Source organism: Tursiops truncatus, chromosome 17 (assembly GCF_011762595.2).
Source record: "Tursiops truncatus isolate mTurTru1 chromosome 17, mTurTru1.mat.Y, whole genome shotgun sequence".
Lineage (NCBI taxonomy): Eukaryota > Metazoa > Chordata > Mammalia > Artiodactyla > Delphinidae > Tursiops > Tursiops truncatus.
The window spans coordinates 66063777-66591986 of NC_047050.1; the positions used below are offsets into that span (position 1 = coordinate 66063777).

Genomic DNA, 528210 nt, shown 5'->3' on the forward strand with positions numbered 1-528210 from the left:
GCTGATAAAATTTTGATTTTCTGTATTTTCCTGCATAGTTTTAAGTTTTTACAATGTACATGTATTGTACCCCTTTTGCAAGAAGAAAACGATTTTTAAAAAACAATTGAGAACAGGTACACCAAAATGTAATTGATAGTTAATTTTGGATGGTAGGAATATTAAGAGTTTTTTTTCTTTTTTTTTTTTTTTTTGCGGTACGCGGGCCTCTCACTGTTGCGGCCTCTCCCGCTGCGGAGCACAGGCTCCGGACACGCAGGCTCAGCGGCCATGGCTCACGGGCCCAGCCGCTCCGCGGCATGTGGGACCCTCCCGGACCGGGGCACGAACCCGCGTCCCCTACATCGGCAGGCGGACTCTCAACCTCTGCCCCACCAGGGAAACCCCAAGATATTTTATTTGTAATTTTTCTGAATTTTTTTTATTTTAAAGAGGAATTTATAAAAGGAAAAATGTGAATTTAAGATTAATGCTTCAGGGATCCAGAGAGGGCAAGCAGAGTCAAGGTCAAGGTTGATGAGTCCTGGGTCAAGGCATCTTTTCAGCCAGGAGAGGCCCCAAGGCAGACAGCTAACAGGAAGGATACTGTAGCCAGATTAGGGTTTCAGGGAATGGAATTGAAGTTGCTATTGGAAGCTGGACCTCTCCTGGCTTGTGGGCACACAGCAGGAGCACACCGGCTTCCCCCTGGGTGACAGAGGTCGGTTCCAGGGAGAATTTTTAAGCAGTGAAAGGGCTAAATTCTCACAGTTCCTACAGTGCCTATACAGATGCTGAGGTTTGACAACTGGAGCTCAGAGACCTGTCCAGACCCTCGCAGGAAGCCAGGTACAGAACAAGTGTTCCATGATTATAAATGAATCTGTGTAGTAGGCGGTACGTGGAGCACCACGTGAAGATTTTTTTTTTTTTTCTTTTTCTAGAGAGGAGAGCCATTCACTTTGGGAAGAAGCCACTGGAATAGGAGAAACTGCATAAGACAGGGGAGGGAGGGAGGGGCCCAAGGCCACTGGGTGGGTTAAAATGATAGGGGAGGTAAGGCACTGGGTGGGGGACAGAGAGGCAGCCTTCACTTCCATAATGTTGAAAACACACACTTGTGTGTCTGTCTTTTCACCGGACTGTGACCTCCTTCTACGGCTTGTATCCCCATCGCCTAGCAGGGCGCCCGGTTCCCCTAAGTGCTCCATAGATGATGAACTGAACGGAGGCAGCTCCTCGCTTCGGTCCGGTCCCGGGCTCTTGTAGAGAAAGCAAGATAAACGCATTCCCCGCAGGAGGCCAGGGTTCTCTTGTTCCTTTGGGGGAGACTACTGGGCATTCACAGGGGTAGTTTAATACTCCGGAGTGGAGGGATTGGTGCAGACAGCCGGTCCTCTGCACGGATTTGCCAACCTCAGCCCTGGGGGACAGCTGGAGACGTCGAAGGAGGTGGGAAGGTGCGTGCGCCCCTCTTACCAGGCCCGCGGATGCTGGTGGTACCCAAGGAGGCGCCAGGACCACTAGGGATAGAGCTAAGCCAGGGGTCTTCTGCGCGAAGTGCTCCCATCTCAGAGCATCCTGGTTCACCTATTTCTCCAAACTCGCCTTCCCCATCTGGCAAGTGGGAAGGCTCGCTGCCTCCAGGACCCCTGGGGGCGGGGCGGTGGGGGGGGGGCAGAGAGCAGGACTGCTGAAACAGCTGCACGCAAGTGAATGGGCATCACCACGGGGTTCGAGCTGGCTCTCTCGGGCCGCGGCGCGAGCGCGGCCAGGTTCCCCAGCCCCGTGCGGAGCGTGCCCTCCCCGCGCCGTCTGGGCCCCCGGCGGCCCAGGCCCTCCCCGCCTCCGCGCGCGGCCCTCCGCGGCAAGATGCCCCGAGCTGCTCCGGTCGCGGGCGGAGGGGCTCGCGGGGCGGCGGGCCGGGCGGCGGGGAGCTGAGGGGCGCGGGCAGCGCTGGGGCCGAGGACGCACGCGGCCAGTCGGGCGGCGCGCGCTTTCCCCTCCCCCGCAGCCCGGAGCGCGAGCCGCCGTGACGTCACGGGCCGCCCTCCAGCCCCGCGCTCCAGCGGGCCGAGCGCGTGCGGCCGCCGAGCACATGGGCTCGCGGGCCGGGCGGACTCCGGGCGGCCGGGACCCGGAGTATCAGCGAGGGGCCGCGAGCGAGGGTGGGCCCCGGCACGCGCCCGGAACCCCCTGAGTGGATTTCCACGCGGAAAGGCTGTTGGCGGCCCCGGTGACCTGCGGAGACACGGCTGAATCCACCTTCCAGTAAGTTAGAATTCTGTCCTCTGCCTTTCTGGAAACTCGGAAGCCTCGGCCTTGCGGGTCGGGATGCGTGGTGAGTAACTGGACGGAAGGAAGGAGCTTTCGGATGCCAATGGGTGTGTTCACCGTGCACTTTTCTCATCCCCAGACTCTGGACTGGCAGCGAGTTTGGGCGTTTGGGGTGGGGGGAGGGGAAGAGGGTGACATCAAATGGCCCTTGCAGGGAGATAATTCTGGATTTGTGCTCTTGCTGAAAAGCGTGTTATTATCTAACCTCCCAATATAGACCCCCTCCCGTCGGTACGGGTTTGGATCCGCAGAGACGGTCTGGAGGCCCCTTTTGCTAACCGAGAGGTCTGTGAACCATACGATGCGACCTCCATCCTCTGACCGTCTCCTCCCCCTTAACCCCTACAAGGTGATTTCCGAAAACTCAGCAACTCTGTTTCTTGAAACTTTCTCAGCTTTTGCATTGCACTTACTGATTTGCCGGGGCCCTCCCACCCCTATCGTGGTAATTCTTTTGGCATGGATTGTTGATTTGGTTAGATTTACCCTCCCTAGGCTAATGTGCTCTTATTTATGCCAGTGTTTGTGGTCCGGAGTGTAGACTCTCGGGAAGGGCAGCCATGAGGCTGCATGTGTTCGGTGTGCGGATACACCATGAATTTTCCTGATAGTTGGCAGGCATGGAATATTCTTGTGTTCACTCGAGCCCCTGATTTCAGGCCCTTCTGTAAGTTGGGAGAAGAGAGGAAATCCCTTGTGAGGGGTTTTAGGGAGAAGAGGGTGAGGTTGTGGTGTTTCCTTTCTGCTCTTCTGTTCTCCAGAGAGAGGCTGGCAGCCCCGTCTCATCCCTCCGTTCCCCCACCACTTGGCATCCTGGCTACTGGAGCTGTTTAGTTGCTGGAGAAAACCCTGAAGAAACGTGTGTTTGTCTGCGGTGGCTGGGCGGGGCTCTGAGGAGGTAGGGACTGCATCTGCTCTGCTGCTTGTCATAGGGTGTCGCAGGCCTCTTTTGCATACTGGCAGCGACAAGTTGAGGCTTGTTCATTTGACACAGTCCTGTGGTCACAGCGAATCTCTCTAAAGCTCTAACCAGTGGAGAAGGGGGGTGTATGGATCCTCTGAACTCTGAGTGGGACTTCCTGAAAGATTTATTAGGAGAAAAACCTTCCTGGAAGCAGCAGAAGAACAAACACAGAATCTCTGGCTGGGCAGAGCCTCGTGGCCTGGTCTCCAGTATCTGGGAGCAGTTACATCTTGGAGGTGAGGAGTGCCTCGTGGTCTGAGGCCTTGGCACGAGGGTCCGACTGGAATTCCATGCATGGGTCTGGTGATGGAAAGGCTCGGTGGGTGCAGGGCCGGTCATAATGCTGTACCCAGTGAACTCCCCGGGGGGATTTGTTATGTGATCACATTTTTGTTTTGCCTGGTTAAGCGTGGTTTTTATTCTTGTTGTTGCTTTGCCGACTTTGAGTGCAGAATTTTGCATAAACCAGGCTTCCCCTGAAAAGTAGAAGAAATCAGTTTCTTTTTCTGGTTGCTTTTCCTCTCTCTTCCTCCGTCTCCTCTCCGTCCCTCCCCCATGCTGTCCGGTTTGTCCTTTCTGTCCAGGGCTGGAGCTTTTCTGGACTGGAAAGAGGGAGTTCTTCTCAGCTCTGAAATATCAGAACTCACCCCCTCCCGCCCCCTCCAGCCCCGCAACTGATTTCTGTGATTGCTGGTCTGAAACCCGGTGATTCCTCACCGTCCATATCCAGTTGATCTCTTGTGCTTTTAGCTTCTTTTTCTTCCTCCTAAATGGCAGGCAGGCAGGCTGGGTTTGGGAGTCTGTGTCCCAGGGCCTTCTGCCTGCCCGGGATGGACAGTTTTCTCGGACAGCTCAACGAAAGAACCTCCTGGACGATAAGACAGCCTTCCTTTATTCCTCTTTGTGTGATTCTCCCTGAATTTGGTCACACCAGTGGCGGTGTTGACCCTTTCCTGCGGAAGTGAGGACCTGGGATAGTTGCTGGTCCATATTCTTTGGCGAGGTAGCCGCGGGCCTGCTAACGAATGGCCGCACTTCACTGTGTGTTAGATGTCAGATGGCTTTCTGGATGCTCGAGCTTTTTACTTTGTACTTCCTTTCCTAGTTGGCTGGAGACATGGCATTCTCCCTGTTTTGTTTGTTTTTTTTAAACTCCGGATGCTGGTTTGTAATCTCTGTAAGAGGCCAGGACTCCTCCTTTATATACCCTGTGTCTGCGGCGGGGTGGGGGGAAACCCTGAATCAAGATGGAAACAGAGCAACAACGTGGAATAATTTTGACCGTAGATGAGTTCTGTTGATGGTCACTTCTACCCCTTCCCTAGAAAACCTCAGAAACTCTAGGCCTTACAGGAGAATGCTGCTAAAATGGGTCCTTTGACGGGTTCTTCCTCTCTCTCTTCCGTTTTTCTGGTCCCCAGTAATCTAAGGATCTAATAACAGTAATAGTAAATGATAATAATAATAGTTTCTTTCTTTGTTTTTTTGGCCGTGCCGTGTGGCATGCAGGATCTTAGTTCCCCCACCAGGAATCGAACCCGCACCCCCTGCAGTGGAAGTGTGGAGTCTTAACCACTGGACTGCCAGGGAGGTCCCAACAATAGAAGTAGTTTCTATAGTAACATTGAAATCGTATATCAGGCCAAGCATGTTCTTCCCATTTCATGCTCGCTATAGCCGCACCAAGGCAGTTAATGATAAAATGTCTAGCAGTGATGGAGTTCTTATGACGGGCCAGACTCAGTTCTAAATGCTTTAGATATGTTATCTCATTTAATCTCCCAACCATCGCATAAGGTATTATTATTATTATTATTATCACTGTTTTGCAGATGGGGGACCCACAGCTCAGAGAGATTAAAAATATCCCTACCCTCACCGCCAGGTCACACAGCTAAGGAGTGGTAGAGCCACTGGGATCTGGACCTGGGCCATCTGGCTCCCTGGTTCTCTAACCACTCCTAGAAGTTAGAGGACAGTGAAACTAAAAGTAAGCAAGGATGCTTCTCGGCCTGGAGCGGGAGGGATCAAGTGTGTTCCCCAGCCTGCCCTCCTTACCCGGCACAGATGGAAACCCCAAACCCTGTGTGAAGACACTGCCTGCTCTGGCTGCCGGCCCGTTCCACTAACGCTGGGGTCAGGAAGCCATGGGACGGGGGGCTGCAGTGTTTGGAAGATTCTGGACGGGGGTCTGGGGAGCCTGCGCAGAGCCTCAGTCTTGGTGTGAAATCTATGGGCATTTGCAAAACGCTACATCCAGGCGTCCTGCCTGGCTTTGTGACCAGCATATAATCACTGTGAACATTCAGAGCAGATGGGAGACAGAGCTCTTTCTGCAAATGATCACATACCCTCCCCCCCATCCCCTGCCCCCGCCCCCCAAACTATCTGAGTACCTGTCTCTCTCCTGCGTGTGTTCTGGTCCTGTAGCAGCCCTAACAATACAAGGATTGTGGTGGCCCCTCTCCCAACCCTGTCATTAAAAACGAAAACAATGCCAGCCCATAAACACAAGATTCACATACACGAGGCCAAAATGGTCTCAGTCACTTTTTAATTCCAGAATTCTGAATGTTTTTCTTTTATTCTCTCTTCCTCTTTTTTCTGAGGGGGGCAGGCAGGGGTATGGGGTGTTGTTTTGCTGGTGCCTGGTGGGTAGTCCCAGCCCCAGGGTTATTTGTTGACCTGCCGCTTTTCCCTCCTGGACGGTGCATTTCTTGGGAGCAGCAGGGGGCGGGGAAGGGGTGGGGGATGCTGGCAATCATCTTCATCTGGTGGCTCACGCAGCCCTGGGACTTTGTTGGATCAGGTGGCTGTCAAGAACTGCTTTATTTTCAAGGAAACAAGCGATGCCCAGTCTCCAGTCATTGTCTTCTTAGATGTGAAACAGCCGGACAGGGTGGGAAGCAGAGGGTTTGCCCTGAGGGAAGGGACAGGGAAGAAAGAAAGGAAGACTGAAAGCGGCAGAAGGCACCTGGGTCGCCTGAGGGGCGGTGCAGACCTGGGTTCCTTTGGGGCAAGTTACCTGACCTCTGTAAGCCTGTTGACTCGCCTATGAAATGGGGATGGTAAAGCTTCACCGGTGGCTATGAGGAGGAAATAGGGGATGAACCGCTGGCGGGTGTTCAGCGCAGCGCCTGGGCTCCTGGTAAGTGCTCAGCAAAAGTTAGCTAATATTATTACTGTTACAATTATTGGGTTTTACTACTTCCTGTGGCTGCTTGGAGTGGTGGTTTCTGAATACGTTGTAATGCGCAAAGGTAACATTCTGGTTACATAGATCATAAAACGGCAGTGACTTCACTAGTGTTCTTTGCAAGCATCTGAACAAAACACTGGCTAATAGATGTAAGAAAGAGATAGAAATGGGGAGAGGTCTCAGAAAGGACAGGAATCAGAGGGTGCCCCTCAGGTGTCAGCCTGCTTTTATATGTATATATAAAGTTTTTTTCTTTTTTTGGCTGCGTTGGGTCTTTATTGCTGCGCGCAGGCTTTCTCTAGTTGCGGCAAGCCGGGGCTACTCTTCGTCGCGTTGCGCAGGCTTCTCAACGCGGTGGCTTCTCTTGTTGAGGAGCACGGGCTCTAGGCATGTGGGCTTCAGCAGTTGTACATGCAGGCTCAGCTGTTGTGGCTCGCGGGCTCTAGAGCGCAGGCTCAGTAGTTGTGGCGCACGGGCTTAGTTGCTCCGTGGCATGTGAGATCTTCCTGGACCAGGGCTCGAACCCATGTCCCCTGCAGGACATTGGCAGGCGGATTCTTAACCACTGTGCCACCAGGGAAGTGCCGTCAGCCTGCTTTTGCAGGTTACTTCAGCTCTCGCTGCTGCTGAGAGGAGAATAGTTTCCCCCTCCCAGGGATGATGCAAAGCACTTAGCACAGTGGAAGTAAGCTCTTGAGGAAGACGTAAAGATGATTGTTATTATTGGTTATTCTTCAGGGCTCCCTTTCCCTGGTAATTTGGCCCTAACATTTGCTACTCTGTTTAAGATGGATTGGTTGAGCCATTCATTTACTGGGCAGTTGCCGGGTGGCAGGCACTGTTCTAGCTCCTGGAGATCCAGCAGGGAAGAAAAGAAACAAAAATCTTTGTCCACCTGGAGTTTCCATTCTATCCAGGCCACACAGTGGGGTCAGGGTGGTCCCCACAGGGAGCTGGGGAACGGATAGAGGCAGCGCAGGCAAAAACTCCACTGACTCCTGACACCACTGTATTAGTAGATGTAAGGTGCTTAGCACAGGGCTGCCATGTGGTAGTGACTATTTAAGTGGTGGTTGCTATATTTATAATTATTGCCTTCCTTTGGGGGCTGCCTCATAAAATAGCAACCTCCCTAACTCCCATTTCCATTCCTGAGTCTCACTGTTGTCCGTAGTACTTGTTATGGACTGAATGTTTGTGTTTCTCCAAAATACATATGTTGAAATATTAACCCCCAATGTGACGGTATTTGGAGATGGGGCCTTTGGGAGGTAATTATGGATAGGTGAGGTCATCAGGGTGGGGTCCTTGTGAGGTGATTAGTGCCCTTATCAGAAGAAATACCAGGGAGCTTGCCTCCTCTCTCTGGCCGTGTGAGGACACAGCAAGAAGGTAGTTGTTTACAAATCAGGAAGAGAGCTCTCATCAGAAACCAGATTGGCCAGAACCTTGGTCTTGGACTTCCTAGCTTCCAGAACTGTGAGAAATACATTTCAATCATTTAAGCTACCCCATCTGTAGTATTTTGTTATGGCAGCCTGAACAAACTGAGACAGTACTAATCGTTACCTGATATACCGTATATCTGTCTTCTCTCCTGAAATTGTAAACTCTGTAGGGCTGAGGGCTTCATTCATTCATTCATTCATTTATTCATTTTCATCAATTCAACACATACTTATTGCATGCCTACTCTGTGCCAAGCAGGGTTCTAGGCGCTGGGAATGCGGAAAGGAACAAGAAAGATGTGGCACGAATGGTGCTTGCATTGCAGCTGAGGTAGACATTGGGAACAGTAGACATAATAAACTGAGGACATTCACAGTGTATTTGAGGGTAATGTGTTCTATGGGAACAAGTGGAGCAGAGTCAGGGTCTGGAGGACTGGGGTGGGCTGCAGTGTTAAGGTGGCTTCAGGGCAGCCTCTGTTGACAAGCTGTTACTGGAGCAGCCTTGAAGGGGTTAGTCTTAGAGGATGGTGTTCCTGGCCCAGGGAAGGGCCAGGTTCGAGGCTGAGGGCAGGGGTGGGCCTGTGAGAGGGAGAAGCAGGATGAAGAACGGATTGGAGTGGTGAGAGCAAGGTGGACAGAGGTGGAAGGGGAAACCAGAGCAGCGTTCAGCGGCGTTGCACGTGAAGTCTCCAGGCCTTTCTAAAAGACTCTGTCTCGTGCACAGTAAAATGGGGAGCGACTGAAGGGTTTAAAACAGAAAGCTGATTTGCGCTGATTTAGCTTTCAAAATGATCAGTCTGGCTGCTGTGTTGAGAAGAGACTAAATCTAGGCCAGCAGTCAGGGCACCCGGGTCCAACTGCAGGGAATGCAGGTGCTTGGTCCAGGCTGGCAGTGGTGGCCAGGAGCTTCTGGACTGCTCACTGTTGTATCCCCAGGCATCTAAAACTGCCCTATCCGATGCGGTAGCCACTACCTTTATGTGGCCGCTGAGCACTTGAAATGAGGCTAGTCTGAATGGAGATGTACTAAAATACACGTCGGATTTCAAAGACTTAACACAAAAAAAGTGATATATATTCTGTAACATCTTAAGGAAAAACCCGAATGAACTTTTTGGCTAACCCAATATCTCATTACTGAATTCGTTAACGTTAATTACGTGTTGAAATGGTATCTTGGATATATTGGGTTAAATATGATACATCACTAAAATTAATTTCACCTGTTTCTTTTTTCTTTTTAAAAAATGCGGTTACTGGAAAATCTAAAATTACCCGTAGCTCAAATTCCATTTTTATTGGGCAGTGTAGCTCTACGACAACGCCTGGGCCGTGATGAGCATTCAGTGAATCCAGAGTGAGTGAGTGAGGGCCAGGCACAGGGGATTCTGCATGGAATAAGGAACCATCCCTGTCTTCAAGAAGCTCCCAGTGTGGGGACTTCCCTGGTGCGCAGTGGTTAAGATTCTGCCTGCCAATGCAGGGGACCCGGGTTCGAGCCCTGGTCCGGGAAGATCCCACATGAGGCAGAGCAACTAAGCCCGTGCACGACAATTACTGAGCCCATGAGCCACAACTACTGAGCCCGCGTGCCGCAACTACTGAAGCCCATGCTCCGCAGCAAGAGAAGCCACCGCAGTGAGAAGCACGTGCACCGCAACAAAGAGTAGCCCCCGCTCACCGCAGCTAGAGGAAGCCCGTGCGCAGCAACGACTGCTGACCAGAGCGGCTGGGAGGCAGGGAAGACAGGTGGAAATGGAGCTGCAGGCAACTAGGTCTGGTGTGGCTGAGAAGGCTCGAGCAGGAGGGACGTGGGAGATAGGTCTCCAGTCTTAGTGAGGGCCTTGCAGACAGGGGACAGAGAGCTGAGGACCCTGGGCCTTGGGACTGTGGCTGAGGTGGGAGAGGCAGGAGTGGCCAGTGGGTCAGCCCCACCTGCTGGCCCACTGGCCACTTAATGACCAGCAGAAGTGATTTAAATGGGTCCTGCCAACCCTGGGATTGTAACCAGGAGTAAATTCCCAGGTTTACATTTAGAAGGATAACAAATGTAATAGAGGATGGCTCTTAGGAGGGAGGTACCTGAAATGGCCCTGGGTGGACAGAACTGTAATTAGGGAAATTGGAATTCTCTTTCCTCTGACGAAAAAAATACAAGCTTATCTCTAAAATTCTGGGGGGAAACGTCTATAAAGATAAGTATTACTTCTTGAGTTAAATCCAATCACTGTTTTGTCTTTACTGTTGCTTTTTTTAAAAAAGGTTGTAATTATGGTATGTATCAATATGTTTGTGTCCTGGCTTTTCTTAGTTATCATTAAGTTGTAAGCATTCCTGAATATTATTACATATGCTTTTGTCCATGTCATTTTTTATTGGGTAGATGATATTTCTGCAATGCTTAGCTCATAATAGAGCTACATATAGCTTACGTATATAAGTTTTCATTTTTCGTTTCATTTTTTTGATAAACCCCCTGTCCTAGGATTATTGCATCAGAGCATCTCACTATTTATTTATTTTTGGCTGCGTTGGGTCTTCGTTGCTGCACACGGGCTTTCTCTAGTTGTGGTGAGCAGGCGCTACTCTTCTCTGCAGGGCGCAGGCTTCTCATTGCGGTGGCTTCTCTTGTTGTGGAGCACGGGCTCTAGGCACACGGGCTTCAGTAGTTGTGGCATGCAGGCTCAGTAGTCGTGGCTCGTGGGCTGTAGAGCGCAGGCTCAGTAGTTGTGGTGCACGGGCTTAGTTGTTCCGCGGCATGTGGGATCTTCCCGGTCCAGGGCTTGAACCCGTGTCCCCTGCACTGGCAGGCATATTCTTAACCACTGTGCCACCAGGGAAGCCCCACATCTCACTATTTTAAAAGTTTTAGTTAAATATTGTAACTCATGAGATTTGCACTGAAGCTAAATTTGCTGTTATCTGGTGAGACACGTGATGTCTGTTGCTGTCCATGATACGCTATGTCATGAACAATTACGTATAGCGTGTATTAAATGCTAGACACATGTGCATATACATCATATGCACCTGTATTAGCTTTTTCTTACCTTCCATTTATTTGGCAGATATTTGTGGGATGCCTGTTTTGTGCCAAGCACCGTTCAAGGTCTTGGATGTTCAGTGGTGATCACAACAGGTATGGTACCAGTTCTAAAGGAGCTTATTTCTTAGTGGGGAGACAAGCAAACATACACCAAAAAGTCACACTACTGTCAGGAATATGAAAGAATATGAAATCGAATAATGTGGAAGATAGTGTGTATGAGGTGAGGGGATTCACACTGAAATCCTACATTCGAGTGAGACACGAAGATTTGGGGGAAGTTAACCAGAGAAGGAGCAAAGCACAAAGGAGAAGATTGATAAATATGACTGTATTGTAAAGAAAAAAAGCCTAAGAAAAAAAAAAAAAAGAACAGCTTTAATAATAAAGAATAAAGAGTTCCCCAAAGTCAAACAGTTCTCAAAAGAAGAACGCAAAATGGACAGTACCTGTGAAAGGATTCCAAATGTCCCTAATATAGGCAGGTGTACTGAGATCTGATCCGTAGACACTAGGGTCCACCCTGTTTAGTGGACAGCGCTAGGTGGTTTGGTAAATGCTCACAGCTGTGTAACACAGTCGTGTAATCATCATCACGAAGATACAGAACATTTCCATCCCCCGCCAGAGTCCCTCCTGCTTCTTTGTAGTCAACCCCCTCCCTGACCCTCAGCTTCTAACAATCACAGATTTGTTTCCCGACCTCACGGTTTGGTTTTGCCTTTTGTGTATAAATGGCATCGTCCAGGATGTAGCTCTTTGAGCCTGGTTTCTCTCCTGCAGGTGAGATCTTCCACGTAGTATGTGTCAGCCGTTGGGTGGATTAGGTTGCAGAGTAGTGTCCTGTCCTCTGGATATGCCACTGTTATCCATCTTCCAGTGGAAGGACACTTGCGTTGTTTCTGGGGCACGTTTTTTCACGTTTTAAAACGTGCCCAAAATAGGAAGTCTGACGCAAGTCTTGGGGAGGCTGTGTGGGGCATGGGGTCCCCTGACTCAGCTGGTGAGTGTGGGGTTGCTTGAGAGACCAGTTGGCAGAATGCAATGAAATCAAACATACGTGCAGCCCCACGCCTCGGTACATTTGAGAATTCACAGCTCATGTTATGTGTTGTTGAAGGCTACTTCGAGGTGGGAGTGAATGTCTAAAAGAAAATGGACTGGAAGGATCTAGATCAAATGCACTCTTATCCTCCTGGGAGGGAGGAGAGGATGGGGCTGGTGGTGACGGTCAAAGGCTACTTTAACTTTACCTTTCATGTTTTATAAAAGAAGAATATAGGCACATATATCACTTCTGCATTTTGAAAACATATAGTAAGGAAAGCAGACCGTGTGTATATATGACAACATGTTCATGGTTGTAAATTCTGGGTTTTTAAAATTTCTTTTAAAAACTAGTTTGAAGGGACTTCCCTGGCGGTCCAGGGGTTAAGACTCCAAGCTTCCACCGCAGGGGGTGCGGGTTCGATCCCTGGTCGGGAAACTAGGATTTCACATGCCACCAAAGCAAACAAACAAACAAACAAACAACAAAAAAACTAGTTTGGGGGGAGGTATTCTAGCCTGAGAGAACAGCATGCATGAAGGACCCAAGGCAGGAAAACATTTGGGAAGTTCATGATGTCAAGAGACTCCTGTGGGTGGAGTGGAGTGAATGTCCAAGGGTAAGAGACACAGGACCTGGATGGGGTCCAGGGTGGGCAGGTGCCTGGTCTTGGAGGCCTTAAGCACTAGTCCAGGCCTCTGTGGGCTGCTGAGTGGGGCAGAGGCCTGGTTTGATTGACATTTTTGCTCGGTAGACAATGGATTGGATGGTTGACAGTGGTAGCTGGGCCCGTTTGGAGGCTGTGTGGCAGCCATCCAGATGAGGACCCTGGAGCCTGGCTCTAGCAGTGGAGAGGGGGAGAAGAGGACAAATTCAGTATTTATTTTGGGGAGAGAAAGGACTTCTGCCTGGAGGGCAAAGTTGGAAGGGATCCAGGTGGGACTGAAGAGGTAGCTGAGGACCTTCCAGTCCCCGTGAGGAGCTTGGACTTTATCCCGAGGGCGGTTGGGAACTGTGGGAAGTTTTGAACAGGGGCAGGGACGAGATCAGAGTGGCATTTCAGGGAGACCTGTGCACATGTGGTGTCCTGGGCCTGGGGTCACTGAAGAACATTCTGTAGTTAATGTGGCTGAGAATACACCAGCGACCCTCTGGTTGGATGCTTGGCTTTTCCTGTTTTTTAAAAGGAAAGAGGAAAAAGAAAAGGGCCTCTATGTGGGAAGCTCCTGAACTTTACGGGAGAGCAGCTGTAGGAACAGGGGTCCCTTCTGGCATTTATCGTGTCGGGGTTTATCCCACAGTCCACGTAAGTAATCATTCATCCAACCGGGGCCAGGGGCAGTTTTGGGATCACTTAGCCAATCTTCTCACTGAGAGACTTCAAAGAGAGATCACTCCTATCCTTGTGGTGTATCACTTTTTACAAAACAGACGGTTGCATTCGGTCCAAGAACAACCTATGAGGCTAAGGCCAGACTGTCCTGGCTGGGTTGACGCTCAGAGAACACCTCCGGTGGAGACCTGGGGCTTCTTCCGCACGCTGTGCTTCTCAATGTCGTTGCATCCGGATCACCAGCCTTGCAGCGCCGCTCTCCCCTCAGTACACTTGGGAGGAGATGGCCTCCCAGGAAGTGCTCTTGAAATAGAAGGGGAGCTCGGGGCTTCCTCCTGGGCTTTGCTTGGTGCAGAGCTCCCCTGTCCTCTCGCCACGCCTCGAGGTTGGCCAAAGGCAGTGTCTCTTGCCTGTCATTTCCCTGGACAGTCCATATGTGCTTTCTCAGCTAGAGAAAGCACATACTTATCCCACTTTTCCCTGCAAAGGGTTTTGGAAAAAAACGAGGGGTGCCAAAGGATAGGGGAGATCACTGTGTCAGTCATGGTAACGTGTGGAGGTGGTCTCGCAGCCGCGGCTTACACAGCAGCATACGACGGTTTTCACATTTTATACCTGAGCCGTTGCTGACACCCTTGACCCTTGATTATGCAGCTCTTTCCCCTTTGGTCCAGCAGTGAGACCCGGCATCACTGGCGCCACAACACCCTCTGGAGAGCATCCACTACCGGCCCCAGCTGTCTCCCTGCTCCCACGCCTGGCTTTTAAAAGGGCAAACTAGATCCTGAGACTCAACGACTTAAAAGCTTTTATGGCTTCCCATTATTAGTTCGAGTACCTGCTGTATAATAGACCCTCATGAGTATTGATTGAATTGCTGAGTGATGTGAACCCAGTGATGTGTATCTGGGGTAAGGACCCAGCCCTCACCAACCCTCCAGGCTGAGTGCTTTCTGCCAGACGGATGCCTCTGCTTGGATCAGAAGGAGGGCTTGTCTGATTAGAGGCAGCTGGTGAATGTCGGTTTTGAATAATGAAGGTTTGGAATGGCGTTATTCTTTGGAGAGGGTGGGTGCCTGCAGATTCACTTCTGACAGTCACGTCTCACCCAGCTGGGGAGATGGGACAGGTTTCAATTCCTTTCCCACTTCCTCCTCTAATTAACTCCTGTTGATGCTTTATGACTCAGCCTAGGGGTCACCTCCTTCAGGAAACATTCCTTCATCCCCTCCATGCGCCCTGAGTTATCACAACTCACATCCTGTTGTATTGTGTTGTGGCCATGGATTCCCAACAGGGCTTGCAAACTCAGTTGCTTAGGAAGACGAGCAGATGATATAAATGCACCAGGTAGGAAGGGTGTGGACTGGCCGACAACTGGTCCCCTCTCTGGACCAGAGGCGGCTGCTCTTTGATTCCAGCTCCCCCTCTCCGCCTCCCCATTTCCCCAGGCCAGAAAGGAGATTCACGGCTGCCAGACCTTCTACTTTTGAAAGAGAAGCTGGGTATCATTCTTTTTTTTAATGAAAATTCTCCTGATTTTCAAATGTTTCAATTCAGATTTTTAAAGAAGGCTCACAGGCCAAACAAAACACGTGTGGGCCCGACGTGGCCCCTGGGACCAGCAGTTTGCAGCCCCTGCTTATGGCTCTCCCTGTCCCATTGCACAAGCTCTTCCAGACATGACGTGCTTTTCTGTGCCCCCAGCACCTTGCAGGGAGCCGGCAGGGCTTGGTGGGTGCTCCCTGCTTAAACCCTTATTGACTTGGGTGCTGCAATAGAGCGCCTCCCGCATAGACGGCATTAACATTTTTTCCCTTAGAACTGTTTGCACGTAATGCTGTTCTGAGTTGCTTCTTCAGCCCCCTGCATGCTTTTGTGATAGGCTGTGTGTCCCTGGAAAACGAATCATTTCCTGTTAACTGCTCTCTTCCTTTTCCCCTTCCCTCTCCACCCCCTCAACACATGTTGGCCTTTTTTGGGGGGTGTTGGGGGGGGGAAGCCAGACCTTTCGTATCCTGCTGGGCTCCTAAAGTGTTGGTCAGCTGTTATTAGGCAGTGGTGGTTTCCGGCTAGCTCATGACTTTTGCCCTCCAAGTTGGTGAGCTTTTGCTCATTTCCATCGGGGGAAAATGCGTGACTTTCAGATTTCTCTTCGTTTATGGTGAGCCGTGGTGGCAAAGTTGCTTAAAGAAACGAGCCAATCAGCTACCAGGAGGAAGCAAAAGCCCCACCCTGTTTTGTTCCGTGTTTTCCATCTTGTTATCTGTCTTCACATTGTGGAGGCAAAATTCAACAAGGAGCTTAATATGTGCCTGAAACTGAGCAAGGCTCTGGGGAACTAGAAAAGAACCGTGGATTTGATAGTCTGGAAGATCCATCCTTACCTTTCAGAGATGCAGAGGGAGAGCAAAACCAACGACAGTGATGATACGGTGTTAATGCAGTTATAGTGCAGCGTCACGTTCTTTATTTAGCATTATTAGGAGCATTATTTAGCTATAAAATGGCATCAGAGAGATATTAAGCCCTGACTCTGTGCCACCGTTAAGAACTTGTCCATATTAATCCATGTAGGTAATAACTATGAACTGATTACACGGAAAAATCACAGCGGAACAGTGACATTCAATGACCCGGGATTTACTGTGCGTCTCACTTGCTGGTGCTGTGCTAGGGCTTGTAGCTACACTTGGGGGATCCCTTGAGATCCCCACCCCCCTAGTCCGGTGCAGGTATACAGACGTGTGCTTTTGCACATGTCGATGACACCAGGGTGAGGTCGTGGTTGTCAGAGAGGGACAGGGTGATGCTGGTTCTCAGGGGATGAAGCAGCTGATGGCTGAGGTCCAGCTGGCCTGGGAGGCTTCTTTTAGAGGAGGTGAGCCTTGCGATAGGGTAATGGGTGGCAGAAGGAGAGGGGTTTGCCTGTTACAGAAGGGCTATAGTCTCTGTTTCTTATCTTGGAATGGGAATGCTATTTCCTCCTTCTGGTTGGTTGTAAGGATTTGTACCAATAACAATAGTATGATTACTGACAACAGCTGGTGTTCTGTGAGAGCCCACTGTGTGATGGGCACAGTGCCAAGGGCTTCCCTTCCATTACCCCATATACTGATCAGCAATACCTCATGGGATAGGAACCATCATCAGCCCTGTTTTTCAGATGGGACAAACTGAGGCTCAGAGACGTTAACTGACTTGCCCAAGTTCACACAGCTATTAAAAGGCAGGTTGGAACCCAGGTCAGAGTGCAAAGACTAGGTTTGAAACCAATCCATTAACCAATCTATTAACTTCAGATACCCAGGAAGTATAAAAATGAATCCTTTTCCCTAAGAAGTTTCTTTTTATTCCCAGCCCTGCTTTCCCATCCCCCTATTCTTTACGCCCCCCCCCCCCCAAAAAAAGGGCAGGACAGTTTGACTTTGGCTGCAAATTTTAGCTATGATAACCCACATCTCTGGTTCTAAACTAGACAATCTCTGGATGGAGACTGAGAGAGAAAAGGGGAAAATGAAAGTAGCAGTTGTCCTAGGTGATATGAATTACATTAAAATGGCTTCCAGGGCTTCCCTGGTGGCGCAGTGGCTGAGAGTCCGCCTGCCGATGCAGGGGACGCGGGTTCGTGCCCCGGTCCGGGAGGATTCTACATGCCGCGGAGCGGCTGTGCCCATGAGCCATGGCCGCTGAGCCTGTGCGTCCGGAGCCTGTGCTCCGCAACGGGAGAGGCCACAACAGTGAGAGGCCCGCGTACGCAAAAAAAAAAAAAAAAAAAAAAAAAAAAAAATGGCTTCCAGGTTTTGTTGTTTCTGCTTCACAAACCCGTTTTAATTATACCTAGAAATTGGTACTGGTGAGTAAGAGTGGGGTTGGGGAGGGCCACGAGCAGACTGACAGAGAAGCCCCGAGGGCGAGGAAGACGTTTAGGTCTCTGGACCAGCATTGTCCTCTCTCGCTCTGGTCATTATTGTAAGTGGCTGGCAAGCTTTAGGCAGCACGGGTGCTTCTGTTTTCTCAAACTCTGACCCCAGACTGTCTGCTTGGAACCTCAGCTTTGCCACTGAATAGATGCATGGCCTTCAAATCTCTGTACCTCCTGGTTTCTTCATCTGTAAAACGGGAGTAACAGCCCTGCTGTTCTAGGACGGTTAAGAGGATTAAATGAGTGAACACACAGAACGCCCTCATCCCCGATGCTGCTTTCTCTGTGAGGTCACAGTGCGCACCTGACTTTGCCCAGTTTTTTACCTTCCAGTGTCAATCTGTGCTTTCTTGGGGAAATCAAGTCATTATAAATGATCATTGGTGTGGCTCTCCGTGGTTCACTAAGTTCTCCCAGCAGCAGAATCGTCTTGAGGAAATCTAGGTCCGATCATGTAAGTCCTGTTCAGAACCCTCCCGTTAAGTCCTGGTCTCCTTCGGGATGAGCCTGTGACCTGGCCCAGCTCAGGGACGTACGACAGGCTGCCGCCCTCCTGTCATCACTTTCCGTGTGGCTTCTCCACCTTCAGTGTCACTCACCCACCCCAACACATCCCCGGTCCTCTGAGCTGTTTTGTTTCCCTGTTTAGCATCCGCCACAGTCTAAAGTCCAGTCTGAGTTATCTGTCTTGCCTGGGATCCGTAACCCCCAATAGAAAACAGGCTTCAAGGGAATTTTGTTCACTTTCTTGTCTCCTGTATTCCCCGTTGTCCCAAGGGTCATTGGCTGAGTGAATGAATGCAAATAATCTTCGCATTTTAGTCTGACAACAGACCTGTGAATTGGGGCTTCTGATCTACGTTTGACAGATAGGAAACTGCATACTGTTTTCCACAGCAGCTGCACCCTTTTATATTCCCACCAACCATGCACAAGGATTCCCAAATCTCCCCATCCTTGCCAACACTTGTTACAGTCTGTTTGTACACTTGCTATTCTGTTTGTTTTTAATTTTATAATAGTATGTATGTAAGTGGCATCACATAGTGGTTGTGATTCGCGTTTCCCTAATGATGTTGAGCATCCTTTTTTTTTTTTTTTTTTTTGGCAGCTCCCGGGCCCTAGCAGTGCAAGTGCCAAGTCCTAACCGCTTAACCACTGGACCGCCAGGGAATTCCCTGAGCATCTTTTTATATGCTTACTGGCCACTTGTATATCTTCTTTGGAGAAACTTTTTTTTTTCGGTATGCGGGCCTCTCACTGTTGTGGCCTCTCCCGTTGCGGAGCACAGGCTCCGGACGCGCAGGCTCAGCGGCCATGGCTCGCGGGCCCAGCTGCTCCGCACCATGTGGGATCCTCCCGGACCGGGGCACGAACCCGCGTCCCCCGCATCGGCAGGTGGACTCTTAACCACTGCGCCACCAGGGAAGCCCAAGAAATGGGTTTTTTGTTGTTGTTGAGTTGTAGAGTTCTTCATATTTTCTGGATAGAAATCCCTTTTTAGGTAGATGATTTGCAGATATTTTCTCTTGTTCTGTGGGTTGTTTTTTTCACTCTCTTGAAAGCGTCCTTTGATGCACAGGGGGTTTTAATTTGGATGAAGTCCAACTTATTTATTTTTCCTTTTGTTGTCTGTGCTTTTGGTGTGAGGTGCAGACAATTGTGCCGAGCTTAGCCAGGGCCGTCCAGCCAGGAGTGGCAGCGCGCGTGTCCTGACCACTCTCTGTACTGCTCTGAGGCTCCATCCTTTGGATTCCCATGGCCCGTGCTTACCCTGGGTTGGTGTCTCAGTTCAGCTCTTAGGTGTGTTATCTTGTTCATCTTCTCAGCATCTCTACCAGCTGGATGCTGTTACCCCATTTCCCAGCAGTGGAGGGGTGCACCCAGCAACCTGGAGCCTGGTAGAGACTCACTAATGCAGCCATCAGCAGCGTAGCTGGGGTCATAGTGCACCCACCGTGGACGTTCCGACTCACCACGTCACTTTCCCACAAAATAAATGATTTGGGAGTCGTGCTTCCCACAAAACAAATGATTAGCAAACATTTTCTAATCATTTGGGGACCGAATTTCGTGTCGTTTCAACAGTTAGTCCACGATATTCTCTCGATATCTACAAGGAGATGGCATCATGAGCGTCATAGGAAACGAATTCCCGTGAGTCCCCCACCCTGCTTAGGGTGTGACCCGGAACGAATTGCGTCCTTTTTCTAGGCTCTCCCAACTACCAACCCCTAGTATTCTCCCCCTGAGCCGAGTTCTCCTGAATTTTGGTGTGTATTATGTCCTTGCTTAAAATTTTTTCCCTATATTTTTCTCCCTAATTGTGACGTTACTTTTCTTCCTTTTGACCTTTTACAAAATTCCACACCGTACGCAGCGTGCTTTCCTACTCGGCATGTGTTGATAAGTGCACGTGGATGTGGTGTTTCTCACCGCCGTCATCTGTTCCGTTGTGTGAACAGACCACAGTTTATTCACCCGTTCTCCAAAGACATGTGAGTTGTTGGCGGCTTTTTTTTTTCTTTTAATTTTTTTCCACCACACACAAGCAGAGCTGCTGTGAGCGTTCTTGTACGCGTGGTCACAAGGGCCAGAGTTTCTGGCTAAGGTGGTAGGACCCCAGGCTGCTTTTGGATTTTCCTGGGATCACAGACTTTCAAAATCGGAAGGGATGTCTTCGGCTGCGGACTGTTGACCCTCATCAGTAATCTGAAAAGAAATGCTGTTGGTGTGATGGTGAGCAGTGTAGCTCCTGGAATGGGACGGCCGCGGGTTCACTCTTGCCTTTGCCTCATCCTGTTACTTAGTTCATCGTGCAATGAACTTAACTTCTCTCCGCCCGTTTCCTCAGGTGGGAACGGAGGACAAAAGGCCCCCCCCACCCCCGCATCATTTTGAAGTTTAAATGAGATAGTGCGAGACCCGGGGTGGGGTGATAACAGACCCTGAATAAGCCCTCCCTGCTGTTAGCATTGTTCCCTGTTGGCGGTTAAGGATCTCTTATACCCGCCCCAGACTGATGCTGGGGTAGTAACTGACGCCCAGAATGGTCATGAAACAACCCTGGTGCAGATTACCTTCCCCTCCATGTGGGCCCAGGATTCCAGGCAGGTTCCCAGTCCAGCTGGATCGCTGCCCTCTGCCAGGTCATCTTGGCCTGCCCAGGCGGGGTTTCCCCCTTTTCCCTTCCATACTTCCCAAGCTTTTCTGCATGGAATGTAGGAATGCCGGGCACCTCTTCCAGTGTTTACAGTGGCCTTCAGCTTAGATACCCCCAGCCAGGATAAACCTTTCCGAAACAGATAAACTGATTGCAGTGGAAGAGAGTGGGCTCCCAAGAGGTCTCACCTGGCCTGTAAGCCTCCACGAGGAAAACGTAGGCACGTCATTCCTGCGCTGCCGCCTGCCTCGCATTCCAGTCTTTAGGCCCAAATTATGAGAGGAGGGCAAGCCGGTCCCTCTTCCAGGAGAGGGACCGGCTTCATCAGCAAGATTTATTCATTCGTTTATGGCTTAGATCCAGAGCCTGGGCTTTTTGCAGCCGGGGGCTCTGCCTTGTGTTTTGAATCATTCTGATACTTGGTAGCAGAGGGCCACCCAAAGCCACAGGTAATCGCTCCCCTGCGTGAGAGGCATAGAAACACAGCGTAATGGATAAGAGCGCGGTTTTCTCCTTTGCACAGCATCGGTTTGAGATCCACTTGCCTTCAAAAGTCTCAGATCTCCCTGGAGAAGTTACCCTCTTGAGTCTCAGTTTCCTCATCTGTAAAACTAGAACATAAGTAGTACCAACTAGATACTTTGTTGTGAGCGTTGAATGCGATTCTGTACATTAATGGCTTCCTCCAGAACTGGCATGTCGTAGGTGCTCAGAAAGCACTGGTTATGGGCCCCGCATAGGCACACGAGGGCTGGGCCTCTAGCCTCCAGGGGGGTCAGGAAATGTGGGCTGACTGAGCGAAGGTGTTGAGTACTTTCCAGTTTGAAAAGCACATTGATAGACGTGTTGCTTCCTTTCTTAAATGTCTAGCTTTGGAGTCCAGTCCTACTGTCCCTGCAGGATGACGCCGATCACTTCCTCCCTTGATTTTCTCATCTGCCAGCCGCTGTCGGCTCTCACGTAAATAGCTCCACCTGTTTACCTGCCTCTGTTCCGAGGACTCTGCCTCTGTATCTAATCTGTGTATGTAATCCCGACCACAGTCTGTATTAATGTCCCCATTTTACAGACGGGAAAGCTGAGGCAGAAAGGTAAGTGACTATCCAAGGTAACAACTACTAAGTAGCAGGGCCAGAGCCAAGATGCGAAGCCAAGTAGCCTGCTTTTCAGATCTGTTGGTCTAACTGGTTTGCTCTCCTGCCTTGAGGTCATCTCTCCCTCAGGGCTCCAGGTCGTTGATTGAAATGTGAGATGAGGATAGAGCTTGGGGGCATTGAGAGAAGGTGGGGGGAAGCCCCTCCAAGGTGAGCTGAAGGGGCAGAGGCGGGATCAGAAGACAGATGTCCCTTGGGCCATCTTCCCTCTGGTGCCTGGAACTTCACCAGCACGAGGGGATTAGCAGCAGACTCACTGCGTTTACTCTAGTAGGCCAGGGGCCCAGGGCAAACGCACTCCCTCCCGGCCAAGAAACTGATAGCTGTAAAGTCGCACCCCACCCACCAGATTGACAGTCTGGTTTTCATTGTTGGCGTAATGAATTATGCTTCTTAAGGACGAGAATATCTTCCAGCTGTTGAGTGGTTTAAATTTCCAGATGTTCCTCTGCCCAGGAAGCGAGAAGGATGCATGATTGCATCTCTTTAAAAGTTGCTGCGCAGAATGGCTCATTACATTTCAACAACTTGCCTGTGGTCCCCAGAGGAGGGAGGGAAGAAGGGACCCATTTACTAGAGTGGTAACGGTAAGTGAAGATAAGTGAACTGGATTTGCAGGCAGGAGGCCTGAGTTCTGGTTCACGCTGGCTGTGTGACTTTCAGCTGAGCCCACGACCACTCTGAGCCTCTAGTTTCCGAAGCACTTTTTAAGCACTAGAGGAAGCATTGTTTGGTATCATCTGAAAGGGGCTGTGTAAACATTAACGCTTACAGTCAATGAAAGCTTGCTGAAGTGTAGTTGACAATGAAAGAAGACCGAGGTTAAGTCCATCCTTGTTTTTAACATACGAATATAGAGGCCAGAGAGGTTAGGACTTGTGCTGGCCCGTATGGTCACTGGCATGTAGCTACTGAGCACTTGAAATGTGGAAAAGTCCGAATTGAAATGTGCTGTAAGTGTAAACCGTGAGTCAGATTTCTAAGTCTTAGTACAAAGCAGATCATGTAAAATATCTTTAATAAGTATTCCTATTGATTACATGTTGGAGTGATAAGATTTAGATATATTAGGTTAAGTAAAAATACATGATTAAAACTAATTTTACCTCTTTCTTTTTGTGATTTATTAACGTGGCTACTGGAAAATTTTAAATTAGTTTTATGTGTCTTGCCTTTCTATCGGACAGCGCCGAGCTAGACCGTGACACGGACGGCAGGCTTCCGAGTTCTGCAGTGAATACACCCATAATTCAGACTTCTGTGCTTTACTTGCAGGATTCATTCTAAAAGTCGCAACACTGGTAAACAGGGTTTGTGCCATCGCGCCTCTGAATGGCCTTCCCCTTGCATCAGCGGTAGATGCCCAGGCGTCCTGTCTGGAGCACCCTCTGTCCTGGGATTTGAAATTGCCTCCTTGTCTTGAACGACTTGGCTTTATCCCGAGAGCAGCTGCTTTTTGAACCCTCAGTCAGCTTCCCAACACCCACCCCCCCCCGCCCCCCTTTCTCAGGTCATTCCCTTGGGAACCCCCCTGCGCCCTGCTCCCCAGTGTCTGGTTCCTGCGGACCTGCCGTGGTGTATGTGGTTCCTGGACTCCCCTTCTCTGCTCTCCACGGCTCTTCTGGGCTTGAGCCACTTCTTACTGGATCCCCCCATCAGTCTCTACGTTGGCTCCCTTCTTTTGCAGGACCATGTAACTTGTTAGGAGCATACTCTGAAAAGGAAAGCAAATTCTTCTCTCCATCTCGGATTACACCCGTTGCTCATCTTATCCAGCAGCATGGGCCATCATTTCTTTCAAATAATGCTGATTTTTCTAGGGATGATTTGTCTAATAGAAAAATCGGGAAATGTTAAGAGTATAAGGAAGAAAATAATGTTAATGCATTTTGCTGCATTTCCTTTCTTTTTTCTGTGTGTATTTCTTCTGAATGTGAGATCACCTAATGTTGACACTTTTATTGGAGTTTTCGCTTAATGGAAGTATTTCCACGTGGTGTTAAAAGCAGGCTTTTAAGTATCGTTTTTCAGGCAACATGACATTGTAACATCCCGTTGCGAGGACAGTTTGTCATTTTCCCAATTTTACCTGTAATTCTGAGTATTAAGACTATTTCCCTGTCATTTTCTTCCACAGTAGTGCTGAGATGCATGTTCGTGTGTGTGTGTCTGTCTGTGTGTGTATGCAGGTGTGTGTATGTAGGTGTGCACATGTGCGAATGAAGCTATTTCCGTCTTTCGGATTTCTTTAGGATAGATTTCTAGAAGTCAAAGGACAAAGTCAAAGGTTCTTGATACATATTGTTAGGTCGCTTTTCCCATTTGGTTTTGCTGCGTTGCAGCTACAAAATGATGACTGACATTTCCCCTTCAGGGAGTTGCTTTCTTGTGAAGTTGGGTTTCTGGGCGAGATGTGGGTCTTGTTGAGGGGAAGGGGATAGCTCTTTCGTGTTTGTCATTGCTTCTCATGATGATTTTGGGTTTCCCTTAAATGCCACACTTTGCTGCTTGGGAGATGGGAGCAGCTTCGTAGACCTGCAGTGAAGGTTATGCCCTGTGGTTTGCTGTGGCTCAGTGGAAAGAATTCTGGCCTGAGCCTGAGGGCCAATCACTGTCAGTCTCCCCTAAGAGAACTTTGGAAGGTCACTCAGCTTCCATCAGCCTTGTTTTTCATCGATTAAGGGTAGATTATGACACCTACTTTAGGATTGCTGGAGGGTGAAACTAGCTAACGTAAATCCGGCGGCTAAGGAGGGCCCTACCCTATTCCATTTTCAGGCTGCTTTAGTGATAATCAAAAGCATGGGTCTTGGATGCAAAACCGAAGGGTTTAGGTTCTGCCTCTTACACATTGTGCTGGTTGTGTGTTCCTTGCAGTCAGCCAGCCTCACTGGGGATGAATACCTATGTCACATGGCCTGCAGCTCTCCCCCGGTTATGTGTGTCCCCCAAAACGATGAACAGGAGAGAAGTGCATTTGCATCCTAGCTACCTACCACTTAGCAGCTACGTGACCTTGGGCAAGTCGCTTTGCTTCTTGGACCTTAGGGTTGTTTTTTGTTTAACCCTATGAGATGGGAGTAATAATACCAGTCCTTACCTCGTGAGGTGGATGGAAGGCTGGGCGAGGTGGGGCCTGTAACTTGATTGGCTCAGCGCCTGGCCCTGGGGAGCGCTCAGTAAAGGTTAGCTTACTAGTTACTAGTTAGCTACTAGTGCATTCCAGCAGACCTGAGAGTGCCCCAGAGTTGAGTCCAACCAAGCTGCAGGTTAGCTCCTCAAGCTGGTTGCCCATGGCTCGTGGCAGGTGGGTTCGTAGCTTGGACTATTCCAGGTCAGGAGGCAACCATCCAGGTTTGTCATTTGGTGGATGACAAAGTCAGGCTCCAGATGGTGAGTTATTCTTTTGGAATTTCCTCTCTGTTTCCATTTGTGTGTAAGAGGAAGACCTCTCTCTCTCTCTCTCGCTCTCTCTCTCTCTCTCTCTCTCTCTCTCTCTCTCTCTCTCAGACACACACACACACACACACACACACACACACACACAGATGCACGCCTGGACTAGGTCATGAAAGGTGCACTAAAAAATGGTAATAGCGCCTACTTCTCAGGAGGCTCACGGGGGCAGGAGGGAAGCTTAGCATTGACCCGATGAGTCTTTTCAACTAGTTGGAAGTTTTTACCAGTTGTATGTATCAGTTCTTCAATCAATAAGAAACAAGTTCTTAAAAGACCACTGGGTAGTAAAAGATCTTTGAATGCCATCCTGCTTCCTAATGCATTAGTAAGAAGCCCTAGGAGTTTTAGAAAATCTGTTTCATAGCTGTCCTGAGCCCACGTCCCCTGAATCCCAGGCCAGAGGGCTTTCCTCCACTCACACAGACTGGCTCCCGCCCCGTGGCTGGCCTCCCTTTCTGCCTTCCAGAATCTGCCAACCCGTCCTAGACAACCGCCCGCCCCCCAGGCGGCCGACCACCCGTCTGTTCCATCCTCTGGGGTGGCCTGTGTGTGGGGGGAGCCCCGGGCCTGACTGAGCAGGCCTGAGGCTGGAGGCCTTGGCTTCCTCCTGCCCAGCCGGTCCTGCCCCGGCGCCTCCCAGCATGGAAGGAGAAGTCTGTGCAGCCTGTTCCCTACCCTCCTTTGAACCAAGCTCTGTTCCAGGAATTTCAGGGCCTCTCTGCTTGCACGGCAGGGTTGAGCTGCTCCCTCAGGCCCCATGCGTGGAGCTGGCAGCTCCTTGGAAAAGTTTCTTTTCCCTTCTCTTTCTGGCATGTAGGGTGGATTCTCCTGCCCGCCCCAGACTGTGCATCTCAGGGGTTATTTGAGTTGAGTCCCGAAGGAGCATCTTGCTCTGTGCCGTCAGTGGGGCAGAAGCAGAACGCTGAAAACCCCTATCTTCCTCCCTCCCCAAAGCCTTTGATCTCCCGTGCACCCCAGCCTGAAGCCCCTCCCTCATTCCCCCAGCTCCTTTGTTGTCACATCTGCTGAGCCCGGCGGCTAGGCTCATTGTTGTTTTTGGAGGTCATCTAGTCCATTGGTGAGCAGCTTTTTTTTCTGTCCGATGACCAATTCACGAAACACGAAAGCATTTCTAGGTCCACTTTTTATTTTTCCATCTAAGTTGAAAATGGCCCTGTTGATCCCAGTGTCGGAGGTGGGCAGGGCAGTGGTGGAGCCTCTCACTACTCGGATGTCCACTTCCTAAGAGAGAGGACCCTTGCTAAGAAGTGACAGTGCTCTGGGGCCATTCACACCTAGGCACATTTCAGCAGAGCGGGGCAGAGCCAGCCTTTTCCTCTCTTCCTTCTCCATGGGCACCTCAGGCCGAGGGCTTCTGAATGTTTGTCTAGTTCCTTGTTTTACAGATGAGGGAAACTGAGGTCCAGGGTGGCTGTGACATTCCTGAGGGAGAGGTTCTTGTAGGATGCTGGGTATTATCGATAAGAAGAAGAAGAAGAAGGAGAAGCGGTAGCCTCCAGGGCTTTTGCTTTTCCGCCGGGACAGTGAAGCCATCTGGCTTTCCCTCCCTTCTGTGGGGCAGCACAAGCCTTGTGGTGTTTGTGTTTCTCCTCAGCCAGGGGTGTACTTTGCAATTTAAATGATAAAGAAAACAAGCTCTGTTTTCACAGAAGCTTTAGAAAACTTGCATGAAACCTCTCGTGGTGGTTTTGGGAGCCCAGATAGGCCAAGTTTCCCTTGAAACGTGGGGAGAGAGGGACATTAAGGACAGGCCATCATTCATCTTGATGAGGCTCGTGGATTAGCATGAGGATGATGCGTGCACGGCCCAGCACACCCACCCTTTCATGTATGTGCTTGTGGCCAGTTTGTCTCAGCTCAAAATGGAAGGCTGACAAGATGGGCTATTTTTTCCCGGTAAAAATAATTACACGCCAGATGCCCTTCCAAGTTCTGCGCCTCAACCAGTTAAAGATTTTTGGATCTTTTGCCCAGAAGGCTTGTTCAGAAGGTAAGCTTGTTAGCATCTGAACCAAGTATAATAATAATGATTCAGGCCAGGGACTACAAAGGACTCTCTGATGAGCAAAAAAATAATTACTGCATACTGCCTATCCTGAAACCTTTTAAATGTGTGTGTGTGTGTGTGTGTGTGTGTGTCTGTGTGTGTGTACATACACACATACATGTACATGAGATGGGATGGTCTCAGCGACAAAAAAATTTATGTTACAACTTCAGAATTAAGCCTCCATCTGCCTTTGTTTGTTCTTAGAAGCAGTTGGTAGCCAGTTCCTCCCTCCCTGGTACCCAGAGCTTCCCAGAAACCCTTTCTGACAGAAGAGCTTCCAGAGGCCTTGAAGGAAGCAGGACGTTCATTCAGGTGTTGCTTCGCAGGCCTCCGTTCTATAAAAAGAGGGTGACCCCTCAGCCCAGTGTAAAGCACCCGTTTTTTCTGGGGTCAGACTGGGGTTGGATCTCAGCTCTGCCACTTACTGGCTGTGTGAACTTGAGCAAGGCTCATCTGCTTCCCACCTGGAGGGTGAGAATGAGAATTCTGCCTTTGCAGGGTTGGGGCAGGGACTGGAGAGAATGTTTATAAGATGCTGGGTTAGTTTCCTTAAGACCTTACCACAAACCGGGTGGCTTACAACGGACATTTATTCTCTGACAGTTCTGAAGGCCAGAAGCCCCCAGTCAAGGTATCGGCAGGGCCACGCTCTCTCCAAAGGCCCCGGGGAAGCGTCTTCCGTTGCCTCTTCTAGCTTCTGGGGGTTGCTGGCGTTCCGTGGCTGGTGGCTGCATCCCTCCAGTCTCTGTCTCCATCTTCACACGGCTTCCTCCCTGTGTGTGTCTCTGGGTTCTTTCCTCTTCTTATAAGGATGCCTGTCACTGGATTTGGGGCCCACCCTCATGCAATGTGGCCTCACCTTAACAGATTACTCTGCAAAGACCCTTTCCAAATAAGGTCCCCTTCTGAGGTTCTGAGGACATATGCATTTTGCCGGGGGGGGGGGCGCGTTATGGAACCCAGTAGAGGTGCCTGGCATATTATGGCAGATAATGTTTTGGCACATGACAGCATTTGGTATCTTTAGGGTTGTCCCTTATCAGAGGTCTGGAGAGAGAGTCCTCAAATAAGATGGGAGCAAGCCTGGCTGCTTGGGGAACAGAAAGACGGCCAGACAGCAGAAGCTGATGGAGGGGGTGTGTGGCAGGATTGGTGGCTGGAGACGAGGCGGGACGGGATGAAGCAGCTGGTCCCGGAGCTGGGGAAACCACGTTTGTTTCATTCCAGGTGACGGCAGTGGTGGCCTGCTCAGGGTGGTGACCATGCAAGTGGAGAGAAGAGGCTGCATTCTGTGATTCCCTGTCTGTTCCCTTGGCCGCCCTGGGCCCTGGTCTCTGCCTCGCCGCGTCATCTTGGATGATTAATGCCACTGAGGTTGAGAGGAATGCGGAGAAAATGGAATGCTTTCGAGTCTTTGAGAGAAGTCTGACCCCAGGGCCCACGAAGGGAATGGTTTTTCTGGCCTCTGCGCCTCTGGGTCCTGACTCTGTTACCTGCTAGTTGCCCATAGCCTGCTGGGCCCTGCTGAGCTCCAGGGAATAAGTGGGCGAGGGCTACAAGGCTTGCTGAGGGATTCAGTCAGATTCCATAGGTCACTTTTGGTCCACCAGCAGGCACTCCGTAGTCCTTTGTACCTCAGGACGACCCTGCCCCGGTACTCTGAGACATTGCCGGCATTCTTCTCCTGGGACTGGAATGTGGCCGCCATGACAGTGGCTGCAGGGGAGTTTGAGCCTTTCCTGGCCCGGTTGCCCTCTGCTCTGGACCCCCAGAGTTGGTCATGCCAGCTCCCTTCTGCTTGCTCCCCCTGCCCAGTCCCTCCCACGCCCTCCGGCCTGGCCAGGGCTGGCCCCAGCCGGGGTAGGTAGACATCGACCCCGTGGACAAATTATTTTCTAGAAACCACCTTGAGGATCTCAGTATCTTGGCCACCGGGCTTGGGGTTTGCTTGGCCCTAGAGGGAGAGGAAGGCATTCCCCTGGGGACACAACTGCATGTTGGTTAGTATTATCAGTCTTCCTGTCCAGGGCTTCTCAAACTTGAGTGGACATCCGAAGCACCTGGAGGGCTTGTTACAACCCAGGTGGCTGGGCCCCGCACGCAGGGCTCTAGGGTGAGCCCTGAGCGTGCGTCGGATGGCTTACCGGCTCACAGGGAACGCCGAAGTTAAGGATCTCATGTCGCATCCTGAGGGAGCATTCTCCCTCCAAAGTCCCCTCCTCTCTGCCTCTGATGCTACCCGCCCCAGTGCAGGCCACCTTCATCTTCCACTGCCCGTATGCAGTTTATTACCTGACTGGTCCCCCTGCTTCCACCCTGGCCCCTTTACAGCCCATTCTACACGTCTGAGCAGGCAGAGTCGTGTCATGTTGCCGCTTGAACCCTCCACAGCCTCCCCCTGTCAACCCCTCACTCTTAGGAAACCCTGAGCGGCCCTGCCCATCACCCAGCCTCATCTAGTTGCCCTCCCACCCCGGTCTCTTGCTGCTTCCCTGACACCCGACGCTACGTGCCACGGGACACGGCACTCGCTGGTCCCTCTTCCCGGAAGGAACACTCTTCCCCCAGCTCTTTGAAAGGCTGTTTCCTTCTCATCTCAACTTCGGTCACCTGCTTAGACCGCTTCATCTCATAGGCCCCTTCCCCAGGCTCTGTTATTCTGAATCACCAGACGCTGCTGATACTTGTCATGGCACCAATCACAGTCTTCAAACAACTTTTATTGATGTATTTTGCTTCTTGAGTTTGCTGTGTCTCCTCCACTAGAGGGTAGAAGCTGTGGTTCTGACCTTGTTCTCTGTGCCGTTTGACGCTTAGTGTGTGGTTAATAAATATTCTTGCACGAATGAAAAATGAATGAATGCTTGAGTGCAGATTATAGAGGGTCAGGTCAAGGCTGAACCGTGTCGTCTGAACTTTTGAGGGACTGCATTTGAGTTCCTTCATTGTGGAAGAAAATGGGATGTCCCCACTGGAGCGGACCAGAACTAGACAGTTCTAGAGGCTGGATATGAAGGGAAAAATGCTAATTGCTAATCATAAAATAATGAGAACTTACTGAGCGCTTGCACTGCGTCAGGCACTGCTTTATGTGCGTTATATGTCTATTTTACAGAGGAGAAGACAACACAGAGAGGTTAAGAAATTTGTTTCCCCGACAGTAAGCAGGGGGCCCTGGCTTCGAACCTGGGCACCAGGGCTGCAGGGTCTCGACAGTTAACTCCTGCACCATGTTTAGGGAGGCTGTGATGAGGCAGGAGAGAGAGGAGATGGTCCTCTCACTCGCTCCCTTTTTACAAAGCTTCCATGCCAGGTGATGCAATGAAGTCCTCTAGCTGGAGGGGTAGGTGGGCATGGCTGGTTCACGTTACAATTAGCATTCACTAGCCTGTCCCACACCGGACAATACGGACTCAAGTGGGCTCAAGTCCACGGGGCCAGAAGCCAGGGCTCCCGAGGCTGAGTTACTATTTGCCTGGCAAATGCCAGAGCTCTTTGGAGTATTGTTCCATTTCACGACTGACAAACGCCCTTCTCCCCAGGGCAGCCGTCATTACCACCCAGTACCCACAGGCGAGCCATGGATGAGCTGACTAAGGAGATGCCATCTGGCTGGGGCCACCAGGTGGGAGAGAAGAGGCTGGGCTCAGGCCTTGCTGGTGAAGGACTGGGCTTCAAACAACACCTTTAACCTGGAAAGAATCAAAAAAGGTTGAGGGTGGACACAGCTCAGCTGCTGACATTTTATCATTTAAGCACTTTTTTTTTTTTTTGAAAACTGGAAATTAAGGGGAAGTTTAGAAACTTCATCATGGCCTCATGAACAATTATTGCTCTTGGAAAATGGACTTTTTGAAAAATGCCCTTGATTTATTGTTTTTAGGAGGCTGCAGATAACTTTATATTATTCCTGTAAAATTTCCTGAGTTTTCCATGTCAAGCATTTTGTTTTATTAAAGAGGAAAAGAGAACTAATATTGATTGAGCCCCTCTTGTGTGCTGGGCAAAATGGTCCTTCCTTTTACTTTGGTTTTGTCTACTCCAGAGTTATCCTATGAGGCGGTGGGATAAGAATCCCTACTTTACAGGTGAGGGTGGCCCAGGGGAGGGACTTGCTCATAGCCAGGATTCACACTGGGTCCCAGCATTCGTTAAGTGTGGGGCTGCCGGATGTGATGGGTCCATGTATTGCTTCCTTGACTTTGTTTTGTGTGGGGTTGTGGATATCAGATGTAATATTTTATATATATATATATATACACACACACGTATATATACACACAACATATATGTGTATATGTTGTGTGTATAAAATATAATTAATATTTTAAAATACATTAACATTATAAAATATATTAATAATATGTATATACATACAATGTGTATATAACTATGTATTGCGTCATAATTTGCCTGGAGACGGAGGGTGGTCCTTTCCAAAGCAGTTGTCTCGGGAGGCTGTAGACAGATGTCCATAGTGGGCCTGTACTTGGAAAGTATTGGGGCCATGTAGTTTGAAGGTTTGTCATTTGGAGGACTATTGAGGAATTAAAGCAGGTGACTCAGCTCAAACCATATGGGATCAAAACAAAACCTGCCTCCAGTGATAATAGTAATAATAATAGCTTTTATTTATAGAGTGTTTACCACTCTATAAATTGCACCACATGCCAGGTGCAATTCTAAGTGCTGTCTGTCAATTAACTCATTTTATCCTCGTAACAGCCCTATGTTCTAAGTACTGTTAGCACCATCCCCATCTGACAGATGAAGAACATGAGGCACAGAGAAGTTGACTAACTTGCTCCAAGGTCACCCAGGTAATAAAAGGCAGAGCTGCGATTTGAACCCAGGCAGTGAGGCGTCGCCACAGGCTGGGAGGTTAACTGCTGGGTTAATGTACCAGTGATGGGTCTGCCTTTCTTGTGGGTCTCATAAGCAGGCACTGAAGGTCAAGCACAAAGAAGCATTTGTTCATTTATTTAAGGAACATTTCGGAGTGTCTTGACAGTTTGTCAGACACTGTGCTAGGTGAGCCGGGTTAGAAAGAGAAATTAAAAAAAGGTCCCTGGGGCTTCCCTGGTGGTGCAGTGGTTGAGAGTCCGCCTGCTGATGCAGGGGACACGGGTTCGTGCCCCGGTCCGGGAAGATCCCACATGCCGCATAGCGGCTGGGCCCATGAGCCGTGGCCGCTGAGCCTGCGCGTCCGGAGCCTGTGCCGAAAAAAAAAAAAAAAAAAAAGGTCCCTGTCGTAAACTGTATCACTGCTCAATATCACTGTATCACTGCGCCTCTTTCTATGGGTGGGGTTGTATCCCTCCTCCTTGAAGTGAGGCTGGGTCATGTGACATGCTCTGGCCAATCAAATGTGAGCAGATGGGTGTCACTTCCTGGTGGAAGCTTTAAGCGTCCCATATGCTCTTCCCTCAGCTACTGTGGGCGGAGGGTTCCAGATGGTGGCTGCTTCTGCATCCTGGGTCCCAGGATGAGGACGGTGCTGAGCAGAGGACCCACGACAGATGGGCGTGTAGTGCAAGTGAGAATTAAACCTGGAGCAGGGTGCTCCATGCATGGATTTTAGTGGGTCCGTAATTGGGACCGATATTTAACTTCCTGAAGTGATGGCATGTATTGAAAACCACATGTATGTCCCCTCAACGCTGTCACCTTTATATAAGACCAGGATGCCTTTGATTGTAATGCCACCTCTGTACACAATTGGGTGACACCTCAAAGTAGGCAAAAGCTATCTTTTCCTTAAAAGGCAGGTTTCTCAAACTCATGAATTATATCCCTAAAACTTCACAGAACCAGGTCCTTGGGAATGACTAAATACAGTTAATGTTTCTTTAGCTTGGAACTTCCTCTCCCGCCCCACCCCATGTATGCATGCTATTAAAAATAATGCATTGGGAAATTATCCCAGCATTTACCCTTCAGAGACACAATGATAGCTGTTGCTGCTTTTTTTTTTTTTTTTGGTGCCGTTTTGCTTTGTGCCAGACCTTTCACAGTCAAGAGTATTGAATCTTCATGGTCATTCCGGGAAAACTAAAGATGATTCTGCCCATTTTACGGATGAGGAAACTGAGGCCTCAGAAATGTAAGGTACCTTGCCCGAGGTCATGCAGCTGGTGAGTAGTGGGGCAGGGATTTGAACCTGTCACACCTGACTTGAGCAATCCCGAAGTCATTAGAAGCCAGCACAGGACACAGAGTAACCTGAGCTCCCACTTCATATCAGATCCCCCCCCCCCCGCCCCCGCCCGCGCCACCCCACCCTGGCTTATTTGCAAACATCTGAAGTCAGCTGCCTGGTGGAGGGTCCAGATGGCCTGGGAGAGCAGTTCTGTGCCTTTACAATCAGGCAGGCTGAGTGTTTGCAGGCAGCTAGCTAATCTACAAGGACATTCAGGCTCCAGATCTGGACACAGACCCTCAGAGGCAGGGTTGGACTGAGCAGGCCAGAGTTGGAAGATGCTCTTTTGAGTGGGGGCTGGCGTGTTACTGTGTTGGCCACCGTGTATCCGTAGCATCTTAACAGAATCTGGCATGCGGCAGGTGCTCGGTAAATACTTGTTCGTCCTGTGATGGCCACAGCTAACGAGCTCAGCCTTATAAGTGTCCGTTAACAGATTCATTCAACAAGTAGGAAACACTCACGTGGCCCCGCTCTTGGCATTGGGAACAAAGTTCGTGCCCTGATGGCACTTAAATCTAGAGGGGGTGGGAGTTAGAGTATGTTAGGAAGTAATTTGCACTACGGAGAAAAAGAAAACGAGAGACGGCTTAGAGGGGCAGGTGTTCAGAGACAGGAACGAAGTTGGGGAATGAATCGGCCAGTAGCTGGGGGAAGACCGCAGGCAGAGAGCCCAGGAGATGCCCAGACCAGGCATGGGAGGTTGCATGAGGCAGCGTCCCAGTTGGCTCAGCTGAGGAGGGTTTGATGAAGGGGCCGTGGACAGAGGTTTGGCAGTTTAAGAACCAACATGGAGCATCGTGCAGGCCCGGCCCCGGCAAGGGCGGCAGAGGAGGGGCCGCTCGGCAGGGCTGTAGTGTGGTAGGGCCCAGGCTCTGCCCCGTGGAGGGGGGTCCCGGAATTTCTACCCCAAACACTTCCTCTTTCCGCCCTCTAGCCTCCTGCTGGTGCCTCCCATTGGCTGAACTCAGCTGACAGCCGGTGCATCGGGGGTGGTGGATGGAGCCCCTAGGCTTGCTTGGTACAGAGTGCGGTGGAGAAGGGTAGGCCCCGGACTGGAGCTGTGGGGAGAGGGCAGCAGGAGAATAACCCAGAGAGTGGGGAGTTCACGTGGCTGGAGAGGAACGAGCAGGTGGGTCGGGGGGGAGGTCAGGGGGATGGGGGTCCACACCACGGGCAGCCTTCGGGCTCTGTTTGGAAGGAAGCGGGAAGCCAGTGCAGGATTGGAGCAGATGTGCTTAAATATCAACGCTACCATCACAATAATGTCTCTGTGGTGGGTGTGGACAGAGGCCCCTTACGATGAGTGCTGGGACCCCAGAGCCGACCCCCGGGAGAAACCGGTCCTCCTCCAAACCCCTGGGTGAGGCGTTTGCCTGGTCTACGTGCTGTGTGCCTGCCAGCCCGTAAAGGACAGGAAGGAGAAAGGAGCAGTGCGTCTCGAAAGAGGATATTCTGGAGCTCTTGATAATCAGATCCCATTGTAAAGTCATGCTTTGAGTTACAGCATTGAAATCTTTGTTCCAGTGGAAAACTTTTACAGACTGTCCCTGGCGAGCCCGGAATCCTGTTTGGATCTCAGAAGGCCTTAAAATAGTGTGGGATGCTGGTAGACAGACTCTGAAGGGACAAAGGTCATGTGCTTACTGCACTGGCCACACCTTGGTGGGACAGCCCTGGCCACTCCTGCCGCTCCCAGAGCTGGGCGCACGGAGGCCTTCTCGTCTGGTTGAGTTCCCCGAAGTGGCCCTGCCCACGTGGGAGGCTGGTCCAGCCCAGCCAGGCATGAAGCGTTGCCTGGCGTCTTCTCAGGCCAAAGAGCAGCCAAGTCCCTGTTGGTCAGCTGGTTCTCACAGATGCCCAGAGGCGGGAGGGCACGCCTGTGGGTCTCGGGTCCATCTCAAGGGGGCTACTGAGTGAGGAGGGAGGGCTGGGGCTCGAACAACTTCTTTTTCTGTCCATTTCTACCACTGTGTCCAAGTAGACCAGAAACCCTTTGCTGGCAGGAATCCTCTTTCTCATCTTTTTTATCCCCCAGAGCTTGCCCTGGGAACGGATGGTTTGGGGCCGAGTGTTAATGTCCTTGAGTCTCAGTCTACCCTCCTGTAAAATGGGGATGATAGCCATCTAGGGCTGTTGGGAGTGAGGCGAGGTGCTTGGCACATAGTACACACTCAGTGAATTTCCTTTCAACTCAGAATTCTATCTTTATCCATCTCTCAGTGGCCAGGAGGAAGGGAAGCAGATACTGCTGGCCCCATTTGATAGGTGGTCAGATGAGAAGGCAAGAGACTGGACACCATGCCTGAAGTGGGATCCATGGAGAAGCCAGGTCTTGACCCCAGACCCTGTGTGCTCCTTATCACAGCAACATTTTTGTACCCTATCGTCTGACCAAGGAGATGTACACCTGCATTTTTATTTGCAAAGGCATTTTAGTGCATTTAAACATTTTTTAATTAACTACTATTAGTCTTTTTTATTATTTATTATTTAAAAAATATTTTATTTATTTATTATTTTCCTTATTTTTTATTTTATTTTTATTTTTTTGACTGCGTTCGGTGTTAGTTGCGGCACGCGGGCTTCTCTCGAGTTGTGGCGCGCGGGTTTTCTCTCTCTAGTTGTGGCGCGTGGGTTCCAGAGCGCATGGGCTCTGTAGATTGCGGCACGCAGGCCCTCTCGTTGAGGCACGCGGGCTCAGTAGTTGTGGCTCACAGGCTTAGTTGCCCCGTGGCCTGTGGGACCTTGGTTCCCTGACCAGGGATCGAACCCTGGTCTCCTGCACTGGAAGGCGGATTCTTTACCACTGGACCACCAGGGAAGTCCCCTATTTATTATTTTTTAAGTTGCGTGGTTTTTGTTTACATCCTTGGAATTTTATGACTTTCCTGTGACCTTTTATCCATTTTGGGTTTTTAAGACAAAAGCTGGAAAACTGTTTTGCTCTTTGATGGGACTTCACACTGAATTTGTTAAGGCCCCAGTCCGGGCAGCAATTCTTGACTCTTCGTGGAAAGGCCATGTCTCTGAGTCACAGTGTGCTGCTCCCGGACCCAGCTCCCTGGAAGGTCACCTATGCGGGGCCCAGCTGGGTCCACAGAAACTGGTGTGCATGAGTGCTCCCTCTCGCTTCAGAAAAGACCTGGTTCATCCCCCCGTTGACTAATCAATCTTAGAGCATCGGCATCTTGACCCAGCTTGGCCACCAGTCCTTCACTGGATACCGAGGGGAACTGGACTAAGTGGCCTCCACGGTCTGCCCTGTTCCAGACGTCCTAGATTCACTACTGGACAGCAAGAAGGGCTCAAGGGCCAGGTCAGAATCCTTTCTCTGGAACCTTCTGTCATATCGTCCAACACGCCCTCAGGTGAGAGTGCCGCCTTCCTGGTCTGCAGAAGCCACAGGCAGGACCCTGCTACCACTCAGGTTGCTGTGAGGATGAAAACAGGTGATGTGGCTGGAAGAGGTTTCTAATGGGCCAGGTGTTCAACAACCAAACACTTCGTGAGTGATGCTCGCTTTTTATACGAGGTCGGAATTGCTCATCTTCCTGGGCAGACTTAGAGATCCTCATGCGGAACTTGGGACAGATTCCTTGAGAGAAGCCCCTTTCTTTCCAGAGCTCTGCCTCAAGGGCCATGCCTTCTGAAGCTGCTAAATCCGGGCGGGGGACTCTTTTGTTTTTTTTGTTTGTTTGTTTGTTTGTTTTTTTGTGGTACGCTGGCCTCACTGTTGTAGCCTCTTCCGTTGCGGAGCACAGGCTCCGGACGCGCAGGCTCAGCGGTCATGGCTCACGGGCCCAGCCTCCCGTGGCATGTGGGATCCTCCCGGACCGGGGCACGAACCCGCGTCCCCTGCATCGGCAGGCGGACGCTCAACCACTGCGCCATCAGGGAAGCCCTGGGCGGGGGACTCTTGATGGTCTTCATGGTTCTTTTGGGGAGCCTCCTGGCCTCTGAATTATTGATGCATGTCTATGTTATTCAGAGGCTCTATTTGCATTAGTTAGCTGAATTTGGTGCCCCTGTGAATAGGAAAGCTGCCTGGGAAAGCCAGTGCTAATTGCAGCCTCACGACTGGTCTGAATAATAACTGTGGAGCAATCTCTGCTCTTTGGCGCTTCTGCTCCAACCGTGCACACGGCTTGTTTCTCTCTTCTCCCTTACCCACGGGGCCTTCGGAACTGAGCTCTCCTCCTCCCTTACTTCTACAAGCCACATAACCCTCCTGCAACGTAATCCTCTTTGCGTCTTAAAGATGCAGCAACTCAAGTGCTGCCTCCGCCAGGAAGTTCTCCCTGACTTCCAGACTTGGGGTAGACTTGATAGCCGCCTGTAGTAACTGAACAGAGCCCTTCTCATCCCCTTGCGTCAGAATGTCTGTCTCATCCACTAGACTGAACTCCATGGGGATGAACCTGTGTTTCATAGGCATCTCGTTGCCTGGGATGGTGCCTGTAACCTGGCAGGTGCTCTGTGTGGGGTGTTGATTGCAGTGATGGGGAGAGATTTCATCAGGAAGGAGGGATGGGAATTGAGCTCTTCTTATGGTCTGGAGAGCGCGTGGAGGGTGTGTGTTGTGAGGGGGCTTGACACTGGAGGACAGAAGGAAAGGCTTCATTGTGGGTGCTGAGATGACCCCTTTCCTTGGAGCTGATGGGCTGAGTAAGAGCTGTCGGGGATGAGCTTGGGGAGGGAGCATAAGGCTGGCTTACGGATGCGTTAATGGCCTAAGTGAAGAGTATGATCTTGAGTTTTTAGGGACTAGAGGGACCCCCAGGGCTTTTGAGCAGATACTCCCCAAGATAATTGGCTTGTCTCTTTGGTGGACTGGCTGGGGTGAAGAGGAGAAGGTAGAGGGGAAGAGGAGGTCTAGATGCATTTGACATCCTAGACCAGCTGTATCCTGGGAGGGAGAGAAATGACGTGACAAAGATATTATTTGAGTCTAGAAATCGAAGAGCGCTAGCCCTTGACCCTGAGCACACACGTAGCTGACTCAACCTTGCCATCCTCCATCTGCCAGAGGAGGTTATACAAGTGGCGTGACCCAGCACACTCCGGACGCTGGCAGGAGCATAAATAATGCATCAGATACGCAGAGGAATGGCCCAGGGTGTCTCTGGTCTGGGGCAGAATTCTTAGCGGACCTGAGATATTTGCGGAACGGAATGTTCCATTTCCCACCCAGTCCACAGCCTCAAGGCATGGCACAGAGTCGTGAGTGCGAGAGCGCTTTCCAGTGTGGACGTCTCTCCAGCACCAGTGGTTTTCTGTCCTGAACAGAACTTGAGGAAAGGTCATTCCTGTTTGTCAAAGCTTCACCTTCCCATCTAACCTGAGGTTCTGAAAGATCCTGTTCTCCCTGGGGGCCCAGGTAGGGCTCTCCCCACCCCTGTCAACCTTGGGGCCAGGAGTGGTCCTTTATTAGAGATGTCCACCCACCTGGGACCCTTTGCCAAGTACACATCCCGGACCCCACTCAGGGCTGCAAGGTGTGTTTTAAAGGCTCTTCAGGTGATTGAAGCCTTAAAAGCCACTGAACTAACCAGTCATAAAAGCGAACACAGTAACTGTTGTCAAAATACCAATAGAACGTAAAGAAAGGACGTTTGCGTTGCGCTCCCCTCCACTTGCACCGTGAGACCCAGCTCTGTGGTCTGCTTGGCGTGACTTCGAGGCCTTGGCCGGCATCCGTGCTGCCTTTAGTCTTTCCCTCTCTCTAACCAGACCCCAGAGTCTGCTGTCTCTTCAGGTCTCCCTGGCGCGTTTACCTGTGTGGGGCTCCTTCTGAGTGAGGTCCTTTTCTCTCTGCCCGTCTCTCCAAGGAACAGAAGAAACTTGGAGGCCTTGGCTACGTCCCACCTTCCAGATGTGAAACCTTCCCTGGCCACTCTAGCCACGGCTGAGCTTTTCCCTTCTGGAACGGTCCTGATTCTTAGCCTTGCAGTCTCGCTCTGGACTTCCTCAGTCTGCGTTCCACAACTTGAGCCCATGTGATGTGTAGCACCTACAGAGCCTGGCCCGTGGCCGAGGGGCAGCCCAGGATCTGAAGACACTTCACAGAAGAGGAATCTCATCGAATAGCACCTGAACATAAGCCCATCTACCCTGTCATAAAAATGGAAATGGAAATGAAAAATGCCACTTTTTCCTATGAAGATCGCATAATGCACAAGTTGGTCACGTCCTGGATGGCAGACAGAGCTGCCGAGCAGCAGCCCCGCGTGCGTCCGTCGCCGGAGGGAATCGCGTGGGTCCAGCCCCGTCGGGGGCCACTTTGGCGTTCCCTATCCAAACTGCACATGCGCGTGGTCTTTGACCCAGCAGCCTCACGTGGGGATGCTTTTCCTGGAGATGTACCTGCCGATATTTGTGTGAAACGAACAGTGCACACGATTATTCACGGTATGTGTGGAGGAGCATTTATATGGACTCTCTATATAGAGGACTAAATGGAAATCGAACGTCTGTGAGTCGGAGACTAGTTCATTCAGTGAACGATGGCCCTGGCACAGTGGACCAGGTGTGGAAGAGTGAGGAAGTGCTGTGTGCATGACGCGGGCAGATCTTGGGATGTGTCGTTGAGAAAAAAAGCAAGGAGCAGAATAGTGAGCTGTGTAAAACGTGTGCGTGTGTGGCAGGGTTGTAAGAGTTTGTATTTGCCCCGATTCTGTAAGGAGACGCCAGAAACTAACACAAGTGAAAGCCTGTGAGTGTTGAGGGGGGCGGCTGGGCAGAGAGGGAAGGGGGCACGCAGGTGACTTGACTGTGGGTCTTTGGGCATCGTTTGAATTTTGAACCATATTGAGTGTATTATCTATCATACATTTTATTTTAAAAATTCATGACCTTGTTAAGGTGAGACTGGGGTTATGGGTTTTGGGGAGGAAGACCACAGAGGTGGCATCACTTTTTTTTTTTTTTTTTGCGGTACGCGGGCCTCTCACTGTTTCAGCCTCTCCCGCTGCGGAGCACAGGCTCCGGACGTGCAGGCTCGGCGGCCATGGCTCACGGGCCCAGCCGCTATGCGGCACGTGGGATCTTCCCAGACCGGGGCACGAACCCGCGTCCCCTGCATCGGCAGGCGGATTCTCAACCGCTGCGCCACCAGGGAAGCCCTAAGTGCCATTTCTTATCCATTCACGTCAAGGGTATGTACCATCAGCACAGCTTAGACAAATCCCAATGGAGGGACATTTATAAAATACTTGACCAATATTCTTTAAAACTGGCAAGGTCACCAAAAATAAGCAAAGTCTGAGAAAACGCCACAGCCAAGAGGAACCTGAGAAGAGAGGACTAAATGTAATGTGGGGTCCTGGACGGGATCCTCGAACAGAAGATGACTATTAGGAAAAGACTAAGAAAATCTGAATCAAGGGCAGACTTCCGTTCATAATATTGTATCAGTATTGGTTCACTGTGTGAAATGTGTCATCTAATACTAATATGTGATGGCAGTAGGGGTGGAGGTATATGATAATATAATTTGGTGTGAAGTGTGTGAGAACTCTCTGTGCTATACTTAGATTTTTCCGTAAAATCTAAAACCGGGCTAAAAACTCAAGTTTATCTAAAAATAAGCAGAAAAACAATCATGGCCTCATTGGATTCTCTCAATACCCTGTGAGTCATTTCTACCTTACAGATGAGAGGACTGAGGTTCAGAGAGGTCATGTCATGTGCCCAGGTGCCCACAGCTGGGACATGGTGGTAGGAACCCAGGTGTGGCCCAGCCTGGCAGGGGAGATGGTGCCAGGCGAGCATGGAAGGGACCTCTGGGATGTTGTTGGGACACAAGAAAGGGGAGCTAAGTCCTAGCCCAGTGTGTGGATGTGGGCCATCTTGTAGGGAGCTGGGGTTGCAGATACAGCCGGGGGTCAGATCCCAGGGGTCCCCTCGAGTGCTCTCATCACATAAAAATTGTCACTATGTGAAGTGATTGAGGTGTTAACCAGCATCTTATGGTAATCATTTTACAATATATACATGTATCAAATCTCATCACATTGTAAACTTAAAACTTACTGTTTTCTGTTCATTTTCTTAGACCTCAGAAGACCTTTACCTTCTCAAGAGTCTGTAGTGGGGTCAGGGCAGTTTGGGGATGGACCCAGATAAACCATGAGTGAAAAACCTCCCAGGGTCTTCCTAGGCTGGCATCCTTTGAGTCCCTGAGGATAAGGCAGAACTTGCCCCCTCGCCTGGCTTTTAGAACAGGGTGTTCCCAGGAGGCGGAAAGACGGGTTTTCAATCAGATAAAGGTAGGATCCTGCAGAAACTTCCAGGGCCCTGTGGTCCCCAAGAGGTACGTCATCACACTCCGGGCCACACCGGTGAGGTAACGGTGGGTAGAAGAAGAAACAGGGCAACTTAAAAATAGGAGAAAGGAGACTGTGTGTGCTTGTGTGTGTGCCTGCGTGTGGCGGCACGTGCGTGTGCGCGTTGGCACGTGGGGCTTGCATGGCCGTGTGGCAGCCGTGAGGGCCTGGAAACTTCTTTTTTTTTTTTTAATTTATTTTTAATTTATTTATTTTTGGCTGCGTTGGGTCTTTGTTGCTGCGCGTGGGCTTTCTCTAGTTGCGGTGAGCTGGGGCTACTCTTCATTGTGGTATGCAGGCTTCTCATTTCTTCTCTTGTTGTGGAGCACGGGCTCTAGACACGCGGGCTCAGTAGCTGTGGCTCACGGGCTCAGTTAGTTGTGGCTCGCGGGCTCTAGAGTGCAGACTCAGTAGTTGTGGCGCACGGGCTTAGTTGCTCCGCGGCATGTGGGATCTTCCTGGACCAGGGCTCGAACCCATGTCCCTTGCATTGGCGGGTGGATTCCCAACCACTGCGCCACCAGGGAAGCCCCAGGCCTGGGAACTTTTTAAACGGGCAATTAGTCAAAGCTTGTGCCTCCTTTGAAGGGAGCCTGATGGTCAGACATCCAGTTTACAAAATAGGTAACTGGGGAGCAGCAGTTTGACATTGGTAAGGAACCTTTATTTTGTAAAAGATTTTTAATCTCTCTGGTTTCCCTGATACAACATCTGAACCTTGACCTGGAACTTGGTCGTGTGTACCTGTTGGGGTCATGCGGGTGGTGCTTTCGGTGATGATGCCACTGCTCCTGGTTCAGGGACTCTAAAAAAGATAACGACTAATAAAAACACCTGATGTTTATACCCAGACCCTGTGATTTGGCTTAATGACACAGCAATGGTGTGGACCGGTGCAGAGCTGGCTTTGAATATCGAGAACAGTTGCTTTGCCTAATCTTCGTGGAGCTCATGGCAGTTGTCAAAGCACATAATTACATCGTGTCTACACATGGGGCTGAGCATCGTAAGACAGGTGATGTGAATTTTGTCCTTTGGTCTCTTGTGTAGACTTATCGGTGGGTCGTAATCTCTTTGCCTTAAATTAAGAACATGCTGTTCCAGAAAAGTCTAAACCTTTTTTTTTTGTTTTTTGCTTTGAAACAGAACTTTAATTTGGAAGTATTCCCCTATATTCTTTTTTTTAAACTTTTCATTTTATATCGGAGTATAGTTGATCAACAGTGTTGTGTTAGTTTCAGATGTACAGCAAAGTGATTCAGTTATACATATACATGTATCTATTCTTTTTCAAATTCTTTTCCCACTTAGGTTGTTACAGAATATTGAGCAGAGTTCCCTGTGCTATACAGTAGGTCCTTGTTGGTTATCCATTTAAAATATTGTAGTGTATACATGTCCATCCCAAACTCCCTAACTATCCCTTCTCAGAAAAGTCTAAACATTTTATATGAAAGCAAGAAGGCAGAGGAATAAAAACAAACTCAAAAAACTGGGGAATGTCTCCTAAATTTTAAATATGAGACCTTTATGGGGGTCGGTGACAGTGAATAAGGGTGTTGTGAATAATTTACGGACTTTTTTGTCACCGTAGCCTCTTGTGCGTGTTGGTCAGGTCAACGTGTTTGGGAGTGGGTACCTTTCCGCGGAGGTTTTTCACTTTCTTTGGGATGCACTGTGGTTGTGTGGGAAGGACAGAGGTCGTGCAGTGGGATATTCCTGAGCTTCTCCAGACCAGTCCCAAGCTGTGTGACCTGTATGTGACCGCTGAGGACCCCGTCATGGGCCTCATCTGTCTGCCGGAGATGGTGGTTCGCACCTCGCAGGCTTCAGGACAGAATCAGGTGACGGCCATCCAGTCCACGATGCTCCAATCCAGAGCAGAGATGTGGCCTCTTCTGTCTCCAGTGAGAGGACGCAGGCCAGGGAGCGAAGGGCTCAGTTTAAGAGGCAGGGGTCATTTCATCTCAGCCTTGGAGGAGGGGCACTTTGGACCAGGGGTCAGGAGTGGCAGAGATGAGACCTGATTCATTCCGTGTCAGGTCACTAGGTTCTCTAGACCATGATTTCTCCATGCAGGAGTGAGGTTGGCACAAGTGGTCTTCCTGGGCTCTGTGCCCTGCTCTTCTGTGGACTGGCTGCATCGGAGGAACCTATCAGGTTTCTCCAGCCCGTCTCTCCCAGGCTGTAATCACCGTCTCTACTCTCGCCGTCCTAGGTGTGGAGTCAGTGCAGTCGCTCAGGTGAGGGCTCATCTAGATTCCCAAGGGCTTGTAGCTCCACTGGTGCTTTGCGAGGATGACCTGGAGCTGGGTTGCCTGTCAGCCAACCATCTGTGATTTAGGGAGCCCGTACTCAGGCTCAGGGGCACTGGGGGGGCTGCCTTGATTTCTGACTTTAGAATCCTTGGGGCTGAATCACAGCAGCAGTGATTGTGGTGGTTAGTTGTGTTTATTCAGTGAACGATCCCAAACTGAAGCAGCGGTGAGTGCAGCTGGCACAGGGCAGGTCTGCAGTTTCCAGGCAGAGCTGGGAGGCATCGCAAAACCACATCGCACTAACCCTGCATCCTGTTGCAAGGGGCTGTGAGCCCAGCGGCCCGCTGGAGAGGCTCTTGGCGGCTTGGCCGGCTGGACGACTGTCCCTGCCACGAGGAAGCTTGGGGCTCCTGTGAGTTATCTAAATTCGGTTCATTTAGTTATTTTTTTGAAGTCTACACATTTATTCAAAAGCATCTACAGGGGCTTCCCTGGTGGCGCAGTGGTTGAGAGTCCGCCTGCCGATGCAGGGGACACGGGTTCGTGCCCCGGTCCGGGAAGATCCCACATGCCGCGCAGGGGCTGGGCCCGTGAGCCATGGCCGCTGAGCCTGCGCGTCCGCAGCCTCTGCTCCACAACGGGAGAGGCCACAACAGTGAGAGGCCCGCGTACCGCAAAAAAAAAAAAAAAAAACCATCTACAAAATGAAAAAAATTACATAATTATTATATATATTTTATTTACACAAATATAAAATTTCAAGGTTATTCAAATTTAACCAGAGGACTAAGTCTAATGAGAGAAGAAAAATTAAAAGTAAAGAATTACTAGTCCAACAAAGACATGGTTTTATCCTGTTTCTGGTACTTTAGGGGACAGGAAGCGTTGGGAAAAAGAATGAGTAAGGGAAGGGCATGCCACTTAACTCCAAATAGACAATAACATTTTCTTCCTAAGCAAATGTAAAACCTCTGTATGGTTTTAAATTTAAATGATCATTTTCATGATTATAGCATTTCCAAATATCAGCTCTTCTAATCTATAAAAGAGACAAAAAGTGAAATAAAAACATGAAATTCCTAACCAAAGTTTATACATCCTCATAATGGTAAATGAAATTAATTTGTTCTTAAAACCTAGTACAATTTCATATGAAGGTATACCATACACACGTAAAGGAGAAAAATTAAATGAAAATAATATTTGGGATAATCCTGATCAATATCACAGGCCATAAATTTAAGAGTGAAAAAGACATCTTGAGACTTCCCTGGCTGTCCAGTGGTTAAGTCTCCGCGCTTCCACTGCAGGGGGCGCGGGTTCAATCCCTGGTTGGGGAACTAAGATCCCATATGACGCATGGTGTGGCAAAAAAAAAAAAAAAAAAAAAAAGACATCTCATCACACAGAACGATTACGTTTTCTCTAAGAAATATAAGATTCAGAGGAGTAAACCAATACTAAAATTATGTCACAGTAAATTCTTAGTAAATAGTGTCACAAAATCTCCCGCCTTGGTGGAAGTACTGTTGATGTACTTTTAAAAGCACTTTTAAATATCACATCTTGAAGTGAATGTCCTTGCAGTCTACTCTGAATCAGCTGTAGCATCCTCTGCCACTCTTTTTGCTGTCGCGAAAGATCAAATATTTCTGGTTCATAAACTAGACCATTTGCAGATGCAACCATTGTTTCTGCTAAATCCAATACATCTGCTCCAATATACTGACACTTCATGGCAACAGTAATATCTATATTGATTCTCAATTTGCTGGAAAAATCCTTGTCTAGTTCATATTCATTCTTCTTCTATGTATCTTGATATACTGAAAATTCCATTATAGTTAATAAAGCCATAGTGGTAAACGCTGTTAGAGAAACTGTACCCCCCACTGGCTGAAGTCTCTACAGAGCTGTCAGGAACTTTCGGAAAGGCATCCAAATCTTTCGCCAAACTTAAGGTTTTCTTCCGATTCAGTTGCCTCATCTTCAGGAAAACCTTCTTCTTCTTTCACATAGTCACGCTTGTGCTACTACGGTCCCAGCCAACCGCCATGTTTCACAGCAGCCCAGTCGCCCGGGCTCCCGTTTACCTCCCATTTAGATATGTCATGTCATTAATCTGTTGGAAGCTTTGGGTCAAGAGGCAGTGAGGTGTAGTGGTTAGTGCGTGGCCCCTGGTGCTAGCCTGCCTGGGTTCGAATTCAGCTGTGTGATCTTCAGTGTGATATTAACCTCTCTGGGCCTCAGCTTTCTCATCTGTGAGAGAGGGAATTGTGACAGTTCGTTCAGGGAGGTAAAGCCCTTGGCACAAACTAAGGGCTCAGTAAGATGTGAGCTGATGATGCCGGACCTTTATTACTATTAGTGAACCTGCCCTGGCTTCTCCTCCCTCCCAACCCCATAGCAGCTGACCTCACAGGTCTGCTCCTCTTGGACAGTGGGGCCCCTGAGGGCAGGGCTCCTGGGTCTTGGCCCTTTCCGCTTCTGCGGCGTCTGGTGTGGTGAGTACCCAGCTGCGTGGAGAGGTGCTCAGTCAACAGTGACCAGGTGTGACTCTGGGGGTATAGAGTTGCAGGGAGAATGAACACTCTTCTCTCTAAGGCTCTGGAGATTTCTGATTGGAAAAAGTTGGGGGCGTAAGGTTATTGAGCATCTCTCATGGGCAAGATCGTCTGTTGCCAGAGCCTAGAAGTACACAGTGGAAGGACAGTGGGTCCTGGGGGACCTGGGCTCCAGGAGAGGAAGCCACATGGAACCTCCTAAAGAACTAGCAGCAGTGGAAATGCGGAGCATTAGTGAGAGTGAGTAGGTGAGTTGTCCCAGTAGGAGGCCAGGCAGGGAAAGGGAAGGGCTGGCTTTGAGGATCTCTGGCAGGCTGCCTGGAAGAGGTGGCGTGGGATTGACCTAGGATTTTGGGGGGTAGAATGGTGTGTAGGGGCTTCTGCCGGTAGAGGCTTGGGTTTACCTAAGGGGGCTGCAGGGGAGGCCCCACGGTGAGTCGGAGGGGGCTGCTGGCTGTGGCAGAGGCTTTCTGTAAGGGAAATGCTTATGACTGAACTGTAAAAATGAGTGAGAGAGAGGCGGGTAGGGAGAGAACACGAGGAGAAGGAGGAGGGGAAAGAGAGGGATCCGGAGAGGGACAGAGGAGCGGATGCTAGTTAAGCCTCTGAACAGCATCGGACTAATGTACGCTGCTGGCGGTCACTGTCCCCCAGGGGCATGCTCCAGCCCCGCCCTCCTCTGTCCTGGCGCCCCCCACCTACCTGCACGGCCCCAGAAGCCAGTGAGTGGGCATCCCGGCTATTTCCTGCCCCGCGGACCGCCCCCCTCCTCCGATCCCAGTAGCCCTGTGCAGGCAGGACCTCGCCCCGTGACTGGGAAGCAGGGCTCCCGTTCCTGCCTGTTTACCCTGGCGCAGCGGCAGGGAGATGGGGTCACGTGGGGGCCCCCCACTCCCACCCTGGCATGCCAGCTGCATGAGTTGCCAGCTGTGGGCACAGGTGGGCGGGCAGGGGGCATTCCTCAGGACTGACTCTCCCCAGCCCGCCTGGCATGGGACCCCCTGCTCCTGGGGGTGGCTCTAGGGCGATGGGCCAGCCAGTTCTGCACCGGGCCGCTGAGTCACGGTCCTGAAGTGTGGCCTCTGAGTCACCCTGCAGCCCTGTCCTCCACAGCGAGTCCTTTGTGGGACTTGCCTGGGCCCGAAAGGGCGTTTGACCCAGTGTGCCGCTGGCCACCCTCGAGTTCTCTTACCCCACCCACGCCGTTACAGGCCCCATCCCAAGTCCTCCTCGCAGGATTGGCTGCATTCCTTCGTGATCCAGAACCCAGGAGTTTGACTCTAGCCAGCGGCTGAGTTATAGGAAGGAAGCGTGGGCAGGTTTAGCAAGCTGGGGCAGGAGCGAACCAGGCAAGATCTGGGGGAGGACGGCCGGGTCACCTGTCATGACAGGGCCACAGGAGGAGTGTTCAAATCTCCTGTGTCTTGCGTATTTTGCGAGCATCTTGAAATGACCTTGAAAACCCACCCCCGTGAGGGACCAGGTGAGACAGTAACATCTATGTATTGGCACTGGCTGTGCTGTGTGCAGTTAATTCCTGTCCAAAGATGTCAGGCTCTGTCCTTATACCCATTTCTGGTGGAAGAAACTGAGGGTTTAGTAGAGGACACTTGCTCAGGGCCCGTGAGCTAGAGAGCGGTGCGTCTGGAGTTTGACCCCAGACCTCAGTTCTATGTTAGATTCTCTGATTCAAGTTCATTGGTTTGTGTGCTCCCTTCATCCTCTCTTTCCTTTTTTTTTTCTTCTCTCCTTTGCCGCTTAGCTGCTGGAGTCTTCCCCATGGAAGGCAGCTGTCAGCAGTGCAGGAAACCACTTAATAGTGGCAGCTAGTGGAAACTAAAGTGGCATCTGGAGTCCTGCTGTCACTGTAGGTTCAGCCTGCAGCCTGAGCCCTGAGGGCAAGCTGGGGCGTGGACTTCAGCCGCTGGGATGGAGAAAGCAGCTGTAGGCCTTGACAGTGACGGACCCCCAAGGGTCTGTGTCTGGGAGGCGGGCACGGGGATGCGGCACCGTGCGAGGAGATTGAGTAGCTCCTTGACTCTGAGGGGAGACCCATGTTGAGGCTGCAGGGTGCTGGGGAAGCCCCCTAGGGTTCAGGTTCTAGATGTACCCTCTCTTTAGTCAGGAGGCTTTGGGAGCGTCCTTTTCTTTCTGCTGTTCTTGGTTATCCCTTACACAAAGAGAGGAAGTTGGGCTAGACCAGGGTGCTAGCACCCCCCTTTTTTGCCAGGAAGGGGGAGGGGGCGGGGACATCTGCATGGGGGTGAGGGGAATGGAATCTGCCTTTGTAATGAGCTCCCCAGGTGAGGTGGAGAACCGCTTTCAGGTCAGCCCCTGAGATGCAGGTAGTCTTCCTGCCTTAGGTGGTCCTGCCTTCCACCAGTCTTCCTGCCCTTGGTGGTCCTGCCTTCCACCAGTCTTCCTGCCCTTGGTGGTCCCAGCCAGCGAGGATGCTCAGGGCTGACTGGGCTGCTCCGATAGGGTTTTCTTGGGCCTGTGTTTGAAGTCACTCACCGTAACAGCCCATATATTTCGTGTGAAGACTGGAATTTCTGGCTTCTCTTGGGGTGGGTGGTGGGTCCTACTTTCCCAGGGCCACCCTGGCTGGAGCTGCCTGTAAAGGCCCCAGGATCTGAATTCAGTTATTATCTTCACAGTGTAAAACCCCAGAAGACTCGGGCCAGCAGGGCGGCTGTGAGGTCTCTGTTAGCTTGAGGTTCTCTCCTGCAGTGGGTGCGTGAGTGAGGCGGGGAGTGGTATTGAAGTGGATGCTTTTTGAAGACAGATGTATTGGCAGAAAGGCCAGATGTTGAAGTGGGGTTTCTGGTCTTGATTGAAAGTTTCAGTGCAGTCTTCTGTAAGGGAATGATGGTGATCCAAGTTTCTAGAACCGTGGCTGGCCCACACGAGGTAGCCAATATCATATGAATTTGAGTGAAATCTGATATAGAGCATTTCTGTGACCTTTTCGACCACTCCTGACTCTTTCTCCTGTTACTATACCTGAAGATTCATTTAAAAATTTTTTTTAAATTTTATTTATTTTATTTTTGGCTGCATTGGGTCTTTGTTGCGGTGCGCGGGCTTCTCATTGCGGTGGCTTCTCTTGCTGTGGAGCACGGGCTCTAGGCGTGTGGGCTTCAGTAGTGTGGCATGCAGACTCAGTAGTTGTGGTGCACAGGCTCAGTAGTTGTGGCTCACGGGCTCTAGAGTGCAGGCTCAGTGGTTGTGGCACACGGGCTTCGTTGCTCCACGGCATGTGGGATCTTCCCGGACCAGGGCTTGAACCTGTGTCCCCTGCATTGGCAGGCGGATTCTTAACCACTGTGCCACCAGGGACGCCCTGAAGATTCTTTTTTGAAGATTCATTTTTTAATGGCACTTTTATTTTACTTTATTTTTTTAATTAATAGTCATCTTTTATTTATTTATATATTTAGTCTTGGCTGTGTTGGGTCTTCGTTTCTGTGGGAGGGCTTTCTCTAGTTGCAGCAAACGGGGGCCACTCTTCATCGTGGTGCGCGGGCCTCTTCATGATCGCGGCCTCTCTTGTTGCGGAGCACAGGCTCCAGACGCGCAGGCTCAGTAGTTGTGGCTCACGGGCCTAGTTGCTCCGTGACATGTGGGACCTTCCCAGATCAAGCTCGAACCCGTGTCCCCTGCATTAGCAGGCAGATTCTCAACCACTGCGCCACCAGGGAATCCCAATGGCACTTTTAAATGGAAGGAAAACTGAGTATTTTTTCCTCCCAGTGTTATCATGCTTGTTGGCAGTTGGCTCCCTCATTTTGCACAATTTCAGGTGATGGCTGTCCAACTCCCTAACTGTATTCTTGCATTCTTAGCACAAACAGAACGACTAAGTGTGGGTCCTTATCTTATTGGAAAGTGGAAGAAAAAATAAGAACCAACATTTCCTGGCTGGCCAACCCATACAGGCGTGGTGGTACAGGCTCTTTACTAAGGATCGACATGTAGGTTAAGCAACTCAGTCACGGTCACACAGTGGCAGAGTCACAGTTTGAGCCCCGGTCTCTGTCTCTTGAGCTTGCTTTCCTCCCGCTATCCTGGACTATTTCTCCTAAATAACGAAGTGGCCAGTATAGTACAAGCCGTAGTGCATAAGAAGCTCTGAGGCTGGGACAGAAATGTCCATAGCTAGCCTGTGGACTGTTCACACAGATCCGATTCCCCACTGGGTCTTGTTCAGTACCTTTGTGCTTTCTGTCTGCATTGAGTAGATAGGCAAGGCTGAACTTGGGAGGCATTGGTGCAAAGTCTGATCTGGGCTGTAGAGTCATATGAGGTTGATCTTGGGTCTGGTATTTATTTAACCTGCCTTAGCCTCAGTTTCCTTATCTGTAAAATGGATGCGATAGTACCTAGGTCAAAGGCGGTTGGATGAGCCTCTCACAGATGCAGTGTCTGGTATCGATACATGGGAGGCCCTCAGCCACCATTTCTTTCTTCGTCCCTACAAGTAGAGGGGCTGAGTTACAGGTCCTGAGGGGAGATCGCTTTCTCTTCCCACCTTCAATGTGTCATCTCCCTCTCCGTAAGCTTGTATCGTCTGGGTGTGGTGAGCCCCAGGACTAAAGCCGCCCTACAAACCGATTGGTGACAGAAAACCCGTGAGCACCTCCTTTCCCGTGGGGCCCCGTGACTGTCTGGCAGCTGCCAGCAGTGATGGGAACGGGTGGTGCCCCAGGGGCTGCGGGAACGGTGTGTGCAGATCCGGGCAGGACGACTTACTGGAACCACTGGGCAGCCCTGTGAAGGGAACTGGCTGCCGGGCGGAGAGCGGAGGAACGGGTTTTGGCAGTGGAAGTGGTGCTATAGGACGCAGAGCTCCTTCTGGCGGAACGGGTTCCCCGCTGTGGGCTCTGGGGTGTGGTATGGGACCAGGAACGGGCTGCCCCCCAAAGGCACCTTCGGGAGGCACAGAGAGGTCTGGGCATCCCAGCTAGGGGCATTTAGGGAAAGGATTTCAAGGGCTTTAGGAGTGGGAGGGGACGTACATGGGGGAGACTGGCCAGGCTGAGTGGTCTTGTAGAAGAGGGGCTGATGACCGTGTACTAGCGTGTGAGTTCTCACTCTCCTGCCGAGTTCATCACTTTGCTGTATGGCGGTGTCTCTCTGTCCTGCTGTGTGACCTTCTCAAGAGCAGGCGAACTCCTTGCAGAGTGCCCTCCCCATTGAAACATGTTGATGGCCGTCGATGACCCACAGGCAAGATGTGAACTTTGATGCCGCTGTGGATATGTCACCTCGCCTTCCTTCTTCTCTGTGACAGAGTGGCATATCCCGAGTGGCATCCCAAAGACAGAGATGTCTTACTTCATCCCTTTCTGATGGTTTTACCTCCCTCTCTCCTTTCTTCTATGCTTCTATCTGTTCTTCCATCTATACTTCTACACTTCCTCCCACCCTTCTGTGCTTTTTTTTCTTCCAACCATCCTTGTATATACTTCACTCCACCCAGCCACCCTTCCATCCAGCCATCCTTCTACCCAGCTACCCAGCCATCTAATAGTCATTGCCTACCTACGATGCATGGGACACTGTGCCTGGCTCTGGAGATGCACAGATGGCTAAGAGCCAGCAAGGTCCCTATTCTGAAGGAGATCATGTTCTGGTGGGAAGCCATGCATATAACTAAGTCCTCATAGCACAGTCAGGTAGGTGCTGTAATAGTACTAACAGGGGTATACTGGAGCATGGTGGGGAGTGAGGGTTCAGTGTGGGTGGCCCAGGGACGGTTTCGCTGGTGAACTGCTTGAATTGAGTCTCAGAGGATGACGTGGTTCTCGAGGCCTATGAGGGTCAGGGAGAGGAGGCAGAGGTGAGTATGGAGGCCCCCAGACCTTGCTATGTATTGATAGGACTGTAAGGCATGGATGGACTCAGGCCAGAGATCCACCTGCAGATGTTTATTACATCTTTGTTGCCTCGTCACCCTAGTGCCCAGCACACAGTATGTTCTTGATAGCCATTAGTTCACTTCCCTTGCTGTCCTTTCCAGAAGTGAGTTCCATTTGCATCCTTGCCCTTGTCCATAGTTCTAGTCATCGGCCTGGTGAGTTAGCAGCTGCCGTGAGAAGCACGTGCCCCAGTGGGGTGAGGTGGGCCGTGTCCTGGCAGAATAGCTCTGAGTCTCCCCCTTCAGGTCCACCTTCACTCAAGCCCCAGTCTCAGAATCAAGGGGGAATTAACAGGAAAACAAACCTCCCCCCCCCCCACAACCGAGCTTGCTTATTTGTAGAAATGTTGGAAAATACAGATGACAGATAATCCTGATAGTTGCTCTTACCATCTGGCTCTCTTGCTTCCCGCTTACGATGGTTTCACATCTCGACGTTGTTCACTTAACATTACATCCTGACCCTTTCCCAGTGTCATTCAGTCGTGAAAACTTGTTTTGAGCAGCTTTCCCACGTGTCGTCATGTACCTGTGCAAGAAAGGTACTCTGTCACTCATTTTTGCTCCTGTTGTAAAATGAGGATAATCACAGCCCTTTCTCCGTGGGGTTGATGTGAAGGAGAGGTGAGGAAAGTTCGTCCAGAGCACGTGCTGCCGGTATTGCTGTCCTCGTCATCTTTGGCCAAGTTAGGACTGCTGGGCATTCGTATTTCCTTCTGCTTTGCCTGGTATAATGCACGAACCTTTTCACACATCTCTGGTTGTTTTCCTGGCAGAGCCCCCCCCAGAAAGGTTTGAGGAGTTTTATAGAGTCTTGATACAGTGCGGCATAACTTCCCAGGTATAGTTCCCCCACAGCCACTCCGCAGACGGTGCTAGGGGTTACTGAGGCAGCCTTCTGAAGTGTGAGCATCTTAATTCACGCAAGGGACCCCATAGCGGGCGTGGAGCTCTGTGATCGGCAAACACCCAGAACAAAACTGTGTTCTTGTTGCTTTTCTTTGACTACTGCTGTGATCGACCAGCTTTTCATGTGTATTGCCTACTTGTGTTTTCTCAACTGGTCATTTCCTTTGGCGTGTTTAGCAGGGTTTTTTTTTTCATAGAGTGGTAAGGTCTGTCTCTACCAACTTGCGGATTTTGCAGATGGGGCACTGGTGAGTCCCACTGGACTCTTTGTTAGGCATACGGAAATGACGCCTTCGTTTCTGCGGGGTACATTTCATTACAAATCTGCATCTGATTGTGGTAGCAAAACCATGCTTTGCAAATGAATGCAGGGGGGCCTGTCTCATTAATCTGGGCTGTTGCCAATTTTAAATATTCCTCCCTAAGCGGTATTTGCCAGAGAGCTTCTCCCTTCTCTCTTCCTTCCTTTCCTCATAAGCAAAATAAAAAGTCCTGCTAACTTTCAGGTGTCATTGCAAACGTCAGCTCCTCAAAGACCTCCACCCTGGAACCCCCAGATCCACTGCTGATGGGGGTGAGCTGGCGTCTCCTTCACAGCGTTGGTGGCAGTTTCTAAGGTAGTGGATGCTTTAGGAACGTTTGTTTACATTCCTCCCGTAAACTCAAATCTTTTCCAGGGCAGGGACCTTGGCTCTTATTGCATCGTATGTGTTCCCTCAGCCCCTCGTGCAGGGCTTGGAAGTGGATACCCAGCGTGGGAAAATGACTTGTGTGGATATGGCCGACCCAGAGCTTGACTGGGCCACCTTTGAGCTGGATCTCCCAGGACCCTTTGCATCTGTGGCCAGAGCTTGGCTTTGATGTCTGGGTGAGCAGAGCAAAGGTCGGCTGGCATGGCAGGGCCTTGTCCCCGCGCCCCACTGGCGTCAGTCCCTCTGGGTTGTTTTGGCTCATTGAGGACAGAGCAAGATGTAGGGGAAAGGTTGGGACTGGCTTCTAGGTGAGTGCCCAGTGACAGCCAGCTGTACCCTCTGCTTGGCTACACCCAAGTCCTGTACTCCACGTGGCTTCCTCGGGCCTGCCGTGGAAGGAGAAAGAAGCTTCTTCGTCATGAGCAGAGGCATGAAACCACTGGAGAACTCTGGTTCCACCACTCCAGGGCCCATCCTGCTGGCAGGAGGAACCGCAGGTGGCCTGGGGGTTGGCAGTGCGGGTGGGGAGGGAGAGGAAGTCTCCAGGGTGGTCGGGTAACCAGGTTGGAATGCTTGGTTCCTGGGTGGCCAGGGCTGGGGGAGGTCTTGGGTTGGAGGGGAGAGAGCCTGCCAGCTGGAATTGGAATCGGGGTGCCGCCAATCCCCTGCTGTGTGAGTGTGGGCTTGGTACCCATCTCCGGGAGACGGGAGAGTGGAACTAACTAGGCCTCCTCTCAGGGCTTGTGGGCAGATGCAGGGACTGGATGCCTGTTCTTGGCACTTAGCAAGTGCCCGGTGGATGTTGCCTTTACTTTTGTTCTCCCCATCCACCTCCCGCTTCCGTAATTGACACACGTTGAACATGGCAGAAAATTGCTAACGTTGGAAAATTCTCAGCAGAGTCAGTGAGAACTCAAATTGGAGGTCCTCAGGGCCACCAGAGCACCAGACGAGAGTGGCGAGGCTGCCCCCGTGCTGGAAGGGATCCTGCTAGGAGGCTGAACTCACAAGTCCGGGACCCATCTGAGACCTTGGGGTCCCTGTGGGCCGGAACCCCACGTTGCACTCCCAGGCCCGCTCCTTGGAGCTGAATGACCCTGGGTGTGTGTCTTGCCGCTCTTCCCTCACCCGTGAAGTGGGCGTAGGGGGGTCACTGCACCACAGGTTGGATGTAGACCCTCGGGATGGGCGGTGGTTGGAACCGTTGAAGAGCCGCTGGGATCAGGGCTGGCCTGGCTTTTCCATGGTGGGGGGTAGGTAGCGATTTGTGGGGTTTCTTTTTGTGGAGCTTCTTTTCTGGGGGCTTTTCAGGCACAGAGCAGCCTGGGGCCTGACATAGATATGGATGTAGTTGGGAGGATAATCCAATAATTACCCCCTGCCCCCCGAAGACGTTCCCATCCGAATCTCTGTGAATATTACATGTTATGTGACCAAAGGTGTTAAGATTGTAGGTGGAATGAAGGCTGACCTTAATATAGGGAGATTATCCTGGATTTTGCTGTGGGTCCAGTGTCATCACAAGGGTCCTTAAAAGTGGAGGAGGGAGGCAAGGAGGAGGTCAGAGTGACGTGATGTGAGAAGTAACATTGCTGCTTTGAAGATGGGGGAAGACACCATCAGGCAGGGATTCCCCCCACCCCCGCCCAGAGCCTCCAGAAAGGAATGTTGCCCTGCTGACAGCCCAGTGAGCCCCCATTTGGACTTCTCACCTCCAGAACTGTATTTAGTTCATTTGTGTTGCATTTAAGGCATGGAGCTTGTGGTGATTTGCTCCGACAGCCCTGGGAAGCTAATGTGATGGAGAAAGCACTTTTGGCCACCTTTTGTTTCCTGGGTGGGTGGGGGCTGGGGACCATCAGAGGGGAATGTCCTTTGGGGTGTGGCACTGGCAGACAACCCTGTATTTGGGCATGATCATCGGGGACTGGGTCCGCCGAGGCCTGCCTGGTGACCTGGCGGGGAAGGCTTGGCTAAGCAGGTGTGCTGAGATCCGGGTGATAAGGGCTTGTGTAAAGGCCAAATGCCCATCACCTCTCCCTCTGACAGCCCAGTCTTTGGCTCTAGCAGCTTGGGAAGAATGGAGTACTGGTGCGTTAGGTGCTGGGAGGGACCCCTCCCCGTCCTGCCCTGCTCTTTTAAGTTTTAATTATCGGTCTGTTAGAGTATTTCTTAAAGCATCTCGGGAGTGCTCGACAGGTGCACACTAGGCTCAGGTGATGAGCCCGTCCATCCAGCAGGTTGGCTGTGCCTAGGCTCAGGGCCTGGCACCTTCTCAGTCTTTCCTGCCGGGGCCCTGCTGAGCTGCCTGTTCGGGGTGTGTGGCCAGCAGCCCCGCTGCCTGTCTGCTTTCCTGCCCTGACCCACAGGAATGGGTGCTCAGGCAGCAGTGGGGGCTGGATGGAGGTGACCCTGGCCCCCAGCGGTCCCACTCTTGGAATGCAGGTCCTGAGCCTTGCCTCAGTGAGGCCATTTAAGAAGAAGGCATATTGTGTCTGTGAGGGGTTTCTCACTAATACTGTGTGTGTGTGTGTGGTGTGTGTGTGTGTGTGGGGGGGGGGGTCAGGGGTGGGTTCAGTGTATAGGATGCCATTAAACGCCTTTTTAAAGCCAAGCCAGGACAGCGCCGGGGTCGTCATCACCTGGGCCTGACGGGTACTGGGGTGGAGTGGGGCTGCTCCCCTGAAGGGTGAGGCTGTCCCGAGTGGAGTGAGTGGCTCTTTCTCTGCCCCGGGCCTGGCTCGGCTGGCCTCAGGTGCCTTCCTGGGTCCTGCTCCAGAGCTGCCCGGAGCAGCTGGCTGGGTCACCCAGAACGTGAGGAATGGCTGGGGACGCCGCCCGGGCTCCTGTTTGGCCTCAGCCAAGGTCAAGTTGTCAGGGAAGGTGAAGCGGCAGAATCTTAGCTGCGGGGAGGACAGGTCTCGCGGGGCTGAGACTGCTTTCTGGCAGCTCTTTTATATGCAAACCCGACCGATCCGCTCCTCTGCCTGGACCGCCCCCATCTCCGCCGCCGAATCCTGGGGCGGGCCAGCGGCATGCAGACACCTGGCCGGAATGACAATGAGCGATTGTGGAGGACGCTCCGCTGGGAGGGCTTTGCTGAGCCAGCACTTACTTCCCTGCATTTCCAGCCCGCTCTCCTCTCCTTCTCTGGCGAAGGCCGGGCCATTGGGATGGTAATGCCCTCTCGGCTGGCCTGGGCTCCAGGTAAAAAATGAACTCGGGGGCCTGCCCTTGAGGCTCTACAGTCTCATTTTTTTATGCAGATGTGCTGGGGGGATTGGGGTGCTTGGGGAGAGTGGAAAAGGGGCCTGGGGAGTCCTAAGGCATGAAACGGAGGTGGTCTGAGCTGTCACCCCTCCTGGGGCATCTCCTTTGATGTGAATGTGCCAGAGGTCCCAGGTCATCTACGCCCACCCCGGATCAAATTACCTTGTGCTACTTCCTGGTGAATCTAAACTATGCCTTCCCTGAGGGTGGGAGGTCCACCGCAAACCATTATGAAAGGAAGCTGTAAGAAAAGAGCAATGACGCAGTCCCAATGGCCTTATATTGAGGTTCCTGTGATACTGTCCTCGTCCACCTCTAGATTTTTCCTTGACTTGTAAAATAATGGTTTTTCCTTATTATAAAATAATTCTTTGTTTGCCAGAGAATTATGTAGCACTTCTTATACACTAGGCAACTGTTCTAGCCCTTGGCAAATATTAACTCATTTAATTTAATCCCGTGGCAGCCCTGCGAGACGGTGCTGCAAGGCACAGAGGTTAGGTGATGGGCCGAGGGCACAGGGTCGCTTCCTGGAAATGACCAGGCAGTACTGCTTCTGGGTCTGTGACCTTCTCTCTGAAAAGCAGAAAATTAAAAATGTTAGTTCTGCCACCCAGAAATAAAGACTCTCAGTATTTCCAGAATTTGGGGCATGGTATAGATGTATCATAGTTCATTTAACTATATTAATTGCCCATAATTTGAATCAGTTTCTTTTTAAAAAATGGTCCTTGCATATATACTCGTGCATCCTGGCTTTACTTCCTCTTCACATGTTAATTTTTTTAGTGGCATCTCTTTCCTTTTGAAAAGTTTACTAGACTTTAAGAATGGCTTAAAATTTCCCCAAACCCTCCCATAGGCACTGCCTCAAGGCAGTGTCTTCAGAGCATACTCTGCTGTTGCTCTGGAGCTGCTTCTGGTGAACGGAGTTTAGTTGTAAGCAACTTAGGACAGTGTTGACGGCAGTGATGAGAGTGACCAGAGGCTTGTGGGCCAGGTTTGGGAGGAAGTCCAGTGAATGAGTTAACAAACTTGCAGGTTGCATAGTACATCTTAAAATTAATTATTTAAGCACTCATTAGTAAATCATTGAAGCTGACATTATTCTTTATTATTAAATAACAGGATGTTGCTAATGCTATCAAGCATTAATTATTTAAGTCTCATTACTGGGTATTAAGCTTTATAGCGTTTGACTAACATTGAAAGTCAGAGGAACAAAGCCGATGTGAGACAATGGCAGCTGTTTTCTGTTAAGGTAGCCTCCCTCCTGGTTTCCCCGAGAGCTTGAGGACCTGGTTTTATAGTACCGTTCCTTGTAACTCCATGACCCGAAAGTCTGAGAACGTTTGTCAATTTTTTTTTTTTTTTTCGGTACGCGGGCCTCTCACTGTTGTGGCCTCTCCCGTTGCGGAGCACAGGCTCTGGACGCGCAGGCTCAGCGGCCATGGCTCCCGGGCCCAGCCGCTCCGCGGCATGTGGGATCCTCCCGGACTGGGGCATGAACCCACGTCCCCTGCATCGGCAGGCGGACTCTCAACCACTGCGCCACCAGGGAAGCCCCAGCCTCCCTTCTTGAAGCAGAAGGTGAGGAGAAGGCGGCCGGGAGGACAGGCAGAACTCTGTCCCTTAGGTACAGGCGTTTGGTAAATGTTTGCTGAATGAAGGAAAGGCGGAGCATGCGGTGAAGCTGGTGATTTCATTGTGCGCTCCCTGGCCGCAGCTCCGGGTGCTCTTGAGCTGTCCACACAGATATCCTCTTTAGCTAAAGAAACCGCCTTCTCCCACGTACTAGCTATGGGATTTTGAGAAAGTGGCTTAGCATCCTTGGACCTCGGTAACCTTATTCGTAAAGTACAAACCCATCCTGGGTCATGGTGATGATTAAACGTGATGATGCTCGTAGAGCCCTGGTGAGTTGTTGGTGCCCCGAGAATGTTAGCATTTATTACTATTGTTTGCAAAGAGAGGAGTAGTGTCACTGTGCGTGCTGCGTTCCCTATGAACCCTGTAACCACTGGAGTCTTATCTCCCCCCTGTTCGTCCCCTTCCTCCTCTGTCCGGTGACTGGGGAAGGCCGGAAGCCCTCAGGATAAAATGCTGGATCAGTTTCTCTCCTCTTAGACTGTCTTCCACATCATCTTGTAGGTGGGTCGAGTAGCCATGCCCTGTCTATGTCCTCCATGAGAAAAAAATGATAGTGAGGGACTTCCCTGGTGGCGCAGTGGTGAAGAATCTGCCTGCCAAGGCAGGGGACACGGGTTCAAGCCCTGGTCCGGGAAGATCCCACATGCCGCGGAGCAGCTAAGCCCGTGCGCCACAACTACTGAGCCTGCACTCTAGAGCCTGCGAGCTACAACTACTGAGTTTGCGTGCCGCAACTAAGGCCCGCGCGCCTAGAGCCCGTGCTCTGCAACAAGAGAAGCCACCGCAATGAGAAGCCCGCGCACCGCAACGAAGAGTAGCCCCCGCTCACCGCAACTAGAGAAAGCCCGCGCGCAGCAACAAAGACCCAACACAGCCATAAATAAATTTAAAAAAAAAATCGCGAGAGCAAAGCAGAAATATGCAGTGAAGAGGAATGGTTATTGCTAGATGGGGGCTTCTTCACGCTCACCACGAGGGAAGAGAGGGCGTTGGAAATTGACGCTGCATAGCAGGTACCACCCATCTGCATCGTGGCCTGTGTTAGCGTATATAAGTGCCCTTCTGCTGATTGGACACCCAGGAGTGCTCCCAGGGGATGGCAGCCTCAGGATAAATGGGAGAGGGGCAGTGGGTATCAACACTTTCGTAATCAAATAAACATTAAGGGGCAGAGAGGAATTCTCCTACACTGGGAATTCTCCAGTGTCTCGCCGCCCCTGTGTTTGGTGATGCAGGTCACTGGGGTGAAAGAGTTTTGGGGAAGCGTTGAATTTTAGCTTCTGCCATCCGCACAGCAATCCTGTCTCACAGGTTAGGAAACGTGGTCTCAGGTGATTTTGGGTTCACGGCCTTTTCCCAGAGCTGGGGAAGAGCCCGCACGCTCCCTCATGCCTGTGCCCTTGTCCCCTCCCAGTCCTGGCTCGTGAGGTCCGGCGCGTTGGTGGCAGGGCCAGCTTGGTTCAGATCAGCCCTGCCCAGCTACCTGCTGCTTCACACCGCAGAAGCTGATGGCGTCTCTGATGTAAATCTTGTTGCCGGGGGCTGGATGTGCTCGACTCCTGGTACCCAGGGACCCCAGGCTTTATCTGTCCCCAGGCGGAGTCCCTCAGATCAGTTACAGGGTGGGACTGCCCCTCAGCGTGGGTCATGGAAAGAAATGATTAGGGTACAGTTCTTTGGTGCTTTTGGACCTACGGCCAAGAACTGTTCTGGTACCCCGAGAAGAATATCTGCAAATTCCAGCACCAGATACGGATTCAGAAAGAAAACTGAGCAAAACACTTGGAATTCTTTTCCTAATTAATATATGCTTGTTGAAAAATGGCCTCCACAAACTTACAGAAACGTAAAAAGGAGGAAGTGACCTTCCCGTGTCATGTCATCCCTGTAGTTTGGCAGAGAACGTTAACGAAAGGAGTCAGAAAAACCCCGGCTTGGAATCCTGCCGTGACTGTTTCAGTTTCTTAAAGGTCTCACATGAGGGAAAAGTCCTGCCATCTCCAAGGTACTTCGTGAGAGTTACAGGAGACGTTTGATGAAATTCTGTCCAGGGCTGTCATTGGTCCTTTGTGGGTTCAATAAGCGTTCTTTGTCCCCATCCCTGCCCCTTGCTTCTGATCTTCTAGGAATCCAGACATGTGAGAGTATCCATTCTCTGACCTGTTGCACGGGGCCGCCGTCTCCTCCCCCGCCCTGTCCTCTCGCTTGGCTTTTGCTCTCCCACCCACCCCGGTTAGGCAAGGACAGTGGAGCCTCAGGCGTCCAGCTGGGAGCGGCTGTGGTGTTGCAAGACCTGGGCCTGCCTCTGGCTCCAGGCGTGTCCCCCTGAGGGTTTTGGAGGGAGTCCGGGCAGGTTCCGGCCCAATGCACGCTCCTCTTTGCAGACTCTCGAAGGTGCCCACGACACCCACCTCAGTAAGCATGATGTGTGTGTACTTGGCGCCTTGAATTGCCTGAAGGACACCACTTTCTCATCGTTAGCTAATTTGGAAAATGAACGGAAGGGAGATACCTTTGAATTTCGAGAAGTGTGAAGAATGATGTCTGTCATTCAGGTGTGTTCTTGTCTGCTGAGAAACCATTGGCTGCCTTTCAGTTACTGAGCTGCTGGAGCTGGTAATAATGGCTAATACGTGCTGAGCACCTTCTGTGTGTGCGGGCCCTGCCGTGCGCTTTGCCTGCATTATCTCATTTTATCCTCCCAGCAGCCCTATGAAGCCCTATAAGGGCAGCTGTTAATTTCTGCGGAGGAAGGTGAAGCTTCCAAATGCTAATAAATAAGCCTCCTGGTGTGCACAGTGAGTAAGGAGACAGGATGCAAGTAGGCTGTTGTGATTCCAGAGGCTGAGTCTCCAAGGGGCTATTTCCCTTCCAGAATCTCTCTGCTCCACTTCTTCAGTTAATCGGTGATTCAGAACCGTTCACTTTTCCTTTGGAATCTTTTTGCCTTCTGTCCGTTAAACAAACAGTCTCCATCATTCTGGCCAGGCACAGTGACTGACACAGTAGGTTTGCAGTAAATGCTCAGTGGATGACTATCCAGCATGAGCATTAATTGAGCAGCTACTAGCTGCTAAGCAGCTGCAGGATTGGGTTCTGGGAAACGGGGAATTTAAGGATAACATAGTTGCTATCCTCAAGCTGCTTACCCACAGCTTTGTGATGGAGAAAGCTCAGATACAAATGATGGCAGCTCAGTGTGGGACTAGGGCCGTGGAGAGAACAAGGCCTGTGTGCTTTTAGAGCATATGCCAATTCCGCATATTGGGTCACTGTGCTGGAGCCGGAGCAAATGGGCCAGAGGTGACAGGCTTGGGATTTGAATTGATACGGTGTCTGCCTTTATGCGGTGGGAGCGCTGGGGAAGGGGCAGCAGTGGATTTAGCTGTAAGGCACAGGGGGATGATGAGAAGATTGGGGAAGGCACAGTGAGAGAAAGGGCTTTGCAGGATGAGTAGAAGTTCACCAAGAAGGCTGAGCAGTTGGAAAGACAGCAGAAGCAGAGGCCCAGGGGAGAGTCAGTGAGTGACATGTCCAGTGTGCTCAGACTGCAGGGGTGTCTGTAGCTAAAGTTGAAACTTTAAGAGCTGGGACCCCGGGACCTCAATCCCAGCTCAGTTTATTACCACCTGTGTTACAGATTTTGCGGTTTTTTTTCAATACACCAATTAGAGGTGTGTGCTGCCTTGAAGACAATTGGTAAATGTTAGCCGTGGGCATTACCTTCAGCCTGACTGTGAAGCAGTTGACTGTCATCCTGCAGGTTTGAGACCGAGAAGCAAAATGATGAGATGTGTCCCATGATCCTGTTCACCCTCAAAGGAAGGTCCTCGTCCTTCTCACAGCTTATGCCGTGGTGCCGCTGGGCGCTCCACGTGCGGGTTTCTTTTGACGTGACCCTTTGGGTGCCTGTGTGTTTGTAAGAGGAAGCAGCAAGTGATGAGATGTGTTGTGAGCTGTACTGAGTTTTCTGTGGTGACTGGGGGAGAAATCAGAGTATTTTGGTTGCACAGCGTCCCCTCCTGAACCATCTGAGATCTGTTTCTCCTCCCGTTGCTATGGTTTGTGGGGTCCAGGGGGTCTGCTGGGGCTGCATGCTCCCTGGAGCCCGCCTAAAGGATTAGAAGCGCTCCAGCCAGGCGTCGTCAGGAATAAGTGCTCAGGCATCTATTCTCCTTTTCCTTTTTCCTCTTCCAGTTCCTTCCTCTCCTCTAAACCACTCCACGTTTTCAGGATTTAGAGTGTATCCTTTTCCTTTTTATCTTTTCCCTCCTCAGAGACGAAAGGAAGTTTCCAGTTCTGCTACTTCCTAGTTAGGTGACCTTGGACAAGCCACCCTGGTGAGCCTTAGCTGTTCATCTGTAAGATGCACCAGTAACTGCTTCGGAGGGGTGGGTGGGCACAAAGCGAGACCCTGAGCCCCAGGAGCCCAGCTCGTGGCTGGCCCAGAAGGGTGCTCGGTAAGGGTAACCCCCTCCCTCCCTCCCAGCAACAACCACTCACAGCCTCACTTTATCTCAAATGCCTCACACTGAAGAGAGAGCAGTTAGCCCCCCAGGAAGAGAGCTTCTCCAGTGAGCCCTGCGGCATCCCTGCATCACTACATCACCCTGTATCACTATCGCCCTGTATCACGTATCACCCTGCATCACTGTATAATCCTGCATCCATGTCGCCCCACATCACTATCACCCTGCATGTCTGTCACCTGAGGGACCTACAGAGTAGACCCCTCCCCAGGCCTACTGGTCAGAATTGCTGTGGGTGGACCTTGGGGGGGTCTGTATTGTGACAAGCCCCTAGGTGGTTCTTAGGCACACTCAGGTGTGAGACCCACTGGCCCAGAGAAACCTTTTGGGAGCCTAGTACTGCAACTCACACTGTGAGGGCACTTGGTAAATATGGAGTGATCCACGCACACCCCCCACACAGCAGTGCGTGTGCGTGCGTGTGTATATATGCGTGTGCGTGTGTGCGTGTGTGCGATGTTGAACTTGACTTGCCACGGATGCTGTGATGCCATGCCACTCAGTTCCCACGGAGCTCTGGAGACTTAAGTTCCCCAAGTCAGTGTTTTTATTTGGACTACGATTCTGATATGTTTTTAATGCGTTTGGATTTCTGCTGCTTATTTTAAAATTTCCTTTTCCTCCTTTTCTACCTTCCTTCCCTCTGTCTCCTTTCTTTCCCTCGATAATGTTCCTGTTGCCCGTGTACTTTCTGTCTCCTGACCCCAGATGCCGACGGGATGGGGTGGAAGAGGGGCTTGCCTTTGGTGCAGGGGAAGGAGAGGCACGTGCAAGCCGCTCCGCTTCCTTCGTCAGTCGCTGGATGTTTTAAACGACTCCCTTCTTCCGTGGAGCGCTGGGGTGACAGCACAGCGGTGATCACTTCCCGAACCTCACACCCAGTCTGTTGGATTTTTGTTCTGTCATCTCTGCCTCCTGTCCCACCATTGCCACTTTGGATTTACCCAGTGTCCTGTGGGCAGGCAGCTCGCCCCTCGAGTTTACTTAGTGAAATGTGCCCATGTGACTTGAAGGAAAGACCTTTTCCGTGAAAGTCAGAAATGCATTCCAAAGTCACAATCGCGACCTCCCCGGAAGCCCAGCTAATCCAGGTAGTAAGAGGAGTTGGAATAAAGGTGATGATTATGGGATGTATGGAGCCGTGAGACGGGTTGGGGAGGGAAGGTGCAGCAGGGTTGCCGGGTGGAAAGGTCTGCTTTGAGGAAAGAGCTCAAGCAGAGGAAGTCAGTCCCCAGCCCCCGAGAGCCCGGGAGCTCAGGGTGCTGGGAACGTGACCCAAATCCTAAAGCAAGGCCAGGGTTTGGTGTCATGGTGGATCTGAGGAGGCTTGTAGGCTGATGGTTCCGAGTTCAGTTCCACCCCTTGAGAGCTGTGCAACGTGGGGCAAGATGCCTTCCCTCTCCCTGCTGACATTTCTGTAATTCGGGGATTTGAGACCTGTCTCTGCGGTTGTGAGCATTAATGGGGATTAAATGGAATTAAAAAGGGCCTCTTCTGTGACTGGCGACTAATAAACGCTGTTTCTCGTCTTCCTCCTTCTACCGCTCCCACTACCCTGAGCCTCTTTTCCCTTCTACTCAACTTGTACACCTCTCAGGCTGCCCATGATCCGTCCATGAAAACAGCTCCAATCCCGTGCAGGGCTCCCTGAGGTCCTGGAGCACGTCCACTGCAGTTTGTGGGCTCAGTCCTTCAGTGGACTCTTTATTTCCTGTAGCCGCGTTGCTTTAATGAGAAGCTCTTTGCAGGCAGGGTGTGAAATCTTGACTCTCCTTCAGAGTTACTTTCTTGGAGAATATAATGCATCCTAGAGCTTCTCTCTTTGGAGTCTTCAAGGGTGAGTTCTGCTGTCCTGTGAAGAACTGTCTCTTTAGTCCCTGTTGGGTGGCTCAGTTCCGTGGCCCTTTGTCCCCTTTCTTCCTGGGATTTGACTGACAGTTGGGTCTTTGCTGACCTTTCCCTGCGGTTCTTTATGAGCAAAAGCAAACAGAAGGAACTTTAAAAAAAAAAAAAAAAAGACTTTGAAGGCTTGTCATTTGTAGAAGGAAAGTGTTCATGGCTTTCTCAGTTCATTTCAGTGTCTTAATCACCTTCAGGGTGTAAAGCATCATGGAGGTGAGCTGATTAAATGGAAGGTTTTCTTTTATTGAGGACCTATTATGTGTAAGGGCTTGGATAGGTTAATTCTAATTTCCCGCCTAATTGTGCAAGGCAGGACCTATTTTGCAGGGAGGCAAGTAGATTCAGAGAACTGAAGTTCAAGGTTCCACAGCTGCTTGGTAAGCACTGGAGCTAGAATTCTCACCCTGGTCTGTCTGTAAAACGCTGGTCATTGCTGGGCACGGCTTCCCTCCCGCCCACCCTGCTGTCTGTCTTTCCATCCATCCGTCTGTCTGCCTGCCTCTTTGTCTCTCTTACAATTGCTGGTGCTATTTCTCTCTGGTCTGGTCTAGTTAATGAAAAAGAAAGCTCTTGTGAAGTAATCCCAGGGATCTGTAATCAAGACAGCTGTACCCCCAAAACAGGTGTGTCTGTAGGACAGTCTATGACCAGTGAGGTGTCATCACGTTCTACCTGGGTGGGCGCTGCTCCCAGGTTTCTCCAGGACCATTTGTCTTCTCACCTGCAGGTGGGGAGAAGCAGTCAGGGGTCAGTTATTTTGGGGAGACCCACTGCCGCACTCCCACCCTGTCATCCCTGAGCCTGGTGGGAATGATGTGATGGGCAAACGTCCCACTCTGACCAGGAACCTTCTGGAGCAGCATGTTGTGGGCAACAGGAGACACTTACCTCGGGGAAAGAGCAAAGCCCGGGACCCACTGACAGGTCACTGGGTCGGGGCGTTCTGGTCAGTTCCTGGCGGTGGATACTGATGCCTCGGGAGTCTCTGTTCGTTGAATTTTCTAGCGACCAAACTCCCAAGAGACCTCCCCAACTCTATCTTCCAGAACCTTCTTATCCTGTCACCCTGCCCCCGGTCTTTCCCTCCATATCCCCCTTCTAAGGCAGGAGAGCCTAGTGGTTAGGCAAAAAGGCTGTGGAGGCAGAGCGCCGGGGCTCCTGTCTCAGGGTCTCCGACTCCCGCATGGCTTTGGGCGTACAGCTTGCTGTGTGCCAGTGTCCCCTTTGGAAAACGAGTTTACTACCTCACAGCATTGTTGAGGTCACACAGCGTAAGACAACCAGTGCTCTTGGAGCGAGCTTGCAGGTGGTATGGCCCTGCTCTGCCAGGCCTCTGGTCACGCTGGCTTCAGGAGCAGTGCCTGTCCCAGGCATCGTGTGCCCAGCCCACCCTTTTTCGCTCAAGATTTGCTTCTTATTCTGCATCGTGCAGGTCTTAGCTAGGCCACCCTGGGCAAGTCACTTTACCTCTCTGGGCCTTGTTTCTCAGCTGTTCAGTGAGGAACCGGATTACTTGCAAGGTTTCTTGTGCTCTGACATGCTGGGGCCTCTCACATTCAGTGTGGTCCAGCAGCCTCTTCTCCTCTGCCGAGCACCCACTACCCTGCCACGGGTGCCCGGCCATCACCAGCATATCCGATTGCGGCCATGCACCATCTGCCCGTTCATATCTCTGGATCTCTTGGTATAGCCTGAGAGCTCCCTGAAGGCAGGGATCCTGTCTTTCTTGGCCGATGTGATTTCCAGCTCCTAGCACCATGCCGGACATTGTGAGCATTCGATGTGCAGTTATGATTAGTCACTTAACTATTCCAGCCAACATTTATTGAACCTCTGCTGAGTTCTCAAGGGCTCTGCAGGTCTCCGGGAGCCTGGCTGGACCCGAATGTCAGAATTTTTGAAGAACGGCTCTAATCGGTGGAGGTGGAGGTGGAGGTACCTGGCCTTAGATGGTTCAGTGCAGAGGAACTTCAGTCCGTTGCTGACTTTGGTGAGTGGGGCGGGGCTCAGTCTGCATCTCCCAAGCAACAGTACCGGCTGATCAGGACGGTTGAGGTGATGCTGACTTTCTGCTGAGTCAGGAGCCCCCGTGGGCAGGTCTGGGCCCTGAGCATTTTGTATACAGTCTCCTCCACATACGAACCCCAGGGGACATGCGTTTCGGTTCCTCGTTTTCATTCAACAGGTGAGGAAACACTTCCAAAGAGCCTAAGGGCTGTGCCCGTGGCCAGCGAGCGACTGACCCCATTGCGATTCCCACCCGGGTTTATCTGGCCCCCGAGCCCCCATCCCTGAATGAGGAATTGGGCGAGTGGGATGGGGGCGAGTCGGGGAGCATGGGCTGGAAGGCTTGGAAATTCCAAGGCAGCTGATCCGTATCATCCCAGCACACACTGGGGAGAAACTGAAACGAAGCAAAAATAGAGTCAGTCAGCAGTCGGACAGCTGCCGCTTTCCCTGGGAACAAATCTGCTTGATTTATCTCCCCAGGTTAGGCAGGCCCCAGCTCTCGGGGTATCACTGAGAAATAATACGGACACGGCTGGAGAAGTTGCCGCCACTCCCTTCCTCAGAAAAAGATAAAGCAGACACCTGCTTGGTAGCATCCGTGTTGATGGAGTCTCGCGTACCTGAGAGAGAGCGAGGCCAGCTAAGACGGTGCGAGCTTTACCGACTGGATCCTCCCCTTGGGGAACCGGTCCCTCCTCCCCACAGCTGGCCCCCCTCCCCGCCCCGGCAGCTTTCAGAGGTGGCGCGGGCAGCATCTGCTGACTCTTGCTCCTCCTAAAAGGAACACTCCGACTGATCACTGCTGCAAGAGAGGGAAAACATACACCCGGAGTCCAGGAGACCCAGAAGCAGAGGGAGGGCTTGGAGGCCAGCCAGGCACCCACTAGGAGACACGCTCTCCGGCTCCCACCATCACAGTCAGAGAGACTGTGTTTCTCTCCCAGTGTCGGCGCCGGGGGCTGCGTGACCTGGCTTTGTGCATTCCGGTCTCTGCCAACCCAGGGTCCCTTAAGCCTTCCTATTCCCAGAGCACTCTCTGTGCGTCCCGTCTTTAGGGGAAGCTGGTATTTTAGAAAGATGCTCTCTTGGTGTTGGGTAGGAAATAGAGGCAGGCTGTTTCTCGTTCTTCTTCAGCATGTTCACTACCGGGCAGCGGTCAGCTGTTGGAAATACCTGGTAGGGACGGTCAAGAACGAAGTGACGTATTTGGGCCTGACAGAGGCAGAGGCTAAGAGGGGAAAGACTCAACCAAGAGAATCGGGCCAGGGGCTGTATTTTCTTGTGGGGCAATTCCATGTCAAATTCCGTGTCACTGGGCCAGAGGGAGCTTATTTGTGAAGTGTTTCCCTGATCACCCTCCCCGGGGCAGGGTCAGCTGTAAGGCAGCAGGGCATGAAAATACAAGGCAGAGAGACCTAGAAGGGGCCATTCCCAGGCCTGAGCGGGTGTTGCCACGTCTTCAGTATTCCAGCAAACGTACTTGCACGGGAGACATTAAAAAAAAAAATGTTACTTAACTTTTTATTGAGGTTACATGCATAAAAAAGCACACATATCAGAAGCATATAAAACAGCTTGATAAGACATCCAGTGTAGCCGCCACCGGGATGGATAGAACACTACCAGCGTGTGAGAAGCCCCTTCCTGACCCCTTCCCGTCACTGACTGTCCCTTCCCCCCCTCACTCAGATAACCTTGTCCATAGACTAGGTTGACATGTTTATGTTTTTAATATAAATGACATCACAATGCATTCCCTTGTGTCTGGCTTCTTTCACTCAAAATTACATTTGTGAGATGTATTCACATGCTACGTGCAGTTGTAGATCATTCTCGTTGCTCTGTAATATTCCTGTGTGCGTGTGTGTGTGTGTGTGTGTGTGTGTGTGTGTGTGTGTAGTATCCAATCTCCTGCTGGGGGGCGTTTGAGTCGTTTCCAGCGTGTGGCTGTCATGAGTAGCGCTGCCGTGAACATCCGACAGCATCTCTTTTGGCGAACATCGGTACACATTTCTGTGAGTTTATACCTAAGCGTGGAATATGTAAAGCATATATTCAGCTCTGGTGGATAATGCAAAACAGCTTCCCAAAGTGGTTGTTTGTCTTTCTTTCTTCAGAATGTCTGTGCACCGGCTTGTGTGAAAATTCCACTTCCCCAGCCAAGCCAGTCCTGGGTATTGCCTGTCTTTTTTTATTTTGGCTAATCCATTACAGGAAGAGCAAATGACCCAAAAGGAGTCACCTAGCAGAGGAAACAGAACTGCTCCCTGAGGGAGAAGGGTTGCTGTTTGATGGTCCTAGAAGCCGTGGTGTGCAGCGCCCTGCATCCTAAGTTCTCGCAGGTGGAGTCCGTGGCAGAGCTGCCTTCGTGCGAGAACGTCGGCACTGCCCCTGCCCCTGGTCAGGGACCACCGCTTTGCTGCAGTAATACCCAACAGACCATGGAATAACTCTTCCCCAGGTGACAGAGCTTTAATGTACCCAACGCCAGCAAAACAAACTGGGCTTCATATTTGCCTGTGGGCCTCAGTAAACATTTAACAGACTATGTGCCCCCTTCCCTCCCCTGCCATTAACCGGGGCTGGTGCCGTAAATCCCTGCCCCCCTCCTGCCGTAAGCAGCCCCTCTCAGCCGACCCGACTCCGGTCCTAACTTTCTGGTGCGGTGCTGCTCCTGGGCCGGAGCCGAGGAAGAAAGAGGGGCGGTTGTGAGGGGTCCTGGGACAGACCGCCCTCGACGGGTGGGAGGCCGCCTCCATTTGATGTGTGAAGTAAGGGCTGACCCTGAGCCCTGAGTGTGTGCCCAGCAACGTGCCGAGTGCTTTATGTTGCTTATTTCATGTCAGCCTCACAGCACTGCCAAGAAGTGGGTAGATGTGATTTACTCCCATTTTACAGATGAGGAAACCAAGGGTGAAGAATATTTCCCCAGAGTAACATAGCTAGTAAATTTGGTAGCGTGACTTCCAACTCTAACGTTTCAGCCACTCTCCTGTACTTTTGTCTCGACATTTAAGCTTCCTTTTGAACCCATCTTTCTCTTGGGTCTAAAAGCTGTGTCAGTCGGTTTAAATGGAGCAAGGGGACTCACTCTTTGACCTCTGGTCGCTGAAGAATGAGTAACACAGAGGATGGATGCCCTTTGGCGTGGCTGCAACGATAGATGGAATAATGACCCCCCCAAGATGCCCATGTCCTAATCCCCAGAACCTGTGAATGTGGTACCTTACTTGTCACAAGGGACTTTGCAGATAAGATTAAGGTTCAGGACCTTGAGCTAGATTATCTTGGATCATCTGGGTGGGTCCAGTGTAATCTCATGGGACCTTAAAAGTGGAAGAGGGGGGCAGAAGAGTTAGAGGAGATGAGATGATGGAAACGGGCTGAGAGGTGCTGTGATAGAGGAAGATGGAGGGAAGGGCCACTAGCCGAGGAATGTGGGAGGCCTCTAGAAGCTGGAAAAGACAAGGAAGCGGATTCTTCTTAGAACCTTCAGAAAGGAACACAGCCTGCCGACACCTTGATTTGAGCTTAGTGGGACCTGTGTTGGACTTCTGGCCTCCAGAACTGTAGGCTCATGAATTGTGCTGTCTTTTACCACTAAGTATTGGAAAATGTGTAATTGCAGCAGTGGTTGCTGTTGATGACAGTTGGCGTAATGGTCAAGCTCATGGGCTTTGGAGCCAGGTTGCCTGATTTCAAATCCCTGTTCTGTGGTTTTTCTAGCTGTGTGACCTTGGGCGAGTGGCTTAAGCTGTCTGGGCCTCAGCTTTCTCATCTCTGAAGTCAGATGAGAATGTTCTATAACGCGTAGGGTTGTGGTGAGGATTAAATGAGGATTCTATGCAGGGGGAACGTCCGGAACTAAGTTTTAGCCACGGCCCTTCGGGTAGGCATCCCGGATCAGGGCGCAGACTCAGGAGACAGGTTGGGCTCAGATTCGGGCTCTACTCTTCCTAGTTGTCTATGGCTATCTTTCCTCATCTGGAAAATAAGGGCAGGAGTCTCAGGGTGGCTGGGGATTGTATCAGATGGGGGCCAGAGCTTTTAGCAGGGTAACTGCTGTTCCGTAAGGGCAGGTATTGTTATCATGGGTGGGTAGGTGGCTGTTGAACCCCAAGCCCTAAGCATTGTGGATCCATCTGTTTTTTTTTTTTTTTTTTTAAACATCTTTATTGGGGTATAATTGCTTTACAATGGTGTGTTAGTTTCTGCTTTATAACAAAGTGAATCAGTTATACATATACATATGTTCCCATATCTCTTCCCTCTTGCGTCTCCCTCCCTCCCACATCTGTTTGTTTTTCAGTTATCTTTAGAGTAAGTTAAGTACTCCGGGTTAGGAGACCAAGGTCTCCCCATATAGCTATAACAGTACTGAGTACCTGGTAGGCGCTCAGCAGTTGCTGAAGGAATGAATAAAAAAGGAACAGGCCCCAGGCCCTGCCCCTGAAGACGTTCATAGCACAGGACAAGGCCTGGAAGGACGCCAAGGCTTTGCGGTTATCTTTAAAAAGAAAACAGAGAACTACTTCCTACCAGCTGACCCCAAACCCCCTCAGCTGGGACCTCTGGGCCCTGCAGGGGAGCCCAGGGCAGGGTGCCAGGCCTGGCTGTGCCGGTCACTCCCTAAGCCAGCCACCTAACCTTTCCGGAACTTTCTGTCCTCCTCTTTATAACGGGCGTACCTCAGCCCCTTTGCCCTACTTGGATAGTTCCTAAGGAGGAACCCTAAGCAGTAGAAAGTTCCCTTGGTGAGAGGGCTCTGGTGCCTGTAGGACACTCCCCCTCGGTCTCTGGCCTCACCTCTATTTTAGTGTCAGAGCTGCAGGGCCTTATTTTTAGTGATTCCCCTCTCAACGTCTTAGGTCAAACATAAGGAAGGAAGAGTAACTGCTGCTCTGGGTCCGTGATTGTAACAAGGTCGATTTTTCTCCTTCCCATCCCCAGGCTTGATCTTTTGACCAGAACGGAATTAAAAAGATGGTCCCTCGTGGTGGCCGCGCCTGTCAGCTGCGTGGAGCTTCCCTGAAGGCTTTTCTGAGCCGCGTGGATGTACAGTGATTCTCGGCCGCCTGAGGAATAACGCTGGTGGAAGCCCTCTCTCCAATGACACACACCGCCCCATTTCTGGATGCTAAAGGTGGTTTTGGGAAGGCCCTGGCTGAGTGCCTCGCGGATTCCTGCAGCCCGGGTGCCCCTGGTGGACGGAGGACTGAAGCTTCCTGCCTTTGCTGCCGACAGGAATGTTCGGCTGGGGCTCTGCCAGCTCCCTTGGGGGCTCCCTATGAAACGTAAGGCCACCTTCTCCTTGTTCACGTACCTCCCGCGTGTTCTGTCCAGCACCCACCTGGGCTTCAGGTGCGAGGTCACCACCACGTGGCCGGCTCTCAGAAGGGGCTGGCATTTAACGAGCTCGCTCTGTGTGTCTGGCATCGTGGTGGGTGTGTGTGTGGGACAGATGGAAATGGAAAGTTGCCTCCAAGGAGCCGTCACTGATGTTGTCATCGTGCCTGTCACCCTCTACTGATTTGCCCGGTTCGTGTGTCTGTCCTCATCTACCAGATCATACGTGCCTTGAAGGCCGGGGCCTCTTCTGTGTGGCTCTGTGTCTCCAAGACACTGTATAGTGCCTGGCACGTCTCCTGCTGCAGAAAGGGTGAATGAGGACATGATCGTTGGCGAGTTAAGACACTGCAGGCACCGCTGGGTTCCTGTGGAGCCAGACGGGCCTGGGTTGGAATCTGTGAATCGTGTCTGTGGAGTGACTCGGGACAAGGGACTCCTGGATTGCTTGCCCTTCTTTACTCAGTGGGGGTGACTCATCGTCGTCCTTCATAGGGTTGGTGTTGGTCCCAAAATAGTCGTGCACGTGCCGACACCCAGTGTCGTGTCTGGCGCACAGCAGATGCTCAGCACGTGGTAGGGAAGGTCACTCACGGCTCCCTGGGGGAAGGCTTCCAGGAAGGAGGGGTGTTGCTTGGGCCTTGGAAGTCTTTCTGAGCAGAGCCAGGTGGGCCGTGCTGGCCTTTGAACTGGGAACTGCTGGTTGGCGTGGACAGTTGATCAAAGGTCCCCGTCCCCAGAGCCCACGGGAAGGCCGAGCGGCCAGCCGGCAGCAGGCAAGGGAAAGGGGCCTCCTGTCCGCGAGTGGCCGGACTTGGGCTCGGCGACGGAGGACTGCGGCAGACCAGGTGTGGTTGGGGTCACAGTACAGCCCCCAGGGGTCCACGGTCTGCTGGGAGGAATTGGTGACAGTTGCTCTGCTCGCTGCTGTCCACGGCCAAGCAGGACAGGGAGAAGAGTCCTCTGGGGCGGGCTCTTGAGGGTCTGGGGGTCCTTGGAGGGTTGGGAGGTTGGGCTGGGCTTGCAATGGCCATCAGAGCTCTTCCTAGGGATGTGAGGGGTTCAGCTAGGCAAGTGAGTGGGGACACTGAGGCACAGCACTGCCCCTTCCGATTCTGCCCTCCCAGGCCCCTCGCATGTCTTCTGCCATCTCCCCGCGCCCTCCTGCTGCAGAGTTGCGCCCTCACTTATCACATGGCCCGCAGCCCTGCTTTTTCTCCTTTTATCAGTTACTCCCTAGAATAACCCCATTGTGGTGGTCTGGGTTATCTCACGCTCCTCCCGGGAGGGGGTGGGTGGGCTCGGGCACCAGAAGGCACAGAATGGTCACGGCGAGAAGTAAGATGCCCGCTTTCCCCCCTCTCTGGCTGCTCCGAGCAGCTGCCCCGTGTCTGCGAGGCTGCACCCTGCAGGCACAGATGTAGGAATAATCGCCATTTGTTAAGCCACGTGCTGTGCAGGGCACGTGTCAGACCTTATTCCATTCCAGCCCCAGACCAGACCTATGGGGTGGGCGCTAGAACAGTCTCTTTTAGTGCTGAAGTAACTGGGAGCCCAGACAGGCAAAGCAGGTCTCCCCCAGGGAACACAGGCAGGATTGGAACACAGTTCTCACTGATTCCAAAGCCGCTGGTTCACGCAGCTTGGAACTGAGAGACATAACTTCTACTCCCTTCTTAGCCCCCAGTGACTGTGTGACCTCGGGCAGATCGCCTCCCTTCTCTGGGCCTTGGTATCCTCATTGCTAGGGAGACTGTCTAATTTCTCTTCTAGCCTGGGAGTGAAGGCAGCAGCACTTACTCTGGGAAGACAGGTGTAGGCCAGGATGCCTCTGGTGCTGTCGGTCCTGGTGGGCCTGGCGCTGCTGCTATGCTGCCACTTTCTGGGTCCACATCGGCTCCTCCAGTTTTTCCTTTGCAATTGTGTGGCCAGTTCACATTTCTGCTTGGCCTAATACCATCTCACAAGTCTGTTTTTAGCTGCTTGGAAGAACCCATTTTTCTTTGAGCCCTGTTACCCCAGGCTGCTGCTAGAGCATGCCCGACCTTTTTTTTTCTAAAATTTAATTAACTGATAGGCCCTTGTGGTGATTGATAGCACACATTCTAGTTGACGGGGGAGGGTCTGGGGGATGCAGGGCTGCCCCCCACCTCCACGGACACCCCACCCAGCATTCCTGGAGATGGCTTAGCAGCCTGGACCTGTTCTCCCATGGCGGGGCCTGGGCTCCACACAGGCTGAGTCTGGAGACCAGGCTTGTCACTGAACAGCCATGGGGTTGCTTAACGGATGGTGTTTATCAAAGCTTGATTAATCTTCCAACCTGGGGAAGTGGGTGGAACCCCACTTTTACACATGAAGAAACTGAGGTTCAGAGAGATCCAGAAAACTACCAAGATTATCTCAGGAGAGCGCGGAGAAGCTGGCATGCCCTTCTATCTGTCAGCATTCAGCCTCCCTGCTCCTGCTTGGCCTGTGGTTCTCAAGAGTGCAGTGAGGTGTACAAGGTGCCTCTAGGTTATAGAGGGGCAAACTTAAAAAAAATTGTTTTATATTTATTTTAACTTGAATTAGAAAAAGACCATGATTGGCATAGGAGACGTGTGATTTTTCGGATATTACTGCTTAGGATGTAGTTATGTAAGTTACAAAAAGGTCAGTTTTGCAAAAATGTTAAGGTAGCAACATGTGGACACAGCCCTCCTGCAGAGCGCTGAATTTGGAGCACATGCCCTTGCTTCGACTGGTGGCACTTTGGCTGTGTGGCCCCGGCCACATCACTGGAGACAAGAGTGTTCCTCAGACTGACCTGAGTAGCTCTATGTCACTGTGCTGTTTAGTCCACTGTGATCCTCCCTAAATCCAGAAGATTCATGATGAAACGACTGCACAGCTCAGTCTGAAGCTAGATTGAAAACAAAAAGAATCTCGGGATGATAGTGCTTTGTAATCCTATAATTCTGCTCGAATTGACAAAGTCAGCTGATCTCAGCCCTGCCAACTCTATTCTACTTATTGAGCACCAAAGTTTTCCAATCAACTCCTGTATTACTCTCTGGGATTGGATTATGAAGTAGTAAATATCACCACTATGCAATCAATCCATGACTCATTCATTCATGTTTTTTTCATTCATTTCTCCTCAGTAAATAGGGGATAAATACTACCTACCCTATGGGCTTATTGTGAGAATTAAATAAGAGATCATACTGAAGGGCTTACTTCAGTGCCTGACATATAATCAGCACTCAGGGATTATTCGCTATTTTTAAACCAAGTGTTAAAATGGAGTTAGAGGATCAAAACATACAGACCTATGGAAATAAAGACCATTGAGGATGCGTGAGTTACTAATATTGAACAGTAAGTTTAGTTCTGAGTTCCTGGTTAGCGCGACACACTGACTAGATTATATTTGTGTCTAAATCAAGTCTTGGCAAACCTTTTCTCTCAAGGGTTGAGTAGTAAATATCTTTGGCTTTGTGGGCTGTACAGTTCTGTCACTACTAGTCAGTTCTGCCTTTGTGTCTGGAAAGCAGCCATAGACAGTATGTAGATGAATGGACATGGCTGTGTTCCCATAAAACTTTATTTATAAGAACTGGCAATAGGGACTTCCCTGGTGGTGCAGTGGTCAAGAATCCCCCTGCCAATGCAGGGGACACGGGTTCGAGCCCTGGTCCAGGAAGATCCCACGTGCTGTGGAGCATCTAAGCCCGTGCGCCACAACTACTGAGCCTGCACTCTAGAGCCCGCAAGCCACAACTACTGAAGCCCACACGCCTAGAGCCTGTGCTCCGCAACAAGAGAAGCCACCACAATGAGAAGCCCGCGCACTGCAACGAAGAGTAGCCCTTGCTCGCCGCAACTAGAGAAAGCCCACACCAGCAATGAAGACCCAATGCAGCCAAAAATAAATAAATTAATTTAAAAAAAAAAGAACTGGCAAAGGGCCTACAGGCTATAGTTTGCCCCTTGGTCTAAATGAAGGAAACCTGTTTGTCTTTGAAAGTGAGAGACTCCTCCTGGATATAAACACTAAAGAAAACTTGTTACAAGATGTAGTCTTTATATGAGGCTCGTTAAGCAGCATGTGGATGGTACTTTCTTTGGGGTTTTACGGAAAATCCAAAAGACCTTCACACTGCTGGTTCTCTTACCGTTTGCATAGCAGACATTTGTTGAAGGCTTATTACGTGCCATCCTCTGATGCTCTGACCCACAGTACAACCTAAAGACACGTGCATTGTGGCAGGGGCTGCAGCGTTAGCAAGGGGTCATCTTGGTGACTCTTCAGGGTGTCATTTCACAGGAGTGTTTTCAATGTTGGATGCTCTTTCCAGCCCTGGAATTACACACAGGCCTCAGTGCTAATTTGAGTGGCAGGCCCGGGCACCCAGATCCTACCTCACAGGGTGCCTGGGACCGACTGGGAGATCCTTGCCCTCCTTTGGCTGAGAGCTGCAGTTGTTGGAAGACGGCGGTCTTTGGAGCAAAACACAGCCAGGTTGTGAAACTTTGCTGTTTCATAGCTGTGTGACTTTGCTGTAGTTCCTAAACCTCTCTGAGCCTCACGTTCATCATAGGCAAAGTCAGGACCATAACACCACTGAATCTCTAGTTCTTACCTGAGTATTTGCTCCTTCAGTGTTAGCTCCTCCCCGTGGGGGCCCAGGGGCTGCTGCTGGCCCTCCCTCATCCCAGGAAGCCAGGTCCTGGCTTTTTCAGCTGGAGCCTGAAGTGTGAGAATGGCCGTCCCCTCCTCCTGGGTGAGTGTTTAGTGTAAAAAGGCTTGAGAAAACACTGGCCTGCGGAATTCCAAAGTTAATGAAGGGGGCAGATTCCAGGAGGGTCTCTGTTTGACCTCTCACCCTTTCCCCAACACCCTGTTATCCCTGAGCGGGTTTGGAGGCAATGGAAGGTTTATAGCTACTACACAAAAAATTTCTCACGCAGTGGGGCAGGGCCATGGCCTTGGCCGCTGGAAGCCTGGGTCAGCGTGGGTGAGTTTGAGCCTCTTCCCTGTGGCGCCTGTTTAACCTGGCTAATGTGAGAGGCAGGGCAGGCCATGGGGGGAGAAGGGGAGCATATTTGAGAAAGCTGGGGAATGATTCTCAATTTCTCCAAAGGAGGGGCAGAGTGAGGGGCTGTGTGAGAAGTTTGAAAGGAGACTCGGCTGCCTTAAAAAAAAGGGGGAACATTTTCTTCATTATTCTGACATTAGAACCCATACATTCTATTCAGTTAGGACTAGGGGTGTAGGATAAAGAGAACACGCTTTTGTGGGTGGCTGCAGTTTCAGGAGATGCTGTCTGCCTCTGCTTTATAGAACCTTCAGGGAAAAGGCTTTGGAGGCCAGAGCTAGGCAGTGACGTGCCATAGCTTAGGACGCTGGAGGCTGGAGTCCAGCTCTGTCTGTGTCTGCCACTCTGGGACTCGGGTGGCTATGGTGGGCCCTCGAGGAGCTTCGGGGCCTTGGCTTTGCGCTTGCGTTCCCATCTGCCCTGGTTGCTCTCTCTTCTCACCTGTCCCCTTCCTGGCACCCATGGTGGTGGGGGGAAGCTTGGTCCCCCTTTCTTGGTCCTGTTAAAGTGTCAGCCGTGCTCATAGCTGGTTTTGCAGGGCAGTTGCTGGCAGTGGGGTCTTTCCCTCCCGTCTACCTATCTGCTACCGTCTATGACTCCGCATGGGGGTGGGGATTTCTGGGGAGAGGGGGTCGGCTCCACCTAGTTACCAGGAACGGCCCTGAGCCTCCCCATCTCCCCCGTGGAGGCTTATCTGGCTCCAGCCAAAGAGCAGCTGCTCCCGGTGAGGTCTCTGAGTCACTCAGAGGTTCAGGACTGGCTTTGGCAGGCGATGACGTAAACAAATAAACATGAGCCAGGACAAGCCCCCAGCTTTCTGCTCACCCAGGGGCCCTGGAAACGCCTTGTTGCATGTTCGGGGAATATGAGGATGCTCGTCAGAAAGCGAATTTTCCTGATGGAGAAATGCTCCAGGGAGGTGATGGGGGTGTGTTAGAAAAATCTGGTGTTTCCTGGCTGTGTAATCTTGGGGAGGATGCTTGGCCTCTCTGGGCCTTCATCGCCTCCTCTGTGAAGCTGGTTATTGTGAAATTTAGATGACCTCAGTCTAAAACCCAGCTGGTGGTTAGTCCCCCTTCTCGGAACCTGACGCAGAGTAAACCCCGGACTTGGGCCAGATTTGCGAGGCGGATTGCTTCTGAGACTGTCCTGTTTTCCAGTCGTTGAGTCAGCTCACGCTGTTCTTCGGACTTCTCTGAGGCTTCAGCTCCACGCCTTTCACTGAAGGGGCGGTCCTTGCCTTGTGCCCCTCGTGCGCTTGTTGAGAGGACCGGGTGAGTCACCACTGGGAAGGTGCCTGAGGGCTGGGCAGCGTAGCCGTGTCTGGTTGAGTGGCAGAGCCCAGCATTGGTGGCTGAGCCTGATTCCTGGGGAGGGAGTGTGAAGGGGGCGGAGGTGACTGGGTCGAGCACATGCCAGAGGGTTAAGGCCAAGTGGCACTGGACCGCTGAGGCGTGTTCGGGATGCAGGCAGCCCCGGCCCCCTTTAAAGTAGCGGTGCTCTGGGGGTGCTCTGGGTGCCCCCAGCTCTCTGCTCCGCTCCGTCCTTCTCGGTGACTCTGCTGCGTTTGGGGGTTTCTTTGCATGATGTGAGTCATCCAGATCTGAAACACAAACCAAGAAGCCACAAAGGGCCACTTATCAATGACCCTGTTCCCACCCCCAGGATTAACAAGTGTCACGTGATGTTGCGTGTTTGCTTTGGATCATTGCTTTTGTAGATATTAAAAAAAACTAGAGATGAGGGCTTCCCTGGTGGCACAGTGGTTGAGAGTCCGCCTGCCGATGCTGGAGATGCGGGTTCGTGCCCCGGTCCGGGAGGATCCCACATGCCGCGGAGCGGCTGGGCCCGTGAGCCATGGCCGCTGAGCCTGCGCGTCCGGAGCCTGTGCTCCGCAACGGGAGAGGCCACAGCAGTGAGAGGCCCGCGTACCGCAAAACAAACAAACAAACAAACTAGAGATAAAATGGACGTTTGTAGGGCCTCTTCTCCCATTCCATTTCCTTCCCTTCACAGAAGTACCACTCTTCTGAACTTGGTCTGTCTGGAGGGCATTCGAGCACCCTTTGGATACTTGAAATTCTTGTGGAAGTGGCGTGATGTAGGGTGTGATGGCTGCAGTTCGCTCCTTTCACCCCTCATTATGTTTGGGTGATGCCGCCGCTGTGGCTGATACTTCATGCCCCTCGTGGTAGACTTTGGGCTGTTTCCAGGTTTCTGCGGCCACAGGCAACACTGGGGTGAGCTTCCCTGCACACATCTCCAGGTACACGCGTAGGTGTCCCCAGGGACGCAGGGCGTGGCGTAGGCACACTTTCAGCCTTGCCACAGGTTGCTGCACTGCCGTCCTGAGGCTTCATCTGCTCCCTAGGTAGCACCACCTCCACGTGGCTTTGAGGTTTCCAAGTTGACATTGCGTTTGAATTCAGATAGCATTGGTGTTTTGCATCTTCCTGAGGTTGATAAATGCTTCGATAGCAACACAAATAATGGTGAAAGGGGAAATTAGGGGAAATTCAGGCTCAGGCTAAGCAGACTGTGGTGTGGTGAGTAGGTGAGGAAACACTTACGGACACATCGGGCGTCCTGTGCTCCCAGGTGTCAGGATGCGGGGCATGAAGGGGAGGACGCTTTTCTTGCTGCCTGGAGAAGCCAGTGCTTTCCTGATGCTTCTATGGTATAATGTTTGAGTCTTGTTCTCAAACGTTCTGTCAAGTGGTCACGTCTGGCACAGTGGGCATAGCAGGGGTCGATGTGTAGGCACTGATGGTACAGTGCTTGGGTATCTGTTACCCTTTGTTGAGTTCCCGCGATGTGCCAAGATGGAACTAATTCTCCCAGCCACCCCGACAGGTGTAAATGCTATCCGAATCTAACGTCACAGGTTTGAACACGCAGGCTCAGATGGGTTCACATACCCAGCGAGTAAGGCTGAAGCTGGGATTCTGACCTTCCCTGGGACCTGACCAGGTTCCCCAGGCTGCCTGCTCCCTGCCCCAGAAATGTCAAAACGCATCGCGGGAAAAGCCAGGACTCTGGTCCCAGATGGACAGAGGGGATCCTGCGGGGGGCCTGGCTCTCTGTGCCTGATGGGAGTGACACTAGCCTGCTCTATTTACAGTCCCTGGTTCTCCCGCGGTGTCTCCGGAAGTCACGACCTGCTGGCCGGCACTTGGGGAGGACAGGAAGTTGTAACCCTGGCTCTGCTGGCTTGCTGGGGGCATGTTGTTCCCGTGGCCACAGGGGAGACGGGGTGGGGCAGGCAGGACTGTGGGAACAAAAAGACCCCTACAGCAGACAATTCAGGTCATATAGTGGACGACTCCTGGGTTATTAGGAGATGACTCAAATGACCAGATTTGGGTCAGGAAGCCTGGGCTGCAGGAAGATAATGTGAAATCTTTGGATTTTTCCGGGAGTTCTTGCCTTTTAAAGGATTTTTTTTTTTTCTAAGTTATCAGCCGAGGGATCATGGATTTTGGATTTTCCGAGGCAGGGGTTTATGGGGAATATGGGGGTGTTTGGAGGGGGCGGGTGGGGGGGGAGGGGTGGGAGCTGAGGAAGAGGAAGATGGGGCAGGAATGGGCACATTCCACCCCAGCTTCTTCCGGATTCAGTTTCTCTCCCAGGAACAAGGGGCTGATTCACGTGGCTCCAGCGGCCTCGCCGGCCTGGAGTTGGGCCCGTGCCTGCCAGTGACTAAGGAGGAAATGCCATTTCACTTATCCTGTGGCCCCGCATCCTTCAGGCTCTTGTCTATCTGCATTTTGCGGCTGCTTCATCTTTTTGGCATTTGCCTCTTTCCTTTCTTTTTCTTCTGGGTAATATGCTGAGGCGACGTGGGCTACGACTCCATGAAACCCAACCAAACTTCCGTCTTCCACACACCGTTGGTCTCGGGCGAGCTGGGCTTCGTGTTTTCAAGGCGGTCTGCAGTTTGGAGAGTTGGTCCGTGTGGCTTGTGCGTTGTCAGTCCTGTAGCGTTCCAGGCAGTTCTGAATCCGAGGTGGGACTTCTGGTTAAAAACGTCCAGGTGGAATTTTTAGATGGGAGAGCCGCCACTGTCCGAGGGCCACTGTCACAAGGGGGTGAAGGGCACCACCATCACCGGTGGTGAGAGGAGATGGCAGATCTTCTGGGAGGCGTTCCACCTCGGCCAGTCCCTGCTGGTCTTGGCTTTGAGCCCAGCTGGGGGGTCTGCAGGGCCTCCTGGCTCCCCTGGCACAGCCAGCTGCTCTGTCCTGTGTGCTCTTTTCTCTGATATGCTTCTGCCGCGTGGGTCTGTCTCTGCCAGGAGCCCGGGAGCGTTTCTGGTGGGAGGACAAGGTTTTGGCTCACCTTGTACTCAAAGCCCTTAACGTGGGGCCAGTTCGTGTTTGTGGATGAATGCAGAGCTCTCCAGAGACCCGGTTGGGACTTTTCAGATTTAAAGGGGATGGGATCCTGCAGGCTGCTTTTCCCCTTGTGTACCAGTCAGAGGTTGTAAGTGAATGTCTGCTGTGTTCTCAGGGTTGGTCTGAGAAGGACATGCCTCCCCCTCCCTAAATCAGATGAGACGGCAGGAAACCAGTATAAAAGGGGATTAATAAAATGGTGTGTCTCAGAGTGAGGAAGCCTGCGTTTGCACCGTGGCCTTGTTACTTATGAGCAGGTGACCCTAGACCGAGCAGTTCTCCGAGCCTCAGTTTCCCCAGCTGCAAAATGGGAGCAGTACTACCCTCCCACACTCCGGGGCTGGTTTCCTGAGCGGGCGCATGCAGATTTAATATGGGGAGGGAGCTGTCTGGGGAGTGACCCATGGACTCTGGTTTTCATTTATGAGCTCAGTGGGCGGGATGGACCTTTCAGAACCGCTGGGAGCTCTGCTGGGGGTCAGTGCTGTCCTTAGGGGGCCTGGTGTGTGGGGGGCGGGTATGGGGGTCCAGGAATGGGGAGGCCTGCATGGTGGAAAGCCGGGCAATGGGCAGCCCCTGCAGAGACACAGGGATTACCCTCTGGGAGGCAGTGACCAGCCATCTGGAGCAGAGGTTGCGGGGAAACTGTTTGGCCAAAGGATTTTGGAACCAGACAGAAACAGGGCCCTCCGAGCTCTTTCGCTTCTAGGATTGTTCTGGGATTGTCCCCGAGGCTGGGACTCACCCTGTGCCTGCAGCTCGAGAGTGAGAGCGGCAGGAGGTTTTTCTAATTGGGGGTGGGGCGGGGGGCGCAGAGGCTGTGCTTATGGGGCCAGCCCCGAGGCTCCCGCGCACCATGTCCATCCTCGACCCTGCCTCGAGGCCAGCTCTGCTACATTAGGGCTGGGGGAGCGGTTAGCGGGGTGTGGGTGTCCCCTGGCTGTTTGGGGAGGGCGATGGGGTGATGGGGGTGCTGAGAGGTGTGGAGTGATGAAAACATGCACAACGGGGTGACGCTTCTGAAGCTGGTTTTTCTTCCTTAACACATTTCCTAGCTTTGGAACCTGCTCTGTTGCCTGGGCCTCTCTGAGCTTTGGTGTCCTGATCTGCAGACTGGGGGTAGGGACCTCCGTTTTGTGGGGCAGGTGTGAAATCCTGACCTGAAATGGTCATGCTTGAAGGAGGCCGACAAAGAAGCCTAATAATCCCTTCCTATTTTCTTTTCTTTTTTATTTTAATTAATTAATTAATCGGCTGCATTGGGTCTTCGTTGCTGCGCGCGGGCTTTGTCTAGTTGCGGCAAGCGGGGGCTACTCTTCGTTGTGGTGCGCGGTCTTCTCATTGCGGTGGCTTCTCATGTTGCAGAGCACGGGCTCTAGGCGCGCGGGCTTCGGTAGTTGCGGCTCGCGGGCTCTGAAGAGCAGGCTCAGTAGCTGTGGCGCACGGGCTTAGTTGCTCCGTGGCATGTGGGATCTTCCCGGACCAGGGCTCGAACCCATGTCCCCTGCACTGGCAGGCGGATTCTTAACCACTGTGCCACCAGGGAAGCCCCCTCCCTAGTTTCTTAACTGTTCTCTGTCACTGGTAAATCTCTGTTGGACTGATACCCTATGAAGCCCATACCAGTCAGATCAGTGAAATTAAATGGCTCCCTGATGATAGTAATTAGATTAGTAACAAATAATCAGAGCTAACATTCATCTAGTGCTTATTAAGTCCTGGGCAATGCACATCAGGCCTCATCTGTTATATGATTTAATTCCCTCAATCATCCTAGGATTGCAGTGCTATAATTTGCCCCATTTTACAGATGAGAAAAATGGAGGATCAGAGAGGCTGAGTACAGTGTCTGAGGTCACACAGCTGAAAAGTGGCTGCATTGGTATTCCAGCCCCAGCAGTCTGGTTCCAGAGCCTGTGCTGTTAATCACTGTACTAGCTTGCCAGGAGGAGGGAGAGAGACAGAGAGAGAGAGAGAGAGAGAGAGAGAGAGAGAGAGAGAGAGAGAGTGTGTGTGTGTGTGTGTGTGTGTGTGTGGTGGAGGGCATTAGAGATCATTGTAAGGCATTTCTGTGCTAACATATTGGTGGGAGAGGCTTGCTTGCAGAAGCTCTGACAAAGACACCACAGTTGAGGATTCTGGAAGGGATGGGGATGTGGGCTTTACTCAGGCTCCCACAGCTTGTCAGTCCCAGTGCCTGCACTGGGACGGTCTGGGGCAGCACCTGCGGACACCCACCTGCTCCTCTGCCGGCTCTGCACTGTGTGGGATGAGGCGGGGGCCCGACAGGACTCCCGGAACTGCCTGACCTCCCCATCTGGGCTCCATGTCTGCCCAGCTCCTCTCAGGAACTCCTCCCTCTGGTTGACCGCCAGGGTCCTTTGATCTGGACATTGCTTTTTCGGGCAGTGTGTCAGCTGAGTGGATCCAGGTGCATCTGTTTCGGGGACACCTCCCCACCTCCAGGAACACTGCCTCCTGCCCGCTGCGCCCCGGACCCGCACAACAGAGTGGCTGCTGCTCCCGGCTGCCAGGCTTAACCTGCTGGCCTGGCAAAGGCTCTGCAGGGCTGTAGACCATGACCACTGCAGCCGCTGTGAAGTACGGAGCTGGAGCCCCCAGGGAGACGACGGTCCCAAGGAACAGGCTCCTGCGAGCCGGGCGCTGCTTGGGGCCCTGTCTTGTCACGACTACAACCCCTGTGTACTCACTGTCTTACAGACAGGAGACTGAGGCCCAGGGAGGTTAAGCAACTTGCCCAGCGCCAGCCGTGTATCTGCGGGCGTGCTTAGCGCGCCTGTCCTGCTCTGGGAAATCGAGTGTGTCTGTTGTGACCCGGGGTCGGGGCTGCACGGGACCTCCTGGCTCCATCCGGGTCTCAGATTCCTCTTATCTTTTGGCGAAGACAGAAAGTGCGGCTTTCCTTCCCATAAACTGTTTTAACTGAACCTCACCGCAGGTCCCTGGGCGGTGCTGGTTTCAGGATGGATAAAGAATGGGCGCGGCTGGGGCGGGACGTTGGCGGATGGGGAGGGGGCAAGGGTGCAGCCGGCCTTTGGAGGCGACTTGGATTTGAGTGCCCCTGGTTGGGTGAGCCTCGGGCGTTTGGCCATCTCTTCACTGCCTCGAGGGGAGAGTCCGTTTCCTCAGATGCCGCCTGCTTTTCAGTTCTGTGACCCCGCAGTTTGAGCGTTTGGAGCTGGGACTCAGCTCGCTGTGCAGAAATCTATACTAAACACATAGACAGTTTAGGAAGAAGGATTGTCTGTTTCACTGAAGGTTATATAATCCTAATAGCTAAAGTTTAGAGCAGTTCCCAGGCGTCTTTACACGTGTCAGCTCATGAAACCCACACAGCTACTCTCTGAGATCGATACTATTATCACCGCTCCCATTTTACAGATGAAGACACTGAGGCTCGGGGGAGTTAAGTAATCTGCCAGAGATCCCTCAGCTAGGTGGCCGAGTGGGGATTTGAACCAAGGGAGAGGCTGCAGAGTCATGCAGGTGACACTCTGCTGGGTTATAGCACTGCACTCAGAGAGGGGCATCCAGCCTTCTGGGGCTGACTCTGCCCCATGTAACCGGAGAAGTCGGATTATCCCCATTGTGAGAGATGAGGAAAGACGGCTCCGAGCAGTTAAGGAATTTGCCAGAACTCAACAAGTTGTAAATGGCGGCATTAGGATTGAACCCAGGCGGACTGACTCCAAATACAGGGTCACTCTTATACCCTCTCCTTTCTTCCTAACTCGGAGGCTCAGCTCACGTCACCTCGTCCAGCCAGCCTTTCCGTGCAGGTGCCTGTGCTCTGCTGTTTTGGAGTGGGTGGTTTCCCCAGCGTCCTCCCCGTCAGTCCCGCAGGGTCAAGCACAGTGTCATCGTTGCTTCTACTCCCCGGCACCTCCATTCAAGCCAGGATTTCCCCTGCATGTAGGATGATCAGAAAACGTGGTCCATTGAGCTGGGCCCTGTATGTGCCCTTTGGTGCCAGCAAGCCACAGGGTGTCAAGATGAATCCCGGGCCATGTGTGCTTCCCTCGTAGCCAGGTCCCTTGAGGTCCAGCCTGCTCTGGCCACCCGCCTACAGGGATCATTTTCTAACGTGGACTCCTCACATCCCTTACAGGGAGGCAAAGATTTGTAGCTGAAAGAAGACGGAAGACGAGGATTTGAGTCATGGTTCTACTGTGTGATCCTGGTTGATTCTCTTAAACCCTCAGTTTCCCTAAATGTGCAATGGGAGAGAATGAGGAACACCTACCTCATGTCCTTCCTGGGTCATCCGTGCAGGGCAGGTCCGTGCTGGCGCTCGACAATGATTTGTCGCACAAACAATTCAATGATGAGTAGTAGGCAGTCAGGGACCTCAGTTGTGGGCTTGGTCCAGGAGTTAGACTTACAGTTATCCTTGGTATGCACTCAGCCCAGGACTGAACGCACAGTAGGTCGTCAGGAAATAGTTGTGAATTGATTTGTCGGTACAGGCGTACATCGTTCTATTGCTCTTTGTAGATATCGCGTCTTTTACAAATTGAAAGTTTGAGGCAACCCTGCCTGGAGCAAGTCTATCGGCGCCATTTTTCCAACAGCGTTTGCTCACTTCGTGTCTCTGTGTCACATTTTGGTAATTCTCACAATATTTCAAACTTTTTCATTGCTGTTATATTTGTTATGATGACCTGTGATCTTTGGATGATTACAACTGTAATTTTTTGGTTTTCTTTTGTATTTTTTTTTTTTGCGGTACGCGGGCCTCTCACTGCTGTGGCCTCTCCCGTTGCGGAGCACAGGCTCAGCGGCCATGGCTCACGGGCCCAGCCACTCCGCGGCATGTGGGATCTTCCCGGACCGGGGAACCCGTGTCCCCTGCATCGGCAGGCGGACTCCCAACCACTGCGCCACCAGGGAAGCCCTTCTTTTGTATTTTTAAATTAAGGTATGTACATCGTTTTTTTTTTTTTTTTTTTTTAGAGATAACGCTGTTGCATGCTTAACAGACTACACTATGGTGTAAACGTAACTTTTGTGTGCACTGGGAAACCAAAAAAATTCGTGCGCCCCTCTTTATTGCCGTATCGCTTTATTGCCGTGGTCTGGAACCAAACCTGTAATATCTCCGAGGCATGCTTGTATTTATTCATAACCGAGCTGGAGACGGGCGATTTCGTCCTGGTCTCTGGATTTGGGCTGCTTTTTCTTCCATAGCAGGAGTTACTGCAGGGAGATGGAATGGAGGAAGATCGAAGTGCCCTGCTTTAGTCCCCACTCACCCCGAAGAGGACGGAAGCAGGACTGGCATTCCTGGTGGGTGTCGTCGGGCTGTCTCCTGAAGCTTCCCTTATAACGGCGGGAGACCTACATTTCTTCTGCCCTGATTCCATCACACGTTTAGGAGCAAGGAGCTTGACATGGAGGCAGTGTCAGTGCCTCTCCACGCGCAAGTCAGGGGAGCGTGAGTGTCATCCTGGTTCTCACAGCAGGATGGATCGCATTTGTTCTTGCCAGCTGAGGCCGCCCAGAGGCCCTGCGTGTTACTGGGGGTGGCTGGCCCTCAGTCATGTGACCTTGCAAGGCCACACGTGTTGGAGTCTTAGTTTTCACATCTGCCACATGAGGAACGGGGGTGAGGCTTAGAGGATCTCTCAAGCCCCTTTTGGCCCCAAAGTTCATCATGATTCTGGCCGTCTACGGTGGGCGTGTTCCATAGCCCCATCTTCTGTCTCTCTTTCCCTTTTCTGCCTGTACGCACCGTCTGCTATCCACCCACCCACCCACTTTTACTAAGCAGCCCCCCTGGACCTGGCATAATGCCAAGTCCTGAAGCTACAGAGGAGATTAAAACCGGGTCCCTGGCCTTACACGCTCACAGGCATGAGTGGGACAGAGAAGCTGGCCTGAAAGAGGACAAGCAAATGTAATGAGTGCTGTGGTCCAGAAAGGCGCAGCCCTGCTCTGGTAGCAACAGAGGAGGCCGGCAGCCTCTTCTTGAGATCCTTTCCGAGGACTGTGGCCTCCTTCTGCCACAGCTCCAGGACAGGCTGGTCTCGATGTGGGGGAGCAGTGTCGGTGATGACCTCAAGTGGCCCCCTCTGGCCACAGGAATCTGTGATGTGGAATTCTCAATTGCCGGCTTTGCTGGAGAAGAGGGAGAGAAAGAAAGAAGGAAGAAAGAGGGGCCGGTCGGCCCTCCTGTGCATTTCTGTTTGCGGTCCCAGCCCTCCATTTCCTGGGGCTGCGTGTAGGAGGCGCGGTGGCTTTGCTGCCCCAGGACGGCCATGTGTTGGCAGCTCCCTCCCCAAGCAGTAGTGGCGGCCGGGCCCCGGACAGACCTCCTGTCTGTCCCGTGTGTCAGCATCCTGTGGCGAAGGGCAGAGTGGAGCCTGTGTTTCCCACAGCCCAGCCACCCCTCAGAGTGATCCTGAGGGTGCAGCGACTCCGAGGGTGACGCCGGCATTTACCCCTCAACCCCGTCCCCCTCAAGGGAGAGTGTGGACAAGGCAGCTTTTCTAATAAGCAGCCTCTGCTTGCCGGGTAGGAGATGAAAGACCATGTGTGAGGGTGGGTAATTTAGGGTTTTCCTGATGAAAGCAGCTGACATTTGTTCGGACCTCATGTTCACTGCAACCCTGCCTTTCATCTCTGCTATCAAAGCCCAGCTTATATTTGGCCTGCATCCGGGGTGGGCAGTGCCACTGGAGTTGAATTGGGCCAATAGTAAAGTATAAAGGAAACGGCAGAGTGACCCTTGCCGGCTACGGATGGTTTAGTGGAGGCCGCAGGGCAAGTTTGACTCTCCTGGTGGAGCGGCAGGGGGGTTGCCGTCAGTAGCAGCTTGTGTATGGCTGTTCCCGGCGGGACCGTGGAAAGAGCGTGCCCTTTGGAGTTGGGTAGGGCTGGCTGGATTTGAATGCTGGTTTCTCCACTTACTCACTGAGTGAACCTAGGAGGTTTGTCCTCTCTGATCCGTGTCAGTGGGATAATATTACCACCGACTCTAGTGGTCTTTACAGTTCACCGTATGCGCCGTCTGAAGCCCAGGAGACTCTCAGAAGTGTTCATTGGCTTCTACCCTAATTGATGAACTTGACCCATTGTGGTCTAGGCATTAGAGGACTGGAACTGGGACTTGCATTTTTCACTGTATTCTCCACACAGCACCCGCCACGTCGCAGGTCCCCGTAAGTGACTGGCAGATGGCTCGATGAAGAAAGGAGTCTTTGCGTATGCCACCCGTACAACTCTTCTGGCTTTGCAGAGAAAGAGAGAGAGGGAAGGAGGGAGGGAGACAGAGAAGGGGAGAGTGTGTGTGTGTGTGTGTGTGTGTGTGTGTGTGTAAACCAACCAAGAGTTAGGCCATGTAATTTGAGTCTCTGAAACACGCCAGGTTGTATATCTTTCCATGTCCATTCCTGATGTAAGGAGCAAATGCTTAAGACTTGATTCATTCATAAAACCTATGCTGTTGGGGCTTCCCTGGTAGTGCAGTGGTTGAGAGTCTGCCTGCCGATGCAGGGGACGCGGGTTTGTGCCCTGGTCCGGGAGGATCCCACATGCCGCGGAGCGGCTGGGCCCCTGAGCCATGGCCGCTGATCCTGCGCGTCCGGAGCCTGTGCTCCGCAACGGGAGAGGCCGCAACAGTGAGAGGCCCGCGTACCGCAAAAACAAAAAACAAAAAACAAAAAAACCAAACCTGTGCTGTAGTTCCATCTAATCACCCATGAGATAAGTTGAATCCCCAGTTGTAGTAACCTGGCTTCCTGTCTGTCCCATCAGCCCTTGATTACCTCCACTGACGGGGTACTCACTGCCCCTGAAAGATGGTGCTGACAGTTCCAATGGTCCTCCCTCTCCCAGGGCGTGGGTGCTCTGTCCTAGCTCTCTGGGTTCTGATCCTTGGGGCCCTCTGATGCAACAAACCTCTCACAGACAGCTTTTAAGTTGGTGAAGGCAGATGCCATGTCCTTTCTGAATCTTCTCCTCCAATGGGTTAACCACCTACCTAGCTGGGTGGCACGAGTTATGAGTTATACCACTTGACCTTGAGCCTCTGTTCACCCAGCTCTTGAGCACTGTTTAAGGATGAAGCTAAATGGCATCATCTACATCCAGCACACAGGATGTACTGGCTGCCCCTTTTCAGCCCACTGAGGAGCAGAAAGGTCCCTGAGTTCCTCTTTTTTTTTTTGCGGTACGCGGGCCTCTCACTGTCGTGGCCTCTCCCATTGCGGAGCACAGGCTCCGGATGCACAGGTTCAGTGGCCGTGGCTCACGGGCCCAGCCGCTCTGCGGCATGTGGGATCTTCCCGGACCGGGGCACGAACCCGTGTCCCCCTCATCGGCAGGCAGACTCTCAACCACTGCGCCACCAGGGTAGCCCCTTGAGTTCCTCTTTGATGCTGATGATTTCAGGAAATAGAGGAGAGGTGACTTCTTCTATCACATGGAAGGGAATCAGGTAGCAAAAGCCATTCCCTCTTCTTAACTCTCTAGTCTGGAAAGTTACTTATTTAGTGACACTGTCAGTTTGTCTGGATTCCAGGAGGTGGCCCTTGGAGACTGAGTGCTTCTCCCTCCTTTTGTGAAATTGTCTGAGGGGGGCCTTCCTGTCACCGCTCAGGCGCAGTTAGAGACTGTGGCACAGGGCAGTGGAAAGGACACTAAACTGAGAGCCTGAAGATTGGATGCGTTGTCGCTGCTCCGCCTGGAAGAGCCTCTTTTCAGGGTTTTCACCCTCTCCGAGCCTTACCTCTTTAAGGTGTGGGTCAGCCTTTCCAGGCCCAGCAGTGTGGGTGCCCCAGGAGTCTCTAGGAAGGTCAGAAAGTGGGAAGAAAGCCCACAAGGCCTCACCTAGAAGCTCACCATCCCGTTTTCTGGTTTTTCTCCCCTTTCCTCCTGCACTGCCTTGCATGCCAGCAGTTTTTTTATTTTGGGGGGGGGGGTGTCTCTGACTCTCAGGCCATCTGCCAGAAGCTTCCGCAGGCCGGGAGCATTCTCTGGCCAGTCCCTGCACAGGAAGGAGCATCTCTAGACGGCGTTAGATCCAAACCCCTTGGCCTGACACATCTGCCCTTAACTCTGAACCCAGCCTCAACTCTTGCGCACCCCTCCCCCCAACTAGCATTCACGCTCCGGCCACACAGAAGTTGAGGAGTCCTCCCTATCTGTGCTCCTGCAGACAGATTGCCCAGGGAAGCAGAAGTCATCATAACATGAAACTGTGCGCTCATAAACTCACCGCTCATGTCCGTCCCACCCACCCACATCTGAAGATAATCAGTCATTTGCTGATTGCCAGACATTGTGAACATCTGTCAGTCCAGGGCAAGGGTAGCAGCATCTCTTAACTGACCTCCATGTGGCTCCCTCGCTCCCATTCCCTTTGCACAGCAAACTGAGTGAGACCCCAGGCTCACTGAAGGCTCAGGGCTGGTGGGCTACTCACAACCCAATTTCCCCTATTCAAAGCTTTGTTCTGCCCCAGCTGTGTGACCTTGGGCAAGTTAAATAACTCCTCTGTGCTTGTATGCTTTATCTGTAAAATCAGACTAATACTAGTACCTACCTTCCAGGGTGATTATGGCATTCAGTGAGTTAATACATGTGAAGGCTTAGAACAGTGTTTCTTTAACACCCGTTAAATGTCAGCTATTGATCCTGGTGTGCCGGCAAGGCTTTACCACCCCTTGATTCCTGCGCTGGCCAAAAGTGAGTTGTGTTGGTAACTGCATATTATATAAACCGATGAGAATTGAGCTGTTGCATGAATACTAAGTTTAGTACTTTGGAAGGCACGGAAAACGTTGATTTGCTCGAAAGTTGTCACCAAATCACTCAGAGGCAAAACAGCTGTAAAAAATAGGAAGAAAATATTGTAAAACTCTAAGGAAGCTGTATTCCATATGTTTTGCAGATGAGTCACTTTTGCACTACTTTAAAGAAATGGAAATCAGAAATTGTAGAATTGTGAGTATGTATTTCTAAAGAAAGACCATCTGCGTCTCGAAAGACCCTGCCTTTCGATCGGCTCATCCATGTGCAGCTGATAAAATATCTAAGTGTCCGTCCTGTTTATGGTTGCCCACTTGTTCAGTGACATGGCACTGGGAGAGTCGGGTGACAGGGCTTGTTCTATCCGGAGCGGATCCACTGCCAGAAATGGCACGTCTTGCCCAGACTGCAGGGTTTTCCTGATGCAGAAGGTGCTGTGGGCGAGCTGCTTGAATCACGTGCCCTTCCTGCTATGTGCCAGGCACTGATCCAGTGTCTGATATACCAGGGGTGACACAGGAAGCTTCTAGCAAAGTGGACGCAAGTCCCTGCCCTCATGGGACCTCACGATGGGTGGGGGAGGGGGGAACTGTAGATGGAACTGAAGGGTAAATATCAGGTACTTGACCTCAGCCATAAGCTCTAAGGAAAGAGAAGCAGGAAGAGACTTGAGTCCTGCCCTTGGGAAGGCCTCAGGGAGCCCGGCAGAATCAGACCGCCTAACAGTGGAGAAGAGAAAGGAACGATGTTGACCCTCTAGGCAAAATAAGAGAGTGATTGAAAAATCCAAAAGACTAAGAGAGGCCTGGGAACATTAACAGAGTCCCCAAAGGTCTTTTGCAAACGATCCTTTTAATCATGAGGGATGAAGGAATTTTGTATTTTGTGAGAAAACATGTGCTAAAGTAGCCTTGGGGTCAGATTCATTCTTTTTTTTTTTTTTTTTTTTAATAAATTGAAGTATAGTTGATTTGATTCATTGTTTTGGTGGCCTGACACTCAGAGCAGAGTTTAAAATGACAACTTCAAGTTTAAGTATAAGACAGACGAAGCTTATTTTATATTTAGAATTAAGTTACCAACGATATATTATACGCTTATAATGTATAAAGGATAAATTAACTTATGAATATAGAATAGTTTATATTTATAACTGTTTCCTTTTTCAAGATAAAGTCGTCCCCCTAAACAGGCTATAAGACAAGCGACATGAGTGGCCCAAGATCGCAGCCAAATGAGAGGCAGAGCCGGGAATCCGAAGCAGATGGTGGGCAGTTTGTGTTTTCGAGATAAAGTCCCCCCCCCATGACACACACATGCCCTAAATATCTGGACCTTATTTTAAGTGGCTTCACCTCAAGTGGCTTTATTCTGGGTCCTCCTCTCCACTCGGTCCCAGGTCCCCAGGTCTTTGCTTCCTCTGCTCCCTCTTCCCTGCCTGCTCTGCACCTCTCAGCCTCCTTCTTCCCCCATCGCTGCATTCATCAGAGACCCCCCTATGTGTCTGGCTCATGTGCAGGGGAGAACCCCTGGACACCCGTGTCCCCTGGGCCCAGCGCTGTCCACCAGAGGGACAGGGCGGCAGGCTGGCCCTCCCTCTCCCTTCACTTCTGGACCGACCTGGGGAAAACGGGATTGGTGCGGATTCCTAGAATGAATGGAGAAGGTGGTTTGGAGATTCTGGTGAAGCTGTCCCCCGGTGCAGCTGGCAGTGTGATTTCCGTGTATTCGCCACTCTCCCGAGTGTGCAGGCCCCAGAGGAGTCATGGGGGCCCCAGAGCTGGGAAACATGAGTGGCCGCCTCCCCAATCCTTCAGTTTCCCGGCAGTGCCGAGAGCACCTCACGTGTGTTTCGGGCAGCGTTTTGTAGCCTGCAAAGAACATTTCCTACCCCTGTCTTGTTTATGCCCACGTGCTGATCAGGCCACTGAAGAGGGCTGGGACGGTGACGGGATTCTCCAAAGGTCGCAGTGGGGTGAGGGCAGAGCCAGGAGTCAGAAGCAGGTGGTGTTGGTCGCCCTCATCATCGTAGTAATGATGCCTTAAAGGACCGTCTTATTGTACTTCCCTGGTGGCGCAAGTGGTTGAGAGTCCGCCTGCCGATGCAGGGGACACGGGTTCGTGCCCCGGTCTGGGAGGATCCCACATGCCGTGGAGCGGCTGGGCCCGTGAGCCATGGCCGCTGAGCCTGCGCGTCCGGAGCCTGTGCTCCGCAACGGGAGAGGCCACAGCAGTGAGACGCCTGCGTACCGCAAAAAAAAAAAAAAAAAAAGGTCTTATTAACGCTCCAGAGTAACTCTGGAAGGCAGGTGGGCCTTTTGGGCGTCTTTCGCAGCGGGGGCAGCTGAGGCGGGGCAGGTGGAAACGGGACGAGAGGCCCAGGAGTTGCGTCCGAACATGTGCCTTTGCCGTCCGGTGTTCAGATTGGGGCTGCCTGGTACCGGGCATCAGACAAGCGCGAGGAGGACGACCCTGGCGAGGCCTCATAACGTGTTCCTCGTCTGCACGTGCTTGCCGCCAGCCCAGTTGGGAGTCCCCGACCCTTTCTGCATGGTGGGGTCTGTGAAGGCAGACCTCGACCCTACGGCACCCCAGTTTCTCAGGAGCTGCTTACAGCCCAGGAAGAGCCATGCGACCTGCAACTTTTGGGGAAAAGGGCTATTTTGTCTTCTGCCGTGGGCACTGGGGAAGAGGAGACTAAACACTGGAGACCTCTCCCAACCCGCCGGCACTTTGAGGAGAGAGGAGGAGGCCGGCTGGAAGGTGAGGCCGGAGGCCTGGTAAGTGTCGGGCTCCCCGGCCTGGTGCTTCCCTGTGTTGTGTAATCGGCTGTCTCTTCAGCACATCCCTGCGTCGGGCTTCGCAAGTCCAGATTGAACATTACATAAACAGTGGCTGCTTTATAAATATTTAACTCCCACTGCTTAGGAGCGGCTCGGGGCAGGAGACACAATAAGCGCTCCTGGCTGGCTGTTGTGCTGTCCCTGTTCAGTGGCATCGGATTGGGCGGATCAGAGTTTTTTGTGGGGCAGGGGACAGCAGCCCTTCTGACAGCCTTTTGGCCAAATGAATTGCAGATAGGGGCCGTCTTCTCTCTCTCTTGGGTGGGAGGGTGTGTGTGGGGACTTGTCCAGACCCAGCACGCTGTACTCAGGGGCCACCGGCTAACAGCCACCACTGTTCCTTACAGGGGCCGGAACCCATCATTGGTGGTGATGTTATTGTCATTCCTTCGTATGACAGCAAAACTTTTCCTTTCTTTTCTTTCTTTTTTTTTTTTTTAGTAACAGCTTTATTGAGATGCAATTCACATACCCTACGAGTCACGCATTTAAAGTGTACAATTCAGTGGTTTCCCGTATATTCATGGAGTTGGGCAACCGTCACTACAATTCATTTTAGAACATTTTATCATCCCAGAAAGAAATCTTGTATCTGTTAGCAGTCACCCCCAAGTTCCCCAACCCTAGGAAACCACTCGTCTACTTTCTGTTTCCATGGATTTGTCCATTCTGGACGTTTCATACACATGGACTCAAACTACACAGTGGTGTTTTGTAACTAGCTTGTTTCGTTTAGCACAGCGTTCCCAAGATTCATCCTTGGAAGCAGTAGCATGTATCGATACTAAATTCCTTTTCATGGCTGAACAATATTGCATTGTATGGAGAGACCACGTTTCGCTTATTCTCATCTGTTGTCGGACATGTGCAGACAACAGAACTCTTTAGTTGCAAAAAAATCAAGATGCGGCCGATTCAGAATCATGAGATGAAGCCAGAACTCATTCACAAATGAGGCTCCCTGCCATTCTGGAAAAGGCTTAGGAAGTTCACTTGAGGTGGAGGTTAAAAAGTGTCCAGCTGACGAGCCACTCGGCTTTTATTTAGCACTCACTGCATGCCAGGCCTACAGTCAAAGCCCATCTGGTAATTCGTCGGAAATATCTGACCCTATAATCTCTTGGACAGATCTCCACACGTCTCATAGGCCATCCCGCTAGATTTTTGCGGGCGGGAGAGTGGGAGAACGAGGTTGTTTTCTCGGCCCGTTTCATCTGATTTCACGTGCTGACCCTCATTAGGAGGCAGGAGCAGAGAAGAGAGCTGACTTTCCAAAGCAGCCTTCTTGTCTCACTCCCTCCGGGCGTGCGTCTCCGTCCAGCTCTCTTGTCCCAGGGCTGTGCTCACCCTCGGTGTCTATCAGAATCCCAGATGTTTCCACATTCCCTCGAGAGGCTGATTCAGCCCAGGCCCAGCCTCTGGCTTAGGCAGCCCAACTCTGCAGGAAATGTTAAAAAAAAACGGGGCCTGTTATCATTCCTGGTCATCTCGCAGTCATTTAATTATGACGAATTGTAATGGATGCTGTGGGTGTCCTGCCTGGGCCCCCTTTACCAGGCCGGCACACTCACCCCCCAGCTGTTAAAGGTCACGGTCTGGTGTCCCCTTCTCTGGAGATTCGCTGCCTCATCCAGGAAGTTGCTCGCCCCCCCGGCCCCAGCCCCTGCTGACTCAGGGGTACAAAAGGCTGACACCCTTGCTTCAGTGTGGGGTGAACTCCGTTGTACCATTTACGCACCAGAGCTCCCCGTGGGATCAGGCTGAGGCTGGGGGCCAGCTGAGGAGACCGCATCCTCACTGAGCCCCCCGTCCCCTGCCCTTCCCGCGTCCCTCGCTCCCTTTCTCCCGAGCACACTCCCCCGTGAGCTCACACACAGGAATTTCCATCTCAGGATCTGTTTCTGGGGAGTGCAGCCTAAGACACTACCTCGTGACAAAGTCCCTCCCAGGGTCCCCTCAGAGGACGTTTCGTCTTGGAGAGTCTCTGCCTGAGCTTCCTGGCTTGGCTCCCTGAGTGTTTGGTTTTGTTGGTTTGGGTTTCAAAGTTTTTTCAGGCTAATCGGACCCTCGGAAAGGTCTGCACTGAATCATAGTCCTGGCGTGGTTCCCCTCCTCCCTCCCCTCCCTCTCTATTTCCTTTCTTTCCCTCCCCCCTTTCATTCCCCACGAGCATCCTTTCCTGTGTCCACAACGACCTCAGCAGAAAGGAAGAAAAAAGAAACACTTGAGAAGGCACACGGGCAGCTAACTAGCCTTGGCACAGGACGGCCTTGGGTCAGGTGTAAGCCCTGTCCCCCTGTAACCAGGGAATCAGCTGCAGTGACTTCTCCAAGCCTTGGCTGGTAATCTCTGTTTCTCGGCATTGTCCCAAGGCTCAGGGTAACTTGGATGGGTAGCACAGTGCAGTGCGGCGATGGGCAGAGTCCCGGTTCAGCACACGGGGGCCAGGAGAGTTTCCCAAAGGACTCCTGGACTCCCGCACCCACTCCAGGCTTCAGGCTCAGCAGCCAGTTATCATCTGTCCATCCAGGCCCTTTTCAGGTCTCATTGCTTTTGTTCACATCGTACTTTCTTCCTGGGCTGCTCTTCCTTTTCTCCCCGAGCCCCGTTGAAGGCGATGTTCAAATGCCATCTCCTCCTTGAAGCCCTCCCTGGCGCCTGGCAGGCGGGATCAATACTTTCCAGCAAAGCAGGACCTGACTTCCCGAATGTGGGGTGTGTGTGGAGGGTATGATGAAATAGGAGAGTGTGTTCTGGAGTCAGACAGGTGGGCATTGGAATTCTGACCCCGCCCCTCACTAGCTGGGTGACTTTGGGCCGGTGAGCCATGCCCACCACCCATGCATAAGACCCCATGCACATTGCAGATGCTGTGTCAGCGGTGATTTCTCCATACCTGTCACCTCTGAATCCAGCCTGCAGCTAGTGGGAAGAGTAAGCAGCTACCAAACGAGCACGTGGAATTAAATACATGCAGAACTGTGTGAGTTAACACCCAGCTAAGGGTTAAACACTTTCAAAAGGTTTTGTACATGGTCGGTGGGTGAGACGGGCTGTGGTCCCTCTGGTCACCTTGTAAGGGGGCCCAGGGGCCACTTCCTGCTGCCTGTCCTCTATCTGCTCCTCCAGAGCTCAGGCCCAGAGAGCTGAGCTAAAAGGGGGCCAAAAAGGACGATTATGTCCCTGGGAATTGGGACCGAGGCTTGATTCTGAGATGTGATCGTTGCTTTCAAGGCTCAGCCGTGGAGGAGTTCACTCGTTTAACCACCAGTTGCCCCCGCGAAGGGGGAGGCGGCCGCTCACTTCTCACCTCCCTCTCTCTCTGGCCCTGGCCCTGTCGCTGGCGCTGCTCGCCTCCCTTTGAAAGGAGCACAGTACTGCTCACGGCCCGGCCCGCTGCGGTGGCTGCAGAGAGGGGCTGAGAATAAGCTCATGTTGGCGGCAGCCCTCCAAATACAGCAGGGCTGCTGGGCTGACCTTTAAATAGACGGGCTCTGGGCCGCTCAGTTCCTGGAAGTTTGAAGAAAGTCAGCCTTTCAAGTGATGCGACTTCCAGCCTCAGGAAAGGTCCCTGTGTTTGTGAAAGCCATAATTGACTGTTGCTTTTGCACTTCATTGTATGTGGCCGTGAAGCCACTGGGAGCCAGCATGCCAGGGCTAGGAGGGGAAAATCCTCAAGTATTTTAATATCCCCCTTCTTAGAAGCAAGATAAACATACGTATTGTACTTTGCGACAGAGGCAGGGGCTGGGAAAGGGAGCGTCCTGCCACCGCATGAAAGGTCTTTTTAAGCTGAACTCTGAGGTTTCTCTTTTTTTTCTTTCTTTCTTTTTTTTTTTTTTTTTATTTGTAAGCAAAGCTGGCATGAGTAAATGATGCCAGCATCTCCGTGGCTGTGTAGAAACCGTAGTCCCTCCCCAGACTGCAGACCGCCACATCCCTCCCTGAGTCATAAGCTACCCCCTGACTGGCGAAAAATGATGGGGTGAAGGTTGTCATCACGATCACAGTCGACTTAGAGGATTTACTTTCATCCAGGAAATCTTCCCTCCAACTCTTGCTTTGCAATTATGGGAAAAAAAAAAAAAAAGAAAAAAAAGAGTCAATGAAGATGCGTACCACGAGTCTAAGCAGGGGAAACATCAGACAAACCCCAGTGGAGGGGACGCGCTCAGACTAAATAAATGCCTTATCATCTGTCAAGGGTCAAGGTCATGAGAGTTAAGGAAAGACGGAGGAACAGTTCCAGATTGAAGGAAAGTGAAAACGTGTGACAAGTAGATGCAGCATTTGATTATGGACAGTTGGTGACACTTGAATGGGGTATGAGAACCGGATGTTAGTTATGTATCAGTGTCAGCTTCCGGATTTTGCTGGTGGAATGTGGTTCTGGGGAGAACATCCTGGCTTTAGGAAATACACGCCAAAGTCTTCTGGGGAGGGCTTCCCTGGTGGCGCAGTGGTTGAGAGTCCGCCTGCCGATGCAGGGGACACGGGTTCGTGCCCCGGTCCGGGAAGATCCCACATGCCGCGGAGCGGCTGGGCCCGTGAGCCGTGGCTGCTGAGCCTGCGTGTCTGGAGCCCGTGCTCCGCAATGGGAGAGGCCACAGCAGTGAGAGGCCCGCGTACCGCAAAAAATCAAAAACAAAAACAAAGTCTTCGGCGGAGATGGGGTGTCAGCCAGCCACTTTCTCCCACACGGTGTAAGGAAAAAGGATCTGCAGTCTACTCCCAACCTTCCTCCAAGTTTGTGATTATTTTAAAAATATTAGCTACTGTGTGTGCCAGTGGATGTTAACTAGACTTGTGATCATTTCACAATATTTGCACACAGCAAATCATTATGTTGTACAGCTGAAACTAATATAATTTTGACTAATATATGTCAATTATATCTCAATAAAAAAGGAGCTCTCAACAAAATAATAGCAGTCATAATAATTTAACCAACCAGTGGAGGAGGAAAAATCCCTTTAGTGGACAGTGAAACAGACCTGGGTTTGAATTCTGACCCTTAAAGCTTAACCTAAACTCCCTGTGCCCTGGTTTCCTCATCTTTCAAAATAAAGGGGGTGTGTGTGTGTGTGTGTGTGTGTGTGTGTGTGTGTGTACACGCACACACGTATTTGCGCATCTGTGTGTGATAGTATCTCCCTGATCGGGTGGTGGTGAGTAGGAAGCGACACAGTGACTGTACCTGAAGGGCATCGTGGGTCACTCTGTTCTCTGTGACGGGCACCATGTACAGAGCAGTAGATGGATCTACAGACTCCACGGAGAGATGACTCCCTTTGGGCCTCTTTCCCCCTCAAGCGTGGCATCGTGGGCCATGACCAACTGTGCCAGTTGAATTGGAATGAATTTTAAGATCTTCCAACGCCTCCAGCAAGAACCTAGTGTTTCTTATTTCCGTGTCTCCCTCCTCTGCTGGCTGCTTCAAAGAGGTCCTTGTCCATTTTCCTTTCCAAAGTGCCCGGGGGAAGGGACCACTCTGCTCCTCCACGTACAGCCAGTAGACCCTGTCCAGTCTGCCACAGACCCCAAGACCCTTCATTTTACTTTTTATTTTGTCACCTGTCTTCAGAGGTGCGGGCAGCATGGTGTTTATCCCCAGCACCCCACTTGGAACAGCGTTGCAAGCTTCTTTTGCGTGACGCGTTGTTCTGAGCACTGTGTATGTAGGTACGATCCCAGTTCATCCTCAGCAGCCCTGGGGTTCGGGTGCAAGGATTTCCCTGCTTCAGGAGGCGGAGGCACAGAGCAGTTGAGCAACGTGTCCAAATCACACAGCTGGCAGGTGGTGGGGTAGAGACTGGTGGCCTGGCCCCTGAACCCTGGCTTACCCACTGGGCTGCATGGCCGCTCAGCGGATGTGAGCCGGTGGAATGAGGGCTGCTGAGACTGAGTCAGCTTCACTCCTAGCACTGAGCCAAGTAGGACTCTGGTCCAGACCTCTCTCCACCACCCTAATAAAGCCGGTGTTTACACAGGGTAGAGGTGCTCATCAGATGCCTTTGCCAATCCCCAAATACGGCCATGGCCAGAGTGCAAGGGGGGTGCCTGTTATGTAATGCCCTCGGCTGGTCCCCAGACAATGCCACTTCCTCGCTTGGCGATGTGTAACTGCCTAACGACGGGTTACTCATTTCCTTTGGAAAACTTGGCAGGGCCGCTGTGCCCTGTTTCCTTCTCCTGCCACATCCCGGGGCTTCGTGTGTCAAATGTGCTCCAGATTGCCGGGAACACCCCCGTGGAGGGCCTGGCCTTCGGCTGTGGCCAGTCCAGGGCTGTTGCTGGGAAGGGCCGCGGGGAGCAGGGCCTGCGTCGTTGCTGGGAACGGCACGCGCCCACAGCCCACCTCCCCAGATTCTAGCGCTCACAGCAAGTGGAGGTCCAGCCGCAGGCGTGGGGAGACGCCCGCCTGCAGATGCTGGGCAGCTCAGGCCGTGTTTCAGCTCCTCCCCCGTCCCTGACAGGTGTGCACTGAATCGAGTGTCCAGTTTAGGTTTTCCCTCCTTCCTCTCTGCTCGTCTCCTGGCCGAGGGATGAACGGAGGGATGAAGGAATGACGAAGGGGTGGTTTGAGGCGGATTTCCTCAAGTGGGCGTGAACAGTAGGGCATGTCAGAAGTGTCCTGGTATGAGTTTCCTTTCCATCCTGCAAGACTTGGAAGGTGAGTCCTGAAGACAGGCAGCCCTGTTCACTCCTCTCCCAGCACCAGCTTCATCAAACTCCCACAAGAGTGGCGGAGTCCTAGCCTTCGGCGGGGTCACTGGATTCCAATTCAGTCTGTGCAGGTTCACTGTTTGGGGTCAGTTTCCCCGATGAGCACCGAGTCCAGCTTTGCTAGCTGCATCTTAGGCCCCTTCTCCTGTTGTCAGTTAAAAACAGCCACGTGCACGCAGTTCTGTCTTGATAAGTATGTACGTACACGCACACATACACCACACAAATGCACACGTGCCCACACATACGTATGTATATATGTTTATTTACCCCCAGTGCATGTGGGGAAATTGTGCTAAGTTATCGCAACTTTAATTTTTCTCTTTCTGTTTACCAACCATAAAGGTTGTTAGAAATTAAGGATGTATTTATACCAACGAGGACCCTAGTTAGCAGTTCTTTTCATGGGCTATTTTATCTTCCCAACAACCCTGCAGGTGATCAATTGTTCCTTCCATTTTATAGACGGGAATTGATCCATTGTGTAGCTCGATGTCACTGATATTTATTAAGTGCCTCTGGTGTGCTGGGTACTACTAGATCCTGGGCTTTTTTTTATAAGAGGACTCAGGCCTGCTCCCTGCTTTCCCAGGAGAGAGACGCCAGCCCTGTGACCACAGTCCCCTGCGAACAGCACTCCGGCGGGGCGGAGACTCTGCGTGGCGGATGGGTTGGACGCAGGAGATGGGCGGCGTGCTGATGCCGTCAGGCCAGAAGAGGTCTTCCTGGGCTTGGGGTGAGGGGAGCCTCTAGAGACACCTGCCCAGCGTGTGGTCACCTTGAGCCCGAGGGCCTTCTCTCTTGATTTGCTTCCTGCCTTCTCTAGGGCTGGCTATGCTTCCCAGTGCCAAGGAAGAGCCAGGCAGAGCCAGGTGCAACTGCCGCCTCTGCCGCTGTCTAGACAGTGGCTCAGCCTCTCCTGCCCAGTTTCTCTCAGTCCAGACCCAGAGCGAGCTCTCCGTTAGCCGTGGTGCCCTGGACCTGCTTATCTTCCTCAAGTCAGCGTTCGAAATCACCGGACTCATATTCAGCTGCGGTATTTCACTGCATTTTGGCGGGTCTCCTTTGCACCAGTCTTGGCTGTCTGCTGAATGCAACTGAGGAGGTGTCTTTTACATTTGCCAAGGGACAGAGAAGCCCTTATCTCCTGGGGGGCATTTCCCTTGGGTGGCAGTAACTGCATGCAATTCTTTTTTTGGGGGGGCAGGATCTTGCTCATTCAATTATTGAAGAGAAATTTATTGGAGACCTGCTTTCCGCAGGTACCTGTGTTGGCAAAGGGCAGTAAATAGGACAGCCCCACCTTCATCTGCATACAGCCACCAGGCTGGGGGGGCGCGTGGGATCGGGGTGGGCGCCCACTGAGAGGTTGAGCCCCCCGGACCTTTCCCTCTGAGCCTCCTCTCCCCGGGGAAGGTCTGGGCTCGGGGTGGTTCCAGACTGCCTCCTTCAAGCAGTTCAGTTTCCCTTATCTCTGCAGTGTTAGTTTGCAAGTCCCCTTAATGGCTTTCCAGCAGGAAAGCTTAATTCTTCGGGGAGGTTGAGAAGCCCCTGACTTCCTGACGTTTCCTCGTCAGCAGTTTATCGGAGCACCCGGCGCTGGGGTGGGACTGATCGTCGCTTAGACATTCTCCACTTTGGTTGCCCTGGGGTCCAGCTGGGGTTGGCTAAAAACAACACTGGACAGTTCGGTATTTTGTTCTGTTTTGTCTTCACTGCTGCACCTGGATGCTCTGGTGTCCGATCCATCTAGGTCCTCCTGAGTTTTCTCTTCTTTTTGGACCTCACTTCTCTTGGGAAGGAAGAAGATAGCCTAATCTGTGTGCTGGCTGGCTTCCCCCAGCAGTGGGTGTCTTCGGGTGTTTGTGGGCTGCTACAGACACCTGAAGAGTGGGTTAATTCGTTGTCTTTTTCAAAAGGCCAGCTCAGTCTGCCTGCCTGTCTGCCTGTCTTTCCGTGTGTATGTCTCTCTCCCCTCTCCCCTGTGTACCCACTGAGCAGTTGCCATTTCTAGCACCTACTGTGTGCTGTGGGCACCTTCATTCATCAGCGCTGAGGCAGCCAGGCGCAGAGCAGGTGTTGTTATGCTCTCGTGTTGTAGAGGGAGGAGTGAAGCTTCAGAGAGAGGTGGCGCATCTTGTCCGAGGTCAAGCAGCGTCAGAGTCGCACTTAAACCCAGGGGCCTGGCGCACAGAGCAGGGGAAGGTGAGGTGTGCGGGGCCCAGTGGTGTGGGCTTTGGGTGCATGACAGGGGGAGGTTCCTTAGCCTCGCCGAACCTTGGTTTTCTCACCTCTAAAGTGGGGCAGTCATAGTACTTACTCCGAAGAGTCACTGTGAACATCCGTGGAAGTCAGGCCCTCCGCAAGGAGCTTGGGACAGTGCCCAGCAGGCAGTGTGTGCTCCGACGCGCTTGGCTGTTACGGTCATCCTGGTTCAGATGGATTTGACCAGAGCTGGGGTGACTACCTGGGAGCCTGATGATTCTGAAAGGGGGTCGGTCGGTAGGAGCAGCGGGCCCGGGAAGGAGGGTTTTGTCAGGGGGCAGCCAGATGGCTGGGTGAAGGCGGTGAGGCGGGGGTCCGAGGGACCACTGGTCTGGGAGTAAAGCACGGGGCAGACACTGCTTTCAGACACAGGACCGAAGCCCTGACCTGCCCAGGCCAGAGCTGTCCTCTGTGGTGCGGAGCTCCCCACCCAGCCACCGCCTGTGCTGTGCTTTGATGGTCTTTCTCAGAAAGGAGGAAGGCTGGGCCGCTGGGTGCGGCCTCTGACTTCCTATGGCTGCCCTGGCGCCGGCTGTGCTCTGACTTTGGCGTGTTGCTGCATCTTTGCCTCTTCCCGGCCTTTGGCCCGGGCTGGGCCCCCAAGCCGTGGTCCCGGTGACGTTACTGCCCGCCCCCATGGGTGTCCATCCTCAGAACCACAGAAGGCAGTGAGCGCAGTTGATCGCCTGCAGCCTGCAGGGCAAGGCTGCTTCCTCTCCAGCTTCTGGGTGAGGGCGCGGCTTGGGGCCTTTCCAGGGGGGCCTCACCGTGAAGGTAGCCTGAGCGGGTCTTTGCCCCACACCTTTGCTGGGAACATATCCTCCTTTGTGACCTGGCTTAGCTCCCGCCTCTGCGGGCCGCCTGCCCCACAGGACAGCCCCTTCTCCCTTCGGGTTCATTCTCCAGGTGAGCAGCGCTGGCTGTGTATCACCCTGTGTGCATTCATACATGCACCTCGGGAGTGTTTTGCACAAAAAAGAATTTGGAGATCGGGAAAAGGACCACTACTGTCCGACTCCCTGTCCCCATTTTTATTTATTTATTTTTTTGCGGTACGCGGGCCTCTCACTGTTGTGGCCTCTCCCGTTGCGGAGCACAGGCTCTGGACGCGCAGGCCCAGCGGCCATGGCTCACAGGCCCAGCTGCTCCGCGGCATGTGGGATCTTCCTGGACCGGGGCACGAACCCATGTCCCCTGCATCGGCAGGCGGACTCTCAACCACTGCGCCACCAGGGAAGCCCCTCCCTGTCCACATTTTAAGTCCACACTGAAGTGGCCGACCCACGTGAGCTTGGAGTCAGCGTCTTTGGCCTGGTCATAATCTTCAGTTATCCGGTTCAGTCACTTTGTAACGGGCACCCACTTGGCTTCTCCAAGTAAACCGTGAGCGCTGGGATAGCAGGCACAAGGCAGCTGACAAGTCTTGAGTGCAGATCTTGGGACGCTTGGCCACATCATCCCATGTAATCTTTCTGAGCATCAGACCAGGTCGTTGTAACCTACGGTTCAAACCCTGAAAGCCCGAGAAGTAGGGCACTTTTGGTTTTGCTCACCGGGAAAGTATCAGAGCTGGGGTTTGAACCCCGGCGCTTCTGTCACTCCAGACCGTGACCTTTTCCCCGCTGCGTCCGGTTCATAGCCCCCTTTGGAGATGGATGATGAAGTAACCAGAGTCTCTCCTTTCTTCCTCTCTTGGCTGTTGTCTTGCATCTTCCAAGACCAGCCTCTTTCACTCCAGGCTGAGGTCCCTGGAAATCCCTGGCTTTGCAGCCAGCTCCAGGAGCCTCCCTGGGGCGTTCAGAGGAGTAGAACTGTTCAGAGAGGGATTGTGTCTCTGCACAGGGCTGGGCTTCAGTGTTCTCTTTGGCCCCCTGACGTCATTCCTGAAATGGTGCCGCCCTTGGTTTACCAGCTGGAGCTGAGAGGAGAGGGCGATGATCAAACGTGAGCGAAGTTGAAAACCTCGGTGCTTTCCAGAAAAAAACATGACTGTGCGTGGCTTTGGGCCCCTGAGGAGGTCCCGTCCTGGGATGGAAAAGCCCCAACCGCCTTGTGTTTCTTCTTGGCCAGAGGTTAGCCTCATTCATTTCAAACGGCCGTATCCATCGCTTGCTCCTCAAGGGCAGCTCTTCAGGATGAAAACAAGAGATGCCCCCAGAGTTTTGAGGGGCTTGTGATGTGAACGAAAGGTCTTACCCTGCGGTTCCATCCTGTGGCTCCCCCCAAAATATATATATTTGAAAGCTCCCAGCAATACAGATTACACAGAGGTTAAATGTAAGGTTCCTTTGGGGTTCTGATATCTTTTTCTTAACGTGTTTAAAGGAAAAAAAAAAAACGACACCTTTAAAAAAGAAGGCCATTTGTTCTCAGAGCTGCAAAATTGAGAAAGATCGAAACTTCCCTGGAAATGAATGAAAATTCCAGGCTATCTGTGCAAATGCGCAACACCTTGGGTTGATTGCACTGTTGTGACTTCCTCCTGGGGTCTCCGTACAGCAGGTGTGTGGCCTCTGTTAGGTGGTACTGTCATCGCGTAGTCGAACGCACCTGACAGTTCACGAAGGATATTCCCATACGGATCTCCCTTGAGCAGGCCCTCCCCCTGGTGAGGCAGTCTGTGGGGACATCGTGCCCATTTGATAGATGAGGGAACTGAGGCCGGGGGGTATTGAGTGACTCAGGGCTGTGTGGTATCTTAGAAGCCCCTTCTCTTTGCTGCTGTTTAATTTCTCTACTGGTGAGGTTAGATTGGGCTTTGGGGACTAGGGGGGTCTTCTTGCTTCATCTTTGTCTCTGCCAAGGCTTTGTGGTTATAGGAAGGAAAGAGCTGGTGTGTTTCAGCTGCTCAGTGACTCTTCTCTCCCACCTTCCTTCTCATTTAACCAACATGTGTTAGGAGTCCCCCACTGCAGGGGCTGGGTTGGCGCCCTTCCCCACTAGCACTGTGGCTCTGAACACTGAGCTGGGAAGGGAAGGTGTACCGTGCTTCATGGGCAGAGGAGACGGAAGGAGGGGCACAGGTGGACAGGGGTGGCTTGAGGCTGAGCCAGGTTGGGGGTAGGGGGGACTCTCAGAGTCCCTGGGAGTGCTTTGCTGCTCTGTGACACTTGACTTTGGTTTGCTTTTGTTTCCGCGGCTATGTCACTCCTCGAAGCCGTGTCCCAAGGTGCCCTGGTGTTCTTGGTACATACCAGTCATCATGGTGGTTCTTATCAGGTGGAGGCTGAATCCACAGGTTTCAGGCAGCCCTCTTGGGGTTTGCATTTTACCACGGGGTACACTGAGATCTGGAGAAGTGAAATGGCATCCCCGAGACCACGTGCTAATAAGAGATGATAGAGACGAACTCAGGCCCAAGTCGAAGGGTCTGTGCATTTGCCACATACTTCCCAGACCCTCTGAGGCCCCGAGGAAGGAGAGCTTTTCCTTCCTTTTAGGTAAGTTCAAGGTCACCTTTCTGCGGGAACCACTGTTTTTCACCTCTCCCTTGGTCTCTGGGGGTGATATTCAAAATATTTTGGCCTTCGCAATCGGGACGCACGATGCCAGGGTCCAGGAGCCTCCCAGCTGTGCCAGGCCTGAACGCTGCATTTTGTGCAAGTCTAGGGGGTGGAGAGATGTGGCCCTCAGGTGACAGGCCCAGATAGTGGGACAAGAGTTATCCTCTTGGGGAAGCAGCTTTCTCTCCACCACTCTGAAAACCTTTCAGTAGTTTAACTTAACTGCAGGGTGGGTGATTTCCTGCCAAATACCAGGCCCGGTCTCCCCGGGCTCATTTTTATTACCATCATCCAGACACTGGCAGGACAGAACTTTCCCCTTAGTTTTCCTGAGGCAAGTTGCAGTTGCACTATATTATATTATTCTTTTTATCCATTTCAGTCATTTCAAGTAATAACTGTACTTCTAAAAATTTTATTTATTTATTTATTCATTTATTTATGGCTGCGTTGGGTCTTCGTTGCTGTGCGCGGGCTTTCTCTAGTTGCGGCGAGCGGGGGCTACTCTTCGTTGAGGTGCACGGGCTTCTCATTGTGGTGGCTTTTCTTGTTGGGGAGCACGGGCTCTAGGCACGTGGGATTCAGTAGTTGAAGCATGCAGGCTCAGTAGTTGTGGCTCGCGGGCTCTAAAGCGCAGGCTCAGTAGTTGTGGCACGTGGGTTTAGTAGTTGTGGCTCGCGGGCTCTAGAGCGCAGGCTCAGTAGTTGTGGCGCACGGGCTTAGTTGCTCTGCGGCATGTGGGGATCTTCCCAGACCAGGGATCGAACCCATATCCCCTGCGTTGGCAGGCGGGTTCTTAACCACTGTGCCACCAGGGAAGTCCCTGTCCCTGGTTTTTATGAGGACCCAAGTTCCATTCTGGTGGATCAGGCTTCCAGAGGAAGGATGGCTCCCAAACGGAGGCAAAGGCAGCCAGCCTGTCCCCTGCACCGCCTGGTGCCGAGGAAGGGGATGCCGGCCGCGGGAGCTGTGGCCATATGGCCGGCAGGATGCCTCGTTGAGAACAGCCAGCCCGGCCCCTTTGAAGCGGTTTTAAGACCAATTTGGTAACTTGATTTGGAAAGTGGTATTGATGACTTCAGGGCGTGGGCTCATTAGCCATATTCTGGGCCCTGCAAATCGGGTTAAGTGGAATGAAATCGGCTTCTCCCCTCCCCGGGCTCAGGACTGCGGTCCAGGGCCCATTGTAAGGGGAACCTCTCCTGGGCAAAAGACACTGAAAAGCTTTCCGGGGAGTCTGGCGCTCTATTTTCACATGTGAATTCTGCTTTCCCCTGGAGGGCAGGCAGGAGGCTGATAAGAGCTGAAAATGAGCCTGGAGCAGGCGAGTGAGTGCCTGCGGGGGAGAGTCGGGAAGAGAATGCACAGTGACTAGCTGTGGAGCGTCTCTTCAAGCACCTGTGATCCTTCTGCTGTTGAGAGATGCTGTGCTTGATGGCTTTTCTCTCTTCTCCCCCCACCCCCGGCCCCACCCCACCCCGCTGTGTAGTAGAAACAGGGCTGCCGGGACCCTCTGTGTTCCCTTGGGCACAGGTGAGCGCACCTTGGGTTTATACCCAGAGGTGACCTTGCTGCCTCTGAGAAGCTGATGAACATTCTCCGTTTTACAGATGGTACCGATTTGCTCCCCAGAACAACCACGCCGATTTACATTCCCACCCGCTGTGCACCAGATCCCCCTTTTCCCCTTGTCGCCTGCTTTCGATATGTTAGATTTTCACCATTTTGCCCATCTGATGGGTGACATGTAGTTTCTGGTAGTTTCCCCTATGACCAGGAGGCGGACTGCCTGACCTTGTGCCCTGGCCCCATGAAGAAGGGCCCCAAAGGCAGCCTGCGTCCTCACAGCCCTCCTGCCTACCCCACCCCCGGATCCCCAGGAAGATGGGCGGGGCGCATTCATTGCTTATCTGAAATGATTCCCCTTCCCAGTTCAATTTTGTTGCTAAGAAGTGTCTGTTCTGGACCCACCGCTAAGCAGTTTTCTCTACCGTTTAGGTGCAGAGAGGGCTGGATTCTTTAGGAAACTATTACCATTGTTTACATTCATTCATTTTTTTTTTTCCCCCTTCAACCAGTCCACATTTATTTAGCATGTTGTTGAGCACAGAATGTGGAAGCCAGAGACCTGAGATCCAGACTGGCTTCCAGGACTCTTGCTGCCCTTTGTCAACTCTGTGGCGCTAGGGAGAGATCCGTGAAACTTCTGGGCCTCGTTTTGTTTCCCTGAACTAAAAGACTAAAGCTGCTAGCCTCACAGTGGATTGGAAAGGGGAAAGAGAGAGTGATCCCTATGGACGTGTACAAAGGTGTATGGAGATGGGCGCAGGCCATCTCTGCATTGCACGGGGGCACAGCTGGTTGGGACACTGGTGCAGGCCCAGGCCTGAATTGCTGCTAGGCTGCCGTGTACAGGCTTGCCATTGCTTGAATTTAGAGGCCAGATGTGCATGGAGAGGACTTATGGTGACTGGCCTTCCTGCACAGAGTTATTCACCCAAACTTGTGGAGCGATTATTAGGCACCAGTTATTCCACCAATTCTATTGAGTACCTAACGTTACCACTGTCCTAAGTGCTAGGGGTATAATGGCAAGCACGTAGATGTGCTTTCTGGCCTTGTGGGGCCTGTAGGCTAGTGGGGGAAAGGAGCAAAGGCTTAAGGATTTGTAGAAAGATGAACTCAATGCTAAGAAAGCATCTTTAAGTCTCCCGGGTGTTCCCAGGTAACCTTGTCACTCAGAATAGAGAAGAAACAGTGGCGACCTTTATTTGATTTTACCAAAGCAGAAAAGCATAGCACCACTTCGTTCACTGTCGTTAGTCTCTGAGAAAGTGCCGATTCCCAAGAAGAGGAAAGAAAAACAGACCACAGAGGGATAATGGCTGTAACATTAAATAGCAATAAGAGTACCTCACGTTTGTTGAGCACTTACCGTGTGCTCGATTCTCTTGTAAGTACTTTGTACAAATAAGGCAGGGAATAGCGTTATTTCCATTTTACAGACAAGAAAACTGAGTATGGAGGGGCAGTCTGTCCCCAGAGCCAGTGCGCAGGGGTCAGAGTTTGGGAACAGTGCTTCTCTTTTATCTGGAAGTGCCTGTGGCTGGTCCCATGCTGCTGGAATCCCTGGAATCCCAGAAAAGCAAGTCCCAACTGTCTCGTACTGCCACCGCCACCGCTCAGCCTGTATTTGACCCATGACCCCCATGACTCTCTCCCTCTGACCTTTTCACCTTATTCTTGAATTCCTTTTTCTCCACTTTTCTCCAAGCAGCAAGCTCTGGAAATGATTCTATTCATTTATATAATAAATATTTATTAACATGTAGACTTCATTTTCACAGTGGCTTCACAGAGTTAAACCCGTGGTCACGTTTTCACGATGTGCCTCTCGTTTATGACAAGGGGTGCCCCCGTCGTTGAAAGCCTCTCACGTGGTGGGTATTTTGCTCAAATTGCACGTGAGAAACAGAGGCTCAGAGAGGGTAGGTGGCCACACAGCTGGGTTGAATGGATTCAGAACCGTGAACGTCTGACTTTTAATGTCGCACTTATATTCCCTTGTTGGAAAAGAATTGGGCAAGGGGTGGCAAATGAAGTTGATCGAAGCAAAGTGATAATTACTGTTCCTCAAAGGCTGGTTGAGACAATCTGGGCTAAAATATAATACAACTGTGAACAAGCCCTTTAAAAATTCTTTTGTCCTGAAACCCTATAGTCTGTCCTTGGTAACTGCTCTTTCTGCTGTGTTTTCTTCTTCCTCTTTCCTGCTCAGCCCGAGGCCAGGCACACAGTGAGCCTGCAGATCTGTGGGCTTCAGTTTCCTTACCTCTAAAGTGGGCATAGTAGTCGCTGCCTGATTACGTTTGGAAGGATGATGGAGTCAGGTACAGCCTCACCCGGCCCTGCCTCTTAGTAGCTTTGATGCCTGGGGTGGGTTTCTGGACCTTTCTGGACAATATCACATGTCTACTGAGTGCCTACCAGATGCTGAGCCTGGTGATAGGATATAGAAGAAAAGAAAATGGTCACAGTTGAGTGACGTTTTCTGAGTCCCAAGGTGACCTTTCCCCTGTATTTTATAAAGCCTGGCAAAGCGTGCCTGCTTTACATGTGTACCCTTTGGAGGGGTGGAGGGGCAAATATTATTGTTCCCATTTTGCAGATGAGGAAAGTGGGGGCACAGAGCTGTTAACTAACCTACCTGATGTTACTCAGCACATAGCGGGACAGGCTGGCATTTGAACACTCCTATTTGGTCTCTGGAGCCCACACACCTGATCACTCTATATTGTCCTGGCTCTTGTTAAAACGAGACAATGTACATGAAGAACTCAGCACAGGAGTGCCTGGCCAGTGGGACATGTTGAAGGTAGATGCCCCTGTGACTGACTGGAACTTCTGTTTTCTGCAGCGAGTCTGGGACGTGTGAATCCCAGGAACCGTGTGTGTGTGTGTGTGTGTGTGTGTGTGTGTGTGTGTGTGTGTGTGTGTGTGTGTGTGTGTGTGATTCTTTCTCTCTCTCTCTTCTCCCCTCCCTTTTTTTGGGTCCCAGCTCCTCCCTCACTGTTAACCCCACCAGCCTCCTCTCACTATTTATCCTGCACCCCCCTTCTCCCCCCACCCCCCATATCTGGTCTTAATTGACTTGGCTCCTGTCCCAGAACAGCCTGGCACCCAGACCTGCCATGCTATCATATCACCTCAGGTGGTTAAACAAACAGAGGGTGGCATTTATCAAATGCCATGCGCCTGTGAATCTGTCCTCTCCTCCCCAGCTCTGTCCCCGTCTTTCTCACCGTTTGCAGTTTTGAGGGCTGTGGAGTCTTTGCCTCTCTTACGAAGCATCTCTCATTGCTGGCCGGTGAGCGTCAGGCCCCAGGGACTGGGAGGCCAGTGCTAGCTCTGGAGTTACCCAGGCCTTATGGTAAAAACGCATCACCCTGAATGTGGGCCAGCCGAGGCCTCGGCCCAACCCCGCCCTGCCCGAGCAGCTGAATCCTGCTGCCCCAGCCTTAGTCACTGGCCAGAGAGACTCTCCTTGTTCAAGCTGGGGCCAGCCCCTCCTCCGACAGCCCGGGTTCCTGGAAAAACTTCATGCGGAGGACGTGGACTTCCCCTCCAACTTGAATCGTTAGAGCGCTCATTTGCTGGGCACTGACTGAGTGTCAGATACCGCGCTAAGCACTTTACAAGTATCTTCTCATTTAATCCTCTTAATCAATTCTGGGGGCAGGTGCGCCTTTAATCTCCCTCTCACTGATGGGAATGCCAGCTCAGCCTCGTGAATACTAACAATAGCAAGTGTGTCACCTTTCTTAGGTGCTCCTGTGTGCCAGGTACCTGGCCTAACTCCCAGGAAGCCTGCAAAGCCATATGCTGTTACCATTATGCCTGTCTCAGAGACGGGGACACTGAGACCCAGGCGTTTCTGGGTCCCCTGGCTCGTGTGTGCGGTCTGCCTGTCGAGTCCTCAGCCACGGGGCTGTGCTGTAATGAGGAAACGGGAGCAGAGTTTCCCGAGTGAGCGGGCCTGGCCGGTGCCCCGACTTCAGAGCCTGAACTTTGCCGGCTGCTGCACGCTGCCTCCAGGGGCTGGACCTGGGGCTAGCGGAGCGTCTTGCTTTCTCAGATGGGCACCAGGGAAAGGGCTGTGTGGTCACCAAGCGCACACAGCGAACTTGCTCACGGGGCTCTTGGGAGAAGAGCTGGCCGGAGGGCGAGGATGTGGCCGCCGAGTCATTTAGGGGAGAGAGTAAACACTGACCTGGGCAGGACTCGCCTTCCACCCAGGAGGGCCTGGGCCCCTCCTTCCTGTCCCCTTTGCACACATCCGAGGCTCGGGCTGCAGCCTTGGGACCAGGTTCCCTCCATGGGCTCCCTGGAGCACCCCCACCAGCCCCTCGTCCCCAGTGAGCATCCTCCCGCGAGAAGGTACGGGGGGAGGATGGCTGACAGAGCCCTCGCCCGCTCAGCACTTTTCCCGGTTAGGAAACATTTCATAGACGTGATCTCATTCCATCGAGCAGTCACACGGTGATTCAAGCGCCCGCCTACCAACAGGGGAACTGAGGCTTCCGCAGAGAGGGGTCCTGCCCATTCCACCCCACCACGCTGCCCGGGCTCAGTAATCCCAAAGCAGGGGGTTCCCTGCACGGAGATGTCCGGGGCTGTGGTAGTCATTCGACCTGAGCCCCAGCGGTGGCCTCGGGAGCAGAACTCAGCTAGGAAGCCCAGGCGAGGCCAGTGTGTGGAGTCGATGCAGTCTTAGAATAATAAAAAGGAAGGTAGCCTCACAGCGGGGGGCCGACATCTGCGGCACAGCAGGGTGTCACAGCTGGTCTTGAAACCAGAGCTGAGTGAAGACTCCTAGAAGGAGAAACCAAGTGGCGTGTAACAGAGCGGTAGCAGCCACAGCCCCATCCCTGGGAGGTCACGTGCCTGGACCGTCCTCACTGCACGGGTCCTCTGCACAGCCCCACGAGGGGAGAGCTATTTGCCCCATTTTGAAGACTGGGAAGCGCATCCAGGATTAACCCCGGGGCTGAGCCCAAACCTCCCTTCTTCCCTCCCTGCTCTGCTCTTTAGAAAAACAAGCCCAGAATTTCTGTCGTGTTGCTCTAGGAAGTTTATTTTTAAAAAATTAATTTCCTTCTGTGATGCCTGGCTTGTGACAGATCGTAGATCAGGAGACAGATCTTGGGTCCTTGCCGCTCAGGCAGGCTCCGAGAGGCTGCCCCTGCCTCACCGTGTCAGGGGAGGCTGGGGAGCCGGCAGTTTCACTGTCTCGGCAGAGATGCAGGAACCTGTTAACCTGCCTTAGAAGCTAATAAAAAAAAAATCCCAGTGAGATCGTGTCTGTTACAGCCCTTTGAGCTCCCTGAGCTCCGAGGCTGTATTAACGCATGCTGTTTTTACTGCTTACTCAGCAAAAATGTCCCCAGGATGCAAAGCGCATTCCCTCCTTCCAGCCCCCTTGCTTCCTTATGCATTTTATCTGATGCTTCCTTTGCATCTTGAAGACCTGCCGGTTTCTTTGCTAACGCGCTGTCCTAGAAGGAGCTGGCACATTTTGGGGTGCTAATTTTGTGCTAAACTTTTTTTTTTTGTGGTACGTGGGCCTCTCACTGCTGTGGCCTCTCCCGTTGCGGAGCACAGGCTCCGGACGCGCAGGCCCAGCGGCCGTGGCTCACGGACCCAGCCGCTCCGCAGCATGTAGGATCTTCCCGGACCGGGGCACGAACCGGTGTCCCCTGCATCGGCAGGCGGACTCTCAACCACTGTGCCACCAGGGAAGCCCTGTGCTTAACTTTTTTATTCATTGACTCCTTCGACCCTTACAGCCATCCTATGAAGCAAGATGTATGTGTATTCCCGTTCTCAGGCGAGGCAATTGAGGTCACACGGCTTAGAAAGGTAAACAGGGTCCACTCCCAGGATGTGTATTTACTGGGTCATGCCTTGCTGTAGTCATACCTGCTCTGCTTTTCCTTAACTGGAAGAGGAGAAGGGCCCTCCTGGAATTTGGCCCTGAGATGATGGTGACAGTATGTTGTTCAGTTTTGCTGTGAGGGCTGGGCTGGGCCACCTCTGTCCTTTTTGTTCTGGAGAATCTTGGCCCTGATCTGCTAGGAGGTCACCCCACTGCACCCCACCACCCCCAAAGAGGAACGCCTTTGCTTGACTCTTTGCATGAAATGGATGGACAGGTGGACCTGGAAGTTGGAGACACCAGGCTGTGACTTGCCCTGGGAACCTGACTCTACCCCACCTCTGCTGTCTCCATCTGCAAAAATCAGGCTCTTTGTGAAAAATACCTTTATCAGAGAGTGGCTGTGGAGATGGGTGGAGGAACAGTTAGCAATAACTAACATTTGTTATGCGTTTCGTATACGCCAACCAGCCTTGCAGACACTGTTCTAGTGTTTGCTCTGTCAGGAACATCACTGGCCACACTGTTCCCAAACTCACCATAGGTTGAGCCGGTAATTTGCTCCCATTTTACAGCTAAGGAAGCCAGAGCTAGCTCAGAGTTGCAAAACTGGGGCTGAAACACAGATTGCCTGACTTCAGGGATGAAACATTCCCCTATCCTGGCACTGTGAGACCATTTCTGTGTGGATTTCTTAGATGACTGGGATCCTCTCTCTCTCCCCCCACCCTCCTCTCTTTTTTGGACAATAGCTCAGCTTGGATAGGTGGTCAAAAGCCACCTGGCACACTCTTTCTCCTTCCCGGTGGAATTCTAACTGCAGAAGACGCATAGATAAAGGCAAAGCTTGGCCAAGGGCGTTGGCTGCAGGGCTTTGGAGAAAACACCCACCAAATTGCAAATATTAATAATCCTAAGGAATCATTCTTAGGGGCGAGAGGGGCCTGGCAATGCCTGTACTGTAAGTGGCAGAGACGTTTTCGATGAGCTAATATCTAGTTGTGGTGGTGTGTTCATTGTGACTCAGACTCAGTGTGCAGCCACTTGTACATATGTTGTGCTCTCAGGCCCCACAGAGCCCCTCCCGGTGGGCGGTGTGGCACACGTGGCCTGGGCCAGCAGACCGCCTCGGCACGACCCCACGGGCATGGTCTCCGAGTTCTCCATCTCTCATTCAGATCGTGTCGGGCGGGCGGTGTGTCTGAGCTTGTGATGTTTTGAAATTTGAGAAGGGCAGCACAGGGCATATATGTCATACTATGCACTATGGGCTGAACGGTGTCTCACGCCCATTATCTGCCATGTATCTGTTGAAGCCCTACACCCCAGTGCCCCAGATGTGACTGTATTTGGAGGGAGGGCCTTTAAAGAGGTAATTAAGTTAAAATGAGGCCGTTAGGGTGGGCCCTAATCCAACCTGTCTGTGTCCTCATGAGGAAGTTTAGGCGCACAAAGAAGCACCAGGGATGTGCACACACAGGAAAGGCCGTGTGAGGACACAGTGAGGAGGTGTCTGTATGCAAGCTAAGGAGAGAGGCCTCAGGAGAAACCAACCCTGCCAACACCTTGACCTTGGACTTCCAGCCTCCAGGACTATGAGAAAAATAAATTTCTGTTGTTAAAGCCCCCAGTCTGTGGTATTTTGTTATGGCAGACCTAGAAGACTAATTAATACACCATGTGTCTGGGGCAATGCCATCAACCAATCTAAGAGTTCTATAGCTAAACATATTAATTTTCATATTAAGTGGAAAAAATAAAATCAATAAGTAGCCTCGGGGCTTCCCTGGTGGCACAGTGGTTGAGAGTCCGCCTGCCGATGCAGGGGACACGGGTTCGTGCCCCGGTCCGGGAAGATCCCACATGCCGCGGAGCGGCTGGGCCCGTGAGCCATGGCCGCTGAGCCTGCACGTCCGGAGCCTGTGCTCCGCAACGGGAGAGGCTGCAACAGTGAGAGGCCCGCGTACCGCAAAAAATAAAAAAAATAAGTAGCCTCATGTTAGTTGAAGGTTCAAAAATTACCATAAAATATTGCTCTTGAGAACTTCTTAGATTTGGGAATTGTGTACGAGTCTGTGTTAATCATCATTACTGTTTTGCAGATGCAAATCCAAGCTCAAAGAGGCTTGGTAACTTGCCCAAGGTACCTCCTTAGTTTATGCGAGAGCTGGATTTGAACCTAGGTAGTTGGGCTCCATAGCTGTGAATTTACACACAGCACTGTGCCACCTCTTGACAGAGATTGCCTGGGACAGTGTCTTGGAGGAGCTCCGGGTGTGGACAAGTGAGTCAGCAATTGCAGTACAGTTAAAAGGGAATATGAAAAGGATGTCTGGGACCCATGTTCAAGCGGGGAGAGCCCCGGCTTTGGCCTCAGCACTCAGCTGCTCCAGGCTGAGCCCTAGTACTTGTCCCCCAGGGAGGACCATGCTGAGCCAGGCTGGTCGCGCTGGGGCGGTAGCTGTGGCCACAAGTGAGCTGCCCCTCCTCTGTCCAACGCCATCAAAGGCTGTTTCTTGGCTGGCACAGTGGGAGCGGCAGGCCACAGTGTTTGCTCTGGACAGAGCCTGGTCTGTCTTTCCAGACTGTGCAGGGACAGGCAGGGAGCTACGGCAGGGGAAAGCCCGCCTGCCTCTTTCCCATCTTCTCTGCCACAGCCCATAAGTTTAATTTGTTTTCATTAAGTCCCATATTTCTCTGCAAAAGAAGGAAGACAGGGTCTTCTTTGAACCTAAGCTAGAACCCCCCTTTTTGTAGAGGCTCCTTGTTGTGTATTCAGTTGGCTTTTTAAAAAAATAGTCAATTCAACTCTAATTCAAAAAGATGCATGCACTCCAGTGTTCATAGCAGCACTATTTACAATAGCCAACACATGGAAACAACCCAAGTGCGCATCAGCAGACAGATGGTTTAAGAAGATGTGGGATACATACACAATGGAATATTACTCAGCCATAAAAAAGAAAGAAATATTGCCATTTGCAGCTGCATGAATGGACCTAGAGATTATCATACTAAGTGAAGTGAGTCAGACAGAGAAAGACAAACATTATATGATATCACTTATATATGGAATCTAAAAAAATAACACCAATGAATTTATTTACAAAACAGAAACAGACTGGGCTTCCCTGGTGGCACAGTGGTTGAGAGTCCGCCTGCCGATGCAGGGGACGCGGGTTCGTGCCCCGGTCCGGGAGGATCCCACATGCCGCGGAGCGGCTGGGCTCGTGAGCCATGGCCGCTGAGCCTGCGCGTCCGGAGCCTGTGCTCCGCAACGGGAGAAGCCACAATAGTGAGAGGCCCGCGTACCACCAAAAAAAAAAAAAAAAAAAAAAAAAAAAAAAAAAAAAAAAAATATATATATATATATATATAAAAACAAAAAACAGAAACAGACTCACAGACAGGGAAAACAAACTTATGGTTACCAAAGGGAAAAGGGGGGGGGGAAGGGAAAAATTAGGAGTTTGGGATTAACAGATACACACTATCATATGTATAAAATGGATAAGCCACAGGATTTACTGTGTAGCACAGGGAACTATATTCAGGATCTTGTTTTTGTTTTTGTGTTTTTTTGCGGTACGCGGGCCTCTCACTGCTGTGGCCTCTCCCGTTGCAGAGCACAGACTCCGGACGGGCGGGCTCAGCGGCCATGGCTCACGGGCCCAGCTGCTCCACGGCATGTGGGATCTTCCCGGACCGGGGCACGAACCCACGTCCCCTGCATCATCAGGCGGACTCTCAACCACTGCGCCACCAGGGAAGCCCTTAGCACCCCCATTTTATAGCTAAGGAGACAGAGCCCCAGAGAAGCTGACGCATTTGTGCAAGGCCACACAGCATTTACACGGTAGCAGCAGTAGGGGAATCGACCCCAGGCAGCCTGGCTTCATTGCCCGTGCTCTGGCCCACAGTTAGACCTGAGCTCGTCTTGTTCCAGGGGTGGTAGCATGCGTTGTGCAGTTGCTGCTGCTGTGATCCCCAAAATTGTCCGCAGGCAGGCAGTGTCAAAGGCAGGACGGAGACAGCGGGGTGCGGGCTGCCGTTCCCAGGTTCCCTGCAGCTCCTTGTCCCGTTAGGCAAGGCCCCGGGGTCGGAGCAGCTGTGCGATCCACGGGCGCACCTGTTCTCAGGTATTGGCTGCGGTTTCTAATTCCCTGGCGCTGGAAGCCCAGCTGAGCGATCAGAGCAGACTGCACCTTCCAGAAGGGGTGTGGTGACAAATGGGAATGACTAGGCTTGGGGGCTCGGCGGATGGGCAAGGAATCAATCAAACAGGAACGGACAGAGTGGTTCGTTGGCCAATTGCTCTAAGTGTGAGCGAGGCTGTAATTCTTTCATTTAAATAAATATAATTACTTAGCACCTTTGGTACCCACCTTAGAAAGCTTTATGCTTTCTGTTTTATTTGATCCTCCCTTTGGGGAAGGCAGAGCAGGTTTATAGATCTGTTTTCCAGATGAGGAAACTGAGGCCCAGAGGCTGCATGGGGAAAGCCAGGATATGACCCAAGGATTTAGGATTCCAAGTTTAAAGTTCAAGTGTGTCTTGACCTCTGTGATCTAGAATTAGGGTTGTGTGCCTTCCATTGCTCAGTGACTCCCGAACTGTGACTACCTGCTACCTCACTGAATAATAGTTGTAGGAATCATGGTTATGTAGGTACAGGCATGGCCCCCCTTGTGCCAGGCCCAGTTCTAAGCACTTTGCATGTATTAACTCACGGGGTCCTCGTGACTCCCTGTGAAGGAGGTACTCTCGAAATGGGGACCTTGAGGGCTCAGGAAGTTGTCTCTGGTCACACAGCTTGTAATCGGCAGGACGAAGAATGGAACCCAGCAGTTGGCCTGGGTCCTTACATTTTTGCCGCTGCCCTGCCCTGGCTCTGAAGGCGAAGTATTCAGTGCAGTGGGGAAGGCTGGCACCCTGAGGCTGTAAAGGAGGAAGGGCCGGAGGGGATGGGGGCGTCTGCTGCGCGCTCAGCCACTGAGTGCGTTTTACATCATTCCTCAGACGGCTTCCCGTCTGTGTTTTCATCTTATTCGTGCGTTCACTGAGCGCTTATTAAGCAACTGCTGTCTTCCGGGTGTCACTCGCTTCTGGAGATACAGACGTTACAAGACCCAGTACCTGCACTCAAAGGAGCTCTTCCTCCTTCAGGAGAGGAGACAGGAAGCCGACATCTGTTGCATGCCAGGCGCTGCTTTAGATGTTACAGACGTCCTCCGTCAAGCTGCTCAGCATCTGAGGTTCAAGGAGGCTGAGAACAAGCCAGGTGGGAAAGAGGGAGTTAGGAGCCAGGTCAGCTGGCCCCTCAGGAGCCCACGTTCCTGCTTCTCTCCCAGGCGATCACCCCTTCCCTGCTGCCCCGAGGCCAACATACAGAAGCCCCTGCAGAATTCTTATTGGGCCGAACTCAGGAATTCTGGGAGCAGGGAGTTGGCATTCATGTAACTGTCCCTAATGCTGGCTTTCTCTGGTGTGTCTGTCCTTGTCCTGGCCTTTCCCGGATGCAAGAAGTGAGCCTTGGAAGGGCTGTCCTGCACACGGGGATGCTGTCATCCGCAGCAACCCAGGATAACAATTGCTGGAAAAATCCCGATCTCTTTCTGCCTTACAGTTCCCCTCTTACGCTGGAAGGGATTAACAAAGACAGTCACGACATCAATCCTGCCTGTCCGGCCTGGCCCCTGAAATTATTGTTAATGCAGTTTCCGAGTTGGAGGGGCCTTGAACCCACCCCCTTTCTTATCCAAAGGAGAAAATAGGGAATGACGAGGCCCTGAGAGATGGGCTGATGCGGGTCACGCAGCTGGCATGGCAGGCCTGCAGCGGGGAACCAGGGTCGGGCCTCGGGGGCGGCTCCCTTCCATTTTCTTCCCTGGTCTCTCTCCTCTGGGGGTCTGCAGATAAGAGACACCCTTCCTGGAAGGACAGCAGTTTGGGGACTTGGCAGATAAGGCTGAGTTGGGTGTGCCTGGCAGGCCCAGAATAAAAGGATTACCCAGAGAAGTTAGGAATTGACTTTCCTTGAGGTGGGTCCTCCCGATAAAGATGCTTTTGAAGTTCAGTTGGCAGGAGATAGGATCTCTGTGGCAGAGCCTGTCACCCGGGAGCCTTCTGGATGGAGGCACCCTGATAGGGAAATCAGCAAGCTAACGATAGGGAAAGAGAACACTTATCAATGGAGCCCTCTGCAGGGCTTGCTTTGAGGTACTTCCTTCCTGTCCACCAGCTTCTGGAATCTGTCTCCACTTTGCAGATGCAAAAACTGAGGCATAGATAATCCTTTTCCTTTATTTATTTATTTTTTAATCCTGATGGAGGTATCACTGTTTCGATTCCTGGGACTCCTCAAAATGCTGAATGCTCCTCATCATGCAACAGTTTAATTGAGCATATACTATAGGCCAGGCACTATGCTGCGTTCTGGGAGTACAGAAATCAGTAGGACCCTCTCTTTTCCCTTAGGGAACATTGATTCTCCTGCCAGGGGAGCTTTAGATGAGAAATCGGGTGAACACAGCAGAAGGTTCAAGGGCAATGTTGAGGATATTGGTTGCCCTAAGCACACAGAGGGTTGCACTGTGTGGACTTGGGGTGGTCAGGGAAAGAGGAAGGTAGCCCAGAGAGGAGGAGTGCTTTAGGTCAGAGCGGGGGAGAGAAGAGGCCATTGGAAACAGAGACCCAATCCTGGAAAGTCCATTTTGACCTTGTGCCGAGGGCAGTGGAGAGAGATTCCCCAAGTTTAAGCGCTGGCGTGAGAGGATGAAGCTGGCGTTTCAGAAAGCTTATTCCCCTTTGCTGCATGACTGAGACAGGATCAGAGTGGGGGCTGAAGCTGGCAGTGAGAGGTGATGGGGGCCTCACCTGGTTGAGATAGGAGTGGATGGGAGAGACCCAGTAGAGACAGAATCCCCTGAAGGTGGTGTGTGATGAGCTTGGGGGTTTACGGGAAATGGAATTAAATGCGCTGCCACGTGTTTGGCTTAAGCCCCTACACGGATTTGACGCCACACACTGCTGCGTAGGACATGCTGGTGTGTATGTGCGTGTGTGTGTGTGTGTGTGGTGGGGAGATGACCTGGTAGATCTGGAGCTGGGACGGGGGTGGATCTGAGCTGGACCACGGAGGGGGCTGCACCGCAGCGCAGTGGCGGGCGAGCTGCTGAGGGCTGGTGAGACCCGTGCCCAGGATTCAGGGCACCGGCCAGGCTAGGTTCTTTCTGGCTGCTGCCTTGAAAGCTCTGAGACTGAAGACCTGTAGCCTTGTCTGTGCCACTTGGGTGGAGCCCTTTGCCCCTCACCCAGCATGCGTTTCTCTCCTCAAAACCACTGAACAGGGGCTTCCCTGGTGGCGCAGTGGTTGAGAGTCCGCCTGCCGATGCAGGGGACACGGGTTCGTGCCCCGGTATGGGAGGATCCCACATGCTGTGGAGCAGCTGGGCCCGTGAGCCATGGCCGCTGAGCCTGTGTGTCCAGAGCCTGTGCTCCGCAGCGGGAGAGGCCACAACAGTGAGAGGCCCGCGTACCACAAACAAACAAACAACAAAAAAATACACTGAACAGCATGAAGGAACGTTTTACAAAATGGAAAAGCGAATACGGCACCTCTTCCTCTTGTCCTGTGGTGTTTCTCTTTAGCCTCACTATCTAGTCCTCGTAGGAGGGAGTGGTGGGAGCTCCGGGGTCCCCCTGCCCAGGCCTGACTCCTGGCTTCAGTGGTGGCTGACAGTATAACCCACGTTCTGGTCTGTGAAATGGGTATAATCATAGCATCGCTGTGTCTTACATGTTTGTTGCGTGGCCAGAGGACACAGTGAACGTAGAACTCTGAGCACAGTGCCTGGCGTGCGTTTTGGAGTTTGTCACATTACCCTCGCTTGCACTGCTTTCCAGTTTGATGGATTTTTTTTGTTTGTCTGTTTTGGTTTTTCTTTGCTTTTTATTTAATTAATTAATTTAAACATCTTTATTGGAGTATAATTGCTTTACAATGGTGTGTTAGTTTCTGCTCTATAACAAAGTGAATCAGTTATACATATACATATGTTCCCATATCTCTTCCCTCTTGCGTCTCCCTCCCTCCCACCCTCCCTATCCCACCCCTCTAGGTGGTCACAAAGCACGGAGCTGATCTCCCTGTGCTATGCGGCTGCTTCCCACTAGCTATCTATTTTACGTTTGGTAGTGTATATATGTCCATGCCACTCTCTCACTTTGTCACAGCTTACTCTTCCCCCTCCCCATATCCTCAAGGCCATTCTCTAGTAGGTCTGTGTCTTTATTCCTGTCTTACCCCTAGGTTCTTCATGACATTTTTTTTTCTTAAATTCCATATATATGTGTTAGCATACGGTATTTGTCTTTCTCTTTCTGACTTACTTCACTCTGTATGACAGACTCTAGGTCCATCCACCTCACTACAGATAACTCAACTTCGTTTCTTTTTATGGCTGAGTAATATTCCATTGTATATATGTGCCACATCTTCTTTATCCATTCTTCCGATGATGGACACGTAGGTTGTTTCCATCTCCTGGCTATTGTAAATAGAGCTGCAATGAACATTTTGGTACATGACTCTTTTTGAATTATGGTTTTTTCGGGGTATATGCCCAATAGTGGGATTGCTGGGTTGTATGGTAGTTCTATTTTTAGTTTTTTAAGGAACCTCCATACTGTTCTCCATAGTGGCTGTATCAATTTACATTCCCACCAACAGTGCAGGAGGATTCCCTTTTCTCCACACCCTCTCCAGCATTTATTGTTTGTAGATTTTTTGATGATGGCCATTCTGACCGGTGTGAGATGATATCTCATTGTAGTTTTGTTTTGCATTTCTCTAATGATTAATGATGTTGAGCATTCTTTCATGTGTTTGTTGGCAATCTGTATATCTTCTTTGGAGAAATGTGTATTTAGTTCTTCTGCCCATTTTTGGATTGGGTTGTTTGTTTTTTAGATATTGAGCTGCTTGTAAATTTTGGAGATTAATCCTTTGTCAGTTGCTTCATTTGCAAATATTTTCTCCCATTCTGAGGGTTGTCTTTTGGTCTTGTTTATGGTTTCCTTTGCTGTGCAAAAGCTTTGAAGTTTCATTAGGTCCCATTTGTTTATTTTTGTTTTTATTTCCATTTCTCTAGGAGGTGGGTCAAAAAGGATCTTGCTGTGATTTATGTCATAGAGTGTTCTGCCTATATTTTCCTCTAAGTGTTTGATAGTGTCTGGCGTTACATTTAGGTCTCTAATCCATTTTTTGTTTATTTTTGTGTATGGTGTTAGGGAGTGTTCTAATTTCATACTTTTACACGTACCTGTCCAGTTTTCCCAGCACCACTTATTGAAGAGGCTGTCTTTTCTCCACTGTATATTCTTTCCTCCTTCATCAAAGATAAGGTGACCATACATGCGTAGGTTTATCTCTGGGCTTTCTATCTTGTTCCATTGATCTATACTTCTGTTTTTGTGCCAGTACTATACTGTCTTGATTACTGTAGCTTTGTAGTATAGTCTGAAGTCAGAGAGCCTGATTCCTCCAGCTCCGTTTTTCTTTCTCAAGATTGCTTTGGCTATTCAGGGTCTTTTGTGTTTCCATACAAATTGTGAAATTTTTTGTTCTAGTTCTGTGAAAAGTGTCAGTGGTAGTTTGATAGGGATTGCATTGAATCTGTAGATTGCTTTGGGTAGTAGAGTCATTTTCACAATGTTGATTCTTCCAATCCAAGAACTTGGTATATCTCTCCATCTGTCGGTATCATCTTTAATTTCTTTCATCAGCGTCTTATAATTTTCTGCACACTGGTCTTTTGTCTCCTTAGGTAGGTTTATTCCTAGGTATTTTATTCTTTTTGTTGCAATGGTAAATGGGAGTGTTTTCTTAATTTCACTTTCAGATTTTTCATCATTAGTGTATAGGAACGCAAGAGATTTCTGTGCATTAATTTTGTATCCTGGTGCTTTACCAAATTCACTTATTAGCTCTGGTAGCATCTTTAGGATTCTCTGTGTATAGTATCCAGTTTGATGGATTTTTAACCCTTATTTTCCTTCTTCATCCTTAAGCCAGCGCCTTGAGATGGGTGTAATTAACTCACTGATTTTTTTTTAACTTCTGCTGCATCATTGAAGATCATCCAGTTCTTCTCTGACCTTACTTTGTAGATAAGAGGGCTAAGGATCAAAGGCCCTCTTAGGGACTTGGACACGGATCTCCTAAATTCCAGGCTTGAGTTTTTTTTTCCTGTCTTATGGGAGTTCTTCTCCATGTTAGTGTCCTGCTTTTACTGAGGAACAGGCTGAGACTTACAGCTGGGTGACTGGTGTCTGATCTCCATTGGGGTGGTCAGGGGAGAGTGTGGACATTTGACTTGTGGAATCCAGGTCTGACCCAGCTCACTGCTCCTCTCTGTCTCTTTCAGAATTGGGGTCTCACCTGGCCTGGAAGGTCTTATCTTCCTCATGGAGGTGTCTTTCAAGTTCTAGGATCTGCCATCACCTCCAGGCAGCCTTCCCACCCCTGCGCCAGGCTGACCCTTCTCTGTTGTCCTGGGGTCTTAGCCTCCTCTCCATCCCTTAGCATCTGCTTTGGTAACTGTCTTTTTTTTTTTTTTTTTTTTTAATTATTTATTTTTGGCTGCATTGGGTCTTCATTGCTGCGCATGGGCTTTCTCTGTAGTTGCGTCTAGCAGGGGCTACTCTTTGTTGTGGTGCGCAGACTTCTCATTGCGTTTTCTTCTTTTTTGTTGCACAGCACAGGCTCTAGGCGCTCAGGCTTCAGTAGTTGTGGCGCACGGGCTCAGTAGTTGTGGCTCGCGGGCTCTAGAGCTCAGGCTCAGTAGTTGTGGCTCACGGGCTCTAGAGCTCAGGCTCAGTGGTTGTGGTGCATGTGCTCAGTAGTTCTGGCTCATGGGCTCTAGAGCGCAGGCTTAGTAGTTGTGGCACACGGGCTTAGTTGCTCCGCGGCATGTGGGATCTTCCCAGACCAGGGCTCGAACCCATGTCCCTTGCATTGGCAGGTGGATTCTTAACCACTGCGCCACTGGAAGAGTCCTGGTAACTGTCTGCTCTTCCTTTCAACTGTGCGTTCTGTGCCGGCAGCGAGGGGTTTGCCGTCTCCAGGCCCCTCATGTCTCTCTCGGTCTTGGGACCTAGTAAGACTTGGTAAATGCTTGGTGAGTGAATGAATGCAGTGAATTGTATCACAGTTGTTATTGGACAGCGTTCAGTCCTGATCCTCTCAGCCTTTCCTGCCTTCTCAGAGGAAAACGTGGCAGAGAAGTTCCCAGAAGTACGAGCCCAGAGGGAAGTAGTACCCTTCGGTAGTCGTTCTTTTTCCACTCAGAAGTCTGTCCCTGTTTTTGAGCAGCATTTATGATATTAAGACCAATTTTTCCTACCCCCTCCCTGCTTCTCCCCAGTTCTGGGTTCATTCAGGAAATGTTCATTCAGCGGGTGCATACCTGCCCCCACCGTGCGCCGGACCTTTTTAGGCACTTGGGGACACTTCAGGGAACCATCTGTTGGGGAGGAAGCTGATCGAGCAAGGAGTCCGGTTGGCTGGAGGCAGAGGCAGCGAGGCCTCTGGGTGTCTTGGGTCTGGCCCAGTCCTGGCCGTTCACTCCACTTCTCTGGCCCTCAGTTTGCACACATGTGGAGTGAGCAGTTAGATTGAAAACATCTTCGGAGTCTCTTTGCAGTAACTCTCGTCGAGGGCAGGGGGCCAGTGGAGAGTGGATGTGTCCCCACCGTCAAGGAGTTCACGGCCAGTGGAGGGGAAAACCGGGCCAGAGTTGGGGAAGGAGAGCCACAGGTGTAAGGGGCAGGGCGGTGGGACCAGCAGGGTACAGCACAGCAGTCGAGGTGGCAGAAGGGGACGGAGAAAGGTATGCTATCTGAGGATAGCAGCGTCTGCCAGGAGGCTTTTTCTCCGGTTATCCTTCCAGGCTCGGGGTCCTTGTCCCCCACGGTGGGCCTGCTCTTCACGTCAGAGCGGAGGGCAGTAGTTCTTTCATTCAAAGGTGGCCGTGTCTTTTCCTGCCCCATTCTCAGCTCGCAGGTACAGCCGCCCACAACCCAAGGCACCGATGGGTCCGGAATCAGACGATGGAGGTTCTCAGGATGCTCTCGACCCTGTTGGGCTTCACACCTCCATCCTGAGTTGGCACGGGCTTCCTTCCTACGCTGGAGGCGAGGGTCCCATATTAGTTTTCTATGGCTGCCAAAACAAATGACTCTAAACTAGATGGTTTAAAACCCTGGGCATGTATTCTTACAGTTCTGGAGGCCAGAATTCTGAAGTCAACGCGTTGGGAAGGTCGTGCACCCTCCGGAGTCTCTAGGGGAGAATCTTTCTTTGGCTCTTCCGGCTTCTGCTGGCTACAGGCATTCCTTGGCTCGTGGCTGCATAGCAGGGTGTAGGAAGGACTTTCATGGAAACCCCTTGTCTGTTGAGTTTGACCTTGTCTCTTTTAGGTTCACGGCAGGTAAACCCTGCTGGTGGGGACATCAGAGTGTCGTCCTCCTTTCTCTCCCTGGGATGTGCTCAGACTCCTTTCCCTCCATCAGAGGTCCCTGATCCACGGCAGGTATGCTGGCTGGCTGAGCCAGCCCGAGCCCCAGGCCCCTCACCCCCAGAAGGGGACCCCCCGCCGGTAGGCTGCTGGATGCCAGCTTTGGCAGGCTAATTGGAGGGTGGGACTGGGACAGCTCCTCGGGTAATGAGTGTTTGTTTCTGGAGGCTCCTGGGACATCACCCCGGGCTGATTGAGGGTTGTGTGTTTTTTACAGAGATGGGCATCCACCCACCATGACAAAGGGAGAGGTCAGAAGGAGGGCAGGGCCTTTCCTCCCATGGAAAACCAGACCTGAAGCCTCCAGTGGGAGATAAGGAATGAACTGGGCAATGAATCAGGAGGCAGGGAGGTCCACTCCCAGCGGGCTCGGTGGAGGGGTTAAGGGAGGGGAGGACCCTGGGATTAGTCCATGAAGCCTGGGTCTCTGTCTCCTCCCCTCTCCCCCATCCCCCAGGTCCCAATCTGGGGCACAAAGTAGGCTTGAAACACACTATTGGTGGAAAGGAAGATAAATGGCAGAGGCTAGGGTGGGCGCCGCCCTGAGAAGGTGGGCCGTTCACCACAAGGTGTGTGATCCGGACGGAACCACAGGGTCTGCACGTGGCCCTGCCCAGCCCCTGACGTGCGGCTTGGTCCAGCTGGGTCCAGAGCATGCTCTGTGGCCCTGCTAAGAACGAGGCCACTTCAGGGAGGATTCCCACTGTGTTTTCCCTGCCCACTTGGAGACATCTCCCAAGGAAGGGGCAGCTTCTCTGGTCATTGCTACACGTTCCATAAAGACAAAAAGGAAAAGTGCCACGTGCTGCAAGACTCCTTTCCATCTCAGGTTCACACATCTGGGCGAGGAGAGGAGCTCGCACTCGGGGCTTCTGAAACTCGCTCAAGGTCACACAGCAGGGTCGATGGGAAATCTGTGAGCACATGGAGGCCTCGTTTATGGACTAGAAAAGTCTCGTTTTGGACTTCCCTGGCAGTCCAGTGGTTAAGACTCTGCGCTTCCACTGCAGGGGGCGCGGGTTCGATCCCCGGTCGGGGAACTAAGATCCCACATGCCCTGTGGTGTGGCCAAAAAAGAAAAAAAACGTCTGCCTGCTCTCTTTGCCACAACTAACATTTATTGATGCCTGTGGATATGCCCGGGCGCTTCCTTGTGAGGCTGCTCTGGGGTTTGCAGGCCTGGCATCCCTTGACCTTGGAGTGCCTGGTCACTTTCCACGCTGTCCTCCTCTGTTCACGTCTGCGCCCGGCCAGCAGTCACACACAGGAGAGCAGGAGAGTGGGGCTTGAGAAATGTCTGTGGAAGGACTACCTGGCTGATTGGACAAACGGATTCCATGGAGTTTTCCAAATGGCTGCTGGGGAGAAGTCCGAGATCTTTCAGAAACCGGGCAGAGGCTCTTGCAGACACCCAGGAGCGCATGCACACCCTGGAGTGCATACACACCTTTGTCTGTGATACCTGTCCACCTGTTCTCTTAGGGAACAGGCTCTGTGTTCAACTGTCCCTTCTAACAGGTGCAGATCTGGGGACCTCTGTTGTCCAGACACCCTGGATCTGGGCGCCTCTTGAGTGCAGAGCTCGGGGCCCGTTGTGGGGTGGGGTGGCCCCCTTTCAAAAAATACCATTAAGAGGAGAAGAATGGGTCTGGGGACACAGTGGTGGGGGCTTCACTGAAAACCCTTTTATCCCTTCTGTGCTTCAGATTGGTTTGTTGTTGTGAATGCAGCTCAGCCTTCCAGAGACGAGGGCCAGGCTGGCACGTGCAGCCTCTCTGGTCTTACAGATGTGCTGTGTGTCCTTGCTCCGTCAGGGATTCTGCGTTAGGGACTGTAATGTGTCCCTGTTAACTGAAGATGCTGGGAGGTGACAGCTAACGCGGACGCTGGTTTAGGAGAAAGCTGGCCAGGGGAGCATATCTGGGAGGTTGTGGTGAAGGAGGTATAGTGGGTGGAATGTGTACCCCGTAAAGGTATGTTCACATCCTAACCCTCAGTACCTGTGAGTGTGACCTTGTTTGGAAGTAGGGTCTTTGCCAATGCCATCGAGTTAACGTGAGGTCATATTGGAGTAGGGTGAGCCCTGAGTCCAGTGCATGGTGTTTTTATAAGAGAAAGGGCGCACGCGCGCGCACACACACACACACACACACACAAAGGCCACGTGAGGATAGAGGCAGGCTGGACTCTGCATCTCCTAGCCAAGGAACACCAAGGATTGCCAGCAAACCGGAAGCTAGGAAGAGGCCGGCAAGGATGCTTCTCTAGAGCCTTCTGAGAAAGCATGGCCCTGCTGACAGCTTGATTTTGGACTGTGAAAGAATTGATTTTTTTGTTGTTTTAAGCCACCTGGTTTGTGGTCATTTGTTACCTAGGAGCCGCTAGGAGCCTAACACAGAAGGGAATCCCATTCTGTCCCAGGCAGGGGCTTTCCCAGACTCTACTTAGGGCCTGCAGTTGTAGGCTGATAAGTGCACCTTCCTTATTTGCCTCTGCTGATATGACCTGGCATTCCCTCATTCAGTCATTCAGTATCATTGGGCAGTTACACTGTCATGGGTCTGTTGTGAAATCCGCCGAAAGCCGTTCTTCCCTATACTCGTCATTCAAGTCTCCAGCCTGTAGTTTGCTTCAGCCAGGTGGTAGCCCCATCCTCTGGCTCTCCTACCTCCTTACCCTGATTCACGCCTTTCTCCTCGGCGTGGGGGCTTCTGACCTACCTAAAACCTGCCCATCCTTCTCAGGCGCAGACCGCTCCCAGGTACCTTCTGGGATCTCTCAAGGGCTCCCCGCCCCACCCAGAAGCCCAGCAGCCCTCTGAGTCGGACCACCTGTGGCTCTAGTCCTCGGACTGGCATCTGGTTGTGCAGACGTGCCCCCTGGCTTACTGTGAGTGCTCTGCAGACGCTTTCTCATTTACCTCTCAGAGCCGCTCTGGGGTGGGGGGTCCGTTCATCATCCCTGCTCTGCAGAGGAGGACCGGACAGGGGCGAGCCCGGCTCATAACGTGTCTGCGAGCAGATGGCATTCACGCCCAGGTCTGCCCAGCCTCCCAGGCTGCCCCCTGAAGCCCATCCCCGTGGCCCCCACCCGGTGCCCAGCCCCTGCGGGAGGTGGCCCCACTCCTCACTGCTTAGAGGGGTTTTCACGAGTTCTCGATCTGTCTGGGGTTGTTTCTGAGGGCTTTAGGAATATCTGGATTAGGTGAGCTCTTGAGAGGGTGGATTGTGTCTTTACCCATGGAGATTCTCGCCCCGCCCCACCCCCGGGCTGGCATAGAGCAGGGGCCCGATAATGTAGGTGACCGAAGGGAGGAATCAAAGGAGGAACAACCCTGGAACCAGGGCACCGTAGTGTCGCACGGGAGAGCCTGGCCTCTGGAACCCCCGAGGCTCCAAGATCCGGCTCTGTCGCATGACCTTGGGCAAGGTAGCTGCCCTCTCATGCCTCACCTTCCTCATCTGTAAAATGGGGATAAGAGTAGCGTCAACCCCAAAAGTCTACTGAGAGGGTTCCAGGTGTTACTGTGGCTAAGTCACGGGAGGTTCTTAGCCGCCTGTCAGTGTGATAAAAATGGGGGCTCTTGGATTGAAGCCCAGGCAGAGTCTGTTGAGGGTTCTTTAAGAATGGAGATGGAAGAGCAGTGTCCTGGCCTTTGAACAGTCTTGCAGTGAGACCTCCAGGCAGGCCAGAGTATTGCAAAGGGCCCAGCGAGCTCCTCTCCTCTCAGGCAAAGCCAGACTGAGCGCCGTGGTGCTGCTCCCTTCTCTGGGGAGGGAGGGCACCCTCGTCCCCGGGCAGCCCTACAGATTCCTCAGCAGCTCTGGCTTCACCTCTGGGGCCGAGGTGGAGGCAACAAGGCTGGAAGCCTGCGTGCTGCGGGGAGGAGGGTTGAGTTTCGTGCAGGAAGAGTGGCCCCCGTATCTCCCTTCAGTGACATTTCATGCCAACCACAGCGCCTGCCACGTTGGTTGAGAGCCTGGCCCGGGGCACTTTCCCAGCCCCTCTGCTGGGAGGGCTTTGCCCGTTTCACAGATGAGGGTCTGCGGGGGCTCAGGTTCAGAGGTGTGGTCCTCCTGCAGTTTACACCCGCCTCCTCCAGAGATGCTGGGCTCGCGCCCTCTGAAATCAGTGCCGCTCCCGGAGGCCTGTCTGCTGTCACTGCGCCAGGGACGCACAGGGAGTTCTCAGATGATGGGAAGGAGGCTGAGGTTGGGCAGGGACCGCCCGGGGACTTGTGTTCACTGCCGGCCCATCAGTGTCACTGCCCGCGCTGGGCAGGTGCTTCCCAGTGGCCTCTGCTGGGCAGGCGCTCAGCTGGTCCAGTCCACTGCCTTGCAGGAAGTCACCAGGCCGAGCAGGAGGGCAGAGAGTCGGGCAACTCCTTGCCATCTGCCTGTCACTCAGAGAGTGCTTGATGGTTCCAAAAGGAGCTGCTGAACCATGCCCTAAAGAGATGAAGAAAGGCTCCTGCCTCACGCTCTCTCGGGCTTGGGGGTTTGGAAGAGAAATCACTGGTTGCTCTCGCCTGAGTTAGATGTGCCCCAGGCCAGTGGCACAGTGGATTCCGCTTCACAAAACAGCTGTACCAGCGCCCCACCCGCAGTGAATCGGATATATTGATAATTGCGCTGGGAGGGACCGGGACGTCTGGGCGTTTTGAAGCAACCAGGTGATCTGAATGTCAGCCAGGGTTGAGCTGCATTTGGTCACTTACAAGTGTGCCCTCCCTTGCCACCTAGGCACACGTGGTCTGTGGAGACCTCAGACGGATCTATCAGACGAGGTGACTCCGGAATGAGAGTAATGGTGAGAGCCAGGAGTGAGTGAGTGCCTCCAGCTGGCTGCCAGGCGCTGTGCCGAGTGTGTGTATTTCTCTCAGTCCTCACCGTGCCCCTCTGAGGAAAGTTCTGGAAAAACCCCCATTTTATGGATGCGAAAACCTGAGGTCACAAGGGTGAAATACGTACCCAGAAGCACAGGGCTGGTAGGGTTGGAGTTGGGCTGTCCACCTGGGACTTCAAAGTGCTGACCGCTAGCTCGACCGCCCCTGCCCAGACTGTGGGCGGGGACAGCGGTGCACTGAGATCTCTGTGGCTCTGGAAATCCCATCTGGATCCTACCCTACAGAAAACGAAAGCTCCAAGAGACCTCGAGCACCACGTGTAGAAACTCGTCTAAGTTGCCTTTTTGAGAAACACCTAGCTGAGGAAGTTCAGTATGTAAATGAGCAGGGTTTTGTGTTTTAGGAAGACGGACATTTGCATATACACAGATCCAGGGGTTTCTATTCCTGTTTGAGAGCTGTGGGCATGGCGGGGAAGAGCCAGACTGACTCTCGGAAAGCTGAGATGATCAGCTGCTGCCGGATGTTCTCTGGGGCCTGGAAGGCCGACGTTGCTGATACGTGGCCCCGTTGGTGTCTACATTTTTCCATGCTCTGCCTAGGGCTCGCATTTCTTTGCGTGTATCCTCAAATGCCTCTGGGTTTGATCGTTTCTCATACCCTGGGTGCTGTTTCTAGTGCAGCAGAGTTCCACTCACTCCTTTCCCATACGTTATTGAAGTTTGACCAATAAAAATCTTCATCTTCATTATCATCGAGATCGTTGTCATTTATTGCACAAACAGCATTGTGATTCCCAAGAACAGAAATGGATGAGAAAATGAAATCACTAACCACCCTCCCCCTGACCAATCAGATTTGCATTCAGATATCTGATAAGTCTGTCCATACATTAACTTAGGATCTGATACAGGCATAGGTGTAGGGAATATTCTGTAATCTGACATTATATCCTAAGCATTTTTCCATTTTGTTCAAGCACCTTACGAATGACCATTTTTAAAGAAGTTCATCAAGTCGATACATCATCTTCTAAACCAGTCCTCTGTTGTTCCAAAGGAAGGTTCCTAGTAGTTTGCTGTAACGTTGACACTTAAGGGTGCTTTGCGCGGCTTTGTGCATATAACTCTTCTGTTCTTGGAAAATCCTCTGGACAGATTCTCAGCAGAAGGATTATTGAGTAAAAAGGCACAGTTTTATGACTCTCGACCCATATTGCTAAGTTACTCTCAAATAAGGTTTTTGACACTAGTCCCACCAACATGTGGCCATGCCCGTTTCACCACAACTTCATCAACGCCCGGTATCATTAGCTTAAAAACATTATAATTCAGTTGATGCTGAACAGTCTCCTGTTGACGTTCTTCATACTTTTTTATCCCTAATGAGGCCAATTGTTTTTCTGTGTTTGTTTCATCTGCTTGTTTACCATCTGTCTTGGGGAATGCGGGTGCAGGCTGCTCTTCCAGCCAGATTCGTGACTTTCCGTGTGGACGCCTTCAAGTTGAGCCAGTTGCAACGCGGCCTTTACTTAAAACGAGTGAGCTTCAAAATTGAGCCTTTGTGTGAACTGCTGATGGGCACATGGGCTCCTGGGCTTGGAGGCTGGGATTGAAACCCCCTGCTCCTCACGTGCACCGTGGAGTTCTGTGCGCGATCTGAACTTGCCCCTGTGGGCTTCAGGACTTCAGACTTCGTATTTGTCCCCATAGATTTGTTTACTGAACAAGGCAGGATTTGTCTTCGGAAAGCTCTGCGACATGGCTTTCAACTATTTTTGGCCTTCCTAGCTTCAAAAAAGAAATGAAGAAAAGTCTCAGTGTTTCCTGTTAAGTCGCTTTATTTGTGGTGCTGTTTGTGTTTCTAGATTGCTTTCTCTGATTCTTCTCTTCTTCACCTTGCCACATCCTGTGGGGCTGGGAGGCTCCCCCAAGCCCTGTTTAGCACTCCCTGTCTGTCGTCGGGTGCCTGGAGTCCTCGTCTGGCTCTCCAGCTGGAACCTTCCTCCCCAGGATGGCTGAGGCCAGTTGGGAGATGCCAGGATGGATTTTAAAGAGCCTTGTTGTCCCTAAGGAAGAGCAAAGCTTATGTTTTGGGGGTTGTAGGAGTGCCTACATTCAACTCAGGGGGAATAATTGGATGGGAGTTGGAATTTCAGTTTAGACTTAGAGAATCTTAGAGTGACAAGAAACCTCCAAGGTTATCCCCTCCACAGTGTTTCTGCGGGTGGTGTCACTGTTGCTTGCATCCCACCCATGCTGGACAACCTGTGTTTTTCTTGTTGAATAAAACAAGGTCGTACAGACCTAATGTTCTTAAAACAAAAGTGTGGGGGGGGGCTTCCCTGGTGGCTCAGTGGTTGAGAGTCCGCCTGCCGATGCAGGGGACACGGGTTCGTGCCCCGGTCTGGGAAGATCCCACATGCCGCGGAGCGGCTGGGCCCGTGAGCCATGGCTGCTGAGCCTGCACGTCCGGAGCCTGTGCTCCGCAACAGGAGAAGCCACAACAGTGAGAGGCCCGCATACCACAAAAAAAAAACAAAAAAACCCCCAAAAAACAAGAGTGTGGGGAAAAAAGGGTGAGGGACTCGGGAAAGGGCTTTATTAGGTAGATCTGGCTACAAACACAGGACACTCCACACAGTATGTGTTCAAATCTGGCTGTGTGTTGAGGAAGCTCTGTGAGCCTCATTTCACCCATCTGTCACTTGGGGACACTATAGCTGTGTTTCAGGATTGGTGATCACGTGGAAAGCCCACCGGCACCCAGCACTGAGGAGACTGGAGACGCGTGGCCGTTATGAGTGATTTCTGTAGGACTGATCTGTTCTTCGATGCCAGGGTTTCCTTCCTTTGTGCTGACTCTTGGGTTGACAGTTGACCTGTGGTCACGGGAGAGCATTTCCACTTGTGAGAAGTCTTGCTCTTCTGCTGTCCTCCCTGCCTTTGGAGAAGCTGCATGACTGCTTGGCTGGCCCTATGATGTGGGCAGGTAGAAACCCATGGGTGACTTCGGACCAGACCCGTCCGAGTGTCTGGGGGCTGTGATTTCTTGACAAGGAAGGGACTGGTTTCTTCTCTTTAGTTTCTTGCCTCTCTCATCCCTGACGTTTGTGGACTGAGTCCCATTTCTGCCTCAGTGGCTCCTGGGGCGGTTCTTACCAGGCCCCCGGGTCTACGCCCTGAGCCCAGCTCTGGGGAGTGATCTGAGGAAGACTGTCCCTCTTTTGGGAAGTGGAGGGGTTGCTTTTCCTCCGCCTGGGATCGGATTCTCCACTTGATGTTCCTTTCGCTCTTTGAACCAGGCTTTGAGGGTCGGGACTTGTGGACTTGCACTTGCGGTGCCAAGGCATTGGGGGTCACCGCCCCCGTGCCCACAGAGTGGGAGTCTCATACCCCCCGAGCAGCAGACCTCAGAGGACGCATCCAACAACCCCAGCCTTTGAACTAAGTGTTGGGAGATTCAGGGTCTCCAGCTGCACCTTCCCTGCCCTACCGCTGACTTGCTGTGTGAGTTTAGATGAGTTCGTTGGTTCTTTTTTTTTTTTAAATAAATTTATTTATTTTATTTTTGTCCGCTTTGGGTCTTTGTTGCTGCACACGGGCTTTCTCTAGTTGCGGCGAACGGGGGCTACTCTTCATTGCGGTGCGCGGGCTTCTCGTTGCGGTGGCTTCTCTTGTTGCGGAGCATGGGCTCTAGGCGTGCAGGCTTCAGTAATTGCAGCACGTGGGCTCAGTAGTTGTGGCTCACGGGCTCTAGAGCACAGGCTCAATAGTTGCGGCGCACGGGCTTAGCTGCTCCGCGGCATGTGGGATCTTCCCGGACCAGGGCTCGAACCCGTGTCCCCTGCATTGACAGGCAGATTCTTAACCACTGCGCCACCAGGGAAGTCCGCCCCTTGATTCTTGAAGCTTCATTTTTTTTCTTTAGTAAAGTAAGAGGATGAATGTTCGAAGCTTTCACGCTTTCTTAAAGCCCTCAAACCCCTTCGGCCCAGCTGAAGTCTGTGTGCAGGCCTTATGTAGATAACAATTAAAGCAGGGCTGTTGGAGTCAAAATGGGCATATGGTCCCCATGCTGCCCCCTCCTCAACTCCATTAAGCCCCCAGGAGGGGCCTCACAGGAGACTCTTGAAGCCCAAGGGATTTGTGGGATGCAGTTGGAAAGGGTAGCACCAGCTGGTTCTTACGTATGCCTGTGACCGATGATTAAGTAACAGCAGCGTCACTTTTGGGTGCTCGCTATACGTCCAGTGCCTTGCATAGGTGCTGTTCGGTCCCTGTGGGCACTCTGGTAGGTTTGTATCGCAGAGGCTCTGGGAGGTGGGTTCTTCCTAGCCCAGGTCGTGCAGGAAGGAAGTGGTGGAGCCTCAGTTCCAACCCTGATCGCTCGGCAGCAAAGTCTGTCTTCCTGAACTCTGGGCTTTACTGCCTCTTGAGATCTGTACAGCCTGACACTCAGCATCCCGCTGGCCCTGGAGGTGGGTCTCCTCTGCCTACCCCCTGTGATGGCCCCAGCATTTAGCCTTTTAGATGCTCCCAGCTCAGGGATGAGTAATAGGCCAGAGTCCTCTGTGTTTTCTAGGATACACTGTCCTGCTGAACAAATAGCCTCTGTGACATCACCCGTTTCATAATTTTCCCGAGTAAATTTCACCCCTTCCCCGTTGTCCTCACAACTCACTCTTGTCTATTTATTCCCCCTTCCCTCGGCGCTCCTGTCTGTTTCCCTGGGCATCACCCTCAGAAATGAGGACTGTCAGCGGGTTGGGTGGGTGCCTGGGTGAGGATGGCCCCCCAGGGTCTGTACATTTCTTAGGGGGACTGAGGCTGGCGTCTGGGGTTCTCCAGTGTTGATTGTGCCTCTGAGGCTGCTGTCTCAGAGTGGAGGCTCTAGGCGCCTCCCAAGTCCCCATCTGCTTCGGGAGCACGGCAGCCTAGGCATCCCAAGCAACTGTCCAAAACCTAAGGGATGGATGATTGAAGAAATCTTGCACCAGTTCTGAAGTGTAGGTTCCCAGCTGCCACCTAATGCCTCTGTTTCACAACCCCGATGGCTTCCTGTCCCTGTAGGATTAAGTCTCCAAACTGCAGTACTGTGTTCAGGACCTTCCATCAACGTGGCTTCCCCTGGTAATGGGAACATCACAGCCCGCATACACGGTGATGGATGTCATGTTTACGGAAGGCATCCCCTATCTTACGTCCTGGGCTGTCACGGCAGCCCCACGATGAGAGTGGTTACGTACCAGGTATCTGACGAGCAGTCAGAGCTCAGCTGACCAGTGCTAATGCCTCGTTTCTCTTGTTTCATGTGCTTTCCTCCATTCTCTCACTTCTTTCAAGCTGCTGATTGCAGGTCACGTTCTCTAGGGAGTTCTCTGTGAGTGGCTCTCTTGTCATCTTCATCGTGAATATTTCTTGAGCACCACGAGAAATGCTTACATGGATGACGTAATGTAACCTATACAGAATAATTATTTTTCATTTGTTGTCTAGCTGCTTTAGGTGTGACTTTCTCGTCCAACCAAGTATGTCTGTTTATATATCCATTGGTCCATCCAGTCATCACTGAATCATTCAACAGAGCTCCTTTCCTGTACTGGGTGCCGGGAGGACACAGATGAAGCATACGCACCTCTTCCTTAAGGACCTGGGACTCATCACATGTTAAGACTGCTACAGGTGTTTGCTCATTCACAGCTCTCCTTCATTGGTCACAGCCTTGAGCCCAGCCTCGGCATCCCTGTCAATAAGGTGGCTGTCCCAGCTAGGGGTGGTCTGTTCACTTGTCCTGGCCCTAAACCCTTCATCCTGATGGCACAGGGCCTGAACATCAATCACGAGAACCTTCTTGCTGTAGGTTGGGTTTCCTGGGAAGCAGATGCTGAGATTGAGGTTAGTAAGTGGGATGTTTATTGTGGGGTGCCTTTGGAATCAACAGCTGTGAAACCGAGGGGGAGGAAATCAAGAAGGGGCAGAGGGAGAAGCTGAGCTGTGACGATGGCTAACCAAGACCCCAGCCAACCCCCTGGGAGCCCTGGCACTAGAATGGCCTTTGAGAATTGCCCAGAATTGAGACTGATCAGTCATTGTTTGAAGGCTCCCTCGGGAGGGTGTGCCGCCTTGGGCAAGGCAGCGTCTACAGCCAAGACAGTCTCCGAAGGAGGCCGACAGCTGAGGGTCATCTTCTGCCAGCACGTTGGGCAGTTGCTTTGGGGGATGGCCGGATGGATCTATGTCTACCTTGTTCACCATTCTATCCCCGGTACCCAGCATGCAACAGGCACCCAGTATTTTGGGGGATGGAATTACTTAAGCTTTATGGAAACGGCACGATTAAGTCATCCAGCAAGTATTTACTATTTTAGCAATGAATTTTTTAGCGTCTGTTGTATGCCAGCCCCCATTGCTGTGCTTATGGGGTTTATAAGCTACGGGGTTTGGGGAGGGTGGTGGTGCAACATTGGCTTCCTGGAAGAGGGGACATTCATTCTGGGGTGTGACTTCCTGGAAGGTGGGCCCCGGCCCAGTGTTGGACCCGGTGTTTCCTTGGCTCCCTAGGAGATGACTTATCGAGATGGAGAGTGAATGGGTAAGGGCTGTTTTTCTCAGGGAGGGAGGGGACTCTCCCTCCAGCCCACCTGTTGCTGCACCTGTCCGCCATGGGAAATTCCCTGCTGAGCTTACGTCCACTGACGTTTGAACTCCCGGTAGCCTGGAACTTCCCCAGGGCTCCCATTGGCCTAGTGACTTTTGAGTAATTGGAGAGTGGAGGGACCACTCTTTTGAGCTGAGTGGAAACATGTATGTTTTCCTTTGTGAGTCACCAAAAACTACAGCCCAGTGTATGAGCGACCTGGTAGTTGCTTTTATTTTCCTGTATGTAAATCAACTGTCATTACAGTTCAGGAAGTAGAGACTCTGAGCAAGGAGGGTGAGATGGAATCAGTGAATTTTAGAGCTGAAAGCAACCTAGAGATTGTGCCATCCAACCCCGTCCTTGGCAAGAGGCCCCAAGTGGGGAAGGGACTTACAAGGTCACCCAGCGGACGTGGACTTGGAGAGGGGGCAGGGCGTTGGACTCCCTGCAAAGTGTTGGCCAGTACAGCTCGCCGTTTCTTCCCAGCCCGCTCACCTCTGCACTGGGCACCAAGGTGTGCTCCACAGCCTGGCATGTGGCAGGTTGTTTTTATCTTCACACGTCACCCAAGTGATCTGAAAGGCTTTTACCGAAAACGCTGGCTTTGATGTTCTGGGTGACAAGACCCAAGTGCAGTGGCAGGAAGGGAGGTTTTTGGGGTTGGAGAATCGAAAACTATTTACCTTGGGGTTGATTTAACAATCTGACACCCCTGGGGTGGGAGGGGCGGTGGGAGGATGTTCGTGAGAGAAAGTTGAATATAAGTGCAGGTATGAAAAAGAGAGTTTGGGGTAGAAGGTCAGGAGGTGAAATGCTGCCATGCTTCAGGGAGAGCTGCCTGGTAAGGCTGACCCTCCCGAAGCCTCTTCCTCCCCCGGGTACCAATGCACCCTCTCTTTTGATGGGAGGATCTGCACGGCACTTTACAGTTTACAAAGCATTTTCACAGATATTATCTTCTTCCGTTGACACACGGGGTAGTGCTGTCAAATGCTGTCTCCCCCATGCTTTCAGCTTTTGTGGGGAGCTTGGCTGGGAACCCGGGAATCTCTTGACTCTAGATCCTTTCTTCATGGGACAGAGGTGGGTCCTCACTCTCCCTCCTGGGGGAAGGCTAGGGTTTAGGAACTGTTTCCGGAGCTGGACTTCTGCACTCCCCACCAGCCTCTCCCCTGCGGAGGACTTGGGCACTGTTCCCACGTATCCCGTGCCTTTGTTTCTTGAGCTGTAACATGGCCATCCCAAGAGTCCCCACCCGCCTCCTGGGTGGAGGTAGGGCTGAGAGCACCGCCCAGTTCCTGGAACTGGAGTTGGAAAACTGGGAGAGGACTACTTTAGGTGGTGTTCCCACCTCGCTTTCACAGCAGCCCTGGAGTTCTGCTGTGAACGGCACGGGCTGGTCTCTTGGCCACCGGATCTTAGCACCCTCAAGTGTAATGGGTTGGGCTGCTCCTTCTGGGTCTTTAATCATTCTGGTCCCTCCACCCCTGAAAATAGGAGGATGTGTAGTGAGTGACAGCTGTGTACAGCGACGCGGCATTGTACAGCGCGGAATGGCTCACACTCAGAGCAGGCTTACACAGGAACTGGGTTGATTTCCTTTCCTAACTTCGTATTAAAGAAATAAGTGAACAAACATTTTTGAAGAGGTAAGTCATTCACAAGACAAGACACAGAAGGGATAAACGAGTTTTCATCGAAGACCCCTACCCCTTCTGTCCCCAGACCCAGTTTTCTCCTCGCTGATGACACTGATGTCCCCAGTGTGTTGGGTCTCCCCACACAGTTTGCGTTGCTGAAACTCCTTGAAAAGGAAGCTGTGTTTCTGTGAACGCATCTCAAAACAGGTGTCGAGCATCAAATGCGTACAGTGCTAGGGTGGCCTGAGGGGAGAACGCAGGACGGGGAGCCTGGATCTCAGCCCCCTGTAGCTGCGCTGGAACCTCAGCATTATGGGGCCTGGGGCCTCGGCTTCAGGGGCAGGGCTGGGCTTGGTGCTGGCCGCTCCTGGGCCTGGAGTGCCTGCCTCCCTGCTGCCTGTGGAAATCCTGTGGCTGCAGCTCGGGCGCAAATCCCAGCTCACTCGTGCTCCAGATTAAACCCCGGGCAGGAGGCTGTCTCTAGCCTCAGTTTCCTGCAGTGTGGAAGGGGAATAACAGTAGAATCTGCCTGGAGGGTTCTTGGAGGAATCAAATGACTCGAGATGCAGACAGCTCTCATGTCACTGCCTGGCACGTAGCGAGAGCCAGCCTTGTCTGCAGTGGTCCGTGCTGCCTCTCCCGTCCTCCAGGGTGCCCCCCGCCCCCCGCTGGGTGGCAAGGATTTGGGCCCTCCAAGCCTGGCCCTGGGGCGAGAAGTAGCCCTCATCTGTCTTTCTTTTTCTTGGCAGGAGGGGTGGCAGTTCAAATTCAACTTCAGTCTTATCCTTTGTAGCATTCTACACAATAAATCATAACATTTAGACGTCAGGTGACTGGATTTTGGTGGGAAAGGCTTACAGTTTGGGCCTGCGTGGACGGTCTGTACTAGACCTTTAGGCCTGTTACCACCCTCCTGCGCACCCCCCTACCCCCAGCTCTTGGGCATCTTTTACTTGGGTATGAGTTCAGATCGGCAGAAAAAATGACAACGATGATACGAGAACTACCGTACACCCAGATTCACAGATTGTTAACTCTCTCTGCACCCCGCCCCCTGCACACACACGCGCGCACACACACACACACACGCACACAATTTTTCTTCTGAACCATTTCAGGGTAAATTGCAGACATTGCCCTTTTATCCCTAAACGTTCTGCGTGTGTTTCCTAAGAACAAGGACATTCTCTTACATAACCACAGTGTAATGATCAAATGCTGGAAATTTAGCATTGCTACAATTGTATTATCTAGTCCACAGGCCATGCACAGTTTCATCAGTTGCTCCAATAACAGTCCTTTAGGACTGTTTTTCTCTGATTCCAGGTCAGCCCTGTGCTTAGTGGCCATGTCTCTTTAGCCTCCTTTTATCCTAGAGCAGTTCCTCGGCTGTTTTTGACCTTGACATTTTGGAAGAGTCCAGGCCAGTCGCTTTGTAGAATGCCCCTCAGTTGGGGTCAGGGCCTTCATCTTGGAAAGCTCATACTGTCCCCCTTGCTTTGCTACGTGTGCCCCTGTAATCCTTGCTGGTGCCACGTGGCTGGTCCATCTTTTGTAGATGAGGAAACTGAGGCATAGGGAGGCCAAGTGACTGGTCCCTGGTCACATTCCCAGGAAGTGGCAGAGGTGGGATTCAAATCCAGGACTGTCAGTCTGCCTGCTAGGCAACAGGAATAATGACAGCGATTAGACACTGAGAATAACAAAAGTGTTAAGCATTTACCCTGAGCCACACATCGCGTTGTACTTTCTACGTACATTGCTGTGGTCCCCACCCCAGTCTCAGAAAGTAGCTGCTCTCACCAGCCCTGATTTACAGATGATGATCAGAGAGGTTAAGGAGACTGCCCAGGGTGCACGGGTGCTGACTGGTGGGAACTAGCTCTGACCCAGGCAGCCTGTGTTCTGAGTCTGCACGTGTTGCCTCTGCGCTCTGGCCTGCTGGATCTCGCAGAACCCGGGGCAAGCGTGTGAGCCGGGCTGGGGCCTTCACCAGCTTTGCCCCTCCAGGAGAGGCACAGCAGTACCTGTGTTTATGTCCTTTTCCGGGGCCTTCTCTGGGGGGAACAAACACATCCCAAGGCCAGGGCCTACTCTCGGGGGCTTCCTGGGGGAAGCTGTCCTGTCCTCTGTTCCTGTAGGCACTGCAGCCCACCACTATGGTCTGTTTGCTCTGAACGGGTGGCGTTTTGATGATTTCCAGGTCAGGAGTCCCCGTGCGGTCGCTTATTTCATGGCTGGCTCACTCTTTCCTGCCAAGCAGCCCGGGGCCCTATATGGGGTGGCTGGTCCTGGCTGCCATCAGTGTGCCCAGGTGGCCCTGCTGCCCAGGCGGCATCCATGTGGCGTCTGGGCCGGCTGCCCAGTGACACGGTGGCCTTGCTCACAGCAGAGCTGGCGATTAATCACTGGTGCTGTATGTCACGCTCTGTGCCCCTTACCTTCTCGTTGGAGAAAGGAAGATGGTACAGCCCGTTTTTTCAGGTGGTAGAAAGGAGTAGATGCTCTGGAACTGGGACACGCTTGAAATGCTATAGGCAGAGCAAGGAAGGTCCCGGCCAGGGGGCTGGTGTCTGGGCCCCCATCCGCCTCTTGCTTCCCTGGGACCTGCCCATCGTGGGCACTCAGGCTCCCCGTTCATCAGAGCACAGTGCTGGGCCCCAGCAGTGATCTCCCTCCGTCCCGGGAGACGTCAGGGAAGTATTGTCAGCATCCCTATGAAAGCCCGTGGCCCCCTTGGTTCAGATTCAAGTGTAGAGTATCTCCGAGAGCCACAGAGCAGGTGGAAGTCTGTCCTTTGGACAGCGTGTCAGGCAGGAAGGTCTAGGAGCAGCAGCCCCTTCTCCCTTCAGGCCCAGGCCCCGGGCACATGCTACCTGCTGGGCGTCGTCCTGCCGCCCCGCTTCCTCTTCTGCTGCGCTTGCCAGATTCCTGGGAGGAGCAGCCGTGCGCGTCCTGTCACCCTGTGCCCGGCCAGTCTTCTTTCTCCCTGGCTTGTCTCTCTACGTGACCGCACGGCCTGTCAGGCTCCGTGTGTTGAGTCAGGGCTGTAACCTTCCCACTCGCACCCTGGCCAGCCCAGGCCGCCCTCCCCTCCCCGTGCTCTGGCCTCGCGCCTCTCTCTGGCTGGGCCGACCCCTGGGAGAAAGTTAGAAATTTTAGCTCCCTAATTTCCATGGAACATTGCTCCGTGCATATGGTTTAAAACATTAATTAAAGACATTAGTCGGTCTGGCTGCCTTGGAGAGAGGCTCTTTTTCTGCAGGAGCTGACCTTCTGGTTGCTGTGGGCTCCTTACAAGGAGAAGGGGTATAGGAATGAGCCTGCACACCAGTTCATACCTGTGACCTGACCTCCTGGGGTCCTGGTAGGTGCTCATTGAGGTCGGGAGGATATTACGTTTTCCTAGTACTCGGAGTTCACAGAGCCGCTCTTGTGTGCACTATCTCACTTAATCCTGGCAGCACATCGGGCAGATGGGGTAAGTGTCATAATCCATCCCATTTCACAGATGAATAAACTGAGACGTGAGAGCCACAGCCAGGCCTGGAGCTGAGTAGCTGTGACGCAGACCTCAGCTTTTAGTGCTGTTTGTGTTGGCTTCGCTGGTTCCCTTAGCCCCCCGTGTACTGAGGCCTCGCACTGAACAAGTCATGGTGGTGAGACAGGAAGAGGGGAGACCTTGTTTTCCCCCCCTTATTGGGAGGAGACAAAGAATTTAGGGCCCGGGCATTTACTTAAGTGCGGTACTAATGACAGCTGACGTTTCTAAGTGTTCGTAAGGCGCCAGGCCAAGAGCTAAGCTCTGCGGAGATTCTCACCTCACACTACGAACAAACCTTTAAGATGAGGAACTGAGGCTCAGAGAGCTGAAGTCGCTCGCGCAGCCTCCTCAAAGGACCTTTTCAGTCGCAGAACTGGGATGCCAAGCCAGGCACTCTGACAAGAGCCTATAGTCAACCAGGAAGCTGGGCTGCTGCCTTTTTTGGGTAATGAAGCGAATGCATTTCGACAATGAGGCAAAAAGTGCTTTCCTGGTCAAAATGTCTGAGAAGCGTGGGAGGCTGCCCACAGAGGGAGCGTGGATGTGCTGAGGGTGGCATCTTTCTCAGCGCATGGCTAGTCCAGGGGGCTTCTCTGGGGGAGGGGGGATTTGCCCTCTCCTGCTGGGAACTGGGACTCGGATGGATTAAACCAGCGCTTGATGGGAGCAGACAGGAACTCTCTGGGGCTTGCAGAGCTCTTGTAGGTCGGTCCGTGATGCTAACGCATCCAAGGGAGGAATGTGACAATCAGAAGTCTTCGGAGAGGCAAACCGGGGCCAAGTTTTTTTTTCCTGGAGGAGAGAGAGGGAATTGATGGCGGGGAATCCGAACTGTCTGGCTTCCTCTCTCTCAGCTGAGCGAGCAGCCTGTGTGCTGCTCTGCTTCTTCCCAGACTTGAGGGCAAATTCCCCTTCAGAACTTGTCAGCCTTCTGTCTCCCGAGTCTGTGCTCACTGAGCCTCATCTCCTTGACGATCTGGCAGCCACGATGCCGGGAGATTCTGCGGGGAGTAGTGGTGGGCAGGAGGGAGGTCTGGAAGGGGAAAGGATCACCCCATTGTAAATGTGACAGTGTGGCTTTCTGTGGGTGCTGCACCGCCCCTTGAAGGAGAGGAGAGGGTCCGTGTCTGCGCCCACCCAGCTGAGCGTTCAGCCCTGCTTCCAGGGATTTTAGGAGGTCCTCCCAGAGCTGGTAAACCAGGGGCGGCCCCCGGGTCCCATTCCCCACACCCCTCCACCCTTTTGGCCTCTTCATGTCAGCCGTCTCCATTAGCAGTTAGGATAAGAATCTCTGGCGAGGCTACGTTTTTGGTTTCCTGAGTAACGCATGGTGTCCACTGATCCCATGTTACTACATGACAGTGTTGAGGGCAGATGAAGCTTACAACCAAGTGAATCTGATGCAGCTCCCATGATTCACCTACTCCCCACCGTCCCTAGAATGGGTTGGGCTTCCAGGGACTGGCCATTCTCAGAATTAAGTTGTTGGGTATGTTTCTCCTTCCCCTCTACCCAGAATTCCTGGAATCAGATGAATGAAAAAGCTTTAGCGGGGAAGGAAGGGGACCATGATTGATGGAGGGGGGGCTTGGGAGTCAGGAACACCTGACCCTCTGTGGCCTGGCTGCTTACGTGACTTCCGAAATACGCGGCTGCCAAGACCGATCTCGTAGGGTCAAGTGGCTTCATGTGGTCAAATGTCCAACACAGTGCTTGGCACATAATAGCTGCTCAATAAATGCCTGCTCTTCAGCTGCTTCTCATTTAGCATAGAGTAAATATGTTCTTCTTATTTTTTAAATGAATGAAATCTTTCATTACCAAATTCATTCATGTGAGCAGTGACACTAATATTCCCTTTTCTTGTATGTTTCTAGCATCCTGCTCCACCTGGGATTTAGGTGCCTTTAATTTGACAAAAGAAGAATACGTATCCATTCAGTACTCCAGAGGGACTTGAAAACTGTTCTTCCCTGAACTAACGCTGGACTATCATGGGATGTGAAGAATCAAGGTAAGGGATTTTCTCCTCTTGAGCCTTATGGAACCAAAGATGGCTGTTGGAATTGGTGATCTCGCGCAACACAGCTTGGGGTGTGGTTTTCGACTGCTCGGCCCAGCTTCCTGTGCTTGGGAAGCTGGCTTTCCATAACCCTGATACACAGGACCCGGTTCTCAGTGCCTGGACCTTGTGCCGGGGGGGCGATCCCTCTGTCCCCAGCTGAGGAAGGAGTCCACCGTCTCCTAGGTGGATGCCCCACACTTTCCCCCCCGGCAGAAGGTGGGGATGGTCCAGCCGTCCTGCTGAGGTGCGTGGAGCCCACGCTGGGGAGAGGATGGCTGAGTTTGCTGGGATTACGTGATCAGGTCAGCAGGCCTTCGGGGGCATCCAGGAGTGACCTCTTCCTCTCTCCCTGCCTGCTTGCACTGCGCGCGCCGGCTGCCACATCTCAGGCTGCTTGGGGTAAAGGGTGAGAGGTTAAAACTGACGGCTTTAGGCAAACCCCGGTTTTCCTGGTTTTGCTACTTGCCTCGGCCTCTCCCCAGGCCTCAGTTTCCTCATTTGTAAAATTGGGGTCCTATGAGTGCCCCAGGAGGATGTTATGGGTGCTGAGTGAGATGGTGGAGATAAAGAGTTTACCATTCTTCCTTTCACGGTGGAGGAAATGCTCCCAAACGGAAGAGGGTTTTGTTTGTTTGTTTGTTTTCAGTGCATTAGTTACACCATTTAGAGGTCCTGCCGTGCAGCAGGCTCTTTCCCAGTCCTTGCTCTGCTGTTCTCTCTGCCTCTCCCCTGCCACCAAGTCTGCCTGGGAAACGGCTTGTGAATCGCCTTCGGTCGTGCACAGCCCCCTCCACCTGAGCAGAGTTGATTCCTCCCCACCCTGGGCTGTAGCCGGCCGTTGAAGGCATGGCTTCATGTGCCATATGACTTCTCCTGCCCTCCCCTGCCCGTCCCCCTACTCGTCCCCCCCGCCCCCGGTCACTGGTGAGTTTGTTTAGAGCAAGGACTCTTAACACCCCAGCGTTGGGCCTCCCACTGTGGACATTGAAAGAACAAATGAATGAATCATTGAAAAAGAGGGCATAGAGAGAAAAAGCCAGAGTGGGAACCAAAGGGAGAAAGTTGCTGAGGATTTAGAGCAAAGAGTGAGGTCGGTCACATTTTCTTTTTCTTCAGCAAGGTGTTGAGATGATAAGTAACGTGATGGAAAAAGGAAAAATGAGGCCTACCACACACTGGAAAGCTCTTCGAGGGTGGAAACTTGGGTGAGAAAGTGTGAGCTGGTGAGAAGCCAGTTAGGGAGGTAGGACTGAGGACGCGGCCGAGGCTCGTGCTGATGTGCTCCTGCCCGTGTTGATGTGACCCACAGAGACGGAGGGCACGAGGCCTTGCCCTTCGGTCAACGTGGCGGCCGGCCCTGGCGCACAGAGGGTTCTCCAGATTCACCAGGCATCTGGGAGGCCTGGGGAGGGTCCCTTGTCCATTCCGAGAGGCTTCCGGGAGAGGGTGCTGCCCCTTGAGACTCTTGGAAGATGGCGTATGAAGAAGACCTACCAGGAGCTGAGCTGACGAGCCTTTCCATCCTCGGGCGCTCAGCAGCCCTGCACGCTCACGTTCGCCATTCGCTTTTATTTCACCATCTGCTTACTTGCTGATTCTGGTGTCAGGAGGCAGCCGCAGTGAGCGCAGCTCTCAGGCCATCCTGTGAAAGTGCTGCATGCCTTTCTTGGGCCCTCGAGCGCTCAACCAGTCCTTGAGTTTTGTTTCGGAAGCCCACGCTCCCGGTCCAGGCCATGAGCTTGGGGCGCAGGAGTGCGTACGTGGACGTGCAGTCACCTGTTCTGGGATTCCCTCCCTCCCGGTAGCACCTGCGGGGCTGGAGCGAGCTGTTCCCGCGTCCGGGAAAACGGCAGATAGCAGTCCAGTCACTGGGGTGGAGAATCTGAAAGCTGGAAGAACCGTTCTGTTGATGGAGGAAAGGCTTGGCAGGTCTGTCTGGGGCTACTGGGAGAGGAAGTTCCCTAGAATTCAGCTGCTGGGAGCAGACAGAGCAGGAGTAGACGCCGGGAATCCGAGGCTTGCAGACCTGAAGGCGTCCCCGGTCAGGGCTGCTCTGTCCGAGGGGCTCTGAGAAAAGCCCAAACATCTGTGCTTGTGCCTGTGGTGCTACGTGTTCTAAAGGCACTGCTCTCCCACTGGGAGCCTGTCTGCCCTCATCCTGCCTAGAAATCAGCTCACCTGGGCTGCACGCCAACAGCAGGCCTCCACACCCTTCCCATCCCTGGGACTGTTTGCACTGTTCCTGCCGTAACCGGGACTTTACCCCAGTTGCACTTCCCTCTACCCCCTGTGACCCTGGGCAAGTCCTTTATAGCTCTCCACGCCTCTTTTTCTCAGCTGCAGAACCTGGCCTGAGGAGATGCTCAGCGAGAGGGAGCCCTTGTTATCTGCTTCTCTCCCACCTCCTTACCTGTCTGGCTCCTGACTGTGTTAATTCTGTCGCATCCCGGCCCCTCCTCGCACCTGCGCGCAGCGTTGCCTTCTTCCCTTTGACGCTCACCTTGCCTTTTTGGACTCCTCTCCTGGGCCCGCCTCCCTCTGGGAGCATCTCTTGGGTCCTGCCTGATACTCCCAAGCCAGCCCTCTCTAGCCTTTGATGAGAGGGTGTCTGAAGGCACCTGCCTGCCTGTCCTCAGACACGAGCCAGCCCTGGTCTTTGGTCACGGGCTACGTGTGTCAAGGTTGCTTCCTTTATTCAGTGTCCGGAGTGTTTGCTGAAAGAATTCCCGACCCACTCGGAACTCTACCCTTGAAACAGAAACGGATTCTCAAAACACCTCTGCTACTGGCCCATTTTACTATTACTGTTTCTTGTGGTTTCATATTGAGGTTTTTGGCTCATTGCATCTGACCTGGAGTTTATTTTTAGTAGTGAAGACAGAGTTCAATTAATGTCAAAACATGAGGGCAAATGCAGAGGAGGGATTCAGAAGTCTAGGGGAAAATGTGCCTAGTTTTGCTTCTTCTGATAACTTCTGTCATACCAGCAGACGCTGAGCTTTCTCGACGGTGCCCGCGATGGGTTTTGCAGAGGCTGGGAGTCCGAGCCACCCCCGGAAAGCGAATGCGTTTCTGGGTCTCTTTCAGTCCAATTTACCCAGCAGCTGGCCGCACAGATGAGTACCCACTGCAGTTATCATGACGGGTGATAGTTATTACAATCAATATTAAAGGCCAGGCTTTGGAACCTTCAGTTCTTATCTCCCCCGTGGCTTCGGGTTCCTTCTGTCTCCGGAAGAAGCGTCCACCTTGTTTGAACACCAGCTCTTCTCTCTGGATTGGGAATGTTTGGAGAACAGGCTCTGGGTCTTGCTGTCTCTTTCGCCCCAGCTTTTGGCACCGTGACAGGCGTCCAGGACGTGCTTGGGGAACGTTTTCTTGGACTGCCTGCACTTTTGGACCCTGAGTTGGGGTTAGAAAGTCAGAAATCATGCACACAATGCTCTTTCGTCAAGGGCTCCCGGGTCTGTTCTGGGATTTTGGGGAAACTGAGCACTGTGTGCTTAGGACTTTAGAGTTTCTAAAAGTTCTTTTTCGTTCTTCCGTCCTGCTTTTATCCCTTGGCTGTTTACGGAGAACCTGCACTGTGCCGCTCTGCAGGGTACCTGCAAGGAAGGAGGGACGCACCACTGTTCTGGCCCCGAAGGCAATCCGGAGACGGAGGCTGGCTTTATGGACTCCCGTTATGGACTATATTTTAGTGTCCCCCCCCCACCAAAGTCAGATGTAGAAACCCTAATCCCCAGTGTAATGGTGTCAGCAGGTGGGGCCCTTGGGAGGTGGCCGGGTCTTAAGGGTGGAGCTCTCAGGATGGGATTGATGCCCTATAAGAAGAGGCACGGGAGAGTAACGTCTCTCTCTGCTCTCTGAGATGTGCAGACACAGCCAGAAGACAGCCTTCTGCAAACCAGGAACTGAGTGAGCTTTACCTTGATCTTGGACTGCCAGCCCCCGGAACTGTGAGGAATAAATTTCCATTGTTTAAGCCACCCAGTCTGTGATATCTTGTTATAGCAGCCTGAGCAGAATAGGACTCCTGTATTTCACAGACGGATGAGTTGGAGACTCAGAGCAGTTGTGCTGCCGGGAGCTCCCTGCTAGTTGGTGGTGGACCTCACAGATGAGCGTGGCTCTTCTGAATCCAGGCACCTGAACCTGCTCCCCCGCTACCTGCCGCGTGATCCGCAGGCGTGTCTGGACTTTCTCTTGGCTGCCCCTCTCTGCTCCGTCATCTGTTTCTCCCTCCCCTCCCCTCCCCTCTGCTCTTCTCTCTTTTTCTCTGCTGTCTCCCTTTCCCCCTCTCCCAGTTCTTGTTTCTTCTGAAGATGAAGATCTTTCTCTCTGTGGTGCCTTTTGGGGGAAGGTACCTGACGATAATGGCGTTGTGCTTGAGCTCGTCCCGCCTGGGTGGTGTCTGTCTCACTGAATCCACTTCCCCAGCGCCTACTGTGGGGACTGGCGTGATGTAGCAACTTCCTCCGTCCCTCCCTGCCCGCTTCCACTGTCCCACTGTGAGCCAGGTGTTGCACCCAGCCGTGGGACGCAACAGACTAGGTAAAAAACGCCCTGGGGGAGACACAGTATATCCGAACAACTGTTGTTTGCGCAGCGTCATGGGCCGGATGTTCGGACACCCTCCAAATCCCCAGCTTCATATGCTGAGAGTCCTAACCCTGAGTGTGGCTGTACTGGAATTAAGGGAGTAATTAGGTTAAATGAGGTCATGAGGGTGGAGCCCTGCTCTGATAGGAGAGCTCAGTGGAGACCTCCCTCTCCCTCTGTCTCTGCCACGTGAGGACACGGCGGGAAGGTGGCTGTTCGCAAGCCAGGGAGAGAGCTCTCAAATCTCGAGACCCTCGATCTCGGACTTCTGTGCTCCAGAACTGCGAGAACAAACGTCTGTTGTGTGAGCCACGAAGCCTCTGGTGTTCCGTTATGGCAGCCCGAGCTGACCAAGACGCACGGTGGATGCATGCCTCAGGCCATGGGCTGCAGGGTAGTTTGGTTGCCTTGGTCCCAAAGCCTCTCTGGTGGTGTCGAGCCGCGGCTCATGCCTATGAGGTTTCCCAGTCCCATCTCTAAAACCAGGAGCCCAAACCGAGCTCGCTTGTCCTGCTCTGTCTGTATCCGGACGTTCAGGGTTTCCCTAAGCTGGGCCCAATTCTATGTTTTCACTCTTCTTCCTTGCTCAGGTGTACTTAGGTGTGTACTGAACTCTACTGCGGTTGCAGCGTCAGGCTCCTGGAAGCAGCAGCAGCTCTGGACTCCTGGTCTTGCGCTTGTGATCCACTGGGCTGCCTCCCTTTTAAGATGCTCTCCCTGTGTTACAGGAGATTGTTCATTTCGTTAGTCGTTTGTGCATTCTATTGGCCAATCGGTTTGCCTCTTGAAGTACTAAGCACTGGGTATTCTAACAGCTCCTATTACGCACCACTAATGACGTTCTGTCCTTATAGGAGTAGCAGTGGTGCGTATGTGGTATGATGAAGGTTCTGCTACTAATACTACCAGTAATAATAGTAAAAAGAATAATAGCTCAAATGTATTTTTCATAGTGTTCCCGACACTTTACATATATTATCTCATTTGCTTTTCAGAGCATATGAGGAAATGGGGATTAACTAATATGCCCAAGATGGCAACTGGAGGTGTCTCCCCACGGGATGGATGTGAAGCACACGCTAGTGCTATGTGCTTTTGCATAATTTCAAGCTTTCTCTTTTTTTAACTCGAGCCTAACGTTTAGAAGCTTTTACTAATGAGAGGACTCTTTGCTAAATTGATGTAAGCGCTACACATCACCAATAACTCCGTCCTGGTGTGTCTCTCCGTGCCTTTTGCCGTAGCCCTCAGACGCCTCCTGTTCCTTCCAGGAGACCTCCCAGCGTGGGCTCTAGGTTTTCTCCAGGTTTCACCCATCCTTTTCTGCTCCCCTGGGACCCAGGTTTACCTGGCGGAACTGGACAAAATGTGAGACCCAGCAGGTTTTGTTTTTTTTTTTAATTTTATTTATTTATTTTTGGCTGCATTGGGTCTTTGTTCCTGTGCGCGGGCTTTCTCTACTTGTGGCGAGCGGGGGCTACTCTTCGTTGTGGTGCGTGGGCTTCCCATCGCAGTGGCTTCTCTTGTTGCGGAGCACGGGCTCTAGGCATGCGGGCTTTAGTAGTTGTGGCTCGTGGGCTCAGTAGTTGTGGCTCGTGGGCTCTAGAGCACAGGCTCAGTAGTTGTGGTGCACGGGCTTAGTTGCTCTGCAGCATGAGGGATCTTCCCGGACCAGGGCTCGAACCCGTGTCCCCTGCATTGGCAGGCAGATTCTTAACCACTGCGCCACCAGGGAAGCCCCCAGACCCAGCAGGTTTTATCCCTGGTTTGTAATGGAGTGAACAGCAGAGCTCCACACAGCAGTCTAGTGGCCTGGCTTCTTCTGGGATGTGGGTGGCTTTCAGAAAGCCTGAGCTGCCAAGCCTCCAGGTCCTCCTTGCTGCTCTCAGTGATGCCTGGTCTGCTGGGAATTCACTCTTTGGCCCCCAGCCATTTTCTCTCCAGTCCTGTCCCTTTCCTGGAGCTCGTTGTAATGGGTGCCTTTATGAAGAAAGTACCCATCGTGGGATGCAAGGCATCTGGAGGATGTTTTTTTTCTCCCTCCAAAGATGAAACCTTAAGACTGAGGGATCCACCCTCAGTCTTGTAGGCCAAGCATCCTACAATGTCTGGCCGCAAGGGCTCAGAGGGGCATTCTTCTGCTGTTGCAAAGCAGAGGCACCTGGCTTCATCCCCGTGGGAAATCAGAAGTGGGAGGGCCTTTAAAAAATGTTGGCTTAAGGAAAAGTTTCATCAAAATAGAAACGAAAACGCCGATCGAAAGCGTCACCCTCCCTGAGCTGGCCTCTTCCCTGAGTATCAGCACCGCCCCTGCTGGAGTGGCCGGGAATTGGGAAAGCCACCGGCCATGGGGGGCGGGGTGGGGGGAGGGCTGCTGCACAGGGAGCAGAAAGGAGATGCGTGCCCAGATCTCTCTGCTTTGCCACCTGCCAGCCCCTTGCCAGCTGGGATTCAGGCTCTAGGTGCTTTTGAGCCTCGGTTTCTTGCTCTGAGGACCAAATGACACGGTTGTCTGTGACTCCTCGAGTCACCGAAGATGCTCCACCCACGGGCGCTGCGCTGAGGAACTCATCGGTCATTTGCTTCCAGGCTTTGAACCTCATTTTCCTCAGCTCTCATTGAAAGCAGCGTGCCGGACGGCTGCCCTGGTCTGTCCGTCCCTCCCAGCTTACACATTTCACATCCGCGCCACTTGCCTTTTCGGGATTGATAGAATGTTTTCAGAGTTTAATGGGAACCGTATACAGCAGCCATCAGGAGGGGCAGAAATGGAAGGAAATAGTCCAGGTGTCATAATTTTTCCACTCCCCCGCACACTTCCATCACACATGTTTGAAAACAAACCTTATTTTCAGAACAGTTTCTGATTTTACTGAAAAACTGTGAAGATAGTTTGCAATTTTGAACTGTCTTCAAAGTATGTGGGAGGATCCCATATATCCCACATCCAGTTCTCCCTACTGCTCACTTCTTACATTAGTGTGGCACAGCTGTTACAAGTAGTGATCAACATGGGTGCATAATTATTATCGACTACAGCTTATACATTGTTTTTTAGGTTTCCTTAATGTTTCCCTGATGTCCTTTTTCCGTTCCACCATCCCGTCCAGGATACTGTGTTCCATTAAGTTGTCATGTCTCCTTAGGCTCCTCTTGGCCGTGAAGGTTTCTCAGACTTCCCTTGTTTTCGATGACCTTGATGGTTTTGAGGAGTACAGGTCGGGGATTATATAGATTGTCCCTTTATTAGGATTTGTCTGATGTTTTTCTCATCATTAGTCTGAGATGATGCATCTTAGGAGGAAGACTGCAGACGTAAAGTAACCCTGACCGCCTGGCTACGCTACTGTTCGTTAGATTTCTCCACCATGAAAATGCCTGCCTCCGCCCCATTTCCTCACCGTACTTGGAAGGATGTCACACCTCTGGAGTGGGGCGTTTTGCCCCCCCTTGATGCGAAGTATTGACACAAATTGTTTGGAATTCTCCTTGGGAGATTTGTCTCTTCTCCCCCATTTCTTTATATCCATACGGACTCGTGGATATTTTTATAGGCTTTGGATTCTAGTTCAATATGACTTTATGTTGCTCATAAAGCAACATTGAGCCACGTTCTGTTGCTCAAGTTCTTTCAGCTTTGGCCGTTGGGAGCTCTTTCAGTTGGCTCCTGGGTCCTTTTGATATACAACCATCATCGTTGCCGGGCGGCGGGGAGGGTGTTGTTTTTTCCCTTTTTTTTTTGAGCGTTTCCTTCCTTTCTGGCATGACAAGGTGCTCCGGGCTCATCTTGTATATTTCCTGCCCCCAGACCTAGAATCAGCCATTTCTCCAAGGAGGCCTGGTTTGCTTTATTGGAACATGGCATTAGAAACCAACGTATGGGTGTGAGATGTGTTCACTGCTACTGGGGCATCACTGCTTCTAAGTCTTCTTAGCCAACAGAGCAATGAAATACGTGTGAGTGTCCTAACCCACGTGTATACACATGTGTCTAATCGTTTCCATAGGTATCCATCGTATCTCTGTTAAGCTAGCCATGAATTCATACTGATGTTCCAACTCTAACCCATTACTACTCCATACACTTTTGAACAGACATTTTTTTGCCCATGTTGGTCGGCAAGAGGAAGTACTGAATGGTAAGTTCTAAAAGTCCCCATGGGCAGAGAGCAGTGGGATGAGAACACTGGACTTTTCCCTGTGGACAGTGTAGTCTCGTGAGCAGAAGTCAAGAGTTGGACACAGTTGGACAGAAACTCAGAAACACGTGCCGCCCAGAATGCTTGCAGACCAGAACGCTGTCACACTCGCAGGCCTTGTGTGCCTTTTGTCCTCCTGGGAAGCCTGTCCTGTCCTCCCTCCCCTCCCACGTTATCCCCACACTGTACCCTCTCCCCGCGCACACTCCTAGAGTCCCCTGGGCTTACCCCATCAGAAATATACCCACTTAAAAAAAATTCTTTGCCTGTCTGCTGCTCCCAAGTAGACCACATCCTTGAGGGAAGCACTGCGTCTCGCAGGCAGTGCCTTGCACAGTCTCCCAAAATCAAAGCCAGGTCCGTCCATTCACTTTCAGAGTTTGTTGGGGGAATAAAGCAGTGGACAAGACACACGCCCCCCTGCCTTGTTGGAACCTGATACACACTGAATGCAAATGAAGGAATTCACATACAATGCAGAATCCCCTACCCCATTTCCTTTTTGGCCAGGGGTCTCAAACTCAATTGTCTCCAGGGACCAGGCAGGCAATATAAGGCATGACGTGGGCCTGGTGGGCAACTGGAAGGCGTGCATAGCTGATGAAGAGCCAGGACATCTGGTGTGACATACCGACCTGGCCGCCCGGCTCAGGCCAGCGTCCTGCCTGATGGTCCGGGGTCTGTGCCTGACTAGTTGTTCCTAAGTTTTTTGACTCACATGCCCAGTATAAACGGGGTGGTGCCCAGTCCATGGCCGCTGATCATGGTGCTGGAGAACTGCTGGCCTAGCGTGGCTGGATCTGACTGTTCCAGGGAGCCTGGAAGCTGGGGAGCTGGGGGAGTCTTGCCCCTTTCTGTTCACTTCTATTCGTTCCTGATATCACTGTAGCAATACTTCTTCCCCTGCCGGCAGCACTTGGTCCCAATAGCAATAGTTGCTTCCAGTTTGCAGGGATTTCTTTGTCCCCTACTCCCAGAACCAGCCTCATTGGCTGCTCTAGAGATGACATCCCCAGCAGGGCTCCCTGGGGTCCCCCAGACTTCTCAGTTCCGATAATCGTACCCCACGCCCCATCCCCATGTGCTTGCTCTCTACCTCTTGGCTACCTCGGACTCTCCCTCCTGTCTTTTCAGTAAACAGTTCATTCTTTATCTGAAATTCAGCGGGTATGCTTCCTCTTCCCATGTTGAGCCTTGATTAATGCGCGAGGTGTTCTTTCTATATTTCCTACCCTTGCCGTTTTCGCTCGGTTGAGCACAAAGCAGGTTTCCAAGTCTGTCACTCTGAGGCCCAGACTGCCGGCCCGCCGCCCCCCACCCCCACCCCACCCCAAACCCACCACCCACCTGCAGCCACGTGCCCGGAAGCCCTGCGTCTTACGCTCATTGCTTGCCGGCTTCACCCTCTCGTCTGCTTGCACACAACCACGGCCACTCCCGGGGGGCTTGCCAGTGGCCCCTTTCCACAGCCTGCTGCGTCTGGAGATGATGCTTTGGGTTTTCCACGATGAACACCGGTCCCCAGGGTGTGCCGGGTTTCTCTGTGTCTGCAGGGGTGTGTGTGCCTGCTGCGTGGAAACAACCTTGTCAAAATAAACCAGGGCTGTGCTGACAGGGGGAAGTGAGGCTGGCCGGAGGAGAAGACGTGGGCTGGGTGCTTCTTGGGGGGTTTCCTCTGTGCCAGTGCCCTACAGGAGGCGGCCTCTGCCAGGCTTCCTGGACCCTTCCGACTCCCCCAGGGCCCCCGTTGGACACAAGACTCTCCTGCTACCTTCCCACGTTGAGCCGTTCACTGAACAGTGTGCCTCCAAACCAGCTCTTCTGCCATGATTTTCCCCTGTGCTCCGAACTCACCGTCCTGACCTGACACGTCAGCAGTCCTTTTGTCACTCCAGGGATGCAACTTTGTGATTTTCAGGGTCCAATGTGACTGATTAAAAATCATGATATTCCTCGGGAATTCTCATCGATCGTGATCATTGTGGTGCTCAGCTGTGTCGAATGCTGGCCTTCGTGAGCTGGGCGGACTTACTGGGGGTATATATTAGTTTGCACGGGCGGCTGTGACAGAGTACCACCCGTGAGGTGGCTCAAAACAACAGAAATACATACTCTCGCAGTTGTCCAGGCTAGAAGCCTGAAATCACAGTGTCAGCAGGGTTGCCTTCCTTCCAGAGATTCTAGGGAAGAATCCTTCCTTTCCTCCTGCCTTCTGGTGGTTGCTGGCAATCCTTGGCCTTCCTTAGCTTGTAGGTGCATCACTTCAATCTCTTCCTCCATCCTCACATAGACTCCTCTCCCGTGCATCTGGTTCAGATTGCCCTCTTCCTGTAAGAATGAGGTCTTCCCTAATCTGACTTCATCATGTTAACTTGATTACTTTCTCCAAGACCCTATTTCCAAATAAGGTCACACTCACCAGTACTAGGAGTTAGAACTTGAGCATAACTTTTAGCGGGGGGACACAGTTCAACCTGCAACAAGGATATGAAGAAGTGTTACAACTTCTAGTTTTGTTTATTTCTGTCCTATAAAATGTCGTATGCTTTATAATAATATAGGTGTTTCTGTGTATAAATTATAAACAAATACGCAGATACTGGGGGCTATCCTCAATCATGAGTGATGAGGACATAGTTTAAAAACAAACCAATCACCAGTCCACTGGTCTGGTTTACGGAGGCCCTGGTTCTTAGTCAACCTGGGCTGCCGTAGCAAAATACTATAGATCAGGTGGCCTCAACAACAGAAAATTTGTTTTCTTACATTTCCGGCAGCCGGGAAGTCCAAGATCAAGGTGCAGCTGGTTCAGTTTCTGGTGAAAGTGCTCTTCCTGGTTTGCAGACAGCTACTTTCTTGCTGTATCTTCACATAATGAGGCAGGGGTGGGGGGTGGGATGGGAGAGGAGGCACTAGCTTTCTGGTGTCTCTTCTTATATAAGTGCGCTAATCCTGTGGGATCAGGGCTCCACCCTTATGACCTCATTGAACCTTAATTACCTCCATTAAGGTCCGATCTCCAAATAGAGTTGCACTGGGGATCAGGACTTTAACATATAAAGTTGGGGAGGACACAATTCAGTCTATCGCAGGTCCCATCTTCTGGATTTTGTTATACAGTAAGATTCCCTCGGTTCTTATGAATTACAAGAAAAACTTAAAGTCTGGTTTGGTGGATAGATCCCAACTTTAGTTCCACATACACCTCGTTTTTATTCTGGCTTTCTTATTCCTTTATATTTATTTTTTTAATTTTATCATCAGTAGCTGGGTGCCGTGGGCAAGCTAAATGCCCTCTCTGAGCCTCGCGTTCTACCTCTGTGACGTGGAGATAATGCCTACTTAGGGAATTGTTTGAGAGGGTAAGTGAGGTCACTAAGTAGATGCTTAGTAGCTGTGAGCAGTTTTCCTTTCTGCCCAGATCTCACTCTTCCCTGCCCTCCAGCAACGGCTGCCCTGCCCCTGCCCAAGGAGGGTGGGAGAGTTTTGAGGGGGTAAATCCTTAGTCCTGGAGGTGGCTCTAGACGGCGTTGTGTCTGAGGCCTTCCTGGGCCCTATCTCTCTTTCTCAGCCCTTGTGTTTATCATCCAGCTGTGTCTCATCTGTACTCACTGTTAGTAATGTCATCATTTTGCAATTCAGCCATCATTTTGTTTTTTGTACTTGGATTGTCTTGACTTAGCCTAGCTCGTAAAGCAGATCTGTGGGATCCAGCCCACATGTGTACAGCAGGTGATCAGCGACTGTATTTGTTGGGTTGATTGGGTGGGGGAGAACGGAGGGCTTTAGCCCGGGTGCCAACCCTTCTTCACTTTCCTACCTTTGTTCATCTCAGAGGAGGCAGGCGGTGAGATGCACAGGCTCTTCTGCTTCCCTTCGCTGCCTACTGCCCTTCTGCTTATGGCCCAGGGCAGGGCCAGCATTAAACAAGGTCTGTATAAGCGTAGAGAGGGGCCCGGTAGTGTGGTCCCTTCCAGAAACATGCGTGGGCCTGGGAGTCACATAAACCCGGTGGGAGTCCTAAGCCTGCCCTTTACTGCTACCAAGGCCTTGGGCAAAATCTCACTGTTCCCTTTTGCAAAATGGAGCTAATAATGGTACCTGTGTCATTAGGTGGCTGAGAGGAAATGAGCTAATGCATGTACGCCCCTAGTACAATAGCCGTCCGGACAAGGGGCAGAGGCCTGGGCGGGGGGAACCACTGCTCTCCCGATGCACTCTGAACTAGGCTTCCAAACACCAAATGCCTCTCTCGTCCCCCCGCTGTGCAACCCCAGCCAAATGCCTTTCCCTCTCTGTCTAAGTTTCTGCTCTTTGTTATCGCTAAAGGTTAGTAATGCTTTCCTCAAAGTTTAACTTGATGTAATTTACATAAAGTGACATGAAGCAGTTTGTAAAACACAACCCAGAAATTCATAATTATCATTAACAAGTTTGATTGGGAAGCTCATGACTGCATCTGTACCCTGTGAGACTTTTAGGAGTTCTAACTGAAGTCTGCAGCCGAGGCCAAGAGGGGACTGGTGCAAGTTTAAGCTTTTTAAGTCATTCTCAAGTAGCAAACCTATATGGCATCCTGCAGGTAGATTAGGGCCTTGTCGGCTTTCTTTTCCTGGTATCTTTAATACACATGCCTGCCGTTGACTCCTGCTTGGCCTGGAGCCCTGACCTTGTCCTCAGAAAATCCCTTCCTGTCCAGATGCACCGGTGCTCCGAGCTCTCCTGCTGTTCTCACTGCACCTGCCCAGGGCCTGACCCAGCCACAGCCGGCTTCCTTTGCTCCCGTGGTAGGCATTCGGGCAGGTTGGAGCGATGAATGTTGTTGGCAAAGGAAAGTGAGTCTTCTTCTGTGCTGCTGGGCGGTGATGAATTGAACCAGCCTCACTGAAGGGAGAGTTGACACAACTTCTCAACGTTTAGACTGTGTGTGCCCTTTGACCCAGCAACTCCTCCCCCCCTACCATGAGTCTGTCCTCTAGAAGTAGGAAAACACATTTCAAAAAATGTTCTTTCACAGCATTGAGAAAGTAGCAGAAGCTGCAGGACAACCTCACTGCTTAACAGTGTCATACTCAGCAGTCTGAAGAATTGAGATTTTGCGACCATCTCAAGGCTAGATCAGGAAGCACATGGCGCTGGCTTGGTTCCATGACCGATGATGTTCACCTTGATCACTTGATGAGAGTGGTGTCTGCTAGGTTTCTCCACCATAAAGTTATATTTCTCCCTTTATAATTAGTTAGTATCTTATCAGGAGATCATCTGTTACTATCAATATATAAATATCATGTTTCTCATCATACCTAAGTTTCAAACCTAAGTTTAGCCTCCGCTGAAAATTCTTGCCTGAAACTGGTATTACTGTTATTGCCAAACAGTGTCTGTCTCCGTCATCGCTTCCACACTTATCAGTTGGAATTCTAACGTAAGGAAGAACTTTCCTTTCTTTTTCCATTAAAAAAATTCAATGATTGATATCAGTGTGAACTCATAAATTCTTATTTTATTATATTGCTTATAATCCATGACTGTCGTTTTTTTTCCTCAAATTTTCCTAGAGTCGGCAGATGGGATGCCCTTCAAGTTGGGTTCTATGTCCTTTTGACATTTCCCCATCATTTTTTGAGCACTGCTTTGCCTTCCGGCGCCACGAGATGTTCCAGGCTCATGCTGTGCTCGCCCTGCCCCAGCCCTGGAGTCAGCCATCACTTCTGTGCTATTCTTGCCAGAAGTGGGTAACCTGGATTTAATCTAGAGGAAATACGGACAAACCCAAATTGAGGGACATTCTGCAAAGCCACTGGCCAGTGTTCCTCAAAAACAAAAGAAAGACAAAGCCAGACTAAGGAACGATGACAGATTAAAGGAGCCTAAGGGGGCACGATGACTAAGGGCAATGTGTGACCCTGGGTTCGCTTCAAAAGACATTATTGGTAAAATTTGAGGAATGTCTCTGGGTTAAACAGTAGGATTATATTAATGTTAATTTCCTGATACAACTTGATCATTATAATGTGGTTATATAAGGTATCAGTACTGAGAAGTTGCAAGGCTGTGGGAATTCATTCTGCTTTCAAACTCTTTTTGTAAGTGTGAAATTATTTCAAAATGAAAAATAAAAAGAAATTAAATACGAACAATTGAGATGAATTTATATATACTAATATGGAAAGGTGTCCATAATCAATTAATTGAAGGAGAAAAGTTGTAGTAGTTTTGGTATAGAATTAGCCCACCTTTGTGAAGACAAGACAGAACAAAATAGTACATATGCATATTTGCACATGAAATTCTGAGAAGGTATGAACTTCCTGTTAACAGACATTTCCGGGAAATGTAATTGGAAGGTGTGAGAAAGTGGGAACTTGGTGATTTTTTTTTTTTTTTTAAAGAAGAAGCATGTTTTAATACTATAATGGGAAAGTGATAAGCATGTGGTTTGTGTGGGGAAGTGCGCTTCTGCCGGTGAACGTTCGGTTTGATGTCTTCCATCCACCTCAATTTCTGTTGCGTTTTCTTCCACAGGCAGTGCCCTGCCAAAAAGTCTTACCCCGTGGACACTCACCCGTGTTTTGCCCCACTGTCCGCTTTCTCGCTTCTGATTCTTAACACAGACACGGAGGGAGCCTGCCGACCGTGCTGCTAGACAGCGGTGCCAGCTGACTCATCTTACCTTTAGCCAATGAAGCTGGAAATTGTTCACTCTGGAACACTTTAGAGAGAACTTTATTCTTAAGCGTGTACCCTTTCGGTCTCCCCAGAGGAGTGTAAATCAGAAACCTGACCGTCCTCATATTTGCTCCTCTAAGGAGCAATGATTCCTTAAGTGGTGCTTGATGTCTCTAAACCTGATTAATTAGTGAACCACCATCAGTTTCTCCCAGGAATTTGTAATGATGACTAGCCTTTAGTAGTTAATGTAAAATTTCACTGAGATAGATTTATTTTTATGTATAGGTTTGTTTTCCCATCTCAGAGCAGATGCTCCTTGATTCAAGCATGGAGAAGAACAAAAATAACATGTCTTGCGGGCCGACTGTGTGCCACGAGCTATTACAGACTTTGACTAATGTGGCCTCCCTACTACAGTCGGCCCTCTGTATTCTCTGGTTCTGCATCTGTGGATTCAACCAACCGCAGATTGAAAATATTTGCACAAAAAAATTCCAGAAAGTTCCAAAAAGCAAAACTTGAATTTGCATCATGCTGGCAACTATATACATAGTATTTACATCATATTAGGTATTATATGCAATCTGAAGATGATTTAAAGTATACAAGGGGACGTGTGTAGGTTAAATGCAAATACTACACCAATGTTTTTTCTTTATGAGATAGTGACTCATTCCGAAATGAGCCCTTTATTGTGTGTTTTAGGTGAACCAATCAGTGGGGGCCTGGACCAGGTGGTCTGCGGAAGTTTCTTCCCTTATTTGGCGGGGTGGGGTACCACATGGCATGCAGGATCTTAGCTCTCCGACCAGGGATCGAACCCGTGCCCCCTCCAGTGGAAGCGCGGAGTCGTAACCTCTGGACCGCCGGGAAGTCCCACTACACCATTTTATATCAGGAACTTGAGCACCACCGGATGCTGGTATCTGGGGAGGTCCTGGAACCATTCCCCCGAGGATACCGAGGGAGGCCTGTACTAGGGAACATTCTTCCAGTCTCTCAGTGAGAAAACTGACCCCCAAAAGGTGTGCGGCCACAGGCTCTCGCATGTTCACTTAGTTAGCTCCTGAGTGAACTATCTCCTGCTCTTGCCTGTCTCTGACTCCTCCCGGGGTCCAGAGCAGTTTGTGTTTGCTTCCTTCTGCTCCGGGCTGCCCTGTCACCTCCTGCAGCTCCTAAACACCAGCTCCAGTTTTGCCTTCTAAGTACCTTTATCTTCTTCTGTCGGGGTGTCTCCCTCAGTAATGATTATAATGACGGCGACAAAAGAAAAACTAAAATATTTGTGGGTAAGTGTCTTTATGGATCCCTTGCTGTGCCGGGCAGAATGCTGAGCTCTCCCAGGCATCATGTCATCATTCCTTCCCACCACCTGATGAGGTGTAGGGGCTCACGGTGGGCTGGGGACCTGAAATCCGCAGCCGGGTCCATCTAGGAGCCAGAAGCTAATGTCGGTCCAACACGTGTTTTCCATTTCAGTGTTCACTTAGGTAGTTAATACGCTCTTGCACTAGGTTGGTGCAAGCTAGTGAACACGGCCAAATTATTTCTCCCACAGACTTATAGCCACATATTCCCAGACATTATAAATCTGTGGTTGAACTAATACTCAGACACGTCACCATTTTATCAATGACATAATCAAGCTCATAATGAAGGATCCCAATTTGAAGTTACACAGCTCAACAGCATATAAAATATTAGGTGTGTGCTTACTTCATTAACAGAGGCACTTTTTTTTTTTTAACCAGAAGGTATGGAAAATAAGAGGAAAAACTTCAATCTTTCAACAAAAACGGTAATCATCTTCCCATAAGTATGATAAAAGAAATGACAAGATTTTCAGAAACTGTGATTAAAAATTGGTTTAGCTACAGTCAAAAAATCATCACATAACAAAGTATCTCTGTCTTTTTAAAAATACTTGCTACATTAAAGGGCATATTGTATAAGTTCTGGGTAAAACATAGGTCCCCTTATACTAGACATATTCAATAGCCTCTTTTCATTGTTTCTTTCAGGTCCTCCCTGTCACATTGCACCACAGGGAAAACATTAATTGAACTGTGAGACTTTTTTGTCTGTAGACGTTAAAGACATATACGTGTTATTAAATGAACCTTTAACCGGAGCTTTGTGATTTTTTTCAAAATAGATTTATGTGTGTGTGTGTGTGTGTGTGTGTGTGTATACATATGTATGTGTATATACACACATATATGTAGGTATATATGTATACATACATACATACATGTATATATATATATAAAACGGCACAACATGAGATTTTGAGAAATACATTAAAAAATCTCCTAACACTTGGCAAATCTGACAAAAGCAATGGTTTTGCCAATCCTGATGTCTCTGTATGTGAATGTCAGCAGTGTAAACATGACATACAAACACATGACTATACAGGCCCTGTCTTCATTGCTTGAAATGACCAAAGGGGAAGAACCACGCTGTGGCACCCCAATGTTGTGTCAACTAAAAAGTATGGTATTTTAGTATAAAATATTTTAATATTGTCGTAAATTAATGTTTGTATGCGTCTTAGTATAAACGATTTTAGTGTGAAAATGCACTGAAAACATACAAGTAACGTGCTGGGGATTTGGGCGTCTAATCTTTCTGAATTTCTTGTCAATAAAATTCTGGCACAGGAAATAGATTTGAGTAAGAATCATCGCTCAACACAGTGCAATTTCAGGAAAGTCAACTGATAAAAACGATCAAAGTGTTCTCAAGGCCGAACAGCAAGAATCTCTCACTAAGTGTTGGGATAGACTGACAGGAACCCCAAAGTAGAAGTTGCAGTTGGGCGGAGCTAGTGGCCTGTAGTGGAAGGTCTTTTATACTTCCTGCTCACCGAGGATCCACCCTGCTGATGTGCGCCTTAAACTCAGATTCCACTTCCACAGCAATAGCTAGAGGCAGCCCAGTTTTACTGAAGGCAGCAGTTGCTTCCGTGACCTCCAAATGGCTGCTTTTACGTCTTTATACTCTGTCCTACCTTCAGTTAACGCCAGGGCTGCAGCCACCAGACCTCTCCCAAGGCCTGCAGCACAGTGGGCAGCAACGCAGCAGCCAGCTTCTCCACTAGGTTCAGACTGTACAAAATGTAACCTGTCCTCAAGACCTGGGGTTTCGGTGGCAAGTCATCAGAAGGCCAAGTCAGTCCTGGTTGTCTACATGTGTCCTCATGAGAACAGTGTCAGAGTGGCTTGGATGGCTCAGCTCTCCAGGACCCCCTGGCTCTCCATATCAGCGAGTGGGTCTCTGGCATTTAGGAGGGCACGAGCCCATCCTTCAGCAAGTACTGATTTATTATCTCCGATGATAAAGGTCAGCTTCAGCGTGGTCTTGGTTTTCCCTCATCGTTCCATGAGATTGCGTCATTGAGCAGCTACTCAGGGCTAGGTACTTAGCTTGGGGTGAGGGGTGCAGAGCAATTTGGCATGACGCATCCCGCCTTGAAGGATCCCAGGGCCATAGCTGAAAACAAATCCCAGTTCTGTAAGGGTGGCTGGGTTACCTGCTCTGCTCACAGCTGCTGTTGCGGCTCGTAGCACCGGGTCTGGCATAGAGAACGTGCACCGTCCATAATGGGTGGATGAGGATTTCCTGATTTCGGCTCAGGAGTCATCACCTCTACAATAAAAGTTAATCAAAGGGCAGGGCTATGTTTTCTTCCTTCTGTGACCTCTCTGACTTATTTTTGAACTTCCTCTCCCCAGTTTGTGGCCCAGTCTTTCTTATGGTGCAGAGACCTCTTACATGTCGACAGTGACCCTCTTTGGACTCTGGTGTCTTAAGGGCAGGTGACTCATATCTGTTTCCTCAGCATATATAACTAATGCTTTGTAGACATTGTGGGTACTCAGTGTCTGAGTAAGAGTTGCTTTTGCTTAGCAAGAGACCCTTCTGGGGAGATGTGCTATGGACTGAATTGTGTCTCCTCCCCCCGCCCCTACCTCCCACCATCCCCTCACACCCCTGCCACCGCAAATTCATTTGTTGAAGCGCTAACCCCCAGGGGGATGGTATTTGGAGATAGGGCCTTTGGGAGGTGATTAGGTTTGGATAAGGTCATGAAAGTGAGGCCCCCGTGATGGGATTAGCGCCCTGAATAAGAAGAGATGTAGAGAGCTTGATCTCTCTCTCTCTCTCCCCCCACTATATGAGGACACAGTGAGAAGGTAGCTGTGTGCAACCCAAAGAGAGAGGCCTCAGAAGAAACTGGACCTGCCTACACCTTGATCTTGGACTTTAGTTTCCACAACTGTAAGAAAATAAATTTCTGCTCAAGCCACCCAGTCTATGATATTTTGTTATGGCAGCCTGAGCTGACTGAGACACGGGGACTAGGGCTGCCTTAGCGTCATGGAGAGAAGACTGGAGGGAATTTGAGAGGTGGAGGTGGACTTCCATGATCGTTGTCTCCAAATAATGAGAGGCTGGGAGGAAGGCAGTAGGTCAGATGTATCTCTTATGGCCCCAAAGATTAGAACCAAGATGGGGAAGAGGAAAGAACAGGCAGACAGATAACAACCAAATAAAAGGAAATGGAACCTTGTGGATGAATGAGCTGTCTCAGACAGTGGTCAGGGTATCATGGTTGGAGGTGTCCACTTCAGAGACCACGTTGGGACGGAGAGGGATCCAAGCATCACACTGTGATGTGACCCTCTAAGGTCCCCATAGTCCCTGAGGTTCTAGGAGCCCATAGTTAATCATTACAAACAAGAACCATCTCCTCTCATTTGTAGAACATGTTACAACTTCCAAAGCATTTTCATATGTACTATCTCATTTGATTCATAGAACAACATCATGGTTGATGCCCAGTCCGAGTTTCCTGAACAAGGGGAGATGAGTAAGGGAGCCATTGCTATACCATGGATGACAGGAGAGGCAGAGTGATTTCTTGACTCGATAGTAAAGGCTAAGCCTGGCTTGAACCCAGGTCTCTCCCCAGCTTCCTCCAAGTTGACAGTGAGAACACTTTCTCTTAGAATGTTATTTTCCTGTTTTTGTGTTTCATCTTAGTACATTCTTCAGCCTCCGTATCCCCTTTAATCCTCACAAGAGCCCTTTGAAACAAGCATGATTATTCTTATTTTGCAGATGAGAAAACTGATGCTTGGAGAGCAGAGGGACTTTTGCCAGGTCTCCAGCTCCTTACTGGGCAGAGCCTTAGGTTTGGGGGGCAGTGGGCATCCTCTCCAAGCAGATGCGAGCCCATCCTCTTGGCACTGGTGGGTGTGCACGAAGTTCTTGGCCACAACGTTACAACTGCAGGTGAATTGAATAACTGACTAGTCCAGCAGTGAAGTCACTCTTTCTTGTACTCATGCCTGATTTCCAGCAATCTCTCTGCAGTTCCTCCTGCCAGAGCCCTGCTCTGTGCTTCTGGGAAGGCAGTGGAGTTTCTCAGCCCCAGCTGCATACCGTAGTCACCTGGGAGCTTGCAAAGAACACGGGGATCTGATCCCTTCTCCCGGCCCCCTAGGCTAGGGTTAATTGATCTAGGGAGGGATCCGGGCATCAGTGTTTGTAAAATCTCTTTGGATGGTTAAGAATCACCAAATTGGTGTTGGTGTGGGCAGATTTGTGCAAGCAGGTTATTGTGATGAGGTGTGAAGGCCGTGGTCTGCTTTGTTCCCAGGGTCCGTCTAGTTCTGTGCCGGTTGCTTTTTTGCTCTGCAGAAGTGATTTCATTTCTCCTTCCCTCCAGCTCTCCTGGTTAGAGGTCATGCCCTGGCAGGACACCATGTAAAGTCGTACCGTGTAAAGTCACACTGTAACTCTTGTTGTTACTAGCTCTGTGACCTTGGGAAAGCAGCTTCCCTTCTCTGTAACATGAGAATAATACTGCCGATTTCCTCATGAGGCTGCTGTGAGCGTTACCTCTGTGGACCACACCCAGTGAATAGCTCGGGCTGTATAAGGATGGGCTGTGATTATCATTTCAGTAGCTACATGTTATGCGTGTTTATATAGTATTGTTTATGTTTCCTTCATGGCAGAGTTAGCTGCTTCTTCCCATGTGTAAGAATATCACCACTGTGGATACGAGCATACATACGTACGTACATACATGATAGATAGATAGATGGCTAAGGATCTATATCTATACGTCTACTATGGAATTACGACGTGTCTTTGTGTCTCTAACTTGGTCTATCCATTCCGAAAATGTTTATCGAGCGCTGCTGGGTGCTGGGGAATGGACAGGAGAGAAGCAGTAGAGACTGCTTGGGGAGTTTTGTCTTTGAAGGGGGCAGATGATGATCAAGAGGTTATAATAATGTGCAGCGGTTGCTATGTTGAGGCAGGTCCCGGAAGCTGTGGAATAGGTAACAAATGGTCCTAATTTATGCCTAGTCATTGTGGGGAGACCCCCCCTACCAGCACTGACTCCTTCTCCTGCCTTATTTCTTTACATGCCTGATGTTCTTGGATTTACTGGAATTACCTATGCACCCTCCATATTAATCTAGAATCGTTGCGTTGGGCTTAGGAAATGTGTTTTTGTCCATTTTGGTATTCCCGGTGTGCTTCCATCATTCATTCATTTGTCTCAGTTCAATCCAAGCAACACCTTTTGAAAATCTGTGTTATTCGCTGGGGTCACACAGATGAAAAGACCTGTACAGAAACCCTCACAATATTCTGGGAAAGACAGACGTATACGTGCACGTAGGTTTGGACCATCATGGCTGCTGTGATCGCTGTTGTCCCGGTGAAGAATGGGGACCCAAGGGGTGGTGGCCCCTGGAAAATATGTGGACCCGAGACAAACATGTCTGTGTCTCTCATTAAGCCCTGGGTTTTCAAGCTGAGGAACTGTCTCCACTGGGTTTAGGTCACGGCCCGACACACAGTAAGTGTGCATTGAATGCACGGAGAGTTGCTGGACAGACTAAATACCTTTCCTCTGGGAGTTTGTCCTCATCTCTGAACAGAAGGTCAGCTAATATTGTGAAACTCTCGATCAGTGTTCACACTTTAGAGCCCTGTGATGGAGGCTGAAAGGATCCTTCCTCACCAGAGTGGCCGAGAAGGTCATTGTTTTGCAAAGTCCTCAGATTCTCATCATTGCTGGCAGCTGACTAATTATGAGCAGGGAAGTGAGGGCCTTGAAATGCCCCTGTCTGCACATTTGGCCACATTGTCAAATCCAGTCCTCATTTCTGATAACTTCTTTGGCTTCTGTGAAGCCACCTGGCCATGCCTGGCCGTGGGCGGTACTCATAATTAGCCCGACAGCCAGGACAGGCCCGGGGTTAGGGGGTGGGGACCCAGGAGGTGGAGAAGATGGGCTTTTTTAGCCCATTTCAAAGTAATGAAAAGACTTTGAGAACGGTTGGTGATGTCTGCTACCACAATCGCTTTCTCTGTTTCCACTGAAAATGAAATTCTGGATGGACTGAACCTGACTAAGAAAAGGGAAGGTGGACAGGAAAGCTGATGACAAATGCGACTGGGTTATTTCTAGAGTGCTTTGTACTTTTTAGAATGTTTCCCCCTGAGCCCTTTTTCATTCGAACTCTCAGAACACTTAAAGAGCTCTTAGCGGGACTTCCCTGGCGGTCCAGTGGTTAAGACTTCGCCTTCCATTGCAGGGGGTGCGGGTTCGATCCCTGGTCGGGGGGGCTAAGATCCCACATGCCTCGTGGCCAAAAAACCAAAACGTAAAACAGAAGCAATATTGTAACAGATTCAATAAAGCCTTTAAAAATGGGCCACATTAAAAAAAAAAAAAAAGCGCTCTTAGCATGTCAGCAGCTGGGTGTTATGGAAAGAGCACTGCCTTTAGAAACTTTCCAAGGAACTCGTGGGAATCTACAACTTTCCAGCCATGTAACCTTGTCAAGTTCAGTCTACCACTTTGAGCCTCAGTTTCCTCATTCAAGAAGGAAAAAAGAAAAGGTGGCAGTGTTTCGTTTGAGTGACTCTGCTTATACACCTCAACATCCTAGAGGCTCAGCACGAAAGACGCCTATTTCCTACTCACATGACAGCCCAAGGAGGACGTTCCTGGCCAGTGGGTGGTGTTTCTTCATGCACTGATCGGAAGACTCAGGCCTCTTCCATGTTGCTGGTCTCCCACTCGTCAAGGACTTGATGCCCATCGAGCTGGCAGAGGGGGGAAGGGAAGGTAGAGATGCGTATACACCTTGTCCTGAGAGTGGCATACAGTCACTCCACTTGCAAGAATCTCCTTGGTGGACCGCAGCTGGGAATGGGCAACAGGAGACTCTTTTGTTTTGTTTTGTTGCCTCTCTGGGAATGTTGGTGAAGGACCGTGAAATGCCGAGACATTGGGGCTACAGATAAATTTTAGCAAGTGGGTGAGTTCACAAGTACAGAATCTGCAAATAGTGAGGATTGACTGAATATATGATAATCAAGTGTGAGACGTAGAACCCCAGTGAGCTGCAATTCTGGGGAAGGTTGTGGCAAAGGTTTCCAGAGCAGGGGATATCTTAGGCCAGGGTCGGAAGACTTTCTGTGCAAAGGGCCTGGGAGTAAATATCTTAGGATTTGCAGGCCGCACAAACTCTGGGGCACCTAAACTCTGCCACTGTGGCGCAAAAGCAGCTGTGGACAATACAGAACAAATGGGCACGGCTGCGCTCCAGTAAACCTTTATTTCTGCACACTGAAATGAATTTCACATAATTTTCGCGTCACAAAATGCTCTTCTTCTACTGATTTTTTTTTCCCCAGTCATTTAAAAATGTAAGAACCGTTCTTAGCTTGCGGCTTGAACAAAAGCAGATGGTAGCCAGGTTTGGCCTGAAGGCCAAAGTTTGCCAGCGCCTGCCTCAGACACTGCTAGATAGGGATACTTACTGATTATGAAAAAAAAGGAAATAATTCAGAACCGGACAAAGGATGAAGTTTAAAAATTCACCTAAGATCCCAAGACCCAGGGATTTCCACAAACGACGCACGTGGCCGACCAGGGCCATCCCTGTGGTCCTGTAATTAATTTATCCCTGGAGGATACGTGGTGGGTATCTTTCTGTGTTAGTAGGGCTAGATCTCCGTCATAAGGATGATAGCTAACTGTCATCTTCCATAGCTGGATCATGATTTATGTGAACTCGTCCTTTGCTGGTGTCTTTTAGATTGCTTTTTAGTTTGCCGTTACAAAGGATACAGCATGAATTCTCATACACACCGCACAGCTAGGGTTGTGGGGGGTCACACCATATTCTGCCCTCAGGACACTTAGAATTCAGCAAGGCACACGGGCGACACGGAGTCGTTATCCTGCACAGACAGTGGTGGTTTCCCGAATCAGAGCTCCCGTGCTATGGAGGTTGGAAATGCAAAGAGTCCTGGTCTAGGTGAGGACACCAGGCCCCTGCCTTTCCTGGGTCAGCAGCTGGCATCTCCTTGGGTTCTTGGGTTCCAGAACCTTGTAGAGTATCAGAAAGGGGACCTCAGAGGTCATCACCCCATCCACCTACAGATGGAAAAAAGAGACTCAGAGCGGTTGAAGGACTCACAGAGGGTGAGTGCAAACCCAGCTGGCCTCAAATCCAGGAGTCCAAGTGAGTTACGGCCTCTCGACCCTATATCAAGCTCCCTGAGTGCTGATTTTCCAAACATTGTGTATGGGCATCCCCTGGGCCATGTCAGTGTGTTCCAGGGCAGTGGTGACGCCAGGGCAGGTGTTGCTGGGTAGGTTCACGACACCCCAGAACTCCTGCTGTCTAGTTCATGATACAGTGCGAATTGTGTTAGCTGCCTCCTTCATTTTTTCAGCATGCGTCGATAGAACCCGGGCACCAACTCTCATTTACATTGGCAGTCATCCTCAGCTGGTCACCTGTCCCCTGCCAGACAGAAGCTCGCTCTCTGGTGCTCTCATTTCCCAGTGTTGGGGACGACACGGCACGTGACGAGCTGCAGGTATCCTGGGGGTTGGTATTAGTCAAAAATTGGTAGATTTGTTTCAGGGCAACTTTTCAGAATCCTGTTTTCTCGTGCACAAAGATCTTGGCTGTAGTGGTATTTATAACAGTGAAAAATCAGAAAAAGAGCTTCAGGGTCATGGCATATGGGAGTGTCTGAGGGAGCTGGTGCACGTGCAGAGGATTCATTATTGGGCCATTGAAACATGGCGATGATGGTTAATAATGGCTACGTTATGGAGAAGAAGGACGGGATGCATGTTGTTCGCATGCATGATGATACGATAAGGGAAGACAAAGATGCTGCGGAAGGTCAGATAAAATCGCCCACAGTCAGCAGTCATGTCTTGATCAGGTGCTGTGTGCCAGGCCCCCAGGCTGGGGGGTGCGGGTCAGCGGAGGCTCTCCAGGAAATGGACAGCCGTCCGCCTGTGCCTTGGTTTCCCCTGTTAGGCTCCTGGAAGCCCCTGGCAGTCCGGCTCTGAGCTGATCCCGCATCATGGCTGCGTGACATGGTGTGTCCACCACTGCATGTGATGGCACTCTGTGTTGTTCATTGCATTGAGAAGTCACAGAGGAAGAGAGTCCTGGAGAAACGCCAGGGGAAAGATCCCCCTGAAACGTTCCAGGTGGAAAACTCTGTGGTCCACGAGGCGACAGCCACGAAATCAGGGTAAACCAGGGAGTGCCTGCTCGGGGGAGCCTCAGTTAGTCTATGACTGGGTCTCCATCCAGCCTCCTGAACAGGGGCCCACCTTCTTACATCTAAGGTCCACGGGGTATGATGAGTGTGTTACTGAGAGCGTGATAAATGAGAAAGCTTCACATCCGCTGGGCTGGTGGTGAGGGTTGCTCTCTGCAGTTCAGGGACCTCCCTGCTGCCTTAAAATCCTCTAGATCTGACAGCACAAGGGGAAGGGCTGGCCAGGGAGCAGAGCTGGCGGGCCCTGGAGAACCTCTTCTTGTTCCTTGATTATCTGCGTATGATTCATAATGATTGTAGCAGATGAGGCCTGAGGTCCGTGGCTGAGACTGTAGCTGGTCAAGGCTTTTCCCAGGGAGGCGTGCTCAGCCTCCCCCGAGGGCCTGGGGAGGACCTCAGCCATCTGGCTGGCCTGGGCTGCCCGGTTCCCAGCATGCGGTCAGCGAGGAGCAGCCCGTCATCGCTGGGCGGTGGTTCCCGTCTGCCTACGAACGTCAGAGCCCACGGTGCCTGGACCAGCTGGAAGCAGGTGCAGTGTTCAGGATGCTGAGGCCACAGCCCAGGCAGAGAGCCTCGAAAAAGGGGGTTATAGCAGGCTGCGGGTTGTCTTATGTTCTTTATTTTAATATCTGGAACATAATGAAAAAAAATTAAAAATCGCTTTAATCGCACCCCTTTTTACAATTAATAATATAAGGAAGGGAAAGTAACCAACACCACCTTGAAACCCATCGCACCTCTTCCTGAGACAATCCCTGTTACTAGTTTGGTAATTTATGCAAACCCAGTGGTGCACTGTTCAACCTTTCAGGAAGGAATAAAAACCCTGAATTGTAGGCTTGTTGATATCTGTGGTGAAATCCCACCACGGCCGACTTCAGGCTACCAAAGGTTTAAAAACCATTTTGAACATTTAACCATTGGCTTCCACAAGGCCCCGCATACTCACGAGTGATCACTTTCTTTTTTCTTTTGGGAAATTGGAAACCTGTCGTGCACGCTGATGTGCATATCATTTACATTTCCTGTGTCGCAGACCTCTGCCCCTACCAGCACGTGCAGACTCACTTCGCTCCTTTCCCTTGCGTAGTAGTGGGGTTTCCCTAGAGGTACACTGTGTTACTTCTGGAAGGTTCTTGGAAGGGCAGAATCACCCCACCAGGAGGGAGGAGAGTAACAACAGCTCTTAGCATGCAGGGGGGCTGGCTCTTGCGATACGATACTGTCCACATCTCAGACCTGGGGTGTTTCCTTGGAGTTTACTCTAGCTTCTGGCCTCTTCTAAACACGTTATTCTCATAATCCGTAGGCTAATCAAGTCTGGGGGTGACACTTCCCTTCACTCCTGTTCATCTATATATTCCACTAGGTAATCTCATTTTTCTTCCGGGAAGCCTTTCCTGATATTCCGTTTCTGGGTCTCCAAGGTGGCAAAGTGCCTCTTCTCCAGGATTCCCTAGAACCCGGAGTTACCGCCTGTGATCGTGCTGACCACACCTTATTATTTATTGTGTGTGACGTTTACCAGTTTCCTGTCGAGAAGCCCTGGTAGACAGGAGATGTCCACCTCCTAACCCCTGGTGTTATGCCTGTGAGCATGTTACTTCACATGGCACAAGGGACTTTTCAGACGTAATTAAGGTTAGTAATCAGTGGGCTGATACAGGGGGATTATCCTGGCTTGTGCCGAGAACCTTCTCTGAATGGTATGAGAGAGATACCTCCAAAGAAGAGTCAGAGAGATTCCAAGTGTGACAAAGATTTGGTGGGCTTCTGCTGGCTTAAAAGTGGGGACCCATGTGCAAAGAGGGAGGCCTCTAGTTGCTAGGGGTGGCCCCCAGCTGGCTGCCAGCAAAGAAACAGGGCCTCAGTCCTACAACCACAGGGAACTGAATTTGACCCCCCATTTTGTTTTTAAATTTATTGAAGTGTAGGTGACTTACAGTAAAATATTGGTTTCAACTAATATTAGTTTCACTATGTATAACATAGTGATTCAATATATTTATAGATTATACTCCATATAAAGTTATTATGAAATAGTGGCTATAGTCCCTGTGCTGTACATCACATCCTCTGTTTTATTTTATCTTATTTTTTTAGTAGATCTTCATTGGAGTATAATTGCTTCACGATACTGTGTTAGTTTCTGTTGCACGACGAAGTGAATCAGCCGTATGCATACACGAGTCCCCATATCCCCTCCCTCTTGAGCCTCCCTCCCATCTTCCCTATCCCACCCCTCTAGGTCATCGCAAAGCACCGAGCCGACCTCCCTGTGCTACCTCTTAATCCCCTTCCCCCGTCTTGCCCCTCCCTCCACTCCTTTCCCCACTGGTAAACAGTAGTTTGTTCTCTGTGTCTGTGAGTCTGTTTCTGTTTTGTTATATGCATTCATTTGTTTTATTTTTTAGATTCCACATTTAAGTAAAAACATAGTACTTGACTTTCTCTTTCTGACTTATTTCACTAAGCATAAAACCCTCCGGGTTCATCCATGTTGTCGCAAATGGCAAAAAGTTCATTCTTTTTTACGGCTGAGTAATATTCCAGTGTGTGTGTTTGTGTGTGTGTGTGTGTACCACATCTTTATCCATTCATCTTTTGATAGATACTTAACGTTGCCTCCGAATCTTGTTTTAAACTGCCTAGTTTGTGGTGATTCGTTAAGGCAGCTGTAGAAAACTGACGCAGAGTCATAGTGGCTGGGAACACAAGTTCTAGGCCCCTCTTTTCTGACTTCCAGGATGTTTGCTTCTCTTCAGGAAGCCCGTAAGCCCTCGTGTCTCCCTGGCGCCGTACCCCAGCCCAGCTGCTGGCTCTCCTGAATGAGGTGATGCCACCGTCTTCCAGACAGTTCACCTCTCCCGCCATCCAGTCACCGCTCGGTGGATTTTCCCGTCACAGCACGGGGGTCAGCTCCCGATGTCAGGCCCCCTGCGATGCTGCAGCAGCTTCCCAATTCCAGGCCCGGCCTCTCCCCAGCGACCTTCTACACTGCCGCCAGCCGCATCTTCCTGAAGCCTGGCTTGCCTTGCATTCCTCCCTCCCCAGTGAAGGCATCCGTGGTTTCCTGTTCCCGCTGACCCCGAGGCCTAGAATTCATAGTCCTTCGTCAGGACGGAAACGTGCCTCTCCAGCCTGGCCTCCCAGGTCTCCCTCTGCATCTGCATCCTGCTGTTGTCCCCTGGCAAGCCCAAGCTTTCCCAGCCCCACGTCTCACAGGTCTACCAGCCCTGTAGGGCCCTGCGCCCGTGCCATCTCAGCACTGCCCCCCTCGCAGGATCCCCAGAGGCACCGCCACTTAGAGGCGTGACGCACCAGGCTCATCTCCCCCTCGGATGGTACGTGCCTTAGAAGGACCTTTCTCCCCTGTCCTCCCCCAGCACCCAGTGCGGTGCTGGAGACATAATGACATCACCCTTGCTCTCTACCTGGTCAAGGGGGGTCCAGAATGAAGGGGAAAAGCAACGGAGCACTGAGGGCCTGTCCCCACTATGAGGCATAGTCCCTGCAATTGCTCATTAAAATACCCCTTAAGTGAGTATTCCGTGGATTCGTTTTGTACTGTCTTCAGATGGATGCCTCTAAGATCTTGAGACGTGAAGTATTTTTAGCTCGCTCCTCCAGCAACAGCTTTTCTGTTTGTAGGGGAGGCTTACACTGAATTCGAAGATGGCCCAAACATTAACGAATAATATTTTACTAAGTGACATAGTATGACTATCACCAATTTTATAATAATCGCTAACACATACTGACCACGTATTGATCATCATTAATCCTTAGGTCATTGAATCTTTACAGTAATGCACTGAGGTTGGGACTATTAGTATCTACATTTTATGGATGAGGAAACTAGGGCACAGAGAGGTTAAGTGATTTACCCAAGGTCACACAGTTAGTAGTAGAGCCCAACTTCCCGCCTAGGTGGTTTGGTTCTGGAACTTTGCAGCATCATGTCCCCTAAGCTGTACCACCTCCCTCTGCAGTCACCGTTTTGTCCCACTCATCAGAGGGAGAACAATTCTTTGTCCCTGGGTGAACATCATTAACATTGTTGCTGTAGTTCATTGTTTGTTGCTTTTTTTTTTTTTTTGCGGTACGCGGGCCTCTCTCTGTTGTGGCCTCTCCCGTTGCGGACCACAGGCTCCGGACGCACAGACTCAGCGGCCATGGCTCACGGGCCCAGCCACTGCGTGGCATGTGGGATCTTCCCGGACCAGGGCACGAACCTGCGTCCCCTGCATCAGTAGGCGGACTCTCAACCACTGCGCCACCAGGGAAGCCCTGTTGCTATTTTTAAAACTTCACAGGGATATGAGGCTGGTGGGCCTGGCAGAGATGATTGCCGTTTCATAGATGTGTCCCAAGTGAAATGACCAAGTCCAAGGTTGCAATCCCACCGAACCCCACTGGGGACAAAGGACTTATGCCCCGGGACTCCTCATCCTGAGGCTGGAATCTCTTCTTCCGCAGGGAGGACCCCTGACCAGGCCCTGCCCCACCCCACTCTGAATGTTGCTATTCCCACACCAGGGCAGATAGTAGCGGCCACGTGAAGTATTTGCAGCAGCCTGAGTCGGAAACGATGGATGATGTTTTCTTTAGCGTTTCCTTCTGGGTCTGTGGATTTTCCATGTGAGTTCTTATCCTCTGTTGGGACAAGGGGGCCCATTTTCTTTCTTTCTTCTCTTTTTTCCCCAAGCTGAGGAAACATGGAGTAGGGAGGGGAAATATCTTCCCATATTCCATCCTAGGGAAGCTTGCCAAAGAGTCTGTCCTGTCGGCTGCTGGCTGGAAGCCCGTCCGCATCCTCAGAAGCTTCGTCCGCAGCAAGCGCTCCTCGGAGCCACAGCCGGCGCCCGGCCCTAGGGGCCTCCACCGTGGCCCTGGGCACTGACCGCTGCAGGGAGAGGGACCCTGCCTTGGAATGTGCCTTCCAGAACATAGCATCTTCTTGGCTCCAAAATGCCCCCTCTGCTGGGAAGCAGCAGATTTCCCATTCCCAGTCCTACCCCGCCCCCTTCATACTTTTAATAACTACGCAGGAAGTTCCTTTTCCTCCAGTAAAGATGGTCATCATATCTTTCAGCTTACGTCTCGACGTTTTCTTCAAATCCCCAAGAGCTTTGACATGGGAGCATGATTCACATTTTAGAGGAGGCAAGAGCTCTGGCTCTAGATTAGATGAGACTAAAGTTCAGATACAGGGCTGGGCCTTGGACTGACTGTGTGGCCCTGGGCAAGTTGCTTAACCTCTCTGAGGCTCCTTCAGTTCCATGTTTGCAAAAGGGAGATTTTGGTCCTAGCATGAGGAAGGCATGTTCCTCGCCTGGGTGCGCACAGTAGGCCGAGGGGTAACCGCTGCTCTCATGGGGCCCCCTCTTTGGATGGTGACTCCACAGAAAGGGTGGAGGAAGCCAGCATGAAGAGGTGGGCAGAAAATGACAGGTAATACGATGAAGCCGTTTCCCATTGAAAAGGTGTCGGAGAAAGTAGTTCATGACCTCAGCAGTTTTGCTCTAAGATGCTGCGGCTGTAAGGCACGTTCGAGAACTTTATTCTCTTCTCTTCCTTAAGCGCGCTAGAGGACAGGCTCAAGTTTCTGGTGGCAGACAGCACCGCCAGGCAGAATTAATGCCTCTGCGTCTCTGCAGCCCCTGCTTGAGAACCTGGGCCCTGGGGTCAGAAATTCTGCTGACTCCGCAGCTTACTGGCTCTGGACTTCTGGACACTTTATAACTTCTCTGTGCCTTCTTTTTCTCACCTGAAAAATGGCGCCAAAAAAAATCCCCTGCCTCACAAAATTACTGTGAGGCTTAGATGTGATAACACGAGCTCAGGCTTAAAACGGTGCTTTTGCCGTGTGAAGTGAGTGCTTGCTGGCTTCCGTTATCACAGAGCTTTCCCTCTTTCTGTATACATCTGGGAGTGTGTGTGTGTGCACGTGCATTTACTTCCGTCTGTTTCCCCCTAGAACGTGAACGCTTTGAGCTTGGAGCACATATGATCTCTGTGGGGTGTGGAGTGATTTAACAGCTGCGTTTCTTCGCCCGTCACGGGGAGAAGGGGTTCAAAATGTGAGCTGAAGGATCCCTGTGCCAGAGTCACCCGGTGGAGTTGATGAGAAATACTGTTTCCGGGGCCCCAACCCAGAACCACTGAATCAGGTGCTGGGTATCAGCTCGGATCCCTATTTGGCCTTTTCTCTCTAGTCTCAACCCAGCAGAGGCAGCAGAGCTGCAATGCAGAGGGGGTTCACTGCCACTCTCCTTATTTCCAGTAAAACCAGGACATTTTGGGGTGGGGACGGAGAAGAGGTGGATCAATGAACATGGAGCTTTGCTCGACCTTGATCCTGGATTTTTGGAGCTTGGAAATGCAGGGAAGATTGCATTCCTTTCCGTGAGACTGCTTCATTCTTAGCCACTCGCCCAAGTAGGGCAGATTCCAGCTATTTGACTCACTGCTGTTTGCCCTCATTCTGTGTTGGGTGAGGAGAGCATTTGATGGCCAGAGCCTATGTGTGTTCTCAGCCTGAGCGTCCACTCTTGGGCAAGGTAGGTATTTCACTACATCTGCTAAGGCCTTCCATACCTAAGGTGCGCCGAAGCGTTCCCTGGCCTGGCCCAGATCTCCCATCAGGTTCGCTTCCTTGGTGATCCTCTCCTCTCCTCTGGGCCCGTGCTCTGGTGGCAGTGGCACAGGACTTAGCACAGTCCAAAGAGCCTGGGTTCAAATCCTGACTGGGTCACTTAGCTCAGTAACTCTCTGTAAGTAACATAAATATATACGCCCTCTCTTTTCTCTCTGTAAAATAACATGGTGAATTGATTTCCTGAATGGTCCGACTCCTCACCCATTCCCTCTGTTTCTGTCTCTGGACTCGATTATGTGACTTGTTTCGTCCAAGGAAGTGTTAACAGACACACTGCAAGGAGAGCTTTGGAAAAGTGTTTCCATTTGTCCCGTTGGACCTCTGCCATCACCACGGGAAGGGCATTTCCAGGCTGGACTTCTGGTTCCAGGAGAAGGGTGAGAGATACATAGAACATAACCAGGGTGTTCTAATCATCCTAGTTGAGACCAGCCTAGACAAGCTGACAACAGTCAACTCCCAGACCCCTCAGTGAGCCCAGCCGAGATCATCAGAGCTGCCTGCCTGACCACCCTGGCGCATGAACACCTAGTGTTTATGCCGCTGAGGTTTTGTTGTTATGCAGTAATTTTTGGTGATAGATAGACTGGGAAATCGATGATGACTATTAGGTGACTTCAGTTCTACAAGAGCAGGGGTTGCCTAGTACCGCATGCATTACCTGATACATTAAATCCTTGTTGAATGATTGAATGATCTGATAGGGATAAATGAGGTAACCCCTCCGTGAACATGACAAGCGGCTGCCTGTTCCCTCTGCACAGAGCACCTCTAGTCGGCTGGGATCACTGCCATTTCCCTATTCATTCACTTGGTTTTCTGTAGTAGCAGAGGTGCCATTAGTGGATATGCATAGAGTGAAGGGGAGAGAGGGAGAGAGAGAGAAAGCGTGTGTGTGTGTGTGTGTGTGTGTGTGTGTGTGGGTGTGTGTGTGTGGGTGGGTGTGTTGGCGAATAGAGTAGCCAAGGTTCTAGTTTGAAGAAGCTAAAGGGTAAGTCTCTGCTGATCCACTGGGTCCTTCGGGCCCCAAACCCCAAGGCAAGCCTGTTATATTCCTCAGGGGGAAAGTGATTTGACACAGATATCAGTTTAAGAACGGACCGTGGATGAGCTAGAGAAATAGCAACCCCCATATTTTGGGCATTTGCTCCCCACCAGGCACTTTTTGACCTTTCTCATTTGATTCTCACTGCAAGACTGCAGAGAGGAATCACCCTTCCTATTTTAAAGATGAAGAAACTCAGCTCAGAGACATCAAATGAGTTACCGGGGGCACACAGCTAAGAAGGTAGCAGCAGGTTCTTTTACAGATGTCCGGGGCCGCCTGACAGCAGGGTGGCCTCTCTTAAACCCCATCACACTCCACAGGGACCTTAGCCAGCATCCAGGCCAAACCCTTCGTTGTCTCTAACAGGAAGTCCCACCTGGAGAAGGGGCGTGGCTTGCCCAAGGTTCTGCATTGTGACCAAGTTACCTGACACCCCTTCTAGGGCCCTCTGTGTGTCGGGTTGAGATCTCACGGGTCAGCGGGAATCATGGAAATGCCTTGATAGGTTTCCTGTGAAGGCGTTGTCAGTTTCCTGGGTTCCACATCAGCTCCTTTAAATACACAATATAGAACAGCAGAGCCGCTGTGCGTGTGCCGTTTCCACCCCACCGAGGGGAGCCGCCATCCTGGCACTGACTTGCCGGTTCTCCTGCTCAGAGGCGGGGCCAGTGCCAGGGAGGTCACGGGCCTCGGCTCAGGCTAGCGCTGGCTGGGCAGGAGGTGGAGGGAGCCCAGGGCACCTGCCATCCTTGTGTGTTTGCTCAGTGGGTCGGGAGAGGGGAAGAAGGACGCTTTCCGTTGAGCCCTGGGCGTTCTGGGCCTCGGGGGCCAGCTGCTGGGGCTGGCAACCTCTCTGAAGAGCTGTCTCTTGCCCTCTCTGTATCTCCCTCTCTCAACTACCTGACAAGCAGGTAATAATCCCACCAGCACCTGCTGTCACTCCGGCGAGACAACGGGAGGCCCGGGTAGCGTGCACAAAACAAACACTGGCAAGGTGCCTAGGATTTCAGCATTAGGCATCTTCAGCCCCAGAGGAAGAGAGGCCCCCCTCCGGCAGAACCCCAGGCCTCTCCAGACGGCCCACCTTGTGCCAGGTCAGCCAGTGTTTGCTGGAGTTCTGGCGGGAACCCCCGGTGACACACTGCCTGCCTTGGGTTAGACATTAGGAGTGATTTAAATTCACCCAGAGTTTCAGCACAGCCCCCTTCCTGGTAGCACCATGTGAGAGGCTGGTTCTGAGGCCACCACTTACAACAAGAGGGTTTCTGCCTTGAGGGGACAGAACATGGCAGCAAGCAATACGCTGCAAGCTTTATGCTGTGGAAAGCACCTTCTCATACTTTTGCTCACCTTGAGTCTCCCGCACCCTGCGAGGGAAGCATTATTAATAGCCCCATTTTACAGGTGGGGTAACTGAGGCCAAGAGACCTTAGGCAACTTGCTCAGTGCCTCACAGGTAGAAGAAGCATCACCACAGCAGAGACTGGAAGCCAGATCTTCCCTCTAAAACTCCAGACTTCTTTCTAATTCACTCTTTAGTATTAAGGGACCTTAAAGAAGACATGGGTTTTCTATCCAGGGGGTTTGCCGCCCCCCCCACCCCCCCGCAATAGAGTCGAATAGAGAGAAAGGAATGAACGGTTCCCTGAGTTGCTTTTTGTTTAGGCTCTACCGTGCGTGGTGTCCCATTTAGTCCCTGGAGGCAGGTATTTGCCTTCACGTCACACCCGAGGAAGCAGGGGCCCCAGAGCTGAAATGTCTTTCCCCGAGTGCCAGTTACTGCGGACCCGGGGGCAGAAGTTGGACCCAGGTCTCTGCCTCCAGTGCCTCACCCTTCCTCTCCACGTGCCCCGTTGCTCCCGCTGAGACAGATGTGCCAGGGCAGGCGGGCGGGGTGAGCATGCAGGCACACCTCCTGGCAGGGCTGGAGCCGCACCCAGAGCTGCTGATGCTGTTGGTCCTTTCGCAGGAAAAGCTCAGACATCAGCCTTCTCTTTACAGCCTCCCCACTGTCCTCTGGTCCAGCATCATGGATCTGTGGTGTGGAAGGAGAGACCCTGTGGGTCCCCTGCTCCGGTCCCCTCGCTTACCAGCCGAGAAGATACTTGAGGGGGATGTGACCGCCCCCATCCCATGGAAGAGCTGGCAGAGCTTGGAGTGGAATGTGAGACCCCTGCCTCCCAGGCCTGTGCTCTGAGGCTCCTCTCGTCCTGCCTCCTGGTCCCTCTTTCTGCGTCTTTGATCACCTTGAGCTCTCTTTAAGGGTCACCTGTTGTGACTCTTTTTTTTTTGTTTGTTTTGCGGTACGCGGGCCTCTCACTGTTGTGGCCTCTCCCGTTGTGGAGCACAGGCTCGGGACGCGCAGGCTCAGCGGCCATGGCTCACGGGCCCAGCCGCTCCGCGGCATGTGGAATCTTCCCGGACCGGGGCATGAACCCGCGTCCCCTGCATCGGCAGGCGGACTCTCAACCACTGCGCCACCAGGGGAGCCCCTGTTGTGACTCTTGATCACATGCTGCTGTGCATGGTACCTCCAGTTCCATTCATGCATGATTCTCATCTTTAGGAGGAGCACAAGGCCATCAGAGGGGCCAGGTGTGACTGTGTCTTTGGAACCAGCTAAAAATTGGGGCTGTGAGTCGGTGGTTCCCACTCGGCCCGTCTGGCCGAGGGAGAGCTGCCTGCTGTCTCTGTAGTGACTGTTTTCCTTCCCCCTGTGTGTTCTCCTGCTACAGCTACAGCGGCTCCCCAAGGTTGGGTGCCCAGTGCCAGGCTCCCTCAGCCGCCATGGCGGTGATTCCCCCGGGAGCTGGCAGGAGGCACTTAGAAGAGCTTTTGGCCAGTGACTGGAGCCCTACGTCGCGGGCTTACCCACACCTGCCAGTGCGCCTGCCAGCCACACTTAGTGAGCGTAGACTGTGCTCCTGGCGCTGAGGCTTGGGGGTAAGTCCCACGCCCAGGCTCACAGTCGGTGATGGAGTCAGGAGGGGAGCGCAGGCATTCTGTCTCTAGGTCCCACATGGGGTCCGAACTTCCGGGGCTCCACCCGGTGGTCATCCTGGAGAGACCCTGGGATCCCACGTCCGCAGGCCAGCGGGAGCTGCCAGCGCGCAAGCCAGCCGAGGCAGGAGCCCTCTTTTTCTGGCTTACAGCTGGCACTCAGTGCTACTGCGTGTCTGGCTCCTAGAGGCTGGGAGTGCACGCGGGCCCGAGAGGAGAGACGTGAATTCTCTGAAACGCACAGACACCGAGTCCTACGGGTCCCGGACGGGCACAGCACGTGGCTCTGAGCTGGCTGCCACTGCCCAGGTGCCTTTCCCGGGCCTCGGTTCCTGCAGTGCAGGGCCCTGCCCGCCGGGCGCCCAGGCCCCCGTGCCCCCGCCGGCTGCCCAGGGCCCACTGGCCCTCGTGCCGCGCCCCACAGCCCTCCCTCCTTGGCCTCCCGCCTCCCGCCGTGGCTTCAGCCCAACCAGCCCACCACGGCCTCCTTTTGTTCTCCCATCTCAATTTCAGGCAGACCCGGCCAGCCCGGCCCCCCCAACTCGCTTTGCCCACCCCGTCGAAGCCTGGATGGGCAGCCAACAGAGTTGGCCAAGCGCACACAGCCCGGGGCTGGTGCCAGGGCCCAGGCAGCCCCTTCCCGCCGAGCTGGCTCCCTGGGCCTGGCTGTTCTGAGGCCCGTGTACATGGGAACAAGAAATGCCCGGATGTTCTCCTGGGCTGGCAGGGACATTCATCCGGGCCTGCCGGATGGGCTCTTCCCGGAACCCAGAGCCCTTTCTCAGACCGCACCGCCCCCGCCCAGAAGTGAGGCCCTCCGTCTAGCCCGCGGCCTCTGGTCGCCCCGGAAGACGGTGCAACGGGAGCAGCCGGGCTGGGCTCTGAGCTCTCTAAGGAAAGGCAGGATGGGGTGGGGGGTAGAGCACAGGCCTTGGCTCCAGACCACCTGTGTTGAGCGCCTCACTGTGCCATCACCAGCTGTGGGGCTTACCTGCCGCTGCCTCAGTTTCCCCTCTGTAAGCAGGGAGAAGAGAGCACCTAGTTCACAGACGCCCAGTGAGGAGGAAAGAAGTGCTGTCGGTCGATTAGCGTGTCGTGTCTGATAAATAGTCGCTGGAGCATGTTATCACTGTGGTGGTGGTAGCTGTGGTTGTTGAGAGCATCTGAGCCCCAGGGAGGGCAGAAGGCTGTGCACAAGCCCAGCTTGGCCTCCAGAGGCCAGGCCTTATCCCCTGTACCACCGGGTCCTGTTATTCCACGTGAGAATGAGGGGTCATCTGTTCTTATTTTGTAATTTTAAAAGCAATACCTCTTCCTTGTACAATTTAGGAGCTTCAGATAAGCAAAAGGAAAAACTAAAAACCACTTGTAGTTCTGTTGCCCAGATAGGTGCAGACACGGGTACACACACTTACGCATGCGCGTACTTAGACATGTTATGAGGGACTGAATGTTCGTGTCCCCCTCAAATTCATAGGTTGAAGCCCTAACCCCCAATGGGATGGCATTTGGAGGCGGGGCCTTTGGGAGTTGATGAGGGTTAGATGAGGTCATAAGGATGGAGCCCTCATGATGTGATTAGTGCCCTTATAAAAAGAGAAGGAGAGATTGATCTCTCTCTCCTTGAGAGCACAGGGGAAAGGCTATGTGAGGACGCAGGGAGAGGGTGGTTGACTGTGGTCCTGGAAGTGGGTTTCATCAGGAATTGAATTGGCTGGCACCTTGATCTTGGACTTCCCAGCTTCCACAGCTGTGAGGAATCAATTCTGTTATTTAGAATTGATTACCAAACCACCCAGTCTGTGGCATCTTGTTATAAAGCGTCTGAAGCAGGCTAAGACACATATATACTGGAATAGCCAGTTTTATAAGATATATGTAATAGTTCACAGACACACATATATTCTTGCATATACATATATTTGGAAAAGTAAAGTACTTGTCACCAGCTTTTGCCATCTAACATACGGTGAACACTTTTCCTGTTATGAAATGTTTCTACAGGACTATATTTGAAGGCCATGAGGCCTGTCATAATACAAACGTGCCATACCCATTTCACAGATGAGCAAGTTGACCCACTGAGAAGCAACAAAAGTCCCTCAAGATTACCCAGCTACTTGGAGCACAGCTGACACCCAGACACTTGGGCAGGTCTTTGTGGTTGCCCAGGACAGAGTTAGCAAGAATCTAAGCTCCATAAGTATAGGGACTGTGTCTGTCTCATTCACCAGTGTCTCCCCAGCACCTGCCATGTGGTGGGCCTCAGTGGTTATTGACTGAATGAATAAAGTCCACTTCCTTCCTTTATTCATTTATTTGGCTGCTCTGGGTCTTCGTTGCTGTGTGTGTAGGCTTTCTCTAGTTGTGGTTCTCGGACTCTAGAGCGCAGGCTCAGTAGTTGTGGCGCACCGGCTTAGTTGCTCTGCGGCATCTTCCTGGATCAGGGCTTGAACCCGTGTCCCCTGCATAGGCAGGTGGATTCTTAACCACTGCGCCACCAGGGAAGTCCTCCACTTCCTTTTTGATGCCGTTTCCTGCATTCAACCTATCTTTCCACATGGCCCCCTCACTGGCTTGTGTCCTCCTTAGGCCAGGCCCATGTCCAAGGCCAGGCCTGGAGCAGGTGCTCAGTAATGAATACTGGATTGTGGAAGCAGGGATCTCTCCACTCTGGATTGGAGGCAGCGCCCTCGCCACGAAGCTATTCTGACCTCTTTCATCACTTGCAGAGGTCAAGTTCCCTGGACCTATCGAGTTGCCCGTGATCTTCCTACCATCATTGGTCCAGAGGCAACTTGGACCTCAGCCCCTGCCCGTACCACCTGGGGTTGGCACACCTGGGCTGTTCTGGAACAGACCTCAAGGCCGAGGGTTAAGTCACACCCGGAGTAGTTGTGAGACCAGACACCTCCTTTTTGTGAATCTCCCAGGCTGAGTGGCGGGTGGCTGGTAGCTGGCGGGGGCGGGCCCCTTGGCACTGCCGTGCTCTTGTATCTGCTGCCGGCGGGGCCTTTGATGCCCTCAGGGGCTGCCTGACCAGCTGAGTGCATTGTAGAAGACAAAAGCTGCAAAAAAAAACAGCGCAAATACCATGAAAACACCCAGGAACTGCCAGGGAGCTTATCACCCTGTTTCCTGGTTTTTGTTACGGGGGTGGGAAGGCGTGGGGGAGTGTTTCTGGGCCTCTTCATGGCCTGCACCTTGCACAGGCGTATACAGCATTAACCTCAAAGCTAGCACCCCCTCCCCTGCTCTGTGCTGTAGCTTTCGCCTATGTAAAATGGGTTTAATAAGACCAAAGTCCGCATTCTTGTGAGGATCGGGGCTGGGAGGAAAGAAGCTGCAGGACAGAAAAGCAGTGGCCTCTTCTTCCCAGGGGTTGTGGCAAGACACTGGCTTCCCACAAAGTTCCCCCTGGCCCTGCCCCGCTCCCTGCCCCAGAGGCTAGAACATAGCAGGGGGTTCCTCTCGTAACCCTGGGAGCCCTTCGGAAGAGGAGCTCCCGAAATGTCAGTGTCATGGGGAAATGAGGCCCTGCGGCCACTGATTAGCCGCAGCACGCAGGCTAGGGCCTCACCAGTTACATTTCCAGCCTCAAGGCTGGCAACTGCGTCGGGGCTCTGGCTTTGAAAATAGCCTCTGAGTAATCAGTTCCTCGTGGTAGGGTCGGAGCTTTTTCCTCCTCCCCCTCTGCCCCGCTTCACCCGTGGCAGAGCCCCAAGGAGTAAGAAATGCCAAATTCAGTCTTCGACCTCAATCCTGGAGGCTGTTCCCTAAGGAGCACTGTTCTCCACTCGCTTGCCTTGGGCGCCTCTCCACGCTCGTGCCTGCCGTCCCGGGCCAAGGAGACCGGCTGAGGGTGATGGCTGGGTGGTCGGATTTGAGAGGCTGGGGAACCATCTGCTTTGCAGACCCACCTCCCCGCCTCTGCTGAGCTACGAGCTTGACGTTGGTATCGTCTGCAGCACTTTTGCCCTGACTTAGGCCTCATAAAAGCCAAGTGCAGAGCCTTGAACAGGGGCGATAAAAACAAGAGACGCTGCTCCCTCTCTCCCCTGCCCCCTCCTCTCTGTTCCTACTCTGTGCCAGACATCAACCTAGGTATTTATTTACTTTTCCCAGCGAACTAAGGCTTATAAAGAGAATGCCCTTTCCTCTGCCAAAATGAGCCTTCTCTTCCTCCTGGAAAACTCCTATTCAACCTTCTACACCTGGCTGCAGAGCCCCCTCCTCCATGAGGCTTTCCTGTCCCCTAGCTGGAGTTGCTGCCTCTCCGCTTAGGACCACCAGACCTCTAGGGCTTTGTTCTGACCCACGTGGCACTTCCAGCACTGTTCTGGTCTATCCCTGTGTGTGTCCACCCAGCCCTTTGAAGGGCGCAGCAGTGACTCTTTTATTTGTCTCAGCGTCCCCAGTGCCCCCAGCGCCGAGCGCGCGAGGAGTAGACTTCTGTGTTCACGGTGGGACTGTGTGAGCGGGGACACCCTCACTCAGTTCAGCAAGGGCTTGGGCTTCAGATCGCTCGGCTCTGGCTGGGAGGCTGAGTCGCCTGACTGTCACACCCAGCGCCGTCTGCAGACAAAGCCCGTGGCTCCGTGCATGCAATCCAACCCTCATTCTTGGCAAATGTGTGTCCGAGTGGAAAGAGCCCAGCCTTAGAATTTGATAGACTTCTTCCTCTGCCTTCTCTGAGCTGGTGATTTCAAGTAAGTTACTTCTGCCCTGTACCTCTGTTTCTCCACCTGTAAGATGAACGTAGAAACATTTATTTTGCCCGATGTGTTGACTAGAGTAGAGATGATGTTTGTGAAGCAGTAACTATTATTGTGATCATCTGGTCTCTGAAAAGGAACCGTTCTTAGTATCTCTTGGCGGCGAGGGAACAACAAAAGCATTTGTGGTAAGGATACAGTATGTGAGGCTTCTCTGGTTTTGTTACCTCTCTTACAGGAAAAGTACCTTCATCAGGACACAGCAATAAGCCCGCTGGCGACTCCAGCCCTGCCTGGATTCCCAGGAAGTCGGCAGGAAAAGAGCCACCCGCTGCTTGCTGGCCTGCTGTTTCAGCAGCAGTAGTTGTGGGAACACACAGGGGCTGGGGAACCAACACACTACGCACTGGGGATTTCCATCCTCTAGCCAGCAAGGTGCCGACACCTTGCACTTTGTAAGTGTTCCCAGTAGACGCGTTTCTGCTAGTTGAACCTTCTCCCACTTGCACTTGTGGGGACTCAGGCATGATGTGGGATCTTTAGGATTGTGTCCCTTCCCTGGGCCCTCCTTTTCTTCCCTGCCTTCTGTCCTTCTGTGTTTACTGGGCACTTACTATATGGGAGGCACCGTGCTCTATGCTAGGAACATGGTGATGAGTGATACACAGTGCAGGAGAAAGACAAGTCAACACACGTGGTTGGCTCAGTAACAGCACCCCAAAGATATCCACATCCTAGCTTCCCCCCGCCCCGCTCCCCCTGCCAGGTGACTGTCACCTTCCATGGCAAAAGGGACTTTGTCATGTGGTTAAGGATCTTGAGATGGGAAGACTATCCTAGATGATCTAGGTGGACCCAGTGTCATCACGAGCAACTTTATAAGAGGGGCATTTGACCACACAAGAGGAGAAGGCGTTGTGACCACGGAAGCAGGTATTGGAGTGATGCTGCCAGGAGCCCAGGAATGCTCGCAGCCTGTAGAAGTGGAAGAGGGACCATATTTTCCTTCGGAGCCTCCAGGAAGAACCAGGCCTGCTGACACCTTGATTTTAGCACTTGAGGGCTTATTTTGGACTTCTGACCTTCAGAACTGTAAGAGGATAAACTTGTGCTGTTTTCAGCCATGACGTATGTGGTAATTTGTTATGGCAGCAAAAGGAAAGTAATACGTGCTGTTGCCGTATTATGGGATGAGCTGATGACTGTTAACACTGCTGTTCTCTGGTGACAGAGGAGCCTGCGTGGCTCAGTGATTCATTAGGAGCAAGAGCCCTGGAGTCCCAAAGCCTTGGTTCAAGTTCATTTCCACCTTTTATTGATTGAGGGGCTTTGGGGCATGTTACTTCTCAAAGCTTCTCCTGTGTAAAATGAAGATAATAATTTCTACCTATGTGAAGCCTGAAGACCACAGTGCACACACAGCTCCCGGCCTGCAAGGCAGTAGGTGCTCTCAGCACTTTGGCCCCTGCCCCTCGCCTCCTGGGCGGAGCCTTTCTCTTTCTAATATTGAATTACAGCGGGCTTACAGTATTATATTAGTTTCGGGTGTACAGCAAGGTAATTCAATATGTTTATAGAATATTCTCCATTCAAGGTTATTATAAAATATTGACTCTATTCCCTGTGCTGTACATTACATCCCTGTAACTTACTTATTTTATACCTAGTCGTTTGTACCTCTTCGTCCCCTTGACCTATTTTGCCCCTCCTTCCACCCCTCTCCCCACTGGTAACCTTTTGATGGAGGATCATAGGTATTCAGAAGTTGTTGATTTCTTCGGAACAGTCACTTGCTCCTGACCTTCCCGGAGTCCTGCAATTCACAGGAATCCCCGCTTTTCCTCTTAAGTGACTCTTGAAGAGACATAAGTCCTTTTATTGAATAAACGTGTATCTCGCCCCTGCCACGTGCCAGTCATTGTAGGGCATCCAGGCATCCTGGGTTCGGGCTCCTTCTCGGAGACATTTGGCTTTGCTGCTGCTCTGGTTGGTTTGTCAGTTGCAGACCCCCTGTTGGGATTCTCACTTGATGATAGGCGGTCTGGGCCCCTCTCTTCCTGGCCAGTCAACTGCTGCCATCACCAGTGGTGCAGAGGCTGGGGAGACCCCAGATAGTGGGAGGAGCTAAGGCTGCTTAGAACCAGGCACTTCTGGGGGCCGGCACTGTGCTGGGCACCTTGTGCCCCTGCGGTGGCCACACCCCTGGGAGGGCGGAGCCATCATGCCCATTTTACACATCGTTCTCCCATCTGTCTGTTGGTCTCTTACTGGGTCATGCCATTCTCTCATTTAATCTTGCACATGTATTTGGAGATGAGGAATCATTCTCACTGCTTTGCACTTGGGGAAACAGAGGAACAGAGAGGACTGACGTGCTCATGGTGACAGCAAGTAAGAGGTGATCCCAGATGTTCGTGCTCTTTCGTTTCATAATAGATTTGGGGGGACGGTTGTTTTGGTTTGCTGTAGGGTATTTTTCCCTCCACCTGGAAGCACACTTGCCTTTGGTGTTGCGTTGTTGTCACAGTCTGTTGGCATTCCTGAGGTCACATCAGCAGAAGGGTTGGAGAGTGAAGGGCCACACTAGAAGCCTCCGGGCTGTAAGATGAGCCTGTCCAGAGGGTAGACTTGGATGCATTTTTAGCGTAAATACCAACCGGGCCAGTTGCGCCCTCGGACAGAGGGAGCCCCTGCCATCCCCGATTCTCTGCCCCATCCCAGCAGCCTGGCTCTGCACCATGTTCTTCACAGGATGCTGCCTGCGAGGTGACAGAGAGCAGCGCCCCTATTCACACTGGGAAGGGAGGTGAGGGTTGCCGTGAGGTTCTGTTGGCTGGTGGAAGAGGGATGCCGTTGGCTCTAGAATGAGAAGGCGCCACGCTTTTCACCGAACGTCCACTCTCTCCGAGGCTGTTCCAGGCGCTTCCCGACAGATCATCCCATGAAGCCCCACCTCTTCTTCAGCCCTGTTTCTCAGATGAGGCAACCCTGAGTCTGGAACGTAAAGTATGTGCCTAAGCATTTACCCAACTAAAGGGCAGGGGAGCAGCGTTCAAGTCCTCTTCACTGCACTCTGCCACCTCCTGTGAGCAACTTGCTGAGGTTATGAGAAGCAGTTCAGATGCTCACAGGAAAACGGAAGAAATGCGAGGTACAGTGGATCTTGCCTATTTACACTAATTAAATGAGGAAACAATTTAAACACCGCCATCCATTGCTGTAATGAGGCCGGAGGACAGCAGGCACACATAAACGTGCTGGCCTGGAAATTGGTAGAATGCCGGGAGTGGGTTTTTGTTAGCAGAAATGGCCTTGATAGCGTCTGAGTATTTTCAGTCCATTACCTCATTTCTCAGTTTTATCCTAAGGGGAAGGAAGAAGGAAAAAAAAAGAAGAAAAAAAAAACTATTTTGTGAAAATGTCTATTAAATCATGATTTTTTTTTTTTTTTTTACTTTGGATTATAGAAAATTTCAACCGTCCAGGAAAGTAGAGAGAATAGTATAGTGAGCACCCATTTACCCATTGACTAGTTTTAACAATGATAAACATTTGCTTTATTTACTTCTTTTTTTTTCTAACATAGTTTCAAGTAAATTATAGACATCATGACATTTCACTTCCAGATATTTCCAGGTAACTTCAGTTAGGATAATAAAAAGTTGAAACCAAACTTGATTAAATGGAGAATGGTTAAATAAGCTATGATTACCCACCTAGTATAATATTATGAGATCCTTAAAATTATCATTTTTCTTTTTTTTTTTTTTTTTTTTTTTGCGGTACGCGGGCCCCTCACTGCTGTGGCCTCTCCCGTTGCGGAGCACAGGCTCCGGACGCGCATGCTCAGCGGCCGTGGCTCAGGGGCCCAGCAGCTCCGCGGCATGTGGGACCTTCCCAGACCGGGGCACGAACCCGTGTCCCCTGCATCGGCAGGCAGACTCCCAACCACCGCGCCACCAGGGAAGCCCAAAATTATCATTTTCGAAGTTCTCATTTTACCAGCTGTCTTAGGACTCTACACTTTCCCTTTGTTTGACTTACCATAATTTCTAGTAATTGAATTGCCTGATTATTGAATTAATGTCTGTTTCCCCTGCTCATTTGGTGGGGACAGTGCCCATTTTTTGCTCATCACTTTGTCTTCACTGCCCAGCATGGTGCCTGGGTTATAGCAGGTGCAAAATAAAATTGGTTGAATAAATGCCAAATGAGCATTTTTAGATCCTGGAAATAACAGGCTGGGTGATACAAGCAAAGCCCATCATCTCGTATGAACACGATGTGAAAATGAAAATGCACGTGCATACAGATGACCGCTAGCGACCAGAAGGCCGCTACGGGAACTTCACGTGTTTGTGCTATGTTACGATGGGGCGTGTGGGTGAGGGTTGTTCCTCCCGCTTTCTTTCCTCCGTGTTGTGGTCCTGCGGTCATAACAGCGCAGGAGTCCCTCCCCGCCATCACGGAGGGAGCCGCCGTCCCGCGTCCCGCTTGCTTAGCCAAGTCCAAGAGAAGAGGAACATCCGCGTGGAGTGGGAAGTGTTGCTTTTGAAGCTGTCACTCTCTTTTACCCCCTGCGGAACACTGAGCAAATCTCTGAACCTCTCAGAGCTTAGTTCCTCCAAGTTGAAAGTGGGATCACGGTACCTGCCCCTCTGCGTTTCTGTAATTAAATGAAGTGAGAAATGGCTCATGGAAGGGAAAACACACTGTAATGTGTTCCTGGGCTAGCTGCTCCCCGTGCTTCTCCACCATGACATGTCGGCCCCGGCCCTCAGAGAAGCCCTGCAACTGTCCCGATGCCCCCTGGATGGAGAATGAATGAGAGGCTCCACGGAGAGGCACAGTGCATCTTAGGTTCTTAGGTGTCCATCCGAAAATCCCCGCTGACGGTAAATGGGGAGGCGGTGGCTAATTACCTCGGAGTGCTGTCTCTGTGCGCAGCCATCTTGCTAATTGATTGGTCCGTCAGTCATCCGACGGTATTTACTGAGTGCTTACTGCATATGGATTGCGTAGTCATTAGCCCTCAGTGGCTGCAGACCCCACCCAGCCTCTGGATTTTCAGGTGGCGCTAGAGTCTCTGGCGCGTCTTGTGCTTAGGCTGGTGAGGGAGAGTCAGGGCGGTTCACCCAGGGAATGAGGGGCAGCCTCATGACTTTATTTATTTATTTATTTAATTTATTTTTGGCTGTGTTGGGTCTTCGTTGCTGCGCACGGGCTTTCTCTAGTTGTGGCTCATGGGCTCTAGAGCGCAGGCTCAGTAGTTGTGGCGCACGGGCTTAGTTGCTCCGCGGCATGTGGGATCTTCCCGGACCAGGGCTCAAACCCATGTCCCCTGCATTGGCAGGCGGATTCTTAACCACTGCGCCACCAGGGAAGTCCCAGCCTTATGACTTTTAAGAAGAGCTTTTTTGTCCAGGGATCCTGGCTGACTCTTCCCTTCTTCCAAAGGATCCTGTCAGGGTGTTAGAGCCTGGATTAGTTTCCCAGGGCTGCCATGCACAACAGAAATGTATTCCTTCACAGTTCTGGAGTCCAGAATTCCAAACTCAAGGTGTTGGCAAGGTTGTGCTTCCTCTGAAACCCATAGGGTAAGAACCCTTCCTTGTGTCTTCCTAGTTCCTGGTGTCACTAGCAATCCTTCGGGTTCTTGGCTTGTGGCTGCCTCACTCCAGCTCTGCCTCCATCCTCACGTGGACTTCTCTGTGTGTGTCTGTGAGTCTCTGCATCTCTCTCATTATGAGGACCCCGGTCATTGGATTTAGGGCACCCTAAACCAGTATGGCCTCATCTTAACTTGATTGTATCTGCAAAGACCCTATTTCAAAATAAAATCACATTTACAGGTTAGGATTTCAATGTATCTCTTTGGGGGATACAGTTCAACCCATAACAGAGCCCAGAGCAAAACGAGTTTCTCCAGCTCTTCCTGACCACCAGCACAGCTCGCCCGAGGACCGCCTCTGGCGCACACACACGGATGACTTATTTATTTTGATTTATTTTTCGTTTTTTGGCTGCGTTGTGTCTTCGTTGCTGCACGCGGGCTTTCTCTAGTTGCAGCGAGCCCTGGGGACTACTCTTCGTTGTGGTGCATGGGCTCCTCATTGCGGTGGCTTCTCTCGTTGCAGAACATGGGCTCTAGGCACACGGGCTTCAGTAGTTGTGGCGCGCGGGCTAAGTAGTCCTGGCTCGCAGGCTGTAGAGCGCAGGCTCAGTAGTTGTGGCGCATGGGCTTATTTGTTCTGCGGCATGTGGGATCTTCCTGGACCAGGGATCGAACCTGTGACCCCTGCATTGGCAGGCGGATTCTTAACCACTGCGCCACCAGGGAAGCCCCTGGATGACTTATTTTTCACGTGGGACTGGACAGCGCCCTTCCCATTCACTATCCCTTTCGACTCCACAGCAGTCCCGTCGTGCCTCCATTCAGACGTGCAGAAAATACTCCTCGGGTGTCTGCGGTGCCCAGCCCTGGAATACAAGGGTGTGAAAGACCGCTGTAACCCTTGCCCTCAGGGATCTTAAAGTCTTTAGTGCAGTGAAGAGACGGGAACGTGGGGATAAACAGTTCAAATAATTGCAACTTCTGATGAGAAAGTAAAGTGCTGGGGAAGAGAACCCTGGGCTCAGCGGCTCGGCAGAGATGGCCACGTGAGGGGACCTCCTGAGCGCCTGGGGACAAGGAGGCAAGGCTTCTCCCCTGAGCAGGAAGGCGTCTGCAGAGACCTTGCAGGGGAGAGGGGCAGCAAGAGGGCCGGGACGGGAGGAGTGCGGGGCGAAGCGGGGAGGGGCTGCATCAGTTCCTGGAGGAGGGCAGGGCCAGATCACCTGTAGTGAGAGGAGTTCGCCTTTTATTGCGATGACTGCTGGGTGTTCATGAGAGACGTTACAGCTAACTCTGGAATTAAGTGCACTGTTCCCTGACTGCCTTTAGCGTCCAGGGTTTCCCAGCCTCAGCACTGTTTTGGCATTGGCGCTGGGTACTTCTCAGTTGTTTGCTGGGGGGGGGTCCTCCCCACCATAGGATGTTTAGCAGCATCCCTGGCCTCCACTCACTGGAGGCAAGTAGCATCCCCTCCCCAGTCATAACCATCAGAGATGCCTCCAGACATTGGCAAATGTTCCCTGGGGGCCGGCAGGGTGGAGAGCAAAATCACCCTCCTTTAAAAACCACTTCTGTGAGTAAGTCAGAAAGAGAAAATCAAATCCCGTACGCTAACACATATATATAGAATCCAAAAATATAAAAAAAATGGTTCTGAAGAACCTAGGGGCAGGACAGGAAGACGCAGACGTAGAGAATGGACTTGAGGACACTGGGAAGGGGAAGGGGAAGCTGGGACGAGGTGAGAGAGTGGCACGGACATATAGACACTACCAAACGTAAAATAGAGAGCTAGTGGGAAGCAGCCGCATAGCACAGGGAGATCAGCTCGGTGCTTTGTGACCACCTAGAGGGGTGGGAGGGAGGGAGACGCGAGAGGGAAGAGATATGGGGACATATGTATATGTATAACTGATTCACTTTGTTATACAGCAGAAACTAACACAACAGTGTAAAGCAATTATACTCCAATAGAGATGTTAAAAGAAAAAAAAAGAAAAGAAAAGAGCCACTTCTTTGAACTGGCGAGTCCCAACATTTGCAACTCCAGACATCCCTGTTATTGGTTCTGCCTCCCCGCGAGGGAGTTTTTCAACTAAACACATTTTGTTAAGTGTTCATTTCTCCGCTGTCTTACGTAAGAATATCGGCCAGTTGGCGTTTCTGATCTGTGTCACCAGGCTGGGTTGATCTCATTCTGCCCAGTGTCCAGCAAGGAAGCTTGGTATTTGAGGGCCTTCATGTGCAGTCTCTGGTAGACATTTTAACCAGCTGAGAAATAGCTTGACCCCGGCTCTCCCCACGCTTCCCAGCCAGGGAGGAATCCTGAGACGCAGCTGTAGTCACTGGCCTAAGCTTCCATCTCGCTGTTTGAAATCAAGGATTTGGATCCACGTCCACGGAAGAAGTTTCCTCTGAGTTCCAGGTTTCTCCAGGAGTCTCCTTCCCGTCTTCTCCCCATGCAGCCTAGAGCAGCGTTACTGTTCAGCACTTATTCAGCGCTTTCCACGCACCTGCCTTTCCCTGGGCGCAAGGGTGTTGCCGGGAGGGCCTGCGGTCACGTGGGGTGTGCAGATGACAAACAAAAAGACATCAGAGAATTACCGGTGGCGGCACGTGCTTTCCTGGGCTCAGGGGTGGTGGTCTCTGGAATTACAGGACCCTGTTAGTAATCAAGACACCCTCTCACCAGCCCTGAGCCCCTGCTTAGTCCTGGCTCAGGTCCTTTCAGGATCATTCCGTGTATCCATGGACAGTTCCCATTAGCCGACCGTCGGGGGCAAACTCCTTTATTGCTGAGAGGAACAAGCTGTGTCCTGCTCCCTGAGAGCCACCTCTGTGAAGTGGTGAGAGCTGGTCTCCCTCGGCCGCAGTGGGAGGGAACCTGCCCCGGGTGACGAAACGCCCTGCTGCGTAGCTGGGCAGGTCCTGGGTGGTCCACTTACCATTCTGCAGGATGAAGGATGGCAGTTGCCCTCTCCCTCCCCCAGAGTCTCCAGACAAGGGCTCAGGACACAGAAGGGACCTTGTAGCATCCGAGCCTTGGCGCTCAGGTCCTGTCGAAGGGAGAGGGACTCAGGAGGGTGGGGAGGGAGAATGAGTCCCCTCTCCCTGCCGTCCACTTGGCACCATGCTTTTCCCCTCATCTGGGCCATCGGGAGGCTTTCTTCCTCCTGGCCACAGTCAAATACCGCATCTTCTTTCTATCTTTGCTCCCTCATTCCTCTGGCTGCGGGTGTGTGAATCGGTAGCAGCCGCTGGGCAGGTGCTCTTAGAAGATGCTGCGCACCTGCACGAGTTCTCGCCTCTCCTCCCTTCCCCCCGCCCGTCCTCCCACTGCTTACCTGGCCACCACCTAATTCTTCTTTTACAACACAGTTCAGAGAATAATCCACACCAGCTGCCTTAGGGAGTCTTTAAAGACGCACAACCCGGCCTGTACCCTCCTCTATTTCAGTTAATACCCTTCGGCTCCCCCTGTCCCCCAGCATTGTCCTCAGGTTAATGCTCTAATGTCTTCATGGTCATTACTTGGCTTATAAGGCTCCGGTGGGCGCTGGCTGGGCTTCAGGAAGTGCCCCACCTGGGAACTGAGAGGTGGGCGTTTCACCCCCGGGGAGAAATGTGGTCCAGCCACAAAGAGCAGGAAAGACTCAGAGATGGAATAATTCAGAGAGGGTCGTGGTAGGGTTGTTGGCTGTTACCTCTGCTGAAATGGGGCCATTGGAGCCTTCAAAGCAGATCTGACTTGTGTTTTAACTGGATCGTTCTAGCTGCTGTGCTGGAAATGGTCTGAAAGTGGCAAAGGTGGAAGCAGATGGACCAGTTAAGAGGCTACTGCAGAAATCCAGGGAAGGGATGATGGTGGCCTGGCCATGTGGTTGCAGAGGCGATTGTGAGAAGTGATCAGATGTAAATATATCACAAAGGTAGAATTTGCTGGTGGATTGGATTACAGGGTATCCGAAAAAGGGTGATCCCAAGATTTCACCTTGAGCAAGTAGAGACTGAAGTTTCCATTTATTCTTATGGGGGATCAGTGGAGAGGTGTGGTGGGTAGGGGTAGAAGCATGATGTTTGAGGTGTTAGTCAGGCATTGTTAGACATATAAGTGGAGATATTCAGGAAGCAGCTGGCTATATGAATCTGCCGTGTGAAGGCTAATTTCGTGTGTCAGCTTGGCTAGGTATCCAGACATTTTGTCAAACACCAGTTTAGATATGACTGTGAAGGCATTTTTGGATGGGATTAACATTTACGTCAGTAGACTCTGAGGGAAGCAGATTATCTTCCATGATGTGGGTGGGCCTTGCCCAATCAGTTGATGGCCTCAGGGAAAAAAGACTGAAGGCCCCCAAGGAAGTGGGAATTCGGCCTCCAGACAGCCTTCAGACTTGAGCTGCAGCATCACTTCTTCCCCGGGTCTCCGTCCTGCTGGCCCACCCTGCAGATTTTGGATTTGCCGGCCTCTACGACACATGTGTGAGCCAATTCATTAAAATGATCTCTCTCTCCCCTATTATTTCTTTGTCTGTTTCTTTGGAAAGCCCAGACTAGGACATGGAGTAAAGGGATAAGTACTTAGGTACCTCTTTGGGAGTCACGTTATTTAAGCCTTGAGACTGGGCGTGAACACCTAGAGGGCACATGTGGATAGAGAGGATTGGTCCACCGGGCTATCCATCCCAAGTGGCGAGATTCAGAAACCGTATGTGTATGTAACATTTCCTGAGCACTTACTATGTGCCGGCCATCCTCCATCACTGGATGCTGCCTCTTCTTAAAACCAGACCCATCTATCTCCTTATTTGTTCTGGAAGGTTGGGAAATGGTCCCAGTGGAGCCACTTATTTATTTGACTGATGTTTCGCAATTCCTGTGTCTCAGCTCCTCCACAGTTCTGGACAGCAGAATGGAATCAGCTGTTCCTTCTCCTGTGTCAGAAACGGATTATTCCAGCATCTTCCTCCCAACCCATCTTCAGTTCCCCTAACCTCCAGCCTCTTGAAGCCATTTCATGTCTCTTGATACCCAGTAATCCCATCTATTAAAAGCTTTGGAGCCTCCTCTCTGGCAACTGTTGGTAAAAATAGTTCTGCAGCCCCAAGGAACAGGGTTATTTGAACTTGGCGACTTAAAAAGCCTTTGGGGTGAATAATGAAAAGAGCAGGACTGTGGGGATGAATTTCCCTCGCCCTCTCTGTTCCTTGGTTTTTGTGCATGAGGCAGAATGTTTAACCTATATTTTCCAAGAAGTGTGTAGATGGGTTGCTGGGGACAATTGATTTTTAGGGAAGTATTGTTCCTCTGGATGTGGAAACCATGAAGCAAAGAATAACATTGAACAAGAGGCGTCCCGATGGTGACGATCAGGTCTGGGCTAATGATGGTGCCGTGTGCTAGGGCCCCTGTGTCGCCTGAGGTGTCACTTCTGCCTGAGTTGGATTTTGCTCTGGACTCAAGGTGACACCGGGATCCTTGTTCTAGCCAGATGTCAAATGGATTATCTACTTCCTAAGGCTGTGACTGGTTCTAAATGAGAAAAAGTGCAGCCTGGCAGGTAGAAGGGACACAGACCTTTGTGTAAGGAACACTGAGCTCTAGTTCCCATCCTACCCCTGGCTTGCTGTGTGACCTTGGGCAAGTTTTCTTACCTTTCTGAGCAGTGGCATCTTCATCTGGGTTGAGTTTGGGCTTGGTCGTCTCTGAGGGATGGGGCTCCAGCCAGCGGGAGCGTACATACCTTGAATAAAGGACCACCCTGCCCTCAGCATTCAACCAGCTGTTGTCTTGCGTGGGACCAGGGTTGCCAAATACATTTTTGGACCTTGTAATGAAATTTCCTGAATTTTTAGATGTAGGCAGTTAGTTGAGAAATATTTTACACATGCTGTGGGTGGAGCCTGTAGCCAGAAAGAGCCCGTAGGTTTTCAGTTTGCAGCTCCGTGCAAACGCGCTGTTCTTTGTGGATTTTCACGGGCTGGGGCCCAGGAGCGGAAGGTTGCTCATTTGATTTGTTTTGCCTTCAAGGTACCGGGGGACCAAAGCCAGACTAGAAACGGGGTCATGAGATCACTGTTGCCTAGAGGCCTAGAGGGGAGGTGTGGCCTTCCTTTCCACGTGGGTGGAAATGTCCGCTGAGGCAGTGGACTCGGTCAGCTGATCTCCTTGGGATTTAACCCCAGATCTAGCCACCAGCCTTGTCTCTGGTTCCATGGACTCTGTGGCATCCAGATCTAGAGGGAATCAGTTATTTCAGTGTATTCGTTTTTCACTCAGCAATGTAACTTGTAGCTTTTCTCTGTGTGTCCACATACCTCACTCTTTTTTAACTGCCGCATAGTATTCCATGGTTTTTTTTCAACTATTCCATATTAATGGACACTTTGCTTTCATCCGTTTCCCCTTTCCTTTCTACCTCCCCTGATGTCGTGCCATAGAATTTGTTTTGCTCACCCTCCACTGCACACCTCCTTCCTTCCTCCCCTCCCTCCCTTTCCCTTTTCTCCTTCCCTTGCATCCGTCCATCTCTGGATCCACTCAGATGCGAGGTGTACGGGGCAAACTCCTGAGACCTTGCCTCTGGGAGCTCCAGTCCACTGGGAAACCAGAGAAGAAGCGCATCATGGAGGCTCCCTGGAAGCAGGTTCTTCAACAGTCTTTACAAAGGAGCTCTTTCTGGCCTTTTGGAGGATGAGAATCTCCGAGGCAGATGCCAGTCTTTCAAAGGAGGAGCCCACCTCGGAATGTTACCACGTCTGCTTCCTGGGACCTTGCAGAACCATCGTCGGCGGCCCGTCCTCCCCTTTTCCCCATTGCTGGAGGCTGTGGCTTGAGCAGAAAACCCCCAAGGTTGGCTCTGGAATGATGACCCTGAGAAGGGAGAGGAGCTGTCGTGAGTTTGATGGGTGGCTTTTGCCTTTGGTGTGGAAGCCATCAGGACCTTGCACAAAGCTGCAGGTCGGAAGTCAGCCTAAAAATAGATGCAGAACCTCAGGTCTTCTTCTCTCGAGGAAATTAAGTAAAGATGAATGAAAAAGGGAGTGAAGGTGTTGTGTCTCTCAGAGACAGACAGAGAGGACGAGGCGTCTCCAGTCACCGCGCCTTTATTTTCCAAATGGGTTTCAAATGTGTATTTTGTGCCAGGAGCTGTGCTTCCCTCTCCTTTCGTCCTCTGCTTCTTATCTCGTAGGCATCTTGATGGTGATCACAGTAACGGTCCACAGAGCATCACTTGCTGGCAAACGGCTTTCTAGGAATGGAAGAATGAGTGTGTGCAGTTCAGAGGCCCACAGCCTACTCTGCTTTTAATCACGTGGGTCACCTGAACAAGTCATTTAAATAATGTTTCTCCGTTTTGTCCTCTGTAAAGTAGGGAAAGTATCGCCGTCTTCCTTCTAGGGATGTTGGAAAGGGTACAATGAGTCAATCCATGTGAAACACCTAACCTAACCCTGGAATGGCTACCTGGAATATAGTAAGTGCTCAGTAAACATCACACACGTGCATGCACACACACACGTGTCTCAAATGTCTCCTTACCTGAGAGGCCGTCCTGGCCCCTCTGTATAAACAGTACCCACCTCACCCCCCACCCCCATCTCCCTCTCCCGTTCTTCCTCTATTGGTCTCTGCAACACGTATCATATGACCATCTGACCCCCTATGTAGTTACTTGTTTATTTGTCTGTTTGTTGACTGTCTTCCACCCCCGCCCCCTCTCGAACCCTGCAAATGCCGAGGTCTCTGTTACTTGTATTTAATGCTTTAGTCCCTGGAACGTGGGTAGGTGCCTACTAAATATGGGTGGAACAGATGAGTCTCTATTTTAGAGTTGACCTCCAGGCCCAGACTCAGGCACAGGGAGGTAAAGCGACCTACTCAAGATCACCCAGCTACCAGCAGCTGAAGAGTCTGGAATCATTTACATCTAAAGGTTTAAATTCTAATTTAAACCATGAATGCCTCCCTGCCGGTAAAACAAAAAACAGAAAAACTAAGTGTAGTGCCTGACACACAGTAAGGATTTAGTAAATGTTAACTAAAGGTAATGGGGGTCATCATTCCCGCAGCAGCTGTCCCCTGCCCCGGGACGCCCCCGTCTGGCTGTACCCCAGCTTTCTGAGCAGTACTCAGGCATCAGTGGGCACAGTCTTGAGAAGATTAGGTGGCATCCAGGCCGGTGGGCAGGTGCGGCGCCAGAATTAAAGTGAGTTCGTGCCCTTTCCCGGAGGGCTGCCCAGTCCAAGGGAGGGGAACGGCACTCTGTGGAAGATGTCGAGTTCCCGGTGTTTCCAGAGTTGGTGGGAGCTTCCAAAACATGCCAGTGTCTCTCCTGGTTGTCCTTTCACTTGCTTTTTTCTTTCACCCAAGGCTGAGGCGGGGCTTGCAGGGATCTTAAAGGGCAGGAAATTGTCTCCATTTTCTGGACCTCGTCCCAGTTGTCCTTTGGAAGGTTTTATTGCTCCCATCTTTAAGATGAGTAAACTGAGGCTCAGGGAGGTGTAAATACTGAAGCCGGGCTTCAAACCCAGGCCTGCTGGATCCCAAATACCTCACACCCCTGCCCCCCTGCTCAGATGCTCTTATAGTTGGATTCTGATTTGGCAGCATGTATTTTTTTTTAAGCATCCTTGAACTATTGGACATGTTTATTTTTTTTCTTAACTTTTCATTTTATATTGGAGTATAGTTGATTAACAATGTGGTATTAGTTTCAGGTGTACAGCAAAGTGATTGTTATACATATACATGTTTCTATTCTTTTTCAAATTCTTTTCCCACTTAGGCTGTTACATAATATTGAGCAGAGTGGCCTGTGCTATACAGTAGGTCCTTGTTGGCTATCTTTTTTTTTTTTTGGCTATCTATTTTAAATATAGTAGTGTGTACATGTCAATCCCAGACTCCCAATCTATCCCTCCACCTCACCCTTCCCCTCTGGTAACCGTAAGTTCGTTCTGTAAGTCTGTTTCTGTTTTGTAAATAAGTTCATTTGTGTGTTGTTTTTTTTTTTTTAGACTCTGCATTTAAATGATATCATATGATATTTGTCTTTCTCTGTCTGTCAGCATGTATTGAGCAATAACTCCAGGCTGGGTGCCATGCCTCATTTTTTTTCCTTGTTTGCTTGTTATGGTTTTTAAACTGTTTTCTCCAGACGAGGGGACGGTGCGTGTAAGAGGTACATGGGGGAGGATACTTTGTCTTGTAATCTTGTGATTCTTTGGATTACAGCAGCTATGGGGAAAGAGCCCAGGCGCTGAAGGAACACTGCCCTGAATTCAGATACGAGCCCAGCCTCTGAAGTTGCTGTGTGACCTGTGTCGAGTAATCAGCCTCTCTGAGCCTCAGTTTCCATACTTGTAAAATGGAACAAGAACTCTTACTTGGAAAAAACACTGAGGATCTGAGATAGTGAATAGAAAATGCCGGGGTGCTTGGACCCTGGTGCTGGTTGGCCGTCACTAAGCTGTGGCTCTTATTATTATCGTTGTTGTGCTTTAGCACATGGTGTTATACTTAAGTGTTCCTTCTTTCTTTGCCCTGTTTATCTTTGTCCCTCTTAAGGGTGCAGGCCGAGCCTCATTCATCGCGGCATCCCCGCCTTCTAACACAATTCTTGGTACGTGGTTGATGTGCACTAGTGCGGGGCACACGAACGAGTGAACGAATGAACAAATAAAGGGGCCCATGGTTTGTCGGGACCACGCTGGCCGGCTGTTGGGGGATGTATTTCCTGGAGTCTTATCCCCTCTTGTCAGATCCAGGCTGGGACAACGGTACAGTAGTTCCATTGTTCCCAGATAGCACTTCCTATCTGAATGTCTCGGCCAGGGCAGCCCTCGGCCCCACCCTGCCCTGCTGCCCTATCACCCACCCCTACTTGGACGCTGGCGGGCTCCCCGCTAGCCTGCCCCGAAGGAAGCTTCCACGGCCCCTCGTCTCCCCGACTCCCTTCAGTCACAACAGTTGTCGAAGGGGGCATTTCCTCTCTCCAGAATGTTTCGCATTCCAGGGAAGACCTAGAAAACGCTAAATCAAAATGCTCTGCATGGGGCTTCCCTGGTGGCGCAGTGGTTGAGAGTCCGCCTGCCGATGCAGGGGACACGGGTTCGTGCCCCGGTCCAAGAAGATCCCACATGCCGCGGAGCGGCTGGGCCCGTGGGCCATGGCCGCTGAGCCTGCGCGTCCGGAGCCTGTGCTCCGCAGCGGGAGAGGCCGCAGCAGTGAGAGGCCCGCGTACTGCAAAAAAAAAAAAAAAAAAAAAAAAAATGCTCTGCATGAGCCTGACCCTTCAGAGCTCAACCTACGTCCTCCTGCCTTGCACCCCACTCTCCCTTTGTCTGATTGGTAAGTCAGGACTCATCCCTAGTCAACCGCTGAAGAAACTGAGGCTCAGAAAGGTGGGACTGCTAGTAACACAGCTGGTTAGTGAGAGGACCTAGGGCCACTACTAGCTCTCCACACCTAACCGGTGCTTCTGCCACTAGTTCCCTTCCTGGTTGCATCACTGGTGTGCGGGGCCCTTCTCTGTTGCCGGAAGAGCTCTGAGGGGTGTGTCACAACGTCAGTGACGTGGGCACTCTCAATCTGTTAGCTCAGGGTGGCCTCCCACTGCCCTGTGAGGTGTTCAGGGTCCAGGCGTCGTCACACCCACCCAGCCAGGGAGGAAACAGGAGCCTGGAGGGCCGAGTAGCTGTGACACGGCTTGGGGTGGCAGCACTCTTCCTTCTGCCAGCGTTCCCTTTCCTGCTCAATTTGACTCATAGATCAGTTGTTCTCAAACGTGGTTTCCCGTTGGAATCATCTGAGGAATTTAAATATCTTGCTGCCAGGACCCAACCCCCAAAGATTCTGACTTAGTCAGTCAGGAGTGGAGCCCAGGCATTGGGGTTATAACATCTCCCCCCGGGATTCTCCGGTGAAGCAGCGTCAAGAACCACGATCTCAGATCATCCCTGTTACAGGGCTGTCGGGAAAGCTGACAGTTCTAGCAGTTCCCAGACTCTATTTCAGACCGAGGTCCAGCCCTCCGAAATCAAACCTTGCCCGCCTTTGCTCCGATTCATGGCCGCTTGCGTTTCAAAAGAACTGGCAGTGCTGAATGAGGACGCTAGGGGAATAGGGGCGTGGAGAAGTCCCAGAGATGTCATGTCTTGTGTCCCTATTGTGTACTGGGCCCTGTTCTAGCACAAAGAGACCTCTGCTGATGTCATCCCCATTTCACAGATGAGAAGTCTTGCTCAAGCTGGTAGGGGCAGAGCTGGGATTTGAAGACAGAGAGCTGGCTCCAGAGGCCGCTGTTTTAATCACTGTGTCTGTTGCTCTGCTCTGTGATGAACTGGTTCGCACTCGGCTGAGAATCTGCTCTCCCCAGCTGATCCTTCACGGTGATGCTGAGGCCTCGATCTCATCTGTCACCCTGCTGCTCAAGAGCCTCTAGGAGTCCCCATCGCATCTGTGGGGGAAGGGCAAACCCTTAGCACGGCCTGTGAGGGATTCCCCTTACAGTCTGACCGCTGGCAGACCGTTCTTTCACACTCCATGTCACACATGCTGTTAACACTGTTTGAAAAGCTCCTCACCTCTCTCTGCCTGGTGCACTTCTGCTCTTCAATACCTAGCTCAAATATCCTCTTCTCTCATCTACGAAGGAAGAGTCAGTGATGCCTTCCTCTGTGGATCACGAGTTCCTGGAGGAGTGGGACTCTGTCTCACCCATGGTTGCTCTCCTCACTCGGCATCTACCAGTGGATGGCCAGCCTCCCACGTGTAGGATGACGTCCTTTACCTTAGGTTCCACTTTAGTTCAGCCACGAAGACATATTGTTTTTATCTTCTGAATATCAGAGGATTTTTCTTTCTGTAATGAATTCTTTTCTTCAGGGTGCCTCGGGCTCCACATTGCATAATTGACATTATTTACTGTGTTTTCCCAGGCCGGGCTGAGGTTTCAGAGGAGTTCCGAGCTCCTGTGGAGATTTGCTTCTCTCCAGCCTTGGGCTCTCTGCACTCTTGAACATCTCAGGGCCCAGAAGAAAAAGAAGAAAGCCAGCCAGTTCTGGGAGCAGCCTGGGTGAAGAGAGGTAGGTGTCTTGTTTAGTGTCCAGCTCGATTCCTGAACTCAACCACCACGCACCAGACAAGGCAGAAGCAAGAGGAGTGGTGTCTCAGCAGCCCGAGTGACGTTCGTTTGTTTGCTCATGTGCTGTTGTGGGAACGGCAGCAGATGCTCAGCGAGGAGGAGGAAGGTGCTTTAGGACAGCCCTCCCAGGCTCTGAAGAGGGCGGGCACACGGGGAGCCCCTAGCTGTCAAGACCCAGTGTGAGACTTCGCCACGGCTACAGTGAAGGGGGCAGGAGAAGTCGAGCTTAAAGTTGCTGGGTGAACTCTTAGAGTTTATTCTGCAGAAATACATGCCTAGTTGCAGATGATGTGAATAGGATCTTCATCTCAACATTGTTTGAAATAGCAAACAGTGAGACAGTTTTTATTTACTTATTTCTCTATTTACTTATCGACGTACGATGCCTAATTTTTATTTTATTTTTTTATTTAAACTGAGGTATATTTGATTTACAGCAGCAGTCCCCAGACTTTTTGGCACCAGGGACTGGTTTCGTGGAAGACAATTTTTCCACGGAACGGGGTGGGGGACGGTTTCAGGATGATTCAAGCACATTACATTTATTGTGCGCTTTATTTCTATTATTATTACGTTGTAACATATAATGAAATAATTATGCAGCTCACCATAATGCAGAATCAGTGGGAGTCCTGAGCTTGTTTTCCTGCAACTCGATGGTCCCATTTGGGGGTGATGGGAGACAGTGACGCCTGACGTGTGTTGCTTATGTCCAGTCTAGTCTGTAAGATACAGCTTAATTGTCACTCACTGATAGGGTTTTGATATGCGTCGGCAAGCAATTGATTTATTATGGTCTCTGTGCAGTCAGACCTCTCTGCTAATGATAATCTATTTGCAGCCACTCCCCAGCGCCAGCATCACAGCCTCAGCTCCACCTCAGATCATCGGGCATTAGATTCTCACAAGGAGGGCGCCACCTAGATCCCTCACGTGCGCTGTACACAGTAGAATCTGATGCCACCGCTGATCTGACAGGAAGCAGAGCTCAGGCAGTAACGTGAGCGATGGGGAGCGGCTGTAAATACAGATGAAGCTTCGCTCGCTCTCCCGCCGCTCACCTCCTGCTGTGTGGCCTGGCTCCTAACAGGCCACGGACCAGCAGTGGTCTGTGGCCCGGGGGTTGGGGACCCCTGATTTACAATATTGTGTTAGTTTTGGGATGACAACATAGCGATTCAAAATTTTTACGGATTAGACTCCATTCATAGTTGTTATAAAATATTGGCTCTATTTCCTGTGCGGTACGATATAGGCTTGTAGACTATTTATTTTATATGTAGCAGTTTGTACCTCTTAATCCCCTATCCCTATCTTCAGTGCCTAGTTTTTAATTGGATTACTGGATATGTAAAGAAACAGAAGAATTTGACCCAAACTTAGGGAGAAAAATAGTCAATAGAAAACAGAGGGCTTCCCTGGTGGCGCAGTGGTTAAGAATCTGCCTGCCAGTGCAGGGGACATGGGTTTGTGCCCCGGTCCAGGAAGATCCGACATGCCGCAGAGCAACTAAGCCAGTGCGCCACAACTACTGAGCCTGCGCTTCAGAGCCCGCAGGCCACAACTACTGAAGCCCGTGCACCTAGAGCCTGTGCTCTGCAACAAGAGAAGCCACCACGATGAGCCCGTGCACCACAATGAAGAGCAGCCCCCGCTCACCACAGCTAGAGAAAGCCTGCATGCAGCAACGAAGACCCAACGCAGCCAAAAATAAAGAAAGAAATAGAAAAAAATTAAAAAAAAGAACACAGAATGGAATTTAGATTTTTGAGCTAAATGCACATTTGCCTGATCAATTGATTTTATTATTATTAGGTTCACAGAAAAATTGAGTGGAAAGTATAGAGAGTTCCCATATATGCTCTGTCCCCACATGCAGCCTCCCTCACTAGCAAGAATGGTGTAGTCTCCCTCCTGTGCCAGAATGGTATATTCGTTACAACTGACAAATCTACGTTCTCCAACACATCGTTATCACCCGAAGCCCATAGTTTGTATTAGGATTCACTCTCGGTGTTGAACATTCTATGACAACTGTATAATGACATGTATCCACCATGGTAGTATCGTATGGCATCGTTTCCCTGCCCTAATAGTCCTCTCTGCTTCATCTATTCGTCTCCCCCAGAGAGATACAATTTACATGCTCCTCAGTTGGGGATCGGTTGATTAAATCATAATGCCTTCATAAAATGGAGTACTCCACAGCTGTTAAAAAGAATGGGTGGCTTTACGAAGTGATGCGGAACACTCTTGAAGTTCTATTCACCACTGTCGTCCTTAACGATGTTGATTTTAAAAAATGAAAAGAAGGAGGGCATATCACAGCGTGTAAAGTGTGCTGACACAACGGCTCCACTGATGCGCACCCACCACTCCCAAATCAGCTGCCTGTATGTCCACACTTAACACAGTCTGTGGTTCCTGCCTCTGTTGATCTGTAAGTCCCAGAAGACAGACCCCTCCAGGAGGGCAGGATCTGTCCATGTGCAAGGATATTATCACCTGGGCCAAGCCCAGATCCAGGCACACCACAGCCTTCCCATTAGTATCTGTGAACGCATGAATGATGAACGGACGGGGGAGTTTTCTTCCCACAGTGTCCTTCTGCCTCCTGCCCCTCAAACACATGGGCTGGAGTGGAAGCCCCGGGTGTCCCTTCTCCTCTCCTGGGTACCGTCCCTGGCCTACCCACCCCCGCCGCTTGAGTCTCTATGCTCTGCCAGGCTTCATTATTCCCCAGATTACAAAGACTCGAGGGGTTGAGGGGAGAGGCTTGAAACGGACCTTCGAGATGATAACATGTAGCTGACGCTGTCAGTCAGGCCGATCTGACTTAACTGATTAATTTTATTGTATGAGCCAAGCGACCCAGCAGCTGGGAGCGGACTCCTGATCTGACAGCAGGCTGGTGAGTCAGACCCGATGGGTTTGATTCCACGCGCCGGTGTGGCTGCCCATGTGACCTTGGCCACGTTACTTAACCTTGCTGAATCTCAATTTCCTGATCTGTAAAAGGAGGCTAAGAATGCTTCTCTTGAGGTTGTCATGAGGATTAAATGCGATCACATAGGGGAAAGTGCCCTTTGAGGAAAGAGGAAGGTGAAAATGCTTATCGGGTCGGGAGGAAAGTGAGGCAGGCCCGCTATTGTCCTCAGGTGCTGCATCCTTCCCTGGGCAACAGTCCTAACTCCAAGTCAGATAGGTTATAATTTGGCTTCCTCTTTTATTCAGTGCACTTCTCTCAGCCTCCCAGGGCTTTCAGCTTAAGCAAATAAATTATCCTGCGCCGCCGGGCTCTGTGTTCTGTAGCCAGCCTATGTTTGAGCATGATAGAGATTCTTATCCGGCCAGGTAATATTACACAGCAAGGGATGACATTTCTTATCAGAGGCCCTGTGGAATCAGAGATAGGAGCCCTTTCTTTTTACCGGCAGCCAGGCCTTCATGTGCACGGCTGGCAGGGAGGGTAAGAGGGGCAGGCCGGGGCCCAGAGTGGGCGGCTTGGGCTGCAGTGGCATCAGCTGGCCCTCTTCTCTCAAGACAGCCACTCCCAATGGCCTGCCTTAACGGATGTAGGCTATTTTGAGATTTTTGCATATGATAGAAACAGGGCAGGGCCCGGGAGTGTGAATGAGGAAGGAAGGAGAGAGCTTGATGCTGCTGGACCAGCTTGGGGTGGAGGCATGTGAGGCGTCTTGCCCTTGTACAGAGAGGCAGGCGGCCTCCTGCTGCTGGGTCCAGGCCGTTCACCGGCCCTGTGGATTGCAGGGTGGAGGCAGCTGAGGCCCAGGTACCTACCAGAGACTTGGCTGTGGGAGTGACGAGGTGCTGGGCGACCTCCACGTCCCCGTCAGGAGGCCGACCTGTGTGGATGCAGCAGGATGGGTACCACACGGGGCTCTGCTGCCCTCGGGCTTCTGTTTGGGAGGCACTGGCAAGTGGGAAGGCAGGAAGGGAGTGAGGTCAGGGCGCTTACTCCTCTGCTTCCTCCCTGCTGGGACCCTGAGTGGTACAGGCAAGGTCTGCACAGAGGAGCCTGCGTTAGAATCCTGATTCTGGGATGCACTCGCTGTACATCAGGCAAGTTGTCTACCTCTCTGCACCTTGGTTTCTTCATCCAGTTTTCTTTCCGTCTCTCACCACTTGCCTTTGGGTTCCATTGATCTCTGTGCCTGTCTTTGGCCCTGAGATGCCAGAGGAAGGGGCACTGCTGGGTCCCCCAGGGTCTGAGGCCAGAGCTCAGTGTGGATGAAGCTCCAGTGTAGACGGAGGTGGTCAGAGTGACCACATGATTTGCGTACCGCGACCTCTGTGGGGGACACATGCTCAGGGCTCTTCTCGTCCTGTGTTTTCGGAAGTCCTGCGCTGCTCTCAAGTAATAATCTTGCCCTCATCAGAAAGGAGAGGGGAAGTGGTTTCTCCCTCTCTCCCTGGACCCCTTCCAGCCAGAGGCCCTGCTCCTGCTTCCTTCCAGTTGGCCTCACTTCCTGTTTTCCTCCCTCTCTCGCCCTGCCTCTCCCGTGCCGGGCCTCGCGTCGGGCATGCCGAGTTTTCCTGTCCCTCACCTCTCCTCCTCCCTATGGCCAAGTACAAATTCTGAAAGCACAGCTCTGACCATGCCCCTCTCCACGCGAAAATAGTCTAACCTCTTAGCGTGGCCTTTGAGGTCCTCCTCACCTTCACCCCTCTCTGTGATTTTATCCTGGTCACCTTTGGGTGGGACACTGGTCCTGGTAAGCAGGTCGCCTCCTTGTCTTTTGAACCTGCCGCCGTCTTTCTTTGACTTTCATGCTTTGTTCTCGACGTTTCTTCCTCTTTGGATGGCTATGGGGTCCATGGGCTCTGGCCACCGACAGGGCTGTGTTCAACCGCAGCTCTACCGGCGGCTGGCTCTGTGATTACGAGCAAGTCGCTTCACCACTCTGAGCCTCGGCGTCCTCTGCCGTGACGTGGGCTGCTAGCTCGTGTGCCGGGGCTCTTGTGGGAAGAACCTGTCTACGGGCTCCTGCTGGGGTTTGGCTCATGGCAGGTATTCGGTGAGTGGAGGCTCCCCTCTGTCTAATGGGCTGTCCCTCTGTATCCAGATCCCGCCTGAGCTCAAGTTCCCTTCCATCTTTAGGTTCCTCCACCCCCAAGGCATCTTCCTCTGTTGGAAGGTGTCTGACGTCCTCGCGTCTGGACAGCAGGAATGGACTCTTCTCTTTCCGCCCATGCTGACTTCCTAGCATGATGTGGGTCCCTGTAGGGCATTAGCTGTTGACTAGTGGGCATGGTTTTGGCTTGGCCACAGGAACCATGGATTTAGTGACGGAGACGTTGACTCCAAGGGAATGGAAGAGAGTCATCTGTTCTCTCGTTGAACGTAATTCGACTGAGTGCACGCGATATATCAGGCACTGGGGTTACAAGGGGGTGTAAGCTGGCAGCTGCCCTCACAGAGCCCATCTTCCAGCAGGATGTTTGTCCAGGCCTGGACCACAGATCTGGAAAGACATGGGCCCCTCCCTGAAGGTAGCTCAGAGCCTGGTGTTGGATGGGGGCGGGGGGTGTGGGAGAAGTTCTGTGCCCAAGGAGAGGATGCCTCCCTTGAGATGGGTCAAAGACGATGAGGTCCCACTTCAAGATACCACTCTTGACCTTGTCGGGTTGTACATCTGATTTTCAGACGTCTCCCACTATCCCCACTATGGCTTCCCTTCCTGCCAAGGGTATGGGGGTCAGGTCCGAGGTCACCAGCACCTCTCAGCATGGACCTTCATAAAGCCTTGAGAAGTAAAGTCCACTAAGAGAGATGTTCTAGAACATTCCAAGCTGGCTAAGCAGGATGGTGCCTTGAGCACGCAGGGCAGCTTGTCCGTGGCCAGGACAGTGGGTGAGAGCCAGCCAGCTGACCGTCCTGGCCACAGCTTCTGGACTCTCTCCTCATGGGCCTCAGGCCCCTGGGGCTTCAGTTGAGTTTTTTTCTTCCCTCCACCACCAACACTCTTATCCAAGTCATCCTGCCTAGATCACAACAACAGCTTCCAGATTTGATTCCCTGAATCCAATCTCACCACTCGGCAATCCATTCTCCACTCAGCAGCCAGCATGACTTTGTTAAGTGGGAATCCACCTGTGTCTGACCCACAACATACGTAAGCCTTCCCATTTCTGCTCCTGGGATAAAGACCAAAACCCCTACGGGGCTCCTGTGTGAGTTGGCCCAGCTGCTCTCCTTCTTACTCAGTGTTCTCCAGCCTCACCAACCTCTGCTGAGTGATACAAAACTACCCTGTTTCCTGCCGCCCCAGGGCCTTTGCACGTGTCATTCCTCCACCTGGAATGCTCATTCCCTCCGTCTTTGTGTGGTGAGTGCTTTCTGACCCTTAAGCTGTCCTGTTGTTGTTTCCTCCCATTCACTCCACTTTTCCTTCATAGCGTGATCTGTAATGACATGTTTATTTGTGTTTGTTTCACATCTGTTTTCCTTCACCAGGCTGGAATCCTGTAAAGGCGAGGATGAGGTCATTTTTGTCTACCGCAGTTACGACAATAAAAGCTAGTGCTTTTATCACACCGGCCATATGCCAGGCACTGTTGTAAGTGCTTCATTTTTACCAAACCCTATAATCCCCAGAAGCCCCTCCTGAGGTGTTAGATACTGCAGCAGTCCCCAACCTTTTTGGCACCAGGGACCGGTTTCGTGGAAGACAATTTTTCCACGGACTGGGGTGTATGTGTGGTGGGGGATGGTTCAGGCGGTAATGCGAGCGATGGGGAGAGGCAGATGAAGTTTCGCTCGTTTGCCCGCAGCTCACCTCCTGCTACGTGGCCTGGTTCCTAACAGTACCGGTCCACCGCCCTGGGGGTTGGGGACCCCCGAGATACTGTTATTGCCTTCATTCATTTTACAGGTGAGGAAACGGAAGCACAGAAAGCTTAAGTAATGTGGCCCAGCTCTCCCATCTAGTAGATGGTAAAACCAGGACTCAAAAGTGCAGTAGCTCTGGACCCCTCTGCCAGGGCCTTCCCCGGGGGCGCTCAGTGGATGGGCAGTGCACGAATCAAAGGGCCACGGTCCCATCTCTCAGGGAGGTTCTCCTTGAAGTTTCTGCACTGGGTTCAGGGCTGGCAGCATGGTAAAGAGAAGGGGACCTGGGTTGCAGTGTGGGCACCCCCATTCAATAACTGGGTGACTGTCGGCAAATCCCTCAACTTCACTGAGCCTTGCTGTTCTGAGCTCAGGCTGGGAGCAGTGCCAGTCGCCTGCGTGATAGGAAAGGAAAATCTGAGAGCTTATAGTGTGTGCTCTGAAAATGTTACCTGCCTTGCTGTCTTAGAGGGCTTCTCGGTTTTGGTTAGAGTGTGTGCCACCCGCTTTCAACCAGAAGTGAGGAGATCTTGGCTGCGGTGACAAGGAGAAGGGCTGAGGCTCAGGTGCTGCAGGACATGGAGGGGGTTGGACTTCAGGCATCCCCTCCCCTCTCTTCTGCCCTTAGTGTGTCATTACCTTAAGTTGGAGTTTTCACTGACACACAGTTACAGGGCCAAGGGAGAGGAGTTTGGTGACCCCCTGCCCATGAAAGGAGATGGAAGGGCCCCCAAGAGCATCCTGAGTCTCTGGACGCTGTGGCAAAGGACTGCATTTTACTGGGAACCTCCCTCTCCCAGTGTCTTTCTCTCACTCCTGGGGATCTTTGCAGCCCCTGGATGACGCCCCCACCTGACCCAGAGACAGGGGCATTTAGAGTCATAGGGACCTTGCTCCAGCGATTAGTTACGTGTAAGCCCATTCTGAAGGCAGAATGCGTTCTGATCCTGACTCCATCATTTACTAGCAATGTGATCATGGATGAGTTTCTTAATGACCCGGTGCCTTGGTTTCCTCACCTGTAGAATGGGATGCTGACAGTAGTGTGTGTCATTGGTAGACTGAACTATTGGTCCCAGTTCTTCGCTCCTCCATAATAACATTAACACATGCGTTCCTTTGCCGTGGCCTCAAGGTGGGCGAATGCACTTCTTCACCCTGTGACTTTGGTCTTGGCCATGTGACTTGCTTTGGTTCATGGGATGTTAGCAATATCACTGGAGTGGAGGATGGAAACGTGTGGATGCAGTTGGGCTTGCTTTCCTGTGTGCCTTTCATCATGACAACATGCCTTTGGTAGTATCCAGCCCACAGAAGATGAGAGACTTGGAGCAGATTCAGAATTCACACCTAGCACGGAGCCAAGCTCAGACAGACCTTCCCTGTATCATCTAACTGCTAGCTGACTAACAGACACGTGAGTGAGAAGTAAATGCTTATTATTGTATGCTGCTGAGTTGGTGGTATTCTGTTAATGCAGCATTCTTGTAGCCATAGTGACTAATATAACACCTCATGAAATTATTATAAAAATTATAATTAATAAAGTGAGTTGGTTCACATATTAGTTTCTTATTGCTGCTGTAACAAAGGACCACAAATTCAGGGGCTTAAAACAACACAAATTTACTATCTTACAGTTCCATAGGGTAGAATCCAAGGTGGGTCCCACTGGGCTAAAATCAAGGTACACAGGGCTGGTTCTTTCTGGAGGCTCCAGGAGAGAGTCTGTTTCCTTGCCTCTTCCAGCTTCTAAATGCCGCCTGCGTCCCTAGACTTATGGCCCCTTCCCTCGTCTTCAAGGCCAGCCACATGACCTCTTTTCACGCCTTTCTTCCTTAGTCACAGCTTTCTCTTCTGCCTCCCTCTTCCATTTTTAAGGCCACTACTGATTATATTGGACGCACGGAAACAATCCAGGATAATCTCACTATATTAAGGTGAACACATTAGCCATTTATTTCCATCTGCATCCTGAATTCCTCTTTGCCATGTAACCTAATGTAGCCACAGATTTCAGGGATTCAGGCATGGGCATCTTTGGGGGACCACTATTCTGCCTACCACAGCACGTCAGGCACTCAGGACAGGACCTTGTACGCACTGTGTACTTGTATACATATGTGTTAGTATTATGATCAGCCTTAGTTTCGTCATCTGTGAGATGAGTGAGAGATAGTCCCATCTGATGTCCACACAGATCCTCAGAAAAGCTTTGTTTTCCTGGACATGTTGCCCCCAGGAGACATATTGCATCCCTTGGTCTTGGATGGACTGGAGGCTGTGGGCTTATAGGAAGGGGGTGAGGTCAGTTTCCTAGCTGGCTTTGGAGCAGACCAGAGGTTCTTTAGGATGATGATGGTGCTTTCTGATTAAATATCGTAACGACTCTCCTTTTGTCCTCACTATCAGTCAGTAGAGCCCCTAGCACAGGGCACTGGCCAAACGACCAGTGGGGCTGGGATGAGCCAGTCCAGAGCGGCCAGCCGGTATCTCCTTGTGCCCAGCTGGTTCCGTCCTTCATTTGACAGATCCCTCTGACAACAGATTGCAGGGAAAAAGAAACTTCCTGGCACAATTGATACCAATTTGAAGGAAGCAGCTGGCTTTGGCGGGGGCAAGGAAACAAAATCCAGTGACACTGATAATGTCTCACCAGCCTGCGTTAATTGAGGAACTGCTGGGTGGCTGCAGGACACGTCCAGAGGGTGGGAGGGTGTGAATTCCTACATAGGTAACTTAGAATCCAGTGTAGGAGCAGAGTGGTATTAACCATAGGAGGAGAATAGCCTGGGTTTGGGGTTCCTGGGTTTTGAAGGTTCTGTCAGTGACTTACTGTGTTACCATGAGGTCAGTGACACCCTCTGTCCCCTGGTTTCCTTACAGTGGCAAAGTAGAGTTTGCTGGATTTCTTTCCCTTCCCAGTCAAAAGTAAACGCTACGGCAATGACCAATGCTTAAGATGAAACTAAGGAGAATCATGAAAAGAACTTGATAGCTCTTTGGACATCACCAAGCTTACCTGGGGAAATGAGGCCAGAGAGGTGAAGTATGGTCTAAGATCACACAGCCAGTTGGGGCTAAAGCCAGGTCCTGGAACTCACCATGGTTTCCTCCCTCCTTTTATTTTATGTATGTATGTATTTATTTATTTATTTAATAAATTCTATTTATTTAATACATTTTATTTATTTATTTATTTATTTATTTATTTATTTATGGCTGCGTTGGGTCTTTGTTGCTGCGCGCGGGCTTTCTCTAGTTGTGGAGAACGGGGGCTACTCTTCGTTGCAGTGTGCGGGTTTCTCACTGTGGTGGCTTCTCTTGTTGCAGAGCATGGGCTCTAGGCGCACGGGCTTCAGTAGTTGTGACTCGTGGGGTCAGTAGTTGTGGCTCGCGGGGTCAGTAGTTGTGGCTCGCAGGCTCAGCAGTTGTGGCACACTGGCTTAGTTGCTCCACAGCATGTGAGATCTCCCTGGACCAGGTCTCGAACCTGTGTCCCCTGCATTGGCAGGCAGATTCTTAACCACTGCTCCACCGGGGAAGTCCCCCTCCCTCCTTTTAAGTAGATGTCCCATGCTGCCGTCTTTGTTACTGTCACCTGTTGACTGAAGCAGAGATGGTCCATTTCAACCACGCCTGTTGACCTTTTACTCTAGGTTTATTCGCCACGTGGCTTTGGCGGGGCTGGTAGCTTCTTGCCACATGCTTCAGGTACCCCACGGTTCAATTTGACAGGCTCTAACTGCAAGTGTCATTTGTTTTGCTAATTGTGTGATTCATGACGGTAAATCGTGACTGTGGGCTGGGAATGTTGGGTTCAGGTTTGCAGGGCTAACTGATACAGAGTGGGGAAAATGCAGTGTGAGCGTTACTTTTATGTGTCAACTGGCCAGGCTATGGGGTGTGTGTGTGTGTGTGTGTGTGTGTGTGTGTGTGTGTGTGTACACGGGCAGGAGAAATGGACTCCAACTCTCAATGGACAGAAATGGGAGGAATTGTGGGCAGACATCGCTGGGCATGGCCTACCCCAGGGTGCAAGTTGTACATCTCAGTTTATGACTCTCGGTCTGTCCTCTGTTTAACCTCTTGGGTTATCTGTTCTAATCTAGTGAGGGTGCACGGGAACTCTGGAGCCAGTCTACCTTGTTTCAGATCCAGCCTCTACCACGAACTGGCCCTGTGACCTTAGGCAAGTTTCCTATTCTCTCCATGCCTCAGATTCTTCAGGAAAATGGGCTCTTAGTACTACAGTAGATACATGAGGATTAGTTGAAATACATGTGTGTGTGTGTGCCTTTACCTGCACGTGTATATACACGTGTATGTATACACTTGTACGTGTATATATATGTGAATATGAGCGCACACATAGAGATATATATGTATACATAAGTGTATCCGTATGTATACATGTATATATATATGAAATTCTGTGTATATGTGTCTATATACACATTCTTGGCTTTGTGTAGACATGTATATACACACATGTGGTTTTGTGCATTATACATGCATATGTATATATGAAAGCATGTGTGTGTATGTATATGTGAATATATGGTTTTATATATATATATATGCACACACACACACATAATATATATAATGTAGTGCATAGCTCATACTGATACTTCCCTGTTTATACATACGTTTGCAGCCTGCAGAGACGTCCCAGCCAGCCTTCCCCTGGGCCCAGTCCCAGTATTTTACAGAGAAATTTTACAGCTGGACCTGAGAGCTGGCGCCCCGCTGCGTCTTGAACCGAGGCCTTCTGAGACCAGCGCCTGGTCCTCTTCTACCCCGGGAGCGGTTCCCATGCCCTTGGGGAGTGTCAGAAGCATCTATGGGGCCTGGTGAAATGCAGATTACTCACAGGCCCCACACGAGCCCTCCTGAAACCAAGAAGTAGACCCAGACTCTGAATATTTAACCAGTCGCCCGGGGGTGATTTGATGGAAACCCACCCCTCGCTGCTGCTGCTACCCGCTGCACTCCCAGCTGCCCGGTGCCGCCCCTAATGGTACCGTCTGCACTCTCTGGTGAAGACGCGCTCCCTTCCCCTCCCAGAAAAGCCTAGTGCATTCTACTCACGCACGCCAGGATCTCAGAGGGGCACAGACCACAGGGCCGGCCTTGCGTTTGGATTTGCAGTCGAATTTAGCTTTCCCACACCCCTGAGAAAGACATGCTATCCTGGCCTCGCCTTTCCCAGGCTGAGCTGAGGTCAGCCTTAGCTCTGGGTAGCCAGACCACCCCGGGCCTCCTCCCCTTTCATAATGAGCTGATTTCTCCCAAGGTACGGCTTCTGGGTGATGCTACCCCATGGCTTTGTTAGTTCCCTGAGTCTCCCCACTAAAAAAAAAACAACTACCATTTATTGAACATCTGCACTGTCTACACACATCGCTCTGATTATTACCCTGCAGGAAAGATATTATCATCCTGAAGCTAGGAGATAATAAATAATCTACAAAAGGGCACGGAGCCAGCATTCAAACCCTGTTCACCTAACTGGAAAACACTTTTTTTTCCCTATCCCAGAGGTGAGTTATGTAAGATTTATTTTCAAGGCCGTAGGTCCTAAATACTTCCCTTTAGCATATGTGAACAAAACCTTGCAGAGAATTTTTTTTTTTTCTAATTTAAAATGTACAGACTGTCCTTGGGATTCCAGGCACATTCCAAAAGTCAGGAGCTGCTCCAACGCGGGCCGAGTTGGAAGGCACACTAGGCGTGAGCCCGGCTGAGGCCGGTGACTTGGAATCACGGTGCTCACTGCCTTGCTCTGTTCAGTCTTTCAGCGGTAAACATGTTTTCTTCCCCACACTTTGGCATTCATCACGAGTTAAATTCCAGGTTGTCAACTCTTGTAAAAAAGGGGTTCAGATCTCGGCGTTAAATCCTCCCCGTTGTCTGTGCAGGGCTGTACTGTTGTGGAGCGCTCAGCCGATCCTCGTGGCTACCTGGAGAGGTCACCCACTTTACAGATGAGGAAAACAGAGGCTCATGTGCTAGCGTCATCGGCCTAGCTTTAAGTCCAAACACTAGTCTCATCACAGCTACCGGGACTCCTTCTGTTTACTAGATCGTTAGGGGTGAGTTTGTGAAGTGTAATCGAGTCTGCATTCAAATTAGGGGGAAAGATCACTCCCTCCTTCATGAGCTGGGGTCCCCTCTGCAAATATCGTAGAACATCTGACCACTGACTGCACTGATGTGTTTATGTGACCAGCTTCCCCGTGAAACGGGAGCTCTCTCTGCTTCACCTCCTTCCATCCTCCAGTGCATAACCCAGACTTGTGACGGCCTCTTCCTAAGATGCATCGGATAAATTAAATGAACAGTGGTTCTTACCAATCAAACCACTCTGGGAGAACTGAACTCTTCTCTGGGCACCAGTTTTCCTTCATTTCTTATTACAAAGCACAAGATATCTCCTCCAGAAAAATCCACAAACCCAGACAAACAAAAGGAAGAAGCAAAAAACACTTGTTATCACTAAGAGGTGACTAATTAAATGAACTAAAGCATATGCATATATATATAATATATATATACACACACACATATACACACACACATATACACACATACATATCTACATATATATACACATATCTATATATATACACACACACATATACACACATACATATCTATATATACACACACACATATACACACATACATATCTACATATATATACACATATCTATATATATACACACACACATATACACACATACATATCTATATATACACACACACATATACACACATACATATCTACATATATATACACATATCTATATATATACACACACATATACACACATACATATCTATATATACACACACATATATATACACATACATATCTATATATATATACACATATCTATATATATACACACATATCTATATATATACACACACACACATATATATATATACACACATACATATCTATATATATACATACACACACATATATATACTTGTAATAGTGTGGCTGTCTACACATACACATTAGTTTGTAAATAGCTCTTTTACTAAATATATGATAAATATCTTCCCACATCAACACATGCACTTCTGCTTCATCACTGTTTGAGTGTTGGGACACCCAGCTTCACTGTGTTTCAGCCATAAGTGGCAGAGACCCTCCAGTGTTTCTTAAGCATCTGGGACAGACGCTTGCTTATGAATTCAGCTTCTGCACTGCTATAAATGATGCTCATCGTTAAATCTTTACAGCTATATTTTCCTATTTTATTAGGATAGAGTCCCTTAAAATAGAATGGGTGAAACAAGGGCTCTTCAGGTTGTTTAGTTTGCCACATTCCACTTCAGGAAGTTTGGACAGTTTCTCTTTCTACCACCATGTGGGAGACCACCGTGTCCTGAGCCATCCACAGCAGGACCCTCTTCTGTCAGCACCTGGCAAAGCGCCAGACACATGGCTCCGCCCACATGCCCCTTCTTCAGAGGCCCTCCCTCCCCGTGGACTGTGACCTGCCTCTGCTGTTCCTCCTTCAAGCCCTTGGTTTCTGGAACACAAGTCTCAAGTCAATGAAATCATGATATGTGATGTTTGGAGCTGAGCCTGAGTAGGTCTGGTTCCCTGTTGTGTCCTGGTGGCCAGCACAGTGTTTCATAATGGTCAGAAGCAAGGGTTTAAGTCAGGAAGACCTGGATTTACTGTGACTCCGCTGCTTCGCTCACCTAAATCTTCACTTTCTCAGTTGAGTTATCACGTGACCCACCTCGCACAAAGATGGTGAGGTTTACATGAGATATGGCGCATAGCTTAACGTGTGGCCTTTGGTGACTGACTTCTTTCACTTGGCATGATGGTTTCAAGGTTCATTCACATCATCTCCTGTGTCTGTACTTCACTCCTCCTTATGCCCAGACAATGTCCCATTGTATGGATGTACCACATTTTATTTGTTCATTCGTCAGCTGATGGACGTGGGGTTTTTCCATTTTTTGGTTATTATGAATAATGCTCCTCTGAAGGTACACGGTTTTGTGTGGATGTATGTTTTCATCTTTCTTGAGTGTGTATACCTGGGAGGGGAACTGCTGGGTCATATGGTAACTGTCTGGGTAACGTTTTGAGTAACTGCCGGATTGTTTTCCGAAGCGCCTACAGCTGTTTTTCGTTTCCACCAGGACCTGCCTGTTCCTCCTCATCATTCATGCTCATCTTTAAACATAACATGATTCCATTTATATGAATTTTTGGAGCACGCAGAATTAATCAGCGGTGCTAGAAATCAGTCCAATGGTTGCCTCTGGGAGGAGGGCAGAGGGTGCTTTCTGGGTGAGGGAAGTGTTTTGTATCTTTAGTTGGTGGTTTAGTGTGTTTGGTATATGCATTTGTCAGAACTCATCAAACTGTTCCTTTAAGATCTGGACATTTCACTGAGTGTTAATTATGCCTAAATTAAAAAAAAAAAACATACAAATGACAAAAACCTAGGTGCGGGGTGGGGGATGGAGAAAAAAACCCCATAAATTATGTCCTGACATGACTTATCTTACCCACCTTCCCTGGACAGAGAGCCTGCGCCTGGCAGGCAAGGCCAATTGTAAAAGGCTCTTAATTGATGAGATTAACTGCGTCTCAGTAGGGAGCCTCGTTAACATCAAGGGGGGGGGGGGGAGAAAAGGAGGTTATTTTTCACTCTCCAAACTTGGGGATGGCTGGAAGGGGGGCCTGGGGTGCATTTGGAGGGCTGTTCCCTGCAGTGGGGGAAGGCGGCAGTGGGAGATCCTGACTCAGACCCTTCTGCATACTAGAGCTGCATTTCCCTTTGGTATTAAGATCCTTTTTTTTTTTTTTTTGGATCATTTTCTCAGTTGGTACAAAAACCTATGCTCCATTTTCATCTACGGGGAGGAAGAGACCAACCTGATTTTTTTTTTCTTTTTTTTTTTTGGTACGTTTTCTAAGGCTGCATCATCCAGCAGAACAAAGGGTTTAGACAGAACACTGTTTAATCCTTCTGAAATGCATTAGTGGCTGATGAACAGACAACAGGAAACAAACAACAACGAAGTGAAAGGTTTTTCTCTCTCCCTCTCAGAATCTGCGAAGAAATATGGATTGACATAAATTCACAGAAGATTAGGATTGGATAGGCATCACTAATTACCCATGTTTAAAAAAAATCGGTATTATAAAATTGTTGATAAAATTGCAAAACGTATCGTTTTATTTGTAGGATAGAAAAAGTATGTTATTTGGTGGGAAGAAGAAACTAATATAAACAATATAAACACCATTATTTTGGGGGAGGATGTGATTACTTGCGGTTTTTTTTCTTATTGCTTATCTGTGATTTATTTTTCCCAATGACCATTTATTGTTTGTGAATTATTATTTTTTTTATTATTATTTTTTTTTGTGTGGTACGCGGGCCTCTCACTGCTGCGGCCTCTCCCGTTGCGGAGCACAGGCTCCGGACACGCAGGCTCAGCGGCCGTGGCTCACGGGCCCAGCCGCTCCGCGGCATGTGGGATCTTCCCGGACCGGGGCACGAACCCGTGTCCCCTGCATCGGCAGGCGGACTCTCAACCGCTGCGCCACCAGGGAAGCCCTGTTTGTGAATTAAATTTTTAAGGAATTATTTTGGTTTTCTCACTGATTGGAGAGATCAGTTTCCTTCACCTGCCCTCTCTCTAAAACAGACCCTCCTTTTCCCTCCCAGCCATGCTTGCGGCTTATGAATTTTAAGGCAGCACTGCATAACGCATTGAACATGAACTTTGGGGTTAGCCAGATCAGAGTTCAATCTTACAGGATGGTGGGCAAGTCACAGATCTTTTCTATGTCTTGGTTTCCTCATCAGAAGAATGGAACTGATAATCCTTTCCCCGATCAATTGATATGAAACGTATATGGGAAAACGCCAGCACGGTACTCAGTCCTTCCTATCAGTTCACTCCTTTGCCAACCCCTTTTCGCCTGGCATCTTCCCAATACCTTGGAAACTAGCATTCAGCATTACAGTCCAGATGACTTCTGCTGACTGGGCTACATCTCTAATCACTGCAGAAACTTAAAGACACCCGCAGATAATGTTTGGTGTGTGTGTGTGTTCACGCACACCCACAAGCACCTGTGTAGCACTTGTGCGTGTGGCTCGACATTAAACAAAACCTCCCTCCCCGTGAGTGAGTTAGGACTGCTGGAGCCGGAGTCTGTCACTAACCAAAGGTAGAACCAATGGCAGCAAACAGCTGGGTCACGGCACTATTTACACATCCTCCTGCAGTACCAGCGCTTTGCAGCGGTGGTTTCGGTCTTCAAGCCTTGTAGTCAATATGCTGGAAACGTTCTCTTCCCGCAAATCTTGAAAGCAGATGTAGACCCAGGCCGCCTGAGTGTGAGCATCCGTTTTTCCAGGACTAGGGGAGGGGCTCAGTAGAGGGTGAGTCAGGGTTTTGCAAAGTGTGTTTACACTGGTGGAACGCGCAGGGCGCACGTGGGCAGAAGCGATGTGCACACATGCAAAACAGGAGCCGCTGCCCTGTCATCTCTGTTTCGCCTCCCCTGCTTCGGTCCCCTTCACAGCCTTCCTTTGTCCTCCAGAATTACCTACCCTAGGTCCTTTTCTCAGCTTCTTTTTATGGCAGTGGTTTTCAAACTTTAGTTTGCAAATGATCACCTGGGAATCTTGCCAAAGTGCAGGTTCCTAGGTTCCTCCACCCGATTTTCTGATTCAGTGTCTTGGCAAGGGGCGCTGGGGGTCGGGGAGTGGTGATGCCTGGAAAAAGGCATTTTCACCAAACATCTCAGATAGGTCCGTTTGACTAGGAAAGCACTATAAGCAGAGTGCCTGGGACCTGTCAGTATTTCAGGCCCCTACAAACAAGGTAGAAAACTAACAGATACAATTATTAGTATCAAAATATAAAAAGGAAGCTGCAAAACTGAAATAGTGTTACCTGTTTGTATGTAGCTTTATAGCAGCTTATCAAGTTCTACTCAACTTTTGCAGTTACAGGGGAATTTTTTTTTTTAGTGGAATTTGGGTAGGTTTAATATATTTGATATGCTGTATGCTAGGCCTACAGAAGCCATGAAAAAACTCCAATCCCATGGTCCCTGCTCTTAGAAGTATAGCCCTAGGTGATTTCTTGTTCCTAGCATTTTCAGTCTGGAGGCACCCTTAAAAAATGTTCTTCTGGGGCTTCCCTGGTGGCGCAGTGGTTGAGAGTCCACCTGCCGATGCAGGGGACACGGGTTCGTGCCCCGATCCGGGAGGATCCCACATGCCGCGGAGCAGCTGGGCCCGTGAGCCATGGCCGCTGAGCCTGCGCGTCTGGAGCCTGTGCTCCGCAACGGGAGAGGCCACAGCAGTGAAAGGCCCGCGTACCGCGGGGGAAAAAAAAAAAAAAAGTTCTTCTTCGATGGTCAGGTTTTACCACCAGGGAGCCTGAGGCCTGGAGGGAGATTGACTCACCCATGGTCACACGGCAAGTTCCTTGAAGCATCCAGACTAGAGCCAGCATTCACAACTCATGTGCGTGTGCACAAGTGTGCGTGGGTTTGTGATATCCCCCCAGCGGTCTCTTCCTCATCTCTCTTTCATTCTGGCTTCTCTTCCATTTGGTCTCGTCCTCAGGCCAGTCAGATATCCAGTCCCAAGCCCTGAGGGGAGGGAAGGAAGGGAACGAGGGTCTCAGGGTCAAAACTGTAACAATAAATAGACTTTGCACGTGGCAAGGCCAGTCTTCAGCTTAATCCCCAGCAGGGGAAAAAGGGCCGCATCACTCCCTGAAGCTGAGGCAGGAAGAGCTGAAAGGCTTCTCTGTAGCTCCTTGTGCAGTACTACATGCTGGGTGTCGCATGCACTGGGGGCACTGGTGTAAAGCTGACATAGCCGCCACCCTCAGGGAACTTACGTTTATTCATTGATCCATTCATTCCACAGATACCTGCTGAGCACCCTGCTAGGTGCCCCGCACTCTAAACAAGGCAGATGCAGAGTTCAGCTCCTGGTTGGAGAGACAGGCAATTAGCAAGGTGACGGATCTCCACACACGGGAAGACACTTTCAGAGTGCCAAGTACTAGGAAGGAAATACAAGAAGCTAATGAGAAGGGGAGGGAGGGTGCAGGGCACGCCCCGAGGCAGGGTGGCACTTACTCCAGTGCTGGGTGGCCTCTCCCCCTGGGCATAGACCAGCAGCCCTGTCAGCAGTGCACGTCACCTCGGAGGCCAGGTGACATATTGGAAAGTAGACGGTCTCTGGGTTCCAAAGCCTGTGTCCTCTCTGAGCTGTGTTCCATGTCCCTGTAGGAAGATGAACATGTTAGTGTTATAACTGGCCTTGGTTGGCTACTGATTCTGTGCTAGAGACGCCTTCAGGGGCTCCACGTGCATCATCCCCCTTAGTGGTCCCAGCACTGTCACGGCGGGTACTATGAGTATTGGGCCAGTTTGCAGAAAAGGAAACTGAGGCATGGGACGATAAGTAGCTTGTTCACGACCATGTGCAGGCTAGGGAGTGGAGCCAGGATGTACCCCCAGATGACTTGCCTCTAGAACCCTTGTCTTACCCACTCTGCCTTACGGCTTCTGGAATCACTCCCTTCTTCCCCTGGGAGCTGTGCGAAATCACTGTGATGTTGGGAGGAGAGCCCGGACTGTGGAGCCAGGTCCAGGCCGTACCATCTGAGCACCTCAACCTCTTTGAGCCCCAAATCTCTCTCATTTATAAACTGAGAATAAGGATTTCTACCTCGTGGGGTTGTTAAAAGGACCCACGGAAATGGCAGTATTTGAGGGTGTTCGGCACTTCATAAATGCTTTTAAACACGTTAAAATAAATTCTTTTTTTTTTTTTTTTTTTTTTTTTTTGTGGAGCATGGGCTCCAGGCTCACGGGCTTCAGTAGTTGTGGCACGGGCTCACTAGTTGTGGCTCACAGGCTCCAGAGCGCAGGCTCAGCAGCCATGGCTCACGGACCCAGCCGCTCTGCGGCATGTGAGATCTTCCTGGACCGGGGCACGAACCCGTGTCCCCTGCATCGGCAGGTGGACTCTCAACCATTGTGCCACCAGGGAAGCCCTAAAATAAATTCTTGCTGGTTGAATGAATGGACAGTAAATTCCATGTTCTCTGAAAGGTGACCTGCTTCAGGACATTCATTTTTTTCTGACTCTCTGCCTTTTGGAGATTAGGATTCCACTGCCTGGCCTGCTGTGACCAGTTGTGGCCAACGCGTCGCAAGCAGACGGACTTGCCTTTTCTGGCCTTCACGTGAAACGCTAGTGAGGGACTTTCCAGGTACCTCTCTCTCTCTCTCCCTCTCCCTCTGTCTCTGTCTCTCTCTCTCTCTCCCCCACCCCCATCAGGCCCTGGCACCCAGCAGTGTAGGGGCTGCCCTGTCAGCCTGGTCTGGGCGGTGCTGTCACTGGCATCCGTCTCTGACTCTGATGGGCATACAGCCTGAATGAGCCGTGAGCCCTCACCGTTTTAAGACGCTGGAATTTGAGGATGTGAGTTAGCGCACCAAAACGTCACCTGACTGATAGGACCTGCGAGGCAAAGACATTTGACCCGTCACCCTGGGTGGATCGGTAGGGGCTGCCAGGATCCCCAAGTGGCAAAAAATTCTGAGGTCCTACCTGGGGTCACGGGGAAGTGTGCTGTGATGGGTGGGTGACGGCAGCCATGCTGGCAGATGGGATGTGAAGGGCCGGTACCCTGCGCCTCCCTCCCTGCTGTGCCTTCAAAGGGGTTTACTAACTGAGTTCTTTCTCTAGTCCGCCCTGAGGGCTGCCCCCAGACCCATCTCCCCATAAACTTCTCTCGTCGGCCACAGGACTGTCTGCAGTCCCCACTCTGTCTTTCCCGGCACTGATTCCTCTGCCTTGCTTTCAAGGTCCTCAAAATTCTGGCCCTAACACACCCTCCCAGGACGCCCAGATGTTTTCTTTCTGTTCTAGACTTCAGGGGCTCCTCACCTGACGTTAGCATGCAACACCCCTCCCCGCATCCAGCCCGTCACCTCCTAAGTGCTGCCGCCCGTCACCCACTCCCCTACCCTATGGCCATCCTTCACATCTGGGTTCTCAGAGGACTTCCCTTTGCAGCCCGCAGGGACCTGCCCTCCTGCCCCCAGACCATACAGTGCCCACACGCCATCCGTCTTCCACTGTCTTGTCTTGTTATCTTTCACTCCATTCTTCACGGTTATCTGACATTCCTCATGTCAAAGCTTTGACTCCCTACCTAAGTTTGACACTCAAAGAATGGCCTTGGTGTTGCAATTCCGCATCACAGTGTCTTGGCGATAACAGGCACTCGAGAAACAAGTTTTTAAAGAATTGGTTGGATCAGTGGTGCAGGGGTAGGGAGTAGAAGGGGAGAAACCAGAGCCAGATCATCTAAGGATCTCTCCCTCTCTTCATTTTCCAGTCCACTCTGGCTCTCCCCTCTCCCAGGCCAGACTGTCCTGCCATGGCTGGTACCGTCCAGGTGTTTCTGTCCACTCCCTGAAATGAAATGCTAAGCTTCTAATCAAAAGGTCAGCGTTGAAGCAGCCCAGCTCAAGCCATCGCTGTTCCAGACCCTGGGACCAGAGAAGCACAGGATGTCTGGGTAGGGTGAGAGCAGGCAGCGAATCAGCTCTCGGAGGCAGGGGGATGCTTCCCAGGGAAACTGATGTTGAAGTTGAGCTGGGAGGGAGGTGTAGGAATTAGCCTGACTGAGGGCAGAGGAGTGCTCGGTGAACACCCCGGTCTGCAGAGAAGCCTGAGGGCTGGGGAGATGGAGTCAGGGGTGCAGGAGCCACCAGGGAAGTTAAAGAAAAATTCTAAAGAATGCCCGGAACCCCAGAGCCGTAATCCACTGCATTCCAGCTCTGATTTTCACTCCTGCACGTTCCCTTCCATCCCTCAGGTATGTGCAGAGATTTTATAGAGTTACTTTCTCAGTGAATGTAGGACTTTTAAATTGCAGTTTTTCATGCAAACATTTCCGTTGTTATTCCTCTGATTTTCCTTCTTTCCCAGGTGGACTTAGGCTGCTGCCCCTCCCGCCCTAACTTTCCCATTAGCCCACTGCGCTCTTCAGAACTGCCTGTGTGAGAGCGGTCACTCTATGTGCAGACAGATCTCATAAGAGGAAAATAGAGCATCAGGGAAGTCGGGGGTGGGGGGAAGTGGCGCTCACCAGAACAGTGTGACTGTGGCGACCCGTTCGCCGCAAGTCACCAAGAGCTAGAATGATAGGATTTGGAATTCATTCTAAGAATTGGTAAGGAACCTCCATGGCTAGTGGCGGCATATATCGTTCTTTGGGCAAAACTATTTGCCAGGAGTTGTCAAAGCATCACTTTGACCTTGTGTCCCTATTTGGGGAATGTGTTTGAAAGACATGTTCCAGGAGGAGAGAAGGGGGTGGTGTGCGGGGAAGGGGTTTTTTTAGAACCTGATGCATTTAGGGGCAAAACTGGAAACAAAATGGCGCTCAGGGACACATGGCATTTCTGTCCCACCAAACCTTGCCCAGACTTCTGGGGGATCATGGCGCAGAAGAGGAGGCCACCTTAAGGACAGCAGTGACAATCTGCGATGTGACAGTCACATACGGCATTATATCCTTCCCGGGATTGTGGGAAGTTAGAGAGAGAGATCAGCTCTCCATTGGGAAGAAACTGTCAGACTCCTTCCTACTACTGCCAGCGTGTTTGCTCCGTGCCCCAGATGGTACCTACTGTTCTGTTCTGATTAGGTATCTGTTTTTCATTTTGACAAACAGGATTCTGTTACAGATCTCCCTCTGTTTTTCTTTTTACTCAGTACTGTCTTTTTTTAGATCCTTGTTGGTCTGTGTGCACCTAGCTCATGTGAGGGGCTGTGTCTGCCCTCCCCTTGCTGTAGGTCCTGCCTTGTTTATCTCCTTCGGCCCCTGCTGACAGCCGTTAGGGAAACCCAGCCAGGTTCGGTGATGAACACCTCACATCTGTCCCCGGGTGGCCTGTGGGAGAGTTTCTCTGGTACAGATCCAGGGCTGGGATGGGTGAGTCATTGTGCCACTCAGACTTCATTTCACAAGTGCTGCCAGATTGTTTTCCAGAATGACTGTACCTGTTTGCCTTTCCACCAGTGGTGCTCAGGAGTTTCTGTTTCCCCATGTCCCTCCCAGCACCTGGTGTTGTCAGCTGTACCAGAAGGATGCCTCTGATGGCTCAGGCACATCTGGGCACAGGATTCGCTTCTCTGAGACGCCCTTTTCTGCTGCAGTCGTCACCTTATCGGGAAGAATGTCAGGCAGGAAAAGGGGGTCTTTCACTGCAACTCTCTGTCTTCTATTAGGGAAGAAAATGTCCCCAGAAATCTCCAGTTGACTTCCCCTTATGTCTCATTGGCCAGATGGGGCCAGATGTCCTCCTAAGCCAGCCTCTGACAGAGGTAATAGGAATGCCTCTTCCGTGGGTATTGCTGCCTGCTCAGGACCCGAACAGAACAGGGACTGTCTGCGTGAGGATGAAGAGAGCGTCGGACAGTTACTCCGCCACCCGTAGAGTCTTCCACGCCAGATCTCTAATTGTGCCAATTTTTTGAGTGCACGCTGCCACGCTGCCAAATGGTGATGAACCATTTGTGGAGAATTTCAGAAGTACGTGTCTACAGCCTTGGAGTTAGAACTGGGCCCCTCGTTTCGGAATCTGTCATTCTCCTTGGCAAGTGGACATCAGACCTGGTCCCCCACAGCGGCCCCTACTTAGATTTCTGTACGAGCTCCCCACAGAAGAGGTCAGTATAGAGACTCAAGGGCAGAGCGCCACTGTTCCTGCCTGTGCCGTGATTGCAAGGCAGAATGCCAGCTGAGGACAGGTGGGGAAGGACACCAGTCCAGGAATAGTACCATCGCAGGCAGCAGCGTCCTCATCGTCAGCCACGTGTGTGCTGTAGTAACCCTTGTGGTTGTGCTTAACCAAAGAAATTAACTTGTAATGATTAACTTCTGTAATTTATTGAGCACTTACTCAGTGTCAGGTAGCCCAGGAAGCATTTTACTTTTATGATCTTGTAACACACACACACACACACACACACACACACACACACACACACACACACACACACACACACACACACACACACACACACCCCCACAGCCTCGTGAGAGCATTTTTTTGTGATGGTTAAAGCACGGGCTCCAGTCAAACCACCTATGGAATCCCAGTGATGACATTTATTAGCTGTGTGACCTTGGGCAAGATACTTAACCTTTCTGTGCCTCAACTTTCTCATTTGTACACCAAGAACAACAATGGTATGTTACAAGTACTCAATGAGTTGATAAAACGCTTAGAATAACACTGGCTTAGAGTACACACACAGCTCACACTTGATAAATATTAGTTGTTGTTGCCATTTTAAAAAACGAAGAAACCAGAGGCTCAGAGACATCCACTTACCAAATGTCAGACAGCCACGAGCAGCAGGGACACAACCCAAGAGTTTCTGATTCGAGAGCTGGCCCCTTATCCATCCAGCTAGACATCATCGGTAGCCACGTGGCTCAAGGGAACACCATCATTACTCTCCTAATCAGTAGAATAAAGTTTCAGCTGAAGACCCAGTGATACTTTTGGTAAAGAAATAGCTTCCAGCCACCAACCATAAAAATATAGCAGGGCTTCCCTGGTGGCGCAGTGGTTGAGAGTCCGCCTGCCGATGCAGGGGACACGGGTTCGTGCCCCGGTCTGGGAAGATCCCACTTGCCGTGCCGCGGAGCGGCTGGGCCCGTGAGCCATGGCCGCTGAGCCTGCGCGTCCAGAGCCTGTGCTCCGCAACGGGAGAGGCCACAACAGTGAGAGGCCCGCGTACCGCAAAAAACAAACAAACAAACAAAAAGAACTGAGCACAGCCAGTGCTGCTTGTTCCATAATTAGGGTTTTCCACATTACCTGACATTCTGTTTCTTATCTCAATTTGCACGTACACATTTACACAGAGTAGAAGCGTTATGTCCCCCGACTCCATTTTAGTCACTGGAAATCTCTGGAAACCAGGGCTTAAGAATCTTCTGGAAGAGATTTTTCCTTGCCTAACTAAGTGAGCTGGAATCAGGAGCCGCTGGGATTTTTAGAGAGTGGGGTATCTCTAGTGTCTGTTGGTGTGAGGCAAATAGGCAGGGTGAACACCCCGCTCTGCAGAGAAGCCCGAGGGCTGGGGAGATGGAGTCAGGGGCGAGCAGGTCTGCCACACAGGACGTCCCCTCGCTGAATTCCTCCACATTTCTGAGCATTTTCAGACATAGGCTTGCTGGGTATGTGGTCAGCCTGAAGAAAGGGTCGCAGGCTAAGTGGTGCGGCTTTAAGCCAAAAAAGATGGCTTAACGGCCTGAATTTCCTGGGAGGACTTTTAAACCTAACCCTGTGTAACAAGTGACTCAACTATCTTTTTTTTTTTTAATTGAACGTCCCTCCCTCCCTTTACTTTCCTTCTTTCCTTCTCTCTTTCCTCCCCTCTCTCCCTTCCTTCCTTGGCATACAGTCACACCACTGAAAAAAGTCAAAAGGTCCAGAAAGATATGCAATGAAAGTAAAATGTCCCCCTCAATTTCCACTTCCCCAGCCAACAGGTCTTCCTTGCAGGAGGCAGTCAGCGTCAGAAGAGTCTTGTCTGTCGTCCTAGAGATGGTCTATGCATATACAAGACAATCCGTGTGTGTCTCGCGTTCCCTTTTTTACTGGACGCATCTGTGTCTTATCGCTCCATGGTCTGTCGTTCTTTCCCACCCTCCTGAGGCCTCCACGCCCATTCGCTTCTTACCAGCTATTGCCATTGTCCTCTTCAAAGGCACACAGGGCCTATTCCCCGGGCATGTGTGATGACATGGGGACATCCATGATAACGTGGCTTTGGACCCCAGAGTAGTCCAGCCTGGTCGGTGGAGAATGCCTTGGTTTCGGGAGGCCCTGGGCTCTGCCTGATGTCCCCCCTGCAGGCAGGAAGGCTGGGGGGCAGAGTCCAGAAATGGTTCACACCACGGGTGGCCCTCTGGGGAACCCGCTTCTCCCCCGTAAAGGGCAGCCTGAAGAACACTTTCTCTTGATTCGGGTCACCAGGTGCAGAATCACACACCCGAGCGATAGCTGAGGCCATTGTTCCTCAAATTTGAGCCACACGTCAACTTCCAGGAGCCCTTAGTAAACGCAGATTCTGTGTCAGTGAATCCGTGTGGGGCTGAGATTCTGCACTAATGATGAGCTCCCAGGCGCTGCTGCTGCTGCTGGTCTGTGGCCAGCCCATCCTGAGTACCAAGGAAGCACCTGGTGGTCCTTCCCACCCCGCCAGCACGCGGTACCAGACCCCATCCATGGAGCGCTAGGTCTCTCGTGCACAGATTCCAGCTCCGACCCCAGGGAGCGGTTTCATGTACATTGTCACAGTTCGTCTTCCTCACCATCCACTGAGGTGTGCTAGTGTAATCCTTTTTTTATTTTTTAGATGAGGAAACTGCTACTCAGAGACGTTAAACAACTTGGCAGATGTTGCACAGCTAGTAAGTGACAAAGGTGAAAGTCCAAGTGTGAAGGTCATTTCTTGTCACTGTGGTCCCCCACGAGCCCATGGACGAGTGTGGTCCTCCTGGAATGGGAGGGGTCTGCTCTTAATGAACAGGTTTGGATGGTGAGTGTCATTTTCTCTTCTCTCCCACTCTTTATCTCCGAGATTTTTTTTTTTTTTTTTTTGCGGCACGTGGGCCCCTCACTGTAGTGGTCTCTCCCGTGAGGAGCACAGGCTCCGGACGCGCAGGCTCAGTGGCCATGGCTCACAGGCCCAGCCGCTCCGCAGCATGTGGGATCCTCCCGGACCGGGACACGAACCCATGTCCGCTGCATCGGCAGGCGGACTCTCAACCACTGCGCCACCAGGGAAGCCCCATCTCCGAGATTTTTATCCTGGCTTCTTCTTTTCAGGAGACTGGGAAACACTTCACAAAGGGGATGGTCCCAGCAGTAACACTGGCCTAGAGAGAAATGAATCCTTTTGCCCGGTAACTAGAAGACACATGAAACTGGAAAAGGGAGCCTAGAACATCACCGCATTTCCCTCATATAGGAGAGCATACCCCCTCCCTTTCACCCCCTCTCCCCAAACACATAATACCTTTTACTGGTGATTTGGTCAGTGCTGAGCTATCTTCATTTAATGTGGTTTTGACAGAATAGTTGGTCTGGAAATTTTCTTTTCAATTAAACTTCCTTGTTGAACTGCCTTGGTTTTGAAAGGATTCCATTAGGTTGGCTAATTATATAGCAGTTGTTACAAGGAGATATTTGCACCCAATTTCAGCTCTTAGGTAATTCAAATCAAATGCTTTCTCTTTTCCTCCCTGGAGCTGTGTGCAACCATCTTCCTCTCACACTGCAGGCTTCTCATGAGTTATTTTTGGAATTTCAAATCAAAACAGCAATTTTGGCGGATGGGAGAATGAGTGGATGCTCCAGCCTAGCAGCGTAAACCATATGTACTGATAAACACAGCCAAAGAGTCGGTGCCTTTAAAAAGCAGCAAAACCATCTCCCTCTGTGAACAAGGTTCAATTTTGGGGACCTATAAACTATTCCTGGTACTATCATATTCCTCTGTGAACTCTAACCGAAGTCAAAGACAGTTGAAATTCTTTTAAAATTACCGGAGGTTTGTCCATTTGCAAAGTGGTGTCGTGGTCCTTTTGTTTCAAGATGGCGGGTCTTGGCAGAATTTACTGATGACTCTGTTTCAGCTGCTGGATCTGCCGTGAAACATGGAAATCACTTCATTTTCCCCACTCTGTGCTGTTTTCTTCTTTCACCAGAGCACATATTAACATACCTGATTGTGCATATACCAAGCGAGCAAACCTCCCCGCTCACCCGTTAGAGTATAAGCTCCTTGTGGGCAGGGGCTGTATTTTTCATCTTGTTTTATTCCTGGTGCGTAGTTGGTGCTCAGATACTTGAGTGAATAGATAGATGAATGAATAATATCCTATTTCTATGTTTCTCTTTTTAAAAAATCAATCATTTATTATATAACTAGTAACTGAATGTTTTCACCTTGGGGAAAAACAATCTTTCCAAATAAGGCTAATGTCCTTTTTGATCACTGGCCCCAAGTCTTGTTTCCTCATCCCCTCTGCTTAGGTTATCACTTTGGAACACATCCTTGCAGACCTTTCCAGTGCATTCACACACACACACACACAAACACACAGAGTACTGTTTTTGATAAACAGATTTTTTTTCAACTTGCCTTCTCGAACTCAGCCATATATCAAGGAGTGCTATCCATTTCAGCTGCCTTACCCTTTTTTTTTTTTTTTCTTTCGGTACGCGGGCCTCTCACTGTTGTGGCCTCTCCCATTGCGGAGCACAGGCTCCGGACGCGCAGGCTCAGCAGCCATGGCTCACGGGCCCAGCCGCTCCGCGGCATGTGGGATCTTCCCGCACCAGGGCACGAACCCGTGTCCCCTGCATCGACAGGCGGACTCCCAACCACTGCGCCACCAGGGAAGCCCCTGCCTTACCCTTTGTAACTGCTACGTAGTTTTATTACATTGTGTGGTTATAATATCTTTTATTTGGACCAAATGAATCCACTGTTTAGCTGCTTCCATGCTCATTACAGTTCAGGATCCCTTCTCCTGTACACATTGACAGACTAACCATGTCCACTGCTGTCTTTTGGTAGCTACAATACATTTCATGAAAATCAGCCACCTGCCTTGGAGATTATGCCAAACCTGTGGATGGAATCATGTGAGATGCTCAGGATTCCCGGAGGCACCTGAATGCCCTTGTCTGCAGAAGCTCGGGAAGTGCTCTCGGGCCTGGGAATTCCACAGGTCTGGATATGGGAGTGATGTTCGAGCTGCAGTCAGCTCTGCCTCTAGCTGACTGGGTTTCATTGGGCAGGTCATCTCCTCTCCCTGTACCTTACTTTTCTCATCTGTACAGTGGGCTCCGTGAACCTCTTTCAGCTCTTAGAGTCTGAATAATAGGGTTTAGACAGTACCACCAGATTGACCTACAGAATATATTAGTTTACATGCCACTTTGTGTCGGAATGGGAAAGGGGATATTTAAAACTATATTTAAATTTTCATTTGAATTAATTCAATATATTTTATTATATTTTCATTAAAATATATTTTAAAATTTTAAAATAGAGATTTGGCCCAGAGCTCTTAGATGTCATCAACAATCCATGATTGCCAGGAACGCATTGACTTTGGGTCTTACTCTTCTTTCTTATTACTTTATTATCCAATTAAAACGTATATATTTTTTCCTTTGCTCTGTGTGGTCTTTTCATTCTAAGCAAGGCAGGGTGGTATTGGGGAAGGGGTTATGGACCCCTGAGTTCTACCTGCAGGTTTGTCTAGTTCCAGCTCTGTGTCCTTAGGCAAGTCCCGAACCTTCTCTGAGTTTCCATCTATTAATATTATGATTCCAAATTAGCCAAGTATCCACTTTATAAAAACGTTAAAAAAAAACACACTCACTTGTGAATGTTTCACCTGACATTTCTGAGCCCTGTCACCTGCGGATAGATCATCTCATGAATTGATGAGGCATCTTAAGAGACCACCAAAACCCATGAAATGGTCTCATTTCACATGAGAATCGTGCAGCTGCCTTGGCCCCTGGTGACACACACCAGGCCTTTCAGTGGGTTCCCAGGGAGACCCAGAGACGCTTCTGCACTGCCATGATTCATTAGTAGAGTTTCCCCCCTGAGCCCCAAGGCTGGGTTGATCGTGTGTTCCCCTGCTTGGAGATGCAGGACCACAGGGGTCACAGGGGCTGAATCACACCCCAGTCGGTTTCCCTGGGGGTCCCAGGAAGGCTTTCTCACGTGGGGCGAGAGCTCTGGCCCCTTGGCATTTCACATGAGTCTGGAGAGAGCAGGGGTTCTGCAGGTGAAAGGTCAGGGTGAATGGGTGTGAAAGCTGCGTGGGAGCCCTAGCCCACAAGGTCTCTGGGGCTTTGGTTTTCCTGTTCCCAACATGGTTTTGCACCTCTACTGTGAGCTTTTGTTTCTGAACACCCCTTGGGCTAAGCGTTCCCTGATTGAGCAGGTCTGTATGGGAATGAGGCCGGTCTGTGATGCTCTCCTGAGAGCTCCCGGGGCAGGTGCTTCCACCTCTCCAGCCTCTGCTTCCCGCGCTGCTGGGTCTTCTATGAGAAAACTCTGCGTAGGTGCTCAGCCCTTGTTACCTTCCTTCCCTTTCCCTTTCTTAAATGGAAGAACATAATCTTCTAGGCTCTGAATCTGTAACTGAGCTTCCTGAAGCCTAACATAAACATTTTCCACGTGAACCAAAAGAAAACAAAGAGCACAACGAAAGAATATCATCAATACCGTACATATCTTAAATTACAGGAAATAATACAAAGGAATGATGGGTGGTTTCCATTTACCAACCCTCACTTGCTGCCAAGTTTTCAGCAGCTGCCCACCCCCTCCCCCCGGACCCTGACCGCCCCCCACCCCCACCTTTTCAATAAAATACTTGTGAATCTGGTTTCCATTGTTGCAGATAAACGCAGAGCAGGTTGCATTGTCTCTCACCGATTTGATCCTCCTTCAACTGATCAGTGACGCTGTCATTCACAACCTGGAAACTTTAAGAAGTGAGTCAACCTGACCTATGATTCACAGATCCTTGATCTGAAATGCTTGATGTCGTGGAGGTAGGGTGGGAGGGAGAGTCAGAAATAAATTCCCTGACACCCCACATTCAGCTTAAGTGAGGTAACATGGGTGGTGTGAGGGGGGGCAGTTATCATCTTGTGGTTTGTGGGGGGGCTTCCTGCCCTCCGGGAGCTGCACTTCGTTGGGGGGACTTAGGGTGACCGCATGCCCAGGATCGCTGAAACAGTTCCAGCTGATGCCTGTTATTCCATCCAGCCTTTTATACGGGTAGTGTGCCTTTCCACGAACAGAAGTATCACAGTTTGGAAATACAGGATTGTGGGGAGACTAGACTGCGGGCTCTTAAAGGTCAGAGGTTTCCTTTTATTTGGAAGTGCATCCCCAGTGCCCGGCCTCTAGGAAGCAGTAAATAAAGGCTTTCTGGGTGGGTGAGTGAGCGAATAGGTTCTTCAACCCCTCTCTTGGCCTCTGAACTTCTATTTCCCATCTGCCTTTGTGTGCCTAGGGTAACTCCTGACTCTGGCTCTCAATAGTATCTTTTGACTAAGCCAGAGCTTCAGGTGGCAGCTACTTTGGTTGCATGTCCCGGAAGGGCCACGCAGCTCTGTGACTTTCAGTGAGTTACCCAAATGAGTTAACAACGGATCAGAGTACCAAGAACCCTGGCTTCCATGATGCAGTGAGCTCCTAAGAAATGGTGGTGGAGGTGGACGTGGTGCTATTGTTATTAGCTGGCTGGCTTTGCCGCCTGTTTTTGTCTTTTCTTTCCCAGTTAGCGGATTCATAGACCTTTGTTTTAAAAAAAAAATAATAATAATATCAAAATCTTATAAGAAATTGGGAAAAGACTAAAAAAGCTAAGCTAACCGTACTGTCATGACCTTTGGTAGCATCATAGAAATTTTCATTATAAACCATTGGTGTTATTTTAATGCAAAAATTTTCCATAGTGGTTAATATCTTAAGGAGCGTTGCATTTTTCTTCCATTTGCCTTTTTTGGCAAAGCACTGTTCACGTTATTTCAAAACCTTTTCAACTACTTCTTTTTCATTTGCTTTTGTCCATGTGGTTGTTGGTGATGAACCATAGGTTACTTCATTTTTTCCCTTCTGTAAATGAAGCTTTCCTTCTACTACATCGTACATCTCAAGAGACTCTCAGGAGTGAAATCACTGGTTCAAAGATATGAATGTTGTTAAAATCTATCTATATTTAAGTAAATAGACTATGTGTTAGAGAAATTTTAGGTTTACAAAACATTGAGTAGAAACTGCAGAGAGCACCCATATATTCACCCCCCCCACCATTCCCCGTATTCTTAACGTTTCGCATTAGTGTGGTACGTTTGTTACAGTTTATGAACCAATATTGATATATTACGATTGACCAAAGACTATGGTTTACATCTGGGGTTCACGCTTTGTGTCGTGTAGTTCTGGGTTTTTGACAAATGCATAATTTTATGTGTCCACCATTACAGAATATTTTCACTGCCCTAAAAATGCCCTGTGTTTCACCTATCAATCTTTCCCTCCGTCCTCCCAAACCCATGGCAACCACGGATCTTCTAGTTTCTTTGTAGTTTTCCTTTCTCCAGAATGTCACAGAGTTAGAATCAGAGGGCATGTCGCCTGTTTTGAGTGGCTTCTTCCATTTAGTAATATGCATGCAAGATCCTCCGTGTCTTTTCATGGCTCGATAGCTCATTTCTTCTTAGTGCTGAATAATTTCCATTGTCTGGCTATACCACAGTTTGATGATCAGTTCACCTACGGAGGGATACCTTTGTTGTTTCCAAGTTTGGGCAATTATAAATAAAGCTGCTATAAACATTCGTGTGCAGGTTCTTGAGTGGACATAAGTTTTCAACTCATTTGGGTAAACACCAAGGAGCAAGATTGCTGGATCACACGGTAAGACTATTTTCACTTTGAGCATTTGCTTAGCGATTTTAGTTACAATACCACTAGCACAGTTAATCCTCAAAGCAATTAATGTCATTCGGATTAAGGTCATCGAGTGTTATTACTGAAAGGAACTTTGAAGATCTTTAAATCTCTAAGTTTCCTGAGAGCAACATCTGTCTCTGGTATCACTGCACCTCCATGGCATAGTGCACGCAATAGGTGTTCAATGAATGTTCATGACACGTTGAAAAACCAACTCACTGCACAGATAAAAACATGGAGGTCCAAAAATGGGAAGCAAAGTGCTTCTGGCCAAACAGCATTTTACTCTTGGCAGAAAGAATGCTAAAAGCTAACTCTTATGCTCTGTAGATTGGTGGACCAACATTTTGAGTGACCAGACTCTGGGTCACTAAATGCAAGCAAAACAAGTTTCAGGACTCAGGAATCTATATGTACTGTTATAATGCTCACCCTCTCCTCACTTTCAAGCCCACCCGCTACCGTGTCCCCCAGAGATTCTCAAAGTGGTGTGTTCATCTGGACAGAGTACATTGTGGCTACAAAGTCTCGCAGCATACAAAAGCAACAACAGCAGCAATAATAGTGACAACAATAAAAAAGGCCCAACATTACTGATTGCTTAGTGTTGTCAGGCTCTTTACGTGCATCATTTCATTTCACCATCACAGCCACTCTCTTGTTAGGTACCACTGTTAGCTACAGTTTAGAGATGAGAAGATTGCGGCTGAAGGAAGTTGAGTAGCTTCCCAAGGCTCCACAGCTCTTAGTGGAAAGCCAAATTGCATCCCTCCAGCCTTGAGTCCACTCAACAGTGTACCTTGCCATCGTCAAGAGCACGAGATTTAGAATCAGATGGACCCGGGTTAGTATTCTGGGGCTACCGTTTTGCCAGCCATGTGATTTTGACCCTGTGATTTCTAGCTTCAATGAGTCCGTCTGTAAAATGGGGATAGTGATACCTACCTGTGGCCCATGCTTTCTGCTGTCTCCTCTGTAGCCACTGCCTCTCCGCTGCACAGAACCTTGATAGGTTCAGGTGAGAGGAAGGAGGCCCCAGATCTCAGGGAAGCTGCAATCCCATCCTCACGAGATGAATCAAGATTGGTTAAAACCAAATACAGTAATGGCAGGTATGTTATCTAGCTTTGTTAGGGGAAGCATGCTAGGGAGAGGTTCTCTTTCCAAATAAGAAGACAAAGCCCCCCCCCCCCCACAGGGGGAGCTCATTCTTATCTTTTCTTCCTGCCTGGATCTTGGACACGATACCTGGAGGTACAGCAGCCGTCTTGCAACCATGAGGCGACGAGTCAACAGACTAAAATGGTGGAGGGGAAAAGATAGAGTCTGGATCTTTGACAGCATTCTTAAGTGGTTCCACCAGCCCAAGACAGAAGACTACTACTTCCAGACTTTGTTACTGAAACACTTCCTACTTGTTTATGCCACTCTTAAGTGGAGTTGTCTTTTATTTGCTGCTGAAAGCATTTCTAATAGATATGCAGATTTCCACCAAAGCACAGTGTTGGACAGCTTCATATGGTGCTGAAGAGCCTAAATTCCAGAGCCGGAGTTTCTGGGTTCTGATCTCAGCTCTGCCACTAACAAGCTGTATGACCTGGGCAAGTCACTTAGCTTCTCTGTGACTCACCGTCCTAATCTATACAACGCTCACTCAACGTGTGCTGAGTATTGGGTGAAGGATAATAGCCGTACGTCCCTTGTACGATAGTTAGGAGCATTAAATGACTAAATTTTTTTTTTTTTTTTCTCTTTTGTGGTACGCGGGCCTCTCACTGCTGTGGCCTCTCCCGTTGCGGAGCACGGGCTCCAGACACGCAGGCTCAGCGGCCATGGCTCACGGGCCCAGCCGCTCCGCGGCATGTGGGATCTTCCCGGACCGGGGCACGAACCCGTGTCCCCTGCATCGGCAGGCGGACTCTCAACCACTGCGCCACCAGGGAAGCCCCTAAATGTTTTATAAAATGGTTAGAACATTGCCTGGCACATAGTAAGTGGCTACACACATGTTTGTTAAAGAAATTTTTGAGAGAAAAATAGCCACTATCATAGTCTTGGGTTTGGACCTTGATCTATTGGGCCACTTGTGGTCCTTAAGCAGAACACTGAACCTGTCGCCACCAAGACTCATGGAGCATGAAGATGCCCCTAAAGTGTCTCTCAAACCAGCAACAGTGGTGGTTTCTTTTTGACGGAAAAGGCTCCTCAGAGAACACTGACTTGTAAAGAAGGAGGGGCTGTGACTACCAAGTCAGGTCATGGAGTAAAAGACCAAATTACCCCAGACTCGCCCATGCAAATGGGTGTGGGTCTCCCCTGACAGCCCTTTTAGAAGGCTGTAGACATTTTTGAACTTGTTTTTGAAAGGGTCTTTCCAGCCAGTGTCTTATTCTTTTGCATCTCCTCACATCTTTCTTGCCGGCGGTTGGGAGGCTGGGGATGGGAAGGAAGAGGTGATGCCGGGAGTCCAGGCCCTTTTGTGCCAGGAGGGACAAGCCCCCTGGCCAGTGCGTGAGGGGGCTGGTTTCACCTGGGGCTTTCCCACTTTCTACTACCCACATTGCCACCCTCTGTAGAGACTGGATTTGAATTCAGGCAATGACTAAGCGATTTTTGGAAACCTATCATGTTCCTGTAGTTTAAGGGTCAATTGGTAGATGTGTCCATTGCCAAATCCTGTGGAATCTGCCTTCAGTCTACGTACTCATCCACTCCTTCTACTCTCTCTACCAATGACAGTCCAGACCCGGGACTTACGTCATTTCCTTTAGTCTTGGTAATTGTTCAGGCAGTCAAGTCACAAATGGTCATGCAGCACCCTCAGGTTTCCTTGGATACTGCTTCTGGGGAAGCACGGAGACTGCCTTGCGAAAGAAGCTGCCTGTAGGTGCTCTGGTCTGTGGTCTCAGCTGAGCTCCCAGCCAGCACCCAGGGTTGGCCGATAGCCATGCAAGCTGTCATTTTGGATGTTTAGACCATCTGTACTTTCAGATGACCAGAGCCCAATATCTGACTACGAGGACATGGGAGACCCCAAGTGAGAACCACAAAGCCTAGTCCTTCCCAAATTCCTGATCAAAAACTCATGAGTAACATAAAACGATTGGTTTTAACGAGGCTAAGTTTTGCAGTAATTTGTGTTCGGCAACAGTAACAAGAAGTCCGTGCTCTTTCTCCTACGTACTAGGTGGTCATAAACAAAATTTTCTTAAATATTTTAGGCATCAGATATCTCAGATGTAAGTTAGGAGTGACAATATGTTTATGTGGTGGTTGCTCCTAGCGTGGTCCCCAGCACATGCTGTATTTCCTCACCTCTGAGATGCTGTCGATTATGCAGCTCACGATTAATTTGTGTGCCACAAAGAAGAACGAAGCAAATGCTTCCACTTGACCTACTGAATGCCGTTGGTTGCGGGACACATAACATTCTTTGGAGATGCTGAAATTTGAAAGATGTATATCTTAGGACCTTTGATTCAAAGGGTGAATAACACAAACACCTTAGTTAAGCCTGGACACTGAACGATACTGCCCCCTCAACACACACACCAGAATTTGAGTTTACAAGGAGCGAGAGGAGAGCTTAAAGCAAATCTGCCTTTGTAGGAAAGTTTCTAATCGGCCCTCCCATTCGATATGCTAAATTATAAAAATTAACAGAGGCAACCTGTGGTCCAGGCAGAAAGTACCTTCCTTGGGCAGCTGTCAAATGGTTACAGTTCAAATAACATTGCATCACAGTTATTTAAGAGGGATGAGTCAGATCCCTAAATCTGGCTGTGAGCAGATAAGTTCTTTTTAGTGGAAACTCATCTCGAGCAATAGTCATAGACCAAGCCCCATTTCTCGTTGATTTTGCAGTCTCTTCTTTTCTAGGACTTTCAGTAGTAGTTTCTTAAGGGATGTCAGCCAGGGAGCAGAAGAGGTCTGAGCAGTGGGAAGGCCGGCCGAGGAGACCCAGGCCGCGTCAAGTAGGGCAGAAATGCAAAGAAGCATCAGAGCGCTAGCAGGCTTGAGGCTCAGCCTTTACACAGGGAGCCCCGTGGCGCCAGTCTAGCTGCCCGGAGGGTTGGTATGTTGACCCTCATTTGAAAGGTGAGCCCCCTTCAGGACAAGAGAGGTTAAGTCTCTTGCTCAGGGTCACACAGCTTTATTATGTCCACTTAGTCCATCAGACACAGAGCCTGTGCCCTTACCCACAGTGCTGTAATGATCAGAATGTTTGCAAAGACATGGAAATGAGACTCCAGGTAGCCCAGGTCTCTCAGCACAGCTGTCTTTCCAGCCTGACCCAAACAGGGAATTCCTTTTAATACCTACCTTGCCTTTGCCACTGTGAGTTTTCCACCCATAAGGCTCTTCTTGTCTTCTCCTCTTCCTGTGAGAACCAAAGCACCTCTCAAGGCCCAACCCTCATGGGGCACCTGAACCCTTGTTCCTACAGGGTGATTCCTGACTGTCCTTGGCTCCCAGTGCATTGTCCCTGGGGCAGCTTAGTGGCCCTCCTGGCGTTGGTGGCTTTTATTGGTCACTCCTATTAGACTGGAAGTTTTTTGAGGCTCTGGAGTTAGATTGAGTTCAAATCCCACCTCTGTGACCTACAGCGTGTGTTCTTGGGCATGTTTCTTAGCTTTCCCAGGCTTACATGTTCTTATCTACAAACTGGAAATAACCTGAGTATCCACTTCCCAGGACTGTCTTGAAATGAAGAGCGTTTGGTTAGGTCTCACGGTAAGGGCTTGGTATTGTTATTACGTGAGAGGCACCTGGAAAGTATCTTGAGGCGTCCCCTCACTTAGTCCTCACAACCAGCCTGGGAAGTAGGTGCTTTTATCATCAGCCCCATTTTACAGATGAGGAAACTGAGGTGGAGTCGTTTGCTCACATCTCCACAGCTGGAATATGACAAAACTGGACTTACATTCTTATCTTCTTGAACTCCCCTCTCTCAGTGGAATCCCACTGGAAACCTCCCACGGACTGAGTTCTGAGGAGGTTTCATCATGCCCCAACCTCTTCAGGTGTGCTTTCATTAAGGACATCATTTTTCACTCATTTTTGTCTCAGTGGTCTTCACCTTGATTCGTAGAAAAATGATGCTGCACGCAGCCTTTTCTCAGTAAAACCCTGTTCCTTTGTGCCCATAAGAGGTTCCTCCACCTCCTGGGTCCTACGGGTAGTGGACTGTGAGCCCCGCAATTGCCCATTTATATTATGAACTAAAAACATGGATCAGATCATCAGCCTTGAAAAGCTCACGTAAACCCTTAATGGAAATTCAGATCCCACTTTATTTCCCAGCCCAAAGGATGTCAGGGCTGCAGTCGCCATTTACCTGGAATGACTTGGCTTGTTGAGTTTCCTTCTGGTAAACCACGTTGCTGATCTCAGAGGAACCCTCTAAAACGGCAGACAAAGGAAAGCAGGCATTTCCGATAAGCTGCTTCATTTCTTCCTCAAGAGGTATTAGTTAAACTCCCTAAATAAAATGGATTCTATCTGCCAGAGAACATTCTGAGTAAATAGAGCAAAAGTCAAGCTCTCGGGCCACACCCGGGCAGCCCCTTGAGAAGGCTGGGACTCCTGAGAGTGGAGAGTGGGGGGACCCCATTTGGGCAGCACGGTGGAGACCTTCCTGTCTCAGTGTGGACCTGGTGAAAGTCGAGGGCCTCAGGGGGCTCCGGAATGAACACGTCGTCCCAGCTCCCTGCACAGAGAGGGCAGCGAGTGCCATGCTGGGGCCACAGCCGTGTCCTTGGCTGGCAGTTGACATTCTCAGTAAGCTGCAGCCGAAGGATCATAGCCGTGGTGGAGAGAGACGTCGGGGCAGAAATGATAGACGACCTAGTCTGTGTCCAGCACCGAGAGAGTTCCTTCCAAGAGTTCCTTCAAATTTTCTCCGTATCTACTCTTGCTAACTTCTAATTTTTTTTCCCACTGTCCTCAGAGATGTTCTGTATGATTTCAGTCCTCTGAAATGTATTGAGACTTATTTTATGGCCCAGCACATGGTCTGTCTTGGAGAAGGTTGCACGTGCGCTTGAAAAGAACGCGTACTCTCGGGGTCTGGGGTAGAGCGTTCCCTGGATAGCAGTTGTGCAAAGCCCGGTTCTCTGCCTGGTCGAGAAGAGTCTTCACTCTGTGTGGTGCTCAGAGGAGGGGAAAGAGGAACCGTCTGTGTGGGTGAGAAGGCACGGCCAGCCCCTGACCCCAGAAGGCAGACCCTATGCCAACTTGTCCTCCACGTGGCCCAGGTGAGAAGAAAAGGCCACGACCAACTCTGAACAGACCTCTGAGGTGGCGAGAAAACATCTAGGGATTTGCCCGAGGGAGGGGAAATTTTCCCATGGACTCGAGGAAAGAAACTGTGTGCAGTAAAACCCTCCCTCTCCCCGGCTGGTCTCTCTCGTGTGCTCAGCAAACACTTATCAGAGACTTGCCCTTTCTAGTTGCTGTTTCAGGTGCTGGGATATAAGATTCAGCATTGCTCCTGCCTTCCCCAAATTTGCAGGCCGTGAGGAATACGTGCAATCAGGCTTCTCAGGGCACGGAGCGTCACTGGAAAAGGATGTATATATCAGGATAGAGTCATCCTTGCTTTGTTTCTCCCCGTCTCTCGGTTATGCACATCTGCAGACAAAACAGGAGGTTTCCATAGGGATGCTGAAAGGTGAGGCAACGTGGTGCTATCTGTAAACCTATTAGAAACCTTCAGGGAATTATTTCATGAAGGACAGGGAACTCGTGAGTTCCTAGGGTCTGGTCGTGCCAGGTTCAGAGAGCTTTGGGATGTTTTTTTTTTTTTTCTTTTTGGTGCCATGGACCCCCTTTTGACTAACTGGGGAAGCTATGGACGCCCTTTTAGAATAATGCTTTCAAAATGCATATAGTAGAACACTCAGGACTACAAAGGAGAGCAATTATGTTGAAACACAGTTCTATGCATGGACCAAGCCCCCCGCTTCCCCTCCCCGGGAGAGGGGGACCTGGACGGTAATGGAGGAGTGGCAGCATGATTTGCTGACAAGGAAACAGGGTCTTTCCTGAGGTTGGTAATTCTATGTTTGTGGAATCGATTACCTCCAAGGCAGGCCCGATGGGAGGTTTTGCTTTCAGATAGTTTTGGGCAACTCCATAGAAGACTGTCTTCATCTGCCTTTGGTGAACTCAAGGTTTCTATTTCTCTTCTCACCAGACTGTGTGCCCAAACGTCTAGAAATTAGCCACATTGGCTCAGCTGAATTTTCTACCTTTTAAATTTCCTTGGTTGTTCCCTGGGTGGAAGGGGGATAATCAAACTGGCAAGAGGGTGGGTGGGATTAAAGGCTGACTTTGAAGGAGAGGGAGGAAGGCCTGGGGCTGGGTGATCAGACAACACGTTTTTGGGGGTGGCCTTTGGGGTCATTTGTTGCAGCTCTAGTTGGGAGTTCACTGAACAGAGTGCAGCCCAGGAGAGTGGGGTGATTCCTTATGGGGGCTGAAAAGAAGCCTGAGGTTCAGAGAACATCCACGCTCTACTCTGGGAAGTGGCAGAGGCTATGTGCCCCCCTGAGACCAGGCACCAGTTACGAAGGAACTACCAGCAGCCACTTTGCTTATATACCCCACCCTCGTCACCACCCGAGGAGCCGGGATCCGCATTCTACCCATGGGACGACAGACACTGAACATAGTTAATCCGAGGTCACTCAGCTCCAGCTGGAAGTGGTAGAGCTAAGATCTGACTCCATAGAATCCCGGGATCTGAGATCGTTTTTCCCATTGCCACATGCCGGCTGCCCCACTTCAGCACAGAGGCCATGGCTGCCCCTCTTGGAATCGGGTCCCTGGGTTCAAATCCCAGCTCCACTGTGGATTAGCTCAACGATCCGAGGCAAGTTCTCGACCTTCAGGCTCCTCCTGTGTAAAATGGGATGATTTTAGCACCTGCTTCAGGGACTTTTCTGGATGATTTAAGAGATAGTGCGCGTAAAGCTTCTGAGACCAAATGCCTGACTTGTACGTGCGTGATTCAATGTTGGTACATGACTATTATCAGCCCAGCAGGACAGGGATGGCGTTAGGGGGTCCCTGGTGTGCGATGACTCCTCTGTTTATTCCTCTAACTGTCCCAGGTGGTAGGCGTTCATGAGCCTGTTTTCTGGTACGAAGGTTGCCCTGGTGTTCTGGAGTGACCCGGCAGGGCTGAGATGATTATACAACTCCGTATCCCAGGCCAAGTTCAGCGCTCACCTTGGCAGCCTGCTAAGCCGGTGCCGCTGTGGAGAGAGCCACTACCCTTCAGCCTGCTTTCTCGCTCTGGAAAAACTTGACCTTTACTCAGAATCATCTTCCAGTCCCCGTGTCACACAGCAGGCTCATTCACCCACCCCTCCCCCTGCAGGCACTTTGTCTTCTCATCTGGGGAGGTAACAGGGACTCTGGTGTGCCCCAGACAGACGTTTTTCCTCCATCTCTCTCTCCTACTAACTCTGTCCCCCAAGGGTGCTTCTCAGACACTAGAGGAGTATCGTAAGCACGTGGAGGTGTTGAAGGATAAAGGCTGTGGCACGAAACAGCCTGGGTTTAACCCTGGCTGTGGACTCAGCTCAGTACAGAGCAACCGCTCTATACTTACGGTTCCTTGGTGGCATAACATGTAATATTACATATATAATATGCATAAGGATGCTAAGTTTCTGATTCACTCTTCCATTGTTATGAATGGAATGACCTAGGGCATTGGAATGACCTGTAGGTCATGGAATGACCTGTAGTTAGCCTCGCTTAGTCTCAATTTTCCAACCTGTAAAATGGCAAAGGTGATACTTACCAATTTGGGGGGTTGTGGAGATTAAATCAGCTAATGTGTCAGGTGCCCAAAAAACATAGTACCTAGTCATCTATTTTTATAATACAATAACTCATGTATCTGTCAGTTTGGGAGAGAGAGATTCAAAGATCCGTGGTTACATGTTGTCTGTCGTTCCCTTTGAGAGTCAGGACCCACAGTTAGGAGGCTCTCGGGACCTTGGTTTTGTGAAGTGGTGACAGGGATCTTCCTGGATTGAGTGGCATTTATCAAGCGCTCTGCAGTTCTCACTGGAAAGGATTCCTGCCCACTGTGCCAGCTGAGTCATGCTGGCTGCACCCTTGTTCTGCTACCTTTTCATAGTCAGCAGATCTTTTTCTTGCTTTTCCTCCACAAGGACAGCACAACAGGCTCCCAGATCCCTCACCCCAACCAGAGGATAGGGGTGGAGGTGGTGGGGTGTGGTCGACTCCTCAGCCTTGGCCCCTCGGTAGTACCAGGGCTGCGACTGAGACCCTCCCATCCTGGGAAGAGGCGGAGAAGCCTCTGGATTTAGAGCATCACAAGGAACGGCGCTGGAAGCTTCGGAAACCGGGGAACAGTGCACTTTCAAAACTGGGCAGGTGGGGTGGTGCCTCTGTGATCAACAGGCTTGGCGCATGGCACAGAAGGAGGTGAGAATGGAAAAAGAGCTGCCGATGGAAATAGAGAGCTTCTCAAATCACCCTCGTTCCCTCCCCACCGCACCATCAGCGCTTGGACAACACCCGCCCTTCCGGTGGCGGCCCCTTCACGCCAGCTGCTGGAAATCGCTGTGGGCAGAGTGAAGGCAGAGGGGCCATTTTCTAGCTGTGTGACCTTGGGCAGGTTACTCGGCACTCTGCACCTCGTTTCCCTCTTTTTTCAAATGGTGATGATGATAACTACCTGGTCGGGTCTTTTATTAGAGATAATACGGTTCCTGGCACACAGTAGGTGCTCAGTATGAAAATGTTTTCTGCAGGGCTCCCCTTCATCCACCGACCCCTCCTCTGGAGAGACTTCCTTTATGACCAGCAAGCTGGCAGCACCTAGTTTCCTAGCTGGGCACATCCTTATGGGTATTCTCTCTATTGCCATCTGCCCAGACCTCCCTCCCTCCCCCCACCATGTGTAGGTATACACATAGAAAACATGCAGCTTTCTAATTTGCTTTTAGTTAAAAATGTGTCATAAGCGTCATTCTCTATAATTAAATATTCTTCTACAGAAAAACTTTGCTAATGGCTTCTTTTGGTTTTCCATGTCCACCGTCGTGTTACGTGTATGCTAGTTTTACTTCCTCGGTTGTACTGTAAGCTCCTTAATTATCCATATTCCCCAGCATGGTGCCAGTCCCAGGACCGGTTTGTTCACTGATTGATGGAAATATGGAGGCAAGGAAAGTAAGTGGGATTTGAAGTAGAAAGACCGGGGCTTAAGTGCTGAGTCTGCAAATTCCTCAAAATTTCCTTCCTTCCTTCTTTCTTTCCTTCCTTCCTTCCTTCCTTCCTTCCTTCCTTCCTTCCTTCCTTCCTTCTTTCCTTCCTTCCTTCCTTCCTTCCTTCCTCCTTCTTTCCCTCCCTCTCTCCCACCCTCCCTTCCTCTCTTCTGTCCTTTCTTTTACAAATGCTTTGTTAAACGTTTTAATATTTATGCAACTATGCATTTATTTAAATATCCTGTGAGTGCCTCCAGTGCTGGGTCCTTAGCAGGTAGTATTGTACCTAGTCATGGACCAGATCCCTGCTCCCCTGGAGTGTGCTTCCAGTCAGGAATGCAGACCCAAACTAGATCAACAGATGAAAAATAAATAGATCACTAAATCGCGTTTAAATACACCTAGAGGGACTTTCTTGGCGGTCCAGTGGTTAAGACTTCACCTGCCAGTGCAGGGGGTGCAGGTTTGATTCCTGGTCAGGGAGCTGAGATCCCACATACCTCACGGCCAGCAAACCAAAACGTGAAACAGAAGCAATATTGTAACAAATTCGATAAAGACTTTAAAACAAATAAATAAATAAGTAAATAGACCAAGAGTAAACACAGGGCTGAGAGAGATGATAAAGGGGAACACACTTGAGATGGGCACCCAGTGAAGCCCTCTCTGCAGAGGTGAGAATTAAGCTAAGACCTAAAGGAGCGGCTGCAGGGAACGGGGAAGATGTTCTGACAGAGGCCCTGAGATGGGAAACACCTTGTCATCCTGGGAAACTGAAGAAGGCAGGTGTGGCCATCGGTAACAGGGAGGGAGCAAGGTGCCTGTGGGGAGGCTGGGGGGTCGGCAGGAGACAGGTGATGCTGGGCTCGTAGGTTCCAGTAGGGAGACTGGCTTTGCAGTAAGAGCAGTGGACGGTCACCAAGGGATTTTCTGTGGGTAATTTGTATTTTAAGGCCACTCGGGCTGCTGTGTGGAGATTGATCTCTCTGGTTGGGGAGGGAAGAGTTGAAGCCTCTGGGACTTGGGAATGCAAGAAGACAAGCTTTATTTTGGAGCATTGAAGGAGATATGAGGCCAAGGACTCTGGAAAATGGGGCAGAGAAAAATATAATAACATGGAGAGCTGGGGATGCCAGGAAGAGCTCACAGGTGTGTCCCTCCCATTCCCGCCTCCTGCCCACATTCCTTCCCAGTCGGCTGGCTGTGGCTGTAACTCAGAATCACTCGGAGCTGGAGTTGGAATCCCAGAGCTACTGGGGACCCCAGGCGTGATGCGATTCAGTCTTGTCACTTTTAGTTTGGGAGACTGAGCTTCAGCAAGGGGAGGTGACCTGCCCAAGGTCACCCAGCTAGAAAGTGGCGGACAAGAACTTGAAGCAAGTCAGGTCCCCCAGGCTCAGAGCTCTTTGCACCTCATCTCAAACCCATTCCCACCCTGGGCTGTCCTAGTTGGATGCTGTGTTTAACCTCACCTGTTAGAAGCGTGCTCTGCAGTTTCTGTGCTGTGTCGTCAGCTGCCCGGGCAGGAGTGCTTTCATAGTGATTCCCCGGTGGCACCGACAGCTTCACATCCAAGCTCGAGGAGGCGTGCCTTCCAGGCTCTCCACAGCTGGTGCTCCAAGAGCTGTCACAACCGAGCCCCCGTTGGGTCTGCAGAGATACAGCCATGCTGCCTCCTGATGGCCGGCACCTAGACACGCTTAAGAAGGCTGGCAGATCTCTCAGGGGAGATGTCCAGAGCTGGAGAGGACTTCCGCCCACCTCCCTCAGCATCTCTTCCCTCTTTTGCATCCTGGCTGGTGATGTGGTCCATTGACCCCAGGACAGGTCCCATCACACCTCATCTCTGGTGCAAGAGAGGCTTGTTCTCAGTGTTCCCCCTCCTTCACATACATTTTTTTTGTGCATCCCCTCAGGAAGGCTGCAAAGACCGTTTTTATTCCGCTGTTTCCTCCTTCCTGCCACTGGCTCCCAGTGAGGACCTCTGGAGGTGGCACATCTCATTTGCAGAGGAAATTCTCACTTTGCTTGTCTAGACCAGTGGTTTCCAGCCAGCTCCCTGGGATGCTGTGTAGAGAGGTCCCTCGGGAAGGTTGGTTGGGCTGCTGTGCCAGGGACAGCTGGTTACAACACTCTACTGGGAGAACTCAGGGAAGAGTACCTGGAAGGGTTACATTTTCCTTTCATCTTAATAATAGAATCCCTGGTTTTTAGCTGGGCACCTGGCTGCCCAAAATAAAGACTACATTTCCCAGCCTCCCTTGCTACTAGGTATGGCCATGTGACTAGTTTCTCATCAATGGAACAGAAGCACAAGTGTCCTGAATGTGTGTTTTGAAGATTTCTTAATAAGAGGGAAGGAGGGAGCACCCCTTCTTTTTTTCAGCTCGCTAGAATAGAGAAGTGACGGTTGACACTTAAGCAGCTCTATTGAAACATGAGGTGGAATGTAGCATAACGGTATTAAAGAATCTCAAAAACTAAGGACTCCTTTGCTAGTCCTGGACTCCCTCCCTCTTGTCTTCACGTACCTGAAGGAAAAATACATTCCATCTTGTTTGACAGCCAAACCTAATCTTAAGGAATACAGCTATTCACATCACCGTGTGTTGGAAATCAAAAGCCCTGTTGCCCTTTTATTCAGTGATCATTTGCTTTGGGGGCCATGATTTGTGTTAGTACCATAGATGTAAAGCAAACAAAATAGTTTCCTATTTGTCAGTGAGATGAGTTTGCTAGGCCACCATAACAAAATGCCACAGACTGAGTGGCTTAAAAAGAAATTCATTTGCTCACAATTCTGGAGCCTAGACGTCCAATTTGCTGAGAGGTGTCAGCAGATTTGGTTTCTCCCGAGGCCTCTCCCCTTGGCTTGCAGATGGCCACGTTCTCGCTGTGTCCTCACGTGGCCTTTTCTCTGTGAGAATCTCCAATGTCTCTCTTATGGATTAGGGCCCTACCCTAACTGGCTTCATTTTAACTTACCTCTTTAAAGACCTTATTTCCAAATACAGTCACATTCAGAGGTACTGGAAGGGAGGACTTCAGTGTATGAATTTGAGGGAACACAATTCAGCCTATAACACCGGGAGCGTTCTAACACTAGGAGTGAGTGGACTCCTAGTGGGAAGGACAGACAGAAACTAAGGTTAGATTCAGACTTAAGATAACCTAGTAATTATTGTGTCTGGAGCAAGAGGTAAGAACAGAAAATCCATGTGTGTCAGGAGGCCCCTCGTCCTCAGTTCCAAAATCCTCCAGGGTTTGTTCCGAGTCTGGTTTTGACTTGACCTTCACCTGTCCTTGACACAGTTAATACGTCCTCCCTTGTAACATTTCCCGCATTTGGCTCCGAGGTCTCCACTCTCCTGGATGGCCTCCTCTCCCCCGCGGCTGCTCCTTTTGGGCCCCTTTGCCCGTTTCTCATCCTTTCCCTTGGAGAGCTCCTTTGGTCTTAGGGTTGTTGTGTCCTCCTTACACTGACAACTTCCAAGTGTTCCCTCTCCACCGGCCTCCAGACTGGGGCGTTCAGCTGCTTCCCTGCCCATCTCCACTTGGGTGTCTAGCCATCATGGCAAAATTCTCATCCTCCCCCTGTCTCCCCATTTGTGATCTTCTCCATCTTCATTAATGGCAATGCCAGCTTTACAGCTGCTCAGCCTACAACCTTGGCGTCGGTCAACCTTAGACTTCCCCTGCTCACCCGTCATATCCAGGCCGTCAGTAAAATATACCCAGACCACCACCTCCTCTCACCCGCCACCGCCCCTACCTTGGTGCCCGCCATCATATTTCTTGCCCGCGTGATTGCGACAGCTCTTGATGTCCTCCCTGCCTCTGCCCTCGCCCTTCTACAATCCATGCTCGAAACGGCCCAGGGTGACCCTTTGAAACAGAAGCCAGAGCGTAAGCCTTCTCTGCTTCGACCGCCCTCCGCCACCAGTCTCCATCCTATTCGGAGTAGCAGCCATGGTCCTTACAGTGGTCTACGAGGTCCGTGTGACCCAGCTCTGCTGCCCCAGTCATATTCCATTTCCTTCCATCTAGCTCGTCCCACCATGCCATCCTGTCCCATCGTCTCGCAGACACCCCAGCAGCCCCGCCTCGGGATTCCGCAGCTGCTGTCTCTCCCCCCACCCGCACTGCTCTCTCCGGGTCTTCCGCAGGCGTGCTCAGCCGTCTCCAGCAGTGAGGCCTGCCCCGGCCGCTGTATTTAACACCCAAAGTGCCCCACGCTCTGCAGTGCTCGTTCTTCTCCTTCCTAGCTGGATGTTCCTCTGTTGCTCTCGGCAGCCTTTAATATGCCTTACAATTGTTTGAGTTGATCCATTGGTTTCCCCGATCCCACTAGAAAGTCAGCTGCCTGGAACAGCGTCTGTGACATGCTAGGCACTCAGTAAATACTTACGGAGTAAATACCAAAGACAGCCCGCACAGAAAACAAACCTTTATTTCAAGCATAAACCTTTTGGTCTATATGATATATATATATATATATATATATATATATATATATATATATATATATATATATATATATAAAGTGATAAGATATATGTGTTTTATATATTAATATATGCTTGAAATTTTCAATAAATGCCATAAATATAGCATATATATCAAGATAGACATTATATATATATATGTGTGTGTATATATATATATATATGGCATATCTCTCTCTCAAAGGCCAAAATATATTTTTTTATCTATAGCCAAGGTGCCGTAATTTTTGCAAAGGAGGACACTTTCTCATTTTCTGGTTTCCCCGGCTGCCTGTCAGGATGCACTCAGGCAGCAACTGTGCAGTAAACGGGACAATTTTAGCCTCTGGTTTTCCAGAGCAGAGAGCACATCATTGCCAGAAGGTTTCTGCCTCACATCTGGTTCTCCAGAGTGGCAGGCCAGTCACAGGTGTGGTGCATCAGACTATGAAAACACCAGTGGCCGTGACTCCCTGCCTGCGGTGTGTCAGCCTCTTTCAGGCCCCCTCCAGCATGAGCTGGAAAAGGTGGGCCTTTCTCAGAGACTGAAAAGCTCCTCCCCGTCTCCTAGGACCGTATGATGTGCTCCATTCCCACTTTCCAGTTTCCCGGGACCGCTTTCCCTCCCCTCACCGTGCTCTAGGCACGCTGGCCTCTTCGTGTCCCCAAAGGCACCATCTCCAGCTCAGGGCTTTCCTGGCTGCTCACACACCTGTGTTGCTCCCTGCATTCCACAGAGCTGGGTCACCCCCACAAGACAGTTTCCAGTCGTAGCCTGTGAATGTGACCTTCTTGGGAAACTGGGTCTTTGCTGGTGTGATCCAGTTCAGGTGAGGTCATCCTGGTTGGGTGGCCTCCACCCAAAGACCAGTGTCCTGATAAGAAAGGCACAGACACATAGGGGAGGAGGCCATGTGAAGATGGAGGCAGAGATTGGAGCGATGCTTCTACAAGCCATGGAACGTCAAGGATTGCTGGCAGGACCACCAGAGGCTAGAAGAGGCGAGGAAGGATCTTACCCTACAAGTTTCAGGGGGCGCGTGGCCCTTCTGTGCCCTTGATTTCAGACTTCTCGCCTCTAGAACTGTGAGAGACTACACGTCTACTGTTTTAAGCCACTCGATTAGTGGTACTTTGTGACGGCAGCCCTGGGAAGCCCATACCCAGCCCTTTCATCCTTTGCTTCTCAACCTAAATGCTACCTTTTTGAAGGGCTTGCCTGGACTCCCAACCACAACGCTGGTTGGATACTTGTAACACCTTTTACTTTTTCTCTACTTTTTCTCTTTTTCTCTTTTAGAAACCTCCCCGATAGAATGTCTATGCTCTGGGGCGTCCGTGTTGTTCGCTGCATGTCCTCAGTCTCTGTGTCCAGGGAGAATCTTCCACACTTACAGGTTTTCTTCATTTAAATCCATCTGTGTCATAAGATCCCCAGTCAGAAAGTTGCCCTGGGTGTTTCCCCTGGAAATCCTCAGTGTACAATTATTCAAATTGAGTTGCTTAACCAATGTCACTCCTCAGTTGCAGTAGACGCCAGAGAGATGTGAGAACCTTTGAGAACTTTCCAAGCCAGGGTCCATTCTTACTGTTTAGCCTGAATGTGTTTTCCTGCTAAGAACATGAACCAGAAATGAGTTTTACCAACGGGTTAGCAAAACCTTAAATAGAAAAGAAACTCCAAAAATGTCAGTTCTCTCACACTCCCTTTCCTCCTCAACTTCCCCTCCCCACCTCCTGTCACCAGGACCTCCCAGTCTTGGCTCCTGGGTCAGGACGAATGGTGGACCTCTCCAAATTCTGCTGTGTTTTCCCTCCCTGGCTTTTTAGATGGAGATGTCTGTTGGGTGCTTTTAAGTCCTTTTATTTATGCATTTATTTTTTCCCCAGTGCATATAAAAGTCATGTTTACACCATACTGTAGTTTACCAAGTGTGCAGTAGCGTTATGTTCCTCCAAAATGCAAGTTAGTTCAAAAAATACATCACTGCCAAAAAATGAAATGCCCAAACAGCTATAATAGTAATATCGAAGATCATTGATCACAGATCACCATAACAAGTATAATAATGACGATGAAGTTTGAAATATTGCAAGAATTCCCAAAATGTGACACAGAGACGTGAAGTGAGCAAATGCTGCTGAAAAAAATGGTGCTGATAGACTTTTGAGTCCTTTTAGAATTGACATTTCCCCTGAGACTCGTCTGTCACATGCTATGTAGGTTTGGACTCTGACAGAGACAGAATGGCCTTTATTGAGCACCTACTATGTGCCAGCTTTCAAACTAGGCAGTTTTACCCTCTGTAGCTCCTTTTTCGTTTAATCTGTTCCAGAGATCTTCATTCACTATGAAGTGATCTCAGTTCAGAGACATTTTACTGATGAGAGCACTGAAACTCAGAGAGGTTAAGTAATTTGCCTAAGGTCACACAGCCACTAAGTGGTGGAGCCCTTTTCAAATCTAGGTCTGTCTGACTTAAAAAGTAGTGGGGTTTTTTAAGCTAAGTTTTGCAACTGTAAAAAGCAACCCTAACTAGAAATTGCCTTATTAGTAGCAAGGGACTTTATAAGAATTTCACTGTGCCTGGGACTGCTGTGTCAGTGGTTATCAAGGAGTAGCCTGTTGGCAGGGGTTTTGACTGTTGGATTTATGGACCCAGGACCCTTGGTATGTGCTCAGGACATCCTACAGCCCCGGCAAGCACTCCGGCCAGGGGTTATCTGCTCCTGGGACTGTGCTTTCTGACTCTGGGACATCAGGCTAACCACATCTCTGCTCCAGCCTCAGTGTCCCCGATCACAAAATCAGGACTCAGATTCAATAATCTTTGTGCTGCTGTCCTGCGTTGATGATCTAGGATTTTAGCATCGTGAGGCTACAACACCCAATTCTTTCATACCCCTCAAACTCAAGCCTACCAATTATATCTAGAGCACATGGCCTACACCAAAACTTCCAAGGCATCGTGCAAGTCCCTTCTGCCAGAGGCCCAACTCTCACCCTCTCTCCTCATCTCCTTAGCTCACCTCCTCTCCTCTCCTGGAGTCAGTACTGCTGAGGGCCCTGGGGTAACTGTCTTAACGTCTCTGAGCTCCCATGTCCTCTCTGAAATGATCTCAAATGAGTATAAACCCCTACCTCATTGGCTTATTGTGAGGCGTACATGAAATGGAAAAATAACCTTTGTTCACTTTCCAGGGACCTTGAACTATGCCGAGTCTTGACCTAGAAGCACATATTCTGGATGTGTTCAAACCTTGGCCGCACCTCTTACCCACTTACCCGCTGTGTGGAGTTGGGCAAGTCACTTTACTTCTCTGTGCCTCAGCTGCTTCTTTTGTAAAGTGGGAACAATACCAACCTACCCATCAGCTTGTTATGAGGGTGAAATGAGTTCCTACTTGTACAGCACATAAAACAGTGTGGGGCGCACGGCAAGTGCTGTTCTAAGAATTACCAATTCCTTTTTTTTTTTTAATTTTTAAATTTATTTTTGGCTGCATTGAGTCTTTGTTGCTGCGCGCGGGCTTTCTCTAATTGCGGCGAGCAGGGGCTACTCTTCGTTGCAGTGCGTGGGCTTCTCATTGCAGTGGCTTCTCTTGTTGCTGAGCATGGGCTCTAGGTGCGTGGGCTTCAGCAGTTGTGGCACGTGGGCTCAGTAGTTGTCGCTCGCGGGCTCTAGAGCGCAGGCTCAGTAGTTGCGGCGCACGGGCTTAGTTGCTCCGCGGCATGTGGGATCTTCCCGGACCAGGGCTCGAACCCATGTCCCCTGCATTGGCAGGTGGATTCTTAAACTTTGCGCCACCAGGGACATCTCAAGAGTTAACAATTCTTGTTAGGTCATCTAATTCTCAAATCAGCCTAATGTACGGGGTCCTGGTATTATCCTCATTTTATAAATAGGGAAGATCAGTAACTTGGCTAAGCCCTGAACCCATGCTGGCTGGCAGGGTCTTAATCTTAAGCTATACTGACACAGAGATGAGAGAGGTCGACGTTTGGAGTTTAAAGGTCTGCCAGAGCCATCTTGAAATTCTCAATAAATTTTATCTTCGAATGTGTGCTTTGTAAGTGAAGTCCTGCCCCGGTCACCTTCTCACCCCCCAAGATGGGCTCCTGGCCGCCCCATCCCTTGCCCTGGCCAAACCCGGCAGCTGCCCTCTGCTTCTGGTGGGGACCTGGGCACGGGGAGGGGCCCGGTGGTCGGGCAGAGCTGTGGACGTCTACGAGGGGCTGCGCTCCCCTGCAAGTACCCCCAGCCTGAGGGCACAGGACACGAACTAGCAAATAAAAGCCCCACAGCCGACAAAGACAGAGATCGCAGAATAAAATAAAAAGCTTTTCTTTTTCCTTTTTGAATAAGAGGCCTTGCGTTTTCATTTTGCACCTGGTGGACCTTGCTAGTTACGCAGCCGGCCCTGGGTGCATAGCAAGTCATGGGTGGGAATGAAATGGCAGCTCCTTTCCCCTTCAAAACAGCGACAAGGGTAACAACGAATGCGTATTCCGGGTTCAGTAATTCAGGGCGGTTTGTTCTGACTTTTGATCCACAGGTAGAGACAAAGGCTTTTCTTGCAGGCCCCAAAGGGGGGCACTTTTGCCGCTTCCCACAAAGATGGCTTCCCCAAAGCCTCCTAAGTCGTCAGTGTGATTTGCACCCAAAATATGGGCTGTTTTCCAGCCAGCAGCCCTGTTTGCTAGGGGATGATAGGAACATCTTATTTTTCCCTCCTTCTGTTGCTGTAATTCCCAATGCAGAGTGTTCTCTTTAAAAGATGCTGTGGGCGGGCTTCCCTGGTGGCGCAGTGGTTGGGAGTCCGCCTGCCGATGCAGGAGGCGCGGGTTCGTGCCCCGGTCCGGGGTTATCCCGCGTGCCGCGGAGCGGCTGGGCCCGTGGGCCGTGGCTGCTGGGCCTGCGCGTCCGGGACCTGTGCTCCGCAGCGGGAGAGGCCGCGGCGGTGAGAGGCCCGCGTACCGCAAAAAAAAAAAAAAAAAAAAAAAAGATGCTGTGGGCAAGTACTTTAAGCAAATATGGGCATCTCTGTGGCTTGCAAGGCTGCAGCCAGGCCCCGGAGGTCTGGAAGGTGGACCCCACGGCCTGGGCATGGAGGCCCTGCCGACGGTCTCGGCAACTCAGTGCCACCCTCGGGACTCCTGGGAGGCAACTTAGGCCACAGCGCTAGAAGAAGGAGGAATCTCAGAGCTATGGGGCGGGAGAGCTCCTGGTCTGGTCGTCCTCATGTCGAACAGATGAGAACCCCTGGGGACAGAGTCAGCAGCAACTCCAGGCGATTCCAGGGCCACTGCGAAGGGCGTCCAGTGAGAGGCCTCAGATTACAGTACAACAGCCAATGTGCTCTGCTGGGAGTGACGTCTCCTTGCTCGGGTACAGGCCCACATCCACCATATCGTGAGGATGGAACAGTCCAGGAAGAGTGAGGGATGCAGGGAGATCCTGCTAGCGGAGACTAGTAATGGGGAAAGTTGGCCTGGGATTGGATGGGAGTTTGGGGGACAGCTGGGCCTCAGCCAGTTTCCTTACCTTGGATACTGTTCTGTCTTCAAGAGCCCGCTGCCTAAGCAGCTGGGCCAAACTCATTTCCACAGCTGCCTTGGGCATCTCTGAAACCCTGGATGTAACCGTGTGGGCTGTGGACCCACTGAGGCATCTGTGTATCTTTATAGTTAGTAAGCCTGTTCTCACCACTCCCCCAAAGGTACCCTTTCCGTCCGCCCCGCTGCTTCTAAGAAGAGCATCTTCAGCCAGCAAAGCACTCCTTTTCTGTTTCTCTGTTCACAGGAGAAAGAAAGGAAGAGTGGGGAGCTGGGCACAAAAGGCTTAGCCCATGGTGCCTTCTTGTGAGTTTTGCCACATCTCAGATGGGGTTCTCAGGTCAGAATCCAGATTAGCACGTTGAACTCCCAACATACAGTTGAATAACGCACATGCTTTTTACTTGTTTTTACCGTTTTCTGATCGTAGTTGACCTTTACTGAGTCCTGTCTCTCCACTTGGCCCCCTTGCTGAGCTTTTCTACACACATGGTCCCTTTCCAATTGCATTGAGATTTAATTTACATACAGCAAAATGCAAAGACCTTTAAGTACAGATTTTGGTGAGTTTTGATAAATGTATACACCCATGTACCCATCACCCCAATACAGGAACATAGGATGTTTCCACCACTGCAGAACGTTTCCTGGGCCTTCTTCCACTCAGCCTCCTTCCCCACCTGTACACGAAGGGGGCCACTGCTCTGATTTCTGTCACCACAGCTTCGTTTCTCTCTTCTAGAACTTACGAATGGAAGTTTTGCTTTTTCATGTCTGTCTTCTTTTACTCCATGGAGCGTTTATGGCCTTCATCCAGGAATACCAGCAGCTGTTCCTTTTTATCACTATCTAATATTCCGTTGCCTGAATAGCCCACACTCCGTTTATCCTTTGATCTATTGACAGACATTTTTTCAAACTTGTGGTGATTATGAATAAGCCTGCTATGTGCTTTCACATACAAGCCTTTTTATAGACATGTGTCTTGGGGAAATACCTAGGAGTGGAATCATTGGGTCATACGCTAAGTGTATTTTTAACTTTATAAGAGGCTTCCAAACCTTTTTTCCAAGTGGTCATATCAGCTTTTTACTCCCACCATGAGTGTGTGAGAGTTCCAATTGCTCCCGCATCCTCACCAACACTTGATATTGACAGTCTTTTTCATTTTGGCCATTCTAGTGGGTGTGAAGTGGTATCTCATCATTGCGATTTGCATTTCCCTGGTGACTAATGACATTGCACACCTTTTCATGTAGTTATTGTATATATCTTCTTTTGCGAAGCGTCTGTTTATGTCTTTCCCGCATCTGGGGAAGGGTCTTGTTTGTCTTAGCGCATTGCAAGAGTTCTTAACACATTCTAGATACAAGTCCTTTGTCAGATATATGTGCTGCAAATATTTTCTTCTATCTGTGCCTAGACTATCCCTTTTAACCCTCCCAGGAAACCTAGGAAGTGGATGTCATCTCCACTTTGTTTTACAGAGCCAAAAACTGAAGCACAGAGAGGCTAAGTGAAATGCCCAAAGTCACACAGCTACTCAGTAGCCGAGTGGGAATGCAGACCCACTCGCGTGTGACTCAGAGCACTGACATCCAGAAAATTCCAGGGAGGAGCTCTCCATACACTAAGCCTTGTATCTCCCTGGCAGCCTGGGTATGCCAGTGCTTGGGCTGGGTTATTTCAGTTCACACTCGCTCCCTCTGCCTTGCAAATACCAGACCATCCTGGGAAGTAGCCGGCTCCCAGAACTCAGCTGGGAGCACTGTCTTCTCGAGCGGATGCCATGGGGCTTTGAGCTGCTCTGATGAAAGACAAACTGCGGGTATTTTTACGGGTCTCTGAGGATGCTGGCAGGATTACCTCGTGCCAGGAATAACAATGAGGGGCCTAGGCGAGCTCACTGCCAGCCCTGCTCTGGGAGACATCACTGGAGGAGGCGAGCCAGGCGGTGGGAAGGGAAGGGGGCCTGCGGGTGGGAGGGCAGGGCTGGGTTATTTATCCACAGCTGTCTCCATGGAGGGCTGCTGGATCACCCCAGGGACTCTGAGCACGGGAAGGGGCCCCTGTGGTAGTCAGAGCAAAAGGCTGGGAGGTGTGTGAGAGTGGGAACCACAGCCATGCCAATCATGAGCATGCTAGTCAGAATAGCGAGCCTTTATTGAGGACCCCTGTGTGCCAGGCACTGTGTTTGCATTTTGCATCCCCATTAGGTGCCAGATATGGTGTAGCTGTTTTGCACTTACTAGCTTAATGCTCATAATAACCCCATGAGATACGTATTATTAAAATGCCCACAGGAGGAAACTGAGGTTCAGGGAGGTTAAGTAATTTGCCTAACGTCACATCGTTTGTAAGCGGTTGCGGTTTGAATAGAGGTTTAGCTAATTCTAAAGCCCGGTCACTTAAATGCTCTGCTGCCTTTCTGTTCACAAACTTGTGTCAAATTCCTATTTGGGTCAAGCACTACACGGGGTGACTTGACCAGGGGAATATAATGTTGAATAAGACCCATCCCTGTCTTTGGGCCGTGTGGTTAGTTGAACAGTGGCCCCGCCAGAAGATACGTCCACATCCCAGAATCTACGAATGTGAGCTCATCTGGCAAAATAGGTTTTGCAGAGGTAATTAAGTTAAGGATCTTGAGATCGTCCTGGGTTATCTGGGTGGCCCTAAATCTAATGACAAGTGTCCTTACAAGAGACAGAAGGGAAGACAGAAGAGGAGAAGGCCATGTGAGGATGGAGCAGAGACTGGAGTTGTGCAGCCACAAGCCAAGGGATGCCTGGAGCCTCCAGACACGGCAAGAGGCAAAGAATTCTCCCCGTGGGCCTTGAAGGAAGGTTCATCAGACCCGACGTACTAGGTCCAGCCCAGACACTGGAGGGGGTTATTCAAGGGCTTGGATCCTGGGAGGTGCGATCACTGGGGGCCATCGTAGAGGATGCCTCTCACAGCGGCAGAAGGCGGACTCCCACCTACTATTTGTGTGGCTCTCCCAAGTCATCTGGCTCCGGACTGTAGGTGGAACGTGTGTGGGCTCCTGAGCTGGATTCTTTATACATATCACACCATGTAGTAACGTTTAATGCTCACCTGAATTCAGCAAGGGGAGGCGTTCTCACCCCCATTTTGACAGAGGGGGTAGCTGAGGCTCAAAAGATGAAGGCCACACAGTAGCATATAGAGTAAACCAGTGGTTCTTGACTTTGGCTGCATCAAAATCCCCAAGAGAGTTTCTGGGCTCCACGCACAGAACTTTTGAGTTAGTAGGTCTAGCATGGAGCTGGAGAGTTTGCATTTCAGAGAAGTTCTCAGGTGAAGCTGATGCTGGAGGTCTGTGGACCACACTTTTAGAAGCACTGGAGAATCAGTGTTGCAGGGACAGGGGAACCCTGGAATGTTAGTGAATTAACAAATAAAATGTATTTCTGGCTCAAGTTGCAGTCCTGTTGGCGTTAGTTGGCTCTCCTCCATCCATGCACTGTTTGGAGCCTGTGGTCCCCAGAGTTGCCATGGAAGAAAAAAGAAGGCAAGAGGGTCTTGTAGGATGTTTTAAAGGGTGAGGTCCGGAAGTGACTTTCCTGCCTTCTGCTTACACCCCATTGGCCAACACTCAGTCACGTGGCCCCAAACAACTGCAAGGGAAGCTGGGAAATGTAGTCTTCCTCAGGAGGAGGTGATGGTGCGATGAACATGCAGCTGGTCAGAGCCAGGCTAGGACTTGATCTCAGGCTCTTTCCCCCTTCATCTTTTGCTTTTTCAAGTGCTCTCAGTGGACTTTCTCATATTAGCCAGATTCAAGGGACTTTTTTTTTTCCTGTAAAAATTGAAAAAAGAGAAGAGGAAAGAAACGTTCCTTGGGTCCATCAGTGCATTCGGTTGCCGGCAGCCTTGCCTTCTACGGGGCCCAGGTGCTCAGCTGAACAGCTGCTGAGCACGTTGAAAGCCTGTAGCATTTCTGTAGGGGTTTCTTGCATGAGTTTCATTTCTACCATCTTAAGCTACGCAGGGTCACCCTCTCCAGCATTGGAGGAGCCCTGTGGCTCCTGCTTCTTCAAGGCCTAAAGCCTGAACTCAGGGCCACAGACAAGCTCCAAGTGGAAAATATGCCGTTCCTACCTCTCCCCACCCTGCTGCTCCAGACTGTTCCAGACGCCTGCAACACCTGCAGGTTCCAGTTTTCATGCCTTTGGATACACGGTGACATCTGCCTGAATGCGCTCTCTTCCCTCCAGACTCAACTCAAGTGACACCAGCTCCATGAAGCCTTCATCGCTTAGTCAAATGAACATTCAACTTGCCCTCATTTTGGAGCAGAGGTGGGGGAGACAGGCCTCTTTGTCTATGCCTGTGGTCCAGCACTTGTCATGGCCTGTGCAGACTCTAAAGGCTTTTGCCCGTGCCTGTTTCTCCTCACGGAATGTGAGGTGTTTAAGATCAAAGACCGCGTGGCCTCCTTTCCTGGCTTCTTCATTACCTGCAAGACTGAGGTCAAAAGACTTCCCGTGAAATGCAAAACCCTCCCCAAGATGCAGAGGTGAAGAGTGAAGTCTCTGGCATGGGTCGGAATCCCAGCTCTGCCACTTGTGCAAGTTTGGGCAAATTCTTAGCTTCACTGGACTTCAGTTTTCCCATCGGTACAGTTGGGCTAATAATGTTGTACATATTCCATGAAATAATATGCCTAAAGCCCTTCGAACAGTGCCAAGCGCATGGGAAACTGTCGAGACGTGCCAACTATCTCTCTGTTATCATCATTACTCTTGGTATTACCCTCTCAACCTTGGCACACACCAACCACAGCAACTTATTTCCTTGCTGACGGTTTTGGTGATTTTGCACGTCTCTCTGCTTTTGCACTTGGTGTTTTTCAGATTGGATGTCCCTGTCTCTCACCTATTCATTCATTCATTTAACAAAGTTTTTGCTGAGCTCCCAACTACTCACACTGGAAACTCATCTCAGTCAGCCCTTCCTGGCCAGTCCCACTGGATTTACCACTCCTGTTTCGAAGTCTATTTACTTTTTCTGTATCTCTGTGACTAACTTGAGAGCAGGAAAAAAAAAAAAAATGTTCTTTTCCCCACTGGATTTAACTGCTCTGAATCCAGGTCCTAATATCATGGGTGGCATGTAGTAGGAGCTTAATAAATATCTGTTGAATGAATACATGAATGTTGATCATCTCCAAATCTGGCCCCAATGCCAGAGAATGCAATAACTTGGCATCAGGCATAGCAGGGGGATCTGCAAAGCTCGGGCACTGGGAGGTCCTTCAGGAAGATGAAATCAGCAGCCGTGGAACAGCAGCCTGAGCTGGAATCTCTTTCCTTTAGGTACCAGGGGCTCAGCATCTCCAGAGGTGGGGTGGGGGTGGGCAGATCCCATGTGACGTACTGTTTCCAGTGGGTCTGGGCTTTTAAAATGATGATTAATATTATTATTAATGATATTTCCTGATACAAGGAGAGAGGGCATCCTTTACAAGCACAGGGCTTGCTTCATGGAAAGCACCCAAAGTATGTTTGAATGGTGAATGCTGGTCCAGTCTACAGAGCACATCCAGTTAGTTGACAACTATGTATTGATTGCCTTTTAGGGGTCAGGTGCTACTCTGGGTGCAGGAGATGGGAGTTCTGCAGTAAACAAAATACAGAAGACCCCTGCCTTGGGGAGCTCACCTTCTAGAGGGAACAAGGAATTGAGCTAAGCTATTAGTTTGAATTTTCTCTCTCCTCCAGGGGTGGCCAACTGCCCCCCCTGCCCCCCACCCCCCCACAGAATTTTCCTCTTCTTTTGTAGAGCAGTGGTTCTCTTCTAGGGGGTGAGTTTGCACGCCAGAAGATATTTGACAATGTCTGGAGATAGTTTCGTTTGCCATGAGCTAGGTGTGTCTGTGTTACTAGCATCTAGGAGATAGACGTTGAAGAGGCTACCCAGCATCCTACCATGCACAAGACCGCCCCACAAGAAAGACTCTTACAGCCTGCAATACCAACAGCTCGACGCGGAGAGAGAAGGGGCTTCTTAGCCAGTGACTGCATTTCCCAGCTTCCTGTGAGGCTGGGTGTGGCCACGTGACTGGTTCTCGCCAATGGTGTGTGAACAGGAGTGCGGTGCCCACACCCAGGTGCAGAGCTTTTAATAAGTGGACGGACCTCCTTCCGCTTCCTCAGGTTGGAGGAAGAGAACAACAAGGTCCCAGGTGACAACGGAGCCACCTGGGGCCCTAAATCGCCACGTGGGGAGAGCTGTCTAGCCATCAAAGACGCTCTCCTTGGACCGTCATGGGCACAAGAAATAAACTGCAGCGTTTCAACCCTATGCACTTCTGGGTCTCTCAGTGATAGCAATTTAACCTACCCTAACTTCTGTATTCTTGACAATAGTTCTTCAATGAGAAGAATAGCCAACATTTATTGAGCACACAATATGAGGCAGACACTAAGCTGTTTAAATGTAAGATCCCATTTTGTCATCATACCAACCCTATGAAATAGGTACTATCATTACCCTTTTTTTTTACAGATAAAGAAACAAAAGTGCAAGGAGGTGAGCAGGGCACTTAAGTACCAAATGGAAGTTTTATGTCAGATCCCAGCCTCAACCACCAAAAGCCAGTTCCTTTCTCCATCCTCAATATCTCTTCACTTGAGCATCATCTCCCCGCAGGGTCACCGTAACTGTTCTCTCTTTGGTCCCTCTGCCTCCATTTTGGACACTGCAGGTAGGCTGACTTTTTGAAAACCACATCTGCTAACTTCATCATCTCTTGCTGCTTCTCCTTTAGGCCATACACCCTGGGCTTTGGCTGTACTGCAAGAGGAAAGGATTATTCTTTTTCCAAAATTATTCTTGCTCTGCAGAGGGAATCACAGTTAAAGTAACAAGCTTCCCCTGTGTATTCTTAAGAGTTCAAGCAAGGATTGTTTGACCATCTCCTGGGAACACTGTTGAAAGGATTCTTACCTTGGGTGGGAGGTTCATTCCAACCAGCCATTGCTACGGTTCTGCAAAACACAGCTAATTGCATAATGTAAAATGAACCCAGTTTTTCAACTTCGTTCAGCTCTCAGATTCTATTTGTTCTATTAAAGACCGTATTGACTTTGGAGAGCAATGTGGCAGTCTCACACTATAGCAACTTTACTCCTAACTACACTCCCCAGAGAACTCTCATGTGCAAAGGAGAAATGTAGGATTTATAACGCAAAAAACTGCTAAGCTAAATGTCCATCCACAGGAGAATGGACAAAATAAACTCCTACAAAGAGTATGATGGAGGAGTGAAAATAAATAAACTAGAGCTACGCGTGGCAAATACAGATGAATCTCAAAAACGTAATGTTAAGCATAAAAAGCACTTCGAAGAAGGATAAGGTAGAGTATGATGTCATAAATAATGTTATGTATTGTGCCAGTCCGGGTCCCAGCAGGAAACAGAAGGCACCCTTGGAATTCTGAAGAGAAGGAAAGGAAAGAGTCATTTACAGAGGTGGCAGGTGTGATAGATTGTTTCGTGGCCACAGATGCCTCCCATCCCATTATGTATTCTTCCTTTGCTGCTCCTTTCATCCAGATACGGAATTAGTTTCCATCCCTTTTAATCTGGGCTGGTTTTGTGACTTGTTTGAACGAATAGATTATGGCAAAACTGACTTGGAGTGAATTCCAGAGGTCTTGCAATTTCTGCTTTCACCCTTTTGGAATGCTTCAGATATCACGAAAAGAAGCCCACGCTAGCCTACTGGAGGCCTCATGGAGAGAAAGACCCAACCACCAGCCAACAGCAACCACCTGACACCCGAGTGAGACCATCCGGGGCCAGCCAGCTCCCAGGTGAACATCGGTTGGTTACAAATGTATCAGTGAGTCCAGCCAGCCATGACTGCGGCGAGCAGAAGAGCTTCCTAGCTGAGCCCTGCTCAAATCACCAGCCCACAGAGTTATGAATTAAAAAACGGGTTAATGTTTCAAGCCGGTAAGTTGTAGGGTGGTCTGTTATGAGCATACAATCAACCTTGAAGAGTTAAGGAAACAAGAAGTACTGAGGCCTCTAGGAACTACCAAGGCGGGAGTTTCCACAGCAGTGCAGTAGCATTTGCTACAGGAATGCAGTGGGGGGCTGGAGTCTCATCAGGGGGGCCACCTCAGAAGCCCAGAACCGCAGCAGAGATGGAGTTGGGGAGAAGTGAGTACTCCAATCTCTCTCTCTTCCTCCCACCAGTCTCCTTCCAGGCCCTCCTACTGGCTGAGCCTGGTCAGAAACCAGAAGGCAAGGGAGACCGGGAGATGCCATTTTTGGGGGTCACAGAGAATGGATGTGGCTGGGACTGGGGGCAAACGGAGAATATACCAGGACGGGGTTGCTCCCAAACAGCAGACTGTAAGCACTGCTGTTCTCGTTTAAGGGAATGAGAGACCGCACATCAGGAAAGAGGTTATCTCTGGGGAAGGAGGGATTTCTACCTTGAAGAAAGTAGGGGGTGCTTTCGTATATGCATGTTTCCATATAGGCTCCACGTGCAAGGGAAGGAAAGGCATTTTAGGCAGGCTCACTGCACCTGACTCTCCACGATGCCCTTTCACAGAAGCCGTATATAAACTAGGTGTGTAGAACCATCCCATGAGAGTGTGGGCTAAATTACCTCTTCTTCCCAGGTAAGAGGGTCAGAGGGTGAGAGCGACCCCCGGCCCTGTTGCTCGGCGCAAGGGCTGCTGAGTTTCAGATTTAAGTCCGTCCACCTCCAGCACCTTTGTCTGGATGAAAGACCCTCCCTGGTGTCATGGCAGGTACATACCTTTTGCCCATATCTGTCTGTTCCTTCTTCTCTGTTTCTCCCTTCTTTTTTTTTTTAACATCTTTATTGGAGTATAATTGCTTTACAATGGTGTGTTAGTTTCTGCTATATAACAAAGTGAATCAGCTATGCATATACATATATCCCCATATCTCCTCCCTCTTGCGTCTCCCTCCCACCCTCCCTATCCCACCCCTCTAGGTGGTCACAGAGCACCCAGCTGATCTCCCTGTGCTATGCGGCTGCTTCCCACTAGCTATCTATTTTACGTTTGGTAGTGTATACATGTCCATGCCACTCTCTCACTTCATCCCAGCTTACCCTTCCCTTCTTTTCTTTTCAGTTGGAGGAAGAGAGAAAATGATCCCAGAATATTATTTGTCTAAGAGGAACGTTTAAGATAAAATAGGCTATGTGAGGCCTGCCATTCATCGTCCCCACAGCACCTGGCCTAGGTGGGAGCCGGGATCTATGGTGACGGATAGGAATGTTTTTCGAATTCAGCTGTCGAAGCCCGGCAATCATCCCTGCCTCCTGGGTGGAACATTTACAATCTTCCTCTTTAGCGGCGTCTTAAGACACACAGGCACTTTTGTTTCCATGGAGAGCCCACTCTTCCCTCTAAGGTAAATGGCCCGCTTGCCTGCCCTTCCTCCCGTCTTTCCCTCTTTCCCTCTGTTTCTCCCTTTCCTTCTCTTTCTCCTTCATTTGCTCCCCAATTTCCTCTACCCTTTCCTCCTTCCACTGAGCTTCCCGCCGGCAACGGGGCAGAATGAGAGCCTTTATCCTCCCCGCAGGGGAGGGCAGTGCGTGTCCTCCCCTGATGCTCCTGTGGAGAGGTTCTCAGAAGCCTCTGGCGCTGAGAAATCTCACCCTAGATCTTTGCATTGTTGTCTTCCTAAGAGCTTATTTTGCAAAGAGCTCAGAGCCAGGGAGTAAGGCGGGCCCCAGGCCCCGGGAGGATGTTGCTGGTGGCCCCAGGCGTCTCACTTCATCTCTTAGTTTCTTCACTTGCAAAGTGAGACTCAGTCTCCCCAGAGCCATCATGAAAAAATGCTGGCGAGGGTGGCAAATAGATTCCTTCCTGTTAGTCACCCAGGTCACTCAGCTGACACCTCTGCCTTTTGGCCCTGAAGTTTATTTATTAACAGCCTTCAAAGCGGGGCCAGGGGCCTCCTGGGGGTGGAGCCCTAAGAGGCCGAAAGCCATGGGCTTGGGCAGGTAGAGGAGGCGGGGCGCTCTGGGGCTGCCTTTGTAGTTTCTGGGGAGTTTCAGAGATGCCAGTGACCATCAAGAGCGGTGCCTGCGTGTTTGGAACCAAAGAGGAAGATAAAGCTAGTCTCAGGGCGTGTGTCTCTCGCCTGTAAGGAGCTCTACATATGTGCCTCTGAGTGTGTTTGTACAGTGTGAAGGCGGCTCTGTGCGCACACACGAGCACACCTATATGTGCCTGTGTCTGTGTGCATGTGTCATGTGTCTGTGAATGGATAGTATGAAGGTGAGTCTGTGCATACACACGAGAGTCTGCGTGATGTACATACGTATAGTATGAAGGTAGGTCTGTGTACACACAAGCACCCGTACGTGTGCACGTGGCGATGGTGTGTGCGTGTGCGCACGTGCGTGCTCCCCATGGGTGGGCCTCGAGCACTTTGATCAAGAGTCACCACATTTTGCATCCGGCTCGAGGGTCCAGTTACAGAATAGGAATCCTCAACATATAGCGAGAACGTTCAGATGTTCAGCTGAGGGGATGAGGTTGGTTGGGGAGGCTCGGTGCCCTAAACGGAAGCCCCTCTGTCCCCACACTGCCCGCGTGGGAGTGAGGCCTTTGCCTGAGAGCAGATGTGTGTCCCTGTGGCCTCGTTTTGCTCTGGGATGGGACTTGGTGGCAGGAAACGCAAGCTCAGGTGTTCATGCATTTCCAGAATGTGTCTGATTTTAGTCGGGATTTCGTTAGGAGTAACTGCATGTGTGTGTGCTTGGCTCCAGCGAAATATGTGATGATGCCTCTTTCCTTTTATCCTCCCTCCCCCGCGCCTTCCCTCTCCCTCTCCCTCCCACACATACTGTGCATCTTCTCTTTGCCGGGCCCTGTTCCATGGGCCAAGGCTGCAAAAATGATTCAGAAATAGTCCCCATCGTGAGAAACAACCAGTGTGTTTAGGGTAAAAGGTTAGCAAGCTGCAGTAACAGAACATAGCCGTGGAGGGGACACCAGGCATTCTGGGGGCACAGACGGGAGCCCCTCGTCTCTCAGGGACCCCATGAAAGGCATCCTGGAGACAGCGATGCTTGAACTAGATCTAGAAAGTGGAGGAATTCACCAGCTTTGTAAGAAAAGCTGCTATTGTTTTCAGGAGGTGGTACTTTGGGGCACAGGACAGAGTCATCTACTCACGTCTGGAGGACTCTAAGAGGTCATAGGGCCTTTGTTAAAAATGATTGGTCTGTGATACAGCTTTGTACTAGAAAGATCCTGAAGGGGGAGGGCAAGCAATGCAGGGCAAGCAAGGATGAGAAGACGAGCCCTCTTTACTTCTATTTGCCAAGTTAGACTTCCGAAGGAGGAAGGAACGAGTGTGAAGCAGGGAATGTGCGGTTACTGAGCACCTACCGTGTGTCAGGCGCCTCTTGTCTCATTGTGTCCTCACCGACAGCTCTGTAGGTAGTAGGTTGGTTAACCCCATTGTACAGCTGGGGAGACTGAGACTCAGGTCTCAGACCAGGCAAAGAACAGGACTTTGAATCACAAGGTATATGGCTCCATTCCCAAGCCTGTGCCTCTTTCCAACAAACCCCATTGCCTACAAGAATCTTCTCTAGAGAACATAGCACTGTGGCCAATAGACTTCTTGTCAAGGATCATAAACTTGGAATTCAATATAAAGTCACTACTGTTCCTCCCCCAAGGAAAAACCCGAACGCCTGCCCCTTTTGAAAAAACAGCATGTCTTGGTGGGACGGACTATTAATATACATCGTCATGACATCAGTATCGCAGGCTCTTTCTTTTGGGGAGCCAGGATGTTGCTGATTTGCATACTGCTTTGCATTCATTTGCATTTACTCTCCATATGCAAAATCAAATGCAGCTAATTAGTGCAACCTTGTTACAATGAGAAGCAGGCCCAACCTTCTGTGCTAGGGCCTACGGAGCCCAGAACTGGGACCCAAACCACCCAAAGCCAGTCACATCTTGGGTCAGACACACCGGAGCGTTGAGAGGGAGATGCACACCCTGAATGAAAAACGGGATGGCTGAGTATCATTATTTTTCAACTATTGTCCCTTTGAAGTAACTATGGCAGAGAGAGAGGGTGAGGGGAGAGAGAGAGAGACAGAGATCAAAGGATGCGGCAGAATTTCCTCGGAGAAAGAGCACAGAATTTGGAGCCCAAAGGCCTCAGATGAAATCAGCATTGGGGTTTGGCTTTGCCACTTACAGGCTGGGGGACTTTGCACTTACAGGCTGTATGGACTTGTAGGGATTACATGGGAATAAAATGGACGAGAATGTACTTTGCAAATGTTAAAGCACGATATAGAGGTCAGGGCTCCAGGCCAGGCCACCTCTGGTGACAGAAGGCAGCACCAGGGTCAGCTGGGGACAGAGGCTCACAGTCTTGCAGGGTCCAGACCCCAAATATGATGGGAAATATATCTATGTCTGTGTCTCTATCTCTATCCCCATCAGCTAGCATTTAATAAGCACACGAACCAAACGCTGTGTTAAGCACATCACAATCATTATTTCACTTAATGATTCCCATGAACACTCTGAGAGGCATGTATTATTATGACCCCACTTACAGATACCACCACGGCAAAAACGTGCCAGCCAAGCACACCAAGATAACTCTTGCCAAATGGTTAAGAACCTTCTCTCCCGAGCGGTGATGGTGACATTCATGGTTTACACTGCCCTACCCCGCCCCCCTTTTCTAGCCTCCATGCAGACTATGGTCTTTTTACTAAACAACTTCTTTCACATTTGCCTAGTTGGGACCATTTGGATTTGGTTTTGGCTTTTATTCTATGTCCTCTGAGGACTCTTGTTTTTTTTCTCACCTGGTCATTTTGATTAGACTTGAGTATTTCAGCTCCATAGTCACATTTCATTACCTAGGACAGTCTCTGCAGAGAGCAGCTCCCATCGACCAAGGTAGATTGCATTATGGTTCACAAATTGGGATCTGTAAACCATGATGGAGGTGGGATTATACCCCATGAATATATAGCCTGGCCATGTGGCTTTGCTCTGGCCAGTGACGTGTGAGTGGAAGCAATATGTGTTGCTAGTAGGCAGAAGACAGCGTGCGGTTTGTCATGTATTTCTTTCCCTTCTGACCTGATGCCCAGCTATGTTCTAGATAGAATCTGCTCCACAGCGGGGCCCTGGAATAGACGCACTGTGGAACTTCTGGTGGGCAAGTTACGTGAATAAGAAGTAAATCCCTAATTTTGCAAGCCTTCAAGCCTTAGAAGATTATTTGGTTCAGGAGATAACAGCCTGTCCTGATGGAAACATTCTCTTTCTATTAAATATTATGAGATTAGTGCTCGTATGAACTGACTAGTTATATTGTAGATAACTGGACACTTATCCCTATGATATTGTCATCACTCAAAATATTGTGTACTTCCATTTTGAAAACGGCTTTAAAATTATAAAATATTACTACTACTGACAACAGCTAATGCTTTGCAAGCATTATCATATTTAATCTTGACAACAGCCCTGTGAGGTAGGTTCTCTTAACTTCCATTTTCCAGACAAGAGAAACACGATCTCAGAAATGCTCACTAATGAGTCAAGAACACACAGCTAAGAGGAGGGTCAAGATTTAAATCTGCATTCTTCTCAGGTACAAACCCTAATGTCATTATTTTCTACTCATACTTTCCCCGACAAAATGGATATTAACAGGCTGAGTCACACACCTGACTCATCAGAGATGATTACAGGTATTTTGGCTGCTTATAAAAAACCAAAATAGTTATTGAGTAATGAAAATCACATTGGTCTTGATATTAGAAGCTACCAGGGGCAGGGGTCGGTTTGTAGCTATTTCTTATAAGTGACCTTATTATGTGACCTTGGGCTAGATTTTTTTTCCCCTCTGCACCCTGGTATTTTCATCTGTAAAATGGAGCACTTTGCTTCAGACCACATGGTTCATGAATCTGAAGGATGGGGTCCTTCCACCCCCTAAAAATGTATGCAAAACATTGTATGTGTATTTTTTTCTGGGTAGAGGATTCATAATATTCATCAGGTCCTGGAAAAGTTCTGTAACACCCTAAGGATGAGGAACTCGAATTCTCTCCTTTGTTGAGTATGACTTATCCCTTTCCCCAGAAGAAGTGGGTGTAGGAGCAAGGAGAATTCAGGCTGACTAAATCACATTTGAGTCGTATGCGTTGAGTGTCAGTCTTATCAAAGAATAACTGGAAGGCAAGCTGTATCAGTTTAGTAAAAATAATCATTAAAAAATGTTTCTGTCTCACATTCCTGTGGCTCCTTGCAGCTTACACTGCACAGAAGCTGTTCTTTTGTCTTCCTGGCCAGGGACTGTGTCATTAGTTGTGGCTATTGGTCATTTCCTGTCTCCCTCAGCCAAATAATCATGTTATTTTGACTGGGATGAGAATGGGTCCAGAGCTGTGAACTCGGTCTCACAGTAACTGGTAGATGCCTTTCCTGGAATGTGGGAGGAAAAGAAAACAGGGCAGGAAAATAACATTCGTGGAGTGTCTGCACTAACCAGACTCTCTGTTGGCAATTCATTCATCGTGATAAAGTCATGCATGTCTCTTTCCAACCAGTGTTTATTGGGTACCTATCATACCTTGGCCACTGTTCTAGGTTCTGGGGATATAAAAGTGAGCAATCAGACAAAAAAGTCCCCACATTCCTGGAATCTATATTCTGGTGGGAGAGATGAAATATATTAGTAAGAAAATTACTAAACTATATATGTTTCACATATGCTACTTCAGGACAGTAGGGCAAGATGTCCTACATAGTATGACCTCAATATTTCAGGTGAGGAAACTACGGATTAGAGACATGGACTAACTCAACCAGTGTCACATAACAGGTAAAAGGGAATGACGTGAGCTTTCCAAGTTAGATTTTTCTGACTCCCAGATGGCTTTTCCCTCGGAAAGCAGTGGCCACGACCTAAAAGATAATCTTTCAGCTGTGAGCCTTTGAGTCAAATGTTCCTGAGGCTAATTCCATCCTGATGGAGATCTGAGTTTATACAGAGAAGGCTCACTCCCCTACCCTATTTGTACCCAGTTTGAAGAGTTTGGGGCCATAATTTATTCAAATCAGTTTCTTCCCCCTTCTGTCTTTTACTTCTTCTTGGATTCTAATTACACACATGTTGGATCATGCTTGACATTGTCCCACAGGTCTCTGAGCTTCTGTTTACTTTTCCTCAGTATTTTAAATCTCTGTTGCGTGGATTGGAGAGTTTCTATTGATCTTTATATTACATCTTCGGTGGTTGTTTTCTTCATTCTTTATCTGCTCCTTCATTAATACCTTATTTTGAAATTTTGTCTGATAATGACAACACCCTTTCCCATGCCATGACATTTTGTATTGCCTGACTTTTTCTCCTGAGTATGCATTCCTCTTTTCTGTTTCTTTGCACGTGTAGTAATTTTTGGTTGAAAACTGGACATTGTAGATAATACATAATAGTAAATCTGTATCATGTTGTCTTCTTCTGAGGATTATTGGAGTTTTGTTATAGTAAGCACTCGACCTGCCTGGATTCAAAGATATGTAGCACCTGATATTTTTGCTCTATTCTTTTTTTTTTTTTTTTTTTTGGCGGTACGCGGGCCTCTCACTGTTGTGGCCTCTCCCGTTGCGGAGCGCAGGCTCCGGACGCGCAGGCTCAGCGGCCATGGCTCACGGACCCAGCCGCTCCGCGGCATGTGGGATCTTCCCGGACCGGGGCACGAACCCACGTCCCCGGCATTGGCAGGCGGACTCTCAACCACTGCGCCACCAGGGAAGCCCTTTGCTCTATTGTTATGGCTTCCCACTGCTGCTCTTTTAGTGTGGCTCTCTGGGGGTCTCCCAGGTGCCCGTGTAAGTTGGTTATTTGCCAAGAATTTGGGCAGCAATGGGACTGACACTTTCAGTAGTTATTTTTTTCTTCTATGATTCTCCCCTACTTTCTAGTTTGTCTGCTAATCTCGGGTTCTATTTCCTGCCATGTCAAGCCCATAAAACTTTAGTTTTCTGCTACCCAAGCTGTGCAAAATTGGGCATACACGGAGTTAAAGAACAAAACAAACCCCCGGAGTTAAAGAACAAAACAAACAGATCTCACCCGTTGCAGCTCTACCTTTAGAGGAGGCTTCCTCCTGATCTCGTCACGCTTTTTCCTGGCCCCTCTGAATCTCTTCTGTAAATGCAGAGTTTAGTGTCAGCCAGGGATCTGGGCAGAGATTACACTCAGTATTTGCATCTCATTCCTTCTGTGGTTCTCTCATTGCCAGGAATTCCTCTTTCAATTTTCACCTGCTTTCCTAGCCCTATATTCTGATCTCTGGCACCTTGGGTCACAGAGGCTTCGGGTTTTCATGGTTGTAGCCCTAAGGGTTGTGGAGCACCTACGGGTCAGAAATCCACAAATTCCCAATTCTTTCCCCTTACAGTTGTGGTTTTTTCAAAATTAAACTCTTCTCTGGCTTCTGCTTTTGGATGCTTTCCAAAGCCTTTAAATAGTTTTTTGTTGTTGTTGTTTGTTTGTTTTTAAATCGGGTTTTTATAATAGTCATCTACAGGAGGAATCATGTGACCATTCCATTCCTGTGCCATTTCTTCTAATTGGATTTGACTCTGGGAAAAATTTAAGACGTGCAGGGTGAGGTGAAGTGTTTGTCTAGTTCAGACATCTTGCTAGGCTGAGTCCCTTCTTTGGACTTTGGTCTCATTTCATCTCCTGTGTAAGTCATAGAGGCTGTGTCCCCAAGTGAAATGTAAGCTCCGGAGGTTAGGGTTCTATATGCAATTGAGCTGGAATAGACAAAGAAGCAATAATGATCGTAATCCTTGCCTGTAAGGAGAAGTCAGTCTTACTGGGGCGACGTGTAGATGAGCCTGGAGGAGCTTTGATGGTTCAATGCTGAGTAACCTGTTGCTGACCATTGTGCTATAGAAGTTCAGGTGCCATTTGCTTTGCAACACATTGATTTAGAGATGCAAGTTTGAACGTAATAGAAAACACCTGTATGCTTTCTTTTGCAAACTCAAGTTTATTCAACTCTGTCACTCTCCTCTTTTGAATCTATGATTGGAATGTATTGTTTTTGCCTATCCAGTACCTACCCTACCTTCTGGTCCAATATCCCAATTTTTCCTTGGGGGACCGTCCTGGAATCATCCACAGGAGTGGTGACTGAGTGGGGTGGACATGTACTCAGGCTAATTAGAATATCCCCTCCTCTGACTACAATGATTAGAGAATGTAATGTGATCCACGTTGGTCCACTGTGATTCATTCCCTAGACTTTTGTTAGAAACGTAGGGAAAAAGATGTCCTTCATCTGGAATTGATGAGAAGATAGGATATAATCTTTACTAACTTTGCACTACTAATAACTGCAGATAAAAATAAAAAATAAAATAAAAATGTGGACCTGGCCATTTGTCCTTTCAATCCTATTTCTGGAGCTATGGAAGCCACCTTGACATCTCTTGGGAAGAGTCTGCTTCAGAGAAAGCAACACAAGAGAAATTAGACGTGAGAGATGAGATAAGGCATTCATTTGGGTTCCTGAAAGTAGATATGTCTGACCTTTTTTATACCTGAAGTTTATACCCAAACTTTTTAGTTACCTGAGCCCATAAATTCCTTTTATGCCTATGCCAATTTGAGTTGAGTTTCTGTCACTTATAACCCAAGGAGCCCTGACTAAATAATAATAATTGGTTGTCACTTTAAGCCTCTACGAGATAAGATTAGAACTGATGGGCTTCATGATTACAGTGGGTTTAATAGTGTCCCCTTAAAATTTATGTCAGCCTGGACCCTCAGAATGTGAGCTTATTTTGAAATAGGGTCTTTGCAGATGTAATTAGTCGAGGTCTCTAAATCCAATGGCTGCTGTCCTTACAGGAAGAGGTGAGAACACACAGAGACACAGAATAGATGAAGATGGAAACAGAGATTGGAGTGGTGCACCTATAAAGACAAGGAAGGGAAGGATTGCCAGGAGCCACCAGAACTTGGAAGAGGCAAGGACGGGTCCTCCACTAGACCCTTCAAAGGGAGCAGAGCCCCGCCGACACCTTGACTGCAAACTTCTGGACTGCAGACTGTGATGGTATAAATTTCTGTTATTTTAAGCCACTCTGTTTGTAGTAATTTGTTATGACAGCCCTAGGAAATTAATGCAATGATCTAACTCCTGCTTCTTTTTCCAACCTCATTGTAGAGACAGCAGATAATAGTACAGACCCTGACATTGGGCTTTCCGGATTCTACTTTTGGCCTTTTCACTTTAACCTTTCTGAGTCTCCGTTTTCTAAGGGAGCTAATGACAGTAATATTTCACTTCTTAAGTTTGTTGTGAGAATAAAATGAGTCATATTTAAAGGCATTTAAAACAGCTTTTGACACAAATGATACACTCAGGACATGATGGTTGTTGTTATTATTATTATTTTGTATTTACATTACCATCACCACTGTCTCCTGCGAAGTTCCCACAAGCGCTGCTTATTCCAACTATAGGAAACTATCTGTACTTCCGCAAATGAAACCGAGGCCGGGAGAGTTTCAGGAACTTCCTGCCCGTGATCGAACAGCTCCCGTGTGTCAGATTTGGAATTCAAATCCTGGTCGGCCTGCATCCATGCCAGGCGCTGTGGGTCGTTCCAGAGTAAGAGTAGTGAGTGGCATAGAAGGACCCCCGTATCTCCCTCTCTTTCCCTTTATCCTGAGCCCTCTCCTCTAGCTCTGTCAAGACTTTTGATGCCGTCCAGTTATCAGACTGCTGTCCTGGGTGATGGTGTGCACTCTGAAAGGGATTGCGACTCTTCCTGAGGCTGACTGGAGTTTTCTTCTCGAGGATAATAGGCCCCTCTTCCTGTCTCTAAAATCGTTAAATAGCTTTGTTTTTTGGAGGTGGGGGGAACTTAGAAATCTCATCACTCCCATTTGTGCTATTTGCAATCAGTAAAGACATGCCCTAAAAGCACATTTTATATGCTCAGAAAGAGACAGACTGGGAAGGAAGCGTCGTAAACCTGAAGCAGACATTTCTGATAAAAGCCTGCAGAAAACACACTCTTATTTACCTCAGTGTTCTGCAAACTTTGCTATGGAAACGTTGTATTGATTCTGTCTCCGTCTCTGTCAACATGGTTACCCTTTGGGTCAATACATCCTGATTATCTATTGCAGGACAGTTTGGAATGAAGAAATGGGTTTCTGATGTTTCTACCCAAGAAGTTTTCTTTGTGTTAAGGTCATTTTTTTGACACTCTGCCAAAACCCCAGAGAGGAGCTACCACCATCTCTCTCTCTCTCTACACACACACACACACACACACACACACACACACACGCACACACACACACACACACACAGATACAGACACACACACACACACAGACACACACACAGACAGACACATACACACACACAGATACAGACACAGACACACACACACAGACACATACACACACATACACACACACACAGAGACACAGACACACAGACACACAGACACATACAGACACACACACACATATGCTGATCTATTTATCTATCTATGCTGATATCTATATTTACCTGTTTATAGATAAATATACTTATTTATCTATAGATAAGTATCAGAATATATAGAGATATAGATACAGATGTGCATACGTATACAAATATATAAATAAATTATATAAATACAAATTACATTATATAAATGAACATAAGTATTCGTATAGATAAATGTAACTATAATATTTCAATATTTAAGTATAATTTGTATATATATTAAAGCTCCCATCTCTCTAATCATAGGTGTTTTTCTTCATGCCTTCCTTCTGCCTGGCTCTCTCCTCTATGGCTCTGTTTCTCTTCTCGTGTCTCCATGGTTCTTGCAGTGCCTTCAGTTTACCCAGTTCTCTCGTCTGCATTTCTCCATTTTTATCTCAGTCCTCTTTATCTCTCAATACAACTGCCATTGTCCATCTGTCAGGAGAAAATAATTTTTTCCCTAAGTCTGGGAAGAATTGCCAATCCCATTAGCTTTCCCTCCTTCCTAAGTTGTTATGTGTGTATCAAGAAGTCGTCTTTATTTTTTCTCTCCTCCTGCCCATTGCCCATCCTGTTACATCAAGTTTTATTCCGTAAGACTCTAGAGCAGGGGCCGCAAACGTTTCCTGTAAAGGACCAGACTGTACTTATTTTAGACTTTGCAAGTCATATAGTCTCTGTCACTGTTACTGGTCTTGCCACTGTTGCGTGCAAGACCACGTGTAAACGGACAGTGTGTACAACTTTGTTTACAAAGATAAAGTAGTTTGCCAACCCCTATTCTAGAATACCCGCTGTGGGAGATGGGGCACCTCCTGATGTAGCTCTGATTTTCTCCCTTGCTCTCACCCTTGTGGTGTGGTTGCCCAAGATGACACAGAAAGAGCGGAGCCAGGATTGGAATGGACTTCCTGAACCCCAGCTTATGCTTATTTCCACTTCACCACACTTTTCTGAAGAATACAATTATGATCTGCTGAGGCAGAGAGTGGAATTCCTTCTCCTTTGTCAAAAACCTTTAATGGTTCCTCATCGCGCACTTGAGAAGGAATCGTTCCCTAAGCCTGGCATCCAAGTCCACCAAAGCAGGAATCCATCGTCCTCCTTTGAGCGTCTGGCCCATTGTGCTTTACCTAAAGTTTCTGGGGCATCCATCCATATTTGCTCACTCACTCTCCTCTAAGCATCTCAGGTGCATTTCCATTGCTGTTCCCAGCTCTGTATGGCTCCCCTCGATGGAGCTCTTTTTATTTTCCTACCCACTTATATGTGTCTTTCTCTTTCCTGATGTCTGTGCATCAGTCCAGGAAAAGATGCTAATGGTCCCCATTCAGTCACACCACCACCACTGGGCAAGTCTTTATTGCAGTGGGATTGGTTTTTGTGATGGGGCTCCTTGTATCCACTCCTGAGCCTGGGGGTTGGGGTGGGCTACTCTGATTGAAGTTATATTAGGACCATTTGCAACAGAGGAGGGGAAGGTCCTCCAAGGTTGCAGAGGTCTTGGGCAGACAAAAGCAGCGTATATCCACTACACAGATGCCTATAAGTGTTCTTAAGACATAGCTTTGATTGTGCCGCTTCCCTGCTGCAAGAAATAAAAGGGATCAATGCTTCAGCATGGCTATCAAGGTCTGGGGTCATGAGGCTCCAGCACTGTGGATGTAGGACCTTCCTGGAAGAGCTGGTTGGGTCACTGAGTACTTGAGGCCAAGGTCCTTGTACTCCCAAACGCTGTCTTTACACGACTATCAAACTGGACTTTGTAGAAAGCATCAGTCATGTTCCAGCTTCCTTCTTATTTGTTTCTGATATTCTCTCTTTCTGGAATGATCTCTTCTCACTCCTCTGAACCCTCATGGAAGAAGTGCTTTACTTAAGATGTATTCTGATCATCTTCTGAAGTCTTTCCTCATGTCCCTCTGCTTGAATCTTCACAGCCTCCAATTTATGTTGATCTTTATTTTGTGCACTTTGTATCCTGTCCTCTAGGATAACACTGAGTAAGCGGAGTGCAGGGGTTCCTTTTTCTGATATATTTTTGTATCCTCTCTTGTTCATAGAATGTTCCTTTCACATAGAAGACACAGTTAGTATTTGCTGGATTGAGCTTAATTGAACCGAATTGAACATTCTACATCTGTGCCATTCATTTAGTATTTACATTTGTCAACTTCTATTGTTAATTACTTATTTAGGCATATTCTTCTAAGTTGTATCACCATTGCCTAGGTCATCACAAGATGTATTATTCAATGGGCTAAGTGTTGACTGTGCGCCTGCTCTGTGCCAGGCACCATGTTAATTGCTGTGACCACAGCAGAGAACACGGCAGGTCCGGTTGCTGCCTCCGTAGAGCTTCTGGTCTGGAGTTAGACAATAAAATGTGTACCTGTGGAACCAGGTGCTGAGTGCTAAGGTGCGAGAGGGTTGGAGGAGCTGCCAGAGAATATGAGTGGGTTTGGAGGAAGGGTCACTTCATCCACGTGTGTAAGGTGAATGACTTAGCAAAGTAACAGGTGAAAACTAGCCATTTCCTTTCCTGGTTAGATCGGGTATCCCTTTTCCAGTTTACGCTGAACCCACGCAGGGCTAAGCCCCTCTTCTATTCTGCTGGGTTTCCATGGTGCTCTCTTTTCTTCTTTCTCAGTGCATTTAACACATTATATTGAAATCTGCTCTTTAAAGTCTGGCTTACAGAAAACAGATTGCATCTTACTCAACCGGTCCATCTCTGAGCGTCTAGCACTATGCTTGGCACATGGTGCACAGGAAGCGTCTGTTTAATGCAAAACTGAGCTAACCAGGGTGAGCCTGAGTTGGGTTGGGAGAAACGAGAGGTTTATCTGAAAGGTGCACAGACAGTGGTCACCTTGTGGCCTGCATAAGGCACTCAAACTGTTCATAATGGCTCCTCGTTACAGAAGGCGGGCGGAAGGCGCCAGGTTACAGGGACAACGGCTGATGTTCTGATGTTGTTTGAAGCCGGATAATCTCCCAGCTTCAAATAGGGAAGCCTGTGACCCTCTGTGCTAGACATGAGGACAAGTGACCTTGACATATAACTGCTGGTTGAGAGATGCAGTTATTATCTTCCACCAAGAGGTTACTGGAAAGTACACCTCCCTCCTAATTCTGAAAGCCAGGGCCGTGACCTTGTCTCGGGCTCTGTCTTGTTTTGAAGAAGTCTGTGCTTTGGCACGTGCATCTGTTTTCCTTCTTTAGAAACGAAAATAGACTCAGTCCTTGGGTAAACTGTATTTTCTGGCGGGGGAGGGGTGCCGAAGCGGCACCAGCAAAAGTTGAAAATGAACCCTGGACCAGCAGATGCTCTTGGGCATCGTCAGAGATACCCCGTGCAGTGGGAAGGAGTAGAAGAGAGAGGTGTGGTAGTTATATCCACTCTCGTCAGTGATGTGATAACTACCCACTGTTATCATTGTTCACATTTCACATTCACTGTGCCCTAACTGTGTGCCACGCACCGTGTCAGTCACTTTACATGGACATTCTCATTTGTTCCAGAAAACAACCTCATGCAGTAGGGACTACCGGTATCCCCGCTTTGCAGAAAGGAAACTGCGGCATGGAATAAATGACTGAGCACCGTTCTGTTCCAAGCAGCATGCTAATGGGCACATAGAGCCCGCGAAATCCTCCCAACAGCTCCCCAAAGTAGGTCCCAGTATCATCCCTCTTCTACCAGTTATCCATGAGATAACTGAGACCCTGAGAGGTGAAGTCATTCACTCAGGGTGAAGCAGTGAATGGAGTTGGAGTTGGAACCACATTTGCTTGTGTTAGGGACCCACTGAACCCCTCACTTTACTTCATAGAACAAATCTGCCTCTTCTGCCATATATGTGTTTGCAGGTGACAAGCAGCTTGGGGAGTGTCTGGGGTCCTAAGAGTAACCAGGACATCTGAAGTTCAGAGACCTAAGTTTTTGGGGTTTTTTTGGTTTTTTTTAATTAAAAAAAACAATAGCACTCATTAACTTTGTGTCCCTATATGCAGGGACGTGGCCCAGATTATTTTAAATTCTAGCAGCTCCTCTATGATATGGTAGCCATTACCCCTGTTTTACAACATGGGGAATTGAGACTTTGGAAGGCCAAGCCACCTGCCAAAGGTTACTGAGCTACTCAGTGAGGAAAGAGGGCTCTGAATCTGGCTCTACCTAAGCCAGCGTGAGCTCTACTATGAGAACTTTCCCCTGGCTTTCAAGTCTATACCCATTACTACCATTTGATATGAAAAACCACAGGGCAAAAATCTCTAGGAAGATTAACATTATACCTGGACAGGTTAAATCTTTTAATACAATCCAAACAGTTAGCCATATTAAATGTTTATAGTCAAGACTACTGCCTAGAGTATCATTCTTCAAGGGCTGGCTTCATGTGTATCCAGCCAGGGGATGTCATATAGGGCCCTGTGCTCAGCTGAGCTCCACGCTTGGTGTAATGTTCTGTCATGGCCAGCTTGAAATTCTCAATCATTTTATCTTTGATCTTGAATTTTATAAGTGAAGTGTGGAGGGCAATGGAACACGGAAGTGATGAGAGGAGACGGGCACAGTATCGTACCTGTGGTTTAGTGCCACTCCATTCACACACAGTGTTTGCCGTGCACCACGATTCTAGAGGAAACCTAGAATCATGCACATTTAAGTTAATAGGCTGGGTTCCAGTTGCTGCTCCATTCCTTTTAACCGTGAGACCTGGGATGTCTGCTAAAGTACCTCTCACTTGGAACATTTTCCATCTGGTTCTTCATCTTCTAATCTGCCCAGACTAATCAGCTCAAATGTGTCTCCTCCCTGAATCCCTACCTGACGCTACTTGAGAAAACTGGGTGTAGAGAATTCAGGTATATCCTTCAGGGTCCCACAGTTTAATCTTGGGTTCACATCTACCCATTATGCTATACTGTTATAGTTTCTCAAACATGCCATTCTTTCTCCTGCCTCAGGATCTTTGCACGTGCTGTGACTTAGGTAAACTCTTCACCACACTCTCAAGCTGGCCTCACAAGGCTGCCTCCTTCTGACCCTTCAGTCCTCAATTTCATTTCCCTCCTGCTTGAGGAGTGCTTCCTTGGCCTCCAGTTTTCAGGTTGCCCTGTGGCTCTTCTCTCCCAAAGCACCTTCCTCTCCTTCCTTCATGGTGCTGATCACAACTCTTAATTCTGTATTAATTCCTTCATTTGTTGTTTAATTCCTTAATTTGTCTTAATTTGTTAATTAATTCCTTCGTTTTTCTTCTTCCCTCTATAAACTCTAACAAGAACAGGGAAAATTATGGTTTCATAACTAGACCTTAACCATTACCTGACCCGTGTCAGGTACATAGTGGGTTCACAATAAATCTTTTTTGGGGGGTATAGGATTAAACAAATTAAAGAGAAGCTATGAGTCAAGGGAGAGAAGGAGGAGAGAGCTGGAGAATGTAGAAATGCTTATTCTCCCTGTGGAATTTGGTGATGGAGTCATGCGTGGCTGACTTTCAGAGGATATGGGAGCAAGGTACCTGGGCACATTTGTGAGGCTGTTGTGTGCTTGACGGCTTGGCCGTCTCTGCAGGCACAGTTTCCTAAGGATGCTGCTGGGGCTGGAAAGGGGATTTCTGGTGAGCACAGCCCTCCCTGCAGTGTGCAGCTGCTGTGGAGGCCGGGGCCCAGCTGGAGCTTGTTGGAGGTCTGGCAGGTGGAGCAGCCTGAAGCGGTTTTCTTGCCTGGGCACTGACAGCATTCTGACTTCAAAGCTGGAACACACTGACCGGGAACACTGTGACCTTTGGCACAATTCCTTCCCTTTCCCTCCCCTGCTTCTGAGCGGGGAGGAGGGAGCCTAGCTCCCTTGCATGGGCTCGCGCCAGCCTGGAGAGCAGGTTTTCCTTAGATCCAGAGACGAGGGGAGAGGAGAGGCAGAGGAGGGCCAGTGGCAGCTGCTCTGTTTTTTTTTTTTTTTACATTTCTTTTTTTTTTTTTTTTTTTGCGGGGCTCTCACTGTTGTGGCCCCTCCCGCTGCAGAGCACAGGCTCCGGAAGCGCAGGCTCAGCAGCCATGGCTCACGGGCCCAGCCGCTCCGGGCATGCGGGATCCTCCCGAACCGGGGCACGAACCCGCGCCCCCCGCACGGGCAGGCAGACTCCCAACCACTGCGCCACCAGGGAAGCCCTTTTTTTTTTACATTTTTATTGGAGTATAATTGCTTTACAGTGAGCATCAGGGTAGCCAGATTGGATTCCACCATATTTGGAATTTGGTATTTTGGTAAACTGCATTGTCATGAGAGGCTCTCTCTCCTAGGCTCCAGCTATGAATGGGACCTGCTCATGGGAGTATCTGCCTAGATTCTGGAAAAATTAACGAGTGGAGCCACCTCCCACCTACCAGTCCCTGTCATCCAGCTCCTCAAGTGCCATCTGGTAATGGATGAGCCAAGTTGGATCTGACTTAGCTGACGGCTATTAAGGGCTCATTGAACCTCAGTTTTCTCATCTTTGAAATGGAGATAATAATAAATTTCCTAGGACCATTATGAAGACTGAAGCTAATATGCATAAAACGCCTAGCACAATGTCTGGCATGAGGCAGCAGGCACTCGGTAAATGATAGCTGCCCTCCCCTCGTAGAGTCATCGTAGTTATCCTAGGCTACCTTTCCACTCTGGGAAATAGGGAACCTTACTGACATAACAACTTCTTAGCGGAGAAAACTGAGACTGGGTGGCTATCAAATGACTGTCTCACAACCACACTGCTAATACATGTTAAAATGGGGCCATCCATCCAGATCAGTCCCACTCCAACTTGGGGCTTTCTCTCTCTCTCTTCTTTTTTTTTTTTTTTTTCCTTTGGCCTTGGTTTACTTCCCTGAGCAATAGAAGTAGAATATGGTTTACGTTGTTGACATCTGCAGAAGGCTTATAATTCTCACTATCACCACTACTATCAAAAACAAACAGAGACAGAGCTGCCAGCATTTGTAGAGGACTTGATAGTTTATAGGATACTTTCACCTACATTGTCCTTTTAGGGAATCCACGATCCTGCTTTTGTAGATGGAAAGAATCTAGAAGGGACTGAGACAGTGACTTCCTGGGGATACTTTCCTCCAAGCTAAGGCCTTATTTGCATGTGCCACAAGGAGTAATCAGCTAATTCCTGGGACATACACTTATGTGACCTGCTTTAATCTCAACTCTGCCGTTTATGGGCTACCTGACTGCAACCATTCTGTGTCTGTTTCTTCATCTGTAAGATGGGGATAATTAAAACAATATGAGACAACATACAGAAACCATCATGGAAGCTGGCACTCATGAGAACTCGATAAATAGCAGACACTATTGTTAGGCTGAGAAACACCCCTGTTCTTGTCTTCCACTTCTGTTTTTGCAGCAACTGGGCAAAATCAGACTTAAAAATATTAAGTTGGAGGATACCAAAGAAACCTATGAGCACTGGGGGAATTCAGCAGAAACCCCCAGTGTTCCAGGATAACCAGAAATAGCAGTGACCAAGGGGGTGGCTTTGGTTCAGGACCAAGGACAGCTCCAACTTGCTCCCTCCCCTCTATGGGGACACTCCATGTCTACAGAGTCTGTGGAAGAAGTCTTCTACTTCACGGCTTTCCTATTCGGTACTTGTCACAATCTTCCAATCTCTCTGCATTTGCCCATGCCATTCCTCCCCTTCCTCTCTTATCATGAACTATTTCTAACATAGCAAGAAGCACAGGGAATAGAACGGTCACCCTTGCACCTATCACTCCACTTTAACATATGTTGGCATTTTGCCACAGTTGCCTCTGATGTTTCGTTTTGTTTTTGTAAATGACACCTGGCAGAGGCCACTGAAGCTCCTTTGTGGTCCCCTCCCCCCCATCACATGCCTCTCCTTCCTGCCCAGAGGTCACCGCTGATCTAAGGCTGGTGTGCAGCCTTCCGTGTCTTCCTTCTACCACCACCAGCTTCCTTCCACTCATCTGAGTCCTCCGCACTTTTAAGATCCAGGTCAAAGCCCCTACTCCCCAGTTCATGATGACCTTTCTTTTTTTTTCTTTTTTTTTTGCGGTACGCGGGCCTCTCACTGTTGTGGCCTCTCCCGTTGTGGAGCACAGGCTCCGGATGTGCAGGCTCAGCAGCCATGGCTCACGGGCCCAGCCGCTCCACGGCATGTGGGATCTTCCCGGACCGGGGCACGAACCCGTGTCCCCTGCATCGGCAGGCGGACTCTCAACCACAGCGCCACCAGGGAAGCCCCATGATGGCCTTTCTTGCAGAGCATTTTGGAGGGTTTTCGAGGATTTCTCATTTATCCTTTTAATCAGCTACCAAACATGTGCTGAACAGGCCCTGTTAGGAGGCAGCGCTCTTTTACTTGCTGGAGTGACGAAAATGAGTTCCACATGGCCCCTGCCTCTGAGAACTCACAGAACATGGCACGTGGCTTAATAGCATCTGGCAGTGAGAAAGGAAGCCTGTTGGGAGGGGGGCCCACCTTCGGAAGTCTGCCACAGCTCCCACACAGGAATCAGATCTCACACAAACCCTTGAGACCTTGAGGCCAGAAGACTGGAAGCAGTATGAGAATAGGAAGCAAGGTAGGAGTTCCTGTGACATGTCAGGCCTTGTGTGGGGCAGTTTAAACATATAATCTCGTTTCATGTTCCACAAATTAGGGAAATGAGTGTCACTCCCTTCCAAGGCCTGGAGAGCCACCAAACCTGGTCAGAAGTGCAGCTCATGTTTGAGTTACGGCTTTCTAATGTCAATGTCTGTATTTATCTGGCTTCCTCTTTCGACTATGAACAACTTGAGACAGACATGGAACCCAATTCATCTCTGGTTCCCGGGCCCAGCGCTGTCCCTTAGCAGATATGTCATTCATGAAAAGTTATACTGTGATCGATCTCTGGGATACAAAGGAAACAAGGGCATGGGGGTCCTGCCCTTGAGGAGTTTACCATCTAGATAAAAGGCAGGCTTTGGTTACAATGCGGGAGAGTAGTGTACAAATGCCAATCACATAGCATGGGATTACTGCTCTCGGTGAGAGATGGAACTATATTTTCTTGGTTGGCCTTGCCTTTTAAAAACACCAGACCAAAGCACCTCGGGACACAGCATTCCCTGGGGACTCCTGCATTGCACAGTCAGGTGAGCTCTGTTTTCACAAGGTCTAACACACCTGGCTCCACCCCTGGCTTCTCCGTCTGCCCTTTGTTCTGTCACCCTTCCGACTCTGGGCACAAACTTGTCATGTGGGTTCTCTGCTCTCTCGTCTCCCTTTGGCATCTCTTGCTGTCTTTTTTTTTTTTTTTTTTGCGGTACGCGGGCCTCTCACTGCCGTGGCCTCTCCCGTTGCGGAGCACAGGCTCCGGACACGCAGGCTCAGCAGCCATGGCTCACGGGCCCAGCCGCTCCGCGGCATGTGGGATCTTCCCGGACCAGGGCACGAACCTGTGTCCCCTGCATCGGCAGGCGGACTCTCAGCCACTGCGCCACCAGGGAAGCCCTCTCTTGCTGTCTTGATGAACATCTGCTCCAACCTGTGATGCCGTATCAGCTGAACCAAACCCCACCCACCCTGGTTCTCCTTTCTCCTTCCGTTCACTACCTCCAAGGTCAGAAGGATGTGGTTTCAGATGTAAGCTACAACCTAATACCCCTTCCGGGACCCATGTCTTCTCTGAAGCAGAGTCTAGGGCAGGGGCTCTTAACCTCTGGGTGGCATGAACCACCTTGGCAGATTGGTGAAGCCTGTGACCCCACCTCAAAAAGAACTAGTTATACGGAGATATAGTTATCAGTCAATAGATAACTATATTTGTTACCATTACTGAGCATCAAACACATATTAAAACAACAGACATCTATTTTCTCACAGTTTCTGTGGGTCAGGAATCTGGGCGTGGCTTAGCTGAGTCTTCTGGTCCAGGATCTCTCATGAGGCTGCAATCCAGGTGTTGGCCAGGGTCACAGTAATCTTAAGATCAACTGGGGATGGACCTGCTTCCCAAGCTCACTCACCTGGTTGTTGGCAGGATTTGGTTTCTCATGGGAGGTTGAACTGATGGCTTTAGTTCCTCTCTGACTGTTGACCAGAGGTGACCCTTACTTCCTCTCTCTGTAGAGCAACTCACAACATGGCAGCTGCTTCAGGAGAAGGAGTAAGTGAGAAGAAGTAGGATTAAGATGGAAGCCACCATCTTTTATAACCTCATCTCGTAAGTGGCATCCCTTCACTCTCGCCATCCTCTGTTCACTAGAAGCAAGTAATTAGGTTCAGCTCACACTCATGGGAGAGGATTATCCAGGGCGTGAATACCAGGAGATGGGATCTTAAAGGATCACCCCAGAGGCCTGGCTACACAAGTACAGTGTGCATTTATTTATGAAGGTGTTAAATAAGATCTGAGAGGTCCAATAACTAAGGTGACTTTGAAGTAGATGGGAGTACAGGCACATCTTAGAGATATTGAAGGTTCGGTCCCAGACAACTGCAATAAAGCAAATATCACAATAAAGTGAAGCACATGCATTTTTGGTTTCCTGGTGCCTATAAAAGTTACGTTTATACTATACTGTAGTCTATTAAGTGTGCAATAGCATTATGTCTTTGAAAAAAAAGTACAGACCTTAATTAAACAATACTTTATTGCTAAAAAAATGCTAACCGTCATCTGACAACTCAGGGTTTTCACAAAACTTCTATCTGTTAAAAAATGCAGTATCTATGAAGTGCAATAAAATGAGGTCTGTCTGTACCTGCAACAGCTGACATATGATAGGAAATTATCTGTGATTTCTGTGGTTGATAAAATCATAGATACTGTTTATACACTGGGGTTTGTTGCCTACATTCACAAGTAATGAAAATGTCAAATTTCAGTTAGAGGTGAGTGAAAATAAAGCTGTATATTTTTCTCATCCAAACTCACAGTCCCCCCACCCTCCCAGAATTATGTCCCCTGACCCTTGTAGAATCCGTGGACCCAAGTTAAGGACCCCTGCTCAAGAGGTGGGAAGCAGATAGAAATAGCTTATTCGTTGATCGCAAATGATGTGGACCACTCACTCTAATTCAGCCTGCTTGGAGCTAAAAGTTCTTCCAAGAGGGTTTACAGTGTGGCCAGAAATTAGCCAGGTCACTGCTGTCTAGGTTCTGGTTCCCTGCCTTGAATATTTGTGAATTCAATTTTGGGGTATATATCCTAAGGTGATCAGGAATTAAGATTAGATTAAAATTAACCAGATTCGTAAGAGACCGATGTATAATGCATATTTTACTCAATCCGTAATGCATTTAATCATTCATACAGTCTTCCATTCTTTCAGCACACATTGTTAAGCACACATTTACTGACCACTACAGTTTTCTAGGCACAGAGATAACACTAGGGCCAGTGGTATCCAAGTAATGGTGAAAGACATAATCCATGACACCCAAAGGCTCATGGTTGCTCAGGGTGGTTCTTGACTTCCCTTTTCACCCAGACACATGCATGACCATGACATTGATTCTACGGAGAACCGTTCTCTTTTCCAGCCATTCCTGTGTTAACCCATTTCCACATAGGAACTTCTACAATTTCAGAGGAATTTGGAGAGGAAGCTTCTACCCTGGCTTGCTTCTTTCCGTGACAGATGGCTTTTCTGACCGGTGAGGCTGGGACTGGGGCTCTGGCCGCCACTGACATGCTACTCATTGTTTCTGTCTCTTCAGAGTTACATGTGTTCTCTTGCCTCCTACCTTTGCCGTAAGGTCAGCCCACTGGAGCAGGCCTCACCCTGAGTCAGGCTGATGGAGGGATAAGAGGGGAGGGAAGGATGCAGGAAGGCCTGAAGTTTTAGAGCTGCAGCTGGGTGAGTGAACCCATCAGAAGGAGAAAGCACAGTTAGCCTCTTCTGGACTCAGTTCTAAGCCATGTTCCCCCATCCATATTTACTACCAAAAGGCAAACAGTCTGTCCCTACTTAACTCCCAGGTCTGCGGCTCAGCCAGAGAAGAGAGGGGTATAATTATCACCAAACATTTTACATCCTCCCACGGCCATATCCAGGGTGGCACACAATTCGCCATGCTCTAGCCACAACTCGGACTTTTTTCTCCTGTGCAGGAATGTCACTATTAAGGCCATAGTTCATTTCGATGGCTCTTCATTCAACAAATATTTATTAGATAATCTATTGTGAGCCAACCAATGGGCAAGATGCTGGGAATTGTGTGTGTGTGTGTGTGTGTGTGAGTTAAGTTTTATCTGGGGCAACATGAGGACTGTAGCTCAGGAGACAGCATCTCAGAGAGCTCTCAGAAACTGCTCCAAAGAGGTAGGGGGGAAGGTCTGTACACATGTGATTTTGGTGAAGGGAGAGTACATGCAGTCGAGCACATATGTTTTGAAGAACGCTGCTGCTAGCTACGAGGAGCAGACGTCACCGTGAAGATTTTAGTGCTTTTTCTAGATAGGACGAGATGCAGGAATTGGGCTCATAGAATCTTCTCCTGAAAATATCTAACTATCTGAAGACCTGTTCTTCCAGTTTTTCCCAGAGCACAGAGGGCCTCATTCCTGATCTCTACCCTGAACTCCTTTCAGGGGGTTTTGAATGTCAGCAGCTGCAGCGGCTCATCATTTAATCCTTGTACAGGTAGATGGCAAGTGCCAGTTTCTAGCTGGCAGGGCCCTCTCATGGCCATAAATTCGACCATGGTTTAGGAGGTCGTCCCATGGTAAGATGCTGGGAATTGAGGCAAGCATAAGTCAGAAGAGTTCCTGCCCTTGTGAAGCTTACATTCTAGAAGATAGAGACATATAACCATCAAGTAAACCGAGATATGGACAAGACCCTGGAAGTGCTTTATAAGAAATAGACAGCAGACTGGAGTAAGAACCACCAGGGGATACCCATGTTTGACACGGTGGTCAGGGAAGGCCTCTCTCTGTGAAAGAGGCATTGGAGTGTGGCCTGCAAGGCAAGCAGAAGCTGGGTGGGTGAAGGTTGGCCAGAGGAGACTTCAGGCAGAGAGAACTGCAAGGGCTCCAAGGCTTGGTGTGTCTGGGGAAAGGAGTTTGCATCCTTTGACTTAATTGTGTGCGAAGAAAAATAACGTGATATGATGCATTCCATATTACGAGTGTATAAGTGAACACGTAACCACTAAAATAAGTTTTCTTTCTGTGTATATGCCTTAATCGTTTGGCCCACCACGCTTTAGGAAAAGGAATCACTTCTTTTAGACCCACAGCAGAGAACGCAGAATAATTCTAGAGACTTGAGTAGCTGCCAGCCGCAGCACCTGTCTTTCTAGAACAGGGCTGGGTAATTCCCATCCTGGCTTTTTATTCCAGGCTCTCCGCGCACCATCTCTACGTTGATCTACTTCATCTTCGACGGATATACTTAGACTTTTAAACAATCTGCTCATGTGGCTACTCCTTCATGCAAACTCATCCAAAGAGATTTCTGGATTTCTGTGAAGCTCTGGCCTTTCTTTTTTGTCCTTGGCCGAGATCCTTAACCTTTGAGGAGCTCTGCAATATTATGAATACTTGCCATTCTGGAGGGCTTTTATTAGCATTCTTTTTTCCGGTTGTTTGTAAGTTTCCACCCAGGGGGTCCAGCTGTGCCAGAGTTTCCTTCTCTCTCTGCCTGTCTCCCACAGCTGCTTAGTCAGACCACACTCCATCCAGCTGGCAGATCTTTCTGCCTCCCTCTCCTCTGGGTCCCCTTTGGCCTCAAATGCTAATTGAGGAGCTCAGAAAGAGGACGTTAAAAAGAGGGCTTCCTGGTGGGCATCAGTGAATCACTGTGCAGACAGGTCCTTCTCACCCTCTGATGAGTCATGAGTGGGGCTGAGCAGATGGCCACCAGAACAGATAATGTGTCAGTCTCTCTGTCAACTCTGCTTGGCCCCAGATGCCAAAATAGCCTACATCTGGGCCCACTGGAGGCATGTGATCCAACACTATAAGAAATTTCAACCAACGAGGAGGGTGGTACAGCCGTACTTTCTAGAAGGTCGAGCTGAAGGTTAAATATTGTCACAGAGATACTCAAGATAGCTTTGCCACCCAGCCAGCAGCTATGGGAGCAATGTCTTGCTGACTCAAGTCCATTCTCTCCACGACTATAAATGCTCTATTTTTCATCTGAATGTGTTCTTGTCTTTAAGGTCTCATTTCATTTGTCAGGAAACAATGCAGAGCAAATGAGGGCTACTTCCTACAAGGCAGAGAATAATAACAGCTTCTGTGAATAAGGCACCTACTCTCCCAGGCACTCGGCAGCCATGACCTCATTTACTTCTTACACCTTTTAACACACTATCGCTCATCCTGGGGCACAGACCGTGAGACTGAGGCTCAGGGAGTTTTAAGAATCTCCCCAAGTTCTCACAAGTAGGAAGGGTAAAGCTGAGTTTAGAATAAGGTGACCATATAATGTATTATCCAAACCAGGGCACTTTTGAGGGTGCAAGGGGAGACTCTTAGGACTTTCACCAGGCAACAGGTGTAAAGGTGGAATGTCCCAGCTAGTCAGAATATACAGATGCCTGAGTTCTGAACCAGTTTTTTGGCTCGAAAACCCAGTTTTCCCCATTTATCCTGTTGATTCCCAGGAAGGTAATCAGGAGAAATTAGAATTCAGCTCCCACTTCCTTTTGTAACATTTTTGCTTGCTGATTCCTTCCCATATCTTCCCATCCCAGGGTACCTCTGTGCTTTTAAGAAGCCCCGAGGGTGATTCTGATGTGCTGCAGGGTATGGGAACTCCTGCACTCAACGCTATGGTCTTTGAAGACAGCAAGTTCCTCTCATTCAACATTGTATCGTAGCAGCTGACATAGACGAACGAATCCAGTATCTGCTTAATAAATGTTTGTTCAATGAATGAATGAAATGACATACAGAGGCAATCAGGTATGAGTGTTGTGGAGTGTTTGGGGGGTAGAAATTAGTGGAGGATGTCCAGCATACAAAGAAAAACAAGACAGAGGTAAACAGGGGGAGCATCTGCCAGGCTACGCTTCAATTTCATCCTAAAAGTAGAGCCACCAAAGCTTCTGAGTAGCAAAGCGACTTCGTTTGGTTTGCATTTTGGAAAGAACACTCCCCATGGTCGTGTTCCAGGTTAAGCCCATAAGAAACGGGACACTGGAGGTATTTATTTATTTATTTTTGAATTTTATTTTATTTTTTATGCAGCGGGTTCTTATTAGTTATCTATTTTATACACATCAGTGTACACAGTTCAATCCCAATCTCCCAATTCATCCCACCACCACCACCCCCCGCTGCTTCCCCCCCTTGGTGTCCATACCTTTGTTCTCTGTATCTGTGCTTCTATTTCTGCCCTGCAAACCGGTTCATCTGTACCATTTTTTCTAGATTCCACATATATGCGTTAATATATTTGTTTTTCTCTTTCTGACTCACTTCACTCTGTATGACAGTCTTTAGATTCATCCACGTCTCTACAAATGACCCAATTTCGTTCCTTTTTATGGCTGAGTAATATTCCATTGTATATATGTACCACATCCTCTTTATCCATTCGTCTGTCATCTAGGTTCCTTCCATTACTTGGCTATTGTAAATAGTGTTGTAATGAACATTGGGGTGCACGTGTCTTTTTGAATTATGGTTCTCTCAGGGTATATGCCCAGTAGTGGGATTGCTGGGTCGTATGGTAGTTCTATTTTTAGATTTTTAAGGACCTTCCATACTGTTCTGCATAGTGGCTCTATCAATCTGCATTCCCACCAACAGTGCAGGAGGGTTCCCTTTCTCCCCACCCTCTCACTGGAGGTATTTAAAACATGTTTTCAGAAAGGCTACTGAGTGCCCAGCATAATAGAACCTTTTACATATTTGAGAAATCTCCAAGCTGGGGCAAGCAGCAGCCCGGCCCAGCCTCAGCCTCTGGACACACCCTCTGCACAGTGATGAGTCACCCCGGTGGAGTATCTCAGAGCCACACTTTCAGGGGAATAGTTCCCCCCTGGTTGTTCACTGGCTTCTCCCCCAGGATCTGTAGTTCTAGCCCGTGGGTGGCTGGGTGAATGGGAGGCACCCCCCCAGAATCAGGAAAGTGAGGAGAGGTCTCTTTGGCCAGAGCAGATCCCTTCATGGGGAACTTTCCTCTTCTCTTTTTGCTGCCCATGACCTCCATGCCATCACAGGGCCTGGGTTCAGTGTTGTTTGCTTCCCATCCCCCTCTCCCACCTCCCGAGTGGGGCTCTGGTTACTACTGCTCTTCCAGGCCAGCCCAGGGGACCTTGCTGTTTGCAGCCCTCTGCCCTGGGGCTACCCACAAAGCTTTGCCCTGTCTGGCTAGCAGGCTGCCGGGCAGTGTAGATGAAAGACACTGTTCACTACGGCGACTGGAATGCTCTCTCTGTAAACCAGGCGATGTGGAGACCAGCTCATCAGCACTCAAAGTCTGATGATGAATGGTGGGTCCCTGGAGTCGACCCTTTCATTGGCTTCCCTCGAGGGACAGGCTTCTTCTGAGATGTCCTGGGGCAGCTTGGGGTGGGAGTGTCCAGGCCCAGAGCTCAAGTATGCCTGAACACATGCTCTTCCTCTCCTGGACAAAGCCTGCGTCCTGTGTCCACCCTCCTCTTATCCTCTCTTCTAGAACCATCCACCGCCCTGAAGCCTTCTCCTAGCGCCCCAGCCCTCACCTCATCCCTCTTGCTGAATTCTGACTCATGCACAATTTCTCCCTTTCTACCTTCATACCCCAAGCATTTATGCACCGCTTGCCAAGCCTGTTCCTAAGCATTGACAGCAATATGATCATTTCAATCCCAAGCTCTGTCAGCACTTACTGGCCGACTTTGGCTTGTATCTCTTGGGCCAGAAGGAGACACACACACACCCCTGGCTACAAGGAGGGCTGGGAACTTTGAGATTTGGGTTCCAAGTTCCCACAGGGAAGGTGGCAATGAGGCGGGAGGGGAAGGGGGTGGGGAGAGGCTTTAAAGCAGTCCATCAACAGCGTTTGCTCCGCGGCTAGCATTGTCATCCCCATTTGGCGGATTCAGAAACTGAGTCCCACGGAAGAGAAGTAACTTGCTCCAGATCACCCAGCTAGAGAGTGATGGAGACATGGTTAAAATTCCAGGCTGACAGCTCCTGAGTCTGTTCTTGTAACGACCAGTCTTCTGTGGGGACCCTCACAGGGAGAGGGAGAAGTAGATGGATTCGTGATATACTAAGAGGTAGAATGGTTCCAGTGGTGGTCAGTTGTTCTGGGGAGAGAGTGGAGTCCAGGACAACTCCAGGATTCTGCCTGAAATGACACACTGGAAATGTAAATAACAATGTCAAATTTCTGAAGGACTTCCATGGACAGCTGTCTTTAATATGTTGGTTATAATTCTGATAACAAGTGTGCATCATTACCTTCCTTTAAAAGATGGAAAAAACCGAGGCTCACAGAGGTTACGTGACTTGTCCAAAGTCACAAGGATGGTAAATAAAGATGACAGCTGGACATGAACTGGGTCTGTGTGGCTTCAAAGTCAAACTGATGACAACATTTCTACGCACTGCCTTCTTATGAGGAAAAAGCAGGAACGGGAGGCAATGGCCGGCTCCTGCAAATCACATGTTGTTGGGATTCCTGTCCTTCTTTGACCCAGATTTGTAAACAGAGGCTTTGCAAGCCAAAGTACACATGGGCAGATGCAAAGAAGCAATCTCAGCAGGAGAAAGTCGCATGTGTCCTGGTGGTGTGAGTCTGCCTGAATCATGTGTCCCCATGGAGCCCTGCTGTCTCCATGGCCGAGCTGCCCCAGACCTGGAGGTCTGCAGATGGCTGCAGAGTGGCTGCCGGCTTGTCCAGCTGCAGCCTGGGCAGTCTGGAGGGAGGGGGGTGCTGAAGGGGCAGTGTGGCCAGCTGACAGAGCTTCCTTTGCTAGGCTCCTTGCTGAGTCCGTTTAAAGGGAAGAAGGAAAATAAGAAAAGATATTTGTCACGGGAACCAGAAAGTCCCACTTTAACAACAGCTGTCATTTACTTATTCATTCAGAACTATTGATGGAACCCCTGCCATGCGACAGAGTCTGTCCTAAGTACTGGGGATGCAGCGGGAGTTCACAGAATCCTTGCTCTCAGGGAGCTTGCGGTTTAGTGGACGGAAAGGAAAGCTGTAAATAAGTGTATATATTGTGTGCTGTAGGAAAAGCAGTGGGACTTCCCTGGCGGTCCAATGGTTAAGTCTCTGCACTTTCACTGCAGGGGGCACGGGTTCTATCTCAGGTTGGGGAACAAAGATCCCACATGCTGCATGGATGACGCGGCCAAAATAAAAGCAGCAACACAGGCTAAAGGCAGAAGGACTAGAGAGGCTGGGGATGCTCTTTTTAGCAGGGAAGGTCAGGAAAACCACTTTGACGAGGCACCATTTGGGAAGAGACCCGAAAAACATGAAGGCGTAGGCTGGGCAGATACCTGGGGCCAGAATGGTCTCTGGCAAAGGGAGCAGCAAGTTCCTGAGAAAGGAGTAGGACCTGGGCTGGCTGGGGTGAGTGGCCAGCATGTTGATGGGGGAGGGTCTGGTGGCCAGAGATGGAAACAGGTGAAGGAGCAAGGGTGTTGAGGGTAGGAAAGAGGAGATGCACAGCTCACAGAAAATGGTTCACATTGGGAAGGGAGGAAAGATTTTTTCTGGGTGATATCAGAAATTGGGATGAAAGACCAGTCGTGGAAATCACTGGAGGCTGATTTCAGTTCCATAAAAAGGCACCAAGCACCAGCTCTGGAGATAAGGGACAAACATGAATTCATTCATTTGAATATTTATTGAGAACCTATTATGTGCTCAACAAATATGTGTGTGGGATTCAGTTTTTTGTTTGAATCATTATTTAAATGAAATCCATCCTTTGCAGTTGGTTGATATGTCTCTTAGTTTTCTTTCCATCATGGAGTCTCCTCTTCCGTGTTAGTTAGCCAGGGCTGCTGTAACAAAGTACCACAGGTGGGTGAGTTGGGGTGGGAGAGGTGCTTAAACAGCAGAAAGTTATTTTCTCACAGTTCTGGAGACTAGATGTCCATGATGAAGGTGTTGGCAGTTTGGTTTGTTCTGAGGTCTTTCACCATGTCTTGTAGATGGCCGTCATCTCCTATCTTCACATGGTTTTTTCCCTTTGTACCTGTGTGTCCTAATGTCTCCTAAGGACACTAGCCATAGTGGATTAGGGTCAACCCTAATGACCTCATTTTAACTTAACTACCTCTTTAAAGACTCTGTCTCCAAAGGTAGTCCTATTCAGAAGTACTTGGTGTTAGGGCTTCAACGTACGAGTTTTAGAGGGGACACGATTCAGCCCATAGCATCCCCCTTTCCTCACACTTTGTTTATTGAATAAACTGAGCTGTCTGCTTTGTCTGAGATTTTCAGGTTGCATCCCTGTGGTTTACTCTGTTTTCTGTAAATGGTACTTAGGCACTTGAGTGGATTCAGGTTTGATTTTCAGGCAAGAATGCTATGTTATTGGGGCTGTATACTTCTGACAGGAGGCAAATGAGGCCTGGTTATCTCTCTTTCTGTCACATACCGTATGGTTTCAACAAGAAATTTAGATACGTAAGAACCATGACATACCTTGAATATTTCCACACCTGCTGTTTGTATGAATGGCCTTGAGCCATCAGAATGCTGAGGTGCCTCTGAATCAAAGCAAGATTCAGTTATATCCAACATCATTTTAGCAGTGAGTATTTTATGGGGTTTTCCTTTTGCAGATATCATTACATTTGCATATGAGATGAGATTACAGCCTGGACCAGAATCCCCCACTGATCTGTGATGTAATGGGACAGAAATTTTATGGAATGGCAGCTGGGAGGGGGGAAAACCTTCCAAGTCACTCAGAACTGGATCCTGGTCCATTCTAGGGGACTGAATTGGTTAGTTGTTGCTATGTAACAGATCACCCCAATACTTGGTGACTCCAGCTCACAACCACCTTTCTTACTCGTATGTCTGTGGGTTGGCTGACTTAGTCTAGACTTGTCTGAGGGGAAGGAGTAGGGAAGTACACTCCATCTTTAGGGAGAAGAACTAAAAAGTCACCTGGCAAAGGGCATGGATAAGAGCAAAAAAAAAAAAAAAAGGGATAAAGAATTGAGACCAATAATTCAATCTGTAACACAGATTAAATGAAATAACATATGCAAAGTGCCCAAGGATTTCTGGGTATATGGTCTATGCCTTGTGAATGCTAGCTATTGCTACTACTATTATTAATTATTAATCTTTATTTTGCACAAATTGTGGCTGGAAATGGAATGCAGAGGTCCGTTCTTTGGGAAGGCTCTTATAGACATCCACAATGATGGGTGTCACTCACCATCAGCACCGTGACCACAGGCGTAGGTGTCATCCGTGCTGGTTGCCGGTTGACAGAACAGTTTGTTCTCCATGCTGGGTGGCTGTTTGTTCAGAGGAGGCCCTGGGACTGACTTGTCACCTCACCATCAGGTGCTGTCAGAACCAGGGAAATCATCGGGATTTCCCTGGCGGTCCAGTGGTTAAGACTCCGCACTTCCAACGCAGGGGGTGCGGGTTCGATCCCTGGTCAGGGAACTAAGATCCCACATGGCGCGTGGTACGGCCAAAAAAAAAAAAAACAAAAAAAAAACCCAGGGAAATCATTCCTGATAGCCCATGTTCAGTAGAGATGGCAACTCAGACCCTGGTTTGAAAGAAGAAGTGAATTGCTTGATTGGAGCTCAAACACCTGGACATTCTTAACTAGTGAGAGTGCGCTTTTGGCACGTGTTAGGGGGAAGAGGCAAATGAAGAGGAAGCAAATTGGTCTTAGAGATGTATTTTAAAAAGCAATGGTTTACTTGTATGTCCTGGGCTCAGCACAGCTTTCACTGGAACTCCTTCGCTAGCGGTTCCCACGTGCACCCTGTAGACCGTTAGCACCAGAATCCCCTGGGGTTAGCAACACATCCACATTCTGATTTGGGAGGCTGAGGGGGCGACACTCTGGTTTTAAAAGCTTTCTGGTGTATGTGATGAGCAGTCAGATAAAGGGGACGCTGGTCTCCCCGTTGGTGCATTCACGTCTATTTACACCATTGCACAGAAACTGGGTTCCCACTCATGGCTGATCAGGACTAGGAGCAAAGGCCATGTCTTATTCCATCCTTGCATTCGGAGCAAGGTGCCCTGGAGGGGTGTGATGTTGAGCCCAGCATCTATGGGGCCTTCATTGTGCAGGACAGGAGACAGAGGCCCAGCAAGGCTAAGTGACTCACCCAGGGCTGTACTGCTAAGGCATTCCCCACTCAGTCTCCCCTGCCCCTTGGGATCCGGCCCTTCCAAGCTTCTTCTCGGGAAGGGAGCTCCTAGGTATGAAACACCTCTGACGTGTTAGGCCTTGGGCTAGGTGATTTAAACATGTTATTTCATTTTCTTCTTTCATTAACAAATAAAACTTGTAAATTAGCACTATTAACTCCACTTTATAGATGAGAAAATGTACCAGAAGACACACAGCTAATGGGGAGGAAGTGGAAATCCAGTCGAGGTTTGTTGGGTGGATGTAGTGATTGACAGGGAGTACGAGGAGGGCTCCTGGGGTCCTGATGATGTTCTGACCCTCGGTCTGGATGCGGGTCACTTGGGAGAGGGGGCTCAGGGTGTGAAAATTCATCACTGTGCACTTAGGCTTTGTACACCCTTTTATGTCGTTTCTCTTCCATGACAAGGTAGAAGAACCAATCCCGGTGAATCTAGGTTGCAAAGCCCTGCTCTTCTGTTATGTCTTGCTGCCTCCCACGATGAAAGCTTGGCCCCTGCCCCATCAACTCATGACAGCATTTCCACGCGAAGACACACAGTGTGTAAAAGGGGGTCTGAGCTAGAAACCAGGCCTTTTTTTTTTTCTTGCTTAATATTCTTTTCTTCTATATCAGCCACCTCTGGGGAGGTCCCAGCAAACGCTTGAATGAGACTTTTCCTGGGATAACTGAATCACAGGGCAGATATGTCTCTTAGAGCTCATTTTATGCAAGACTGAGGAGCTTTCATTATTACTGACATCTACATCTCTGTTTTCTTTAAAAAAAAACCAAACCCGACTTTATCTATGTATAACTGACAGATTTAAAGTATACAGTCTGTTTTGACATACGTATTTACACCCATGTAAACCTCTCTACATCAAGACAATGAAGATAATGAACATATCAATCGCCCCAAAAGTTTTCTTGTGTCCCTTTATAATCCCTTCCTCCCACCCCTACCTGTGTGCCCCTCCCTCCCCACGTATCCCTGAGGCAACGAATGGTCTGCTTTCTGTTGCTGTACATTAGTTTTCATCGCTTAGAATTTCATGTGAATGGAGTTAATCACTATATGCCCTTTCGTATGTGTGGCTTCTTTCGACCAGCATAATTAGTTTGAGATTCACCCACGTTGTCGCATATATCAATCACTTGTTCCTTTTTACTGCTGTGTGGTATTCCATCATAGGGCTGTATCTCAGTGTCTGTATCCATTTACCTGTTGATGGACATAAGGGCTGTTTCCAATGTTTGGTTATCTCAGACAGAGCTGCTACAAACATTCTTGCACAAGTCTTTGTTGGACATAGGCTTTCACTTCTCTTGTGACAATATCTAGGAGTAGAATGGCTGGGTCATATGGTAGGAATACGGATACCTTTTAAAAACGCTGCCAAACACTTTGTTTTCCAAAGTGTTCATACCATTGACATTTCCATCAGCATGGAAGAGAGTTCCGGTTCCTCAGCATCCCTGCCAGCCCTTGCTATGGTCAGTCTTCTTCATTTTAACCATTCAAATAAGTGTACAGTGCGGACTTCGGAAGATGTCTTTTTGAGCAGCTCTCTCCTGTCTGGTTCTGGGTTCTGTGAGTTCTAGCCACGTTGTTCTACTGGACTTCCAGCTTCATCTCTTCAACTCACCCTGGTTGCCAGGCTCTGACTGAGTTCCTCCTTCCTGTGCTGAGGCCTGGAAATTTTCTGAAGGCGGTAAGTTGGGGCGATTGTGGGGCTCACTTGAGCTAGAACCCAGGTCTTTTGCCTCCTTGGCCAATATTCTTTATTTCCACACCAGCTTTCAGGTATCGTGCCCATTGCCTGATGTCCAGTGTTCTGTGAATCATTATTTCATTGTCTGCTTTTTGCTTATTTCAGGTGGAAAAGCAAATCCTATCGCTGTTACTCCTATTTGGCTGGAAGTAGAAACCTCTCTTTCTTTAAGGGTCTTCAATTCTCTCTGGTCCTCTACGAAAGTGACTCTGGTTTCTCTTTCACACAGAGGTATCAATGACTCAATCGCTTAAAGCATTACTGTTTCAGGTCACTTTGTATGTAAGGAGAGTTCGAATTTTTACATCAAAGTGAGGATACTCTAAGGATGAAATTTAGGCATCTGCCTGTGGGTATGAGATAGTTATTGTATTCTCCCAAGAACACCTCCCCAGTCAGGGTTATGGACAAAACAAAACAAAACCAAGAAGAATACACAAAAACAAGAAGCAGCTCATGAATTTAATAGTCATCTGATATTGATAACTCAATAAGCCTTTATTGGGTACCACTTTTTGCCAGGTGCTTTACTAGGCAATGAGGATCTAAATATGCCTGTCCTCAATGAGTTTATGCTCTACTGGGTAAAGATATTCATGAACAAGTAAATATAATGCATTTTAAGAAGTATAGGATTTGAGTATGTGTCAGGGTGATTCCCAGGAGCGACAGCTTGGAAATCTGCTCCACGTGGGCATTCAGAGACTCTGAGTCTACGTCCATCTACATGCCATCCACATCCCATGGCTTCCAAGATCACGCTGACCCCTATCCCAGTCACCTGGAAGCAAAAAGAGCATGGAGGAGAGCATCCAAGGAAGGTTCTTAGGGGCCAGACAAGGAAGCATTGTGTATCATATCATCTCAGTTCCTATTGGCTATAGCCTGGTCACATGACCAAAACCAACTGCCAGGAAGATTGGGAAATGTCGTCCTGTGTGCCCAGGAAGAGGAGGTAACAGGTTTTGGCAAACTGCTAAGAGAGTCTGTCATATTAAGGATCTCTCTAATATAAGTTTATAAAATACATACTTTTTTACAGCTACTGGTTACAGTGACACTTACTCAGCATTTGATAAGGGGCTGAGGCCGTCGCGTGCATTTGAAACTGACTTACGGCCTTTCTGCAATCAGAGGCAGGTGGAAAGGAACAAGTGGAGTACGGAGTGGTGTCCAACTGGGCTGCAGAGGTACGCATGTGGCTGACATCTGCTCCCTGCCTTTTATAACTATCTGGAATTAGCAGCTTGTGACAAAGAAACAAAAGGCCTCCTTAGTGAGGTGACCTTGAAGCCACATCAGGGCAAAGAAGGGACAAAGTCAGACCCCAGAGAGATAGCTGTCCCCAAATAAGCTGCAGCCTTCAGTGTGACCCAGGAACAATGTCTATCTTGTTACTGTGAACCTTGCCTTTAGGTCACTGTCAGGTCTCGTCTAATTGGCCACGTTACAGAATGACTTTGCGTCAGAGTCCCAGGTTTGAATCCCAGCTCCTCAGTTGCTAAATTTGTGACTTTGAGAAGATTACTTAACCTCCCTGTGCCTTGGTATCCTTGCCTGTAAAATGGAACTAAAAACACAGCTGCTCATCATATTGTAGCCAAGATTAAAATGAGTTTATATTTATAAGACACTTGGTACAGCGCCTGGCACATCATAAGAGTTCATTCTGTGACAGCAATTACTATTAGTCAAGTGGGAATCCCAATTCCCATCTCATAGAGCTGTTGTGAGGGTCAGTGAGAGGCTGTCACAGAGCCTGATCACAGAGCACGTGTTCAGTAAGTGGTTGTGATGATCACGGCAGCTTCACCAACCACGTACACCGGCAAGGACGGGAGGTCTGAGATGCCTCAAGGGACACTCAGAAGGTAGGACCCCCAAATGGTGCTCACACGTGGTAGGCAGGTGGCTGAGTCATGGTGAGGAGGAGAGAAGCGAGTCAATTACTGTAATTAATACCAAAAGGAAGGGATGAATTAAAGTGTCCTATGGTGGGATTGATGCTGCTGGGGATTTGGGTAGAGTGAGGTTTGGACAGAGTTTTTATAGGAGTGAAGGAGGAAAATATTCTGAGATTCAGGGATAGCAATGTGTGTGTGTGTGTGTGTGTGTGTGTGTGTGTGTGTGTGTGTGTGTGCATGTGAAAAATATGGCTCAATTCAGCAGGTGTTATGATGCTTATATGGTGTGTCCATCCTTGAACTAGACCCCCTGAAGAAGACATAGAGAAGCTTCATCCAGTGGAGAAATGACCTACAGCCACACAGTCTCTTCCAGTACACAGCATATTAACAGTTCCGAAGCACTTTCCCATACATTCTTCTGTTGAATTTTCTAGAGTCCCGAGGTTTGGTTATTAGCATCTCCATTTTACATACAAGGAAATAGAGACTTGGAGATGCAAGATGTGAGATGAGCAATAATTAGGCGGTCAGTCAGTATGGAGACCAGAGCTCAAGCAAGTGAGATGTTGGCTGCTGTGCCAGTCCGACCCCTTCATGAGTTTCAGAGGTGGGATGACCTGCTCCAGGTCAGCACAGACAGAAGTAGAGTGTTACCTAGAACACAGATCTCTTGAATCCTTGAGTAAAAGGTTTTTCCTTTATCTCACCCACCATTCAAAACATCTTTGGGGTGCTGCCTCCTTCTGGAAGGCTTCCTGAACCCTCCGTAACCCAGAAAAGTTAAGCATTTTGTAACATTGAAGCATCTTCCAAGCTCTTATTGTTGTTCTTATTAGCTCTGTTGCCATGTATTTCCCCTTCCTGTTAGGCAAAGAGGGCAGGGACAGTCTTCCTTCACTGCATCCTAATATTTTCCATGGTGCCCAGGAATTGCAGATGCTTAACAGATGTTGTCCAAATGAATCACTCTAGAGGACTCACTCTTCTGTACTAGGCTAGGTCTGCTAGAGCTTGTGGAAAGGAAGACTTGGGTTCAGCTTTTTTTTCTTTTTTAATTGAAGTTTAGTTAATTTACAATGTTGTGTTAGTTTCAAGTGTACAGCAAAGCGATTCAGTTATATATATAAAACACATACACACATATGTGTTCCACTTTAGGTTATTATAAGATGTTGAGTAGAGCTCCCCGTGCTCTACAGTAGGTCCTTGTTGCTTATTTTTTATACAGTAGTGTGTGTATGTTAATTCCAAACTTCTAATTTATCTTCCACCCCGACCCCGGGCAATATGGGTCAGATTTAGAGAGGCAGAGGAGAGGTCTAGAGCGTTCCCAGTGGAGACCATTGCAGGATGAAAGAGCAGAGGCTGAATGGGGGTCCTCATATTGGTGAACTGTAGGAAGGCTTGGTTACGAACAGTTTGCATCTTAGGAAGTGGTTTGAAATAAGGCTGGAGTTGGAAACAGGAAACCAAGATATAGTCCCTTTGGGTCCTAAGCTTGTCAGAAAGCCTTGACACTGTTCTTTTTGCATCTGGGGCTGCTGTTAATTAAGGCTTCCTCTTTAACCTGGAAGTCACCATGCTGATTCATGCCCCAGTCACAACCAGTCTGGATTCCCCTCCGCAGTACTATTCTAGAAACCCCACTCCCCCAAGGCAGACACTTCAGCTGTCATTAGATGCTTATTAAGGGGAGTGAGTCAGGGTGGTGGCTTAAGACACAGTGTCCACCCTGCTGCACATCCCCTTCCTCTCCTCTCCCTGCTGTGCTATTTCAAGCACACAAACTCACAAGGTTTTGTGGGGAGTGGAAAGGACATGGGTTCTGAGCTTCTAGACCTCCCAGAAAATCTCAGTTTTGCAGTTCATTACCTATGCGACCTTGAACAGATTGCTAACCCACTCTGGGCTTCGGTTTCCTCAACACAGAACAGGGGTGTTGTAAGGATTGAATGGGGTTAAACATAAAGGGTTTTGCATAGGATTTGGGGTATGGTAGGTCTGCAGGAAGTGCCTAGGGTGCCTGTGGGTTGACATGCATGTGCCCTGAATTGCCCCACTTCAGAATGTTGTCCACAGGGCCATTTTGATGTGGGTCTCCAGCAGGATCCTGGGAAACCATTCCCTCCTTCCTTCCTAGGTGGCTGTTTGTGGATCAGCCTTGCAAAATTCCTTTCTGTGGTTCTCTGGGGGTGGGAGGGACACGGCTCAACTGCTCCCCAAACAGGAACCTTTCACAGCTTCCTGGTCAGCTGCCAGACCCCAGGGCTGGCGGGGCCACGTGAGCTAGTTTCTGCTCTGTGGATTTCAACCGGGTTGTCCAGACACAGAGCCTCGGGTCTTGCTTCATATCAGCTCTTTGGTGACCCGAACAAGCGCCAGAACGAGCACCCTTTACCTGAATGCCCTTTGCTCAAAAACGGTGGGGCTGTTTGTGGAATTTGCTTTTGCTTCCTGCCTTCCAGATGGTCTTTCAGACCCTGCTGAAGGGCTCATCCGTCCAGCAGCCCCTGACTCTTGTGTGGAGTTCCTACTCTTCTTTCCTTTCCCCATTCCTCGCCCTAACGTAATCCCATTGGGCATAGACACATGCTAGCGTTTTCCTGCCTCTGGTACACCCAGCTCGCCTCCAGCCCGGACACACACTGAGAGCACGCTTCCTTATTAGTATCCCCTGCCCATGGCATTCAAAACTGTCCTGTTTTGTGCCCCATCCACCCAGGCGTCCTTTCCTAGCCTTGACTTCCCCATTGTTAGGAGGTAATGGGCACACAGACGCTGTTGAACAACCATTCTCACCTTCCAAAAAATAGCTCTAAGGGAGGGAGCTGAGGCAGTGAAGTGAGAGTCAGAAAACTTGCATTCCCAGCCCCACTACTCACCGGTTTTGTAATCTCCAGTGGGCCTATTTGAAAGGGTGGGGCTAATGCTAATTGCCCGGTTCCCTCCTCCCCCGACTCCCCATTGACTGTGAGAATGTCTGTGAAAGTGCTCTGTGAACCAGAGCTGTTATTAGATGGAGGAGACCTATTATTATTAAGAACTGGTTTTCCTGATTCTTCCAGCTTTCCCTCCCTCTCCGTCTCCTGCACTGGCTTGAGGCTGAGGCTCCGTGGAGGTGTGCCTTTGGGACCAGAAATTGGAAACATTCTGCTCTGTTTACCAAGGGAGTCTTCTGAATTGCTATGATTTAAGCATTGTGGAACCAAAGAAGGATAAAGGAGTCTGACACCAAAATATTTCTTGGTTTGGCCTTTTAACATCCTAGTGGAAACGAACACGTTAAGCTCTACACAGAATTCAGAAAGAAAATCTCTGTGCACCCGGGTGCTCTGGAGTGAAGCTCTCCCTGAAGCCTCTGCCTCCAGGCTTGCCCCCCTTAGTCCACTCATGTACCCCAGTGAGCTCTCTGAATGTCAGTCTCTTTCTATTCCTTCTTGGCTCGAACCCTGCACTGTGGAGCCCCATCGCCCTCAAGGTGAAGTCTAATTGAACTTACAGGGGCTCTTGCTGTAAGCTTGAGGGGCTCATGGTAAGCTTTCCAGCCTTACCATGACCTCTCACTCCCTCATGCTTATCCCTTAAGTAATTCTGCTCACCCAGTACCTTGTTCTCTGTCACCACCTCCTCTTCCTGTAGGGATCAGCTTAGAGAACATCCATTTATGAAACTTACCTTCACTCCCCTTGACAAAGTGAGGTGCCTGCAATGTGTTCCCACAGCACCTTGCTTTTCCCTACAGTAGCCTCTCCACCCTTGACTATTGTCCCATGTTAGGATCTGTCTTCTCCACGAAGCTGGAAGCTCCATTAGGCCAGGCTCTACCACCATATTGGTCATTTATTACAGTCACGGCACCTAGTCCAGGGCCCAGCAGTGAATGAATGAATGAATGAAGTGTATTAGTGTGTTACAGACTTCATCTCAGGAAGCTGGGGAGCTCAAAAGTCTTCATGGATAACACAGATGGGCTCGTTTTAGAGAAGAATTAATACTTTACTGAACAAAGTATGCAAACTTTATTATTAAGTGAAGGAATATTCTTGAGCCCAAGTCTATTTTCCTCTAAAAGCCATTCTTTTAATCTTCTTTTAATCACTATATCTGACTGCAAGGGTTTTAGTATCAGAAAAATCTAACTTTGAATTCCTGGGACTTACCAGTGGTGTTCATTGAAGTAAGTTAGTTTATCTCCTTGCGCTCCATTCCTTATTAGAGCACTCTGTGAATTAAACAAGATATGTTTGTAAAGTGCCTGGTTTTTAGTAGGTTCCCAACTTTAACTGTAAGTTGGTAAGTCAGAGATAGAGTTTAGATTTTCCAAATTCAGGCAATCCTAAAACGAGGACTGATTACTTTCTTCTATAACATCCCTGAGGAATGGGGGAGGTCAGCATGAAACTGAGCTTCTTACATCTTGGGGAACTTGTCATTTCTTGAGGCAGATTGATTAACACGTCCTTTGACAATTGAGTTTGTGGAGAAGTGCTTTTGCACAGTCAGCGCAATTCTACTGCCCTGTGGTCCTACTCGCTCAAGATCACTAGAGAAAGCTCAGTCGCGGTGCCAAAGGCACCTCCCCAGCCATCGGACGACGGTGGTCCTGTTCCCACTCTTGCCTCTGGAGTCTGACCTCTCTAGGTAGGATGACACCCGTCAGTCCCTCCATACTTTTCTCAGGGAACAGGGCATAAAGTCTCATTATCCACCCAATTGCTAACCTAGAACCAGCCCCAGTGCTTCTATACAACCTTAACAATAATAGTTAAAAGAAAGACTTAGCTACAAGGGTGCGTACTGCAGCGTTGGTTACATTTGTGAAAAACTTAACGTAACCACTTAAATACCGGTGATGGTGGTTGAATAGATTACAGCATGTTCACCGTTCATATGAACAGATACTAAGGAGCCATCAAGAATGACTACAGGAATAAATGTCTATTGACCTGGAAGTAGGGTTATAATATGTCCTGGCAAATGTAAAAAAGCTAGTTATAAATAGAACGTATTATTGTTCGACTTTGAACAATAATAGTTACGAATGTGCAGAAGAAAATCTAAAAGTGTTTAAAAGAGTCAAAGCGTTTATCTCCTGGGTCATGAGATTCTGGGGATTTTCTTTTTGTTCTAAATTTTCTATTGGAGGAGGAAGTACAGCTTAGTGGTCATGAAAACGGACTTCAGAGTCAGGCAGACCTGGTCTTAGTCATTTTCTGCCGCTTTGTCACCTTCGTTTCCTAATTTGTAAAATAGACTAATAGTACCTTCTCTTAATGTTGTTGAGAAAATGAGAAAGATGGCTTTGTTTCTGGAGGGATTCCTATGTGCTCTGCTAAGCAATTTACTTGCTTGTTCTTTGTCATGAGCTCCATTCCACGAACAAGGAAACTGAGGCTCAAGAAACTTGCCCTTGTGCTACATAAAGGAGCTTGATTACTTTCTCCGTTCTTGGTACTTTAGTCCTTTTAATGTTGCTAAAGTTCAAATTTGTTCTCCTGTCATCCACATCTCCCTGCTGACTCATTCTGGACCAACTTTGACTAAAACCCCCCAGACATTTTCATACTGGTCATGTCTCCTCTATCCTCTACTTGTTCTTTTTCTTTTCTTTTTTTTTTTTTTGGACATGAGTGAACTTATTATGGAGCAGACAGGTGGATGAGAAACCTGGGCATTCAAATCATACCATGAACGATGAGGAAGTCCAAGAATAAGCCTTGTAGTGAGAAGTTGCTGATCAAACTGGCTTCACACGCCGGAGCCCCAGGGGTAGTAAAATGCATGAGCTTTGCATTTTCCTTCTCAACTCATCTGGAAAAAGTGACTTCTGATGTGAGAGTGGGTGAGTGGAGAGGCCAGGACTGGTCTAGTGGGGCTGTCATTGGCCGGCCAGGACTCCTAGGAGAAGCTGAGGGACGGTGGCCATTAGAACTGAGCGAGGAGCACATTGCAGCAGCAGGAGCTGGGATGCCTGGCAGTTCTGAGTTCTAATTCCTGCTCTGTCACTGTGTGGCCCGAGCATGTTAATGAAGTCTCTGAACTTCATCCTCAGAATGCAGCCAGTAGTACATAGGTTCTGGAGGTTCTAGGAGGATCAAAATGAGATCATGAAAGACTCAACCCGGTGCTGGGACCAGTTTGAGCCAGCATCTTCTCTTCCCTGTGAGCCCCCCATTCCCTCCTAAGAGATCTGGTAAATGTTGAAATGCAAGAGAATCTGTGCCCCCAGAGGCTCCATGACTAGGGTGGGAAAATCATACAGAACAGAAACTCAGAGCTGCCAGGGAGAAAGAAAGCCTTTGAGGTCAAACCGTCCCAAACCGACCATTTATCCCCATTTTGACAACTTCATTAATTTTTTTTTTTTTCCTTTGCGGTACATGGGCCTCTCACTGTTGTGGCCTCTCCCGTTGCGGAGCACAGGCTCCGGACACACAGGCTCAGCGGCCATGGCTCACGGGCCCAGCCGCTCCGCGGCATGTGGGATCTTCCCAGACCGGGGCATGAACCCGTGTCCCCTGCATCGGCAGGTGGACTCTCAACCACTGCGCCACCAGGGAAGCCCTATTAATTTTTTAAAATTTCAAAATTGATAGGTGTTTGTGTTGAAGAAAAATCAAACTAGGCAGGAGCATCTGGAGTAGATAGTAAAAATTCCTTTTGGTCACCCATCAATCCCTCCAGAGAAAGGCGCAGTGACAAGTTTCATGTGTGCCCTTCACGACATTTTCCTGGGGATTTGAAATGTACGTATTCAGACATATATACTTCCTCACCAGAAGCACGAATGTTCTGTGACCTGAATGTTCACAGAACTTTCATGAAGAGAATAAAATGCTGGCAAAGAGAAGAAGAGGTCCCACTGTCTCCGTTGCTTCCCCACAACTTTCCTGTGTGGGGTGGATGCCCACTGAATTTGGAAATGGCTGGAAGCCCCTTGATATTCTGACTTTTCTGCATGGCCACCACTTCTTCTAGCTCTGGTCCTTGGGCTTCTGCTTTGGAGGTTATTACCCTAGACCAGATCTGTCTCCTGAAGGACTTGGCCCCTTTGGCTAGAATGATCCTTCCCCATCCAAGGGGAAATGGGACAGGCCCAGGAGGAAATATGTGTCTGGATGACAAATTCCATGAGTCAAAGGGACTTGTGAAAATGACCAACATTATTTGAAAACATATACTGTCTCCGGAGGAGGAAGGTAGTTGCTTCTGCTTTGTCTTTTCTTTTGAGAGTGAGTAGATGTCCTTCAGAGATGGTGTTGGATACTGTACTTTAACATGGTTAATATTTAAGGGGTGATATTGGCGTTAATGTCCCTTCTGGATACTCAGTTTTAGAGAATGTTATTAATTGGGCTCAATCCAAATAGTCTGAGGTTGTTGGGAGTACAACAAAAGCTACATGGATTTTCATTTTCTAGATTTTTCCCCTACCCACCTCCTCGAAGACGTTTTCTGTGAAATGTGATTCTAACTAAAGGCAGGGGCACAGTGCCTTGTACATCGTAGGAATCTAATTGCTGTAGACTGATTTACTTCAGTTGTCTGTATTTTTTTTTTTTTAAAGCAGGGAACAACAGTGGATTTTTTTTTTTTAAAGATGTTGGGGGTAGGAGTTTATTAATTAATTTATTTATTTTTGCTGTGTTGGGTCTTCGTTGCTGCGCACGGGCTTTCTCTAGTTGCGGCGAGTGGGGCCCACTCTTCATCGCGGTGCGCGGGCGTCTCACTATCGCGGCCTCTGTTGTTGCGGAGCACAGGCTCCAGATGCGCAGGCTCAGTAGTTGTGGCGCACGGGCCTAGTTGTTCTGCGGCATGTGGGATCCTCTCAGACCAGGGCTCGAACCCGTGTCCCCTGCATTGGCAGGCAGATTCTCAACCACGGTGCCACCAGGGAAGCCCAAGTTGTCTGTATTCTTGCTGACCATTTATTTATTCATTTGCTTATTAATCAAAATGTATTGAGGTGGCTCTGTTTGCCAGGCACTGTGCTCTGTGCTATATATCAAAGTGCAGACAAAAGAGGAAGCCATCAGTTGTCCTTAGAGCTGCAGCAGGAACAGACTTCCAGTAGAGGGAATATTTGAGAAGGTTTTCAAAGTAGGAGTAGGAGTTTGCCAGGCTAATGTAGGAGAAGAGCATTTCATAGAGGGGAAGCACCATTAACCAACCTAGGAAATATAGGATGAGGGGGCAAGACTGTGGGGATGCAAGTCATGGCCTGGATGGATTGACTGGCTCAAGTTGTCCTAAATGGACAAAATCCCAAATATTCATTGGAGAAAGATCTCCTTTTACTCCATCTAATTGAGTTCCTTTGAGCCACTGATTTACTCAACAAAGATTTACTCAGCAACTGCTACGTGATTTGCACTGTGCTGGGTGCTAGGAATAGGATGCTGACCACTTCCTTTTGGCCATTTTCCTAAAGCCTCAGTAAACAATATTAAAGTTTAACTTCGCAGTGATCACCATTCTCTTCCACCCACGACAAAGCATCTTTCTATTTAAGGGGCATCTATTGTGAGAATGGCATTAGTTTTTACGTTCTGGGCAAAGCAAGGGAGAATCTGAAACACTCTTTTATTGCCTTCTCAAAATATAAATCTAGATATCAGTGTGACCCATTGTTTTATCTATTGATGATATGTCAATATGATCAGCCCTTATCTTGGGATAGATATCTCATGAATGACTTGATAAAGATTATAACCGTGGCTTTGAATGCCATCATTTGGTTCAACCCTTTTTTTCCCACAAGGGGGAAATGACTTTACACAATGAGTTTTATAGACTGTGTGGGAGAAACATGGTGGCTGGTGCCCAGGCCACTGCATTCTGACGCCTCCATAAATAAAATGTCCGTGTCACACCGTCAGTCCAGAACCAAAACAGCAGTGGGATCTGTCTTGAGGTCAGTGTTATCGCAGTCCAATCTCGTGACCCCTCCCACCCCCACCCCCTTCTCCCCAGCTCCAGAGGTTAAAGGGCAACCAGCTCGATTCTGGACATCCTGCCTTTAGTCTCACTCCTTGGCTGGCTGCCTGGTATCTTGCCCACCTGTCAGTCTTCCAAAAAGAGACGCTTCACTTCATTCTAAAATCTTCTTTGAACAGCCCTTTCACTTGCTACTCCAAGTGTCTTTTTGGTTGACAAAAACTACAAACCCAGATGGGCAATTAGGGATTGAGGGTAACAGTGGTTTGGGATTTATTTCAGCTAATTGCTGTCCTATGTGAAAGATTGCATCATCTGTGACAGCTGGCCTGGATAATCACCCCTCTTTAGCAGTAAGTTTTCACCTTCTGTGTAGTGGGGACTTCCAAGGCTATTTTGACTAGTCTGTCCTAGGGAGTGGCAAATCTGAAAAGGTATTGTAGATACCTCATTGGTTGTTGTGAAAATTAAATAGGATACAGCCATCAAGTTCTTGCCATCTGCCTTTTCACGGTAAGCATTTGATTTAGGTTATTTTTATTTTCTAGAACTTGTGTATCCCTGACCCTCACACACTGCACCCTGCACTCAACTCCATTGTTCTCTGTTGCTGATGACACAGAGCTTGTGATGCCTTCCTTTTTTTCTGTACTAGTTTTAGAGGTGGAAAGGAGGATGCTGTGATTTGTATATAGTTAGTTGGAAGGTTCTGCCAAGCGGCTGGGGCACTGAGCTCTGGAACATGCTGCAGAGTCTAAATGGGTTTTTTGGATACATTGAGTTACATTCTCATTTATACTAGTGTGACAAGGATTGCTCCCTTGACTATTTAAGCCAAGGTGGGAGGGGTCCACGGGCAGGGGGCAGAATGGGGAATTAGGTGCCCTTATATGTTGCTCTTAGAGTTCTTTGGCAATAAGCGATTGTAGCAGATTTTTTTGTTTTGTTTTTTTCTTTTTGCAAACAAAAAGTTTTTTTTCTGGCTCGTATGGCCAAGTATAAACCCAGAGAAGGAGGAAGTTAGTTCACATTCTTGCTTTCTTCTAAGGACCAAAAAATCTGCCAACCTGTTCCCAAGGGCTCCTTTTCCATCTCTGCTGGGCTCATCAGAGTGTATTGTGGGTCGGTACAAAGGCCTAGGGGGAGGAATGCTGTTGAGAGCTTAGCTTTTGGGTCCCTGCCTTTTTTATATGAAATGTGCCCTGGGCTCTGCCTCTGCTCTCCTGACCAGTGTGTTTAGAGTGGATGCAGCCTACTGGGCCACACAGGGAAGCTGCAGGGGGTGTCCAAGTTCACATGTCCTGCATTCCAGTCGAATGTTTTTGACATTGAGCAATAGAATAACTCTTCCAGGTTTGGGTCTGTCCGATTGGAATGTAACCAAAAAGGAAAGTCCCAGAGTGATTCAAATACTCACCTTCCCACAACCTCTTCTTGTCTTTTTAATTCCTTTTAATTCTCCGATGACAAACTCAGCCCAGAGCTCTTACCGACCCAGCAGCACTTGTTGGTGCTGATAAGTGAAACTTCCCAAGAGATAGGAATGTAAATCAGAATATTCTGTTGAGTCATGTGTACTCTGCGGCTCTTTCCCAAACATTGCATCAGACCGGTAATTGGCAGCTCCCAGGACTCTGCTGGATGACATTGAAGGTCCAGGAAAAGCTCCGTCCATTTCTCGAAAAAGAGTCCTCTCACTGTCTCTGTCTGTCGGGTTGTAATATCCTGTTCTTAAGGAAGCCGAATCCCTGAAGAGAGCAGAGGCACAACCGGTTTTGTAGATAAATTTGAAAAATATGGCTGTTGGCCTTTCCCACCCACTCCCGTCTCTTAGCAACAGGACAGCTGATGGTATCCATCAGGGAAAAAAACAAAAAGCACAGAACATGTCGGGGAGCCTGTCTGCATTCTTGCCTGCAGTCTGATGTATTTAAACCTTCCTGCATTCTTGGGTGTGGAGACCCAGGAGTCATGTCATGAGATCATTCCCCTGCCCCTCTTGTGACCTCTGCAAATGGGCAGATAGAGGAAAATCTCAGAATGCGATGGACATTCTTTCTTTGCAAAGATCTGCTTTATCTGGGGCGGCCATTTCCTTTGATTTGGGGAGTCACCATTTGAAAACTTGAGCACATTTATAGAGGGAGGTAGACTGGGGTGTGGCTCTGGAAAGAGCACCGGAGTGGGGGGTCTGATGCCCCCAGTGCTCCCTCCCTGGTGGTCTTCCTTCCAGCCAGTGTTGGCTTTCTCAACTGCTAAGTAAGGACATTGTATCGGATGTTCTCTAAGGTACGCTTCCGCAGTGAATCTATTGTGAGTGTGTATATGTGTATGTGTGCGTTTACATAAACTTTCTATTATGTGATGTATCCATCTGACTTTCTCTCTCTCTTGAACTTTAGAGGTGCTAAGTGGTAGAGCAAGAATGTGAGGCCAGGTCTGGCCGAGTCTGAAGCCCATATTCTTAACCACTACCCTATACTTAGGATAGGCACAGAGACGTGCCATGCAGTTGGTATTGTATGTTACATCTCGTGATCTTTATATCTACATCTACGAATCCATGCGAGTAGAACTGGGAAGTTACAGAGGACTTAGGCTCTAATAGTCAGAGAGATCTGGGTTCACATTCTTGCCCTGCCTCTTTTTTTTTTAGGTTTAAGATAAACTTCTATTCCCAGAAACATCAGAGACACCCCGGGTTGCTGGCCTGATGCTCGTGGCCTATCTGCTGCCAGCAGTTCCGACAATTTACTCTTGCTAACTGCTTCATGCTTCCATTCTTTGTCTTTGAAATGCTCCTCTCCCGGCATTGAACTGGAGACAGAACACAGCTTACGAGTCGAAAGTACCGCATCAGATGTTTGTTTGCAGCTTACGCCTTCTCCTGCTGCAACATGTATGGAATCTAGGGAAACTCACGCTTCTCTGCCTCTTCATAGTTATGTGGCCTTGGGATTCTTGACTGTGACATGAGAATAACAAATCCTATGTGACCAGGTTGCTCTGAGGATTAGGTAAAAGGATGTCTGTAAAGTACCTGGCCCAGTGCCTGCTACATAGAAAGTGCTCAGTAAAGAAAGGATTGAGGTTGAGATATTCATTGATTATAGGCTTCCTGATGGAAGGGACTTGCCTAAATTATCATGTAACCCCAACAGATTTTGTGGCACACAGGGGACAGCTGTGTTTGCTGAGCCAAAGAGATGTCTCTCTCTCTCACACACAAACACCACACACATTCACACACACCCCAAAGAGTGATGAATTTTATGACTGCATGTTGCTGGAACTTTCTGGTAGGGCTCTGCATTTTAGAGCACTAAATCATAGCTAAGAAAACCAATATGATTTGGTTGTGGTTGGATGTTCCTTACACAACTTGGAATGTTCTTCAATCATTTTCAAAATATGAACAGTTGCTTTTCAAAGTACCTTTTTTTGGCCAAATATTGTCAGGGTGTTTCTCTCTCTCTCTCCTTCTGTGTCTCTCTCTGTCTCTGTTTCTCTGTCTCTGTCTCTCTCTTTCTCTCTGTGTCTCTTTCCTTTTTATTGAGCTCTTACACTGTGCCAGTTGTTTTACATTCATTATTTCGACTATCCTCAGAGCAACTCTGTCAGATAGGTTCTGTTATTCCCATTTCACAGCTGAGGATCTTGAAGTTCAGAAAGTGTGAGTCAACCAAGACCCCTGTTAAGACCACAGCTCTCACGTGGCAGAGCAAAAATTTGAACAGAGATCCCTCTGACTATTAAAATGGGGGAGGGAGAGAGATCAATCCACATTTTGTCTTGGTTATCGAACGCACTCCTTTGAAAAAAAAAAGCCATCTACTCCCTTATTAATACTAAGGAACTCTGACCACTCACTGTGTACCTGGCTGTGCTACATGCATTATATGCACTATCCTATTTAAGCTATTAACCACCCTGAAGGGTAAATACTAATGATTAGACCTAAATATCAGAGGAGGTAATTATTGAGATGCAGATAGATTAAGTAAGCCCAAATAACCCAGGCTGGCATAACTGGGAATTTAACTCCGGTAAGTCAGACTCCAGAGTAAACTCTTCTCACAAGCTCATCTACTGATTTCCTTAGTGTCCATGAGGGCACGTGGTCTCCTTTACTCTTGGGAGCATTATTATCGCTTCTCTAGAACTTAACTTCCGCTCTTTCTGGTGGTGCCCATCACCAGCCTCTCTCATCCCTGAGAATAAACAGTGGACATTGAGGGTATGAAAGCTTTAGAACAATAGACCCATAGAGTTTCAACATTGAAAGATCTCTTTAAGAAGTCACTAAGTCCAATGGCTTCTAACTGTGGGACATGGTCGATTTAGTGGGTTGTAAAATCAAGACAGTAGTTCATGATCAATATTCCAAAAGTGAAATGAAAGGAATAGAAAACATAGAATATATTGAACTGATGGTGAAGTTGTCTTGAGAAACAGTTGATTTAGTGATCTGTGTGTGCGTGTGTTCTGGGTCACTATGTAAAATACGTTACTTATTGAGGGTCATGTTTGCCAAATTTCAAAAACACTGGTTTCATCCAGTGGTTTTCAAATTTTGTTCCAAGGAGGCCTCAGATCCCTTAAGGGAGATGGTGATGGAGGTGGGAGAAGTTGAGTAGGAAGAGCTTCAGGAATGTGCCCTCTTCTAGCTAAAGTAGTCCCACGTTTATCTGTTTTTCAAGTTGGATTTTCATCTAACAGTTCATCTTTTAAAAAAAGGACTCTACTGAAAAAATAATCGAAGAGCCACTGATTAACCATTGGAATTGTGTTATATTGAATGTTGATTCATCCTTGTGTGACTTCATGTGGTAACCAAGGACCAGCTGTGCGCCCAGCCAGTATGATGGTTGCCATTGAATATACAGCAAGATTAGAAAACGTGATCACCCCTGTCTTTAACTTGTTGTTAGAACCAATTGTTAAGATAACAGCTGTTGCTTACACCAGATATGGTAAGGGAATACATGACGATATTGTTCAGAATTTGGCAAGTTCTTTAAAAAGTTATACAGAGGATTGTTACAAGAATGGCTATGGAAGGATCAAAGCTGGCTGAAGCAAAGGAGATGAAATTGAATGCAAAGGATTATACTTTGGTTCAGATCAACAGCATAAATACAAATGTAATATGAATTTACTTGACAGCAGTTCATGACTCAAAGTCTGAACTTGCTAACTGACTTCTAACTCCGTAAGTCAATAGTGCCTTGTAGACCAGAACCTAAGGTAAGCTTCGCTACGTTTAATGCATTCATGGACATATGGTATAGAGGACCCCTGTAAGGGGAAATTGCAAACATGGCCAAAGTACTTTGCAACTTTTCCCATATTAGGTAAAGTCTGTTTCCTTACTTCTTGGTTTTGTGTGGGCCCTGTGATTTGCTTTGGCCAATAGAATGTGGCAAAAGTGACGTGCCCTCTGGAACCGATCCCTCAAGCATGCTGCCTGCATTCTGGAACTCTTGGAACTCTGATATGGGCATGTGAATAAGTCCTGGTTATCCTTCAGGAGGAAGGCAGACAATGTAAAAGAGACCCCAGGTGTCGTAGCCAAAGTCATCCTGGACCAACCAACCTCTAGCCAATCTGCCAGCTGATTGCAGATATATGAGTGAGCCCAGAGGGGTTCAACCACACCCAGCCCAGACCGGAAGAATTGCCTCGCTGACCTCCACAAGAATGAGCTAGCTTTGGGAGTGTTTTGTTAGGCGTCAAATCCTTACAGATGCACCCACTCTCCTGCACTGGCAAATCCACGCTGGAAGACAGTACCACGACCACATCCGATCACCATCAACATTAGCTAGAGATGCTAACACACTAGAACGTCTGCAGGTCGGGATCAGGAGAAGGTTTCTGAGGACGTACCAAGTGGAAGGTGAGGATATTTGTAGGAACATATGCTATACCTTCTGAGAATTGACATTAGTGGGCGAAGTGGGATGGATTCCTTATAACTTCTGTGATTGCAATTTTTATCCCATTGCATCTATTCTTGCCATCACCTTATGGTGGGCAGAGCGTAGGTTCTCTTGAGCACTATCTTTGTACTTGGGTTTGGATGCGTATCTTGTTTTGGCCAATGAAACGTAGGCAGAAGTTAGAGTGCTTCTAGAGGACTCACTCTTCTGTACTTCTGTTATCACCACCATAACAAAATCCCGGTTGGCCCACTGGTCCCAGAAGAGGATGAAGAACATGTAGAACAGAGACACCCTCACCACCCTGCAGCATGCAACACAGCCCTACTGGGCAACCCATATATTCATAAGTGAAAGATTGATGCTTACTCCTGTATGCTCCTATGGTTTCAATATTGATTTTTACCTAGCATTTTTAGGTGACCAAAAATACTTCTGAGATTAAAATTAGAATCAAGGAATGCAGGACTTCCCTGGTGGCACGGTGATTAAGAATCCACCTGCCAATGCAGGGCACACGAGTTCGATCCCTGGTCTGAGATGATTCCACATGCCGCGGAGCAACTAAGCCTGTGAGCCACAACTACTGAGCCCACGAGCCACAACTACTGAAGCCCGTGCGCCACAAATACTGAAGCCCGTGCGCCTATAGCCTGTGCTCCACAACGGGAGAAGACACTGCAATGAGAAGCCAGTGCACTGCAACGAAGAGTAGCCCCAGATCACTACAATGAGAGAAAGCCCACACGCAGCAATGAAGACCCAACGCAGCCAAAAATTAATTAATTAATTTAAAAAAAAAAGAATCAAGGAATGGCCGCATCAAGGAAGCAGACTTCCACTGCATTTAAGGATGGATCCCTTTGCCGAGAAAAAGAACTGTCCCAAAGTGAAACACGTGGTTATATTAGGAGTCTCCTACCCACGGGATATTCAACCATCAGGAATCTGTACATGGTCTTCTTAGTTGGAATGGGGATCAGACTTTCATTTCAGAGTGACTAAGAGGCTAAGCAATTTGGGGAATGATTAGCAGATCATTTCATCTGTGTTTCAGCAGGGAGGGAAGATGAGCCGGAGGGGTAAGAGTGTGTGTGTGTGTGTGTGTGTGTGTGTGTGTGTGTGTGTGTGCAGAGAAGGTGTAGGTTAGGAGCAACAGATGCTGTGGGGTGCTTCGAATGCCCCACCAAGGTGTTGACCTTTGATTCTAACCTGTGCCCATTTGTTCTTCAACCGGGAGCCCCTCCTGCTTACATCCAAGTTCTACTCATTCCCAAAGATCCAGCTCAAGTCCAGTTTTCTCTCTGGGAAGTTTCCTGACCTTTCCAGCCTACAGCGACCAACTCATCCTCTCAACTCTTCATCTTGGCTGTAATTCATATGCTGTCTTAGCTTTTTCCTTGACTTTTCCCGGGGTTAGATGGTTGATTTCCATGTGCTCATGTAGCGTTTCCTCAAATTAAAGAACTTGCTGCTCTGTACTGTGGTCTTGTATCTTTCCTTAAAGCCATGTGCTGGTTGAAAGCAAGGAACATGGCTTATCCATTCAGGTACCCCCTCTGTCTGCCACAGTGCCTGGCACACTCTAGGGAATTTGTAAATACTTCTTAGATGAATGGATGTAGATTTCTTTCTCTTTCTGACAAACCGTAAATTCCTGAAAGGCAGTTGGTATTTATTGTACATTCCTATAGTGCTCCAAGACCTGTGTATTTATTCATTCAACAAATATTTGATGAATGAGGCTTACCCTGACTTACAAAGCCCTGTGTCATCTGGCTCCTACCCGTCTCTTTAACATCATCTTGTGTAACTCTCCCCCTCACACCTTCACCTGCTCAAGCCATACTGGCCTTCCCCCCCCCCCACCCCGGTTCTTTGTGTCCTTATATCTCCCGTCCACCTCACGGCTTTTGAGGTCTCTTTGGCTGCAATCTCTACCCTTTGGTCTTCTATGACTTCCTCCTTCTTGTCATTCAGATCTCGGCTTAAAGGTCACCTCCTTCAAGAATCCTGTCCTGAGTGTCCAATCCATGGTACCACCTGCCTCTCTCCATTACATCTTTTAATCCCAGTTCCCTACATGACATTTACCACTTTTGGATAAATAACTTCCTCCCTTTTTTATTTCTTCCTTTCTTTCCCTCCCTCCCTCCCTCCCTTCTTTCCTTCCTTCCTTCCTTCCTTCCTTAGTTGCTTATTGCTTGATTGATTGTCTCTGTCTGCTAAAATATAACCTTTGTAATAATAGGCACTTTTTAAATTCTTACTGCTCTATTCCTAGTGTCTGATAAATATATGTTGAATGGATGAATGTACGAAAGAATATGGGTTCAACATGGAGCTGTGTGTTGCAAATCTAGTGGGAAGAGGACCGATGAGGTTCTTGCCTTCAAGGATTTTATAATTTTGCTGAATGAATGATCAATGTACACACGGTACCACAGAAAAACCAAAACCAAGCCAACAAAAAGACAAAACAAAAGACTGGAGTGTATGTAGCCCATTGAGGTACTGAAGCCTCAGCTTCCTCTGTGAGATGAGGATAATAACACCTAGTTTGCAGGTGTGTCATGAGGATTAAGCGAGAGAAAGAACAGACAGCACCCAGCATCGTGCCTGGCGTGCAGCAGGTGCTCCGTGAATGGTATTCTCCACCCTCCCCCTCTGACAAGGCAAATAAAATGTATTAAGAAGCTTCTGTTGGTCTACCCAGATGATCCACTCGTGAGAACTGAACTTCAAGTCCAAGGATGGCTCTTAGGCTTAAATCCAGTTATGAAAATGTTTCTGCTGTTCCAGAATGTTGGCAGGGGAGGTGGAGCTGATTATAGTTCATTTGTGAGCCATGTACTTTGATTCTTTGAAAGCTTTTGTGTAACCCAGGAGGTCTCATTAGTTGCCGTTCTAGCATGGTGTGGTAGGGAGCTCTGTGATAATTGGCCACAAGCCACTGAAAAAGCATGAAGAGTCAGGAATTGTGTAGCGGGGCTGATCTTTTTCAGAGGTGCGGTTGGTAACTACTGGTGTTACCCGAAATGCCATCCTTGGAGTGTTAGTCCTTTAGCTTAAATCACTGCTGGCTTAACAACAACGATTTTAGCCGTCACTTGCATGTTAATAAGAGTTTGCTGAATAGCACTGTTCCATTCCGGACCCTGAAATAGATTTTATTCAATTCTCACTTCCAAAACAATGGTGGTATTGAGTGACCAGGGTTAGATCAGGTTGAGTCCGTGTCTTGGGATAGTTCTTTCTGGAGACTGGGTGGCTGAGTATCTGGGGAGTCAGGTCCCATTGAAACCCTGGAGAAGGGGCAAGTTTGACCAGTGTGGGGGCAAAGGTCAAGGACAATTACACAACACAGCTAGCTCCCAAAGTTAACTCGTATCTGTTTCTAATCTGTTTTCCTCTCCCTGTTCCACCTACACAGATGTGCCCTTTCAATATTTATTCGCCCACCTCTGCTGTGTGTGGCACTTGATCCCTTTGAAGGTGTTTACTAATTAGATCAGGCTGGGAAGTTGGGCAACTTCAGATGTATTTATCCTGTGTAAGGTAATTTATCCTGTGTAAGGGCACAAGACCCCTGGACAGCCCCAGGGAGGTCAGCTGTAGCTCCCTTGCTTACTTCCTTTATTGGAGGAAGTCCTAATGATTGCCCAGTTAAGCTGAGTGACACTGGCTCTTTTTCTGCCATTAGCTCCTGACACAATTCTGAGACAGACATCAGAGAGGCTGGAGCCGGAAGGCTAAATGCTCTTAGCGAACACGATTATGGATCAGTTGAACGCTGGGCTCAATTTGACACCATCCACATGTGATTCTTACTCAGTGACACAGCATCTGATCTTGGCTTGAAAGGAAAATTACTGCTGCAGTGATTCAAATTCAATAGACCTGCAGGTCACTGGCCTCAAATATTTTAAAATAATATTTGCTGCAGGAGAATCTGTGCTCATGCATGAGCGGATGTGTTTCACTGGATGGGAGTGGGTCGTGTGTGTGTATGTTTGGGCATATAGATCCTGTTGACAGAGATTTAGGAGCGGTGATGCATAGAGTGAGGGGGGGAACTCTGTTGTACTGGGTCTTAAGGCAGCCTTGGTCTGTGGTTCAGGTTTATTTGATTCCTTTCAGCCATTTTGGCTATTGTCACTGTTCTGACCGTCAAGGAGAAAGAGGAATAGCTGATGATGACCCCATGGGATATCTATCTGGGGTCTCAGGGGATCCCTAAGGGATCCTTGCCTCAGACATCTTAGCTTGTTTCAGCGGTGAGACCAAGTACTTCCCACTTCCAGATCAGTGGCGAGAAGCCTGAAAACATGCTGGGATTCATGCCTGCTGGCCCGTGACAGAGAGGTAGGTGTCCATGGGCTTTGCTTGCCGTGGCCCTCCTCCCTGCTCTGTAGACCCCTGTTCACATGTCTGCCTCAGTCCATAATTTGGTCTCTTGGTATGTTTACCAGGAGGCTGGGAACACCTTAGCCTTGTAACCTTAGCACCTCACTTTATTTCTGGGTCAGCAATGTGTATCAGATGGACCAAATAAACCCATCTCATGGGGAGATCTAGGCTTCCTCTTGATGTTGCTAAAGAATGAAATGGAAGGCAGATTGCCCAAAGTTAGCATCGGTTGGAGAGTCTTGGGGGTGGCAAGGTGGTGAAGGACAGGCCAGCATCCATGTCCCTGGGAGATTTGACTTTCCATTTGGAGAGCGTAGCTTCCCTTTTAATCCTTCTGCCACCATGAGGTTAGCCTCCAGCGTTATTCTGTTTCTTGATTCAACACTTTGACCTGAATAGGGATAAACCTCCTTCTCGTGTTTCTGTCCTTTGGGAGGAGAGCTTAGTAGTTAGAGCTTCAAGGGCCATACTGCCTGGATCTGAATCCCAATTCCCCACCATAAACAAGCTGTGTGACCTTGGGAAATCTATTCGTCTCTCTGTAGCCCTTCACCAGTTTCCTCAGTGGTAAAGTGGAGGTGATACTGTTATTTCTAAAGGTAGTTATGAGGATTACATGAGAATTTAAGTAGAGGTCTTAGGAGTGTATCTGGCTTAACATAAACTCTCAGGAATGTTAGCCATTTCTTCCTGCGACACAGGGATGCTCTCTCCCATCTCACACGTAGCAGTGGGGATGATTGGATAACAGATACAAAGCACCTGGCCCTGCGGATGGTAGTTATTACTATCACTTATACTGACTCCCCAGAACAGATGGAAAATAGAAAAGATTTTCCTACCTCCTAAATGGTCAAATGACCCAGAATTCAGCACTGAGAACACCTGGACATACTCCTCCCTTGACTAGTTCACTCTCAAGTGTTATGGGTCGCAAAAAATTTTGAGGACTGTTCCAGGGACAAAAGACCAAAGAAGGAAATCTCTCTTTTTAATGCTTAATTTCTGAGAGACAGCCCTTTTTTTCCCGGGAGATGGATAGCAGGCAGGATGGTACCTACTTCTGAAAAGACCCTCTCTCTTCTCTCAGGGCTTTAGAGTTACCTAAATCCAGGTATGCAAAATCTTAGGGCAATACCATCACTGTAGCAATAATTATACACCAAGCTACCCCGGTGCCACCATGCCACAGGTTTTTATTATATTCGTAATATATGCACTTAGGAATATATGACTATTTCAGTGTGTTATATTTTTGAACAAAAAATGCCATACGACTCCAACTATTATTTTAACATCTTTTTTCTCCACTTAAAAATATATCAGAAGCTTCCTGCCAGATCAATGAAAAGAGTTTTTATACCATTTTGAATGACTGCTGAATATTACATAGTACGAATATACCTCATTGTTCGTAACAGATCCCCTGTTTGTAGATATGTGGGTTGTTTCTAAGTGTCCTTCATTATAAATGACGCTGTAATAAGCATCCTTATACCTGTACATTTTCACGCCTAATTGTTAAAATAGAATAAATCCAGTAGTGGCATTTCTGGTTTAAGGGGCATGCGCTTTTTGAGGCTTTTGAAAAATACTGCCTAGTTGTCCTTGAAAAAGGCTTCCTCAAATAATCTATTACAACCCTTCCCAATCTAAAAAAAAAAACAAAAAACTTTTTGGCACATATAAGAAAGGATAATTTAGGCACACACAAGAAATGACAGAGGGCAAAGAGAAGAATCTACCAGGGACCAACTCCCCTGGGGCTTCAGCTACCCAAGAGGGCTATGGAGAGCAATGTCCCGGCATGATCTTAACCCATCTTTTGTGTATCAGTTCACTGTTCCATACTCTTGGGCAGCTCCTGTCTGTAAGAGTTTAGATACACCCCAGAGCTGGATTCTGGTTTCAGAAAGAAGCCATTTTCTTAGGGAGCAAGGCTAGGAGGTGGTGTTGGCAGAGAATTGGAGAAAAGCCACGGGTAAAGAGGTGTCAAATTTGTGAGCTTTTAGTGGAGTGTAAGCAGCTGTTTGTGGCTTTAAACTCAAGCACGTTTTTCAGGCAACAATTTCTAAGTCACTAGTTATGGTGGAGGCTAACTCTGGATCATTTCCCGCTTGTCAGCAGAACTTGGTGAGTCTGAATGAATCATAATGAAGATGCATAACTTGTTGGAGCCTCCCAAGACCTGGTAGACACAGAAAGGAATCTGGACGACATTTCTATTGAAACTTTATTTTATTAGAGAGGTGATGGCAGCAGCTGGTCTTTGTGAAGGCGACTATGGCTCAGAGCCTTTGTACTGCACTGGGTCTCGTAAAGCGTTTACAAAATCTCTTCATCCCCTTGGCCCGTCCTGTATCATGAAGAAGGATGCTAAGCATAAAGAATACACCGTCTATGACTTCTCCCAGGTTTCTGATCCTTCCAGGGAGGAAAACTTAGCATTTTTTTTCTCTTCCCAAGAAACCAAATTGCTGAAGCTATGGGACTTGTTCCCAGTGGTAAGATCTTGTTTGATGAGAATGACTGTAGCTTTACGTCATTCTGGGGCTTATTGGCTTGGGTGACAGCTCCCTGGCATCTGCTGGAATTTGATGACTGAATGATGCAGGGAGGAGAACTGGAGAAGGTGGATGTTTATTGACCCAACACAGACTTGTTAAAACAATACCAACTACATATATGAAGTCTCTTTGCATTAAAAAAGCAAAGTTACTCACTCTCAGGAGAGAAAATGATTATCACTCACTGCTAACTCTCCTAGGTAAGTAAGTGGTTATCCATACCAATGGCAAAGAGAAAAGTTTAGCATAGGTTCAAACATGGGTCCCCACTGTGGTACAGCCCCACCATGTATTTTCTGAGGCATCTACCAATGAGACTTCTTAGGATTGACTCTTTCTCTCTATTTCTCTTTCTCTTCATCTCCTCTCTTCTTTTTCCATGTGGGAAAATAGAAAAAAAGAAAACAACCAGGATTTAGAATCAGTTTTCCTGGTGTCAAGTCTCTGAGCCTCAGTTTTCCCATCAGCAAAATGGGCATAATAAGACCTGTCTTTCTGTGTTTGTTTATTCACCACAGGTAAGTTGAATATCAACTACCCAGTTAACAAAAAGGTGAAACATTAGCTTTAAAATTTAGCATGTGTGGGCTTCCCTGTGGTGCAGTGGTTGAGAGTCTGCCTGCCGATGCAGGGGACACAGGTTCGTGCCCCAGTCTGGGAAGATCCCACATGCCACGGAGTGGCTGGGCCTGTGAGCCATGGCTGCTGAGCCTGCGCGTCCGGAGCCTGTGCTCCTCAACGCGAGAGGCCACAACAGTGAGAGGCCCGTGCACCGGAAAAAAAAAAAAAAAAATTAGCATGTTAGCTTTTATATTTTTACTTTCTTTTTTAAAAATTCTGCTTTTCCTTTTCTTCTCCTGACTCAATCTCTGTACTTCCAGAGATATGCACAGGCATCTTTAGCTCTGCTGGTAGAATTATGGGTTCTTGAATTTGGAGGTTATTTGAAGATTTTTTCCCCCTTGGTGTAAACTCTGCTCAGGAAATAATGCTGGAGTTAGAATAACTCTTTTTTCCTTTTATGATGTCCTTTTCATTGCTTCCAAGCTTTCTAGAGCTTTTCTATTTCTACCTATATCATCTAGGCTGCTATTGTGATAGGATCCTAATTGGTGTCCTTGGTTTTTTTCTCTTTCCTTGTCAGCACATCCTGTACACAGCATCCATTCATTCCCCCACTTAGTAAACACATACAGGTTCCGAGCACTATAGTTGGTGCTGGACATGTCCCTGACTAGTTCAAATACCTCCCTCAGATTCCCTTCGCTTTTACTATAAATGTCAAGCTCCTTTACCTCAGATTCAAAATCTCTGCAAATACCTATTTCAACGTGCTTTTTAATTCTCTCACTCCATAATATCATCAACTCTCAGCTCTAGCTGGAACAATCTCTCTCTGCCTTTGCATTGACCATTATCTCTTCTAGGTATATGCCGTCCTATCTCTATTTCACTTGTTCAAACCTAATGTTCAGTGGAGAGCTCAGATGTTAATTATTTTGTGAAACTGCCCTGAGTCTCCTTCCTTGGGACCCTTGTCACTTCATATCTGAGCCAATATAATTCAAATTGCTAGTTACCTTTTTAAGCATATAGGAAGAGAATGAGATTTCAAGGCGTTTGAATGAAAACAGAGAAACATGTTGGCTTACACGTTCTCTCATCCTCCGTAGGATCTAACAGTACAGTGTCTTGCTCAACACACACTTGCCTATTTATCGTTTGAATCAAATAATAAAACATACACATTGGAAATAATGTACTGATGGAACTATCCCAGTAATTTATTACTTCCCTCTCATTTTGGGGGATGATGTCAGATGCTCACTTTGTTCAAACTGTTATCAACAGTGTCTTCTCCAACTTGGTTGCCATGGATTCTTCATTCCTCTTCCATCAAAGTTCTCTTGCTATGGAAACACATGGTACCTGGTCTAGCCAGGAGATCATGGGATCAGGTAGTATAAGGAGCTGCGGTTCTGCATAGATGTCTAGATCTGGGTTGTAATTCTAACTGTAAACTCTGTAACCCTGGAAAAGTTGTCTTGTCTCTCTGAGTCTCAGGTCCCTCTTCTGTGAAATAGAATTAATAAAAACCATTGCAGGGCTGTTGTGAAAATCAAATGTGATCATATGTGTAAGATAATAACTTACTGCCTTGCTCAGTCCATACTAGGTACTCATTAAATTACAGATACTATCGATATTGACCATGAATGTGAGAATGCGCCACAGTTTCTAGGGCACTTTGGAAGAACCATTGGATTTATACGGGTGCATATCAACCTCACATGTGGTGAGCTCTCTTAGACTTCCATTTAGGGAGCTGTCCAGCATCCAACCTCCTCCTCTGTCGGTATGGAATCTCTTTTTTGTAATCTTGGAGAGAAGCGCCCTTCACCCGCCACAGATGTCAGAGAGGATAGACTCAACCCTCATCCCTAGGTCACCAGAGCTGAGCAAATGTCCAGGGCTTGGCCCATCGGATACTTCTGGGACCTTGCTTCTCAGATTTGGAATCTTGGCTGTATGACTGTTGCTTCTGAGATTTTGAGGCTAAATGGTCACTTAGAAATAAATACGACTAGGTCAACTTTGATGGTGGTATTCAGCTGCATTCTTCCTTTTTCCTCTAAGGTCACTGTTGAGCTTCCTCTTCTTTAATCGTCCAGACTGCTATGATCTTGTTCTCTAAGCCTCTTGTTCCTGTGAGTCTCTGGTACAGCTCTAGTAAATCACTACCTGTCCACTCTACCCCATTTTTCCTCTATATGTTACTGGAAACCCATCACTGACAGTGATGTAACCATGCATTTCAGGCACTTCATTCAGTGACAAAGAATCCACGGTTCATCAGCCTGATCTTTGATCCCATCCCCATGATGGCCAGGTGGGTTCTTCTGCTGCCATTGTCTTTGTAGCTGGGCTTCTGCTGTTTACTTTCTGGGAATCCTGAAAACAGAAAGGATGCTGGGTTGTTCTCCAGCTAAGCCACCGGCTTTCAGATCACCTCCCTTATGTCTTCATAGGGTGACACTTCTCACCTTGAATTGTTGCCATGTTCCAGTCTTTCTCTCCTGCCTTTAGAAGGGTGGCTCAGCCAATGAAACTCTGATGCCTTTTCTTTCCACACCTGAACTTGTTATGGAGATGTGGGTTGATAATCTTTATGTAAGCCAGTTCATCTCCTTGTTCTTCAGTCTTTTCACCTGTAAACTAGGCTAAGTAGCCACGAGGGTCAGTTTGAGGAGGAAATAAAATGACCGTCATGCTGGGATCTATGCAAAGCAAGACTGATGTGGCGATATGAATATTTTTCACAATAACAATGATAATAAAATCAATGATGAGATTATTAGGAAGGATTGGGCAGCTGTTGGTGTTTGGTTATTAACCGCTGAGAAGAACTGTTCATTAAATAGCAGTGGGGGGACTGAGGGCTGGGGTCAAGCTACTGTTTTCTTAATCAAGTAGTGACCTCTTCTGGGGAAAGAAAGAGGCAAGCAAGGCCTTAGCACTGGGGGACTCTTAAAACATCTGCACCAAGGAAAGCAATGACAGAGTGTCCCCAGGGGGAGAATCTCTCAGGGTAGATGTTTGCTCTGGGCAACCAAGTGAAAAACAACATTGAACGAACTGAAGATGAACATCATTTGCCCAGTAGCCCTGTCTGGAAGAGCTCTCATAGAGCGAGTGAAATCGTGTAGACCCATTGCGTGTACTACGGTGAGGCCACTGGTCATGCAAGCTGCCCAGATCTGGGAACCCAACACCAGCCTTTTGGGAGAATGGTTCAAAAAAATGTTCAGATGGGAAATGTTCTGTTTTGTTTTGTTTTTTTGTATTCCTATCTAGAAGAGAAGAGAAGTACTACTTCTGATGTAGGAAGTAAGGTTCAGAGCATAGCGAGGTCTAGAGGAGCAATGGATTTTGCTCAAGTGTCCTTCTTTGGGGACAGGAAAGAGGCAAGCTCCTACTGCAGGCTTGTCCATTGGATTGAGAGGAATGAAAACAGGAAAAGACTTTTCCTCCACTGAATCTCACCATATTCATCTGTTACTTCAGGCTCTTGGAAGGAGGAGGAAGGAAAACCTCCAGGAAGTCCTCTTGGTGACTGCAGTGCTAAAGGACTTAGGCTCTACTAGATGATGGACCATTTGGTCAGACATGGTCTGTACTGGGCGGTGCTACATGGCACATTCCTGAGGACACAGGTCATGCTTCTACTTAGGCTCATGGGCGGGAAGGCTCAGAGTTGATGGAAATCGTATTGTTCTACCCCTTGTTGAATGGGGTGGAAGAACTGACTCAGAGAAGGGAGGGGACTCACCCAAGTACAGAAATATAGGGACAGGGCTCCCATAAGAACTGGGTCTTCTGACCCTCTTTTCCTTCCCATTAGCAGTCACTCCTCTCGCACCTTTCTCCAACACCCCACTTCATACTAAATCAACTAGTAATGTTAATAAGACCTACATACTAGGTAGATTAATAATATGGTAGCTACAGTTTGTTAAGCGGCTGCTACATGGTAGCCTCTGTTCATTCATTTATTCAGCAAATATTTATTGACTACAATGTGCTAGACACTGGGGTGCAGTGGTAAGCCAAAAACTATAAGCTCAACCACTGTAAAAATCCCAGCCACAAAGATAAAATTAAACTGTGCAATCTCTGAAGGCAAGGGGTCTGCTGCTGTAAGATAAGGCGGGGTTATTAGTCCAGGGAGAGCTTCTCTAAGGAAGTGGCCATTCTATTCATCTATTTGCTCAGACCTAACATCTCCAGGTCATCCTTGCCTCCACTCATTTTCTTACCCTTTACCACCAGTGAACCCGATTGGCTCTGCATCTGAAATATTCCAGAATCTACTTGTCTCAGCCCCTCTGCTACCATTCCCCTTCGCTCAGATATCCCCAACCTCTTGCCTGTATTGTTGGGATGTAGTCTCTCTGCTTCCACTCTTACCTCCTCATGGTCAAATATGTTCGGAGAATTCTGGGTCATACATTTGTTTAAGTCGTGTACAGCAGGACTTCTCAGGGGCTGTCATGTACTAATCAACATGGTGAAATACAGAGGGGGACATAGTATATAACATAGTCCAGACGTATTTGACCACAAATTTTTTCTTATAGAGCATCTCACACAACTGCAGGTCAATGGAAAGCATTCCAGATAATCCAGAAAATGTCAGCGTGTATATAACGCATCATGTAAAGTATTATTATTATTCCACCTGATGGGAAATGGAGCCACTCACAACAGTTTGGCTGACTGGGAATCAGGTTGGCTGAGTTTTAGCCACAGTTAGCTTTTTTTTTAAATTTTGCGGTACGTGGGCCTCTCATTGTTGTGGCCCCTCCCGCTGCAGAGCACAGGCTCCGGACGCACAGGCTCAGCGGCCATGGCTCACGGACCCAGCCGCTCCGCGGCATGTAGGATCCTCCCAGACCGGGGCACAAACCCGTGTCCCCCGCATCGGCAGGCGGACTCTCAACCACTGCGCCACCAGGGAAGCCCCACAGTTAGCTTTTTTTGAGCTGTGTCACTCTGGGCAAGTAAGTCATGTAATTTTTCTGAATTTGGGTTCCTCATCTGTGAAATACAGATAATAATTCCTGTCCTGTCTACTTTGCCAGGCTGTTGAGAGAATCAAATGAGATAATGAATGTTAAAGAAGGGACATCCTTACCACCACCCCCCTCGCTAAACCAAACCAAACCAAAACCCAATACCACTACTGTGCTACTGTGGGCGCCTAGAAAACCGTTATTTCTGGTTATCCCGTCTCTGTACTTAATTATCATCAACGAGCAACACATTAACATTCAGTTTATTTATTTGAGCAACCTGGAGTAAACCAGGGAGTGGCTGGCTGTTGGCTAGAAGTCAAACAAAACAAAGAATTAATTGGAGCAAACGCTGTGGAGTGTGCCAGTCTGTGACATGCATGGAAGCAGGCAAGGAAAGCCAGTTGCCTGGACAGCGTAGCGGAAAGAATGAAAAGAACAGGGATTGTGTAAAAAAGGCTCAAGAGATAAGAAAACCTGAAAACACAACACTGTAGAGAGCCTGTAAAAGTGCAGTGAGGGGACTTCCTTGACGGTCCAGTGGTTAAGACTCTGCGCTCCGAGTGCAGGGGGCCCAGGTTCGATCCCTGGTCTGGGAACTAGATCCCACGTGCCGCAACTAAGACCCGGCACAGCCAAATAAATAAATATTAAAAAACAAAACCAAACAAAACTGTGGTGATGTTGATAAAGAATGAAAGATCATCTTAGCTATGGTGGTGGCATGGTGCCCTGCAGAGTCATCGAAAGGCACTGGGTGTGGTCATTCAGTGAGTGTCAGTGGGACAGTGTGGAGACTCTAAGCGGGCAAAGTTCTGTGGGTTTTTGTGAAGTGCCTATTCAGGATACTTGGTTCACACCAGGTCAGCAAGCTCTGCTGACGTTCCCTTTCAGATCCTAAACACTGCCAGGTTCTCTTTTTCTCTAGGGCTTTTGGTTGTGATAGACCAGTGACCTTGGGCTCAGGACTCTGATCCCACAGACTAATTCACACTCAACAAATCGATGTACACATCTTGATGTATTTGTGGGCCAAGCCTGATGATGATGATGACAATGATAATGATGATAGTGTTAATTATGACAATAAAAAATATAGCATCCATGTGACAGCTTAGAAAGGCACTCATATCCAGTGCCCTCTGCTGTCAGCAGAAAATGAAAATGCCCATCTCAAGATGCCTAGAAGGGAACAGAAATCACCCAGGTGGTATGTGCAGAAGGAGGGGTGTATGTCAAAGCTAGGAAGGGGCTGCCCCCTTTACAAAAGAGCCTGGAGAGATTTGAGTGAATGCATTCATGTTAGCTCTGGGTATTTGTGAACGCCAGCCAGGAGAGCTAATTCTCTGATACTATCATTTCCCATGCCTCCATCTCAATACATACGTGTATCTCCTCGAGTCTCTGCACAGATATCTGTCCCTGCGAAAAAGAAGCTCTCCTAAGAGCCCAGAGCGGAGCCTCAGTGTTTTATATTTTCATAATTGCATGCATAAAAGAATCAGTAGGGAGTGTATTTATCAGTTTTGCTGCATAACAAAGAACCCCCCTACTCCCTAGATCTCAGTGCTTATAATCACTAAAATTTATTTTCCTTTCATTTTACATGATGCCTACAGTCAGCATGATGCCTCTGCTTCAGGCTGTGTGTTGATTATGGGTCAGTTCCATAGGGTTTTGTTTGTTTGTTTGTTTTTGCTTTATTGATTGATTATTTTTGGCTGTTTTGGGTCTTTGTTGCTGCACGCAAGCTTTTCCTAGTTGCGCTGAGCGGGGGCTCCCCTTCGTTGCTGTGCGCATGCTTCTCATTGCAGTGGCTTCTCTTGATGCGGAGCATGGGCTCTAGGTGCACGGGCTTCAGTAGTTGTAGCATTTGGGCTCAGTAGTTGTGGCTCGCAGGCTCTAGAGTGCAGGCTTAGTAGTTGTGGCGCACAGGCTTAGTTGCTCTGCAGCATGTGAGATCTTCCCAGACCAGGGCTCAAACCCATTTCCCCTGCATTGGCAGGTGGATTCTTAACCACTTTGTCACCAGGGAAGTCCTCCATAGGCTTTTTTGATCTGTGACTGCCTTGGAAGGAACAGTCCCAAAGCACAATGGGCAGTTCTGGCAGAAGGCAAGAGTCTAAGAACACAACCTCAGGTAGGCAGAGTCACCTTAGACCTTTGCAGGGTGTGGCTCACAGTCCACTGGCCAAAGAAATCCAATGGGCCAAACCTAACAGTAGAATTGAGAAATTCACTGGCCCTGCAGGGAGGTGTGGCAAGGGTTTGTATGCACAAACCTTTTACAGAAGACTGAATTGTAATACAAATCATCACAGGGGTTTGCTAAGCATGCCAATTCCACGGCCCGTCTTCAGCTATTTTAATTCAATAGGTCAGAGTAAGTAATAGTAGTAGTATTAATAATAATAAAATCAATGGCTAGCGTTACTGTTTGCCTTTTATGAGCCTGACACTGTGTTAAGTACTTAACGCATGATGTTTAGTTTAATCCTACGATCTCTCTCTGAAATAGGAACAAGTATGATCTCCGTTTTACAGGTGAGGAAACAGAAGCTCAGAGAGGTTCAGAAACTTCCCCAGGTCACACAGCTAGTAAATGGTAGAGCAGGCATATGGATCTGTGGAGTGGAACTTCTGAGCCCCAAGTCTTTTGCAGTTTCCCAAATATGCCCATCTCTCCCTGCCTCAGGACCTTTGCACTACCTTTCACCTCAGCCTTTATAACATTTCCTTCCTTTCATTCACTTCATTTCTCAAGTTTCAAGTGGAAACGTCACTTCCTCAGAGAGGCTCCCTGACCTTGGCCCCTGACTGATCCACTTTGTGGGTCTCCTAGATTTTCTAAGCCTCTTCTGATCTTCTGTGCTGGGGCAACTTTCTTGATGGGCAGCCCAACCTTCTGAGTATCACCTGGCCTCCTAACACCTCAGGCTGTCTCAGCATTCCTCAGGGAAGGCAGGAGAAGGGAACGAGCCAATAGATATATCTCTCTCCCTTCCTTCTCCTGGACAAGCTGTCCAAGTTTTCCCATCTGGCCCATCGTCTGAGCCATTGGCTGTACTTTCTTGCAAGGCTGGTGCCAGCTTGGTAAACATCACCTTGCATCTGCTTTCCCTCATTCCTTGCCTCGCTGCCCTGGACTCCACTTCCCAATAAAGCCTTTGCAAGTAAGCTTATTGCAGGCTCTGCTATCTTGGAAATCCAGCCTGAGGGACGACCCCCACCCCCACCCCACCTCCTACTTACACTTGACCCCCACTTTTCTTTCTCTAATACCCTTTACCCTATACTTTTCTCTCACAGCTTTTCTCATACAACTGGTAACCATATATAATATGCACTTTTTTTTTGTCCACACCATGCAGCTTGTGGGATCTTAGTTCCCTGACCCAGGCCCAGGCAATGAAAGCACCAAGTCCTAACCACTGGACCACCAGGGAATTCCCAATGCAGTGATGCAGTGTTTTGTTTTTTTTTTTAACCACTGTGTTCTCTGCACTTGGTTCATGCCCAGCACATAGCAGTTGATCAACAAATATTAGTAAATGAATGTACATGTCTAGGCTTGAGTCCTTGCTTTGTCTGTGTTGCTTTTTTGTAGGTTGCTAAAGGTCTCTATGCTTCATTTTGCTTCCGTTTTGGGAAAATGAGACTGGGTATCTGTTTCAGAGGGTCTGAGACCAAAATGTGGTGATCAGTGCAGATGTTCAATAACCGATCATCATCGCTGATATTGTTAAACTAGACCAGCGATGGGCAATCTTTTCCTATAAAGGGCCAGAGAGTAAATATTTTAGGCTTAGCAGGACAAATGATCTCTCACAAAGACTCAACTCTGCCATCGTGGTGTAAAAGCAGCCATAAACAATATCTAAACAGGTGGGCTTGGCTGTGGTCCAATAAAACCATATTAACAAAAACAGGGGGATAGGCCAGATTGGCCCTCGAGTTATACTTTGCCAGCCTCTGCACCATACAGTCTGAGCAGTGTGAATCTAAAAGTTCGTAGTAAGCCACATCAACAGATTGCAAATATTCGTGAACTTTCTAGGCAAAGCTTATCTCTGCATTTCTTTCCAGTGTTAAACACGTGCGATATTTTCCTGGCAGTGGCAGTGTACTTTCAGGGAAATCTGTGTTTTCAGAGTTTGCGTTTGTTTACAATATTTCTCTAACAAGTGTGAGCGGTGAGAGTCTCCCCACATATTTCCTCTCTAACTCCTTTTTCCCTGGTAATGGTGTACCTTCTTTACCTACCTCCAGAGCTAGTCTGTGGAGAGAAAACTTGGAATTTGGGAGACCGGAACTTTACTTGTCTCTCAGGTAGAAACTTTGTTATATAGCAAATCTATTTAGAGTAAGTGGTTTCCTAGAAAAGATATGAAAGAAATGATCCACTTGAAAAAAAAGGAGTCAAGTCTTTGGAAGAGGACAGATTTTTTACATATAAACATATATAAAATGAAGTCAAGAAAACAAGACAAGTCTGCTTTAGAGAGGCCGTTAGTAGTTTTTCAGGCCTTACTAAGTGTCAGATATGTGGCAGAGGGACCAGGATACCATGATTGATGGTTCATCCAGAACTACGTGGAATGTGGTTCCCCACAGGAAAACTGAGGTGCTGTTAACAGAAGAAGGGGGGAAGGGATGCTAGAGATTAAAAATTGCAGCTGGTGTGGGTAAGTAGGAGGTGGCTGTCTCACCTTTTTCCTGTGAGCATCAGCTCACCTCTGTTGTGCTGATGAAAAAAGATATTGTGAAAAGCATCTTATCCATCACCTGGTACAAAATAGAGCTGGAATAAATGGAGGCTACAGGTTTTCACGTTTCTTTATTGTAATTATGTATAAAACATGACACGTCACACATCCTAAGAAGGATTAAGCCCATCTGAGCTGATCACATGTTTGCTAGACTCTGATGCACATCACCGAGGGCCCATGCACTGCACACCTTTCTGTTCTTCCGTCCTTAGAGTTTTGACAATGACTCTCCTCATGGTTGCAACATGGCTGCCTCAGCTTCAAGCATCATGTCTTCTTCTTAAGACATCGTTTCAGATAAGAAAGGAGGGAATGTGTGCGAAAAGGGCTCCTTTCATGTATTAGGGAGGGAATCTTTCCAAGAAGTGCTCCTCCTTACGTGCCATGGACCAGAAGTATGTCACATGTCCAGCCCCAAACCCGTCTCTGGCAAGGCGAGTGCAGTTACTATGATTAGCTGTAAAGCGTCGTGATTCATCCACTGGGGCTGGAACAAGGAAAGGGTCATGGCCATGGGGCAGGCAGTACTTTCTTTGGCATCTCTCTTTCCTTCTCATGGCTAGAGAACATGTCTGTTTTGTTCACAGTTCCTAACGCAGTGCCTGACCTAAAACAGGCACTCAATATATATTTGTTGGGGAATGAATAAAGTAATGGATGAATATACTGACTAGGTTGGCCTTTTTCCTCATTTATTCTGGTTTCCTCATTTCTCTGAGTCTGGCTGTCCTGGAGCTATTCTTCCTGTCTGAAGATGAGCCCTCCTAAGTTTGGTAACATGGTAAGAAATGAATCTGACCTATCACAGTGCTCATTTGCAGCCTTTGGTGTGGGTTGATCATTGTGGTCAAGGAGAGGACTGGAAGGTACATTCAAGGCCTGCTTGCATGGGCATGACCAAGACCATTCTCAGCAAAATGAAAAATCACGGTACCTTGTTCTCTTTCATCTTCTCTCTGGGCAGTTTCCTATGGCTTTTCAAGCTCATCTATTAGAATGTCAACAAAATCACAGAGATCTGCAGAAAATATTACAGAGAGATGGTTTGAAGTCACCAAGCACCTTCGAAGCATTAGTTTATTAAGCATTTAATGAGATAATTATAAACCTCTTCCACTGAGCTCATAGCTCAAAATGTCTAAACACCCTCTCTAGGTATCACTTAGTTCATCCAGTTTGAATGAAGCAGTAGAAAATATTTTCTTTTAAGTAGGTGATTCTCCTGGATTTTTCATGATTTCAGTCTTGTTTGCCCCCATTATTGGGTCAAAATGGGCACTTTTATGCTCGATTCTAGAGTATTCTTGGGAAGGAGATAGAATGATAGAGTGATTGTCTAATCTCAGTTGAATCTCATCTCTATCACTTATTAGCTGTGACTCACTAGGTAAGTTGCTTAATATCTCCAAGCCTCAATTTTCTCATTTGCAAAATGGGGCAATAATTGAGGGCGTTCTGGCACAGTATTTGCAGCAAAGTATGGGTGCAATAAATGCTATTATCGGTAATTGCTTTTTGCCACAACATGTTATGGTCTTCAGTCTGCCATCGAAATGAGCAGCTTCTACAAAGACAGCTGTAACTTTGTCATATTTGAAAAGCAGATATTGCTCTTTGGGAAACCCCAATGTCAGTCCAATAATTGTGAGGCAAAGAATACATCTGTATTGTTGGCATGGTTCTGGGCACTGGGATTATATTCAGAACCTGATGGGGCCTTTCAGGTTGCTGAGAGTGACTCTGACCAGTCAACTAAGGGTGGTTGAAAAATACGCATGGAATTGATGTCTATTTGTTTTGCGTAAATGAGCTTCTTTAGGTTGAGTTGGCTAATCATGTCAGTCAAATGGCCACTTCAGGTTTCCTGAGTTGATTCCGTCCTGCGGTTGGGTGTGAAAGATGAGGTTATGTAATGTGGCAGCATGGGAGACATAGAGGACCAGGGGCTGGACGATGTCGGTCTTCACCGTGCCGTCCACTAACGCATGGTCACTTCATCAAGCCACCTCAGCATTCTGGGACCTCTGACCTCTAAAGTGAGAATTTGGTACCCACCCATATAATTTAGCTGGTTACTGCAGAGTAAAGATGAGAGGATTTTGTTGTGGTAACTATTATTACTGTTACTCAGTGGGGTCTGAGAGGAAAGTTTCTTCAGATGCCAGAAATTCCTTGGGTCAAGGACTGTGAGAACACTTGTCTTTCTATGATCAGTTCTTTCCAACTTTCTGGATAAAATTCACACTAAATGTAAGAGGAGCTATTAAAAAATATCTCTGACTGGATCACCTGGAAATCTGAATGGACTAATGTGGAAGTTTGGTTTCTGAGAAGCACACACTAGGACAGGAGGAAATGCCCAAGAGATTTGTTGGAGGAAACACCTGTGAAGAAAGAGGAGGAAGTAGAGGAGGCAGGGAGAGCTTTCAGACCCCAGTACAGGTCTCACACCTGTGAAAGGAGAGGGGGAAGGAGGAATTGGGGAGAAAGAACCTCACATCGGGGTGCACATCTAAAATCTAGTATTTGGCTAGCCAGTGGGAGTCCTTGAGCCCAAACTGCCCATGACAGCAGTTCTCTGTCCTGCAGAAATGGGCTACGGCTAGTCACCTTGCCATCCTGTCATTTGCAGGGAGCATCCTTTGGGGGTGTGTGTGTGGTCTTGGCACGAACGCAGTAGCGGGCCCAGCAACAGGGCATTTAGTCAACTATGCTTCTCATCGCGGAAGAGTTGAGCAGGACGTTTTCATGGCCACCCACCAGATTGTCAGAGGTTTTCTCTTCGCAACACAGATCTTAAGGTGTTTGAAAAACAAACCCAAACATTTGTGATAGTGCAGGTTTTGTACCCCAAATCAATGTTCCATTCTGTCCCTTGACTTTCACTTCCCCCTCTGTTTCAGCTAGACCAATCATGTTGAAAACCCCACCCAGGTTTGTAGAGTTCCTCATTTGACAATTAAAAAAAATCTGTATGTGAATAAGTCACATGAACGTCCTTTGTTTTACCTCCTCAATGAATTATGATTTACTCTCTTGGGTTTCCTATGTTTTCCGCCTCTTTACACACCCATCACTCTTTTAGATGGGAAAGGTCACTGAGGTCAGTTTGCTTCTCCGCCTTCCAGTCGGACCAAAGGGACCCAGTTATCCAAAGGGTTTGGACAAGAAGCAGATCATCCAAAAAGATGTATGATAGAAGGGAAGAATTCTAAGGAGGTAATCCACAGATGACGAGAGGGAGGCACTGGAAGTGTCTGTAGGCTTTGCTGAACGTACAGCATTCTTGAAATATGTCATCATCATGGGATACTGCCTGGGTGATCACTGAGGGACTGCACTAGGATTTTGACTCTAGAGTCAAAGAAAATGGTTGCTTATTAGATGTTGGAACAGTGGTTGCCTTCTTTCAACAGAAAATAGGTTATTTTTCCCATTGAAAACTAAGTTTTGTTGATGGAGATTGTTTCAGAGACTAGCCAGACACTCCCTAGACCTCCTTCCTCTTCCTCTGAGCATACCACTGGATGAAATTTCCTGCCTCCTTTATAGTTAGATGTGGTTGTGTAATCAAGTTACAGCCAATAACAAATGGGCAGACATGGTGAATATCACTTTCAGATCTGTCGTCCCTGCCAGGAAATTCTCATGTTCTCTCCCATCCTTTGCCTGCTGGTTGGATGCAGAGGGTCCAGTGGAAACTCCAAGGTCCTAGAAAATGTCAGAGCCATTGAATAAAGGAGCCAGGGTCTCTAGTGGTCATGGCTCATAGGCCCAGCCACTCCGCAGCATTTGGGATCTTCCTGGACCGGGGCACGAACCCGTGTCCCCTGCATCGGCAGGTAGACTCTCAACCACTGCGCCACCAGGGAAGCCCCACAGCCGAATTTTTGAGTAAGTCAAAGCAGTTGTCTTATCCAGATAAAACAGAGAGTGTGTGGACGCTGTTGATGAAGAATCATGCCAAAGGAAGGGAGACCTGGTGGAAGGTCAGTGAGCTCAATTCGGCAAGCAATGTTTGAACAACATCTTGAGTGGAGCACCGTGCTCAGTCTTGAGACTAAGGGTGGGTGAGACGTGTTTGCTGCCCTCAAGGGCTCAGTGCTATATATACAGACTTACAGTACAGCTCGACAAGGCAACAGCTATTTGTGCAATGTACAGAAGAAGCTAGGAGCCAGAAAAATTAACTTCCCCTGGGAATGGGGTGCAGGAGTGGATTCTCAGAGGTGGCACCTGACCTGGGCTTTGAAGATTAACAAGGTGGGTAAGGACCCAAGCAGCTGTGCAGGGAGCATTTCTGGCAGAGAGAGGAAAAGAGAAGAGCAGGGATGAGACCAACACCAATTCACCGTCCCTTATGTATAAGCTTGAAATCTAATATACTGTGAAAAGCAAAATTTTGTCACCCATTTTGGGTAAAAACTGAGCTGACAAACTTATTTGTCAGTAACACGTGCCTTGAATTGCCATGAAGTTATCTGTCCCCTTTATTTATCCCACTTAGTGTGGGTATTCACATGCTTCACTGCAGAAATATTAATGTGTTTGGTTACGGGGTATACTCTAGTCCCTGCTAAGGTATTTCATAACTTCTCTATACTCACTACATTACCTCTCTAAAATCTAAAAATGTGATGAATAAGACACCAGGATTCGAGTTTTTAGAACTGTACTAATCAGTTACCTCTGTGGGGTGTTTACCATTCACAGAGTGCTTATGATCACATCGGATGGACGGCTTCTTTCTACAACATGGAGTCACATGGCGGTTTTCCAGCCCTCCAACTTCACCTGGCATCACCCCCATCTCTCTTGCTGGGCCACATTGGCCTCCTTTCTGTTTTGCAAATCAGCCCAGTGTATTGCAAGTCTCAGGGCCTTTGCGCTAGCTGTTCTCGCTATTTTGAAAGTTCTCCTCCTGGCCCATGACGAATCTCATTCTCGTTCTTGAGGTCTCCAGTTTAACGTCTGTTCCTCAAAGAACCTTGCCCTAAGTCTACCGCAAATGGTGGCCTTCATCATAGCATTTATCACAGTCTATAATTATTTTGTTTATTTCTTTGTTTATTACACATCTCCCACTTAATGTAATGTCCAAGATGGCAGGACCCCTGCTTGCTCTTCACAGCTGTGTTCCCGATGCCTGGTGCGATATTTGTAGAATGAATGGATGAATATATCAATGAACAGGCTATAAAACTCAAATCCTTTCTAAGTCTATGAGCTCCTTGCTGTCAGGGTTTTTGTCTTAGGGTGATGACATATAATGGAAAGACCATAGGTTTTGTTCTATGATCAGACATAAATGTGCTGTGTGACCTTGGGCAAATTGTACCACCTCTCTGAGCCCAGGTTTCTCTTTTTTTGCCTAACGAAGCTAATAATAGTACCTCTCACATGGGAATGTAAGTGACAGAATGATAATAAATGTAAAATTTCAGCATGTTGCCTGGCACATTGTAGGTGCTTAATAAATGCTGGATGAAATGAGTGAATGAGCCTGAGGAAGACACAGAAGCCTTTGCTCCTTTCCCTGCCCTCACAAGGTGCCCCTACCCCTATCTATCCATAAAGGATCCAGGTGAGATTAGGTAGATGGATAAAGGATTGGAACCTAACAGCAAACAAGCCAATATTGAGCACTTACTGTGTGCAGCTGCTGGGTTAAGGACACTATAGGACAAGTGGAGATGACTGAGGCATATTCCTTGTCCTCAAGGAGGTGGCACTTCAACATGGCATTTAGCATTTGAAGATATTGGTGGATGGAGACGTGTGGGTGAGAACCAGCATGGTCAAAAGGCATGGTCACGGGATGAGGATAGCGGTTTGGGGAATATTGAGGAATCTAGGATGTGAGAAAACAGAGGGAAAGACATAGCTGGAGAGTTGGTTGAGCTCAAACGCACGAGGATTCTGATTGCCAAGCTGAGGAAATTGGACTTGATTCTGTAGATAATGGTGAGTCAATAAAGGCTCTTGAAGAGAGAACAGAAATGACCCGGCTAGCAATAGGAAGGATGAACCGAGAAGAAAACCCTGAAATGGCCCCAAAGCAGGCAGTCCCTCTCAGTGGATTGGGTCAAACACCTTTGTCAATAAACGAGGGTTATAACATCTTTAATTTCATTTTCAATCAGTGCAGGGACTCTCTAATAGTGGACCATTGGGAACTAGAATTGTTCTCTTCCCTGTGGGGAGAAACAGAGGAAGCTGAGGTTTTGATCCCTGTCCTGAATGATCTTACTTCAGTAGAGGGGAGAAGAGTCATGCTCACCTATTAAGTCACACTTGTTCAATCAACTTGCAGTTTTCGAGCTCCTGTCACAAGTCAGCACTGTGCTAATGGCAGGGGTGTAAGAATAAAGGCATATCACCTGTTCTCAATGGGTTTCACAATCTACTGGGAGAGGAACACAGTGACTGCAGTGGGTGGCTAAGAGCCACCAAGAATGGAACGAAAAGTGATATGAAAATTTAGGAAGAGAAAACGAGTCATAGGGGCTGAAGTAGTGGAGAAAGACTTCTCAGAGCCCATGGACTTCAACTTCAAACTCATTCAAGGGATTTTGAATGATTGCTTTGGGGAACAACACAGAAGAGTAGGAAGACAGCATTGTATAGAGTAGGAGAATGAACATTTTAGAGTCTGACTACCTGGGTGGTATGGATTCTGAGTCCACTTCCTACCTGTGTAATAGTTAACTAGAGAAATCACTCTATTTCCTAGTCTCCTCACCTGTAAAATGGGAAAATGGGGGAAACTCACTAGTACGACTGTGGAAAGCATAGAGCAGGTGTCAGCAAACATTTTCTGTAAAGGATCAGATAGTAAATGCGTTAGGTTTTGCAGGCCACGTGGTCTCTGTTGTAGCTACTGAGCTCTCCCACTGCAGTGTGTTATGACCTGCATATTTGTGTCTCTCCAACATTCATATGTTGAGACCCTAAACGCCCAATGTGATGGTATTTGGAGGCGGGGCCTTTGGGAGGTAATTAGGTTTAGATGAGGTCATGAGTATGGGGCCCACCTGATGGAATTAGTGCCCTTATAAGAAGACAAAGAATTAATCTCTCTCTGCTCTTCACCATGTAAGGACACAGTGAGAAGACAGCTGTATATGAACCAGGAAGAGGGTTCTCGCCAGACACTGAATCTGCCAGCACCTTGATCTTGAACTTCCTGGTCTCCAGAACCTTGAGAAATAAATTTCTGTTAAGTCACTGGTCTATGGTATTTTGTTATAGCAGCCTGAACTCGGACAATGGGGAACGCATTGTAGACAATAGATAAATGAACGGTTATGTCTGTATGCTAATACAATTTTATTTATGGACACCAAAATTAGATTTCACATAATTTTCACATGTCACAGAACATTATTATTATTTTGATTCCTACCCCCATCATTTAGAATGTAAAAATCATTCTTAGCTCTTGGCTATACAAGTGGTGTGCTGGATTTGTTGATTTGGTCTACAAACTATAGCTGCCGGCCCCTGAGATATATAATAGAGCAAAGGGTTCTAAAGGTTAGCTGTTATTATTGTTAATCCCACTTATCATATAGGAAAATGGACTTTAGAGAATTCATAAAAGACCCTGGACAAGAATGTCAGTCCTGTGGCTCTTCATCAAGTGCTCTGCCCAGTGAAGGGGGAAGAAGGGCACAATTCAAGGTAACCAACTCTGGGTTCCTTCCTCCCCTCAAATTTCTCTCCACTTATCATCTCTCTTTACATATTATTTTTAGAACTCTCAAAATGGCAGCCCCAAGAAGGCAGAATATCCAAAACAGAAGAAAAAAGGAACTAAGATGAAGGGAAATACCTTTTTCAGTGAACACTAGTTATTTACTTTGAATTCGGCCATTAATCCCAGGACGGAAATGAACCAAAATTTACCCAAAGACACTTAAGTATGAAGAGTTAAAAGAAAAGAGTATGTTTTGGATTTTTTTAGTTTAAAATACATTAAAAAAAATTTTATTGGAGTATAGTTGATTTACAATGTTGTGTTAGTTTAAAATACATTTTTGAATTTAATGGTCTGTGCTTTGCTCCCCTCTCTTAGCTCAGCCAGCTTCTGTAGTACCTTTGTCCTCCTCATTTTCTAGGGAACAATGGATGTGGCAAATAAAAATAGGTGTAAATCACTGTGCAAATAAAATGAATAAATAGGATGTGCCTGGAAACAGAGCTTAATTTGAAGTGGCCTTCTTCCCTTAGCCTGGGGAAATACATATCCTACATTTGTGTGTTGCCTTGGTTTTTTGAAGGCTTCCATGTACAGTTAGCTCATTTGTTTTTTGCAAGTCTTTTTAATTGTCAAAAAGGTGTTTGCATGCTCTCCAAATGTACCATTTCTTCTTCCACCCCAGGGTAAATCAAAATAAATTGTATTGTCAATGAATCGCAATGAACTTTCCCTTAGCTGGTTGCCCTGCCCCTTCCTAGTCTTTAATCAAACCACATTCAGGGTCATCTTTCAGAAGCACACATGCTTAACATCCTTGGGTAGCTCTCCATCTGAAGATTCTCTACCTTTCCAGTTACATCTCCTTTTCCACTGTGGACTCAGCACTCAAGTCACTCCACAGTTTACAGGAGTCAATGCTTCCTCACATCTTTATGCCTTCTTTCACACTGTTTCCTTGGAATTGAATGCTTTCCATCCAAGAATCAGCCTACCTTGAGCGCAGACCAGAGGGAACAAAGGATGCAATCTGAGGAAGTTCTATAGCCACCAAGTCTCTCAGTTTTCCCTCACTCCTTTCAAACCCCAGTTTCGTCTATTATTTTGAAGAATGAGAAATCCAAGAGTGGGAGTACCAATCCACGCTACAGTCTCAAAGGTACTGGGTGCTGGGAATATACAGCAATGAATCATCCTTCAGTGAGCCTGCAGCTAGCAGGGAAGATAAGGCCAGTCCATGAATTCCCAGAACACCAGGCAGGAAGTTATAAGAAGAATATGTATAAATAGAGGGTTCCGTATAAAGCTCAGAGGAGGGAAAGGCTATATTAAGCTGGAGCAATCAGAAAAGACATGTTGGAGCATTTGCTATGTGATTTGGACCTTGGAAACGAGAAAGATTTGAATAAGTGAAGATGGTTTGGAAAGTGGAAGAGTGTTGATGCCAGAAGTTCATTCCACGCAAAGCCAAGGAGGTGGAAGAGAGCTGGGCTTTCAGAGAGAACAAAGAGACTCCGCTTCTGAAGAGCGAGAGGAGCTGAAGAAATAAAAGGAGGAAAGATGGATCAGGGCCAGGTGGCGGAGGAAGCAAAGGTGTTAGCTGATAACTCACCCGCAGATCCCCAGACAACAAGCCAGCTGCACACTCAGAAAGTTTTCCTCCTGATTCAAGCTGGCAAAAGAGGTTGCCTGGCAGGGGTACCCCAGAACTTCATCAGAATGTGGCTTGTCTGCTTTTAGACAATCGGCACAGTGGTGCCAATACTTTAGAGCTGTATTAAAATACTTTTGTTAATTTTGGACTTGTATTGAGTTTATTAGAAACGTGCACCCTGAAATGAGAGTTAGGGACCCCTTGCTGATAAGACCCCAATACTGAACAGAAAAAGCCAGAGAAATGTCAAGTTATTCTGTGTGTACCTGTGTTCACCTCTTGCAGAGAAATCATAGAGCTTTGCTAATGTCATGCTCCCAGATGGCTTTTTAAACGTGGGAATTACAGATACCTGAGCAGTAAAAGAAAACTGTACATGAGAATGAAGATAATCAAAGAATTACCTTTATTTGGACATTTTCTATGTAAGACGGCATGATGTTGGCCAGAGATGGACCTTGACTCCTGGGCTGATCAGACTCTAATTAGATCCTGAGTCCCACCACCTATCACAGCTTTTCTCAAGTGGTAAATGGATTACTTCTTAATTCTTGTCAGCAAACATTTTCTGGTCCCCAGCTAGGCATCAAGAACTGTGCTATATGCTAAAGTAGGTGGAGGAATGAAATGAAATGAAAATCGTCTTACTTCTTGACGTCCTTGCTGTCTATTGGGGTAGACACAGATCCACAGACCTTGTGAAAGCAACATATTAAAGGATCAGATGGCAGTAAGCACAGGTGCCGTGGGAGCCCTGAGGAGGAACATCTCCTCAGTCTGGACGAAAGATTTTGAGAAGGGCCAGGGAGGGTTGACTGAAGAAACGGACACATCGGTACAATGAGAATCTTCTCTCCTGTTGGTCCAGCTTTAAAATCACAGCATCTCAAAGCTGGCTCTCCTCGAAGTTAGAGCACCTATCGAATTTAATTGTCATCCCTTGCTTCACCGTCTGAGCTATGGTAAACTTCAAAGGACTTCGACTGTTTCTATTTTGTGCACGATGTGTCTCCACCACATAACAGTATCTGACGCCTAATAGCTTCTTGTAAATATGGGTTGTGTGTTAAGGAAGAAAATATTAGCCTAGGAATTTTCACCCTCACTCTCCAAGGGCTAAGGGGAATTCTGCTGTAATATTTAATGCATTCCTAATTCTGAGCCAAGTCTGGAAGGAAATGACAAAAGAAGGAAAAGCAAGTTAGAATGTTGGACCAAAAGGAACTTGGAAATCAGCTGATTCTATGCCTCATTTCTACAGATAGAAAATGGAAATTCAGAGAAGTTATATTGTAACTGTTAGTGCAATGTCACCCATGTAATTAGCAGCAGAGCGGGTCTAAACACAAGGTATCCTGATTGCAGTACTCCTTTCCTGTGAGGCATACGTATTATTTTTCTATCAGTTACAGATATGTAGGGAGGGAAGTGCAAAGGATTCTGGAAAGGGCTTATTTCTTTTGCCACCGTATAGAATAGTCTGGATCCTAAAGGAGCTTCACGTTGCAAGGAAGGCTTTGTTTAACGGAACATTTTGTGTGATAGGTTTATCCTCTACAAAACCCCCACATTTTAAAGGATGTGTTCTTCCATGCTAAGTAATTGCTTCTGGCAGGAACGTCTTTTACTTTATTAAAAAAAAGACCCCTTCTCTTGCTTTCATCTGATATCTCAGTAAGGCCCCAGAGGGCAATGTTGGGAACAAATGCTTGTTCGAGCTGTAATATTCCCTTGAAAAGTGAAGCTTGAAATCCTTTAGGGAGCCCAGTGTTCTTTCAAAATTGATTTTGACATTGTAGAACTACATCCTAACTAACTTCCATGCCAAAATATGTTGTGACTAGTGTTTGGATAGTTGAAAGAATATTAAAAAAATAAGTTTTCATATCAAGAGCAGAAGAACAAACGGTTTGTATGCTGTGTGACCTGGGGATTATCCTTGAAAAGCGTTTTCTAAAGTGGTTATAGGAAGAAATGATGAGAGTAAAAGATTACTTGGCAGGTATGAAATACTGTCCTAATAGAAAAGATTAAATGAACCCCCCACCCCCGCCAAAAAAAGCACCAGGGAGAAACAAAATAAGAAAACTCGTTATCGTATTATCAACAATAAAAATCCATGATTTCTAACATTTATTAAACACTCACCATATGCCGGGCACTGCTGTAAGCCCTTGTAGGAATTAATGCCTCTAATCCTCCCAACAACCCCATGAGGAGGGTGCAGTTAATAGCCTCATTTTAAAAAGAGTGAAATAAGGCACAGAAAACTACTGTAACTTGCTGGAGGTTACAGTCTAGGAAGCAGTGGAGTTCACGTTCAAACATAGGGAGTCGGGCTCCAGAGTCCATGTATTTTTTATTTTTTAAGTTAAAAATTTAAATACCAAACTAATATGTGTCCTGTGGGCACACCTCATGATCCCAAATTCCACTTAACATGAATGGACAGGTACGCATACAAATATTTATGTACAAGGATGTTCAGCAAACCATTACTAGCAAACCATTACTTCCAATAATGGAAACTGGAAACAATCCAAATACTGAACAATTAGGGGTGTATTAAGTGCTCAGTTGAAAAAAATGGAAAAAAGAAAGCAAAACACAGAGAAAAAAATGAAATCCCTCATAATCCCTATACTCTGAAATAACCAGGAAGAAATTGCTGAGCTTGTCTTTCCAGCTTTTTTCTATATTTTGTTTCTGATACAAAATTGGGATCATACTGGATATACTGCTTTATGATTTGACTTTTCTATGCAGATAGTATTATAAATCCTTTTCAAGCCACTAGTTATTCTTCTACCACTTATTTTAATGGCTTCAAGGTGTTCCTTTATTTGTACATATCATGATTTATTTAAACGTTTTATTGTTGGATCTGTGCTCTTTTAACCATTATTCTATGATGCCTTAATGGATGGTAACCCACTGATCTCTAAAAGTAGCACAGACTCTCTAACTTGGAGCTCAAGACATTGAATGATTTGCCCTAACTATTCTAATTTAATCTTCCTGTCTTTTATAATTCACTGACCCTGAATTATAGAATCATTTGTTCTAGAAGTGTAACTGGGCATCTCTTACAGCACTCGTGCAATTCCTCTTATGGCATGAGTAGATCTACCTAATGATCTAGCTATATTCTACTAGGCTGAAAACTTATTGCAAGCAGAATGTCTGCCTGAATCAACTTCCTAACCACATACGAGAGAATTGTGTCATACACTTAGTAGATGCTCAGTAAGTGTTTATGGAATAAATGAAGGTCATACATATTATTTTTAACAGTGTAAAAATTTCAAATATCTAATGATGGGGGCAAGTTGAATAAACTATGACATGCTGGTATAAAGAATTTTGAACAATAATTAAAAGGAGAAACACAGCAAAAGAGAAAAGGTCTGGAACAAAGCAGAAATAGAGTTAAATTCTTAAAACCAGATCCCTTCATACCTCTTCCAAACTTCTGTTCACTATTCCTCCACTTAGTTTGACTTCTTTGAACGGTTCACTGCTCACAAGCCTACAATTCTCAGCCTACTTCTTATCTGAGAGCTTCTGTAGCTCTTTGTATCACAGTACATACCAGAGAAACCAGAGCACAGCTGGGGTTTAAGGAATGGTTGTTGAATGAATGATCAATGGAGAAATATGGGTAGACAACAAGACTTCGGGCCCTGGTCTTGATGCTGGCATCATTATTCTCCTATCTTAGCAGATTTTCTTAAACTGTTCTCCCTGAATCCCCAGGAATCCACACACACACAAATTGTGGCGATTATAATAGAAAAAATATATTTAAACTTATTAGTAATGCACAGCCTCAGCAAAATGTCAAGTTTTTCTAATTTTGCTGGAATGAAATCAATTTAGTGTAACAACACAGCCTCATGCTAATTAGAAGCCTTAACTGGCATCTTCAATTAAGAAAACTGTGAACCATCAAAATCACTTAAAAATAGTATTTTAAAAAATGGGTACATGATCTTTTAAAAACTTAAAGCCTGTTGGGATAAAAATAATTAGTATAAAAGACTGAAAACTGTTTTTAAAAATTGGGATTCAGTTTTAAAATCCGTAAAATGGAGATTGATTGATCTTCTAGGTAAATCTCAGATATTTATATCCTAGGTACAGATTAAAATTACCTCAGTTCCTATCTTTGTCCATTGTTATACCATCAGAAGGCCAAGGTCCTGTCTCTTTGTCTATTCCCAATTCCTATATCAGAGGTTGGGCTATGTTAGTTGCTAAACAAATACTTGTTGACTAGATAACTGAACAAGCTTTGAACACTTTCTGAAAAGGACGAAAAGGAATTATATCCCAGGATATAAGTGAACCATTTAGGGAATAATGATGAGTTAGACCATATTGACTTTTACAAATGGGAACTGTGAGGCCACTTGGAAACAGGCAATTGGCAAGTTGAATAACTGCATTGCTGGTGGGAAGGGAATTAGGTAGGAACTCAATGAACCAAGCATCTCTTTGGGAATGGTCACAGACAGTGGGAACAAATAGGTAGCAAGTTTTAGAAAGAAGAAAAAGAAACACAGACAGTTATTGCCTACCGAATTTATCCATCCTTGCTGCCCACAAGTCTCTTTCTTTAGTTCATGAATGAAGAACTAAAAAGAACATGACCCATGAAGACTGAAGCAAGGGCTCAAAAGATAGAGTTTGTAATGTAAGGATGAGGATGATGATGAGGACGACAATGATGCTTATCAACATTTTATGATCATTTGCTATGTACAAGACACCTTGCGTAACGGAGTAGGGCCTAACGGAAGGAGAGAAGATGATAGATTAAGGAGATTAAATAAAATTATTAAGTAAAGGACCTTAATCTAAGAGGAATCAATCAACTTTAAGTCTTCTTTTCACCCATTAGGGTCAAACAGACCTATATTTGAATACAAGTGTACCAATTACTAACCATGTGAAGCTTGGTGAGGTGCTTAACCTCTCTGAGCCTCAAATTGATTACCTGTAAAAAGGGGAAAGGAACACTTAGTTTACAACACTATTGTGAGGATTTAATGAAATATTATATATGGAAGTAAATTGTTAACTGCTACGCAAATATGAGATTTCAAAGATTAGCTATTCCTATTACTCAACAGTTAGATAAGATGTACACAAACATGAATAGTAAGCAGTGGGTGATTGTGTAGGAGTGGGAAGGAGAGCCATGTGGTAAAAGCTGAGTGTTGAGAGGCGAGAGAACTAATGGGAACCATATCACATCGGGTCTGCAGACCCATTGTCTACAAAACACTTGACTTTTATTTGAGTGGAATGGAGAGCCGGTGCAATATTTTGAGCAGGGCATGAAAGGCATAAAATAATGTGTATCTTAAGAGGATCACTTTGGCTGCTGTGCTTAGAATAGACCGTAGGAGGTTAAGGCAGGAGGGGAAAAGTCAGGAGGTTATTACAGTAATGCAGGTGAAAGATAATAGTGGCTTGGACCAGAGTGGTAGTGGTGGGTTGGTGAGAAATGGCTGAATTTTAATATTTTCTGACGATAGAGCCAAGAGTATTTCCTGACAAATGTGGGGTATGAGAGACAGCACAGATAATTCCTATTCCTGGATTTTATTTTATTTATTTAAAACAATTTTTATTGGAGTATACTTGATTTACAATGTTGTCTTAGTTTCAGGTGTACAGCAAAGTGAATCAGTTATACATATACATATATCCACTCTTTTTAAGATTCTTTTCCTGTATAGGTCATTATGGAGTATTGAGAAGGGTTCCCTGTGCTATACAGTAGGTCCTTATCAGTTATCTAATCTTTATATAGTAGTGTCTATGTGTCAATCCCAATCTCCCAATTTATCCCTCCCCCGCACTGTCCCTCCTGGTAACCACAAGTTTGTTTTCTACATCTGTGACTCTATTTCTGTTTTGCAAATAAGTTCATCTGCACCATTTTTTTTCCTTTTTTTAAAGATTTCACATATAAGCAATATCATATGATTTTTGTCTTTCTCTGTCTGACTTACTTCACTCAGTATGACAATCTCTAGGTCCATCCATGTTGCTGCGAATGGTATTATTTCATTCTTTTTTATGGCTGAGTAATATTCCATTGTATATACGTACCACATCCTCTTTATCCATTCCTCTGTCAATGGACATTTAGGTTGCTTCCATGTCCTATCTATTGTAAATAGTGCTGCAATGAACATTGGGGTGCATGTGGTTTTTGAATTATGGTTTTCTCCAGATATACGCCCAGGAGTGGGGTTGCTAGTTCATATGGTAGCTCTATTTTTAGTTTTTTTAAGGAACCTCCATACTGTTCTCCATAGTGGCTGTATCAATTTACATTCCGACTGACAGTGTAGGAGGGTTTTCTCCGTACCTTCTCCAGCATTTATTGTTTGTAGATTTTTTGATGATGGCCATTCTGACCGGTGTGAGCTGATACCTCATTGTATTTTTGATTTGCATTTCTCTAATAATTAGTGATGTTGAGCATCTTTTCATGTGCTTTTTGGCCATCTGTATTTTATTCCTAGATTTTCACCTAAGCAACTGGAAAGCTGATTGCCATCTTCTGAGATGGAGAAGCAGCCAATGGCCTAAGCTTGGATAGGAACGATCAGGAGTTTGGTTTAGGACATGTTGAGTTTGAGAGGTTGGTTTGGTATCCAAGTGGACATATCAAGTTGAGAGCTGAATTTTAATCTGGAGTTTGGGAGCTAGGTCTGGGCTAGAGACATAAATTTGGGCATTGCTGGCATGTAGATAGACGGTATTTAAAGAGATGCAGTGCAGCAGACAACTGCTCTTTTCCCAAGATTGATTTCACCTTGTTTTAGCCTAGGTCTAAGAAGTGGGGTTTTCCCTAATTTCTCTTCCCTCCATTCTTCCTTCTACCTCTGCTCTACCCCAATAACTCCATGATACCTCATAGGATAGAACCATCCATTCACATCTTAGGTCCCTTGTACTTTGCTGGTTTATTTTTCTGTCTCTACTCAGCTTTCCCAGTGCAGTGACTGCCACATGTTGTTGGGATTTTGGTCCAAGCCACAGAAGAAGACAGTGAAGCTAAGTGATGCAGGAAGTAAACTCATGACCTTAGATTCGGGAAACTGGTGCACCAACCACTGAGAAACCAGAGATGGAGGATTTTTGCACAAGCATGAGCAGAGTATAAATCAACATCTCTGCCTTCAACAAAATCCGCATCGTAAGTGCAAGTTTATTTACTCTGTATATTCTGTGGGACAAATGCTTGGTATTTATTCAGAGAGGATACTGGAGAACCAGGAGAATTGTCTTTTGCTTTCAAGTAGTGTATACTTTAGAGGCGGAGGTCAATGCTTATTCATGAGAAACCATATCACGTACTCAGGAGAAAAGAAAGGGATGGATGGAGGGGTTGCTGAGAAATGAATTACTCTTATTTGACCATCACGTTCTAGAATAAATGTCAGGCCATCTGGAAAGTCTTCATTAATTCCTCATAAGAATGGTCAATAGATCCATGATCCTCCAGAGGATACTCCTATTATTTTATAAGATTTATTTTATTATTGCAAAAATAATGTACCTTCTTTGTAAAAAAATCATAAAATAAAAATAAACAAGAACAAAAACACAGAAAATTTCATGACCAGAGACGACTGTGAGATCACCTTTTGGGTATTTTTTTCTATGTATTTACTTATTTTACAAAAATGAGATCACACTGTGCTTCCTTGTCGCCTTTTCTCTCACTTGACAATAGAGCTGAAGAATTTTCCATGTCGTAAGCATTTGCCTACAACATCATTTGCATATCTGCCTATTATCGGTGTCATGACTATATTATGAAGGTGATGGTGGGCTTGGGGCTTGTTTCACTTTATTTTTCCTCAGCATCTAGGACAATGATGGGTAACAGGATGTTCTTACAATCACAGAATATTAGAGAGCTTAAAGCTCCCTCAGGCATCATCTAGTTAATTTCCTATTTTGCAGATGGAAAAGTTGGGACTCAATGTGTTAAATGGATTGGCAGTTCAGGTGGTCAGAAAGCTGCAGAACCAGAATCAAACCCAAGTGCCTGGACTCCAAGCATCACATCCTTTCACTACAAAGTTCAGACTCAGAGTAAACCCAACATCTGTGAAACAGACATGCAGTAAAAAGAAAAGGGTATACTTGGGCAGGAGAAGTTTGGGGAGGAAAGGTCTCTTGTGGTCCTTTTGGAACTTTCAGTTTTACTTCAAACCCTGAGATGTCAGAGGTTCATAGAAGGGTGAAGTTGCAGCATGAGGTACAGGGAAGAGGCAGCTTGAGGAAAGAAATTTAGGAGCTCAGGTTTGCAAAACCCACGATTGTGCAGTCACTCAGCTCCAGCCAACACCCTGAAGGATGCAACAAAGCACTAGGAAAGTGAATGGCCACCCAGAGTCTCAATTCTGGTTGCACACTATATCTGAAGGGCTCCCATCCCTCAGCACTGTCCTCTAGGAAGCCTAATAACATTTCAACTTTGCTCTTGGTCAGGAATGGTTTTTCAGTTTTGACTTTGACAAGCCAGAATGTTCCTGACTTCCCAGAATCACTCTCTAAGCCTCCTTGCTGTGGAGGAAGGAGAGTGGTGCTCAGAAAGCTTCAGAACATATTCAGCTGTGAGTGAAGAGCAAGGAATGCTGGGAGTTCCAGCCTGCTGTTGACATGACACCATCCTGCCAAATCCTCTTCATATTTCCACTGGTGTGATTGACCTGAAATGCACATGGGCTGCGCCACTTCTTCCCTAAAACCTTCCATGCCCTCAGGGTAAAGTTCACACCCCTTTGTGTAGCATTCAGGACCCTCTACCACCTGACATTTGCCCACCTCTGCCTCATCTCTGCCATTTTGTCTTCAGCAACACCAAACTTCCTATGGGTTCCTGTACAGAACCATCCTATTTTTTTCATCCAGTTCCTGCTTTCTGGAGTGTGCTTCCTCTTCTTTTATCCAGGGTTAATCTCACTTAGCTAGATTTTGTACCCTCTCTGTCTACTTAAGTAACTCTAAAATTCCGTAATCTGTGATAATGTCTGAAATATTCTCGGGAATTTTCAGTCAAATGATTGAACTTCATCCTAAGTCTTATACTCCCATCTGGGATCGGTGCTCTTTCACTCAGTGGCACATTCCAGATGAGATCAGGTGCGTTCAGGGTGGTCACAGAGTGGTGGCACATTCCAAATCACTGGACACCTGTGGGGAGCAACAACTTGCCAGACTTAGAATCTAAACAGAACCCTATTGTTTATTTTTCCCAGCTGCAAATTATCTGGATGGCATAGACGGTTTTCTCTAGTCCTGCGCTTAGAATATTTACTTAAATACTGGCAGTGATAAAATTGTGGGAAAGAAATTGCACATTCATCAAAAGTAGGCAGCCTGATAGAAGTGCATAAACATGGTAGTCATCTCAAAGTTAAATTACCATATGTACATGGTTGGCTTGTCATTTATGTACTTATATATTTGTATACCCATCATCCTTAATCACTTACAAGAATGAATGTGTGCATTTAAGAACAAATGTTTGTGACATAAGCTAATGGCTAATTGAAAATTTCTTAGAGGAGAAAGCTAGAAGACAATACCAAAAAGGACAAAAGCTTTGTAGAAAGAACATCAATACTTGCTAATACCATACAGTTTGATTTTAGCTCAACCTAAAGGAAATTCCTGCTGAAATGCCTGAAAATTATTATTTTTAAAGCATGCAATACCTAGCAAAGAGAGACAGCTCATCTTGTCAGAAGGAACACTGAATTTAGCATCAGGAAACTTGAGGCCAACTCCTTGCATAGCCTTTTCTGGGTGTGTGATCATAAGAAATTCATGTAACTTCTTCAAGTCTATTTCCTCAAATTTAATCTGGAAATAATGCTGCAGCCTTGCTATTAGATTTGAAAAACACAAAATACATGAACTTACGTTGAGGTGCTAATTAAATCTCATTTGCATTAATATGTTATTTTTCTATTCCCATCTGTAACATAAAAATCAGGGTCATAGAATCCAAAAATACTACTGCTACTAACACTGTTACAACTGATGCTACTATTATAGCAACAATAACAACAACTACTATTACTAGCTGATATTTATTGAGAGTTCATTATACATCTACATTGTTTCGGCATTTTACATGAATTAATTATTTATGTCTCTTAAAACACCTAGGAAGTGGCTACTATTATTTTCTCCATTTTATGAGCAAGCAACTGGAGACCCAGAGAAGTTAAGGAACTTGCCTAAGATCACACAGTTAGTAACTGCAAGACTGGGATTTGAACCCAGGCTTAAACTCCAGAGTTCTAGCATTAAGAATGATACTTTCTTCCCTACCTAAAAATAATAGTAAAATTACCTTACCGTTGGATTGTTCTTCGTTCTTTCATAGAGATAATCTCATTTTATCCCTCCAGCAGTCCTTTGAAATAGAGGTTATTATCTTTTACAGACATGAAACTTGGGTCAAAAAGATTAGGGGAGGGCTTCCCTGGTGGCGCAGTGGTTGAGAGTCTGCCTGCCAATGCAGGGGACACGGGTTCGAGCCCTGGTCTGGGAAGATCCCACGTGCCACGGAGCAACTGGGCCCGTGAGCCACAAATACTGAGCTCTGTGCGTCTGGAGCCTGTGCTCCGCAGCAAGAGAGGCCGCGACAGTGAGAGGCCCGCGCACCGCGATGAAGAGTAGCCCCTGCTTGCCGCAACTAGAGAGAGCCCTCGCGCAGAAACGAAGACCCAACACAGCCAAAAATAAATAAATGAATAAATAAATTAAAAAAAAAAAAGATGAGGGGATTAGCCCGATGTCACCCTGCTCCAGAACAGTAAAATCAGATGGCTGTCCCACTATGGTGGGAACTAAGAACCTCTCCCATCCTGTTTCTGGCTCTATTCTGCTTTTGCAGGCGTGTCCCCCATTGAATATGCCTTCCACGAAGACCCCAGCTGAGTCCTGGTGTGTTTTTATTTGTTTTGAAAGCTCTCTCTTCTCTGTCATTCTTTCCGGCACTGCCTGCGACGCGTGAGACTACTTGTTTCTTCAAGCATCATATGGTTCTGCAGAGCTTAGACGGAGTTACAATGGACTTCCAGATCAGATGTCATTGGAATTTAAGGGAGTCATCCTGAGAGGAACACTCCAGGTGAAATGAACCTCTGAGGTCAAAGGTCACCTCCTCTCCAGACTCTGAGCTCACCACTTATCCACACTTCCTCTGAGGGAAGCACAAGTTCCTCCTTAAATAGAGCCTCCACGATGTCATTGCCCTCTGCAAATTTTAAGCGTGCACTCTATTTTCTGTTGTCTGCAGTTCTGAATACTCCATGATCTGGCCTTGATTAACCTGCCTAAGCCTGCCAGCCTTTTGTCTCCCAGTTATGTCATCTTTCTCTGCGCTTCCTCAGAACCCTGCGCTTAGGATGTTCCTTCAATTAGAACCCTCTCTTTAAATGCTTGGCTTGGCTAACATAGTCTCAGCTTATATGTGACCTTCCTTGACTCCCTGAACCATTCCTCTGCTCTTCCATGTCATGTAATCTCTTTAAAAAAGGATGCTCTTCTCATTTCAGCATTTGTTACATTGCCTTGAGATTGCCTGTTTAATTGTCCATCTCCTGAACTATACAATGAGCTCTTTGGGGACAGTGGGTTTTGGTATCTCCTATAATGCCTGCACATAGTAGTTGCTCAATAAATAGCTGTTGATTAAATGCTTATTTCTCTTTCTGAAGTCACCAAATACTTTGAAAGGATCTCTTATTGATGTTCTTGCCTTCTAGACTGTGAGTTTTCTGAAGACATTCTGCCTTATTCAGTGCTGCATCTTCAGTGGCTGGCATGGAGGAGGCACTCAGTAAATGAGGAACTGACCAGAATTTCAGATCCTCTAATCCTGCCCATCAGCCTCTCCACAGCCTGCCCTGCCTCTTCTGAAATGCATTCCTCTCCACAATTGCTCCATCTTCCATTTTCCCTTTATTTTTAATGACTTCACTTGTGGTTTGATCTACATAATTTAGCATTTGCTTATACTATTTGCTCTCACTTTTCCTGTGTTTTATGTGTTCGTATCCCTCCCCTGCTAATGAAAATAAGTGAAAGCATAAATGGGATAATAATTTTTTGTATTATTATAACTTTTACCCACCTTCTTCTTCATATTTCAAAAATTATATACTCATCAGTGGTAAATGCCCACATTTAATGAGCTCTTAAAATGTGCTACTTGTGAGTGCTTTTCAGACAGATTACGTCGATCTGCACAAGAACATGAGAAGTAGGCACGGGGGAAACTGAGTCTTAGTAAGGCTCTGTCTTATCCAGGTGGTGAATGACAGAAGCAGAATTTAAATACAGAGCCCATGCTTTCAACCATGTCTACCTCTGCACCATTGATAATTTAGAAAAGAAGGCGAACAATAAAAATAGTATTAAGAGCACCCATAGTTCCGATCCACTACTAGAGGCAGCTACTGCTACCATTTTTGTACATGGCTTTTTTGTCTCTGCCTATGGTAAACAGCCTCTAGCTTGACCCCCACCTCCAGCCATTCACTCCCTTGTGTACTCCCCTCCTGTTGAGTGAGGGCTAGATCTAGTAACTCACTTCTAATGAACAGAATAAAGCAGAAGCAATTGAACATAACTTCGGAGATGAGGTTATAAAAAGACTGCAGCTTTCATATTGAGTCTCCTTTTCTTCTTCTCTCTGAGATCGCTCATTTGGGGAGAAGCAAACTGCGTACTGTGAGCAGACCTATCGAGAAATCCCTGTGGTTGAGTAACTGGTGACTCTGATCCACAGCCAGCAAAGGCCTGAGGCCTGCCAATAGCCAGATGGGTGAGTTTTGAAGCAACTCCTCTCCCGTCGAGCTTGATGATGGCTGCCCCATCAACACACGAATTCTGGCTTTTGTGTGTGAGAAAGAGCGAGCAGAGGCAGTCAGCTCAGCTGCGCTTGGTGCCCTGACCCAGCGGCTGTGGGATAAACAAATGTTTGCTGGCTTAAAGTGGTAATTTGGGGGGTATTTTGTATATATTGCAATAGGTAAATAATACACAGTCCTATAGACGTTTATCTAAATATGGTTGATCATCTATGTTTTACTATTTATCACAGGTCAATATTTAATTTATTGAGTGAAACAAGCTGATAAACCTTGCTAACAGGCTGTAAAATTCTTTTTTTTTTTTAATTGTGAAATATAGCCACATACAGAAAGTACACAAGGCATCCACGTGCACCTGAAAGAATCATACACAAGCACCCTGGTCCCAATTTCAGTGTATTTTATATTTTAAATAAAATAAATCTGCAAGGTATATGTAAAATCAGTCACGATATCATCTCCAAAGAGAATATAAAAGAGAAGAGAAGAGAAAAGGCAAGCTAAAGAGAGGGTACCATTTCAGGATGGTTTAGGAATCAGGGTCTCTGAATCTTTCTTTTGTAAAATCTTTCTTATGCACTTTTCTTTAACTGTCTAAAGAGGAAAAGCTTAACTTTGTCCTCGGGAAGAAGTCTAGGGATTGTGCCATAGTGGAGCGTATATAATATGTGGGACAGAGTGGGGCCTCTGTACAAAATTGATAAAGGAATGAGTGGACTTGGAATTAAGAACATGGATTTGAGCTCCTTTTCAGCTGATTGGAAGTGAGTGATGTCATCACTTAACATATATGAGATTTAGTTTCCTCATCTTTAAAATGGGGACATGCTCATGAAGTTGTGAGGTTTAAAAAAGATAGCATTGTCTATATGAGGCCCGTTTACAGTGTGCTCAGCATATATAGCAAACCCTCAATACATCAATTACTCTTGAGTAATAATTCTGATTTCAGAACACCATCAAATATTGATTTATTACTATATAAGACTTAAGTAAACATATTTAGTTTATTTTATTATTATAATATTTTTTGGCCACACTGTGCAGCATGCAGGACCTTAGTCCCGTGCCCCTGAAGTGGAAGCACAGAGTCGTAACCACTGGACTGCCAGGGAATTCCCAACATATGTATTTTAAAATATCACAACTTTATTTCTTATTAAATGATAAATGTTCATAATGAAATAATTTTAAAGAATATTTTTTTTAAGTATGAAGAAGAAATCAGCAAATCACTTCAGAATTCCACCAGCAAGAAATAACCAACATTAACTCTGGTGGACATCATTCCAAACATCCCTGTGCATATATGGATGGGTTGGAAGAACAGAGGGCTAGTTAGGTAGATAAAAAGCTAGCTAACTAGTTAGAGATCATAATGCTTTTTAAAATAAAAACGTTGTGTAATTACACTTGATTGTAACTAAAGAAAAATGAACTGAAGTGAAACTGAAGAAACTGCTGAAATTTAGATCATGTTTCTTTTTTCCTCCATTGCCAGTGATAGTATTTCCTCAAATATCTCTCTAAGTAGGGTTAAGTAAAAACTTGATGAGATCAAATGTTTCATTTTTCTCTTTTAATATACATCTTCCAATTTTTCAGGCAATACTAATTAAAAATAACCTCCTACTGTAAAAGATAAAGTGTTTTTTGAGAAACCTCCACACTGTTTTCCACAGTGGCTGCACTAACTTACACTCCCACTGACAGTGTACGAGTGTTTCCTTTTCTCCACATTCTCACCAACATTTGCTATGTGTGTTCATTTTGATGATAGCCATTTGACAGGTGTGAGGTGACATTTTATTGTGGTTTCTATTTGCATTTGCCTGATGATTATTGATGTTGAGCATTTCTTCATGTGCCTCTTGGCCATCTGCATTCCCTCTTTGGAAAAATGTCTATTCAAGTCTTCTGCCCATTTTTTAATCGGGTTGTTTGTTTTTTTTATGTTAAGTTGTATGAGCTGTTTATGTATTTTGGACAGTAACCCCTTATCAGTCATATTACTTGCAAGTATTTTCTCCCTGGCAGTTCCACTCCTGAGTATATATCTGAAAAAAACCAAAAATGCTAATTCAAAAAGATGCATGTACCCCAATGTTCATAGCAGCACTATTTACAATTGCCAAGAAATGGAAGCAACCCAAGTGTCCATAACAGATGAATGGATAAAGAAGATGTGAGATATACATTCACACACACACACACACACACACACACACACACACACACACACACACACACTGGAATACTACTCAGCAATAAAAAAGAACGAAATTTTGCCATTTGCAGCAACATGGATAGACTTGGAGGGCATTATGCTAAGTGAAAAGTCAGACAGAGAAAGACAAATACTGTATAATATCACTTATGTGGAATCTAAAAGATACAACAAACTAGTGAATATAACAAAAAAGAAGCAGACTCACAGATATTGAGAACAAACTAGTGGTTACCAGTGGGGAGAGGGAAAGGGGTGGGGTAATAGAGGGGTAATGAATTAAAAGGTACAAACTATTATGTATAAAATAAGCTTCAAGGATATGTTGTACGACACAGGGAATATAGCTAATATTTTCTAGTAACTATAAATGGAGTATAACCTTTAAAAATTATGAATCACTGTATTATACACTTGTAACTTCTATAATATTGTACATCAATTATACTTCAATAAAATAGAAAAAGATAAGTGATTCATCCTCTGACTTTCTCCCACCTCCTTTCTTTAGTCCTGAGTTTTGTTACTTTTACAATTTTAAAGTTAAAATGATTGATAACACATTGTGTTCACCAATCAAAAATTTTGCTGTTGTGCTGTTGTTTAACCTTATTTAAATGAATGTGATCCCCATAACTAGTTCTTTGAACTATAACTTCTTCACTCTAGAGGTGTGTGTTTTAATAAATTCATCTTGCGATTGGATTAGTCTTCCAGTATATTTTGCAAGAGGGCTCATATAGTTTCTGAGTTCTTTCCTGTTTCAGAATGTCTTCAGTTTTAATATTCTTGACTTACATTTGCCTTTAGTCAGGGCTTTGGGACATAAATCTGATTTCTTCTCGAAGAATGTTGCTGTGGTGAAGTCTGAGACCAGCTGGATCCCACCTCACTCCCTTTTTATCTGTCTGGATAAAGTCTTCCTCTGTAGATAATGTTGATCAGGATAAGTTCAGTGCCTCCTTGTAAATTGTACTGTTTTTTTCTAGTATATTAGTTTCTTATGATTTGCAGATTTAGTATTTTTCTAGTATCACAAATATATATGAAATGACATCTCTGAAACACTCTCCCATTTGTTAGTTGCTCTCCTTAAAAAATATAAATGATTCTTTATGTGGGCCAACTTTGAAGTCTATTTATCATCCTCTGTAACTGATTTGTTCATTTATCTTTTTCCTTTGCATTCACTGTGAGGTGCTAAAGCCTTTTCTTTTTGTCATTGTTTGAATTTTTAGTTGTGCCTAGTCTGTTCTCCACGGTTTACATTTATTTGTTTGATCCATAAGGATGCTGCTTTGACCTGCAATTGTTTCCTTAACCTGGTAATCTGCCTTTTCAACCCAGCATATTGCTTCATCATCTTGTTTTTGAGTCTTGTATAAATGACTCCATACTGAGTTTTTTATTGTTCTTTTGCAGATTGTCTTTCCTTTCCCTTTTGTGTTCTAGAATGCTTGCATAGTTGAAATGCCATTTTCTTCCCTTTTTTCTCACGCTTAACATGGAGAGCTCTGCCCAGATCTTCTCTTTGCTCTGATCCAATGTGGAAAGATACTATTATTCCTTTTTGGCTTTGTCTTTGATCAGGTGGTCTTGCCTTGTTACTTTTAGTTAAATTGATCAGGCTGAATGTTTCTTTCTGAACACTCTTCTGGAATCAGAGGATGCAGGGCATGGGCTGAGAGCTTGGCTGAAGCTTCTGGTTGACCTGACATGGGTTTTCTTCTAGGGTCCCACAAAGTATCCTGTTCTGGGGCCTTCCACCGGCCATTTAGGTGTGTCTCCTGTTCATCCCACCATCTCAGCATGAAGCCACAGAAAAAGCTGGTCCCCAGTGGCTCTTCCTGTTTCTGTTGAGTCCTCTGTGCCTCACCAGTATTTTATTTTCATTGCAAGTGTGATAACTCTTGTTTAGTGTTATTTGTCATATCGTGTTACGCCCCTGCCCAAAATCCTCCCAAGGCTCCCGTCTCACTCACTCAAAGCCATAGTCCTCCAGTTTTTACTGGGCCGTCAGCGTGATGCCCCCGGTACCCCCATCCCAACCCTTGGCTCCCTGGGCTTAAGCCACACTGGCTTCCTTGCTGAGCTTCAAGTGTGCCAGGCCCACATCTTCCTTAAGAAGCTCCCAGCAGTGGTTCTCCCTGCCTAGAACCCTCTTTCCCAGAGAGCCTCATGGCTTCACCTTAGATTCCTCAAAGCTTGGCTCGGATGTCAGGATTTCAATGGGATCTTTCCTAAAGGTGCTTTTGTGTACAGCAGGTAACTGGGAATTCCATCCCCCTTCTCTAAGAACAGACCCTGGCTCTGGGGCTCCAGTTCAGCCACCTTGCCCAGGAAGAAGCATGCGGGCCTCTAAGTGAGAAAGCGCTTCTGGAGGTTGTATGACTGGCTATGAGAAAAGGGACTTCACCGACCCAGCCTGGGGCACTCAGCAGAGTAGTGGAGAGCCCTCCACTGGGACAGCCTACAGAGGCTGAGATGTTGAGTGAAAACTAAACTTGCAGTTTGAAAGATTCTGTGAAGAAAATTTACAAAATAAAATAAACGAATCCAAACTGAACTAAAATTTTGTCACCTTTTTTCTCTTGCTCTGCCAAGTTTTCACCCAGACTGTGTAGAGGAGACAAGGACAGGCCCCCACGGACTTCAGTTTTGGGCTTATACATATTTTTGACCCTTTGAATGAATAGCTGCTTGGAAATGGAAAAAGATTGAAGTAAACTACCTGCTGACTTCCGGTTCCAAATGATAGCTGTCTGGTGGGTCCGGAAGCTAAGCCGTTCGGCTCTTCTTGTGAAAACCGTAGATGAGATGGAACGCTAAGACTGACTGTACAGCCTGATGACAGAAGCTAGAATGGTTCACGGTCATCATGGGGTAGATGGATCTGGACTGAGGATCAGCTACCTCGACTCCAGCATATGGCATGCTCTTGCTTTCCTTCATGAGAAAATTCCCCTTCTCAGGAGTTGTCCTTGAAAATAGTATTATCTCCCCCTCTTCTCCCATTTCTCCCAGTCCAGCCAGATGCTGGGAATCACAGGAAAGCCTGAACAGAAAATAGGGAGAGACTGAAGCAGTGTGGGGAGGAAAGTGACCCTGCGGAAGCTGTGAAGTAGCTGACAAGGCATGAAGTCTCTGGTGGCTTCTACCTGGCAGGAGCTGGGCTGGTCCCATCCTGCATTGTCTCTGAGAAGCAGAGGCTGGGCTGAGATCTGAGCAAGAGGGAAGCATATTCAATGCACGGCATCCCAGGGGAGAACCAGCTGTTAAGCAAGGAGCGCACTAAAATCTGTGAGCAGAAATTGCGAACTGGAGAAGAGAATTTGACCCTTAGGGCATGCATGGAGCAAATCACTCTTCCTGGCTTTAACAAACACTGACAAACCAACCTTGTCCTGTCCAAGGATGAGTAAAACAAACAATATCATTATCAATACAAAGAAGGGGACAATGACAAATCTTGCCCCCCGAAAAGGTGGGCGGGAGGAATAAGGTAGAGAAATACTGAGAACAATTTATCACAGAATCCAGATGGTCATTTCAGAAAACTGTATGGTACTCCCACATACTGCATGAAGGTCTCTCTGAAATGGAAGCAGAATGTCTGGAGGAAAGATCTAGAGGGGAAAAAGGCAAAGCAATTAGATGGAGGAATCATGATGGGAGACAGCAAGAAAAATATATGTGCTCAATGGGCAGTATCGCCATTTCCTGCTGTGTGAAGGTTTACCACGGGTGTGGAGGACATATCTGAGAAAGTCCCTCAGAATTTAGGGAAAAGGAGACAAAGGGTTGAAAGGACGAGAGTAACAATAAGTGAGATTTCAGAAATGTTGGCCAGAAAATGTAGAGCTGTGTGACACCAGTTAGCATTGCTGAGCTAAAGGCACAGAAGGCTCATGGGAGGCAGGAACAAGTAGCCCTGATTCAAGAAAACCCCAAAATAAGAGCCTCAAATCTATGTAGCCTGGCGTGAGAGGATTAGCCTCCCGAGATACATACAAAATCCCGTAAATATGCAGAGGTGAAACAATGGGGTTGTTTCACATTAATAAAAATTAACCTAGCCTTCGTCTTCTTTCCAGCACACTAAATGACAGAAGATAATTTGGTAGCATCTATAGAGTTTCAAGAAGCAAAGGATGTGATCCAGGAATGTTCCATATATGTTCCAGTGAACATTCACGTGTGCAGTGAATGGGATGATATCACTGGATGTGCAAAGGAGACAAAATATATTATCTGCAGTCCCTCCTTGAAAAACTTCTTTAAGACACATTTGCAAACTGAGTAATGAAACACAAGAGCTCAGAATTAGATGGTCACCATATAGAAGGACTCACAGTGAGCAGTGATAACAATTAAAGAAGAGATAAACTTCAATGTCACCATTATGGTTATAAAAAGGAATTAAAGCCTGAAGTTCATTCAGGATGCAGAATGCTTATAATATATAAAATAATAGTGTCATAACTATGAGCTGGATCCCAAAACTTCAAAGAATTATTAAAAAAGACTGGGAAGTACATGAGATGGTGTGTGGAAAAGAAAAGTAAAGTGCTGAACTTATTGTCTTACAGAGGACCTGTGATTTCATCCTTGTAATGTGTTTATAGATTTTAGTTTTCTTTAGGTGTACATGTATCTTCTATTTTTCCTAACTCAGATAAGTATTTACTTGATTCATAAAGAAACAGTAGAAGATAAAGAAGCTAACAAAAAATTAAATTCCCTGAGACGAATGTGACCTGAAATTTTGAATATCTACATGGGCTCTAGTCTCAAAGGAGCCCTCTCTTTCTTTCATGTCTTTGGGAAAATGATACAGAGAGAGCTTAGGGTGGAAGCGGAACCCTACTGTGGCTAATGTCACTGACAATGTTGAGATCTGGCTGTCCCACGTTTTCCTGGGATGAAGGGGGAAGGAGGGGAAGGACAAGGGATGAGCTCAAGCTTTTCCATAGTCTTGCAAAGCTGTAAGGATGTTTCAACCTCCGTGTGACCCAGGGACACTCCATGGAGCTCAGGATTCACTTATAGTAGAAGAATGAGGGTCTCACTCTTTTCTCTGGAGGAGAGCAGTGGCTGTGTGACCTCAGAAATATTATTTTTACCTTTCTTGATCTTTGCTTCCTCATCTGGAAAGCGGGGGCAATAGGTTTCTCTCAGAGGTCCCTTAGAGGATTTCAACACGTTAGGTACATAACGCATCTAATGTAGCAAGGGAAAGTGTAGGTGTTTAATTGATGCATACCTTTACCTTCCCAGCACTTCAACATTTCTGTCAATCTAAACTTTGAGGGAAAGATGGGCAGTCAGTGGGCTGGTGATCTGGAGAGTTCTGATGTGTCTCTGGGAGGGTTAGGAGGGGGCTACCAGGGAGATGGAGGACAAGGTCAAGGTGGAGAGGCTAGGATCTCACTCTGTGCCTTGCACTGACGGCCACCGTAGTTGACAGTTTCTTTCTCTTGACACAACTCCAAACTGCCTATGAAACATGTTCTGAGAGAAATCCTCCCCCACTTACATTTCCAATGAGGAAGGTATTGCTGTTTGATGCATTAATTATCATTCCTAAATCTTTTCCTCTAGAAGGAAGTTGTTTGCAGTTATCCATTTTGAACACAGAATGGTGAGAAACTCAGGCTATTTATAGCTACCTATTCTTTTGGTTGCAAAAGACGAGGGCTTCTTGGGAAGATGGTACTTCCCTAATTCAGGCTCTTGCAGCCTAGAAAGGGAAACTCCTTTGATGAATCATTGACCAAGGCCAGGCCTTGGCCAACCTTGGTCTTTCAAAACCCGGTCTCTGGTACTGTATTCTCTAGGAAGTCTTCCTGAATCTCCCCCAAAGCTGGGTTATTTAATATCAACCCCACCTAGTTCCCTGATTCCTTCTACATTCTCCTCTGCATGGGAGAAGCTAGCCTGGAAGCACATTCCCTAGAATTTTGCCGGCAGGGGTTAGGGTTAGATTCTGCTAAGGAGAGGTGCTGGGATGGTGTTTTGAAGGCCGAGAAGGAGAAGTTCTTATCTGCTGCAGCAGCTGTCAAAGAGTAGGTGTCAGTACGTGCGGGATGTTGCCAATGGCTTCCTCCCAGTCATTTTCTTGAGAATTCACCACTTCAGCACTACTGCCTGGATTGCGGGGGTAGCAGCTTCCTGGATTCCAGCCCTTGAAGATTTCCCTACTGACATGACTCTAACCCGTACCACAACTGTTCAAACTTTTAATTCCCTGTACTAAGTCGCTTTCTTCTTGAAATACCCAGAAAGCCTCCCATCTTCCATTTCAAGCTTAGAAACACCAGACCGAGCTAAGCACTCTCTTCTTGACAGTTCTTTAGCACCTTTGACACAAATCAACAGCTCGGAGGTTGAGTCCACGGACTGTGGAGTAACGCAGAAACGTTCACAGCATCTTCAGCTGCCGAGACAAGCCAAAGGCTCTTAAAAAACCCCAAAAAACCTAATTGGGCAAAGAACTTGTCAAAGAATAGATACATGTATATGTATAACTGAATCACTTTGTTGTACACCTGAAACTAACACAATATTGTTCATCAACTATACTCCAATATAAAATAAAAAGTTAAAAAATATATATATATTCATGATAGAAAAGACATTCAGATGTTTCCCTCTCTTCATGTTAACCAAATAAAAAAATTTTAATTTGTTAAAAAAAAAAATGTGAGGGTGGGACTTCCCTGGCAGTCCAGTGGTTAAGACTGCGCTTCCACCGCAGGGGGCACAGGTTCATCCCTGGTCAGGAAACTAAGATCCCGCAAGCCCCATGGTGTGACCAAAAAAATATTTTTAAAAATGTGAGGGCAAATCAAGAGCCTCCGCAGCTAACGCTGGCATGGAAGTTTTCAGCAGTATTTGTAGAATTAACAGAGTACCATGAATATGGAATGGGGACCTAAACCCGTGAAATCAATAGTAGTAAGTTCACAGACCCCGGTGAGTCATTTCAGTATCACAGGGTTAACCACTCAGATACACTGTGACTCTTCGTGATTGGCCTCTTAGAATGTTGGTTTTTTCTGTGTTTAGGATACAACAAATTTATCTACCAGTGGAAAACCAATAAGTTTCCCAACCGCCTGCCACTTGACAACCACATTACTCTGGTTTTGCAGAACTTGACACCACTCACTAGCATAAAGAAAGGTGGAAGGAATTTGGTGAAAGATGATCCCTAGTCTGCTTTAGAATATGAGGTCCTCCTTCTTTCAGCTGTTCTTGCCATTTTACACCACTTCATCTTGGAGATCTGGGGAGGAAAATGACAGGCGTCAATCAGCCTCAGATAAAATACCACATACACCCTAAAGCAGGGGCAGGCAAACTTTTTCCGCCTCCAGTTGGATTCTAAGACCTTCAACCTTCTTTGTAGACGCTCACTCAGGCAATGTATTTTTCTGCTCAGAATTACGGTTCTGACTCCCTACTCCTGCCATCCACGCACGTTAATGGAGGAAGACCCCCTGTTTCCGGTTATTCAGGCCCCTTGTAAGCCCCTCACTCACAAAGGCTGAGCACCTGAGCATATGGGCCTAATTTGAGGAGTGCACAAAGCCTGCCTGTTTGGTACCTGCAGAAGCCATGGTGAACGCTGTTCCTCTGCAGACAACTGATTCCTTTCCTTGTATTCCAGCTTCCACTCTCCCTCACTGCTTTTCTCTCGTTATGGGGGTATTTTTCAAGAACCTTAACTACAGGTACATTTTTAGCTGTATAGTTCGTTAGTGTTAAGTGTATTCACATTGTTCTGTAACTAATCTCCAGAACTCTTTTCATCTTGCAAAACTGAAACTCTGAACCCATTATACAATAACTCTCTATGCCCCCTCCTCCCAGGCTCTGGCAACTACCATTCTACTTTCTGTTTCTGTGTATTTGACTATTTTAGATGCCTCGTATAAGTGGAATCATAAAGCATTTGTCTTTTTGTGACTGGCTTATTTCACTTAGCATAATATCCTCAAGGTTCATCCACGTTGTATCAGAATGTCTTCTTTCTTAAGGCTGAGTAATATTCTAGTGCAGGTATAGACCACTTCATCCACGGATGGACACTAGGGCTGCTTCTACCTTTGAGCTATTGTGAACAGTGCTGCTATGAGATATACAAATATCTCTTTGAGATCCTGCTTTCAATTCTCTTGGGTATATACCCAAAAGTGGAATTGTTCACAACAGCTTTGCAATGAGCCACAACCTGTCACAGAAGTGTTTATTTCAATGATGTTCATGAAAGCTGAACTTTAGAATTGGTTGGCCATTAGAAAAAAAAGTGGGACATCAAAAGCACAGGCAACAAAAGGAAAAATAGGGAAAGCCATTTTTTGAATGCCTGCAATAGAAGAGTTTGGCCTCTGATGACTAGGTGCACAAGATATGCTCTTCAGGGCACAATTAGGGTGTGAGTAATGTCTACCTTTATAAGGTCAAAACTAGATTATTGTCCAGAGCCTCCATGAAGATGGACAGCATGTTGATGGCAATGTTTTCATCCTTTAGGGCCAACACATCTGGTCTCAAATATAAGAAGAAATTATTGCAGCAACAATATATAGTTTCCAGATGTAAAGATCAAAAAATTTATAATTGCATTTTTATATTTCTGAGGAATCCCTATACTGTTTCTCACAGCAGCTGCACCATTTTACATTCCCACCAACAGTTCCAATTTCTCTACATTTCCAGTTTCCTCACTTTTTATTTTCTGGTGTGTGTGTGTGTGTGTTTGTGTTTGAATAGTAGCCATGGTTCTCCATTTCTCATAATTAAAAAAATGGAATCACACAATTTGGGAAACTGCATTTTTCCCTTTAATATCATGAGCATATTTTAAAGTCAACAAATATTCATTTATAATAGAATTTCCGACGTCTGTGTAGTTTTCTGCTCCATCACTTGCTTACTGTGCAACCCTGGCCAAGTTCCTCAACCTCTCTCTGCCTCAGTTGTAAAATGGCATAATGAACATTTTAAGAGACCTTAGGAGAATGTTGTGAGGATTAAATGAGAAGAACCTATAATGGCATGTTGTCAGCAATCAATACATGTTAGCTATGATTATCAATACTTTTATTATTGTTTGCCTACTGCATTGGTGGATGTAAGTAATTTTTTATCGACCTTCAGGTTGCTTCCGGTTTTTCACTTACATGGACATTAGCAACATAGTTGCAGTCATTTCTTTCTTTAAAAACCATCCAAACAGGTCCCTCTTTTCAGGGATTAGTTGACTGAAGGAGGAACTCCAGCCCAGCTGAGACCCAGCCTCTATTCTTGGCTTTCTCAGAACAGCTTTTGGTCACGTAGAGCAGGCCTCCTTACCCCTTCCAGAAATACATTGCTCTGGCCGTGGTTTTTAAACAAGCCCTCTCATAATTCATTGCCAAGGTATCTCACCTGCAGATCTGTGGACCTGAAGTTTTTCTGGGGGCTCGGCATAATGATGCATGGCCTGGAGAAAGCTTAGTCAAATATTTACACGGAGGAATGTGGCATTTCCTACCCTGGTGCTCTGATTACCATCAGAGTCTTATCTTTCCCCATAAAAGGAAGTGTGGACATGTATTAAGTTGTCAACACGAGAAAAATATAAGGTCCGGAATAGAGGGCCTGGGAGACCTCTGCATGTTCTTCTATGTAATAACATCTGAGGGTAAGAAGGAGATTCAGCTGGAAGCGGGGGTTGTGGTGTTGGGGGGTTTGTGAGGTGGGAAATCTATGAGGTCAGGTATAATTTGGTGGGTCTGCCTTCTCATTCAACTCAGGGGGTTTTGAGTGGTCAGAAGGGAAGATGAGAACACCCATTGTTCTCACCAAAGGGAAGGAAATGCTAATGGCCAAGACTGACCCCCATCTGAAGCATCTCAGTGAAAGACACACACATCAGAGAAGCCTCCTTCTCTGAAACGAAGCCGAGTATTACGTGGGGAGAGCGTGAGTTTCGAGGCCAGGCAGAACTGGGTCGAAATTCTGCCTCTGACGCTCTAAACCTCCATTACTGAGCAAGTCACAAAACCCTTCTGAGCCCCTATCTTCTTGTCTATAAGCTACAGACAGCATGCCCTAACATACAGGTTTCACAAAACGATTAAATGAGATGATACGTCTGAAGTTCCGGTGTGATGGTTTGCTATAGGAGATAAAGAGTGACCACACCAAGTCGATAAATTCCCAGCTAAATGCAGAGAAACTGGGTGGTTTCGAATTTGGGGCACTCTGTAACATGGACAAACACCAGACTTTTATTAGCTTTTTTCTTAATACTGAAAATAGGACTTCTGGGAGTTGAAAGACTCCAAGTTGGAAAGTATCAATCTAGACCAACATCATCACACACGAGCCTCACTATGAAATACTCATCTTAGCCGGAACTTAAAGACATCATCCCAACACCCCCAGCATAATTCCTTCATCCATCCAGTCATTCCACCAGCACTTACTGAGGGTTTACTGTGCTCCGGAAGCTGCTGCGGGCACTGAGAATCTCAAGTTAGAGGAGGCTCAGTCCTTGCCTCTTGGATGACCCTAGTCTAGTGGAGGAGAGAAAACTCTAAATCAACTGTCTCATGTCATAAACTGACAATGTGAGCAACACACATAGTTATAGAGGCGTCCCCAGGGGCAGCAGACAATGAGGTTTTAGAATTGGAAGGACATTTAGAAGCCGACCAGTCCAAACCTCACTGATGTGTGGACTCTGCCTCCATGGTCTCCCAGCTTTGTTTTCATCATCTCTAATTTCAAGGGTTTCACGGCCCACTTGCACTCCCAGCCCCAGGCAGCCTTTGGGCGGCTCTGACAGTTAGAAAGGTTTTCCTTAGGTTGAGTCAGTATTTGTCTCCTGGAAACCGTCACACAGCTCTATGGAGTTAATCCCGTTCTTTCGCCTGACAACCCTTCAGGTACTGGAAGTCAGCTCACGGGCGACAGGCAAGTAGGGATAATTTTAGCCTCGCATTGCACAGGGGAATACTGGGCAGTCCGGGGACGCATCTGACTTCAAGAAGGGACTCTATTCGACACTGAAGACATGGTAGGCATGTCTCACTTTGGATTTATTTGGATTTTAACCACTAGCCTTAATAATTTCACTGGACTTTATAAAGCACTTTAGTATACATTATTCCGCAGTGACCTCACATTGACCTGGTGAGACGGTTCGGCATGATTTATTATTTCCTCTTTGTTCATAAATAAAACAAGACTCTGAGAGGTGGTGTGCTCAAGGTCACACAGATAACATCTGGTTGAATTGGTCTTCTCCCTTCCATACAAGTAGTCCTGCATCCATTTAGTCCTTCCCATAATCTACCTGTGGTCTCCCCCTAGATTTATCTTAAAATATTGATTATATTGTATTGCTCCCTTTATCAAAAATCCTCAGCAATTCCGCTTACATTCCAGGGTTAACTTCCAAGCCCTTAGAATGACATTCAAGGCTCTCAAAATTGTTGACTTGCTTGGAGTTTCAGGGATAGCGGGATGGGTGGATGAAATACCAATAAACATTATCACTACAGTGATAGTTCAGCAAGAAATATATACAAAGGGTATCTTGGGAACACAGAGGAGCAAGGTGAAGGTCACAGGGGGATTCCAGGAGTTAGGGATGCCTGGGATGGACTTTAAATACATGCATACCAGTAGAAGGTTAACAGGAGCAAAGAGGCCTTGGAGGAGAGAAACAGCCTGGTGGCCGTACGCAGGACACCATACAGAATGTGCTGGACAGGTAGGTACAAGGCTGGACTCAGAGAAGGATTAGGCTATATGGGAGGCAGGGCCGCTTCCTGTCAGCTGTCAGGTTAGAGGCTTTGGACGTTATCCTGCAAACTTCGATGTGCCAAATAGGATTAAAGCAGGCCAGTGTCAACTGCATTTGGTGGCCCCGGCTAGGAGGGTGGACTGGAGTCCGAAGTCGATGAGATGGACGGGAGCCAGTCTGGCTAGAGATGAAGTAAGGAAACTGTTGCCATGAATCAGGGGAGTAAAGATAAAGGGCAGTGGAGGTAATCACAGGAAAAGGAAGGATTTTCACATATTTTAGGAGAGAAAAGCAAACAAATCCGATGACGGGGTGCTTGTGGAGATAAGGAGAGGGAGAAGCCAGGCTGCTAATACGCTCTCAGGAGCCTCCAGGTTGGGAGGAACATAATGGCGCTACTCACTGCTATTGCCACACCTGCCCCAGCCTTCAAGGAAGTGCTGCAGGAAGGAGGTGTGTAGTACCTACTTGTAGGTGCGCTAATTTACTTAGGCTAGTAACAAAGAGCTCCCTCTCATCTTGGTGGGGTGGCCAAGACGACTGGCCAGTCACTTACGCCCGTTCCCTCTCCTCCCCCAGGTATCCTGCGGGTCTTGATTTCCTACGGTTAGGTGTGGCCATGCAACAGGGCCCTGATAGTCAAGCCTGAATGATGTGTGGGCAGTACTCCTTCACATTTTATCCTTTCTGCCAACTTGAGGCAGAAGAACCTGATGGAGACTTGAGAGGGAATGAAGGTCCCTGGACTGTGTGCAGAAGAGATCTGGCCATCCGCCAGGAACACCCATTTTAGACATGAGTGAACAGAAAGTAAATTCCTCTCATGTTTGAGCCATTGTGCATAGAATTTCTTTGTTACGGCAGTTAGTCCCACGTAACCAGCGCACCTTTCCTGTTTCCTACCTCACGTGGGTAGGAAAGAAGGGGGCGTTCAGCACATAGCTATTTGTGCCGGTCACTGCACTCAGTAGATTTCTGTACATCACCCCCTTTAATCCTATAAGTGCTCGGAGATGTTTGAACGCTCCAGTTTTGCAGAAGAAAGGGAAAATCCCTGAAACGCATTGCTTTTGCTCAAGGTTATACCGTGTTCCCTTAGAGACATCCATGAGGCTGTGCAAAACAGATTTTTTTCACTGTTTTTGAATTTTGTTTTCTTTTTCAGCTTTATCGAGATGCAATTGACATAAAACATTGTGTAAGTTTAAGGTGCACAACGCGATGACTCACTCTGTGTGTATATTGTGAAGTGATTACTACAATAAGATTACCTCAAATCGTTACCTTTTTTGGTGTGCGTGGTGAGAACTTTCAAGATCTACTCTCTTCCAACTTCCAAGTAAGCAACACAGTATTGTTAACTATAGTCATCACACTGCATATTACATCCTAAGAACTTATTCATCTCATAACTGGAACTTTGTACCCTTTGAACACCTACAGTTTCTTAGGAAATTCGTTGTCTCTATGTTTCCTACCACACTTAGAAAGTAGGATCATGATCAAGAAGAATAGAAGGTGGAAGAGGAACAGAGGGAGAAAAAAAGTTCATCATTTGAACCCTTTGTCTGTTTAGGTCTAACATCTGTAAATATCAGCTATATTCAAGAGCATGTGCGTGGGGCCGAGTATGTATGTTCACAATGACTAAAGCCATTACCGATGAGTGCTTTTGAAAGCAATGCCGTCCCTCTGTTGGCCCGGTTTTCATATCCTTTCCTTCCATTTTGGGTCTCTGTGCTTTAGTCACTCTGGTCTCCTTTCAGTTCCTCAAAGAAGAGCTGCTCCTTCTTGGCTCTATGACTTTGCAATGCTGTTTCCTTTGCCTGGAGTATCACTACCCTCATTCAGTTGGCCAACTTGTACTCATCCTTCTGCTTTCCCTTGAAGCATCGTTTTCTCAGGAAGCCCTCTTTGACCCCGAGATTGTGGTATGTCCCTTGATAGCACTCATTGCATTCTAAATGGGGCAGTCATCAGAATTTTGATTATATAATCACTTTTACAGTTGGGTGGTTAGTAGTCCAGTCTTTCCCAGTAGACTCTCAGCTCCGTGAGGGCAGAGATGGAGTCTCTCTGGTTGGATTTTCTATCCCCAGAACCTAGTTAGAATGCCGGGCACATAGCATTCACTTCATAAATTTTGGGTGAATGTGAAAACAACGAAGATTTTTCTCTTAGTAAAATAATAAAAAGCAAACCTAAAGAAAGGCTAGTCTTCCAAATGGCTTTCTGGGAAACATACTACACATGCGAAATTCTGAAATGAATCAGGCCACTTAGTAATTTGAGACTGACTTAAATCTAAACCAAGTAAGGTACTGTTCCATTTCACAAGTAAAGAGGCAGAGGGCATGAAGGTCTGACACGGATTCCCCCTGGTCGTGAGTCAGTGATGGGGGCCTCTCTCACTCTCATCTGTCCCTGCTCACTCTTGGTACTTTTTGTTGGATGCTGACTTTGATGGAGACTTGGCAGCCGTACGGCAGTGAGCCCCTTGTCCTAAAGGAAAGGGGAAGAACATTAGAGGTGGAACCCTGGCTCAGCTACTGTAGGTGCTGTGTGACCTTGGGCGACTCTGAGCCTCCACTTCCTAACTTGTAAAATGGAGAGAATCTGCTTGTAGGGATGCTTGCAAGGCTCAAATGTGCCAATGTGGCTGGAAGTGCTTTACAGAGAGACTGGCACTTAGCAGTGCTCACAAAATTTTAACTGGCATCTAGCAATTTCCCAGTATTGGGGTTCATTTCAGATGCTTAGGACCTGTTTCATGTGAACTAATAAGTCAGCAACTCCATTAATAAAGAAAAGAAAGACTTGCCCTTTCGCTGTTGGATAAAAAGGCTGATTTAATTCCTCGCCCAATGACAGAGATCTGAAGACAATGATTTGATTCCCTAATCGTGAACGTGCCCATGCTTCACAAAATGTGAGACGCTGAGCAAAGAGCAGTGCCCTGGTGGGGCTGCACTGCCTGAAGCCACTCTTTAAAAGAGCTTGTGAGTGCTCTGTTCATCATTAGCAGATGTGATGTGGTGAAGGAGTTTGTTTCTCCAGATTCAGACATTTTTGAGGACTTACTATGTGCCAGGTACACCCTGTTGAGCACTTTTCACGTGCTGTTTTGTTTACTTCCTACCCTTTTTCTCTGATGAATCTATTATCATCCCTATTTTCATGATAAGGAAATTCAGATTCAAAGCAATTAGCGTGTCCTCAGTCACACAGCTAGTCAATAGCAGAGCTGGTGTTTGGATCCACGTCTGATGCCAAATCCCATGCATTTCCAGATACATTTTATTCTCTTCCTAGTAAAACACATTCCATGGAGAGTGAAGACCAAAAGTCTGGATGAGAAAACCTAGTCCGGATTTATTATTAATAATACAAAATATTATCACCTGATAGCTTCAGAAACAACCAGTTTCCTTTGGAATGTAGTACTTTCCATTTTCTTTTATAGAAGCTCAGTGGTTCTGATTTTCTCTATTTGATGGTGCATGAAAGCCCCTGGGTAGAAAGCTGTTTAGTGGAGTGGAAAAGGGTCAGACTGGGGACTGTTTCTAGCCCTGAGCCTCTCCTCTGCGTGACTTTGGGAAATTCATTCAGAATCTTTGAGCCTCATTTTTCTTATGTGTGAAATGAGGACAATTGTGCTGCTTACTCACCTACGTTGATGGATTTTGTGAGGATCTATCAAGATAATTGTTGTACAATGTTATGCAAAAGACTCCATGTTATTATTCTAAGGCAGAGTCATCACTTTGTTCCCACTTTCTCTTTGCCTACAGATTCTCTTGGCATCCCATACCTGATGAGAATTTATGGCTAGTTGGATGTAACAGCCAAAGCTCTCTCCCTGTGACTTATATGCATCCTGATGTATTTCAATTTTTGCATACAGGAAGGTTTTCTGGTTGGAGGAGATGCAATTCTATTTCGAGGTTGTGGACTCAAGGCGCCACTAAATGGAGATTCATGTGCTTTCATTGACGTAAAGTGAATCCTTCATTTGTGGACAGCTTTGCTGCCCAAACCCAATCTGTTACTGCAGCCAATGGCCTTATCTGGTGAGTCTTGTCACTGTCAGAATCAAAGCCAAATATGGCAGGGACTAATGATTTCACTGAGGTGGTCTTTCCTGTGACCACAGAAACCTGCTTTGGGGGTTTCTGTCACTATCAGAGACCCTTGATGGAATTACAGCCCCTGAGTTCATTTTTGTTCTGGTTTATTATGTGGATAAGCTCCGTACCCAGCTCTCTTTGCCTTATCTGAGGGAGCCAGAGCCAGCGGTGGGTGAGTCATAGGATCTGGTCAATTGCGTTTCTACAATTTTATTAGAATGACTGGGTAGATTAGCTCTGTAAAACATGGAATAAGTGTCTTGGGCATTCATCAGAGTCTCCCACAATTCCTAGAATAATTTTGTATTTTTTTTCACAGAAGCATCTGTGGAAAGAGAGCAGGGGAGCCAAGAGACCTGGATCGTGATTCTGCTAATCCCAGGGGGTAACCTTGAGTATGGCCAGAACACTTTTGGTCGTGGCTGGTGGTATGGACAAAGTTCCACAGAGCTCAGGGCTTGGCCAGGGAGGGGCAGGGAAAGTTTCTCTAGGGGAACATTTGAGAGTAGGGTTTTCAATTATGAACTTGACTTCACCAGGCAGACAGAGGAAAGGGCAAGGGGTTTTCAGAGAGAGGAAGCTGACTGGACAGAGCAATGCAAAGTGAAAGTCGGTAAAGGGTCTCAGGAATGGCATCTTTGACTGTGGTGAGAAGGAAGGTTGTGCTGTGGAGCCTGGAGAGGCAGGGGGTAGAAGCCAGCTCGTGAAAAGTCTGGAGGACCAAGCTCAAGTGGTTGCTCTGGGCAACTGGCAACTCCCAAAGGCTGCTGAGCATGGGGAAGTGGGGAGGGAACATGATTAGAATTTGTTTCCATTAAGCGGTCGACACCCAGTATGAGACCAAAGGGATCATTTGTTGCTCTCATTAGCCCTGCATAATAAGTGAACGACCATTGATCTCCCCATTTAGCAGATGAGGAAGCTGAGGCTTGGAGAGATTAAGTGTTCAAGGACACACTACTCAAGGAAAACAGAAGATAAAAATAATTCATACTCTGCCGGATAGGATTCCATTGAATTCTTATAAACTTCAGTTCGAGATTAGGTAACATTTGCTCTGAGGCATTACCAGGGTTTAGACATTCATTCAAGATTCTGAAATGGAAAGAAGCCAACACTGCATAAGTAAAATTCAGAGTCATTAGTAGAGATATCATTAGGCCTCTCTTTTAATCATTTCTAAGAACCAATGTATCATTCTTCTCATTGGCTCTAGGGGAGGCTGGAACTTGTCTAAAGGTGGGTGCACAACTAAAATTTTTGTAACATTTTCTGTGTCAGCTCTGCTAATGCAGAGTTCATCCACTGATGTTAATGCCACAGTGGAGGTCTAAAAGATTCTGGGAGAGCAAAAGAGATTTTAGTCTTTACAAATACAGTAGTTGGCCCTTATCCACGGGGGATAACATTCCAGGAAACCCAGTGGCTGCCCTGAAACCACAGATAGTACTGAACCATACCATGTTTTTTCCTTTATACACATACCTATGATAAAGTTTAATTCCTCAATTAGGCACAGTAAGGGATTAACAACAACAACAAATAATAAAATAGAACCATAATAAAAGTTATGGAAATGTGGCCTCTTTCTCTCTCTCAAAGTAGCTTATTGTACGGTACTCACCCTTCTTCTTGTGATGTTGTGAGATGATAAAATGCCTTTGATGAGAAGTGAGGTGAATGATGTGGGCATTATGACATAGTGTTAGGATACTGTTGACCTTCTTTATTATTATAATTTTTTGGCGGTACGCGGGCCTCTCACTGCTGTGGCCTCTCCCGTTGCGGAGCACAGGCTCCGGACGCGCAGGCTCAGCGGCCATGGCTCACGGGCCCAGCCGCTCCGCGGCACGTGGGATCCTCCCGGACCGGGGCGCAAACCCATGTCCCCTGCATCGGCAGGCGGACTCCCAACCACTGCGCTACCAGGGAAGCCCCCTGTCGACCTTCTGATGATACTTCAGAAGGAGGATCATCTGTTTCGGGTGATCCTGGATCATTGAACTGTGTCGATGTTGATGATTGGATGCCAGGAGCAGATGATGGTGATGGCTGGGGATCCCAGGCAGGATGGAGTGGAATGGCACGAGATTTCATTAAGCTACTCAGAATGGCACAAAATTTACATATCGATTGTTTATTTCTGTAATTTTTCATTTAATATTTCTGGATCAAGGTTAGCCATGGATAACTGAAACCGAAGAAAGTAAATCCACAGATAAAGGGAACAACTGTACCTCCAGAGAGGGTGAATCCACTTGCCTGGCTCGAGTTTAACAAGGGTTACAATGTTGCATCTCAGGGCAGGAAAGAGTAGGACAATGAAAGAACTGGAATTTTTTTTCCCTGAGTTGTATTTCCAACCATCATAAAAACGAATTCCTGGTTTTGGGCATGGCACTGGGAGTTGGCCAGTCAGGGTTGAAATACTCACTCTCAACTCACAAGTATAAACTTTGGGAAGTCACTTACCTGCCATGAATCTCAGTTTACACAACCTTAAGGTAAATTTAATATCCCCTTCCGTATAGAGGTATTGTGAGAATGCAGTTTGCAAACATACATCTAGCGTGGGTCCAAAGTACTTATAAAAAATTATGTAAATTTGGAATTAGTTCTTTTCCTCAGGTCCTGGATGTTTTTATTGGTTTTTGTTCTCCATAAGATTTTACTACAGCGACTAATTTTCTTTCGTCTGCTACATTCCTCTCCAGTGGCTTGTGACACTGCTTCAGGAAGACTTTTCCAACACCTGAAGAATTTCTATGTTCCTTTTCCCAGTCTGGGATGTCTACTTACCATATTGCCAGCTTCTGGACCTGTTGTGTCTGGGATGCAGGCTGAACCAAAGGCAGGTATCCTTCAAGGCATCCAGATATAAAAATAAATACGTCGTTGAGATTAGGAGGAAGTTCACATTTTGGGGCTCCCCAAAGTAACTTTATCCCAAGATATAAATGGCATTCTAAAATGTATGAAAACAGACTTGATAGAAAACCAAACTAAAGCTAGAACTTAGTTGGAAAGAGGTTTATTTTTCAAATATATAAACTAAACCATTGTACACCTATTACAAAAGCACTAGGAATCTATAGCAAAAAATGAGTCAAATTCTAAAATATCACAAGTTTCTTTTCAAAATGTGTTGGTGCATTTTCATCGTCATTGGGTTTCAATTTAATGTCTTCTGCTCTTGAAATTAACACCTCCTCTCCTTTTCTTATCCACAGCTACACCCACCCTCGTGCTCTGGGTTGCTCAGAAATTCCAAGTTTCCTGCTGCCTCACTGGCTGGAACAGAATGGAATGTGCACCACTGCTGATAACAACAGGAGAGGCCCCAAACCACAGAGTCAGGCAGCCCCGGGGTAAATCCTTGCTCTACCGCTTCACGCTGAAAGATATTGTACGAGTTACTTAGCTTTCATCATAGGTCAGATTTCCTGGGAAAGAGAGTCTAGGTCTCTGAGGGTTGTGTGGAGGAGGCTAACTGGGGAGTGAGCTCAGAAACAACGACAACATGGGGAGGGATGCTAGACTGGGCAGAGGGAGAAGCTGTACCATGATGCAGTTTCAATGGAGATGTCCAGCAACCCCACAGGGAGCTGCGATGGCCCTTCAGAGTTGTCCCAGCTGAGGACAAATGGTTAGGCTTTTGTACTTCCATGTTGGCCGGTCACAGATGCAGGCTGCCTTCTGAGAAATGGTCTGGGATGAAAGCTCTCTTTGACTGAGTCTTGCAGCAGCAGCTAGAGGTCCTGGTAGTAGGCGGGATGAGTGCCTACATCCTGAGGTGTATCTGGGCAGCCCACCGTACCTGTGCCTACATGTTCAATATATCAGAGATCAAGGAAGTCTCCTTGGCCACTCTACCTGAAATTGCAACCCCTTAATCTCATATCCCCTGTACCCCATCTTACTTTTATCCATCGTATTTATCATGAACTGACATACATTTTTTTAAAGATTTTTTTGATTGGACCATTTTTAAAGTCTTTATTGAATTTATTACAATATTGCTTCTGTTTTATGTTTTGGTTTTTTTGGTCGCGAGGCATGTGGGATCTTAGCTCCCCGACCAGGGATCAAACCCAAACTCCCTGCATTGGAAGGTGAAGTCTTAACCACTGGACTGCCCGGTGAGCCCTGAATTGACATCCTGTATAAGAATTCATCTGTTGTCTTTCTGGAAATGCTCTAGAACACACTCCAAGCTACTTGAGGGCAGGCATTTTGTTTTACTCATGACTATATGCCCAGTTCCTAAAACAGGGATTGGCACAGGTTGAACACTCAATAGATATGTGTTAATTGAGTGGAATAAATGAATGAATAAATATAACATATACTGAGTATTCATCGGAAGCACTCAGGTTCTAAGCACTTGCAGTAACTAATATAATCTTCACGACAACTCCATGGAGGGGCACAATTATTAACCCAATTCTGCAGATGAAAACACTGAGGCACAGAATGTTTTTTTTTTTTTTTTTGCGGCACACGGGCCTCTCACTGCTGCGGCCCCTCCCGTTGCAGAGCACAGGCTCCGGACGCGCAGGCTCAGCGGTCATGGCTCACTGGCCCAGCCGCTCCGCGGCACGTGGGATCCTCCCGGACCGGGGCACGAACCCGTGTCCCCTGCATCGGCAGGCGGACTCTCAACCACTGCGCCACCAAGGAAGCCCCACAGAATGTTTAATTATCTTGCCAAGGTCTTGCAGCTTAGAAGTGCTGTATTCAGGATCCGAACCAGGCAACGGGATTCAAACCATTGCCTGGTATGGATAGAGCTGGTCCTCCATCCGAGCGAGTTAGCCCTACCCTTCCTCCTCTCCCCTTTCTGCTGTCTCGTAGAATACATGTCCAGTAATCACATCACTGCATGCTCCAGATATTTTGTTTTATCGCTTCAGACCAAAAGGCGAGAGCTCAGCTGAGTTCCACCTCCTGCCCTTTCTTCCCACTTTCTCAATATTATTACCTTAGAACCTGATCAACTCGCGCATCTTTTTTTGTTTTTTTTCTAACACTGCCATTGGCAGATGCAGATGCAGAGGCTATTACGGTTTATGGCGCTCTTTTGCATGCATTATCTCATCTGATTAGCCCAGTAGCCTTGGGATATGGGCCATACAAGGATGGCCACCTGCAGTTTATAGATGAGGAAACAGAGGCTCAGAGAGGTTACATAAAGCTATTTGGAAGCAGAATTTTTAGTTCTAAGTCCCACGTTTGCTCTAATTTGCACTTTCTTTTTCCTTGTTGGGGCCCGGAGGGTAGAAGTTAATCCCGAAGCATTTCTGCCCTCCACATTTATTGAAAGTCACTTGGAACATTGGTGAGTACTTATCATTGGCTTCTTCCTACTTGACAAGTGGGGAAACCGAGGCACAAAGAGGTTACATGATTTCCTCAGGTTTCATACTGATGTCATTGGAGCTGGGATATTAATTTCAAAATTCACGTGCCTGTACTCCTTAGCACGCTCACTGCTTCTAAGTGAACAATTCTGGGGTCTATTTCAAACTTCCATCCACCTTTCCTTGAGTAATGTAATAGGATTCATATTTAACATTTAAAAAAATAATGCTAGTTAAAAATAGAAAAGCCCAGTTCACTTTAAATGCACTCAGGATGCATTACCTCTCTGCCAGCCTGAAAAGATGTCTAAGGAGACAATGCTGGCAAAATTTACGTATTATAAAGAGCTCCTTTTATCCAGTTACATCAGCAAAATTTCACGGCATCTTTCAGAGGCCCAAGGAGAGCAGGAACATTTATTCTCCTCTTTGAATTTAATCATAAAGACATCAAGGTCGTCTTCCTGAGGCTGAGCTCCAGGCCACAGATTCCAGACTGGAGAAAAGTAACTTGAAAGAGCCTGTTTTACACAGGCCAGTGGAATGCTTTGTTTTTTTGCTTCTGAGCCTCCTAAGTGGACGCAGATCCACAGAAATAAATATTTACTTCTTGAGAGGGATGGTTAGGAGAATAGATGTTAACGTTCTGTCCTTACAGTGGAGAAACTCAATTCAGTTCGTGGACTCCCAGAGCTCCTTATGGCCCGGGTTTGAGAACCATCATTCCAATTAGAGTGATGGTAGCTGTGGCAGTTTTAAGACCTGTCTACATCTTCTTTCACATGCCATCAAGAGGTGAAGTCTAGTTCTCCCTCTGGCTTGAAATGGGGCAGGAATTTATGGCCACCTTGACAAATAAAATGTGAGAGAAGCGACCTTAAGTCATTTATAACACTAGGCTAGAAACAGTGATGCAGCTTCAATCTGGCTGTCTCTTAGGACATGGCTTTTGGATGGCTACCCTGGCCATGCTGGAGAGACCACGTGGAGAGAGAGGTGCCTGAGGACCCTACTCGATGCCACATAGAACAGAGATGAGCCTTCTCTGTTGAGTTTGGTCCAAATTGCATATTCATGAACTATGTAAATTGTTACCGTTTTATTTACACATTGCATTTAGAGCAGTTTGTTGCAGAATAACAGATAATCTTAACAATAGCCCACGCCATAGATGACATGCTGGAATGCGAGTCATAGTTCATAGAATTGAACAGGTATGAATCCAGCATCTTGCATCTGGATTTAAATAACCATTTATACAATGCATGGAACACAAGAGTCACTTCACATGTCTGTTGAATGAACTGATGGGCGAATGAGTAAAGAATCTTGGGGGAGATCTCTCTCAGTAGAATAACACTTGGGGTTATAACTGACCACATTTCTAATTGAAGCCATAGGTTGAGGTTGTTAAAAACCTGTGTAGTCCAAGTTAAAGGAGTAGATGGTTTTCCCATTTCCTGTAATGATTTGATCACAAGGAAGACTATGATAGCTTTGGGGTTGGCAATTTAATAGGAACTGACAAGCTGAAGGAAGGCAAAGATGATGTTGGTGCTTGAAAACCTATTTTGGGAAAAGGTGAGAGATATTTATTAAGCCTGAAGAAAAGAAGGGGAGACAGAAAAGTTGTCTTAAATCCTTGAAGGAGGTGACAGATTTCTTTTCTGTTATCCAAAAGCTGCATTAGAACAGACAGGCCAATGCTATAAAATAACAGTTGACCAGCTTTTTCAGTAAAGGGACTGATAGCAAATACTTTAGGCTTTAAAGCCCTGTGGTCTCTGTTGCAACTATTCAACCTGCCTTTGTAGCACAAAAGCAGACACGGTCAATATGTAAACGAATGAGTATAGCTGTGTTTCAATAAAACTTTATTCACAAAAACAAGCTGTGGGCCAGGTTTGGCCCTTGCCTGTAGTCTGTCAATCCTTGCTATAAAGAAATGGTCTTTTTTCTACATAAGCCCAAGATTCCTAATACATAGAGCCATCAAACTTCAGAATTGTCTTGGAGGAGAATGACATTTCCTTAGTATGTTTAAAACAGGCTGGATGTACAGATTGGAGAAAAATATTCTTTTCTCTTTATATATATATATATATATATATATATATATATATGGCATACATTATATAATAAAATATATATAAAATAAATATACATAAAAATAAATATATATAAAAGTAAAATATATATAAAAAATCAAACAAAAGCCCTTTGCCATATATATATGAATATATATAAAGAACTATATATAGCGAGAATATATAAAGAACTCTTACAACTCAATAATAATTATAAAGTACCTGCCCTTTTCTCTCCATGGGTAGAAGTTTTGAACCGACACTTCACAAAAGATATAATGATGGCAAATAAATATCAGAAAAGATACACTACCTAATTTGTCATCAGAGAAATGCAAACTTAAACCATAATAAGTTACCAATGTACTTATTAAAGTGGCTGGGATTAAAAAGACTGACCATATCAAGTGTCAGTGAGGATGTGAGCAACTGGAGTTATTGCGCCTTGCTGGTGAAAGCATGAAATACCATCATCACTTTGAAGGGGTCTTTGACAATTTCTTATAAAGATCAACACTCACATATCATCAATCAGCCATCCTATTCCTAGATATTTATCCAAGAGAAATTAAAACATGTGTCCACAAAAAGACTTGTACACAAATGTTCAGGGCGGCTTTATTCATTATAGCCCCCAAATGGAACAACAAGCCGACTGCCTGTTAACAAGTGAATGGATAAAGAAATGGTAATATACCCGTGCAATGGTAAATATTACTCACGATAAAAAAGAATAAACTATTGATATTCTCGACAACATGAAAGAATCTCAACATACGTTGAGGAGAGGAATTCAGACACAAAACACATATACCAGTATTCCATTTACATAAAAGTCTAGAACAGGAAACAATCATTTATAATGACATCCCAAATTAGTGGAAAGCAGACTAGCGGTTGCCTGGGACTGGGGCTGGGACAGATGGACTTTAAACGGTTAGAAAGGAACTTTCTAGTGTCATGGACACGTTTTATATCGTGATAGTGATGGTGATAGCATGAATGTATAAATTTGCTAAAACTCACCAAACTGTACCATGTACTTAACAGGGGTACATTTTATTGCATGCATACTTTTCCCCAATAAAGTTGATTTTCAAAAAGTAGGCCAAATGACCATCTTTTGGGGATCCAGTAATAATAATAATGATATTAATGGCTAATATTTATTGCATGCTTTCATTGTCCCACATGTTGTACCATGTTCTTTATCTGTGTTAATTTAATTCTAGAGCTATCTTTTGAAGTAGTAGTAGTGTTATCTCCATATAACAGATGGAAAACCCAAGCCTTAGAGAGATTTAATGATTTTCTCAAGGGCATGCACTAGTTCTTTGCAGAGGTGGGGTTTTAAACCAGATCTTTCAGATCCTCAAACTTCCAGGGTAAGAATTAGGTATTACAAGGCAGGAATCCTGTTCTCTTTGCTCTGCCACTGACTTGTTAGAGCCTTTGGGCAACTCACTCTCCGATCTCAGCTTCCTTATGTGCAAAATGAAATAATGGGCATTTAGTTACTGTTCAAGGTTTCATAAGTGTTTAATTTACAAATTTGATAATAAACGTACCATTTCCACAGCCTCATTGGCAAAGAAGTGACCTGTGTTAGTCAGATTTACTGTAGCATCAAATAACCCCCAATATCAGTGGCCTCTCACTACTAGATTTACTTCTTGCTTATGGGCCTGCTGGTCAGGTTCGGTCTGTGGACTGGGTCTTGTCTGCACTTCAGGTTCAGAAGTACTCTACGTGGCTCTCATTCCTGGACCCAGGCTGAAGCAGCAGCAGACACTTGGACGTCCACTTCTCACGGAGAATACAGGAGTGGGAGAGAGAGATTAGAAATACACAAAGCTTGAAACTGACCTCCTATCGTTTCCCACCTGCAGCCCACTGGCCAAAGTAAGTCACATGGCCAAGCCCAGTCATGGAGGCTGGGAATTATGCCCTGTCCATGGTGTTGGAGCAAGGAGAGTGAATATCTCTTGACCAATAATGCAATTTCCCAATGAGTGCAACCTCAAAGACTTAAGAAGACTCAAAGAGTCTTCTTTTTCACTTACTCAGAGTCTTATTCACGAATCTCCAGTTTCCTTACCTTCTCATCCCCTCCCTGGGTTCACTGGCTGTTAAGCGTAGACTTAATGCCTCTTTTAGACTCAGAAGTCAAACTGCAGGTCCTTTGAGGGCTTAAGATATTGGTTTTCAGCATTACTGATCATTCATGCAATTTACTGAGTTAAATATCATTTTAATAACATTGATTTGTAGTATTAGTAATCTTTTGTGATCTTGATGGAATTAGGAAAACATTTACAAGTGGGGATTTATTTTCTGATGAATGGGGGTAGGTCCTATGATATATCTTGCTCCCATACCAGCTGTAATATTCTCTCTGACCGCATTGGTTCATGAATGTCAAACAGGCAAAATGAGGAGGCGTGCACCGAATAAACTACCCCTCGTTACTGACCCTTCAGCTTTCTTCTTTATTAGGAGGAATTCACAGGCTGGAGGTGACTGATTCCTGCCTTGCAAGCCAGTTATATTGTCTATTGTATTAGTTGAGTCAGGCTTCAGCCATTGTAGCATGAAAGCACCCATAGAAAATATGTAACTGAACAAATGTGGCTGTGTTCCAATAACAATTTGCTTACAAAAACAGGTGGTTGGCCAGATGTGGCCCATGGGCTGTAGTTTACAGATCTCTGCTCTAAATGGCAGCTCCTCGATAAAAACTGATATTGTTCTGATCGAGACTGATGTTACAACAGAGGGTGATGGGTTTCCAACAAATTCCTCTTTTCTGGAAACTTGATGGTATGCTTTTCTTGGAAAAGCAAGTCTTTCATATCGTCATTCAACCCCTTACTGTGTGTGTGTGTGTGTGTGTGTGTGTGTGTGTGTGTGTGTGTGTGTATTTTAAAATATTTAAACAATTATTTTCCAGCTGTACTGAGATAAAATTGAGATATAACATTGCATAATTTTAAGGTATAATGGTTTGATATATGTGTACATTACAAAATGATCACCACAATAAGTTAGTTAATACATTTTTTGAACAAAGAGTCGTTGGGTAGGGTAACTCTTAAAGAATAAGGATGCTTTTCATGAGTGGAATGAAGGAGAGAGAAGAAGTTATCTCCCATCATGTAGCATCATCCTCACTGTCACTGACTGGAAAATCTGTGAACTGAGATATAATATGGTATGCCTACATTTTCACAGAAAAATCACTAGAGCTAGAACTGGAGCCCAGATAGCTTTTCTTTTCTTCAAAGTTTTCTCTACTCACCCATGGTTTCTCAAATACAAATTATCATTGGAGAACCAGTTCAAGATTTTTGACTCAGTTGGATACCATCTGTATTACTGTTCATTTTATATTTTCTTTAGAGTAACTTTTTAAAAACCTAAATAGAAATATGACAGAAGAAAAGTCGCTCTTTCTACATCAAATGGAAAACAGGTATCAATACTTATCAATAATTATTTAAAATACACTTCTAAACTTTACAGCAGAACAATAACATTCATCTAGTAACATTCACAAAGGAGCATCTCCTGAGTGTGGTCACACTTGAGGAAGCTGAGCAGGACGTCCTGCAGACCTCACCTGTCAGAGGCAGGCTTTGCATAGATGCTGCGGGTTCCATGATTCACCCTGCTCCATCTCAGGCTAACTTAACAAAATTACGGTCTCCAAAAAGCAAATGTAAATCACATACAAATGAACAAAGCCTTGACCCTTACGAAAAAACAACAAAATGACCAACAAAAAAACAACTCTTATGAAACTTCTGCCCTCATTTTCTTCTCTCAATAAACATAAATGGCACAAAAAGCAGCCTTGAGGAAAGAAAAGGATCAATGAATCTTTTATTCCCATCTCTGGCATCTGCAGCATTTTTTGATCACCCGCAAGACTGAAAGCCCCTATAGTGAGTGACAAGACCTTGCCCTTGGGGATCATATTTGAGGCTGAATTTGGGGTTATAAACCAACTGGACTCATGATGATTTGCATACAACAATCTTCACTAAGCAGTTGGTGACCAGCTTGCTGCCAAACCTCACCCAGTTATAAGGGCAACTCTGCAGGTGGACAGCCTTTTTAAGAATATTTTTCTTTTATTGAAGTATAGTTGCTATACAGTATTATATAAGTTACAGGTGTACAATACAGTGATTCACAATTTTGAAAGGTTATACATCATTTATAGTCACTATAAAATATTGACTATATTCTCCATGTTGTACTTGTAGCTTATTTTATACATAATAGTTTGTACCTCTTAATTCCCTACCCCTATCTTGCCCCTCGCCCCTTGCCTCTCCCCACTGGTAACCACTAGTTTCTTCTCTATATCTGTGAGTCTGCTTCTTTTTTCTTATATTCACTAGTTTGTTGTATTATTTAGCTTCCACGTATAAGTGATATCATACAGCATTTGTCTTTCTCTGATTTATTTCACTTAGCATAATACTCTCCAAGTCCATCCAAGTTGCAAATGGCAAATTTTCATTCTTTTTATGGTTGAATAGCATTCCACTGTATATATACACTACATCTTTATCCGTTCTTCTGTTGATGGACACTTATATTGCTTCCATATCTTGGCAATTGTAAATAATGCTGCTATGAATATTGGGGTGCATGTATCTTTTCAATTAGTGTTTTTGTTTTTTTCAGATACATACCCAGGAGTGGAATTGCTGGGTTGTTCTATTTTCAGTTTTTTGAGAAACCTCCATAATGTTTTCCACAGTGGATGCACCAATTTACATTCCCATCAACAGTGCACAAGGGTTCCCTTTTCTCCACTTCCTCACCAACAATTTGTTATTTGTGTTCTTTTTGATGATAGCCATTCTGACAGGTGTGAGGCGATATCGCATTGTGGTTTTGATTTGCATTTCTCTGATGATTAGCGATGTTGATCATCTTTTTTGTGTACCTGTAGTGGAGAGATTTTTTTAATTCTCATTTCACAGATGAGGGTCAAAGAACTTGAGCTATTTTCCACGGGTCACACATTTAGAAAGAAGAGGGAACAGATGAAATGGTGAGAATGCTGGGGTGAGGGGCATGGTTTTCTTTTGTTTTGGGGGTGGCAGGTGGAGAGAATCTGAGAGGCAGCCTGGAGGTAGTGGCTAAAACCCAGCCTACTCTTGTGTCTGTCATTGAAAATTGGGAGGGCGTGTTTCTCAGTTGATGCTGATTTATGTGTAACTAATAGAGTGACGGGGAAAAAAAAGGAAGCCCGGTTTCTAATTTTATCTTCGTGGCACTTTACTAAAAAGCCCCTCAAGGTGGCCGGAAGTTGGAAGCCCTCAAGGCTTGAAGTCCTGGACCAGCATGCAAAGGTGCTGGGCACGGAGTGAGGGCCCCCGGAGATGAGACACCGCACAGCTTCCCATCTGGGTATCTGGCTCTCAGTAGCTATTAGGGTGTCTTCTCTCCGACTTCTCATTTGCATAATGTCATACCCATATGGTGTTATTTTATTTACCTCTTGAAAGCGGATGACTACTTTAGAAAGAGAGGAAGCCGGAAGACTTGACCTGAAGGCTTCCTCTGTCCCTCTCGCCCTGCTACCCTCAATCGTTTACTCTCTCTCGTCTTTGCCTCTCTTTCTCTGGCCATCTTGACTTTTGTAAATGAGGACCTTGCTTGAGTGATAGGATCCATTTCTTCCAGTGAATGGTTGCCAGGGGCGCTTGTCTTGTTGAAGGGTTTATCCTGGCAACATTTACAGCTGGTGGTGAATTTAAGCGCGACCTACTCCCATTTCTTCACGATGGAGGAACCTTTGAAAGTTTAAGAAGTCTACCGTGGCTGATTCTGCTCAGATAGATCAAGGGCTTGACTTGTTCTGCTTTGCTATTTTTCTGGGATTTCTGAAAACAGACTTCTTCAATTTTGCCATGTTAGGTGTGAATTTTGCAGTTTACACATAGTTCCTTAGAGCTCTTCAAGACAGAGTTTGCGTCCTGTGTTGGGGGTAAGAGAGCAAATGTTTCAACCTTCCTTTGTTCTTGAAATAATTCTGGGTGATTCACTTATTCATTTATTTGTTCTTGGCTTGCTAACCTATGGTGGTCAAATGCCTGAGAAGTATTAAAAAACAACCCAAAAATAAAACAAATAAAAAAGACCCTTAGAGATACAGCTAAAGGAGGATTCCTTGTTCTTTTAAATACTTTAATTCTGTGTTTATCTATTAAACAAGCACTTATCTTAGGTGCATGACTTGCCGGGCACTGAGCTGGATGCCCAGAATCCGGAGGTGGAGATCTGTTGTCTGCTTTGAATCTGATCAGAGTTAGATAATTTCAAAATTTAGAGTATACAGCTACACAAGACCTACAGAAAAGGGCCCGGGGAAGACAGAGCTTTTGGAAATTTGTGAATTCCACACATACTTCATGCAAGATTTCATTTGCATGTGTATTTTTCTGGGAAGGGGGTTAATAACTTTCATGGGATTAAAGTATTCATGAACAAAAATGTTTTAGAAACATGACCTCTGCAATTGCAGCAAAAATTTTAGATGACCTACCCCTGGTGTTCTATAAACAAGATCTCTCCTTGCTCAGTCCTGGTGGGTTATCTGCATTTGGGACTTGGTCTACTGGCCTTTAAGTCTATCTTCTGAGAGTAGACTTCAGAAGATACTGACTCAATGTCTCTGTCCTCCAGTGCAGGACCTTGTATCCATGACATTTTTACATTTTCTATTGTGCTTAGCTCATGTCTTATAGCAAATAGGAGAAATAAAAACTGCATTGATAACTGCATTGATCAGTTATGTTCCAAGCTTGTCATCGAATTCTCTCTTTCGACACTTGCATGTCCCTGATTCTGCTCCATCTCTGGCCTCTGTGAAATATCCTGCCTCTCCCAAGGCAGGGTGAGAATAAAGAACATTCCTCAATTGGAGTGTGTGCACACACATGCTTACTTGCACCCCTAATGCTTTGTTCTTTGACTATCATGTGGAGAGAGGTGTTTGGGCACCATATTAATAATAGCTCTTAGTATGTATGTGACACATTCCACCTTCAAAGGCATTTATAAACATTGGAAGATGAAAGCGTGCACCACCCATCTTGGGAAAAAGGGAATGTTAATCACCACCACGTCTGTTCTTTGGAGAGGGTCACAGAATCTGAGAGCTGGAAGGGATGTCAGAGGTCACTATTCAACCTCTGGTCCCTAGAGGAATTCTTTCCTTTGGAGCCCACCAAAGTTGGGGTAGTCCTCAGAATTTCTTCTTGAGTTCAAGCCAATTCTGCCCTTCTGTAACTTTTCAATTATCTATCTACCTATTTACCTATCACCTATCTGTCTATCATCTATCTCTATCTTTCAACCGATCGTCTATTCCCTATCTCACTTCCTCCCTTTTCTTTTTTTCTCCCTCTCTCTCTTTCTCTTCCTTCCTCCCTTCCTCTCTCTCTCCTTCTTATTTCCTTCCTTCCTTCCTCCCTTCCTTTCTCCCTTCCCTCCTTCCTCTTCCTTCCTTTCTTTTTGCAGAGCCCTGCCAAGATTGCAAATGCTTGAACAAAATTATGCTCTTTTAAGACATAAATTTGGGGTGCTTGGTTATGTATCAAAAGATAACTGTAATGCCTGGGCAGACTGGGATATAAGATCACCCTGCTTGCAGTGACATTTCAGGCAGTATAGTGTCTTGCTACCCTCATGTTGGACCCAGCCTTGATTCTGCTTTCTTTGTTGCAGTTCTCTGATATAAAGGCACTGAGGATTTCAATTCCATGCCTCTGCTTCTCTCACTTAGTGTAGCATCTTCAGATGTTACTCTTGTAACTGCTGCTCTGCCTGAGACAAATGTATTCTACCCCTTAAAAGACATAGAGAACTTTAACTAGGTTGTTTTTCCTCTTTTTTGTATAAGAGTCAAAATAAAGGGGACATTTATGTAGTGCCTGATATTTCTCAGGTACAGTGTAAGTACTTTTCATGCCCTAAGTTTTCACCAAAACATTATGAGGTAGATGATATTGGTTATCTCATTTATAGATCAGGAAGCTCAGAGAGATTAAGTAACCATCTAAAGCTGCACAGCCAAGAAACAGGAGAACTAGGATTTGAACCCAGTTCTGTCTGATCTATTAATCAATTAATGCAATTAATATCATGCAATTAATATGCTATTAATATCATGCAATTAATATGCTGTTAATATGATGCAATTAATATCATGCAATTAATATCATGCTATTAATATCATGCTATTTGTATGGCACACAAAAGGCATTTAACGATTATGATGCATTCCTTTCTACCCTTTTACTACAAGCAGCCCTTCCATTATTTTTTCCATCAGCAATTGTCTATCTATTTTAAAAGAGTTTATCTACAATATAACTATATTTATAAAATAGTTATTAATTTATTCTCCAGTGTCTTTTTACCTAAAGCCATCCATATTTTAAGAACAGTAAAAACCTAATCATAGGTATTTTATTAGGATTTGTAAAATGCCACACATTATTTTATTAGCTCTTCAATAACCCAGGGAAGTTGATCTTATTGTCCCCATTTTATAAAAGAGAAAACAGAGTCTTTAAAGAGTTGAGTTCCCCAAGATCACACAACTAGTAAGGTGCAGAGCTGGGATTTCCACTCTCTCTCATTCTAACAACTCCGTTCCTTTGAGTTGGCTCCTTATTTTTGAGCTTTGCAGTTCTGCCAAAAAGCACAAAGAATTAAAAAAATTTAATCTCTGCAACTATATCATGGATAGTTGTATTATTTTCAAGGACTTCATTGATAACCAGTGAGTTTGCACTAAGATTATCTATAGGAGAGATATTAGCAGCATCATTGCCAAACTTTGCATTTGGATTTAATACAATTTTTGTGTAAAGAATAGAGGTTTAATAATAACAACAATAGCATAATAATGTAACAGTAATGACAAAAGCTGCTATCTATGGAGACCTACCATGTGCCCAGTTTTGTACTAAGCACTCCATTCCATTTTCTCTTTCAAATCCTCCACCCACAATATTTAATCTCTCTTTTACAGGAAGCTCAGCATCTAAGAAGTTAAGTAAGATGTACAAGGTAGCACTAATGTGGACCTTAGGATCTGGGTCCAGGTCTATCTGGCCCTAAAGCCTGAGCACTTAGTGCAATAGACTAGAAAACATAATCCACTTTGAAATAAGCATACAGGACTTCCTTGAGAACAAATACCTTATACCTTGAGACAAATGAGGACCGTCTTATGCAGTTGTCTGATTCTGTTTCTAAATCATCATGCCCTTGGTAGCACAGGAGTAGGGGTGAAGGTGGGGATGGTTGGCATTTCCGAGATCCAGAATTGTAGCCATGGCCATTTTGAATGATCCTTTCTCAATCTTGGTTCTGAGGAGCAGTGGTAAGAGCTGATGCTCACCTTTTCCACTGGACATGAAGCTTCTTGAGTACAAGATCCTTGAAGATATTCCATAGACCTTGGGTACAGTGTATGGCACATAATAGGGGCTCAATAAATGTCTAGAGTTGCTGTGGAGTTACAGGAGCAAAAATAAGAGATGCCATTCTTTGCCTGGAATGTGTAGAGGGAGAGAATGCAAACATGCTAGACTTAAAAAGTCTTTTTCTGTAGATTATGTTTTCTGGTCTATTGCACTGATTAAGTGCTCAGGTTTTAGGGCCAGATAGACCTGGACCCAGATCCTAAGGTCCACATTAGCGCTACCTTGTACATCTTACTTAACTTCTCAGATGCTGAGCTTCCTGTAAAAGTGAGATTAAATATTGTGGGTGGAGGATTTGAAGGAGAAAATGGAATGTACTGCTTAGCACAGAAGAAGGAAGAGAGGAATTATGAATGAAGCAGGGATGATATAAAGACAGCACGTGGGCTCCTCCCTCTTCTGACAGTGATGAGCTCTGTGGTTTTAGGTGAGTCTGTTTTCTCTCTCTGAGCCCACATTTCCGCAGAGGGTAATATTACCTGCTTACCTTTACAAGAGGACTGTGATGAACCCTGTAAGACACAGCATATGGGAAATATATGGAAAATAATAAAAATCTAATGGCAATGGTATCAACCACAACAATGATAAGGAAAGCTTTCTTGTGTTGATTGCCACCCTGGCATTCTTCATACTTTGTCCTCACAAGAACCCTGTGGTCCATTATCTCTAGTTTACAGATGAGGAAACTTTGAGATATTATCATTATTAATTATATAATTATCAAACACATGCAAAAATCCTGACATTCACTCAGTTTTCTGGGAGATGGTAGAGTAAGAGAGTTGGGGATTCAGAGACAGCACTTTGTTGGCCAAAAAGCCAACCTTCCAGTTAAGTCTAATTCAGATTGTGCTGGGTACTTCTGTGCAAAATTAGATTCACAAGGGATTTTTTCTTTTATCTAAAATCACTTCACTGAGTGTGTGATTGACATACAAAAAGCTACACATGTTTACAACTTGATGAAGTTAAACCATACCACAATCTATGCCATAAACCTACGCATCTCCTCCAAGCATTTCCTCTACCTTCTTTATTTATTATTTTAAAGGATTCTTGGAAAGTGGAATTACTCTTCTCATCAAACATTCTGTACTACTCTATGATCCAAAGAAATGCCCAGATTCTTCTAGGGCCCACTAGTGATGCCTGGATTGAATTAAAGCAGCTGATTCTCAAGCCAAGTGGCCAGAATTTGGACAACTCTACTGGCTCATCCTCTGTGCTGTATGGAAGAAACCAAGATAATGATACTTTCCCAAGGCTGGGACTGGGTGAGTCTTAATTTGTGAGTGTTTGTGAATGGCTTTGAAGATGGCGGAGGTTATTTAAGTGCTAAGTATTATTATTATTTATTGTGGTTTTAAGCACTGTTTCTCCTTCCCATTGTCAGACTACAAAACAATAAGGGACCTGGTAAAAGAGCCTCTGGAAGTATGCAAACGTCAATAAATTAGGTAATTTTGGCCTGAGTTCTGTGATGGTATCTGCAAACCTAGCATTAGCTTTGCAGCCTTTTTGCGTGGGTTGGTGGTTGCCTAATTTGCCCTTAAACTTGCCAGCAGCAGGCCCTGACATACGTTTGGCACACACGGGATACAAGCACTCTTTGGACAGACCTGTGTTGTTGACATCATGCTTTACTGTGTGCTTTTTGAGATGCAAATTAGGTTCTGGAGGAGACCCTGATCCTTTCATCGTTGATGATTAATGGAAGAGAATTAACATTTGTTGAGCCTTCCTGTGTGCCAGACACTTTTACAAACATGATCTCATTTATTCTCACAACAATCTAGTGACGTAGGTCTGAATGGTTCCATTTTACAGAGAGGAAACAGAGGCTCACAGAAAGTTAAATGATTTGCCCTTGATCATATAACTAGCAAAGAGGCTTAACTAGAATTGAAATTCAGGACTGTCTGGTTCCAAAGGCCATGCTCTTTCATTATATTAAACTACAGGCAACATATTTTACTTTACTCTTCACCCCAACTGCCCAGTCAAGTTTCCCCAACCCCCTGCTAAAAATCTCTTCAGTGCCTTTCCATAGCTTTCAATGGAATAGAGACCATGCTTCTACAATAGCCCTGCACAATCTCTCTCTGGCTCCCTCTCCAGCTTCATTCAACCCCATGTTTGTTTATTTCAGCTACTTGAACATGACAAAACTTCCTACTTCTGCGTTTTTGCACAAACTGCATGCAAAAGCTTATCTTTCCCTTTTTCTTCAGCTAATGCTCGCTGGGCCTTTACACGTCATTTTCTGGGGATGACTTCTTTGAAAATGCAGACCAATAGTTCTCCAAGTGTGGTTCCTGGTCCAACAGAGAGTAGCATCACCTGGGAGCTTATGAGAAATGGAATTCTCAGGCCTCACCCCATACCTCCTGAATCAGAAACTGGGCAGAAACTGAAAATTACCAGGGTTTTTTCAACCTAGACACTATTGACATCGTAGAGTGTTTAGCAGCATGCTAGCTCTTACCTACTGAAGGTCAGTAATACTCTCGTTCCTGTCCTCACCTTCCTCCAAATTGTGACAACCAAAAATGTCTTCAGACATTGCCTAATGTCCCCTTGGAGGGTAAAACTGTCCCTGGTTGAAAAAAATCACTGCTTTAGGCTGAGGTATGTCTCCCTGTGAGACACTCCTATAGCATTCTGGACAGTTGAGGTTAATTAGTTAGTAACTTATTGGAATAATTTGTTTAAAGCATGTTTCCACTGTCCTAATCCAGCAGCTAATGCGCTACCGAACACCCAAGTTGGTTCTCAGGAAATACCATTGTACCCAGTGACACGGTCAACTTGCACCATTACCTCCTCAAGCCCAACCCTATATCTGAATTCTGGGGAGGAGACAGAACTTGAGGCTAAAGTGGGATCACAGGCAAGTGGGATCCTTGAGATTCTTCACAATTTAAAGGTAAGTCTCTTCCATCAGAACCCTGGGAGCAAAGGGGCTCTTTCATGCCCAGCTCAACAGGATCTAAGCACCGCTTTTTAAAAAGTTTAGTGGCAGAGAATACGATTAAATGCAGGAGAAAGAAAAAAAAGTCATTTTAGGATGATGCAGAAGGCCCTGACCGAGATAGGCTCAGTGTCGCTCTCACCGAAAGAGAAACAAAACCTCATTCTGCCCGCAAGAGCAATAAGGAGATTGCTGGCTACGAGACCTGACTCAGCTTGCCTTCTAGTAGCTTGTCGTTTTATCGGTGGTACAGTCACCTTAAAGAGGAGCGGGAGAGGCAGATTCTGGTCCTTTTGCCGCCTTATACTTCCTCAGCCTGAGAGGTCATTTCTAGATCCAGGGTAAAGGAGAGCTGCAGAGTTGAGGAAGAATGGAATTCTTGCTTGTGTTCAGTGTCATCATCCTTGCTCCATATGAAGTGGTTGTGGACCTGAGACACTTGATTGGCTACATGGACATCGTCCCTCTTAGGGCTCACACTGCTTCTGGGAATGAGGCCCGCCCAGTTTCTTAGGAGGTATTGCAGTCGCCTGGCTAATATCAGGCTTCGTGTAACCTACATGATTGTTACAATTTGAGAGTTGCAGTCAAGATATGGGAAGGTATAGACCTAAGAGGTAATTTTTTTTTTAAGTTATACATATAATATATCTTTTCTTTTTTCTCAAAGAAAATGTTAATTTTTTTTGAAGAAATTTTGAAAAGATGAAGGAAAGTGGAAAAAAAATAGGATTTTTTTCCTATTTCAAAATGTTCATTCCTATTTCATTTTTTTGTTACCAGACTCTACCAACAATTTTCCTTTCCTGCTTTTTCACTTAACATTATCTTTTAAGCCTGTCTCCAAGTTTTTGTAAAATGACGTCATTTTCAAAGTGATCCTGGCATTCAATTTCCATTCATTCCCAAATGTAATGCCATTAAAATGCCCCAAACTTAGAAACAGGAATACAATATTCTAGCCGCTCAGAAAGCACAAACTAAAGTATTCACTTAAAGCTAAAGACTGAGGTCTCAATTACTTTGACACTAAGAGCTCTAAATATTCAGTAATTACAAGTTTACTGATTCATGACGGGTAATAAGTTGCATAGGACCAAAACTACAGCATAATTTCAAATATCTTCATTATAGTCTATATGCCAAATTGATTGAAACTATCCCATTGTTGGCATTTGCTGTCATAAATAGCTTTGCAACAAACATCTTTTTTTTTTTTTTTTTTTGCGGTACGCGGGCCTCTTACTGTTGTGGCCTCTCCCATTGCAGAGCACAGGCTCCGGACGCGCAGGCCCAGCGGCCATGGCTCACGGGCCCAGCTGCTCCGCAGCATGTGGGATCCTCCCGGACCGGGGCACAAACCCGTGTCCCCTGCATCAGCAGGCGGACTCTCAACCACTGCGCCACCAGGGAAGCCCAACAAACATCTTATATATGACTTCTTCCCCCTGAAATTAAGAGCATTTCCTTTGAAATGAGGTTAGAAATTCAATCATTGGTTTGAAAAATATGAATGCATCTAACCTTGACAAAATTTCCAAAAAAACTACCTTCCAAATTGTATTTCCATTAGTGATGTTTGAGTGCATTTATTTCATTTACTCTAATCAATATCAGTTGATACTGAGCCTCAGTATTTGCATTTCTTGGATGATGGCTCAGATTGAAGGGGACAAGCTAGTATGAGTATTTGGTTTTTCACAGACATGCATGACACTGGAGCACAACCCATTCGTCTTTCACTCTGCACCCCTCCAACATCAAGAACATCAGCTTAGCTTTGATTAGAGTTAAGGTGTTTTTCTGCCAGAGACTTTTTTCAAGCTTATAGTCATGAAATCTGTTTTAAAAACTGGTTAAATGAGTGCTTTCCTTCCCATCCCACTCTTGAAATAAATTCAGATTCCCAAAAGAACTGGATCTCTTCTTGCAGGAGTGAAAGATAATTTGTTGGCATGTATATTTTCTTATAGAACCAAATTACTGAGGGGAGTTGTAACCTGGTTTCAAATACTTTTGGGTTTCTTCACTCAGAGCTACTTTTTGTCATTGCAATTAGAGCAGGGGAGACTGATTTTCAAAGCTAAGTGTAGTTGTCCAGTGAACAAATGGTGGAGAAAACACCGACACAGAGGGGAACTACTTCTTTCCCTTCCTTTCCTTTTTTCTCTCCCTCCCTTCCTCCCTCCTCACTTCCTTTCTCTCTCTCTCCCTTTTCCTCCCTTCCTTCCTTCCTTCCTTCCTTTCTTTCTTCCTTCCTTCCTTTCCCTCAGCTTCTATTTAATCTCAGGTGGACTATATGTAAATAGGAATTCATTAGTATAATGAATACTACAATATCGCTATTAATAACCATGGCTTATTAACTGGTTAGGGTAACCCCCCAATTAACTAGCTTGAATGAGAATGTACCTTTTGGTAAATTAAAATTTCAAACTAATTAGGGATATTTCAATGATTTTTTTTCTCCTTCAACTCTTGATGCTGAAGCTCTTTTTCTTCCTTAAAATACATCTTTGTTTTCATTTCTTAGGAGTTTTCCCATCATGGTGATGAAATTTTCTTAGAGAAGAAAAAACCTTACAAGATCTTTATTCTACACAGAGATCTTGTGTAGGACTGAAGATGTAGTTATTAGAGACTAGGTCTCACTTCTGTAGCCTCCAGGGTATACTCTGGAAACTGCAATTTTGTTGTTATTGTGCTGATGTTAATTTATTTTCCTATTGTCATGGAGACTGTCTAGCAATAAAACTCACCTGTTTCCTCTTCTTCCTGGACACACAGCCTACATTTCCCAACTTCCCTTGTATAAGGTGTGGTCATGTGACTGAACTCTAACCAACAGAGTGTGATCAGAAGTGATATGTCTCACTTCCTGGTCCAGCATATAAGGATTTCTCATGGTCCCTTCCATGCTCTTCCCTGTTGACCAGCCTGGTGCAGACACAGATGAGCCATTAACCTGGGGAGCCCCATGTTGAAGATGATGGAGCCATGAGATGGAGGAACCTGTTTCCTGGAATCAGGAAGAGGACCACGGCAGATCAATGTCACCCATTTTGGCTTTTACATTTGTGAAGATTTCTACTGTTTGGGACAATACACATTTTTGAAATCTGTTTATAATAGCAGATAATGATACTTTAATTAATGTTATCACTTATTAATAAAAGGAAGATCAAAACCTAAATTTCAATTAACTCATGTTTATGATGAGTTGATTTCCAGAGGATTAAAATTTTCTTACAATCACTGCCTAGAGTTGTCTCTCAGATTGTAGAGTCAGTCAGTGCCCATGCAGCGGGAGAGATGGAGGTTCAGTAAGGTGGGATCAAGGGCTTCCAAAGTTCTTATGGCCTTTCCCAAGCCATTCCCCAGCCAGAGAACTAATGCCTGGAATGGAAAGGAATGAATATCACCTCTGTTTTTGACCTTTATCTCTGTCAAAATGTAAACCCTCCATATCACGTTAAGCTTTTATTTATTATTTAAACTGTTGTGTACAGGAAGGGTCTAAAGAACAGACAAAACTAATACTGGCCTCTAGATAACATCCATGAAGTGCATTGAGATCCCGGATAAAATTCAGTGTCTTGTTCCTGAATTAAAAATAAAAAAGTATTCTGAAAAAAGGACTGCCTTTAAGTAGAGAATTGTAAGGTAGGAGGCACAATTCTTCTCCTTCCCATTGACTGCACACTATATTCTCTAGGTGAATCAGCAGTGTACGTATAAATCATCCCTTTGGCATTTGGGAGTACAATTTTGGGGATTTGAGTCAATAATGTAGTCAGCTACCAATTTCTGTCTTTTAGTGTAGGGGTTTGGTTGGGGTGGGTAGAAGGCAAGGATCCAGGGATTTAGGAAAGAGAAATAGACCTTGCCTTATTTCTTTGAACACAAGAACTCAGCAGAGCAATGAATGACATCCTAAATGCACAATGGGGATTCTTCTGCAACAGATTGTTGCTAAATAGCTCTCTGGGTTTTTTTTTTTTTGGTTTTTTTTGTTTGTTTGTTTTGTTCTGTTGTATCTGGGCTGATGAGGTGCTCTCTGCCCTGGGTGAGTTACTTCTTTCATCTTTGTGGATTGATTCTCTTGTAGCTCCTAAAACATTCATGCCTTTCATAAATATTTTTTGACTGAAGGTTGTATATATTTAACTGGGGCTCATAAATATGCCTTTAAGTTTCTTTTTCTTCAGTGTTCTGATTCTTCTTGATATTTTTGATTTCCCATCACCCTTCTGAGCTCCTAAGTTAAAGTAAGTTTGCATATATACTCATATATTTCATAGATGTACTTCTTTATCAGAAGGAGCCCTGAGCTGGAGTTAGGAGGCCTTGATTCAAATCATTGCTACTAACTACACTTGCGATGGGTCAGGGTAATTCCCCATCTACATGATGAGAGTTGCAGAAGTGTGAGAGACTGTGTTCTCCATGAAATGCCTGCATAGTGCCCAAGAAATGGGGGTTCATTTTCCATAGCATGTGTTCCATGTACAATATGCTATGATCAAGGGATGTAACCTGTCCCTTATTGCACTTCATTCCTGAATCTTTTTCCTCCATTCTCTTCTCCATTTTTTTCTCCTTCCTCTTTCTCTTGCTATCTTGGAGAGATCACTCAGTGGTGGAGCCAGGATGATCGATATGCCAGGGCAGCTGAACTGTCAGCTCATCAGGAATTGCCCACATTGCGGACCATTCATTACATCACTGGACATCTACTGAGTATCTAAAATTTGCCAGGTACTACGCTCAGTAGGTGCTTTTTAAACCTAATTTTTACCGTGCTATTTTCCTTATCATACAAAAAACACAGTTATATTGAGTCTTTTCTGAAAATACCAAAAAAGAGATAATAAGAAGAAATCATTTATAGTCCCACTTTCTAGAGTTTACCACTATGAATCGTTGAATGTATGTTTTTTCTATGGTTTTTGCTATGTAAGAATACAGTTTTAAAAAGGGAGTTAATATGAAATTACATTGTACATCTTGATTTTTCACATTAATTTTTCACATTAATAATCCATTGACTTCATTTCACTTCCTCTTTACTTCTGGTTGTTGGATTGGAAGAGGTGATCTTTCCTGTGTGTGATGTAAATTCACTGCAGGATGTGCATAGCAGAAAAACACTACCACTACAAGAGTCCACTCCAATGGACAATAAACTCCAATTTGGCAAAAAGGAGATGAAGGCATAGATGATGTCCCAAAAGGCCCTTTTACTATAAATGATTTCCTGGAAACACTATGGTCAAGTCAAAATCTTCTTGTGAGTGAGAAGAAAATTACAAGACTGAGCAGATTCAAGAGTGAAACTCATCTGTGTCAATGTGTGTTGGCCCAAGTAGGACACACATGCAAACATACTGCCCTTTTACTAACAGGTCATTGTTTCAGATGCAAAATAAACAGCTGAAGGATTTCTCAAATGTTCTTCCTCAATAAGATAGGAAATAGCCTGCTCATACAAAATACTCTAGTCCAGTCCTAATCTAGCACACATTATTATTATTATTTACAATTAATGTGCCAGGTACTGTGAATTATTTATTATTATTATTTTTTTTTTGCGGCACGTGGGCCTCTCACTGCTGTGGCCTCTCCGGTTGCGGAGCACAGGCTCCGGACGCGCAGGCTCAGCGGCCATGGCCCATGGGCCCAGCCACTCCGCGGCACGTGGGATCTTCCTGGACCGGGGCACGAACCCACGTCCCCTGCATCGGCAGGCAGACTCTCAACCGCTGCGCCACCAGGGAAGCCCACTGTGAATTATTTAACCATGATTTTACTTAAAAAGTTCTATACAGCAGAAAGTCAAGTTCATAAAGATTAAAGGATTTACCCCAAATCAAATAGCTAGTTAATAACCGGTCCAGGAGGCAAACTAAAGCTGCCTGACTTTAAATCTGGAGTTCTAAGACTACCACATGCTGCTGCCTCTCCCGTGTGAAAAGGACACAAACTATATTGAATGAATAAATGAATCAAATATAGTATGGATCTTAATAAATGTTAATTGACTGGGAACCACAGTTCTCTCACCAAATTTGATTCTCCACACCAAATGAGAGAGTAAATTACATGTAATGAACTTACTGGACAAACTACATTTCCTAGTGTTTGAGACCAGCTGAGGTCTCTTGGGGACAGCCATGAGAGTGGGGGGTAAACCGCTGGAGGCAATGCACTCTCAGCATTGCCTCTGAGTTATCATCACGGCATCAAGCCAGGGAGCCCTCCTTCCCAATCATTGCTGTCCAGCACTCAGCTGAAACCAAGACACCAGGATTTGGTACAGCACTGCTGCTTGGGGCGTCTTGACTCTGTATCTCTGGACCCATTTACTTAACTTAAAAATGACAAGATTGGTTCAAAGATGGCAGAATAGGGGTTTTCTGAGGTTCTTTGCCTTTTCCTGACTCCCAGTATAAACAACAAAGAAACAGAGATTATCATACTAAGTGAAGTTAAGTCAAGCAGAGAAAGACAAATATCATATGATGTCACTCATATGTGGAATCTAATTAAAAAAATGATACAAATGAACTTATTCACAAAACAGAAAGACTTACAGATATTGAAAACAAACTTATAGTTACCACAGGGGAAACATTGTGGGGAGGGATAAATCAGGAGTTTGGGATTAATGTATACACACTATTATATATAAGATAGATAACCAAAAAAGACCTACTGTATAGCACAGGGAATTCAATATTCTGTGATAACCTGTATGAGAAAAGCATCTGAAAAAGAATGAATATATGTATATGTATAACTGAATCACTTTGCGTACACCTGAAACTAACAAACATTGTAAATCAACTATACTCCAATAAAATTAAAAAAAAAAAAAAGAATATGAGTAAAGGCTTCAATGAAACTAACAGAGTGCTGGAGGTCAACCTTACAATGGCCAAACATGGTGATGTCTGGGCTAAGGAAAGGAAGGAACATTATATCTTGACCTTGAACAGAATGACAATTACACATAAGCAACTGCCAATATTCCAAAAGGCCCATTCCATGAGCTTTTGAATGAGTCACAGAAGTAGGGTCATGGAAAGATCTAAGGAGAGGTGACACATGTCTCTCTGGAGATCAGTTTAACTTCTCAGAATAGTATGAAAGAGAAACCAAGCCAACAAGCCATTTCTATCGTCCACAATCCTCCTGGCCAACTAAGACAGATGATGCATTTCTGTTTTTTCAGTACCTACCATAATGTCTTGCTCATAGTAGCTTTAATAATCTAAAGGAATAAAAGGCTTAAGTGTGAGGGATAGTGTTGAAGAACCCACAAGAATACTTTAAACTTTGTGCTGGGTTTGAACCTCTGGCTTTAACTTACCATGTAATGCTGTGAGGTTCTTCTGAGTCCCTGTCTAGGAAGCACCGTCAGGGATATGAAATGTGAAGAGTATGAGGTCATTCCTTAGTTCTAACATCCAGAGCCTGTGTTTTTTTCACAGGGTGTCTGAGGTAGCTGATCTCCTGTCTAACCCCCAGTTGTATCTGTAGGCTTTGTAGAGAATGAACGTAGATACTGAATCCACCTCCTAGTCAACAGGAGAATGAGGCCTGGTGATGCCATCCCCTCTCTGACACCTCACTATGTAACTGTCTTAAAGACCCCGAGGCCCTGGAGGAGGAAGACCTGGTGCAACCCAGGCCTCCCCAGGGCTGAGTCTCATCGAGCCCCTGAGATGACTGTCTCTGAGCCCAGGGATGCCTGGATCACGTTGTCATTAGCTCTAGTGAGATGTTCTAGAAAACCTATGGGAGACAAGATGCCTTTAGGTATTGGCCACTGTGATGATTTCTAGAAAATTGGACACCAGGACCATGGGGGCTTGCTTCTCCTCAATTGATTCTTTTTGTCCATGAGCTGGTGGGAGGATACTCTGCTTCAACTTCATCTCTGGGCATCCTCCAGTCTGTATCCTGACCCCTCATAGTCTCTCTTCTGATGGTGGCTTAAGGGACCATTCTTTCCAGGGATCAAAACTTTACAGTAACAATAGCTAACTTTCCTTGACTATTTCCCAGGAGCTCTGAGAAGGGCTTTACATGCATTATAACATTTAACTCTACAAGGAAGATAATTTTTTTTTCTTGGGACAAATGAGACACAGAGAGCCTAAATAACTTGCCCAAGGTCACAAAGCTAGTGAGTCCTAGAGCTAAGAAATAAACCCAGATCAATCTGGTTTTACAACCTTAACCTGTACTCTCTTTATCCTGAATAACTCTGATGGTGAATCTTCAGAAATTTACATAAGGATTTGGGGGTTCAGCTGTGCCTTCCCAGCACCACTGGAGTCAGGGGACATGGCCTTGAACTCTATGTTCTCTTCATAATAAATTAATAAATATGTGATTATAAAATAATAAATATGTGATTTGGAGATTTCTTTCTTCCTTCCTTTCTTTCTTGCTTTGTTTCTTTTCTTTCTTTGTTTCTTTCTTTCTTTCCCCTTCCTTCCTTCCTTCCTTCCTTTCTTCCTTCCCTCCCTTTTCTTTCGAGTTTCTTTATCTCTAAATCACAGCCAGGGGCATGGTAGGGTCCTCCCATGTGGTTGTTGTGGGAATTAAATGAAAGGATAAATGTGAATAGAGTCCTCCAGAGGGTCAAAATTCAGAGGGGGAGACAAAACCCCACATAGCTGGTTCTTTAAAACAACAGGCTAATAGCAACACAAAAGGACATACGTTTCCTGGAACTGACAAGTTTCTCTTTACTGTATTAATGGAGACAGTGACCCTGATCATGTCAGTGGTTTTCAGGGTGCCCTTGGCGATGTGTGGATCTACGGATTGTATATTGCAACTGGACTTTGGCTGTTCAAAGATGACAATGGCTGGGTTGCCTGGAAGAAGTCTTTCTGCATTGCCCATGAGGTTGAACTTCTTACCTAATGTGATCAAAACTTGGGAGGAAAGCACTTGCTGGATTCACATATTAGTGGATACCCAAAAGACAAAGAAAAATGTTTATTACATAGTGGGTTAGGGAAAATGATTGGAGGAGGATGAAAGAGAAAGGAAGATCTAGGAAGAAAGAGGAGAGAGAAAAGAATATGGAGGGACTGAAAGAAGAGAAAAAAATTTGAGACAAGAGGAAATGACTGAAGGAAAGTCTGAAAATATATAAAAGGGAGAGAGAGAGAAAGGGAGGGAGAGAGAAAGAGAGAGAGGAGAGGGAGAAGGGGGGAAGAAAGAAAAAGGGAGAGGTAAGAAGAGAGGGAAAAGGCAGGGAAATGAGAAGGGAGGGACACTGAGAAAGAAGAAAAGGGAGATAATGAAAAGATACCATTTTAAAGAAACTATTGTGTGCTAAACACTATACTAACTGCTAGATGGGGGGATGTTCTTTAGCCGTGGTGGAGCCTTCCTGAAGTCCCAGAAGGTTACAATTGAACAGAGGTACAGAATCCTTATCTTGCTCTTAACACCTTGAACCTTGAACTTCATGCTGACCCCAACTTTATGCATATTCAGGTGATTCATTTCTGAACCCAAATGTTTGAAGAGCATTGAATCTACTGAATTCTCCTTTATCAACTCTCTCCCTTTCCTCTTCATTACTTACTTATTTAATAATATTTATTGAACACTATCTAGGGGCCATGTTCTATTCTAATTGTTTTAATAACTTCTTCTGAGACTTCTGAGATGTTCATTCTTATGTGTGTGTATACCATTATCATCAGCATCAATATCTTCACCATTACCATTATTTCCTCATAACCTTTTATGTGCAATCCTCCCCTGAGACTTTGCAAATGATCTTCACGTCAGTTATCACATTGTGTGCTCCCAGTACTCCTGAGGAGACAGAGGTTACTCTCTCTGCCCTGAAGATAGGAGAACTAAGGCTCAGAGAAGGTAAATGACTTACTCCAGGCCACGTCATTCATCAGTAACAGACCTGAGACTATAACTCATCCTGACTCCTCATCCAGGGCTCTTCCCACTGTAAGCCTGGGAGGTCAGTGCTGCTAATGTAAACTGAAAAGGGTAAATACTGTACACTGCTAAGAGATGATAGTGCATAGTGGTTGAGAGCAGACCTGCATTCAATCTCCATCACTTCTTAGTTGTTTGACCTTGGACAATCACCTATCATCCCTGAGTCTCAGTTTGCTCATGTGCAACTTGGGAGTTCTAATAATATCAACCTTCCTGGATTGCTGGAAGGATTAAATAAGGTAATATGTGGAAAGTGCTTGCACAAGTGCCTGATACAGAATAGGTGCTCAATAAAAGTTAGTTATTATTGTTGTGGACACTGTCACTCTTTGTTTTGGACAACGAGGTGTGGCAGAGAGGGTAGCTCAGGGCACACACATGGTGGTGTCCTCAAGGATCCCACTGACTGAAGACTCCTTTGCCTGACACTTACCCTACTGGGCACCAACCACGAGCTCTAAGGATAGCCATTGCTTATGCCAGCCAGGGGGGATTAGCTGCCACTTGACATTGTGTAATGGGGCTTCACCCATGCCAGTTACAACTTCCTGGGGTCATGTGCCATTAGGTCAGCACTCTTGAAGGTCTTTTCTTTCCTGAGGACCTGGGATTCAGCAGCCCAGGGGAAATGGCCCAAATGTAATGTGCATGTTTGTGTGCTAGGTGAAAACATGTTGGAGATGCAGTTGGTCAAGGAGAAAGAAGAAAGAAAGCAGGGTGGGTGGAGGCCTCAGGACCACAGGATCTTGGCTTTGCAAATCAACTAATTATCTCTGTCTCTTTAGAAAGCCTAACCTTTATGAAATTGGCCTTTCTGGGACCTTAGTATGACATTGGACTGGACCAAGGATTTGGGGTCATACAGATAAGGGCCTTATATACAAATAGAATTTAATTTGTAAAACTACCTTTCGGGGTGTCAGCTATTACCTCTATTTTATAAATAAGGACACTGAGGCTCACAGTGGCCATCTTGAGATGGTTTGAACCTAATTTCCCCTTCTCTCTCCCCCCAGGGTGATTATCCAGTCACATGCCAGACTTACCATCTATATGATGAAAAGGCCAAAATCTTTATTTCCAGCCTTGTCCTATCCTTTGAACTGTGGATTGATTCCTGCATATAAATGCCTACTTGACATTCCTACATAGATGTCTAATAACCATCTCTAACCTATTATGCCCAAACTGAACCCTTCACTTCCCTTCCCAATGGCCCCAAAACTGGCTCTTCACTCAACTTCCACATTTTATTGATCGACACCACCACATACCCAGTTCCTTAGGCCCAAACCTAGGGATCTTCCTGGAATTGACAAATTCTCTTATCCTCCCCACATCCACCCTGTCAGTGAGACCTCTTACCTCTACCTTGAAAACATTTTTCAGACCTTTCTGCTTTGCTCCAAATAAACCCAAACACCCTAGTCCATGCTCCGTCCTCACCCACCCTCACCGCTGTAATACCTTCCTAACTGGTTTCCACCTTCCTTTGCCCCCTATAATCCATTCTCTACACAGTTGTCAAGTAGATGCTTTCCCCAGTAAAAATAAGCCCCTTCTCTGGACTGCTTACTTCTTACCTCAAATGGCTTCTACAGCACTTCGAGTCAAATTCAAGCTCCTCGTACCATGTCCACAAGCTCCTTTCTGATCTGGTTCCTGGAGTTCATCACCTACTATACTCTCCCTGACGCACTGTGGTCCAGCCAAACTGGTTTTTTCTGTGTTCCTCAAATACCCCAAACTTTCGTCAGTATTAGGGTCTTTGCACTAGCTGTTCCCTCCCCCTGGCTCCCTTTGGCCTCAGACCTTCACATTGAGGGCCCCTTCTTTCTGTTCCATCCCAGGTCAAGCATCACTTACTCAGGGCCAACCCTGACCACCCAGCCTATTATACACCTTCTACCCAAATAGCTTTTTTTCATGTTACTCTATTTATATCCATCCAAGGATGTGTCTCAATTTGGTATCATCTTATTTATTGGTTTCACATTTATCGCCCACCTCTCCCAAATAGAATGTGAATTCCAGGGGAGCAAGGATTGTGCCTCTTCTGGTTCACTGCCATGTGTACATTGCCGGGCACGTGGTCTGACACAGGGTAAGTGCTCAATAAATGTTTGTTGATTGAATGAGTGACTGTCATTCTAAAGCTTCTGTGATTGCTTCAGGTGAGTACTAATCGGGGGGGGAGGCAAATGGGTGTATAAATGTGGCCCCAAATATTGTCCCAAACACAAAGTAGCATTTAAAAAAAGTTTTATTTATGTAGGAGCACTTTGGAAGAAACCAAATAAAAACCAAAAGCTGTCTCTCTCAGTGTTCTGTCTTCTGTCTTGTACACCTTGGCAGAGATGACAAAACAAAATGCAACTTCAAAACAAGACATTGTAAACAAGTGTGGGTCTCTCCGTGTGGTTTTTCTTGGGTGGGGAGCTCTGGGAGGGCAGGGCCAGGCTCCCGCCTGACAGCTGGCCCCGCTCACTCCTCCCTGCCCGCATCTCTGCGGATGCACCTCCATCCAGCCTTCTTCCCCAGCAGCCCCTCTTCTCTGTGTGCCCTGGCTTGTCTTCTTCCTTGTCCAAGTCTGATCCATCTCCACCTGGGTTGTACTTTACCCTCATCCCAGTGGCCAGGTGAGCAGAATTAACAGCTCTGGGTTAAAATCCTGACTTGTCTACTTACTCGATGTGTCATCTCGAGTAAACAGTTTACCTTTTCTGAACCCCAGTGTTCCCATGTATGGAAAGGGGATAAATCAGTATCTATCTCACACAGCACTTGTAAGGAATAAATGACCTTGTCCTTGTGATGTGCTTGCTATAGTGCTTTGGGTGTGCTAACTGTGCTCGTAAGACTTAACTATTATGTTTCTTCCGCACTGACCCTAAAAGATGACATTTTCACAAATAACTTGGTTCTTGGAAATGCAACTTTTGGATTTGAAACTTAATAGTTTTTATTCTAAATTGCCAGCTGTATGATGTGTGTGGGTCCTTCTTCTGTACCGAGAAGTGGGTTTCATGAGAGCGAAACCATATGACACAGAAGTAAAGAACACTTTTCACCTTCCTTCTTAGAATGCGTCTGAGTCCAGACTAATAATAACTACTGGCATTTGTAGAGTGCTTTATATTTTGCTGTTGCTACTACTATTATTACTACCACTACCACTGCTAGTACTACGAGTACCGCTATTACTATTTCATTACTAGTTTTGCTATTACTCTTACTGCTTTTGCTACTACTGCTATTACTAACACTAGTTAACATTTATTGAACGCTTGCTGTGTGACAGGCAGTATTCTATAAACTTTACATTTGTTACCTTACTTGATAAACACAATAGCCAATGGAGAAGGCAGTGTACATGGTGCTTAGAAATGCACACTGGAAGTCAGACTTCCCGGCTTCAAATCTTGGCTCCAATGATTACTTAGCTGTGTGATTCTAAGAAAGTTACCTAACCCCTCTGTGACTCAATTATCTTAAAATAGGGATTAATAATAGAATACAATCAATGAGATAACACAAGTAAAAAGTTTTGATAAGCTCTGAACAGTGCCTGGCATTTAATGAACAGTCAAGTTACTGTTGATATTAAAAACAATTTTTAGTGTATTTAGAGGTTATTTATCACCCTACTATCCCATCCTCACCTCTGCCCCTGTCACACTATGCTTTCTGTGCACCTAATGAATATCATAAAGGATTGTAATAGTCTTTTTCTCCTTGAATTCTCCTTCCGGCCTAGACACGTCTTTAGAGCAGAGGAATAAGCTTTGTTCACTGTTGTATCCACATCTCCTAGCATAGACCTGGCACGTCCTGTTTTTAATAGACACTTGTTGAATGGATAAAGGACTGAATTTCTGAGTGTTTGTTGTGAACCCAATCTTATGCTAACTTGTTATAATATTGAATGCACAAAACAACCCCATAAGTTCGAAGACATTCCTTCCCTTGTTCCTTCCTTTTTTCTTTCTTCAAGAGTGACAAAGGTCTTACTTTCCCCATTTTATAGATGAGAAGACTGAGACCCATGATTAAGTAACCTGGCCAAAGTCAAAGAGTTTCTGTATCAAAAACCCTGAGTCTACAACTTTGGACTCTACATTCCTCAATCCATAATATAGATTGAACGTACTGGATAGACTGGATGGCAATTTGGGGGACTCAGTGAATATTCTTGAATGATGAGGCTTACCTAAGAATAGCATCTTGGCATCACTGAAAAGAAAAAGAATACAGAATCCCTCCGAGGGCCTCTGAGCGCGTCCATCAATTTGAATCCGCCACTAACCTTGTCTATGTGATAAGAAAATACCCGAGTCCGTGTGTTTTGGCTCTTGGCTGCCAACTGAGTTGACTGCATGGCTGATTCACATCAATGTAGGGAAATTGCCTGTTAATCTTTTATTACCATGTTCTTTTTCTTGCGGTATGCGGGCCTCTCACTGTTGTGGCCTCCCCCGTTGCGGAGCACAGGCTCCGGACGCGCAGGCTCAGCGGCCATGGCTCACGGGTCCAGCCGCTCCGCGGCCTGTAGGATCTTCTCGGACCGGGGCACGAACCCGTGTCCCCTGCATCGGCAGGCAGACGCTCAACCACTGCGCCACCAGGGAAGCCCTATTACCATGTTCTTGTTCAAAGAACACTGTGTCTAATTTGCCCAGTAATTGAAAGAATATAACGTATTTTTTCTAGCTGGAGAGAAATCTCCTGGTTTAAATATTTAAAAGATTAAATACACATAACACTCACATCTTCATTATTTATACTGGTGATAAAGTAAACCACATAGTAGAAACCATATAGTAAAAAAGTTTGAAAAGAAAAAAGCATCACCCTTAATTCCATGACTTTAGCCCCATTACTCTTAGCACATTGATGATTTTTCTTCTATAAATCTTCCTACTTATTTTCACATTTTCATTATAATAGTATTTGTAAAACAGTTTCCCTCCCTTCCCTTAGCATTTTAACAGAATATTTTTCCTTATTATTATAATACAGTAACAATGACCATAACAGTTAATATTGATAGTTAAATACTATTCCCATAGACCATTGTTAATTTTCCACTTCTCACTATAAAAATGGCTTATTAGATCTAATTTTGATTTGCAGAGCCAATGGTGAAGAGATATGGAAATGAACATTTTTCTTTGCCATTGGTCAGAACTCATAATATTGCCCCATCGTTAGGCCTTGGGGTTTCACGGTCTTCACTTTTTGCAGATGAAAACAGTTACAAAGTCATAATATCTTTGTGGAGGGACCCAAGAGATCATCTGGTTCAATTACCTTGTTTAGTAGATGAGGATATTGAGGCCTACTAATCTATGTGATGGTGGACCCAGGTGAGAACCTGTGTGTCATTTTTAGGAAAAGCAACAAGATCAGTGTAGCTAGACTGTAGTTGACAAGGGAGAGATGGCAAGGATATAAGGACAGAGGGAAAGTGTGTGTGTGTGTGTGTGTGTGTGTGTGTGTGTGTGTGTGTTCATGAGCTCATGTAGGGCCTTACAGTTACTAGCAAGGACTTGGGCTTTTACTCTGTTGAGATGGAGAGCCATCATCACCCCTCAGGTTATTGTGAGAATAGAATGTAGGGGACCAGAATGGAAGCAGGGAGATCATTGAAGGCAATGCAGAAATACAGGCAAGTGATGATGGTGGCTCAGGCCAGGGTGGTAGCAGAAATGTGGCCAGAAGTGCTCCTTTTCTGCATCTATTTTATAGGTTGAGATGATAGTAGAGCATTTGACAGTAGATGAGATAATAGTAGAGATAGATGGACTGAATGTGGAGTATGAGAGAGAGTGAGTAGTCAGGGGTTGACTCCAAGTTCCTTCAGCTTAAAACAACGGAATGCCTGATGTTTCCATTAACTGAGTCTGAAAAAAACTTTGGGAGGAACAGATCAGGGATGCAGACAGGAGGCAAGGAGAGGTCCAAATCAGTACTTCTATAATCATTCAATTGGGACTATGTTAAGTTTGAGATGTTTATCAGACCTTTTTTGGGGGGGTGGGTCAAGCCGAAAGTTAGATATATAAGTCTAGTGTGCAGGAGAGAGGTATAGGGATATAAATTTGGAGGTTTTGAGCATTGAACAGTGTTAAAATCCGTGAGATTAAATGGGTGAGAGTAGATTAGTAAAAGGACCAAAGACTCCTCTTTGGAGAGGTGAGAAGGAGACTGTAGAAAAGACGGAAGAATAGTGTCCAATGATGTAGTTAACGGCTACCTAACACTTCACTGTATGGAGGAAATACAATTACTTAGCCATTCCACTGGGGAAAGGCATTGAGTTGTTATTTCTATAAGCACTTTAAGATTTCTACTACCCACATTTTAACAATGCTTTCTTATATTTCCCTGGTCTTTCACACAGACATCAGCTCTGTTAGTACCTGGTGGTCTGATGCCCTAATCGAAGCCCTGGGAATACCTCATTAGACCTTTGATGAACTCAGTATTTTGTAAAATGTTTTATAATTAGCCTTGAACTGGGCTAAAGCTAACCTTTACACTGTCTCTGAGGAGAGAGATATTCATTCAATTCACTCCAATCATCCTTATTCATTGTATAAATTAGCTGTAAATTAGTTAATCTATACTGGGTAATGAATAGTATAAGCAGTGCTGGCAGTGAGAATAATCTACTTACAGGAATGAACTGCTTACAAAGGCTTTCAGTCATTCACTTTTTTGTCTACAAGGACAGAGACTCTAGTACTATGGTTTTAACCATTGTCTGCCGTGGAGCTGACTTCAAACTGACTTGCAGAAACTACAAGGCAAAAGGGGAGGCAAAATCGCAGGCTCTGGGATCATCCAGGCCCATGTTAGGATCCTGAGGCCTACTCTCTGGTGGTGCGGCCTTGGGAGAAGCACCTTCTTATAATTCTTTATAATGAGAGTGTGATACGGATAACTACTTTAGAGACCTGTAAGAATTAAATGAAGTATAGCATATAACATACATGGCACAGAGTAAGTACTCAACAAAGATGAATTCCTTAACTTTTCCTGTGAGTTTCATCTTCAAATCCCAGCTAAAATGGTATCTCCTCTAAAATAGGAAATTGGTTACTCCCAACTACAGCAATTGCTCCATCCTGGAAGCTCATACAGTCTGCAGTTTTCCTCCATTTTGTGTTACTTCACTCTATCTTAAAATGAAGTTAGGTATTTGAACGCCTTTCACCCAGCCAGGGAAGACCTTAGGTCTCTTTCATGAGTGTATTCTCCCCTACCCCCTAGAGTGGTATAGCACATATTGTGTGCTCAGTATTCTAATCTAGTATATATTCTATCCAGGGAATTTCAGCGTGAATCTGTTTAATTAGTAGTGAGGTAGCTGAGATCCCCATGTGCACTTGAAGGTAATACAATGGCATTTTTTTGAAAACACTTCAAATTCATGATCTGCCCTTCCCTCTCTATTAGCCTGAATTAAGGAGGTTAACTTGAGAATATTTAATGGGATTTCCTTTCTTCGATCAGTGTTCCTGTATCTTGGGTAATTTAAAAGCACCACCATCTAAACTGAGAACAAGCCACAGTCGCCGCTTAGAAAGAATAACGTGATTTTAACTTTTCACTAGGCTTGGATTCTTTAAATTTTTTTCCTTTTCTTTCTTTGATTAAATGACTCCTCCATCCCACACCATCTCCCTCTCCTGCCACACATACCTGCATTTGACAGCAATGAATCACTTACTAGGCTTACTTGTTTAGTGATTGATAAACCCTGAAGAAGGTGGTATATGATTAAGCACTAGCTTTTTCAACCTTAAATGCTGTTTCTTTATTAGTTTTGGGGTCAGAAAAAAATCTGCCTTGCAAGAGAAATATCTGTGATACAGTTTTAATTAATATGGCGATTATGCTTATATGCACAGATTTGGACTAGAATAAAATAATTCAAGTTCGTACGTGTTCACATGGGGCTATTCTTGTGTACTGGGCTAAGAAGTATGTAAAATAAGTAAATAATCACTGACTATGTATCAGAAATTCAAAGCTACCACTTATTGAGATTTTGCTGTGTGCCACATGTGGGAATGAAAGGAGTCTTACAGAGGTAATTTAACTAGTCCAACCAAGGTCACTTAGATCATAAATGGTGGAGTTGCCTTTTTTTTTTTTTTTTTGCATTACACGGGCCTCTCACTGTTGTGGCCTCTCCCGTTGCGGAGCACAGGCTCCGGACGTGCAGGCTCAGCGGCCATGGCTCACGGGCCCAGCCACTCCGCGGCATGTGGGATCTTCCCAGACCGGGGCACGAACCCGTGTCCCCTGCATCGGCAGGCGGACTCTCAACCACTGCGCCACCAGGGAAGCCCCTGGAGTTGCCTTTTTAATACTCATTTGCTCATTCCAAAGTCTGTGTTCCTGCCCACCATCGAGGACTTATTTTGTAAAAAAAATTCAAAGATGAAACAGCACAGATATTGTCCTTCAGGAGCTCTCAGTGTAGCAGGGGTCATAAAATAGATGAAAAAAAAAACCCTATTAATATAAAGGAGACAGTGGCATCTTAAGAAAGATCAAGAAAAATGCTGTGGATGTTCAGAGTAAAGGGAGATGGTTTCTAACTGCTAACTTCTTTGGTTTCAACCAAGCCATCACCTCCTCCAGGAAGGCATTCCTGATTGGCTAATGCCCCTCCTCTGTGCTGTCGCCCACAACCCTGTACTTATCTTGGCAGAATACTTACTGCAGTAAATGCTGAACTGAATGGAAAGTTGACATACAGTGGATACTAAATGAATGGAAAGAATGAGGGAAGGCTTTGCATGTGTAGAGATGAGACTGGCGGCCTGGAGAACATGCCCGACAGAAGGACTAGATTAAACAGGTGCACAGAGCTTGGCAAATGCTGGGCTTCCATGAAGAACAGTGGACAATGGTTTTGTTTGTCAAGTCAGTTTCACGAAGGGCAGCAATGAGAAAAAGACTTGACTTGTTGGCTGGAATCAGACATAAAGAACCTGAAATTCCAGGCCAAAGGATTTACATTTTTTCTTCTCAAATAAACAGGGCCGATCATAACATCACGCTTTGCCACTAGGCACTGCCATACAACACAGGAGACACCTTAACGCTGAGTTACCTTCAATTTCTTTAAAATGAATGGAGCTCCATTTGATGAAATTTTTTGTGTTCCTAGCTTTGCAAAATAAACTTGCCTAAATCAGCAGATCGTTTTAAAAGTGGGATGAGTAGACTAAGAAGACATTGGGGACAAAACACTTTATTTTACTACGAAATCTCTAGGCACCAGAAGTCAGGATGTCTCTGTAGACAAGGTTTACATCACTGCCAACAATCTTCCAAGTATACATATAACTTCAAATTGGGGAAGCGGTGAAAATGTAAAGAATTAAGTGTAGGGGGAGAAGGTTCAGGGAAGGTGTTTTCCAGGAGACTTAATTTACCAGGCACGTTAAAAAGAAAACATCACTGTAAAGTGCCAGGAATGGCTTTGTCATTAGGGTACAAAGGACATTCAGCAGAGGCCCCGTGGGTTGTGTATGAAGATGTCCCCCAAGGGCTCGGAAAGTCCAGATTCATCCTGAAAGAAGACATATTTGTTTAGTTATGTGCTTGCTGAGTAAAAATGACCTCTGCGGAACTGCTTTTAGCTGTGTCTTTTCGAGGGGCAGCCCATCGAGTTTGATGGCCCAAACATGTTAGGTTAGGAGTAGAATTGATTTTCCCCAAATATCCTTTTTATCTTCTTGTTCCACAGTTCAGGAGTCTTCAGTGGCTCCCTAAGGCCCACAGTCAAATTCCTTGGAGTGTTACCCCAGAGACCAACATAATATGACCTTGGTCTATTTTTCACATCACGTCTATCCTTTCCCATCATAGCTACAACTAGGCTTTCTATATATATCCACTAAACAAGATGTCATGAGCCTGCCTCCAATTTTTCACCCCATGATCAACATACGTACTCTTGCTTCCACTTTCTTATTGCCTGATTAGGAAACACCATCCTTTAAGGCACAGCTTAGGTCTCACCTTTAGAATGTCCTTTCTGAACTGCTGATCCCGCAGTGAACCCTCCTTCCCTTACATGAACAGATGTATTCAGGGCCCTTCCAGCTTTGAGACCCTAAGTTTATGAAGCGCCATGTGTATCACTCCTTTGTCCTTCATTTTTATCCTTCCAGGCTGTCATCCTGTAAGTATTTATGTACTGAGAGTATTGATTTCAGTTTTAGTTCATCTATTTAGCTAGGTCACAATCTCCCTTGTGGGCCAGACTACATGTTGACTTATTTAAGTTACTTAACTTCTCTGTTCTTTAGTTTCCTCATCTTAATAATGGGGATACTAATAGAAACTACATTGTAGGATTGTTGTGAAGATCAAATGAAGAAAAATGAAACAGTGCTTAGACGAGAACCCTGATTAGGGAATACGCTTAATTCACTATTATTAGTAGTTTTATGTTTCTTTGCTTCTACTACCCCCAGGACAGTAATATCATAAATGCTCAGCTTCTATTTAGAGTGGAGTTTTCCCATATGTCTATTTAACTCATGCAAATTCAGCTACATACTCTTTTGTATATAATTATAATACTGTAAAATTATATATCTGCATATATTTTACATACATACTGACTACTGTATACATCATATATTTATATGTTTATATTATTGTGGCAGATTAAATATAAAAGAAAATGTATATGGCCCTTTCTGGGCAATTTAAGGGAGTCTCAAGGGTAATGTGAGCTATATGTAACTTCTATTTGTCATATGAGATTCAGCTCCATTACTATGTGTTGGATGCTCTACACACGTTATTTCATGTAATCTTTGTGCCCATTCATTTTACAAAAGAGGAATTTAAGGCTGAAGGAGGCTAATCAACTTGCCCAAGGTCACACAGCTAGCAAAATCAAGATTTTATAACCACAACCGTCTGAAACCCAAGCCTTTGGCCATTCATTCCCATCTGCGTTGACCTATCTGGGCTGTGGGCAACAGGCATGAGCAGCAGTCAGTGGGCAACAGCAAGGACGGGTAACTGGTCATCTCTGAAAATGTAGTCTTGTCATTTGGCCTCATGGGAGCTTTGTCAGGCCTCCATGACCGAGGGCATCTACAGGAGGCTGGGGATAACTCTAGTCTGATCCTCTGGTTCTCTTAAGGACATCCATCCTTGGTTTGGTACCCAATGGCTGATCTAGACGAGGCTCTGATTTCATCAGCCTGATGTCATTTAGTGCTTCTTTTATTGCTCTCAAGGAGACATCTCCTGACAGCAGCTGATGATGTTGTTAGGTGAAAGGTTGCAAAGGATTCTGTTCAGGAATATTTTCAGCCCAAGTATGAGCTCTTGATTTGATTTGACTTGATAGAGTAATTGGAAGAAAGTTGACTCATAGTTCAGGACTCCCCCCAAACACTTTGTTATCCAAATAGAATAGTAACACGTTAGTTGTCGAATTCAACAAACATTCACTCTGTGCTGAGCTCTAGGCATACAAATGTCAACAGGACATGCCCTTGCATTCAAGGAGCTTATAAACCATCTGTATTCCATAATAAATTCCACATTTACTCTATACTAAGACAGATGACTAACTGCACTTCTGTATGGTTTGCTCATTGTCTTTAAGTTCAGTTTGTCCATCCATGTTGGCAATGCTTGCCTTGGGTGGAAAGGAAGAGTGATCAAAAATGTGGGGCAGGACATTGCTCACTGAGTGAGGAGTTAAGAGACACAGCTCAGATTCTAGTTCTGCTTCCTATTTGCTGGGTGAGCTGGGAAACATAATTAAATCTCTCCAAGCTTTTCTATCTCTAATGCAGATAATCCTGTTATTTCCCTCATGGTGTTGTTGTATCATCTTTGGCAGTGTTCTTCAGAGTCCTCTCTAAGCTGTAAAGCATTCTTATTTCATATGAAGTTAAATGTATTACATTTTATTGTATTCTGGAAATCTAGAAATCCATCTTTTGTTATCTCTAGTCTTTTAAATTCACCAGACTATTAAATTAATGAGACTATTCCATCCCCTGACTTTTGGGTAAACGGGAGTTAATGGTCACATTTCCCGTCTTTTAAGAGCCGGCAATTGGTTAAGATCACAGTGATTAAATTCCCTGGAATGGATCAGACACCTAATATAATTATTCTTTCCAAAGACAATACTTGAGAAGGTTTGAGAAAGGATTTCAGGGCTACCTTTAGATAAAGAAAGACAGCAAGCAGGCCTGATGGGACCTATATGAAAATTCAGTTGTTCAGGAGACCAACTCTAGCGCACCTACCCTCTAGCGTTTGTTGAGGCATCTCTTTCAGACTGTCTCTCAGTGTTTAAACTGTAAAAGACTGTAAAGACTGGAACTATCTCTTTGTTGTCCTGGTATCCTTGGCAGGTAGTAGGTCCTCAATGAATCTTGCTGGATGATTCAACAAACGAATCCCAGAAACTCCTTATCTTATTGGAGTCAAGGTGCCTTTTAGCGTAAAGCCCTCTGCAAGATTTTTTTTTAAACCCTAGAGAAGGTCACATCCCTTCCAAACCAGCTTTTATCTTGACAGAGCTCATGCAGTTGGGGAGTTGTGTAGACCTGGCTGCTGGGCAACGTGCAAACAGAAAACTCTTATGATGGACGGGAGGGAGATTGCCATCAAGTCCATTGACTTGATAAACGGTATTTTTACAGAAGCAAATACAAACCGTGGTTACCCAAGCAGATAAATCCTAGGAATCCTTTCCCTGTCTTAAACAAGATTACTTGGGTGAATTCTTTTGTCTTCTTGCAAATATTACTGTGCTCTCTGCTGCTTTCAACTGTGGTTTTCAAATCCGGGGGTCTAAGTCTGGGCCCATGTAGCTCAAGGGTGAGTGATTTCCGAGCCTGAGAAGGGGTCTTTCCGTAGCTCAGGGTAGCATAAAGTCAGTGTAGCAGAGGTTGTGGCGTCAGAACTGGATTCTGATCATGGCTCCACCCTTGTAACTTTGGGCAAGTCAAGCTGCTCTTCTAAACTTCAGTTTCTGTATCTGCAAAGGGGAGTGTTCTCCTGGAAGGGGCTTGGAGAAGATTAACTGTGGTAGCCAGAAGGGGTCCTAAAATAAACTGGGTGTATGCTGGGCACCTGATAAAGCTGACTTCCTTCTCCTTCCAGGGAAGTGAGGAAGTTGAGGCAGACAAGAGATGGTGAGATAACCTTTTTTTTTGAGAGTGCTAAATAGCTGCTAAAGGAAGAAGCACTGTGCACTAAAGACCACTTTTTTTTTTCCTTTTTTGGATAGAGGCAAGGGTCAGTGTTTTCTCCCTAATAGGCCGTCTCATTTCCCGCCTACCCTCACCTCAGCTGCCTGAAACCACCAATTGTTCTTTTTCTGAATGGAGCCCCCGTGGACCCCCCTTCTCACCACAGTGGTTCTTGGGGTCCTCCCCTCAACTCTTGCACCCCAGCCGGTGCTATTCAGTGACCATTTCCCAAATACCGGGAACTCAGACGGACTACCGCGAACAGCAACTTCGCTATTACTTTGGCACAGGGTTTTGGCCCCAGTCGGCACATCCTGTTAGAAAAAAATAGGTACTGAAAGCAGTAATTATAACACTGAACACCACTCCCTGTCACACCCCAATCTGTGAAATTCCCCAGGAGGTGTTAGAGGGGTGAGACTGGTAGGAGGACGGTTCTTGGGAGCTGGGGGGCCCTTGGAAAAGACGTCTCCTTCTCCATTACTTGTTCATGTCTGAAAGGAGATACCTTGTCCATTTCTTTGAATTGGTAATCTACGCAGATAGATCAAAAATAGAAAGGTGCAAAGTGGTATCCAGTGAGAATCTCCCTCCCACTCCTGTCCACCTTACATTGTCCACCTGAGAGCCCATTTCCCGTTTCTTGTGTCTCTCTGCAGTATTCTGAGCACATATACATTTATGTTTTTTCACACAAAAGTAGGATGATATACACATGACTTTGCAGCTTCCTTTTTGTACTCACTACTGTATTCTGAAGTCCAGCCCCACACTAGTAGATACAGCCCTTTCTTTTTCTAAACGGGGAGATAGAATCATGTATATGTATGACTCAGAGTATATTCAAGAAGTCATCTGTTGATGAGTGTTTAAATTCTCTGCAAAATGCAATGAATAACTGTGCATAAGTCATTTCCCCTGACTTCGTTCTAAATTCATTTAGAAAATACGAAGGTGGTGATACTGTAAGCTGGCTCAGAAATGCAGACACCTGGAATTCCTGGAATGTTCCTTGCCAGGTCTGCGTGTCCTCCTGGAGAACTCTCACTCTCCTTTGAAGACCTGGCTCAAAGGCCACTTCCTGTCCTAAGCCTTTCTAGACTGTCACCAGCCAAGGAAAGATGCTCCTGCATCTTTTGGGTTTCTGGGCAGTGGTTCCCAAACTAACGATGTAAGGATGGCCCTGAGGACTTGTTACACCCAGACTGTGGGCTCTGCCCAGCTCCAGAGTTTCTCATTCACGAGGTCTGGGGTGGGGTCTGAGACTGTGCACTTCTAACCAGTTCCCGGGTGGTGCTGTTGCAGCTGCTCAGGACCACACTTAGAGAACCACGGAGTCAGTCATTTCCCTACCTCTGGAACCACTTGCTTAGTGCGTCTTCTTACTGACCAGCCCCCATCCCCACCCCATACACCAGACTGGGTTAGCTCCCCTTGAAATACTCCCTTATCTTTCTTCTTTAGACTAAAAAGTCCATAAGGGCAGAGACTGGCTGCATGTTTATTCCACACTGAATCTGCCGGGCTTGACACACCCTCAAGGGTATAGCAGGTGGACAAAATGAACGCCTCCAGATGAACGCCTTATTATTGTGCCTCTTCCCTAACATTAAATTTCATAAGGCCAAGGCCTCTAGGTCCTTAAATATCTCTCGTCTCCATCTCCGTTGCCACCAGCTGGTCTCTTAGCTGGTCTACTGCTTTGTAACTGGTCTTCCCAGTTTTACCCCCCCCCCCTTCTTTTAATCCCTTCTCCTGGAGACAGACACACCGATATTCTAATAATATTGATTGGAAAGATTGGTAACCACCTTTAGTTTCAGTAGTAGGGGGCTGGTTAAATAAATTACTGTTATGTCCATGTCAACGCATAAAGAATTTCCCAATTCTTTATTATGGTCGCATACCCTCTCTCACTGATGTCATTCAATTTAGTTAAATGTTATGGCATTGGAGGGTAGGGTAGATTGGTATGACTAAATGATGTGTTCCAAATCTCTCTTTCATAGATCGCATTTCCACCAAAGGTTTTTTTCTTTAATTACTAGTTTTCTATTGCCATGAATTGTGCCTGAATTCAGTGAAGTAATTGAGGGTATCCAGGTGTTCATTGGTGGATGATTTCTTGTGGAAATTGATGAAGGGACTTCAGAGTCAAGTCAGGGAGGATTGCAATGGCCATGAGTAAGAGCTTAACCTTATTCTACAGGCAATAGGTGATGTGGAAATGCATAAAGTGGGAGAATTATGGTTGATTTCCATTTCAGAGACGTGCCTCTGGCTGTCATATGGAGCTTGGATTCAAAGAAAGGAGGGAAAACAGTCAAGAAACTCTCCCAGGAGTCAGGTAAGCAATGACGTGGGTCTCAGCTCAAGGGCAATGGTAGCAGGGTTGGAAAGGTGGGGGGGATACAGAGGCAAAAGTGACAGGATTTGGCCTTTGACTGCATATGGGGTTTATGTGTGTGTGGGTTCTTATATGTGTGTGTGGGTGCAAGTGTGTGCATGTGTATGTGTGTGTAGGAGAGAAAGCATATGGGTGGTTGTGCCTGTGTGTGCATGAATGCTGCATGTGTATGTTTTTTATGTGTGTGCATGTATACGTGTGTGCACATATGTGTAAGAGAGAAAGCATGTGTCTGGTTTGTGTGTATATGTTTGTGCTGTGTGTGTATGTTACGGAGGTGATGCTTATGAGAATCAGTAAGGATTAACAATGGCTCCCTAGTTCCTGGCTTGAGTAACTGGACATTTAACAGTGTGGTACGTGTAGTCTTGGAACATGGAGGGAGCAGCTTTTGGAGAGGTGAAGATGAGTCCAGTTTGGACCATGTGGAGTTTGAAATACTTAGAAGTCCTGCAGGGACTTCCCTGGTGGCACAGTGGTTGAGAGTCCGCCTGCCGATGCAGGCGACACGGGTTCGTGCCCCGGTCCAGGAAGATCCCATGTGCCGCGGAGCGGCTGGGCCCGTGAGCCATGGCCGCTGAGCCTGCGCGTCCGGAGCCTGTGCTCCGCAACGGGAGAGGCCACAACAGTGAGAGGCCCGCGTACCGCAAAAAAAAAAAAAAAAAAAAGAAGTCCTGCAAAGAATTGGATATTGCAGTCTGAGGTCGAGAAAAGAAGCCAGCGCATGACTGATATATATTTGAGATATTGGTATGTGCAGATGGACCAGCCCAGAAGAGTGTGGACTGAAACCTGAAGGGTTTGGAGGTCACCAGCATTTGGGAGTCAGGCAGAGGATACGGATTCTAGGAGGAGACAGAGTTGGAAGGATGAGAAAGGCAGAGGAAACACAGGGGAAGGATTCAAAACCAGTGAATGGTTGGAGTAGCAGATCGCTGGTAGTTGCTGCAGAGAAATTGCAGTGAAGTGGAGCAGAAAGGCGGATAGAGTGGAGAGGAAGGTGAAGCTGGGGTGAGAGGGGTGTCAGTGCTACCAGCAAATGCAGATGCAGAAGGACAGAGAGCAATGAGGCTGCAACTAACTCCTTCCACTCTGGACTAACTGAACGTTGCTCAGTTTCTGATTGCTATGAAACTGAACATTGCTCAGTTTCTGTTTGCTCTGAAGGGATTTTGTAAGTCCTTTTATAATACCACTTTATCACTTTACCACTGAAAAATCTTGAAAACATTAAAAAAGCAACAAACCCAAAGCTTTAAAAATAGGAGGCAAAGAAACCCTTTCGAAGGTGGTTCTTTGATTTTTGACGGCATTTTCTTCTGAGCTGTGTGACAATCCTTGCAGGGAGGCAGAATGAGTAATCATTCTGAGCGCAGTGTTTCACCATCTGCTAAAACCACTTGGCAGTCAGATTCATTATTGGTGTTAAAAGGGACTGCATGGATTGCCTCTCCAACCTCATTCTGCAGCTGGGTGACCTTGGGCAAGTCACTTCACCTCTGGTGTGGTTTCTCCTCAGTACGAGGCCCTTGAAAGAGAACACCTCTAACAAGGCTTATTATACATTGATGGCTGGGAAGAACCTCACTTAGTTCAGCCCCAAATGAGCATACAGACATTTCTCCAAAGAAGATATACAGATTGCCAACAAACACATGAAAGGATGCTCAACATCACTAATCATTAGAGAAATGGAAATCAAAACTACAATGAGGTATCACCTCACACCAGTCAGAAAGGCCATCATCAAAAAATCTACAAACAATAAATGCTGGAGAGGGTGTGGAGAAAAGGGAACCCTCTGCACTGTTGGTGGGAAAGTAAATTGATACAGCCACTATGGAGAACAGTATGGAGGTTCCCTAAAAAACTAAAAATAGAATTACCATACGACCCAGCAATCCCACGACTGGGCATATACCCTGAGAAAACCATAACTCAAAAAGAGTCATGTACCAAAATGTTCATTGCACCTCTATTTACAATTGCCAGGACATGGAAGCAGCCTAAGTGCCCGTCGACAGATGAATGGATAAAGAAGATGTGGCACATATATACAATGGAATATTACTCAGCCATAAATAGAAACGAAATTGAGTTATTTGTAGTGAGGTGGATGGACCTAGAGACTGTCATATAGAGTGAAGTAAGTCAGAAAGAGAAAAACAAATACCATATGCTAACACATATATATGGAAGCTAAAAAAAATGGTTCTGAAGAACCTAGGGGCAGGACAGGAATAAAGATGCAGACGTAGAGAATGGACTTGAGGACTCAGGGAGGGGGAAGGGTAAGCTGGGACGAAGTGAGAGAGTGGCATGGACATATATACACTACCAAATGTAAAATAGATAGCTGGTGGGAAGCAGCCGCACAGCACAGGGAGATCAGCTCGGTGCTTTGTGACCACCTAGCGGGGTGGGATAGGGAGGGTGGGAGGGAGACGCAAGAGGGAGGAGATATGGGGATATATGTATATGTATAGCTGATTCACTTTGTTATACAGCAGAAACTAACACACCATTGTAAAGAAATTATACTCCAATAAAGATGTTAAAAAAAAAAAGACAAAGAAGTTGTGTTTCTCAAACAATCAAACAAACAAAAAAGAAGGGATGAGAACTTGAGAAACCCTCTCCTAACCACACCTTTGTACTTCATGCAGCAGCCTGCTCTTCCTGCCAGACGCCAAGTACCAGCATATCACCAGCTGCATAGCTGATTAGATTTCTGAAAGTTTGCTGGCATCTTACTCTTGCAACTGATTTCTCCAAGGTCAAAATTAAGCTGCATTCAGAACATCTGTAGTTTAAAGCAGCGACATTTTAAAATGTAGGGTTACACAACTGGATTTTGTTATTAGCTACAAACCACTGTAAAGCAGTGGTTCTTAATCTTTAGCTGCATCAGAATCACCAGGAGGACTTGTTAAAATCTGGAATGCTGGGCCCCAACACCAGAGTTTCTAATTCAGTGGTCCTGGGGTGGAGCTCAAAAATGTGCATTTCCCACGAGTCCCTTGGTAAATGATGTTGGTGCTGCTGAGTGACTCAGTATCTCTGAGCCTCAGTTTCCTCATCCTTGAAATGGGGACATACAGACCCAACAAACCCAGTGCTCAGATTAAAAAAAAAAAAAAAAAAAAAAAAAAAAGAAGGAAAAAAGAAAACCAAGATTGTTCTTTTTGGGTTTGTTTTATTTTTGTTTTTTGTTTGAGGCATTTTCTTCCACACTGTGTTCAGGAGGGCAGGGAGAATGACCACTTTAAGCACGATTTCAAGCATCTTCTAAGTGACCTGGTAATCACAATTCCTTAAATCTCTGTGCTAGAAGAAACTCTATGGTTTGCTTCCTCTAACCTCAATCTACAGTTAGGTGACCCTGGGGAGGTCCTTCGCTCCCTTGGAAACCTCTTCTGCTTGCATCTCATTGGGAAGAAATGGATCACGTTGCTGCCCCTTGAACCACCTTCATTTAAGGTGTCTGCCTTCTTTTTCTTATGACTTTAAGAATGTGGAGGACTGGGACCGTCTTTGATCAATTTGGGGATGTGAGGACGGGCGCGTGGTAACGTAGAGGTCGGGAATCAGACAGAACTAGGTTCAAATCTTGGCCATACCACTTATTCACCTGTGAACTTGGACAAACGACTTGAATTCATTGAGACCCAACATCTCATCCCTACATTGGAAATTAGAGCACAATTGACCTTCCAGGATGGCTGTGGGGATTAAATGAAAGCAGGGACATAGATGCTTGACGTGCTTTTGAACACACAGAAAAGAATCAATATTTGATAGATACTGTGTACTTGGAAATGCCCGGAACAATGAAGTAGTTACACAATAATTCCTGAACCCACCTGAACTGAATCATGGCCAAGCAGACAGAGAACTAAAGGAATAACCCAAACCACCGAGAAAAAGAACATAAACAAAACAGCCCATCTTTCCCTAAATACAACCTTCTAAATGGTCCTCTGAGGGCAGGAAGGGGTGGGTACCGTGCTGCTCCAGGAATATGAGGAGGGACAGCTGGCACGTCACATCACGGGGAAGCACCAGCTAAAGCTTGTCTGGTCCACCTGCAGCCGCAGTTTCTACAGCGGGTCCTTCACCAGATTCTAGAGGCGGAAGAAATTCAGAGAAGCCGAGGAGGGAGGGTGAGGAAAGAGGGAGCAAAGCAGCCTTTGCAATTATCTCCCTGAGACTGTTTAGAATGTAATGTTCCTCTCTGCCCCTTTTCCTTTTCACGTTGTAATTTTCTTCACAGAAAGAACACAATGGAGCACACATACCAGACTCTGGAGAGCTTGCTACTAACCCCAGCAGCCAGACACAGGAACAGATAAGGGAGGGAAAAAAAAAAAAAAAAAAAGAGGCAATTATTTATTTATTTATTTTCTCCCTGCAGAGATTTCAGAGATGGGAAGCTAAGAAATCCAGTTACATTATGCACCCACTTCATGGTTTCGGGATGACCTGTCCTTGATACTCAGTGCTCAGCAAGTTTCAATAACTGTTTTCCTTGCCAGGAGGGTTGGGGCTTTACCACAGAGTTTGCCCTCTACCCCCATCCGCTGGAGATGACCTGGAGTCAGCCTGTGTTTGCCCCACCTGGATTCCTACCTAAGTGTTTAATTGCCCACATTTTTCTTCTCTCCAGGAAGTGAGGAGAGACTCATGGCTCAGTTGTAGGGTGTCAAGTGTCTTTGGAAGAGCTCAGGATGGAGGCATGGGGGGGACATTAGAATGCAGGATGCCTTCTCACTTTTCTACCTCCCGCACTGCCTACGCCCCCATCCCTTCTCCCACGCCTCTCCTCCTCCTTTCTCTCCCCACCTCCGCCACTCTCCGCCTAGTCTTTCTCCAAACTTTTCAACCAGAAGCTCAAATGAGCAGCCAGGCTGCGTTCTGACATAGATCACCAAGTCGCCCTCTAGAAAGGCTGTCTCTTTCCTCCAGCAGAACATAAAGGAATGTGGAGTCAGAACATCCATTTTCTTATCATTTGTCTTTGTGCTCATGTGGACCTGTCTGCTGGAGTACCTTTCCCAGGATGGCTCTTAGTGCTTTTAAATAAGTTTAAAGCTGCCCTGCTAACCCTCTGTTTCTCAGAGGATCCCATCGTCTCTAAGAGCAAAACACAGTGATCCCAACAGAGGGCTTCCTGGACCAGACAGCCCCTGGCCCCCATTGACCCCACTAGCTGATTAGTGATGCCTGTGGGAGTCCGGTCCAGAGGAGCTGAGCACAGACTACATCAGAACAGCACATCCAACCTGCCGGCTCAAGAGAAACAAGAAATGTGTGTTGTTTATGTCATGGTCATGCGCTGACTCTATACAGTGCGCCAAAAATTGCTCAATGCAGAGAACACAATGAATAAAATGAGATCCCTGCTTTCAAATGGGCCACAAGCATTCACAGTGAGATTTAGATGGGAAAGTACTACAATGTCTATTTTACAGATGGAAAAGCAGGCATGATAAAGTGCTGTGGTTTGTTTAAATGGGCACTGTGATGTGGTGGCTATGCTAAAAGAAGAATCCCAGATCTTGGCCATCCTTATTTTAAGCACTTAGTCACAGGAAAATTGTTAATCAAAGGAAAAACGGAAAGAACACTTCCTTTCTCATCCCCACTTCTCTTTTCAAATCACTTAAAAATATTTGCACTTATTTTCCAATGTGGAAAGTATAAAAAAATTTCCCTAGCTTAGCTTATAATTTATCTGGAGAAATAGAATAAAATGTCCAGAATTTCAATAACAATGCAAGAGTTTAAGTGTAATGTTCATTAGCTGAAGTGCAATTATACTTTCAAATTAATGGTATCCCTTATTGGATCACAATCATACCCACTAGACTTGAAGCTCCTTGAGCCTAGAGCCTGTCTGTGCTTACCCAAAACTGCATCTCCACACCTAGCAGGTAAATAAGTAGTCTAGACAATTAGGTATGTCATTTGCTTTTGCTTTAAGATGACCATTTCTAAAAGATATTCTTTTCATGTTTTTCTTTTGAGTTTTTGGTTTATTGGTTTTGTTTTAACTCTCTTTGATTAGCAAACTCAGAGCATCTCATAGCTATAAAGAAGGGGAGGACTGACATTGATCAAACACTTGTCATGTTCCAGGCTAGGCCTGCTGTATTCCTAATGACAGTGACCATAGGAGGCAGATTTTGTTACTGACATGGGGGCTCAGAGAGGTTCAGTAATCTGCTAAAGATCACACAGTGAATATGTGGAATAGAGTTTTTCTATTTAAAACTTACTCTTCCCCCCACTCCCAATGCTAACATTTTACCTTTAGTTATCACCTAGATCAACCCCTTCCCCAACGACTGGTAAATCTTCAATTTGACGATGATTTCAAAAGGTGTTCAATGAAGGGAGGGAGGAGGGAAGCCACAGTCCAGAAGAGGACTCATGCATTTTCAGCTGGAGAACAGTTAGAGTCACAGAGTTTATGGAGTCCGGGTGGGCTAGATTAGCATGTGGGGTATGTAATGACAGGGTTCACCAACATTCCTAGATTGAAAAGTTTATGCATGCCTTCCTACTTTCACCAGCTGTACTTGCCTCTGACTTAATTATATGCTCAGGGTACAGATGCCTCTAGAATTGCAGGCCATATCTTGCTTCCCAGGAAGGGTCATTGGTTAGATGACACTCAGCTCTTGGAATGCATGAAAAAAATGTTGGCTTGTCTCTTAGCAGTGGAGATATATATTTGAATCATTGTGATCCAAGATTCATTCATTCATTCTTTCTTTCTTTCAAAAATATTTGTTGGTAACTCTGATGGACATTTATTCTCTTTGTTCACCCTGAACAGAAAGGTAGCCAATCAGAGGACTCCATTCTCCTGGACACAATACTTAGTTCAGGGTTTGGCAGATAACCTAAGCTGGGCAAGTCCAATGTCAAGAATTTACACGGACATTTAGAGAGAAAGTGTCTCCTAGATCTTGAGCTTAAAAGCTCTTCAAAGTCTGGGCTTGCCAGGATCCATTTTACCCATCGTGCTGAGACAGTCCACCTGATAAGGAAGACGAGACAGAGGAGAGCAGAGCTGAGAGGTACGGGGAGAGGAAATAGCTGAACACCTGGATCCTGCCCTGCTTGAATCCCTAAACTTTTGTAGTTTCATTGAGCAGACACCCTCACTGCATGCAACACTATAGCTGGGAGCTGGCAACATGAGGATTATGAATTCCTTTCCTTTCTCTGACTTTGACTTGGGTGGGGAAGATCCAGAGCCATCTTTGGGAGGCACAGCTGATATTATAGAGCAAGCGGAATGCTTTGGAGTCAGAGCTGTGGGTTTGAAGCCTAGTCCTTGTATTGGTTCCTTTACAATCTAATTATAGGATCTACTGCTCTGATCCCAGGAGTTGGGACAACCATAGGCTGTCTTCTCATCCCACAATGAACTCCCAGCCCAGTGGGACATGCAGACTTACTAACTGGTTGCATCATTTAAAAAAGTTAGTTGACCTTTCTGAGCCTTCCATTTCCTTTGTAAATGGGGGCTACCGAGAATGCCTTCCTCTAGAAGTTGTGGAAATCAAATGAACTAGTGACTATGAAAGTGCTTTGTAAATTGTAAAGGGACCACACCCAAAACTTCTGCATGGGTGGGACCTGTCTTGGTCACCACTGACTGAGTACTTGTACTTAATTAAGTACTAAGTGCCTACCAACCACATGGTTGATGGTCAACATATCTGTTGAAAGAATAAAAAAAAAGTTATTTAACAAATCCTCTTCAGCTAGATGCTCAAAAATTCTCCTTTTTCTTTTCATAACCTGGTTTACAGTGTATCACTGGAGAGGGTCTGGCTTCCTTGATCATGAGAAACTCTCATCTAGGGGATCCCTGTGTCAGTTAACTATTGCTGCCTACCAACTACCACAAAGTTCACACTTAAAAAACTCCAACCATTTATTATTATTATTATTTTGGGGGAACTTTTAAAATATTTATTTTATTTACGTTATTCCTAGTCATTTGGTTAATTTTAAAGTATTGAAAATTATACCTTTTGTGTACACTGTTATTTTTATATAATTTTAAACTTACAGAAAATTTACAGAATAGTCAAGGAACTCCCATATACCTTTAATTCAGATTTGCCAATTTTTAAAATATTTTGCTATGTCTGCATTATTCTTCTCTTTTTTTCCCCTTCCTCTCTCATATTATTTTTTCTGAATCATTTTCAGTCTACTTTCAAATTTTATCAGTTGGCCCAATAACATCTTTCATAGTACATTTTCCTAGTTCAACATCTAAATACTTAGGGATAATGCATTGCATTTATTGTAATGGCTCTTTTTTCTCCTTTAATTTCACCCAGTTTTGAGTCTATGGGTCAGCTGGACAGTTCTGCGAATCTGAGTGGGCTTGACAGGTCTTGTCTGTTCTCATGCATCAGATGCTAGCTAGTGTGTCAGCTGGGGCAGGGCTGGTATAAGATGCCATCCGATGGGATGTCTCCCATTCTTCAACAGGCTACCCTGGGCTTCTGTTCACAGTGGAGGCATGTTTCCAAAGGACGGCAGAATTGCTCAAGGCCTCTTGAAGTCTAGGCTCAGAACTGGTCCACTTCCTCCATATTCTATTTTTATAGAGCAGTGTATAAGGCTAGCCCAGATTTGGGGGTTAGAAGTATAGACTTCACATTACAAGTGGTATAGACACAAGGAGGATAGAAATCAGAGTGTTTGCAGTCAATATATCAAATAACCTTTGAGCTAGGCTAGGAAAGTCATTTAATGCTGTAAATCAAGAAAAGGAAAAATGTGGATTCTCTCCTCTCTTATCTCTTTGCCCCCTGACACTGCCCGAAGAAAGACTTTCATGATCTCTGCTGCCTAGAGAACTATGGTAGCCCTAAACTCATCTGCCTGCCTCCAGACCAATTTGACAAACATTAGCTTAGTGCCTTCTGTCTCCCCAGTGCTGTAAAGCTCAGAAGAAGAAACAGATGTTCTAAGAATACAGTCCTTCTCTCCTGGACCACAGCCTCTAAGGGGATATACACATACCCGACCTGTAAGGAAGATTGATAAATTCTTCTACATCTTCTGACTGTAAATTACTCTCCATCTTGTCACCAAGGTTATTTTAATAGAGTTCTTCATGTTGCCTACAAATTAATGTTCCCACCTCTTCATCTGACATTCAAGGCATTCATGAATTGCCCCCAATCTCTCTAAGCTCTTGCCCCTTTATTTCTGGGAAAGAAACCAACACCTCCATTATATCAGAATCTTCAGCACTGCTTAGTTTCCTGACTACTTCTTTGCATGTAGCCTTTTCTCTGCCTGTATGTGCTCAACCTCATCTCTGCCTGTTGCAATCCCACTCATGCTATTCAGACCCTGCTCAATCATCAGGCCCCTCCAAGAACCTTTCCTTCCTAACCTATTTAAAATCAACCTCTTATTTTTCTCTGTTCCCCTAATCTTTTTTTTTTTACTATAGTATCACATTCTTGGGTTTTATACTACCCCGGATTGCAGTCCCCTGAGGGCAGGCCTCCGTGCTCTCACCTGAGTGTCCACCAAGTTACCTGGAATGTCTACCTCGTGCGAGGTGCTGAGTCAATGCTATTGACCTGACTTGAATCTCTTCCCACTTCTCTCCACCGGCTCTGCAGCCCTGCTTCAAGTCTCAGAGCTGGCAAGAGTCACAGTCACTTTCTAGGACTCTGTTTAGCCAGTAGTGTAAGCAGCACTTCAGTTGGGCTGTATCTTAGGCCACTGAATTGGCAGGAGCTACAGGCCTAAAAAAAGTCCTTCCCCGTAACAGGGGGTCAGTTACTAATTGTAATTCCTCCTTTGGCCACTTTTCTGAGGCTTGAACTCACAATCCTTGCTGACTTTATTTTTAGGTGTCTGGCAATTTAAAAGAGGGCTACAACTGTCTTTGGTTTATTATTATACTATGAATGGCCCTTGGAAACCCAGTGCCCTGGTGATGATAGTATAACTGGCTCTGATGAGGACTCTTCTTTACTCTAAGTTTGAAACCCCTTGTTTTAGATGAATGGCTTTCAGACATCAGCATGAGTCAGAACCATCGGGGCATTTGTAAGCATGTGAATTCCTGGGTGTTATCTCCAAGAGTGTCTGAATTCTTAAGTCTGGGCTGGGCCTAGGACTATATAATTTTCTCAGGCTCCCCAGGGAATTCTGCTGCTGGCTGGCCTTACTTTGAGAAAAACTACCGTAGAATTATAAGCATCAGACAATGAAGAAAAATGTTCACTGCAGCTGGGCAACTAAGATGATGTCAAACGTATCATCATGTCCCAGATACCAGGGAAGTCTCCAAATACCTCTCTTTTCGCCGTGCCTCTCCTCTGCTCAAGACCTTGTCATGGCTCCGTATTTCCTCTTCCAGGTCAAGTCCAAACTCTTCCCCATGCCATTCCAGTCCCCGTTCAGCTGCTCCGTGGTGTCTTAACCTACTGCAGGTGAAGTGCTATTTCACCTCCTTTGCTTTGCTTTCTCCTTCTCTTGTATCCCATCTCTTCTTCATTAAGAGTCACCAGACTTTTATTGAATGCCTTCAATATATCAAGCACTGTCCCATATATTAGCTTATTTAATATTCAGTTCAGTCTCCTGGGGTAAAGACATTATCATGCCCACTACTGCTGCAAGTGAGTTTCTGCGACTTGCCCAAGGTCACACAATTGGTAAGTGGACTTCAAACCCAGAGTGACTGATCTAAGTACCATCGTCGCCTTACATGACACCATGCTCCTTATGCAAAGCCTATTTAAATTGTGTTCTTCCTTCAAAACTACAGTCCAGTACCCTCTCCTAAACTCAGAGGTAAACCTAATTTCTCTCATCTGTAAATCCAGCGTGCATGCCTAGCTTGAAGGTCACTGTGAGGAAAAGGGGCAACAAGGTATGTGACGTACTGTGCATGGCATCTGGTACAATCTGGGTGATGAAGTGGTCCTACTGGCTGGACGCCATTTGCCTAGAAACTTCACTCCGAGTCTCTTCAGGCAGGAGAGATGAAAATCATGTGGCTTTTGTGGAATAATGAGATGTAATGATCAGAATACACTTTCTGGTATCACTGCATGATTTTCCCTTTTTCCTGCAAGTCAGAGGTATCATTCAAGGATAAAGATATTGGGAATCATTCTTCCTGCTGGAACATTCTTTTATCTCCTCTTCAAAGAGTAATCTCAGGGCAGCCACAGCCATCGAAACAAAATGCGGCAGGTGTAGCCGTGCTCTGGATTAGAACACCATTTTCCCTGGTGGGGCGGAGAAAGGCCGTGGTCAGGGAAAATGAACGGCCGCGGCCATTTTGTCTCTGTCTGCAGAGAGTACGTACTCCCTGCGCCTGGATCAATCAGGCCCCTTGTATTGAGGACCCTCCGCTCTCACTTTTGAGTGACTTGCAGCCCTTGCGTGTCACCCAGGAGGGACTTCTCATCCGATGGGGTGACCCACAAGTGTGATGCAGTTTGCAGCAGGCCCACAGTGAAGAGTAGATTTATTCGTTTCGTTGTTCTTTCGTGGCAGCTGGAAGCGAAGGGTGTTTGGAGCTTTCCCTAGGAAGAGTTCCCTCGCCTGTGTTCGCATAGTTTTTCTTGCTTGGTCAAGTGTGGACAAAGCTGCTGCTTACGGTCTTCCACGAGGAAAGGATGAGATGCAACGCTGAGAGACCGTCATGCACGCTGACTTGACCAGCCATCATTGCGTGAGAAGTCAGGGGATACGGGCTCTGAAGCTAAGTCACTGTGGATTCAGATCTGGCTCAATGACAAACTCCTCTCTGCCCCAGTTTTCCCAAACTATAAAATCAGGGTGATGGTGGGTACCTTATAAGTTTGTGGCAAGGATTAAAAATAGTTCTGAAAGCATCAGATGTGTAGAGAGACTACCATATGTAGCGGCAAAGAACAAAACCAGATTCAGAACCTCAGCAGTCACAATACTGGGCAAGTGTAAGATGGCTGGTCCTTCATTTCAGTTCAGCCAACGTTTACACACCGAGAGCGTTGTTGGCTGCTAGGTTAGCCCCTGAGGACGTAAATAGGATAGAGATCTGGTCCTCATGGGGAGTTTATAGTGAATCTATGACCAGTATTTATATAGTACCAGGGTGCCTGGAGAAAACCAGAGCCCAGGTAATTTAAGGGACTCACATGGGGTCCCGGAGCTAGTTTTATATCTATCTATCTAATCGATCTCTCTATCTCTATAACCAGGCCTCCCGATATTATATCCATGGCTTTGTCCATGAACCAGCAGCTCTTGTTCTAAGAAAAGAGCAGGGCCGTTTACATCATTGTGAACAAAAGCTACCCAGAGACCAGACCGGAGGGGATTATTGAATATAACTAACCAAATAAAAGCTAACTGGAGGACTAAATATGATCACATTGGAGAATGGAGTCATTGTTTGCCAAGGCTGAGCTTATTCATTTGCTGGCCTGGGGAGCCCTTGGCTACGTCTCCCTCTTCCAGGCCCAGCAAACAGGTCACTCCGATGATCCAAGAGATGAGGCTCTGGTGACATCAGCCTCTCCTTGGGCATGCGGGCCCATTATCACATGCACTTGACTTTCACTCCCTAATGCTGCAGGTTCGCAGCTCAGGAGTGACGCAGCAAGGGTGAGACTTTGCTCCTCTGTTGGAGAGGGGTCTGGTTTTCTCAGGGCAAATGTTCCTGCTGCATCCCCTTGCCAATCCAGGTGTATGAAGTCACACCTTTCAGCCATTTGTGACCCAATTTAAACCTGTTTCCTTGTGAGAACTAAGATGAGAATTTATCTTTGCATCTGTGGATTTACATTCTTTCCTCTAAATTTTATTATGAACATGGTCACATGGACAGAAATGTTGAAAGCACTCATACACCAATCACTACGATTCTACCACAGTCATATTACTTACTTGCATTATTACATATTTATCCATTGATCTAGTCATCAGTCTATTCACCAATCAGTATATCTTATTTTTTTAAATAAAATTAAAGGTAAGTTGCAGACATCAGAACACTTTCCCCTGAATACTTCAGCATTTTTATTATTGTCTAAAGTTCAATACTGTTTACATTTTAAAAAATGCAATAAAATGTACAAATCTCAGGTCTACAATTAATGATTTTGATAAATGTATATGACTATGTAATGCAAACCCCTTATGAGATATAGAACATTACTGGGACCCCAAAAAGTTCTCTCAGATCTGTCAATCCCTGTACTCACCCCCATGCCCCACCAGAAGCAACCACATAGATTAGTTTTCCCTATTCTAGAGCTTCATATAAATTGAATCATACTGTATGTTTTCTTTGATATAAGGTTCTTTCACTCAGGATAATGTTCTGAGATTCAATTTTTGTGTACTTAAAGTAGAACCCATGAAGATTGCTGAGAGGATTAAAGAAAATATGACTGATAAAATGATTAAAAACAATGCCTAGCACTTGGCAGGCACACCATAGATATTAACTATTGCCACTGTAGTTACTATTTATTCTGATGTTTATTATTCTTATTTTCAATTCATCATACATGCTTATGTTGGCTGTAGTATGGACCCAGTCACCAAAGCAAGGTGTTCATCTCAATATTTTTACCTGGTAAATTGACCTCAGAGGATATTCTAGACCTTAACATTCTATTGTTCAGAGCTCTTTGGGATTATTCCCTGGTGATGTGTCTCTATGTACTTACTTTCCCAAGGAGATTGTAAGATTTTCAGTGGCAGCACCCATTGTGCTTGCTCCGTCTTTTCATCTATTCTAGTGGTTTGTCACAAACCAAGCATGTCAGAGATAGTTAACATATGCATCCAATACCAGGTCAAAACCAAGGCTCTACCGCATAAGAGCCGCATTAGCTAACTTGCTTAGGAAATGGCAATGTGGCCCCTGAAATGTTATTAGCTCTGGAGTAGTTACCCTGCTCAAGTTCACATCACTGGTTTGGGCAGCAAGGGTCTTGTTTTGAATTCTGGTTCTGCTGTGTACCTGTCTTTAGTGGGATGGCTTACACAGAACTTAATTTGATTCTTATCACAACTCTGTAAGATAGATATTGCAATCTCCATTTTACAGATGAGGAGTCTAAGACTACTGAGGGAAGTAGCCAATCAGTGATGGACCCTGGATTTGAACCCAGCTCTGTTGATTTAGAAATTCCATGCTCTATCCTTGGACTATGGTTTTTCTGACTTATTTTAGGTACATACAGAGACAAGAAGTAAAGGTCAAAGAGTTGAACAATTGATGAAGCTACTGGTATGAACAGTGAACGAGACTTTTTTTTACAAGTTCATGTTCATTTTATTCAGTGAACAAGATTAATGATAAGAAGCTCCAACACGCATACCCAGTACAATTGACATGTATTTAACATTATCGCATTGAACGATTTTTTAGTCCTACAACAGCCCAGTGAGATAGATGGGCAAAGATTATTGTTGCCACTTTACAGATAAGGAAACAGAGGGTCAGAAGGGTAAGTGACTTACACAGGGTCACAAAGCGAATACAAGACAGGTGGTTAGTGGAGGTGAGGAATGCTTCCATTCCATTCACGGGATTTGAAAACAGGTTTCATGATTTTAAAGTAAAAGTTTTCTAGGTTGTGCTCTTCCATTTCGGAGGAAGAATATGTTAACAAGAGGTATCAGTAGGCATATACATTTGAAATAAGAATATGATTAATGCTTAATATTTCAAATGAGGTTGTCAAAGTAATTTCAAAGTCACGTATTTTAAAATGTATTTATTGAGTGTTTTCTCTGTGCCAGCCACTGGTCCAGTGGACCATGCACTGTCAGCAGACTTGACATGAACTCTACCCATAAGTGATGCCATGTCATCATGCGTCCTTCTTGGGAGCAACTTGAAAAGTTGACCTGTTTACTTGCTCTATTCTCTCAGCTCAAGGCCCGAGTCATTTCATTAAACGAGTATTCTGTTTTGGCCCTCTCCCAGCCAACAGCTGCAAGGCACCAGATTGGCATGAAGCAGGTGAGCGAAGTTGGCTTAAATTTAGCATCACAGAAATCTGTTCCAGTGGACTCCTGGGGACCACTCAGCATCCTCAGGACAAAGTAGTCACCTACGCAGCCACTAGTCCCAGGAGGGAGACCTTCTTTCAAGGATTATCAAGGGCAGCATGATTTTTCTTTAGTCATCATCTGCCGTGGTTTAGAAAATAACAGTGATCAATGGGCAGACCCAGAGAACTATGCTGAACAGAAGGAAATCAAACATGCACTTTACATACATTTTCATAGAGTCCTGTGGCCACCCTGTAAGGAAGGAGCACTTATTATTCCCAGTTTCCTGTGTGGTAGGTGACTAGAATAACCAACGTCTGCTGGTTTGTCTGGGAATTCCCCAGATTTCACCCTGAAAATTCCACACCCTCACAATCTCTCAGTCTTGGACCAGTTGGGATATCTGGTCACCTGAGGCGGATCTGAGATTCGACATCTACTGCAAAGAGCATCCTCATAAACTGTGCGTTCTCCTGCCTCTTCCCCATGGTATCTTCTGATCGTTCAACCAGGCTGTAATTTTGGGATGTTATATCCAGTTTACTGATGGGGAAATGGAAGCTTAGAGAGATTAATGACTTGCTCAGTATCTAATGACTAAGCAGAGACAGAGGCAGGTTTGGAATCCAGCTCTCTTGGGCTCTGAGGCTCTTCTGTACAAGTCGAGTTGAAAGGTAAGTACTAACAGGTGTGAAGAAGAAGCAGTGACCTATCTGGGGACTCTACCCTCTGCTCTCAAGAGTCCCTAGTGAAATTTCATCTTAAGCTCTTTAATGTTTTATTCCAGAAAGCCTTTATGGCTTCCTGACCCTGGGCATGATACAAAGCAGCAGGGAAGGGGGTGCAGTGAAGGATGCCGGTAAGGACAGCTGGATTCCAGGGGGTGCTGCGAGGAACAAACAGTGGTCCAGTCTTTATCGTCAGGTGGCCAGCAGACAACCTAGACTTGGGGTCAAGGCCTTGTGAGGGAGGGCCAGCTTAGAGAGGGCAGGAGAAAGAGAGTGAAGAGGGGTTAGAGGGGCAGGGCTGGGCCTCTCTTCATGCAGCGACCAATCTGTCCGAGGGAAGGGCCTTCCTTCATGTGAGTCTGATTTGACATGACAGTCCAGACCAGCTGGCAGGAACTGCACACACTGTGAGTGTCCTCTGTCCTAAGACTGTCCTTCACAAGCATGTCTACTCTGCTCTTTTTCCTCCCAGTGCATTTAAACAAATATATTTGAAATGGGTTGCTGATGCCCTGTATTTATTCATCCTCTCATCCAACATTTACTGTGTGTCCAGTGTGTACCAGGGTCCTGTGTGAAGAGGAGTGATGATTCATTGAGAAGACAGTGACAGAAGCAAGTCAAAGTGCTGTGTGTAAGAGCAAAGGGCTTGACGTGTTCTCATACCCGAGTTTCCATCCTGGCTCTGTGACCTTGATTAAGTTGCTTAAAACTTTCTCTGAGCCTCAGTCTTTTCATCTGTAAAATGGGGTTTTATTAATTGTACAACTGCTGTGAGGATCACGTGCAGAGATACCTGTTTAGTGCTAAGTCTAGTGCCTGTTACATAGTAATAACTCAACTCATGATAACTATTTTTCTAGTTTTACTACTTACCAACTCTGCAAGCTAGTTAATTTCTCTATGCATCCGTTTCCATTCTGTAGAATGGGTATCATACTGTTATGATACAAGTATGTTGTGATAATTAAATCAGAAAATACATGCAAAGCACTTAGAACAATGCCCAGCATACAATATAAATTGAATATATAATAGTGATTATTACCAATACTAAGAGTAATACATGCTACAACAGATATGGACAGAAAATAAGATATTTAGGGGAGAATTCTAGGAAAATGGGTGGGAAGGCATTTCAAGGAAAGCGGCAGCATAGTAAGATATGAGGGGTGTGTAGGTGCACATTCTAAAGTACTAGCTCAGATTGGAGATTGGGGTCAGACAGTGGGCAGAGGGTGGACGGGCGCTAGAATCATCCAAAATCCAGGTTCTGCCAGTTATTAGCTAGTGACTTACCCTGTCCAAGCTGCAGCCTCCTCACCAGTAACACACAGCTAATGGTTTCTGCTTCTTAATGTCAGTTTCAGGATGAAGTGACATCACTTCTGTAATTGCTCAACCAGAGCCAGGCACAAAGGAGACCCTTAATAAGAAGCAGCTAATCATGATGATTTTTTTCGCTCAAGAATGTGATGAAGGGTGTGAGGGGACCAAGAGACGGAGACCGTGCTGTGGAGGTAAATTGTGATCAGATTGGAAGGAGTAGTTTATAACGACCTAGAAAATGGAGACTTTTTTTTCCTGGAAGCCATGGGGGAGCACAATACTGTGCTCACGACTCCCATCGGCTCTGTCTCTTTTTAAAAATTATTATTATTTTAAATTGAAGTATGGTTCTCTTACAATAGTATATTAGTTTCAGGTGTACAGCACAGTGATTCCGTACCTTTATAGATTACACACCGTACCAGGTTATTATGATATTATTGACCATATTCCCTGTGCTGCACATTAGTACATCCCTGGGACTTATTTATTTGACAACCGGTAGTTTGTACCTCTTAGGCTCGCTCTTTTTTTTTTTTTTTTTGGCGGTCCGCGGGCCTCTCACTGTTGTGGCCTCTCCCGTCGCGGAGCACAGGCTCCGGACGCGCAGGCTCAGCGGCCATGGCTCACGGGCCCAGCCGTTCCACGGCACGTGGGATCCTCCCGGACCGGGGCACAAACCCGCATCCCCTGCATCGGCAGGCGGACTCTCAACCACTGCGCCACCAGGGAAGCCCTTAGGCTCTTTCTTGATGCTGCACTGGCTCCACTCCTCCCTGAGCCCAGCTTCTGAGCTCAAATCCCTGGGTTTCGTCAGTCTAAATTTACCCTCCTGGTAACTGTTCACGCTGTGTCTCATCAGCTTGTGAGCAGAAGAACTAGTGGAGGCCGAAACTGGGAGGAGGGAGGGAGGGAGGGAGGAAAGAAAGGAAGAGAAAAAAGAAAGCTTCAGGGAGTAGGGCTACCCAGTGTCGACTGCAAGTTGTGGGCATTGGCCAGTCCCCCTGAAATAACTCCTAAGGGCAGAGTTGGCGCATGTGTCTTTGAACATTAAAATTAGAGTGAACCAAGATTAAATGCTCCCGAGAAACTGACCAGCCTAACATTTTCCTCCTCCCTCTCTCTTTTTATAACTATGACCACAGTAGTAATTCAATTGGAAACATATTCTGTCCCTGGTTGCTCCAACACTGGCACTAGATCATTCCCAGGGCTTGATATTTTTATTAAATGCACACTGCCGTTATTTTCTGCTGGGGCTAAAAATACATCTGACTGAGCAGCAAAGACTCAGATGGGGCCTCCCCCCTGTTCTCTCGGAGGCCAGGACCAGGCAGGACGAACAGATTGATGGGCCTCCCAATTACCTTAGGCAGCACCTCGTTTCCAAGGAAAACTGCCCCAGATACTAATATAACTGTAAAAATAAAGATGGAGTTCCGGCCTGAAAGAATGAATAATGGGAGCCTACATCCCTAACCTCACTTACTACCAATGGTTTTTCGCTTCCCGCTACCCCATGTCACCATTTCAAGTCACTTTATGTACTTTCAAGCCCCCTAGTTTTTGTAGATGCTGTTCCCTTGCCCAGAAAGCTGTCCCTTCCTCTCTCGCTGTGAGTTTTTGATTGTCTCTTCGTCTCAGCTCAAGCACCGTTGTGTTTTCTGAGCCCATGGTCTGCCTGAGGTGCTCCCTGTCTGATTCCCCTGCTTCTTCTGCTTCTTCCTGCCCAAAAACTCATCTTCTGCATTACAATCGATGGCTTTAGGTCTGTCTACCCATTAGAGCTTGAGTTTCTTGAAAGCAAGGATTGTGTCTTAACGACTATTATCCCCCTGGCACAGTGCTGGGCTCAACAGAGCTGGGAGTAGGGTGAGGCAAGTGAGGCACTGAGGACACACAATTAAGGGAGTGTGGCTTTCAGGTGCTGACACTGAACTTGAAGGATTCTGACAGTGAGTGTCCCTTTAAAGTTTACACCCAAGGCTCCTAGCTTGTCTCATCCTAGTCCCCACCCTGGGGCCCAAAGTGGTTGATCAGAAATGATTCTTGGGCTTCCCTGGTGGCGCAGTGGTTGAGAGTCCGCCTGCCGATGCAGGGGACGCGGGTTCGTGCCCCGGTCCGGGAGGATCCCACATGCCGCGGAGCGGCTGGGCCCGTGAGCCATGGCCGCTGAGCCTGCGCGTCCGGAGCCTGTGCTCCAATCATTTTTCCTTTTGGAAGTTCTGTCCTCTGTTGGCTTTTATGACAGCGCACCCTTCTGGTTTTCCTCCTACCAGATCCTTCTCTGCTTCGTCCTTGAATTCTTCCTCCGTCTGCTCTGGAAATGTTGCTAATGAGATGCCACTCCTCCACGCTCGCACGATATCGTCAATGTATTACCCATCTGTTCATTCAATCACTCATTCATTTACTCTGGCACTAGTTGTGGAGTACTGACCTGGTGCCAGGCACTGTTGTAAGGGTTTCAAACATGGCAGAGAGAAAGCCAGAGAATGACCCTGCCTTCATGGAACTTACATTCTAATGGAACATGCAGAGATCAGAATAAAACATGTTTAATGAAATGTTTGTTGTTATATTGTTCTGTAATTATTGAGAGCAAGAGCCTTGCTTTATTCATTTCAGATTTTTGCAGCGTCTAGTAATCCATCATGGTGCTCAATACATGGATAAAAGAATGAGCACTTGAATGAATGAATGAATGGAGACCCAGTTTATTTTTTTTAATTTCTAAAAAAATTAAAAAAAAATTTATTTGGAGACCCAATTGAAATGCAAATCTTCCCTAAATAAATGCAAATAGCTTCCCTAAATTCCTCGGGCAAATTCTAATTAATTAATTAGTTATTTCATTAGTTCATTCATTCATTCAACAATTGTTTATTGAGTGTCTCTTCTATGCCTGGATATGTTTGAAGCACCTTAAATACACCCGTCATGGTGCCTCGTACAGTTTTTCAATTATTTGTTTATTTGCCTGTCTCTGGCACTCCTCAAGGACTGAGACCTTGCCTAATTCATCTCTGGATTCTCTGACCTAACACAGCACCTGGCACCTTGTAGGTGCTGAGTAAAAGTTACTTGAATGAGACATATATGTTTAATAATTTACAAAGGAGAGAAATAAACCACACCATAGTAGAGGAGGGTGGTTGACCTCTACCTCTCTGAAAATTCCTGGGTTGATGGTTTATTTATCTTAAAGTATAATAAGTTTGCAGGGATCACCATCCTCGCTCTAAATTCCTTCCCACAACTTTCTACTTTCTGTGACTTTAGAACGTCATTATTTATTTTTTTCTCCTGGAATTACAATGGTTTTGGAGGAGAACTTTGTAAAAGGCGGGGAGATTCTAAGCATCCCTGTTAATCTACAATGCCTCCAGTGCAATAGCTCAGTGAGAACTTCTCTCTGAGATCAAAGAAAGTAGTTTTCCAAAGGACTGTTACAAACCCTTCGACAAGATTCTGCGCCTACCCCATGGCTGAGACTTCGGCTCCAGTCTTAGAGCTGCCCCTAACTCACACCGTGACCTTGAACAAACCATTCTCCTTCTCTGGACTTAGATTCCCTCTCTGGAAAAGGAGATTATGCTAGTTAATTGCACAAATTCCCCTACAGTTCTGATCCTTGGAGGAGTCCATCTGTCTTCTCCTCCACTCAGAGCGCTAGCTCAAGGCATCCTTCTTTTGCCTTCTAATTGCTTAATGGACACAAAAAATGATTTTCAGAGGAAGTACTCCTTGCTGTCCCAAGATGGTCAGTTCACAGACATTTATCGAGCATTTGCTATGTACCAAGATCTGCTAAAAGTGGATGGTATTGCAAAGGCTGTATTTCTAGCCAATAAAGCTGTTGTTGAAGTATTTCAATCACTTAACCAATTCCCAAGAATATGTTATGATGTAGTTGATGTCAAGTGGAAGTGAAAGAAAAGTCAGGGCAGTGAGCTTTAATTAGGGAATCACAGCCTAACTGAGGGTCAAACACCAGAGCAAGAACTCAATAAAAGCTCTGAAGAGACTCCATTACCTAAAGTCTCATTCTCAAGGGCATCTCAGATCCATTATTTAGGAATTGAGAGGGAAGAAATCCCTGAGAACTTGATTAATTGGGAGAAGGGTTTACGAACAAGGTGGAACTTGAATTGGATTTCTCAGGATGGGTGACAATGTTGGGCAGGAGGAGAGGAAAACCTCTGAAGTGAGCAGGGATTGAGAGACCCTTCTTTCCACCCTCCACTTCTGTGCACTGGTTTATTTGTTCATTAAACCCATGATCAGAAGCACAAACCTTCTCTGAGTTCTTGGATAGATCTGAATCCAGTATCCAGGATTGGTTGGCACCAGAGCCAGATGTCTCATTGCCTTAGTAATGTGGTCATACGTATGACATCCATCGACATCTTGGGTGGGCAGGTGGCCTATACGACTTTTCTCTAGCTTCTTTCTGCCTCTGAGTGAGTTTTACTGTAGAGGAATCTCTTGTAGGAGGGGAAGAGAAACACCTGTTTTCTCTGCGAGACTAGGAAGAGACTTAATGCTCTCTATCCTTTTCTGCCTTACTCTTAGGCTTATTTCTGCTTTTTGAGTCTTGATACACAAAGGATGTGGGAGATCCTGTGAGAAGGAGTCCTTTGCAATGAAGAGTGAATCAAGCCTGTCTGCTCATTTGGAAGATAATTAACCAAGAGGTAAGATATCCTGGCTTCTATTATTAGAATCGGCAATCTGGCTTACAAAAAACCTTACTATAAGATAATGTATATGTGTGTGAGTGTCTGTGTATGTGAATACGGTTGTGGTTGAGGTGCTGGTCTGTATGTGATTGTATGCATTTTGGTGGTCATTGGTTATTTTCTTCTAAAACTGAGAGAAAAGGGAGCTATATAAAATGGTAAACCTCTAATAAGTTAGAGTGATTTACCCAATTTTTAAAAATTCTGCTAATAAGATATATATTTTTTAATTGTGGCAAAAGATACATAACATATAACTTACCATTTTAATGATTTTTAAGTGTACAGTTCAATGGCATTAAATATATTTACATGGTTGTACAATCATCTCCAGAACTTTTTTTCATCTTCCTAAACTGAAACTCTGTACCACTGAACAATAAGTCCCTATTCCTCTCTACCCCCAGCCCCGATGATGATTCTGCTTTCTGTCTCTATGAATTTGAATACTTCAGGTACCCCAGATAAATGGATTCATATAGTATCTGTCGTTTAGTGACTGACTTGTTTCATTTAGCATAATGTTGATAGTGTTCATCCCTGTTGTAGCATGCGTTAGAATTTCCTTCCTTTTTAAGGCTGAATAATACGCCATGGTATGTGTATGCCACATTTTGTTTATCCATTTATCTGTTGAAGGACACTTGGCTTGCTTCCACCTTTTGGTTATCATAAATAATGCTGTTGAACGTGGGTGCACAAATATCTGTTCAAGTCCTTGTTTTTACTTCTTTTGGGTGTATACCCAGGATGGAATTGCTGGATTCTATGGTAATTTTATTTTTAATTTTTTGAGGAATCACCATACCATTTTCCACAGCAGCTGCACCATTTTACATTTCTATCAGCAATGCACAACATTCTAAGTTCTTTACATCCTCTCCAATATTTATTATTTTCTGGGCTTCTTTGCCCTCGTTTTTGTTTTTTATAATATCCATGCTAGTGGATGTGAAGTGATATCTCACTGTGGTTTTGATTTCTATTTCTCTAATGACTAGTGATGTTAAAATCATTTTATGTGCTTATTCTGTTTTTTTCCTGTTTCTATTTTTACCCTTGATCTAAAATAAACTCTTCTTTTGAACCACTAAACTAATTTGTCCTGAAAAGCAATTCATTTAAATTCATGATTGTTCAGTGCAACTCCACAGACTTTTATAGAACACTTACTCTGTGCAAGGTTTGGCATTCTTCTTTCTACTAAGACTCCTGGCTGCTTTTCTGGGATGGTCATCTAACTGGGGGAGACCCACAGATACATAAAAGCAAGGCATGAGAACGGCTATTAGGAAGATGGTCAAATTATTGTATAAGTGAGGCAGAGATTATTGTTGGAATATGTAGGTCAACCCTTAGAAGACTCTTTGAATGATTGATTGATCCATTTATTCAGTAAACACTTATCAAATATGTGATTTGTTCCAGGGAGTGTGCCAGATACAGGAGATGCAGAAAGGAACAATCTCTAGTCTAACTCTTCTTTACATTGGCCAACTTTCTCCTTTATCTCTAAGCCATCACCAGAGAGCTGAAGATCCCTGGAAATGACCCCCTCCCATTCTGATACTCCACTTTCCCTCTGTCCTAAACCTTTTTACCACATTCCACATCATACTTCACTTTCTTGCCAGTTCTTCATCACCCCGGTCAAGGACATCTATCCTCATCTTTTGCCTCTGGATTTATACTCTTTCTTTGGAACTAACACTGATCGTGCCCCTCTTGCCTTGGTCTTGCTGTGGTGACCCTCCTTGGTTCTGATTTGCATTTACCCGCTTAGCCTATGTATAGAGTCTGCTGTGGGTAACCACCTGGTCTGCTCCAGCATCCAAGGAGTGGGAACTTCCCCAAAGCTGGATGCCTCTCATCCTCCAGAAAACATAATCTGACAATTCCTACCTCTAAGGGGACCACAGCTTGTTGTGAAAGTGATATGGTAACATATCAATACACATTGCATTATGAAAAATAATGGAATAAGAAGGGCATTTGCAGAGCAATTTGAGAACATAGAGACTAGTTTTGGAAGCTCTTACCAAGAGGATTTTAAGCTGAGTTTTGCGGTATAGGATACACTTTGAGCTAGCTGTAGTACCTAGTGCTAAGGACAGGCTACTGGAGCATTCATAAAATGGCATAATAATTCCTAAATTTTATGGGAAGTTTCAAAGTCATACCTTCTGACCAGACATACCTTCTGACCCCAAACCAAGACCAACTCATTGAGGGCTATTTTTGGTTGGTGCTTGATGACTTCTGCTAATAGGGATTAAGAGGTATGAGCCTGTGATCTATATTTAGGCATGTGCCCTGCAACATGGAGGGCATGGAGCCTTGTGTATCAGCCGGGGGAGTACCAAGGTCAGGAGGAGACCCTCTGATGATGTGGTAGACAGCTTGGAAATTTCTGATACCAAAATATAAAAGTTTTCTATACTCTTTCCACATTGATTCTGGTTGGTTGATTAGAAAGTGCAGGGAAAATGTTGTGAGGTAAAAACACCACTTCAAATATTTGCATGTGGGTTGCTGTATAAGATTTCCTATATTTAATGCAAAAATTGAATGAAGCCATTAGAATGTATATCTGACTCATTTGGAAAGTGACTGCTATAGACTTGTCACATGCCAGTAAACATCTTTGCATCCTGTATCTCTTCAAGTGGCTGCTTCAGTACTTGCTCTTACCTTAGTATCACTGCTTAGTTGGCACACTTTAGTGGGGATGGAAAAAGCCATTTCATGGGTGTGAGTGGACCATCCTGAAAATAAGACAAACCTGCATTCCAGGTTCCTGCTCCCTCGTTGGCTGGTGGCTGTGTGACCTTAGACAGCCCCTACAGGTGGACATGGAGAATGAGTTGACATTGCTGTTTTCTAACTTTGTCACCAGAAAATGGAAATGGAGTTAGGATAGCAAGAAGCAGCCTGGCCACAAACAGGCCTGTGATGTCACAAAAAATTACATCACTGTACTACACAATAATGGGTACTCAAATGTGACAAAAATATTAATGATAGGAACAAAAATATTAACCGATTTACAGCAGCCCCTCAAAACGTGTTCCAAAAATCTCACAAGAAGACTGAAGAATTAACATCTGTAAAGCTGGCTCATTGGTTTATGATGTTCTTAGCAAGGACCAGTTGAGGGGATGAAATGTTAATTGCAATCCCAAGTCTAATGTTAATGGATACTATGTTTTGACCATCTACTTAGGTCAGGTACTTTGTAAACAGTTGACGTTCATCATCTAATTTAATCCTTACCATCAACCTTATGAAGTCAATACTATTCTTATCCCTGTTTTGCAATGGAGGAAATTGAGGTTTGGCAAGGTTAAGTAACTTGCCCCGAATCTCATGGCTGTCCAGCAGCGGACACTTGCTCTGTCTGATGTCATAGTTGGGGCTCTCTGGCGTTGTCTCCTCAATTCCTTGCATGAAGCGAATGCTGAAGCAGTGGTTTGTACCTCTGTTCCCTAGGACTTCTGATTTGAAAAGGGTCTTTTCAATTCAATACCTAACCAATGAATGTTTCCCCCTTTGTGATTCATGATGAGACATCTTCCTTCCTAAAAATAGCCTTTATCTATATCACTCTTCAGGTCAAAGCTTCTCTCTGTGGTTTCCTTTCACCTTTAGGATAAAATTCTAGATCCATAATGTGGTGTTTAGAGTCTTTCTAAGATGTAACCCCATGTAACTTTCCAGTATGAGTGCTGTGTCCCAACCCAAACGCCCCATTCAGGTCAAACAGATCTAGTCATTGCCCTTGGAACACCCCTTTTCTCCTGCTTGCCTACTTACTTAGGAACATTCCCACCCATCTTCCCCATACATCTAGAATATGTCCATTTGAGGGCGTTCATTTGCAAGGTCCCTCTCAAATCCCAGGCCTTGTGTAGGCCGATCTTGGTGTGTCAAGACATTTGTTCCAATGCTGTCTATATATTCATTCATTTATGTACTTATTTCCTCAATATGTATTGGGCATCTACCATGTGCTTTTATGCTAAGAGTGTCCTGGTAAACCAGATAACATTCCTGTCATAGCTATTTTTTGAAAATTATGATTAATCTTTGTAAAGGTACAGCAACCTTCTTGATAGTAGATCATATTTTCTCATCTCCTAGAACTGGACATTTGTACCTTCAGCACTCATAGAGTCATTGGTCAGTAAATGGCTTTTGAATGGATTTTGGAATCATATTGCCTTTCTACCTTATTCATGTATAAAATACCTGGGGGATTCAAAACATGCATAAATAATTGGCAAGAAGTTTATGCCCACAAAAATATCATTTGTGGGGAAATTAGCAGGGCTTCAAAAGGTGGTTTTTGGTTTCTAATTTTCACCACACTGCATATAGAGACCCCAGAAATATATTATGTTAATGTAACGGTGAGAAGTTATTTCTGGTGCCCTTTTCTTATCTAAAGATGAGAAGAGAAGAAGCTAGGAAACTTTGTACAGCTATTTCTTTTGTTTTTCCATGGAAAATGTGCAAGGTGTTGCTGGGTCAAAAGTCCAGGTGGATTTTTCAGAACTTCAGAGGAAAAACTTCTTTGTGAGAGTTTCAGCCTCAAAGTTGACTTGAAGTACTCTTGAGTTTAACTCAACTCAACTGGCTATAGTGGTTATAGCCTTGCACATGAGATTTATAACAAAGACACTGATAGACAACACACTTTCTGATAATGGTTTCACCCTTAAGGAAATGGTCCAGCTGGGGATGCCCTAAAGATTTGACTTCTGAGCATCATTTCTGGGAGATGTTAACAGAAGCACTACACACACACACACACACACACACACACACAGAGTGTTCCATGGACGAGTATGTTGGGAAGTACATTTTTACTAAGTACTTAGGAAATATCACACCCTTGGATATTTACTAAGCATATATGCATATGAAAGTCTCTGATTATACAGCAGAAACTAACACAACATTGTAAAGCAATTATGCTCCAATAAAGATGTTAAAAACCGAAGCTTTGTGAAGTCCATTTATAACGAAGGCTAGCTGACTGTGTTCTCAAAAATTATTGGGCAAACTTTGCAATATCATCTCCCACTCCTAACCTGTTTGAATGTGGTTTCTCCCCAAAGCTTTACTTCTTCATCCATTCAATGGGCAAATTTGTGTTCCCTGACAGTGTGCTGGATACTGAGGTGGAGGTCGCAGCCTGTCTTCAGTAGCTTCTGGTCTACTGGGGGGATAGATAAGTAATGGTGGATACACAGGACAGGTGTGAGACCTCTAAGATAGGCACTCTCTGGGGGCTGTAGAGCGGCAACTGTTTGCAGGAACGTGTGGGAGAAGTAACTCTGAACCGAGTTCTTCAGAACTGTGACTAGACCAGACCAATGGTCGAGTAAAGGAGATCCAGTCAACGTGAAACATGTGAGGGCCATCAAATCAGGTTAAAGGAGACATTTGGTTTCATTAGGATACAGGGTTTGCACAGGGCACTAGAGGGAGATGGCATGAGAGAAGCAAGATAAGACCAGACAACGAAGAACCTTATTTCTAATCAGGTTTTGCCTCTTGTTTTCCAGAGCGGATTCTAAGACTGGGTCTGGCAGTCCTCATCTGGCTTTTCATTTCTTCTTCCCAGCAGCGGTGAGTGACTCAGAATATGGGAAACCAGTTTCCAGAGTTGTAGGAGTTGGTCAGAACAGGAGGCAACTCTAGATGCCTCTGGAAAGTCCCCTAAGAGTGATGAATACTCTTGATAACACATTTTTCCCCCTCTGCCAATTATCTGTGATATAACAAAGCAATTTATTATTTTATTCCTACAACACCGTGTTCTCCTTCAAATGTGGGCATTGTGCTATCATGACTCTGATAGACATTTCTGTGTAAAATGATTTCCATATCATGAACTGTCATTACTGACAAATGGTGAAATTTTATCCCAGGTTCTTTTTTTCTTAGAAGTAAAATAAAATATTTGTAAATAGTTTCATGTCTTATCAAGTCTGGGGGGCGGTAGGAAACACCATAGCAAAATGATGTGGAAAAAAGAAAACTTTACAAGTTATTTTTTCCCGTATCTGTAAAATGATGGGGCTGGACTAGTTGTTCTCTGAGGCCCCTTCCAGCATTCATGTAATGTTCTTGGATTCTACAGGAGTTGTAGACAATTGTGGATGGCAGATGTGGAGTATAATTGCCTCGATTGGGTATTTCTCTCTCCCTGGGAAATTGTGGGCATGTATTTTATTTGTTGTTATGACTGGAAAATGTGAGCAATAATTATGGAAACATCCAGAGAATTATAACTTTTATAATATTATCCCTTGATAACTGAAATGTGTGACGGCTGAAATTCTCCATGGGGCTCAGTGAGATTGAGACCCTGCTTCTCGTCATCTGGGCTCTACTTGCCTGTGGGATGCCCAGGCCTCGGGGCTGGCTCCAACAACCAATTTATTCATCCATCCGATCAGTATTTATTGAATACGAGTCATGTGCCAGACACTGTGCTAGGGGCTGGGGACTGAAGGGTACATAAGTGCTCACAGTTGCAGGGGAACACGGGTATGCAGTCCATCCAGCAGACATGTATTGGCTCTTGACAAACAGAGACAAATAAGAATGAGAAAAATGATAACTGATGCATACGTTCAAGTTCTGAGGTTACTAATCCCTGGTACCTAAGACTCAGAAGCTTCACAGAGGAGATGGCATTTAAACAGGATTTGAAGAGCACAATAAGGGATTACCAAGTAACTAAGATGAAGGCTATTCCAGGCGGATAGAACAGCATTGCCCAAAGTTCAGGGGCATAAGAACATGGTATGGAAATAAGACTTGGAGGCCTGAGAAAGACTCATATATTAGTTTAAAAAATCTGAAGAGAGTTTGGGGGTCACTGAAAGATTGTGGCAAGAGGATGGCTGCTTTGGTCGCTCATCTGTAACCCAGGGCTAACAAGGCCAGCATTTAGACGATTTCTGAGAACATCAGTAGTAAGAATAATAACAAATATTGATTAAACGCTGTCTATAAACCACGTACTGCTTTAAACATTGTACATGTTTTATCTCATTTCGATGTCCCAATAATTCTATGAAGTGAGTGGTTTTATTGTCCCCAGGTTATAGATGCAGAAACGGAGGCACAGAGAGGTCAAGCAGCCCAACGGCACACAGCAATTGAGTAGCAGCGTCAGGAATCGAATCCAGGTAATATGAGTCTAGAATCCTGCCCTCTTTATAGTTTGATTATTAGATTTTAAACTTAAAAAATATTGAACAGTGAAATACATGCGAAAAGTGCACAAATCTTAAACATACAGCTCAATACATTATCGCAGGGGTTGGCAAACTATGGCCCGTGGGCCCGTTCCAGACTGCCACGTGTTTAGGTGAATAAGGTTTTGTTGGAATGCAGGAATACCCATCATTTATGAACTGTCGATGGCTGCTTTTGTGTTGCAATGGCAGAGTTGAGTAGTTGAGACAGCGACGTATGGTCCACAAAGCCTGAAATATTTCCTATCTGGCCCTTTACAAAAGATGTGATAAAACATTTTGGAAAAGAATATGAAAAAGAATGCATGTATATGTATAGCTGAATCACTTTGCAGCACAGAAGAAATTAACACAACCTTGTAAATCAACTATACTTGGATGAGAAAAAAAGGATGTTTTTTAATCCCTGTGTGATCACATTATGAGTAGAGCTACAACCCAGGTCAAGAAACAGAACATAACCAGCGCCTAGAAGTCCCCCACGTGCTCACTCCCAAACACTGTTCCTCCACCCCAATTATAACCCTCCACTCTAATTTCTGACATTGTGGATTCGTTTTTGCCTTTTTTTTTTTAACATCTTTATTGGAGTATAATTGCTTTACAATAGTGTGTTAGTTTCTGCTGTATAACAAAGTGAATCAGCTATACACATACACATATCCCCATACCCCCTCCCTCTTGTGTCTCCCTCCCACCCTCCCTATCCCACCCCTCTAGGTGGTCACAAAGTACCGAGCTGATCTCCCTGTGCTATGCGGCTGCTTCCCACTAGCTATCTGTTTTACATTTGGTAGTGTATATATGTCCATGCCACTCTCTCACTTTGTCCCAGTTTACCCTTCCCCCTCCCCGTGTCCTCAAGTCCATTCTCTACGTCTGTGTCTTTATTCTTGTCCTGCCCCTAGGTTCTTCAGAACCAATTTTTTTTTTTTTTAGCTTCCATATATATGTGTTAGCATACGGTATTTGTTTTTCTCTTTCTGACTTACTTCACTCTGTATGACAATCTCTAGGTCCATCCACCTCACTACAAATAACTCAATTTCGTTTCTCTTTATGGCTGAGTAATATTCCATTGTATATATGTGCCACATTTTCTTTATCCATTCATCTGTTGATGGACACTTAGATTGCTTCCATGTCCTGGCAATTGTAAATAGAGCTGCAATGAACATTGTTTCTCAGGGTATATGCCCAGTAGTGGGATTGCTGGGTCGTATGGTGGTTCTATTTTTAATTTTTTAGGGAACCGCCATACTGTTCTCCATAGTGGCTGTATCAATTTACATTCCCACCAACAGTGCAAGAGGGTTCCCTTTTCTCCACACCCTCTCCAGCATTCATTGTTTGTAGATTTTTTGATGATAGTCATTCTGACTGGTGTGAGGTGATACCTCATTGTAGTTTTGATTTGCGTTTCTCTAATAATTAGTGATGTTGAGCATCCTTTCATGTGTTTGTTGGCAATCTGTATGTCTTCTTTGGAGAAATGTTTACTTAGGTCTTCTGCCCATTTTTGGATTGGATTGTTTGGTTTTTTGATATTGAGCTGCATGAGCTGCTTGTAAATTTTGTTTTGCCTGTTTTTGAACTCTATGTAAGTGCAATCATACAGTATGTGAGCTCTGCCCTCTCAATTACTGTGTATGTTGCAGTGCTTAGCATAAGGCCACAAAAACTGGGAGGCCATTCTCATCTTCTCCAGCCACACAGTTGGGAGCCCCTAGGAGAGGAGGCATATGCTGACCCATACCTGGCTTTTTCTAGGTTGAGGTCGCTTGGGGTTCACCATATGTTGGTCCCAACTTGGATTATGGACCTCTGTGACTACCTGTATGAGTTTCCTATTGCTGTTGTCACAAACTACTACAAACCTGTACCTTAGACAACACAAAATTGTCCTCCTACTGTTCTGGAGGTCAGAGGTCTGAAATGGGTCTTACTGGGTAAAATCTACATTTCAGTAGGATTGCGTTTCTGGAGGCTCTTCCATCTTCACTCCACACACTCTACCCGGATCATACCTTTTACATCCATGGCCTCGGTTACCATCTTTGTGCTGATGACTCCCAAGTCTCTCCTTCTGGCCTGCTCCCTCTTTGAACTTTCGACTTGCATCTCCAACTCTTCCGCTGCCTGTCTGATATCTCCTCTTGAATATCCCCCTTCACCTTGAGTTCACCATCTCATACCGTGCACTGGTTACCCCTCCATGTGTTCATTCTGCTCATGGATGGGCACCAATTTCTACTGAATTACTGAAATCTAACTTTCTAAAAATCTTAATCGATTTTTATCTCTCATTTGATCTCTGAATCCAATCGTTTATCTCATTCTGTCCATTCTGTATCCTTAGTATTTTCTCAGTGTATCTACTTCTCCCCATCTCCACTGCCGTTGCTGTAGGTCAGGCTTTTATAATTTTTGCCTGAATTACACTACCTACATCCCAGTCACGGTCTTGCCCCTTCCACATGGTAGCCAAAATTGTCTTTCTAAAGCAAAATCCGATCCTTTTTGTCTTAACAGACAAACTCTTCAAAGACAAGCCTAGTGCCTTGTTTACTGTTGTGCTCCTGACACCTAGCAAAGCGCCTCTAACAAGAATCTCTCAACAATTATGTATATAATTAAATTCAACTCTCACCTCTCCATCTGTTGGAGGCTCTTCTTTTGCACCCTTCTGCCTCTACAGGCTTTCTCTCATCCTAAAATCCTATTCTACCTGGATTTCCCTTCTCTCTCTCATCTCTATGATTCAAGAGCACTGTCTTTCTAAGAGAGCAGCTCTCTGCCTTCGTCACAGTGCCTGGTCCGTAGCAGATTTCTAACGTAATTTGGATGAATAAAGGAATCCCTACATGAATACATAAGTGGAGTCATGAGTCTGTTGAGAGAACATTTCCCAGAGTATACAAACATTCGCAGCTTATTTGTAGCTTCCAATTGAATTTTATATGGCAGGAAATGAACAGCTGATTTGGGCCAGAAGGGATTTGGAAAGTTAATCTGGTCCATTCACCTGACTCCAGGGAACATTTCTCAAAGTCCTGTACGATGCTCTAGAGAGCCAGTCAATTTGGGGAACGATTCACTCTCTGTTGGAGGTTGCATTCTAAAGATGAAACAACTTGACAGTAGAAAGAGCTCTTCAACTTTTACAGTAGTTTTATGACTTTCCCAAACCTAGGTACCATGGGGCCTTCTCTTCCCACTAAGATCTACTAACATCCTACGGATCCAATGTCTCAATGAATACAATTTGAGAAATGTTAGCCTAAGCAGACCTTTACTTTTTGTGTAATTCAACTTTTACAAGGTGAAGACAATTTATTTCAATGAATATTTTCCCTGCTGTCTGAGCTGATCATGTTCAGAGGAACCTTAAAATGACATTTTGTTTTTAACCTGGCAGAGCAGAAGCAGATTTCACCATCTCCTTTGTCAAAGTAAGCCTTGCCTTTAGTTAGAGGAGAGGAAGAAAACGGAAGTCATTATATAGTGATGGGAACTGTTCTTTTTTCCCCCACTGAGCGCCAATGTCAGTCTTCTCAAACAAAGGTGTTATTGAAATTATGAATCATAAGATTGATCTTTTCCAACTTCTGGGCACCAACTGGGCTCAGTAGGAAAGGGTCTCTTGTACAGGGGAAGGCATTTTTGGCCAGAGGTCTCTTATTGTGTCCTTCAAGTACTTCATGTAGTTATTCTGCATGCCATTTGTTTATTCCACAAACATACACAGAGCCTCCATTCTGCTTGGCAATATCTGGATGAGCAAAATCCATCTGTGGCCTCCTTGAGTGAGTGAAGAGTAAATAAACTCATATGCCATTTTTCTCTCCACTGTTAGGACACTCAGGCGCCACGCACCATGCTACGTGCTTTCATTGTCTTGCTAAATCTTCACAGTTACCTAGAAGATGATTTTCATAACCATGTTCCAATTCTGAGGCTAAGGGACTTGGTCACACACTACAGTTATTAGGGGACAGTGTCAAAGTTCTAACCCAGGGCATATCCACCCTGTGGCTCACGGTTCTCACAATCGGACAGGGTGATGTCATTGGTAGAAAGCTTGAAGGATAAACTTTTGCTCAGGGTCAAAAGTAAGCTGGTCTGGAACAAACAGCCCCAAGTCCTTTGTGAGTGTTTTTAAGGACCTATCACTCAGCTGCAGGAACGGCAGAGGAACTTTTCCATCCTATCTTAGGTCTCATGTAAATTCCCTCATAGCAACACTGGCTTTGTGAAGAATTACATTTCCTGCTGCAGTGATTAGATAGACAGACTCATTTAAGTCCTATCAGCCAGAATTTAGCCCTGTGTTTTGCTGGTAAGTTTGTGAATAAGCTCTTCATGGCAGCTTTTTCCTCTTTTTTTTTTTTTTTTTTTTTTGCTGTGGGATAATAATTTGGACTTTTTGTTTTCCACTTACTTCCATGGACATTATTTCCTTTGAGATGTGCCTATTGTACTGCTGGAAAAACAGGTGGTTTTATCTCTATTTGTGAGTGGCAGAACTGAGGACCAGAGGAGCTTAGAGCGTGGTTGAAGGCCATACAGGTCAGCACCCTATAAACACCACCATCCTAGTACTTACCAAATAGTATGGTATCCTTTTTGGTTTACCTGTCTCTTTTTCTCATGGTGGTGAGAGTATCTTGAAGGCAGAAACTATGTCTTTCACCTGTATTTTCCTAAGATGCAGCAAAGAGTCTAAAACGTATAAATATGTAATACATTTAAGAAATGAATCCTTGAATGGAATCTGGGATTCCAATGATTCTTGAATTTTTACTTTTTCAGACTTATATGTCTAAATGCCAACCTGACATCTCCACATGGACGCTGCAGGCATCATAACAATAACATGGTCAAAGCAGAACTCTTGATTTTCCTTTGCAGACCTGCTTTCCCCTGGATTTTGCCCATGAAATAGCTTTACAGTTTTTCATGCCAGAGCTCTGAGTTATCTCTGATATTTTTCTTTCTTCCACCTTCTGAGTCTAATGGGCCACAAAGTCTTCTCGACTTTCCATTAAAATGCATCCAAAATTTTCCACTTCTGATTTCCTCCTTTTTACCCCAGTGTAAACCACCATCTTCTCTTACCTGAACCACAGCAAATATTTTCCTCACTGGTCCCCCTTCTACTCTTGTCAACCTACAATGCATTCCCCACAAAGCACTCAGAGTGATCTTTTGAAAAGACAAATAAGGGAATTCCCTGGTGGTCCAGTGCTTAGGACTCTGCCCTTCCACTGCATGGCTGGGGGCTCAGGGGGCTCAGGTTTGATCCCTGGTCGGGGAACTAAGATCCTGCATGCTGCGTGGCATGGCCAAAAAGAGAGAAAAAAAAAAAAGAAAGAAAAAAAGGCAAATAAGACTAAATCACTCTTCTGCTTAGAACTCTTTGCTGGCGGCCCCCCTTATCACTAAAAAAAAACCCCTCAAAAATCTTCCCATGGTTCGTGAAAGCTTCTGTGATCTGCCTCTACCACCCTCTTTGACAGTCTTCTCTAGCGCTCTCCATATTCCAGCCGTGCTAACCTTCTTGATATTTTTTAAACTTTCTAAGTTCGCTCTGCACTGAGGGCCTTTGCACTGGCTGTTTCCTCTGTCTGGAGCATCTTAGCCCATCATCCTGGTTACATGACTGGCTTCTTCTTGTCACTCAAATCTCAGCCTAAATGTGACCTCTTTAGAGAGGCCATCCCTCTTTTAAGGCCCACCAGGTTTAAGAAGTCACATAACTACTCTACTCAAATTATCATGTTTTAAGTCTCTCATTAGACAACACATCCTGAAATTTGTCTTGTTTCTTCTGTCTATTTCTCCCTCCACCATCCACTTTAAACCCCTGGATTATAAACTCCAGGAGAGCAGGATGCTCCTGTCTTTTTCATTGCTGTGTCCTTTGTATACTGCCTGCTACAGTTTGAGCCCAATGAATGTTTATGCCATAGATCTCAGAGGTGTCACTTTACACTCAATAGTGATCATTGGTATATCCAGAAGGGTAGATGGTCAAGGACTTGAAGGATGTTGTCTAAATTAATTCTTGAACAGCCTGAGATGAGATACGTTATTATCCTTTATTTTTCAGAGGAGACAACTGACACTCAGGGAGGTTAAGCAACTTGTGTAAGGTCAATAGGACCTAGTGACCAGTTAGACCTGGAAGGTGAGAGAAAGAAAAGACTCAAGAATAATTCAGATTTTAGGTGTGAGAAACTATGGTGTTATTTCCTGAGATGGGAAAATCCAGGGAGAAGCAGGTTTTCAAGGGGGAAATCTAGAGTTATCCTTTGGCCATATTATTCTTGTGATGCCCAGAGATCCCCACTTCATCCTAATGAGAAGGTCAGGATCTGAGCTCCTGTCTTTGAACTCCAAACATCATGTTGCCTTCCTCAACAGTGTTTTGAACTTTCACAGTCTCTTTCCTTCTCTGTAACTAGGGTTCTCCATCTAAGTAATTTTCCATGCAACTTAGAGAGCTGGTGGGCCATGCATTTCCGCAGTCTGGAGATAAGAAAGAAAATATTCCAACTGGGAAGTGTAAGTGATACCCCTTAAAAGGAGGCCAAGGAGGCAGTTTGCTTTTTGCTCTCATGGCTGATAAATGGGGCCTTTGAAGGCTGGGCAAGAAGTGAATTTCATGGTCAGAATGGGGAAAAGGGATTGCACAGGAAGGGCAACTTTCCCTAAGTCCAGGTCGCTGATAATAACATCACCCTCTAATGCAGACAGAGCCTTACAGTTTCCAAAGCATTTCGAAATACATAGCTTAGTGTATGTGAACCTCACAACAACGGTCAAAATGGGATGTTTTATTCCTGAGAAGCCAAACAGCAAACTGAGGATCAAGAGAATTAAGTGGTCGTGCAAGATTATAGAGTTAAAAGTGAGATGGGACCAACCTTTAAAGCCAGTCTTCCAGCTGAAGTTCTAGGCTCTACCTGCTGCCCCTCCCACAGAAACCCTGTGGTCTCTCCTCTTGGTTCCCTTTCAGGGGACCACTTCCCTCTCTCCCTTCTACTTAACCCTATATTTTGCCCACCTCAGTTCTGGAGTTCACTCTCCTGCCAAAAGATCTGCAAAGCTGAGTTTATAAACCCCCGGGGCCTCTGTTGAAGAGTTAGCTGTCAGTCAGCTTCAGGAAAGTGTTATTGAGACAGGACATCAGTGAGAGTAGTCAGGGAGATGTGATTTAGTTGGTTGGTCAACTCATAGCTCTGTTTCTTGTGCTTTAAATGGACGGCTCTCAAACTTTAATCAGCATAAGAATCATGTGGAGAGATTGCTAAAACCCAGCTTACTGGATGCCACCTACCAAAGGTGCTGATTGAGTAGGTCTCAGGGGTAGGGCCTGAGAATTTGCATTTGCATGTAATACTGTTGCTGCTGGTCGAAAGACCAACCCGAGTAGCACTGTTCTAAAGCCAGAACTTCTGCTTTCCTTGGTGAAGATCAGGTGAAGTAGTAGATATTCTCAAGTAGTGATGATAGAAGTGTCTATTGGTACTACTTCTCTGGGGGAGCAACTGGCGATTCCAATGAAAATCTAAAAAGTATACTTTAACCAAAAGTTCCACTTTTGGGAACTTTATCTTAAAGAAGTAACTATGAAGATGATCAAAATATTTTGGCACTGTGTCTGGCATTGTAGGAGTGCTAAATCTCTGTAGAATGAGTTGTTGAACGGAAGGATGCTCATTGCTAAAGTGTTTATAATAGGGAAAAATTGGAAGCAGTCTAAATGTACAAATGTCAAAAGGGGTTGATTGACAACATTAATATACATCCTTTCAGTTGGAAACCAGGCAACTTTAAAGTGTTATAAAAAGGATGATGGCAAAATAGCGATATGTGAAACCATCAGTATGACTTCGTTTTGTTATATATTTTCAAAAACATCAACAATGTTGGAATATCAGTTAATTCTTGTTCATAATGAGTGGTGTTTTCTATTTTTTGTTTGTGACAAGTGTTATTTGTGTCATTAAACAAAACCTTAAGTAAAATCAGCATGAAAGGTTAATTCTTTTACTGGGAGCTCAATTCTATGATTCAGGACCTTTTTCTGGATCTACCATCTTGGAGGAAGCACGAGATTTTAGGTGTGGAGGAAGGAATGTTTTTTGCCTTTGAAGAGACTGTTGCAGTCCCAGTTAATGGAAACCAGATGTGTTGGAACCTCGGCTTTCCGGCTGGGTTACTCTTTATCTTGAAGCCCTCCTCTAACTCGGGCATGAGCTGTCCTTCCCTGTGGGGCCGATGTGGAAGGCTGGTTTTTAGTGGAGGTGAGCACCTTGTGGATGTAAACATTAACCTGATTGGGCAGCATTTCGAAGTCAACTTGGGAAAATTGTGTACATCTCCTTTGAAACTTTTAAATTAGTTGGTCAGTATTAACCAGTAAGGATTGTTTGATCAACATTTCAAGGGAGGTTATTGATTAGTCTTTGAGGATTTCAAAAATAGCAAAAACGTTGGTATCTGCTTTTTCCATGAAAAGAAATGTTACCACAAATAATCTCTATAGTAGACATGACATTATAAGCTTGAAACTTTATGCATCTGGACTATTAAAATGGACGATGTTACCTCTGGTTGATTGAATTATGAGTTAATGTCTCTTCATTTTGCAAGAATTTTCCTGGAGTAGAAAATTGATTTTATAATCACTAACAATGGGACAAAATATGAACTTGTTAAGAAAGAAAATGTTATTAGGGGAAAGAGGCAACTGAGTAGGTAGAAAATTGAGAATCTAGAGATGGCATGTAGAACCTGGTGGTAATCTGTGTGATGACTGATAAACTGCTTCAGGGACTGGCCTTAGTTTCTAAGCCTGTGCACTGTGTGGATTTTGAAGTGAGACTTTCAAGTTAGGTTATTTTTATCAGTTGTATAACTTGGGGGAAATACCTCAAACTTTTTGGACTGCAGTTACCTTATTGCATAAAGAGAACCCAGAACTTCACATTATATAGGACCCTGGTTAGTAAATGTTTGTTTATGGTAATGATGCTGACAGTAACACAAAATCTGGGCAAACCTTTTCCTTATCACACAGATTCAGTTCTCTTTACTGCATAAACCAAAGAAGTGAAGATGCATTTATACATATGATTTTCATTATGGCAGTAATAAAATAACAATCAGTTGGAAAATAGTTAAAAAGGAAAAAACCCTGTAGTTCCACCATTTCATCACTAACAGATACTTTTTATAATGAAGGACAATAAGGTTAAAAAAATTAAAAACTGCTAATTCCATGTTGGGGATTGGATCAGAAGACTTTCCATTTCCCTCCAACTCTGAATCCCGTGATTCCAAGGACCTAGAAAATTCATTTTGGAGATATCTTGTTTTCCCAATATTTTTGAGCTTTAACTCTGAAAAAAGTAATGAAATATTATTAACATTAAACCTTAGCATTGATTTTTATTAGAAGCCATTGTAGATACAATAACTTCATTTATTCAACAATTTAACAAATATTTCATGATATTAAATATTTATATGATTTGGAACTAAGTACTGGGGATACAGTGATGAACAACAATAACAAAAACTATATATAATCTCTGCCCTGTGGACATTATAATCTGATTCAGGAGACAGACTTCAAACAAGGAATCACATACATAAACACAGAGTTCCAAACTATGATAGGGATTCGTAAAGAGACATCAAGACTTCTAAGAGAGGGTATAACTGGGGGCCTAATTTAATCAAGGAGTCAGAGATAATCTTTTGAGTGATGTTCACGATGGAGGATGGGTAGATACTAATCAGCCTACAGGATGGGATGGGTGGGGTTAGATTAGAGGAATAGGCGAATATGGCAATGAAGATCCTGAAGTGAGAAAAAACTTGGTGTGTTTGCAGATATGGAAGAAGAGCTGTGTGGTTAGGGCCCGGGAGTTAGGGGGAGTGTGATACATCACATGCCATGGCACGGGGGCCTTGCTGGCTACGGTGAACTCTTTGGATAATATCTGAAATGCAAAAGGGGCCATTGAAGTGTTTTTAGAGAGCAAGTGGCCTGATCGATGAACACATCCAGAGAATCTCTGCTGCTGTATGGAGAACGGATTAAAGAAGTGGGAGGAAGAAGCAAGAAGGACAGTTAGAAGGCTCCCAAGGTGTTCCAGAAAAAAACGATGGCACCTTGACTTAGGGTCATTGAAGAGTTGAAAAGTGGGTGATTCAAATATTTTGGAAGTCAACTTGATAAGAATTGGTGAAAAACTTAACTTGAGTGTTAATGAGAAGGAGATTTTGGATTTCTGGCTTAAGAATCTTGATGGATGGCAGCTCCTATCACTGAGAGAGGGGGGACAAAGGGGAGGTTTGGGGGTTAGATGAAGCTGTCAGTTTGGAACAGGTTTGAGATAGCTATGAGATGTCTAGGTGGAGATGTCAAGTAGGCAGTTAAATAGACAAATCTGGCAATTGCATATATCTCATTTCTTCTGCAGATTCTGAGAGCCAACGAGCTTCTCTACTACTTGAGTAGTTTTTAGTTATTTTACATCTAATATGCATCTATGAGGCAATACAAGTCAATTTCTAAATATTATTTAGGACTAATATGCAGTGAAATGTTCTTCTCTAATTTTGGTTGAGCAAATTGGGAGCCAGAGAAGTTATTATAAATATCTGAGATAATGCATAGATTTTGGAACTAGGTAAAAATCTGCTAATAAAGGATGAAACAAGGATTCAAACCTGGGTCTTGCTCTTGTCTGGATCTAAATCTTCTTATGCCATTTCTGCTATGAATTTCTCCCCTTTCCTTCCTTCCTTTCTTCCTTTTTACCTTCCTTTCCTCCTTCCTTCCTTCCTTCCCTCCCTCTTATCTTATATCATCCATCTACCTCTATCATCATGTTTATTATCAACTATCATCTGTCTTTATGTAATTTATTTTTCTGGGTTTTAAAAAATCAATCAATCAATCTATCTATCTATCTATCATCTATCCATCCATCTGTCTCCCCAGGAATAAATATATCACCCTGCCACACTGAAGGACACTTAAAAGGTCAGTAATCTAGTCACTGTATGGGTAAGGAAATTGAGACCCAGTTGAGAGAAATCTCTAGCCCAGAGGCACTCAGTGCTGGTTAAAATCCCACTTCTGCTCACTGCATCTACCTCCCACTTTACTTAACCAATTCTTTTCATCATGGTGGCTCCTTAGGGAATGGCTCTGCCAGAAGCTGAAAGAGAACACTGCCAGGCCTCCCTGGGTAGAGTCTACATCTATTTCCAGCATTTCTCCCCAACGGTGTTTGAAAGTACAGTGGTCCCTTTTGAAGTCCTGCAGGGCGGAAGTAGCTGCAGGCGGCCTCTTCCAAGGTCTCCCCTGTCAGTCTGCTAACATACAGCTTGTCTCCCCTGCTGCTGGGGCAAGACAGAGAATGGGTTTATAACAGGGGATAAGATAATGATCAAAGGAAAACTTAGAGTGAGGCTTCCAGAAAATCTCAGGTGAGATTGATTTAGAGGCGGAGAAGGAGGAAGCTGCTGACCCCAGGGCTGCAGATTTGGCGATCTACCAGGAGTTAACTCTTTGGGAGCTGCGGGACCACGCTGCTTCAGAACAGGAGGGAGGGAGCACTGGCAGGGAGTTATCAGAAGGATACTCTCCTGAGCAGCCCTGCCCATTCCTGACCCAGATCTGCCTTGCATTCACCCCAAAACTCAATGATACTGAATGAAGAAAAAAGAAGGAAAAGGAAAGAAGATAAATGCACTGTTCATTTTTATACTGAATGCATTTAACCCAGGAGTCAAATTGATACTAATAAACTCAATGGTTATGTCTCTTGTCTGATTACTATAATGCATACTTATCCAGTGCCTGCCAAGTGCTAGGCATCAATATCACCCGGGCAGTAGGGAATCAACCATTTTCTCTGCAATGTGGCTCTGGGCTCCATGATTAGTCCTGTTATACTCCTATTCTCCCCCCACATCAGACTGCAAGCTAGTCTCCTTCTGACCACAGCCCTTGGCACATGCTCTGGTATTTGTTGACAAGGTCCTGCTGTACCCTGGTCTGCCATTTAAACACCTCTTTACCCTTCTAGCCTTATCTCAAGGAATGACCACCCCGGCTTCTTACCAGGGTTGAAGCCTGACGTTGTGGAAACCACTAGAGACATCCCCTCGGGAACTTGACAAGAGATGCCCAACATGAAAAGGAGCAGATCACAGGCTCAGGAAGAAGCAGTACTTGTGAGGCCAAGGCAGGTGGGGAACTAGAAGACGGTACAGCACATGTGCTTGACTTTTGGAGACAGGATGCTGCTCCCTTACCAGCCTTGTGACTGCAGGGCAAGCTGCTCACCTGAACCACACCTAGTTTCTTTGTACAGGGAGAATAAAACTCTGTCCTCTCAAAGTAAGAGAATATAAATAGGTGATGATTCTAACACAAAGAGCACTAGTGGGGCCCCCTTTCCCACACGCTTTGTCAGTTTGTGTTTCTCCGGAAAGCCGCTGTCAGGACAGAATTAAATGGGTAAGAAGTTTGATGCGGAATATTGGTGTAAGATAAAAAGGAAGAGGGAAGAGGGGTAGGTGGAGAGAGGCTCAGACTTCTGTGTGGGTCTGGCCCCTGGGAAGGAGGAGGAGGGTACAAAGAGCCTGATACCACACACCTACTCTGAGGTAGTCTGAACCAGCAGGCGGGGAAGCCCAGAGCAAAGACTGTCCACTAGAGGCATCCTGCCTTGGGCGTAAGTGGCCTGGCTCTGGGCTCCTTGCTGGCTCAGTCATTAGCTGGGAGCAGCTGGGAAGCATTCTCGGGGTGTAGCAGCTGGAACGTCCTCCCAGCAGGTTCTCTGTGGAGGGCACACCTGGACGCACAGTGCCATAGCTACCATACACTTCTCTTTCTTCTCTCCTTGTTCATATTATGGGGCTAGAGATTTTTATCACTTACTGTATTAGTCTTCTAAGACTACCATAACCAAATACCATAGACTCAGTGGCTTAAACAACAGAAATTTATTTTCTCACAGTTCTGGAGGCTGAAAGTCCAAGATCAAGGTGTTGTCAGGCTTCTCTCTTTGGCTTCTTCTTCCTGTGTCCTCACAAGGTCTTTTCTCGGTGTGTGTGTGCACTACAGGTGTCTCTCTTCTTATAAGGACACCAATCGTATTGGATTAGGGCCCCACCTTTAGGACCTCATTTAATTACAATTGCCTCCTTAAAGGTCCTATCTCCAATACAGTTACATTAGGAGTTAGGGCTTTAACATATAAATTTTGGGAGGGACACAATTCAATCCATAACATTCATATACTTCATTCAGTAAATGTTTCTTCTCTCTATCTCTCCCTCTTTCCCTTCATATATCCCTCTGTCCCTCATTTTTCAAATTAAGTTAGCCATATTCCACCCAGTGTGCTAGGAATGAAGAGATAAAGATATAATTTCCTGCCTCAAAGAGATGACAATCTATCGGGTTGGAGATAATTGAGACTGGCCCTGTATCATGAGAGGTACAGCGATGATAGTGAGCCTGCATTTTGGAAGAACACAAAGGAGAGATCCCTAATCTAGATAAGGCTTACTGGGGTGGTCAAAGGATGCTTCCTGGAGGAGGTGTCATCCAAGCGAGTGGTACTGAATGGGGAGAATTCAACAAGCAAAGAAGATGGGAAAAGATCATGTGCAAATACAAGGGGGTCTTGAGAGAGTACAGCCTGTTCAGACAACTGCTCTTAGCCCAGCCTGCCTGGGGCATAGGGCAAGCATTAAGAAAGGTACTAAGAACCAGGAAAGGAGAATGGGGGAGCGCTGGTGCTGGTGTTGATGGAGTGTAGATCATAGAAGTTCTGACGCCTTGCTTGGAGTTTGGGTTTATCCTAAAGGCTTGTGACAGCATCTCTCTTCCCTCCTCCCTTCCTTCTGATGATTAAATATATTAACAAACCAACTCCCAACATCTCAGCGTATCTGGACTCGATCTAAGTTATAATTCTTTTCCCCATTTCTTCACAAAACCACAGAGGTGAGTGACATTCACACGAAGAGGGCACCTTTCCCTACCTTCCTGCCCGCTCCTAGGGAGAACCTGCAGCTCACAGAGGTGCAGCTGTCCCTGTGCTATAAACAGTGGCATGCCACCACACCCCTGTTATTCGTGTAGCTGCTGAGCATGCCGAGAAAATGGGTTCCTCCTAGGAGCTTTGTGAGAAGGAGTCCAGAAATATCATATCAAGGCCCGAAAGATGCAATTTAAATTTCCTGTGGCTGTGGAGACGCCAGTGACATGATGATTACATATGTTGAGCAAGTGTGATGCAGCAGGGGGCCCTGTAATTGAGGATCCCAGGCAGTGGGCAGTAGATAGAGCTGAGGCCCAGGCAAAAGGAGTGTGTGCACTGCTGGACTGGGCTTGTGTGTCACAGGTGCTTGACATCTATTCTAGGGTCATTCATTTCAGAGGTAGAAAGGGCTAAGAGAGCAGTGAGTGCAGAGATGTTGTTTTGTCTTGTGAATATGTTCAGCATATTCAGAGCTAGCGAGTGCCTGACACCTGAAAATAAGGATCAGTGGAGAACCATTAAGAAAAGTCCTGTGGCCACTCTCTCAACTGTGCAGCAGCCAGAAAAGTCTAGAAGGGACGAATTGGAGACTTGAGTCTGGCACTAAACATGTGAACAGAGGAAAATCACTCATCGCTCTCAGTCTCCTTTTCGTCATCTGTCAAATGGGAGCAATCGCCTTTGTTGACAGGGCTGTTATAAAGTTTAGATGAGAAAATAGGCATAAAAGTCTCCAATTAAAGACCAAAGTCTTTAAAGTGAAATGGTATAAAGTGAATGCTATAAAGACAAAAAAATGCTGATGATTCTGAGCGGTTAATGTGATGGGGAGTCACCAGAGATTCTGGAGGAGAAGGTGGGCTATAGACACACGGGATTGATTGGATTTTTGCCGATTTTTAAGTTTTTATCTTAACATTACAATAGTAATACATGCTCGTTGTGAAAAATTGGGGGAAAAACCATAAAAAAGAAAATTGAAGTAATTTCTAGTCTTATCACTCAGAAACAATGCTTGTTAACATTTCTGGGAAATGTTATCATATATAACTTAATTTGGTGAAATAGAAGAGAAAGAAATTTCTGGTCATTTAATATTGTTTGAACACAGAGGCTTGGCTTGAGCAAGGACAGCATTTGGGTCACAGGGGTGGGAAAATGCAGCAGAAGATCAGAAGTTGGAGACAATTCAGATGGGTTTTGTCTGCAAAGGCAACCATAGTTTTCCCTTCCTACATTTTTTTTTAAAGGAAAGTCATAAACCCTTAACTTTCTGTCTTCTCTTCTTGCTCTCTCACCTCCTGATCACTATCGGTTCTCTCAAACATACTGACCTGATTTGCCAAGGAAAAGGCAGACTTTCCCTATAGCCAAGAGAACAGAGAGCTTGAGCGCCCTTCCGTCCCCAGTGGAATTGTTGGGCCAGAGTGAGTAGTCCTCTCCTGTAAAATAAATTGTGGGGCTGTGCTGGATTATTGTGTGGGTTGCCCCTTGGAAGACTTTGGAACCATCAGGTCCTGAGCCCTCCCATACATATGAGCATCTTCTAGAATGGCTTTTCTGGCTCCTGGCTTTCTGGAGCTGGGGCATTCTTCCCCCACCCCACACATCTTTTATAATGGGCTTTGTCATATGTGACATGTGGCTAAGAAGTCAGTGGCTTTAGATACGTTTTGATTCCAAAGGTGAGATGAGATGATGGATCCGGAGAGAAAGGTGTGTGTGTGTGTGTGTGTGTGTGTGTGTGTGTGTGTGTGTGTGAGAGAGAGAGAGAGAGAGAGAGAGAGAAACACAGAAAGAAAATCAGAGACGTGGCATAAAGAATGGATAGGGGAAAAGACAGAGAAGAGGGAGGGAAAGATGATGGGAGACAGAAAAGGATGCTTGAGTGACAGAAAGAGTGGGTGCAGGGGAGACAGAGACAGTCATTACTACTTAATGATTAATACAAGATTTATATGAAATATTCATGAAAGGAAATTGGAGCTATAGACAAATCCAAATGCCACTTCCCCAATCCCCACCTCCCCCTTCCTACTCCAAAGTGAATTCTTTGGAGATTCGTGCCGTCTCTTGTCATTACATGGGAAAAATTGATGGATGTAACCTTGAGGGGGAGCTTGTTCCTTTGATGGTATTTGGCTCCATTAAAATCATGTTCACTAATCGCTCTGGTGGTTGCTGAGCTTCGGTGAGAGTGAGGCACTTTAGGGAATGCTCCTTGCACCCTGGAGGTCATGCAGACGGCTTCTCCCTTCCTCTGAGCTCTAACCATGGTCAGAGGCTCCAAGTGTTCCCTGAACCAGGATCTTCTCCTCCTTCAGGTGACAGTGGAAACATCCTCTAGGGTGGTGGCTGCCCTGCAGACATCAGACAGAGCCCAGTGGTGGTGAGTAACAGAAACTCAATAAATCCAGGTGTACTGCCATTTGCCATCTGACCAGCCCAGTGTAAATAAGAAAGTGGTTTTGTTACGGAAAGTCGCCTCATCTCTCCAAGCCTGCGCTTTCCCATCGATGTGTCTTGCTGATAGTATCACCCATGGAGAACAGTCAGACTGCTCTCCCAGGGCTTGGCATAGGATGGAGGACTTGGGGATTTCCCTTCCATTTCCTCCCACCTCCTTCTCTCCCTTGTCTCACATCAGCAGGGGATGAAACTCATGTCACCACTAGATCTTGTCCCCTGGGAAGTGATGCCAAGGTTGGTGATTGGGAATTAGGGTCCCCTACTGCTGCCCCCTGTCCCTGTAGCAGGTGATCCTTGGGAGAGGTTCACCCTTAGGGAGCTTGTATAGGTTCTCTCTGCTTTTCACCTCCCATACCTCCACATCAACCTCCCTGAGAAACTCTTTGTTTTCATGTTTTCTTTTGGCCCATGCATGTTATGTGTGGGCTAAAGTGTTGCTTTGGCCTGTTTGTTTGTTTTGTTTTCCAGTACGCGGACCTCTCACCGCTGTGGCCTCTCCCGTTGTGGAGCACAGGCTCCGGATGCACAGGCTCAGCGGCCATGGCTCACGGGCCCAGCCGCTCCACAACATGTGGGATTTTCCCAGACCAGGGCACGAACCCGTGTCCCCTGCATCGGCAGGCGGACTCTCAACCACTGCACCACCAGGGAAGCCCTTGCCTGGTTTTTAAAGTACCATATCTCCTCAGCTCCAGAGGGGCTAGGAGGTCAATCCTCTTAGCATAAAAATAACGGGAGCTGTCAATTTCCCATTATAAAGATGTCTTAAATGGTCTCCTTACCTTCTGGCTTTCCTTACTTAGTCTTGGGATCTTGATTACTTCACTTAAAATGGAGATGATAATACTTATTTCCATAGGGCCATCTGAGGATCAAAGGAAGACTTTCTAAAATGTTAAATCTATTCAAATGTTAGATATTGTTGTGACAGTGTGTGTTCTCTCTTGCCTTAGTCTGGAAGCTCAGGGAAGACAGGAAACATCTCAATCTTTTCACTGCTGCACACCCAGTGCCTGTGCAAAGTGCCAGGCACCTAGAAGGTGCTCCGTCAATGTTTTCTAAACAAATGACGGACTGCAGATCTTCAGAGGTTAATCTTTTCTGTCTCATACCTATTCTCGTTACTTTATAAAAAATATTAGAAATTGTAGCTGCTGGCATCTTCATTCCAGTCCCCTGAGTCCGCTACTCTCCGTCCCCATCCTAGGTTCTGGGGTAGAGTTCATGAGTAGTTCAGCGGTTCAGAGGATAACTTGGACCAGCCAGCACTGCACCATAGGACTTGCAAGAGGCAAATACAACGAGACTGGAGCACCGCAGGCTGAATCAACACAGGTGAAACAGCCGTGCTGCCTTCAGGGCTAGAGGGTTTCTGTCTGACTTCAGGGAAGGGGTAAGAGGTCATTCCAAAAAGCGCAGTGGCCTAAAAATAGCGCTTTCTCTACAGAGACATGCGTGACATGCGTGACATGCGTGACAGGCCAAGGATGGCTGGATATAGATAGCTGGAGCTTCCTACACACAACCTCAGACGATTCAACCGCAGTTGGTCCCATCTTACAACCAGGAGCTGTATACATTTACCCTATTACCTTATTTAGTCCATGAAACCAGGACATGTATTTCTGTTTAAAAGGCCAGAATAGACCTGACTTTCTTTAGGGGTTTAGCCGGGTTGGCTGATTAAATGATTAAATGCAGGAGATCTCCTGCCCCCTTTCCCTGCATCATCTTTCCTCTCTAGTCCTTGATACTCCCTGACATTCCACCCATTTTCCTTATTTATCTTGATTATTACATGTTTCCACTCCCACCCCCAGATGTGTAAGCTTCATGAGAGCAGATATGATTTTATTTTTTATTTTTGTTTTTCCTCTGCACTATGCCTGGCATGTATTAAGTATGTACTAACCATTATTTGTTTATTTCGTTGAACTACTAATTTCCTGTGTAAGTGGTGCTTATTCCTTTATGTAAAACAAAACCAAACAAACACAAGTAAGTGCATCTTTTTGTGTGTTAGAAATGCCTTAGAATATATTAGCCAATCCCCTAAGTTCCTAAGCAGAGCTTAAATAGTAATAGATCAGATTTTCAGTACTTATTTCTCTTAGTAATGAGTGATTTATTGAATTTACTCATTTGATCCTTGTAATGAGCTCTTTCTGTAGATGAAGGAAATGAAGCACAGAGAGGGTGTGTGACTTGCCCAAGGTCACACAGTGATTAAGTTATAGATTCAGCATTTCAACTCTGCTATCTGATCTCAGAACCCAAGGGCTTAAACATTACACTATACTGTTTCTGAACATGAGTTAGCTTGTTTGCAAAGAGTCAGTGTCTCCCCTATTAAGGCCAAATCTTCTATAACAGTGACTCCCTACCCCTGAGATGGGAATGCTTCTCCTTCATTGTTAATTGTTACTAGGTGATATTGTCAAGACTTTCCTGAGAAGTCCTCCTGCCACGATGCTTGTGGTCTGCTATATTCAAGAGGAAACCAGATCTTGAAGAACTTGTTTCGTGCTCCAAGGGGATTAATCTACTAAATGCTACTAGCAAGTTTCTGGAGAACTCTATAAATTGTAGAAAAATCAATACCTTCTGAAGTGCAACCTCTCTCCAGACTGAAGCTGTTGAGAAGACGTTCTCCACAGCCTCCGAGGACAGAGGTGTCCTGATGTCAGGAGGTAAGTGACCATACCAAGCGCTGACGTCTGTGTTGCTCATGGCCCTTTATCTGTGATTGTGTTAATGTGTACTTGGTTAACATTAATTGTGTGTGCTAATCATCATTGCTCTTCTATTTTCATTGTATTCTAAAAGGGAAGTGATAGGCAAAAGCAAATCGGGGTGATACTTGAGTCTTAGTCATAAGGCACAAGGCCCTCCCCTTCCCCTTGTGAACCAGAAGAGAATTCTCATATTGGAGACAAGTCAGGTCCTAAGAATTCTATGAGTTGTTCTGTACTAAAGCAATAATATAAACATTGAAGCACTCACTACAGTTTGACAAGAATTAAAGGTAATAACGTGCACGGGTTTTATGACAGCCTAAAAGCTTTTGCTCTTGCATCCGAGTCTGTGGTGGGAGTGGCCGAAGCCTACTATCTATACAGATTATGCAAATGTTTATAAACCAGCTCCCTGCCTTGACCTTACGAAGCCCATTCTCCAGCCAACAAGTAAAGCACCAACTACATAAAATCTAGGTTAAACAGATAAACTCATTCCTTTCCTGAATAGTTTGTTTTTCTCTTAAGAAACAAATAGTGACAAGTATGGGAAGAAATTCAGTGATCATCAATTATTTTCATCAGTCAGAATCACAGATCCATCTTATAGGTAACATCTTAACACTTATTTCACATTGGATGTAGTACTAAGTACTTTATTGGATTAACTCATTTAATCCTCAAAACATGAATGCAAAGCGCAGGAGTAAAGAATGTGGAAAGCCTTTACGACAAACTTCTTCCGCACTCCATAATGGAGAAGCCAGCCTTGGGGAAACCTGTAAATATTCCTTCTGACTAAGAATTTTACTCCTGGTTTCCACTTGCAAACCTCTTGTTCATCAAATACCGCTTCCTCCACTGAAGTAGTTCTCATTTCTCCTGAAATATGACTTTCCCCCCCCCTCGTTTATATCCCAAAGCCACCTGGCGGTAATATTCTCTGCATTGATCCTATTCTGCCAGGCACCATGGTTTTCTGAGGCTGTGTGATGTTCTATGAGCAAGGGATTTGGAGTCAGAAGACACCGGTTTGACTTCTCCCAGACTCACTGGGTAAGTGGTACTAGTAGCGGTGCTATCTTCCTCAGTGATCTTGTGACACCCAAGCGGAAAACATGTAGCTAGTACTTTGTTACTGGAAGCATGGTTTACAAAGTTTGTTACCTTGGTGTGTAAACACATTGAAACGAATTGTGGGCTGAGATGATCTTAGTGAACTTCATGACTTCTGAACTGTGCCTGGGAATTAGCAGTCTTACCAGATGGGTATCGAAGGAATATTTTTAGGAGACAACTAAATGTCTTCTTAGTAGCCAAATAGCTCTAAAACATCTCAAGAGCATCTTCCCCCAGACTCAGAAGTAGGCTGGTTGGTGCTGGGTTCCTTGAGGTTAATGAGGTACCAGGCATCTTTTTGATGGCTGAGAGGAGATAAGACTGATGGAGGTGATTTTGTCAGTAAAGGGGAAACTACTCTTTTTTTTTTTTTTTTTTTAAACTACCTTAACGTGACAAAATCCTTGACCATGCGGTCAGAAGGCTCAAAATGAGAGATGCAAGTGGTATGCTCTCTACGGGGCGGAATGACAACCCTTGGCCGTGTTTGGTTACCAAATGCAGACATGCTTGGTTGTTCTGCATCTCTGGAAGGAAAGCTGCATTTGCAAGGTGACAGAATCATTTCCATGGCAACAGACTGTCTGGTGTCAGAACAGAAATGAAAGCTTCAGATGCCAGCTCTGTCTTGACGTGAGGCCTATCGTGCCACCTCTTACAAGGCTAAGAGGGCTTGATCTCTCCGCAGACAGCAATGCCAATGTAGAAATCGTGCCATTTCTATCAGTATTTTCACATCTCAAGGCTGAGTGTTCTATTTTTGTCTTGTAAAGTCTCTGGTTGTCTGAATGGAGCTGTCAGGGTCCTTGTAAAAACAGATCATGCTGGACCTTCGGGGGTGACACAAAGGATGATAAGGAGACAGCTAGGGCTTGGGTCCTGGCCTTCTAGGGAATGCGGCATTGTCACCTACCTGTCACCTTGTTGCAGGTTGAGGGGAATGAGGAAGTGCAGTCAGAAGACCTGGGATGGACCCTTGACTCCAGGAGGCTGGCCAGGCAAGGTGGGCCTGAGCAGAGGGGCTGGGCTGCCCTGCTTGAGTCCTCTGCTCTCTGCTGCTATAATCGTCTTCCTGCATTTGCTAACCCCTGCTCTCACCCTTGGGTCCTAACCTTTGATGCTTCCCCAGACCTTCTCACCATGATCCGGGCACCCGAGACCTCAAACGAAAGACTTTGCTCTTGGCTCCTTTCCCGACCTCAGGCTTCTCCACAGACCGCAAAGCCCTATCATGTTACTCCTTAGGACTTAGCCCTTTCTGACTCATTCCTGTCTGCCCAAACCATAGGCCAAGTGCATTGGGAGGTGCCTGACCACACCTGGCTTGTGCTGCACCTCAGAGACTGGGTGTCAAACAGTGTCTCCAAAAGGGCAGGACTTTCTTTTTTTGTTGTTTTTTTGTTTTATGTGGGGTGTTTTTAATGTGTTGATTTCTTTTAAAAAATTATTTATTTGTTTCTATTTTTGGCTGTGTTGGGTCTTTGTTGCTGTGCACAGGCTTTCTCTAGTTAAAGTGAAGGTGGGCTACTCTTCCTTGTGGTGAGTGGGCTTCTCATTGCGGTGGCTTCTGGTTGCGGAACACGGGCTCTAGGCGCACGGGCTTCAGTAGCTGTGGCTCGCGGGCTCTAGAGCACAGGCTCAGTAGTTGCGGCGTACGGGCTCTAGAGCACAGACTCAGTAGTTGCGGCGCACGGGCTTAGTTGCTCTGTGGTATGTGAGATCTTCCCGAACCAGGGCTCGAACCCGTGTCTCCTGCGTTGGTAGGTGGATTCTTAACCACTGCACCACCAGGGAAGCCCAGGGCAGGACTTTCCAGCACTGTTAGTTAGCAAGATGCCCACAGGAAACATCTGGATGAGCATTTTAAAAAGGGAGTTAATCGTGATTAAAATGTCCTCAGTTTGCCTGTGGTCATGGTTGCCCGTATCTGTGAATACACTGAAAAATGTTTTGGTTTCTTTTTTTTTTCCTCATGGGAGTGAGCAGTGTTTTTTTAATTGAATGAAAACCTCTTTAAATTTTACTGTGCTTTACAATATTCAAAAGTTTCACACAAGATTTCATATAATCCCATAATAACCCCTTGTATCCACACCCCTATATCGCCCCTCCCCCCTTCCCTCTCCCCGCTGGTAACCACTAGTTTGTTGTCTATATCCGTGAGTCTGCTTCTTTTTGGAAAAAACGTTTATTTGCACACTTTACGTGGGCGAATTGTATGGCATGTAAATTACATCTCAATGAGGCTCTTTAAAAAATGATTTAATAGAAAATGACAATTACATAAAACTAGCGGGATCAACATCTTAAGTGTATTTAGTTCAAAACTGAGTGGATTTAGAGAAAAATATTGTATACATCATAGAACAGGTGGTACGTGGACGTGGTCATGGAAGTTTGGCTGTCCCCTGCCCCCCTTCCCCTTCTGTAAACAATTTCTGAGTTCTTTCTGGCTGGTTTATGTGTCAGTTCTTAGCTTCCATATACTGTGGACCTACCCGTAATTAGTCAGTTATCACACACTGTGGTTACTGTTTTCTCCCTCCTAAAAGCTTTTGTGTCAAGCACTTTGTACCACGTCTGGTAGACAACTTGTGGACTAAAAGTCAGGATTTCTCAACCTCGACACTGTTGGCCCTTCAGATTGGACAGTTCCTCATTGTGGGAACCATCCTGTGCATTGTAGGATGCTCAACAGCATCTCTGGTCTCTACTCACTAACTAGATGCCAGCAGTACCCACCTCAGATGTGACAGTATGAACAATCTCAAGGTGCTGACAAATATCCCCTGAGGGGCAAAATCCTTTAGTACTGTTCTGAGTCAGTACTTGTTGAACATTCAGTAGGTATTTGTGGTCGCCTTCAATGAGCCAGGTACCATTCTAGGCGGTGGGGACACAGCAGTAAATGAGGTGGACAAAGTTCTTGCTCTTAAGAAGTTTATATTGTATAGGGAGAGACAGGCAGAAACCAAGTGAGCAAATTAACAAACACACTGATTCAGATGTTAGTAAACACTAAGGAGAAAATTAAACAGGGTGACGGGATTGAAAGTGGTAGATGGTCAAAGATAGCTTTTCTGAGGAGGTGGTATGGGAGTAAGACCGGAGCATCTAGAGGGGCCAGCCATAGGGAAGGGAGGGATTGGCTCAGAGACCATCGGAAGGAGGGACGACTTGAAGGTAAGTCTCAAAGGAAGGAATGAGCTCAGAGTGTTTGGGGAGCAAGGAGGAGGCTGGAGTGAGACAGGGGCTAAAAGGAGAGGTGGCGAGTGGACCTGGGGGATGTCAGGCTTGCAGAGTTCAGGGCAAGATGCTTGGATTTTGTTCCAAGTGAGATGAGAAGCCATTGCTGTGAGTCTGCAGGGAGTACTTTGTGTTTTTAAAGGTTTACTCAATTGGCTGCTGCATGGAAGTGGTCTACAGAGGTGCCCAGGTTGGAAGAATAAGGTCAGTGAGGAGAGAGCAGCTGTCATCCAGGGAAGCATTTTTGAAGCCTGGACCAGGCTAGTGGTGGTGGAAATGAGGGAAATGAGGATGGAGGATCATAATTGAGGGAGGATAACAACAGGACACAAGAGCAAGACAAAGAGAGAGATGGGATTTCTCTCTGAAATGGGGAGTCCATAGAGTTTACGGAGAGGAGAGACATGACTGGCTAATCAAATTAGACTCCGTGCTCACAAGATTTTCCAGCCTGTGGTTCAAGCTGGGTTTCTATTATGGAAAGACCATTGTTTTCTTCCTATAAAGGGGGTTAGTAGACTGTAACACCAGCTTAATTATACCTGTTTCCTAGACCACTTCTTTAGTTTAATATTTACTCAGCTTAGCATTTATCATTATCTCAGTATAGGGTGAGGCCATTGAAAAAAAGTCCCTGAATGTAAACTTTCAATAGTTTAAACCTTCCATTAAAAACAGGCCAGTCTTTCATCACGTATCTTGAGGAAAGGAAATAAAAAGGCTGCAAGCCTTCCAAGGTCTCTGATTATTGCTTCCCTTCAATTTTTGTGAAATTCGTAGTATTAGTAACAACAATGTGATAATTACAACTACTTTTTTTTTTGAGCACCCACTAAGTACCAGGTTTTTTATGTGATTTTAGTTTTAATCCCAATTAAAATCCTATAGCTAGGTGTACCTGTCCTTATCTAACAGATCAGGGGAAAAGTGGCCCAGGCTGGTTAAGTAACACATCCAAGATAATGCAGATGGTATGTTAGTTTCCTATTTGTGGCTATGATCAATTACCACAAACTGGATGACTTAAAACAATACACTTTTATTCTCTCACAGTTCTGGAGGCCAGAAGTCCCAAATCAAGGTGTCAGGGGGCCACGAGACTCCGAATGCCCTCGGGGAGAATCTGTCCTTGGCAGCCTTCCAGCTTCCGGAGGCTTTAGGTGTCCTTGGCTTGTGGCTGCAAAACTCCAGTCTCTGCCTTTTCTCCTTTTTCTCCCTGTGTCTTCTCTGTGTGTCTCTTACAAGGACTCTTGTCATGGGATAGAAGGCCCCATCCCTATAGCCCATGATGATCTCATCTTGATATTCTTGACATAATTACATCTGCAAAGACCCCTTTTCCAGATAAGGTCATATTCATAGATCCCAGAGCTTAGAACAGGGACATTTCATTTGGGGGGGAGGGGGGCACCGTTTAACCCATTACTGGTTACTTGTAGTTGTACAAGTAACTTGTAACAAGCTGGTTACTTGTAAGGGTCAGGGCCTTCCCCCTGTAGTACAGAGCCTCGTTCACACTAAGTTTGCATCATAAAAGTAGATGTGCCAGGGGCTTCCCTGGTGGCGCAGTGATTGAGAGACCGCCTGCCGATGCAGGGGACACGGGTTCCTGCCCTGGTCCGCAAAGATCCCGCATGCCGCAGAGTGGCTGGGCCCATGAGCCATGGCCGCTGAGCCTGCGCGTCCGGAGCCTGTGCTCCGCAACGGGAGAGGCCACAGCGGTGAGAGGCCCGTGCACCGCAAAAAAAAAAAAAAAAAAAAAGTAGATGTGCCTTTATAGCCTCAGTCATTCTTACAGCCTGTTTTCAGTGACTCTGGACTAAGAGTCAAAGGATTTTTTCCATCTAAAATAAACTTAGCAGCATAATACAGTGAAAGTTATAATTATAGGTTTCACAAAGGGAGAAGACTTCAAAATGATGTCAGGTATTTTAAGAACATTCTCTTGTTAAAAGATGCTGGTCTTGCTAACTCTAATTATAAAGGAGGGCAAATAATGTCAAAATATATCTTGGGAGTTTTCGGTGCAACAAAAAAATAAGCGTTAACAACTAAATGGCAACTAACATCTGGACGGATTGCTGGTACAGCCTCTTCCTTTCCTTTTTTTTTTTTTTTTTTCTGGTGTTAATTAAAAGTTAGTTGAACCATTAGGAAGTTAGGCCAAATTTTTAATCCTTAACAACTTCCCAACCTTTCCCCTCAATCATGTTTAATCTTAAGTCTAAAGAAAACACACAACAACTGGGTCTGCATCACAGAGTGAGGCAGAGAGCAAATGAGTCACTTTCTAACGTGACAGGGCATCCGAGCAAACCAAACGCTCTTGGTTGAGGGGAATTTCAGGCAGTCGACTGCACAAAGCTGGCTGGATCAATTTGTCTGTAGTGTGACTGGTAATCTTTAAGACAGTTGATTAGTTGGCCATTAGTTGCTTGCTCTGCAATGCTCCTCTCTCTCTCTCTCTCTCTCTCTCTCTCAGGAATGTGAATGGATCTGTCTTGGATGATGGATGGGGCTGGAATCCCCAGGCAATGAAGAACCATCCTCCTCCCGTCCATGGCAAGAATGTTGGCATCCCCAGCTCTCAGCTCATGTTTAAATGAGAAATGAAGAAAAGGCACTGAGCACAGCTGAGGGGAACCTGAACTCTTGACTTGAGCGACCTCCAAACCCAATGGTCTAAATTGGATCCTGATGGGAAAAAATACATACACACACACATCAGTATGTATGTATATTGTTATAAAATATGTTAGAGGGTAAGAGGATATTTGGACAATGTAAAAAATTAGAAAGAAGTATGGTTCCTTGACCATACTATTTGCTCAGTTTTATAGTCTGTTTTAAAAAATGTAACATTATAAGCATCTTTTAAAAAATGTTGCTGGATAATCCTGAGACATTATTTAATTCTGCAGAGGAGTTACGCTGTAATTTAACCTACCCCAGCATGATATGTTGGTTATGTGAATTGTTTGCTCTTCTTTGCTCTTCAAGTAATGCTGGCAAGAACATCTTTGTGCCTGAAGACTTAAAAAAAATCTATCTATCTATCTTTCTATTATCTGTCTATTATAGATGAAGAATGTCGCCTGCCATGTCAGTAAACAAAGGATGTTGCAGCCATCAAGCCATCAGCCACTGCAGCTGCCCCCAACTGTGCACCCTGAGGGGATTCGGGATGGAGAAAGACAGGATACTGGCCCTAGATAGTAAAGGTACATATCAAAGGAGTGATTTAAACAAGCCCAGACTCATGCATCTTTCCATACAAAGATAAGCACTAAATTCATTAACTGGAGATATCTGGTTTTCTTTAATTAACAGTAATCGTTTGATGTTCTGACTACTTCTTTGTTTTTGTTTTTTTGCAACAACTCCTATATGTCCTGCTCCCCTCTCACCTCTCTGGAGCAGTCCCTCAGAGCTACCTGAGAGGTTGCCTCCTGGGCTTGAGTCCTCAGCAAGTCCACTGAATAAAACATAATTCTCATCGTTCAGGTTGTGCATTTTTTTTCAGTCAATACTCTTATCTATCCATCCATCTATCCATTAGCTATCCATCCACTTATCCTTTATCAATCTATCCATCCATCCACCCATCTATTCATCTCCTATCTATCTATCCATACATTCAATCATCAATCCATTATCTACCCATCTATTTATCTGTTGCCTGTCCATGTCTATCTATCTATCTATCTATCTATCTATCATCTATCTATTCATGTATCTATCTATTTTTCTAGAGCAGATTCCCAGGTCAAAGGGGGGGGCAAATCAACCTTTTAGGGCCAATTAAATAGAGCTGGGTCTCCATCCCTCTCTCTTTCTCCCTTCTTCTCTTCCTTTTTTTCTTCCTTCTCTCCCTGTGTCCCTTCTTCCTTCCTTTATTCCCCACTTTACAAATTACTGAGACAACAATCTCTCCCCAGTAATCCTGGAGCATTGGCTGTTAGGAACTTCTAAGGGATGAACATAAAAATCAGGAGAAGGATGTATTTTTCTGCATCAACACCCACAGACTTATGAATACAAATGATACAAAGAGTCTTAGAGTTGGAACTAGCTCTGTGCTATTTTTTCCTTTTTCAGATGTGGAAAGTGAAGACAGACGGGTGAAGAAATGTTGCTTAGGGTACCTGGACCTGGACTCACAACCCCAGCCCAGTCTCCTCCCTTCCTGAGGGCGGCCTCTAACCCAGGCGGTTACTCTGCTTTGTGCTTTAGGTGCACCAACATATTTATTCTTCCTAAAGACTCTGTGATAGAGATTCTGTTATTCCCACTTTACAGCGAGGAAACTGAGTAACATGGAGGTTAAGTCAAATCACTTGCCTTCATCCCTCTCGGGTCTCTCTGGACTCCTGTGACTGACAGACGGAGCTGTCTGCACTGAGCTCGTGGGGCATCCTCTCTCATCCCGGCTGTGCTTGTTGCAGCAGCAGGATGTAGGAGGAGGAGAGGATGTGTTCCCTGCCTTACATGGGGTAGCATCTTATTTTGCAGGAATAGGACATCAAACTTGGAAAATAGCTTTGATACAATACTAAAAAGTCAAGCCAGGACCAAATACACTAGCAATGGAGGGGAGGCTATTATTTACAGAAGCTTTGCTTCTTTTCTCACTTAATCCTCACAATAACTTTTATGGCCATTCTGCAGATGAGAAAACTGAGGCTCTGTGGACTGTGGCAGAGCTGGTACTCATTCATGTGAGATCTATCTGGCTCTAAAGTCCAGGGTCCTTCAGTTACAGAATTCTTCATTCACCCATTCATTTATTCTAAAGTTTTATTTATTTATGTATTTAATTACTTATTTATTTGGAATGAACACACTAACATGGATCAGGAGCTACACTAAGAGCTGAGGATACAGAGATAAATTCAAAAAAAGTTCCTGATATCATGAAACTCACATTCTAAGAGGGAAGACAGACAATAAACAGAGAGATGAATACATATTTAATGTCACAGAGTGGGGATGCTTCAGAGGAAAATAAAGCAAGGAGGCTGCAGAGCAAGGAGGCAGAGAATGAGGACTCTTCTGATACAAGGACACCATGGGGAAACATCTAGAAACACTGCCGATGAAGTGGTGTGTGCAAGGTGTTCTCAGATCTTGAGTTTCATGGCTCAGTATAACTATGGAAAAATTCACGGGCAGACACAGAAGCTGACATTTTGATTTGTAAACATTTTCATAAAAATACATAAATATATTAAATCACCCAAACAACTTCCATATTCTATCACCAAGAATTCGTAAAGGACACTTTAAGACCCCACCTCAAGTGTCAATATATTTAACTTCATGAAAAATTAACTTCACTGAACTTATTTTTCTCATTTTGTTGCACATGGGGGAATACTCAATCGTGAACTACTGTTTAAAAACCACTAATTCTGCCCATAGGTGTTCTGAGCTCAGAAGAGAGTCTGAAATTGCTTCCTAGTAGTTTAGTGATAGTGGTAGTATCAGCTAATATTTATGGAATTCTTTTAGTGTTCTAAGTGATGTGCCAAAAACTCTTCATTCACAATTGAGTTGAATTCTCGCAGCCACCCCGTAAGCTGGGCGCATGGGCTAAGTACCACATCTTTTTTTCTGGTGGAGAAACTGAGACTTTAACAGGTGTGGTAGATTCCCAAAGACATAGCTGCTAAGTTGGAGAACAAGATTCAAGCCCAAATTCAAGCGAGAGACAATTCTATTGAACAAAGGAGGGATTTAAACTTGGGCTCTGCCGAGTGCAGCGAGAGGATAGAAGTACATGTTTGGTATTGTGTTGCCGCTGTACCTTTTGGTAGATTGAGGATAGGCCATATATTTCTTTTGCATTCTGCCATGGGGATAACTCTTGTTTAGCCTTTCCAGTGCCCATTCCCCCTATTTCTAGTAATAGCATCGTTATTTCACTTTGGGGGCTACCTCATCCTGATGACTATACTTTTGGTGAGACTATCACTCATGATGCCCACTCTCCCCTGGCCAAGGAGTGGGCAGGTGACATGAGTGAGGCCATTCAGAGTCTTGCCGTGGAGGTTGACGGTTGAGCAGAGGAACACAATTGCTGAAAACAGATGGTGTTGAAGCATCGCAAACCAGAGCCCTCTCTGGAGAAAACACTGTTCCTTAGTCCTTACTTCCTGAATTCAAGGAACTGCTTTGATCCACGTCTGCTTCTTTTTAGTTCTTTTTTGTCTTACACTCATCTTTTTTTTCTTTTTTAACATCTTTACTGGAGTATAATTGCTTTACAATGGTGTGTTAGTTTCTGCTTTATAACAAAGTGAACCCGCTATACATACACATATATCCCCATATCCCCTCCCTCTTGCATCTCCCTCCCACCCTTCCTATCCCACCGCTCTACGTGGTCACAAAGCACTGAGCTGATCTCCCTGTGCTATGTGGCTGCTTCCCACTAGCTATCTATTTTAAATTTGGTAGTGTATATACACCCATGCCACTCTCTCACTTCGTCCCAACTTCCCCTTCCCCTTCCTGTGTCATCAAGTCCATTCTCTATGTCTGTGTCTTTATTCCTGTCTTGCGTGTAAGTTCTTCAGGACATTTTTTTTTTTATAGATTCCATATATATGTGTTAGCATACGGTATTTGTTTTTCTCTTTCTGACTTACTTCACTCTATATGAAAGACTCTAGATCCATCCACCTCAGTACAAATAACTCAATTTCATTTCTTTTTATGGTGAGTAATATTCCATTGTATACATGTGCCACATCTTCTTTATCCATTCATCTGTCGATGGACACTTAGGTGGCTTCCGTGTCCTGGCTATTGTAAATAGTGTTGCAATGAACATTGTGGTACATGACTGTTTTTGAATTATGGTTTTCTCAGGGTATATGCCCAATAGTGGGATTGCTGGGTCGTATGGTAATTCTATTTTTAGTTTTTTAGGGAACTGCCATACTGTTCTCCATAGTGGCTGTATCAATTTACATTCCCACCAACAGTGCAAGAGGGTTCCCTCTTCTCCAAACCCTCTCCAGCATTTATTGTTTGTAGATTGTTTGATGATAGCCATTCTGACTGGTTTGAGATGATACCTTACTGTAGTTTTGATTTGCATTTCTCTAATGATTAGTGATGTTGAGCATCCTTTCATGTGTTTGTTGGCAATCTGTATATCTTCTTTGGAGAAATGTCTATTTAGTTCCTCTGCCCATTTTTGGATTGGATTGTTTGTTTTTTTGATATTGAGCTGCATGAGCTGCTTGTATATTTTGGAAATTAATCCTTTGTCAGTTGCTTCGTTTACAAATATTTTCTCCCATTCTGAGGGTTGTCTTTTGGTCTTGTTTATGGTTTCCTTGGCTATGCAAAACCTTTTAAGTTTCATTAGGTCCCATTTTGTTTATTTTTGTTTTTATTTACATTTCTCTAGGACGTGGGTCAAGTAGGATCTTGCTGTGATTTATGTCATAGAGTGTTCTGCCTATGTTTTCCTCTAAGAGTTTTATAGTGTCTGGCCTTACATTTAAGTCTTTAATCCATTTTCAGTTTATTTTTGTGTATGGTGTTCAGGAGTGTTCTAATTTCATTCTTTTACATGTAGCTGTCCAGTTTTCTCAGCACCACTTATTGAAGAGGCTGTCTTTTCTCCATTGTATGTTCTTGCCCCCTTTATCAAAGATAAGGTGACCATATGTGAATGGGTTTATCTCTGGGCTTTCTATCCTGTTCCATTGATATGTATTTCTGTTTTAGTGACAGTACCATACTGTCTTGATTACTGTTGCTTTGTAGTATAGTCTGAAGTCAGGGAGCCTGATTCCTCCAGCTCCGTTTTTCTTTCTCAAGATTGCTTTGGCTATTTGGGGTCTTTTGTGATTCCATACAAATTGAGACATTTTTTGTTCTAGTTCTGTGAAAAATGCCATTGGTAGTTTGATGGCGATTGCACTGAATCTAGATTGCTTTGGGTAGTATAGTCATTTTCACGATGTTATTCTTCCAATCCAATAACACGGTATATCTCTTCATGTGTTTGTATCATCTTTAATTTCTTTCATCAGTGTCTTATAGTTTTCTGCATACAGGTCTTTTGTTTCCTTAGGTAATTTTATTCCTAGGTATTTTATTCTTTTTGTTGCAGTGGTAAATGGGAGTGTTTCCTTAATTTCTCTTTCAGATTTTCATCATTAGTGTATAGGAATGCCAGGGATTTCTGTGCATTAATTTTGTATGCTGCTACTTTACCAGATTCATTGATTAGCTCTAGTAGTTTTCTGGTAGCACCTTTAGGATTCTCTATGTATAGTATCATGTCATCTGCCAACAGTGACAGTTTTACTTCTTCTTTTCTGATTTGTATTCCTTTATCTCTTTTTCTTCTCTGATTGCTTTGGCTATTATGTTGAATAATAGTGGTGAGAGTAGGCAACCTTGTCTTGTTCCTGATCTTAGTGGAAATAGTTTCAGTTTTTCACCATTGAGAATGATGTTGGCTGTGGATTTGTCATATATGGCCTTTATTATGTTGAGGTAAGTTCCCTCTATGCCTACTGTCTGAAGGGTTTTTATCATAAATAGGTGTTGAATTTTGTCAAAAGGTTTTTCTGCATCTATTGAGATCATCATATGATTTTACTCCTTCAATTTGTTAATATGGTCTATCACATTGATTGGTGTATATTGAAGAATCCTTGCATTCCTGGGATAAACCCCACTTGATGATGGTGTATGATCCTTTTAATGTGCTGTTGGATTCTGTTTCCTAGTATTTTGTTGAGGATTTTTGCATCTATGTTCATCGCGGTGATATTGGCCTGTAGTTTTCTTTCTTTGTGACATCTTTGTCTGGTTTTGGTATCAGGGTGATGGTGGCCTCATAGAATGAGTTTGGGAGTGTTTCTCCCTCTGCTACATTTTGGAAGAGTTTGAGAAGGATAGCTGTTAGCTCATCTTTAAATGTTTGGTAGAATTCACCTGTGAAGCCATCTGGTCCTGGGCTTCTGTTTGTTGGAAGATTTTTAATCACAGTCTCAATTTCAGTGGTTGTGATTGGTCTGTTTATATTTTCTATTTTTTCCTGGTTCAGTCTCGGAAGGTTGTGCTCTTCTAAGAATTTGTCTATTTCTTCCAGGTTGTCCATTTTATTGGCATATAGTTTTTTGTAATAATCTCCCATGATCCTTTGTATTTCTGTAGTGTCAGTTGTTACTTCTCCTTTTTCATTTCTAATTCTGTTGATTTGAGTCTTCTCCCTTTTTTCTTGTTGAGTCTAGCTAATGGTTTATCAATTTTGTTTATCTTCTCAAAGAATCAGCTTTTAGTTTTATTGATCTTTGTTATCATTTCCTTCATTTCTTTTTCATTTATTTCTGATCTGATCTTTATGATTTCTTTCCTTCTGCTAACTTTGGGGGTTTTTTCCTTCCTTTTTCTCTAATTGCTTTAGGTGTAAGGTTAGGTTGTTTATTTGAGATATTTCTTGTTTCTTGAGGAAGGATTGTATTGCTATAAACATCCCTCTTAGAACTGCTTTTGCTGCATCCCATAGGTTTTGGGTCATCGTGTTTTCATTGTCATTTGTTTCTACGTATGTTTTGATTTCCTCTTTGATTTCTTCAGTGATCTCTTGGTTATTTAGTAGCACACTGTTTAGCCTCCATGTGTTTATATTTTTTATAGTTTTTTTCCTGTAATTGATATCTAGTCTCATAGCGCGTTGTGGTCGGAAAAGATACTTGATACGATTTCGGTTTTCTTTTTTTTTGCAGTACACGGGCCTCTCACTGTTGTGGCTTCTCCCATTGCAGAGCACAGGCTCCAGACGCACAGGCTCAGTGGCCATGGCCCATGGGCCCAGCCACTCCGCAGCATGTGGGATCCGCCTGGACCGGGGCACGAACCCATGTCCCCTGCATTGGCAGGCGGACTCTCAACCACTGCGCCACCAGGGAAGCCCGATTTCATTTTTCTTAAATTTACCAGGGCTTGATTTGTGACCCAGGATATGATCTATCCTTGAGAATGTTCCATGAACACTTGAGAAGAAAGTGTATTCTATTGTTTTTTGACGGAATGTCCTATAAATATCAATTATGTCCATCTTGTTTAATGTTGGTGCATTTAATGTTGTCCCAGAGGTCACTGAGCCTCTCCTCAATTCTTTTCATTCTTTTTCTTTATTCTTCTCTGCTGTAGTTATTTCCACTATGTTATTTTCCAGGTCACCTATCCGTTCCTCTGCCTCAGTTATTCTGCTATTGATTCCTTCTAGAGAGTTTTAAATTTCATTTACTGTGTTGTTCATCAATGTTTGTTTGCTCTTTAGTTCTTCTAGGTCCTTGTTAAACGTTTCTTGTGTTTTCCCCATTCTATTTCCAAGATTTTGGATCATCTTTACTATCATTACTCTGAATTCTTTTTCACGTAGACTGCCTATTTCCTCTTCATTTGTTTGGTTTAGTTGTTTTTTACCTTGCTCCTTCATCTGCTGTGTATTTCTCTGTCTTATCATTTTGCTTAACTTACAGTGTTTGGGCTCTCCTTTGCACAGGCTGCAGTTTCATAGTTCCCATTGTTTTTGGTGTCTGCCCCCAGTGCGTAAGGTTGGTTCAGTGGGTTGTGTAGGCTTCCTGGTGGAGGGGACTGGTGCCTGTTTTCTGGTAGACGAGGCTGGATATTTTCTTTCTGGCGGTCAGGACCGCATCCGGTGGTGTGTTTTGGGGTGTCTGTGAACTTATTATGATTTTAGACAGCCTCTCTGCTAATGGGTGGGGTTGTGTTCCTCTCTTGCTAGTTGTTTGGCATAGGGTGTCCAGCACTGGAGCTTGCTGGTCGTTGAGTGGAGCTGGGTTTTAGGGTTGAGACGGAGCTCTCTGGGAGAGCTACGCTGACTGATATTATGAGGGACCGGGAGGTCTCTGGTGGACCAGTGTCCTGAACTCGGCTCTCCCACCTCAGAGGCTCAGACCTGACACCTGGCCAGAGCACCAAGACCCCGTCAGCTACATGGCTGAAACTTTACTTCCCAGGAGCTTGGGGTATTTTCTGAGAAGCCGGGAGATACCACAGAAATCTTCTTGCCCTGGCTCTCCACAAAACTGTGAATCTGAGGTCAGATACTATGATTCAATAATTCTTGTGCTTCATCTGGTGGTGCCTGGCGACACACTCCCAGTGCTGAAAGTCATGCCATCTGTGAGGCCACTTGCAGGCCTGCGTGAGACACCTGCCATTTTCCCCACATTAAATCATTTTTAATGCATCTTTCCACTCTAATTCAGTGTACCTACTGTAGTTGCCTTTTAATCTAGCAATCTCACTTGTAGGAATCTTTCCCTGAAGATACACAACCACAGATCTAGCACCACCTCGGAGCCGAGGAAGAAAACCTTGCACTCATCTTTATTCCTTCTAACAGATTTCTTTTTTGGCTTAGATTACACAGAGTCTGTCTCTGTTGCTTGCAACCCGGTGGCAGAGCCTGGAGATTGGAAACCCAGGCTCTTAAATCAGATGAACCTCTCTTCTTATCCCAATTCTGCTGTTTACTAAGTATGTGACATGGGACAAGCTGCTTAAACTTACCAAGTATGTTTTCTTACCTATGAAATGGGGATAATAAAGGTATTGAAAAAATGAGCCACTGCATGTAAATGATTTGCTTAGTAGAGTGCTTTTCTTATCAACTCCTTAATAAACATTAGCTGCTCTGGTATACCTTGTCAAATCAAAGAGAAGTATGTTCTCCCCACTTCAATCCAGGGCCAGACAGTTTGTACAATATTAAATATAGATAGATAACAGAAAAAAATCACAAGAATGGAATTTTACAAAATTAGAACTAAGGATAAACTGAAAACAAACCAAAGCAGAAGAATATGGAGGATTTATTGCACTAGAGATTTTGCAGATTTCAGAGCATTAAGAACTCACAGAATCATATGATTCAGTGTCTTGATTTCAAGTATTTAAAAGATTCAATTCCCATTTTACAGCTGAGGTAACTGCTGACCTTTCATTCAATGCATATTTATTGAGAACGTGTTGTGAGTCTGGCATTGTGCTAGGTTCCTGGAATAAAGAGGAAAAAGATACAGCCAGGAGTGGAATCTGGGTTGCATCCAGAAACACAAGGATGCATGGATGCAACAAACATATCTGAATAATAGTAGGAATACTGGGTGGCCAACCAGGAAATCTGATTGGTACTAATGACCTCTGCTACCTAGGGCAACATTAAGCTACAGGAACAAGTAAAATCTCTAACATTTAAGTGGTTTAGCATAAAGTTAGTTTTGTTTTGTTTTGCTTTTTCTCACAGAACTGTTCTGTACAAGTATTCTTGGTTAACAGGGAATGTTTGCCACTTGATGATTCAGTGATGTAGATTTTTTTCCCCATCTTGTGGAATCATCATCCTCAAGGGCCTCAGGAACCTCTGTGTCTACTCAGGAAATGGAGGAAAGGGAGATTGGAAAAACGCACAGCTGTTTCTTAACCTGAGATAGTTAAGGTGGCTGAAAAGCCTGGAAGTGACACTTCTGGCTTTCCCACTCAGTCCATTGATGTGATCCCATGGTCTCATTTGGATGCAGAGACAATGAGAAATGTGCTGTCCCCTTCCAGCAACAACTCTACAGTATGAAGGGGAGCAGAACCATAGCTGAAGATCCAGCCGTCTCTGCCCCTCTGAAGACAGAACTCTCTGAGCTTCAGTTCTTTACTATTAAAATGATGGCTTTGACCTCAAGATGACATATTCTATGGTTCTAAAAGTTTATGAAGGCTAAAAGATGTTGGGTCTTTATTTGACTCATCAAATTTCTGGTCCCATTTATCCATCAACTTAGACACACACACACACACACACACAGAGTTGAAAACAGAGGGAGTATTGAATCATTATACGTTAGTAGCTTGGTAATTCTTTGTAGTGTTTATCTAGTAATACTCTACATACCTTAGTTTAATACCACACACAGCATACCTTGAAAGGTAAATATTTTATGTTTACATGTATTTGTGTGTATTGGGAGATGTATAAAGTCCATCTTATCTCAGGAAATTCTGGCTTTATTCATCAGGAGGAGCAAAATAGTCTGATATTGTGGCTATCATTGAAACTGTGAGCTTTGAATCTGAGATTCATTTCTTTCTCTTTCTTCTCCTGCCTCTCATTCTCCTTTTTACCCTCCTGTTTCTCCTCTTCTCTCATTTTTCATTTTCTTGAGCAGCTGAAGAGACACCTGAAATGAACTGACTCCATGAGGGTTAGTTCACACAACGTAAATCAGGAGCTAGGAATTTAAATGTGACTCTACGAGTATGCAAATTAGACTAGGCTTCATATCACGCCAAACAACTGCCAAGAAAATTAAAGGGAAATTAAATCTTGCTTCCAGCTTTTCCCTGCATTTGTACTTTTGTGGACTTGAACTGACCATTTTGATTGTTACCAGAGTTTCTGTGCTAAGTGGACTTGACCTCCGTATTCTGCCAATAGTTTCCAGCCATGGTTTGTATAAACATTGCATTTATCCCATGTGTTAATTCACTTCAAACCTGAACTCAAAATTGTGATGGCAAGCAGTCATTTTCTCCTTTGTCAGCTGTTTCAATCAATCATGGACTCAAAGGTTGGAAATAGAGCAGACAATACTACCTCTGAGATCCTATCTATCTATTCACTAGGATTGTTTTAAATAATAATGTATTGATATCATGGCTTGGTAAAAATCTGCAAATCAATCTCCTTCTCCCTCCCATGGCCATGCCTACATGGGACAAGTCTCTGTAGACACTAGGCAATTAAGCAGTAATATGTCAGTTCTCTTTCCAGTAGTGGAGACAGAGATGCAAAAATGATGTATGCCATAGTTAAGGAACCTCCAAGATCACATTGCTTAGAACTTACAAAGCCAGGATTTCACACTGAGACAAAATGATGATGTGGAGGTGACCACTGACAGGCAGAGGGGCAGCAAGTCCTTGTCCCTAAAGTAGGACTCCTCTGTTGGAATCATATAACATGAACATCTCATCTTGGGAAGGCTTCTGAATCCACTTCATTCATTGCTCTTACTTAATAGATGAGGTGACTGATGTCTATCAAGGGGCATGTCACCCAGCTAGATATTAGGATTCAGGTCTCCTGGTCCCCAAGGCAGTGCACGCTCCATTATTCCAGAATCAATTCATGACACTGGAAGAGGTTCTTCCAAACTCTAGGCTTTATTTGCTAGTTCTTTGCTTTTTAAAAATAAACTATGATAGTGTGGACTTTGGTCTAAAATGATCTCTATTCCTGGTCAAATCTTGCTTTCCTCCCTGAGATTGAATTGTCTGTTTATTCAGTTTTTACTGAGTACTTGTTGGTCTCGTATTCTGGATTTTAGCACAGAGGTAACAGAGCTGGCTCTGTTGTTTACTAGATATTTGGTCGTGGGAGAATCATGTAATTTATCTTTTTCCTTTCCTTTCTCCCACCTCTAAAATGGGGCAGCTATGAACACTTATCTGATAGGATTGGTTGTTGTAATAATAAAATAAGTTGTATATGGAAAGGTCTTAGAAGAGTGGCTAGTGAGTATAAGATAATATAATACTCTTATGTGAGGATGTTATAATCTAATGGAGGAAACTGGCATTAGAGATATTTTAAAAACTAAGTGCCAAGTGTTATGTTAGAGGGAGACCCAGGGTCCTGGGAGGCCATACAGGACACTTTACCCAGGCCGGAGGAAGTGGGGACTCCAAGAGTCCAGGAAGATGACTCATCTGAGCCAAGTCCTGGGGAGGGCATTCTGGAGAGGAAAGACCTGCAGGGGAGAAGAGCTTGGCACTTCCTGGGTGCAGGTAGCTCCATGTGCTCCTTTATAATCAGAGTGACGGGTGGGGAAAGGGGCCGGAGTTTGATGAGCCAGGAGAACTGTGGAGGTCAGATCACATGGAGCCTTGTGTGTCATGCTAAGGAGTTCAGACTTGGTCTTCAAGCCAAGATAATCCAATAGTCTGCAAAATCATTCATACCAACTGTCTTGTGATGGGAAGCATGGGGAAGAGAATCAAGCTTCACCGAATGCAGGTTAAGCCCTGTATACCTTATTTAGTTTCTCTAACTTAATCCTCATGACAGCTCTACAGAGGAAGCATGATTACAGCTGAATAAACTGAGTCTTAGAAAGATCAGCTTCCAGGAGGTTACATAATTAGTGGCAGAGCTGCGATTTGTATTATTCCATCAGACTGTGGAATTTTCTTCTGTCATGTATGATACATTAATTCCAAAAAAAATCCATATAAAAGCTGAATGAATAGGACTGAAGAAACCCAAAACTTTGCATGTGATATGGAGGAGTTTTGTTCCACGAATCCAAAAGCATCCCTAAAGTTTTTAATTATTTAAACATTATTTAAAACATTAACAATTGGTTTGAACATTAAATGAAAATAGTAGAACTCATGTCTTATACAATTGCTTGCCTCCAAAACCTACTTTTTTAGCTTACTTAAAGTGACATTCGGTAAGAAGAAGAAATTTATTTTAAAATGCAGAAGAACGACTTGCTGGTGGTGATTTCGTGAGACTGCGTAGGGAATTCAGCAGGAGACAGCGACGGTGACTTTAAAAGGATTTTACAGGATTTCATGAAACGTTTGTCAGGTGAGACTTGAGTATGAGACTATTTCTCTTCTTGACAAGGGAACACAAGGCAAGCTCATCTCTGATAACTGCTCTCTGCTTCCATAAACTTCTTAGTCTTTGGAACTCTGGAAGGGGTTTTGGTGCCAATTTTCATAATTTCCATACTTTTTAAAGATTTCTCCATGTCTTTCAATAAGCCTCAGTTTTCAATACAGTCCCAGATGATCTATTTCCAGAATTTCCCATATGTTCTTTAATTTGGTACTCACTCTTCACAATTGAACATCCAGACAACCAGCTTCAGTCCACCGGGGATTCCGATATAATCAAAGATTCCCTGCTTTCAGCACACCGAGTGGTTTTTATCTTTGTCTCAATTGTTTAGCAGCTAGTGTCAGTGCTTACGTTTTTGCACTTCCCACTCATCTTTATAAAACACCAGGGCAAATTGCAGTAAAACATTGAAATAATTGCACAAACAAGGCTGCAAAGGCCAGTGATGCTGCAGAATGTATCTGGATTCCGATTATGAGGTGGGGTGAACGATGTCCACGTGAAAAGCAAATATGTAGAAATCCAGAATTGCCGCAATGAATTTATTCAGTCAACACACTGTCTTAGGGTGACTTTCCCAGAAGCAGATTCTAACACTAGGATTTGTGTGAAAGTGACTTATTTTAGGGAGTGTTCACATTAAAACCTGCAGGAGATTGGGGAAACGGGACAGGGAAAGGAGGGATGCCAATCAAGGGTATACGCTTACTTTGGACACAATAAGAAAATAAGCTAAGATGGTCCCATGGAGGGGAACTTTGCTCACTCCTGTAGGTGAGTAGTGAAGGCAGTGTAGATCATACCCCAGAGTTGTCCTGTCCGGGGATAAGGGGGCTGGAGTATTTATACGCACGACCCCACTCCCTGGTCATTGACCTGGGCTATCCAAATTCCTAGTCTTCAGTTCTCTTCATTACAGGTAAATCCAGCTGGCTTTCAGCAGCCATGGGCGCAGTCCTCCAAAAAGAGAAGCAAGTGCTGGCCGTTGGGAGTGACAGGCCTCTGGGCAGATGTGTGCACAAAAATGGTAAAGGGATCTAAGGGATTGTGGATGAGACCCTCTGCCAGACACTGTCCCAGGATGCGATGGAGGAAAGGGCAAACATTCTCTCTATCTCCTCTCATGGAGCTTAGAGCTGGGTAGGAGGAAAATAGGCAATGACAAACCAATAGCAGATTGCTATACATGCAGTGAAAAAACTAAGCAAGGGGCTGATTTGGATAAGAAATCTACTGTACATAGATGGTCAGTAAAGGATTTTCTCTAGTGGTGACTTTTAAACTGTGGCCTAAAGGATGACAAGGAGTAAACCTTGGACAAGACAGGAGGGGAACTTTTCCATGTATAGGGCTCACATATGCAAAGTCCCTGCAGTGGGAAAGACAATGGCATGTACCATGAACTGAGAGAAGACCAGAGAGGCTGGAGCCCAGAGCCTGAAGCGTGATGGTAGCCCAGTTATCTGTTGCCACTTAACAAAACACCCCCAAAACTAGTGGCTTAAGATACGTCTTGCCACCATAGTCATTCTGGGGGCTGGATGGGGACAGCTCTGGCAGCTGCTACTGGTTCTTGGATGGGCCATGGCTCTCATAGGCTAGTCTGAGCTTCTTCATGTGGAAGCAGTATTTGAGAGAATGAAGGAGAAGCTACAATGTCCCTTGAGGCCCTGCTTCAGAAGACACACAGTATCACTTCCACCAAATTCTACTGGTCAAACTAGTCACAGGCCAGCCCAGAATCAAGAGATCAGGAAAATGACTTCACTTCTTGATGGGGGGCATTGCAAAGTATTTGTGGCCTTTTAAAAATCTACCACAGGAAGAGGCTATGACTCGAGATGTGCTGGGGCTCATATCAAGCAGGTCCTTGTGGGCCATGGTAAGGTGTGTAGATTGTGGAAATTTAAGTGTCTAGTAACTAGTATCCATACTCATCCTCGATCAAGATCTAAACTAATATGGAAATACGTTAAAGGTGTTAAGATGCCTGGACATCAAAATTTTCCTTTATCTCTTAGGATGTGGTTCGTATCTGTGGACACATGAAGCCTCTAACAGAGAACCATGGAATTAAGCAGAATTACCCATTTGGTCACTGACAAAGCTCTTCAGTTATTAGATGCATGATCTTGAGCAAATTGCTTAACTTCATTATGTTATTGAGAATAAAATGAAGCAATGCTTTCTAAGTGTTTAGTCCAGTACATGACAGGGGATGAGTGTTCAGTAAAGCCTGCAGCTGTTATTAATAAAAACACGTAGCTCTGGGTCAGTGATTTACACAGAGTTCATGGAAGGTGGCAAACCCGCTGTTTCCTTCTTCCCTTATCCTCTTTTTGAAAAGACACTATTCCTACTTTTATCACAACCCTTTCTTCCCTTTTCTCCAACATTTTTGGCATTTACTCACATAGATGTTTGGAGCATAAGAATGAAAGGAACTTCAGCAGAGAAAAATTTGCAGATCTTGACAAGTAGACCCTTGGTTTATTATCCTAGTGAAGACAATAGTGAATGTTAACAAAAATAATCAATAAATCTCATTCTTTTATTCTGTTATGAAGACAAAAACCATGAAAAGTGATATTTGGCATCATCTGGTGTAACTGTTTCTAAGAAGACAGACAATGAAATATTTCCTCTCAGGAAGATTCCACTAAACACACATATGTATATATACAGACTCTCAGACCTGCACATCCAAACAACTAATTGTTTCTGTCTTTAACACTTTGTATTGCAAGCAATTCACAGATTCTATAATTTATTGGATATCACTGTTCATACAGAAATGATGGTGGTTATCTCAGACATATTTATGGACCTGGCTAATACTAAGTATTTAAAGTGTTATTGGAGATTTACAATTCTGTCATGGTAGTTTAAAAGCAGACATACATAAAAGAATGTGGTGGATGTGTTCCAATAAAACTTTATTTACAAACCCCCCCCCACAAACGTTATTGGGGATTTAAATTTAGGTAAGTGACTTCCACCAAGCACCCAGAGATATATAATTTGCTGTCCCCTTCCAGAGTGAGCTAGCCAGATATGGAACAAGTATTGCATGGTTGAATGAAAAGGAAACAGAAGAGCAGAAATAGCCTCCATCCCTAAAGAGCAATGACCTATGAAACAGCTAAAGGGAATAAGGAAATGAAGTTTCTCAATTAAAAAGGAGAGCGAGAAAAAACGCGCACAAAAAGAGGTAGATGGGAGACCTGGGCACTGAGACACTAAGTCCATTGAGAGAAGACAAACACTCTTGGAAATCAGCTTCCCTTGGATGCTTGTTGTATTTACATCTCTTGCTTAATTTCCTCTGTTTCCTGCAAAAATAACAGTTTATTTCAGAATATCCTTTTATAGTGTCTAGGATACATTTATATTACTTTATCTGATTTTCATAGTTTTATGAGTTTGGCCTTATTTCCATCTCCAGCTTACACATGAGGATACTGAGGCTCTGAATAGGTAAGCAACGTACCCCTGCCATGTGACTTGTAATGAGCAAAGCTAGGAATCATTCTCAGAGCATCCAATTCGAGACAGGTATGCTTCTTACTATGCCAGAGTGCCTGTGACGACAATTCCTCCCCTCCAACCAAAGATCATATTTTCCTTGGTGGAAAACCATGTTTTATACTTTCCTCTGTATTCTCTGGAGGAACTTGCACCTTCTGCACACATGGTTGGAACTCAATATACGTTGATTAATGGAAAGTTTTATTGGGCTGGAAGCAAACGGACACTCCTTTCCTGCTTTCCTACTCCTAGCTCCAAACGCTTTTGATACTCTTATCTTAGTCTTAGAAATTCTCCTCTTAAAAACGACGTTTACAGCAAGTGTGTGGCAGGACCACAGTTCACATCCAGGCAGGCTGATTGCAAAGCCCATGATTTTACCAGTTCGTTCCTTGTTCCGTCATTAAAATTCTCTGAACCCCAGAGTTTTTCATCTTTAACTTGGGGCTACTTTGTTTACCTCAGACAGCGGGTGTAAGGGTGAAATCCAATTATAATCTAGCCCCTTAGCAAAGTTCCAGGAACTTAACGAGCACTGGTGAAATGGTAGCTACTGTTGTCTTTGTTGCTGGCATTGTTTGTCACTAGCTTTCAACTTCTATAGAAACAATTTTGTTTGAAAATTTCACAAAACAATGAGTCTAACCGCTTCCTTTCTAGGTTCTCTCTGTTTAGGACATTTCTACTTTCATCTGTCTTGTTCATGCCTACATAATCATGTCAAGTCACAGTCCTGTCAGCCAAGAGTTCACAATTTATCTTCACCTCTCATTCTCAGTTACTCTCTCACATTTTTCCGCTGGCCAAACAGCATAGAGTCAGTTCAGCTACAACATTTAGCATGCAAACTGTGACATTCTTGAGACTCAAAGGAGAGTCCAGATATTGGGACCATTCAGGGCAGACCAGATCATGTGATCATCCTACCCAGAATCCTTTGCAGGACTTGAAATTCATCAATTTGTTCCTTTAGGTTTTGGTATTGATTTGTGGGGGAAGCACGTGTCCTGTCAATCCAAATGATGCCTTACAGTAAACAAACAAACAAACAGAAAACCACAAAAAGGATTTCTAGCCATTTTCTCTGGGTAGTCTTACGTCACTGGACAACTTGAGCCTTTTTACTTAAAAGTGTGTCATCCTTTATAGCCAGGCTGGATGTTACACTACAGCCCTACTGGTTGCTCAGATGCTGAGACGTTTTCATCCTGTTTGGTAAGTGGCTGCTGGCCTGAGCCTCCCATATGCCCACCACCACCATGCTGGCTCCACCAACCTCTTCTCCAGGACTCTCAGACCTCCCAACACCCAGCAGCGAAAGAACTGGTATCTTTCCCAACCCAGTGACGAGAGTTCATTACAGCTGTTTGATGGCCATGCTAGTGAGCCTCCCAAAAACTGGTTTCACAAGCACTGCCAGATTCTTGGCAGGATCAGGCTTGTTGCCCTACCAGAGCTCCTCTGTGGAGTGGGCAACACCAAGAGAGAAGTTCCATTACCCACTTCCCTGCAACCTGCCACTCAGTGGGCAGTGGCTGTCACATACCCTCCTTTATCCCAGTGTGCTTGTTGTTCAAAGGAGGCCCAGATATCAGCAGAGAACGTGGTCCCTGTTATAGCTTAGTCATCCTCGTGAGACAATGCTCATCTGTACCATTTTAGACAACATCCTTCAGTCCTAATTTTGTAATTAACCTACCATGGGATCAATACCAGCTCTTTAACAGGTTTTAAATTTAAGTCTCCCCAATATCCGGCTTAGCACATAGGGTTGTTATGAAAGTTATAAGACAAAATGGGTGCTAAAGTGGTTTGCAAGTGGTTATTTATCAGTGTGTATAAGATGATAATGATACTGTTGTGATTATTACTACCCAGTGTTACCCCATGACCTACAGATCTGTTTTGAGGCAGTTTTCTATACCAATGCACATCTCATAGCATCTTAGAATGTCAGAGCAGTAGAAGATGTTAGAGATCATCTAGTCCAAAGACGGAAAACTGCCAATATTTTTTAACCACCTAGAAGATATTTTTTAAAAATTCATTTATCAGCATTAAAAATCCACAGATTTTAAAAAATCTCATAATACAGGTTTCTGGCATCTTTTACAAAATGTAGCCTATGTTCCAAGTAAATTGTGCAGACTAAATATCAAACAGAGCTGAGAGGGGGATGCCTCTTTCACAAAGTACACATACATTGCAGCTTCTCAGCTTCCCACCCCCCTCCCTTCCTGGACTCCCCATTTCCTGACATCAGGGGGCTTTTTAGGGACAGGGAACTTGCCCTCTGTCTCCTTTCCCTGTACCAAGTTTGACTGCTATTATAGATGAAGAAACTGAAGCCCCCCCAGTCCAGTCTTCCAATAACTGGTTTAGCACATAGGGTTGCTATGAAAGTTACAAGACAAAATGGGTACTTCCTACATCCTCATTTACTACATTGTTTCTTGTTAGTGTTCTGGGCCCCAATCTATCTTCTCAACCACATAAGAGGGACCATATCTTATATTTTAATTAAATTTATTTCCTTTTATATTTTCCATTCGTTTTATTTTGTAGTAGTTTATTCTTAATCAGCCACAAAGTTTACTACAGAGTGGTTTGAAAGAAAATATTGGCAGACTTTCTGCCTCTACTTATGTCTAATCTGTCTTCTAGGAAAAGGCTTTTAACCTTTCTTGAAAACAGACTACTTCCTAGGTCTCTGTAAAAATAGTATTATTACAACTGATTCTTTTATGTTATTGCCAATGGTAATTACTAGAGTGCTTACATATTCATGACCTCAATGGATCTGCAAAGACCTGTAAGATAGGGCTGGCAGATGACAGTCCTGCCTCAAACAAGCTAATATAAATAGATCCTCAAACTCTAAAGCTTTATGTACATTTTCTCTATTTTATCCCAACTTCTAAGAGCAGGAAATAATTGAGAAACACAAAAGAGATGAGACAAAACAAGATACAGGGTTGGGCTCTGAATCAGGTCTCCTGTTATTGTCCAGACAGCTCTAGAAAGATCCTGGGGAAAAACTGATTCCACATTCTTCACTTGTCACAAGCAGAAACCGAAGCCCAAAGGAAGGGAAGTTACTGCCTCAGCTTTCTGTTACAGATGAAAAAAAACTAGTTTTAGAATAAGGAATTTCTAGAACTTGACCAAGAGTTCGTTCCTGATTCTCAAACCAGTTTCCAAAGCACACGGTGAGATTTCTAGACAAGAAAATGTGAAGAAACTAAAAAAGGAGCTAAACTAGTAAATTTTCAAAAGGCTAATGCCATCGGTCTGTCTCAATGCATTTTAATGATGCATTGATTAATGCACAGTATTTTTCTCTGTTGCTGAAATTTTTTTTTAAAGTGAATCGATAAGTGTTTGTATATTCTGACTTCCCACCTTCCTTTGTCCTTCTTTTTGCCCTAAACCTCTTACGCTCCCTCTTACTCTCTTTATCCAGGTATTTTCTCAGATCTCCTGCCCAATTTCATCTCTGCAGGGAGGCCTGGTGGAATGTAGACAGACATGCAGCCAGAGGAAGTTGAATTTAAGCACCTCACTGGTCTCTTACAGGGTATGTCAAGTTGGGCAAATCATTCATCTGTGACATGTTAGTTTTTCTAGATGTACCATTATTACCTTAGTAATGTCCATCCCCTTTTTTGCTTGAGGGTCGATATGTACTCACTGACCCACTCTCCATGAACTATTTTTGAATCTTTGCCTCCTTTCGGTGTTTGTAGGATGTAATTACCTGAGCAGGTCACTTCCAAGGTCGAGGGGAAGCAGACAGAACTGAGAGAGTTCTGCAATTTACAAGCTGTGCACAAAACACTTTAAAAATTCCTCATTGAGCTTCCTTCATCCACTCATCCATTAAGCACTTCTAACGTGGCAGACAGAGGAGGTACAGCTGTAAACAACATAGCAGGAAGACAGACAACAACCAGACAAACTAGGAGACTCTCAGACTGTGATGAGCGGTACCCAGTTTTGATGGGGCACGCCCTTCTGATATGCTCCCGGTGGGTCTTGCACATTTTTTCCAATTTTACCTCGTACCCTGTAATTGTTTGTGTGTTTATTTCCTCCATCAGAACCCAAGCTCATGAAAAGAAGGGACCTGTGGTTTTACTTCGAAATCCCCTGTTCCTACATGGTGTCAGCTCAGTAAAAGCTTGCTCACATTTTGAATACCAGCCTCATCCTTGGTTTCCTCTTATTTTTTCTCTACTCTTATTCCCTTTCTTCCTGAATTCTTAATATATTTTTACAGAATGCATGCATTTTTATAAACTACCCTAAATCTTCTGGAATGAGATGAGTTTGTATAAGTCGACAGCAAACAAATAAGTAAATACAAACATAAAATGCCTTAAGAGTGTGGAATGGGTGAGTAAATTAATAAGTATGTAAGCCTAGATTAAACAAAGCATTTCAACTTTTGTTCAGCCAGCACTAGTTTAGGACTTACCATGGGGGACAGTAAAATAGGCAAGAGTGAAGACATGGCAGATAGACTTGAGTTTGAATACAAACTTTCCAACTTCTAAAGAGTTTTGTGACTTCAGCAAAGTAGGTTAACTTTGCTGACCCTCAGGGTTCTCATATGAAAAATTAGGTTAATGGTATTGACCTCATCAGGCTCCTGAAAGCATTAGATAGTATTACGTACAAAGAACTCTGCACACGGTTGTCAAAGCCCACCTCTTTGAGTGCTAGTTTGTACCAGTGCTTTCTTTATTAAAGACTGAGGCACAGAGTGGTTGATCAATCTACCAGCTTGTTACAATCAATCTAATGTTCTTAATCACTACTCTAGACTCTTAGAACCACAGAGTAGGTACTCAATAAAAGGTAGCCACTGTAAGTATTAAGTTTATTACCTCTTATTGCATTATCTCTTTGGCAACTTTTAGCAACCACAGAAAAAGCATTTTATAAGAGACGAGAAAGCACAGACCAACACTACTGATATAAAGGATTATGACCTCAAACTTGGATGAACACATGCCCTTGTTTGCCAGGGACTCTCCCTGTTTGGTATAACTGTCATTGTGTAAGAGTCCCCCCCAACTTTTTACAGAAAGATCCTGATTTATACAGTGACCCTATAAAACTGATTCACATCCAATGACAATGGTGGGCAAACAGAGGAAAGAGAAAGAAAGAGAAACACAAAGCAGTATCATTCTGTAAACGTCTTCTCACGCACACATCCTCAAAAGAGGCTCCGATTTACGTGTCCTGAATCATGGCAACGGGAGGCGTGTAAGATTTGTCACCTTGGATTTTGAGGGTCTAATTATTTATACTCTAAAACTACATCTCCACCTCTGAGAAATGATGGCGAAGTGGTATGTGAAGTATCGTGTTAATGGGAGGGCTACAAAAATCAATGGCAGGATTGGGGATGGGAGCCATTTAATCTCATTTCTGCAGCTCGACCTGCCAGCACATTTGTCTCTCTCAAGACTATGCACGCAGGCCTATTAGGGGGTGGGCGTGCCATAATTCTGCTGTAATTGCAATAGCATTGTAAATTATCGTTATAACACCGTGGAGCAAGTGCGCCAGAGCTTTGGCTCATGGTTCTGTGTGTTCTCTGTGTGCGACCATTTATTTTTTGGAGATGGTACAAGTTGCTGTGGACATAAATATGCCCACATCCTCGTGTCACATGATTACTGTGCTGTCTGCTTCTCTGATCAGCTTTGTGAGATCCTGCAATGAAGTAAGAGAGGGGAGCTGTGAGCTAAACTTAGCGTTACTACTAACTAGCTATGTGACCTCGTGAAAGTCATATTCCCTCCTTCACTTTCATGGTATATCAAGTAAGTGCATTGAATTGGATCACAGATTTCCAAATTTCAGCCATTTTGTTATCTCCTCATTTTGGGGGGGCCCTTTTTGCAAGTTATCTGTACTATTAATTTAAAAAAAGTATTTCCCTATGCACCATGCAAAATCACGGTAATCACAGAGTTATGCAGACAGCATGCAAGTTGGTATAGAGAGGGAAGGCTGTTTTCTCCAGTTCTGAGACTTTTCTGTCTCCATAAACGGAGACAGACAACACAAATGTCTTCTTTTTTATAAGAGGCACTGGAAGTCTTTTCTTTGTGTTTCCAAAACTTGTGTTCTAGCTCACTGACACTCTTGGAAGATTTGGTGCCATGCCCCGGCAGACATACAGCTGGTGCCAAGAAAGTGCCTCTGATAGCTTATCTTCCTTATATCTACCACCGCTCACCGATACCCTCTTGCTTTGGAAGCCCCTGGGGTGACTCACAACACCATACCTCCCCAATCTCTTTCACTGTCTAACTCTTGAGACTGAAGGCAATTCTTGGGATTTGACTTCTGTACCTTTTGAAACTGAGTTTGGAGGCAATCTTGTCTTGTCCTTTTGTCCTTCAGGCACGTCCCCACTATGCCATCTCTTCCCAATCCTCTATTCTGCTTTTCTGGTACCACAGAGGCAATTCTAGAAATTTATACTTAGGCAGATAACAAATCAGAGAATGAGAACCCCTTCTTAAAAGAACCCCTCCCAATAATTTGCACGATAATTCGGAAGTCTTTCTCCCTTCACTTCCCAAAAGCACTCTCCTGTCCTGGACTCCCCTTTATAGTGACAAGGCAGGTGTGGAGAGGGAGTGGAGGCCACTGTTTTTGGAGAAGCCAATTCTCTAACTTCTAGCTCTGCATAAACTTTTGAGAAGCTGCAGCCGTCAGTGGTTATCGTAATGAAAATAGTGACTATCTCTTTCGGCTTTAGCTCTAAGTAGTAGCTAACTTAACACAGCACCCAGAGTGATCATTTAAAATGAAATAGAAATCAGATCTTATCACTTCTCTGCTTAATACTCTTCAACATTTTCTCCTCTCACTCAGAGAAAAAGATAAAATCCTTAAAATGATATTCAAAGCCATGTATACACTGGCCCCCGTTAAAATCTCTGGTTGTATTTCCTTCCGCTCACCTCTATCTTCGAGCAATCTGGCCATGCTGGGCTCCATACAGTCTCGAAAAAGCCAAGGCATTTCTGTCTTTTAATGTTTCTCCTTCCTTCTGCCTGGGATATTTGCATGGCATTCTCCCTCACCTATAGGTCTCTGCCCAAGTGTCCAAGGGACACTGTGTCCAAGTGTTCAAGGGAAACTATGAAGTCTTCCCTGACTACCCTACCTAAGGCAGCAACCTCTCTTTCCTTTGGCATGCTCTATCTCCCTTACTGTGTTTTATTTTTCTCCATAGTTTATCTTTTGATATATAATATGCTTTTATTTGTCTTTTTGTTTGTTGTCCATTTCACCTCTTCAGAATGAAAGTTGACAAGGACAGAGATTTCTATCTGCTTTCTTTATTGTTGCATACTCAGTACTAGACCAGTGCCTGACATAGAATGGCATTCAGTAATGTTTGCTGAACACATCTGAATAGGTAAATGGTTGAATTAAGCCTGTTACTTTTCCACCCTTCCTAGTATGTTTCTATCTTGTTCTTTTTTTCTGTTTTAAAAAACTTTACTTGGAATAATCCATGTAATACAGAAATTAAAAATAAATAAAATGCTGTCTAGTATTGATAAAAAGTCTTCCCTCAAATCTTATGACTCTTACCAAAATTTCTTTATGCTAGTGTTTTACATAACATATACTAGTTATGCATATACTAGAGCATAAACATATACTAGTGTTTTACATATGAATATAAATATATATATATGCATATATATATATATGCTCCCCTTTGCCTGACTGCTTTCTACTACTATAGATTTCTTTACTCTTTAAAAATGCTTTTCCTTCCTCTCTCCCTCTTTCTCTTTCCTTCTTTCTCTCTTCTTCTCTCTTTCTTTCTTTCTCTTTCTTTTTCTTCTTTCTTTATCTCTTTCTTTCCCTCACTTCTTTTTGCTTTCCTTACTTTTATCTTTTACAACTCATTATATTTTCTGTAATATCTAGTCCCTTAGTTTTCCTTCTGTTTTCTCCGCGTGTGTGTGTCAGATGGCTTTGCTTCTTTCTTCTACATCTCCCCTCAGTGAGGTCAGCTCATCTCTTACCTCTACCTGGGGTCTTATCATACCTTCTACATTTTGGCTCGAGGTCCTCTTTAATAACAGCAACTGCCTTATTAATATGTTTTGACTCATGCCATGCTTGTTCATAGCTTTCTTCCTATGCCAAATCTTCATCTCCTGGGAAATGTTGCTTCTCTTGTCCTTAGTTTTCAATAGTATCCTTGAATGATGCCTTGTTCCTGTTGTATGACTCATCTCTCAATGAAATAGGTTTTTTTCAGACCACCTATTTTCAGGTGATTCCAATGGGTGGGAGAATAGCCTCAAAACGTTCACACCCTAGAGGCTCTCTCCTTGTCCTTGGTTACCCTGATCCCTGCAAATATCACTGACCTGTCTGATTCTTTGTCAGTGGAGCTTTCTCTGTCTCCCCAGCAAACATGCTCACTCAGTTCTCTCACCTTTTGTGAAGAAGGGTGATAGCTTTTGCACGTTAGATCATCATCTTCGCATTTAGGAAATGTACCTTTAATGATGCTTTCTGAGACTTCAGTGTCGGACCCTCTTGTCACTCACTGTGCTTCTTTTCATCTCTCCCTCCCATGGACCTTCTGCCAATCTCAGTTTTGGGCAGTTTTTTATATGTATTTTGGACTTTGTGGATCATAATGTCATATCTGCATTATATTGAAAATGCAGGTGGCAGAGTTTAAAGCATTTAAAAAAATATTTGTACTTTAGAAACATGATTTCTTGGAAGAGAAGTGAAAAAATGCTGACTATCCCATCATGTTCATGTGGGAAATTCTTAGTCCTTGTTTTTGACTATGTTACTTCTCATTAGAATTCTCTAGAAAGCAGATTAAATAAACCTCCTAATTTTTTATGCTCTGAGCTTTCTGAATTAAAGTATTTGAGGGCATTCTGAGAGTGAGGATAGATGTTTGCTGAGTCAATCATCTTCTCTCATCAGATTCCTGTAAAAGAGTTGCCTAGGGATAGAAGTGTGTGGACTGTGAAAATAAAATTTACATCCAAAAGGAATTCATTTCGCTATTGGGAGAAGTACTGGAGTTCACTAATACTCTTGCTTTAGAGAAGGTAATGTTTATTTATGGTCACATAATATAACATCACAGCTGGAAAGAACCGCAGATGCCTCTTGCCTAAACATCACTTGAAACACTTGAAAGATGAAGAAACTAAGTTTAGAGTGTGGAACTGACTTACCCCATGGCTTCAAGGCCAGAGTGTTGACCCAGAAGGTTATAAGCAAAAGTAAGTTGGAGGGTACAGGCAAAGTGATATTCTGGACACTATCCAGACTATGTAGACTAGTGGGCAGGATAACTGTTATGAGGTCGCCTACATAGCTATGATCCTCTTTCTTTGTCTTATCTTTGTTAAAGACAAAGGTAGTAGTAATCTAACAATTCTACATAGAAGCAGCCCCAAATATGACTCTCTCTACTATTCTTAAATATATACTCTAGTTGTTAGTCTCTTAAGTCTTCTTTTTGCATGGGGTCACCCAGAGAATGGTGGATTCATGCCTAGACTTGGAGGGTAGGTAAAGCTCCTTAGGCTTTTGTGTATTATGTGATCCAAGTCATGTCTCCAGCCCAACTAACCAAAGAACTTATAATTGGAGTCTCAGGTGAAAGCCCACCTAATTGTAATAAATATAATATTTCGTTATATCATATATAAATAAATTAAATAAAGTGGCACTTGATTTTTTATTTTCTATTTTCTCTTGTGCATATCTCTCTCCAGGACTTCGTAAGAAGGGGTGATAAAGCCTTGGCCGGGTGTGGGTATTCATGGGTCCTATAAATAACCTCTATAGTATCCCCAAACGCACCATAATCCCAAATAGAAATTATCAGTATATTTAAGCTATCTGTCCTGTTCTTTTACTCACTTACCAAAGCTAATAGAGAAGTAGCTATCTTATTGCCTATGTGTACAAGTACAGTTTCGCAGGGCACAAGAAGAAATTATCTTCAAGTTTAATTGCAGCCACGTCTTTAATTAAACAGAATCCTATGTTTATCATTTCCCAATATTTTTAAAGTGTTGGTTCAATCTGTGCTGCAGATACTTCTTAAGATGTGTTGTGAGTTGTCCAGGATGACTCTGGGAATGCTTAGATTATGACTCCATTAACAGTGCAAGCAATTAGGCCACAGTGGGAATGTGCAAAGCAGCAGGCCTGATGAGTTCATAATGGATCCTCTCTTTGGTAAGCAAATTGGCACCTGCTCCTCTTTGAACATCACTGGAGCAGATTACGTTTCCCTTCCTCTGTGCATTGGTGAGACTGGGGTTTTCTGCTTTAAGAAAAAAGAAATTTTTTGATCCAACCTTTTGAAGATAAGATTGGAAAGAAAGTTCTAGGCAGAGGAAAGTACAGAGGAGTGCAAGTAAATAGAAGGTAGTCTTCATGCTTATCAAATGGTTCTGTGTGGCTGAAAGTTCAGAGCAAGGACAGGAAATAAGAGAAGAGAGAAGAAGGATGGGGGAAGATAGCAGAGAGGAAGAAAAGGTTGGATTTTGAAAGGTGTAATCTGCCACTCTAGGGGCTCTGGACACTATTCTATGGACCATGAAGAAACATTAAATTATTTAATGCATGGAAAAATATGATCAAGTTTCTCTTTTAGAAACTTCACTCTGGCTGCAATTTCGAGGATAGATTTAAAGAAGGCAAGATCAGACATAGGGTTAACTTTGAAGCTATGGTGGTAGATGAAGATGACAAGGATAATGGGGGTAGCGTGGCAGACACGGAGACGGTCATTGTCATATAGTAGGTGACTTAGTTCTCTTCGCAAACCAGAGGTAGAGAATGTCATTTCCCCTGTTTTAAGGATGAGGACAAAGGTCACACAGAGGGTAAGAGACAGACCGGGGTTCCACCTCGAAGGTCTAACTCTAGAGGTTGAATGTATCCTGGAGCACAAAACAGGGAGCGCCTGAAACAAGGCAGTCCCTGTAGATCACAGATGGCTAGATCAGGAAATCACCTATTCACTGGATTATTCTACTTCATCTATTGACTCTTTCTAACTTTATTAGCTTGAAGCGTATCATTTTTTTTTAATAAGGATGTTGTAGAAGTTAGTGAGATAATTTACTTGACACTAAAATTTCTTTCATACATCCCTGGGAGATTTCCTATAGAGTTATAAGGGGGAAGGAAAAAATTTAATCCAGAATTTATAAAGATTTTCACACGAAAGCAGTTCCTCTTTCTATCTGTGGAGACTTATGGAAAGTATTGTCCCAGAAATGCTCTGAAATCCTTCAGAGCAAATTACACTTAATGGTAGGGCTGATATTCCATGAATAAATGAAATTTGGTCTGTTTTTCATTTCCATGAAAAAAAAATTAGCTCCCCATGCTAGATCTATTAGCTAAAAATAAGTCTCCTACATGTTAGGTTCAGAGAGAGTCACATTTTAGATTATAAAATTAGAATACCATTTAGACATTCAATTTCATAGAAAATGGATTTTTTTAACCTTTCAATAACTCTAAGTTTTTTTCTTAAGATGAAAATAAGGAAAGGATTAATTTCCCAAAACATCTTAAAATGAATTAAGCAGAATTTTTCCCTCCTTCTCTCTCTCCCCCCTTTCCCTCCCTTCCTCCATCTCTTCTTCCTTCCTTCTTCCCTCTTATTTTATTTTATTTTTTTTTTTTGGCCATTTCACATGGCTTGCAGGATCTTAGTTCCCCAACCAGGGATAGAACCTGGCCCTGGCAGTGAAAACACCGAGTCCTAACCACTGGACTGCCAGGGAATTCCCATCTCCCCCTCTTTTTAATTAAGCATTAACCAAAAGCAGGGAAATCCATTGGAAGGAAAAAATGAGCTCTTCTCTCTTCTTCCTTAGCTGTAAAATCTGCACATCATTGACAGAATGTTGATTTAGAATTACATTAATTGGCATGAAAGATTTCATATAATCCTGTTTACATGACCTCCAATAATGTTGAAAGATCAAATACAAAGCCTACTCTGGCAATTTTCAGAAGGCGTCATAGACTATAACAGACATGATTAAGATGAATGAACTTCCAGTTTCCACAAAATGTGAATTTACATTTTACAAAAAACCCATTTCATCAGTCACCAGACCTGCTCCAAAAGGATGACTTCCGTGGGGACCAAGTGCCTGCTTTTCTTTATAGGCATCTTCAGAAGATCCTTATTCATTGTTCTTAATAAACTGCAAATACTGGTAACTTCTCCAGAAGAATTATCACCAGGTTTTTTTGTCCTTATTCAGGAGAGACACTGGTTTTCAGTGTCAGTGCCCAGATCCATCAATAACATAATTGGCAATAGCTCTTGATTTTAGCAAGGGTCGTCGTAACATTTTAACATGTAGATATTGAAAGAAGGGGCAAGATCTCTAAAGGATGGTCTAAAAAATGCATAACAAAATCTGAGAGTATTCATTCGTACTTGCCTAAAGGCATATCTTTTTTTTTCATTTTGTTAAAAAATAGTGATTCATACTACTGCTTATGTTGTTTATGTAACCTTCAACATACTGATTTTTTATATAACCTTCAATATTTTTCTTTCCTATTCTTAAAATAATAATTTTGAGGGAACATGAGAACCCTGTGTGGCCTTGGTTAAGAAGCGCCCTTTTCATCAGAGGCTGGGCTCTGGTCCACCAGGCCTGAACGGTGCTGAGAATGAACAGCCAGATATGTACACTGGAGATAGAGAAGAATGGGGATTGGTCATGTGGGTGGCAAAGGGACATTGTTTCAGACAGACTGGCCACGGACCTGAGCAAAGCTAGGGTGTGAACCGTGCAGATGTCCGGAGCAAGAGTATTCTTGGCAGAAAGAATGGAATGTGTAAGATACCTGAGGTGGGAGTGGGCATGGCTGGAATAATAGTTATTCACAACTTTAAAGGGCTACTTTGAGGCTAGCATAGGACAACATATGTGGTAATACCTAGAGCAATGTCTGGAACTTACTAATCACTTAAATGAATGTTTTTAAAAAATGAGATCTCCCCTTAACTGCTGACTTTTGATAAATTAAAATGCTATATACAGTGAGATTATACAGAGCACATTGTGCAGAGCAGAGGAATTCTTCAATGGTTCACAAACCGAAGGCTTCAGAATCTAGTGTTTTCTCTCAGCAGAGTTGGTCATCCTAGTATTGTTAAAATAAGTTCTGATTATAAGAATCTGTAGCTAGTATAGATTCTAAATAAAGCAAAATATACCATTTATAATAGCTCTCATTTAATGAGTCTTTACTATATTAGTCAGAGTAAATAACAGTAGGTGCTGTAACAAACAATCCTCTAAAATATGGATCAACACAAAAACGTTCTCTTCTTACTCACAGAATTCAACGTGGATGTTATTGGTCAGGTGGCTTTCCTTCACACGGTGATTTAAGAATCCAGCTCCTACTATTCTGAGATGCTGCCATCTTCAATGTAGTCATTGTGGAAAGACAACAGGAAGAAAGTGGTGTGTGTGTGGACTTCAGCGAACAGACCTACCACTTCTGTATACATTCTCTTGGCCAGAACTCATCATATGGTCCCACCCAGCTGCAAAGGGCTGGAAAAAGAGTTTTCCTCAATATCCAGAAGGAAGTAAACTATTTGGTGAACACATGGGCACAGACGTTACAGGCATTGTCTCATTTATTATATTTATGAGGTAGGTGATATTATTCCCATTTGTTTCCTGGGAAGAAACCTGTAAAGGGTCACAGATGTGGTGAGTGTCTCACAGAGATTCCATCTTAGGTCTGTAGGATGAGTCAATGTCCTTTATCACTTTCCAGTGTCTCTGGAAAAACATACAGGGCATGCGTGGTGACAGAAGGAGGCTGGACCGACAGGTTACCTGGGACATCTTCCTGCTGTGCCCTTAATAGCTTGGTAGATTTGAGAAGTCACTCCCTACCTCTGCATGTCAACTTCCTCATGAGAAGAGGACTATTTGATCATTAAATTCTCTAGCTCAAAAATTCATTTAACTTTATTGCCTTTACATTTCTTATAAGTCTGTCAGTTGGAGAACTACTTCTATGTCCCTTGTAATGGTCCTCATAGGAGCTCGAGGATAGTGGGGGAAAAGCTCTGCTGGAGTCATATCGGTATGGAATACTCAGCGCCTTCTTCGTTCCCTTTATTTCTGTTCCCCTTGAAGAATTTCCCATTTGTTAGCAGACCCCACTGTCAAAGAGCAGCTGATTCCTGTTGGTTTAGGAATGAGTCCAGCACAGCTTATGTTCAACAATCCTGGTCTTTTTTCCGGAGCACCCTGGGAATAGAACCTGCCAAATCTCTTTCACCCTAAACTCGGCATGAAATGCGTCTATCCAGGCTTCAGAGCAGCCCAGCTCATAAAGCAGGAGATCGCTGAGGAAAAGTGGATACTTGTGCTGCTCAGGAACTCTGCGTGTCAAGAGCCCGCCCCTCCTGGCTCCGCTGGGAATGCTGAGGTTTTACAGGTTTAGAGTCAAAACTACAACTATGGCTCACAGCCAGCTTCCTGAAAAGGGGATGAAAGTCCCCATCAGAATTTCCCCCGCTTCTCTTCACCTTCTCTTCTCTGTCTGGTTGGAGCAGAACCTGCTTTTTCTTTCTTTCTTTTCTTTCTTCCTTCCTTCCTTCCTTCCTTCCTTCCTTTTTCTTTCTTTCTTTCTTTCCTTTCTTTCTTTCTTTCCTCCTTCCTTCCTCCCTTCCTTCTTTTCTTCCTTCCTTCCTTCATTTCTTCCTTTCTTTCTTTCTTTCTTTCCTTCTTTTTTTGCTAGAAATAGGAGGCTGTTTTCTGTTCTCAGGAATGAAGAACAGTGGCAAGAAATGATGTCAGACATGATAAAATGTTACTGGGACAAGATGGTGATTTTCACAACCCTGTGACATGGGAAATCTGGGCCTGAGTTGAATGAGGAATTTCCAGAATGTGGTTTTTGGAAGTTTTTCAGAATAAGTCAAGTGCTGTAGGTGCTAAGGGGAAGGAAGAGATATAATCACAACCAGCTGGTAAAGCATTGGCTGACCACAGTCTTTCTGGAAGCCTCAGTGTAATCTAACTCATTCATTTATTCATTCATTCTCTTTTACCGAACACCTCTACCCATATCAGACACTGAGATTGGTCATGGAGCAATAACCTCCCAACTGGACTCTCCACTTCCACTCTTATTCCCCTAAGTCCTCAATCCATTTGTTTCCCATATAGAAGTCAGAATGGTCTTTTAAAAAATATGTCAAATAATGTCACTTCCTCATTAAATTCCTTTTAATACCTTCCCATTGTGTTTAGAGTAACCAAAACTCTTTACTGTGGCTGCAAGGTCCAGCCTGATCTGGTGTGGACTTGTGTCTGTTCTGTACTTACTTAGTCTCACTTCTGTCTCCCTGTTTCTTACCACTTCCCATCACACGGGTGTCCTAGTCCCCTGCACACACTGAGCTCTGGCCATAGCAGACCTTTTGCATTTGCTAGGGAACAATCTTATGGGATTGTTCTTGGCCCAGCTCATTGTGGGCCTGGGTCTTTCTTTGCCCTTAGGTCTTAGCATAAATTCTACTTCCTCTGAGGGCTCTTTCCTGATCATCCATGCTTAGTAGGTTTTTTCCTTTATTCTCTACTGTAGTACCCATTTATCTTCCAGTCTAGAAGTTATCATAATCTATAACACATATTTTACTTGTTTATTGGTTTGTTTTCTCGTTCAATGACTGTCTCCCCTATTCAAATGTGAGCTGTTTTTCTTTTTCACGAGAAAAGACAGCCATAAAAAAGATCTGACTAAAGCCCAGTCCCCAGAATTGTCAATTGTGTGGGAAAGAAAGACGTTCCAAGATACGACCCAGATACGCAATGATAATGACCATGTCAGAGGGAAGCAGGGCATAAGGAGAGAGGTCCTTGAGCTTCCAAGACTAGGAGGTCAGGGGAGTCTTCACCAGTAAGGTGACTTCTGAGCTGAGCCTTGAACTTGACCTTGAAGTGGATGGAGTATACGGGATAGAGATATTCAGTGTGTTGAATAACACAGGGATCTCTGTGCAGTTGAAGTACGGTGTCTATAAGATGAAAGAGGGAGGGATGAATTGGTAGGAAGCTGTGGCCAGATCTGGGAGAGTTTGGGTTGATGGAGTGTGGAGAGAGTGTCCGCCTCCCCAAATACTTTGAATCTAGTGAAAAAGTATATTTCCCCCTCTGCCGACACTTAGAAAGAGAGTAATGCTTCTACTGAGAATTGTCTCCTTGGTGTGATTTTGAGGGGGAAGAATCCATTAACTACACTTAATTTCTTGCCCTCAATATTGTCCCCAAATATATCCTTCGCATGACTTCAAGCCTACCTGTGTCTGACTTGGATATCTTGGAGCGACTTAGAAGAAAAGAATGAGAGAGATATGACATGATTATTTTATTTTTCATTAATGTCATTCAAATATACCCTTTAGAGAAGGATCAAACTATGGTTACTGTTTGATTAAGGGCTGTTTAAAGTGACAGGATGGTGGCCTGTGTTTTTAGGAAGGAGCTCACCTGCAGTCACAGAACAGTCTTGAACGCATTGCAAAGGCTTCTGTAAACTGCAGTGTGACTGGAATCACTGCTGGAGGATTTGCGTTTTCTTCACACAGGAGGACCAGAGGCAGTAGAAAGTAACAGGTCTGTACCAAAATGGGAAACTGGAAAGTCAAAAGGGAGTTCATATGACTTTATTTGGTGTTGTTCCCTATTAGTGCTAATTGGTATAATTCTGCTTTTTTATTAAAGCCATTCAGGCTAATGAGTTTGTTTTCACAGTTGTGAGTAGAGGGGCTGGTTAGGGAGAGCGAGGAAGGGTAGCACCATTGTTAGGAGGGCGGATTTCGGTTAGAAAGACCTGGGTTTCCCTCTTGGTTCTGTCCCGCTTCCAAATTATATAATTTTGGTCATGTTACATAACTTCTTGAGCTCTGGTCTCTCCCCTGTAAAACTGAAATAATTCCTATCACAGAAGATTGCTTAAAATGCTAAAGAGATGATGCAGGCAAGATGCCGATTATTATGTCTGGAATATAGGGCACATCAATGCAGGTTAGTGCATTATTTTATAATTATTATTATTAGTTACTCCTATTGTCACTAGAGTGACTTCTGCATGTTCACTAGACTATAGGTAAACAGGCAGAATTCATATCTAATTCCTTTTTATCTCCATAGCAGCACAATGACTAGCACATAAATAGCCCTTGATAAATATTTATGAAATGTTTTTAAACTATTAATACATGAATTTTATTTATTAATAGTTTCTTAATGATTTGAATTCTCATTAAATTATTTGTTCAAGAAACATTTTGACTAATTTTTTTTCCTCTTGTTCTCTTTTTCCAACTTTTAGCCAACCCCTTGGCAAGAGGGAAGAGGCAGGTTGGCACTATTTTGATAGAGTTAAGAAGAAGGGCTTTGGAACCAGGCAGAGCTGGATTAGAACAACTGCTATGTGGCCTCCTGGACTCAGGCTTTTCATCTATAAAATGGGGCTAATATTTGTAGTAATAATACTTATGACAATACATAAGATTTGTAATGCTAAGCACTTAATCTATGTATTTCATTGATTTCTCAAGACACCTAGGGAGGGAGGTGTTAGGATCATCTGTTAGATGGTCTTCTATAGGGGGAAGGAAGATTAAACCAGATGAGATGAGTGAAGTGCCTGGTTCACAGAAGAGGCCCGATAACAACGCGTTCCATTTTCTTCTCCCTTCCTCCACGTCACTGGGCAGTAAGGTGCCGAGACGGGCTAGTCACACTGCTGCGGAGGGGTTGGGCTGGGCTTCCAAGTTCATCCAGCTGGTTCCCAGTCCTGTGCCATTTCCACTGGGCCTTAGAGCTTCTGTCAGAGGTGCCTGGAAGATGTCTTTGCGCTCATATGAAATGCTCCCTCTCTCTCAAAGCCATCTTCACCTAATAGCTGTTTTGGGGCCAGGCAGAATGAGTCAGCCAGTCACAAGCCTGCTCCCAAGGCCAACTTCCAGGTGACGAGACAAATGCTACACTTGACCCAAACACAGACCTGCCTGGACTAGCGGGCCTTACGCTCAAGTCCTGGGATGCACTCTGCCATTTTGCTCACGAAAGAGCCAGCAGTGTCTGCCCATCCACTTCCGAGTGGGAAGTGGCTTGCTGTGGAATCCGTTTGAGGTCTCCTTGAAGCTGCCTGGTCTCTTTTTTAAGAGCTAATGGTACAGCCTTGCTGAGAGGGCCAGAGTTGAGTCATCTTCGGCGCGAGCTTCTTTTGTGTTTGTGGCCAGTTGCCAGATGGGCACTCTCTGCTTTCTGATGCAAGGGACAGCAAGCTTCCATGTCTGCGTCCATGTAACCTCGCTGGCTGGCTGAGTCCGCATAGTTCAACAAAACAATTTAGCCGACAGCGAGAGAGAGAGAGAGAGAGAGAGAGAGAGAGAGAGAGAGAGAGAGAGAGAGAGAGCGAGAGTTAGAGTTGGTGGGAAGGGAGGGAGAGAAGGAAGAAGAAATCCTTTAAACTCAGGGATGAAACCTGAGTCCTCCAGGTCACATATCTGGCATGACCAGGCAGAGTGAAGACATCTCGTTTGGAATCACCCTCCTTGCTTTCTGACCTTGCTGTCACTACTCAGAAGCTGGGAACTGTGCCTCAGGGAAGAAGTTTGACTCCCTGCCCTAAGCCTTTGTTTCTGTAAAATGATGACTAATAACTCACAAGGTTGTCAGGGGACTAACTGATCTAATATAAAGGAGAGACTGCCCCCATCCCTGACTGCCACCCTCAGACTGTGTGGGGATCCGGTGTGGTCCACTTTCATAGGCCACTAACCTCCTTCCTAGAATGTTTCATTCTAACGACGTGATTAACTGTGCCTTTTGTTTAATATCTGTCACCCTTACCAGAACAGGAGATCAGCATGTGTCGCGATAAGGTCAGTCTCGTTCACCACTCCGTTTTGGTTGTCTAGCCAAGTGTCTGGCTAGCAAGGGTCCGTACTCAATTAATGTTTGTTGAATGATTAAACTGCAGATTGTTTTAACACATTCCTAATGGGTTTCCATCAGTCCCTTGCACTCACTTTTACCCCTCCCCAAACCATACTGCTCAGAGGTGTTGTAGTAATCTTTCTAAAGTACAAGTCTAACTTTTCACGCCTTTCCTTAAAGCCCTGCTCTTCCCTTTACAGACAAGGAATATCCCAGCTCCCCATTCTCAGCCTCTGGTTTTTCCTCTTTGTAATTCAAGCTCTCATCATCCCAGCGTACCGGGGTGACTCCAGGACACAGCACCACTTAGAGCATCTCTGTCTTTTCAGATGCGCTTCCCTCTGCCTGAACTCTGCCTGAAATGTCCTCTCCTGCTTGGAAGTCTTCTTCACACTTGTTCTTCTTCTTTATTTTGCCCACATGGCATGTGGTATCTTAGTTCCCTGACCAGGGGTCGAACCCGTGTCCCCTGCATTGGAAGTGCGGAGTCTTAACTGCTGGACCGCCAGGGAAATCCCACACTTGTTCTTCTTGGAAAACTTCTGCATATTTACTTCCTTTGTGAAGCCATCCCTGACCAGTCATCCAGGCCTCCAAGTAGAAGTGTGGGTCCCCTCTTTGTGTCCCCAGCTCTGTTCTACCCTTCATTTCCTAATTGCCAGTTGTATATTTGTCTTCCCCTAAAATGTAGTAAATTGACCGGGGGTCTGGGTGGGTGAGGATGGTAGACAGTGGGAGGGGAGGGGCCAGAAGTCCTAATGGCACGAGTGAGAGGACTGAAAAGAAGAAGGCTGCGATGACAAGCCTGCACCGGAAATAGTGCATCTCCGGCCCAGGCTGGATGCAGGATGCTCTGCCTCTGTCAGGCACCTGCAGCTGCGGCAACTGAGGACGTGTCCTGAAATAGACCGCACACCAGGTGAGAGTGTGTGTGCCAGTGTTCCCGTGCCAGTCCTGGCACATGGCCCAGAGTCAGGCGCCGATCCAGATTAGGTTTGAATTCCCTCTATAAGCAAACAGCAGGGCCGGCAACAGAGGCGCCTGCTAATTTCGAGTGGATCAATGCCTTCTCTGCTGGAGATGGCCTAAAGCAGGTCAAGAATCAAGCCATGCCCCCTTGCTGAATCAGCTGGTCCTCAGTGGTGCTGGAGGCGTGCGATTGGGGTTTTGCCTCTGACTTTGGAGAACTGGTTATCTGGCCTATGGTATCTAGCTGGGTAGAGGACATTTTGAAATAGAAAGTAGAGATTAATGGCAAGGTAGAAAGAACCTAGGCCTTGCAATCAGACAGATTTGGATTTTCCTACTGAGTGACCATGGATAATCACAAACTCTCTGGGCCTCAGTTTACCCTTCTATAAAATGGAAATAATTACAGTACCTGCCTTATGCCCTACTGAGGATTATATGTGATACTTCACTGTATCCAAGTGTTGCTTACCATAGAGCAGTAGTTCTTAACTAGGGGCAATTTTGTCCTCCAGGGGACATCTGGCAAGGTTTGGAGACATTTTTGATTGTCACAATTGGGCAGCATGCTACTGGCATGGACGTGGTAGAGGCCGAGGTTGCTGCTAAACATCCTATAATGCACGGGACTCTCCCTGCCCCACAGCAAAGAACTGCCCAGTCCAAAATGCCAACTGTGCTGAGGTAGAGAAAATCTGCCTTAGAGCATCTGGAGGCAGTAAAAATGGTAACTGTTAACTATTAACAGTTAATAGGTAACTATTCTGTTACCTATTATATTATATTAGGTATAATATAATTTATATTCTTATATTCTGAATATATATTATATTATATTCTGAATATATATTTAGAAAATCTGGAAGAAGCTGGCTCATTAAGAATGACTATAATTTCTTTGATGCTCCTCCCTTTGACATGTGGGATCCCTGTCACCTCTCCTTGAACCTAGGCAGGTTCTATAACCACTCTGAACAACAAAATATGGTGTAAGTGACGATATGCCAGTTTTTGGAACTAGCAGCTTCTTGGAACAGGCTCTATGGGAATCCTGAAATACCACGTGGGAAGGCTGGCTTTTTAAGATTACCATGCTGGAGAGTCCAAGGCAGGTGGCCTGCTGGAGAGTCCCAGTGAAGTCCAGCCTCCTAGCCACCTCTGCCAAGGATCAACCATGTGAGCAAATTCTCTTGGACTCTCGAGAACAGCCCATCCACTAAGGGAATACCACGGGCAAAGTGACAGAGAATTGCCCAGTTGGGTCCTGCCTGGATTCCTGTTCCGTAGAACTGAAGGATGTAATAAATGGTTATGTTTTTAGCTATGTCTTGGGGTAATTTGTTTTGCACTGATACGTGATCACAAAAAAGGATTAGATATTCTTAGACAATTTACAATGTCTTGATAAGAAAAGACCCCATTAATGGAAAAGAGAAAATGCAAAACGAAATGTTTGTAAGTATGATCATTAAAGGAAGCCACTACAGTGGCCTTGAAGATCACTGCATTTAAATCACAAAGATCACAAGTCTTACTATCCGAATGACTTTGGGTCAGTTTCTTAACTTCTCAGAGCATTAAGGTCTTTAACTGCATACGTAGATAATGATAATACCTATGATATGGAGTTATTTTGAATATTCAACAAAAAAAATATATGAAAGTGCCTAATGCAGTAATTGACACAAGACAGGCACTTGTTAATATTTGTTGAATTTTCATACTTTTAGAGGTTAGGAGAAAAAGGATTAGTAAAAATTGTGTTATAGAGAATAATTCATAAAAGCCATGAATCTCGAAGAAAATCATAAATTATTATAATGTTGAACGGCTTCCTGAAATACAATAGGCAACATTTTGATTTGCCGCTGTTTTAGGGTGGGGATGGAAATAGTTGTCTGGGGAGTGGCCGCAGGTGATTATTCTAAGAGCCTGTTTGAATATGGGCTAGAAGCATTCTGAGAAAGAACCCCCATTAATATACATGTTGGACTTTACTCACAGAGAAAAATGGAGAGGGGGTAGTTGGGAGAGGCAATAGAAACTAAATTTCAAAGATTAAGCCAGTGGTCTTGTGGGGAAAGTCTCTTACTAGAAAGATGGATTTAGTAACTCAACCCAAGGTTTGGAGGGGACTAGGTCTTGATGCTGGCTTTACTGCCATGACTGTAATGTTTAAGCAACCACAGGGGAAGGACACTTGCCTCTGAAGAGAAAATAAAATGGTTGCAACTCACCTTCAGAGTCTGAGCAATGCTGCTGTGGGATCCCTTTTGAAAAGAGGAACGAAAGAGTGAGAAGCATTTTCTCACTGAGAGAAGACAAGTGACCCAGGAGCCTGGAGCAGAGGGTGACTGGCCTGAGAGGAACATCAAGAATGGCCTCCTTGGGCTTCCCTGGTGGCGTAGTGGTTGAGAGTCTGCCTGCCGATGCAGGGGACGCAGGTTTGTGTCCCGGTCTGGTAAGATCCCACATGCCGCGGAGCGGCTGGGCCCGTGAGCCATGGCCGCTGAGCCTGCGCGTCCAGAGCCTGTGCTCTACAACGGGAGAGGCTGCAACAGTGAAAGGCCCGCGTACCGCAAAAAAAAAGAATGGCCTCCTCAAAAGTATTAGACAGGCTCATGGCAGCATGGAAGTCAATGTTAGGGACTCACAGGGGACCAAAAGGCCAAGGAGAGAGATCCCTGAGAGAAAAATAAGGTCATGAACTTAGAAAAGTGGAAGCAACTAAGCTAGCAAAATTTGGGTTTAAATTTGAGTCCATAGGCTAATGAAGCTTGGAGACATTTGGTTGACAAAAACATAATAAAAAAAATAATACAGAATTGTGAATGTCTTAAACTTGCAAGACTTTTATTTGCCTGGTTAAAATCTGTCCAAAGGAGTGGTTTGAAAAGACTTCCTTTCAGGGAACTCATGATCTTTCTACTCCCCGTGTAATTCCCACTGCATATTTGGTATATTTTGTTTCTCTAAGGGTAATAATTGGTGCGTGAAATTGTGCAGGTTTCCCAGAAAGTTGGGGAATAGCTCACGAAACAGTCACAGAACAAGGCATAATTACTGTGGGGAGAACGATAGAACATATACCAATCAAAACGCAGCTAGAAGAAAGGTAGGCTTTGCCTCCGGTCGGTTGCTCATCCTGACGCATGAATCCCTCCACAGGGGACCACTAGACCAGGCAGAGCCCAATTCCACTCTTTCCCCGGGGCCTATCTATACTTTAAATTCTGTCCCAACTCCCTATCCTGAATGGAGCCCTTGCCTTCATAGTACCACGAAGTTTCTCATTGATGCTTTTTATCATTTCTATTCTCCTTGTAGAATAAGGAGCAGGGTGCCTTGGGGATAAAACCTAAGATTTGTAATAAACAAACTTTCTTAGTGCTATGATTTAACAGCTCTATGACTTGAGGACAGCTGTAAAACTTTCCGAACCTTGCTTCCTTCATCTGAAAAATGATAATAAACAAATCTTTTCCACGGGTAGGTGGAGGAGATGGGTGTTAAAATGCTCTGGGATATCATTGGGATGTTCTTTGGCTGATTCCTTCATTATGTACTCATCAGTCTGAACTGGAATGGTCTTGTTTAGAACTAAACACAACCATAGAAGTCAGACTGCCAATCACACTTGAATGTCTACTCTTCCAAAGAGGTCGTCTTAGGGCTGAAGATCTCTTGTGTTAGGTTGTCTTAGGGCAGAGAAACACCAAGAAATTGAGGAACATAAACAAGAAAGATGAATATGAGCCATGGTGTTTGGACTTGTGTGGTCTTTCTCGATACCTACCGGGGACTACCAAAGGAAGAGAGAAAATAAGAGTGCAAGAAGCGGTTTACTTCTCTCCAAAGAATGTTCACAATCATTATCTGATTAGAGCTTTAAAATAACTCTGTAAAGTAGAACAGCACACATTATTATTGTTACCTTCAGTTAACAAGCGAGGGCACTAAGCCTTAGAGAGGTTCTGTGTTTAATACTTGCTTGATATATAAACTTTGGGGCACAGAGAACACTTGCCAGAATGTGGTTGATCCGTATTTGTCTCCTGATTTTTATTGTATTGGAACACATATGGGGTTGGAGGAAAGTACTAGTATTTTCCAAAATAACAAATGTGTTCTATGGAAGCAGAAATGTTTTCCATTTAATCCTTGCCACAGCTCTTCCAAGAAGCGATTCCCATCTCCATTTTATTGATGATGCAAGGGAGGCTCAGCAAGACTGAGTAACAGTACCCGGTTATACAGCAAGTAAGTGGCAAAGCCAGGATTTGAACTCAGCTCTTCTGTCTCAAAATCTTGTGCTCCTTTCTCCCAGCGGGCTTCCTCTGTGTCCCGTATTTCATGTCAACAGAGGACTATGGCATATCCAAAATGACCTTCCAGCAATATTTTTTTTACTAAAATGACAAGGCTCTTCCTCAGCAGAAAGAGATTTCACTTAATGGCAAGTCACACAACCACTGACATTTCTCTTTGATCTGTTAACTTAGTTCTTGCAAAAAAAAAAAAAAAAGGTTACAATCAGCGATTTTGCCACAAGAGTGGAACTGAAACCCTTAGCCAGCTGTGACCGAATGATCCATTATTCATGTAGCACACTGGCTCCATCATTGCTCACCGCCTTGCTTGCCTGTGCTGGACTCTCATTTCCACTGGTCCCTTTGGGATATTTTCTGATTGTGACCACAAGGGGCAACAAGCCTATGGGACTAGTTACACCTAACAACATCCCTCTATTCACATGAGATTTAGAAAGACAATCTTTTCTATTTCAACGTTATAGAAAGCATCTTTTTGTTGCTGTTATAAACTAAAGACATTTCTCACTGTATCCAAAATGGGAGTAGTCTCCAGTATAGTTTTAAGCCATATGTAAGCAAGTAGTAGTCAAAAAAGAAACCTTTGCAAGGGAACAAGTGGAGTGTTTTAAATTCCAACAGTTGTGGCCAAGGTGACTTGATTGTAGCACATCTGTAGGGACCACGTAGAGATGGTCTTCTCAGAAGAGGAGGAGAATATTCTGAGTAACAGTATGTACGGAAGTTGTTCTTTTTCTGTCCAAAGCAATGGAGATTTACAAAATCTCCTATTGTAGGTTCAAGTCAAAACCCAGACCATTTACTGAGGATATAATATTTGTAAGGTTTTGTGTTTGAGCCTTCCATAAGTGCTATTCTCTTTAACCCCTCAACAATCCTTTTCTAAAGAAGGGTTTACTGTCGATTAGATAGCTGAAGTAATTTGATTAAGGTCCCATAGCTAAGAAATGGAAAGCCTGGAATCTATGCCAAAAATCTGACTCTAAGCTCAGGGCTCTTTGCACTACGTGTACTGCACTCACAGACATGGAATGTTGCAGTAGGCATTATGCAGACAGTATTAGCAGAACCCATTGACATTGGAGGACAATAATGTCCTGGGCATTTGTCGGAGTTGTGCAGGTCAGTGCTATTAGGAATTCAAGGAATAGGACCTGGAATAATAAAAAGAAAATCGGTTTAGTTCAAGGCAAAAGATGAGCTTAATGATGGAATGCTGAGTGGTTGCAGACAGGCAGCCTGAGAACTCTCTGTACGTAATAAGCTCTCATGGAAGGAAGCAGTCCTACGTATGTGGATGTGGGCTGAGACTGGTGTGGATGGAGAAACAAATTAGATGAGAACCAGGCAACAGCCGAAAGGGATCCAGAACAGGAACAAAAAGAACAATTACTGCAACAATAGAAGACCTTAGTAATGCCAAGTGAGGAGGGTTGAGAGAGAGAAAACTATAATTGGGCTTCATTTATTCATTTAAAGACTGTTTCTTTAGTTCTAAATTTATGCCAGATTCACAGATACCAAACTAGCAAAAAAACCAAAAGTCCATGTTCTTATTTCATGCAAAATCCAGGTTTATAGTTGAGTACATATAAGTATTTGGGTTTCAGTTTATATATAACTTCATATAATTTTACCTATGTGTAAATATGGATACGTATATGTAATGTATATGTGTGCATAAATATATAATTGTGTAGGGTGATGGAAGGGGTGGTGATATCTATCAATGAACACTTTGTTATGCTTTTTAAGCTGTGAATTAGAGAATCCACTAAGATATTAATGAGAGGAGGAAATTGGATCAAAGAGATTCAACTATCACATTCGTTCACCTTCTGGGTGACTGGAGTGGCTAGGTAGTAGTCTCTCCCCAAGGACAATTCTTATTTGGATATGGCACCCATTACATGGTCATTCGAGATAGAAGGGTCATCAGCCCAACTGAGGCTGCTTGGTTGAGCTAGTTAAAGATTAATGTTGAGGCTAGATTGGAAGTTTCAGGACCTGGGTTGGTCTGCAGCTCTGTCACTTGTTTGATAAGAAAAGCAGAGTTCAGGGTAAGGGAACATGAGTGGACCCCAACAATAATAGATTTTTAGCCTTAAAAGACAACACAGCAATGCAGCACAGAATGTTCCAAAGTTCTGGAGTCAGGTAATTGTGGGTTTAAGCCTACCCACAGCTACCTCTTTGTTTAGCAATCTTTAGTAAATTAATTAATTGCTCTGAGCCTAGTATTCTAATTAATGATGAGTGAATAACAATGTCCTCTTCCAGCATGGCAATGGAGAGTAGATTAACTTGTATGTACAAAGCATATAATATAGTACCTCATCCATAGGAGGCAGTTAATGAATTATACCTTTGTTTGTCTGTCTCTCATTTATCTATCATCTATCTATCTATCCATCCATTCATCAGTCTATCTCACAATTATGTATGGTTAGTCAAAGTCAATCCACTGTGTTTTCCAGATGATCTTGAAGAAATGAACAAAGAAGTCTTTAATTGACGCATTAATACTATAATTACCGATAAAGTCTGACAATGATAAGTGCAAGTAGATAATGACAGGGAAAATTATATTTATTTTTGAGAATATATTTACCTAACATTTTAAAATTAAACATAGAATTTCTGTAACATGTATTATTAAACACATCGTATATTTTGAACTCAAAATTTGTGGAATTTTGTGAATTAATGGAATTCACAAAAGAATTTATAAGAATTGTGGCACCTTCTAGGTTCATTATATTTTTAAAAATCTGCTTAAAATTTCCAAAATCTTGTTTGCTTATAAATAACTTTTTATTGATCTCTCAAGACTTTTATCAGTATACTCATTAGACGTTACCTCAGACAAGAATAATATTGTTAATTGTGATCACAATAAAATATATCAAAAGTATAGAAGATGTACTAAATTATTATTGGCCACTATTGAGGTCATTTGGAGTACCATGCACAACTGGTTGTTATTGATTTCCATTGATCAGCCTTATTTCTGGACTCCTGTTTTACTCCTGATCTGTATCCCATGTTATAGCCATCATTCACCTTCACACTGTCACATGTTCTTCTCTAGTTGTACCTTTGAATTTTGCAGATCTGTACATTCACTTTATTCAGCAACCTATTGAAAGCCTACCGTGTGGGTTCATTCATTCATTCATTTCACTTCTTCAGGGAGTTTAATAGATTACAAGTATTAAATTAGGTTCTGGGGACACAATGAAACTAAGACAAAATCTTCATCTTAAAAAAGCTTATGATACAATGTGAATGGGTGGGAATGCTGTATAAATATTCAAGCAGTATAATATGGCTGGCATAGACAGGAACTGTGAGCCATGGATCATTTTGGAGGGCCAGCTAACCCAGAGTTAACCTGGAGCCTGAGAAGGCTTCCTGGAGGAAATGACACATCAGCTGAACATTTTAAGATAAAATAGATTAACACTGGATGAAATTGAGGATGAACATTTTAGTTAGAGGGAATAGCATGTGCAAATACCCCAAAGCAGAAGAAACAACAGCATTCTGAGAAACAAAAGGTAGTCCAATGTGGGTGTATTAGACATTGGGGTATAAAGATGAATTAGACAATTATTTTTCTTGAGTAGTGTTTCATCTTCTGTAAAGGAGAAAAATGTATCAGAAGATCCGAAGAAAATGTGTTAAGCTACTGTATTAATATGTACCAAGTCTTAAAGGAGTGAAGGAGGGAGTGCCTCGGTCTGCCTGGCTGTATCAGGAAAGTCATCACAGAGGAGGTGGCTTTGTTCCTCTGCTTGATCATAAGCTCCTTGAAGTAAATAACCAGGTCTTTAAAAAATTTTGCATTATTCAGCACGGTAACATGCGCTCAGTAAGTATTAGTAAGTATTAGATAAGTATTATCTAATAATACTTACTAATAAGTATTAGTAAGTATTAGATAAATCCCTGGCTTAATGTTATTTGTTACAATGAACCCTGGGTGACTGGAGCAAAGGCTGGTAAGAAAATGTAAGCATGGTGGTGACGGGCCAGGTTAATACAAGGATGCTGCTATGCGACGTCACTGTGGCTCCTGCTCTGGGCTCCATAGTTTCTATTAATTCACTTTTATATTCATTCATTGGCCAACTATTTGTTGGGCATTGGTTCAACACTGGTGAATGTAAAGATTAATTGCTCATGGCCTTGCCCTTGACAAAGTTGAGTATGGAGCTGGGAGACAATTATTAGATCAATGTAATGTGAGAAATTCTCTGACATAGCACAAAGTACAAAAAAACATAGAAACAGAAGTGATGATCTTTATGGGTTGGGGTGATGAAGTGTGAGTAGGACTTGTCCTTAGCTTCTTTCTCTTCTCTTTCTAGGGCCTTCCCCTTAGTAGTTCATCCAGGGTTGTATCTTCTACTAACCTCAATGTGGCTGATTCCCAAATCTCTTCCTCCAGTTATGGCTTCTTTCCAAAGCTTCATCCATATATATCTAATTCGTGTGTGACATCTCTACCTCATGTCCTGCTGACACCTCTAACTCAATCTCTTCAATTCTGAGCTCATCTTTTTCCTACAAAACTTGTTCACCATCCCTCTTCTTAGTTTGTTAATAGCTCCCTGCTAGACCTAGTGATCTAGGCTCTAAGGCTCAGCGCTAACTTCGATTCACCTCTTTCCTTTCCCTACCCTTGAATCCAGTTCTTTTTTGTTAGTTCTTCCACTGTGGTATCATTCATGCCATCTTCTGTCATTCCTACCATTACCTTAATTCAGGTCCACATTTGTTCTCTCATAGAAGTAACAGATTTTCAGTCATAAGGAAAACGTTATGGATATTTATAAAGCAAAAGCGGACCTCCAAGGTTTATCTCTTGATGGAGACTTTCCAGGAGAAGAGGGAGATTCTGGACTAACGGTTTTCAATCTTGGTTGCTATTGGAATTACCTGAGAGCTTTCGAAAATGCTGATGCCTAGGTTCTACTCGCAAGAGACTCTAATTTAATTAATCTGAGTGTGGCCTGGGGCACTGAGGGGTTTCAAAACATGTGTAGATGAGATTCTAATGTGAACTTAAAGTTGAGAACCACCAAACGAGACCAAGAGAACTCAACTCTCTGCTCTGATTGACATACCCATCACCACTACTCTTACTGGAAGAGTGGGTGAAGCTCTTGCATATTAATGCAGGATGGAAATTTTCAAAGGCTTTAAAAAATACTAAACAGAAGGGAAATAAACATAAAATACATGAAGTACAAAAACATCGTTCTGATGCTATGATAGTCAGCTTTCTCCAGTCTGACAGATGAATGTGCCCATACTGCACAATAACCACAGCAAGTGTATGAAAAGCAATATATAAACATAGAGGCATAGAAACATCCTTCTCTCATACTTGTTTTCTCTGCTTCCAGTTTTGCTCTACTCAGTCAATCTCAAGCATTACTGCCAAATTAATTTTCCTGAAAAAAGTTTTGAACTTATCAATCACTGTCTCAAAATCTTTCAATATTTCCTTATGACTTACAGAAAAAAAAAATCTCGAAATTGTTTCCCAATTTGGCTTACAATTCACTGTTCCAATTTTACTTATTATAATTCTCTTTCATGCATTCCTGCCTTCAGGGTTTTGCTTTTGCTGTTCTGCATCATTTGTTCCTCCCAATTTCACGTATATAAAGTCCCCTCATCCTTAAAGATTCTACTCCCATACTGTCTCCTCTGCAAAGCTTTTCATGATCATTTTGGCAGGAAGTCATTTTTCCATCCTCTTAAGTAAGGTGGTCCTTTTGTAGTCTATAAAACTGACGTATTAACAATGAGAAACTTTTCTCATGAAAAATGCTTGGTTCCTAAAATTATTTCAACCACTCAACATGCAACGGTCATCTGCTGTATGCACTTCCTGCTAGGAATATACATAGACAATGACAGACATGGCCGCTGCCCACAGTGAGAGGCTGAACAGGATACAAGACTTTAATTAAGCAAGTGACATTATTATTTGTGACTGTGTCTGGGAATTTGAGAGGAAAAAGCAAATGAGTGTCAGACTATAAACTTTCACACTCTGATAAGAAAATGAATTACCTTTCTAAATGAAACCAATAGTTGAACCAATGATGATTAGGTCCTAATTCTAAGAAGGTGGTCCTAGAAATAAGTGAGGTAATGGGAAACAAGGCCTTGATTTTAATGAAACAACCTTGGAGGAGATGCACTGGTGAGGATCAGTCTATTGCTTCCAGGAGGTTTTGGGGTACAGGGAAATCTGACAAGGCCTAGCCTTCGTTATAACCAGGCTTCCTGCAGTGCTCATCCTACTAATTGGATGATATGTGAAAGCTCCACTTGATATCTGGGGACTTGCTAAGGAGAAGCACTGTTGGTGAGGACCCATTAGCAGCAGGTTGTGGACTGAGCGGGATTGCTATCATTTGTCACCTGCTGCATCCACTGTGTAGGAGAATATGAAGACAATGGGGTCTCCCAGCCTGTGAAAAGATGGGGGGTGGGGGAGACTGGGGCAGGGAGGAAGGGGTAGCGCTACTACTTCATGCGTTGTCCACTAAAACAAATAATAAATTTTACTCTTTTGAAGAGCTTATTATTAACCTTCATCATAATAAGCACTTACAGCAGGGTCTGGAGAACTGGTATCCTGTTAAATCCTCTAGCTACTTTCAAGGAGCCACAAGAAGTTTCACAAAGCCTTTATCTCTTTCTATGTCTGTTATAGTTATTTAGATAATGTTTTTATCACCCCTACTAAGCTTGAGTCTCTTAGAGGAAGGATCCAATTACCTTGATATTCCTTCAAATGCCTACTGCTATTTTTAGTACTGAATAAGTGTGTGGCAGCCACTGTTTTAGTCAACAAATGAATGAACCATGAGTGTCTTAGTGTGTTAAGTCTGTTGTCACAAAGTACCACAAACTGAATGGCTTAAACAAAAGAAATTCATTGTCCCACGGTTCTGAAGGCTTGAAGTCCAAAGTCACCGTGTCGGCAGCGTTGCGTCCTTCTGAGGATCTGTTCCAGGCCTTTCTCCTTGGCTTGTAGATGGCCATCTTCTCTCTGTGTCTCTTCATATCAACTTCCTTCTATGCATGTTTCTGTGTTCAACTTTCCCCTCTTTTATATGAACACCAATCACATTGGACTAGGGCCCATTCTAATGACCACACTTTAACTTGACTATCTCTATAAAGACCTCGTCACCAAAAAAGGTTACTTTTTGAGGTACTGGGGGTTAGGAATTCACCATATGAATTTCTGAGTGAACAACATTCAACCCATACAATGAGTCGTCTCTCAAACTCCATATGTTCTTCTTTATTCTTCTACATTCTCCATTTACCCGAAATATTCTAGAGCTGCAATGTCCAATAAAACTTTCAGTGATGAGGAAAATGTTTCCTATCTGAGCTTTTCAACATGATTGCCTCTTGCCAGTGTGGCCACGGAGCTCTTGAAATGTGGTTATGGTGGCTGAGGCATTGAATTTTAAACTTCACTTGAATACACTACCATGTGTAAAATAGATAGCTAGGGGGAACCTGCTGTATAGCACAGGAGCTCAGCTCGGTCCTCTGTGATGACCTAGATGGGTGGGATGGAGGGGGTGTGGGAGGGAGGTCCAAGAGGGAGGCGATATAGGTGTACATATAGCTGATTCCCTTCATTGTACAGCAGAAACTAACACAACATTGTAAAGCAATTTTACTCCAATTAAAAAAAAAACAACTTCATTTGATTTAAATTAATCCTTTAAGCAAAAATGATCACATTTTAAAGTCTACATTTAGCAAATGAATACTTCTAATACAAAAATGTTCTGTAACTAATCTATTGTAAAGAATTAATTCAAACTATACCATGGGCTTGTTGATGGCCTATACGTCTGATGCTCCGTGGTGAAAGCATCATCTCTCTGTCCTATCAGTGTGCTCTGTGACTCTGTTTGACCTCATCTGGAGACGACATCAAAGCATGTATCTTTGAGGCCTTTGGGAATACAAGGTTGGGCCTAGTGGTCCATCTGACTTCTCCTGTGATAGACCCTGGCTTGGACCCGCATTCTGGTTTCACTTCTTTCGTAATGATGGCATCTAATTCCTTCTTAAAATGTCCAAGAGGAAATGCTTTATCACTAAGCTTCAACTGATTTACATTAACTTAAATTTAAATAGCCACATGTGGCTAGCGGCTACCACATTGAACAGCACAGTTCCATACATTGGGAAGTGAGACCAATTCTTCACCGAAAGTGAAAAATGTCATTTCTGTGATTTGAAATAGATAAAGCCTCTGTGAATTCATATCTGCATGGCTTTTAATATCAGAGATGAATATTAAAAATATGTACACCTCATAGTGATAAGAACAAGACAAGGTAGAAAATGGAGGTTGCCTCTAAGGGCCAGGTGGTAACCAGCGGACGTCCTGGCTTCAGTAGAACTAGAATGCGTCTTAGCTAAGCGGCAGCAATTACACCCCAGTCTAGCCAAATGTTGGCCTGAGAGAAGGTAGTCCCAGTACTGTTTGATCTAGTGATTTTCTGTGAAAAACTGGAAATCTAGGTCTTCATGTGGGATTTTCTGGTGTTTTTCATGTTGGCAACTGATTTTACCATTCTCCAGGCAGCCTCAGTCTGGTTAAAGTAAACACTAAGGTTGGCTGGATATAACCTTGAGCATCTCAGTTGGTGATCTCTGTTTTGAAACAAAAATTTCACAGAGACTTACCTAGAAGTATTTTCCTTGATCTTATTAACCGAACATCACAGAACTTTCGGAAAACATCAAGCGTTAAACAACACTCCTGAATGATGAGTTCTTTTCACACATTCCAATTTAGAGAGAACCCAAATGATGGACATTTAAAATGAACGTATTGTGAATTTCAGGATCGGCTCACTTCCAGAAGCTTCCAGAACTTGCACTGTGTTGTGATATTCCCAGGACTGACAGATGTGTTTGTCTCTGATTTTTCCCATCAATTCAATTCATAGAACAAAAAAGAGGAGATGACAGAAGGAAGATTGGCAAATGCCAGCTCTGCAGTTGCTCAGATCTCTCTTTGACATGTAAGGACTCTTTAAAAAGACATAGGGTGATAAGTATAGTAAGTTCTTTGTCTCCTATAAATACATCTGTTTTTACTTAAAATTTCTTTTGCTCATAAAATTAGTCTTTTCAACATTTAGCATTCGCTGAGCACCTGCTTCATGCCAGGTCATGGGCACGATGTACACAAGCCAGGTCAGACATAAGGCTCTGCCCATGGCAAGGCTGAACATTGAGCAGGGTAACTGGACTTTTGCAAATCTTTTTCAAGGCATTAATTCCAATTATAAGAAGTGCTATGAAATGGAAGTATCGAGTGCTAGGAAATCTTGCAACAGCGAGTCCTAATGTTGTCTGGTGGAGCGTGTGGGAGTGTGAGTTAGCTCAGCAAAGGGGGAGGTGGGACCAGGGCAAGGCATGTGAAGTCTTGGGGAAGAAGATGAGCTTGAGACTGTCCAGAACCTGAAGGCAGGCCACTGTGGCTGGAAGGTGGGTGAAAGCAAGGCGGAGAGGGAGCAGAATGAAGGTGGTCAGGTTGTGTGGGAATTTGTAGCTCATACTCAAAGACAATGGTCTAAGATGCCCTTGATGGTAAAAACAATAGGTCTCAGGAAAGCATCCTGCAGAAGCTGTGAGGGAAGAACTGGGCTCTGGCAGCTATGCTACCTGTGAATCAAGGCTATTCCTCAGTGAAGTTTTAACCCCAGCACAAAGCATACAACCCCAGTGCAAAGCTTCCCTGTGCTAGGGGAGTTTAAATCACCTTGTGTTGATTCTCAGTGGAGGCATAGTTGCCCCCCTGCCCAGGGGATATTTGGCAATGTCTGAAGACATATTTTATTGTCAGGATTTTTGGAGGAGGTGCCACTGGCATCTAGGGGGAAGGGGTCCCCTAGAGATTCTGCTAAACATCCTGTAATGCCCTCACAGGGCAGCTCCCACAACACAGAATTATCAAACAAGACATCAAGTACACCAAGGTTTTGAAACTCAGGTTAAAGTGAATATCAGAGGAAGCTGTAATTAATGGGATTGGGAACTCAGAAGCAACCGCAGATAAAGATGTCAAGAAGTGGGGTTGGGGGTCACACTTTCAGTTTTATGGCTAACTTAGCAAACATGAAATTGTATTAAAATACAAAAATTATGTTTTGGCTATTTCCTTCTTTCTTCTCGGTTTACCAACTGCCAGTGGCATCTCTCAAAATATCTGGTCTCAGCCAATCAGCCTTATTTGCCTTAATAATCCTGACTGTAATTCTGTCTGCTCGGCATCAAAATAACTGTTCAGAATATTGATTGAATAAATAAATGTACATTGACTTATTTCCACGGAATGAAATTTTGTTTAATTATAACTATTGAGCTACTCATTTGTGCAAGGCACATTCTATGCTTTGATCTAATCCTTACAAAAGTCCTGCAAAGGAATTATTAACTATAATTGACAGAGGAAGAAACAGAGTCTCGGGGATGTTAAGACCCTTGCCGAAGGTCAAACAACAAGTAAATCTGTTTGATATCACTGCTTGTCCTTTTTCATTGCTCTGAATGTGATTTTGCATTGAGAATGGGATGTGAACCAAATTTTATTTTCTTCATGCATCAGGTGGAATCAGGTATGCCTGCATATATGAAAAACCCCCAAATGGTGACCCAACACATAAGGCTTCCATTTTAATGCACATAAATCAACTCCAAGGTAGATAGAGTGACTACAAGGATATCAGAGGTCCAGACTCCTTCTATCCTACCTAACCTTCCTTAGTACCTATTTGCATCTCAAGGCTGCCTCACGGCCTATGGAGTCAGCTAGA

The 528210-nt window shown here is 46.7% G+C and overlaps 1 long non-coding RNA gene across 50 annotated transcripts; it reads left to right on the forward strand.

The window, feature by feature from the left end:
• The first annotated feature begins 1778 nt into the window (after positions 1-1778).
• LOC109549452 (uncharacterized) lies at positions 1779-398549 on the forward strand. 50 transcript variants are annotated; one of them, XR_012327369.1, is made up of 25 exons: positions 3238-3516; positions 42507-42670; positions 72310-72653; positions 145854-145990; positions 205130-205276; positions 231679-231861; positions 235760-235853; positions 264654-264852; positions 265843-266106; positions 266787-266918; positions 267270-267552; positions 276076-276283; positions 287860-287953; positions 292441-292651; positions 351280-351490; positions 355288-355450; positions 357022-357148; positions 372393-372566; positions 375019-375297; positions 375674-378205; positions 378585-379493; positions 380635-380692; positions 393374-393596; positions 395061-395248; positions 398230-398549. It is a non-coding gene; the product is annotated as an uncharacterized lncRNA (long non-coding RNA). The 50 variants fall into 50 exon arrangements; XR_012327360.1 differs by lacking the exons at positions 287860-287953; positions 292441-292651 and adding an exon at positions 265369-265627 and having other exon boundaries at positions 3239-3516; positions 264654-264677; positions 264798-264852; XR_012327365.1 differs by lacking the exons at positions 3238-3516; positions 287860-287953; positions 292441-292651 and adding exons at positions 1780-2250; positions 39160-39739.
• Positions 398550-528210: the final 129661 nt, after the last annotated feature.